This window comes from Desmodus rotundus, chromosome 1, assembly GCF_022682495.2.
Source record: "Desmodus rotundus isolate HL8 chromosome 1, HLdesRot8A.1, whole genome shotgun sequence".
Taxonomy (NCBI): Eukaryota; Metazoa; Chordata; class Mammalia; order Chiroptera; family Phyllostomidae; genus Desmodus; species Desmodus rotundus.
Window position 1 is genome coordinate 63,862,290 of NC_071387.1, and position 576,716 is coordinate 64,439,005.

General features: G+C 38.8%; 2 protein-coding genes across 3 annotated transcripts; both read left to right on the forward strand.

Moving 5' to 3' along the window:
* The first annotated feature begins 24,663 nt into the window (after positions 1-24,663).
* On the forward strand, positions 24,664-292,677 carry CNTLN (centlein). 2 transcript variants are annotated; one of them, XM_053924685.1, is made up of 26 exons: positions 24,664-25,062; positions 32,145-32,233; positions 70,775-70,859; positions 89,442-89,576; positions 90,168-90,347; positions 104,562-104,699; positions 112,772-112,930; positions 121,492-121,686; positions 158,630-158,806; positions 160,624-160,749; positions 167,477-167,598; positions 168,944-169,063; positions 182,081-182,181; positions 204,188-204,279; positions 210,642-211,180; positions 215,796-215,976; positions 218,441-218,534; positions 218,632-218,855; positions 249,451-249,642; positions 255,924-256,021; positions 257,537-257,663; positions 259,199-259,336; positions 259,859-260,044; positions 275,985-276,170; positions 278,577-278,654; positions 291,192-292,677. In XM_053924685.1, the coding sequence occupies exons 1-26, from the start codon at positions 24,703-24,705 to the stop codon at positions 291,291-291,293; spliced, it is 4,224 nt and encodes a 1,407-aa protein (XP_053780660.1). In that variant the 5' UTR covers positions 24,664-24,702; the 3' UTR covers positions 291,294-292,677. The 2 variants fall into 2 exon arrangements, with proteins under 2 accessions (XP_053780660.1, XP_053780665.1); XM_053924690.1 differs by having other exon boundaries at positions 215,799-215,976.
* Positions 292,678-340,686: 48,009 nt separating this feature from the next.
* Positions 340,687-525,421, forward strand: SH3GL2 (SH3 domain containing GRB2 like 2, endophilin A1). The gene is made up of 9 exons (XM_053924695.1): positions 340,687-340,926; positions 482,214-482,282; positions 490,566-490,638; positions 515,083-515,226; positions 516,089-516,222; positions 518,114-518,272; positions 519,795-519,898; positions 521,797-521,927; positions 523,854-525,421. Exons 1-9 carry the CDS (start codon positions 340,882-340,884, stop codon positions 524,051-524,053), a joined length of 1,059 nt encoding a protein of 352 aa, XP_053780670.1. The 5' UTR covers positions 340,687-340,881; the 3' UTR covers positions 524,054-525,421.
* The last annotated feature ends 51,295 nt before the right edge of the window (positions 525,422-576,716 follow it).

Sequence of the window (576,716 nt, forward strand, 5' to 3'; positions counted from 1 at the left end):
ACTTTTTCCTAAAGTGGCCAGGTGACAGAGTCTCGCCCCTGAGTTGTAAGTGAAACTCTACTAGGAAGTTTTGGAAAATGTTTTGCTTTCATGATGTAGGTTCATCTTCTTCCTCCTCCTTTCTTTTCCACCCAGGCATGGGGATATAATCCCAGAAGTTTTAACAACTATCTTGTTTTCATGAAGATGAAAGTCATTTGATAGTTCAAAAGAGTAGGAATTTAGAAGAAAGCTAGTATCAATGATGATGTTGAGCAGTGTGGATTCCCAAAGTCCAGGTTTCTCGTTAGATACCAAAGTAAATACATGTGTTTAAAAGCTACTGATAGGTATGAGCATGTATCATTGAGGAAGGGCAGAAATTCCAGGGATCAGAAGTAGTGGGTATGTTGGTGTAAGGTAAGGATGGAAAATAAGTGGTTTGTTTTGGTTGAAGCATAGAGAATATGAGAGGAAGTAGAGGGAAATATATTTTTTTCAAGAAACACTTTTATTTATTTATTTTTGTTTCATAAATTACTTTATTGTTGTTCAATTACAGTTGTCTGCATTTTCTCCCCACCACTCCCACCCACCCGCAACAAAACCCACCTCCCTCCCTTGCTTCCACCTTCCTACTCGGTTTTGTCCATGTGTCCTTTATAGCAGTTCCTGAAAACCCTTCTCCCCACTGTCCCCTCCTACCTCCCCTCTGGCTATTGTTAGATTGTTCTTAATTTCAATGTCTCTGGTTATGTTTTGTTTGCTTTTTTCTTTTGTTGACTAGGTTCCAGTTAAAGGTGAGGTCATATGGTATTTGTCCCTCATCACCTGGCTTATTTCACTTAGCATAATGCTCTCCAGTTTCATCCATGCTGTTGCAAAGGGTATAAGCTCCTTCTTTCTCTCTGCTGCTTAGAATTCCTTTGTATAAATGTACCATAGTTTTTTGATCCACTCATTTTGCTGATGGGCACTTAGGTTGCTTCCAGCACTTGGTTATTGTAAATTGTGCTGCTATTAACATTGGGGTGCACAGGTTCTTTGGATTGGTGTTTCAGGACTCTTAGGGTATAATCTCAGTAGAGGAATTGCTGGGTCAAAAGGCAGTTCCATTTTTAGTTTTCTGAGCAAATTCCATTCTGTTTTCTACAGTGGCTGCACCAGTCTGCATTCCCACCAACAGCGTACTGGGGTTCCCTTTTCTCTTCATCCTCTCCAACACTTGTTTGTTGATTTGTTTATATTGACCATTCTGACCTGTGTGAAGTGGTATCTCATTGTGGTTTTAATTTGCATCTCTCTGATGGCTAGTGATGTTGAGCATCCTTTCATGTGTCTCTGGGCCCTCTGTATGTCTTCCTTGGAGAAGTATCTGTTCAAGTCCTTTGCCCATTTTTTAATTGGGTTGTTTGACTTCCCAGAGTGGAGTCATGTGAGTTCTTTATATATTTTGGAGATCAAACTCTTGTCTGAAGTATCATTGGCAAATATGTTTTCCCATATAGTTGGTTCTCTTTTCATTTTAATGCTGTTTTCTTTAGCCATGCAGAAGCTTTTCAATTTGATGAGGTCCCATTTGTTTATTCTTTCATGTCCCTTACTTTAGGGGACATGTCTGTGAGGATGTTGCTGCGTGGAATGTCTAAGATTTTCCTGCCAATGTTTTCCTCTAGGACTTTTATGGTGTTACGACTTATATTTAAGTCTTTTATCCACCTTGAATTAATTTTTGTGTATGGTGTAAGTTGGTGATCGAGTTTCATTTTTTTGCATCTCCCAACACCATTTGTTGAACAGGGTATTTTTTACTCCATTTTAAGCTTTTTCCCCCTTTGTCAAATGTTAATTGACCATAGAGACTTGGGTTTACTTCTGGGCTCTCCGTTCTGTTTCATTGGTTTATGTGCCTGTTTTTTATGCCAGTACCAGGTTGTTCTGATTACAGTGACCTTGTAATACAGTTTGATATCAGGTATTGTGATTCCTCCTGCTTTGTTCTTCTTTCTCAGAATTGCTGCAGCTATTTGGGGTCATTTGTGGTTGGTTCCATGAGGGAGATTATCTTTAAAATGCAGTTTAAGCTAGATCATCAAAGACTTGATGTGCTAGGTTAAAAAATTGAGATTTTTGTTATGAAGGCAAAAAAGAAGCACTGAAAGTTTCTGAGTAATGGAGTGAGTGCCATGCTGAGAGCTATACTTCATCAAGCAAGGACTTGCTCTATCAGTGCAGTTGAGTGAGTCTTAGTATGAGACTTTTATTCATCTAGGCTAGAATAAATGAAGGCCTGAACCAGGGCAGGGTCATTACGAATAAATGGAATAGATGGTGAATAGTGGGAGATATTTTCAAGGCAAAATAGATGGGTGCTGATGTGTGGAGTAAATGCAGGTGGTTTGGGAGAGGGAGCTTGTCTACCTTGGACTTTCACATTTTTATGACGGAATGAATGGAAAGTGCATGGGCTGGCTAGGAACCAGGGTTTCTTTCCTTTGGAATCAAATGGAAAAGGTATATTGCAGAGTAAGATTCCTTTCTAAAGTTTAAAACACTGATGATGAACTGTATCTTTTTTTCCTCCTGACTTCAAAATTTCCTTGTTCAAGATTTTAATAAAGTGAATCCTTTTAAATGTAGGCTCCATGAGGTTCACTGCTGTTTTTCCAGCACCTAGCAAAATGATTGGCCAATAGTGGGCCTTCAAATAGCATTTTGTTGAATAAATGAATGAATGAAGTATTCATTACTTTTGGAAACTTTTAGAAACCCAGGTAAAAATAATATCAGATATTTTTAGGCTTGAAAAAGACCTGAAAAATTGTCTGGTCTAGTCACCTCATTTTAAAGAGAAGGAATTTGAAGTTATGGTGCACAGATATTGTGATTTTTTATATGTATATGTATTATATTTCTAGGAACCAAAAAGGAAAAAGAGAAAATAATCAATACTTATCTGCAAATTCTGTTTAGGATGATATTTTAAAAATATATATTTTATTTATTTATTTTTAGAGATAGAGGAAGAGAGGGAAAAGAGAGAGAGAGAAAGATTGATGTATGAGAAAAATAATCAGTTGCCTTTCACACATGCCTCAGCAGGGGACCTGACCCACAACCCAGGCATGTTGTGGTTTGGACCTGCCTGGAATTGAACCTATGACCCTTCCCTTTGTGGTATGATGCTCAACCAAGTGATCTATGCTGGTCATGGCACAGGATGATCTTTAAATAAAAATGTAAGCACTTATTGACTTTTACATTCTTAGTACTGTTCAAGATGTGGTAAAAATTTTAAGAAAAAGACTGACACCAGATTCTCTTTTTTTTATTGTTGTTCAAGTACAGTTGTCTCCATTTTCCTCCCACCAGACCCCCTGACTCCACCCCCCACCCTCAATACTACCCCGCTTTGGCTTTGTCCATTGGTCATTAATACGTGTTACTTGAAGACCCTTCCCCTTCTTTCCCCCCGTTACCCACCTCTCCCGTCCCCTCTGGTTATGGTCAGTTTGTTCCTTTTTTCAATGTCTCTGGTTGTGTTTTGCTTGCTTGTTTCATTTGGTGTTTAGGTTCCACTTATAGGTGAGATCATAATGTTATTTGTCTTTTACCTCTGGGCTTATTTCACTTAGCATAATGCTCTCCAGTAGGAGCTCCTTCTTTCTTTCCGCCCCATAGTATTCCACTATGTAACTGTACCATAGTTTTTTGATCCACTCATTTACTGATGGGCACCTAGGTTGCTTCCAGCACTTGGCTATTGTAAATTGTGTTCCTATGAACACTGGGGTGCATAGGTGTGTGTGGGGCTCTGCCCACAGGGCCCCCCTGGCTGCCATGGATAAGAATAAGTCTACCAAGACATGATCTGCTTGGGGAGGAGAGGTGGCCAATCTCTCAAAGGAGAAGGGCTAAGAGCCTTTTCCTCAGTGGGCTTTTATTGGGTTCAATTTGCACTGGAATACAGGTAAAGCTCATTAATCATTGTCAGGCAGTAAGGATCGAACAATAGATAACATACAAAGAACTCTGAGGGCTTGTTCTGAGTCAGGGTTTGTTAGCTAAAGGGCTATAAAATTTTGGGAAACAAACTCATTTCATGTTTGGACCCTTATCAGAAAATTGAGGACATTCTTAGCAAAGCAGGTTTCATAGGATTTTATGCATTCTTTCTTAGGCCTGATTGCCCCAGGGAACGAACCACCAGTTCCAGCCCAGCGCTGCACCACTCTCCAGCATTGTCTCAGGCTTAAGTCAGGCAAGGGAAGTAAGGCAGCCAAGAGATTAGGAGACTTCTTGGAGACAGAATGAGGACTCAGGCAATGTCAAGGCCGAGGGGCAAGGATCCATCACCCCCTTTTTCTGTAGCCCCCCAAGTCCTTTCTGGGGGGGCCTCTTTGTGAACATGCCTGTCTTAGGTTGTCCCTCCCTTGAGGAATCTTACCCGTCACTGGCTAACTGGTCAGGCTCAGGGCCAAGCAGAGTAAAGTAAAGTGGGCAGAGGTGGTACCCCTTCCAGGGAGATAAGCTTTGTCTCCTTAATGCTTATGGTCCCAAGGTCTCTCATTCAGCCTTAGCCATGGGGGCTTACAGCTTCTGAAACCAGGCAGGGTGGTTCCCAACACATAGGCTCTTTTGAATTGGTATTTCAGGATTCTTAGGGTATAATCCCAGCAGGGGGATTGCTAGGTCAAAAGGCACTTCCATTTTTAGTTTTCTGAGGAAATTCCATACTGTTTTCCACAGTAGCTGCACCAGTCTGCTTTCCCACCAACAGTGCACTAGGGTTCCCTTTTCTCCACAACCTCACCAACACTTGTTTGTTGATTTGGTTATGATGGCCATTATGACCAGTGTGAAGTGGTATCTCATTGTGGTTTTAATTTGCATCTCTCTGATGGCTAGTGATGCTGAGCATCCTTCATATCACTGAGCCCTCTGTATGTGCTCCCTGGAGAAGTGTCTGTTCAAGTTCTTTGCCCATTTTTAAATTGGATTGTTTGTCTTATTATAGTGGAGTCCTGTGAGTTCTTTATATATTTCGGAGATCAAACCCTTGTCTGAGGTATCATTTGCAAATATATTTTCCCACATGGTTGGTTCCCTTTTCATTTTGTTGATATTTTCTTTAGCCGTGCAGAAGTTTTTTATTTTGATGAAGTCCCATTTGTTTATTCTTTCCTTCATGTCTCCTGCTCTAGGGGACATATCGATGAAGATATTTCTACACTGAATATCTAAGGTTTTCCTGCCTATGCTCTCCTCTATGACTTTTAAAGTGTCATAATTTGTATTTAAATCTTTTATCCATCTTGAGTTTAATTTTGCATATGGTGAAAGTAGGTGGTAGAGGTTCAATTTTTTGCACATGGCTGTCCAGCTCTCCCAACACCATTTGTTGAAGAGGCTATTTTTGCTCCATTTTATGCTACATTCATGCATCTCTGGGATGAATCCCACTTGATCATGTTGTATGACCTTTTTCATGTATTGCTGGATGCGTTTTGCCAATATTTTGTTGAGGATTTTATTATCTATGTTCATCAGCGATACTGGCCTGTAGTTTTCTTTATTTGTTGTGTCTTTATCTAGTTTTGGGATTAGGATGATGCTGGCTTCATAAAAAAGAGTTTGGGAGTCTTCCCTATTCTTGGAATTTTTGGAATAGTCTGAGAAGGGTAGGAGTTTGCTCTTTCTTAAATGTTTTGTAAAATTCTCCTGTGAAACTGTCCAGTCCAGGGCTTTTGTGTGCCAGGAGTTTTTTGATTCAGTTTCACCAGCTGTCATCGGTCTGTTCAGGCTTTCTACATCTTCATTCAGTTTTAGAGGATTATATTTTTCTAGAAATTTGTCCATTTCACCTAGGTTTTCAAATTTCTTGGCATGTAGTTGTTTGTAGTAATTTCTTACAATCTTTTGTATTTCTGTGGTATCGATTGTAATTTCTCTTCTTTCATTTCTAACTTTTTTATTTGGGTCCTCTCTTTTTCTTTTCTTGATGAGTCTGCTTAAAGGTTTTTCAATTTTGTTTATCTTTCAAAGAACCAGCTCCTGGATTTATTGATCATCCGAATTGTTCTTTTAGTCTCTATGTCATTTAATTCTGCTCTGATCTTGATTATATCCTTCCTTCTACTTGCTCTGGGCTGTCTTTGTTGTTCCTGCAGTTCTTCTAGGTATAGGGTTAGGTTGTTTATTTGAAATATTTCTTTTTTAGCTAGGAGGGCATTACTATAAACTTCCGTCTTATGACTGCCTTCATTTTGTCCCATAGGTTTTCTATTCTTGTATGTTCATTTTCATTTGCTTCCAGCAACTTTTTGATTTCTTCCTTGACCTCATTCTTGACCCATTTGTTGTTTAAAAACATGCTATTCAAACCCCATGAATTTGAATGTTTTTGGGTTTTTTTCCTTGATGTTGGTTTCTAGATTTAGGTCTTTGTGGTCCAGGAAGATGCTGGATATAATTTCAATTTTCTTGAATTTGTTGAGGCTTGTTTTGTGTCCCATCGTATGATCTATCTTTGAAAATCTTCCATGTGCATTTGAAAAGAATGTGTATTTTGCTTCTTTAGGATGAACGTTTATATATATATATATAACTGATATATATATATATCAGTTAAGTCCAATTGATCTAGGGCATTGTTCAATGCAGCAATATCCTTGTTGAATTTTTTTGGAAGATCTATCGATTTTTGACAGTAGGGAGTTAAAATCCCCTAGTATAAGAGTGTTGCTGTCAATATCTTTCTTGAAGTCCTCCAAGATTGTCCTTATATATTTGGGTGCTCCTATGTTGGGTGCATATACGTTTATAATGTTTATGTCTTCTTGATGGATTCTTCCCTTGAGTATTATGAAGTGTCTTTCTGTGTCTCTTTTTATGACCTTTTTTGAAGTATATTTTGTCTGATATAAGTATTGCTACCCCAGCTTTTTTTTCCTGTCCATTTACTTTAAATTTTTTTTTCCAACCCTTCACTTTCAGTCTATGTAGGTCTTTTTTTTTTCTGAGGTGTGTCTCTTGTAAGCAGCATATGTGTGGGATATATTTTCTTATCCATTCATCTACCCCATTGGAGCATTTCAGTTGGAGCATTTAATCTATTAATATTTAAGGTTATTATTGATAGGTACTTACTCATTTTTCCCCTTTGTTCCTGTCTCTCTCTCTCTCTTTCTTCTTCTCCTTCTCCTTCTCTTCCTCCTCCTCCTCCTTCTCCTTCTTCTTCTTCTTCTTCTTCTTCTTCTTCTTCTTCTTCTTCTTCTTCTTCTTCTTCTTCTTCTTCTTCTTCTTCTTAAAGCAGTCCCTTTAGCATTTCTTGCAGTGCTGGCTTGGTGGAAATGTATACTTTCAGCTTTCTTTTGTTTGGGAACCTCCTTATTTTGCCTTCCATTTTAACTGAGAGCCTTGCTGGGTAGAGTAGTCTTGGTTGTAAGCCTTTGCTTTTCATTACTTGGAATATTTCTTGCCATTCCCTTCTGGCTTACAGTGTTCTGTTGAGAAATCATCTGCTAGCCTTATTGGGGCTCCTTTGTATGTTACTTCCTGTTTCTCCCTTGCTGCCTTTACGATTCTCTGTGTTTGTCTTTAAAATTTGGCATTTTAATTATGAAATGTCTTGGAGTAGGCCTCTTTGTGTTGCTCTTGATTGGGACCCTAATTTGGCATTTTAATTATGAAATGTCTTGGAGTAGGCCTCTTTGTGTTGCTCTTGATTGGGACCCTCTGTGCTTCCAGAATTTGCATGGCTTTTCCCCTCTCCAAGTTAGGGAAGTTTTCTGTCATTAGTTTTCAAACAGTGTTTCTATCCCTTGCTCCTTTTCTTCTCCTGGTATTCCTGTGATTCGAATGTTGTTGAATTTCATGTTGTCTTGCAGTTCCCTTATGCTACCTTCATATTTTTTTAGTCTTTTTTCATGCATCTGCTCTACCTGGGTTTTTCTTTCTACCTTGTGTTCCAGCTCACTAATTTGGTCCAATGCTTCATCCAGCTTGCTTGTATTCCTTCTAGTGTATTTTTAATCCCAGATATTGTGTTCTTCATTTCTTCCTGGTTCTTGTTTATAGTTTCTATTTCATTTTTTTGTACTGTTGTAGTTCCCACTCAGTTCCTTGTAGTTGTCTGTGAGTTCCTTGAGCATCCTTATAACCATTATTTTGAATTCTGTATCTGATAGTTTGCTTACCTCCATTTTATTTAGCTCTTTTACTGGGGAGTCTTCCATTCCTTTTGATTGCAAGTTCATTCTTTGTCTCCCCATTTTAGGTGACTTTGTTTGCTTGTTTCTGCGATTCCAGATGCTCTTCTTTGTCTGATGTCTTTGTAGGGGGAAATTCTGTGGTAGGGGTTCTGTGGGACTCAGTGGTCCAATAAGACCTGATTCTTACCTTAAAAAAAAGATGAAGATAAGTTAGGAAGATAAGGTTAAGGCATATGGAATATTTAGGGTGCAATTAAGAGGTATAATTGGTTATTAGGTATAAGTGGTATAAAAGGAAGAGATTAATATGACCTAGAGGCCCTGTTCTGTAACCATTTTTTAAAAATTTGTATGAGAACATAAATGATGCCATTAATCATATTATCAGCTGGCATGAAGCTGAGCAGAGTAGAATTCAAAATGAATTCAAAACAATGGGGTGATTCTAACAAGGTGAATTTAAATAGTAGCTTAATAATGCTTAATAAAAAGTTAATTATAACTAATATTGTACATTGACCAGGAAAATGGTGCTATTTAGTGCTTTACCTTCATTATGTCATTTGATCCTTGTATTATGCCATGAAACTTATTTTAATCCTCATTTTAAGGTAAGATAATGTTCCCAGGATCAAACAAATCATATGTGATAATTTCATGCTTCAAATTCAGATCTAAACTCTTACCTACTACTAAATCGTGTTGCCTCAATAGCTTTAATAAATAAACATAAACTTCTATACTTACATATTTGGTATGAAGTACTGCACTAGTTTGGTATAAAAATAAGATCATTTATTCTGATAATAAGCAAATCAAATATTTGAGAACCCACCAGCTCAAATAACAAGATGTCTAGTCTGTGCTTTGAGGTTTCCCCATTAAGTTGCCCAGAGTCTAACTCTTAACAAAAGAGGCTCATTCTGATTCTGAAAGCAAGAGAAGAGGATTACTGGAGAATCTCCTCAGGATTTTAAAGGTTCCAGTTTGCAGCTGTCATTGCTTTTCTTGCTGCCTTATCTGTGACTGAGAGCTGCCCCTGTGCAGTTTGATGCAGCTTTCTTATCTGAAGTAGAAATGGTGCCCTTACTTAGGTACAGAACACTGCACAGGCCACAGTCATCTTTTTCCTAGGAGGATAATCCTATATTCTCTAGCTGCATCCTGGACCAAGATTACACTCAAACTTCCAAGTTGACAGCTCTTCGTTTTACATTCAACTGCACAGCTATTGTCCCAAACCCACCTTCAATAGGAGTCAGGTTGTATATTTAGCCTCAGCCACATACTGTGTCCTAACTGGCCCTTACTCTACTTGCTTTTGCTCTGGTATGGAGCCTGGGGTCACCAGTCCAGATTGTCCTTTCCTCATGGGTCCTTTCTTACCACTGAATTTCAGTCAAGAACATTTTAATCCACAAAATATAAAACAATGTTAAATATCCAAGAAGTGGCCTGGATGCTTTTCCTTCAGATACCACGAGCCTCATGAATATTTACTTAACCCCTGTGTATCTGTGAGTCCTATGTATGATACCAGTCATATACTGATGACTACCAAATGTATATTTTGACCTCAGAACACCTTCCAAGAGCTTCAAGTTTGCATGTTCATTTGCCTACTCATCATCTTTAACTGGATACCTATTAGGCATTTCAAGTGTAGTAGATTCCAAAGAGAACTTTTGGTTCTCTGTTTGGAAACCTGCTCATACAACAGTCTTTGCTATTTCAAGAACTCTAAGGATTCAGGTACTTAAGCCAAAAATTTAAGAATCATTCTGGACCCCTCTCTTTCCCTCTTCTTCCACATATAGTGCATCAGCAAATCCTGTGGACTCAATCCTTGTAATATATCCTGAATACCACCATAGGCCTCTTTATCCCCAGCAAACACTCTGGGTCAAACTACCGTCATCTCTTGCTTGGACTTCCTGCTTCTGTTTTTGCTTTCCTTAACCATACAATCCATTCTTCTCAACATCAGAGTGGTCTTTCAATATGGTAGTGAAATCTTTTATCTCTCCTCTCTTTAAAATCTCTCTGTCTTTCTAAGATGGTGGTGAGGTAGGTGGGAGTGGAGCCCAGTTCTCCCTGTGCACAGCTGGAACATCTAGCCGATCTTCTGAGGAACAAAGTGAAGAGCCAACGGAATCCCAGCTTATATGAAGTTTGGAGGCCAAAAATTGTAGAGGACATTGAAAAACTGACCATGAGGAGATTGCACTGGGACAGTAAGGGCCCTGGGATCTGTGCAGGGACGTAGGCCACTGTGGCCCCTGGCCCGGCACCTGCTGCAGGACATGGGGAGGAAAGTTAGATCACCAGCTCCCTCCCGTATCAGAGCAGGGAGGGCAGCCTGGCATCAGGAGGGACCTGGAAGCTGGAAGTTGCTGGGGGGGGATAGAGATGAAGTGGGAGACACACAGAGGCGGTACAAATCTGCTGGGACTGTGGACACAGGCACCAAAGAAATTGGGGTGTCGGGCGACACCTGGTGAAGGGAGGAGTTGGGCCTTGTCAGACCCTGACTTGGATAGTCTCTGGACTGGTTGGAAAGTTGGACTGTGTGAAAAGCCGTTCGCTTGTTGAGAAGGGCGGGTAGCTGCTGTGTAAGAAACTCTCACCAGCAGCTGGAGCCCCCTGAGAGTGATTTCAGCTGTGTGCACCCAGAGAGTGAGTGGCCGAGCAGAACTGCATGCACCTGACTTGTCTTGGGCTCTGTGCCTGTGATCGACTCACGCTGCATGCCCAGAGACTGAGTGGCTGATTGGAACCACATGCCCCAGATTGACTTGTGATGTGCGCCCAGAGACTGATTGGCTGATTTGAGCCTGGTAGCTCATGGAGGACCTGGCCGGAGGCTAGGCAACTGTGAATATTGTGGCCCAGACCTGGTCCCCATTCTCTCAAAACCATAAGAAGCTCCTTTCTCCCTGTGGTAACCAGGAAGACCAGCAGAACTTGCTCAGCAGGAGGCTTATTTTTTCTCTTTCCTCTCTCTCTCTTTTTTCTCTTCTTTTCTTCCCCCAAGTGAGACAAGAAGATGGAGTTACAAAAGGTCCAGAGACAGAGCCAAAGGGGGAGCACAAGGCTAACCCCCAAAACTGAGAAACTGAGGCAAATGTCACTTTGCTATCCCATAGAACTGGCATTTTATTATTTATGTGTATTTTTATTGTTTTTTTCATTATTTTTACTACTTTTATTTTATTAGTATTTTTTAAATTTCTCTTCCTTATGTTTAGTTTTCTTCATTTTATTTCTAGTGTTTAATTGCACTGTTTGACTGGTTTTCCTGATTCTCTCTTTATTGTATTTTAATTTTCCTTCTTTCACTTCACCCATGTTCCAATAACACACTACTCTTGATCATGTACTTTCAATTCTGGTTATCCAAATCATAGATTTCTTCTCATATTATTGATGTTCCAGTACTATTGTAAATAATTGTTGTTCCATACAATTGTTCCATACAATCAGCAACCCTTCCTGATCTTAGCCCATTTCACTTTATTCCTGAGCATTATTATTGTTGTGGTTAACTCTATTCTCTCTCTCACAGTATGCCTACTTTCTATCCTTTACTCTCAGTATATCTCATCATCTAACCTGTACAAGTGCTGTTTTCTGGATTCAGCTCACAATCCTCCTCCCTTCTAACAAGAGTCTAATCTCTCACCTTTTATAAAAAGTGGCTAGTTGGGTAAAATATCACAGTTAACGCTATACTTACCCAAAGAATCTCCTATCTCTTCTCTACTTGTTGGTACTTTAAATCCCATAGAATACTCTCCCAATGTCTTAATCCATTTTGCCTACCCCCTGCCACTGATCACATACAAGAATAGGTGGGAGCTGTGAACATCAGTATACCTGCTGGAGGAGAGAACCCACCAACAAAGGAACCACCAAAAGGTAAAAACTCAAGGACAACAAGGAACCCACACAAAAAAAGAAGAAAGGGCAAACCTAGAGTGTCCAAACAAGGAGATGAAAGAGTCCACACCACTGAACCCCATAGAATTCCTACCACTGAAGTTCACCCTACAAAGATAGCTAGCAAAGCGAAACATCAGGAGATGCAGAAACAAACAAAAAGAGTCACCTAAAATGGGGAGACAAAAAAGAACTCACAATCAAAAGGAATGGAAGACTCCCCACTAAAAGAGGTAAGTGAAATGGAGGTAAGCAAACTATCAGATACAGAATTCAAAATAATGGTTATAAAGATGCTCAAGGAACTCACAAACAACTACAAGGAACTGAGTGAGAACTACAACACTATGAAAAAGGAAATAGAAACTATAAACAAAAACCAGGAAGAAATGAACAATAAAATCTTGGAAATAAAAAACACACAAGAAGGAATTATAAGCAGGCTGGATAAGCAAAGGCTCTAATCAGCAAGCTGGAGGACCAGGTAGAAAAAAACACCTAGAAAGAGCAAGAAAATGTAGAGACTCAGAAAGAACAAAGAGGTGTTAGGGGAACTGCAGGACAACATGAAGTGGAATAATATTCATATAATAGGGATAGCAGAAGGAGAAGAAGAAGAGCAATGGATAGAAAACCTGTTTGAAAAAGTAATGATGGAAAACTTCCCTAATTTGATGGGAGAAAAAGTCACAGAAATCCAGGAAACACAGAGAGTCCAAATCAAGAGGAACCCAAAGAGGCCCACTTCAAGACACATAATAATTAAAGTGGCAGATTTCCAAGACAAAGAGAGAATCTTAAAGGCAGCAAGGGAAAAACAGGAAGAAATATACAGGGGAGCCCCAATAAGAGTAGCAGCTGACTTCTCAATGGAAATGCTCCAAACTGGAAGAGAATGGCAAGGAATATTCCAAGTAATGAGAAGCAAAGGCCTACCACCAAGACTATTCTATTCAGCAAGGCTCTCAATTAAAATGGAAGGCGAGATCAGGAGTTTCCTAGACAAAAGAAGTCTAAAAGAATACACCTCCACCAAACTAGCTCTGTGAGAGACGCTGAAGGGCCTGCTTTAAGAAAAGTTAGAAAAAGAGTGAGTGAGAGAGAACAAAGGTATGAAAAGAATGGCAATGAATAAGTACTGAGCAATAATAACCTTAATATAAATGGATTAAATGCTCTAATCAAAAGACATAGAATAGCTGAATGGGTAAGAAGTCATGACCCACACATATGCTGTCAACAAGAGACCCACCTCAGAACAAAAGATCTACACAGACTGAAAGTGAAGGGCTGGAAACAACTTTTCCAAGCAAATGGACAGGGAAAAAAAAAAACCCAACCCAGGGCAGCAATACTCATATCAGACAAAATAGACTTCAAAAAAAGGGACATAAAAAGAGACCCAGAAGGTCACTTCATAATACTGAAGGGAAGAATCCATCAAGAAGACATAAACATTGTAAATATATATGAACCCAACAGAGGAGCACCCAAATACATAAAGAAAATCTTGGAGGACTTCAAGAAAGATATTGACAGCAATATTCTTATTCTAGGGGATTTCAGCCCCCTAGTATCAAAAATGGATAGATCTTCCAAGCAAAATTTCAGCAACAATATTGCAGCATTGAATAATGTCCTAAATCAAATGGACTTAAGTGATATATGTAGAGCCTTTCATCCCAAAGAAGCAAAATACACACTCTTTTCAAATGCACATGGAACATTTTCAAAGATACACCACATGATAGGACACAAAACAAGTATCAACAAATTCAAGAAAATTGAAATCATATAAAGTATTTTCTCTGACCACAAGGGACTGAAACTAGAAACCAACCCCAAAGGAAAAAACTCAAAAACACTCAAACTCATGGAGATTGAGTGGCATGCTATTAAACAGTGAATGCGTCAAGAATGAGATCAAGGAAGAAATCAGTAAGTTTCTGGAAACAAATGAAAATGAACTCACAACAACCCAAAACTTATGGGGCACAGACAAGGCAGTCCTGAGAGGGAAGTTTATAGTGATACAGGCCTACCTAAAAAAGATAGAAACATTTCAAATAAACAACCTAACCCTTCACCTACAAAAATTGGAGGAACAACAATAAAGACAGCCCAGAGCAGGTAGAAGGAAGGAAATAACCAAGATCGGAGCAGAATTAAACAACATAGAGACTAAAAGCACAATTCGGATAATCAATATATCCAGGAGCTGGTTCTTTGAAAAGATAAACAAAATTGACAAGGCTTTAAGCAGAATCATCAAGAAAAAAAGAGAGAGGACCCAAATAAAAAAGTCAGATAAAGAGGACAAATTACAACTGATATCACAGAAATACAAAAGATTGTAAGAAATTACTACGAAGAACTGTATGCCAAGAAATTTGAAAACCTAGGTGAAATGGACTAATTTCTAGAAAAATATGGTCTTCCAAGCCTGAATGAAGAAGAAGCAGAAAGCCTGAACAGATCATAAAGAGCTGATGAAATTGAAGCAGTAATCAAAAAAATCCCAAAACACAAAAGCCCTGGGCAGGACAGTTTCACAGGAGAATTCTACAAAGCAGTTACGGAAGAGCTAACTTCTATCCTTCACAGACTATTACAAAAAATCCAAGAAGATGGAAGACTCTCAAACTCTTTTTGTGATGCCAGCATCATCCTAATCCCATAACCATATAAAGACCAAACAAAGAAGGGAAACTTCAGGCCAATATCGCTGATGAACTTAGATGGTAAAATCCTCAACAAAATATTAGCAAACCATATCCAGCAATACATTAAAAAGATTGTACACTATAACCAAGTGGGGTTGAACACAGAGATGCAAGGATGGTACAACATCACAAATCAATACACGTAATACATCGCATAAACAAAAGGAAAGACAAAAATCACATGATCATTCAATAGATGTGGAAAAGCACTTGATAAGCTTCAGAACCCATTTATGATTAAAACACTCAGGAAAGTGGGAATAGAAGGAGCATTCCTCAACCTAATAAAGGCCATATACCAGAGACCTACAACCAACATCATACTCAATGGGCAAAAACTAAAAACTTTCCCACTAAGATCAGGAACAAGACAAGGCTGTCCACTTTCACCACTTCTATTCAACATAGTATTGGAAGTCCTACCCACAGCAATCGGACAAGGAAAGAAAATAAGAGGCATCCAAATTGGAAAGGAGGAAGTAAAACTGTCATTGTTTGCAGATGACATGATAGTGTACATAGTAACAAACCATAGAAATGATCCCTGAAAGTATAGTCTTCACCACAGTGTACGTAGAAAATCCTATAGACTCCACTAAAGAACCTGCTTGACCTAATAAATGAATTTGGCCAATCAGTGGGATACAAAGTCAATATTCAGAAATTGAAGGCATTTTTGTACAGCAACAGTGAAATATCAGAAATAGAAATCAAGAAAAAAAATCCCATTTGATATAGCAACAAGAAAAATAAAGTACCTAGGAATAAACCTAATCAAGGAGGTAAAAGACCTGTACTCAGAAAACTACACAACACTGAAGAAAGAAATTAAGGAAGACACAAAAAAATGGAAGCATGTACCATGCTCATGGATTGGAAGAATTAACATCATCAAATGGCCACACTACACAAAGCGATATATAGATTCAATGCAATCCCTATTAAAATACCCATGACATATTTCACAGATATAGAACGAACATTTCAGAAATTTACATGGAACCAGAAACGACCCCAAATAGCTGCAGCAATTTTGAGAAAGAAGAACAAAGTAGGAGAGATCACAATACCTGATATCAAACTGTATTACAAGGCCACTGTAATCAAAACAGCCTGGTACTGGCATAAAAACAGGCACATAGACCAATGGAACAGAACAGACAGCCCAGAAATAAACCCAAGTCTCCATGGTCAATTAATATTCAGTAAAGCGGGCAGTTGCATAAAATTGAGCAAAAATAGCCTCTTCAACAAATGGTGTTGGGAGATCTGGACAGCTACATGCAAAAAAATGAAACTGGACTACCAACTTACACCATACACAAAAATAAACTCAAGGTGGATAAAAGACTTAAATATAAGTCATACCACCATAAAAGTCCTAGAGGGAAACATTGGCAGGGAAATCTCAGACATTCCATGCAGCAAAATCCTCACAGACACATCCCCTAAAGCAGGGGAAATAAAGGAAAGAATAAACAAATGGGACCACATCAAAATAAAAAGCTTCTGCATGGCTAAAGAGAACAGCATTAAAATGAAAAGAGAACCAACAGTATGGGAAAACATATTTGCCAATGATACCTCAGACAAGGGCCTGATCTCCAAAATATATAAAGAACTCACACAACTCCACTCCAGGAAGACAAACAACCCAGTTTAAAAATAGGCAAAGGACTTGAACAGACACTTCTCCAAGGAGGACATACCGAGGGCCCAGAGACACATGAAAGGATGCTCAGCCTCACTAGCCATCAGAGAGATGCAAATTAAAACCACAATGAGATACCACTTCACACTGGCCAGAATGGTCATAATAAACAAAGCAATAAAAAAATGTTGGAGAAGATGCGGAGAAAAGGGAACACTACTACATTGTTGGTGGGAATGCAGACTGGTGCGGCCACTGTGGAAATCAGTATGGAATTTGCTCAGAAAACTAAAAATGGAACTGCCCTTTGACCCAGCAATTCCGATGTTGGGATTATACCCTAAGAACCCTGAAACACCAATCCAAAAGAACCTGTGCACCCCAATGTTCATAGCAGCACAATTTACAATAGCCAAGTGCTGGAAGCAATCTAAGTGCCCATCAGCAAAAGGAGTGGATCAAAAAACTATGGTACATTTATACAAAGGAATTCTAAGCAGCAGAGAGAAAGAAGGAGCTTATACCCTTTGCAACAGCATGGATGAAACTGGAGAGCATTATGCTAAGTGAAATAAGCCAGGTGGTGAGGCACAAATACCATATGATCTGACCTTTAAGTGGAACATAATCAACAACAAAAAAAGCAAACAAAATATAACCAGAGACATTGAAATTAAGAACAATGTAACAATAGCCAGAGGGGAGTGGGGAGGGGACAGTAGGGAGAGGGGTTAACTGGAGCTACTATAAAGGACACATGGACAAAATCAAGGGGGAGGGTAGAGGTCGAGGAAGGAGGTGGGATTTGCTGGGGTGGGGTGGAGGGATGAGGAGAAAATGCGGACAACTATAACTGAATAACAATAAAATTTTTTTAAAAAAGAAAAAAACTACACACCACTGAAGAAAGAAATTAAGGAAGACACAAACAAATGGAAACATATACAGTGTTCATGGATTGGAACAATTAACATCATCAAAATATCCATACTATCCAAAGAAATTTATAGATTCAATGCAATCCCTATTAAAGTACCAGCAACATATTTCACGGATATAGAACAGACATTTCAAAAATTTATATGGAACCATAGATGACCCTGAAGAGCTGCAGCAATTTTGAGAAAGAAGAACAAAGTAGGAAGGATCACAACACCTGATATCAAACAATATTGCAAGGCCACTGTAATCCAAACAGCCTGGTACCGGCATAAGCACAGACACATGGACCAATAGAACAGAATACAGAGCCCAGAAACAAACCCATGTCTCTATGGTCAATTAATATTTGATAAAGTGGGCAGCAGCATAAAATGAAGCAAAAATAGCTTTTTCAACAAATGGTGTTGGGAGAGCTAGACAGCTACATCCAAAAAGATGAAACTTGATCACCAACTTACACCATACACACAAAAAAATTCAAGGTAGATAAAAGACTTACATATAAGTTATGACAACTTAAAAGTCCTACAGGAGAACATAGGCAGGAAAATCTCAGATATCCCATGCAGCAATATTTTCACTGATGTGTCCTCTAGAGCAGGGGACATAGAAGGAAAGAATAAACAAATGGGATCTCATCAAAATAAAAAGCTTCTGCATGGCTAAAGAAAATAGCATTAAAATGAAAAGAGAACCAATTGTATGGGAAAACATATTTGCCAATGATACCTCAGACAAGGGTTTGATCTCCGAAATATATAAAGAACTCACATGACTACACTCTAAGAAGACAAACAGCCAGTTAAAAAATGGGCAAAGGACTTGAACAGACACTTCTCCAAGGAGGACATACAGAGGGTCCCAAGACATATGAAAGGATGCTCAGCATCACTAGCCATCAGAGAGATGCAAATTAAAATCACAATGAGATACCACTTGACACTGGTGAGAATGCCCATCATAAACAAAGCAACAAACAACAAGTGGTACACTTACACAATGGAATTCTATGCAGTAGAAAGAAAGAAGGAGCTCCTATCCTTTGTGACAGCATGGATGGAACTGGAGAGCATTATGCTAAGTGAATATGCCAAGAGGTGAAAGATAAATAACATTATGATCTCACTTATAAGTGGAACCTAATCAACGAAACAAACAACAAGCAAAATATAGCCAAAGACATAGCCAAACCGATCAATGTGTCTGTTTCACACTGATGTTTCTCTCCCTCTCTTTCTCCCCACTTCCACCCTCTCTAAAAATAAATAAGTGATACATTTAAAAATAAAAGTCAACTACTGACAGGAACTAAGGTAATCAGAAAAGCCTGGGATTGACTGCTGCTATTTAAGTCTCATTTATGTCATAAGTACGTATGTGACATGTCAGGAAGATCTCTTGGTTTGAGAAATAGTGCCATTCCCTGGTTACAGAGGTCTCTTCCTAGGGCAAAGGCATGGTGGTGACTGTGGACATGCCATTCTGGGCTTTCAAAAGGCAAAATGCCTATGTGTGTGTGTGTGTGTGTGTGTGTGCATAAGCACAGTAATGGTGGATGGCAACTATGATAGGGAATAGGTAAGCATTGTCAAGACAGAGATGTTAAACTAGGTTGCCGGCAGTGGAGGAGGAAGGCTTCATGTTTGGGATAAAACCAGAGGAGGAAAATAGATGGAAGAGTTGGAATACTTTGGCAATATTGCCTTGAGGGTAAAACATATTTGGATGCAATACCCAGGACTATAGGTCTACCATTCCATCTATCAGGAAGAGGAAACTAAAATATAGACAAGAAGGTTAAAAAAAGTAGTGTTTTCTCACTCTGGTCATATGTTAAAATGAAGAGCTTGAAACAATGCAACCCTGTGTATTCAATGAGCTGAACTCCTTAGGGAATTTGGGACTTGTATTTCAAACTGCAAACCCTGAGACAAAAAAAGACACCTACTAAGAAGGGCTCCTGGTGGCTAACTGGGCTCTAATTTTTTTTTTATCTTCACCTGAGGATTTTTTTTTCATGGTTTTAAAGAGAGAGAGAGAGAGAGAGAGAGAGAGAGAGAGAGAGAGAGAAACATTGATGTGAGAGAGAAACATCAATTGGTTGCTCCTGTTCGCACCCAGACTGGGGATTGAACCCTAAACCTAGGTATGTGCCCTGACTAGGAATCAAATTGCAATCTTTCAGTTACAGGATGATGCTCCAACCAACTGAGTCACACCAGCCCAGGCTGGGTTCTAATTTTTAAAAACAGAGCCTAGCAGTCATTTCTATACAGAAGCCTCTCACATAAACTGCACTGCACAGAGAAGCCTGTGCTGGACTGCCTGTCTCTTCTCTGAACTGCTTGCCTCTGCACGGAATTTCTTACTTTTGCACTGAACTGCCTGCTTGTCTGCACTGTGTTCCTGCCATCTGAGCCAGCCCTTATAAACAAACTCCTGTAATCCTATTCAATGGATAGGACTGAGGCTTTCCTCATCCAATTGGAGCTTCATAGCTTCAACCAATCAGAGCAGCTCTATTTTGACCAATCAGGAAAATTCCTTTTGGACCAATCAAACTGTGAGATTTGGAGTGCTCATTTGCATGAGGACAGACTAATCTGGGACAGGGTCAAAGACTCCTGTCTATATTACCCAGTTCCCCTTTGGCTCAGTGAGCTCACTTTTCCATTCCACTGAAAACCAAACACTGTCTCTCCTTGGCCGAACTGACACACCAAGGTAGTGGATTGCAGAGAAGAGCTTTCTAGCCAGAGAGGGCCCTGGCCCCAGGGTTGCCTCACAGCTGTACTGTTTTCACAGTCGAGCTGTTTTATACTGAATAAAGTTTCCTTCTTCTCTGCACCCCAAATTGGGGATTCCTGTTTGCATTGAATTGGTGCCAATGACCATCAGTTGACAAAACTTTGCTGAATTAAGTAAGCTGATAAAAGTTACTCAAACCTAAAGCACACAGGAGATAGATATATAAAATCTGCCCCCCCCCCCCCCCCGGAAAAAGACCTGCACTGGGAGTTAGATTCAATGGAGATAATTTTAGAAAAGCCTATAATTAGAAAAAAACAGTTATTTAAACAGTTTTGGACTTTAATATAATCATTGACAATGAAAATAGAAAATGAAATTCTGTTGTCATCTCACTGTATGGTCATCATTTTTGAACTGTGTGAAAACCACATGGGGCAGCTGAAATGGATGATGTCAACCTTGGATGCCTATGATCTTGACCTAGAGCACTCTCAGGACTGATCAGGGGAATCAATAGTTGCCAAGAATCACTCAAACGAAATTGTAGTATTTGTTAGAACAAAACAATTTTCTTGGTTTACTTTGACTATGTTGGGAAAGGTCATTAAGAAGACATGACCCCTGGTCTGACCCACGATATGGACCCGGGCAGTTGGAGGCTCCACACTCTCCTCTGTGCTTGGGAAGTGTGCTCAGCTTGCCTTTCCTGAGCTAGAAGCTGCCCAAGAACACATCCTTGAGATAGTGGTCATGAAACTATCTGGACAGGGGGCCTGACTGGACCCTGTTAAGACCTCTATACAAACTTTTAAGATTTGGCTGTTGGGTGCAGAAAATTACCGATCCTTCTGCTGCCCAAAACAAGCCTCTTAAGCAAATTCCCTTACCAATGTGGAGTAGTCTGCCTTTTTTCTTGGGACTCTCCCTGCCTTCATGCCATACAAGGGTGGTTCAAGATTAAATCTGAGAAACACCTTCTCAGATTTGTGAATCAACAGACTAACTCCTACAAATGCAATTTGTCCACACTAGACTGACATAGTAAGTCTGCTGCTGTTTCAAGAATCACATTGCCATATTCTAGCTTGTGGGATTCTTTTCAGTATTAAAGGAATGGGCAGCAGGCTATTCTTTATTTATATTCCTAGGATATGGCAAAACCCTAAAAATTGAGAGGTTTCAAATAATTTAAAATAAATCTATGATATTTAAAGACTTACCGATACTTATAGTGGTTTCAAATGTAATAATTAAATTCTGCTGATCGAATAAAGATTATACCAAATTGGTAAAGATATAAACATGCCTTAAAATTCGGCATTCTTTCTGAAAACAAAGAGATATAAGGGCTGAGAAACTTTTAATACATTTTTTCCTCTCTTAAACAGAAGTTAGGAATACATTTTTAAAATTAAAGTGATAGGTGTGATTTAAATACCTCATTAATTTGTACATTTCCCCCAGTATTTGAAATCTACAATGATGATATGGAGGGAATTATGTGTTTCTATATTCTAATATACTTCATCCTCAGCAGATTTTATTACATATATCTGCAGAACAGACATCATCACTTTTAAATGTTTAAAAAAGAATTGATTACTTTGTACATTTTTATTCAGGCAGTATTGCAGATTTTTAACTTATCTTCCTGAGTTACACATGTTAATATTCAATGTTTCATACATTCCCGTCATTTCAGAAAATAACTAATACACGAAACAACTCTAAGTACACTTGTGAAAAAGTGCAAGTTTTGTACTTAAAAATTGTCTTCCAGTAAAGAGCACTTATAACTCAACAACAAAAAGATAAAAACAACCCAAATAAAAAAATGAACGAAGAACTTAAATAAACATGCCTCCAAAGAAGATAAACAGATGTCCAACAAGTACATGAAAAGATGATCAATGTCGTTAGAGAAATGCAAACCAAAACTACGACGAGGTATCGTTTCACACCCACTAGTATGGCCATAAAGAAAACATATTTTTCTTTTTTTAAGAAAAGGAAAACAAGTGTTTGTGAGGATGCAGAGCAATTTGAATTTTATACATTGATGGTGGGAATGTAAAGTTGCGCGGCCACTATAGAAAGCAGTTTGGTGGTTTCTCAATACCTTAAACATAAAATTGCCATATGACCCAGCAGTTCCACTCCTAGGTATATGCACAAAATACCTGAAAATAAGTGTTCAAAAAATAACTTATAAGTGAATGTTCATAGCAGTTCTATTCACAATAGGGAAAAGTGGAATCAACCTAAATGCCCATCAATGGATGAATTGAAAAACAAATTGTGACATATCCGTACAACGGAATATTATTCACTATAAAAAGGAATGAAGTACTGATACGTGCTACAAAATGCATGAAGCTTGGAAATATTCTTCTAAGTGAAATAAGCCAGACATAAAAGACTATGTATGTATTGCATGGTTTTATCTATTTGAAATAGAATAGTCTAATCCATACAGATAGAAAGCAGATTGGTGATTATCTTGAGCCTGGCGGTTGAGGGGTTAGAATGGGGAGTGACTGTTTAATGGGTATGGGGTTTTAGTTGGAGGTAGTGAGAAAGTTCTGGAACTAGTTGTAATGGTTGCCTAACATTGTGAATGTACTTGATGATTCTGAATTGTTCTTTATTTTCACTCACTTTACAATAAATGGTAAATTTTATGTTATGTGTATTTTACCACAATAAAAAGAAAGTTAAAAAATTGTCTACCTAGTTATAGATCCAGGATACTAACGTTTTTTGAGTCAAATATGTTTATTTACCCAGTGTACACAACAGTTTTCATTGCTTTTCAAAAGAATCTTTCTATGATCAGATGAAATGATGCACTTTTGAGTGAATAACAAATAGTCATTTAAAAGGTGCATTCATATTGATTTGTATCAAACATGTGAATCTTAAGCCCAGTGAAATCTTATTACATGCTATCAGACCTGATGCTGTATTTCAAGTGACAGATATGAAGTAAGGGTAGGGATCAAACGTACAAGTTTTAGAGTTAAGTGGATTCATATCCTAGCGTTTCTAATACCAGTTTCTAATACTCAAGTGAGTATTAGAGGCAAGGAACAACTTCTTGAGTCTCACTAGTAAAATGGGAATAATATCTATTTTACTGTGATATCGTAAAAATTGATCAAGTATGTATATGAAGAATGGTTATCCATGTACTCAACATATAGTCAAAGTTCGATATGGCAGTGAACTTCTTTTAAAACAGGCTCATATGTGCTAATGTAACCCTTTTATAAATGTTGTGAGGTATTCATTCACCTTCAGTGGGATGAAAGCTCACTCTCTTCTCTTCACAGGCTTCTAATCGGAAGGTTTTTGAATGCTAACTGGATTCTGCTACAGAGCTGTAATTTTGATTAAAGGAAGGTCATCAGTTAAAGCAGTTAGCTCCCTACTTCCACAGTCGTCTTCTCCCCATCCCAGTTCTCCAATATTCTAGAACCGCCCCCCCTTTTTTTTTCAGAAGAGAGCAGATCTAGCATTTGGTGCAACTCTGTTGCTGGCTCAATGTGCATCTCCTTACTGAACTTATCACTAATGAATGTGTTACAATGACAGAGAAAGAGCACGTTATTGCCTATTTGAAGTTTATAAAGAAAGAGATAGCAGAAAGACAAATTTTAAAAAAGGATAAAGGATAAAGAAAGCTGGTCTTATTTCTTAAACCCTAGACCAATTTACTGATTTCAAATTATTTCAAGGACCCAAACTATCCGGCAACGTAGGTCACATTCTAATATTCAGCCAACGCAAAAAGAAGCTGACAAAAATTCAAAGGAAATCATGACTCTTGCAAAACAAAAGACAAAGGGTACGCAAATATCATTATTCAAATGGGAAACCTGCCTGATAGTCCCAGCTCAGCACAAGGCATTGTGCATCTCCTTGACATCAGCCCGCGGGTGTCAGTTGTGCGTAAAGCGGTTTTGCTAAGGGCTGTGAAGAAAGCACAAGTGTAAAACTTTCTCCTGATCCTCAAGGAGTTGACAACCCTGCTGCAGAGATTAGCGGTGTACCTAACACTCCAGGGCGGTCAGCGAAACAGGACAGACAAGTTGGCAGGGGCCTTGACGGCGAAGAGTTCACAGTTAGGGACCATTTGGGGGTAAGGGCTTGTCAAGCAAGACTTTAAGATGGGAGACGTTGGCTAGACTGAAGAGTTGGGTAGGGTTTTCGACAGGAGGGCTGGTACGGCGTGGAGGGCCGCAGGCTCCGGCACCACACGCCGCGGCGGAGCGCGCGGAGGGCCTTCCGAACCACTCGGGGCATGGCGCGCGCGCGGTCCAGAGCTCACGCCGGGCACGCGGCTCGCGGGAAGCCCGCCAGGACCCGCGCGCGCGCGCGCGCCACCCCGCGCGCCGGGCGGGAAAGGGCTCGCGCATGCGTAGTTCGGAGCTCTGGCTCGCCGGGATGGGGAAGGGGAGGTGGAGTTTCCAGGAGGCAACTTGACCCGTTAGCAGCCGTAGCCATGACGGCGCGCTCTAAGCCCTCAGCTCTCCCTCGGCCCTCTGCACGACTTTCTGGGCCCGGGTCCTCACGTGTTGGGCGGGGAGCTGTGGTGCACGCAGTGAGCAGCGTTGCCTCGGGTCCGGCCGGCGCAGCGGGGGAGGGCGTTGTGGACCAAAGCAACATATCCAGGCGGGGTGGAAAGGAGTTAGGGGGCCAGCGAGAGCTAGAGGGGGCAGCTCCGGCTCAGGCTCCCCTCCTCAGCGCGCCCAAGGGGTCCGAGCGGCTAGAGGGCATCTCGGTAGAGGAGGCAATGGTGACCCGGACGCAGCTGCTGGAGGAAGAGCTGAGCAGCCTAAAGGAGGAGCTGGCCCTGTGTCAGGTATCGAGGACTCCTGTCGCCGGCCTTTCCTCTCCACAGCGGGGCCGGGGCCTGTGGGGAGGCGCGACCCTCTCCCTCTGCCTGTGGTTGCGTAGCGGCGCGGGCTGGGGACTCGGCCACCCCGCCCGGCGGCGCTCCCTCCCCGCTCCCACACCCGGCGCTGCCGGTTTTCGGCGCTGGAGGAACGCTGTCGCCTGGCTGCCCTACCGCTGCCCCTCTCTGGACACCCGCCGGGCAGAGTTCGTCTGGGCTCCCCGGGCGTGGCTCTCAGTCGGATACCACCAGTAGGAGCAGTCGCCCCCCGCCCCCCCGGCCCAGGATCTCCGTCGTAACCGTAGTGGTCCTTGGTGCTGCAGGAGTGGAGTGCAGTGGACGAGTTGAAATGTTGACTAGGAAAGTTTAAACACTTTTATTAAAATAAAACCCACCGATAAAGGAGACATTTTAATTTTCAGACCCACTCTTGTCCTTGTTTGTAAGTCAACTTAAGTTGTAAACACAGACCAATGATTTTTAGGGAGACTTGGGCCTGAAACTTTAACGCAAAGTAGATGATACTTATTAACCAGCCATACTAATTCCATAGTCCTTGAGTGAGACATTTCATTTTCATGTCATTTACTAGATCAATTGCGTTAACATCACTTTCCTGTGATTTGCAGAGTTTGTGTATAACAGAGAGCTCGACTGTACTCATATTCAGAGAGATTTGATTTCCCTTGATTTCTTTCATCCTTGCCATTCTTCTGTGATTTAACCAGAAACTGTAGGCAGGATTGCGTAATTAAGTGTTGGGAATTCACTCAATAGTAGAAATTTGAGTTACAGTCTTCAGGATAGAACCAATTAGGAACTGCGTAACACCAAGGTATCTTTATGAGTAGTATCAGTTTAGATTAATAAAAATTCATGAAATTCATTCTTCGAATTTGTTCTGTTGGATTATTTTGCCCCTTTTGGAGGTCCTTGCTGACTGAGCCAAGGCTTTAAAAACAGGAAAATTTGTTGAAATTGAATATCTTTTCTTAAACAGGTGGGTAGATATTAGGTGGCTACCTCCTTTTTCTGTTTTCCCTGTTTCCTTTCCCATTTTCTGTTCTTCAGTGGTTAAGGACCAAAGAGGTAAATAGAAGATACTAATGAACTAATGTCATCTGCACACCTCAACCTTGGGTAGTTTAGAGATAGGAAACCATGATAAAGGCCTTTGTTATTTTGTCAGGTCCTAAGATTCTGTTTGCCCTTATATCTACTACACTCTTTTCTCTAGACCCCTCACTGTATATTCCCCATTGTTGTGTCCTTGGTGGGTAAGGAACTAAGATATTTGCTTTTTATGACTGACTTGATTAAGAAAGTCAGTTTGTTCGAAACAGCCCAATGACCACCTCCCCTCCCCCAAATTCATTCACTTCTATATTCTTTAAAAAACGTGACTTCAGACATGGTGCTGGCCTTTGTGACCTTGGACATATATGGACTAGGAAGATGAATGAAATATTCTAGGTGGTGTAAGAACAGAGATGGTCATAATTAGCTAACCCAGCACAATGGAAGATGAGATTTTTGTAATATTGACACTATTAGATAATGATAGGCATTCCAGTAATGTGAGACAAGATCGGCAGTATCCCATACCGTAAAACTTCGGTCAGACCATCCTCCTGCTCTTCTGGAAACATGGGAAACAGTAATGAACTTCAAATTGTTTTGTGAAGAGGTATTTAAGTAATTAAATGTCCACATTTTTTTTTACTTGCTCTTCCACTTATTTAGCTAGAAATCACACTACCTAAGAATATGTAGTATTAACCCTGTATTTTTAAAATCTTTCTAAAATGGCAACCCAAAATAGGAAATTCATTTTACATTTTAACCTAGTAAATATACAAAACGTACATGTGATTTCAGAAAGATGATTTACTCTGTGTTAACTCTGAGGTTTTCTTTTAAATTCTGTTCCTTTAGAAAATGCAGCTCAGATTGACTAAATTTCATAACCTAGTAATGGGTCAAATACACTGTGTGGGGAAAAGAACTTTGCTAATTAGTCTTTGGTTATAATTAAAGCTTCATTTAGGTTAGTTGGTTTTTTCCACATTCAACTTACAGGAATTTAATTATATGTACTTGGAGAAATAGAAAATTTGAGTGATTCCTTATACCAGTCCTCTCCATGGGAATGACTTAGAATAATAAGCATGTAAAAGAAAATAATCTCAGTTCCAAGTGTTTCTCTGATAATGAGAATCTTATCCTACTCTATATGGTTGTATATTTAATTAAGACTTTTTTTTCATATGGCCCCAGATTAGGAAGCAACGTACACATAATGCTTCGTTGAAGAAAGCATGATTAATTACAGTGAGGTAGAAAGGCTGTCTGTAGTGGACTTACTGAAGATAGGATGTTAGCCTCCAAATGTTGTTTTTTCCTAAGAAATGTTAAATGATGGCTCCAAAGGGTGGATTTGAGTCCATGACATTTATGTTATTCATTGATTTAGAACCTAACTTCACCATATTCTTAATTTCGATTATATATTTCAAGAATGTGTCCTATAGCCTTGGCCAGTGTGGCTCAGTCGGTTGGAGCTTTGTTCTGTAACTAAAGTTGGTGGGTTCAATTCCCAATCAGAGCGCATACCTAGGTTGTGGTTTTGATCCCTGGTCCAGGTGTGTCCTGGGAACAACCAATCGATGCTTCTCCCTTGGATTGATGTTTCTCTCCCTTCCTCTCTCCCTTCCTCTCTCTCTAAAAGCAATGCAAAAATAGTCCTTAAATGAGGATAACAAAAAAAATATTTTCTGATTGTGATAAAGGATGATGTGGGTATGTGCATGTACACATTTATCACACCTTATAGAATATCACATATAGTATATATATAAAAATGTATATCTCCACATATGTGTATATATAACTCAAAGCTTATTTCCTTTTTTTAGTAGCAATCAAAAATGTTTATTAAAGCTATAAACCAGTTTCAGGTAAAAAATTACTTAGGGCATTTAAGTGAAATATGTATTTATTAATCCAACTTTGATGATGAAAGTTAACTTTCATAGCAGCATGTGTTGTTGGAATTAAGAGCATCTGATGAAAGACCTCATGCAGTTATATTTTCTGTTAGATACTTATGTGTGTTGTAAACTTGTTTAGTCATTCACAAAGAAAAGAAATTGAAAATATGTTCTATAACTAGAATATTTTTCATTGTTAGTGTCTGTATTCTAGTAGATGTGTATTTTTGTACAAGTATTATTCATAGTAATTATTTGAGTGGCTACTTTATGCTATACTTTATAATTAAACTTATTGTCCTGAGTTCTGATAGGAAAATTATTTAAATATAGGAAATAGATTTCATATATTTGTTGAATTCATTCCTCTAGTAGAGTCAGTTGGGGGCCTATTATGTTGCCAGACACTAACCTAGGTGCTGGGAGAGTAGATACCCAGTGAAAAAGACAATTTTGGGTGTCTGTGAAGTGGGTATTTATTTCCAGCTGAAAAGTAAAAGTCAAAACTAACCCACTACTAAGATAATTTAGGCTCAAATCCCCTAGCATTTAGTCAACTCATTCATAGGCTGAGTTTAATAAACATTGTGAGAAAGAGTAGGGTTTTTTAATTTAAATTTTAAATTATTTGATTATGTGTAGAAATTTTGTAGTAACAATAAAGAAATTTTATGAGTAATTTTTAAAGGTTTTTATTTTTAATTTTTTAAAAAGAACAATGTTCAAAGGAAGGGAAAATAATAAAGACGATGTTATTGGCAATGGTTAGTTTCCTTGTTTTAATGTCTGGAATAGTTTCGAAACTACTTTTGTGTTTGTTGTGGTCTTTATTTCTCTTTGTGTATGAAAGGAGGTCTTTTTAGTACCTAGAGGTATAAAATCCACATTGAAGATGACATAGCATTTAAATACCTAAGAAACTCACAAATACTAATACATACACTAGTCCCACAGTCCATTCATAGCATTTTATTGTTCACAATAGAACTTTTTTTTTCCTAAATTGGGTATCACTTACACATTTGAATATTTTTAGGTGACAAAGAAAATCTGAATACTGTTGCTGACTATAAATGAAAGAAATAAGTTAATAATGAAACTTTAAAGAAATTTGGAAATTAGCAAGGTTTTCCTGAAATGACTTTTGGGTATAAATTGTAAACAATAAAGTGTATTGGAGGACTCTTATCTTCTGGAGGAGGCTTTTTTTCTCTGGCCTCTATAATAAAAACAGCTTAAGGAGAATTTATTATATCTTTTTGTTGGGGACTGAAAAGGAGATGTGAAATAACCATACGAACAGTAAAAAGAAAAAGAGAAAAAAGGATAAATTAAGGTGCAAGGGTTTTTTTTCATCAGATATTTATTGATTTATTGTAATTTTCACTGTTAGAGATAAATCCTTTATTAGTAAGTCATACTTATTGAAGCTGAAGTAACTCAATTATTTTACAAATGTTGAAAACTTTTTTTACATTTTTATTTATATTAATCTTTCTTGGTATTTTAGGTAGAAAAGTTGAGATAGAAATACATGTCAATCTTTACTATTTCATTTGGAAGCAAACTATAAGATAAATTTATAAATAATGCTGGTTTCAAGAGATTTTGTTTTTTGAAAATAGAGAGATTAGAGCCCACAAAGTTGTAGTAGCGTACTTTTTCCCTTTCAAACAGGTTATGAATGAATGTGTATATACAGGGTGGGCAAAAGTAGGTTTACAGTTCATATGGAAGATAATACAATAATTAATAAATAATACAAGAATAAACTGTTTCTCGCACTCACAATTTTAAACCTACTTTTGCCCACCCTTGTATTGACATTTCTTGTCTTTAACCCAAATGCTGAATTCTTACTTTTAAAAGGATAAAGTAAACATGATGTGTAAGAATTGTCAGATAGTACTCTCCAGTACTCATGCTATCAAAAGCATATGACAAACAAAATAGAGCAAAGATTTGAGCATTAAAATGAAAACATAAAATTTTAGAAGTAAGTATAGGTAAATATATATCTAATATTGGAGTAGAGAGGGCCTTTTAATTGGTACATAAAATTCACAAGCTAGAGTAGAAAAGATGGATAAATTTGAATATATGAAGTATATAACTTTTCTTCTCAAAGAATTCATCATAAAGCTAAATAAGCAACAACATACTGGGAAAACTATCACACAATTGGTAGATATAAATCTAATTTTAAGATTTCTAACAACACTTCTTATATTTTATTGGCAGAACATGGTTACATAGTCCATAGGCAAGAGAGGCCAGTCTTTTGATTGGGTAGCAAAGAGCCAAAATGTTTTCTGTTACTAATGATGCAGAGAGCTGCAAATAGAGATAAACATACGTAAATATGAACAAACAATCAAATACAGTATTTTTAAATGTGCTACAAAAAAAAAATTAAACAGGGCAAAGGGTTACCAGAGACTTATCTGTTTTGGTAGCTATAAATATAATGGGGAATAATGTACACGAAGATCTGGTGGATAGTACATGTACAAAGGCCTTGGTACAGGTAGAGCAAGAAAGTCATCGTGAACAAGGGGGAGAGTGTTAGATGAGGTCAGACAGGTATGTATGGGGCCAGATGATGTGGGGTCTTGTAGTATTGGTGAAGAGTTTGGATTCTTTTCCTAATTGACAGGAACCCATTGGAGGATTTTGAGTTGTAAGGAGGCTAGAGTACCATTGTGGGGAACTGGGCAAGAGATGGATTTGATCTGGATGAAGGTGATGGCGATGGAGGAGTTGAGAAGTGGTTAGAACTGGGATACATTTTGTAGGTAAGGCTGTAGGATTTACTGATGGTCTGGATGTGAAATGTGAGGAAATGAGAGCAACCGAGATTGACTCATAGGTTTTAGGCCTTTGAACAAATGAGTAGATGGTGTCCTATTCTGAGACACAGAGGTGTAGATTTTTGAAAGCATAGGAAATCAAACATTTTGGGTAAGTTAAATTTGAGATACCTCTTAGGTATTCAAGTGGAATTATTGAGGAGGCATTTGGAGATTCCAATCTGCATCTAGGGATAGAGGAGACAGCTTAGAGAAAGATGGGGGAGTCCTCAGTGTAGAGTTGATATGTAAAATATAAAATGGGATTAAATGAGGTCACCTAGGGCATTGGTTCTCAATGCTGTATGCATAGAATTACCTCAGGATCTTGGGTTTTTTTTTTAAATTTTATTTACCATATTTCGTTTTAGGGAGAGAGAAGGGAGGCAGAAAGAGAGGGAGAGAAACGTTGATGTGCAAAAGATAGATCAACAGATTGCCTCCTGCAGGCCCCCACCTGGGGACCTGGCTCGAAACTCAGGCAGGTTCCCTGACCAGGAATGAACCAGTGACCTTTGACCTTTGATCTTCAGCCTTGCAGGCCAGTGCTCAATCCACTGAGCCACACCAATCAGGGCATCTCAGAAGCTTTTAAAAAGTACTTGAACCTTACCTGAGACCAATTAAAACAGAATCTCTAGATAGTCACTGTTAAAAAAACAAAACAAACAAAAAACTCCCCCAAAGTGATTCCTAACCATCAACCAGTGTTGATAAGTGGCCTAGGCTTTATGGACTGAAACTGTTCATTGTCCATTTGGATTTGGCTATATAGAGGACCTTGAAAAATGATTTTAGTGTAATAGTGGGGAGGGAAATCTGATTGGAGGAGATTGGAGAGTGAATGAGAGGGAAAGAAGTGGAAACAGTGATTATAAGCAGTTCTTTCAAGGAATTTTGCTGAAAAGAGAACTGAAAATAGAGCAATAGCTAGGGGACAGTTTGCATTTAGAGCAAATTTATCTTGATATTCAGTATTTCAATGTTTATACCCTAAAATATGAAGGATAGAAATAGTAAAAATGAATGTGGGTTAGCAGTATAAGAACTTTTTAAAATAAAGCTTTCTTGGCTATATTTTTAAGAATCTATTTTATATTCATATTACTAATAATCATGTTTTTTTTCATTTTTAATTTAATGTCATATATTGTCTTCTCTGTTACAGCTACAAAGCAAATGCATTTAAAATGTCTTTTATTTCTTTAAGGCTGATAAAGAATTTGTATGGTCTTTGTGGAAACGTCTCCAGGTGACAAACCCAGATCTCACACAAACAATCAGTTTGGTTGTGGAAAGGTAAGCTCACACATTATTTTTTCATGAGTATTTGGTTTGTTGAATTTGTTTCTCTTCATTATTAAAATTAAAAGTTGGCACTAATCCCTTAATTCAGTGATTTTCAACCTTTTTCATCTCATGGCACACGTAAACTAATAACTAAAATCCTACGGCACACCAGAAATATTTTTTACCAATCTAATCGAAAAAATAGGTATAATTTTGATTCATTCATACTGGGTGGCTATTGTATTGACTGTTGTCATTAAAAAAATGTTTTTAAATCCCCACCCAAGGATATGTTTATTGATTTTAGAGAGAGAGAAATGGAGAGAGAGGGGAACATTAACGTCAATGTTAGAAATGAACATTGACTGGTTACCTCTTGTATGCACCTTGACTGGAGATTCAGCCTGCAACCTAGATATGTGCCCTGACCAGGGATCAAACCCACAGTCTTTAGGTGTATAGGACGACTCTCCAGCCAACTGAGCCATGTGGCCAGAGCAGTAGTCATTTTTTTATTTGACAGTTTAAGGGAAAAGAGGTCAGCGTCCCTGACTAAATAGTCAGGTATTGCATGTTTTAAAAATTCTTGTGGCACGCCAGTTTGCCTTTTGCGGCACATTGGTTGAAAATCACTACCCTAAAGAGATGTACCAAGTGAATTTCCAAATGAATATGGAACATGATAAAATTACTGGATTTATTTCAAGGAATGCCAGTTCACCCGATAATATAGATAAATAAGCCATATTTCCTGCTCATATTCTGACATATTTGGGAAGCTTGCAGGTAAAAGGTAGAAACTGTGACTTAGACACTGTTGTGTGTGTTTGTGTTGAGCTATTACAGCTCAACTTTAAAAATTGGATAAGTCCCTGTTGTTTGGCTTGTTACTCTGAGATTGCCCTTGTTGGCAACTTCCTAGACATGGCTCAGTTTTCCCTCAAGATAGTTCCAGTGTTTATTTGAAAGCCTGGGATGACTTTGCTAGAGTAGAGTAAGTGTTCTGGAATTGGTTGAAGGATTTTACTTTACACTCTCTATTATCCTGTGCGAGGTGCCCAGTCATTTAACCATAGATTATAGGACCTCTCCTTGGTCATTAGAAACAGTGGAGTGATGCTAGGTACTCCTTATCAAATATTTGGTATACAGTAGTCCCATAACACTCAAAACAGCAATTAAAACACTTGTTTACCTATTAAATAGACTTCAGTACCTTTCCTAAATGAGAAGCTATGCATATGGATGCATTTTCCTTTATCTTTATTGGAATCATGATTATGTAACCTGAATATAATTTTTTGTTAACTTGAACTGCATTCACCTTTGGAGTATCTTGCCCTGGGATCATTCCAATATTGTTGGAATTTGACTTTTAAAAATCATAGGTATATATATGATATATACCTATGTTTAAGTTTACTATCCTTGGTTATTGTAAACTCTTAAAATAGTACAATCAGCTTCTCCTCATGTTGCTTGTATTCTAATTCATTTTTTTACTTTTGATAATCAGAATTAAGTCTTTTGTTGAAGTACCCTTGTAACTTCCTCAATTATCCTTGAGATAAGATGTGATCATACTCTGTCTACTCTGGTTTTTAGCAGATGAGGTCTAGGAGTCGTTTTAAAATAAGCTTTCCAGGTAATTCTGTTGTAGTTCATAAATCACACTATGAGATATTGGAATTTCAATTGACTTTTGAAATTAGAAACTTATAAGTGGCATTTATAATTTTATGATTATGTAAATATTTCTTTTTTAAAGTTATTTTATTGTTGTTCAATTACAGTTGCCTGCATTTACGCCCCCCCTCCCCCCACCCCAGCCGTCCCCACCTCCCTGCTCTGCTTCCACCCCCATAATTGTAATTATGTAAATGTTTCTTAAACAACCATGTAGTATGTTTGGACCTGTTGATAAGGGACAATGTTGTGCCATTCAGTCTATATCTGTCAAAGAAGAATACTCTCCTTATCAAATAAACTATCTTTTTGTATACTCTATTAATTACCCAAATTTTGCTACACTTAAGTCTGTTTAATACAGGGTCCGGCAGAAGTAAGGCCTGCTTGAGTCTGGTGGGTAGGGTAATAATATGGGTGTAATAATTTATGGTTTTAATTTGAACATTTCACCTAAAATGTCATATGGTGTGCTTGAGTGTGATATTGTTATGTTACAGAATTACATTCTTATGATTTTGTAATAAAAGATTTTGTAATAAAAAAGATTTTGCATTATTTGTGCTGGACCCTGTATTTGTGTCTTGGTCTTCCTTGAAAATATTTTTTACCCCTGAAATTTCTAATCTCCCTTCTTTTCTCCTTTTTTTAAATCATAAAGAATGTCTGTGTTCAGACCTTGGTATAATGGTGGAAGGCATTCTTCCCTAGGCCCTTTGGCTTATGAATTTGGACCAACTGCTTTCTAAACCTACTGATAAACAGCCATTAGGCAAGTGGTTGTCTTGAAAGTCGTCTTCAGGCAAATGCTGCAGTTAGCTATTCTGAATGTGGACGAGTGGGAACCCCAGCTTTCTGGTAAATGGTTCCTTGTATTAGTCATCTTGATTCCTGGCTGCTTCTGCTCTCTGTGTTTACTAATTGGGTACTTTGAGTTTCTTTCAGAATTAACAGCTTCTTGCTCCACTATAGACATTATTTAGGTTTTGGATTATGATTTTTCTTCTTTGTGTCTGTCTCTGAGCCCACTCTTTTTTCTTTTAGATATTTGTTAAATTTAAGGTCCATTTGGACCCCTTTTCCTGTTATGCACACTCATAGGAATTTATTCAAGGCATTGTTATTGGGAATGTCATTGTTATGTTGTCAGTTCATCCTCTTCAAGAGTAAGTATAGTATTTTTAGAGGTTACAATGTATTCTTTTATTTTGATATTACATATTTATATTTAACCAGTATCTTCCTGTTATACATTTAGGTTATTTTATTTTTAAAAAGTGTACAGTGATGCTGTGATAAATGGCCTAGTGAATAAAGCTTTGCCTGCATCACTGGTGCCACTGACAGAGTGGACGAAGGCTGGGATTGCTAAACATCCTGAAATGATAGGATAATCCTGCTCAATTAAAGAATTATACTGCTCCAAATGTCATTAGTACCATTTGGAGAAATTCTGCCCTTGCTCATAGTTCTTTATTTTTTAGACCTTTTGTACTTTATTGTTGTCCTTATAAGTGTTTTGGTGAGATATCTTTATGTTTGTTTGTTTGTGTGTGTTTTACTTTTTATTGAGGCAAATTTTAATTAGTTGCAGAGAAAATGCATTAATGAACTCCCATGTTTGAAAAATTATCAACATGACCAATCTGGTTTCATGTATGTTCTTTTATTCCCTTCTGCTCCTCTGCTCCCTCTGCCACCAATGGATTATTTTGAAGCAAATCCCAGACATGTTATTTTACCCAGTTACATTAGTGTTTAGAGTCAATTAGTGATATTCACAGCAGTTATTTTCTATAAAGTCATTGTGAACACCAAATTAGCAAACACTTAACAATTGCTTATGTGGTAAATAAAACATTAGGTTCCTGTGAGACTCTGGTCACAACATTTTTGTTAACTGATTAATGTATTACTTTTTTGTGTGTTTCTATTTAAAGATATATTATCCAATTTAACATATTATTGATTCATTTCTATTGACCTTCTATTGACCATTTCTGTTGGTCAATAGCATTATAACCAATGCCTCAACAAAGCATTCTTGCACTGAGGAACGTGAGAAAGAGAAAGCACTTCAGTACTATGCTTGGCTTAGAAAGTTCCTTCTGTTCCTAGTTTAAGTGTTTTTATTATAAAAGGTTGTTTGATTTTGTTAATTGTATTTTCAGTGTCTGCTAAGATGATCTTGTGGTTTTTGTTTTGTAGTCTGTTGATATGTCACATTAATTGATGTTTTTAGATGTTAAACCAACCTTGCATTCCTGGGATAAATCCTACTTGGTCATGATGTATAATTCTCTTAATATGTTGCCGGATTTGTTTTATTAATATTTTGGTGAGAATTTTTAATTCTGTTTAAAAGAGGAATTAGTCTGTTGTTTTTTCTTTGTGATGCCGTTTTTTTTTTTTTTTTTAGTCAGGGTTTATATTGGCTTTATAAAATGGGTTAAATAGTATTCGCTTCTATATTTTGGAAGAGTTATAGTGTTTGAAGTATTGGTATTAATTCTTTTTTTAAGTATTTGGTAGAATTCAGTAGTGAACCCATGCAGTCCTGGGCTTTCTTCGTGGGTAATTTGTTTTATTACTAATGGAAATCACTTGTTGATTCACGTTTTCTATTTTTTTCTTGAGTCAGTTATGTCCTTCTAGAAAGTTGTCCATTTCTGTTAAGTTACCTAATTTGGTAGTGTACAATTTTTCATATATTTCTTTGTAATCCTTTTTGCTTTTATTAGGTTGTTAGTAGCATACACTTTTAAATTCCTAATTCTGGTAATATGAGGCTTCTCTATTTTCACCGTGGTTAATTTAGCTAAGGGTTTGTCAGTTTTTTTTGTTTTCAAGGAACCAGCTTTTGGTTTCATTTATTTTCTCTATTGCTTTTCTATTCTTTATTTCATCAATTTCTTCTCTTTTCTTTATAATTCCTTCCTTTTGCTTGCTTTAGGCTTAATTTGCTCATACGTTTTTTCTGTGTATTATGTTGGAACATTAGATTATTGACTTCAGACCTCTCTTCTGTAATATAGGTATTTATAGCTATAAATTTTCCTTAAAGCTGGTTTAGTTATATCCCATACATTTTAATATTTTGTGTCTTCATTTTCCCTCATTTCAGAATATTTTCTGATTTTATTTTGTTTTCCTCTTTGTTTATTTAGGAACGTGTTGTATTTGTGAGTCTCCCATTTTTTCCATTTGATTTCCAGTTTTATTCCATTGTGTTCAGAGAACATTCTTTGTGTTATTTCTATCTTTTTACATTTATTAAGATTTCCTTTTTTTATATTGTAACATATGGGCTATTCTGGGAATGTTCCATGTGCACTTGAAAAGTATATACATATATGATCTGTTCTTTTGGGGTGAAATATTCTTATGATATCTATTAGTTCTAATTTGTTTATAGTGCCATTCAGATCTCTTATTTCCTTGTTGATCTTCTTTCTAGTTGTTGTATCCATTATTGAAAGTGGGTGTATTAGTCAGGGTTTTGCGACAAACAGAACCAAAAGGATGTGTGTGATTATGTGTGTGTGTGTGTGTGTATGGACTTATTTTAAAGACTTTCCATACTTGATTATGGAGACTCATAAGTTCATATCTGCAGTTAGGCCGTCACATTCGAGACCCAGGGGAACTGATAGTGCAGATCAAGTGTGAAGGAAAATTTCTTATTCAGGGAGGCTAGTCTTTTTATTCTGTTAAGGCCTTCAACTCACTGGGTGAGGCACAGTTACGTTATGGATGGCATTCTGCTTACTCAGAATTTACCAGTTTAAATGTTAATCTTATCCAAAAATACCCTCCAAGTTTGCACATGAAATTAACCGTCACTGTGGGCTATTAAAGTCTCCAAGTATTATAATTAATTTTTTATTTCTCTTTTCATTTGTCATTTTTGCTCATGTATTTTGATCCTCTGTTTATTAGGTACATATATGTTTATAATTGTTAAATCTTCCTGATGGATTGACTCCATTTTCACTATTTGGCTTTTTCCATACTTTACTTTCAATGTATATTTGAGTCTTTGAACCTAACGTGTGTCTTATGTAGGCAGCATATTTTTGGATGATGTTTTCTTTTTTTAAAATCCAGTCTGACAATCTCTGCCTTTTGCTTGGATTGTTTGATCTATTTACCTTTAATATTATTATTGATATATTTGAATCCATCTCTGCCATTTCAGTTTTTGTCTTAAATATGTCTCATATCTTTTTTGTTCCTACATGCCTCCTTTACTACTACTTTTTTTGGTATTCAGTGAATATTTTCTGTTGTAGCACTTTAATTTCTTTAATAATATTTTACTGTATTTTTTTTAGGGTTTTTTTAGTGGCTGCTTTAGGGTATTTTAACAGAATTAGCTTCATATTTTTCTAAGCTTATATCCAGTGACATATAAAAACATTACTGAAGTACAGCCATGTTCTCTTTTATCCCTTTTTGTGGTATTGTCATTATACGTATTGAATCTATTAATGTTACAAACACAACAATGCATTTTTGTAATTATTGCTTTATGATATGTTATCATTCCTTAGCCCAATAAAACTTTGCTACCATCCACCTGATTTGTGCTGTTATTGGCAGTTATGTTATACATATGTTATATTTGTCATATGATTTAAGCCCATCAATATTTTATGTACATATTTTTTCAAAATGACCAACGTCCCAAACTTTTGCACACTTTGGTAGGGTCCACCTCCCAACCAATACATTCTTTCCCCAGGCCAGACTGACAGGCCTCTCTGGTTCAGCACCTTCCTCTGCACCGTTTTGACTTCTATTGCATATGTGCCTGCCTCCCTCTAGTCCCACCTGGTCATCTGGTACCAGAGGGGGTGAAGGGAGAAGTGTTAATTCTTTTGGCAGAGAAATGCTATAATCCCTGGGGCGTGAAGCTGTAGCTTTCTGTCTAGCAAGCAGGTTTATGCTTCCAAGTTTATTAAACTCAATGTCTAGTTCCCTTTGCTCCCCTTTTCTAGCTAAATACTGCTGGTAACATAATTACCTTTAGCAGTGCTTTTTGTTTTTTCCTGTGAAATCCAATTACTGTCTATGTCCACTTGGTGCTTCTGTCCCTTTTGGTCTCTGTTGCAACAATGTCATCATACCTTTCTTGATATCCAGGGATGTCCAATCTTTTGGTGTCTGAGCCATGCTGGAAGAGAAAGAGTTTTGGGTTGGGCCACACATTAAATACATTTCAACACGTAATCACAAAAAAATCTCATAATGTTTTAGGTAAATTTACGATTTCGTGTTGGTCAGCATTCATAGCCATCCTGGGCTGCATGTGGCCCTTGGGCTATGGGTTGGACACCCCTGTAACCATGGTTTCCTTTAGTTTTGTGAACATATTTATAATACTTATTTTGAAGGAGTTTTTTTTTTGATAAATCAAACGTGTCACTCTTCCAGGCAGTTTCCGTTGCCTACTTTTTTCCTGGTGTGTGGACTATGCTTTTCTGTTTCTTTGCATGACTTGTAATTTATTTTGTTAGGCATGGATGTTTGAGATATTATATTGTAGCACATCTGGTTCCTGGTCTCCCCCATCCCTCTCCTCCAGGCTTATTTGATTGGTGACTGGCTGGATTTTTCTAAACTCTATTTTCCCTCCAAAAATAATGGTAAGTTTCTGATGTTGCTCCTAAGGAGGGTACAGCTTTGGCTTTAGATTTTGGTAGGGCTCTCCTGTTTTTTTTCTTGATCACACCCAGGTGTTAAACTTCACTAATTGGTGGATTGATTGTTTAATTGTTTTCAGTAATGCAGGCCTGTGGGCCACTTGCAGCCCAGGATGGCTGTGAATGTGGACCAACAAAAAATTGTAAATTTACTTAAAACATCATGAGAGCTTTTTGTGATTGCATGTTGCAATGTATTTAATTGTGGTGCAACACAACTCTCCTTCTTCACTGTGGTACAGAGACACCAAAAGGTTGGCTGCCCCTCCAGAGCATAAGGTACTCTACCAACCAATTCGGTATGTTTCCTGTAAAGTTTCTGAGTCAGTGTTTGATATTTTTTCCAATCACTTAAGTGCTCCTGCCAGTTGTCTTATTTCTCATTTTTCTCCTGCAAACTAGCAGGCCTATAGTTGAGCATGTATCATGAATTTTCCACAAGCTGCCTTTCACCATAAGCTTGAGACTGTTCTTGAGAATGCCTCTAGGCTTGAACTTCTCCATAAGTGTTGCAAATGAAGTCAGTTCCCTTTGAGAAGGGATTAGGACCTATATATTTTACATTGCTTCTCCAACCCCTTCCCCACATGAGGCAAAATCTGAGCCAGGCCTCAGGAGCTGTGAGTGTGGAGAATATTATCCTTCCCTCTGAATGACACTCCCATTCTAGGAGCTGATTGCCGGAGGGAAGCAGCAGCCTCAGGTCCTCTTGGCTGGCCTCAGCTGGTGTGGAACCATTGCTGTCATAAGCTGGGGCAAGGGAGTTTGGGTCTTAAGTGTTCTCAGTGCTCTATGCCCAAGGCAGAACCTTTTATTCCACAAATGGTGGGTAGATAGAAGAATGGAGTCTTCACCTCTCAATTGTACTTGCTTAGGACATGGCAGCAATTAGCTGGGGCAGGATGAAAAATGCTGATATCTTGCTGCTGGGGAGAAGCTGTCCTGGGTACTGGGTACTTGGGGGAGATGGAGGAGCCCTGTGTGTTTGCTGCAGCATCCTGGGGTGTATGTACTCTTTACCTTGCTGAGCTGGGAGGTGAAAGAAAGGAATGGTCTTAGTTCTGATACCATAAACACTGCCTTTCTTACTGAATTTTTCTAATTTTGCTGAATAGGTATTTCTTCATTTGCTTTTAGCCCTTAGTACCATTTGCAGAGGCTTTCCGTGTTTCTTTTTATAGTGTTCCCCAGTTTTACTGGGGAGTGGGTCAGCAGAGCTCTTCACACGGTTCTGTTGTAAGTTCCTCTCTCACTATTTGTTGTTTTAAGCTTCTAGAGTTTGGGATAATTTGTTATTTAGTAAGAGGTGACTTCTTCAGTGGATAAAAAGTATATAGAGTTGTAATTGTGATATGTAGTGCCAAATTGTTGTGCCAGTTTATGCTTCTAGTAGGAATGTAAGAAGGTGCCTATTTTACCTATATTCTAGCCAGCCATCACATTGTTTTCAAACATTCTGATCTTTGCTATTTAAAAAGAAAAATATGATATTTTGAAATAGTTTTTATTTGCATTTTTATTATGTGTGAAAGAAATCTGAGAGATATTTTATATCCTTTTGTGTAAGTTTTTTCTTTTATATATCTTTCTGTATGCATTGCCTGTGGCATTTCTAGTCAATGCCCCATGATGCCCAGCACATTCAGTATATCATTTACAGAACTTATTGGCTTCTCCTTTGAGTTTTTTTACTACTTAACTTTTTCACTTCCACTATCTTGCCATTTTCTTACTTTTCTCCAAATTTCACATCTTGAGGGTAATCTTTGATACCTTTTGGACTGTTTCGAACAGAAAATCAATTCCCAAGTTCAGTCACTTTCTCTCAAGCAGTGTCACTCAAATCCCGTAATTCCTCTGTGTCCTTAACTTCCATACCCTCTATCAAAGCTCTTAGGATATCAACTCTGAACATCTAATTGATTTCTTTTTCAAACATCAGTTGCATTTTACAACTTCACTTTGAGGCAAGACATAAGGCACCAAAGAAAATAATTTATAAAATGTAGGTTAAAGGCAACCAATGGAAATTTTAGGACCTGTTTAATGGATTCTACAGAAAACATATCTTTAGGAGTGGATGCTTAGGGGATACCAAATGTTTTAAGAAAATCAGATTGTGAGATTCAGAAATGCATGGCCATTATTAAAGCAGCTATATCCTTGACATTTACTCATTTAAAAAAATATCAGTTGATGTCATCTGAGTGTGACACTCTGCTGAAAGTTAGAGAAAGATAGGTCTGTGCTTAGCTACTAAAGAGTGCTGTCTAGTCAAGAAGACATTTGGAGAAAGAGACAATTTATAAATAGAACTTAAGTATTATGAGTATATTCATAGTAATGTAATGATTTCTTTCCTTGATTTTTGGAAAAAGATATATTAACAGTTTTCAATAATTCTAAGTAGAAGGGTTTGCTATTGACTGTACTTGAACAACAATAAAAAATAAAAAATAAAAAAATTTTAAAAAGTATAAAAAAAATTAAGTAGTCAATTATTTTTAAATTTTATAAGGATCTGTAGCAAACCCAATCAAAATGTCACCAAGCTCTTTTGTAGATACCAACAAACCCACTAAAATTTTTTTTTGATATTTTCCCAATAGAATAATACCTTGCCAATAGAAAACATTTGTGTACATGTAGAAAATCACTTTCTATGACTTACAGATATTTGAATTTACCTGTCATTTTATGAGGTTATTATGAACTGCTGCTGCCAAAAGCACATTTTGCATCTGTGCGTATCTTTTGTTCTGAAGTGGGTCTTTTGTAGAATATATATTTCTTTTCTTATCCATTCAGCTACTCTGTGTCATTTGAGTGGCACATTTAAGCCATTTACATTTAAAATGATTATTGATAGGTACCTATTTACTGCCATTTTATTCTTTATAACTATGTTCCTCTTTTTTTTCTTTATTGTTCTTAAAGAAGTCCCTTTAACATTTCTTGTAAGACTGGTGTTTTTGTAGCTAACTCCTTTAGGTTTTTCTTGTCTGGGAAGCTCTTTGTTTCTTCTTTAATTTTACATGATAGCCTTGTTGGGTAGAGCAGTATTGGGTGTAGGTTCTTGCTTTTCATCACTTTGAATATTTCATGCCAGTCCCTTCTGGCCTGAAATATTTCTGTTAAGAAAACTGACAGTCTTATGGGAGCCCTCTTGTATGTATGTAAAACTAACTGTCTTTTCTCTTGCTGCTTTTAAGGTTGCTGCTTTTTGCTCCTGTTGAATAGAGGTATTTGCACAGGAATTGTGGCACGTGTTGGGTGGGTGAGAGTAAAATACCCCCCAGTCCTAGAGCCACAGAGCTTAGTCTCTCCCTGAATCAGCCTAGGCCTCTAAGAGTCTTCCAAGAGTCTGCACCATGGGCCCAGTCTGGCCTTAGCCAGCTGACAATATTGCAGAGTGTGGGCTTGGCAGAGAGGGGCCACCAGCAGTGAGGAGGGTGAGGCTAGTATATCTCCCATGGGAGGCTCTCACTGCTCTGCCATTTGGTTGGGGGAAGGGAAATGGTCCCTGCCCCAGAGCCACACAACCCATTCACTGACAACCCCTGAGTTTTCCCTCAAGAGCCCTCAAAGAATGTCTACACCACAGGTCCAGGCAGCTGACTCCTCTGCAGAGCATGAACTCAATAGGGCAGGATGACAGGAATCAGGAGGGTGGGGCTAATACATTCTTCCAGGCTGATGCAGTATGGAGGGAAGTGTTTGACCTAGGAAAGATGGTGTCAGTGGGCAGTGTGGGAGAAGAACGTAGTACCGGGGTGCCAGTGGCTGTCCCTTCAGTTCTTGCCTGGAGCCACCAACCCAGTCTGTCCTCCTATGACTCTACTCCACTCTGATCTTCCCTCTTTCTGCTGGAACCCAGGATGAATGGCCAAGAAGAAGATTTTGTGCATTGATTCTTTAAGAGGGTACCTGGGTATCTAGAAGACTCCTGTTTCTCCCTGGTGGACAAAATTCCCACTGATTTTTATAGCCAGATGTTATGTTGGCTCCTCACTTGGCTCTGTTGCTCCAACTTGGGAGCTTGACATGTACTTGAGACCCTGTACTCCTCTGGGAGGACCTTTGCAGCTACGATCCTTCTGGATCCCTCTGGATTCTGCAGCACCAGCCCTTTTCATGTCTCCGCCCTTCCTGCCAGTCTTGATGTGGATTCTTCTATAAATCGTTGGTTATAAGACTTCTGTTCACCTAGTTTTCAGTTGGTTATTCAGGTTGATTGTTCTATAATTTAGTTGTAAATACAGTTTGGAGCTGGGAGGAGATGAGTGTAACTTTCACCTACTTCAGCCGTTTTTGATCCCTCCAAAACACATTTTGGATATATCCCTTGTTTATTAGTCCTGCATATTGTTTTTCCTTGCTATTGTATATAAATTCTCAGTTCAGAATATTATTAATGTCATAAGAGTACAACCGCTGCATTTTATCTTTGAATGCATAGGGAACATTACAACTTCAGTACAAAGGAATGATAAACATTGAAGAAACAGTAATATGGAGTCTCATAGAATATAGATACATTAGGTACTTGAATTGTTCAGCCGTACTTTGGATTACTAAAGATGTGTTATAGCCACGGACATTTCTAATCATGTGGGGTGAAGTTCTCCTTTTCATTTTGGTTTCAATGGATTGAATGACTTCTCACAGTGATTATTGATTTTTTATTAGATCAGAGAATATTAGCTAGATTCTTATGCAGATTTCTGGTTTGTGTAATATCTTGAGATAATAATGCATTTGTTTTATTATCATGATAATTATACTCTTCCCCCCATTTTCTGTATTATTCTTTCAATAAGAGCATAGTAAAGCATATTTAAATTGATATTAATTATGTTTTTGTTATTCAATATCAACATGCAAATTGTATGGAGACCTCTTGTGCTCATGTGGGTCTATAGCTTCCTGAATACTGCTTTAACAATATGAATATTTAATTATAATGGTATGTGTCAAGAGTTTGCCTTTCCCATTGAACAATTATAAGGATAAAGAACATATTATACATGTTTTCCATACATAGTGCTTAACACTCTCCTTCATTTAGTGCACAAAGGTGCTGAGTAGATGAATGAATGCACAAGTGAGTGAATGATATCAAAATACAAGGCAGAAGGAAACAAAACTCCTATGATAAGTATCTTAAAGTAGGTAAGAGGTTTTGTGTGTATGAAACATGACCAGGAAGCAAAGAATTAGAAAAAGTACATGGAAATTAAATATGATTATTAAAATAAGAAAGTAACTAGAGAGGGGGAAAATAAAGTCTTCCAAAAATAGGGACAAAGTGGTAAATAGAAACAAAAAGAAAAAACTTTTGACAATTTAGGTGGTCTAATAGTGATTATTAGGAATTTCATAAGAATTTCAGAAGTAGAGAATAGAGAAATGGACATTATTAAAGATATAATTTAAAACATTTCTCAGAATTCAAGGGACATGCATTTTCAGATTGAGATGCTTTTACCATATAGGCTCACTGATATAGACTAGTAATATGAAAAGGTTTTTGCAGTTCTCTTTGGGAATGCTGAAGTTAGTGATTAGTAAATAAAAATCTGAGCAAATAAAGTGATACAATTTTTACTTTTCTTTAAAGAAGGAAGAAGAGTGTTATTAAGATTTCTCTTCATCTCATTAATTAACACAACCACTAAATCTTCACCTTCTTGTAGGATTTTAAGTGTGATGTTATATCGAGCATGAGGAGAACGTGAGTCTAACTCCTTTAAAATTTCCCATCCAGAGAGTCCTCTTTTTAAAAATCATTTTCAATGTCCTGTTTGTTTTTCATTTTTTCAGTTACTGCATGTTACCTTTTACATCATAGATTAGAGGAGGGTTTTATACTGATTTTCCTTGAGATCCCCATATAGTTCAAAGGCCCTAGAGTTCCACGTAAGTTTCTCTTTCTCTTGGTGGCCCTATATTTAATGGTAGAAGGAAGTAATGAGGATAAGGTGATTAAAGGCTTGATAGAATGTGAAAGGAAAAATGTACCAAATACATTTAGAGGGGCACTAGCAAGTGAGGAAGAATTTTTTTGCTTGTCTTTAACAGTTGGTAATAATTGAAAAATTCCCCAGTGAGATGGCATATACAAGGAGGAATCCTAGACCACCAAGATTTATCTTCTGGAGGGCAGTCCCCGTATAGTACAGACTCCCCACTCGGTCAGTGTTCTAGGAACCCACTGGTATCAGTGTGCCATCTGGCATTGTTGTAAGAAGCTGCTTTTGGCTTCAGTGAATTTTTTTGAAGATTCTTTCAACGCGTTTGCCCCATTTCATGATGGACGATTTACAAGTGCACCTGCCCACATCGCACTGGGTGTTCAGTAGTTTTTGACCCAAAACAGCATGACTCCCATGGCCCACTATATCTCTCTATTCACCTGATCTTAACCTGAGTAACTTTTCTTTGTTTCCCTGGATGAAAAAGTCCTCAAAGGGAAACGTTTTGCCAGTGTGGAAGAGGTGAAACAAAAAATGGTGGAAGCATTAAAAAGCATCATAATGCATGGGTTCAAAAACCGTTTGAGCAGTGGAAAAAAGGTCTTGATAGGTGTATTGCATCAAATGGAGAATGCTCTGAAAGTGACTGATGTTTAAACATGTAAGAATAAATACACAATTTTTTATAAATAAATTCTGTTGTTTTGGGCCCTTCCTTGTATATATTAACAGTGACATTAAAAAACCTATGTTTTTACTGTTTTGGTTTCTTTATTGGAAACCCAAGAGATTTAAGGTCTGATTGGCAAGAACTATGAACAGAGAGGTGTGGGATGTGGTGAGGTGGGGTGATCAATTCTGAGGTTTTGTGTTGTTTCTAGTGAGGGTAATAGATTTACTAGAAGACCAGGTTAGTTCCACCCACACACTGTGAGGCCAGGAATTTATTAAAAAATTTTGCACTCTCATAGTCTGGCATCCATTTTTTACATTTACTTTGAGAAGATTTAGAATTCTGAATAATCCTAAAACTGATAGAGTATAATGACAGTCTTGTAAATACTAGTATCCTTTTTGATTGCTTTAGAGAATTCTGGGTACATCCTTTTGAATTACTAACTTGGCTCTGACTCTGAGTATATGACTTGAAAGGAAAGATTAAAGTACTTAGAGATTCTAATTTCTGATTTTATCAGAAATAAAAGAGACTAGATTATTTTTACATTTCTGGGGAGAGCTTAAAATACCACTTCTGACTTAACTTTAAAGAGTAGAACTGTTAAAATTCTTTGCCACTCCCCAGAGTTAGTTATTACTGAAAGTCAAGTCTTCTGTTTCTTATATAGAAATGTAGTGCTTCTGTTTCACTGTTATGTAGGAAGTTGCTAATTAGTAGATACTGAATATTAGAATTTTAACATGGTTCCTTTCTACTGATTGGTTAATTTAGCATCAAATATTTGTTGACTGTTTGGCAGTTGTCCAGCACTGTATCTGGACTCACAAAGAAGGCAAATACAGTTTTTTGATGCTTCAATCATGCAGTCAAACCATACTTATGCCTGCAATATAAGCAATTCCAATTTGATTTGAACATATTTCAAGAATAACTATGCCATTTCTGCAGATTTCTAAGAAGGTGCTAATATTGTTTGGCAGAGACAGGTCACCAGCATTTCTACTGTCTTTCTTCTGGGCATACAGCTACATTGGCATTTCCCAGTTTCCCGGATGATGGTAGTTCTGGCAAATGGATTGTGGGTGGAAATACAGTTGCTTCTTGCATCACGATGGGGTTATGTTTCAATAACCCCATGAAAGTTGAAAATATTGCAAGTCAAAATTACATTTAATATGCCTAACCTGCTGAACATCATAGCTTAGCCTAGCCTACCTTATATGTGCTCAGAACACTTACATTAGCCCACAGTTGGGCAGTTACCCAGAATTTCATCTCAAGAGTAATTGCCTTTGTCTTCTCACCAGACGGAGAAGACATAGGTGGGCATTTTGTAGACCTGGTGAGATATGAAAGCACAAAACCTAATATCCAAGAAACATGGGTAACACAGTACACTGTAGAGCATCGGTTGTTTACCCTCATGATGGCATGGCTGGTTGGGAGCGGGGACTTACTGCCACAGCCCAGCATCGCTAGAGAGTATCGTACTATATATGTCAACTGCCTGGGAAAAGATAAAAATTCAAAATTTGAAGTACAGTCTCTAGGGAATGTGTATTACTCTTGCACCATCGCTAAGTCAAAATATAGTAAGCAGGGACTGTCAGTGATGTATACTACCTTTAGGCTGGCACACGATAGGCATTTTTTAGGCAGGCACTCTTCTACCAGCTCTCCTGTGCCATATGCTAGCTGAATGTCTGAAAATTCTAGGGACTCAGAGGACCACAAGAAGTAAGAAGCTTGGGTCTCTGAGTGACTTAACAGAGCAGAGCACTCTCCCTCTCCCACCCATTCTTAACTGTTATCAGACTGTGATATGAGTGAGAAATAGTATGTTTGGGTGTAAAGCTGCTGAGGTCTTGGGATTGCTTTATTTTTAAAATGTGATTCTTTTCCCCTGGCTGGTGTGGGTCAGGGGTTGGAGCATTGTTCTGTAACTGAAGGGTTGCGGGTTTGATTCCCAGTCAGGGCACATACCTAGGTTGCGGGTTCATCCACAGTCTGGGCTCAGGTGTGTGGCATCCCCTGTCCTGATGCATATGATCCCTGGACCCTGCACAGATCCCTAGTTTGGGTACTTACGAAGGCAACCAATTGATGCTTCTCTCATTGATGTTTCTCTCTGTCTCTCTTTCTCTCCCTTGCTCTCTCTTTCTAAGAGAGGAAATGAAAATATCCTTGGGTGAGGGTTAAAAAAATTTAAAAATGTGATTCTTTTGAAATATTAGAACAGTAGCTATTTAAACATTTCCTATAAGGCACATCAAAGTACCTTTTTCTTTATTTCTTGTCCTTTTTGGATTTCTGGTTGGAGATGATTAATAATAGTTTTCATTATGGTCATTGACAATGCCAGTAGGTGAAGAAATTGATGGGTATGTTAAAAATCTCATATTAATAAAATATATTATGAGTATTAGGTATAGTATTGGGACGTACTCAAAAATATAATTACAAATACTTGAGTTGTTTACTCTCTTTAAATCATATATTTTTCACAGTTATAAAAGGTTTGAATGTTTCAGTGGATGTTCTTATTATTTTCTTGGTATCATTCTAAAATTGACTAAATTTTTAAAACTTAAAAATGAAGAATTTTATTTAGAAAAGGCTGAATGTACTAAAACACATAGTAGTTCAAACATAAACCTTTCAGGAACGTCAGCACTTACTGTCAAGTAGTTATATTAGCGTATATACATTTGCTTCATAAAGTATTTAATGCAGCAAGCCTTTACATTACAGCCTCTGACATGGTTAATGTCTTATCTGTTTATGCTTATGCCTTCTGTGTTGTACAGTTGAGGGAAAAGTCTTTTAGAACCCGAGGAAAGAGCTTCTAGAATTTTGAAAAAATGAATGGTTATAGTTTGTTGGAAGATTTCTAGAAATTTTCATGGAGAAAAAGACAGTTAATGTTTCAGCAGAAGTGAGTCTTAATTTCTGTTGTTTCCTCTTCTTGTTCACTGATTTCTTCCCTCTATCCTGTATAGGAAGCTATCGAGTCCATCCACTGAGTTGTTTATTTTGTTTTTTGTAGTTTTCATTCCTTCATTTTCCATTTGATTCTTCTTTTATCTCTATCTCTTTGTTGACACATTCTGGTTCTTTGTTGAGGCTTCTAGTTTGTTTCTTGGGTCATTATATCTGTTTGTTAAGGCATTTTTATGATGGCTACTTTAAAATTGTCAATGAATTCTAACATTTCTGTAATCTTGGTGTTAGCCTTCTATTGATTTTTTAAAATTCAGTTTTGTATATTCTTCGTTCTTAGTATGATGACTGATTTTTTATTGCAGCCAGACATTTGGGTATTATGTAATGTTATGGATTTAAACCTTCTGTTTAAGCTAGTTTTCTTTGATATCACTCCATCAGGGAAGAGGTGATGCTTCCTTTTTACTGCCAGGAGAGGTTAGATGTTTAGGTTCCTTTCTTGGTCTCTGTTGGCACCTGAGGACTAGGTAAGTGTTTCTTATCATTCCAGGATGGGCATGGGAGTTACCACTCTCTACTAGGTCTCCACTGATGCACCCTGGCTGGTAGGAACAAGAATACCTCCTCATGTGACCTCCACTGACAATAGGGAGAGAGGGAAGCCTCTTTACTGCTGGGCAGTGGTGAAAGTTCTGACTCTTCATTCGCCACTTTCAACACTGCTCCAGTGGGGAAGGAGAGGTAGGGAACCTTATCATAGCCTTGCACAAATTGAAATCTAGGTTCCCCATTTCGCCTTTGCTGGTGTGGGTGGTAATGGGTTTCCCCTTTTTTTTTCCCTGTGGTGATAGGCTGTGGTAGAGTGGCTAATGTCTAAAAGGTGTTTTTGTTTGTTTGTTTGTTTCTTGTTAGGCTGTTCCTTGCCTGATCCTTTGGCTACAGAGTAGGTTTTTCCTGGTACTTCTTCTTACTGCAATTATTGGCATTTATAGGTTGCTGACTTTTCTGCTTTAAGTCTGGGATATATGAGACAAAAATAAAATCTAGGGAACTCATCATTGATTATTATTCCCTGGGTTCCATGATTCCTAGCCAGTCTGCCTTTTTTTCCACCTTCAGAGTTCCACCCTCCTTGGTGGAAGATGATCATGTTTTTAAAAACTTATTTTGACATGTATTTGAGAGTTAATTGAATTGAATAATTTAACATTTTTGGAACCCATTATTCAGAGTAGGGTTTAAACAGTTTGGTAGGTTAAGAGTTGACCCTAGGGAAGGGTGGCAAATACCGGGCTCTGCTGTCAACACTTTTTCCCTTCCATGCCATTGCAGTTTTTACTGATTATTCACAATTCTCTTTCCTGTTGAGTGCTAAATTAAAACAGCTCAAAAGTCAGCCCTCTGATAGGATTTTGTGCAGCTGAGAAATTCTATTTGCCATATCTGGCCTAGAGCTTTATATAGTTGAACATAATTATGTGAATTATAATGGGAGGGTCCAAATTAGGATAGGTCTAACATGTATAAAATTGATGTAGTTACTCATAAAGTCAAGTGACAATTTATTAGTTGTTACTGGAGGGTCTTTGTCCTTATAGTATCTTATCTTATTAATGTGTGGACAGTAATTCCCAGAATTCTTGCAATTAAGTGTAGACCTTCAAATTCTGCCATTGGGAATTATCATTTACTTTTTTTCGGGGGGATATAATGAATTTATAATCAATATACAAACCAAAATATTTTAAAGCTGCTTGTAAACCTATATTATACTCATGAATGGCAGGCGCATCTATTCTGTCATATGGAAGTATCACGGAGCAGCCTCATTTTTTTCAACAAATTTTTATTTTAAAGATCTTATTTATTTTTTAGAGAGAGGAGAAGGGAAGGAGAAGGAGAGGGGAAAAGCATCGCTGTGAGAGAGGAATCTCAGTCAGTTGCTTCCTGCACATACCCAGGCCGGGAACTCTACCTGCAACCCGGGTGTGTGCCATGATCAGGAATCGAACTGGTGACCTTTTGCTTTGTGAGGTGATGCCTGACCAACTATGCCACACTGGTCAGGGCTTACAAATTTTTATTTTATAAGGTTATTCAGGAGAATATAAACCATCAAGAAAAGGATGACCACAAAATCTCGTTGAGTAGGATTGTAATGTTTTACTATATATATTAGACTATCCTGTAGCATTAAAAACTGCTTTATGAACAAATATTTGTGGTTTTTTTTAATAAGGAAAGACATGTAAGTGTTTAAATAGAATCCCAAGCAATAGAAATATAAAGGTAATTCAAAAATGTTCTCATGCTGCAGTACCAGTAATCTTTGGCCATTCGGTAACATTGATAAAGCTTTACTTATCCTTTTCATTAATTCCTGTGGTAAATTTTCATGTTACCATCAAAAATAAATATTCCAAAGGAAAATGAACTAGGTATAATTATATATAACAATGCTGAGATCAATAGTATTTTAAGTAGTTGGAAAGTACACTGTACATGAAATACACTTCTGCATCTGCTTATTTGAAAATACCTAGAGGCCTTGTTTTATCCCAAAGGCATTTCTGATTTGCATAGCAAAGATAATATTATTTATATTTTCCTTTAATATTCAGATATGGCTTATATTCACTAGAAAACAAATGCACCTAACATGGGAAGGCTGCATCTAAATCTGTAATTAAGAACCAGTCAGGTATAAAGTGCTTCTGGTTGATGGAAAAATGGTGAACTTTTTGAGGTTTCACTTTGAGGTTATGAGATAGTCTTATTTATAACATATGAAAGACAGTCAATGGTCCCTATGATCATCTGACACTTTAGATTAAACTGAGTTTCCACAGACATTAATATTATAAATAACTTTGAAACAGAGATTTAAAAAATATCATTATAGTGTATTGATGAAATCACCAACAAAATGATTTCTTGGAATCTTAAATAAACTGTGTTTGAAAAAATTATCAAGAATCTACATGTATAAATAAAACTCTTGCTATTTTAGAATTTGAATCATAAAATTACATAATCATGAATATTATACACATATAAAACATTTTTGTAATGTCACTTCAATTAATTAAAAACACTATTTTAATAATTAAAGTACAGAAACAGTTACATGCAGTATTTATAATTGGTGATTTCTGAAATTTGACTTTATGCATAAAGACAAGTTGCTTTTGAAGAGTGAACATTAATGAAGGGAAGAAATACAAAAAGCTAAAACCAGACGGTTTTTTAGTTGTGGATATGGATAGGTGTGAGGTAAGAAGTGGCTTTTGGATTTGTGAATTGTTTTAGGGGAGAAGTTAAGTGTTATTTCTATGATCCTGGGCTCAGTTGCCATTGATGTTATGGACTGAATTCATTAGAATTCATCACAGTTGTTTCAGAATTCCTACCATTATAGTTTGTACTGTAAGATTAGCTCGTTAAAACAGTAGCAATATATATCAATAATTATCTTCATAATACAGTTGCCCTCCCCAAATAAGCATATCTTTATTTAGAATATGGTAGGATCTGAGAGGATCTCTTAGGCAAAAATTTGAAGTGGTAGAAGAAAGTGTCCACCATTGTTTTCAAAGGATCATAGATTTAAGAGAGATATAAGGCCTGTCTGGAAAAAGTCCAACCATTGTTAATATAATGAGAATGGTTTGTGTGACAGACATTGATGTAACCTGGCAGGCAAGGCGAGTGGACTAGAATGTGCCTGTGTGAACAATGATGACTTCACTGTACTACTCACGGGGGTTGGTAGACACTGTTGAGTGAGCATGCGTACTATGTAGCCATCACATTCAAAATGACTGAGTGAGTAGATCAATGAATCTGCATCAAATTTTGTGTTGAACATGAACATTCCTCTGTGGAAATTATTCGGATGATTCAGAAGGCCACAGCTACGGGCAGCTGGTGATTGGCAGCTTCACCATGACAGTGCACCTGCTCATGTATCATGTATTGTGCAGAGGTTTTTGACAAAACATCAAATCACCAAGATGACTCAGTCCCCTTACACCCCAGATTTGGTGTCCTGCTACTTCTGGCTTTTCCCAAAACTAAAATTCACCTTTTAAAGGGAAGAGATTTCAGACCATTGGTGACATTCAGGAAAATATAATGGGGTAGCTGATGGCAATTGGGAGAACTTGTGAGGTCCCAAGGTGCCTACTTTGAAGGGGACTGAGGCATCATTGTTCTGTATATAAAGTTTCTTGTGTCTTATATCTTCTTCAATAAATGTTGCTATATTTCATATTACATGGCTGGATACCTTCTGGACAGACCTTGAATAGCCACCTCCCTCTTGGGTACAGACCTATTTGTATGAAATATATTTTAAAATCTTTTCTGTTTTAACCTATCTGTGTTAAGATAGTTTGAGTCTCTTGGTCACAGCATATTTTCATTTTTGACAGGTAAAGACTTGCTATTGCTATTTTACTGTCTTCTGTCTGTATTTTGTTCCTTTCTTCCTCTTCTGTTGCTTTTCTTTGTGGTATAATGATTTTTCTGGTAGTGATGTGCTGTGATCTTTTCACTTGTTATCTTTTGTGTATCTTCTAGAGTTTTTTTTTTATCATGATCATGAGGCTTACATAAAACAGATTTTAGTTACAGCCGGCCCTTTTTGTCTGATAACAATTTAATTTTGGTCTCATAAAAACTCTACACTTTTCTTTACTTCCCCACCCACACAGTTTATTTTATTGGTGTCACACTTTACATTTTTTGTATTATTTACCTATTAACAGATTATTGTAGCTCTATTTATCTTAATACTTTATCTTTTAACTTCTTTTTTACTATAATCAAAAGTGACTTATTACCACCAATATTAGAATATTCTGAATTTACTATACCCTAATTTCATGTGTTTTCTTGTTAGTGTTTTTTAAGTTGAAGAACTACCTTTAGTATCTCTTGTAAGGCAAATCTAGTGGTGACAAATTCCTTCAGGGTTGTTTTTTTCTTTTTTTTGGAGGTCTTTATCTTCTTTATTGCTGAAGGACAGGACAGCTTTGCTGGGTATAGTATTCTTGATTGGTAGTGTTTCTCTTTTAGCACTTTGAATATGTCATTCCATTTCTTTCCTGGCTTGCAAGATTTCTTCTGAAAAATGCACTGATAATCTTATGATGTTTTTCTTTTACATCTGGAGCTGCTTTTCTTTTGGTGCTTTCAAAATTATTCTTGTCTTTGATTTTCTGAGAATTTGGTTATATGTGTCTGTGTGATCCTGTTTGGGTCTTACAAGCTTCATGAATCTGGATTTCTATGTCCTGCCTACGATTTGGGAAGTTTTCACCTATTACTTTTTTATTTTATTTTAGTTTTGCATTTCTTATTGTTGTTCAAGTACAGTTGTCTCCATTTTCCCACTACCAATTTCCCCCACCCAACCCACCCCCACGTCCCACCCCCCACCCTCAACCTTTCCCCCTTTGGCTTCATGGATGGGTCCTTTATACCTGTTCCTTAATAACCCTTCCCTTCTTTTCCCTGTTATCACCCTCTCCCCTTCCCTCTGGTTACAGTCAGTTTGTTCTTTATTTCAGTGTCTCTGGTTGTATTTTGCTTGCTTGTTTGTTTTGTTGATTAGGTTCCACTTATAGGTGCTATCATATGGTATTTGTCTTTCACCTCCTGGCTTATTTCACTTAGCATAATGCTCTTCAGTTCTATCCATGCTGTCACAAAGGGTAGTAGCTCCTTCTTTATTTTCTGCTCTTTAAATAAACATTCTGCACCCTTTCCTCCTCTGGAACTATGAGAAGACATAAATCACTCTTATTTATGATATTCCATATGCTTTCTTTCTTATTTTTTTATTCTTTTTTCCCTCCTCTTACTGGATAATTCAAATGATGTATCTTTAAGTTCATGGATTCTTTTTCCAGCTTGATGGAGTCTTCTCTTGACTATTGCAGTTTTAATTTCATTCATTTTGTTCTTCAGCCCCAGAATTCCTATTTGTTTCTTTTTGTGTTCTCTTTTGTTGAAGTTCTCATTTTTTCATGTATTATTTGCCCCCATCCCTTTCCTTACTCCTAGCTGCTCCCAAACTCTTCAGTTACGTTGATCCTCATAGTGTTTTGGATTGGGTAAGAAATAAATAGCTTTCTTAGGCAGTGTTCCACATTACTGGGGAAATCTGACACTCATTATGCTTTCACTTTCTCCTCTGGGAGGAATGAGGGACCTAGGAGGTCTCTTGGCATTGAGCTATGCCACGTTGAGGGAGGAGGGACACTGGTAACATGAAAATGCATTGTGTCTATTCTCATAATTTTTTTTACTTCCATAGGGTGTTGGGCCTCTCTGGACTCCTGCATTCCCACAAAGATACTGTTGTCTCTGGGTGTTTGTCAAAATTTGTTTTTCAGTTGGCAGATGAGAGCTGAAATCTCCTATTCCACTAACTTGCTGATGTCACCTAATGTCAATTTTAAAATATTTGCTCAATGTTTAAAATGAGTGCTAAACAATTGCTATGTTAAAATACAAAAGTCCCATAAGTGATTGTCGGAAAGAAAAATACATCAAGACAATTGTCACATGCTTAGGTTTTTTATTCATATTGTATGAAAGATTCTGAAGATTAATTTGGTTTTACCACAAGGCATATGTTATGGAGCATATTTTTCCTATTGAAGTGAAAGCAGTGATTAGTTTTTAAAAAAATTATGATGATATATATTTACTGTGAATGCATCTATACTCTCTAGAAAAGACCACTGTCTTTTTTTATTTGACATTCATTTTAAAAGACTTTTTTTCACTGGTGAGAATTGTTAATTATCCACATGAACACAATATTGTTTAAACAATATTGTTTGGAAAAGTAATTTGATACCCATAAATAAAACTAAAGGATCTTAGACAATGGTAGGAAAATACTTCAGTTTTGTATTGAATAATTATTATTCCCATAGTTCAAGTTTTATGATATTTTCCTTTGCACTGTGTAATTTTCTACTAGTGTAATACCTTCTAGTGTATTTTTTCATTTCAGATAATATATTTTTACATCTACAAATTCTTTTACTTTTCAAAAAAATCTTCCATTACTCTCCATTATGTTCATGTTTTCCTTTAAATTCCTAAGTACATTTTTAATATTTATAAAGGCCATTTTAAGGTCCTTGGATTTCCTAATTCCATTGTCTATATCACTGATATTTTTCCACATCATGGATCATATGTTTCTACTTCTTCGTATGCCTGGTAATTTTTTGTTGGACTCTGGACATTGTGAATTTTATGCTATTTAGTGTTTGATTATTGTATTCCTGTAAAGAATATTGGACTTCTATGCAGTTAAGTTACTTATGGATTGGTTTGATGTTTTTGGGACTTTGTTAGCACAGATTCAAGGTAGCCATTTTTTTTCTATAGTGAATTTAGTCACATTATTAGGGCATGACCCTTTTGGGGACTCCACCTAATGCTCTGTATATTACATGGTCTTTCTACTTTGACTGATGGGAACATGAACTGTTCTCATTCCTTTATGAATTCTAGAAATTGTCCAGTCTACTGCTTTGCAATGATTCTCTCCTTTGCCTGAAGTACTTTCCTCTCAAGCACAGACAGATCAATTCACAAATAAAGAGGACACCTCTGAAGCCTGCTGGCTCTTGCTCTTGGTATACTCCATCCTCTAGTAGTTTGCCTCACAAATTCTATGTACTGTGGCTTTCCTGAATGTCAGCCTGTGTCTTCTCAACTGAATGAGATCCTGCACTCTCTTTGTATTTCTTCTTCCTTCATTGTAGATTGAAGACTGACTTTAGATAGTAAGCTACAGAAATCATACATCTTACCTCATTGGTTTTCTTCCTTAAGGGACCACAGGCCTTTGCTACATGTGTCCAGTGTCTGAAATATTTTGTATGGTTTTCAAGTTGTGTAAGGCATAGGGCAAATCTATCCTAGTTCCTCTCTGTAGCTGGAAGTAAGAGTTAATTCAGCTTTATATGCTGAGAAGTGACCCAGATCTTTGAGACAATTTAATTCATATCATTCACTGTGAACAGGTAGTAACTTAATATTAAATTGAAATTATGCCAGGAAAGTATTTTTTCTAATCTGGTGAGTTTTATTTTATTTACATGGCAATTACATTTTTTCATTAAAGTACTAAATATAAAATTTCAACAAATTTTGCTGTAATATTCAGAGTTTCAAATAGCCCTCTCATAATAAAGTTAATTGGCTGATACAGGTAATGATATTTGTATCTGGAAATTCTTAGTGGTTACAAATTTTGCCAAAGCATCTATATAGAAACTTGAACATATGTGACTTATTTCTTATTACCTTAGTTATATTCTTACACTTCTTCAGTTTTAGACTTGAAGAGGAATATATGATGAAATGCTGATGCTGGTATAGGGTGCAGCAAGATTATAGTTGAATGAAACTGAGTAGAGATGTAATTATACCAATTAAGAACTACTACCAGGTTTTTGAGACTCTTCAGAAAATTTTCTGTTATTCTATGTTATAATTAATAAATATTCACACATTATAATCTTTAGTCATTTAAATAATTCATGTTTTCTTTAAAAATTAACTTACAGGTTCCCAAATGTTCTCACTTTGTAGTGCCCTTAATATTTCAGTAATTTTTTCATGTTACTTCTAATTAAAGAGAATTACATGTGTGTTCCATTGATTAAGTATTTGTTCTAACAATTTAATGGCCATTAAAATATACATATAAATTAAAAGGAAATATATTTTAATTTTATTATTTAATAACCATAATTTTGCTATAGACTATGTGAGGTTGTTAGGTGCTAGACAGGTTCTCAAAGTTGGAGTCACATTGGACAGTGCCACCCTCAATTTTTTTTTCTGACAGCGTTTATTTGCTTTCAACTTGACTTTTATCACAGCAGAGGTCAAAACCCAGCTTCTTAAATCTATGATGACATGAAGGGAATGTAGTGCAATCTAACACTGAAACTCTGGGTTTCCTCTAGCTAGTAGTCTGTGCAGTGTCCAACAGATACCGAGTATTGCTGTGTCTCCCCCAGACATTGAAAATGTCCCACAGTACCTCTGAATGTTCACTATAGCACCTCCGGGAGCCTTGGTACACATTCTGGGTACTTGAATTAATTCATTCTCTTCTGGTGTTCATTACAGTTATGTGGAATTCTGACATGGTTAGTATCCTAACTAATTTTTGTACTTCAAGGTAAGAGAGTCTTTTATGACTTTTCTTGATTATCAAAAAAACTGATTTTATAATGGTGAAAAAAGGAATATTTGACATTTTTTGATGATAAAGTATTGACAGCAGAGGCTTCATAGAAAGTTATTGAATAAATTGGCTTGTGTACCATGTTTACAAATAATCTAGAATATAAAGAGAAATAGTGAGGGAATAAAATACTAAGACATGGTATTAAAAGGGATAAAAATGAAATACATTATTACTGTACAGGGTAATATGAATAAACAGAAAAGAAAAAGATGATTTTTACTATGGGGATATAAAAGGGAAAATAATTAAGACTGTGCTGTTATTGGGTTTCATAGTGTCATTATTGTCTTGTAATGGACTAATGAGATTCCTGAGTGTTCCTTAAAGATATCTGCCCACTAAACAGTACTAAACTGTACTACGATTCAAAGTGATTTTTTTAAAAGGTATATTTTATAAGGAAATATATTTTGAACTATGTGGTAAATATTTCCAGGTAATAGTATGATAAGGACATACTTGCAATTCTGTGTGTTCCTGGTTTAATACATCATAGAACAACCATAATTATAATAGCTTATATTTATCAAGTTTTACTGTGGTTCACACACAGTTGTTAGTGCTCTGCATATATTGACTCATCATCATCTCATGTTATAGTTCAAATTTTTTCAGTTTGTTATTTTAAAGTCTTGACAAAGAAAAATCAATTAGTATCTTCTAAATATTAGACTTCCAAGAGTTACTCTCAGCCTTTTTGATATTATTTTTATTTGCCATTTACTGATCCTTAAAACAACGTGTATTATACTTGAATTTGAATACTTAAATTTAGAAATATACCTAATATCAAATTAAAGATAATCAGGCTTAACAAATGTTAATACCTTTTACTTTTTGATATGTACATTTTCAAATGAAACCTACACATAAATTACTTTGCTTTCTTATTTGCTTTTACTTCTAAACACCTTATATTTGCATAAATCTTGCAGACATGTTTTGCTTCCTTTTTTAACATTTATACTTACTATCTGATAGGCTTCTCAATACCTTTTTCTCATACCCACTCTCCTGTTTTTATTGGTGTCTCTCTTTCTCTCCCCCTCTCCCTTCCTTTTCCTCTAGCCTGGACATGACAACTCAATTTTGGAAAATGAGAATCATGAAAAGGAATAAAACAAACTGATTTTTAGTATTTGTTGCATGTTTAGGATATGCATGCTACACCCTTGGAACACAGGTGTTTAATGATTAAATCTCATAAAAGATGCAGGTTTATCTCATATTTATATTTACAGTTAAAGTTTAGATGCTTAATAAGCAGGCTGTTGTTATAAGGTTAGAGTATATATTCTCATCACTGGGAAAACCTCCCTCCTGCTTCATTCAACTCTTAAACACATGGGTTGCACAGCTGCTATATGGCTGTACACTGTCCCATGTGTATTAAACCAACACAGCCTGAAAAAGGGTTGCATTTTGGAGCATGATGCTAGCATGGCTGGTTGGAGACCCCAGAAGTGTAGCTGCCAGAATTCTTCCATCTGGCAGCAGTGCTGCTAGGCAGCTCTTGCAACCGTCATAAATGCCTAGGCAGAGATGTGGATGAATGGGAAGATGGTCAAAGGATCTAATAGGTGTTTAATTGGATCCCCTGTACTGTTTAGGGTGAGAGAACGTGCAATAAAGTATGAAAAAACACATTTGAACTCTTACTATACAGATGCAAGAGGCTTGACAAATAGTCTTTTAGCTTTTATGAACACCTTCAAAGAATTGTCAAATTGTAGTAGCATAGGTACTTAAAAAATTAACCTTTGTAAGCGTTGCAGAAGGTAACACAGTAATACAATTTTTGTTTTTAAGGTAAAATAATTGGAATTGCCTTCTTTTGTTGAAAGTTTATATCCGGTTTTGTTAAAAATTCCCTGAGCAGTGAACGTAAGTCAACATTCCATGGAGAAGGAAGTGTTACGCAGCTTGCATGTGTGCATATCTGCATATCAGAGCACAAAATATTGACATGATAATTGCAGTCAAGCCTGAGTGAACAGTGGCCTCTGGGAATTCAGCTGGTGTTGTACCAACTGGATGGCTGCTCAGGACACAGTTTGAAATGCAAGGTGCAAGTTAGCACTTTATTCAGCACAGGCAGGCATCATTTAAAAATCCTTGGGGGCAACCCTGGTGATGTGCAGATGTTAAAACAGTCTGTTCTGAAGTGCTGATATTTTTGAATGCTGTAGGAGACTTCTAGATTCTGGTTGAAAAATATTTGCACAATTATTAAAGACATATAATACACTATTTTCCAACTTTTTAATGGATGTTGAGATAATAAATGTTGAGTAAATGCGGATGTATCTGGCTATGTAGTTAAAAGAGAAGAAACAAGAAAATCAGCAACTAAAGTCATTTAATTTCTAACTATAAAACTGAAGAGATTTTGAGTTTCAACTTTGTATTTTTAGAAATGATGCTGAATGAATAAGGGTACCTGAAATAAATGTACATTATTCACTGATATATTAAATCTAAACTATGTTCTATTAAATGGTTACTTTGTTTGAAGAGTCAATCTCTGGCTATAATTTACAAATTCAGATTCAGATGTAACCTAATTCTGTTCTTTGTTCTGGTTTGGAACTACCTAATTGAACAGGAAACAAAACAAAACATATTTTCATGTGTCAGGCTGACTCTTCCAGCACAAGTTTTGCCTTTCACATAAAGTTTGAAAAAATATGTGTGTATGTATATATAGTTGAAAAATAAAATGTAATAGTTAGAAGTTCCTGATTATGTATTAAAATTATGTGCTGATATTAAATCAAAATATTTTAACTATACTTGGACCTTTATAATATTTAATGCTGAAGGTTATATACACATTAGGATCATTTGATTTAGTATTTTATTTTTATTCAGAATTTTTTTTAATAGCTGTTTTTACCGGGGAGTAAATGTGTTTTAAAAATATTGTTTTCAAGTTTTTCTCTTTTTCAGATTTTCTTATTCTATATTTATAAGTATTATTCTAGTAAGTTATTATGTATATTCAAGATAGGAAAATAATTATAAAACGGTTTGTGAATAAAAGGATAAATAATTTGATAATGGTATAATTTTAATTTGCCGAAACTTCCATATTTATCAGTCTTACTGTTTTGAAATTTTGATATTTATTAGGAAATTGAGAATGCATTTGAATGGAAAGCCATTAATAAGTATAAAGTCTACATCTTAATAGATTTTGTACTGAAATGAAAGAAAACAGTCTAACTAGGTTTATTTGGTGCATTATTGTCTATCAGTTAATTAAGAATAATCAATATTAGTAAGTTTGGTTTTCATTTTATTAATTTTACAATTCAGACCAATATTATTACATCATTTATAGTTAAATGTTTCTTTTAGGCTCAAATATTTCATTTTTGTCATCTCATTAAAAATAGGCTGAAACCCAGAAAATATAATTCCATCATATTGAATAATAAATGGCACATTCTATATAACACAATGAAGCTTTGATTCTTAATGATTTAGAATAATTTCTCAGATTTTTGAGTTTAGAAAAATGGTAAAAAGCATGTTAAATCATGTGGGTAATGCAGCAGTGTTAAATGTTTAAATGGGTAGTACTCTTGGGAAAAGTGATTGGTGCTTTAAACTTGTACATATTTGACAGCCTCTCTTCACTTAATTTTTCATCCTAAAGAAGTCTGCATATATTCTTAGCTCTCATCATTATTGCACATCAGTGGTTCTAATTAGCTAAACAGGAATTTGTCTCAGTCATTGATCATCATCAACTTCTTGACAGTATCTCTTTTTTTAGGAACCCTTTTTTTATGTCTTGTAAATACATTGAATGTATTATAATTGAATTGATCAAATAGTTTGGTGATATTTTAAACTTGAAACAACTTTTTTATCATATTATTCTGAGTAAACAATATTGTATTAATAGTGTAGCTCTGTTAACTCCTGGGAGTATTTTCCTATTGTGAAAATATTGGATTTCCTATACCACTAGGAGGAGCTACGGGACAAATGCCTATATAGATTTTTGAGTTGTACTTAAAAAAATAATTAAAATAGTTAATGTCATTTAGAACTTCTGGGCAAGATGGACGCATAGGTAAATACACTTTGCCTCTTTATACAACCAAAAGAAGGACAACAACAAATTTAAAAACAAAAAGTAACCAGAACTGCCAGAAAATTGAATTGTATGAAAATCCGACATCCAAACAGTGTTAAAGAAGAAACATTCATTTGGACCAGTAGGAGGGGCGAAGACAGGCACCCAGGGTGAAGACGAGTTGAAGCTAGGCTATGGCTGGAAGACTGGGGTGGGCAAGGCACGGCTGGCAGACCGGGTGGTCCCATATTTGCATGTGGATAAGCAACTGGGGAGCGAGACAGACCATGCAATCCAGGGTTTTAGCTCAGGGAAATCAAACCTCAAAACCTCTGACTAAAACAACCTGTGGGGATTTTGGCGGCAGGAGAAACTCACGGCCTCACAGGAGAGTTCATTGGAGAGACCCATAGGGTCCTAGAATATACACAAAATCACCTACCTGGGAATCCGCAGGAGAAGGGCTCAATTTGCTTGTGGCTAGTGGGGGAAGTGACTGAAAGCCAGCTGAGATTGAGCAAGTGGCATTGTTCCCTCTTGGACCCTTCCCCCACAGACAGTGGACATGGGTTACCCTGCTCTGGCGAATACCTGAGACTCCACCCCTTACAACATAACAGGTACCCCAAGACAAAAAAATATGGCCCAAATGAAAGAACAGATCAAAGCTGCAAAAATAGAACTAAGCAATGAAGAGATAGCCAACCTATCAGATGCAGAGTTCAAAACACAGGTAATCAGGATGCTCACAGAAATTGTTGAGTATGGACACAAAATAGAGGACAAAGTGAAGGCTATGCAAAGTGAAATAAAAGAAAATACACAGGGAACCAATAGTGAAGGGAAGGAAACTGGGACTCAAATCAACAATTTGGAGCAGAAGGAAGCAATAAACATTCTACTTGGAACAGAATGAAGAAACAAGAATTCAAAAAACAATGTGGAGAGGCTTAGGAACCTCTGGGACTACTTTAAGTGTTCCAACATTTGAATCATAGAGGTGCCAGCAGGAGAAGAGGAAGAGCAAGAAACTGAAAACTTACTTGAACAAATAATGAAGGAGAAGTTCCCCAATCTGGCAATAGAAATAGGCTTCCAGGAAGTCCAGGAAGCTCAAAGACTCCCAAAGAAGTTGGACCCAAGGAAGCACACACCAAGGCACATCATAATTACATTACCTCAAGATGAAAGATAAGTAGAGAATGTTAAAAGCAGCAAGAGGAAAGGAGACAGTTACCTACAAAGGAGGGCCCATAAGACTATCAGCTGATTTCTCAAAAGAAACCTTGCAGGCAAGAAGGGGCTGGAAAGAAGTGTTTGAAGTCATGAAAGGCAAGGACCTACATCCAAGTTTACTCTATCCAGCAAAGCTCTCATTTAGAATGGAAGGGCAGATAAAGTGCTTCCCAGATAAGGTAAAATTAAGGAGTTCATCATCACCACACCCTTATATGACATGTTAAAGGGACTTATCTACAAAAAAAAGATGATCAATAATATGTAGATATTCTTGAAAATATGTTGCCAGTAAAATGACAACAACCTCACAACTATCAATGACTGAACCAAAAAACCCCCACCAAAACCAAAAAACAAACTAAGCAAACAACTAGAACAGGAACAGAATCACAGAAATGGAGATCACATGGAGGGTTATCAGTGGGGAGTGGGTGGGGGGAGAATGGTGGAAAAGGTACAGGGAATAAGAAGTATAAATGGTAGGTACAAAATAGACAGGGGGAGGTTAAGAATAGTATAGGGAATGGAGAAGCCAAAGAACTTATATGTATGACCCATGGACATGAACTAAGAGAGGGAATGGGGGTGGGAGGGAGGGCAGAGGGGAATAGAGGGGCAAAACAAATGAGATAACTATAATAGTATAATCAAAACATTAAAAAATAATAAGTAGTTAAAACTATAACATAGCATTCAATTTTGGAGGGTTTTGGTTATAAAATATATATCACTGAGTTATATTTTTGAAGTTTATATTCTATTTGAAGTTTGACATTTCACTTATGTCTTACACTTTCAGTATTATGTCACTCAGTGTAATCTATTGAGAAGTGTGTCAGTTACTGTTATTTCAGTGACTTTCAGATTTTAATGTACATCAGAATCACTTTAGGCCTTGTGTCTTGGTCAGTTTAGGCTTCTATAACAGCATTCCATAACAGACTGGGTGTCATAACATAATAAACATTGATTTTTCTGGAGGCTAGGAAGTCTACTACCAAGATTGCCTGCCAATTTCATTCTTTGTGAGTGTTCTATTGCATAAAGCTGCCATCTTGTTGTATCCTCCCTTGAGAGAGAGAGAGAATGAGAATCTTTCTAATGTCTCTTCATGTAAGGGCACTAATCTCTTTCATTAGGCATCCACCCTCATGACCTCCCAAAGGCCCCACCTTCAAATACCATCACATTGGGTATTAGGGCTTCAGCATATGGATATGAAAAGACATTCAGTCCATAACATCTTGTTATTGTTAAACACATATCGCTGGGTCCTATACGCAGAATGTTTACCCTCAGGGTGCATGGAAGATGGTGCCTTAATAACAAATTTCTAGGTGATTCTGATGCTACTTCTTTGGTTACTCACACTATGAGAACCACTGGGTTAAACTGTGCGTGAGTTACGTACATGTATCATAGGAGATAATCAGCCTGGTAGCAAGCTCATTTGGAAGCTGTAATAATGCTTTTGTTTGGATATTGTGGCATACAATCTCATTTAAAAAGGACCACCAGAATTTATTTAGACATTAGTGGAGATTTTAGGTTTATTATAGGAAAGTGGTTAAGACTTTATCCCTGTAAATTAAATTAATTCCTGGCAGGTTAAAAATAGATTCATAGTATATCCAGAAAGGAATTTACAAAGGGAGTTTCTTAGTGGAATTAATGTCTTGGCCGCCTCAAACTGGGTCTTCATTCCAGGGAAAACCCCATTATGCCTGGTCCTTGTATTATGCCTTGTATAAACCCCATTATGCCTAGTATTTGAAATCACTTTCTCCAGAGGCATATGTAGTATTCTTTTTCAATACTCATGATTTTATAATGGTAAATAAAAAATTCAAGTTATAATTTGAGATTATATATAAATGACAAAAAATAAGCAAAGGGAATATATTTAATATATAAAGTAGTTTTATTAATCAATAAAAAACTAAAATATGAAATGGCAGACGTTAACAGGCAATGGTGAATTAGAAAAAAAGGCATTTCAATATTTTAAAGTATGTTTAATTTTACTACTAACAAAAGAAACAGAAATAAAAAGAAAACCCAGTTGAAGACAATGGCCTGTGATTAGGCATTAAATGTACTGTTAATGCTTGATAAATAGAAAATAAAATAATAAAGCAGGATAAAGTACAAACAGTAAAAACAGTAGTCATAATATGTTAGAAAAATGTCAAATGTAGTTTATTCCAACTTTCTACCTATTTGCGCCTCCATCCAGAGGACTGAACATGACTGGTCTTATGTAAATTTTTGACCACTAAGCTCAGTGGTCCTTAGCCTGCCTGGTAATGATCCTATTTTTTTTTTTCTGACTCATTTACTATCCCACTATCCTAGAACACTATTTTATGCTTACTTTCTTGTCCTCTTCTAACACTTTGTTTTTCATTCTCACTCTCAGCTGATAGCTGTTATGAACTTGTCAAATTGACATTTATTAAGTGGAGCACATGGTCGTGGATGATGAGCCATGGTTCAAGAGCAGATCACAAGAAAAACTGAAATAGAGAAGTTTATTACTCACAGTTCCTGAAGGAAGTACCTCAAGGGGCCATATGGGAAGGTTAAAGCAGAGTGCAGACAGAGAGAGACAGGACCTGTGGCATATGGCTTCATTACTGTTAGTAGGTGGAGTGGTCTGGGATTTTTGGGCTAAGGCAGTATTGGTCAATTCATACCATAAGAGCTGGGTTGGTAAACCCCACAGAAGTTTTTCACTAAGGGATGCAAAAGAGAAAGGTGTTGGGAAGCAGAGGAGACTATTGCTCACAAGGGACGTTGGGGAGGTTGTATCAGGAACTTAAATTTTCTGTGACCCTGTGGGCTGCTGAGTAGGGTGTACACTTGCATTGAAAGGCTAGTGTCAGTTTAAGGTCACTGCAGGCTGCTTGGACAAAGCAAATGAATACCTAGTCAGCAATACCATGGAGTAGCTTAGGTGAACAGTCAATAACTATTGAGAAAATAGGATTTAGAATTCTGAGAGATTATATTCTTCCCATAACCGTATCTACCAATATGTCTGAATCTGTACATATATATATATATATATTTTAAATTTCTTTGGTAGAACTGTTCATACTGTCATCTAAGGGCAAACTTTCTATGTGTATGCTACAGCTTCAAGGACCCTGAAATTCTCCCTTCTCTCTCATGTGTCATCAGTGTCTCTTACTGTCTTGAATTATTTCTGTCAACATATACATATGCTATTTGTCTTCCATCTTAAACCTTTTGATCTCACATTTCCCTTGATCTCCTGTTCTGTTTCTGTGTTTCTTTTTACTGCAAAATTTGTCTGAAGAGTAGTTTGTACTATCTCCATTTTTTTTTTTCTTTTCTCTCTTGAACTCACTCCTATTAGGCTTTCATACCCACCATTCTCCTAAAACAGCTCTTGTCAAAGTCACCAGTGACCTCAATATTGCTAATTCCAGCATTCACTTCTCAGTCTTTTTCTTCTTTAATATGTTTGTAGCACTTGGCACAACTGATTCCTCTCTTCTAGAAATACTTACACACTTAGTTTCTCTCTTGATTTTCCTCTTACATGATCACTTATCGTTCTTAGTATGACTTGCTGTTTTTTTTTCTCATCTTACTAACCTCTTAATGTTGGAGTGCCACAGGATTCAATTCTCAGGCTTCTCTATCCAAAATCACTATCTAGGTGATCCCATTTACTTATGGTCTTAAACGTATTTGGATGACTCTTAAAGTTTTATCTTTAGTCTTGACTTCTCCACTGATTCTAGACTTGTTTATCCAACTACATATTGGATGTTGATTAGGTATCTCAAATGTAACATGTCCAAATCCCAAATTTTAATTGTCCCTCATTCTCTATATCTCAGATAATGTCTACTCCATTTTTCCAGTTGCTCAAATAAAAGCCTTGGAAATATTCTTGATTTCCTTCTTTCTTTTACATTTCATATCTAATGTATCAAGAAATCCTGTTAATTCTACTTTAAAAGATGAAGAATTTTATCATTTCTCAATACTACTACACCTACCTATCTTGTGCAACTCATCTTTATTTCTCACCTGAGGTATTTCAGTTGCTTCCAAACTGGTTTCTCTTCTTCTACCCTTGACCATTAGAGGCTGTTCTCAACCCAAAAGCCAGTATGGTATTCATAAAATAATAATTTGTATTATGTTCTTTCTCTGCTCAAACCTATCTATCCTCTGTCTTCCCATTTTACCGAGAGTCAGATTCAATGTTCAAAAGGCTTGGAAGACAATATATTACTTTATTCCCAGTGATCTCTCTGTCCTCAGCTACCATTTTTCCCTTGTCCAGACAAGGGGAGATAAATTTACTTTTTTTTTACTATTCTTTAAATATGTCAATTATGTTTTTGCGTAGTTGTTACTGGTCTCATGGACTGAGAAACTTCCTTGAGAGCTCTATGACTCTCACTTCCTTCCTTTAAGTGTCTGCTCAAACCTTTGTTAATTATCCTATAAAACATAGCAACTTTCCTTTTACTCACCAGTTCTCTAAGACTAGATATCATTTTCTTCTTTATCCTAGTTTATTTTTTTAGTTATATTTATAGCCAGTTTACATACTGTGTGTTCAGGTATTCATCATTTGTTTTCAAGATGCATGAACTAGAGTGTTTATTCCATAAAGCCAGCCTCTTGCTTTATTTTGTTCGCTGCAGTGCCCTGTTTCCAGTCTGTAGGACAGTGCCTGTCGTATAAGAAGTGCTCAGTAAGTACTTGTTGAGTGGATGATAAATTAATGGGTAGATATGTTTTTTTTCATATTTGTTTTGGTAGATATCTTTCAATCTGAGAACTCTGTTTAATTCTAAACCATTCTCAGTGGTTACCTTCTAGAAATAATACATTATATTATTATCTACTTTTATCTACCTTACCATTATCTACTTCTGGAACTCTTTAGGCATATGTTGGAGTTTCCTAGTGAAAGCTGCATGTCTTAAAATTGATTTTATATTTTTAACCTCATCATTTTCTATGCAGTGTTCTGGATGAATCCCTCATTAATATTATCCATTTTACTGATTGCCTTTTTATATCTAGTTTTGAGCTTAGCCCATTTGTTTTTTTTTTGATTCAGTGATTACATTTTTATTTTCAAAATTTTAATAGATTTTTTAAGATCCACTTTATTGTTTTCAGTTTCATTTTAATCATTCTTCTATATCGTTAAAGATCTTATTTCAAAAATTTTCCAGTGTGTTATTTTCATTTTGTATGTTACTTTTTCAGGTTATTGAGTTGGTGTGTGCATGTGTTGTGTGTGTGGGGTGTAGTGTGTGTATTTTCTTCATGTATTTTGAATTTTTTCGTTTGTGGACACATCTTGAGTGGGAGAATTGCTTTTATTGTTTTCCTCACCACCCCTTCTTGTCTAATGTCTTTTCTCTCTAGAAAATTTATGATTGCCATTAAATTGTTACCCTAATCCCATTCCTCCATTCTGCAATAGGATTTGTATTGGTAGTTTGTGGCTTTTAGCCAACAGTGACACAGAGGATTTGCTATATTTAGTACCTGAGCCGTAGAGCATTTTGGCTCAGCTTCTGATTGGGATGCTATATCTATAAACTTTTACCATTCTAGACTTCCATATAAATAAGACTTAGTTCCAGGCAAGGATGGGTGGAAGCTTTTTTGGCCTCTAAGAATTTGGAAGCCCCACCCCAGGCTCTGGTTTCAAACAATGAGCCTCACTGTGCTTCTCCAAATTGAGCAGGAAGCTTATTTCCTACTATCCACCAGGAGCTAAGCTCTTTCCACCTTAGTCTGCATTATCCCTATCCATAGCAGTATATTTCTGTTTAGTTGGTGATCCTCAGAGATGTGGCCATGTTGCTTAAGTTTTTTCTTCTATGTTGTTCTATTAATACTATAAACTTAGAGAACACAGAAGAGCCTCAGAGTATGAACTTACTATGCTAACGTATTAGAAGTCTTTTTTAAATGTACTATCTGAATTTATCTCTTATAACCAGTGGTATGCTTTTCTGATTGCATTCTAATATTCCTCTGTGCCTTGTAAGGTCTTTACTTTATTCCACTCTTTCTCAAGTGAGGGTTCTTATTTATTTATTTATTTATTTTAACCGTGTATTTTAACTTTCAATATTACTATTTTTTATTAAGATTTTATTTATTTATATTTAGAGAGGTGGGAAAGGGAGGGAGAAAGAGGGAGTGAAACATCCGTGTATGGTTGCCTCTAGCACACCCCACACTCCCCAGTGGCCTGCAACCCAGGCATGTGCCCTGACTGGGAATCAAACCAGCGATGCTTTGGTTCGCAGGCCTGCTCTCAATCCACTGAGCTACACCCTGAGCCAGGGCCTCAAGTGAGGGTTCTTTTCTTCTTCCTTACCTCTACACTTTTTGAATCATGAGTGATTTGGGTACATATTTCTGTTTATTTTACCTATTTTTAAAATTAAAAATGTAAATAGTGTCTAATATATTTCTCCCTCATTTATTCAGTGTTGGTTGTTAGTAAGTCTCAAGCTCCTCTCTTCTTGAGGCTTTTACTTAAACGGTGGTAAACATTTTATTCTTAATATAATTTCCTATATAATGTATCTGTTAATAAGATGTGTTTTATTATTTTAAATTGATGATACAATGGTTATTTTAATGAAGATTAAACATGTTTTAAGTATTTTTATAATGCATCTAAATTTGGAAACTAACCTGTTTTTTAATATGAAGTTGTTTTAGTTGTGAGCAGTTCTAAGTTGTTGCCATCACTGGACATATGGTTTCTGATTAATTCAGAAAGGGCTGTCAACCCCACATAACTTAATTTTCTATATTTTAAAGTGACACTCATTTTAGGATGTGAAAATTTAAAGGATTAGCTGCCAATTATGACTAATGAACTCTCAATGTGTATAAATGTATATATTTTTTGTTTCTAGAGAGAAACAGAAATCTGAAGCTAAAGACCGAAAAGTTTTAGAGATCCTGCAAGTCAAGGACGCTCAAATACAAGAATTGGAGCAGGTTGGTGTTGTAGCAAATACTTAAAGTACTGTACTTGTTCCAGGAAGTAGAGTTTTATGATTATTTTAAATTATTTCTGCAATAATGTTCAATGAGAATATCAATAAGAATATCATTATACCAAACCATTACTATTTTGAAACTACTATAGTTGGATTATTTTTTATTATTGTAGTTTGCTTGTAACTTATTATTTGTTTTCTGAATTAATAGGCTGTATTATTTATACATTAAAACTGTTCAGATGGTGTTGAGTTTTATAGCAGTATCTAGCACTTATTCATTGTTTTATGGAATTTTGCCTTTTATTTTTAATAATTATTTACTTCTGAAACTTGTAAATTTTCATACGGTTTTGTTTGTAGAAAAGATCAACAGTAACGAGGATGATTCTATTTGATCTTTTGAAAGCTTGTATTTTTGAGTTAGCGTGACGTTATCTTTTATGTATAATGAGTAAATTATACTATTGCATATAACTGTATAATAAATATATATAATATACTGACTATATAAATATATCATTACATATAATTTATAAAGTCAGTATATTATCACTGCAAAAATCCATGTGGTCCGTACTTCTAGGAACTATTTTCATGGTATAAACATCTTCAAAATAAAGGTGCAAGAAATTTATTGTAAGAATGGCCTATGTCATGCATAATATATTTAAATTCATTTTGTACCTAATTGGTCCTATGGGCTACATGACCTATAATTTTTTCTGGGTTAAATGGAGGTTCTTGTTGGCAACTATTCTCTTCTGGCTTTTGACTCTTTTGCTTCCCAGCTCACTAAAGGGTCATGACTAAAGGGTCATGAGAACTTTGATCTTAGGTTGGTTATTGTTATAAAGTTGTTTGATTAGAAGACTAAAAGTGGAAGTTAACTTAGATAAAAGATGCAGTTATTTTTTCCATTCTCTACATCCATATAAACTTTTTAAAATGAAATATAGATTCCTATTTGACATAAAATTTGAAATTTATACCTTTTGTAACTTTGTGCTTTCTTTTTTAAAATTTTTTATTTATTGATTTTAGAGAGAGAGAAAGAAACATGAATTTGCTAGAGACAGACATAGAGATAGAGAGAGAATTAGAGAGAGAGAGAGAGAGAGAGAGGTCAACTTGCCGTTCCACTTATTTATGCTTTCATTGGTTGATTCTTGTATGTGCCCTGACTGGGAGTTGAACCTGCAGCCTTGACATAGCAGGACAACTTACCAACTGAACTACCAGCCTGGGCAACATTGTGTTTTCTTTATAGTAGAGGTCATAATTGACACTATATTGATGAAATTTTAGAAATAACATGTTCATCAGTTTGTTGTGGGGAAAAAAACAGTTCTATTGACCATCTGTATATCAAACAATGTCAAAATGCCTTCTAAGATATATATTTTCATGTGCCTAGTGTGTTAGGCTAGGCTAAGCTGTCTCATTGATATACCGTTATGACTTAGAAGTCACAAACATCATCTGTACTCACATTCCATTGGGAAAAGTGAGTCATATGGACACCCCAAGATTCATGGGGTTTGGGAACATATGGATCCAGGGTGAGCAATCACTTTCTCAGCTACAACTCTATTCTACAGGGGAGAATGGATTTTGGCACTATATCCTTGGGCATTAAGTTTGCAATGCTCAGTTCACTTGTTCTAGATAGCTATAGCATCCATTTTTAAAAAATGTTGACGTTCTTTAAAAATTTTTTTTATTGTTGTTCAGGTACAGTTGTCTCCATTTTCCTCCCACCACTCCTCCCCTGCCCCAGCTATCCCCACCTCCTGCCCTTGATCCTACCCCCTTCGGCTTTGTCCTTGTGTCCTTTAAACATGGTCCTTGATGACCCTTCCCCTATTTTCCCTCTCCTCCTTCCCCTCTGGTTACTATCAGTTTGTTCTTTATTTCAATGTTTCTGATTATATTTTGCATACTTGTTTGTTTTGTTGCTGAGGTTCCAATTACAGGCAAGATCATATGGTATTTGTCTTTCACTGCCTGGCTTATTTCACTTAGCATAATGCTCTCCAGTTCCATCCATGCTGTCCTGAAGGATAGGAGTTCCTTCTTTCTTTCTGCTGGTAGCATTCCATTGTGTAAATGTATCATTTTTAAATGACAATATATTTTCCACCTTCTTTGCTAAATTCTTTTCTACTCTGTCTACCCTTATTAAATATTATTTTATTATTTGCCTTTTTGAGCTGAATCACTTAGCTAATGTATAAAATATTAAATTTCCATCAGATAAATTATTTGATTTTTAGTTGCCTAATTTCTTAGCTTACATCATGTATATTTTGGTACAATGATGATTATAACTTTCTACAGGGTATATTTTCAGTTCAGTTCAACTGGACAATGAAATATGATATGAAATGTATGTACTGTCATGTGATGGTATTGTGAAAAATTCAGAATTATAACTCTTGGCATTAATGATTATTAAAAATTTTTTATTGTTATTCATTTACAGTTGTCTGCATTTTCTCCCCATCCCTCCACCCCACCCCAGCCGAACCCGCCTCCCTCCCCCACCTCGGCCCTCCCCCTTGATTTTGTCCATGTGTCCTTTATAGTAGTTCCTGTAAAACCCTCTCCCCACTGTCCCCTTCCCACTCCCCTCTGGCTAGTGTTAGATTGTTCTTAACTTCAATGTCTCTCGTTATATTTTGTTTGCTTTTTTCTTTTGTTGATTAGGTTCCAGTTAAAGGTGAGATCATATGGTATTTGTCCCTCACTGCCTGGCTTATTTCACTTAGCGTAATGCTCTCCAGTTCCATCCATGCTGTTGCAAAGGGTAGGAGCTCTTTCGTTCTCTCTGCTGCTTAGAATTCCTTTGTGTAAATGTACCATAGTTTTTTTATCCACTCATTTTGCTGATGGGCACTTAGGTTGCTTCCAGCACTTGGCTGTTGTAAATTGTGCTACTATGAGCATTGGGGTGCATAGGTGCTTTTGGATTGGTGTTTCAGGGTTCTTAGGGTATAATCCCAGAGTGGAATTGCTGGGTCAAAGGGCAGTTCCATTTTTAGTTTTCTCATCAAATTCCATACTGTTTTCCACAGTGGCCTCACCAGTCTGCATTCCCACCAACAGTGACTAGGGTTCCGTTTTCTCCACATCCTCTCTAACATTTGCTTGTTGATTTGTTTATGTTGGCCACTCTGACTGGTGTGAGATGGTACCTCATTGTGGTTTTAATTTGCATCTCTCTGATGGCTAGTGATGCTGAGCATCTTTTCGTATGTCTCTGGGCCCTCTGTATGTCTTCCTTGGAGAAGTGTCTGTTCAAGTCCTTTGCCCACTTTTTAATTGGGTTGTTTGTCTTGCTGGAGTGGAGTTGTGTGAGTTCGTTATATATTTTGGAGATCAGGCCCTTGTCTGAGGTATCATTGGCAAATATGTTTTCCCATACTGTTGATTCTCTTTTTATTCTTTTTTAGCGTTTCTCAAAATGTCCTTACCTTTCTTTTTTTTTATAATTTTAATTTTTTATTGTTATTCAATTACAGTTGTGTGCCTTTTCTCCCCATCCCTCCACCCCACCCCAGCCAAACCCCCCTCCCTCCCCCAGTTCTCTTTTTATTTTAATGCTGTTTTTCTTGAGCCATGCAGAAGCTTTTTATTTTGATGAGGTCCCATTTGTTTATTCTTTCCTTTATGTCCCTTGATTTAGGGGACATGTCTGTGAGGATGTTGCTGTGTGGAATGTCTAAGATTTTACTGCCAATGTTTTCCTCTAGGACTTTTATGGTGTTACAACTTATATTTAAGTCTTTTATCCACCTTGAATTTATTTTTGTGTATGGCTAAGTTGGTGATCGAGTTTCATGTTTTTGCACGTAGCTGTCCAGATCTCCCAACACCAATTGTTGAAGAGGCTATTTTTGCTCCATTTTATGCTCCTGCTTCCTTTGTCAAATATTAACTGACCGTAAAGACTTGGGTTTATTTCTGGGCTCTCTGTTCTGTTCCATTGGTCTATGTGCCTGTTTTTATGCTAGTACCAGGCTGTTTTGATTACAGTGGCCTTGTAATACAGTTTGATATCAGGTACTATGATCCCTCCTGTTTTGTTCTTTTTTCTCAAAATTGCTGCAGCTATTTGGGGTCGTTTCTGGTTCCATATGAATTTCTGAAATGTTTGTTCTATATCTGTGAAATATATCATAGGTACTTTAATAGTGATTGCATTGAACCTCTAAATTGCTTTGGGTAGTATGGCCATTTTGATGATGTTAATTCTTCCAATGTATGAGCATGGTACATGTTTCCATTTGTTTGTGTCTTCCTTAATTTCTTTCTTCAGTGTTGTATAGTTTTCTGAGTACAGGTCTTTTACCTCCTTGGTTAGGTTTATTCCCAGGTGCTTTATTTTTCTTGTTGCTATATCAAATGGGATTTTTTTTCCTGATTTCTGTTTCTGCAGTTATTATGTTGATGAATGCCCCCTCTGTTCCCACTTTGCTAAGTGTTTTTATCAGAAATCGGTGCTGTATCTTATCAAATGCTTTTTCCACATCTATTGATATGATCATGCGATTTTTGTTTTTGCTGTTGTTGATGTGGTGTATCATGTTTATTGATTTGTGAATATTGTACCGTCCTTGCATCCCTGGCATGAATCCCACTTAGTTATGGTGTACGATCTTTTTAATGTATTGCTGGATGGGGTTTGCCAATATTTTGTTGAGGATTTTACCATCTAATTTCATCAGCAATATTGACCTGAAGTTTTCTTTCTTTGTTCTGTCTTTATCTGGTTTTGGGATTAGGATGATACTGGCTTCATAAAAAGAGTTTGGGAGTCTTCCATCATTGTGGATTTTTTCGAATAGTCTGTGAAGGATAGGGGTTAGCTCTTCCTTAAATGCTTTGTAGAAATCTCCTGTGAAAGCATCTGGTCCAGGGCTTTTGTGTGTTGGGAGTTTTTTGATGACTGCTTCAATTTTGTCTGCTGTTATTGGTCTGTTTAGATTTTCTACTTCTTCTTCGTTCAGTTTTGGAAGATTATATTTTTCTAGAAATGTGTCCATTTCACCTAGGTTTTCAAATTTCTTGGCATACAGATCTTCGTAGTAATTTCTTACAATCCTTTGTATTTCTGTGGTATTAGTTGTAATCTCTCTTCTTTCGTTTCTAATTGTGTTTATTTGGATCCTCTCTCTTATTTTCTTGATGAGCCTACTTAATGGCTTGTTGATTTCGTTTATCTTTTCAAAGAACCAGCTCCTAGATTCACTTATCCATAGAATTGTGCTTTTAGTCTCTATGTCATTTAACTCTGCTCTGATTTTGGTTATTTCCTTCCTTCTACTTGCTCTGGGCTGTCTTTGTTGTTCCTTGAGTTCTTGTAGGCGTAGGGTTAGGTTGTTTGTTTGAAATGTTTCTATCTTTTTAAAGTAGACCTGTATTGCTATGAACTTCCCTCTCAGGACTGCCTTTGCTGTGTCCTGTAAGTTTTGGGTTGTTGTGAGTTCGTTTTCATTTGTTTCCAGAAACTTTTTGATTTCTTCCCTAATCTCATTCTTGACCCATTCATTGTTTAATAGCATGCTGTTAAATCTCCATGATTTCGAGTGTTTTGGGTTTTTTCCTTTGGGATTGGTTTCTAGTTTCAGTCCCTTGTGGTCAGAGAAAATGCTTGATATGACTTCAATTTTCTTGAATTTGTTGAGGCTTGGTTTGTGTCCTATCATGTGGTCTGTCTTTGAAAATGTTTCATGTACACTTGAAAAGAATGTGTAATTTGCTTCTTTGGGATGAAAACCTCTATATATATCAGTTAAGTCCATTTCATCTAGGGTATTGTTAAGTGACACAATGTCCTTGTTGATATTTTATTTGGAAGATCTGTCCATTTTTGACAGTGGGGTGTTAAAGTCCCCTACTATAATTGTGTTGCTGTCAATATCTTTCTTTCAGTCCTCCAAGTTTTTCTTTATGTATTTGGGTGCTCCTATGTTGGGTGCATATATATTTACAATGTTTATGTCTTCTTGGTGGATTCTTCCTTTGAGCATTATGAAGTGACCTTCTGGGTCTCTCTTTATGGCCCTTCTTTGGAAGTCTATTTTGTCTGATATGAGTATTGCTACCCCTGCTTTTTTTTCCTGTCCGTTTGCTTGGAAAATTTGTTTCCAGCCCTTCACTTTCAGTCTGTGTAAGTCTTCTTTCCTGAGATGGGTCTCTTGTAGGCAGCATATGTGTGGGTCATGTTTTCTTATACATTCAGCTATTCTATGTCTTTTGATTGGAGCATTTAATCCATTTACGTTTAAGGTTATTATTGATAGGTAGCTATTCATTGCCATTTTTTCATACCTGTGTTCCTCTGTCTTTCTCTTTTCCTTCCTTTCCTTAAAGCAGTCCCTTTAGCATCTCTTGAAGAGCTGGTTTGGTGGAGGTGTATTCTTTTAGAGTTCTTTTGTCTGGGAAACTCTTTATTTGGCCTTCTATCTTGATTGAGAGCCTTTCTAGGTAAAGTAGTGTTGGTTGGAGGTCTCTGGTTCTCATTACTTGGAATATTTTTTGCTATTCTCTTCTGGCTTGAAGCGTTTCCATTGAGAAGTCAGTTGCTAACCTTATTGGGGCTCCCTTGTATATTACTTCCTGTTTCTCCCTTGCTGCCTTTAAGATCTTGTCTTTGTCTTGAAATTTTGCCATTTTAATTATGTGTCTTGCAGCGGGCCTCTTTGGGTTCCTCTTGTTTGGGATTCTCTGTGTTTCCTGGATTTGTGTGACTTTTTCTCTCATCAGATTAGGGAAATTTTCTATCATTTTTTCAAACAGGTTTTCTATTCATTGCTCCTCTTCTTCTCCTTCTGGTATTCCTATTATATGGATATTATTACATTTCATGTCCTGCATTTCCCTAATCCCTCTTCATTCTTTCTGAGCCTCTTTTCCTTTTCTTGCTCTTTATGGGTGTTTTTTTCTACTTTGTCCTCCAGCTTGCTGATCCGATCCTCTGCTTCATCAAGTCTGCTTTTGATTCCTTGTACTTTGTTCTTCAGTTCAGAAATTGTATTCTTCATTTCCTCTTGGCCCTTGTTCATAGTTTCTGTTTCCTTTTTCATGTTAATATAGTTTGCAGTGAGTTCATTATAGTTTCCCTGTAGTTTCTGGTAATTCTCTGTGAGTTCAGTGAGCTTCCTGATAACCATTGCTTTGAAATCAGTAGCTGATACTTGACTTGCCTCTATTTCATTTAGCATTCTTTCTGAGGCTTCCTCCTTTCCTTTCATTTGGTGATTGTTTATTTGTCTTCCCATTGTTTGTGAGACTCTTCTTGTTAGCCTCTGCTTCTTAAATTGATCTGTTCTGACTCTCTGGGTTTATGGTATGAACTTCTATGGTAGAATGCCAGTGGGATTCAGTGGTGCCATCTCCTTAATCTCCTGTGCTCACTGGTCTTGGGCTGTCGTTTATACGTCTAACAGGGTCTAACTATGTTCTTTTCAGAGCTCCAGGTTTTATTGTCTCACCTGTGGGAAAAGGAGGTAAGAAAAAAAAAAAAGAAAAAGGGAAGGAAGGAAAAAGGAATAGAAAAGGAAAGGAGGCAAGGAAGAAGGAATAAAAAAAGATTGGAGGAAAGAAAAGAAGAAGGAATTTTAAGAAAAAGTAGAATAAAAAAATAAATTAAAAAAGGCAGGAAGAAGGAATAAAAAAGTAAAGGAAGGAAGGAAGAAGGAATAAAAAAAGAAAGAAGGACAGAAAGGAAGAATGAGAGAAAAGAAGAAGAAAAAAAAAGTCTTCTGCTGTCTTTAAACCCATCAGGTCAGTTCTGCTGGTCTTCCTGTCTGTGAAACCAGATGGGGTGGGTGGAAGGATTGGTTTCACTTTTCTCCCTTCCTGAGCCACACTCTTCACTGTTGTCCAGCCTCCAGTCCAGTTCTTCAGGGTCCTTCTGCTCCCCCCTAGGCCTTTAGTTCACCAGTTGTGCTGTCCTTGAGGTGCACCAATTAGGGGCAACTCACACTCCACCTTCTTGGTCTTTGCTGTTGTAGATGCTAGGGGCTCTCAGTGCTCCTTCAGGGTAGTTCAGCCCCCTACTGAGTCAAGTCTTTCTGGGGACTACAGTCTCCTCTAGCCCTGCAGCTCCCCTTTTCTGGGCATTCTGTCTTCCTCCTAGAGAGCAAGTAGGCCCTGCAGGGCTCTGTGCACAGGGGCTAGGTGCGAGGTGTTCAGTCCCCGGTGCTTCAGGCATGGTTGCCTGCGGGCAGTGAGGCCGTTGATCGGGTTGCACACTTGTCCCGGGCTTTGGGCCTGTGCACCCAGGGCAGCTGGTTCGCTGATCAGAGTGCACCCCCACCCGGGGTTTCAGGTGTGGGCGCCCAGGCCGGTGATCAGGTACGCACCAACCAGGCTTCAGGTGTATGCTGAGGCTGCTTATCCAGTGTTCACAGTCCAGGGGCTGAGGGGGTGGGAGAGCAAGAGGCCACCGCTGCTGTGGAGAATTCTCTAAATAGCCACTGAGTGCCTCTATTTTTTCTTTTTCTTTTCGAGAAATTCCTCCTATTCAGCCCCCCCCCCCCCCCCCCGTACAAACCCGCCTCTCACACAGCCCAGCCTGGCTCTCTCCCAAGAATCCTGCAGCAGACCCTGCACCCTGGCCTGGGGCTTCAGCTGCCCTGGTCCCCACGCTGGTCCCAGGGACCTTATTATCCTTAAGCACTCTTCTTAGCATCTGATCTTTCAATGTCCTCTATAATCTTTGGTCTCCGATCTTCATATATGCTGAAATACCGTTGGCTGTTTGCTCTATTCCTTAGATCACCTACGCGTTTCACTAGCGCGGAGGGGAAATTGACTCCGCTCCCTCCTATCTCGCCGCCATCTTCAGTATTAATGATTTTTAAATGCCCTTCTGGAGTAGAGTGGGGAGAAAAGCAAGGATAAGTAACCATATCCTCTTACACTAGATTACAGATTCTGTGAGGGTGGGGAATCTTGTATACCCATTGACCTTTGTTTACCTGGCACCTGATATTTACCGTATTGCCTGGCTCATCATAGATGCGTATTGAATATTGTTGAATGTATAATATAAATAGGAAAAAAAATGTATTATACGTGCCATGAGAGAATCATAAGCAGATTATTATAAAGATTCAAAGGAAGGACTGATTACGTTATGTGGAGAGGCCTTGAAGTGTTGAAATGGGTTTCAATAGGTAGAGATTGTAGGAGGATTTGCCTAGAGTAAACACTGAGAAAAATGCATGAAGGTAGGAGTATGTTTGGGTAATATTGAAATTTATAGTTTGTTTCATAGATAATATGTAGGTATGTAGGCCAGGATAAGATTAATGTTATGTTGCTCATACATTAAGGAAAGGTCTTGATTGCTTGAAAGAAAAATGTGGATCTTACTGTTAGGCCAAAGAAATCTATCTAGGTTTTTGATTGGGAACTTAAGTTAATTGAGCTGCAGTCTATGAAAATAAAGCAGATATTCAGTATAGACAGTTGAAAAATGAAAAAAATGGTGGAAAGACCTATTAGGAGGTGTTTTCATACTTTTAAGAGTAATGACATGAACCTTAACTATTAGGTATTCAGGAATGAAAGGTGTGTAAATTATAACCATAGGATTTCACAGTTATTTCAGAGTGACTATTATTAGGCTTTTAGCCTGGACAAACCAGAGAACAGTGGCATTATTATCAGAAATAGGGTTATTATCAGCAGTAGCAACTTACTGTGAGGACTAGGTTTTGATCTTTTAGATAATTTGTGTTTTAGTTATTGGTGGGATTTTCATTTAGAGATTTTTTTAGCAAACTTTTGAAAGCGTGAATCTGACCCTTGTAATGGAGTTTTCTTTTTAAGATGTAGATATTTCAAAACTAAAAATGGAACTGCCTTTTGACCCAGCAATTCCACTGCTGGGATTATACCCTAAGAACCCTGAAACACCAATCCCAAAGAACCCATGCACCCCAATGTTCACAGCAGCACAATAAGCGCCCATCAGAAAATGAGTGGATCAAAAAATTATGGTACATTTACACAAAGGAATTCTAAGCAGCAGAGAGAACGAAGGAGCTCCTACCCTTTGCAACAGCATGGATGGAACTGGAGAGCATTATGCTAAGTGAAATAAGCCAGACGGTGAGGGACAAATACCATATGATCTCACCTTTAACTGGAACCTAATCAACAAAAGAAAAAAGCAAGCAAAATATAACCAGAGTCATTGAAGTTAAGAACAGTCTAATAATAGCCAGAGGGGAGGGGGGAGAGGACAGTGGGGAGAAGTGTTTTCAGGAACTACTATAAAGGACACATGGACAAAATCAAGGGGGAGGGCAGAGGTGGGGGAGGGAGGTGGGTTTGGATGAGGTGGGGGGAGGGATGGGGAGAAAATACAGACAACTGTACTTGAACAACAATAAAAGAATTAAAAAAAAGATGTAGATATTTAGTGTTATAGCTAAGGGTAGAGCTTAAGCAGTAAGAATTCTGAGAATAAGATGTTGATAGTATTAATGGGTGAGAAGAAGAGTAAATTTCAGTAAAATATAAACTGCTTGGGGAAGAAGAGAGAGAAGTACAATGCAGTATCTCATGAACCGAAAACAAAGTTTTAAGCAAAAGGTGGTCAAACTGTAAGATGCTGCTGCAAGTAGAGTTTGTGAAAAAGATTAAATTCAGCAGTAATGAAGTATTTAGCGATTCTAGAAAGCAGCACAAGGAAAATTGGTATATGATGTTTTAAGAGATCACTTAATTTAAACAAAGTAATGGAAAAGAATGAGGAACTGTGACAGTGAAGAGAAAGAAGATTCTGCACTTAAAAATATTAGGCAAATATTTGGAAGTCATGGTGAAGGAAATTAAAAATACACAGTGCAAGAGGACTTGAGTTAGCAGAATTCTAGATGAAGGTGGAGACTATGGGCTTAATATAACAAGATTCAGCACATTCTGACTTTTTCATCTCTTTATTTATTTGGATTACCATATTTTGCTGTGTATAGCGCATGCTTTTTTGCTCAGATTTTTGTGGGGAAACTAAGGATGCACATTATGCATGGGTGTAATGATTACATACCACGGGTACAATAATCCTGTGTGTATGCACAGAGATGCACCGTATTTAGTGCATTACACATGGCAAAATACGGTGTATCTTTATTTTGTCTTAAACCATTATCTTTCTCCCAGCTTTCTTTTTTGTTAAAAAGAAAGATATATTATATCTTTGTTTATTCTTTTATATTGCATCTTTAGATGAATCTCTGTGTATAATATTTGATTGGACTTTGTGTTTTGACTCAATTTATACAATTTGCCTTTTTAGAGTTAAGTTCATCTCATTTGTTTTTCTTGAAACAACATATTTATTTGGTCTTTGTTCTCTGACCTTATACTTTTGTTTTTAATGTTTCTTTTGTTGTTGAAATTCACTACATGTCTTCTCTTCCTTTGTGTGTGCTTCTGTGTGTATGCACTCTCATGTGGATAATTTGGGAGGTGTGGAGTCTGTATTATTGTTCCTGTGATTAAGTTTATTATTTTATATATTAAACACTATATCTCTTGATTCTAACATACTCTGAAAAATCTAGAGAGTGTCTCTCAGTTGTACCCTGGAAAAAAATTAGAAAATTATCATACTTTTACTTAGCCATTCTTTCTCCTGCATTTCAAAATTAACTTACAGAGAGTAATTAGAGGACTTCATTTCCTGTTCTTTTCATTATTTGGTCGTGTTTCTTTTTTATATACTGTCAAGATTTATAATGCGTATGTTCCATTTCTCATTATTTTCTAGTGTAAATTCTGCAGAATAGGTTGACTTATATTCTTTACTTGCTCTATTACACATTATCATAGACAGCATACATGTTTATTAAGTTGCTGTGGGTCAGGAATGTGGGCATAGCTTTGTTGGGTCCTCTCCTGAGGATTGCATAAGGTTTTTTTAATCATGATTTTGATTGGGCTGAATTCTTATCTAGAGGCTTAGTTTTGAAAGAATCTGCTTCCAAGCTCATTCAGGTTGGTGGTAGAATTCATGTACTTGAAATCTTAAGAACAAAGTCCTAAATGGGACCAAAATCTGAGAGAGAGAGGGGTGGGGAGGGAGGGAGATTGAGGGAGATTGAGAGATAATTGATTTTAAGGCATAGGCCCATGCTGCTATGGGCTGGCACGTATGAACTCTGTGTGACAGGCCGGAGACTCAGGGAAGAGTTGCTGTTGCCACTTCGGAGGAAAAATTTCTTCTTCAGATGACCATATTCATCTTTCTTATGGCCTTCAACTGATTGGATGAGGGTGGTCACATTATGGAGGGGTTATCTACTTTACTCAGAGTCCACTGATTTAAGTGTTGATCACATTTAAAAAATACCTTCACAGCAATATGTAGAATGATGTTTGAAAAACATGGTCTAGCCAAGTTGACACACAAAACTAACCAAATGTGTAAAAAGTACTGAGGTAAAAAGGCCTCGAGGATGAGATTTTAACTTTATCAGGTTAGACTGTTTACTGTTTATTGTAGTTGTATGTGTCAGAGGCTAAACTTTGCTTTGGGTTCCTTTTTTGTTTGGGTTTCTCTAGAGACTTGTTAATTGTCATGTGAGACACACAATTTTTTCAGTTATTATATAGGAGCCCTGTTGATACTGTGGTGAGGTGTGAGGGGGTGGGGAAGTATTCTGTAGTCTTAAAGGTGCCCCTAGGCTGTGACTTTCAAAGAGCTTCTCTGTTTTTGCTCCCTTGGGAGAGATTGGAAAGCTAGAGGGTGTTGAAGTTGGGTATTTTTTTCTCCCTCCAGGTAGGTTAGTCTCTGGTAAAACCCCAGTAGACTTCAGTAAAGTAATTTCTCTTTTTTTAAAGTATATTTGATTGATATGCTATTACAGTTTTCCCATTTTTTCTCCCCTCTATCCCCCTTCTGTATCCCCCAACCCTCCAGCATACCCCACCTCAGCGCATGTCCATGGATCATACATGTAAGTTCTTTCAATTCTCTGTTTCCTATACTATTCTTAACCTCTCCCTGTATATTTTGTACCTACCATTTATACTTCTTATTCCTTGTACCTTTTCCACCATTATTCTCTTCCCTCTATCCACTGAAAACCCTCCATGTGATCTCCATTTCTCTGGTTCTGTTCTTGTTCTAGTTGTTTGCTGAGCTTTTGTTCTTTGTTTTTTTTTTAAGGTTGAGTTGTTGATAGTTGTGAGTTTGTTGTCATTTTACTATTCATAGTTTTTGATCTTCTATTTCTTAGGGAAGTCTCTTTAACATTTCATGTAATAAGGGCTTAGTAATGATGAACTCCTTAATTTTACCTTATCTGGGAAGCTCTTTGTCTGCCTTTCTATTCTAAATGAGAGCTTTGCTGGATAGAGTAATCTTGGATGTAGGTCCTTGCCTTTCACGACTTCAAACACTTCTTTCCAGCCCCTTCTTGCCTGCAAGGTTTCTTTTGAGAAATCAGCTGATAGTCTTATGGGCCCTCCTTTGTAGATAACTGTCTCCTTTCCTCTTGCTGCTTTTAAGATTCTCTACTTATCTTTAATATTGGGTGACTTAATTATGATGTGTCTTTGTGTGTTCCTCCTTGGGTCCAACTTCTTTGGGACTCTTTGAGCTTCCTGGACTGCCTAGAAGTCTATTTCCACTGCCAGTTTGGGGAAGTTCTCCTTCATTATTTGTTCAAGTAAATTTTCAATTTCTTGCTCTTCCTCTTCTTCTCCTGGCACTCCCATGATTCCGATGTTGGAACACTCAAAGTAATCCCAGAGGTTCCTAAGCCTCTTCTCATATTTTTGAATTCTTGTTTCTTCATTCTGTTCCACTTGAATGTTTATTTCTTCCTTTTGATCCAAATTGTTGATTTCAGTCCCAGTTTCCTTCCCTTCACTGTTGGTTCCCTGTATATTTTTATTTTACTTTGTATAGCCTTCATTTCTTCCTTTATTTTGCTACCCAACTCAGTCATTTCTGTGAGCATCCTGATTATCAGTGTTTTGAACTCTGCATTTGACAGGTTGTCTATCTCTTCATCACATAGTTATTTTTCTGGAGTTTTCATTTGTTCTTTCATTTGGGCCATATTTCTTTGTCTCGGTGTACCTGTTATGTTGTAAGTGGGCAGGGCCTTAGATATTCGCCAGGGTGCGCCAACCCTCTTTGCTGTGTTGTGGCTCTGTTTGTGGAGGAGGGATCAGACAGGGAACAATATGCTTGCTTGCTCCACTCTAGCCCCACTTTCCAATGAACTCTCCTGTGAGACTGGGAGTTTCCCCCTCCGTGGCAACCTCTGCAGTAGTTTATAGCTAGCTTTGAGTCTTTAGTTTCTTGTTCAGCCAGCCCTGACTTGCCTGGGTGGTCTGACACCTTGCTGTGCGTCCTCTCTTGCTCGGCTGCCTGTCTCCCTTCTCTGCCCCTCCTACCAGACTGGGTGAGTGTGCCTTGAACCCCCTGATTGTCAGAGTCCCATGTAGTTTGATTTTCTGGCACTTCTGGTTGTTTACTGTTTGAGGATTTGTCGTTACTCTTCTTTTGGTTGTGCGAGGAAGCAAAGCATTTCTACCTACACCTACATCTTGGCCCGAACTCCTGGTAAACTCATTTCTCTTGAGGCCAGGCCTTATTAAGAAGCAATGAATGCTTTGGACATATTTTTTTAAAAACCTACTCTTCCCCTTTCCCTGTAGATGGAGGAAGGTATTTTCCTCCAATTTTCATTGTCACAACAATACAGGGCTCAAGTACATAGAACTCATCAAAGTGTAGGAGCTCCTTAGGACTGGGCCCTGCTGGACCTTTTAACTCTTAAACATATCTACACTGATCCTCCAGCATCTATTCCCTAATTATAGATAAGGTTTTTCCTATCCCAGTAAAGGTTCCCATGAAGTTTTCTCCTGGATTTCTGCTTTGGTAAATTGTGATTCTCTCTATCTGCCTGTTTGACTCTCCAGTTTGGGGAATAGTAGTTTGCCCGGTGATCTCATTTCTCTGATGCAGCTAAGAAGAGTTGTTGATTTTCAGTTTCTTCAGCATTTTTAATGTTGTGTGAATGGGAGAGATGACTTACAATTTCCTTACATGCCAGATTTGAAACCAGGAGGTCCCTCCATTGTGTTTTGTTGTTCCACCAAGTAATATTATATATATAGCTCTAAATTTTCAAAACTTCTAGCCCATGGAATAGAGTAATAGTTAAGAATGACAACTCCTTAGCTTATGTAAGTCTTAAATTACTAGAAAGTTATACACTTATACTGTGTTTTTAGCTAGTTGCACAAGAACTTTCATAGAAGTGCAGTCTAATGTGATATTTTATTTATAATAGTGTAAAATTGTCATATAACTTGTTTTGGGAAGACTATGCTTTGTCACTGTTAGTTATAAAATAGGCCATATAATAAATCCCCCTTCTAATATTGCATTAGATAACATGACTCTGCTAATAACCTATATATTGTATTTAATTAGATGATGATTGCTCTTTAACATTATATTTCTCTGTTTCCTTACCTTCCTGGAAAATAAAAATAAGTTTTGCTTCTCAATTACCATTAGTTCTCTTACCCCTTTCTCTTTCTCCTCTTAGCATTGTTTTAGTTGTGGTTTTATTACTTATCTGTTTGTATTAAAACTTTCTGGTTCATTTGAAAGTAGGTCATGTAAATAATAAATTAACTATGCTCAAATATTGCCTGATAGAGATTTAGGCTTTATGCTGCTGCCTCCTCCCCTTTTTTCCCTGCTTCATACTCACTATCATTCTCTTCTTAGTCTATAGACTTCTTTGACCATGATGTGAATTATTCATTTCATGGCTTATTCATAATAAATTATTTGTTTCAGACATACTTTCTCTTGTCACCCTTTTTGCTTTATGGTTCCTCTGAGTTCTACTTGCTATTTTAATATTAACTCAAGCCAGACCATTAAGAATGTACTCTACCTAGAAAAGTTTATTGAAAAAGTTTCATAAAGTTAAATTCTAAAATGAACTGTAATTATAAATACCCATGTTTTTATAATTTAAAGTAGATCATTGAGGGTATATTTTATTAGAAAAATATGTTGAATTATACAAGATTTTACAAATCTTTAAGGGCTTAATTTATCAATCCTCCTCTACTGGGAGTATATCTTTATCTAATTTATTGCTTTAATGATTATGTAATATAATATAAAATTTATTAAATGAATTACCAGAATATGATAGTTTCGGTTAACTAATTTCCCACTGTAGTGTACTTTTTATGTAAAAATTGAGCTTATTGAATTTATAATTCATTGTCAATCTCATTTATAAACATTTACTAATCTGGTTAGAGAGACAATATGTGTACATACAGGAAAAATTAAAAGGCTAGGTAGTATCTTACGTGTCAAATGAATAATATATGCAATACAGAAATTTAGAAATGGCCCAAATTACTGTGATATTGGGAAAGGCTCGTGGAGAAGGTAGAAATTGTATTTGAAGGAGGATAAGACTTAGATGGGGATAGAAAAATGGGCTGTGAAATGTGGATGGGCCATATTTATGGACCTATTTTTATGCTGGTTGATTGATGTCAGACACATAAGAAATAGAAATGAAAACTGTGTTGAGGTGTCACTTATATCTACTGGATTTGTAAAAATTAACAAGCCCGAGAGTCAAGTGTTGCTGCAGATGTGGAGCTAGTGAGAACTCTGAAGTGTATCTTTCCTATGACTTAACAATTTCACCTCAAAATATATATAATTTAGAGCAATGTCTTCCAAAATTTTATTAATACCATCCCCATACAGAAAAAATACATTTTACTTCATGATCCAGTATATACACATGAAATGTGAAGTAGCTGAAATATGCAATGATAAGAGATTGATAAATATATAATAGAATATTTATGTAATGGAATAATATTACACTCCAAGGTAATTGAACCACAGGTACATCTATCAATATGGATGGATTTGGAATGTAATGTATATTGAGAAAAAATAGCATGCCACAGAATATGTGTAGTTTGTTTTAATTTATATTAAGTTCAAATATAAGCTAAACTGTACAATGCATTACATAGGGATATATATATATGTCTTCAAACTACAAGGAAAGGCAAGATACGGGCGAGAACCATAGTTTCAGGACAGTGCTTGCCCATGTGAGAGGTTCAGGGAATATACACAAGACTTCAAAGATAATGGTAGAGTTGTGTTTTTTAGTTGGATGGTTGTGGATATAGGGGTGCTCTTTTTATTTTTCTTAATACTTTCTGCACTTATCACGGATTATTTTTGTATGTATAGTCATGCATCACATAACTTCAGGTCAGTGGAGGACCGCATATACTAACTACAGAGGTCCTGTATGATTATAATGGAGTCCCATATGGTTCCATATGATTAAAAATTCCTGTTTCTAGGGATTTTGTCATAGCCATCATATTGGTAGCGCATTGCATTACTTGTTTCTGGTGATGCTTGTGTAAACACACCTACTGCACTGCAAATCATATACAGCACTTACAGTTCCAGTAGTAGCCTATATCGTCTGAGTTAATGTAAGTGCACTCTATGATATTCACACAAAAATGAAATCACCTAATTGTGCATTTTCCAGAACTTACCCCCATTCTTAAGTGGCCCATGACTATATTTATTGTTTAAAATACTTTTAAGTAGAAGTAAAATAAAATCAATTAACATTCTAGCTTTAAGAAATTAGGATATAGGAGATACACTTGTTTTATTCTTTAAACTCTCTATATTCTTTCACCCTATCTCTGAATCTTTAAGTTCATCCTCAAGTCCTTTGAAGAATATTTACTAGAAGTAAATATGAAAATACAAGTACAAATATAATTCAAGTTGAAGTTTGTATAGAAAGTTGGAAATGTGGGATCGGAGATTGGGAGAGAGTCGGCTGGATTATGGATGATATAGTCTTCCAGACACAGATGAGACCATAAACTAGGAGAGTGCGTGCATTTTCTGAGGGAAAAGCTGTAATGAGAGGAGTGGGAAACTAAGGATTGAGTCATGGGTACTCCTTCAATTAGGTATCATTTAGGTATTTAGGTTTTTTTGGCAGGTAAGAAGAATATTCAGTTAAAAATTTTGGTAGTTATAATATTCTGAATACTCTTTCAGTGGAGCAAGGTATTTTTGGTACCAAAATAAAGTTGCCATTTTTTATTCTTTAAAATTATTAATGCCTTGAAAAACTGTAGTTGTTTCCCTAAAAATAGTTCTTTCAAATGATACCTCAAATGTGTAATAGTTATTTTAGCTAATATTCATTTTCCTTAATTAGATAGAATGTTTCTTAAAATTTTGTTTTTCTCTTATTACACACCTAAATCCCAAATATTTGCTTTCTGAATGTGGCCTACTATTTGGTATCCAGTTTTTACTTGCACAGTTTACTTAAAAAGTTATGGACATATCAACAAGAAGGAAATGAGCATTGTTATTATGAAGGCTAGTGAATCCTTATATTTTAATCAAGATCTGAATCTTTCTAAATAAAATGAATATTTCTTAGAAATACTAGCTCACCAATAACTTATTTATTTATTTTTGTAGAGAGAATTGGGATTAAAACAGGACATAAATGACCTTGTAAAACGGAAGATTGCAGTAGATGAAGAAAATGCTTTCTTAAGGAAAGAATTCTGCGACTTACAGAAGAAATTTAAAGATAAAAGGCAAGAAGTTAAGGTGTGTTGACTTGAACATAGTTTTACAGTGCTATTGCTTTGAAGTCCTTCTTTAAGCTTTGTCAGCTTTTGTGGCACAGAAAGTGACAAGCTTGGAGGAAAAATTGCCTTAGGCCCTGCTGTACCACAGTTTTTTCACATGAGAAAACTCTGAGAAAGATGCTTTAAAGCTAATACTCCAAGCTTTAAAACTTTCAGATAAATAGTTAATGATGGAAATGGAGCTAAGAAAGTAGGAGTGTGAATATGTGGCTTCTTGTAATTAGATTCTGATGGGACTGGCATTATTAATTGATAAAACCTAGGTCTGGGAGGATATGTCTGTGTGGGTCTCAAAAATAGCTGGGGACAGCATCAAAGGCAGCTTGATCAATTAATGGGCTCTTTGCAAATGTGTACTCATCAAAGCTGTCATCCAGTGAAAAAATATGACCCATCCACCTGCATGAAAAGAGGCCAATAAAAATATACAGGTGACCTTGGCTATCAAATATAGAAGAAGCTGCTGTGAGGGTAAAACTGCACAGTTTATATTTGCTGATTAGTTCTCGCCATTTTTTTTTGTTATTGGCCCTGTGGTACTGTTCTGCAGGACACTAAAGAGAGTGTACAGAATAAGGAAGAACAAAACAGACTGCTTATAAAAAATCTGGAAGAGGAAAATGAGAAATTAAGTACCCGCTGCACTGACCTGGTAAATGACCTGGAGAAACTGAAGAAGCAGGAAGCACATTGGAGAAAAGAAAAATATAGCATTGATGCAAAAATAAAGGTATGCATTGAGAATGGAATTCACGCTGTTATTTTTAATCCAACTTCTTATAGGACCCTTATTACATGTTATTTTCTTTAAATAATAAGTTATATATTCAAATCCACCAGTGGGGACTAGCATTAATTTATATTCCTTCACTTAAGACCCACAGCTTTTAAAAAATTGATGTTTCAAAGCAGGAAACTGACTTCAAATAGTTATCTAAAATGTAATCATTAAAAAATAAAGGGTATTGCATTTTGAAATAAAATGTGTTAAAAACATTTGGAATCATGGCTTTTTACTTTTTTCAGTTAGGGCTTAAATTTATAAATACAGCTAGAATTCATTGTTATATAGTTTTAAGACTATTTTCAAGGCCTTAAAAATAAAAATGTTGAAAAACACAAGACAGTTAAAAAATACTAGTATGTGTTTTGAGGGTGGCGTTTTCTTTGGCTTAAGAGAACCTATTCACAGTAAAATTTTATTTCATAGAATATAAAAGTGCAATCAACTTCTATCATGTTTTTATACTATTTTGGTCAGTGTTTTTCAAAATAATACTTTTTAGTAACTTTCTCTGTCTTGGAAATGGTTTTGTTCAGTTTTTGTCCATCAAATTTCAGGTTTTTATTTTCCATAGATGTTGTTGAAAAGGCCAGGAATGGATTTTTGTGCTAGTAAAAATATGGTAGTCCTTTCATGTATGCACACATAAAAAGAACATATAACATAAGACCCAGCTGGGTGGCTTAGTTGGTTGGAGTGTTGTTGCACACTCCAAAAAGGTTGCGGATTCAATTTCTGGTACATGTAAGTTCTTTGGCTTCTCTGTTTCCTATTCTGTTCTTAACCTTCCCCTGTCTATTTTGTGCTTACCAATTCTTCTTCTTATTCTCTGTATTCTTTCCCCTACTCTCTCCATTCCCCCTCCCTGCTGGATAGAGTAATCTTGGATGTAGGTCCTTGCCTTGCATGACTTCAAATACTTCTTTCCAGACCCTTCTTGCCTGTAAGTTTTCTTCTGAGCTAGTGTTACCTACTACTTTTGTAGGTAACTGTCTCCTTTTCTCTTGCTGCTTTTAAGATTCTGTACTTATCTTTAATCTTGAGTAATTTAATTATGATGTGCCTTGGTGTATTCCTCCTTGGGTCCAACTTGTTTGGGACTCTCTGAGCTTCCTGGATTTGCATATGTATTTCCCTCATCAGGTCGGGGAAGTTTTCTTTCATTATTTTTTCAAATAAGTTTTCCATTTCTTGATCTTCCTCTTCGTCTAGCACTCCTATGATTCAGATGTTATAATGCTTAAAGTTGTCCCAGAGTTTCCTGAGCCTCTCCTCATTTTTTTGAATTCTTGTTTCTTCATTCTGTTCCACTTGAATGTGTATTTCTTCCTTCTGTTCCAAATTGCTGATTTGAGTCCCAGTTTCCTTCCCATCATTATTAGTACCTTGAATATTTTTTTTTTATTTCACTTTGTATAGCCTTCACTTCTTCCTTTATTTTGGTCCCATACTCAATGATTTCTGTGAGTTTCCTGATTACCAATGTTTTGAACTCTGCATCTGATAGGTTGGCTATTTCCTCGTTACTTAGGTTTTTTTTTTTGGAGTTTTGATTTGTTCTTTCATTTGGGCCATATTTCTTTGTCCCAGTGCACCTGTTACGTTGTAAGGGGCAGACAGAGCCCTAGGTATTCACCAGGGTGGGGCAACCCAGTTTGCTCTGTTGTGGTGCTGTATGTGGAGGAGTGGTCATAGAAGGCACAATGCCGCTTGCTCAACTGTGATCCTGCTTTCAGTCACTTCCCCACTACCCACAAGTGAACTGCACCCTTATGGTGCTGATTCCCATGTGGGTGGGTGGGTTTATGTATATTGGGCCCTTCCAGTGGACTCTTCTGTGAGACCGGGTGTTTCTCCCACCACCTCAACCCTCATAGGTTTTTATAGCCAGAGATTTTGAAGCTTTATTTCCCCGTGCTGGAACCCTGGGTTGCATAGTCTGTCTCGCTCCCCAGTTGTCCCTCTCATTTTATCTGAACGCATATGTGGGACTGCCTTTCCGTGAACTGCCACCTTGCCTGCCCTTTCTGCTAGCTGCCACCTTGCCACATGTCCTCTCTGCCCTGGCTTCCTGTCACCACCTTTCCTGCCAGTCTGGATGAATGTTTCTTCTTTAACTCCTTGGTTGTTGGACTTCCATACAGTTCGATTTTCTGGCAGTCCTGGTTGTTTTTTGTTTTTAAATTGGTTGTTATCCTTCTTTTGGTTGTACAGGGAAGCATAGCCTATCTGCTTACACCTATATCTTGGCTGGAAGTTTGAGTTTCTTTTCAACAGTTTTTGCCAAATGTCTCAGTTCTAAAAATGTGTACATCTGCATTTTCCTAAGTTATATAATTATGTTGTGTCAATAAGAAAACTTTGATTCTTTCCTCTCTAAAGTATTAATTAGCATATAATATACATATATTGTATTTAATCTATTAAAAGTGTACAGTTAAATAATTTTAGTTTATGCATAGTTGTTCAACTATTACCACAATTACTTTGAAGTCATTTTCGTCATCCCCAAAAGAAACCCTGTAACCTTAATCAATCATTCCTTATTTACCCTTAGCTCCATCAAGGTTTAATAGATAACCACTAATCTACTTTCTTTCACTATAGATTTGTCTATTCTAAATATTTAATATAATTGAAATTATAGTGTAGGGTCTTTTGTGGCTGACTTAGAATGTTTCCAGAACTTTCCATGTTGTGTCAGGTACTGTATTAGTGCTTCATTACTTTTTATTGTTGATTAATATTCTATTTCATAAATATCCTACATTTTATTTATCAATAATATGTGGACATTTGTGTTATGAATAATGCTGCTATGAACATTTGTCTATAAGATTTGTGTGTGTGTGTATATATATATTACATATTATATATTATATACATAATATATAATATGTAATATTACATATTATAGTATTACATATTATATATATATACTTGTATATCTTCATTTTCCTTAGGTATATAGTAAGAAGTGAGATTACTGGGTCTTAGTGTAACTCTGTCCTTAAGTGTTTGAGGAAATGTCAGATTGTTTTCAAAAGCAGCTGCACCAAAATAATGATAAGGACTTGTATATTGTTGATAATTTCAGGGTTCAGGAGATTTTTAAGCTTGAAATGTTTCTTGAAATTCTTGGACTAGAAAGGAAGCAGTGGCTTCCCAATCTCGTTACTTCAAACTGTATCTACCTGTTATTAACACTATATACATTGTTGGCAGTTGTTGTTAATTAGAATGTTTATTAATACTAATGTTAGAAAAGCAACTGCACCATTGTACATACTGAACAGAAGTGCATTAGGGTTGTGATTTCTCAGTCCTTGTCAACACTTGTTGACTTGTCTGCCTTTTTAATTATAGCTATTCCTATGGATGTAAAGTTGTTTCTCATTGGGTTTTGATTTATATTTCCCTGATGGCTGATGATGTTGACAGTCTTCTCTGGTGTTATTGGCTATTTGTATATCTTTGAAGAACTGTGTATTCCTTTCTTTTGCTTATATTCTGTATATGTCTCTTTTTAGCTATAAAATTTAAACTATTTCCTTCAGTCCTCTTAGATGTTTTTTTCTTCTGTAATAGCATTATTTGGGGAACAAATGTTTTGCATTTTGATGACTTTGAATTTGTCTACTTTTTGATGCCTGTGCTTTTTGTGACATATCAGAAAAACTATTGCCTAATTCAAGATGGTGAGGATGGACACTTATATTTTCTTCTAATAGTTTTATATCTTACATTTAGTTCTTTGATCCATTTCAATATAATTTTTGAATATGATGTTTGATAGGAATCCAACTTCATTCTTTTACATGTGTTATTCATACATGTGTTCCAGCACCATTTGGTGAAAGACTGTTGTTCCACCATTGAATTGTCTTGGAATTTTTATTGAATATCAATTGACTCTAAACATAAGGGTTTATTTCTGGAATTAAATTTTGTTCCTTTGAACTATACATTTACTCCAATATCTCTGCCACATTCTCTTAATTATTTTAGATTTGTAGCAAGTTTTGATATTGGGATGTGTTTGCCCTCCATATTTATTCTTATTTTTCAGGATTATCTATTCTGGGTCTCTTGCATTTCCATATGAATTTTAGAATCAGCTCTTTCATTTCTTACAAAAAAAAAACAAGCTGATATTATTTTGTTAAGGATTGCATTGAATTAGAGTATCAATTTTGGGAGTATTACTGTCTTAACAATATCATATATTCTGATCAATCAACATGGAATGTTTCATGAGTTTAGGTCTTTAATTGCTTTCAACAGTGTTTTGTATTTTTGGAATACAACTTGGCACTACGTTGGGGTATGTATTCCTAAATATTTAATAATTTTTATGCTATTCTAAGTGCAACTATTTCTTAATTTTTAAAAGATGGTGCACTTTTAATGTATGATACACAGTTAATTTTTGTTTATTTATCATGTAACCTGCAACCTTGTTGAACAGATTGATTCCTTAAGACGTTCTGTATGTAAGATCATGTTGTCTTCAAGAAGAGATGTTTAGTTTTCTTTTCTAATCTGGATGCTTATAAATCTCATTTTGTTCTGTGTTGTCCTTTCTAGAACTTCTAGTATAAAGTTAAATAGAAAAAGAGGTAGTGGACATATATGTTTTGTTCCTGATCTCAGGGGAAAAGGATTCACTTTTTGACCTTTGAGTATATTAGTTGAGTTTTTTGTTGATGTACTTTTATCAGATTGAGAAAGTTGTTTTGTATTCCTGCCTTGTTGATAGGATTTTAAAAAAATTTTTATTGTTATTCAATTACAGTTGTATGCCTTTTCTCCCCATCCCTCCACCCCACCCCAGGGGATTTTTTTTTTTTTAATCACGAAAGGATGTTGCACTTTGGCAAATGTTTTTCCTGCATCTATGGAAATGAGCATATGGTTTTTATCTTTTATTCTGTTGATATGGTGAATTACATTATTTGATTGATTTTGAATATTAAACTAACCTCTAATTGCTGGGATGTCATTGTCTGGTTTTGTTATCAGGATAATGCTGGCCCTATAGAATGAGTTAGAAAGCGTTGCCTCTTAAATTCTTTGGAAGAGTTTGACAAGGATTGGCATTAAAAAAAAAAACATTTGATAGAATTACATGACCATCTGGTCATGGAATATTCTATTTGGGAGGTTCTTTTTCCTTACCTGAGGACATGCTTATTGATCTTAGAGAGAGGGGAAGAGAGAGGGAGAGAAACAGTGATGTGAGAAAGAAACATTGATCAAATTGCTTCTGACATGTGCTCCGACCTGGGATTGAACCCATAACCCAGGTATGTGCCTTCACTGGGAATTGAACCCACAACCCTTCACTCTACAGGAAGACGCTCTAACCGACTGAGCCATACTGGCCAGGGCCTATGTTGGAAAGTTTTGATAACTAATTAAAGCTCTCACTTATTATATAGGTCTATTGAGATTTTCTTATTTCTTGAGTTGGTTTAGGGAAAATGTGTTTCTAGGAATTCGTTCATTTTATGAAAGTTATTTAATCTTCTAATATGCAATTGTTTATAGTATTTTTAATAATCCTTTTTCTCTATGGTTAGTAGTAGTATCATTTTTGGATTTTTATTTATTTAATCCTTTCTCTTCTTTTTCTCTGTCAATCTATGTGAAGGTTTGTTAATTTTGTTGCTTTTTTAAAGAATCAACTATTGCTTCTCTCTATTTTTTTGCTATTTTCTTTTAAAAAAATTTCCACACTACTCTTTATTATTTTGTCCCTCGGGATTTACTTTGTCACTCCTTTTGTGTTTCTTCAATATTTAAAATTAGATTATTGATTTGATATATATCTTCTTTTTTGATGTCAGCATTTATAGCTAAGCTATAAATTTCTATTTGAGCTCTGCCTTTGGTACATCCTGTAAGTTTTGATATGTTACGTTTTCGTTTTCATTCATCTCTGAATATTTTATAATTCTCTTGTGATTTGTTCTTAGACTTACTGGTTGTTTAAGAGTGTATGTTTTGATTACCACATATTTTAAATTTTTCAGTTTTTCTTCTGTTACTGAGCTTTGGCTCCATTCCATTGTGGTTGGAGAAGCTCCTTGGTATGATTTTAATATTTTTAAATTTATTGGGAGCTGTTTTATGGACTAATTTATAGTCTGATGTGGGAAATGTGCCATGTGTATTTGAGAAAAATGTGTATTCTTCTTTTTGGGAGTGCAGTGTTTTATATATACTCGTAGTTCAACTTCATTTATCTTGGTGATCAGGCCCTCTATATTCTTATTTGACATTGTGTTGAAATGTTTTAATGATTATTTAAAATGGAGTACCTACAACTATTATTGTGGAACTGTCTATTTTCTCCTTCAATTCTATAATTGCTTACTTTTTATAATTTAGGGCTCAGTTGTTTGGTGCATGTATGTTTATAGTAATTGTATGTTCCTGATGAATTGACTTTTTAAAATATAATGTTCTCTTTTGTCTCTTGTAACAGTCTATTTTGTCCAATATTATTATATCCATCCTCAGCTCTTTTTTGGGTTGTTACTTTCATGTAATACAGGGTGTGGCAAAAGTAGGTTTACATTTATATGCAAAATAGTTTATTCTTATACTATTATTTATTAATTATTATATTATTTTCTACACAAACAACTATAAGCCTACTTTTTCCCTTTCACATATATTTTTCCATCCTTTTAATTTTCAATCTATTTTTTATCTAAAATTAGTCTGTTTTAAATATCATAGAGTTGTATATTTTCTTTATCTATTTTTTATTAATCTATTCCTTTTTATTGAAGTGCTTAATCCATGTACATTTATTTAATTACTGGTAAGGGGGGACTAACGTCTGCCAGTTTTTAATGTTTTCTGTATGTCTGATATTTTTTCTCTCTGATTTTTAAAAAATTAATTAATTAATTTTTATTCAGTTACAATTGTCTGCATTTTCTCCCCTTCCCTCCACCCCACCCCAGCCAGTCCCACCTCCCTCCCCCACCTCTACCCTCCCCCTTGATTTTGTCCTTGTGTCCTTTATAGTAGCTCCTATAGACCCCTCTCCCCACTATCCCCTCCCCACGCCACTGTGGCTATTAGTACAATGTTCTTAATTTCAATGTCTCTGGTTATATTTTGTTTGCTTTTTTCTTTTGTTTATTAGGTTCCAGTTAAAGGTGAGATCATATGGTATTTGTCCCTCACCACCTGGCTTATTTCACGTAGCATAATGCTCTCCAGTTCCATCCATGCTGTTGCAAAGGGTATAAGCTCCTTCTTTCTCTCTGCTGCGTAGAATTCCATTGTGTAAATGTACCACAATTTTTTGATCCACTCATAAACGACCCCGAATAGCTGCAGCAATTTGAGGAAAAAGAACAAAGCAGGAGGGATCACAATACCTGATATCAAACTGTATTACAAGGCCACTGTAGTCAAAACAGCCTGGTACTGGCATAAAAACAGGCACATAGACCAATGGAACAGAACAGAGAGCCCAGAAATAAACCCAAGTCGTTATGGTCTGTTAATATTTTCTCTCTGATTTTCACTATTACTTTTTTCCTTTGTGTTCAGTTGAATTTTTATAGCAGCACCTTTTTATTTTCTTCTCATTTTTGTTTATATTGTATGAATATAATTTTTTGTGGTTAGCATGGGGTACATTTATCATGCTAAACTTACAACAATATAATTTAAATTGCTACCAACTTACCTTCTGTAGCATACTCAATTTTACTCCTATATTGCTTTTCCTTTATGTTATTTTTATCACAAGTTACAGTTTTACAGTTGTGTGTCCTATAGCATAGATTTGTAATTTTATGTGCTTGTTAGTGAAATAATGTAGGAAATGAAAAGTAGAGTTACAAACCAACATGCAATAATATTGGCTTTTATATTTGCTCATGCATTTACCTTTAATGGAGATTCTGTTTCTTCATAGGGCTTTCAGTTACTCTCTTGCATCCTTTTATTTCAGTCTGAATGATTAGCATTCTTGTAGCGCAGATCTAGTAATGAACTCCCTCAGTTTTTGCTTATCTGTGACTACCTTACACTCTAAATTTTAAAGGACAATTTTGCTGGGTATAAAATTCAATGTCAATAATTCTTTTATTTTAGTACTTTAAATATGCTATCTCATTGCCTTCTGGCTTTCATGATTTCTTATGATAAATCAGCTGAAAATCTCTTATTAATGATCTCTTGAATATAACACGGCATTTTCTGTTGTTGCATTCAACATTTCTTTCTTTGCTGTTAGTTGAATTTCAAAGTTTGATAATGGTGTCTTCATGTGGGTCTCTTTCTATTGATCTTACCTGGAACTCGTTGAGATCTTTACATTTTTAGATGCATATCTCTCATCAAAATTGGGAATTGTCTGGCCATCATTTTTTAAAATCTTATTTCTGTGCTCTTTTATGTCTCATTTCCTTTTGAAACTCCTGTAACGTGTATGTTGGTTTGCTCAATGGTGCCACTGTTCCCATAGTCTCTGTTCATTTTTCTTCATCTTTCTTCTACTCAGATTCAATAATTTAACTTGTTATATCTTGTAGTTTGCTGGTTCTTTCTTCTGTCTTCTTATATTTGTTGTTTAACCCTCTAGTGAATTGTTAATTTTTGTTATTTTGCTTTTTAACTCTGGCATTTGATTCTTTTTTATAATTTCTATTTTATTGATTTTTTTCAAGTTTATACATTGTTTTTCTTGATTTCCTTTAGTTCTTCTTTCATCATTTCGTTTAGCTCTTTGAGTATATTTAAGACAGTTGTTATAAAGTTGATACTGAGTTCCAGCCAAGATGGAGGCATAGGTAGAAATGCTTTGCTTCCTTGCACAACCAAAACAAGGATAACAACCAATTTAAAAACAGTAAACCACCAGAACTGCCAGAAAATCAAACTGAATGGAACTCTTACAACCAAGGAGTTAAGCATTCATGCAGATCAGTAGGAGGGGCAGAGGACTTGCAGCAAGGCGATGGACCATGTGGGAGAGGCAGGTGCTAGCCGACCAGGAAACTAAAGACTCAAATCCTCCAGATGTAAAATCCTGTGGGGGTTGCAGTGGTGGGAGAAACTCCCAGCCCCCCAAGAGAGTTTGTTGGAGAGACCCACAGGATCCTAGAGCTCACACAAATCCACCCACCTAGGAATCAGCCCTGAAAGGGCACATTCGCCATGGGGGAAGTGATGGAAAGTGGGGCTAGAGCAGAGTGAATGAGCGGCGTTGTTCCCTCTTCGGCCACTCCCCCAGAGACAACACCACAACATAGCAAAGAAGGTTGACCCACCCTGGCAAATACCTAAGGCCCACTTACAACATAATAGGTGCACCAAGACAAAGAAATAGGGCCCAAATGAAAGAACAAATCAAAACTCCAGAAAAATAACTATGTGATGAGGAGATAGACAACCTATCTCTGTGTGCATACTACTTGGAGTTTATTGAGCTTCTTGCATGTGTATAATAATCTTTTTCATCATTGTTGGGTAATTTTTAGCTATTATTTCTTCAAATAATTTTTGGTTTTTTATGCCCTTGCCTTTCTTTTTGTAGTCCCAGTGTACTTATGTTATTGCATTTGTAGCATTCCATACCTCTCTGAGGTTATTGATTTTTATTATTCTTTTTATTGTTTTACCTTCAAGTTTGTTCCTTTTCCTGTCAGTTTATATTAAATATTGAGCTCCTCCAATGAATATATTTTTTTATTTTTTAATACTGTTTTTTAGCATCAAAATTTCCGTTTGGATGTTTTAAAATAATTTATATCACTTTATTTGTGTTTCCTTTTGCATGAAACCTTGTCATTTTACTATTTTTATTTTTTAAGCTATGGTATTTTGTAAAGCATGATTTTTTAGCTATTTAAGTATATTTATAATGGCTGTTTTGATGTTTTTATGAAGTCTGATATCTGGATCCTCTCATGGGCAGTTTCTGTTGCCTGCTTCCTTTTTTCCCTATGGGTGACATTGTCCTCTTCCTTTGAATGTTGTAACTTTTTGTTGAAAGTGCACATTTAAAATTGTATACTGTAGCAGGTTTGGATACCGATTTCTCACTGTACTCAGAGTTTGAGGATGTTTGTTCATTTGGTTGTTAAGTAGTTTGGCTGGACCTTTTAGTAAAGGGGAAAGTAAAGTATATTTCCCCTGCAGTGTACAGCCTCTGATGTTGCTTTTCAGAGAACACGCACTTGGACGAGCCTATATTAATGCCATGTTCATAATGATTTTAACAGAGCTCTTCTTCACTGACTGTTCTCTTGATCTTTCTGTTAATAGGTCTGCCACTGTTGGTCTCCAAATATTGCTTACTGATTTTTCTGTTGCTTTTGACAATGTTCTGGGCTACAAGTTGTTTGACATCTGATCTAATCATATCTGGGTCTCTTTTTAGGGTTATTATTATATTAAAAAATATGGTAAAATAAACATAACCTCACATTTATCACCTTACCCATTTGAAATGTACAGTTCAGTAGTGTTAAGTATATTGCCATTGCTGTATAACCAATTTTCAGAAAATTTTCATCATCCAAAAGTGAAACTGTACTCATTAAACAACAACTCCCCATTTCCACTCTTCACAGCCCCTGACTCTATCAGTCTACTTTCTGTTCAATGAGTTTGACTACTCTAGATACCTCATATAAGGAGAATTGTTACCAGTAAACAGTCTCTCCAGGGAGACTCTGATTGTAGCAGTATTGGGAGCAGGCTGATGGTGGGGAACATGAGTAGCTGCTGAGGGGATAGAAGTAGGCCGTGGGAATGGGACCTGGGAGGCACTTGTGCACTGAGCCCAGCCCTTTGGGGACAGAGGTTGGAGGTTGGAGTACCAAGGGCGTGCAGTTGGTCAAAGAATGCCTTCACAAGCCACCCAGGGTCATGGAGAGGACTTTGGGTTTTGCAGCACAGGGCCATATTGCACTTCTGTGGGGCATGCGGCTGTGTTGCCCAGGTAACTGAGCATATACCTTGTGGATGCCTAGTCCCTGATATTGGACGCCTAGTCTGTAGTGCCCTACCGCTCCCACTGAGGGTGTCCTTGGCACATGCCTGAGAGGCTGTGTGAGGTTCCAGGGTTCCTTTGCTTAAACCTTTTGTTTGGTTTCTCTCTTTAGGTTGACTTTGAGTACAGGCAACTTGCTGCATGTGGGGACTGGGGTATGGGGGGTATGGAGTTGATGGAGTGCCAGGGAAATCTCCCCCATCAATCAAGATTGTGGCAGGGGGAGGATCTTCCACTGAGCTCATGAAAACCTAGCAAGATAATTGGAGAGAAGAAAAAGCCCTTCTTTCCCATTCTGGTACTATTTTTAGGGTAGAACCAGGGGAAGGCAGATAAATGTGCTGTAGAAGTTAAAATGGGAGTGGGAGATGCTAGACCAAAGAGGCCTATCAGTCTAGCCTGGGGAAAGAAGAGGATGGTTAGGAGGTAGACTCATCAGAAGCATAATAAAGTTAACTGATCTGCCTCACACCCAAGCTACTATAGTTCCAGGGGAACAAAGAAACCTCTCTCTTATTCATGGCTTGCTGGCTGGGGACCTACACTCCCATGATGCACTCACCTGTTTTCTCCATGGGTCATGTGACCTTAGCATCCACATGACCCATGACCTACAGGAGGAAGTTTCTCTCTCTCTCTCTCTCTCTTTCTCTCTCCCCACCCACCACCTGGTGATGCACTTGCTGGTGCCTTTGCTCAATCTCGCAGCCCTAGCATGGCCCGTGGCTGAGTAGGCTCCACATGCTGACTCCAGGAGGGAGCTTGAAGTGGAGAGGAGCTGGGAACAAGCTGAGCTACCTGGATGACCACTTAGCAGCCATCTGTGGGCTTCAAAGGGATATATTTTAAATTGGATCAAGATCTCAGGATCTTTTGTCTTGTCTTGCTGAGGAGATGGGCTAGTAGACAAGAGTTTGCCATTCTCCCAGATCATGCAGCACTGGATTAAACCTCCTTCCTTTTTACACCAGCATGTGCCTCACGGTTTGGGTTTTGTGATGACAAGCAGCTGAACCCCTGTTTTTCGTACAGAATCATAGTATTTTTGTTTTTTGTAACTGGCTTATTTGGCTTCACATAATGAATTCAAGGTATACCCATGCTGTTATGTAAGTTAAAATTTCCTTCCTTTTTTGTTGTGGTAAAAAACACATAACACAGTTTATCAATTTAACTATTTTTAAGTGTACAGTTCAATAGTATTATGTATATTTACATTGCTATGAAAGAGATCTCTAGAACTACTTTGGCTTGAAGAACTGTAATTCTATGACCATTAGTTACTATCTCTTTTTTGTTCTCTCACACTAGACCTTGGTAATTATTATTCTACTTTGTATACCTATTAATTTGACTACTTTAAATATCTGAGTGGAACCATGTGGTAATTATCTTTTTGTGACAAGTTTATTTTGTGTATCATAATGCACTCAAGGTTTATCCATGTTGTAGCATACAATAGGATCTTTTTTAAGGCTGCATTGTTTCATTGTATGTATATACCACATTTTGTTTATCTATTTACCTGACATTTGGATTGATATTCTACCTCTTGGCTACTATGAATATTGCTGCTCTGAAAATAGGTATGCAAATATCTCTTCAAAACCTTGCTTTGCATTCTTTTGAATGTATACCCAGTAGTGGGATTGGTGGAGTATATGGTATTTCTATTTTTAAAGTTTTGAGGGATCCCCCATACTCTTTTCTGTTTTCTGTAGAGTCTGTACCACTTTATAACCCCACCAACAATGCACAAGTGTTCCAGTTTTTCTGTATCTCAACCAACACTTGTTAGTTTGTGCCTGCCTGCCTGCCTTTCTTCCTTCCTTCCTTCTTTTCTTCCTTCTTTCCTTCCTTCCCTCCTTCCCTCCCTCCTTTTGTCCCTCTTTTCCTCCCCTTGCTCCTCTTATCTCTTGCTCTCTTTATCCCTTGCTTTCTTCCTCCTCTTATTCTTCTTGTTCTCCTTTTTCTCCCTCTCTCTCTTCCCCACCTCTCTCTGAAAGAAGTGTTCCTATGAAACCCTTCATAAGCTGGAATGATGTAAGTGAAGAGTAGTCCCCATTTTTAGAAAGTTTGCATTATGCCACTTCACTTTTCTGAAAGACCTTACATTAGTATGGTTACAGCATTTTTCATAGAAGTGAAAATTATCATTGGATTTTTGTTAGTTAGTGAAAACAGGTACAAATGTAGGTCTTTTGTAAAAGTGAATTGGCGTAATGTGAAATTCTAAAAAGCTGGGGATACCTGTATATTTATCTGTCATTCTTCTTTTTATAATAAATGCGAATTTAAGAAGTACTCACAGTGCTACCTTGGTTGAACACCAATAATTTTATTTTTAAAAGATTACTTTAGCTACTGCACTGTGAATATATGAGGTTTGAGAGCTTGGCTAGGGTAGATTTGTAGTGCTTGACATAAAGCCTGGTGCTCAGTTTTGGAAATAATGATCGCATAGTGTTTATGTGGTCATACTCAATTTTTAGATATAAAATTTACTTAATACTTTATGAAAATAAATTAATTTTAAAATATATTCTTGAGAAAATATTTCTGAAAAACTAACATCAGTTTTTAAATGGGAACATTTTTAGAGAATTATCAGGAGGAAAAGGCCAACTTTGAAGAACTACAGGTGAAATTTCACTAAAGTTGGGAGAACTCAGCATGATATGAATCTCAAACATTGTGAAATTCTTTTGATATCTTTTCTTCTCTGACTACATTTAAAATAGAGTAAAAAATCAAATATCTGCCATTTGTTCTGGTTAAGTAAATGAGCTCATGTTTTTTGTTCATGGAATTAACTTTTTTATTGAACTATAATTTCTTTATTTTAATTTTAATAAGTAAATTTCCACATAGAGTTTCAAATTTATTTGTTTTAAATCTTTAACTTTCACACAAGGAAGCCATGATACTTTTCCAGTTTCTGAAAAAAGTATCTGTGACTCCTATAAAGTTATTGCTTATAATGAAAATTTTTTAATAAAGTGAAAACAAAAATATAAATTTAAAACACTACTTATTTTTACTGTCATCTTTTAGACTAAGTAGTTAAATACAACAGATATTTTATTTATTTGATGTTTATTGTATTAGATTTTCATGTGTTCTAATTTCAGGCCTTTGAAGACAATTTAATTGAAGCAAGGAAAGAAATTGAAGTTTCACAGAGCAAATATAATGCTCTGTCATTACAGTTGACTAATAAACAGACTGAACTTATCCAGAAGGATATGGATATTACCCTGGTCAGGCAAGTATAGTCAGTTTTTAATTTAATATTATAGAAATGTCATTAGTTCATATGGCAGATTTATGTTTATTATTAATACCCCCAAATGACAAAAATATGTCTTCTGTGGGTACATATGATTGTGCATTGTAACTATCTGGAATTATATACATCAAACTGGGAATAGTTGACTGGGGAGCACCAGGGATTTCATAGGATTCACTAGCAAGGGTAGCCAATCTTTTGACATCTCTGGACCACACTGGAAGAAGAGTTGTCCTGGGCCACACATTAAATACATTGCAACAAGCAATCACAAATACACTCATAATGTTTTAAGTAAATTTACGATTTTGTGTTGGGCCGCATTCACAGCCATCCCTGGCTGCAAGCAGCCCACGGGCCACAGGTTGGGCACCACTGGTGAAAGCATGCTCCAAGAGTAGCCTTGTTCCAGTTTTTGACAAGAATAATGCACTCATTTATTATTTCCTTTTTAAAGTCCTAGCCATATATTATATAATATTTATTACTGTTATAATGAAAAACCCATTTCAACATTTCATTCCAAATAGTTTTAGTTTGTGAAGTAAAATCCTATATCAAAATAGTTAATTTTTTAGTACCCTTTATAAAGTAGGATTACTTGTAAAACTTGTGCTTTTAAGTATTTTGAAAGATTTTAAACTATAATTTATAATTACCTTTATCAGAAAATAGTGTTAGAAAAATTATAAATATTCAAATATGTATACATGCATAAACACACATGCCTTGTATATAAACATGTATACATGTATGTACGTGCAAAATTCATCATATACCTCTTGAAGTACAATTTTATCTTCTGAGCTACCACTAAATATAGTATGTATATAATGTATTTATATCTGATACATATAATTATAATTAATATTATATATAACATATAATTGTAGTATTATACATACATATTATGTATTTATACATGTACATATATGTAGCATATTCAAGATATATCAGGGCAGGAATTTTTCTTGAATAATAGTTAATGTATACATATGATTCTGTTACCCAAGCAAAAATTCACTTTGTCACATTTTAAATCTTCATTTCAGAGGGGTGAAGAAAAGTATAAACTTTATATATGATAGACTGGTCAGCTTATTCATTCATGTTACAATTATTTTTAAGCTATAGAATATGAAAAGTATATTTTAAATTAATAAGTGGGCTTAGCACACTTGGTAAACACAAGTCTGTGTATAAAATTCAAGTGCATTGTTTGCTACCAAAAGGTTAGGAAATGGGCTTAAAAATAATGTAACTACAACATGACTAAAAATATGAAAAGTATAATTAAAAATATGTTTTACTTTTATATAGAGAACTATAAAACATTATTGAGAGAAATAAAAGGTTTAATGTGTGCAGGGATATAAAGTTTATGGTTTGTAAGACTCAATATGATAAAAATGTCAGTTCACTTCAAATAGATATTGAGGTTCACATTATCATTAATTAACAGGAAACCATTACTAGCCCTAGACTAGAAGTGGTAAGGAGTCTTACAGGAGAATTGTCCTTAGAGGAACAGAGTTTCTGCCCTTTATGGTTCAGCTGAGTGGGAGCTAGGGAAAGAAATACTTTTACTTCTTTCTCCTTTACCCTCTTACCACGGGCTAGCACTTCAAACTAATCAAAGTCAGGCAAACCTAAAGGACAAGGAGCCACTATAATGTAGTCTGTAGAGGTTGACCTCTTAGGCTAAAGAGTAGGCTGGAGTACAAGAGAGTAGGTTAGAGATGATTGGATAAGAAAATATGTGGCACATTCTCCACTATTGCTTTTTTAGTGCTTTCCTGGACATTTAATGCTTATTAGTTTTTCTGTGTAAACTTTAGAGTAAACTTGCTTACTTTTTTTTGAGGATCTTATTGCAGGGGTGTCAAACTCATTTTCACCGGGGGCCACATTGGCCTCGAAGTTGCCTTGAAAGGGCCCAATGTAATATTAGGACTGTATAAATGTAACTACTCCTTAACAGTTAAGCAAGAGCTCAGTGCTGCTGCTGAGTAGAAACAAGGTGCCGGGCTGGATAAAACAAGGTGGGAGGCTGGATTTGGCCCGTGGGCCTTGTGTTTGCCACCTGTGTATTAGAGCATCAAATTTACAAGTAAACCTAAAGAGAATTGACATCTTTATGATATCAGTTTTCGTGTCTTAGAGTACGGCATGCCATTCCATTTGTTTCAGTACCTTCATGTCCTTACAGAATGTTTTATATTGTTTCTCATACCGGTTTTTGACATTTCTTGTTAAAATTTATTCCTAGCAAGTTCATGTATTTTGTTACTATTTTAAATTTAAGTGGTGTCTTTCTTTCTTACATAGTTTTCGACTGATTTTTCTCTTACTGTTTATAGTTTCTGCTCTACATTTTTGATGTGTTATGATTTGGTGGGTAAAGTGCTCATAGTTCTTTCATTTTTACTGTGGTTGTGCTTTTTATTTTTCTGTGTTAATCTTTGTCTTGAGTTCTAATTCCTCTGAAATTAATATTGCTATTCTTTATTTTTGTTTACATTTATATGATAACAAATAAAATGAATACATAATTTTAATATGATACATGTAAATTATAAAAAAATACATAGAGTACAGAAAAGTACAAAGAAGGTAGAAGAAAAAAATTACGCTAAAAATAATACTCTTAAAATTTTGTGAGAATCAATGTATATTTTTTAAATCTATATTTATAGATAGAAGTTTTCAGATTAAAGGGACTGGGTTGAACATGTTCTTTCCATAGTAGTAACTTCAGTTTTGTGATATAATGGAGGAGTGGAGGAGTGACACTGGTGTGAAATTGAGAGAATTATTAAATCTCAGCTGTTTCTTCCCTTTGAAAATCACTACCTTTTTATCTTTATAAAGAAAACTAAGGACGAAAGAAATGAGAAACTGGTGTTTGATGTCATTATGCTGTTTTTTAAAAACTACATTGTATCTTTAGTTGGTTTTGACACCTTGCTATATATACTTTGGAAATGAGGATATACATTCAAACATTTTAACTATTTCTTATTTTGTGTGTCAAGATTTATAAAATTTATCTCCTCTTGCATAACCACAGTGTTCAAAGATGTTTAAACCTGGTTTTATATATTGTTAAAGTGCTCATAACTACACTTCTTACTCCCTCTGTATTCATTCCTGTACTTTAATTCATCTCAAAGGCCCACTTTTACCAGGGTCTTCCCTATTGCAAGAGTACACTTTCTCCCAAATTGGCATAAGATTTAGCTATAAATCTTATTTTGGCCTACGGAACGACAGTGAAAGTGACATATGCCACATCTTAGCAAATGTTTTAAGAGTTAACACTTTGATTTGCCTTTGCTTTTTGCCCTCTAGAATGGCTTTTTCTTAATAATGCCAGTAGAGTGTCTTATTCTTAATACAGTTCATTGCTCTATTTTGGGTCTTAGAAGAGAGGAAATCCGCATGTAATGTGAGCAGGCAATAAATCTTTGTTTTTATAAGTGATGAAGATTTTTTAAACTTTAGAATAACTTAGAGAAGTTGTCTGAAACCCTTTGTCTTATTTATCAAATTTAACCTCTAAAGAGAGCTAAGTGCACATCAGTAAATGAGTGGATCAGAAAACTATGGTATATTTTCACAATGGAATACTACACAGCAGAAAGAAGGAAGGAACTCCTACACTTCACAACAGCATGGATGGATCTAGAGAGCATTATGCTCAGTGAAATAAGCCAGGTAGTGAAAAACAAATACCATATGATCTCACCTATAAGTGGAACCTAATCAACAAAACAAACAAGCAAGCAAAATATAACCAGAGTCATTGAAAGAAAGAACAAACTGACAGTAATTAGGGAGGAGTGGGGGAGAGGGATTATGGGGGTAAATAAGGGAAGGGTCATCAAGGAACATGTATAAAGGACATGTGGACAAAGTCAAAGGGGATAGGATTGAGGGTGGGAGGCAGGGGTGGGGTGAAGTGGCGGGGGTGAAATGGAGACAAATGTACTTGAACAACAATTTAAAAAAAAGATATATTCCTAATTTATCCCATCATCCACTCAATTCCTCAAATAACATTACTGTAACTGGGTCATTGGATTTATCTTTCAGCAATACAATATTTTTAACAATACTTAAGATTCTTCTTGAGGTGGGAAGAAACATTGTTCATTCTCAGCATCCTCTCAGCTCAACCCACACTTTCCAATATTCCTTTTCCATGTTGGTCTAGAGGAAATTCTCAAGTTTGAACCTACCAATTAAAATTATTTTCCGTAACGTTGATTTTACTTATAACTGCTTTTATTATGAATTTTAATGCTGTTATTACATCTTTCCTTTTAACAGTTCTTCATGTTATCCTTTTTTCATCTGTTTAACATCTGTCTTACCCCATATAATCTAGAAAACAGGGCCTGAGTGAAGGAATATGAACTGATTACTTACTTGGGGCATTCAATTTCAGGGCAAACCCAGTGAACAAAGAAGAATCTGAGGCAGGGAAGCATAAAAAATCAATGAGGTACAAAATAGACAGGGGGAGGTTAAGAACAGTATAGGAAATGGAGAAGCCAAAGAACTTATATGTACAACTTGTAGACATAAACTAAGGGGGGGAATGCTGGTGGGAGCCGGGGTGCAGGGCCGAGGGGAATAAAGAGGAGAAAACAATGGGACAACTGTAATAGCATAATCAATAAAATATACTTCAAAGAAAAACAAGTTTATAATAGAAATCACACTGAAAAATAAAGTAGTGAGTTCTTTTGTGAAGTCCAAAAAACTCCCCAAACAAACAACAATTCAAGGAAATGCTTCACTGTGAGCCATGAAGAGGCAACACATGCACTGAATTAGCTAGCCAGGTTGTTTTTGAACTATTGCAATCCATCAGATGGAAAAAGAAAAAAGAAATGTCTGGTTTGTCTTCCATTGGTCAAAATATACTGCTTACCACAACTATGTGTTAACATTTTATCCTAATCTGGAAGTGGTACAAGGAGACAGAGGTGCTAGGCATGCAGCTGGTTGACCTTGAGTAGTGGAGCCACATAAACTGTATGAATTTCATAGGCTGAAATGGTTAGTAGGCTGAGGTACAGCTAAAGACCGTGAACCTAAAAGGCAAGTGAGGCTGAATCTGAAAAGTCACTTGCGATGTGTCTAATACAAAGACAAATATGTAGTAAGGGAATGGAATTATTTTAGGTGCTCTGTTTATAGCAGTGAATAAAAATGTTTCTGACTTCACAGAGATTTTATTGAGATTATCTTCACGCATTGGCTCTTCTATGAGTAATTCAGAGACGTGCAGTGTGGTTTTTTTTCCATACTTTTTCTAGACCTAATTCCTTAAGTAACTCTTACTCATTTCCTTTGTGTATGCACAATAAAATTCATTTTTCTTAATTCTAAGTACTTCTCTTTTAAAAAGAGCCCTGCTAGTTTTTCTTTACTTGTTTCAAATGAGGCAAAATGTAGGCAAATTTAGCGTTTTCCCATGGTCCAGATGTGTGTTTTATAAGCCTTGTTACTTATTTTGATACTGATCATGTTCTGAGTTTTATATTTTCAACATTGGTGTACATCCTATCCCATCTACTTTTCACAGAATGGTGTGGGGAGACACAGATTAAAAAATATATCTATACAGTGTAAGATTATGCTTCCATTGCATAATGGGATTGCACGTAGACTATGCATGTCCAGAAGACAGCAAGAGATGTCAAGAATATGCTCTTTTTCTTAGCTGATTTTTAATGTTCTAGTGCCTTACATCATGTACATCTTGATACTATTGTGTTTCTTCTCATTAAAGATACGTATGTTTTGTTGTACCTGACCCTTAAATGCAAGCCAGCTACTGATTCTGATACTCTCTTTAAGAAATAACAAATGTTTCCTAGCATTGGAGGAGATATAAATTTGCTGTGTTTTACACTGTATTGAAAGATATGGGTTTTTTCCCTTTGGTGAGGTATTATACAAATGCTTTTTCTAAATTTTATTAAATTTGTTGGGGTGACACTGATAAATAAAATTACATAGGTTTCAATATCAGCTGTATGTTGCATTATTCACCCCCCAACATCAAGCCTTCTTTTGTCACCATATATTTGGCTCCCCTTTAACCTTTTCTATCATCTCTCATCCCCCCTTTCCTCTAGTAACCAGTATACTGTTGTCTCTGTGTATAAGTTTTTGTTTGTCTTACTAATTTGTTGATTTCAGTTTTATATTCCACACATGAATGAAATCATATAGTTCTGACTCTTTCCATCTGACGTATTTTGCTTAGTGTGATAGTCTCAAGACCCATCCATATTTCCACAAATACCAGCATGTATGTCGGAAAGATTATATGTTTTTATCTCCATTGTGCCCCCTTTCTAATATAATGTTTACTTAGCTCTCCTGGCTAACACGTGTCTTGACTATATATTCTGGTGGAATTTTGTCCTACATTCATTGCCTATCTCTTTGATAATTTTTGCCAATGTTATTCTTGAAGAATAGCACTACTTAGCAAGCATTATTGCTATGGGTCACCTCTCCCCTCCTTTTGTGAGTATTATTGTACATTCCCTAGAGGCATTGTGCCATTATTCCCTTCTCTCTTCTCTCCCCAATTTTCAAACTTATTTTCTGCAAGTTTCAGTTTTTTGAATAGTTACAGATGGTAATTTAGTCTGAAAGTCTGTGTCCCCCCGAAGTTCATATGTTGAAATCATAATGCTTAATGTGGTGGCATCAAGAGGTGGGGCCTTTGGGCAGTGTTTAGGTCATAAGGGTAGAGTCCGCATGAATGGGGTTAATGTTCTTAGGAGTCCTCCCTGGGCTGCCTGCCGAGTGCTTTCTACCATGTGAGGGTACAAGAAGTTTATGACACCAAAGAGGGACCACACTTGACCCTCTAACTTCCAGACTACAAATCTATGAGAAATAGATTTATGTTGTTTGTAAATTACACAGTCTCTGATATTTTGTTATAGCAGCCTGAAATGACTGGGACAGATGGTCTGTGTACATGTTTCTGTATGGGTATAGGGGTTGCTGTGTTAGGAGGACATTAATATACCAAATCTCTAAAAAGTAAAGCTCATTTCTCCCATGTAAATATATATCCATCTTTAACAACTGTATATCTCTCTTGTTCTTTCTTTCAAGATTCATCTTACATGAATGAATCACCGTTTTGAGGTTATATGTAAAGAAAAGTTTCCATTAAAAATAGTTTCCAAAATATATATCATGAAGTGTTTTCTTATAAAATATATATTTATGTTCTTCTCTTCAAATTGAATATGTAATTTTTAAAATTTTTATATGACCTGTATCACACAGGATTCACTACTATAGGAATCTAGAAATCTCATTCACAGAGGTGTGGTTTTCCTGGAACTTTAGTGTCATCACCTCTTTATTTGACCTTCTACTTCCCAATTTCACCCTTGGTGTGTTGGAAGGACTGGGTTTGCCCTATGTTGCTCTCCTTCCTTCTTACTTTTTTGCCTTGTCATTTCCTTAAACCTAGATTAGAGGAGTCACAGGGATTTCAGCCCAGGCCCTGGAGTTGCAAACTGATGGTGCTTTAAGGAACTTTGGTTTGAAAACGTCATTTATTTGCTTTTGGGATTCTTTTCAATAAATTTAAAGTTATATATAATATACAATGAAAGGTTGACTTATCCTGTATTCAGAACTCTCTGATAACTGTCATTGGCATCAGTACTTATCAATTCTTGAAACTGAAGTGTAAGTTCATTTCAATAAGAAGGTGGTACTATGTCCATATATTCAGGGTTCTTATTACTGTCAAGCTATAAAGGAAAATTGATAAGTATTTGGCTTTGAAAGTCATAGTAGTTCCATCAATACATCCTAGGTGTATGTGATAAATATTAAATACATTATATGTTATTTCTTTTATTAGTATTTTTGCCTGCAGTAAAAAGTAATAGATGAAAAAAAGGAAGCTAATCTATAACCTTAGGTGAACATGGTTATTTAACAGAGATTATCTTTATGCGTGCTTCTCTCTACTTATTGCTTGTTTTGCACAGAAAGGAGTTGCAGGAACTGCAGAACCTTTACAAACAGAATAGTGCACACACCGCACAGCAAGCAGAGCTTATCCAGCAGCTGCAGCTTCTGAACATGGACACGCAGAAAGTACTGAGAAATCAGGAAGATGTTCATACTGCAGAAAGTATATCGTATCAAAAAGTATGCTTTTATTCTGTCATAAAAATGTAAATTTACATGTCTGAACTTATAAAAATATGTAGAATTCAATTATATTTTCAGATTTCAACATTACTTTTTTATATGTTCCTTCAAAATTAAAAACGAGATATGATTTGATTTGGTAATATTTAATATTTTGTGAGTTTTCTTTATGGTTGTTAAAGCTGAACATTTAAAATATAGATGTGAGTTTATTCTGTAGGATATTATTTTATAAATTTGAGTTTTAATATCTACTATGAAACGTATTAGGACTGTAGCCCCCAAACCAGAATGGATTTGGAGAATGGAATTAGCCTTCTTTATGAGAAATTATTCATCAAGTGTGATTCTAGTTTATAACCTAACGTGGTCTTTCATTATGTAATTTGAGCATTATTTTCTTGGCAAATCTGCACAAACACAAATGGGTTTTTAGGATTGGTATTTAGGATCAATGATGAAGTCTTTAGAATCAATATTTCCCAAGGATTTTTCTCTCTCTATTTTGTGTTTTCTTTGAGTATTCATTTTACTTTACAGTTGTTTAAGGATTTCCTCATGAAGACTTACCCAGGTATTTAGGTATGCTGACTGACTCAGAAGCAGTAAGTATAGCTAATAATTAAAATAAACACCTTTATGGTTTTGTTTTAGTTCCTATATAGGTCAATCCTGTGAAATTGATGTTATTCCCTCATAATAATTGAGGCAACCAAAGGCTTAGAGAGGATAATAGAGCAATCTGTGTTATTTTGAAGTTTTTTTATCTAAAAAAATCATGAAAATTCAATATCTATAATTAATATGAAATAGCCATTAAGTAAACTTTAACACATACTTTATTTATTGATTGATTTGAGAGAGAGAGAAGAAGGGAGAGAGACATCAATTTGTTTATCCACTTATTTATGGATAAATTTTATTGGTTGATTCTTGTATGTTCCCTGACCGAGGATCAAACCCGCAACCTGCAACCTTGGCTACATGTCTGGAGCCTAAACACATACTTTTAAATGGTGCTTTGGAACTGTGCTTTTCCGTCTATATTATGTGTTCCCTTCAGATTTCCCTCAGGACATGAATGATAACAAGTAGAAGGGTAGGGCCCATCATCTCCACTTCAACAGAGCCAGCTCCACCTTATTTTTAAAGTGGGAATGTCCATTATGCTTTTGTTTCTTTTTTCGTTTTTTATTTTATGCTCCTTTTATTTTACACAGTTCTACATATGCTTCCATAGCCTCTCCAATGAAGTCAATTTCAAAGGAAAAGAAGGGTTCTGTCATTGTCTTCAGTCAACAAATCTTAGGAAGAGCATGAGTTTGATTAAATATAATGGTTTACACAGTCTTGAAAATTCTTTCTTTTAAACTTTCCTTTCTAATTTTTTTATTCTTGTTTATTCTATTACAGTTGTCCTAATTTTTCCCCCTTTGCCCTCCTCTGCCCAGCACCTCTGCACAATCAACCATATCCATGGGTCATTGATAACATGTTCTTTGACTAATTAATCCCTTCCCCTTTTTTCCACCATTCCTTCCTCCCCCATCCCCTCTGGGAGCTGTCTGGCTGTTCAGTGTTTCCATGTTTCTGGTTCTGTTTTGCTCTTTAGTTTATTTTGTTCATTAGATTCCTCTTATAAGTGAGATCATATGGTATTTGTCTTTCATTGACTGGTTTATTTCACTTAGCATAATAGTCTACAACTCCATCCATGCTATCGCAAAGGGTAGCTTAAGTGCCCATCAGTAGATAAATGGCTAAAAAAACTGTGGGACATTAACACAATAGAATACTATGTATCAGAAAGAAAGAAGCAATTCCTACCATTATGTTTTTGTTTTTAAACCAGTCTCTATTGCTAAAATGACTTGAAAAATTGGACCTTATTAGAAACTTTAATTTTTTCTCTTCACTTGTATATTTAACTCAAACATTTTTTCTTAGTTTTTGATTAATGTCCCCATACCCATGGCAATTTATATTCAAATATAGCCTCGTTACCATTCTCTGTGAAAACAGCCCCAGTCATTATTCTTCAGACACTAATTGTACAGATTTGCTTTTTTTTTTCTTGTAACATTGCAATTTTTAACTTTTTGACCTGCACATTTTTTGTTAGACTTGTTTTCGTTTTCCTAGAAAATGTTTTAGTTTTGGAGTTCAGGATTTGGGAATGATCACACTACTTTATTTCTCATAAATAAACAGTATGCTACTGTTCAGACTTCCAGTGTTCATTTATATTAAATTATTCATTCTATTTCTAGAGCATTTTACTTAATATTTGTCTTTATTCCTCTTACACATGTATTTTTCTAAAATTTTCCCAATAAAATTGAATAATCTAATAGTTCATTCAGTGAGATAAATTATTTACTTAAAAATTAAGATCTTCAAATATATTTTCACATAAATTAATTTTATTTTTTCTAAATAATAATTATGGCCTAGCTGTAAGACTCAGGTGAATAAAAAAATAACTAAAATATTATATGCATAGTTTACCTCCAGTTCTTGCAAAGCTGACTTCTTTAAGAGTTAGGTGTTCTTAATTTACTGTTTATAATGAATGTAGTTTCTGTTTCCTCTCTTTCTCTCAATTCTTCTCTTGTCTTCACTTTATTGTTTTTGCTTCTCTCCCATTTCTCCTTCTTTCTTCAGTTTATTAAGTTGATTTATATCATAGCATCTGTTTTATTATCTGAAGAGATTAAAAAAAAACATTTGCCCTCAAAGATAGGATGAGGGGTATGAGGAGGGGAGACAAAGGTAAAGAGAAAACTGAAAAGGATTTTGAGCACAGGATAGAAGTATGTCGTATTTTTCCAAAGATTTCCATAACAAATCATTAGTTTTATAAGTGAAAGTACCTAAAAAATAATGTTTAGGGCTTCTCTGGAAGAAAAACACCCAAGTGAAATCAAATTAAGCTAATGTGTCTTCTCTCTGAATATGTAGCCATTTATTTAAGTTCTAATCATTTTTCTACCTTTGCACATCATTTATATACATGGGTATGATTTAAATAAAAATGGGAATTGTATCAGTATAATTTCCAGACCACCTAACATGTTTATTCTATTTAATGATAATTACATAACATGAGCTAATATCAATTGAGAAAAATAAGGAGTTAGGTTATACATACTTTTAGTGTAAATTGCATGTTAAATCTGAATTTTTCCTTCTCATTTTTCTACTATGAACAGGTCTACTTTTCACTTGAAGAATTTATTGTGTCAATCAGAATAGCAAATAGTATACTTGTACACTATTTATGAAAAATATATTCTTTAAACAAATTAGTCATTAGGTCACAGAGCATATGTTTTTATTTTTAAGTTTAATAAAAGATCATCTTGTTCTACTACACTAATGAAAATATGGGTGAAAGAGTTCTGCAGTCTCAGGCCCTGAAAATGAAAGGACTTGGAGTTTGGGTCCTATTTCTGGAGATAACATGCTTTTTGTTTCTTGAAGATCGTTTTAACCTCTTTTCAACAAAATATAGCATGAAGAAAAGTAAGCATAATAAGTTACTCATGAATTATATGGATGATACTTTTAAAGTATATAGGGGAATGTATGATTAAATGTTTGCATAGGCCAGAATCTTGCAAAAGCCTATGATCCATTTCATTTTTTTCTGACTATTAAAGAAATTGTAGAGGAAATAGCCTTTCTGAAAACTGCTATAAACAATTGTGATTGCTAATAGGGAAGAAGTTAGTCAAGATGCCTAAACCAGAAGAGAACCAAGATGGCGGCGTAGGTAGACACACTGCGCCTCCTCACACAACCAGAACTGACAGAGAATCGAACGGCAAGGGGGTCCAACACCAAGGAAATAAAAAATAAACATTCATCCAGACCGGTAGGAGGGGCGGAGACGGGCACCAGGGTGGAGAGGACTCGCGTGTCTGTGGCGGACCAAGACTGGCAGAGTGTGGGACAAACGGCGCAGGCAGTCCAAGCACTAGCAGACCCTGCGGCCCCACATTGGTGCACAGATAAACCCAGAGGGCCGGACTCAGAGTGGCTGAGAGCGGGGTGGGCAGAGCGGTGGGTAGCACCCAGTGGCCCCACATTCACACATAGATAAACCGGACAAATGGCGGGGAGCGAAGCAGACCGCGCAACCCAGGGCTCCAGCTCGGGGAAATAAAGCCTCAAACCTCTGATTGAAAACGCCCCTGGGGGTTGGGGCGGCAGCAGGAGAGGCTCCCAGCCTCACAGGAGAGGTCATTGGAGAGACCCACAGGGGCCTAGAGTGTGCACAGGCCCACCCACTCGGGAACCAGCACCAGAGGGGCCCAGTTTGATTGTGGGTAGCGGAGTGAAAGATTGAAATCCGGAGGAGAGTGGAGCAAGCACCATTGCTCCCTCTCGGGCCCCTCCCCCACGTACATCCTCACAGCGCAGTGACCAGTGTTACCCTGCCCTGGTGAACACCTAAGGCTCCGCCCCTTAAAGTGTTACAGACGCGCCAAGACAAAAAGAAAAAAAAAATGGCCCAAACAAGAGAACATTTCAAAGCTCCAGAAAAAATACAACTAAGCGAGGAAGAGATAGCCAACCTATCAGATGCACAGTTCAAAACACTGGTTATCAAGATGCTCACAGAATTGGTTGACTCTGTTCGAAAAGCAGATGAAAGAATGAAACCTATGCTAAGAGAAACAAAGGAAAATGTACAGGGAACCAATAGTGATGCGAAGGAAACTGGGACTCAACTCAACAGTGTGGACCAGAAGGAAGAAAGAAACATCCAACCAGAAAAGAATGAAGAAACAACAATTCAAAGAAATGAGGAGAGGCTTAGGAACCTCCAGGACATCTTGAAACGTTCCAACATCCGAATTATAGGGGTGCCAGAAGGAGAAGAGGAAGAACAAAAAATTGAGAACTTATTTGAACAAATAATGAAGGAGAACGTCCCTAATCTGGCAAAGGAAATAGACTTCCGGGAAGTCCAGGAAGCTCAGAGAGTCCCAAAGAAGCTGGACCCAAGGAGGAACACACCAAGGCACATCATAATTACATTACCCAAGATTAAACGCAAGGACCTACATCCAAGATTACTGTATCCAGCAAAGCTATCATTTAGAATGGAAGGGAAGATAAAGTGCTTCTCAGATAAGGTCACGTTAAAGAACTTCATCATCACCAAGCCCTTATTATATGAAATGTTAAAGGGAGTTACCTAAGAAAAAGAAGATCAAAAATAGGAACAGTAAAAATGACAGCAAACTCACAGTTATTAACGACCACACCTAAAACAAAAACAAGAGCAAACTAGGCAAACAACTAGAACAGGAACAGAACCATAGAGATGGAGATCACATGGAGGGTTGTCAATAGGGGAGTGGGAAGGGGAGGGGAGGGGGAAGGTACAGAGAATAAGTAGCATAGAAGATAGGTGGAAAATAGACAGGGGGAGGGTAAAAATAGTGTAGGAAATGTAGAAGCCAAAGAACTTATAAGTATGACCCATGGGCATGAACTATAGGCGGGGAATGTGGGAGGGAGGAGGTGGACAGGATGGAGTGGAGTGGGGGGGGGGAAATGGGACAACTGTAACAGCATAATCAATAAATATATTTAAAAAAAAAGATGCCTAAACCAATACAGATGAATGAATTAGTTGTATTTAACTAATTTACTCAATTGAGAACTTTTTTTGACTTACTCTACTATTATTAATGAGATGAAAATAAGGTGGTATTTAACTAGGGGACTGGAACACACTAGACCTTTGCATCCTTGCAAGATCTCCTGGAGAAATATTCTGTTATCCTAAGGCTTTATCACCACAAAGTACTTAGAAATAAAAATAATCTTAACCTCCTTGAGGGCATTTTTAGCCAAATTTACTGGTAGACTGGGCCTAGAATTAAAAATGGCTAAAGAGTGTCTTTGCATCCTTTACTCTAAGTTCACAACTAAGTGGTCTTATTAAATAAGTGAAACCCAACCAGCTATCAAAAAAATACGCAAGTAGGATGTGTACATTGGAATATGAAAAAGGGATAGGATAGGCTTCATTCCAGTTCCTGGAGCAGGGCTAGTCTAGGTCATCTGTTCCAGGCTTTCTCAGTTCTTTTTCATCTGTTGCTTAGAAGAAGCATGGATATTTTTCAGAGAAAGACAGAGTTTGCCTCAGTGTCTAGAGTTGCCCACCCAGTCATATCACATCAAGTCAGAGCAACTTCTGAATAAGAAGGAGTACAATTGCATAAAGTGTGTGGCAGAGAGAGCAAAGTGGAGAACACAAGGAGATTGCTGTTAGTCTTCATTTTTATTGAAACGAAGCAGAAGGGAGAGGAGAGGAGACAAAAGAAGAGATATTAAGATAGAGCCTTCTTCCATAAATGATTAGACACAGAGCCTTATATCTGAAGGAAGATCCTAAGACATGACACCCAAGAGAAAAGTACATGACACCCTTGGCACTAGTGGCAGTAAATTGATCCTCAGTCCTGGCCACACACTGTCAGTGTGCTTGCACCTTGGGCAATGGGAGGGAACTTAGGAATTTGTTGACACTTATCAGTGTTCATGTGATTCTCAAATATTCAGAATTTGTGCATTATTTTTAAATATATTTTTACTGATGTATAATTTGAAATCTGTAAATTCTTTAGTAGTATTATTTTCTATCATTTTCCCCTAAAGAGATTAATTTGTGCTGATTGGGTAAACCTGGTTAGTCCTAATAAGCATACAAATAAGAGAAAGTGGGTAAATAACCTTTAAACTGAATGTTTGTATGCTGTTGGGCAGACCTTCACTCATCATAGCTTCTAATCTTTCTAGTCAGCTTTGCTCTGTCTTGGATTTTCTTTTTTCTTTTCTGCCCTGAACTCAATCATGAAAGCAGCAGCATAGCATAGGTAGGTCACCATAGGGCCCGCTCTGATCCCTTCATTGATCCTTAAAGCTGTCAGGTTCCGACTCTCTCTTCCCTCCTAGAGTATCTGACGGTATCAGCCATGGAAAGGACATTGGACATATTCCCTAGTATAAAGGTAATTGGAAAGGAAAGTACAAATTTATATCTTGAAGTTCTTTATAAGGCATATACACAACTTTATTTATATTGCTTAGACTTTGGCTGTAAAGAGAAATGGGTTATTTAAAGTGTCTACAATAACATAGAGGTACAATACCTTATAGAAAGTTAAAAAGTATACTGAGCTAATTATATGTCAGAGGAACGGTTTAGAGAGTCTTGTTTTTATGATAAAGTATATGTTGGAGAAAAAGCATTATGGAAAGAGGTTTCACAAGCCTTTTTTAAATTTTAAACTTTTAGAACTTAAAGCATAGCATACATACAGAAAAATACTCTGCCATCTTTTGTGTAGTTATGTTTCTTCCCATAAAGCAAGGCCCAGTAATAGAAGATTCTTTCCATCTAAGAACCTCCTAAATGAACTATGTAATTTTGAGATTCTCTCATTTTGGATTTTACTTTTGTTATAAAATCTTACTATTAGCCATGTGTATAGGGATGTCATATATATATCATCTCAACACAGATTTTAGTGACATGAATCTTAACTCTTGGATCACTTACATATGGATTCTTTATGTAAATCAGTTAACACAAAATGAATTATGCCTCATTAAATCACAATCAAAAGTTAAGATTTTCATCAGAAATACATTTATGAGTATTGGAGGCGTACCATTGTTAACCATATTTGATTCTCTGTATGATACCACTTATGTACCATATGCTGTCTCAGTTTTAATAAACTCTAGTTTTAAATTTGTTTAATGCATGTTGCTTTGGGCTAAAAAAATTAGTAATCTCTAATGCCTTTAGAACATTACTTCTATTTTATCACAGTCTGTTCAAGGTCGTAAATGATTCCCTGTTGTTTATAGCAACAAGTGCACCCTCCTTAACCTGGCACTCAGGTGTCTTTATGTTCCACTCACAGTCATATTGCCTGACTTTGTCTCTCTTATTATTCCTTCTGCCCTTCTGCCCTTATTATTCCTTCATATATATATATATATATATATATATATAATCAGTCAAGAACAAACCTAATAAACTCTTAGTGAAAGACTTGTTTTTTTTCCTCTTTCAAAGTACATGCATACTAAGTCCAATCAGGCTGATATATTTTATGCTCTGTCCTTTCCTAGCACTGTACAGTATTTTTTTCACATTTCTGCCACTTTTAGAATGACTTTTTATTTTTATTCAGTTTCTATAATACCACCATGGCTCAGTTCAAGTCCCTTTTCTTTAAAGGAGCCCTCCAAGGTTAATACAGCACATTTTCTTGTATTATGCTGGCAAATAATACATACTGCTGTTTAAAATATCAATTGTGGTTTTGTATTGATATTTGATGTTGTTTAGTTTTCCATGTGTTTATATCTTGTTTTCCCTGTTAGACTATTAAAATAACTTGAGTGCAAGGACTATGTCATATATAGTCCTGATATACATGTATATGTGTGTATATATTGTATATGTACACAGACATAACTTTTAATTGATTATTAATATATTTGAATGTATTTTTTTGAAACAGCTTTACAATGAGTTACATATTTGTTTTGAAACCACAAAATCAAGTGAAGCTATGCTCCGGCAAAGTGTTGTTAGTCTTCAGGATCAGCTAACTCAAAAAGAGCAAGAAAATGCTAAATTAAAAGAAAAGCTTCAGGAATCACAAAGAGCACCGTATCCTTTACCTCAAGAAAGTGATTCCGACCACTCGGAGCAGGTGAGAGACATTTTCTAGAAACATCGCCCATTGCAATATCATATTAAATACTCTCCTACCATTGACCAAAATATATAATTTTGCAAATATTAGAGTATAAATTGTGGCAGATAGTTTTATGTTGTGCTATTGTTATGCTCTTTGTATACATGAACATGGATACATGAATATACACAATATAGATTCATAGAGAAATGAAAGTAGAAATACAGGTTATGTCTGGTGTAGTTATTCTGATGAAACAGTTTGCTAATTTACACTAATGAGAGAAAATGAATAGCTCATGACCATTTTGAGACCTTTTAACTGAATGAGGTAATGGAATGGGAAGAATACTGAATAGGAAGTCTCATAAAGTGCTTTTTATAGTGCTTGGTACATGGGACCTAATACCTTTTAAGGCATGATTCTGCCACTACCTTGATGTGTGATTTTGACCATTCAGTTAAGCTTTCTGTCCATATATTGTGCTATTAAGTGAGGTACTACAAATGTATGTATAAATATGCAGGTTCAAGATTCAAATAAACTTGGGATTAAATTACAACTCTGAGCTTTGTGAACCTGAACAGATGTCTTTAACCCTTTTAGCCAAAGTTTTTCCACAAATAAAATGTTGATGTTAATGGTATCTGTGTTATAGTTTTTGAGGATTAATGATTTAATACTGCATGTCAAGTGCAGAGCTTGGCATATAGCAAACATTCATTGGTGCTTCTTTTTAGGTAATCTTTAAGGTAAGTGTCAGCTCTAAATATATATTGTAAAAAAAAATCCTGTTCCTATAAATTCATTTAAGTGTTTTTGGAATTCACTATTCCTTTAAATTTTAGTACTTATTAATTCAGTTCAGAAATGGAATTAACACAAGCTGGTAATTGTGTGATTAAATGTTCATTATGACTGAAGAACAGTAATTTTTCAGCCTAGCATATTTTGTCTTGCTAACTAACACTTCAACCTTACACAATTCTTAACTTTATATTTTATTATATTGCATTTTTTGGATATCAAGTTCATAGAATTTCATTATTCAAAAAAGTTGTATCATGATACATTATTATGCTACATGCATAGGCCCATTTTATTCATTTAATTAATTTGTTTGTTTATTATAGTAAACACCCTTGGTTCCACCAACTAACCCAAGGACTGTAACATTACTAATGTCTTACATTTACATGTATGTTCCTATATCTGGTACCCTGATTCTCTCACCAGACATCACTGTGAAAGTGCTTATTATTTTGATGATTTTTTAAAAACTTTTAGCACATATATATTTATGAGGATATAGTATATTGTTTAGTATTGTCATTTATTAAAGTGTTGCCTTGGGGTTTGGCAGTTTTGGCTGATTATGTTACTAAGACTCATCTATGTTGTTTGGCATAACTGATCATTTGTTTTTAGTGATTTAAAATATTGCATGTGCTTATATTATAACCATTGTACATTTATTTGTACGTGAATATTTTGATTATTTCCACATTTGGGCTATAGTGAATAATGCTGCAGTTGATATAAAATATCTAGGAATGAAAAACATAGGTTTAGAGTGTGAAAAGTTACTTTCATGAAATACTGATAACTTATTTTTCAAAGTGACTTTCATTAGTTTTACTCTCACCAACAGTATTTAAGAGATGAGATTGATTTTCATCCACTTCAACACTTGGTATTGTCAGACTTCTTTGGTGCTGAACAATGCCAACTTAGGGGATTGGATGATGCAGGCAAGATGCAAGTGTCTTCCTTGTTTTCTTGTGATATTATTCTTAGTTTTTTTTTTGTTGTTGTTCCATTGTGTTGCTAAAACTAAATAGACCCTACTGGTCTCCCAGAGCTGTCCAATTGTTAATCTTTGTGGGGAGATAGGGAAGCTAGGTGCTCCTATGCTACCTTATTTTTTCCCACCACTGTTATTTCTTTTTAATTAATGTATTTTTGTATATAGGTTACTCATACTAATAATCAGGTTACTCTGCTGGAGTGTTAGTTTCAAGGGGCATAACAATACTTAAGCCATGAAAGCATTTGTCTTTAAGCTTAGAATGTGTGTGTATGTATGTATGTGTGTGTGTGTGTGTGTGTGTAAAATTTAGCCATATTTTCCCTAAAGTTAGCTGAGTATTTTCCTCCTTTCTGCGGCATACTTTGAATGGACTAATTCCAGGCAATGAAGACATAACAGTCAGCAGTTATAGATGACATGTCTTTGAAATTATGAATTTTAATAGACAAAAATGGCAATAACTGTTGATAAGAGTAAATTTTTAAGTACAGGTTTATTTAATTATTTTTGCAATTAATATTATTCTTTACATATAAATTTAAGTAAATCTCATTTAAAAATGGAATGCAATGTATTTTATATTTAAAAGGAGAGTATATGCCCCATGAGTCTGTCACATTGATTGGCCCTTCTCAAAATCTACCTTGACTTTTCTATTCTGCATTGATTTAATTATAGAGTGCTATTTGTTGATCTCTGGAGTCTGATCATTAGATTCATTAGTGGGGTAGTTAAGACACAAATTGTTAATTATACTTATAATAAATATATGCATAATTATATGCACAGTATTTACATGTTTTTCATAAATATTGGGTGCAAGAATGGCATATGACATACTTGATGGAACTGTCAATAAATTTTTTCAGGCCTGGTCATTTTATTTTTTAGATTCAACTTTGAGCAAATTCAGGCTGAGACAATGAAGAAAAAAACTCAATAATTTTTCTATCCCAACCCTATATAACTGGACTTTGAAAATGAAGTGAATGAGGCTGGGAAAACCAAGATGGAGGCGTAGGTAGACACACTGCACCTCCTCGTACAGCAAAAAGAAGGACAACAACAATTTATAATCAAAAAACAACCAGAACTGACAGAAAATTGAACCGCATGGAAGTCTGACAACCAAGGAGATAAAGAAGAAACATTCATCCAGACCTATAGGAGATGTGGAGACTGGCAGCCTGGGTGGACTGGGGGATTGAGGAGTGAAGCAGACCACGCAACCCAGGGCTCCAGCTCAGGGAAATAAAGCCTCAAACCTCTGATTGAAAACACCCGTGGGGGTCGAGGCGGCAGTGGGAGAAACTCCCAGCCTCACAGGAGAGGTCATTGGAGAGACCCACAGGGGCCTAGAGCGTGCACAAGCCTACCCACTCAGCAATCAGCACTAGAGGGGCCCAATTTGATTGTGAGTAGTGGAAGGAGTGACTGAAGTACGGCAGAGAGTGGAGCAAGCACCATTGCTCCCTCTCGGCCCCTCCCCCATGTACAGCATCACAGCGCAGTGACCAGTGTTACCCCGCCCTGGTGAACACCTAAGGCTCCGTCCCTTTACAAAAAGGGTGCACCAAGACAAAAAAAAAAAAATGGCCTGAATGAAAGAACACATCAAAGCCCCAGAAATAATTCAACTAAACAGCGAGCAGATAGCCAACCTATTAGATGCACAGTTCAAAACACTGGTAATCAGGATGCTCACAGAATTGGTTGAATTTGGTCACAAATTAGATGAAAAAATGAAGGCTATGCTAAGAGAAACAAAGGAAAATGTACAGGCAACCAACAATGATGAGAAGGAAACTGGGACTCAAATCAACGGTGTGGACCAGAAGGAAGAAAGAAACATCCAACCAGAAAAGAATGAAGAAACAAGAATTCGGAAAAATGAGGAGAGGCTTAGGAACCTCCAGGACATCTTGAAACGTTCCAACATCCGAATTATAGGGGTGCCAGAAGGAGAAGAGGAAGAACAAAAAATTGAAAACCTATTTGAACAAATAAGGAAGGAGAACTTCCCTCATCTGGCAAAGGAAATAGACTTCCAGGAAGTCCAGGAAGCTCAGAGTCCCAAAGAAGCTGGACCCAAAGAGGAACACACCAAGGCACATCATAGTTACATTACCCAAGATTAAGCAGAAGGAGAGAATCTTAGAAGCAGCAAGGGATAAGGACACAGTTACCTACAAAGGAGTTCCCATAAGACTGTCAGCTGATTTCTCCAAAGAGACCTTACAGGCAAGAAGGGGCTGGCAAGAGGTATTCCAAGTCATGAAAGCCAAGGACCTACATCCAAGATTACTGTATCCAGCAAAGCTTTCATTTAGAATGGAAGGGCAGACAAAGTGCTTCTCAGATAAGGTCAAGTTAAAGGAGTTCATCATCACTGAGCCCTTATTATATGAAATGTTGAAGGGATTTATCTAAGAAAAAGAAGATAAGAAATATGAACAGTAAAAATGACAGCAAACTCACAGTTATTAACAACCACACCTAAAACAAAAACAAAAGCAAACTAAGCAAACAACTAGAACAGGAACAGAACCACAGAAATGGAAATCACATGGAGGGTTATCAACAGGGGAATGGGAAGGGGGGGGGGGAAGGTACGGAGAATAAGTAACACAAATGGTAGGTAGAAAATAGGGGGAGGGCAAGAATAGCATAGGAAATGTAGAAACCAAAGAACTTATATGTATGACCCATGGACATAAACTATAGGAGGGGAATGTGGGAGGGAGGGGGTGAGCAGGATGGAGTGGAGTGAAGGGGGGGGAATGGGACAACTGTAATAGCATAATCAATAAATATATTAAAAAAAGAAAATGAAGTGAATGAATATTAGTGAAATAATTGTTGATCATGTTTCTCTGAATAAGAATTTTTGAGTAGTTAGTGGGTGACCTTAAAATATATACATATTATGGACTGCTTATAATGGCTCTTGTTTTATGTAGGAATAATGATGTAGATGTTTAAAGATAGAAATTTTGCATTGAACATTGCTGTTTTTAATGTATTAAGGACATTTCCTTTAATATTTCATCCAAAATGGCATAATTATACTATTAACCAAAACTCTGTTGATTGACATATCCAAACTTACTTTTAAATACCGATATTCTGTCATGTGTTAGGCACTGTTCTTGGTGATGAAGAAATTTTAGGGAACATTATTTTTCTTGTTGCTATATCAAATGGGATTTTTTTCCTGATTTCTGTTTCTGCTGTTTCATTGTTGGTATACAGGAATGCCTTTGATTTCTGAGTATTGACTTTGTATCCTGCTGTTTTGCCAAATTCATTTATTAGGTCGAGTAGTTTTTTGGTGGAATCTATAGGATTTTCCATGTACACTATCATGTCATCTGCAAACAGTGACAGTTTCATTTCCTCCTTTCCAATTTGGATGCCTTTTATTTCTTTTTCTTGTCTGATTGCTGTGGCTAGGACTTCCAATACTATGTTGAATAGGAATGGTGAGAGAGGGTATCTTTGTCTTGTTCATAGCAGCACAATTTACAATAGCCAAGTACTGGAAGCAACCTAAGTGCCCATCAGCAAATGAGTGGATCCAAAAACTATGGTACATTTACACAAAGGAATTCTACAAAGCAGAGAAAAAGAAGGAGCTTATACCCTTTGCAACAGCATGGATGGAACTGGAGAGCATTATGCTAAGTGAAATATGCCAGGCAGTGAGGGATAAATACCATATGATCTCACCTTTAACTGGAACATAATCAACAAAAGAAAAAAGCAAACAAAATATAACCAGAGACATTGAAGTTAGGAACAATCTAACACTAGCCAGAGGGGAGTGGGGAGGGGACAGTGGGGAGAGGGGTTTTCAGGAATTACTAAAAAGGACTCATGGACAAAATCAAGGGGCAGGGTGGAGCTGGTGGGGGGAGGTGGGTTCAGCTGGGGTGGGGTGGAGGGATGGGGAGAAAATGCAGACAACTGTAATTGAATTACAATAAAAATTTTTTAAAAAAGGAAAAAAAGAAATTTTAGGGAACAAAACAATGTCTTTGCACTCGTGGAGCATACATTCCAGTCAGGGAGTCACTGTTAAACAAACACATCACATGGTCATGTGCTGTGAAGGAAAATAGTGCAGTATGAGATGGAGCGTGATAGAGAAATGGTGGTGCTATTTCATGTGTGGTGGTGAGAGAAGGCTATGCTGATCAAGTGACATTTAAGAAGAAAACTGGAGGAAGTGAACCATTCAGATATTTGAGGGAATGCCATTCCAAACAGAAGGATCAATAAGAGCAAAGCTCCTTGTCTAGCAAGGAGGCCATTGTGCCTAGATCCAAGAGATCTATGGGGAGAAGAGTGAGAGTGACCCTAAGGGAGGGAGATGTGTGGGGTTAGGTCTCCTAGAGCCTTGTTGCCACCGTAAGGATGCAGGCTTTACTCTGAATGAAATGGAAAACCATTGATGTGTTTTAATAAGAAGCATGATAAGATTTAACTTAATGTTTTAAAAGGATCATCCAGGCTGTGATGCAGAAATGAGAGTATAGAAAGGCAAAGATAGTAGTAGGGAGACGAATTTAAGAGACAGTTGTAATAGTCCATATGAAACTTATGGGTGCTTAGACTTGGCTGGAAGTCATAGTTTGATTTTGGAAACAATTCAAAGATAGAGCCCATAAAATTTGAAGATGACCTAGATATGAAATATGAGAAGAGAGGAATTAAAAACTTCACTCTTTCTAGGCCCAACTACCAGGATCAATGGATTTGCCATTTTCTGAGGCAAGAAAGAATACTCTAGCATTTCCCCCAGCAAGAAGGAAGAGCACACAGAAATTATATAGAGAGAAGTGGAAGCTTTTAATTAAGGAAATAGTAAGAGGAATGGAGAGAAATGGATGACTTAGTAACATGTTCTTTATTATATGGACACTATAAGTCTTCAGGATTTAGTCCAACTAGATTCACTTCTTCATCCATCTGTTCTTTTATCTACTCATCATTCATTCATTCTTTATTCATGTATTATTCAGTTATATAGCCAACATTTATTAAACTCCTACTGTATTTCTAGGTACTTGCTTTAGTGTGAAGGGATACAAAGATGAATAAGACAGTCTGCTCTTACGAGTCTTTTCGATGGGTAATGATTATTATGGAACATGCTATAATGGAAGTATTAGCAAAGTATGAGCTTCCTGAAGAGAAGCTTTGCAGGGAGCAGGTTTGTGGTGAGGAGGGGTAATGTCAAAGCTTCAGAGAAAAATTGGAATGTGTCAGTTTGAAAATTATTTAGGGGTTTCTTGTTGGAAGTGGATAACCATAGGCCCAGAGGTGAGAAAGATTATCGAGAATAGTCTCTCAGTGCTTTTCAGATTTTAATATGCACCCAAGTCAACCAGAATGGGAGGCTATAAAACAGATTCTGATTCAGTAGGTCTGGCTTGGGGTCTGAGATTCAGCATTTCTTTTGCATACTCAGATGATGCTGTTATAGCTGGTCCAGGGGTCAACCTTTGAATAATAAAAGACTTAAGTAGGCAAGTGGACTATTCAGTTGAGGGGAAATGGTAGGAAGATTGTGTTCTTTCATTTCTTGTATCCCTAGATTATTTTTTTCAAACACTGTTTTTGGTACTTTTCTCTGTGTGTTTCTTGGACGGTATATTTACAGAGTAATAGATAACATAAATTCTGGAATCTGAATCACTTATCTGTGTTATCTTGAACAAGTGACTTTAGAGAAGCTAAGTCTCACTTTTGTCATTTGCAAAATGGGTTTATTGTAGTAGCTACCTCATAGGAGTTTTATGGAGATTACATGAGGCAATGCGTGGTGGGCATTTAGAATAATACATGTTAGCTTTTAATATTGTATACAAAAAACACTGATTATATCATGTTAGTAAATTTGAGATTGTGTTTTCCTGTAATGGTGGTGATTTATCTTTTTTCCTCCCTGATCTTACTTATAATCATAATTATTGGTGAGCTAACTTACAGTCTTTGTCATAGAAAAGAGCAAAGCTAATTGGTTCATATGGGACTGAAACCTGTGACCTTTGATTTCTTAGCACCCTGCTCTTAACCAGCTGAATTCTCATTGACTGCTCAGAGTGATTGTTATTTTCTCTATGCATAAGGCAGTTTCTTGCCTTGGAGAAATATTTTGCAAGAGAGGACAAGAGAGACACTAAGCCTTAAAATTACTGTATTTATTTGTGAATGAGGTACACTCCATGTGGGTAACAGCAGACCACAGGATTGGAGTTGTGAATTTAACCATAGGCTTGTTTATTTTTATTTTTTCATACTTTATTTCTTCCTTTTTCAAGTGGTAGAAAACTGTCTTTCTGTATGTTGCCATCTTTACATTCTCACTTTATAAAAAAAAATTTATTACTAAAATATTTTAAATCTACAAAAGAATAAATGTAATATCTATGGACACACATGTAGCTATCACCAGTACTCCTGATACTGCCTGTATCCTCCTTGATACCATATTCTTTTTATTTCCTTTTTATTGAATTTATTGGGGTGACACTGTTTAACAAAGTAATACAGGTTTCAGATGCACAATTCTATGACACATCATCTGTTTATTGCCTTGTGTATCACCATTCCAAGTGTCTGTTCATCATCATCATCCCCCCAAATCCCCTTTCACTCTTCCTCCCTACACTGATCACCATGCTGTTGTTTGTGTCCATGAGTTTTTTTCTCTTTTTTCCTTTTTTGCTCAATCTTTTTCGTCCACCCCCAACAGCTATCAGCCTTCTCTCTATCTATGAGCCTGTCTCTATTTTGTTTTAGTTGATTTTGTTCATTAGATTCCACATACGAGTGAAATCATATGGTACTTGTCTTTCTGTGACTGGCTTATTTCACTTAGCATAATGCTGTCCAGGTCCATCCATGCTGTCACAAAGGGTAGGAATTCCTTCTCCTTTATTTCTGCTGCATAGTATTCCATCGTGTAAATGTACCACAGTTCTTTGATCCACTCATCTACTGATGGGCACTTAAGGCTATTTCTGGCACTTGGATATTCTAAATAGCACTGCTATAAACATTAGTGTGCACAAGTACTTTTGAATAGGTGTTTCAGGATTCTTAGGGTATATTCCTAGCAGTGGAATTACTGGGTCAAAATGCAGGTCCATTTTTAATTTTTTGAGGAAATTCTGACTGGTTTCCACAGTGGCTGCACCAGTCTACAGTCCCACCAACAGTGCAGTAAGGTTACCTTTTCTCCACATCATCACCAGCACTTGTTGTTTGTTGATTTATTAATGATAGCCACTCTGACAGTTATTAGGTGATATCTGATTGTGGTTTTAATTTGCATCTCTCTCATGGCTAGTGATGCTCAGCATCCTTTCATATGTCTCTGGGCCGTCTGTATGTCTTCCTTGGAGAAGTGTCTATTCAGGTCCTTTGCCCATTTTTTAATTAGATTGTTTATCTTCCTGGTTTTAAGTTGTGTGAGTTCTTCATATTTTGGAGATTAAACCCTTGTCTGATGTATCATTAACAAATATGCTCTCCAATATAGTTGGTTCCCTTTTAATTTTGATGACGGTTTCTTTTTTTTTCTTTCAATTTTTATTGTTATTCAATTACAGTTGTATGCCTTTTCTCCCCTTCCCTCCCCCCCACCGCAGCTGAACCCACCTCCCTCCCCCACCTCCACCATCCCCCCCTGATTTTGTCAATGTGTCCTTTTTAGTAATTCCTGAAAACCCCTCTCCCCACTGTCCCCTCCCCACTCTCCTCTGGCTAGTGTTAGATTGTTCTTAACTTCAATGTCTCTGGTTATATTTTGTTTGCTTTTTTCTTTTGTTGATTGTGTTCCAGTTAAAGTTGAGATCATATGGTATTTGTCCCTCACCGCCTGGCTTATTTCACTTAGCATAATGCTCTCCAGTATCATCCATGCTGTTGCAAAGGGTATAAGCTCCTTCTTTCTCTGTGCTGCGTAGAATTCCATTGTGTAAATATACCATAGTTTTTGGATCCACTCATTTGCTGATGGGCACTTAGGTTGTTTCCAGTACTTGGCTATTGTAAATTGTGCTGCTATGAACATTGGGGTGCACAGGTTCTTTAGGATTGGTGTTTCAGGGTTCTTAGGGTATAATCCCAGCAGCGGAATTGCTGGGTCAAAGGGCAGTTCCAGTTTTAGTTTTCTGAGGAAATTCCATACTGTTTTCCACAGTGGCCTCACCAGTCTGAATTCCCACCAACAGTGCACTAGGGTTCCCTTTTCTCCACATCCTCTCCAACATTTGTTTGTGGATTTGTTTATGCTGGCCACTCTGACTGGTGTGAGATGGTACCTCATTGTGGTTTTAATTTGCATCTCTCTGATGGCTAGTGAGGCTGAGCATCTTTTCATATGTCTCTGGGCCCTCTGTATGTCTTCCTTGGAGAAGTGTCTGTTCAAGTCCTTTGCCCATTTTTTAATTGGGTTGTTTGTCTTCCTGGAGTGGAGTCGTGTGAGTTCTTTATATATTTTGGAGATCAGGCCCTTGTCTGAGGTATCATTGGCAAATATGTTTTCCCATACTGTTGGTTCTCTTTGAAATTTGGTGCTATTTTCTTTAGCCTTGCAGAAGCTTTTTATTTTGATGAGGTCCCATTTGTTTATTCTTTCCTTTATGTCCCTTGCTTTAGGGGACATGTCTGTGAGGATGTTGCTGCATGGAATGTCTGAGATTTTCCTGCCAATGTTTTCCTCGAGGACTTTTATGGTGTTACAACTTATATTTAATCTTTTATCCATCTTGAGTTTATTTTCGTGTAAGGCATAAGTTGGTGATCGAGTTTCATTTTTTTGCATGTAGCTGTCCAGATCTCCCAACACCATCTGTTGAAGAGGCTGTTTTTGCTCCATTTTATGTTCCTGCCTCCTTTGTCAAATATTAATTGACCGTAAAGACTTGAGTTTATTTCTGGGCTCTCTGTTCTGTTCCATTGGTCTATGTGCCTGTTTTTATGCCAGTACCAGGCTGTTTTGATTACAGTGGCCTTGTAATACAGTTTGATATCAGGTATTGTGATCCCTCCTGCTTTGTTCTTCTTTCTCAAAATTGCTGCAGCTATTCGGGGTCGTGTATGGTTCCATATAAATTTCTGAAATGTTCGTTCTATATCTGTGAAATATGTCATGGGTACTCTAATAGGGATTGCATTGAATCTATAAATTGCTTTGGGTAGTATGGCCATTTTGATGATGTTAATTCTTCCAATCCATGAGCATGGTACATGCTTCCATTTGTTTGTGTCTTCCTTAATTTCTTTCTTCAGTGTTGTGTAGTTTTCCGAGTACAGGTCTTTTACCTCCTTGGTTAGGTTTATTCCTAGGTACTTTATTTTTCTTGTTGCTATATCAAATGGGATTTTTTTCCTGATTTCTGTTTCAACAGATTCGTTGTTGGTGTACAGGAATGCCTTTGATTTCTTAGTATTGACTTTGTATCCAGCTGTTTTGCCAAATTCATTTATTAGGTCGAGTAGTTTTTTGGTGGAGTCTATAGGATTTTCCATGTACACTATCATGTTGATGACGGTTTCTTTAGCCATGCAGAAGGTTTTTAGTTTGACGTTGTCCCGTTTGTTTATTTTTTCCTTTATTTCTCTTGCCCTAGGAGATATCTCGTCAAAAATATTGCTACACAGGATATCTGAAATTTTAATGCCTATATTTTTCTCCAGGACTTTTATGGTATCAAAATTGATATTTAAAACTTCTATCCATTTTGAGTTAATTCTGGTATATGGTGTAAGTTGGTGGTCTAGTTTCATTTTTTTGCATTTACCATTTCAGTTCTCCCAACACCATTTATTCAAGAAGCTGTTTTCACTCTATTGTATGCTTGTCCCCCCTTTGTCAAAAATACTAATTGACTATAGAAACATGGGTTTATTTTGAGGCTCTCTATTCTGTTCCATTGATCTATGTGTCTGTTTTTATGCCTCTATCAGGCTGTTTTGATTATGGTGGCCTTGTAGTATAGTTTGATATCAGGTATTGTAATCCCTCCAACTTTGTTCTTCTTTCTCAAGATTGCTGTGGGGTAGTTTTTGGTTCCATATAAATTTTTGAAATCTTTTTTCTTGATGTGTGAAATATGCCATTATTATTTTAGTAGGAATTATGTTGAATCTATACATTGTTTTGGGTAGTATGGACATTTTAATTATGTTGATTCTTCAATCCTTGAACAGGGTGTATGCTTCCCTTTATTTGTGTCTTCCTCAGTTTCTTTCTCCAGTGTTCTGTAGTTTTCCAACACAGGTCATTTTCTTCCTTGGTTAAGTTTATTACTAGGTATTTTTTTGTTGTTGTTGCTATAGTAAATGGGCTTTTCTTCTTAGTTTCTCTTTCTGATAGTTGATTTTTGGTGTACAAAAGCCATTGATTTCTGAATATTGACTTCATATCCTACTACTTTGCTGAATTCACTTACTAGGTGGAGAAATTTTTTGATAGAGCCTATGGGGTTTTTTATTCAGACTATCATGTCATCTGCAAATAATGACAGTTTAACTTCCTCTTCTCCAATTTGGATGCTTTTTATTTCTTCTTCTTGCCTGATCACTATAGCTAGAACTTCCAGTACTATGTTGATTAAGAGTGGTGAGAATGGAGAGCCTTGTCTTGTTCCTGATCTTAAAGGAAACACTTGTAGTTTTTGCCCATTGAGTATGATGTTAGCAGTAGGTTTTTCATATATGGCCTTTATTATGTTCAGGTATGCTCCCTCTGTTCCCACTTTGTCGAGTGTTTTTTTTTTATCATAAATGGGTGCTGGATTTTATCAAATGCTTTTTATTATCTATTGATAAGGTCATGTGATTTTTGTCTTTTAACTTGTTTATGTGATGTATCACATTTATTGATTTGCAAATATTGTACCATTCTTGCATTCCTGGAATATATCCCACTTGATCGTGATGTATCATCTTTTTAATGCATTGTTGGATCCAGTTTGGTAGTATTTTGTTGAAGATTTTTACATCTATGTTCATCAGAGATATTGTCCTGTAATTTTCTTTGTTGTGTCTTTACCTGGTTTGGAATTAAGGTAATAATGACCTCTTAAAAAGAGTTTGGGAGTCTTCCCTCTTCTTGAATTTTTTGGAATAGTTTGTGAAGGATCAGTGGTAGTTTTTCTTGGAATGTTTGGTAAAATTTGCCTGTAAAGCATCTGGTCTAGGGCTTTTGTGAGTTCATAGTTTTTTGATTACTGCTAATTTTGCTAGTTGTTATCTTTCTATTCAGGTTTTCTGCTTCTTCCTGATTCAGTTTTGGCAGATTGTATGTTTCTAGAAATGTACGCATTTTGCTCCGGTTGTCCACTTTCTTGGCATATAGTTGTTCATTGTAATTTCTTATAGTCCTTTCTATTTCTGTGGTAACAGTTGTTATTTCTCCTCTTTTACTTTTGATTTTATTTATTTGGGGCCTTTCTCTTTTTTTCTTGATGAGTCTGGTTAAAAGTTTGTCATTTTTTTTTTTTTATGTTTTCAAAGAACCAGCTCCTGGATTCATTGATACTTTAAATTGTCTTTTTTGGTCGCTAAGTCATTTAATTCTGTTTTGATCTTGATTATTTCCTTCTTTTTACTTGCTCTGGGCTTTGTGTTGTTCCTCTAGATCTTTTAGATGTAGGGTTAGGTTGTTTACATGAGATTTTTCTATGTTCTTAAGGTAGGCCTGTATTGTTATGAACTTCCCTCTCGGTACTGCCTTTACTGTGTCCCATAGGTTTTGGGTTGCTGTGTGTTCATTTTCATTTGTTTCCAGAAACTTTTTCATTTCTTCTTTGATCTCATTGTTAACCCTTTTATTACTTAATAACCCATTATTCAGCCTCCATGAATTTGAATGGTTTTGAGTTTTTTTCTTGAGTTTGGTTTTTAGTGTTAAGCTGTTGTGATCCAAGAAGGTGCTTGATATGATTTCAGTTTTATTGAATTTGTTGAGGCTTGTTTTGTGTCCTACCATGTGAGCTATATTTGAGAATGATCCATATATATTGGGAAGAAAATGTATCTTGCTTCTTTGGGGTAAAATGTTATATAAATATCAATTAAGTCTATTTGATCTGGAATGTTGTTCAATTCTACAATATTTTTATTGATTTTTTTGCTTGGAAAATCTACATTATTTCCGCGTTATTGACAGTGGGTGTTAAAATCTCCTACAGTGACTGTTGTGCTATCTATCTCTTTCTTAAAGTCCTCCAATATTTTATTCATATATTTAGGTACACCTTTATTGGGTGTATATATGTTCACAAGAGTTATATCTTCTTGTTGGACTACTTCCTTAAGTATTAGGAAGTGACCTTCTTTGTCTCTTGTTATTGCCTTTGTTTGAAGTTTTATTTTGTCTGATATAGGTATTGCTACCCCAGTTTTTTTTCATGTCCATTTGTGTGGAATATGTTTTCCATTCCTTCACTTTCAGCCTGTGTATATCTTTTGTTCTGAGGTGGGTCTCTTGTAGGCAGCATATATGGGGGTCATGTTTTCTTATCCATTCAGGTACCCTATGTCTTTTGATTGGAGCATTTAATCCATTTACATTTAAGGTTATTATTGATAGGTACTTATTCATCGCCTTTTTTTCCCTTTGTACTTGTATTCTTCTCTCTGTATTTCTTTTTATTTCTTCTTCTCAAAGCAGTCTCCTTAGCATCTCTTACAGAGCTGGCTTGGTGGAAATGTACTCTTTTAGCCTTCTTTTGTCAGGGAAGCTCTTTATTTTGCCCTCCATTTTAATGAGAGCCTTGCTGGATAGAGTAGTCTTGGTTGCAGGCCCTTGCTTTTCATTACTTAGAATATTTCTTGCCAATCTCTTCTGACTTGTAGTGTTTCTATTGAGAAATCAGCTGATAACCTTATCACAGCTGCCTTGTATGTTACTAGCTGGTTCTCCCTTGCTGCCTTTAATATTCTTTCTTTGTCTTTAAATTTTGCCATTTTGATTATAATGTATCTTGGAGTGGGCCGCTTTGGGTTGATATTGATTGAGACCCACTGTGCTTTTGGGACTTGTGTGACTTTTTCCCTTACCAAGTTAGGGAAGCTTTCCATCATTTTTTCAAACAGGTTTTCTATCCCTTGCTCCTTTTCTTCTAATTCTGGTATCCCTATGATATGAATATTAATACACTTTGTTGTCCCAAAGTTCCCTTATACCAGGGTTGTCCAACCTGTGGCCTAGGATGGCTGTGAATGCAGCCCAACACCAAATTGTATATTTACTTAAAAGCTTTTTTTTTTTTTTTGCTTATCAGTTTTTGTTAGTGTTTGTATAATTGGTGTGTGGCCCAAGACAGTTCTTCCAGTGTGACCTAGAGATGTCAAAAGGTTGGACACCCCTGACTTCGACTATCTTCATTCTTTTTAAGTCTTTTTTCATGTTTTTGCTCTGATTGTGTGTTTTTCCACCTTGTATTCCAACTTGCTGATTAGGTCCTCTGCTTTTTCTAGCTGGCTCTTAATTCCTTCTAGTGTGTTCTTAATTTCAAATATTGCATTGTTCATTTTTATCTGGGTCTTGTTCAAGGTTTATATGTCCTTTTGCGTGCTGATATAGGTCCCACTAAGTTCCTTGTAGTTCTCACTAAGTTCCTTGAGCATCCTTATAACCAATACTTTGAACTCTATGCCTGATAAGTTGCTCGCCTCAGTTTTGCTTAGCTTTTTTTCTGGATATTCCTACCTTTCTTTTGTTTGGGTTTTTTTCTATGTCTTCCCATCTTATTTGTCCCTTTGTGTTTGTTGCTATGTGTTATATTAATTTGCTTTGACTTTCTGTCTTGTAGGGTGGCCATGTAGGGTGTTAGGAGTCCTGTGGGACCCAGTGGTGCAGACTCCTCGATCTCCTGATCTGGATGGTCAGGGAATGAGCTCTGTGTAGATTATCTGGATTCTTCTGTTGTGTTTGTGTCCTGATTATTACTGGGCCATTCATTGGTGGGAGCTCCCCTCTGTCTGATGGGCTAAGAGGCTCAAACCTTACCAATTACCATGTGTTGTATACTGATGTATAGGTGCTGTCAGAACAAAGCAAAACAACACAAGAAAGCACCAAAACAAGCAAACGCCACTGTGCACCACAGCAATATCAACAAGAGAGCAAAGAATAATAAAAGCAAAGAGTGAAATGAAATAGCAGGGAAAGGGGAAAGGGAAAAAGAATATGAGAAGACCAGAGGAAAGAAAAATGATTATGAGAGGAGAAAGGGGATGAGAGCTACTACTCATAATGAATTGAAAGAGGAAAACTGGGAAAAGCAACATGGTAAAGGTAACAAAAACAATAGATAGAAAGAAGCACGGAACAGTGGAATACTCTAAGGTAAGAGCAGAATGGGAGATATGAAAGAAAAATTAGAGTACCAAAAATAAAAGAAAAATAAAAAATAGATAAAAAGTATAAATAAAATGGCCATGAAAATGAAAAAGTAGCTAAGATAATGAAAAAAGAGCCAAATGGATTTGTGTCAACACAGTATAAATCTTGCCTTCTGGTTTCTCTCTGGATACTACTGCTGTGATGGCTGAGTCTGATATAAGCCAGTGTCTGGTGCTGGCCCTCAGCTGCCTTTTTGAAGCTACAGGCGATCCACAGTTTGTGGCTGACTCCTCCAGGCTTGGCTATTCAGATTGGGGCAAGCTGCTCTGCAAACCTGGATTTTATCAGCACTGGGTCCAGGTGTGTGTCAGCAAATATCCTAAGTCCACAGAATCCACCTCTCCAGTCTCTGCCTGCTGGCCTGCTGTCAATCTTAGACTAGTCACAGACCAGACTGTTTGTGGCAGAAACAAGGGGCTGTGATTCCTAGATCCCTGTGTCAGGTACCTTTTGGACTTCAGGGAAGATGGTAGGTTAGTTCCCCTTCCCCAAGCCACTAGCCTGAGTCTGTCCAGGATTATCTCCCTGTACTTGGCAGGGTGGGGCCCCTATTAGGGTTCCTGAGTCCAGATTTTAGGTCTGCTGGATGCCGGAAGGGTGTTTTTGTGGCTCTCCGGTGAGGGGCCACACCACTCTGTTTCTCAGGATAGTGTATTGATTGGCTGCACCCTACTGCTAGTCTCTGGTGACCCCTCAGACTATTTATGTTGCTGTCTCCTCAGCAGGGGTTAAGATGCAGTATGGGAGAGAAGGCAGGGAGAAAAAAACAAAACACCACCAAGACAGAACAAAACATACACTTTTATGGTGCTCATGACAGGCCAGTTATAATAGGAAAAGCTCAGTAAGTAATGGCCTGAATGTGTTACTTGCATTCAAGTATTTTTTATGTTCTGAAATGCTGGCGTCTTTCAGTGGATTCAGAAGTTACGGCAAACATGGTACCATGAATACAGTTTGCAGGACTAGAAGTTACTCTGGGTGAGTAAGTGAGTGAATGATGAGTTCAGCTGGTCACCTGAGTCAGATGGTGCCAGGAGGAAAACCAAGCAGCCTCTGGGGACCCAGGGAGTGGCAGCATGTCTGCTGTGATTCCAGCATGCACGCTACTGCTACTGTGCCTCACTGAGTCCCAAAACTTGAGGAGTTCCCTTGACCCAGGCTGGGGTGAGGAGGCTTGTGAGGTGGCCCAGGGCCTGGACATGGCCAGAGCTCTGAAATGACCGTGGGAGTCTGTGTGGTCCCACAGAGTCAGGGCAAACAGGACACAGCCTTGGGGTCCCTAAAATCGGGCAGGTGTTTGGGGAGTGCAACTGGGCTGGGGGTTAGCCTGGGCTTGACTCAGTTGCCCTCTTTGTTGGTGGCCACTAGAGTCTCAGGGCCTGTGGGTGCTGGAGGCGTCCTGGGCGTGCAGTCCACAATTGGCTCTGCTCCAGGGCCTCATCTCCAGCTTCCTCTGTTCTACTTCCAGCTCTGGCTTCGTTCCTGCTCCGCAGAGCTCAGCTCCTATTAACTTGCATTTTCTGATGATTAGTGACATTGAGCATCTTTTTACCTGTCTATTGATCATCTGTGTGTTCTCTTTGGAGAAGTGTCTATTCATGTCATTTGGCATTTTTTATTGCATTGTTTGGGTTTTTTGGTGTTAGTTTTATAAGTAAGTTATTTATAAATTTTGGATAGGAACCCCTTATCAGATGAATTGGCAAATATGTTTTCCCATTTAGTGAGTTGTCTTTTCATTTTGCTGTGCAAAAAACTTCTTAGTTTGATGTAGTTCATTTGTTTATTTTTTCTTTTGTTTCTTTTGCCTGAGGAAATATATAAGAAAAGATATATTTCTGTGAGAAATGTATGAAATTTTACTGCCTATGTTTTCTTCTATGAGTTTTATGGTTTCAGTTCTAACATTTAAACCTTAATCCATTTGAGTTTATTCTTGTGTGTGGTATAAGAAGGTGGTCTATTTTCTTTCTTTTTTTTTTTTTTTTGCATGGATGAATCTGTCCGATATTCCCAACACCATTTATTGAATAGACTATCTTTACTCATTATATGTTCTGGCCTCATTTGTCAAATATTAATTGACTATAAAGATGTGTTTATTTCTGATCCCATCTTCTTTTCCCTAAAGATAATCACTCTCTTGGATATTGTGTTTATTAATTTCTGCCAATTAAAACTATGTTTTCTTAATATATTGTTTAGTGTTGCTTTTATTTAAACTTTGAAATACTGTCTTCTATATAGTCCATGCTTTGGGACTTAGTTTTTTTCTTGAATTTTATTTTTGTAAGATAGCACTTTGCTGCTGAGTGTAGCTATAATTCTTTCTGCCTTCTGTACAACAGTTTATTGTATAAATAAGCTATATTTTGTCTATCCGTTCTTTTTTGTCAAGGAACTTATTTGTTGTTTTGTTTTTAGCTATAGGAATATTTACATACTGCTGCTATAAACTTCCTAGTGCATGCCTCCTGACACACATGTGCACGACTTTCTCTAGGATATATCTCTAAGGGTGAAATCACCTGGCGTGAATATGCAAATAGTCAGGCTTACAAGAAAATGCCACATTTTATGACAAAGCGGTTGTTTCACATTGCACATTCCTTAATTACATTTTAAGTGATAAAATGATGTCTCATTTTGATTGCAGTTATATTTCTTTGATATCTAATGAGCTTGAGCATCTTATGTTTGTGTACTTGAAATATCTGTTTGTGTCTTTTGTTGAAATTCTATAATGTTTGTGTTTTTGTTGAAGTTCTAATGTTTATAATGTTTGTGTTTTTGTTGAAGTTCTGTATTTTGGATGCTGATATTTTGTTATGCTATTTAAAATAATGTCAGCTTCCTTATTACACAAACCCCAAATCCCGATACCTTGAAATAATTTGTTTTTTATTCATATAAGTCATATGTGGTTATTACTTGAATTTTCAGCTTCTAAGCAGTGATTTAGAGATCTGGGCTCCTTTCCTTTTTTGGATCCACTAACTTTAAATATGGCTCCCAAAGTTGTCTTACAAATCTTTACTGCAGCTAGCAAAAGGGGAAAAGGTCCTAGAGAATCACATTTAAAAAGTTTTTATGGCCTTTTGTGGTTTTATATAAATTTTTGAACTATTTGTTTTAGTTCTGTGAAATACATCATTGGAATCTTGATGGGAATTGCTTCGAATCTATAGGTTGCTTTGGGTAGTATGGGCAGTTTAATGATGTTAATTCTTCCTATCTATGAGCATGGCATGTGCTTCCACTATTTTTGTATCTTCAATTTTTTCCTTCAGTGTCTTATAATTTTTTGAGTACAGGTCTTCTGCATCCTTGGTTAGGTTTATTCCTAGGTATTTTATTCTTTTTGTAGCAATTGTAAATGGAATTATTTTCTTAATTTCCCTTTCTGTTACTTTTGTTATTAGCATATAAAAATGTAACTGATTTCTGGATATTAATTTTGTATCCTACTACTTTGCTGAATTAATTTATCAGTTCTAGTACTTTCTGGGTGAATCTTTGGGGATCTCTATGTACAGTATCATGTCATCTGTAAATAATGACAGTTTTACTTCTTCCTTTCCAATTTGGATGCCTTTTATTTCTTCTCCTTGTCTAATTGCTGTGGATAGGACTTCCAGTACTATGTTGAATAAAAGAGGTGAAAGCAGACATCCCTGTCTTGTTCCTGATCTTAAGGAACAAGTAGTAGTTTTTTGCCCGTGGAGTATGATGCTGACAGTGGGTTTGTCATATATGGCCTTTATTACAACAGCAATGATGAGAAAGAAGAAAAAAGTTGGAGGAATCACACTATCTAATATCAAACTATGCTATAAGGCTATAGTAATCAAAACAGCAGGTGGTTTCACAGGAGAATTCTACAAAGCATTTAAGGAAGAGCTAACCCCTGTCCTTCACAGACTATTAGAAAAAATCCAAAATGATAGAAGACTCCCAAACTCTTTTTATGAAGCCAGCATCATCCTAATCCCCAAACCAGATAAAGACACAACAAGGAAAGAAAACTTCAGGCCAATATCGCTTATGACCATAGACGATAAAATTCTCAACAAAATATTGGCAAATCACATCCAGCAATACATTGAAAAGATCATACATCATGACCAAGTGGGATTCATCCCAGGGATGCAAGGATGGTACAATATTCGCAAATCAAAAACCAAAATACATCACATGAACAATAGGAAAGACAAAAATCACATGATCATATCAATAGATGTGGAAAAAGCATTTGATAAGGTACAGCACCCATTTCTGATAAAAACACCCAGCAAAGTGGGAATAGAGGGGGCATTCCTTAACATAATAAAGGCCATCTATGAGAGACCTACAGAGAACATCATACTCAATGGACAAAAAATAAAAACTTTCCCACTAAGATCAGGAACAAGACAAGGCTGTCCACTTTCACCACTTCTATTCAACATAGTATTGGAAGTTTTAGCCATAGCAATCAGACAAGAAAAGGAAATAAAAGGCATCCAAATTGGAAAGGAGGAAGTAAAACTGTCATTGTTTGCAGATGACATCATAGTATACATAGAAAATCCTATACATTCCTCCAAAAAACTACTCGACCTAATAAATGAATTTGGTATAACAGTGGGATACAAAGTCAATATCCAGAAATCAAAGGCATTTTTATATACAAACAATGAAACATCAGAAGCAGAAATCAGGAAAAAAGTCCCATTAGATATAGCAACAAGAAAAATAAAGTACCTAGGAATAAGCGTAACCAAGGAGGTAAAAGACCTGAACTCAGAAAACTACACAACACTGAAGAAAGAAATCAAGGAGGACAGAAACAAATGGAAACATATACAGTGTTCATGGATCGGAAGAATGAACATCATCAAAATGTCCATACTACCCAAAGCAATTTATAGATTCAATGCAATACCTATTAAAGTACCAGTGACATATTTCACAGATATAAAAAAAAAACACTTCAAAAATTTATATGGAACCATAAACGGCCCCGAATAGCTGCAGCAATTTTGAGAAAGAAGAGCAAAGTAGGAGGGATTGCAATACCTCATATCAAACTGTATTACAAGGCCACTGTAATCAAAACAGCCTGGTACTGGCATAAAAACAGGCACATAGATCAATGGAACAGAATACAGAGCCCAGAAATAAACCCAAGTCTCTACGGTTAATTAATTTTCGACAAAGGAGGCAGGAACATAAAATGGAGTAAAAATAGCCTCTTCCACAAATGGTGTTGGAAGATCTGGACAGCTACATGCAAAAAAATGAAACTCGAGCACCAAGTTACACCATATACAAAAATAAATTCAAGGTGGATAAGACTTAAATATAAGTTGTGACACCATTAAAGTCATAGGAGGAGAACATAGGCAGGAATATCTCAGATATTTCATGCAGCAGTATTTTCACTGATATGTCCCTTAGAGCAAGGGACATAAAGGAAAGAATAAACAAATGGGATCTCATCAAAATAAAAAGCTTCTGCATGGCTAAAGAAAACAGTATTAAAATAAAAAGCAAGCCAACCATATGAGAAAACATATTTGCCAATGATACCTCAGACAAGGGTTTAGTCTCCAAAATATATAAAGAACTCACATGACTCCATTCTAAGAAGACAAACAGCCCAATTAAAAAAATGGGCAAAGGACTTGAACAGACACTTCTCTGAGGAGGACATACAGAGGGTCCAGAGACATATGAAAAGATGCTCAGTATCTCTAACTACCAGAGAGATGAAAATTAAAACCACGATGAGATACTACCTCACACCCGTCAGAATAGCCATCATACCCAAAGCAACAAACAACAAGTGTTGGAGAGGTTGTGGAGAAAAGGGAACCCTAGTGCACTGTTGGTGGGAATGCAGACTGGTGCAACCACTATGGAAAACAGAGTGGAATTTCCTCAGAAAACTAAAAGTGGAACTGCCTTTTGACCCAGCATTCCCACTACTGGGATTATACTGTAAGAGCCCTGAAACAGCAATCCAATAGAACCTATGCACTCCAATGTTCATAGCAGCACAATTTACAATAGCCAAGTGCTGGAAGTAACCTAGGTGCCCATCAGTAAATGAATGGATCAAAAAGCTTGATACATTTACACAGTGGAATACTATGTGGCAGACAGAAAGGAGCTCCTACCCTTTGTGACAGCATGGGTGGAACTAGAAAGCATTATACTCAGCAACATAAGTCAGGTGGTGAAAGATAAACACTATATGATCTCACCTTTAACAGGAACCTAATCAATAAAACAAACAAGCAAGCAAAGTATAACCAAAGACACTGAAATTGAGAAAAGGCTGACAGTGACCAGAGGGGAGAGGGGAGGGAATTTCAGGGTAAAAGGGTGAAGGGTTTGTAGGAACAATTATAAAGGACACATGGACAATCAGGGGGGTGGGGTGGGGTGGTGGAAATGGGAGGGAGGTGGGGAGGGCTGGGGGTTAGGCTGGGGTGGGGGGAAAAGGTAGAGAACTGTACTTGAATAACAAAATTAGAGAAGGGAAAAAAAACAGCATGGTACTCTCATAAAAACAGACACATATATTAATGGAAAATAATAGAGCACTCAAAAATAAACCCATACCTTTACAACAAATTAAATTCAATAGAGGATGCAAGCACATACAGTGGGCTAAAGATAGTTTATTCAATAAGTGGTGTTGGGAAAATTGGACAGATATATGCAGAAGAATGACACTAGACCGCTTTCTTATACCACACACAAGAATAAATTCAAAACTGATCAAAGACATAAATGTTACACTGAAAACCATAAAAATTATAGAAGAAAACATAGGCAGCACAATCTTGGACATTGCTTGTAGCAATATTTTATCTGATACACCCCTTGCCTGGAAATAAAAGAAAAAACAAATGGGACTACATCAAACTAAAATTTTTTTGCACATTGAAGAAAATCATCAACAAAATAAAAAGAAAGACAACCTACAGAATGGGAGAACATATTTCACCGATATATCTAATAAGGAATTAATATCCAAAATTTATAAAGAACTTACAAAACTCAACACCAAAAAAACCCCAAACAGCCCAATTGAAAAATGGTCAAAGCACCTGAATAGACACTTATTCAAAAAGGACATACAGATGGCCAATAGACATATGAAAAGATGCTCAATGTCACTAATCACTAGAGAAATTCAGATTAAAACCACAATGAGATATCACCTCACACCTGTCAAAGTGTGTATCAACAACTCAACAAACAACAAGTACTGGCAAAGACGTGAAGAAAGGGGAACTCTTTTGCACTGTTGGTGGGAATGCAGACGGGTGCAGCCAATGCAGAAAGCAGTATGGAGATACCTCAGAAATTAAAAATGGATCTTCCTTTTGACCCAGCTCTCCCACCTCTGAGAATATATATGAAGGAACCCAAAATACTAATCTGAAAGGACATAAGCACCCCTTTGTTCATTGCAGTGTTATTTACAATCACCAAGATACGGAAGCAGCCCAAGTGTCCATCAGTAGAAGAGTTGGGTAAAACAACTATGGGACATTTATGCAATGGAATAGTACTCATCTATAAAAAAGAAGAAAATTTTACTCTTTGCAACAGTATGGATGGACCTGGACATTATGCTAAGTGAAATAAGCCAGCAAGAGAAAGACCAATGTCACAGGATTTACTCATATGTGGAATCTAATGAACAAACTGAACTAACAAGGAAAATGGGGACAGACTCAGATGGAGAGCAGAATGACAGCTGGTTGTGGGGGGAGGTTAGAGGGTGGAGGGGTTGAGCAAAAAGGAAAAAGGACTCATGGATATAGACAACAGTGTGGTGATTGCAGGGGAGAGGGGCATATAAGAGGACCAAATGGTAATGGGAAAATATATAATAAAGATTAAATGGAAGAAAGTTTTTATGAATTAGGCTTGGAAGTGGTACCTAACATTTGCACTGTCATATTGCTGGCCATAACTCAATTATTTCACCACATGTCCCATTGCAAAAATGATAGGAAAACATGTAGTCTCAAATATTGGGTAGTAAGTGTTCATTTCCAAAGAAAGGAAATGAGTTTAGAGATCAACCAACAGTTCTCAGCTATTGGATGTAATTTTTGCCAATACGTTCTTGCTTGTGGCTTTTCTTTTCATTTTTTCTATGGTGTATTTTGTAGAATGAAGTATTAATTTCAGTATAGTTGTATTTCTATATATTTTTAAACTTGGTGCTTATTTTCTTGTTTAAGAAATCCTACTTTATCTTAAACTTATATTTTCCTATACTTTCATCTAACATGTTATTGTTTTGACTTCTACATATAAGTCTTTAACCTATGTGGAATTTTCTTTTTTTAATACATTTATCGATTATGCTATTACAGTTGTCCCATTTCCTCCCCTTAAATCCACTCCATCCTGCACACCCCCTCCCTTCCATATTCCCCCCCCCCATAGTTCATGTCTATGGGTCATTCATATAAGTTCTTTGGCTTCTACATTTCCTATGCTATTCTTACTCTCCCCCTGTCTATTTTCTACCTACCATTTATGCTACTTCTTCTCTGTACCTTTTCCCCCTCTCTCCTCCTCCCATTCCCCTGATGATAACCCTTCATGTGATCTCCATTTCTGTGGTTCTGTTCCTGTTCTAGTTGTTTGCTTAGTTTGCTTTTGTTTTTGTTTTAGGTGTGGTTGTTAATAACTGTGAGTTTGCTGTCATTTTTACTGTTCATATTTCTTATCTTCTTTTTCTTAGATAAATCCCTTCAACATTTCATATAATAAGGGCTCAGTGATGATGAACTCCTTTAACTTGACCTTATCTGAGAAGCACTTTGTCTGCCCTTCCATTCTAAATGAAAGCTTTGCTGGATACAGTAATCTTGGATGTAGGTCCTTGGCTTTCATGACTTGGAATACCTCTTGCCAGCCCCTTCTTGCCTGTAAGGTCTCTTTGGAGAAATCAGCTGACAGTCTTATGGGAACTCCTTTGTAGGTAACTGTGTCCTTATCCCTTGCTGCTTCTAAGATTCTCTCCTTCTGTTTGATCTTGGGTAATGTAACTATGATGTGCCTTGGTGTGTTCCTCTTTGGGTCCAGCTTTTTTGGGACTCTCTGAGCTTCCTGGACTTCCTGGAAGTCTATTTCCTTTGCCAGATGAGGGAAGTTCTCCTTCATTATTTGTTCAAATAAGTTTTCAATTTTTTGTTCTTCCTCTTCTCCTTCTGGCACCCCTATATTCGGATGTTGGAACGTTTCAAGATGTCCTGGAGGTTCCTAAGCCTCTCCTCATTTTTCCGAATTCTTGTTTCTTCATTCTTTTCTGGTTGGGTGTTTCTTTCTTCCTTCTGGTCCACACCATTGATTTGAGTCCCAGTTTCCTTCTCATCATTGTTGGTTGCCTGTACATTTTCCTTTGTTTCTCTTAGCATAGCCTTCATTTTTTCATCTAATTTGTGACCAAATTCAACCAATTCTGTGAGCATCCTGATTACCAGTGTTTTGAACTGTGCATCTGATAGGTTGGCTATCTCTTTGTTGCTTAGTTGTATTTTTTCTGGAGCTTTGATGTGTTCTTTCATTTGGGCCATTTTTTTTGTCTTGGCACACCTGTTAAATAAAGGGGTGGAGCCTTGGGTGTTCACTGGGAGGGGGTAATGACCTTTGCTGCGCTGTGATGCTGTACATGGGGGAGGGGCCGAGAGGGAGCAATGGTGCTTGCTCCACTCTCTGCCGTATTTCAGTCACTCTCTCTGCTACCTACAATCAAACTGGGCCCCTTGGGTGCTGATTCCTGAGTGGGTGGATGGGCTTGTGCACGCTCTAGGCCCCTGTGGGTCTCTCCAATGATCTCTCCTGTGAGGCTGGTAGTCTCTCTTGCTGCCCCGCCTCGACCCCCACGGGTGTTTTCATTCAGAGATTTGAGGCTTTATTTCCCCGTGCTGGAGTCCTGTGTTGCACGATCTGTTTCGCTGGCTCCCCTGCTGTTCCTCCTGGCTTATCTATGCATGAATGTGGGGCCTCAGGGTATGTTATCTGTCCAACTGCCCTCCCTGTTTGTTCCACAATCTGCCACCTTGCTGGGTCCGCCAGCCGCTGTGTTGCCGGGAGTCCTCTCCACCCCGGCTGCCCGTCTCTGCCCCTCCTACTGGTCAGGATGAATGTTTCTTCTTTATCTCCTTCGTTGTCGGACTTCCATGCAGTTTGATTTTCTGTCAGTTCTGGTTGTTTTTTGTTTTTAAATTGTGGTTGTCCTTCTTTTGGTTGTACGAGGAGGCGCAGTGTGTCTACCTATTCTTCCATCTTGGCTGGAATCTGGAATTTTCATTTGTTGTGAAGAATTGAATTCCATTTAATTTTTTAAAAAAATCTTTAGCTCTATTATAGTTCTTTTTCCAGTCTCATCAGTTTGACTTTAACTCTTTAAGCTTCTTAGTGGTGCATTTTTTAGTTTTCTATCTCACATAAATCAGGACCAAAGGCATAATGAGGTTAGTTCTAGTGAATTCAAGGTACATAATGGTGGCAGGCAGTTTGGGGATAAACAAGGTTGTGCCTAGGATTATTTCTGGACACGCAGATTGAGGTAAGGAGACCTGTGGAGAGTAGGTCTTAGCCCCAGTGCTTGGCCTCTCCTCCATCTGAGAGAGGTATGATCATAGGCGCTGAGTGTGTTTTTACTCTTGAACTCTGAATGTGGCTCTGTGTGTATAAAATGGATATACAAAGTAAATAGAGAATACATAATCTATATAACTGGAATCATACAATCCATAAATTTGTATCCTGCTTGTACAATTACCATTTCATTACAATATAATTAAACATTTGAAAACTTTTTTTTGACCGCCTAATAGTTTAACATAGAAATTTATCATTTTACCTAAACATTTTTCTACCCTGGGACATTTACCATATTTCAAATATGTTTTTTTTCTGTTTCCTCTCATTTTGATGCTATAATGAACGTTTTCATTTGTATCTCTTTATTCTCATCTCTCGTAGTTCCTGTATGATAAACTCTTGAAAGTAACATCCTTATGTCAAACATTATGAACCAAAGGCTGTTGAGTATACCATGCCAAACTACACTACAGAAAGATTATACCAAATTATCTTCCCAGAGTCTATCAAAGTACCCATTTTTCATAACCTTGCAGACTTTATTACCATTTAAAAACAGCCTTGCTAATTCATTCTTTTTGTTTTTTATCTCTTGAAACTAGTGAGATTTTTCACTTTACTTTCCCCTTAGTTTTCTTTTGTATTAATACATGTTTTGTCAGTTTGTATTTTTGTTTTCCTTTGTTTTGTTTATTGATATACATGACCTCTTAAATTTATATTAAGGAAATGAGCCCTATATAATATTTATCATAGGTATTTTCAGTTTATTGTTTGTCAACCTTGTTAATGCTGTCTAAACTTTCTAGACTTGGTTGTTGAGAACTTTCTCCTGCAGCTTTTCTTTTGAGATTGAGGTGTGTGCCTCTTTTGTGCATTAGCAGGTATTAAACTTTATTGTTTTTCTTGTCTGTCTCTTTTATGGACTCTCAATTCCTTGAAGGCAAAGATACTTGGTTTCTTTTCCTTTTATCCCCACTGCTTTTCCCAGTGATTCATATTTTAATTTCAATAAATACTCATTGAATGAACATATAAAAAGATGTGTACCATGGCTTTATACCCATTTAGCCTGTCCCACAGTGATCAAGTTCGTGCACATAGCAATTCCAGTAAGGTGGGAGCTTTAACAAGTCAACTTTTACAAGGGATTATCTAGTTTAATGTGGTCTAGTTACATGTGGACTAAAAAATTATGTTGTCTTTTCTTTAGCAGTGCTAAATGGTTTTGTACAGTTTTCTAACGCAACAAAGGAGGGAAAAAAATGTCTGTATTAGCTTTGTTTTCTTGCCAGAGAGTCTAGTATTGATAGTGGCTATTTGGCATCAATTAAAGATCTTAATTTGTCAGTTGGTAAGGAGATCAGATTGTAGTACCTTAACTTAGGCTCAGAATGCTGTTAAACCTTGTCATACTGTAGTTCGGAAATAATTATGCCAGAGTTAATAATTGGTTTGATTTTTTATGAATTTTACTTTATCATTTCAATATACTTTATTTGCATTTCCAACATGGACGATATCAATCTTATACTTTTGCTAGGTACCTTACTGTTACAACATCAAAAATGATTTTTGTGAATGTTAGGACAAGATGTCATATATAAAGTACTTTTAAATAATATATATCATCATTTTATTTCATACTTAACTAAATTTTAATTTATATATAAAATCTCATTTTGAAAAGTTGATTTATTTGACAGCATTATTTTAAGTGAAAACTGCTTTGTAATTTATTGCTTGATTTAATTAAACTCAACTATTACATAATTTATATTTTTAATTCATTTGTATACGTAGACATGGTCACAGAAGTATATAGGAAGTTATCTCTTGACAGTTTCATATTTAATCAACTATCATAAGAAAACAACTTACCAATAAAATAATGTTATGACTTTTAAACTTGATGAATGAAGAACATTTTTATTTAAAAGAAAAATTTGAATTCTTTATAAGTGTTAACTATAAAATTTTTCTAAAGCATTAGTACATTATATTTACAAAATTTGAACTTGTTATAATCATAGAACTTCCCTAACATGCAGGAAAATAAACCTTTTTAAAAAAAGGCCTGTTATAGATATTCTGATATTTTAGGCCTGCTTTAAGTTCCAAGCAGAATGAGGCAGCCCAAGATATTAAAATCTTGAAAGTAAGCACATATAATGGAAACCGCAACTCAACTTTAACTACTCTATAGTGGCACTTCTCTTGCTGCTATAATAAAACTTAAGAATGTTTTAGTGATTTTTTTCCCTACTATTATTCAAAATTACATTACCCTTACTGAAATCTGAATGGCTTTTAGTGGATTAATTAAACTGTAGCTGTTTTTGCCATCTGGGTACAGCTTGTTTAGTTGCCTTTCTACAGAAAGATTTCTCTTGGAATAAAAACTATTTTTTTTGTTAGAATACAGCTGCTAGGCTTCACTTTCTAAAAAACAAATAGTTTATGCTTTCTTACATGAGGTTTGTGATGAAATTCAGTCTGTAAAATACAAAATTCTGTCATTGCATTTCTTTTTAAAGGTTATAACAGTACAACACAAGCTTTTTATATTCTTTTTAAATTTGTAAAAAATTTATTTTGTGTCTTGATAACTTGTAAAAGTAAGTATATCCTAGTTTTAGGCTAGATGTGAAAAAAATGAGAAAGAGGGAATTAACTAAATCTGATTTTTATGGCTCAAGTGGTTTCATTAAATTAGAGTGCTCTGTGTTGTTCATTAATGAACTTGTGCCATATGCTTTAACTGTTCTGGTCAATAGCTGATAAAGAAAAGCTTGTGGGTTTGCTTTTTCTTTCTTTTTTTTAAATAAAGCTGGATAAAAATATCCATGTGATGGGCTTTTATCAAAGGAGTTACTTTGAATTCAGTAACTACTACTGAGGCAATATGGCTCGCAATTTGCGACCCAAAGGTAGTCATACATTATTGGAATACAGCCTACTGCGCTTCACATTACACAGATGTGAAGGCCTGATTATAGCTGCTTCATAATTAACAGTGATCCGATTTGTTTTGTGGCATAAATGGTGCATGTGTAGAACATTAGCCATGGCACTCTCATTCAAATTCAACTCAAGGGCTCAGCGGCAGGCGGGTCACGAGCTTCAGGGAGTAGAAGCACAAGCTCCTCCATATGTTCTTGCTGCATCTTACTATGACTATGAGTGCAAGATAAGTTCCCCAAAGAACCTAATCGTGTTCTGTAATTACAGCGCGGCTTTCTGCTGGCTAGAAATAAGGGAGAAGCTAAAACACTCCCTCATCAGATAATTTGTAAATTACTTTACATGGCGGATGCCTAACTCAGTTGGTTTTCAACTGCTGAAATTATAAATAATTGTAACAGATGTGGCAATATGGCTGGCCTCCAATAAATGAGGCCCTTGATAATTTGGCCAACCCTTTGACAGGCCAATTTAATAAAATGTGAACAAAATCTTCTTGCTAATAATTTATCATCCTTTTTCCCAATAGAATAAATTTAATTACCCTAGCAGTTAACAAGGTCACACCCAGATGCCAAACTCGGCTACAGTTTTGATAATGCAATCAGGAATTGAGAGGTGATGACAGCGTTGTTGTTTTTTTCATTACCTGGCTTCACATAAACACAGGTGGCGTAGCTTTCTTGTCAGTTTTTAATAATTACAGGCTATTATGGAATGCATAGTTAGCAGATTGAAAACCACACTTTAGTGAATTTGTTTGAGTATGATTGAGGTTTTAATGTATAGAGATGATAATGCATAACAAGCACAGTCCCTTGCTTATACCATTAGTGCACACATTTTGATTTTTTTTACTGGTGACATAAGTGTCAAATATTTATAAAACTTAGAGTATGCATTGTATTAAGCAATGGATCAAACCTAGAAGTCACATATTTAGAGATATACTGAAGAGGAAATTGAATTTCTTGAATCTAGGAATTCGTTTTAGGACACTGTTAACGGATATATTTTAAATATTAAGAATTCTGGCAGAGTAAGAGGCATCTAACATCTTTGGGGAAAACCCAGTTGTGTTTAATCTTGCTACTTAATGCAAAAAACAAATCTATAGAAAAATCACTTAGTCTTCTTGTCGTAATTTTTAAATAAGTCCAGGATCAGTTTACTCTTGGGATTAGAATCAATAGTCAGTGTGTATATTACAGAATTAATACTATAATACTGTGACGTGTAAATATCACTAATTTTTGTCAATGCAGTGTGATATTTCTGCCATAGAAGAAATAACCAGCTTGTGGTTGTAACAAAGATACTGTTGTCATCTACTGGATGTCATTGTAAGCAGATAGAACATCCATTTATAACTCATTTAGTGTTCAGCTTTATATGGTGTATGGGAGTTGTTAAATTTATGAAATTAAAGTTTTACCTTTCATTTTGCTGTTCACTAATCTGACTGTACCACACAAGCCTTTATAATAAAGGAAAGTTTAATTTGATTGACTGTAGTGCTGAATTTTGCTATAATGTGACATTAGGATGGTGTTTATGAAAAGATGTGATGATGTATTAAATTTTATACATGTAGTAAATAATTTTGTTATATTTTGTGATCTCTAAATGCAATCTAAGGATATTTTGATTAAAAGTGAGTGTATGGAAGAAATGCAAGTGTTTCTATTTTTTAAAAGAATGCAAGCTGACCTGGTTGATGTTAGATATTTATTACTCAATTTAGTAGTTTTTCTAAAAGTGAGGTGTGAGTTTAAGCTAGTACATGTAAGTAATTCCCTTTGTGAACTTCTGTGGTAAGACTATTTTGATTTAAAATATCATGTTGATTCTATATTATTTTTTCCTTTTTAATAAGAATATACAATTATTTTAAAGCCATCCATTTTCAGGTTATGAATAATTCAGCTAATAATGTTTGTTTTATAAATTGGCAATATGCTTCTGTATTTCTAAAGTCAATTTCAAATAAAATGTCAAGTTTTTGCAGAGATACAGGGATTTTATGAGAAGAAAATTATGTATATATATATACACATATACACATACACACACACACACACATATATAAAGTCTTTAGTAAAGTACATGTATATTTTAACATTTGTAACACTGTCTTCTTCCAAGAGAATTTCAGTTGATTTTTCAGAGAACATTGAAGATGTCAGTTTCTCTGATATATATGTATATGTTACATATTTTATATATACACATGTCATAGATTTTAAACACACATATGTTTAACCTCTATTAATTTTTCAGTGATATTATTTTAAGAGAAACTATTATTATTTGTTGAAGTATCATATTCTTTTTAAATATTTTTTTTGAAATAGACTGTATTTATGCATTGACAGGTTTGGAATTTATAAATTTCTTAAATAAGTGAGATAATGTATGCTAAATGCTTACCTACACCTAGGAACTCAATACCTCTTCACTAAATGCTAGTTATTATTTTAATAGAGTAGGAAACAAACTGATATATTTAATTAAAATTTACTAATAAGACAAAACAATTGATCTTGTGATTCTTTGCAATTATTATAGCTTTGAAAATTTTTTCAATTTATTAGACAATATTTCCTCAGCCTCCATTGTATTATCATACATGTTCCTTGAATTTAATGCAACATGACTACATATTTTTTATATATATATATATACATATATATATGTGTATATATATATAGATAGATAGATAGATAGATAGATAGATAGTAATTGGCACAACACTTAAAGTCTTCTTTTATTCCCTCTCCTACTCTGTATCTTCTGCAGGACTTTTTGATCAAAATTACCTCTGTGGATCAATGTGAAAAAGAAGTTATGTTTTAATAATGGTCAATTTAAAGAGATTAGTTCCAATTGGAGGCATTTGGACACATACTCCACTGATCATTTCTCATCAGATTAACTATGGTCTAGCATCATACCATTAACTTCCAAGACTGTAAACTGAAAAGGTGCACAGGACTTTTGATATTAGAGAAGTTTATTTATAAAATACTAATAATTCTTAGCAAGAAGAGCTAACTTTCCAAAGATTCTTGGATTTTAAGGGCAATAGATAGAATAAGCTTCCACAGACAGGAGGATTGGTTGTCTTAATTTTCCTAAGCCTGTAAAAAGAACATTTTAAAAAGATAAGTAAGGATATATGAGGATGTATGTATGAGGATGTACATACATCCTCATATATGTTATTATACATATAATTATTAAGTTTAAAAAGCAGGTTAATTGAGTATCATATGGGTGGGGACAAATGAGTCACTTTACAAAGGAGTAACCTGACAGAACCTAGTTTAGCCAGGTGATTAGTATCAACAGTCAAATCGTGTTGATAGTATGTACCCTTTGATATGATATGATTTAAATGGCACCTCTGTGATTTTCCTGCCCCGAACTTGTAAGCCCAGTCCAATCATGAGAAAAACATAGACAAATTCCAACAGCTGGGGAATCCTGTAATATGCCTGAATAGTACTCCTCAAAACTGTCACTGTTATCAAAAATAAGTGTTATCACAACCAAGAGTTTCTGACTTTACACTAAGTTTATAATGGTACCATAGATTGCATCCTGGAACATAAAAGGACATTCAGTAAAAACTATGGAAATTTGAATAAACTATTGACTTCACTGAAGGTCAGAGGAGGGAGTGCGGGGGCTGGGTAGAAGTGGGGAAATCTGTAATAGTGTCAACAATTAAAAAAATGTCTGAATATTGGATCATGAGTGTTTTTTTAGAGGTGCATAACAGAGGAAACTGGGTGTGTGAGAGTGGAAGGTAAGGTATAAGAGAACTCAGTTTTTTTCTAAGCATAAAATCTTCTAAAAATAAATTCTATTAAAAAAGCAGGTTATAGGGCAGATACAGTGTGTGGGGGGGGTTCCTTTTGTTTTTTTTAAAGTCTGGGTAATATATCCATTATTACCCAGACTTTCATCTCTCAGAGAATATCATTAGTATACTATATCATTAGTTAACTCTGATAGATGAGATTATGGAGTGACTTTCATATATTGCCCCTATCTATACTTATTTTTTATATTGAACTCTAATTCCTTTTATTTGCAGAAAAAGTTACATTAAAAAAAAAAAAAAACATTTAGTGCCCTGGTTGGTTGAAGCGTCATCCTGTAACCGAAAGGTTGCAGGTTTGATTCCTGCTCCAGATGTGTACAGGAGACAACTGATCGATGCTTCTTTCTCACATCAGTGTTTCTCTCTCTCCCTTCCGCTCCCTCTAAAAGCAATGAAAAAAATGTCCTCCAGTGAAGATTAAAAAAAACATTTAATTACTTATTCATTGTAAAAAATTTAAGGAAATTTTTTTAGATAAGTATGAAAAAAATACTCCACATATAATTTCTCCTCTCAGAAATAACACTATAACTTTTTTCCTGTGCATATTTAGTGAAATCTATTTCTACATCCTATGCTATATTCTTTTGTAACCTGCTTATCTCACTTAACTGTTTATCATTTATCACTTTCTTTATCAACTCTCAGCATTATTAGAATGCCGAGTCAAAGACTTGATACGTTTTCATGTGCTTTGATGAATATTTAAAAATTGCCCTTGGAAATTTGTAGCAGTTTATACTCTCACCATCATGTTCTCAAGATACAGGAGTCATAAACTGAGTCGGGACAGTATTTTAAAATTAGGATTTTTTTTTTAAATCCAAATTCTGCACTTCTTTTGAAAAATCAATAGATCTGGCAGTAGTGGGCCACATTTCTCTTTGCAAACAATTGGTGGAGCAGAATACTACTCATTCACACTAAGGCTGACTGTCATTTGACATTTCACCTGCACTTTTAAAAATGGTCGTATTAAGAGAAATGTGAAATACTTCTTGTGTATGTATCTAGCAAAAGGGATAAAAGGCATGCATGCAAAAGAGAGAGGCAGAGAGAGCAAGCACATTTTTTAAAAACTGGGAGCATGTGTAAGTTTTCTTGTGGGAGTGACGAATATATATTTAATATTTAATATTTATACAAAGTGCCCATTGAATTAATTCTAAGGCTGTGACTTTAAAACCAACTAAACACAACCCATTATATTCATTTATTTATATTATTTTCCTGGCTCCTGTATCAATTTGTATTAATTACTAATTATGTATTATTTTTTTAATTTTAAAGTTCTGTTGTTAGTTATTCAGCTCTTTTGAAGGAATGGTGCCTAAGTATGAAACCTTTTTCTATTTCAGTGACAATATCCACTGTTGGAGCATTTTTAACGTCTCCATGAATATTTGAATTATTTATCATTGCAGCTACTTAACTGAATATTCATGCTTTTTACATTTTTATCTGTTGCTTTTTAATCCAATGAGACTTAGAAAACTCACTTATTAAAGAACATAGGACTGCTTATTAGATACATCAGTACATTGAAGTATGTTTTCCTGTTTTATTCTAATTTTTGTTTGATCTTGAACAATTTATTTAGAAATTTTTGGAAATGATGAGATTTTGGATATATTCCTCATAATTTTATTTAATGAAATCTGAACAAGAGCAGATAGTCTTTGAAAATTGTTTAGGTTGGTAGCCCAATCAAAGAATATGATTGCTGGGTGGGATGCAGTGGAGGGAGGTAGAGGAAGATAAAGGGGGATAAATGGTGATACATGGGACCTGACTTGGGATACTGAACGCACACACAGTGTACAGATAATGTGTTGTAGAACTGTGCATCTGAAACCTGTATAATTTTGTTAACCAGTGTCACCCCAATAAATTCAGTAAAAAGGAAAGAATTTAAAAAGGATATATTTATAAATATCATATATTACCTTACAAAATTTTAAGAAAAAACAGATCAAATTCAAACAGTTACTAAAAGGGGGAGGAAAGAATAAGGCAAAGTCCTCTAGAGTGTGGAAGAAAAGTGCTTAAACTTTTAATTTGATATTCAAAGCAAAGTAATGGAGTTTTTACTATATTGTAGTGTGGTAACAGTACAATATGTAAACAACAATGAGGAAAATATATAGCAGTAAGATAGAACAAAGGTTGGAACATATATCACGTGATTTACATATGAGGGAAGTATAATAGTATAAATCACAGGTGCTCCCACTAAGTTGTAAAAATTACTGCTTAGAATTAGGAAAATTCTGTCGATCTCCTAAGAACAATGTAGGCAAAACCAGAAAAGGATAGTATTTCCTAATGTTGGTTCAGAAAGGTTAGACATTTTTATTTTTCTCACAGTCTTTATGAATATCATTTAGGAAGTATGGGGCTCTCTACATTTTAAGTGAAACTATTTCCAGAGCTATTGATCCATATTAATAATATTAGCATCATAAAATTTGACTTTGCTGGAAATCAACAAAAAACTTTTCACTGAGTTAGTGTTTTTGATTTTTGTAAATGAAGTTGTTAATTTGAAATAGCATATATGCATGGATTTTAATGGTTTCAAATATATTATCAAAATGGCAACAGAATTTTGCAGAATGCTGGTTTTCATGAACGTGTTTCCTCCAAGTTTAATTTTCCTGTGATTTCTGTTGTTAAAATGTGGTGTTTGCCATCAACAGTTTATCTGGCATAGGGATAAATTTCAGAGAATACTGTGAACTGTATTAACTTTTGAAGGTATCAGAGTTTTTTGTTTGTTATTATTAAAATATGATACATTAAAATAAAATTAGACCTGTAGTGCTGCTGGTTTCCTTTTCTCAGTTTTATATTCTATAGTACTGCCTAACACTTGATGATCAGATGGTGGGTTGAGTGTTTCATGAGGAAATACATGTGTGTATAATTTAAATTTGAAATAATATATAGGTCAGTGGTGTGTATCATGCAGCCATGCTTTAAATTTTTTCTCTTGCAAATCTGTATGACAATATTATTTATGAAAATGTGCATACAGACTCTTGGTTATTTTATAGAAAAATGCCATTCTAGTAGGATGATAGAAGTTTAGCTAATGCTGGTTTACAGTTTAGTATTGAAATGATGTTTTCTTTTTCTGAATATTGTACTTATGACATAATATATTATGTTCAAATATTTGCATGTATGTAAGTAATATAAGACATAATTGTATTTGCACATATACTTTTTGAAATAGGTGTTTCAACGGCCATCTTTATCGAGTTTAGAAACCTTAATGGTCTCACAGAAGTCTGAAATTGAGTATTTACAGGAGAAACTGAAAATAGCAAATGAAAAACTCTCAGAGAACAGATCTACTAATAAGAGTTCCTCAGAAAAGAGCATCTTGACAAATACCGAAAGGAAACAAAAGGTAAGGACATTTTGTCATTTTGGGCGTTTGTCAGGATGAAGCTGGCAAGGCAAGCAGTGAAGTGAAAAACAAACAGCTGCTTTTACTTCTTTCTCTGCTTCTATTTCTGAAAACTTAAAAAAAATACCATGGGCCAAACACTCGATGAAATAATTGTTCGGAGTAGGTTGTTTTTTCTTTTTAAAGATAGAATATATAGTCCTAGTTTAATGAATGAAATATATTAGTATTATTACACCTGTTTTGTAGTAAATTAATATTCTTATATTGAAAAGTTTGGGCAAATATCATTCCTTTATGTAATCTACAGATAAATTAAACTAGTTTAGAATTTTAAAGATGTATTAGTCAGTAACTCAATATTTTAATTAGAAGAAAAATATATCTTAATGTTTTTGTTTTATTCAGAGATATTTACATACTGCCCATGTGCATTGTAAACTATTAAATGAAATTTAACATTAATATGCATAGTTATAAATTTTCACATTTAAAAGCATAGCAATACTGAAAAGTAAACAATTTTGTAATGTGTTCGTTGTCTATTAGCATCTCAGCTTTTTCTTTTTGTAGTATTCATTAATATTTCTGTTATGGTGCAAAAAATTCTATGAACATTGACTAATATTATAATTTCATAATATCACATTATAAGTATGTTATTTCTGGACAAATTGAAATAACACTTTCCTAAAAATAAGTAGTTTTAGACATACATTCTCACACTTGTCACTTCAGCAATAGAAAATAATGTTTTTAAAATTAGTAAGCCATGTTTTCAAGATAATTGTTTTTGGTTCTTTTCAATCTTTCCTGAGTAGAACAAACTATCTTAATAAAGAAAGCACTTAAAATTAGACTCATATTTCTGTGCTACTTTTATTTACTCCCTCTATTATTAGTAATTTACAGAAAAACAAGCTTTATGTATGTATGTATATTGTATATATTTAAAAAATTTAAACATAACTGCATTTTACATTTTTTGTAATTTTGCAATACTTTAATGGCATTGAGCTTCATTTAAATGAAATAAACCATTCTTAAAATTGAGAGAAAACATTACAGGACCTAATTTGGTTGCTTGCTGTGTTGCTGAAGTTTAAAAATGTACTGATTTGATGTTTTTTGCTCTTAACAAATGTCAAGAAAACAAGAGGAATATTTTGAACAAAATTTTTTCTTTCAAAAGGACATTCAGTAAGTTTGAACAATATGTTGCCCAGCTTAATAGTTGCTTTTACATATTCCTTCTCCAGATTGGTGTATGAAGCTGTACATAATATAAACACACATTCATGTCTCTAGTTAGCCACATTATAGTTAATGACCATATGGTCATTATGGTATAAGATCTACTGTCTGTTGTATTTATATTCCTCAAGCATATTGTTCCTTCAACTTCACAGTGTGTTAAACTATTTCAAAGGGAAAAAAATTCTTTCCCTCTTGTTTCTGGTTGTCCTATCAAGTGTAACCTTGGACCCTTATAGAGCAATTAGACCAGCCTCTATCCCCTCCTTTGTAATGAGGTTTCTTGCATTTCTGAGTCTATAACCCTTTAGTCTTCCCTAATGGGACATCATTATTCTGAAAGAAACAATGTAAATGTAAATGAATATTCTCATTAACGAGTCACAGAGAAACCTTTAGCAGTAGCACTGTGGTAATTCTGCTTGTTATTTCTCTGGTATTCCATGCAGGATTTTTTTTATAATTCATTATTAGTATTCAAAATTACTTGTTCTTTAATTTTGCATGTCTTTCATAATCCAGTGTTCCAACTAGTTCAACCATGTCCTTGTTCTATTCTCAAGGAACCACCTGTGAAACGTTCAAGGTCTTTGTCCCCAAAGAGCTCTTTCACAGACTCAGAGGAACTAAAGAAGCTGAGAAAAGCTGAAAGAAAGATTGAAAACTTAGAGAAGGCACTACAACTAAAGGTGAACATGAAATCATTTCTTTAGTAATAACCTTGCAAAGGTAAAGATAGACCAAAGTAAACATTTATTTCACAAATTACTGCTTATCATTCGTCTTCCCTTAATGTTATTACATGTATAGAAATGTGTGATTGGTTGGTGTTGTTTTAAGATTTCTGAGGATTATAAAGTAATAAATAATGCTATTTGAATACTGTTCACCACTTTAAAATTATTTGTAGATATTTTGGCTTGATATCTGGATTAAATTTCTTATAGGTTCTCATAGACAAAGAATAGAACTATGGCAAGTAAAAAGCCATTTCTTGTGTTTTTGTATATAATAAACATAAACAGACTAGTGAGTTAAAAACTACAAATCTAGCTCAGGCCACTAAAAAATAGTCCTTTACAGAAAAATTACATAGTCAAAATGGCAAATAAATATACATTATTTTTTCATTTCAGTTGAATTTGTCTTAGAAAACATGACATTTGACTTAGCATTCTACCAGTGTTTAAGAAACTTATACAGGCTATCCGTGTAGTTCCAAGCTATCTTTGAGAGTTTATACTTTCCAAGTTATATACTCTGTGAATTCTCTTTCAAAGAAGAAGTTGGTTGTGCATATCGAACCAATTTTTTGTGACCCTATTGAGGGCAATTACTTTTTTTGTAAATTTAGTATGGCTAATCTTTTCTTTCTTCAGTCACAGCTACACTGAAGGCTTGCATTATTTGAGATTTTTGCCATTTAACTGAATCTCAAACAGTTTTATGACATTCTATGAAAAGCTCAATTTACACATGATTAGAATCTTAATACATACAAAGATTAGATTCTTTGTCATATAGATTACTCTTAGGGAAAAAAAGTTTGACTTACATTATATGTGCTTTTTTTTTTGCCTTTTCACTAAACATTATGTTATATTTATTTAGAGTTAAACTGTTAGTTCTAAAACAAAGGAAAATTATCATCTACTGTTTCTACCAGAAGCAATATGATTAGATGTCGACTTCAGCTTACTAGCAGTTAGCCTACTTGAAATTTATACACCTGGAGCTATTTGCTCATTTATTTGTTTACTGCATAACTCATTGAGCAATGCCATTAGCCAAGCAATGTGCTAGCCACTTTTTGTTCAACAGGAAAAAGATGACTTTCTGTCTTTAAGACCCTTTCTCTAGATAAGAAGATGCTGAACCGGTAGATAGAATCTAGTGTATTAGTGTAAACGCTGGGGTATCACAGGATATTATGGCCATATTTTGGAAATCAGTTTATCATTTTCCTCCCTTTTGCATAGTTCTTGAAATGTACATACAGCTTCTATCCTGTATGCATCTGGGCTCTCCAGAGAAGCAAAACCAATAGGCTATCTATAACCCTTCAGTCTTCCTTAATGAGACATCATTATTCTGAAAGATAGATATATGTAAAGAGAGAGATTGATTTACTATTAGGAGTTGGCTCACATTATTATGGAGTCTGAGAAGTCCAAGATCTATAGTCATTAAGCTGGAGATCCAGGAGAGGCAATGGAATAGGTCCACTCTGAGTCCAAAGGCCTGAGGACCAGGAGAGCTGATGGTATAAGTTCCTGTTCCAATCCAAGCGTGAATCTCAAGGCAGGAGATCTGTGTTGCAGCTCAAAGACTGTCAAGCAGAAAGAAAGAATTCTTTCTTACTCAACCTTTTATTCTATTCAGGCCTTCAGTGGATTGGATGAAGCCTATCATATTAGGGAGGGCAACCTGCTTTTTCAGTCTGCTAGTTAAATGTTAAATTCACACAGAAGCACCCTCACCAATACACCCAGAAAAAATGATCAATGGAATATCTGGGCAGTGAAGTTGACACAGAAAATTAACCATTGCACATCGCATTCAGTAGTAGAGGACCTGTATGCATTTGCCCCAGAACTCTGTGGGTCTTTGGTAGATCCTTGTTTTTGGCAGGAAGGAGTAGAGCAATTTGGACATTTTTACATCTATTCTCCTCCATCTATTGAATTTCTTATCTCAGAAAGTCTTGGAAGCACTATACTAATTTATTTACTCATTTTTTTTTTACCTAAAAACACCTCTCTTGCATGAGGCCTCAAGTTCATTTTCCAGAGTAAAATTATTTTTCATACAATTTCTTTTTCATTTATACTTTTTCTGTATTCCTTTTCCGAGTCCATTTATAACAATCATGAATTTCAAATGTATATTTTCTGTCACAGATTTGCAAGATAAGGGAAAAAATAGGAGCATTTTTTTTCTTGCATTTTATTATTTAGTAGGAAAGGGCTTCTTTCTATTTTTTTAAAGACTTTATTTATTCCTAGAGAGAGGGGAAGGGAGGGAGAAAAAGAGGGAGAGAAACATCAATGTGAGAGAGAAGCATTGATCCGCAGCCCCTCGCATGCCTGCAACTAGGGGTCCAGCCTGCACCCCAGGCATGTTCCCTGACCGGGAAATGAACTAATTGCCATTTGACTTGCAGGACCACACCCAACCAACCCACTGAGCCACACAAGCCAGGGTGGAAAGGATTTTTTACTTATTTACACCTGAAGACATTTTTTTCATTCCTTTTACAAAGAGGGAGAGAGGGGGAGGGAGAGAGAGAGAGGGAGAGAGAGGGGAGGAGAGGGGAGGGGAGAAAGGGAAACATTGATGTGAGATAGAAATATTGATTAGTTGCCTCCTGTGCGTGCCCTGACCGGGAATCAAACATTTTGGTGTGCAGGATAATGCTCCAACCAACTGAGCCAGGATTTGGTTGGATTTCTTATTTTAAAGGGGCAAAAGAATTTAATTAAAAAGGGGCACTATAATCAATTGCATTTAACAAAAGAAGTGCATAAATAAACCGTGTATTGTAAAGCAATTCTAAGAAGAGTGATTGTAGGGTACTTTTAATTTACATATATATATATTTTGATACATTGAAATGAGGCTCTTCATTATGTCAATACTAAGTCATGCATATTATTCTAATATTAGTTACGAGTTTTGTATAAATATTAACACATTATCTTGCTCAGCTTACTTCTGTGGCCAGTTGTACATGTTTTCAAATGGGTGACCAGTGTTGTAATGAAAGAGCCAATAGTAATAGAAGTGATGAAAGCTGTTATAAAAATCCCACCAATTTTCAAATCCTGACTTTATGAATCTAGTGAACTAACAACTTACAAAGTCTAATTTGGAAAGTAATGCATCAGAGCTTTATGAAATTCATAGTATCCTTGAGGTCACTAATGCCACAAATCTCTGCTTTACTGACTTTAATGCATTTGGCAACTTGATCCTAAAGCATTTTTCTATGCCATTTAATAACTTCAGTGTATCTTTTGAGTACAGTTCATATGTCTTATTTTTTAATGTTACCATATTTATGAACTTTGTACATTCTTCTGAAATTAAACATCCATGGAATCCTTGCATTTTCTAAAAGGTTTTACTAAAAACCTTACTGCTGTTTTCTGAAGATTGAGTCACTGTTTCATTAACAGTGTTTATACCCTCAGTGTTTGTCTTATACCTGTCACGGTGCCTTTGACCAAACTACAAGAATAGATTAAGAATCATTTCTGTTCTTATGATCTCAAAGTAGAATTGCATACATCATTGAGGCACAAATTCATGGATGAAACTTCATTTAAGAATAATTGTAAAATTCCCTGCCTGGTGTAGCTCAGTGGATTGAGTGCGGGCTGCGAATCATAGGGTCATGGGTTCAATTCCCACTCAGGGCACATGCCTGGGTTGCAGGCCACATACCCAGTAGGGGGCTCATGAGAGACAACCACACACTGACATTTCTCTCCATCTCTTTCTCCTTCCCCTCTCTCTAAAAATAAATAAAATCTTAAAAAAAATTATAAGTTATGTCCATCAAATTGATTTTTCAAATAATATCTAGTTTGCTTTATTTTAATAGTTTAGATTTTAATAATTTTATAAGAACTACGTAAACTCTCTAGTTTTAGGTATAGTAAATTATGTTTATAGTAACATGTAAAATTAAAGCTTAAAGCTTATCTGTAGAACTATTTTCACATAATTACTACTTAATGGAAGGAGCCACTTATTTCAATTACTATAGAAAAGTCAAAACTATTTCCTAATATTGAGTATATTACTCTAACGTGTTAGCAATTACAGGTGGCCAAACTGAGTACTTTAAATACTATGCATTGCATGGAACCTGACATACTGTCAGTGACATATTGGACTCGGAAAATTTTTATTGCATCTTAATCTTTGGATTAATAACAAACAGTTAATTATTTGAGAATTAGAGAAAATATTGGGTACAAATTCAGTGATTAATGGTAGCTCAGGTAGTAGGGAAAAATGCTGAAATAATGACAGTACTAATAACAGCAACCTCAATTTGTTCCATTAATTCAATGGAGGATTATTGTAAAAGGTAACAGAAAAACTTTGGATATCTTATTTTATTAATTTTTACTTTTGGGTTAGTCTTTTAGGTTCTGTTGATTCAGAGTTTCTAGGAACTCTAACATAGACTTTTGATGATTCCAAAACACTGAGACTATAATAATTTTTAAGACATTCATTGTAAATAAGAGTTTATCGAGAAGGACTTTGATTCAATGAAGAATACTTACACTTAGCTGTTTTAGAGGCATTTAATAAAGTAATCAGTTTAAATATGTTTATTTTAAATTATGTTTTGATATGAATCTTTTATAATATCTCTAAATTTCTTGTAATTATTTAATTCATACTTTTATAATATATCTTATTTAAATTTCCAATAAACATTATTAGTTCTTAAGGAATCCTAATAAGTAAACTTATAATAAATGAACTTATGTTCATTTATGAGAAGATATCACCCTTACTAATTACCATTCTTCTATTTGGCTAGTTTAAATTATGCATTTATTTCACATATTTAAGATTAGAAAGCTTACTATTCAAAGAAGTGAAATGATATTTGGATTGTTTATCAACAGTGTGGAAAACTCAAGGTCAAGGTTAAATCATTCTTTATGTTCTAGAAGAAGATACATAAATAGCTTCTATTTTGGAGATGAGGCAACTGAGACATACTGACTTTAAGTAGCTATGTCAAAGTAATATTTAGTAACTTTAAGCAACAGGAATTGAACTCTTATCAGCACTTAACATCCTGCATGTAATAAGTGCTTAATATATGGTTCTTCAGTTGACATTGAATTCAGTATCCTGAATTTTTAACCATGGTATTAAAACCATGTTACTTTTTAGCAAGTTTGCTGTCACTGGAATTTGTCAGGATAACATTTGGTCTGATTGTCCCTTTCAAGTGATGCCATTCTCATGATTTTTTATCAAGCACTTCAATTGCCATATGGCATACAGTCCACTTGGTATACACAGGACTCAAATGCTTCCTAATAACTAAAGAGAATTACTGAAGTTATTCTACCATACATATATTCAAAGCAGAATGACAAAATACCCATACTGTTGAGACAGGTAGAATTACAATAAAATAATGTAAACTCTATAAAGTATTATCTTACTCTTGATAAGCTAGATAGATAGTCAAGGAAACAGTGAATTTGACTTCTAAATGATAAGGGCATTAAGGAAGCTGGGTTTCGCCTTGTGCCTCTATAGGGCAATTACAGTGCCAGGGACTCTACCTGTATATTACCTCATGTAATTTAGTTGTCACAATTTAAACCTCTATGTCCTTTTCAATATTTTACAGAAAAAGGAATTGAATTAATTTAAATAGTGTTCTTAAGATTGTGCATGCAGCTAACAGGAGAGAGCTTCAAGAATGGAGTTCATATCTTTCTCATTGCCTTGTGCCTCCTCATCTCACCTCACTAAACTATTAGACAGGACCTGTTGACCCCCCGAATAAGTATACAAGTTCCTTCATAGAGAAATATGAAAAAAAGGGTTTCAAAAACAAATTTGAAATTCTCAAGGGTAAAAAAACTCGAGGATTTTTCTGTTTTATTTTGAGAAACACAGTGCATAAATCATGTAAATACATTCTCTGAACTGAAAATTTGGCCTTATAAGTTCATTTTGTGGTTATATCTAAAAGTGAAGATTTATCTCATGTGCTCTATTTAAGACATTTGGAAGTCATTGACTATAATTGTTTAACCCAGTAATGTTTGGCCTGCCTATTCCAAGACCTTTTCAAAAGTATTAAGTCCAGCTTTCCCATTTTATTGTAATTCTTAGTGGTATTAAAACAAAAGGCTAAACTATGCTACTCCTAACATGCAAACTGATTTTCTTCCTCTTATGTTATTCTTGTGCCCTTATAACAGACTAATCATGAATGCCTGAGTTGAAGAATTGATCTTACTAGTCACTTACACAAAATATATGTGCACTTATAACTAACAAACTAATCATGCTTATTAGATGGAAAAACTTGTTTAGTGAAAACAAAAAAAGTTAAAACATCTGCAAGAGTGGCTCATAAATATTTGTATGTATTAATGACAGGGAAAGAAAGCTAATTTGCTAGCACAAATTTGAAATTACTTAACCAGCTTTTAAAAAAGCAGTGAGAGTTGAATTTATCAAGCAAATCTATACAGTGACTTTAGGAATTCTCCTTAAATTAGATAAGTAGTATAAATTCATTTATTTATGTTTATATTCTTTTTTTGTTTAAATTTCATTTTTAGATAGGTAACCTTTTATTTGTAACACTTTACTAATACTTTCTTCAAACTTATGTACTTGCGTTTTTGTGTTCTACAGAGCCAAGAAAATGATGAGCTAAGAGATGCCCATGAAAAACGCAAGGAAAGGCTACAGATGTTACAGACCAACTACAGGGCAGTAAAAGAGCAATTAAAACAGTGGGAAGAAGGCAGTGGCATGTGAGTTACATAGCTCATAAAGGCATTTCCCTAAATATTAAATGGAATGGAGTAGCATCATATACGTGTTTTAATGGCTTTTGTTTGATTTTAAAAAATTATTTGGTAGTCAAATCTTTATTGTGAAATTTTAAATAACGAATATAATAAATGAAAACAGAATATGCTAGCAATAAATATAGGTTTTCATATCATTTATAGAAATCATAAGTGTAGGTAATTATGAATTCTTATATATATTTTTATATCAATAGTGCAGCTTAATAAATGTATGTAATTTAAAGCAAGAATAGTTAATAGTCATCTGATTGAAAAGTATTTTAAATAAATAAAATACTGGTGCTACAATACTTATAACTCAAAAAGTATTTGTTTTAATTGAAAGACGAGGAATATGAAATTCATGTACATAGTTAACTGTCTTAAACCTACTTCAGCCTAGTATGTAATTAGAAAATCTTTTCTATCCATCACTTTGTTCTGCAGCTTATCTGAATGAATTGGTGGTCTCAGTTCAGTTGCTCTTGAAGTGTTCAGATCTTGGTTAGTTGCAAGTGGCTCTCCTGCTAACAGCAGCAACAGAGAGCAAAGGACTGAATGCGTACAGAAAATACACCTTTTCATCTTTTGAGGGGGATCCTTTAGGGCAATGTTGATGATACTCATTCATGTTTTCTATAGAGAAACACTATTTCTAAATTAGACAGTAGAGCAGTTTTACAAAAAAAACCAAAGAGTTTGTTTTATGTACAGAAAATTAAAATATAAAGGGCATTTGGCATATTTTGTAGACAATTGTCACATCTAATTTTTTCCTTTGAAGATTAAAAATGTTTCATATTGTTTGTTAGTAAAACATTGATAACACAATTTGTTCTGGATTTAGAGTGTGCTCACCTAACATTTTAGCAGTCACTAGAAGTATGAAAACTAATTTCTGACATATTCATTGATAATAAATAGCTTGTTTTAATATAGAGCAAATATACCACATTCAGGTTGGTTCATAGCAAATTCTAGATGAGTGGATTGCTTATATCCTGTTTTAGAAACTGTGACATTCCTACAAGGTATGTTTTATTATAGTAGAATGAATGAGAGAAAAAGAATATCATGTATCTGCTTGAAAGTTTGCTTTCTATAATAACAGTTTAGCTTTTTAGGAAATTATGATGTAGGGTACTAATATCTATGTACTCAGGTTTTAGGGGATTCATTTTGTAAACAGTGAGCTTGAATTAGAAATTCGGTCAATAGATAATTTAAAATTTGAGGGATTATTTAAATAAATTTTTAATGCACTCTGAACATGTTAAGGAAGAAAACAACTTTACTTTAAAAATAGGATGGAAATCAGAAAAATAAAGAGAGCAGATCCTCGACAACTTCAACAAGAAGATTCTGATGCTGTGTGGAATGAACTGGCCTATTTCAAAAGGGAAAATCAGGAACTAATGATTCAAAAGTGAGTTTCTTTTTTTAATAATATGGACTTAGATAAATATTTGGGACAAGGTTTTTATGGCTTAAAGGCCATGAGAGAAAAACTTTAGAAAATTTGGAAATGAAATAATTGGGTTTTTTGCCAATAAAATTAAAGGGGAAAAAGTACTAATTTTTAAAATATATATATATGTATAATGCAATAAGAAGTTGCACATTTGCTAGCTCTAGCTGAAACTGTATAATATGATCTAGGGATTGTGTTAATTAATGTGGCTCTCATCTGTCGGAGGTGTCGCTCTTCATTAGCCTGTATTTTAGACACTGCCGTGCTTCATTTTTGGAATGAGGTGGAGAGGGGATAACCTAGCCAGCCATCCTTGTTTGATCTCCTAGATATATACGCAATGCAGAATGCCTGAGCTCTCTTGGTTCCCTGCCCTGTCCTGCTAATCCCAGCTGAGCTCATTATGGTGTAGCCTTGCTGCTACTCTTGGAGCCAGAGCTGTCCAAGCTAATTACTGGTAGCAGCAGAACTGCCTGTTAAGGGTCTGGTATGGATCTGCTAACATGGTCCTTGGTAGTGACCTGCAGAAGACACGAGGGAATTGCTTTCTTTCTTGCCATACACTGCCTGTCCTTTGGGCTTAATGCTGATCCCTCACATAGGTCTTTTAGCTACCCTAAATATAAAACTTGATGAAGGATACTCATATTTTAGAAAACATACAGTTTGCTTCCTTGATCTTATAATCCACAGGCTATTATATTCAGCTTGGAAAAGAAAGAACACTCCCCTCTGCTTTAAAAAAAAAAAAAATCAACATAATTAGCCTCTTTTGTTATTTAACTATTTCTTCATTTAGAGTTAATTTTTGACGTTCAGACCATGCAAATTTTTGAAAGCCTGGATGTCTTTTAGATTATTAGAATTTAGCATAATGTAATTAAATATCATTGACTTTCTTAGCTGAAAATAAAAATCTTATTTTATATATTATATGATAACACATGTAACTTTAGATCACCACTTTTTTGTGTAATTGTAAAATTTGAGGAACTTATCATATATTTAAATGTGTACTTTCAATTACCTCTTAGAGTGTACTACACTCTAGTAGCACTAATGTTTGATGCTAATAATAGTCTCTTATCTGGAAAATTATTTTTATAAATTTGTCTCAGAAACATTTTCTGATAATTTTAATAGCTTTATTGAGATATAATTTACAAACCATATAATGCACTATATAAAGTGAACAATTCAATAGCTTTTAGTATATTTAAAGAGTTGTGCATCATTTTAGAAGGTTTTCATTTTAGAAGATTTTCATTAAAACCCCCTAAAACTCTAACACCCCTTAGCTGTCACCTCCCTAATTCTTCCACCCACCCTTCCCAGCCCTCGGTAACCACTGATTTACCTTATGTGTCTGTAGATTTGCCTGTGCTGGGCATTTCAGAGAAATGGAATCGTACAGCATGTGTTCCTCTTGACTAGCTTCTTTCACTTGGCATAATGTTTTCATAAACTTTACTTATACTGTAGTACATATCAGTACTTTCTCTGATAATCTTTAATGTTCGTTTTGTTTACATGAATGAAAGTTAATTTTGGACAAAGTGTATTAGGTGAGAAGACCTAACTAGTTTCAAGATCTAATGTCAAGAAAATTTCAAGCAGAGATTAGCTATAAGGGGTTGTTTGGGGTTTATTTTATTCATTAATGAAGTATAAATAAAGAAGAAGTAATAAGGCCTTTTTAAGAAAATGAGGGAACTGTTACAGTCCTTGTCTGTTCACTCAGCAGTATATAGATGTTACAAGGAGCTCTTTGAATTAAATACTAACAGTCATTACTAAAAGTGTGGAACTTTTTCCTTCTGAACTCTTTAAATTCATTGATGCGATAGCCACTTGCATAAGTTTTAACTTGGTTAAACATACTGAAGTTTGTGTTGATAAACTTTTAAAAATGCTAAATAATGATATAAACTTTAAGTCATATACTAACATTTGGTGGGAGGAGGCTTGAGTTATTTTGTGAAAAATGTATTCACTTAGTCTGTGTGTTTGAGCTACTGCTCAGTGACAGGTACTCTGCCAGGTGAATGAAATGAGAACATAAGTCACATTTTCTACCCTCAGGGAGCTTCCTTGGAAACATGCTTAATATTAAATGTTCTAATGAAATATGATGTTAAAATGAAACTCAAAGTATCACAGTGAAATTCACAGTGAAATAAGGCTTATGAAACATAAGTCTTGTTTCATTAAAATAAAACTTTATTGAAATTTGTTTTTATTCATTTTACTGAGGACGGATTTACTTTTTAAGAATTTTTATAGTACATTGATTTTCTAGCATATAGTTTTATAAGTTATAACATATACTGTGCGTCTAAAAACATGTAAATAGAATCATACAAAATATGACCTTTCATTTTTGGCTTCTTTTACTTTGCATAGTTTCCAAGGTTCATCCATATTGTAGTATGTATTAGTATTTCATTCATTTTTGCACCTGAATAATATTGTATGTATATACCACAAGGTATTTATTCATTTATCCATTGATGGGTATTTGGGTTTCTTCTACTTTGAGGGTATTATCAGTAGTGCAACTATGCACGTTTGTGTATAAGTACTTGTTTTCAATTTTTTGTACAGAATTTCTGGATTATATGGTAAGTCTATGTTTAACTTTTTGAGGAACTGCCAGATGTCTTGTAGAGGCTGTATCATGTTACATTCCCACCAGAAGTCTGAAGGGAAGGCTCCACTTCCTCCGGATTGTTGTTAATACCTGTTATTTTCTTCTTCTTTCTTTCAGTTAAAGTATGACCATCTTAATGAGTATGAAGTGATGTCTCATCGTGGTATTATTTGCATATTCTTTTTCTCAGACATTTGTGAATATATTTTTCCATTCTGTAGGTTGCCCCTTTCTTTTCTTGATAGTGTTCTTTGATGCACAAACGTTTTTAATTTTGCTGAAGTCCAGTTTATGTATTTTTTTCTTTTATTCCTTATGCTTTTGGTGTCCTATGGTTATCGCCAAGTACAAGATTATGAAGATTTATACCCATGTTTTCTCCTGTTTTATAGATTTAACTCATATTTAGATTTTTAACTAAATTTTTATATGGTGTAGGTGACCAACTTTATTCTTTTGCTTGTGAATATCCTGTTGTCTCAGATATTATTTTTACAACTTTGACAAACAGTCTATATGATTACATGTAAAAGTTTATGAGATGAACTAAGAAGTTGAGAATTTAAATATATCTGTCCTTGAGAAATCAGTCCAACATGTAACAGCACAGGTCATCATAAGCCAAGGGCAAAGCAGACTATAAGGTCTGGGATATTAATGTAATTAAGAGCTGTACAAGTTATTGGGGTCCATTGAAAGGCAATAGATTCCAAGGCTATGTGGCAACTGGCTTTACATCTTAGTTACTTGATGATTGAGAATCAGGGACAACATTTATCCAATGAGAGTGGAGCCTTCAGAAGTAAACTCGTCTCTTAAGTATTCCTAGGTAAGAGTGGGAAGTTTCAGAACAAGATTAGCACAAAACTTAATTCATTGCTGAGCTCCAGCCCCAAAGGCCAGAGTCCCTTACATTCTTTTTTCTATCTCTAGAATGCTTCAGAATGTGGTGCAACTTAAGACCTATAGATAGTCTTTAAGAATTCACTCAAGATACTGTTAAAGTACTGGAGCCTGAAGTGAGGAAACCATTTTAGCTAAGCAAATAATATGTTACAAAAGCCTCTAAGCAGCTCTCTTTATGGAGCACTTCTGTGCTTCCCCACCCTCTTCTTTCCCCAGGGTGTTCCTGTTCATTCTCTCTCTCTCTCTTTCTTCCTCCTTGTCCCCCCCGCCCCCACAAGCTTGAAGGGTCCTTCATTTGGTGTAACTTATTTCCCGAACGCATTTCTTCTATGGCTCACTTGTTCTACCTCTGTGACTTTCTAAATACATACATACATGCATACATATATACATACATACAGAAGTCTTTAAACTATGGAGGTTTATAATATTAAATCTGCATGGTTTACATGGAGATTTAGTTACATATAACTAAATTTAGTTACATGGGTATTAGTTACATATAACAGAATCTGTGTGACCCTTTGTATTGTTTGTGCTTTCATTCATTCTAAAAATGCTGGGCACTTGAGGTAGAATATTGAGCAAAACATATGTCTCCAGGCCTCACACAGCTTTAGTTTATTGGGGACCACAAATAATAATCAATAAGCACAAAAATATAGAATTACAAACTTTGATTAATTTGAAGATAAAGCTCTTTTATGCCTGTCTGTGTTTGTGCTTTCCCTGATTCTTTCCATTTTTTTCACCATTTTTCTTTTTCCTGCCACCCCATGTGGCTAAGGTATACAAATGGTTCATAATTTTGTTTGCTGTATAATCAGTCAAAATTGTGGGTTATATATGGTTTTCATTGTGGTAAAACATATATAACATAAAACTTACCATTGTAACCATTTTCAGATGTACAGTTCAGTGCTATTAAATATACTCACATTGTTGTACTACCACCACCAGAATATTTCATCTTCTCAATTGAAACTCTGTACCCACTAAATAATACCTCCCTGCTCCTTTTTCCCTCAGTCTTTGTCTCTTTCTCCCTTCTGTCTCTATGAATTTGCCTTTTCTAGATACCTCATATAAGTGGAATCTTACAATATTTTTCTTTTCACATCTGGCTTATCTCATTTGTCATAATGTTTTCAAGGTTTTTCCATGTTTTAGTGTGTCAGATTTTTTTCCTGTTTAAGATGGAACAATTTTATATTGTATGTATAAACCACAATTTGTTTATTTATTCAATAGGTGTTTGGGTTGTTCCCACCTATGTGCTATTACATTTTGTTGCATTTTCATTGTATTTGGCCATACAGTTAACAAGATTGTGGGCTAAGAAAAAATAGCGTTTTGCGTCTGTTGGCAGCTATTTCACTGGAGTAAATGGAAAACAATATTTCAGAGTTTTAATTTCTGACTCTTTATATTAACTTTCGATGTTTATACCTTAAATTGTTTTAATATATTTAAGACCACATACATGTGGTATTTATTTTTTGAGGTTATCATAAGTCTTAGTGTGTTTGGGCTGCTATAACAAAATACCACAGATTGGATAGTTTATAAACAATAGAAACTTATTTCTCACAGTTCTGGAGGCTGAAAGTCTGAGATTGGGGTGCCCTCAGCCTATTTCCAGGTCGCAGATTTTGTGTCATGTCCTTACATGATGGAAGGGGCAAGGGAGCCCTCTGGGTCCCCTTATGAGAGCTCCACTCTCATGAGCTAAGTCCCTCCCAAAGGCTCCCCCTCCTAATACTACTGTCTTTGTTTGGGTTTAGAATTTCAACATGAATTTTAGGGGATGCAAACATTGGGATCATAGCACCATAAAAATAGTATTAATTTAATTGCAGCCATAATTTGTTTTCATCCATTTGAGGCAATATTTATATATTAAAATATAAATATACATAAAATATGTATGTTTTAAATTACTTAAAGAATAACATAGTATTTACTTAAAGAATTACACAGTAAATTTTAAGTATTTAGTGAATAATCCTTTGATTTTTCTGAAAGTGTTATCAAAGTTACTTTCTATAAGTGTGTTTGTCATACTAACTCAGTCTGTCGTAAACATTTTTTCCCTATGGCAGATATCAATAACCTTGAGTTTGAACATCTGACTTGAGTTCTAAAGATCATATATAAATATCAGATTTTATTTTGAATGGTAGGTAACTAATACAAAGTGTTTACTTATTCTAAAAACTACTTCAGGTTTTAGGATAGTTTGTTTTCAATGTAGGTCAGTTGCTTTTTAGGATTCATAAGAAATAAATGGCATCATACATATATCATCAGTGTAGGAATGTTATAGGCAAAATTATCTTCAGATGTCAAAGGACATTTAATTTGGTAATTTTTTTTCAATATTAGTAATTCCATTTAGGTAATATAAAACCTCTGAGAGAAAAATTTCACTCTGAGATAGATTATTAGGACCTTTTTAAATGGTGTAAACTAAGATTATGAATAAGGATGTTCTTTGTGGTGTTTTTGTAATAGTTAAGAATTAAGAACAACCTAAATGTCCATTAGTAGCTAATATGAGCGCACTCTGGTTTATGGATAGAATGTGATGCTAGATGGCATTTAACATGAATAAATTGGATCTATTTTTATCCAAATGGAAATGCTTCAAAAGCAAAAGTTGAGTTAAAAGAAGAAAGTTGAATAATAGTATGTAAGCTATGATATATTCTAAAAATATATAGTATTTTTAATCATAGAACAGTACTATACTTTTGTGGATATATATCTATGTGTACATACATATGTAAACATATATATCTATAAAAATATAATTCTATATAATGATATACACATACACATATAGTATTAAAACATGAAGCAAAAATATACACACCAAATAAAGATACTGACAATTTCTGGGGAGGGAAGAAAAGGTGTAATATTTTGGGGGGTAGTACTATTTGCAGATCATTTTATTTTTTCACAGAAATAAAAGCTGTGAATTAAACATGGCATTATGTTAGTGTATTTAAATCCAGATGGTTAGTACATTAATGTTGGTTATATTATTCTCCATACTTTTTTAATGTTTGAAATATATATTTTTAAGTTTATAATCAAAGACCTAGTAATTATACTTTTAGTTAAAATCACTGAAGCAATCTTGCATATAGGAACATGTGTAAGGATGTTCACTATAACATTGTTTATAATTATGAAAACTTGGACACAACCAAAATATCAATGATATAACTATATAGCTAAAAGTCCCAGGAACTTCAGTCTTTAAAAGCTATTATAATTAGTAGAATATTTTACCTTATACCACACACAAAAATCAATTCTATATATACTGCAGACCTAAATGTGAAAGATTAAGTAGTTTGGCTTTTGGAGGGAGACGTAGAAGAACATCTTTTTGACTTTGTAGTAGACAAAGGTTTCTTCAACCAGATTTAAAAAGGATTAAATATAAACTAAAAATGAATAAACTGGATTATATTAAAATAAAGAACTTACTATGTTCTTTGAAAGATATTAATTAATGAATTAAAAGTCAACTTTCAGAGTGGAAAGAGATATTTGTAGTATGTACGAGGTCTGTCTCGAAAAAGTCCAGCCATTGTTAACATAATGAGAACAGTTCACATGACATCAGTATAACCTGGCAGCCAAGGATAATGGGTTGGAATGTGCATGTGTGAACAATGGCAACTTCACTGTACTAGTCAGTGGGTTAGATTCAGTTGAGTGAGCACGTGTACTGTGTGGTCATTGCATTCAAAATTATGGAGTGAGTAGAGCAAGGGATCTGCATCAAATTTTGCATTAAGCTTGAACATCCCTCCACAGAAACTGTTTGGATTCAGAAGGCCGCAGGTATGGGCAACTAGTGATTGGCAGCTTCATCACGACAATGCATCCACTTATGTATCATGCCTTACGCAGAGTTTTTTGGTGAACCATCAAATCACCCAGGTGACTCAGCCCCTCTACAGCCCAGATCTAGTGCCTTGTGACTTCTGTCTTTTCCCCAAACTAAAATCAGCTTTGAAAGGGAAGAGATTTCAGACTGTTGATAAGATTCAGGAAAATACCATGGGGCTGCTGATGACGATTGGGAGAACTGTGTGAGGACCCAAGGTGCCTACTCCGAAGGGGACTGAAGTATCATTGTCCTATATACAATGTTTCTTGTATCTTCTTCAGTAAATGCCTCTGCTTTTCATATTACATGGCTGCATACTTTCTGGACAGACCTCGTATGTCCATCAAAGGACTAGCATCGAGAATATCTGAAGAATTCCTATGAATAAATGAAAAGGGACAATCTACTCAATACAAATATGAGCAAAACAGTGCATCCAAATGGCCAAAGTACATATGAAAATGTGCTCAGCTTGATTTGTCTTGTTTCTCTCTCTCTTTTTTTAATTTGAAGCTTATACATTGTAGATCTTTCCTCTTTTCTGATACAAGCATATGCTATAGATGTCCATATAAGCACTGTTTTAGCACCTCACAAATTTTGAAAGGTTGTGTTTCAATATTTTGCAAGTTCAAAATATTTTCTAATTCCTCGTGGAGCCTTCATTGAAAGAAAAAGTATTTAAAAGTAGATTCTGTAATTAAACACATTTGGGAATTTTTCCAGATATCCTTCTGGTGTTGATTTCTAACTTAATTATATTGTGGTCACAGAAGATACTTTGCATGATTTAGAACTCAAATTTTATTGAGAATTGTTTTATGGTCCAGCATCTAGTTTTACCTTGGTAAAAATGCCATGGCACTTGAAAAGAATATGTATCTTGCTGTTATTGGTGAAAAGTTTTATAAATGCCTATTAGGTCAAGAGTTTTCATAGTACTTTTCAAATATTCCATATCCTTACTGATTTCCACCCACTTTTTTATTGACTACTGAGAGACGTGTGTTAAAAAACTCAGTTTAAACATTTTCAGGTTTTTTTTAAACACCTCATTAACCAAGGTTTAGGTTTTCCTTTACCTGATGCTTGCTTATCCGTATACCTTAGAATGACCCTGTGGGGTTCTTTGTTGAATGTCCTTTGTATTCAACAGAGATTCTCCTCTTCAATTGGTCAGAATTCAGATGTCTCCCAGTGCTGTGTGAGCTCCGGTTTCCTTCATAGTGCTGGTTGTTCTCTGCCTGCTTTATTTAGTTTCATATTATGCATATGCATTAAAATACTAGCCACAGACTCAGAAAGAATTCTTAGGCAGATTTCTGCAAGTTTTTCTTTTTGTAGCTTCCTCTGCTCTGGGTACTGTGCTTCACAAATTCCAGCCATTTCAGCCTTCCCGAACTCTGATCTCCTCTCTTTCAACTCAGTGAGGTCCCTTTCTCCCTGCATCATGGTATGGCAACTGTCTCATGGCAGAAGTCCGGCTGTCATTTTAGGGTTCTCTTGTTACTGGAACCCCCGTTTCCTTTTTGGGTCTTCTTGCTTGAGTGCACTGGCCCAAAGAAATGCACAGATGAGTTTGCAGTAGAGAAAGAAAAAATAGTTTAATATTGAATTGGCCAATACTGAGATGGAGAGTGAGTGTTCTAACCAAACACACTCCCCAGATGGCACGTAGATTACACATTATATAGGGCAAAATCACAAGACACTGTGGGTTAGGTGTGTGTAATAAATAATTTCTTCAGGTCTTTTCCAGCATCACTCTATCCAGTTGTGCCAGGGGAAATAGGATTATTTCACAGTATTAAAGGAAATGCATTCCAAGGGTATAAGCATAGGAGGATGAGGTGTAGTGGCAAGATGTATTAGAGTGAAAACAAAGGACTGCCCCCAGGTGCCCAATGTCTCATTCACAACCGGGTGGTTCAGCTGTGGAAGAAGTGTAGCCTCTGGGGCTGCACCAAGCCCAGGAGGAGGGCCACAACCCAGAGCTGCCATGTCATTAGCTTGCCATCTGAGGCTGTAGTAGTCCAGCACAGTCTCTGTTCCTGTCCAGCCTGCTTTTGATGCAGAGCTCAGCCCCTGTGGCTGCTACTAAGAGAGAATGCAGGAATGCCCCTTGGGCCTTTGTTAAGCTTTGATTACATTATTTGGGGCTTGGGAAAGAGTCAGCTTTCTTTTAAACTATCCAATCTCTTTTCTAATTCTTAAGGGGCTTGTGCAGGTCTCACCCCCATCCAGTCCCTTTCCGGGATCTTCTGGAGTTCCGTGCCCTTACCCTAGCTGATCTTTTCTTGGGCTAGACTCCTCCCCTTTTTGGTGGCCATTTTGGCTCCTAGTGTGCATTCCTCAAAGTTCTACTTTGTCATCTGGCTTCTATGGCACATGCACTTATTGGAAGGAGCTCCCCCTGCACCATCTTGGCTTCTACTACTCATGTGCCCAGCAAAGGAGTTTCCCCCTTGCTGGTTCTTATACCCCATATTCCTAGTCTGTGGGAATGGATGGGTTGTTCCCCAAGGAGATTGGAAAGCTTGTCTTCTGCAGGCTCCTGCCTACTCAGAGATTAAGTCCCTTTGGCAGAGGATGCAGCTGTCCCCTGGGGTGAAGCTGTAGCTTCCTAGTTAATCCAGCTTAATTAGATGTCTGGCTGCATTCTCTTTTGTTAATACCTAACTAGCTACCCATGCTAACACAGTCTCATGGGGAAGTAGCCAGGGGGTCATGCCACCTTAGGGCTCAGGAAATTAAACATAACTTAGGTCAAGATGCTAATTTTAGCCTTCCAGAGGTCTGGACCATGTGGCCATTAGTCTGGTCTGGGCTTACTCTCTTCTACTGCCTCAGGGGTTGCTTATTATCTGGGCAAAAGACTAAGTGTGGGTAGAGGGGGATAATTTCTAGAGCTAGGATTTAAAATCAAATATAATCACTCATAAGGATCCTGGGTTTCACTATTTGTTGATTTCATACCTCTCAGACATCATAGTTTTCTGCTGCGTTTTGTCCAGTGTCTAAATAGTCATTTTATATAATTTGTCCAGTAAGAAGTAGATTCTGAATTGTGGTTCTTGTACCAAATTTGGTATAAATTGAAACACCAGATTAAGTGGGTAGCCAGTGGAGAGACAATACTCCTGTAGCTCAAGTACCTGGGCACTGACTCTGGGAGCCCCTCATTCAAACACACGGTTAGATGTGGTTTGTTGGAGGTTTGTTCGACTCGAGAACAAGGTGGCCCCTAACGTTTATAAATACTTTCTATCTGAAGTAGGGATTGTGTAAGTTCTTCCTAAAAAAGCACAAGCTGTAAGTATAAAGTACCTCTAAAGAAGCAAGAAATAACATTTCCAACAACGGTAGTCTGTGTTCTGCTGGGTTAGTGATCGGAGAGCCAAGGAAAACTAAATCGAGATGAGCTACATCTGCTTTTTCCTTACGAGGCTATCTTGCTTCAGTTTGTTCCATGTTCTTAAATCTGAACTTGGTTTGGTTACAGTTTATTTATTTCTGGTTTTGACCTCTTCTGATTTGAAAATTTTATATGTTTTTCACTCTTTAAATGCTTTTTCTTGAAATTATAACATCATTTATTTGACAAAGTCTAAAGTTCATCAGTACCTCTATCCTAGTACCTCCATGTAAAGATTTTAAAATGCTTTAAGTCTGATCTGTTCCTTGTTTGTCTATCATTTTGTTGTTCAGAACTTCACTTGTACCTTATTTTATGTTTACCTTCAGTTCAATATTATTATGATTGCTTTGAATAATAATGTTTTTAGTTCCATGTGTGCATTTACAAATGTCTTGCATCATTATTGCCTATTTTGTATGATTTGTCGCATTTATTTTCTTTCTTTTTAATATATATTTTAATAGTCTTATTTTATCTATGATACATGAATAGTAAACCTTGGAATGTAGAAAATATTACTTATTTTCTTTCTGGCTTTTCTTATGAGAAGTCTACTGTCATTCCAAAATTGTTCAATTGTTAATTGATGTTTCTTTGTGATCTAGTGGATTTTAAAATTGTCTTTTTCTTTGGTGTCCCACAGTTTCACTATGTTTGTAAGTGTAGGTAGTTTTATTCATTCTGTTTGCAATTTTTGATACTTTCTCAATCTGTTAATTCATACTTTTCCTCAGTTCTCAATCTTCACTTGTTGTATTTTGAATATTGTCTCCCTATCCCCACATTATCCCAGTTCTGTCCTTAGATAATTTCTATTAGGTGCTTTCTGGACTTCTCATTCCCACACACTTTATATATCATTACTCTTTTCCTTTTCATTGTTTCTTTGTGTGGTCTCTGATTTTACCAATTCTCATTAGCTTTGTCTGTGTGCTCTTTAATCTATCCATTGAGCTTTAAATTTCAATTATTATGTTATTATTATTATTAATTTTAGTTTTATTTAGCATTTCTATATATATTATTAGGTTCTTTTTTATTTGTCTTCTTTTGTTTTATTAATCCCTGTTCATTTTAATATATGTCACCTCTTTTTATTGACATTTTAAAAAAGTTAATTTTAATAAAAATCATTTTTAATTGTTCTGTTATCTCTATTATCTTATTGTTCATTCTCCTCTTTTAGGAGTGGTAATATGTAGGCTGTCGTTCATGGCTTTGAACTTATATATATGCTTATTCGTATCTTCAAACTTGACTTCTTTGAGGAGCATTTTCTCTGGTGGTTTCTCCTATCCTTTCTTTCAGTGTGGAAGCCTCTCTGAATTAGATGATTGTGTCTGCCTGAACTTTCCAATGCACACTGACCATAAACCAGTTTGTTCATTGTTATTGATTCGTCAGCTCTCTGCAAATATATATGGTTTAATTTTGAAACCAGTAATATAGGGTTAGGATTCTGATCTCAGATGGTTGACTTTATCCTGTCCTCAGACTGGGGCAGGAAGCCTCCTTTAGTAGAACTCAAACCAGATAAGCTCTGATATCCAGGTTTTCATGCAACGATATTTTGTCTCTAAGCTTTCTGAAGTTAGCCCAGTTTTCTCTCTCAGTCATTAAGTGCCTTGGGCATAAACTTCCATTCCAACTTGGGTCACTAGGTCCTCAGGGGCAGAACTTGATCCAGGTCTCTCACTACGGTATCTCAATTCTATTTTACTAGTAAGGAGTCTTTGTGTTGGCATCTGAGATTTGCTATCTTTGCTTTCAGAGGTATATATTAACATTTTTATTAATGTTTTACATAGCATATCTGCGTGTTAGGAGGTGGTCAGGTAACTCAATACATGATTTTTAAAAATCATATAGTCTGTGTATTAAGTATTTAATGTATTTATTTAGATAAAGTTAAAAATCATTTAAAAATTTTAATGTGCAAGTCCTCATTAAAGTCAATTTTAATTGCTAGGATTTGTTAATATTAATGTATTTTTGTTTTTATTTTACTGTTGTATAATTCATATATTTTTAAATAATCTGCTGTCTTTGTGACATTTCTTTAATCATTTATTGTGTTAATTTTCATAGGATGAATCTTCAGGAAGAGTTGGATAAACTTAAAGTGCATATATCTATTGACAAAGCAACAATACAAGAATTGAATACATGGATAGCAGAGAAAAAAGAAGGTAAATTTTTTTGTGAGAATAAATATCGAATGTAGGCATTTTTGAGTTATCTATTTCTTGATGTTTTATTTTCAATTTCTTCTAAGAATCTTACATTCCCTCCTCTTTCTACTTCTTTACTCATTGATATCTCATTAACATTTTCACCGGTCATGCGAATATTAAATGGGAGACCTGAAAGTCAGTCATCTTTTAATTTGTTAAGAATTCAAATGACATGTTTTATAAGGAGAAAACATATTTTATTATTCATTGATAAAGTTTTACTAATTATGTATTGTTTAAAGTTTTATAGATAATATGGAGTTACTGTACTCAATATCAATAACGCATTTATGTGTTTAACATACATTTTCCTGGAAATTGTTTACTTCTCGTCAGTTGTTCTGAAATCAAAATTTTAGAGTTAGAATGAAACTTAGGGTCTGCAGTTCTGCAACCAGCCTGTCTAATAGACTTAAAGTGTTCAGTAAGAAGGAATATATCCATTCCAATTGCAAATTTATTCCTTTAATAAAAATCAAGATAACTGTATTTATTGTCAGACTTCAATCCATACTTTAGCAATGGATTTATACTTATTAGAAAAACTTCAGTAATGTTGGAGACAGGATTTAGCTTTGTTACAGCTTAATTGTTACCACTATATGTTTTAAGTGTTGTCAATTTATACTTAAGAATTAACTTAGTGAAATAAGCCAGGCGGTGAGGGACAAATACCATATGATCTCACCTTTAACTGGAACATAATCAACAGAAGAAAAAAAGGAAACAAAATATAACCAGAGACACTGAAGTTAAGAACAATCTAACAATAGCCAGAGGGGGGTGGGGAGGGGACAGTGAGGAGAGGGGATTACAGGAACTACTATAAAGGACACATGGACAAAATCAAGGGGGAGGGTGGAGGTGGGAGAGGGAGGTGTGTTCAGCTGGGGTGGGGTGGAGGGATGGGGAGAAAAGGCATACAACTAATTGAATAACAATAAAAATTTAAAAAAAGAACTAACTTAGTAATTTATACTCAATAATTAAATTTTCATGTACCACTCATCTGGCTATTATCCCAGTTAAAATTGTTGTTCCAATTGTTCTTACATGAGTCATTGGTGATTTGTCAAGGCCAATCTTTGAACCCCTTTATTTTACACCATTGATTTATATTATATTTCAAGCTTACTCTTTCATTGGTTTCTGAAACATTGGTTTTTCTGTTTTACCTTCTACTTTCCTGTATCTTCCCAGTCTTCCACTGGAACTTCTTTTCATTTTTTTCTTAACTGTTGGGGTTCTTTAATACCTTAACCTTGGTTTACTTCCTAAAAATAGTATGTTGTTTTTGGAAAAAATATTTTAAAACATTTTAGCAATAAGAAAGAATAAAAGGAAGAAAACAAAGACAAAACTTATTCACAAACACTTAAATATCAGAATTTCAGTATTAAATAATTATAAAAGATCTCTTCATACTTATATAGAAAGAAGCCTAGATAGAGAAATTGTGAAGAACATGAATCATAATATGTGCTCTTTTTTTAAAAAGATATTTACATATTTTTAATTTGGAACCAACCAAATAAAAAGAAACAGATGTACAATAAAAGGAGCTGTTGTTGAACTTTAGTTAAATGTTTTGTTACTTCAAGATATACTAATTTTTGCCATGTATAATGTGTACTTTTTTGCCCAAACTTTTGAGGGAAAAATAAAGATACTCATTATACATGGGTAATACTAATTCTGTATCTATGTAAGTGCTTTTAATCCTTTTCTGTATGCTTATGCATTAAAAGTGTAACTCTAGAAAGCAATAATGTATGAAAGCAATATCTGTATGCAAAAAAATACCCTTGAATATGATAATCGGTTTTGTTTCTAAATATAAATAAATAGAAAATTGAATTAAAAAATTAAAATGAAAGATTTTTTTCCTGAAAGTTTGGGCCATAAACGTGGGTGTACCTTATACACGGCAAAATATAGTATCTCTTTTCTGAGCTCATATTTTATTAAAGTAAGGGTTTTGTTAATTTCTTTGTTTATTTTACCTGTTTTCTTCCAGACTGGATTTTAAATCTGTGCTTTGTTAAATGTGCACATCAGTCCATCTGATAGAGATTGTTCTCCTGGTCTGGAAAGGGCGATCCCAGGGATTGAAATTGTTTAGTCTGCAGTCTTTTAGAGCATTTCATGTGTTTTCCCTCTCTTGGGGATAACTACCTTGTGTTGTCTTATGCCCAATGTCTGAAAACCATTTTTATGTAATATATTTTGTCTAGTTTTGGGTTATAACATATAGAATGGTAAACCTGGTGCCTCTAGTTTACTTTTACTATGATTGAACATGTTTTACCTGGATTAAAATTCCAAATCTATATGACTAGAAACCTCTCTCCATGTACCAGATATATATTTCTTATTTCCTACTACTTGTTTTTCCCTGGCTACAGGATCTCAAAAGTTAAGCACATAAAAAAAACAAACAAACACTCATTGCCTTACCTCTCAAATCATTTCTACCTTCACTAGACCTTCCATATGAACACCTTAAGCACTAACCACACTAAATTTCTCTTTACTGAAAATTGCAATTCATATTGTAATGAATCTTTAACATAATCCCACATAATCTCTACTAGGAGCTCAACTGAGCTGGAGAGAGCTGAGCTGCCAGGTGTCCAAGTAGCTGATTTAAGGTAATAGACAAAAGAGAAGGTAATAGACAAAAGAGAAAGTAAATCAAGCATTTAATCACTTATTCTATATACAAGAGGCTAAAGTGGAGAAAACACCAACTCCCCCTGGGAACTGCACTCCAGTGGAGGATCAGTTGGATTAGCGCAGACATAGGGGTTATCCCTCTGCCAAAGGAGCCCTGAACAAAAGTCTCCTGCATTTTCGTTGACCTGGGTTTTGGATGAGGGAGGAGAGGGAGGACCCAGAGAGGAAAAGTGCTGAGTACTGAGTCTGAATGAAAAAAAGTGTCCTCAAAGTTAACCTCACCCCAGAACAAACAAACAAGAAGATCATTGGAGGGGAAGTGCAGAGATTGGAAACCTATTGTGGTCATGCTTGAGTAACAAGGAAGGATAAAAGGAAAACTCTCAGGCTCTCTTCATCTAAAGTTCGTATGTTATCATGATCACAGGCATTGGAGATCATCTGAAGCACCGGGTCAACATCAAAGGTTTAGCAGGCAGCTTTCAGTATTCCTGGTTAGGACATCTTGGGAAAACTGTCCCATCAGAATTCATCTACTTCAAAATCAGGGAAATCTTTATCATCTGTTCGTCAGATGGTGTGCGGGTCTGGTCAAGATTAGGTGCTTTCTTCAGATGTGTTACGTGAATTCAGGCATCTATTCCCTGGAGTCTGGTTACAAGGGTTGGTTAGCAGTAACTGATGGGGGCTTTTCCAGCAAGGCTGAAGAGAATCTTTCTGGAGGAGTCTTTTCCAGTAGATGATGAAATCTCCAGGTTGGAAAGTGCACTGCTTAAGATCTTAATCTTCCTGGATTGCTCTGTGAAAAGATGGCCCCACCAACCAGAAAACATGGTTAAGTTTGAGAGAAGATATTAGGCTTTTGCTGTATTGAATTGTATCTCTTTTTATCAGCTGTAGATCAAAAGAGGCAAGTCCAGATGTATAGGGTGCCCTGTGATTATCTTAAAAGGAAAGAGTTTTGAGTTGGAAAGGGGGTGGATCTGAGATTTTCAAGGACCAACAGCAATGCTTTTAGTGAAGGTATTTGGAGAGCTTCTACAGAATTTGGCAACTGAGTCTTAATAATACTGCTAGTGCTTTTAACTAAACCTATGATTGAGGGTGGTGAGCAAGTATAAGTGTCGTAAAACTGGCCAAATAGTACAGACTTGTCAAAGCACCTGAGAGAGAAAATCACTGTAGAGTTCAAGAGGGGATCTGCAGGTAGAGATGAACTTTTCCAAAAGGATTTTAGCCACAGAAGAGGCAGTAACCTGTGTACAAGGGAAAGCTTCAGTCCTCTGAGGAAACATACAGACCATGACTAAAACACATTTATATTCATGAGACAGAGGAAGCTGTATGAAATCCATTTACCAGCCCTCAAATGGTCCATTAGGCAATCTCAAATGTCTGGGAGCAATGTGAACAGGCTTCAGTGGGTTGTACTTTGGACAAGCGGGACAAGTGAGGTAAGTGCATTTTGCAGCCTTATTAATATTTCCCCACCAATATTGATTCATGAATGCTATCATTTTGTCAGTGGACCAATGGTTTACATCATATATAGTAGTTAGGAGTGGGGATTTTAATCTTTGCTGGAATTGGGTTGTTATTTGGCCTGAACTAGAGCTTTCTCTCTTTATCCGACCAACAATTGTTGGATTTCCAATCCTTTTTTTCCTTTTCTGAGGCCAATTTTTGGGCTTCTGTAGCTGGTTTTCCTAGTTTATCATTTGGGAAAATGTCCCTTTGGACAACGACACAGGCTTAAATGCTGTCGGTTCCTTTAAAGGCAGCATTTCTTGTGAAAGTGTCAACAAGGTGATTTCCCTTTGCTTCCAGAGAGTCAAGTTGAGAATGCCTTGGGATCTTAATAAGAGCTGAACCATCAAGTAAACATACAGCATCCAGTAATTCCTGAACATATGGGCAAGTTTTACATTTTATTTCTGCTGGAAGTAAGGAAGCTACATTGTTTCCACAACATTCCAAAATCATGAGCTATTCCAAAAGCGTATCTTCTATTAGTATTAAGTGTGAGCTTTTAATAAGGCTTTTTAGAACTGGGCCATAGTAGCCAAAGGCAACCTGCCTTTGTAAACTTAGGTTACATCAAATTGTGTTGATATTGCATATCCAGCACAATATTTGCATTTTCACTTTTTAATAAGAACTATAAGTGACTTATTAACTAAGAACTAAGGGGTGGGGAATGCTAGAGGGTTGGGGGTTGAAGGGCAGAGGAGGGGTAAAGGGGGAAAAATTGGGCAAACTGTAATAGCATAATCAATAAAGTATACTTAAAAAAAGAACTATCAGTGAACTGTGAGAAGTCGATGTTACTCAAAGTAGTTTCACAGGTGGCAAACACAAGGCCCACAGGCCGAGTCCAGCCCTCCACCTTGTTTCTACCTGGTGGCAGTGCCAAGCTCTCTCTTAACTATTAAGGAGTAGTTACATTTATACAGTCCTAAAATTACATTCGGCCCTTTGAAGGCAACCACGAGGCCGATGTGGCCCCCGGTGAAAATGAGTTTGACAGCCCTGCCATAGATCATCACCAGTGGTCAGGAGGGGACACATCAGGGTTAAGCAGTTGTGCAGGGCATTGGTAATAGAGGGGAGAGGAGGAGCAGAGTTAAGGTTATAAAAACATGAAAGAGTTATGGGAAGAGCAGTTAACAAAAACTTCATAGGAGGTGAGGTAGGTGACTGAAAACTTGTTGAGTATGATGAGAATTCAGGGGACCTTTCACTGCATGGAGTAGAAATATGGTTAGGGGACCCCATAATTATTTCTAAGGCTAGGCGGTTTATTTCCATGGTGCCACAGGGTCCAGTTGGTGGCTATAATTTGGTTCATGGTAGTCCCCATGTTTTGGGATGTGTACCCCAAGGGCATTCCTTTCCTTTTCATATGTGAAAAGGAAAATGGGAACCTGGTATTTGGGATGCCCAAGGGCAGGTTCATTTGCTTTAAAGGATGTGTTGTCCTGTTCTTCCTGTAAAATTTGGGTTGGGGTTGTTGTTCTTTAGTAAAACATGCAGAGGTTTGGCCATAAGAGAGATTTGGGATTCAATTTCAGCAATAACTAACTAAGCCCCAAAAACCTTGTAGTTGATGCTTAGTTTTGGGTTTGGGGAACCTTAAGACACCATGAGGCCTATCTGTATCTAGGTGCAGCCCTGGTTCTGATATCAGATGCTGTAAATATCAAACTTGGGTTTGGACAAACTACATTTTCTCCAGGGGCACCTGATGTCCCTTAAAGGCTAAAAGCTTTAGCAGGTGGTGCTGTCCTTCTGTGAGGAGACTTGGAAGGAAGAGCAAAGAGGAAGTCATTCACATATTGAAACAAAGTAAACCCCTAGGGAACTTCGTGTCATCCACATCAGCCTTTGGGATTTGGGAGAAATAAAAAGGGCTCTCAGTAGAACCCTGAGGCATTACTGTCCAGATGAATTGTTTTCCTTCCCAAGTGAAGCCCAATAGACGTTGGCTAGCTGTATCAACTGGGATACTAAACAATGCACTGCATGCGTCAGTCACAGTGAAGAATTTACTTTCAGTTGGGATGGATGTTAGCAGTGTATGAGAGTTAGGAGCAATAGGATGCCAAAGGATATCAATGTTGTTTATTGCTTGGAGGTCCTGGATAAGCCTACATTCTTGGGCCTTGGGTTTTCTCACAGGTAAAAGAAAAGTGCAACAGGAACTAGTGCAAGGAATAATGAAGCCTCAGTTTTGTAATTTTCTATGATAAGCTTTATACTTTGAAGGGCTACTTTTCTTGTGGGGTATTGATTGATTCTAGGAAAAGGTTTTAAGGGTTGTATCTAAATCTTGACAGGAGGTACACTGTGGATGCTACTACTATCAGTTGAAGATTTTGCCCATAAAGAGGGATGGCAGCCAAGCTAATAGGGACAAATGACCAGTGCTCTCAGATTCAGCTATAGTACGGTCAGAAACAGAGAATATAAAAGTTGTCCAAGGGTCATTTAATTCACCTGATTGTATAATTTGATGCTATTATCAAATTCTAGAATTATTTCCCTCTTTTGGAAGAAAAAATTCCAGCATGATACTTTTATAACAAGTCGTGGCCTAATAAATGAGTAGGGGTGGAGGAACTAAGGAGAAAGTGGTGAGGATCTCTCAAGGGGTAGATAGGTTCAAACTGTTTTAATACTTTGAGGCAGGAGCTGCTTCATAGCAGTGGGGTTGACCACCGAGAGAGTGGCTTCCATGTCAATAGAGACAGATTAATTCACACTCTGGAGAGAGGGTTCTCAGCGTTGAATAAGAGGAGGATTGGCAGGAGCCCCTGTAGTTCCTTGGCGTCCTGTCATTGGAAGTTAGGACACTTAGAGGGCTGAAGGTGTCTGAAGTGCTTAAATTTGTGACAATCTCTTTTCCAGTGTCCTGGCTCATTGCAATACTAGCAGAAACTAAGCAGCTTTTGGGTTTGTATAGCTATCTTCATTTGCTAGAGTAGCAAATTAAGAATTTCAGTGGTCTTTCTTTTATGTGCCTTATCTGGAGCGTGAGCAAGCTGATTTGCCAAATATAAATTTAGAGTGGACATAGTTTTCCATTTCATCCTGGTTCTTTTAACTATTGGGTTGGCCAAAGAGTCCCCTTAGGTTTTTTCCATAACATACATTTTTCATTTTAACTAGTAACTTTGTTGATTTGGATATTTTGAGTACGTCAGCTATCCCCCATGTGATAGAACGTTGATTGTTCTCAGTGTCTCAGTTTGATTCCTACCTTCTTCAACTGAGCTACCCAAATGTGGAGCATTGTCCACCAAGAAATCTCCAGCACAAAACTTTACAAACCACTTTTGACACATTCAGTCAGTCACAGCACCTTCTCCACACACAGTAAAAATCTTTTTTTTTTCTGCATTTCAGTTCCATTTTTACCTTTCTTGAAATGGTAAAGCATAATATGCCAAAAATGTTGTATTTTTTTCATCTTCAATATTAAAATGGCTACACAAAAATTCACCAATTTTGATACTTTTTTAAAAAATACATGCTGTTATGACAGCTGTCACAATACAATCTAACAAACTTGTTTTGAATGAAGTTAAAGACAACTAAGCCCTACCAGAATCATCTTACAGATAAAAAACAAAAACAAATGAACTTTTTGGCCAACCCAATAAAAACAAAAGTCTTGGTTCAGCCCGGTAATAAACATAGAGTTAAAAGCTACCTGAGTGGAATCAACATCTGAAAGAAGACCAGAATTTTCTTGGAAAACAATCTGAAGTCAATTTAATAGTCACGATCAGGTTCATCAGACTTTTGTGAATAAGTCTGAATTGCACTCCAATCAACAGGCTTTGGGAAAGCCTTAGGAATTGCCTGATGATGGCAGTTAGCGATTTCTTTTGCCTGATCATATAACAAGTCAGTGAGATAGTCTCCCGGTAGCAATTCTAGAGACCTTCCAGGATTTTATGAATTACCGGTTTTCATCCAATGCTGAGCCTGGATTTCATCGACAAGCCTGTGAAATAGCTAGTATAAGTCAGAGAAACTAGGTTAATAAGTTTGAATGACTATATTAAATTTCTCAGCAGAACTGTGGGGATCCTCATTTACTTTGAAGAAATCTTTGCATATTGATCACAGTTCAGGCTTATTTCAGGCTAATTTCAGAAAAGGGCTTTAACCTTTTTATCCTTAGAAGGGCTTCATTTTAAAGGAACTGAAGGTAGAGCTTGATAGAAAGAAGCTGAGGCAGAGGAACAGTGGTGCAGGAGGAGAGGAACATGAGACTTCAAAACCTTTTTGTTTTTCTTTAATCATTAGTTTGCCTCAGTTAGTCTTAAAATTTTATTTTTCAAAGAAGCAATATTAGACTCCTGGTAACATTTAATATTATACTCCAGGTAACACTAGGAATCCTGGAAATACCAGTCAAAATAGGCATTCCATTGAGTTTTGCAAATTGCAGAACTATGATTGTCCAATCTGATTTTAAGAAAAGTATGTTTGGTGATTTCAAAAGTTCCCCACAATGTTTATTGTTATTCTAAATTACTTTTGGTCACATTAGTCCATTTAGATATAAATTCACATGAGGATGGACCACCTTTTTTAAACGTAAAATTGGTTGAGGGCCCTGTGTGTGGGGTGGAGTGGTACACCCTCAAAGTATTTAGATCATTGGAATCCTGGTTTTCAGAGGCCTTTTCTCTAGAGCAAAGGCCCAAACAGACTGCAGGCCAAATACAAGCATTGTTCCAGTGGGAACAGCCTGGTTCCAAAGGAATCAGCCAGAAGCTGAATAGCACAGTTCCAATGAAATACCGTAGTTCAGGTCCAAAAGGAGTCAGACCTAAGCTGAACAGCAATGTTCTAGGCCTAAGTACTAACCCAGTACTTATAAACAAGGCCTTAAACCAGAAAAGGAGGAAGTCTTAAATTAGATATCAAATGGAGCCAGGAGAGCTCTGAAACTCAAAGAGAGTGAAGATTCGACCCAGGAGAAAGAGGGCTGGTAAGGTAGCAGGAACGGTTTCTTGCTTGTTGGTTCTGGAGATCAGTTGAGGCAGACGTGCTTCAGGCTGCAGTTCTGTTGCTTGACTTGGGCATCTCAGCTTCAGACTTCATACTGACTTGACACTGCTTTACATATCTCAATCTCAGGCAAGGCTGAAGAGGGCGGTGACTACCAGGGCATCTTCTTTACAAAGTGTTGCAAACTTGCAAGGGGAGAGCAGAAACTGACTTAATTTATAGGCTTATCCTGGGCACATTCTCATTTATACCCATATTCCTTTGGTCAAAGCAACTCATTTGGTCAACTTCAACATCAATGAAACAGGGTCTATACTCGTCCCATGAAGGCAGAGGAAGAGGGCGTAAACATTTGCTGAGTAACAATCTAGCATAATGCGTTATAAAATATGAAGCAATGAAAAAAAAGTATACTGTGGCAGTTAGTATATGTTATAATATGTGGTTTCTACATGGTCTGGCTTAATCCAGAAATAAAGTATCTAAGATAGAAAAAAATGGATTATAAATTTCAGATTACCCTTAATAAATATTACATGAAAAGAAAACACTGGGACTTTCGTAGTAGCTGCGTAGCGTAAAAATTGAGCTTAGAATTTCTGGCAAACAGAAACAACCCAATTAAAAAATGGGCAAAGTACTTGAACAGACACTTCTCCAATGAAGACATACAGAGGGCCCAGAGACATATGAAAAGATGCTCAGTATCACTAGCCATCAGAGAGATGCAAATTAAAACCACAGTGAGATACCATCTCACACCAGTCAGAGTGGCCAACATAAGCAAATCCACAAACAAATGTTGGAGAGGATGCGGAGAAAAGAGAACCCTAGTGCACTGTTTGGTGGGAATGCAGACTTGTGAGGCTACTGTGGAAACAGTATGGAATTTCCTCAGAAAACTAAAAATGGAACTGCCCTTTGACCCAGCAATTCCACTGCTGGGATTATACCCTAAGAACCCTGAAACACCAATCCAAAAGAACCTATGCACTCCAATGTTCATAGCAGCACAATTTACAATAGCCAAGTACTGGAAGCAACCTAAGTGCCCGTCAGCAAATGAGTGGATCCAAAAACAATGGTATATTTACACAATGGAATTCTATGCAGCAGAGAGAAAGAAGGAGCTTTTACCTTTGCAACAACATGGATGGAACTGGAGAGCATTATGCTAAGTGAAATAAGCCAGACGGTGAGGGACAAATGCCATATGATCTCACCTTTAACTGGAACATAATCAACAGAAGAAAAAAGGAAACAAAATATAACCAGAGACACTGAAGTTAAGAACAATCTAACAATAGCCAGAGGGGAGTGGGGAGGGGACAGTGAGGAGAGGGGCTTACAGGAACTATTATAAAGGACACATGGACAAAATCAAGGGGGAGGGTTGAGGTGGGGGAGGGAGGTGGGTTCAGCTGGGGTGGGGTGGAGGGATGGGGAGAAAAGGCATACAACTGTAATTGAATAACAAAAATTTTTAAAAATTAAATTAAATTAAAAAAAATTTCTGGAAAACAGCTCAAGTTTATTTACTATTAAGGAGAGATTGTAGGTGGATGCATACCAAAAAAGACATGATCAAAAAAATCAGGCCTGGAAATATGGCATCTGAATTTCACTCTTAGATGAATCAGGGGGATGTTCAGGTTTTATCAAATGCAGCCAAATTTTTAAAAAACAAATAAAAGTGTCAAACTATTATTTAATTCTTAGAATAATTAATCTTAAGTAATTCTTTATGTCCATCATAATAGTCATTAATATGTTGAGGGTATACTTAAGTACCTACAAATTTAAAGAGAATAAATAAGAAGTTTCTAGACCTATGCAACACATTTTATAAAGAAGGGAAGGTCAGAATGCGGTTTTGCTTCGCACCACTTATACTTGCTATCTGATCCAGCACAAGAGCATTCCTTCTGGTCCTCTTCTTGGATGTCAGTGAGCAGACGTTCGAATCTCATATTCTCTTATTTAGTGACTTCCTACAGATACAGGATAAAGCATTGTCATACAGCTCTTGCCTACCTCTTTAGCCTTATCTTTCATGTTTTTAGCCTTGTTTTTCTATCTTGGGATGAAATAATCAACAAGGTAACACCCCATGTGTGCTTTATCATTGAACACTTCTGAACTGTTATGCATAGTTCCCTTTCCTTGTCAGTTCTTCTGGAAAAGACTTACTCATCTTTAATGACTAGATTAGAATATGATCTCTGATTTGAAGGCTTTGTAGAGGAGGAAAAATAATTTTCCCTCTATTCTTCTAAATTTGTAACTGGCTCCCCTGTAGCAAAAGAAAAATTCACAAGAGAAAAAAAACCAAACAAGTATATTAGCATATTTTATGGCATATAGATACACGAGTTCCATCTGGAAAAAGTCCAGCCATTGTTAATATAATGAGAATGGTTTGTGTGACATTGATGTAACCTAGCCACCAAGGAGAGTAGACTGGAATGCACATGTGTGAACAATGACGACTTCACTGTAGTTGTCAGTGAGTGTGGTAGACACTGTTGAGTGAGCATGTGTACTGTGTGGCCACTGCATTCAAAATGACTGAGCGAGTAGAGCAACAAATCTGCATGAAATTTTGTGTTAAGCTTGAATATTCCTCCATGAAAATGATTTGGATGATTCAGAAGGCCACAGCTATGGGCAGCTGGTGACTGACAGCTTCACCATAACCATGCACTCACTCATGTATCATGTTTTGTGCAGAGTTTTTGGCAAAACATCAAATCACCAAGATGACTCAGCCCCACTACAGCCCAGATTTGGCGCCCTGTGACTTCTGACTTTTCCCAAAACTAAAATCACCTTTGAAAAGGAAGAGATTTCAGACCATCCATAAGATTTAGGAAAATATGACGGAGCTGCTGATGGCAATTGGGAGAATTGTGTGAGGTCCCAAGTTGCCTACTTTGAAGAGGTGTCATTCATTGTCCTATATACAGTATTGCCTGTATCTTCTATCTTCTTCAGTAAATGCCTCTGTTTTTCATATTACATGGCTGGATACCTTCTGGATAGACCTCGTATATGGGAGATGCTCACCTGGGGAAATAAATAACCCAAGGCAGTGGCTTAAAATTGGGGATTAAATTCCATCTTCAGATGAAACAAAAAATGAAGGGATGAGAGGAATAGAGGAAGCTAGTGGGAATTTGACTAGGAAAAAATAGGCTAATAAAGATTAAGGTTTATTATGTGATGTTGAATCAGTACCTTCTTCACTGATGAGTTTCTGGTGTTTTAGGTGTCCTTCCTGGTACAGAGCTACAGAGCTGGAGATACCCTTACAAATGGAGATTTACTTTATAAATGTAAATTACCCTTACAGAAGGTGAATTTCTGTGTTTTCCAAGCTTCCCCTTTGTTTGCTGTTTCTAAAAATCATCTGCTCAAATTAATCCTTATGCCAGAGAGGCATAATTTGGGATGGCATATTCTGTTGTCCTACATCTTTATTCACTTTTTCTTTTGTGCTCTCAAAGTATTCTATATATGTCGCACATATGAAATGTATTCTTTATGTGTGTATGTGTGTAATCTTTCGGTTGCTACTATTATGCTTAAGGTCATGCTTTGTTTGAGTTACTATAAATATATATATACACACACATATATATATCTATATAAATGTTAACTAATGAAATAGAAGATTCAACACAGGACTTTTAAGATTAAGAAATAGTATTTAAAGAAACAAAAGGATTAGTATTAGGAATGTAGGTTGATATTGAAATCAATTGAAACAAAAATAAATAAATTTTTTGTGACATGAAATATACATGAAACCAGAAACACAAATAAAAATGTTAAACCTGACTTTCAGCCAAGATGGAGGCATAGGTAGATGGAGGCACCCTTTGCCTCCTCACACAACCAAAAGAAGGACAACAAATTTAAAAACAAAAAATAACCAGAACTGCTAGAAAATTGAACTGTATGGAAGTCTGACAACCAAGGAGATAAAGAATAAACATCATCCAGACTGGTAGGAAGGGCAGAAATGGGCAGCTGGGTGGAGAGGACTTGTGGCAAGACGGTGGCTGGCAGAGTGGGTGGTCCCGCATTTGCATGTAAATAAACTGAGAGGAACAACTGGAGAGTGAGACAGACCACACAACCCAGGGTTCCAGTGTGGGAAAATAAAGCCTCAAAACCTCTGACCGAAAAATCTGTGGGGGTGGATGTGGCAGGAGAAACTCCCAGCCTCACAGGAGAGTTTGTTGGAGAGACCCACAGGGTCCTCAAATATACACAAACCCATCCATCCAGGAATCAGCACCAGAAGGGCCCTATTTGCTTTTGGATAACAGAGGAAGTGATTGAAAGCCAGTGGAGAGCTAAGTGGCACTGTACCTTCTCAGACTCCACCCCCACATACAGCACCACAACACAGTGACATGGGTTGACCTGCCCTGGCAAATACCTAAGGCTCCTCCCCTTAGTACTTAACAGGCATGCTGAGACAAATAATTATGGCCCAAATGAAAGAACAGATCAAAGCTGCAAAAATAGAACTAAGCAATGAAGAGATAGCCAACCTATCAGATGCAGAGTTCAAAACACTAGTAATCAGGATGCTCATGGAAATGGTTGAGTATGGTTGCAAAATGAAGGAAAAGGTAAAGGCTATGAAAAGTGAAATAAAGGAAAATGTACAGGGAACCAAAAGTGAAGGGAAGGAAACTGAGACTCAAATCAATGGCTTGGAGCAGAGGGAAGAAATAAATATTCATCTGGAACAGAATGAAGAAACCAGAACTCAAAAAAATCAGGAGAGGCTTAGGTACCTCTGGGACAACTTTAAATGTTCCAAATCCGAATCATAGGGGTGTCAAAAGGAGAAGAGGAACAGCAAGAAATTCAAAACTTATTTGAACAAATAATGAAGAACTTCCCCAATCTGGCAAAGGAAATAGATTTCTAGGAAGTCCAGGAAGCTCAAAGAGTCCCCAAAAAGTTAGACCCAAGAAAGCACATACTATGGCACATCATAATTACATTACCCAAGGTAAGAGAAGGAGAGAATGTTAAAAGCAGCAAGAGAAAAGGAGACAGTTACCTACAAAGGAGTTCCCATAAGACTATCAGCTGATTTCTCAAAAGAAACCTTACAGGCAAGAAGGGGCTGGAAAGAAGTATTTGAAGTCATGAAAGGCAAGGATCTACATCCAAGATTACTCTGTCTGGCAAAGCTATTATTTAGAATTGGAAGGGTAGATAACGTGCTTCCCAGATAAGGTCAAGTTGAAGGATTCACCATCACCAAGTCCTTATTATATGAAATGTTAAAGGGACTTATCTAAGAAAAAGGAGATGATCAAAAATATGAACAGTAAAATGACAAACTCACAATTATCACCAACCAAACCTAAAACAACAAAAACAAAAACCAACTAAACAAACAACTAGAATAGGAACAGAATCACAGAAATAGAGATCACATGGAGGGTTATCAGCGGGGTTGGGGAGGGGGGAGAATGAGGGAAAACATACAGAGAATTAGAAGCATAAATAATAGGTACAAAATAGACAGAGGGAGATTAAGAATAGCATAGGAAATGTAGAAGCCAAAGAACTTACATGTACTACCCATGGTTATGAACTAAGGTAGGGGAATGCTGGTGGGAGTTGGGGTTCAGGGCAGAGGGGAATAAAGGGAAAAAAGTGGCACAACTGTAATAGCATAATCAATAAAATATACTTAAAAATGTTAAACTTTACAGAACTAATTTAAATGTAAAAATAATAATGAAGATGTAGTAAAACACTTGAATATGGAAAATAAATTATTTAAATTATGAAAAATGATGAGTTGTAGGAATACCATAAAAGTAACAAGAGGGTACTACTCTTGCCCCCTACCTAGAAGAATTAGAGATAACATATTCAAATTTCCCTAACCTACCCTCATGAATGAACAGAATTGAGGACCCTTGATTAAATATATTTTATTTTTAAAGCAAAGAAGCTTATTTATTGAGTATAGTTTACAATGAAGCAAAAACCAAAAATAAAAATCCTAAAAACCTATCTATTCTCCTATTCTCTTACCTCTTTTCCTAGAAAAAGACAGAGATGCTCCTCATAAGTTAAAAATAGAAAGTCAAAAACTCATTTAATACACCTAACAAACATTATGGCTTAGCCTAACCTACCATAAACATGCTTAGAACACAATATCCAAAAGACACTGGCAACGCAGTATACTGCAGAGTATCAGTTGTTTACCCTTGTGATCGTGTGCCTGCCTGGGGGCTGCTGCCCAGCATCACAAGAGAATATCATACTACGTATCGCTCATCCGGCAAAGATCAAAATCAAAGTTCAGTTTCTGCTGAATGCATATTTCTTTAACACATTATTAAGTTGAAAAGTCAAGTCAAACCATCATTGTAATTCATGAACAATATGTAATTTCATTGTCCCTTTAGAATAATTGTGGCTTGTAACAATAATGGCCTACTTCTTTTTCAAAGGTAACTGATTACATTGATTAATGGGTTGGGTTTCAACAATGATGTGCTAAACACCATAGTCATCTAAAGACTGAGATTCTCTCCCGTCCATCAGTAGCAGGAGTTATTTCTTGTTCTTCCAACTCATCCATTAGAAATGGGACTTTATTTTTCATTAGCTGAGGGTTACTTCTCAGAGAAAATGGGTTCTAAGTATAGTGGGCTGATCTGCTTTTATGTTGCCTAGGAAACAATGTTTAATTACAATTTTTTTCATGGCAGATCTTATTGAATATTATGTATATAACACAATTTATTTATCTAGAGCAGTACTATGAGTTTTTATTCACAACTCTTCTGATACCGAATGCGTGAATATTTTCTTCCAGTGTTTCTCTGATTTTCTGAATGTCAACTCAATATCCCACAGTTTAATTCAATTCACTTCTGACACAAACTTCAGAGTTAGCGCAGAACCACAGGTTCAGAGCTCAGCCCCACAAAACTGTCCCACTTCAGATGGCAGTCATACATCCCTGGTCACCACCTATGTATCTGACCAACCAGCTAAAAATTGGTATTTCTGCAACTCCCTCCTTCTCAGGTTCCAATGATTTGCTTGAAAGGGTAATGGAATTTAAGGAAGCAGTTTACTTACTATTACTGGTTTATTATAAAGGAGGCAACTTAAGAACAGCCAAATGGGAGAGATGCATTGGGCAAGGTATGGATGGGAGAAGCATGGAGCATCCATGCTCTCTCCCAGCACCTTGTATTCAGCAACACAGAAGCCCTCCAAAGTCAGTCATTTAGGAGTATTTATGGAGGCTTCATTATATGATGGATTAAATTGTTGGCCATTGGTGATCGAACTTAATTTTTAGCCCCCCTCCCTTTCCCTGGAGGTCCTAAGTATGGGGCTGAAAATTCCAAAACTCCAATCACATGGTTGGTGTCTAGGATAACGAGCCCTGATCCTAAAGAAACCAAGGCTGTTGGCATGTCCGTGGGAGGGATTTGCCCCCAGTCTGTTGGGCTGTGAGGAGGGGCTCAACTGCAGTGGAGGAGGAGCTGCTGTGCTGGGGCAAACCTGACAGAGCAGGACTTACTCTTTGGGGCTCTGGTACCCAATGATTTTGCCCCTTGAGTGTGTCACTCATGGAGGTGTTTGGGTACTGCTGTGGTGTGGTCTGAAGCTGATCACTGCGTGCACTGGCTCTGAGGCCTTGTAGGAGGTGCAGATAAAGGTCAGCTGCCTCTTGTGCCCTGCCTGGGGCCAGCCAGCATGAGCTACAGAACTACCTGCAGATGGTTGCTACTTGTGCTAGGCTTGGAGGTGCCCAGGAAAGGCCAAGCTGTGAACTGAGGCTGGCTGCCACTACTGCCAGGCCTGGGGCCACTTAGCAAGAGGTATGGGATATGCTAAGGCCAAATGCTACTTGTTTGGGGTTTATGAACTTTTCAGAAATTTTGGGAAAGTCCACAGCATGAGCGAAGGTAGGCTATTTGTATATAAAAGCCACTGGAAACAGCCTTGGTGGGCCCAAAAGTTGTGTGTGGGTGGGGGGGATGTGGAAATCTCAGGTAATCACTAGGGTGGAGCAAACAGTGTGAGCCCGGTTGATGGCGACTCAGATATAGTGCCCCTTGTCCAACTCTGTGTGGGGAGGGCTCAGCAAAGGAACAGTGGCCTCTGCCAGCACTTCTGTCTAGGAGGAAGCTGCCCCTCCAATTGGTGCCCCAAAGCCAGAAAACTTAGTTCCTCCCCATGTGTCCCTGGCTCCTTTCAAGCTTCTGTCTCACACTGAAGCTCAGAGCCAGTCCCAGTAATTCTGTGTGGGGTCCTTTAAGAGGAATGCATGGACTTCAGCAATTCTTCCTCTCACTCAACTACAATCCCTTGTGATTTTCACAGCCAGAAGTTACAGGAACTTCTTTTCCTGGCACTGGAACCCTGGACTGGGGCGCTTTGTATGGGGCTGTGACCCTTAGTTCCTCAGGGGAACCTCTGCAGCTGAGATATCCCTGCTGATTTTTAACCACCACATGTGGGTGAGGGACCAGCCCATTCTGAGTCTTTTCCCCTCCTACTAGTCTTGATATAGTTTCTTCTTTATATCCTTAATTATAGGACTTCTGTTCAGTCAGACTTCAGGCAATTCTGAATGATAGTTGTTCTGTAGTTTAGTGGTAATTTTGACGTGAGAGGATGCAAGTACCCCATTTACCACTATCTTGACCAGATCAATTTAGATTAATTTTTAATGTAATCCAAAAGAATTAAGAGAAAAAGAAAACCATAGAAGCTAGAATAAAATAAATTTAAACTATGAATAAGCAAAGTTAAAAGTTAAAAAGAAAAAAAAAAAGCAGAGAGAAGGGAGAACCAAGATGGCGGCGTAGGTAGACACACTGCGCCTCCTCGCACAACCAGAACTGACAGAGAATCGAACAGCAAGGGGGACCAACACCAAGGAAATAGAAAATAACCATTCATCCAGACTGGTAGGAGGGGCGGAGACGGGCAGCTGGGGCGGAGAGGACTCGCGTGGCTGTGGCGGGACTGAGACTGGCGGAGTGTGGGACAAATGGCGCAGGCAGTCTGAGCACTAGCAGACCCTGCGGCTCCACATTTGCACAGATAAACCCAGAGGGCCGGACTCAGAGTGGCGGAGAACGGGGCAGGCAGAGCAGCGGGTAGCACCCCGCGGCACCACATTCGCCCACAGATAAACCGGACGAACGGCAGGGAGCGAAGCAGACCGCCTAACCCAGGGCTCCAGCTCAGGGAAATAAAGCCTGAAACCTCTGATTGAAAACGTCCGTGGGGGTTGGGGCGGCAGCAGGAGAGACTCCCAGCCTCACAGGAGAGGTCATTGGAGAGACCCACAGGGGCCTAGAGTGTGCACAGGCCCACTTACTCGGGAACCAGCACCAGAGGGGCCCAGTTTGATTGTGGGTATCGGAGTGAAAGATTGAAAGCCGGAGGAGAGTGAGGCGGGCACCATTGCTCCCACTCGGCCCCTCCCCCACGTACAGCGCAGCCACCAGCATTACCCCGCCCGGGTGAACACCTAAGGCTCCGCCCCTTAAAGTAACAGACGCGCCAAGACAAACAAACAACAAAAAAAATGGCCCAAATGACAGAACACTTCAAAGCTCCAGAAAAAATACAACTAAGCGACGAAGAAATAGCCAACCTATCGGATGCACAGTTCAAAGCACTGGTTATCAATATGCTCACAGACTTGGTTGAATCTATTCGAAAAACAGATGAAAAAATGAAGCCTATGCTAAGAGAAACAAAGGAAAATGTACAGGGAACCAATAGTGATGAGAAGGAAACTGGGACTCAGATCAATGGTGTGGACCAGAAGGAAGAAACAAACATCCAACCAGAAAAGAATGAAGAAACAAGAACTTGGAAAAATGAGGAGAGGCTCAGGAACCTCCCGGACGCCTTGAAACGTTCCAACATCCGAATTATAGGGGTGCCAGAAGGAGAAGAGGAAGAACAAAAAACTGAAAACTTATTTGAACAAATAATGAAGGAGAACTTCCCTAATCTGGCAAAGGAAATAGACTTCCGGGAAGTCCAGGAAGCTCAGAGAGTCCCAAAGAAGCTGGACCCAAGGAGGAACACAACAAGGCACATCATAATTACATTACCCAAGATTAAACGCAAGGACCTACATCCAAGATTACTGTATCCAGCAAAGCTATCACTTAGAATGGAAGGGAAGATAAAGTGCTTCTCAGATAAGGTCAAGTTAAAGAAATTCATCATCACCAAGCCCTTATTATATGAAATGTTAAAGGGAGTTACCTAAGAAAAAGAAGATCAAAAAAAGGAACAGTAAAAATGACAGCAAACTCACAGTTATTAATGGCCACACATAAAACAAAAACGAGAGCAAACTAGGCAAACAACTAGAACATGAGGGTTGTCAATAGGGGATTGGGAGGGGGAGGGGGGGAAACGTACAGAGAATAAGTAGCATAAATGATAGGTGGAAAATAGATAGGGGGAGGGTAAAAATAGTGTAGGAAATGTAGAAGCCAAAGAACTTATAAGTATGACCCATGGACATGAACTATGGGGGGGGAATGTGGGAGGGAGGGGGGTGGGCAGGATGGAGTGGAGTGCGGGGGGAAATGGGACAACTGTAATAGTATAATCAATAAATATATTTAAAAAAAAAAGCAGAGAGAGATGAAACTCTGAGAAAGAATATAAGTCAGAATGAATTTTTATAGTAATAAAAATGAAAGGAAAGCAAATACAATAAAATTTTAAAAATAAATCTCCAGCCATGGCCAGTGCAGCTCGGCTGGGTGTCGTCCTGCAAACCTGAAGATCACACGGTTTTGATTCCCAGTCAGAGCACACGCCAGGGCTGTGGATTCGTCCCCAGTTGGGGCACTTGCAGAAGGCAACCAAGTCAATGTTTCTCTCTCACATCGATGTTTCTCTCCCTCTCTTTCTCCCTCCTTTTCCCTCTCTGTAAAATGAAAATAAAATAATTGAACAACAATAAAGTAGTTTATAAAAAAATTAAATAAATAAAAATAAATAAATCTCCAGTAAGGTGATTTCCACCATAGAAAAAAATAGAAGCATGTATTTCTATATACTCTTCTTTGTTTATGTTCCAAATCCTGAAATGTTGATGGGGAAAAGAATCAAGGACAGAGAGTTGATTTCTTTCTTTTCTTCATGCCTGGGCCTATCTACTTGAATATTCTTTATAAAATCCACAAATGTGAGAAATAAACTTTTTAGCAAACCACCACAAGTAAACACTGTCAACCAGACCACCAGTGAGCCTTGTACATACCCCAGGAGCACAAAGCAGCAACCAAATTTATTTTTAAATCAGTCTTCAGCCTGTATTTTAATGGAGGTATTTAGTTATTGTTAGCTCTCTTCATTCTTATTTTCTTCATAGTTTTGAGTGTAAATATCACACTTAGAACCATAGCAGATATTTAAATGATTAGAACAGATGAATTGTATTTGCATATTATTTTTATATTGCTGAAAGAGTATTGTAAATGAATTCAGCACCATGGTGTTAGGGGACTAGAAATGAAACTTGGGAATCAATATATTATTATCAAGGTAAAGGTACATATTCCCTAGGTGGCAAACTCTACCTATTCTAGCTTTTATTATCCTTAGGATGGTGTTCTATTTATTTCAAGAGTACAGAAGTTTTAATTGGATATGTCATGTTTCAAAGACAAAAGAAATGCCTAATTCACTCTAACAAACTTGTTAGTCACTGTTTACACCAAGAGGATTTCTACTCTACAGAGAATAATATTGTTTTTTTTCCTTTGTTGATGAATCAAAGTTTTACACTGACCTACAGCAGCCAAGCATACTTTGAAGCAAAAACATTTCACTCTAACACAGATATGTATACATTTAGATTTATATATTTTTTGCTCCCTTTTATTCTTTGAGAAATATTATATCCCAAAAATAATTCAGTAAAACATTAGATATATTGTTTTATTGTTTTATTGTTATATTGTCACAGTAATTTATCTGATAACAAAAATATTTATAGGTTTTAATGTATTTCAACTGAAGTTTTATGATTTATTAAAATTTAATATGTTGCTTTTATATTTTTGCTTGGTTGAAAAGTTTTCAAAGTCAAATTCCTGGTGAGTATAGGATTGATTTCTAGAAATAACTTTATTCATTACCAGAGTCTTTATTTATTATAAAGTCACAGTTTTTCTGGAAATGTGATTTTTATGGTTTACTCTGCCCAACTCATGATCTTTTACGTGAAAAAGAGCGGGGGCGTGCTAGGGGATGTTACAGTTTCAGTCTCCCCTAATTCTGTTCCTGTTTGCTTTGTTCAGCATGACTCTGATCCTCCTGGCAGGGAGGAAGATCCAGAGAACAAAACTAGTAGTGACCTGTGTAGATAAAGAAGAAGAGCAATGAATTCTGCTTTAAAGGCAAAGGGGGCATAGTCTACAAAAGAATGAAAATAGGAATAAAAGTACAGCATTGTTAACCTGCAGATCTGTTGTACCTTTGAAAATCTTACACTGAAAAAAAATGTGACTCTATGAAGATACATAATTATGTGACTGAAAATCTTAAAAAAGTCAACATTTATTTATTGGCCAAATACTTGACAATACAATAGACTAGATTATTCATCATTGGGAAACCATAGAACCCATTTCCTTAAAATGAAAGGACAGCATTTTAGCAGTATATGAGGTACCAAAATATATTATTTATTCTCCACCAGAACAACTCCTCAGATGTGGTGAAGATGATGGGGTCAGGAAGAGTACTCCAGAGAAGAATGGGAAAGAAATGTCGGAGCAGACATTACAGAAGGTAGTCTAATCTTTAAGATATTGAGCTGAGCAAGTTAAATCTGAATTTTAACATAAAGGATTATATTTTAAAATGAGAGTGCATGAACTTAAACCTTGTGTGAATCCTTAATTTAAATTCATAATTCAAAATTATTGGCTTGCCAAAGTGGGGTAAAAAAAATCAATGTTAGTGAAATAAATGGGGAAGTACTTGTGTTTCTGTTGACATAGATTAAAAATATTTTCAAAGATGAAGTGAGAATGACAGCAATAGAAATTATAAAAATTTGTAGTCTGTGTTAATTAGTTATAACTTAGCAGTTTCACTTTAAAATTGGACATATGAGACTCGGTTACACTTTAGCAAGCATACGAATTTATAGTATTTGAACTAAAAAATATGAGACAGCTTTAGCTTCATCTAAATATGTTTATAATTTTAAACTTGAAAATATAATGACTCATCTCATTTTGGATGAAAACTTTTACCCATATGATTTAGTATAGTTATCCCTGTTTTAATAGAACCATCCATGTAAATAAAACCCTGTAGTTACTTTTGGTCATGCATATCATTAATAGTAAAATGTTTTTAAAAATCTTAATGTTTAGATTTACAATTTTATACTTAATTTATATTGATATGTATAAATACCTTGTTACCAAGTTAAATTAAATAGAGTTGGTTGCATTTTAGCAGTTTTTTAAATTTTACAAAGAAAATGTTCTTTAAATAGATTTATTCTTATAACTTGATTGTTATTTGGCTACACAATACTTAGATAAAGCTGAAATTGTACAAACATATAACCAAAATATAAATCTGGCTACTTACATTTCCTGCATCTGTGAATTGACTTGCAGGAAATGTAGTGATTTACAGCAGACGATAGGGTTTCTAACACTTCTAACACTTGCCATATGGTCCTGTAACAAAGGCTGTCATTTCACCATTACTGAATGACCATTATCAGGTTAACATAATAATAGAGAACAAATGCTCACATTCACTTATCTTAAGGTAACATGGGTGATTGAAATAATGTATACACTACCAGCTAGAATGTCATACACTTTATTCTACCTTACCTTCTTTGTTTCAAAGTGATATTTTTGTTTGCCAGCTTTATATAATTTTTATGTGTATGGATATGTAATACTAGCCTACTACCTACTGCTTTGGGGTAGAAACTCAAAAGAAATCCACGATTTCATTCCAACTGCCATAAATGACTAATGGATTCAGAAATCCATTTAAGTCCTAAAAAGCTAACAGGAATTATTTTCATTGGACCATATGTCAAATTAACATACTAATTTGCCACTTTTTATATTAACTGAATGTAATTCTATGACTCGTGATTTAACCCCTTTTAGCTGAGCTACCTGTTTGAAGCGGATGTACATTGTGGGGATCTCCCCAGAATGTGCCGCCCTGGAGTGCAAATTATTTCAAGCTGAAACCATTTGAAGCCCAACAAACTCAGGAATAGGGTTGTTTTGTTTGTTTGTTTGCTTGTCTTTGTTTTTCTTTTATCTCTACTTTCTCTTCTTAAAGACCTTCAGATAGAAAATGCTGCTTCACGAAGGGAACCTTAGCATAATCACCTTGTAGCACATTCACTGGAGCACGTGTGAATTAAGTGGGGTAGACAGGAGGGATCTATGCAAATACCTGCTCACTAACTTCCCCTCTGTCCCATTGTTTCTGAGTTGCCCAGCAAGAACTTCTTTGCTGCTATCTCTGCTACCTGTGAATTACCTATTTCCGCTTTGAAATCCCAGGCTTCTTCCCTCCTTTGTCCTTTGTCCAAAATGACATATATACCTCATTTTGCCTCACTGTCTTTGCAGTTTTCATGCTTATATGAAGTCCCCATGCACACATATTAAATTTTGATTTTCTCCTGTTAACCTGTGTCTGTTAATTTGATTATTAGCCCAGCTAGAAGCACTTAGAAGGTAGGAGGAAAATTACTTTTATGCCCCCACAATCTATTTGAAACTTATTCAAAATGGGTTTAAAAGATTGTAACAACATGAAAACAATATTTGTACATAGTAGAAATGAAACCTGTAAGTAGATTATTTTTAAATAATAGATTAACATTAAACACTGTTACGGAATGAATCGTGTGCCCCCACATTCTTATGTCAAAGTCCTGATTCCTAATGTCTCAGAATATGACTGAATTAGGAGATGGGGGTCTTTATGAGATAAGTCAAAAGGAGGTTATTAGGGTTTAAACTGTCCAGTCTAGGTACCCCTAGAAAAGCGCATACTACACACACTTCACAAAATCACATGTTTTGTTTGATTTGAAAGGAGCTCTCTTTTTGTTAAATTTAAGGCATTTTCAGTACTGGAGGAAAAGTATGGACTTAAATTGATTTACAGTATGCAAAACAATGCCTTTAACAAATCCCTGGACTCCTATTCCCAAAATATATATTCAAAATTTCCTTTCTATTTTTGGAGATTTAAATCAGTTGAACAACAGTTTTTGAGAGTGTACCTTGAATAACATTTGAATGTGTTCTATGGACTTTCCCCTTCAAAGTCTTTGGAAGTAGCTTCTCTGTTTTGTTATTTGTTCTCCATTTTAAACATAAATGCAAATAAATCTGGCCACTCTTATGATTAAACATTGATTTACATCAGGGAGTTAACATACTTGAAACACAACATACTTTAACACACATTTTTCCATTGGTATATAAAATTTTCATGAGTTGTGCCCAAACTTAAATGGATTTTAATGAAAAGAAAAAAAAATGTTGCCAATATCCAAAATTGCAATCCTAAATTTAAGATGTTTGTTTGTTACATTTTTTGGTAACATATTATATTTTAATCAAAAGTACAAAGTTGATTTAATAGCTAGTTCAACAATATTTAACACAAGTAGTTGTATTTCAGTTCAAGTAATTTCATTAAATAACTGTTAGGATGAATAATAATAGAGATGATAATGGAGATGATGATGATGATGATGATGATAAATTGTAGAATTTATTGTTTGCTAGGAATTGTGGTATATGATTATATGTAATACTTATAACCTGCATGATGAATGTTACTATTTCCATTTCACAGATGAAGAAACTAAAGGTAAAATAGTTTAAATATTTTACCAGGTAAAGCAACCACAGTTGGAAGTGATACCCAAACTGGACTCAAAATTAAATTTCCAATAGACCACACTGCGTTTTATTATTTTTATATTACTGTAACCGAGCAGATAGGGGCCCATTCACATGGCGCCTTGGTGTATGACCCAACAATTAATGCTGGAAGAAACAGGTGTTTATTTACAATATTCCAACCTTGGGGGTGCTGAGAGCACTTATGCTCAGAGCCCTGTTCTTCCACAAGACCTAGCACTTCCCTTGTTCCCCAAAAGGCTATAAGCCAAAACCCACCAAATTTCCCCATATCCTCATCTGTGCTTATGCTGGCTGTGTAAACAGTCTTGCAGCAACTCTCTCCTTCAGGATCTGGGGTACATTCTTGTCATCCTCCATGTAATAGTCCAGGAAAGCATGTGCATGTTACACTGGATCATGGTGAAGTCTAGGAAAGGCACAAGTTCCGAGAGAGTATGTTCCAAGTCCCAAGAGTCTAGATAGAGTCTGGTTCTGTGAGGCAACAGGTCAGAGTCTTGCAAGGCAGGGTCCTTGACGGCTTCTGAGTCAGCTCGAGTGGGCAGGATCAGAGCAGCAGTATGTTTCCTTCCTTCCTTCACCAGGCTCCATCACGGGATCCTGACTACAAACTACCCAGGGGCTTGCTTACTTCTCCCTTCTCACTGCGGACCAGCTTCACTACAAATCGCCTAACTGCTACATCATGGCTCTCCTCCTTCACTCCCGGCAACATGGCTCTCTCCAAAACTCTTGGCAGTTCCCTCATGACTGCCGGCCCTTCGTTTTAAGTGTTGACCCAGGGCTTCCTACATGACGTCCCTTGTAGCTCTTCCCGCAGTTTGCCAGTTTCCCCATCATGTTCCACCTTGTCTTGGCTGCCATCCTTCCACAGGGCAAGCAGGACTCAGTGATGCAGAGTCCCCCTGGCTACCTCAGGAGTCAGGATACAGTCTGAAAGTCACATACACACCTTTTGCCCTGAGGCACTAACACAGCTATTAGCTAGCTACCAGTTTGCCATAGACGTGCTAAGTATCTTAATCCTATCATCGACTTCTCCCATCCCCAAACCCATGGTTTGTGGGGAATATTCTGTGACATCCTTCCTCCTCCTGCCCTCCACCCCACTGTACACCTCATTTCACTACCACTGTCAAAGTCAGGATTTTTAAAAAGGCATGATTATTTGCACAAAATACATTTAAAAATATATACTCTACCTTACACCATCCTGGAATCTAACATGATAAAATATTTTTTAAGTGTATTTATTATAAGTATACTCTTTTGGGCAGTGACTGAAGACCATTGGAACCGAAAGGTTGTAAAAAGTGATATTCCTTGTTTGTAGTATTTTTTACTAAATGGAGAATAAAATTTGGAGATCAAGTGATTGGAAAGAGTTTAAAAAGTTTCAGCCAGAGTTCATGTATTTTAGAACACTGTATTTTTTGTCACATTGTCCAGCTCTTCAAACATGTATTTGCATTGAGAAGGAACAATAGATTTTTTTTTTGTCTTGAAATATACAAAGGTCGGCTATAGTAGCCTGGTAAAAACTTTTTCATATAGTTCTACTTAAGGTTAAGTCCTGTAAACATTGGTCCAATAGTAGGTGGGTATAACATACTAGGGAAAAAGTGATTAAAATTCACTGAGATTCCTTATTATTAGGAAATATTCATGTTCCAGGACAGGATAACCAATCTGTAAACGACTGTTGAATTACATGAAGGGTGTTGAATAGGGGGCACAGAAGGATAGGTAAATCGGAGATGACTTAAACTCATGTTTAGGAAACTTCACCATCATAAGTAAAGCCCAGTAAACTGGAAAGTTTAAGAATATGCATAAATTTTATCTTGTGTACTTCTGAAATACTATTTTAAATCATTAGTTGTTAATACATCAAAAATATTTTCTCCTTTGAAGAATTTTGTTTTGAAAGTAAATATCAGTTTATATTATTTTTCAACATTTCACATTTCTTGCTTAACTTAGTGTTTTCTTGACTCTAGTTCTATGTTTATTTTCCATAAACAGGGTTGGGCAAAAGTAGGTTTACCGTTGTTTGTATGGAAAAATAATACAATAATTAAGAAATAATAATACAAGAATAAACTGCGTTTCACGCATTCACAACTGTAAACCTACTTTTGCCCCCACCCTGTATACCTGGGTAACTCTTCCTCCCCTATATGGCTTGCATAATAGTAGGAGGGGCACAAAATCCCGCTTTGAATCCGGGTTTAAACCAGTAAATACTTACCTCTTTGTGTTACTTAACTTTTCAGAGTCTCATTTCCTCTTCTGGGAAGACAACGGTTGGCTCTACTTATTTCACATGTTTTTGAGATGATCAGAAAGAGATCATGGTTATAAAATTATTTTATAAGTGGTAAAATTTACTTTCCAAACAATAGTGATTATTTTTCAAGGTTTAAACTGAAATCTCTTCAATGAAACTTATTGCTTAGAATTAATTGCTCTTTCTTTTTTCCCCAGTCTTACAGCACTTACATTTTATCCTTTATCAGACTGATGTATGCAAGTGTCTTTCCAAATAGTTTTTGAAATTTTTAAGATCAGGCTGTTATTATTTTTGTGTCCTTCAATAAATGTTGTTTATTGAAATAAATGAAAAATTTCACATGCAACCTTGAAATAATTATAATTTAAATGTGTTAGACTTTTTTTTGGGTAAGATGTTCCTTTATTGTGTAAGCTAAGGATCTCATGACTACTACTAAAATTATATTTTTTAAATTTAGAAATAAGAATTCTTCAGCAATTATTTCTTATTTAGGCCATCAGTTTTTCATATGACTGTTAAGTATTGAAAAAAAATATTTTATTAATAAAGTTCCTCTAGTACCTATTTTGTATAAATTGGTTTTCTCTGAAAAAAAATTTTATTCACAATGAGTAGACTGTATAGCCAAAGCATTTAGGATCTCAGAAAAATCCACTAACTTTATTAGCATAATTATTTCTGTGCCACTTTGTATAGAATTTTAACTTCTTTTACCATCTCTTTTATTCCACAGATATATTATTACACTTTAGAATATATTTATCTATTCTACCTGAGAATTATTTAGAAATGAAGTACTTTAGGTTTATATTGTCCCTGTGCTTAATGTAATTTTATTTACTTAAGTAAGAAATGATAATAAAATACAATGGGTTATGGTTTGGGACTTCTAAAAGAATAAACGAAACTCTTCTGTCTAGGTCATTGAATTGGAAAATCGTCTAAAATCTTTTGAGAAAAGGTCAAGAAAATTACAAGAAGGGAATAAAAAATTAACAAAGGAAAATGATTTCCTGAAATCCCTCTTAAAACAGCAGCAAGAAAGTGCAGAGGCCAGAGAAGAAGACCTAGAACAGCTACAAAAGGGGAATAAAGATGTAGAGAAACACAAAGCTGATCTTCAAGAAAAAATCAGTGAGCTGGAGAGAGAAGTCACTTCCCTAAGGAGACAAGTGGCAGAAGCTAATAGGTTGAAAAATGAACATGAAGAGGTGATGAATTCAATGGAGAAGTTGCAGCATTCAGCAGACAAAGCTAAATCTGAGATGGCCACCACACAAGTGAGATCTGGACAGTATGATTGTAAAACAACCACTACCAAGGTTAAATTTAAAACTGCCAAGAAAAAGCGTTCTGTGGGTCGTTACCACACTGTTCTCAATCACTCCATCAAGGTTATGAGCAATTTGTTTGAGAACCTCAGCAAGGACAAGGACTGGGAGGATGTGAGTGAAAGCAGGTAAGGCTCTCATTAACTTGGCTCTGTGGTGGGGACACTGTGCATATGTAAAGCACAAGCAAATGGAGGTTGAATTTCAACTACTGTCGATTTGGTATTCAGAAAAAATACTGTCAGATCCTTTGAAATATCTTGGGAGGTCTTGTTCTGAGCTTATTGACTGAAATTTGCATGCAAAATTAGCCACAACTGCATGAGTATTTGAATAGGTGCCAGGAAACCCAAAAGAAGGCAATGCTTGATTTCTTCCAGTGATGCTATTTTCATGCAGTCATGAGGCTTGAAATTGACAGTTTGGCAGGTTGATTTAATTTGCTGGCCCTTTGCATATTCACCACTGACAGCTAAGGATTCCCAGGCAAGCCTACTAAGTCGGTTTAGTTATCTTGTGACATGCCAACCTGGGAGGAGAAACATTTTTCCCCCTTAATTTAGTTAGATAAATTTTGAATGACCCATTTCAGCTTGTTACCAGATGTCTACAAGCTGTTTAACATCCTTTAAATTAAGAACCATCTTCACTAATTATTTCATGTATATATTATGCAAAGTCATTGTACTAACTTTAATTGAATGGTGGTTAAAATTTAGTTCTTTAAAGTTATAGCTTTGCAGATTTCTAGTCTTAAGTTAAATAACCCCTAGTGAGTAGCAACAGGAGAATAATAAAAATCTATAATACTTCTTGCCCTTATCCCTGGCTATACATTCATATACGCACTTGAAGCGCCTCAGTAACCACAAAGGCAAGTGGATAATAGAACACCTCCTTTAGACTTAAATAGAAGGGAGGTTTAATGTGGCCAGAATTGCTAAAACAAATTGAACAATCTTCCATAATTCTGTCTTGTTTTATAATGGCTTATATTTCCTTTATTTTCCTAAATATTTTTTAAAGTCCCAAATAGTGGTCTGTTTTAGGTTTAGGAATCTGGAAGGGCACAAAAAATTTAACTTTTCTCCTACTTAGAAAGTTCTTTCATCTGGGCTAATCATCCAGTTAGTAGAGACAGACTAACAGGAGAAAATGTCCAAGACTTATTACTCTGATGTACATGCTGGGCGTATCATAAGATATGAGACCTAAACTGCATTGAGCAGTTGAGGCTTGCATGCTATTCTGGACAAAGGAGAAGTGGGGCAGGGGTCTGGGATTCCAAAGGAAGTAGGTAACTACCAGGTAGGAGAAAGAGCAAACATATGATCAACAAGTTCTTGCTGGACCATCTAGAATAGTGGGACACAGAAGGAAACAGACTTTGTTGGATTTCTTTCTGTCCATCACATATGTGCTAATTCATGTGTGCTAAGGTGAATATGCTCAGGTTCCCTTCCTGAAGCATGTTTTTCTCTCTGAATTCCTTTAGGCATGAAAGGTGAGGGTCATAGGTTCTTTCTGAGTCTTGTTTTTTAATAACCAGCTTAAAATCAATGTCACAAGAGTCACACTTAGGGGCGACAAAACTTTGGTCCCCTCAGGATGTCTCTCGTAAGCATAGTTTTCGTAAGCATAGACATAGAACTGAAACTTATCTTAAAATGTGGTTCTCAGACTTGTGTGCATATTATAATCACCTGGGGATCTTATAAAAATTCCAAAGCTCAAGCCACACCCCAGTGCAATTCTATCTTAACTTCTGGAGTGAGGTACAAGCTTCAGTAATTTTTTGAAGTTCTCTAGCTGATTCCAATAGGCAGGCAAGTTTGGGAACCACTGTTGTAAATGATCATTTGGTCAAGCCCCTTATCATTAGGCAGGTAAAAAATTCACAAATTTATGAAGGTGAGGAAGAAGGACCAAGTCTGCATTTTCATTCTTTGTTAACTTGTGTAAGGTTTCTTTCCCCTGTTCTTAAAAGCAATTAGAGATAAAATACTAGTTAGCTTAAAACCCACTAAGCCCTTATTTATGTCTTCGAGGAAATTCAAGTTTCAGCTACTAATTATATCTCAGCCAGTTGGAACTACCTCATTCTTCATAATATAGTGGTCTATTTTACTCATGTGTGAGCATGTATGTATGAATAAATATATGAAAGTTGAGTAATATAATTCTAATTTCATCATATTAGTACATGTGCAGAAGGTCACATATTTGGGGAGACATATCACACACTATCTCTTAAAACATAGGGTTGTCATTTACATTATTTAGCAGTGAAACTCAGTTTTACACTGTGAGGAGTGAATGTTGCATTTCTTGCCTTACAGAACAGTCTTAGGAATCCCTCAGCTGCAGAGACTTCAACAATTAGAAATCCCACAGTGGAGCCTAAGGAGTTCAGAACATTCTATTTCCCTTAGTTTTTCATAATCTGAAATATAAGAAACTTACTTAGATATTGAGAAAACTAGAGCTTTGTTCTTCATCTATAAATATATAATTGTTACCTTATCAATACTAATTTCCTATAGTTGCATAGTATTACAAAACATGCTGTCAAATGACAAAAATAATACCATTTAGTAATGAGTTTGAAGCCCTTTATTCAAGGGGCAACATCCATGGATTAGGGCTTTACAGAGACTAATGAGGAGTGGAGCACTCTTCCCGAGGCAATTGTGATAAAAGTTTCATAGAGCATTAGAAGGGCAATGAAGAAACAGGGCATGGTTGGCTGGGAGGTTGAGTATTTCCTAATAAGGCCAGCACATCCTGTTTCCTAGGGTAAGGTGAGCTAGGTAAAGCTGAGTTGGAAAACTGTGATTGGGGTAGGTTAGGTTTCCTTGTTAGTGAGGTGTAGGATGGAAAAATTCGTTTTTCTTCTACCCTTCTAAGTTCTTCTGGCTGGACTAACAATTAAATTAACATGAGACAGATTAACAGGAGGAAATGACTAAATCTATTATACAAGTGAAACCGGAAAAGACTGGCATTCGTGTTGCCTGTCACATACTGAACCCAATAAGCAGAGACAGGGATTGAATTTTTATGGGTGCTTTATTCAGATGGCCGACAATCTGGGAAGATGGTGGGTTCATACCCTAAGGGACCATCTTACATTTTCTTTCAAGCCAGCCTTTTTATAACAGGGAATATACAAGGTGCAGTAAGGGGTTTTGAAATTCAAGGACAATTGAGGTTATCTATGTAAATTCTTTCAGGTCATAAGAGGGAATTTCAAAGTTTTTTCTGAGTCTTTTGTTTCTTGAAAATAACAAGCTTAAAATAATTATTCCAAAAGATATAATTGGGGGTGTCAAACTCTGCCTCCCCTCAGAGGCATTCCCATAAATGTGACTGACTTAGATTTAAATTTCTGACATGGGCTGGGCCATTGGGGCAGCCTGCATTTTGTGGGTCCCAATATGCAAACTACCTTTATCAATGTCTGTTCAGTAATGGGTGATAATCAGGAGTTGTTAATACCTCACATAAGAAAAACAATTTCAGGAAAGCATGTTTATCTAATTTGCGGGTAAGTAACTGTTCAAAGAGATGGAAACTATTTCATAAAATAGAATCAGAACCCCCAAAGATCTCAAAAACCTGGGAAGATACAGTTATACATCAGACTACAGGGTTCTTCACTTGGCTATAAAATGTCATTTGCTCAACTCTACAATGGGAAAAATATCGGACTTTGCAATGGTGTACATAAAAATATTTTATGAAGCTTTGTTAAATCCTCTATGAGTCTCTAGTACAGTAATCATGCCAGAGAACTTTCAAAATTTTAGTCTGTACCTACCCGGAGTTCTACTAAGCACTTCTCATAGTACACTTGGAATATGAAACTGTGTTTTGAACATAATGCTGCATCAAAATTAGCTGGAGCATATTCAAGTGTGACCAGGGTGAGAAAGCATATCAAAAGCATACATACATATTAGAAATATTTGAAAAAGCTAGGGAGGTTTTTCTTAGAGATGAATCAGGCATCATATAACTGTGTTTTGGTAGTTAAAAGATCATCCATGTGGAAAAGTGATTGAGCTCACTTGCATGTTCTGCTCAACCTCAGCATTTGTAATCTTCCTTGCTTTATGTTTTCTTTTTAACATATACTATTAACATATATTTTACTTTCTATTTGTTACCTGTGCCCCCTCATCCCACTAGGATGAAAGCTATATGACAGCAGGAATTTTTATCTACTTTATTTACTTACTACTTTATTTCTAATGTCTAGCAAAGTGCCTGGCACATGGTTGATGCTTAACAAGTACTTCATTGAATGATGAATGGCCCTAAGCGATGAAGCTGTAGTAAATGGGCGAAAGCTGCAGAGATTCAAATTTTGTCCCAGAGTAAGGGAGAACTTTGTTAGAAATGTTAAAGCTTTCTGCCCTGGTTCAGAAAGTAGTGTGTACTCCAACCCTACAACTGTTAAAACTTGTGCTTGTGGAGTTAACATTTAGTAAAAATACTACAGAAGTGATGCTAGTATGCATTTGATACTAGATCATCTAATTTCTTGATGAGATTTTATAATTTTGTAAAATATGGATTAATTTTCTTTCTTACTTCTGAAAACTAGTAACTGCTCGAATTAAACTTACAGCTTTGTACGCAGTATGTGCTATATTATTATTTGATCTTGAACTTAAAAGAGGTATATATTTAACAACTCTCCCTCTTGGTTTTTGTGTCCCCCACTTTTTTCCTCAAAAGCAGTGATTCTGAAACTCAGATCTCTCAAAATTTGGGAACAGTTATTGTAGAAACATCCCAGAAAATAAGTCCTATAGAAGATAAGAGAGACCAGAAAGAAGGTGATAAAACAGAAGACAGCCAAGTGCAAGGAAAAAGAGTAGTACAGATATATTCAAATACAGATGGCAAACCCACAAAGGTATGACACATTTTGCTTAACTCTAAGCTATGTTTTTAATTTTATCTTATCTTTATAATAAATCAAATTTTGTCGCCAGTGATTTAATTTGAATCCTTAAAAAGCGAACATTTCTTTGATATTTGCAGTGCAAATACACACTTCTTAATATTTTTCAACTCCTATTTGTCACTATTTTTGTATAGATAACATGGAAATAAAAAATATTCGCCTAAATATAAATATTAAGGTATTTATATTTCAGCCAAAAACTTTAAAGATGGTAATAAGCTCATTTTTTTCAGGTATGTGAAATATACCAAGTGTGGAAAGTATTGTTTTTTTATTAGTCTTGGTGATGATAAAATTATTTAGATTAACTAATCTGTAAATTTCTATATATGCTATATATGAGCCTTTGGCTGCTTATATACATTGTAGATATCTTGCCATACTCCATACTGTACCTATTCAAGGCTCTTAATGTAATCTTTGAGGAACAGAACATCTTAATTCTAATGCTGTCAACAGTAGAAAATAAAACAATCCAATTAGAAAATGGGCAAACAATACGAACAGACATTTCAACAAGAAGGATAAATGGATAACAAATAAGCACACACATATATAAAGATGTTCAACATCATTAATAAGTAGGGAAATGCAGATTAAGACACTGATGAGATACACATCTATCAGAACAGCTGAAATAAAAAGTAGTGACACTCCAAATGCTGGCGAGGATGTAGTAACACTGGGTCTCTCACACATTCCTGCTGTGGCTATAAGGTGGTAAGCACTCTGGGAAACAGTTGGCAGTTTCTTTTGAAAACATAATAAAAACGTAATAATCATACGCTTACTGCACAAGCCAGCTATCTCACCCTTGGACACATCCCACAAAAATGAAAATTTATATTTACCCAAAAAACCTGTAATGAATGATCATAATAGCTTTATTTGTGATAGCCCAAAATACAACAACCAAAATTTCCTTTATTAGCTGAATGATTAAACAAACTGTGATACATTCACACCATAGAATACTACTCAGCAATATAGAAACTGTTGATACACACAGTGTCCTAGCTTTGTGACCTCAAATTTCTCAGCTTGCTATGGGACCTAGGCTTTCTTTCCTGTTATCTGGTATTCTGTGTTGCTATTTAAATAGAATTGCAAGGTCACCAGGTTATCAATTGTTCTGTATTTTACTGGGCACTTTGTTGGTCACTTGTCTCTTGATTCCTGCTTTCACCTCATTTTTGGCCCCAGAATCTCCCCATGTTACCAAGACACTGTAACAGTGCTTGTTTAAAAGTATGAGAATTTTTCTGAATTTCTAGTCAGTTAACACTGGAAAAGGAAGTCTAGTGTTTTTTTATTTTAGGTGTAGTTTATTTGAAACCAAGTCTGGTGACTAATACTTAACTTAGGCAATTATGTTTTGGATCTTTTTACAGCACTCGGTAATACCACTTAAGTATTAATTGAATCTTACTAAAGCAATGAAACTTTTAAAAATATATCTTATATGCTGGTTTGGAAGATATGTTCTAATGAGACATTTCAAAAAATATTTTAAGAAATGAAAGTTAGTTTAGAGGAAGGTAATTATTTCAAAGGAAAATGTTATTTTAGATAGGAGTTTCTGGTATTTGTGTTAACAAATCAGTTTTATTACTTCAGAGTCAGGCCTTATATATAATTTATGTATCCCTCAACATAAAATATAGGGCTCATTGTCAAAGTACCATTGGGTCAAATTTATTTTTTCTTTCTATTTTTACTATAATTATTTATTTGTTCCTGAGTTAGGATTTTTGAAAAAAAATTAAGGGTTTTCTAGATTGATATTGGTCTGTTTCCCAGACAATAAAGTCATAAACAAGACCATATTTTTTTATTAAGATTTATAATATTTTGAAACATATTCCTATTTAAAATTTTGCCTTGGGAAAGCTTTTTGAAATTGGTGAAATGTTTTAGAACAAAAGTCAACATAGATTTAGTTTACTTAACCTTAGTATATTAGAATATCATTAGGAAATCATGCAGATTCAAGAAAACTTACTTTATTATCATCAATATCATTTTAGCTTTATTTGTCAGAAGGGATTCATCAGTCTCCATGCAATAGAAAACAGTATTTGAGAAAAGGACTTAGATTCCCAGATAATAGGTTATTAAATATTTTATTTTTGTTGCTTTTATTGTATTTACCCCTAAGGTTCTAAGTAATCCCTAGGCTAAATTACTACTTTTGGGGTTAATTTTGTATTTATATCTTTTGCCTTGTAGGTCAACTTTAGTGTACATATTATGTTCATTTATGAGTTCTTGGTATCAATTATAGAATTTTATTGTCTAAACATTTTAACTGTAAATAAATATATTTTAAGTGAAGAAATATTATTTATCATGTTGGTTCACTTGATGTTGTTAATGAGTAACAATCGAATTTTTATGAAATCTTTAAATTTAGGGTTATTTTCATTACAAGAATGTCAAGAAGCCAACTTTTCAGAAAAAGAATGGTAATATTCAGAAGAGTTCACATACAGCAGTTCCCACCAGAGGTAAGAATGCATATGTAATTAACATTGTCTTTGTAATTTAATGTGATTTCAAAAATATTATGAACATTATTTTTCTATAACAGTTACATTCTCTCAGTTAACAGAGAAAAATGGAAAAATGTAACTGTGCAGAAAGCAAGTAGCAATACTGTTTTATTACGAGAAAGAATTATATCCTTGCAACAACAAATCAGTGTACTTCAGAATGCCAAAAAAGCAGCAGAATTATCTGTTAAAGAATATAAAGAAGTCAATGAAAAGCTTCTTCATCAGCAGCAAGTATCTGATCAACGATTTCAGACAAGCAGACAGACAATAAAGGTAAAGGGAACTTTAAAATAGACTATATTATAAAAGTACATGTTTTTGTTTTACATGTGTTTTTTTGGTTCATATTTGTGTTAGACATGTGTATGAGTACAAAAATAATTTCCAATAATTTCCACTGCTAACTAATACTTTAATACCTAGATTTTAAAAAATATGCTCATATTAACAAACAAATTTATGAGGGAGAGAACTCCATATCAAAAAGACAAAAACACTTTATTAGCGTATCTGTTTTACTTAGTTTTTCTAATCTTAACAATTTTATATATTTATTGCATTATACCTATTTTAAATATAGGCTCCATAAATGCATATAGTATGCCATTTGCCATGTCTAAAACTTTGAATTTATCATTATACTCGTAAATCACATTATTGATTGGTAATTGCCTCAGTTTCTATTTGCAATTACTAATTTAAAATGTGAAGATTTTAATATAAATATCTATATTAATGTGTTCCTGTAACTTATTTGTGCTCCTTTAACTCAGGTAAATTGAGTTTTTTGTAACAATTTTTGGACATATTATACCTTACTGCTGGTTATCATAATTTTTACCTAGAGCAAATGAAAAAGAAAAGTTTTTTTAAGAAGTCTCCATTCCTAAAGGTTTTTGTTTGTATAAAGAATGAATTTTGTATATTTGTTGTTTTATACAGAATTCTTTCAAACATTTTTAGAAAAAAAATTTTAAATCACAATCACAAAAATTTTTTAATGATATTGGGTTGGCCAAAAAGTCTGTATGTTTTTTTCCGTGAAATACAAGACATATTTTTCATTTTCACCAATAACTTTATTGATTTGGATATTTTGAGTACGTTGGCTATCTCCCATGTGGTATAATGTGATTGTTCTCAATTAATGTCTCAATTTGATCGCTGTCAGCTTCAACTGAGCTACCCGACCGTGGAGCGTCGTCCACTGAGATATCTCCAGCTTGAAACTTCACAACCATTTTCAATACAGTCAGTCATAGCACCTTCTCCACACACTGCACAAATTTGTGTGTGTGTGTTTCAGTTGTGTTTTTACCTTCTTTGAAATAATAAAGCATAACATGCTGAAAATGTTGTGTATTTTCTTCCATCTTCAATATTAAAATGTCTAAACAAAAATTCACCAATTTTGATGTTTTATTTTAATGCATGCTAATATGACAGCCATCCCAATATAATCTAACAAAATTGTTTAGAATGAAGATAAAGACCGCTGAGTGCTACTAGAGCCATCTTATGGGGGAAAAAAAGAAGCAAACTTTTTGGCCAACCCATTACTTAAATTCTTTACTTCCAGTATTCTAGTGATTCAAGTCATACTCTGAATAGTTTTAATTATAATGAACTTAATGTTATACTTGTTATACTAATAAGTGTTTTGGCTTTATTCCAAAGTAGCCTTATAACCAAACCTGATCCCTGTTCCATATATAGAAGGTCTGTCCAGAAGGTATCCAGCCATATAATATGAAAAATAGAGACATTTACTGAAGAAGAGATAAGATACAAGAAACATTGTACATAGGACAATGACACCTCAGTTCCCATCAAACCAGGCACCTTGGAACCCCACACAGTTCTCCCAGTTGCCATCAGCTGTCCTATTATATTATCCTGAATCTTATGGATGGTCTGAAATCTCTTTCCTTCCAAAGGTGATTTAAGTTTTGGGAAAAGCCAGAAGTCACAGGGTGCCAAATCTGGGCTGTAGGGGGACTGAGTCACCTGGGTGATTTGATGTTTTGCCAAAAAACCACACGAGACATGATGCATGGGTGGGCGCATTGCGTATGAGGCTGCCAGTCACCAGTTGCCCACAGCTGCACCCTTCTGGATCTACCGAATAGTTTCTGTGGAGGAGTGTTCAAGCTTAAGGCAAATTTGGTGCAGATTGATTGCTCTACTCATTCAATCATTTTGTTTTTTTCTTAATTTATTTTTTCTTTTTCTTTATTTTTTGTTTTTCTATTACAAAACTCCCAATTTTCCCACGTTACTCTCCCCTGCCTCACCCACCCCGCCACTCCCACAGTCAATTTCCACCCTGTTGTCCATGTCCATATCCATGAGTCATTCATACATGTACTTTAACTAGGCCCTTTCCCTTTTTTCCTTTCTTATCTCTCCCCAACCCCTCTGGTGCCTTGTCAGTCTGTTCCTTGTTTCCATGCCTCTGGTTCTATTTTGCTCATTTGTTTGTTTTGTTGATTAGGTTCCACTTATCAGTGAGATCATAGGGTATTTGTCTTTTGCCTCCTGGCTTATTTCACTTAGCATAATACTCTCCAGGTCATCCATGCTGTTGTGAAGGGCAGGAGGTCCTTCTTTTTTTCTGCTGCATAGTATTCCGTTGTATAAATGTACTAGTTTTTTGATCCACTCGTTTATTGATGGGCACTTAGGCTGTTTCCAACACTTGGCTATTATAAATAATGCTGCTATAAACATAGGGGTACATAGGTTCTTTTGAATTGGTTTTTCGGGATTCTTGGGGTATAATCCCAGCAGTAGAATCACTGGATCAAAAGGCAGTTCCAATTTTAGTGTTTTGAGGTAATTCCACACTTTTCCACAGCAGCTGCACCAGTTTGCATTCCAACCAATAGTGCACTAGGGTTCCCTTTTCTCCACAACCTTGCCAGCACTTGGTGTTTGTTGATTTATTAATGATGGCCATTCTGAGTGGTGTGAAGTGGTATTTCATTGCAGTTTTAATTCATATCTCTCTGATGGCTAGTGATACTAAGCATCCTTTCATATGTCTGTGGGCCCTCTGTATATTCTCTTTGGAGAAGTGCCTGTTCAGGTCCTTTGCCCATTTTGTAATTGGATTGTCTTCCTGGCATTGAGTAATATAAGTTCTTTATATATTTTGGAGATCAAACCCTTGTTGAGATATCATTGGCAAACATGTTTTTCCAGACGGTTGGTTCCCTTCTCATTTTTTAAAAAAGATTTTATTTATTTTATTTTTAGACAGAGGGGAAGATGGAAAGAAAGAGAGGGAGAGAAACATTGATGTGTGGTTGCCTCTCTCATGCCCCCTAATGGGAACCTGGCCTGCAACCCAGTCATGTGCCCTGCCTGGGAATCAAACCAGTGACCCTTTGGTTTGCAGGCTGTCGCTCAATCCACTGACCCACACCAGCCAGGGCTCCCCTTTTCATTTCGATGATGTTTTCTTTAGCTGTACAGAAGCTTTTTAACTTGATGTAGTCCCATTTGTTTATTCTTTCCTTTATTTCCCTTATCTTAGACGATGCATCAGCAAAAATATTGCTGCATGGTATATCTGAAATTTTGCTGCCTCTGTATTCCTCTAGGACTTTTATGGTGTCACGGCTTGTGTTTAAGTCTTTTATCCATTTTGAGTTTATTCTGGTGTATGGTGTAAGTTGGTGGTCAAATTTCATTTTTTGCATGTACTATTCCAGTTTTCTCAGCACCATTTATTGAAGAGGCTATTTTTCCTCCATTTTATGATTCTGCCCCTTTTGTGGAATATTAATTATTCATAGAGACATAGGTTTATTTCTGGGCTCTCTCTTCTGTTCCATTAATCTATGTGTCTGTTCTTGTGCCAGTATCAGACTGCTTTGATTACAGTGGCCTTGTAGTATAGTTTGATATCAGGTATTGAGATCCCTCCTACTTTGTTCTTCTTTCTCAAGATTGCTGTGGCTGTTTGGGGTCATTTTTGGCTCCATATAAATTTTTGAAATATTTGTTCTAAGTAGGTGAAATATGTCATTGGTATTTTAATAGGGATTGCATTAAATCTATAGATTGCTTTGGATAGAATGGACATTGTAATGATGTTGATTCTTCCTATCCATGCACAGGGTATATACTTCCATTTCTTTGTATCTTCCTCAGTTGCTTTCTTCAGTGTTCTGTAGTTTTTTGAGTACAGGTCTTTTGCCTCTTTGGTTAAGTTTATTCCTAGGTTCTTTATTTAGTAAATGGGATTTTTTTCATAGTTTCTGTTTCTCATATTTCATTGTTAATGTACAAAAATGCCTTCAATTTCTGAATATTGACTTGGTATCCTGTTACTTTGCTGAATTCACTTTTTAGGTTGAAAAGGTTTTTTGTGGGGAAACCTATAGGGTTTTTCTATTTAGACTATCATATTATCTGCAAAGAGTGACAGTTTTACTTCCTCCTTTTCAATTTGGATGCCTTTTATATCCATTTTTTGTCTGATTATGGTGGCTAGGACTTCTAATACTATGTTGAATAAAAGTGGTGAAAGTGGATATTCTTGTCCTGTTCCTGATCTTAGTGAGAAAGCTTTTAGAGTTTGCCCATTGAGTATGATGCTGGCTGTAGGTGTCTCATAGATGGCCTTTATGATGTTGAGGTGTACTCTGTATATTCCCACTTGGTTGAGCATTTGTATCAGAAATGGGTGCTGTACTTTATCAAATGCTTTTTCAGCATCTATTGGTAACATGTGATTTTTATCTTTTTTTTGTTTATGTGGTGTATTATATTTATTGATTTTCAAATATTGTACCATCCTTGCATCCCTGGGATGAATCTCACTTTATCATGGTGTATGATCTTTTTAATATATTGCTGGATCTGGTTTGCCAATATTTTGTTGAGGATTTTAACATCTACATTCATCAGCAATATTGGCCTGTAGTTTTCTCTCTTTGCTGTATCTTTACCTGGTTTCGGAATTAGGATAATACTGGCCTCACAAAAAGAATTTGGGAAACTTCCGTGTCTTGAATTTTTTGGAATAGTTTGTGAAGGATCAGTGGTAGTTCTTGGAATGTTTGGTAAAATTCACCCGTGACGCCGTCTGGTTCACAGCTTTTGTGTGCCAGGAGTTGTTTGATTACTGCTTCCATTTAACTAATTGCTATTGGTCTTTTCAGGCTTTCTGCTGCTGCTTGTTTCAGTTTGGGGAGATTATATGTTTCTAGATATATCTTCATTTTGCCTGGGTTATCAAATTTCTTGACATATAGTTGTTCGTAGTAATTTCTTACAGTCCTTTGTAATTCTGTGGTATCAGTTGTAATTTCCTCTTTCATTTCTGATTTTATTTATTTGGGTCCTCCCTTTTTTTCTTGATGAGGCTGCTTAAGGGCTTGTCAATTTTCTTTAGCTTTTCAAAGAAACAGCTCCTGGATTTATTGATCCTTTTAATCGTCCTTTTAGTCCCTGTGTCACTTAATTCTGCTCTGATCTTGATTATTCCTTTCTTCTACTAACTGTAATATTCTGCTTGTCTTTAAATTTTGGCATTTTTATTATGACATGTCTTGGAGTGGGCCTCTTTGATTCATCTTGACTGGGACCCTCTATATTTCCTGGTCTTGTATGATTTTTTTCTCTCATCAAGTTAGGGAAGTTTTCTGTCATTACTTTTTCAAACAGGTTTTCTTTGCCTTGCTTGTCTTCTCCTTCTGGTATTCCTATGGCACAGATACTATTACATTTTATATTGTGTTATAGCTCTCTTAACCCCTCGTCATTCTTTTTGAGGCTTTTTTCATTTTGTTGCCCTGTCTGGGAATTTTTTTCTACCTTGTCCTCCAGCCTGTTGATTCAATCCTTTGCTTTATCTAGCCTGCTTTTAATTCTTTCTGCTGTTCTTTAATTCAGAAATTGTATTCTTCATTTCCTCCTTGCTCTTATTGATAGTTTCTGTAGCCTTTTTCATACTGATGTAGTTCACAGTAAGTTCCTTGTAGCTTCCCTGTAGTTTTTTGTAGTTTTCACTGAGCTCATTGAGTTTCCATATAACCATTATTTTGAACTCAGCGTGTGATAGCTTTCTTGCCTCCATTTCATTTAGCACTCCTTTTGGGCATTCCTCCTTTCCTTTCAATTGGGGGTTGTTTCTTTGTCTCCCCATTTTAGGGGAGACTCTCTGGTTTGTTTCTGCTTCTTAGATTGATCTGCTTTGACTCCCTTTCTTTGTGGCATGAACTTCTGTGGTAGGAGATCTGTGGGACTCAGTGGTGCAGTCTCCTTAATCTACTGAACTTGATGCTCTTGGGATGCCCTTTATGCTGTTTATGTTGGCTCTGTGGTTGTAATTGGGTTTTGATTGTTGTTCTTTGGTCATTCTTTGGTGGGTCCTTCCCTCCGGCTGACTGACTGAGAGTTACTCTGCCCCCACGTCTTGTGTGCTGTTGTGCAGGTACTGCCAGAACAAAACCAAACAGCTCAGGAAACAAACCCACAACCACAAAAATAACCCCCACCCACAATTACACTATCAATAGAAAATGAGCCAGTATTTATAATGTGTAAAGAGATTAAAACTATTATAGAAAGGAGAAACAAATATGTGATGGCTAACTGAAAGAAATACGATTTTGAGAGGGTAGATGGAGGAGGAAAAGTAAGAGTAGGGAATCAGAGCAAGGTGAAGAGTGAAAGAAAGTAAAATTTACATTGTAAATTAAAAAAGGAGTGAAGAAGATGGAATGGAGCAAAAGAAGGGAACCCTATGGTATTATGTTAAACAGTCATATTAAAAGAAAATCAAGTGAGAAAGAAAGGAAAAGAAAAAAAAGTAAATAAATTTTTAAAAATAGGAACCAGATTGGGGCAAAAGACCCACCACAACACTATCAACAACAAATGAGCTAAGACTAATATAGGTGAGTTGGGAATAAGAGGGGAAGAAAGAAAGAAAAGCTTAAGAGATGTTGAAAGGGAAGGGAAGTGATTTTTGAGATGATAGAGGGAGAAGGAATACTAAGAGTGAGGAACAAAAGCCAGGCTAAGACAGGGAAAAATTAAAATTTGAGACAGACAAAAAAAAGAAAGAGCAAAAGGAAGGTAGAATGGAGTAGAAGAGGGGAATGGTAAAATCTGAGATTTGAAATACCAAAATAGTGAAGATCTAGAGATAAAATTGAAGAAATGCAAAACAACCACCCTATTTGCAATAAATGAGCAAAGATTGATAAAGGTGGAAAGAGAACACAGGTATTTTAAGAGTGGTAAAAAGAATGTGAGATGACCAATGACAAGAAAAATGATTTTGAGAGGCTGGAGGGGGGAGATATAGTAAGAGTATGGAATGGAAGCAAGTTGTAACGAGAGAAAGCAAATTTAGAGTGAAAATAAGAAGAGGAAAGAAGTGAAATGAGGTAAAAGAAGGGAGGAGCACAATATGAGATTTAAAATAAACCATAATATGAAATCTAATAGTTTAATATCCATAAATTTGAAGGATAAGAAATGAATGTTAAAAAGCTGCAGGAGAGAAAATATCACAAATCATTAAGAAGACCATGATGGATTTCATCTTGGTAGCATCTAGTATTTACCACCGTTTTTGATTTCTGAATCCACCTCTGGTGATGTCAGATGGTACCCCAATCTGGCCTTAGGCAGCATGTTCAAGACTACGAGGGATCCAACATCTGTGGCTGACTCCTTCAGCTGTTAATATAGTCACTCTGTAATCAGCAGCCAGGCTTAAACACCACAGAGTGGAGCATAGTAATTTTTGTGGGCAGGACTATTGCTACCCCCAAGGCTGATTCCACTTGGAGGGGGGTGGTCTGCCTGAGCAAGATGGCTCCTGCAGTATGGGGAATGACTCAGCACCAGGATCCTGGCAGCTGCTCTCTCAGTTCTCTCCCCAAAGCCACCAGCCCCAGTTTTACCTCAAAAGTCTCTAGTCCTCTCTGCCATCCCTTTGCCAGAGCCCAGGGCAAGGGGCTGCAAATGAAATTTTGTGTATTGGCCATTTTAAAGGATCTCTGAGGCTCCAGCTGTCTGTCCCTGGCAGAGAGAAACCCTGCCACTTTTTGCAGCAGGATATTATCTAGGTACTTTTCAGGCCCTGGTGCTGTAGGCTGGGGAGCCCAGCTTGGGGTTTAGACCCTACACTTCTCAGGGCCTATCTCAGTAGGCCCTGGCTGCTGAGATGTTCCTCCAGCACTTCACCTGCCACTCCTGGGAGTCCAGCCAGCCCTCTCGCATCTCCTCTGCACTCCCTACCAGTCATGTTGTGGTGAAGCTGTTTCTTCTGTCCTTGGTTATAAAGTGTCTCTCCCTCTATGTTCAATTCTTTATTTTGGATGATTTCTCCACAATTTAGTTGTAATTCCAAATTGGTCCAGGGAGGAAGTTAGTGTAGCTTCCACTTACTCATCCACCATCTTGGATCTTCTCAGTCATTTTGAATGTGATGGCCACACAGTACACATGCTCACTCAATGACATCTACCACTCCCACGGACCAGAACAGTGAAGTTGTCATTGTTTATGCATGAGCATTCCAGTCCCCTCTTCCTGGCTGCCAGGTTACATTTATGTCACATAAACAGTTCTCGTTGTATTAAGAATTGCTGGACTTTTTTCTGGATAGACCTTGAATGTGGTCCAGTTGGCTAATAATGATGTTGAACTCATCCATATCCAATTATTGATAGTGAAGTATTGAAATCATCTACTCTTCTTATTTTTGTAATTGGTAAGAAATAATTCACATGACATACAATTCTCTCATTTAATCCAATCGTTATTATAATATTGAAAAAGTTATACAACTACTACCAAAATCAACTTTAGAACATTTTATAACCTCAAAAATAAACCCTGTACCTTTTAGCTATCATCCTTCCATTCCCCCATCTCTCCAAGCCCTAAGAAACCATTTGTCTATGTGGTTTTGTCTATTCTAGACATTTCATATAGATGGAATCATACAATTTGTGGGCTTTGTGTCTGGCTTCTTTCACTTAGCATAATGTTTTCAAAATTTTCCATGTTGTAGAATGTATCACTATTAATGTAAGGACTTTGAAACTTTACTCCCCCATAAGAATAATAAAACAGGTAGAAATAGTCATTTTCATAACAAGGGGTAGATAATCTAATTTTCTAAGGGTTAATGTGATATTCTTAAGGGAATTAACTGATAACTCAAAGTTACAAGTTTATAATCCCTTATTGAATAAAATAAGGGGACTAAATAGTAATTGAAAAATGTATAATAAAGATTAAATAAATAAAATGATTGAAGGTTGCATTTCTTATTAAAATGATTGAAAATCAAATAAAAGTATTTTACATGAAAACTATAAAGCATTTTATTGAGACTTTGTGCATGTTGAGGAACACTTACATTCCGCCCTGAAACTCTGGAACTTAACCAAACCCTTGCAACAATCTAGGGAGTGTTTATTAAAAACAAAACAAAACAAAACAGCTGAATCTAAATTAGAACAGGAATTTGCCACATTTTAATTTGTTTTAGTTCCATCCCCCATTCTGCCAGCTCAGCAGTAGCCTAGGAAATATGATGGTCTATATACACATATAGCTTGGAAGCTTCCAGAAAAAGCAGAATGGAGCCGGAACAACACCTTTAAGCCTTATTCCCAAATAATTGTCATCATTTGACCTGTCTGGTGGTTCCCTGGAAGACCCCATTTAAAAAGAGGATTCTGATCTCTTTCAGTGGGAACTGCCTTCTTCCTGGGGGAGAGGAGGAAGTGGTGGTGAGGAGATGGTATTATCAAAAACAATTACAGGAAAATGTTTTAACTTCAGTCTGCCTGAGGTAATGGATTCTAGTTTAGGTCAATAGATATATTAACTAAATAGCTTAAAAGGAAGAACTGGGGAATGAGACGTTCATAAAAGTTTAGAAAGGCTCTGACACATTCCTGGGAATCTGGAGTACACATGCATTCATAGAGCTGTGCGCATGCTCAGGAAAGAAATGAGGAAACCTAGGCTCCTACCTCTGTCTTACCATAAAACTCTGTACAAGGAGATAGTAAGTGTTAAGGCAGTAGTATGTGTTCATAGCTGCATTATTAATAATAGCCAAAAGGTATAAACAACCTACATGCCCATTAGTCAAGGAATGGATAAATAAATTATGATATGTACATATAAGAGAATATTATTAAACCACAAAAGAATAATGAAGTATGGCTACATCTTACAATATGGATGAACCTTAAAAACATTAAACTTAGTGAAAAAAGCAAGTCACATATTGTATGATTCTATTTATATGAAATATACAGAATAAGCAAATCTATAGAGACAGAAAGTAGATTAGTAAATGCTTCAGACTGGGAGGGACAGAAGAATATAGGAGTGATTACTAAAGTATACAGGTTTCTTTGTAAAGTGACAGAAAATGTTCCAAAATTGACTTAGGTCATAGTTGAATGTGTCTGTGAATATACTGAAAACATTGATTTGTACACTTTAAGTGGGGGAATAATGTGTTATGTGAATTTATATCTCAGTAACCCTTTTTAAAAAAATGTTGGTTTTAAATGGGAAAATAAAAGGCTAGTAGTAGTAGCAGCAGCAGCAGAATGAATTTTGGTGATAATACATTCATTGGTATCAGGATAATACAATAAAAATTATTATTCAAATTAATAAGGTCTACTGCCAACATAATTTAGTAGGTAATACATGTTATGGTAAAATGTAAGAGTGATGTAACATTTTTAGATATGTAAAGAACCTACTATTACATGAAGCACTTAACTTCAATTATTATTAACCTTGACAAAGTCAAATATATTTAAGGTTAATTTCTTAAAATTAGTCTCTAATTAAAACAATATATTTTCTTTCCCCAATATGTTTAGTTTTCTATTGCAAAAATGAACAGGGAATACAAATATGTTAACTTAATAATATTGACCAGCTTTTCCAGTTTGGAATGCTCAGTTCTTTGACTTAAGAGACTTAACTCTTAATTCATCTGAAATGTGGAAAATGAGTCCCAAATCTTAAGAATAACAAGATGTAAATGTCAGCCATTTTTGTTCCAGTAATACTAGTTAAGTGTGTTATGATCGTGGAAGCTTCTTTATAGTCAAATACGTGGCTATGTGTCATCATACAGACATAAATAGCGTCGACTCACAGAAGCAAACTACCAGAATCCATAATAAAAAAGGAAATGAAGCTTTGCCCATTAATGCACCTTTTAGAAAACCTTTTGAATGTTTTATGTTAGATAGTAAATAATACATATATCAACTGATATCAAATGTAATGTTTATGAGATTTTGCAGTGTAAAATTTATTTTTTAAAAAGCTCTCTCTTAAAATAATGTGTTTAGTCTAAGCAGAATAATCCATATTGTTTATTCATATGAGTTATTTCATTAATTTTTGTTTTTAAATAACAAAATGGATTTTAAGAGGTAGATACGCTACATATCTCTAGATTTCTACAAAATCTCTCTCGCTACGATGTTTCTCTCCCTCTCTTTCTCCCTCTCCCTCTCTCTAAAAATAAATAGGTAAAATATTTTTTTTAAAAAAGGATACAGAATTATTGGAGGGAAGGAAACTTATTTTAGTGTTCTAGAATCAAAATATTGTGTAGATAAAATAAATTAAAAACTGTAACTATTATGTTCTTTGTTATTTACTTTTAAATATATATATATATATTTATTATTTTACTCTTCCCCTTTTTTGTAAGATTTGAGGCAGTGAATGTTTACTATCATAGATTATTTGAAAATAGAGAAATGCTCTATAAATATCTTCAGATCTAAATGCTTGGTTCTTCAGTCTAACAATAGTCAGGGGGGAGTGGGGAGGGGACAGTGAGGAGAGGGGATTACAGGAACTACTATAAAGGACACATGGACAAAATCAAGGGGGAGGGTGGAGGTGGGGGAGGGAGGTGGGTCCAGCTGGGGTGGGGGTGGAGGGATGGGGAGAAAAGGCATACAACTGTAATTGAATAACAATAAAAATTTTAAAAAAAATGCTTGGCTTGGTTCTGGGTTTTTATATTATAAAAATACTTAATAAAAATTTTTAGCTTTACTTGGTAGTAATGATTAAAATTAATGTGCTTAAAACTTAACATATGAACCAAACGTGGAATTATGCAATAAAAATATACAAAGGAGAATTCATAGTGGCAACACCTTATTTATCTTCTTTTAAGTCTTTTTCAACAATCCTAATATATAAAGGTTTTTTTCTTAAAACAGAAGTTCCCCATGATAGACTGAAGAGTTGTTAATAGGTTACTATAGAAGGTTTTATTTCTTCAGTTCTCTATCACCACGAACTCATCATGTTCCAAACAAAACAAAAGAAAATAAATTTCCCTGAACCATATCCTCTTCCAAAATGTTTCTTCAGAACCATCCTTGACTCTTCTTTATACATATTTTTACCCTTAAATCAAATCTGCAGCCAAATCCTATTGGTTTTGTTTTCCTCTTTAATTTTTATTCCTATTACCAACCGGCATTTATCTCCTTTTCTTTGCGTACTGTAATACTCTTCTAGCTGGCTTCTCTAGTCTCTTCTTTATTGCTTCCCGTGCCCTATTGCCAGAGTAATTTTGCTAGAATGTGGATTTCATTATGTACTTAGAGAACATATAATTCATTACCATGTATGACCATTTCAAGGCCAAACTACTTAGCAAATTTTTGAAGATTTTACATGATCTGCCCAACTAACCTATTGTTATAGTCCTCTGTTCCCCCACATAGAATCTCAGTGCCATGAGAAAATATCCTTTTCTAAAAAATTGTCATTAATCCTGTCCATGCTGATGCATTCATTCTTTCAAATCTTAGCTAATGCTTTTTTGTGGATTTATGTGTTAGGTACTCCTCTAAATGCTTAACGTGTATTAATTCATTAACTGAAACAATGATTCAATGAGATATGATTCAGTAATTCATTAACCGAAACAATAATTCAGTGAGATGTGAAACAATGATTCAATGAGTCTGATCCTTTTACACATGTAGAGAAACTGAGGCAGAGAGAATAACACGTCCAAAGTCATAGAACTCATAAGTGTCAGCACTGGGGATTAATCCAGGCAGTGTGATTCCAGAACTTATGCTCTGAAGCCCCACATTCTACTGCCTTTCACAAAACAATATCAGCTAGCATTTGTTCAATGACTGTTAGGCCTGCTTTTTACCTTATAGGGAGGATATGATCCTCATGTATATATGATGCAATTAAGTATTAAGTAATTGAAATAAATTGCCCAAGGTCAGGCTAATTTGGTAGCTCTGGAGTTATAATCTACATCTATCTCTCTTTTTTAAAAAGATTTTATTTATTTATTTTTAGAGAGAGGGAAAGGGAGAGAGAAAGAGGGAGAGGAACATCAATGTGTGGTTGCCTCTCACACCACCCCCTCACTGGGGACTGGCCCGCAATACAGGCATGTGCCCTGACTGGGAATTGAACTGGTAACCCTTTGGTTCGCAGGTCGGCACTCAATCCACTGAGCCACACCAGCCAGAGCTACATCTGTCTGTTGATCCTAATTCCATAATCTTTCTACTTTTGTAAGCTAATTTTTTATTCGATTTTGTATTTAATAGTTTTAAAGTTTAACATTTGTTAGTTTTGTTGCATCTAGTAGTTAATTAGCTCTTTAAGGGCAAAAAAGCACATGCTACACTTCTTTGATAAGTATAATTACAGAATCTTTTATAATCAAGGGCATAGTAAATTCTCAATAAAAGGATGGAGCTTGACTTACTGAGTAGTTTTTACCAAGTCACTTATATGATAATGCATATTTTTCATCAAGATTAAAAAATTATTTTCTATGTCAAGAACCTTCCTCTTTACAGTTTTCTAAATCCAGCATATCACTCCAAGCCTGGTTCATGTATCACTTCCTGCATGCAACATTTCCCACAGCCTTTATCTTTTTTTAAGATTCACGTAAAATAAAGAAAGAATTGTTGTAATTTATTAAGTTTGAGGTAGCAATTTGACATGTAAGTGAAAGTATCCCATAGGCTTTTGTGAGAAGGAACTAGAGAATCAATTTGAGAGTTAGAAATGGAAGAGCAGATTCCATCCACACTGCATATGGAAGAGCAATCCATACATACAGGGCAAGAGTGAATATTCATTCACATTAAAGTAGTAAAGGCATTGATGACACTGAAGGAGCTGACTAAAAAGTTGACACACCAGCTGACCGATCAGCAGTGTCATGAAAGTGTTGGAAAGCAGGCACTGGATATGAAAGTTGGTAAGATAGTGGTGTGGTGCTTTTGAGGGGAGCGCGGTGCACCATCTCCTGATTGTCACAAACCCTACTAAGCCCCCATCACTAATTTATGCCACCTTTCTGGTTCCTACAGGCATTTAATTTTCTGAACTCTGATTTGCACAGTGGCCCTATAAGTTTTCTAAAAGAAGAGAGTACTCCTTTTATCACCCCAAAGCTGTTCCTCCCTTTATATGTATTCCCCAAAGTTTGGTGTCACAAAAGGAGGCAGTATTTTCAAAAGTAAGAGAAGGGATGCTTTACAAAATATGGCCTGGAGAACTCTCTGCAGAATTTTCTTTTATTTTAACCCCAAAGCTTGTGTAGTATATATGCATTTCTTAGAGGGTATTCAGTTTATATATGTCAGATTCTCTAGGGCCATGGCTTTTGCCAGATGAAGCACTTTTGATTTTGAGGCTGATGAAACACAGTGCCATTATTGATCTGTGCATGACATAGCCTGTCTCTCTCCTAGCAGAGTGTAGCAACATTTATCCAGGAATTTGTGAAATGTCACTCGGATCATGTTCACAAGGTAAACTGTGCAAAAACCAGGATCTGAGCTGAGAATCCATGTGGAATTGGACGTGACTGTCTTATTCCTACGTCCTATCTTCTAGATGAACCGAGTGCTATTTGTTAACAGAATGTCTGTGTCTTACATTAGACTTTGTAAGAAACAGTTATTATCACTTAGAAGTCTCTGTACTGTAAAATCATACTAACACTCTCTTTCCAGATGCACTTGTGACCTTACCACAGAAAATATTAAGAAAGTATGACCTAAATAAGATGAGTCAGAAATTTATTTCCTGCTTATAATGAACAGTGTTATAATATATTGCACAGTGTTTATTTTCTATTTATAATGGACAGTGTTATAATATATTGCACCATTGTATTTTCCTATATTCTTATATAATATATTCCTAGTAGTGGTTTCATTCTTTGCATCAATATACATCCAGGTAAGTATGTCTCATTAGAAAGCAACATACCTAGAAGTGACAAATCTATAACATTTTTCTCACTGGGATTATTAGATTTAAATAGGCATACATTTTAGAGTTTGGTTTGCACATGGACAGATATATGTGTTATGTTTGTTACAATTCAATGTAGTTTAATGCATATAACATGTAAAGCACTCCAATAATAGGATATCCCACAACAAATGAAACATGGTCTTTGTCCTACATAAGATACTGATAGGGGAATAGGACATGAGAGTCACAATACAAAGCAACTGAGATATATGTGGCATGGTTGGTGTGTGTGCGTTTGTGTAAGATCTACTATGGACATTAGTAGATGGAATGGACAGTCATTTATTGTTGTCATTATTTAGTAAGGCTTTTGAAGAAGATGGCATTTGGCCTTAGACTTAAAATTTGGTTGATTTTGAAAGTTGCTTGTGTGGAGCAAAGCTATTAGAAAATGGAAAGTTTTAAAAGGCATCAATTTTAAATGTGGTTTGTTGAAAACAGTGAGTACTCTGGTATAGTTGTGGTTCTCAACCATGCTGTCTCACTTGGGTAGCTTCTAAAAATATCTATGCCCAAGACCCTACCCTAGACCAATTAAATCAGTATCTGGGGGTGGTCCCTGCACTTGGATAGTTTTTAAAACCTAGTTTTTAAAAGGTGGTTCTGATGTAAAGTGAGGACTGAGACTCAAGTTTGAGAGAATAGAGATATTAAATGTAAGCAACTAGATAAGAGTTTGGTTAAATATTAAGGCAAAAGATGATTAAGTAGCTAGACAATACTAATAGGAGTAGAAAGAGCTAGGGGAAAACCAAGATTATTTTACAGTGGCATAACCGCGTTTGATGGCTAGTCATACATGGGAAGGTTTTAAAAATGTGAAATATTTAAGACATCTTCCAGGATTGTAATTAAAGTGACTAGAAAGTAGATTATGGAGTGCATTTATGAAAATATAAAATGCTAAATATTTTGGGGTAGGAAGCTCATATGAAAGCATAACAAGAATATAGGATAAAATATAACAAAAACCTTATAAAGGAACACCAGAACTTGCAAAAAAAGAGAAAAGGAAACTGTAAATACCTAGGGGCTAAAATAAATGACAGCTTATCATTGTAACCAAGTGGTAATTTGTCACTGAAGTGAAGCTATCAAGCGAGCAGTAGGATATTTGAATGTAAAACTTAAAGGTGTTAAAATAGGAAGAAAGGCTGTCTTAAAATTGTTACATGTTTTTTGGAAATACATAAATATATTAAAAGTGTAAGGAAATGTAAGGGAATTATAAACATCAAAGGTTTTCAGGATAGTGATTATTTCTGATGAGTCAGATGAGGGATTTGTGGCCTTCAAGTGTATTGGTGATCCATTGTCTTTGCTGAATGGTTGATATCTGGGCTTTTGTTATATTTTCCTTTATATATCTTTTGCATATTTAAAATATTTCATAAAAATGAAGGAAGAAACCTATTGATGCTATTATTCTAGAGAAAAAATGCTAGAGGTGGGGCAAGTCATACATTTGGTGGGGAGTATCCGGTGTAGGAACAGAAGGGGAGTCAGCGAAGGACGAGGTAGGAGAGTGCTGTGATACAAGAACGGAGAGGAGACGGTTTCTGACAAGAGAAAGGATGGCTGGTCAACAGTGTCAAATGCCACAGGGGAACTGAAAATGGGACGACTGAGAAGAGATGGTACAACGTTTCTTAAATTGCTTTTTTAGCAGAACCCAGATAGCAAGTAATAGAAACTGAACTCAAACCAATATATTTTTAAAAGCTCACAAAATCAAAAGATGAACTAAAGAGAATAGACTTGGGAAGCATAGTGATAACTGGAACCAGATGTTCTAGTATCTTTAATATTTTTATCTCACGTCTCCTGCTCAGACTAGCTTTATCCATGGTTATAGATACTAGCTATGTGGTAACATCCTTTCCGTATACTAGACCCCTTAATTTACATGATTTATAAATTCCTGGGGCCACAGGAAAAAATACTTTGTTTATACGTAATTTTTAGTTAGGTTCATTATATGCATATTTTTCATGAATGAATAACTGACAGGAAATTTAAAAGTCATGCAGGATACAGGCAGTTCCTGTTGGGTGGAGCTGAACTAAACATTGCAGCATGTCTAGTGTTCCTGGCTGCCCCTCGCATCAGGGTCAATCATTACGGTACTCAAAAGTGCCCCCACTAATTTCCAAAATACATGCGTAGGCGGTATGTACTCTCTGAGAATCACTGATACAGGAGAAAAGCAGAGAACCCAACTGCACTAATAAAAATAAAAAGAACTCCAGACTACTTTCTTCCTAAAGATCGATATGAATCATATAGCACAGCTGAATGAGATTCAGATAATTTACTGGGTGACCACTCCATTAAGTCATGCGTTACTACTTGAAAAATGGTAAACCAAAGATAATTCTAAATTGAAAATGAAATGAAGGATAATGGAAGAAGTTTCTCTGTAAGAATTTTGTGTTAAAAAAAAAGAGGGGGATTTGATTCCACTTCTGGGAATTTATCCAAAGAAACCCAAAACACTAATTTAAAAGCACATATGCATCCCTATGTTCACTGCAGCATTATTTACAACAGCCAAGATTTGAAACCAGCCCAGGGGCCCCTCAGTAGATTAGTTGATAAAAAGGCTGTGTGTGGTGCATTTATACAATGGAACACTACTCAGCTATAAAAAAGAAGGAAATCTTATCCTTTGCAACAGCCTGGATGGGCCTGGAGAACGTTGTGCTAAGTGAAATCAGCCAGTCAGAGAAAGATAAATACCATATGATTCACTCATATGTGGAATTTAATGAACAAAATAAACTAATAAGGAAAACAGAGACAGACTCATAGAGAGCAGGCTGACAGCAGTGGTGGTCAGGCAGGATGGGAGGCTGAGGGAATTGAGCAAAAAGGAAAAAGAGAACTCAGGGACATGGACCATAGTGTGATAATAGTAATAGCCAGGGTGGGGGTGAGGGTAGGCAGAGGAGGGTATAGGGGGATCAGTGGTGATGGACAAAGACATGACTTCAGGTGGTGAACACACAATACAGTGTACAGCCGATGTGTTGTAGAACTGTGCATCTGAAACCTGTATAATTTTGTTAACCAGTGTCACCCCAATAAATTCAATACAAAGGGGACTTTTTAAAACAATATGAGAAATATCTTGAATAATATACTCTAAGTCCAGGCTTTGTGGATCTCATTTCTTTAAAGGAAATTTCTGCTCTATGCCATGAAAGGTAATTTTTTTAAGTAATTTTCGTATGTAATAGTTTTGAATGACAAGAATTCCATTTTAAGTGATATCAGTAACTTTTTATCAGATTCAAACACTGCAAAAACTACTCCTTTAAAGAAATGTTAATTTTTTTTACTCTCTGAAACTTACACAGGGAATAGAGACAAACATTACTGTTTCCCTTGAGAGTTTTAGTAGGGGATATTTATAAAATTAATCAAAATCATACGAAGACTTAGTAATGCTGCTGTTAAATTTGTAATGAGTTGTAGGATTTCTTTTTTCATTTACCAGCTGGCTTTCATCCAAGTAATTTTTTTTCAGAGCTTAGATGTATTACATCTGAAGAAAGACATACAGTTAACTACTGACCCTATCAGTAAAATATTTCAATTTCTAAATATTAACATGCTATTTATATTTAGTACCTACTTATAAAGTATATCATTTTACTAGTTTGAATATACAAAGTTGGAGCTAGAAATGACAATTTTTGGCCTTTGGGTTTATTACCCAAAGGTTGGTAATATTTTATATTAGCATGGTAATGCATTATTCTTATGAATTGAGTCCAGTATAAGTTAAAAAATTTAATATTCATACACGTGCTTTTTAGAGGCTGATTAGTTGAAAATGCTTTATCTTATAAAAATATGAATTACAGGAGTGTATCATGGTCTAACATAAATTTTTAGAAGTCAAAAGTTATTCTAAAGAATATTAATGTCTTTCTTTTGAAGCCTATGTAAGAATTAAGTATTATGAGCAATTTTTAATTGTCTAGAGTTTCACTTCCATTTGGCAACAATACTTTATATGAGCATTAGTATCATCAGGCCAGTCAGCAAAGACCTTTTCGTGTAATAAAATACAGTACAGGAAGTGATATCACCTCAGTAGGATGGAAAAACAATCAAATAATCTGTTGCCTAGGAAAACCAAGTTTAATTGGAGGAGGATGAGACAGTCTTCTCAAAGCTTCTGCAGATATTCTATAGTTCCTGATAACTCAGTCACTGTAACTTCACTTGAAATTTTATGGCTGTTTTTCACTTAAATACAGTACTGATAGAGTATTAATATCATCCTGAAACAACAACTTATATATTTTTCCAAAGTAAATGTTGTATTTAACCAATCACAATTTTCAAAATGACAAACATTTATAACTTGTTTTTTTGCATATAAAATTGCATTTTTTATTGTTGTTCAAGTACAGTTGTCTCCATTTTCACCCCACCACAGCCCCCTGCCCCACCTATCCCCACCTCCCACCCTTGAACCTACCCCTTTTGGCTTTGTCCATGTGTCCTTTATAAATGTTCCTTGATGGACCTTCCCCTTTTTTCCCCGATTATCCCTCTCTCTTCTCCCCTCTGGTTACTGTCAGTTTGTTCTTTATTTCAATGTCTCTGGTTGTATTTTGCTTGCTTGTTTGTTTGGTTGATTAGGTTCCATTTATAGGTGAGATCATAGGGTATTTGTCTTTTGCCTCCTGGCTTATTTCACTTAGCATAATACTCTCCAGATCCATCCATGCTATTGCGAAGGGTAGGAGCTCCTTTCTTTCTGCTGCATAGTATTCCATTATGTAAATGTACCATAGTTTTTTGATCCACTCACTTACTGATGGGCACTTAAGTTACTTCCAGCACTTGGCTATTGTAAATTGTGCTGCTGTGAACATTGGGGTGCACAGGTTCTTTTGAATTGTTGTTTCAGACACCAACTTATATTTTTGATGATTTGGCATGTTTATTTTTTCTTCTTCATTATTCAAGTAGTTTAATTGGGGTGGAATCTGTTTCCATGAAACTTAAGTTACCAAAAACAATATTGACAAGGGGGTTAGGGAGAATATAGTTAAAGAGGACATGGTAGACAGTACATATGAGGAATAGATATTTCTATTTGATTAGCTGAGTGTATATAAAGCAGGGGAAGGAGAGTGAAAAAGAGAGCCTTAGAGAGACATTGCTCAGTTTATCCTTTGGGACATCACATGGGACTACCATCCTCTCTCATTCCTGTTGAGGAAGGGACTCAGAGTTGGGAATGCATTGCAACTTGATGGTCTTTAGTAGGAACGCCGTGTGTAGATGACATGTCTAAGGGGGCGGAAACTGAACTGATGCTATTACTGTGTGAACACTGAGAAATTCTCATGGTAGTGAGAATGATGATGAATTATTCTGGGAATACTTTCATTTTCGAATGTCTGTTTCATATTTAGTATTTGGTATGTCATTTTCAAGGGGGGTTTTATTTTCATAACTAGAATAGAGGATTTGAAATAACAACAAACCTACTATTGAGCTCTTCTTGCTATGAATACATCAAATGTTTTTCCACAAATACTTGAAAATCCATTCACATATATTTTTACTGATTCATTTTCAATAGTTGTGGGGATAGAAGTTTAAGTGATACAGTTTAATTTCAGCTCAGTTAATATTCATTAGTTTAGTTATTCAGATTATTTTGAAACACACTATACTGCTAGTATCACAGATTAATATTTATTACAAATGTGTGTAGTGTCAACACTATTAAATTAAAAGATGCATGTTAAATGTTCCCAGTATCTGGGGATATTTTGAGAACTTAAAGTATTAGTAAACTTTTGAAAACAATTTGACACTTGAAAAAATAGTGATTTTCATTTTGAGAAATCATATTCAAATGTATTACAAAATAATCATTTGATTGGGCATTACCTAGAACTTATATTACGAAGTGTAAGGGCACTGAATTAATTTTGCTTCTTGTGAATGTTACTGAAGGTAGCATCTCTTATCCATATGCATATATCCATGTTTCTCTAATAGAATATAATTTGAACGCATCAGGACAGATTGGCATTTTCGGTATCATAAAAAACTGCTTTGTTAATTGCAAACCATATTTAGTATGACCTTATAACAAGTAGCACCTTAAGTGTCATGCTTTGTCTTTAATGTGCACACTGGAGCTGGCTTCATCTGTACCAGACAACTACACTTCATGAATAGAGTTTTTTCCTGATAAGCAATTAGCAGTAATTAGGAAGATTCACCTCAATAAGATGTCAACATGAGATTATTTTAAAAAGTTGAATGTCAGTGACTTAAAAAGAAAGTTCTTCTGACGCATGGGTATGGCATGTGAAACATGAAATGTTAATTTAACTTTTCTGCTCATTATTCACGTACAATATTATTTTGTCATTCAGACACTACACTGACAGAGTATAAAGGGTGTTAAAATAGTGCTGCTAGAATGAAAAGAGGATTAATCTACCATTGGCCAATTAGCCAAAGGGTACTTAATGGTCTCCAAAGGCTACTGAAGTCTAACTACTAGCAAAAGCATTGGTAAAAAGTCCTCTATATTACCTTCATTTGCTTGACATTTTGTGAAACATACCGTAGGCTTTTAATAACTGCATCTGTCAGAAAATGGTTTATAAATGAGTGATGTAGTAACTCAGTGTATTTTTTATAAGAAATTTTGTTACATTAATAATTTCATCCCCGCCTAAGATCTTTGTTCTTTTTCTTTTTTGGTTGGCAGTTTTAAATTTTTAATTCTTTTTCTTAAAGATATCAAGTATCATAACAAAGGAAAACTCGTGTTTTAAATTTAAAACACTTGTTACTAATTTGAAAGAGTTATTAATATAAACCATTTATTTTGTAGATAAGTACTTGTATGGAAAATATTCTCCTGGTGACCTCGAAACCCATGTAATTTTCTTTGTAACTCATATAATGTTTTAATTAAGCGACTATGCTTTTAGTCTTATACATGTACAACATACAGAATTTTATTTCTTTTAGTTTTATTCCTTGTAAGAGAATAACATTCCCAGTGAAAGAATGTTGATTATATTCACAGAGGGAAAAAGATCAGTAAGATTATGGTGACTTTCTAGGAGGTTCTTGCCCGTAGGATTTATATAGATATTTTTCAACTGGAATTTTTTCTTCAGTCTCTTCTGCTTTAATTCTGGTAACAAAATTATGATGTTATAAGTTTTAAAAATCACAATAATAAGATTTTCAAAATCATTGCCTGTACTCAAGTATGAACCAGAATAATCTGATTGTGAGATATAAATGAATTTATTTATGTATTCACTCAGTTCTATGCAGAATTCAAGATTAAAGATTTTGGTGAGGTAATTGGAAACAGACTATATTCCTGCTTAATGATTGCTTTTCCCTGCTTTGACTCTCAAGGCCTTTGGGTTTGTTTCAAAAGAAGAAAGAAAAACAACAGATTCCCCCATTCTTATAGATGGGAACAGACCCTCACTTTTTACTCTGGTTACTGATTGACCTTTTCCAACATTTGACATCCAACCTTTGCCCCATCTTGGACTGCAAAGAATCCTTCTGCCACCAACTATTTCCTCCATTGACTTTCCAGAAGCCCTGCTCCTGTGACCCTGACATTCACCCTCACATTTAGGTGGATTTTTTAGAATTTCTATGTATCTACTTTTCACATTCCACTATCCCAACTAAAAATGTTTTCCAAAATTTTTAAATGGTTCATTACTTTAAGTTTCTAATCCAGTGGTGGAAAACTTATGGGGAGAACTGAACAGTGTCTTCCAATGTTACAGTGTGGTTACTGTTCAGAAAATATCTCAGGCCAGAATCTGCCTCCTACTTATGGGTAGCGAGAGCTCTAGGACAGCCATGCCTTTCCCTTGAGCACTGCCCCGAACCAGTGGAGTACTCAAAAGCATTTCCATTGCATCTGCCTCAGTTAGCAAGCCTGTCTGTTGAACAGGCAGGTGCTGAGTATTTTCTTCTTTGGAGATAATCAAGATCTGAGAGTATCTAAAAATATGTGTGAGGTGATTAGGGAAATTATTCTTTAGATTTTTTTCTAAGTTCTTCTTTTCACAAAAGCCTTTTCTGTTACTTCTTTTTACTTGGACCGTAGAATAGAATATTTTCCATAGGCCTCTGATTTTTTTCTGATAACTCATTCTTGAACAGAAAAAATATTAACTGAGGCTCCCTGCTGTAGACGAGATCCTTGATCTCCTCAGGACTTCCCTCAGCTCCCTGGTGATACTTTCTCTAGAGTAAAAAGTGGAAACCAGGGTGGTGGTTGGGGTAGCCATGGCCTTTAATGTTCTTCCTAGCATGCAGGAAACACTGGACATCAGAAATCAGGAGGGTTACTTGAAAGGAGACTGGCTATACCCAGCATTTACCAGACAGGGTTTAAGGCACAGCAGCTCCTTTAGCCTCCTGTTTTGTTTCTTCAGAGCATTTAATGTGTTTTATTGTTATGTATTTCTAGGTCATAGACTGGTAGCTACCTAAAGGCAAGAATTATAACTTTTTTGTTTATTATTGAAAACATAAGAGTACAGTTCCTACTACATAGTATCTATAAAAAGGACGAATGACAGATATTGAGTTAGTTTCTGAATCTAGATATTCTGTATCAAAATCTTCCAGAAAATGTTAAGTTGTGGCTCAGATAAAAAAATTGTGAATGAATTCCCACGTAAGAGAACAAGGGAGAGATGTCATGGGAGGCTTATTTACTCTGTTCACGGGATTCCACAGTTGCTGTTGAAAGCAGCAAAAGGAAGCAAGCTTCTGGCTAGAGGATTTTTGCTTGGCAATTGAACTACAAAGTGCTGGCCCTTGCTGGGCAGCTCAGTTGGTTGGAGCATTGTCGTGATACACCAAGGTTCCAGATTCAATCCCCGGTCAGGGCACATACAAGAATCAATCAATGAATGCATAAATAAGTGGACTAGCAGGTTAATCTCTCTCTCTCTCTCTCATCAAATAAACTACAAAGTGTAGATCTGGTTAGAGGCAATTTATATTTCTAGCATAGAACATGGAACAATTTTTAAAAATCCTAAGTGGCCATCAGTAGATGAGTTGATAAAACAACTATGGGATATTTACACATGGAATACTACTCAGCTATAAAAAAAGAAGGAAATCTTACTCTTTACAACAGCATGGATGGACCTGAAGAACATTGTGCTAAGTGAAATAAGCCAGTCAGAGAAAGACAAACACCCTATGATTTCACTCACATGTGGAATCTAATGAACAAAATAAACTGAGAAGCAAAATAGAGACAGACTCATGGATGGAGAGCAGGATGGCAGCTGAGGTGGGGAGAGGGTAGGGGGTGGAGGGACTGAGCAAAGAGGAAGAAGGACTCCTGGCCACAGATAACAGTGTGGTGATTGCAGGTGGGGAGGGGGCTATCAGGGGATTAAATGGTAATGGAAAAAATACAATAAATTTTTTTAAAAAGCAATTGAAAAAATTAACATAAAATTATGGGTGAGGAAAGAAAATTAAACCAGGGTGAGGGCATTATATAAGCTATACACTATGAGGTTCAGGATACTTGCTAAACGTAGAGCAGGATAAAAAACAGGAACAGGGAATAGGTTCAATAAAGGGGTTGATTTTTTAAAAAATTAGAATTCATTAGTGTTCCATGCTACATACAAATTACCACACATTTATCAACTTAGAAACAACAAACACACTAATCACCTCACGCTTCTGGGGGCCAGGTGCCTGGCACACCTTAGTGGGATCCCCTGCTCGAGTATCACAAGGACACAATCAGTGTGTCAGCGGGGCTGCCTTCCTTTCTGGAGCTCAGGCTTTTCTCCCAAGCTCTTTTGTCTGTTGGGAAAATTCAGGTCCTGTAGTCATAGGACTGAGGTACCTGTTTTCTTGATTGCTGCTGGGTAAGAACCGGTCTTAACTCCTAAGGCCTTCCTTAGGTCCTTGACTTACAGCCCCTTACACACTCCTTTCAAAACGTGGCAGGTGCCTTCTTCAAGACCAACAGGGGAATCCGACCTCAGGAAGGTTGCCTGGCCTTCCTTTACAGGGTTCACCTGATTAGGTCAGGATCAGCCAGGATAATCTTGCTTTTGATTAACTCAAAGTTATGAGATTAGGGGCCATAATTTACATCTACAGAATCCTTTTAGCATATAACAATTCAAATAATGCAGTCATTGGAGTGATAGCCTATCATAGTCATGGGTCCCACTCATGTACAAGGGTAGGGTATTGTACAAGGACATAGGTCACTGGGGATCGCCTGGGGATTCTGCCTGTCACTGTGCCCATTTTTGAAGAATGGATTCTCCAATATATTCTTATAGTTGCTTAGAGGGGTCTTTCCTTTTTGGAGACGTATGCTTCTCCAATGTTGTATTTAAATAAATAATAAAAACTAGTATCTAGTTTTATTTTTATATTTTTATTTTTTATTGTTGTTCAAGTACAGTTATCTCCATTTTCACCCCACCAGGGCCCCCCACCCCCCAACCCCCACCTCCCACCTCCCACCCTAGAACCTACCCCCTTTGGCTTTGTCCATGTGTCCTTTATTCATGTTCCTTGATGGCCCTTCCCCTTCTTTCCCCCGTTATCTCTCTCCCCCCTCCCCTCTGGTTACTGTAGTCTAGTTTTAAACTTTTATAGTGTCAAGTTCTATTTTACAACCTTTGGCTAGAATACTTGACTACACATAACTCAACACAAATTTCACTGCTTATTCTCATTAAAGTCAACTTTTAAATTGAAATAGACTTTTAAAAGGCTGTGGAGCCATTGCACTGCTGGGATATAGAGTCAGAGTAAAGCACCTGCCTTCAACATGCTTGCAGCCTAGTAGGGACCCTAAATATAAAGATCAAATACATCATTCTTACAACAAAAATAAGATTTCTGTCATGGGAGAAATTATAGGTTATCATACATACATAACTAAGCTTTTTAAAAAATCCTCACCTGAGTATTTTAAAAATTGATTTGAGGGAGAGTGGGGGTGGGGAGAGAAACACTGATGGGGGAGAGAAACATTGCCTCCCATATGCACCCCGACCATGGATTCAACCTGCAGCTTTTTGGTGTATGGATGATGCTCCAACCAGCTGAGCCACCTGGCCAAGGCATAACCAAGGTTTTTATTCATCCAGGTCTTCAGCCTGTAAGACACTTCTCAGATTACATGGTTGCATCTACCACAAGATAATAATGCTAACAATAATGCTGTACATTTAAAATTTACCAAGTTCTAGCATAGATTTTTTAGAAAATTCTGCACTCACAATTACCTTTGCTAGGTAAGCAGCATCATCCCTTTTTTAAATGAGGAAAGTGAAATGCTCACGCAGCTGGTAAGCAGTAGACCCAAAACTAGAATCCAGAAATGATGACTCTTTCATATGTTTTCTTATCATTTACGGTTTCGGTATAATATGACTTCTTAAATCCTTGATTGTAGATGGAAATGTAATATAGAAATGGGAATCATGCTTCTTATTAAAAAATGACAATTTTATATGTAATCTCAATTTATTGGTAGATTTTACAGCAGATCTCTTTCTAAGATCACCGTAGTGGTAGTCTCACATGCCAAACCAAATGCAGACAAAGAAAGCTGTTTATGCTCCCTGTCTCATCCATGGCATTTCTCAAATAAGAAATAGAATGCTTAAACTGAGAGAGGTCATTAATAGAGCCATAATTATTTGTCCAAAATTCCAAAGGATTCCAAATTGATGGCCTATTTCCTCTGTTGCAACAAGTGCTCTTATAGCATTCTGAGGCATAAATAACTAGTATTAGAAATATATTTTAAATATTGTATATTTTAAATATCATTTAACCTAAACATGATTTATATTTTAATATATTACAAGTCATTTGGTTTATTGTCTCCATAAAATCAGTATTTAATTCAATAAATTTTTATATTGTTAAATGAAGTTAAAAATCTACATAGACATGTCTTTTAGAGATATATGTTTATTGGCTTGGTCTTTCCTCCATGAAGGGTATATTTATAAAGTCTGGATCTGCCACTGTGGGAGGAATAGACAGAAATCTAATGGTATGCAAATTTAACAAATGAGAGAAGCCACCAAGGGCTGTTCATAGGAAGACAAGAGCCTCATCAATGTTTAGTTTTCTGAGTTGCCTGAGACTGAGCTCAAATTATAGTCATGAGTTATGTCTTACCAAATGAAAATCTCAAAAGCTTAAGTTAGATGCAGGACTGGTAAATGCTCCAGTGCATACTTCTTAAGTAAAAGCTAATAATATTACATTGCTAATAAAAGTGTATTTTAATTTAGGTAGTGATAAACTAATAAATTATAAATATCAGCTGAAATTATTATGTCTTCTTAGCACCATCTGTACTGCAAATAGGAAGACCTGAATTTTTGAAACCTTTCTTTTGGTTCTTACTATATAGAAGGCGTTGTTTGTAGATACTATAGGGCTTACATAGGTGAACAAAGGCACAGCCCTCTCGCAAGGACTTTCTAGGGTTCAAGGTTGAGGACAGGTACAGTGCTATGGGAGCTAAGAAAATGGGGAAGCTACTAATACTTTGTTGAAGAAAAAGAGTAAAAATAGAGGATTTTTCATAAAGGAGAAAATAACAACCTGCTCATTAAACAGGAGAGGGAATTCAGCAGAAGGTAACACCACGTGTAGAGTCCTTGCTGGAGAAATGGCAGGCCAGTTTGGGGAATGACAGGCAAGTTTGACTTCCGATGATGTGTGACTGAAACACAGCTGGAAGGTAAATCTTAGAGAGCCCTGGCATGACCACAAACATCCTAGCTTTATGCTACATGGGTGAGGAAGCTTGGAGGGGTTTTGAATAAGGGAATAACGGGTCAGTGTTGTTTTAGGAAATTGTATAAAAGGTGGTTTGAATTAGGGAAAGCGGCAGGGAGGGTTTTAATTATCGTTCTCAGTAGCCCAAAATACTAATTCAAAAGAATATATGCATCCCTATGTTCATTGCAGCGTTACTTACCATAGCCAAGATTTCGAAGCAGCCCAAGGGTCCATCAGTAAATGAGTGGATAAAAAATGCTGTGGTACATTTACACAATGGAATACTACTTGGTCGTAAAAAAAAAAAAAAAAAGAAGGAAATTTTACCTTCTGCAACAGCATGGGTGGATCTGGAGAGTATTACGCTAAGAGAAAGAAGCCTGTCAGAGAAAGACAAGTACCATATGATTTCACTTACTTGTGGAATGTAATGAACAAAATAAGCCAGCAAAGTAGAGACAGACTCATGGATACAGAGAACACACAGCTGTCGGAGGTGGGGGGTGGGGTTGAGGGTTGGCAGAGAAGGTTAAAGGGATTGAACAAAGTAAAAAAAAAAAAAAAAGACTCATGGGCACAAACAATAGTGTGGTGATTACCAGAGGGAAGAGGTAGAAGTATAGGAGACCGTTCTGCGTGGCATGGGCCTAGCTCCCACTCAGAAAGGCCAGTGGGGAGTGAGTCAGCACATAGGACCCATGCCCACAGATGGGTTCCCCATCGGGAATCAGGCCTGCATTGTACCTAGGCTGCTATGAGGCTTGCTTTTGCTAAAACTCCCCCACCCTGAATTGAGGCAGCAAACGTTTACTGCATATCTTTGAAGTAACTTCCTAAAATCTGTGCTAAACATTCCAAGGACCAGTGTAACCGGTTCAACCACTTTTCTCTTTACATTTGCAAATATCCTTCCTTTTTGATGTAATTAGCAACATCCTCTCCTTTGTTTCCTGTAACCACCTAAAGTGAACCTGTGCATAGTAAATGAGGACCATCCTCAATGTAATGTGCCCAGAAAAGCAATAAAAGCCTGAGGAGCTCTCCTCTTGAGAGAGTGGCCGAGGTATTCCAAGGCGCTTGAGAGAGTGGCTGGGCCACCCCTTTGCCTCCTCAGGACTCGGTAGTCCATGTGAATTTGTCCATTGCAGCCACAGGGATCCCGGAGGGATAAATGGTGATGGAAGGAGACTTGGGGTGGTAAACACACAATACAATATGCAGACAAGGTAGAATTGTACATTTGAAACCTGTATGAGTTCAATAAGTTCAATTTAAAAAATAGAGAGTGGCAGAAGGGAATGAATATGAGAAAGATTACATAATTTGTAGAAGCTGATAATTGATTGGTCGTAGAAAATCAATAAACAGGGAGGGAGATGAATTCAAGCCCTGATGGTAACCAGGAAGATTTTCAGCTTTATGGCAATTATAAGTTTGCTTTTAGATGTTAATTAATAGGTACCATTGGGAAAATTTATGAATGGTTATTTCCTGAGATTCTATAGAATCACACTTTATAAGTTAAAATATAGCCAAAGAAATAGTTTTTTATTAAACATTTTTATTTCATCAAAACATAGTGTAATATCAAATATGTCAAGCCCTAGTTTTGAATCCATGATCTGAAATATTCATATTTAACAGTATACGCGTGCATACACAAATACATATGCAATTCTAGATTTATTTGTGTAGTTTCTAGAAGTGGTGTTGAAGTATAGTGTTAATACCTAAGTTATTATGTCCCATACTTGTATTACTATACATGTTAGCTGTATCTTTTGCTCTTTCTAATTAGGATTCTTAACAAAGACAGACTTTCCCCCCTCTGAGAGATTTTAGTACCATTTTGTCTAATTGTTCCTTATGTTAAACCACCATATTATAAGCTTCTTTGGAATAATAAAATAGCAGTGCAGTTACCTTCTACAGGAGCACAGAGCTGTTCGCCATTACAGCTTGGTGGCATTCTGCTGACTACAGATTGCTGTGAAAAGGGCTAATGTGAAGACAGTTTCTTCTACACTGTTTCATAAAAACATTACCACTATGTCATTTAGTAAAATGTATATGTTATTAAAAATTCAAATGTAAGGAGTTTAGTGCAGTCCACCTCAGCATTACAAATTGGACTTGTCAACTATCAGTCAAGTTCATAAGAGTGAGTGACTTTGTTTATATGCTATTTATTTGAACTAAATCTCTAATAAGCCTCTTTTTCTAATTGGACTTAACATTTATGTTGCTAAATGAGAAGCATTTTGGCTGCTATGTAGAATGGTAAGACCTACCCAGTGGAATAAACAACTAACATCTGTTATCTCATCCTGCTCCAGCTTGGCTTTCACTAGTTAAGTACATCAGCCCCGAAGTCAAGGTTATTGAATATGTGCATCTCTGGCTCACCCATGTATATGTGAAGGCAAAGACACAGCGCATCGTGAATAAAGACCAGCCAACCAAGAGCTATAGATACAGCTGGTCCTTTAACCTTTGCTAGTCCTATGACCTTAATAAAAAACTCATAGAGCTTGTAATTTTTGTAATAACTTTTTATAATTTATTTCTCTTCCTTAGCATTTTCTGCGATAGGCTGATAATTGTTAAATCGAATATAATTACTATTAAAATACATTTACATTTATTTATTTTTTTTTTTAAAAAGAAGCTAAGTTTGGATTTGGCGGAACTTCAAAAAGAAAAAGAAGGCTTATTAAAGAAATTGGAGTCCTCATCTGAAATCACAAGTTTGGCAGAAGAAGTTTCCCAGGTAACAGTTCCACGGATACAAGTTACATCACTTGGTCCTTCAAGGAGCATGGATTTGGAAATGAAGCAATTACAGTGTAAACTAAAGGTGAATATAATTTTTATTAATGGTGAAAACATATATTAAGTTGCTGAATCCTTAAAGACACGTTTATTCTAATTTAATTTTAATAATAAAGGTAAATTATGGTATAAATTATCCAAAAATTATTAAAACTATATTCAACCTCATGTTCCTATTGTAGCATGGTAGATTCTTTTTTTAAATTTCATTTTACTCTTAAATTATTGAGGTTACATTGCTTAATAAAATTATATATGTTCAAGGTGAACAATCTATAATATATCACCTTAGTCATGTTCACTACCCAAGTCATGTCTCTTTCCATCACCATTTATCCCTTTTCCTCTCCCTGCCTCCCCCACCTGGTAATGACTGTAAATTTGTTTGTCTGTGAGTTTTTTTCTTAATCCTTCCACGTTCTTTAAAATTCTTGTTTAGTTACAGGTACCCTGTCTTTTTCCCATAGCTCTCCCCTGCCCCATCCCCCCACTCCCACAGTCAGTCCCCCCCATTGTTCATGCCCATGAGTCTTCTATCTAGTAACTCACAATACTACTTCCTGAAAAAATTGACAACAGACCATGATATCCTAATTTAGGGGATGATGGAAACTGGACATTGTCATTGTATTCCATTACTCAACTCCTCTCTGTCCCCCACTCCTCCCTCCACCCAACAGAATTCCTTTCAAATATGTAATGTATCAAGTTAAGTAGAATGCTTCCCTTCACCTACTTGCTACTATTTTAATTTGATTGTTGTTGGTTGCAGATGGGGGAGGTAAAGGGAAGTGAGGGAAGAGAGAGAAGTACAGAGCAAAGGTGGGTTGCTTTAATAGATTTCAGTAAGTTAAACCTGAGAGTAAGAATGAAAAGCAGTGTTCCCTTTGTTTATAAATAATTGTATCTAAGTCTAGGAGAAATTGTCAACAATTTAAAAGTAAGGCTGACCTTGGTTTAAATAGAATTAACTTGTATGAAACAGCATTTCTAAGTTTTAATTGGAAAGTTCCTTTTCATGCTGCTTTAAAAAACTCATTTATTCCTCACATATTTAATGATTTTCTTCAGTGGGGATTGCTAACTGGAAGCTAAAGGGACAGTGTATATGGGACTATCACTATAACGAGAAGCACCAGAAAGAAAACTGTGGTCGGAAATGCCTAGAGTGCGTCAGGAATGGAATAACCATGACTGCTAAGGGGGTGTTAGAATATTGAATTGTCAAGTAGCTCAATTGTTTTCAATTCAAAATGTGATATGTGCACTCTCCAATAATATCTTTAAATGAACAATTACTAATAAAGTAGGATTAAGGTTAAAGTAAATGAACATATCATTGCTTAAAAATATTTTCTTTATTAATAATAATCAGATTTACATGCTGATATTAATTTAGATGCTTGTTGAATATTCTCTTCTTCAGACAGTGTTTATGTACAGAACTTGCCTCAACCACTACATTTTATAAGTTTAATACCTTACATAATAGAAATGTGAGAAAAATACTTTTAGGCTTTGGTTCATGTATCTTCTCTTAAAATGTGTTTCTGTGTCTGAAAAATTAGAATAAAATGTATAAATAGAACATTTCATATTTATACTTTCGAGTAGAACGTTTCTATATAGAGGGTAAAATCATTGAGATATTCTTTTATCTATTACAGATCTTTAATTCATAGTTCTGTGAATTCTTCTCATGTTTAGGTCCTCATGACCCTAACATAACTGTAGTTTTTGCCAAAAATAGAATGTTAGATCCAGTCATGTCTAATCCAACATCTAAAGTTTTTAAATTGTTAAGTTTTCAGTTGATTTATGTATTACTTATTTAATTTATGTCCTACTAATGGTCTAACCTACTTTGGTAATAATAGGCTCATATGAATATCTGTATTACTGGCGTTAGGATTTCCCTTGGTGTACGTTTTCATTCACCTGTGAATCTCCCTGTCATTTGGAGGGAGGACTCTGTGAGTCACAAGGGTGAGACTAATGAGAATGCCTAAAGCAGTAGACCGTGCTTGACGTAAGTTTGAAGTGACACTGTCCATATCTAGCCTGGAGTGCCAGAACTCTGAACAGGCTGCACAGGGACAAAAGAGGGTAAATCTTTACCTTTGTTTTGTTTCATGTTTCAATATGGAAATATTCTACGAGAGCAGTCTCCTCTAAGTATATAATACTCTCTGCTACTACAAATTGCTCTGTCCATATTGTATTAGTTTGCTAGGGGTGCCATAACAAAATACCACGGGTGGCTTAAATAATAGAATTTTATTTTCTTGTAATCTTGGAGTTTAGAAGTTCAAGATCAAGGTGTAAACAGGCTTGGCTTCTACTGAGGCCTTTCTCCTCGGCGTGTGGATGGCCACTTTCTTGCTGTGTCCTCACGTGGTGAGATGTTAGTCTGTGTGGTCTGTGTCCTAATCTCTTCCTATAAAGACACCTGTCATATTGGATTAAGGCCCACCATAGGACCTCATTTTACCTTAATTACCTCTTTAAGGACCCCATCCAAATACAGTCACAGTTTGAGGTCCTGGGGGTTAGGGTTTCAACATACCAATTTTGAAGGGACGCAATTCAGCCCACACCAGGTATCAAATTGCTAACAAAATTTTCCAAAAAAATTACTTAATTTCCAGCTGATGTTTTTATGCTTAAGAAAAACTGGTTAGATTTGAACTATTAAATGTCTACATACCTCTTTTTTAATTTTATCCAATTGATTTTAGACTTCTCTATGTAAATTCTTAGGTGTGCTTCTCAGATGTACGTGGTTCACTCAGTAATGAGAGTGTTCATGTGCGTTTTGGTTTACCCACATTAGACATGTTCCTTCAAGGTACCCAGCTTCGTACAGATAGATAATAAAGTATTTAGAGACCTATAAATTCTTTCTAGTAATTTATATTTAGTTTAATTTGTACTTTTTATGCTATCTGAATTGGATAGTGCTCCAATTTATATTTGTGGGGTTTTGCCTTCCTAATCGTTGAAAGCGTTCCCTTTGGTCATACCATGTTCTCTTCCAGTTTCCCTGTAAGTTAGTAATGAAGAATAGTAGTTTTTCAACTACTGTTCCTTTATGTATAATCTATTCCCAAGCAGTTCTAAGCCTTCTAAAAGTATTAATTCATTTAATACTCATTTCAACCCTATGAGATAAGTCTTGTTACTCCCTTTATTATATAGTTGAAAGAACCTGACACACATAGAGAATGAGTTACTTGTCCAAGGCAACATAGCTCCTAAGTGGCAGAGCTGAGGTTAGAACTCAAGCATCTGTCTCCAGAGTCTATGCTCTTACTCGTTACACGATGAAAATGTAAAAATATATATTTAATAAACTTAGATAGGGAAGCTTTCACCAGGATGGAGTCTCCCCATTGTGACATTTTTGAAATATGTATTCTACTCCACATTTTAAGTCATGCTTCAGATAAGTATTTTGAAGTAGAAAGTGGAAAGAGGGTCAGAGGACCTGGGTTTTGATCGCTCTTTATCCATTAACTTCAGGTAGGATCCAATGGAGGAAATTACTTAACTTCTCCAGAGGTTTAAAGCAGGGATCCCTTTCTGGGCACTTAATAAGGACTTTTAGGATCAAATGAAGTAGCTGTAAGGTTTAGAGATCCACGCAAAAGTATATATACCAAGCTGGCATTGTTTCATTTATTATAATTCAGTAACCCCTCAATTACTCAGAAATCAATGTTACAGCATTTGAGCCACCTAAAATAACAGCCTTTCAGTCTAAATGGAAAAGAATCAAACAGCTATCTTAAAATCCACTTAATTTATTCCACTGTCAGGCTGCATTTATTGCCTATTGTCTTTTATAAGTTTAATTGTTCAGCTTCTCAGCAAAAAACAGCTCAAAAGCAGCAAATTAGAGGTGCGCATATTAAAGGGCAGGATGATTGTTTGGGGGCAGGAATATTGACAAAAGCAAGAAATTATGACAGAGAAAAAGGAAATACAAAAATATTAAGATAAAAATACAAAATCAGCAAAGCAGGAGTCTGGGACCATTTAGAGTAGGGGTGAGTAGCCATTTATATCTTGATAGTTGTTAAAGGCATCACTATATGATGACTTACTGATACTATAGTAGATACAGTAATATGACACATAATTAATATAGTGAAATTTATAATGTACTATCACTATGTTCAAGTAATAAAGAATGTACATTCAATCCAGAAAGAATGTAAGATTAATGATTAAAGCAAAAGCTTCAATTATCTGGTAAATTTGCTAGTGTGGAACATCTTATTTTGCAATGCTAGAAATAGGACACTATTCATCACTGTAAACATGTAAAATATGGTGGACATTTAGCTTGCATTACACAAATATTTTGTTAAAACTTTTTCTTTAAAGATTTTATTTATTTTTAGAGAGGGAAAGAGAGAGAGAAAGAGAGGGAGAGAAACATCAATATGTGGTTGCCTCTTGCACACCCCCTACTGGGCACCTGGCCCGCAACCCAGGCATGTGCCCTGACTGGGAATAGAACCAGTGACTGTTTGGTTCACAGGCTGCCACTCAATCCGCTGAGCCACACCAGCCAGGGCATATTTAGTCAAAACTTTTAATACTCAGTACAGTTGCCATGTTGAGGTAGCCTTGGTTTTTTAAGAAAATTAATATCATATTTAATATAAAAATTAAAACAACAGCAGTTTATTATTTGTTATGATCCAGGAGGTTGACTATAAAGTTATTTCAGTTTTTTAATTGACACATGCTATACCAATGAGATAGTTAAGGTCTAATGAATTTGACTCATATTTACATTATGTAATTAATGGTTTCGTCTTGTCAGCTTTACATTTTTTAGCATGAGTCAGTAAAACCTGGTAATAGTTCTAATAGAAAAAATTGATTGTAGTTACTAGAAAGATTAATGAAATAACTGTTTCAAATATTTCTAAGGCCATCATATTTTATAACACATTAATGTAATACTTAAAAAATTTAGGAAATGAATTAATCTATGTCAACAGTGTCTTGTTAAGTGGAAAACCAAAATACCAAGTGAGGTCTCAGACTACATGTTTACTTGGAACTTGTGTCAAAATTGAAAGTTAGGGGTCTAGTATGGTGATTACCAGGAGGGGATGGGGGGTGGGGAGAGATAAGAGTGGATAAAAGGGGGGTAAATGGTGATGGAAGGAGGCTTGACTTGGGGTGATTAACATATGATACAATATACATATGATGTATTATAGAATTGTACACCTGAAACCTATATCATTTTATTAAACAGTGTCACCCCAATAAATAAATAAATAAATAAGTAAGAAGAAAGACAGTCTTAACCCTCTAGTTGCTACATCTGGCTACATCTAGGCCGTGCAGACAATAAATACTACAAAGGTGTTCTACTTTGAAAAACTAATAATTATGTATAAATACATTAATAATAAGTAGTTTTATTAATAAGATCAAGCAAGGAAGTATTTAGTATTCGTAAGATTCTCTATCAGTTAATCAATAACTGTCTGGTAAATTATCCTAACATGTCCTGGCTTAGAACAATAGTAGTTTATTACTTCTTATAGTCTTCTGGGTTCTCTAATATGCCTGCATTCTTTGAAACCAAGAATTTACCTGGCCTGGAAGTTTCAAGATAACCTCACTCATGGACCTGGCAATTGGTCGGCTGGTTGTAAGCTGGGATAACTCAGTACTCCTCCAAATGGCCTTTCTTCTGTATTCTTTGGAAGATGATCCCAGGGTAGCATTCCAAGAGGGCACAGGTGCATGCTGCAAGGGTTTAGGCCCAGGATCTGATATTTGCACTGTTTTATTTCTGCCACATTCTTTTGTTCAAAACAAATAACAGGCCAGTCCAGGTTCCAAGGGTTGGGCAATGGGTTCCACGTCTTGATGGGAAGAGCAGCAAAGCATTTGTGGCCGTGGTCATACTGAGTCTGTTACAGGGCACTAGTAAAAGCCAGTGTTAGTTTTAAGTTAGCTTATTAAACCATTAAAGTTCTCAATCACATGTACATTTACATTTTACAAAGATAATCCATATCTCCCATAAATGTACTTCGGGTGTGTACTCTGCAGTTGTTTTATGATTGTGTACCTCGATGGCTTGGGCATGTAATATACAAACTCTAGTATACTATAGCATTTCAATTATGACATATAAAATAAAGCATTTAAAATACTTAAATGTTTTTATTTGTAATTGAAAATTTATTACTCTTCACGAGAATGGCATTTAGTTTTTATGCTTCTTTTGAACAAGGTTGAAAAGTGTATTTATATGTATTTTTAATCTAGAATGCAACTAATGAACTCACTAAGCAGTCATCAAGCCTGAAGTCTCTGAAATTTGAACTCCTAGCAAAAGAAGAACATATAAAGGAAATGCATGACAAGTAGGTTTTTCATATTTTTATCCATTGTATTTGGTGCCACCTAGTGGCAGTTGTTCTATTAAACGCACCCCAAGAAACAATACCGACATGTCAAAAATTGTTTTCCTTTCTTCACGTTTAAGCCTACATAAAATGAAAATTTAAGGAATATTATATATAGTGTGGCTGATGTCAATATGGTTACTGTTTTTTAATTAGAATAAGAATATGTAAAGTTAGATTATCTTTCTTAGAGTAAACATTTAATTTTGAGTAAATATCAATTAATGGCCCAAAGACTATGAACCAAACATTTTGGAAGGTGGTAATTATTCGACCAAAGATATGTGTGTAGATTAATCTTCCATTGGATTTAATGCCTAAGCTTATAAAGGTAAGTTAAAAAAGGGAAAATTTTGTTTTTATTTAAAAATACCTGGAAGATTATGGAAGTTTATATCTTGTGTTTATTAACAAAAAGAGGTTTAAAATGTTCTACCTCACACACTCAAAATGATTTTCTTTCTATATCTTTTATAGATATACTAGAGCTTAGAAGTGTTAACCTGTTTAGATAGAATTCCAGTCTGCCCTTAATAATTATATGTATATATATATATTCTACATACATGTATACTGTACATTATATATGAAGATCGCTTAAACACAAAAGATTGGTTAATTTTTTGAACAGACTACCTTGAAGTTTATTTACCTATTAAAAAGCATTCTGGCTTATTATTTAACATTGAGAGCTCTAAAGAAATTTGCTTTGAATCCTGGTTCCTCGACCTGCTAGCTCTGTGCTTTAATTTTATAGTATTAACTTATAAAGTTCTTATGAGGATTAGAGTGAGTAGATGTAAAGCAGACACTGACATGTAATGTTAGCTATTGCTCTTATTATAATAGTAATAGTAATAGTAGTTGTCACCGCACCTACCATTCATTATATGCTTAACATGTTATGAACTTAAGCCAAACTAATATGTCAATTCAATTTCATATATTAAATTAGAAGATATCATGTCTAATTTTAGTATCTTTATAATGATACTATAAAATTTTACATTTGTTTATAGAATTGTTTCTTATCAGTGTTATACTTTTTGATGATCTCTAAATATTGCTTTCATTTTTTTAGCAGTGCAAGAATATAATTTAAATATAATAATTTTGACTTTTCATAGGTTTCATTAATTTTTCTCAGTTATTTTTGTTTTAATGCTTATATAACACTATGATTAGCAAGTGAAAACTGGATTATATATTTTATAAGTACTTAAAATATAATAGAGCAATATTTGTCCCATGCAATTATTTTATTAATTTGCAGTTTCGTTAATATCAGATGGCATTTGAAAATTAATGGTAGGTATAACTTTGGGTAAAATATTATCACTATTAGAATGGGGTAGGGGTGAGCAATGGGGAGAAAGGCGGGACAACTATAACTGATCAACAATAAAAAAGATATTATCACTATTAAAGTATTTTCTATCTCTTTTTATGAAATTTCCATTTTTTCCTCTTAAGGATGTCTCGAATGGAAAGGGACATAACCATGAAAAGACATTTGATAGAGGACTTAAAATTTCGACAGAAAGTAAATTTGGAAAGTAATGAGTGTACTAATGAAATGTTAGAAAATCTTGAAAAAAAGGTATGAACCTCTACATTCCCTGACACTAAAAAATCACTTCCCCTTGTATTTACCTTTTTAACTCAAATACTCTCTCTCAATAAAACTTATAGAAAACATTTATGGAATATATGGGTCTTGTTACATAATTACATTATTTGCTCTGAAAGTACATTATTTGCATTAAAATTGAAGGCGCTAAAATCTCATAAACAATATAGCACACATTCTTTTTATTTGTGAACATACTATGAGAAGATAATCAAGTTTAATTTTTAAAATTCTTGAATATTTCTGAGCTACATAATTCCATTTTATTCAGCATTTTGTTTTATTTAAACTATAAAATTAATGATAGAATCAAGCATATGGTTTTAAGTGAAAAAAGTAGAAACCAGTAACTATCAAAAGTGTTTAAAAAGTATATTATCACAATTCTTATAAAGTATACTTTTTTATATATACTTAATTCAGTGTACTTGGGAGGAGAGTTGTATTTAAAATAGTTGTATAATATCTGACCCCAAAGTAGAAATCAGCACTTTGCTGACAAGGATATATACAGGATCCAGCACAAATAACACCACTTTTTTATTACAAAATCCTAAGCATGTAATTCTGTAACATAACAATGTCACACTCAAGCACACCATATGACATTTTAGGTGAAATATTCAAATTGCTGTTCATTTCGTGAGAGACACTCACGTACCCTACCAGCCACACTCAAACAAGCCTTCCTTCTGCTGGACCCTGCATATTGAAAGGGACTATTTAACAACTCATGAAGCAGCTGTGCTTTGGCCCTCACTACATGTCGCCACTCAAGAGAGAGCGTCTCCCTTCCTTTACTTGTTGGAAATAAAAACATAACTATCTATCAGCTCAAATAGATTTGAGAAAATTTGATACCAGCAAGACAAATGTATATAGATTTTCTTTCTCGTTCTCCATCACATACCCACATAAAATATAATTACTTTCTTATGGTTTTTTTCCCCAAAGTTATCTTTTAAAATGTGTTAATTTTTAACTTTAATAATCATTTCAGATATAGTAATTATATACCTTTAGTGACATTAAATGGAATAAGAAAAAGTATTTCTTCTATTTTGAATATATAATAAATATATTGTATCATTTTTTATTATTCTTAAAAGTATATGTATTTTTGGAAAACACAGCTGAAAATTATCTATAACTTGGACCTTAGCTTGTTTAAGAATCAAAAACAACCATTCCTGCTTAAGGAATTTCAGGTTAATAATTAAAGGAAATGTGGTTGAAATTAATATTATGTCTTTAGGTGGAAGACTATACATTACTTATTGCTTATACTTCTTTTGTGCAATTTTTGGTTTTGCTGTTGATTTAAAGACCGTTAGTCTCATTCATAGTATTAATTCTATGTATCTTAGGCTTGAATTTGATACCATTTATGGGAAAATAAATGAAATTAGACATATTCACATATTCATCTGGTTTCTGTTGAAATAAATATAATATACTACTAGAACGCCCTTGCCAATAATAAGCCTTTTTACTTTCATGACCAGGTGAAGACATTAACTGAAGAGTGTTCCAACAAGAAGGTATCAATTGATTCACTAAAGCAAAGACTCAGTGTTGCCGTTAAAGAGAAGTCACAGTACGAACAGATGTATCAGAAAACTAAAGAGGAATTAGAAAAAAAGGTATGCTTTTAGGTTATTTTAGCTTCAAGATGGAATATAACAATGTCTTTTTCATTTTTAAAGGTGCCATTTTTTTTCTCCCCCAAACTGTTATGAGCTACTTAAATGTTTAAGGTAAATCCAAAGAATACTTGTATCTGTACATGAAACATTAAGTATCTGAAACAGATTTTGTGTCTTCATAATTTCTTAAAAATAACTGTTTTTAATAATTAGCACAAGTAGATATAAACTGTTTAGGTCCACCTAAACTTATAAACTCATTTAATATATCCATTCGATGTATGAGATTTATGATTTTTAAAAAGCATACACTAATTTCAGTGATTAACATACATATATAAGAATATATGCTCAGGATAAGTTATTGAAAATAAGCAAAATAAACATCAGTTTTTCCCAAATAAAAATAAAAACATATATAGAGAGAATCATGAAACCTTTTACTTGACATAAATAACTAACTCTTCCAAAGCTGTTTTTGAAATATTTTTATTCTATATAACTACTGGTCTCTTGCAGGACCTCAAGCTTTCTCTCCTCGTATCAAAAATAAATGAGACTGAATCTGCAATGGCAGAAATTGAAACAGCAGCATCTAAGCATCTTCAAGGATTAGCATTGCAAAGTGAGCAGGCCCTAGACGTTGCACAGAAGAAACTGCTGATAGCCAGTGACAAAGTGGAAGAGTTCACCCTGTTTGTGAAGGTTTGAATTTTTTGTACCTTACTAACTTGTACTTTTCTTCTGGAAGAGTAGGCAGAGCCTACTTTGGATGATTGGGAGAATACTTTGAAGTTTCTTTCTGCTTCCCTAAACCACAAAGCATCTTCTAACCTACTTGCCACGTTGTTCAAAAATTTCTCTATAAAAGTTTTTTTATAGCTTGAGTTTAGAAGTTTTCATTCAAATTACTATTTTTCTTAATGTCAACTTAGTTGTGAAATTACAGTAATCATATAATCAAGGCAGGTATTAAGATGAAAGAATTGTGTAATTTCCATTGTACTGTCCTTTTGAAAATCATCCAAGCAAGAACAAACAGAAACTTGTTCATTTAAGCTAGGAAACATCTGAATCTCAATCAATCACCTGTCAAGACATGGAATAGATAGAGGAATGGCAAATGACTTAGTAAACAAAAGGAGATAAGCCCAAGTGCATGCACAGAGCACCCATCTAGAAGTTATTTGAAAGCTGCAGAACCCCAGAAATGCTCAGGAGTTGGCTCCACAAGGAACCCCCGAAGTGGAGGGTGATGGAGGAAGGACAGATACAAGGCTAAACTGGTGGTTTGTTTGAAAAGTCTTTAAAAGGAGCTTTTGGACATATGGTCCCATTCAGACAGGCATTATTTCTCCCTCAACTCTTCTGGAAAACTAAGGAGCAGCAGTTCTGCTTTCAGAGAAACAAGGTACTGAGATCTAGGTACCTGGCGATTGTTCCTCCCCTTTTAATCCCACTGTGAGTTGTTTACACCTCTGTTTAGTACCATTTATTCTGATATTCTGATTTGTATTATATTTAGAGAACGGATCTGTTGCCACTAGATAGATTCAGAGTTCCTTAAAGTCCAGGACATGTTTTATTAACCTCTGCTCCCACAAAGTGTACCATAGCACCTTTCAAAGAGTCACATGCAGTAATGATCACTATTGAATCAAATTAAATTTCCATTGGGAATGTGAAATTTTAATAATAGTCCTTTTGGCTTTTAAAAATAAGAACTGAAGCCCTGGCTGGATGACCTCAGTTAGTTGGAGCATTGTCCTGTACATAAAAAAGTTATGGGTTTGAACCCAGTCAGGGCGCATACGGGAAGCAACTGATCGATGCTCCTCTTCTCTCACATATATGTCTCTCTCTCTCTCTCTCTCTCTTCCCCCGCCAAAAAATTAGTAGACATACTTGGGTGAGGATTAAAAATAAAATGAAAATAATAAAAATAATAATAAAAATAAGTGGGAGAATGACTCTTCTGAAATTACAATGTTCTTTTCTTTTCTTTTAAAATTCTCACCCAGTGACATTCTTACTGTTTTTAGACAGAGAGGAAGGGAGAAACAGAGAGAAACATCAGCATGAGAGAGAAATATCATTTGGTTGCCTCTCATACCTGCCCCAACTGGGAATCAAACCCAGAACCCTTCTGGGAGATCCTCCAACCAACTGAGTCACCCAGTCAGTGCTCTTGCCCTTTTTTAAAGCAATCTTGGATGAGATTAAGCTTCTCATACTACTTTTTTTTTCAGATGGCTTGCATTATTAAAAACTGCATATAGCAGTAGAAATTTACTTAAATATATAAAATGTTTTCAATTTATGTAATCTTTATAAAATGAAGTTAAACTGTGTCCTCCAATGGAATGAAACATCACCAATGTCTCCTTTCCCATATAACCTCACTATTATTTAATGCACACAATTGTACTTGCTGTGTGTGTGTATGTGTATATATATACATACATATATACATATGTGTATGTGTGATATATATATAGATAGGTAGATAGATAGATAGATACATAGATATATATATCAATCACATACAGGTCAGTCCAGAAGGTATCCAGCCATGTAATAGGAAAACTAGGGACATTTATTAAAGATACAAGATACAAGAAATATTGTACATAGGACAATGATACCTCAGTCCCCTTCAAAGTAGGGACCTTGGGACCTCACACAGTTCTCCCAATTGCCATCAGCAGCCCTGTCGTATTTTCCTGGATGTCACTGATGGTCTGAAATCTCTTCCGTTTCAAAGGTGATTTTAGTTTTAGGAAAAGCCAGAAGTCACAGGTTGCCAAATCTGGGCTGTAGGGGGGCTGAGTCACCTGGGTGATTTGATATTTTGCCAAAAAACTTTGCACTTGAGATGTGATGCATGAACGGGCACATTGTTGTGATGAAGCTGCCAATCACCAGTTGCCCATAACTGTGGCCTTCTGAATCATCTGCATAGTTTCAACAGAGAAACTTTGAAGCTTAACACAAAATTTGTTGCAGATTCGTTGCCCTACTTGCTCAGTCATTTTGAATTTGAGGGCTGCACAGTACACATGCTCACTCAGTGGCATCTACCACCCCCCAATGACTAGTACAGTGACGTCATCATTGTTCACAAATGCGCATTCCAGTCCACTCACTTTGGCTGCCAGGTTACATCAATATAGTGTAAACTGTTCTCATTATATTAACAATGGCTGAACTTTTTCTAGACAGACCTCATGTATTAAAGTATATTATTTTATATATTAATATATTAGTTTTTCAAACAAATCTTTTTTGGGGTTATCTCTCTAGATAAGTGAGTAGGTTGGGATCTCTTATGCCCTAGTTGAGACAATCCACTGGTAGAATATTTTCAACCTGTAGTAGAATATTTTCAAGTTCACTTATCCCCTTAGGCATTGACCTTATTTTTAAGATACAACATTCTTGGGCTTAGATATTGGATATAAGATAGCAAATAACTGGATCTTATATATAATGCTGCATCCTTCATTCCTTTAAACTAGGAGCTTATGCCAGTGTTAATAGTGCCCCATTTAGAACAATTCCATTACTTTGTTTCTTTGGAAATCATACACACTTTGGGAGTTTTTTAATTTTAAAAATATCTACAAAATAAATGAATTAATCTCTTTTATCTCTGAACAAAGGTTTTAACTGGTCTAAAACCAAACCAATAATGCTTGACTGAGAAGACCCTAAATGATTGCAGAGTATTAATTTAATTAAATGTAATTTACCTTTTCCAGATTTAAATGTCACTTCTTCCAAATGCTTATCAAATAGTCTCACTCTTTATCTTATGATAAGTACTTGTTGAATATTTTCGGTATTTTATTCATGATGTAAAACTATCTTTATTATTACTTTTAGCTTCATAAACTTTTGCTTTCTTATTTCATTTTCAACTTAGGGTTTTATTTGTTGTATTTTTAGCCAAGATATAAAATATGAAATATATAATTATGATTTTAAATGCTAATGATTTTTTTTCCTAAAATATTCTGTTAATGTGTCCTTACTTAAAAGAATGACTAACCAGCAGTTTTTTAAATAGAAAAAAGTTTATAACTTTTACAACTAAAAGTTTTATGACCTTTATGATCATGTAATTAATATGTGTACCTCTTCTCATGAAGTAGTTTAGCAAGTAGTTTAATCAAATCATTTATTTATATCCATGGATATGAATGATGTTTAATGCTAAAGTATGTGTCTAATCTCTAGTTGTTCAAGAGTAGCATATTGGTCCTTTATATTTTTCAGCAACAATAATATAGTGTATAGATGTCTTAATAGATAATTTCAAGATTGCGGTAGTTTCATGGCTTTTTAATTTGAGAAATGTGTTAAAGATAACAGCTATGGATAAACTAGTTTTATAATTCATTAGGAACTTTTCCACTTCATTTCAGCTTGGTATTTAGATTACCTACATTACAGCCATCTGATTTTATTGCCTCTAAATAGAATGCGTAATATTGGGCCCCAAATTTATTGACTCAAAATCTGAACTGGTGGGGCCCAATAATCTGCATTTAACAAATTAACTAAGAGATTATTATGCAGAATACAGTTTTTCAAACACTGCCTTAAAGTTTTTTATGAATTTAATCTTTATAACAAAGTATCAGTCAGGTGTCTAACAATACCCCGTACCACCGAGGACCTCTAGTGGTAGTTTGACATTCGTTTTTCCTAACTGTGTTTTAGGGCCAATGTGCATTTGATACCGGCACCACTTCCACTGCTTAATCAATTTTTCTAATAAAGAGCCATCAGCAAAGTAATGCCAAAACTGAAACTTTGACAATGGCTGGGTATTTGGTTCTCAGGATGAGATGATATCATTCTTCTCTTCCTTGCACCTGTGGCCCTAGGACTAGTAGACATGCTCAGGAGCCGCCATCCTGGGCAACATACTGTCAGTGACTTTCTACACCTCACTGCGTTACATCTAAGCTCAACACTTTTTTAAATTTAAGACCTTTCATAATTTGACCCTATTCTGCTTAAAACTAATCTTTTACACAGCTCTCTGACTTTCACCCATATGCTCATTGCTGCCTTTGCACAAGTTCTGCTTCTCTATTGACACACCTTTCCCTCTTTGCTCTAAGTCCTTCATATTCAGTTTAGTGCCTTCCGCGTTCATGAATCCCTTCTTTAACTTTGTGGTTAAGAGGTAAAAGCCCTACTCTGCCAGTTTCTGGCTATATTATTGCAGGCAAGTGACTTAATCCTCTGTACCTCAGTCTCCCCGTTTATAGAATGAGTGTAATAATGGAACATACTTGGGATGAGCATTTAAAGAAGTTAACACAGATAAACAAAGCATTGCCTCATATATCACAAGAGCTATCTAAGTGTCAGCTAGTGGTAGTAGTAGTAGTAGTGGTATGGCTCTCGTTTGTCTCCTGAATATTTATTGTATGTACCACATAAATTAACATGTAACTGTGAGTTCAATTTTTCATTTCAAGTACAATAGATTATAGTCAGCGTGAGAGCAGAGACATTGTCATTCATTATTCTCAAAGCACCGACACATAGTAAGTCTCACTAAATTCCTGAAGACTTGACTTTATATCTGCTTCAAGAATAGTACTGGACACTTATTTAATCACTGCTCAGGCTGGAAACTCTTTAGTAAGCATGAAGAATGTACATAGTTCCTACATGGAACATTAGATCACCAGGCCTCATTCTGTGCAGAGCTATTAGGGTACCATGTACTCAAAAGTACTTAATAAATGTTGTTAGTAGTATTAATAGTAATAATGTTTATTCTGGCCCTGTTGTGGAATCTGTGTTCCCTTTAGTCTTTTCATTTATTCATAGGGCACAACAAGATTATAGAAGAGGTGGAGTGGCCATCTGTTCTAGATCTAGTCTTGAATATGGAATTATGCCCTGGAGTAAAATCAAGTACTTTGAGCATCTGGGCTAGATAGATGTGGCAGAATTGAGGCTTTGAATTCTCTTAATAACTGAATAAAACACACAAGGGGAATTTCTAGAAGTATTTGCTCAGTTTGATTGAGCCCTGATATAGGCTTGTTAATGGTCTCGTATGTGAGAGTAATATGCCAAATTTCATCTTCTCAATGGTTTTTGTTAGCTGTGAAATAAATATCAGCCAAAGAACAACATTTAGCCTAAAGCTCAAACCATTCAATTATCAGTATGTACTTGCTTTGGTGAGATTTAGTAAGATGTTTTGGGCGTATAAATTTCCTGCTTCTTCAGTGAAAACATTTGTGGAGCATTATAATTTTATTTTTATATGTACAATTGTTAATACTTTGGCTCACTGATCTGGTCTCTTAAGATTATTTAGTGTCCTTTTCTTCCAAGTTTATTGAGATATAATCACATGAAACATTGCTTTTTAAAGATATATAACATGATGATTTGGTACATGCATACGGGTGTATGTTGAAGTGCTTACCACAATAAGGTTAGCTAACACATCCTTCACCTCACGTGCTTGCCATTTTATTGTTGTAATTATGGTGAGGACGTTTAAACATACTGTCGTTGCAATTTTCAAGTATATAATACAGGGTTTTTAACAACAGTCACTGTGCTTTTTTTTAAGCCCCTGGAAGTATTCTCTTTATGACTGGGAGTTTTTACCCTTTGACCACCATCTCCTCCCCTCCCCCCATCCCCCGCCCCTGGCAAATAAGTTCAGCTTTTTGAGATTCCACATATAAGTGAGATTACATGGTATTGGTCTTTGTCTGATTTACATTAATTAGCATAACTCCCTCAAAGGCCATCTATGTTGTCACAAATGGCTGGATTACTTTCTTTTTTATGACTGAATACTACTTCATTGTATACATGTTCCACATTTTTTAATCTCTCTGTTGGTGGACAGTGAGGTGGTTTCCATATCTTGGCTGTTGTGAATAGTTCTGCAGTGAACATGGGAGTGCAGACATCTCTTTGGAGTCTTGATTTTATTGCCTTTGGACATATACCCAGAGATTAGATTGCTGGATCGTATGGTGGTTCTATTTTTAATTGTTTTGAAGATCCTCCATACTGCTCTTCCTAGAGGCTGCACCTATTTACATTCCAACAGCAGTGCCCAAGGGTTCCCTATTCTCCACATCCTCCTCACCCTCTGTTATCTCTTGTCCATTTGGTACATGGATAGTTCTCCTAACAGGTGTGAGACATTATCTCATTGTGGCTTTGACTTGCATTTCCCCGATGATTAACAAAGTTGAGCATCTTTATGTACTTGTTGGCCATCAGTATGTGTTCATTGAAAAAAATGTCTCTTCAGACCCTTTGCCCATTTGTAAATTGGATTACTTGGGTTTTCGCTATTGGGTAGTGTAAGTTGTACTTAGTTTGAAATCAGGAAGTGCAATGTCTCCAGCTTCATTCTTTTTTAAGACTACTTTGGCTATTTAGGGTTTTTTGTGGTTCCATATAAGTTTTAGAATTGTTTGCTCTATTTCTGTGAAAAATGACATTGGATTTTTTTATAGGGGTTACATTGAATCTATAGATGGCTTTGAGTAGTATGGACATTTCAATAATATTAATTCTTCCGCTCCACTAGCATGGGATATCTTTCCATGTATTTGTGTCTTCTTCGATTTCTTTCATCAATTTCTTACATATCTTTTACTTCTTTGATTAAATTTAGTCCTAAGAGTTCATTGTTTTGGGTACTTTTATAAATGGAATTGTTTTCTTTTTCAGATGTTTTGTTGTTAGCATATAGAAACACAGCTATTTTTTTATATGTTGATTTTGTATTCTGCAATTTTTTTTGAAATTGTTGATCGGTTTTGATAGGTTTTAGGTGAAGTCTTTAGGATTTTCTATATATAAGATCATGTCATGAGCAAAGAAAGACAATTTTACTTCTTTCTTTCTGATTTTGATGCCTTTTATTGTTTTCTTGCCTAATTGATCTGCCTAGGACTTCCAATACTATGTCGAATAAGGGTGGTGAGAGTGGGCATCCTTCTTTTATTCCTGATCTGAAAGGGAAAGCTTTCATCTTTTCACCATCGAGTATAACGTTAGCTTTGGGCTTGTGATATATGGACTTTGTTATGTTGAGGTATGTTCCTTCCACACCCATTATATTGAGAATTTTTATCATGAAATGATCTTGGATTTTGTCCATTGTTTTTTCTGCAGCTATTGAGATGATCATAGAATTTGTATCCTGTATTTTGTTAATATGGTGTATCATGTTTATTGACTTGCGTTTGTTGATCTGTCCATCCTTACATCTCAGGGATAAATCCCACTTGAGCATGGTGTATGATTTTTTTAATGTGTTGTTAAACTTAGTTTGCTAAATATTTTGTTGAGTATGTTCGTATTTATATTCATCAGGGATATGGATCTGTAGTTTCCTTTTCTTGTAGTGCCCTTATCTGGGTTTGGTGTCTGGAGAACGCTGGCCTTATAAGACGAATTTGGGAGTCTTCTCTGTGCTTCAGTTTTTTTGGAAGCATTTGAGGAAGATTGATACTAATTCTTCTTCAAATGTTTGGTAGAATTCATCAGTGAAGTCATCATGTCCTGGGCTTTTCTTTCTTGGGAGGTTTTTGATTGCTGATTCACTCTCTTTACTCATGAATGGTCTGTTTGTATGTTATATTTCTTCATGATTTAGTCTGGATTGGTTGTATGTTCTAAGGATTTATCCATTTCTTCTAGGTTGTCCAGTTTGTTGGTGTATAATTGGCCATAGTAGCCTCTTAATGATTTTTTGTATTTCTTCAGTATCAGTTGTAATCATTTCTTTAATTTCTAAGTTTCTTTGAGTTCTTTATTTATTTCTTATTAAATCTAGCCAAAGCTTATCTATTTTGTTTATCCCTTCAAAAAACTCTCTTAGTTTCATTGATCTTTTCTATTGTCGCTTTTCATCTCTATTTCATTGATTTTCTGTCTGATCTCTGTTATTTTCTTTCTTTTACTAACTTTGGGCTTGGGTTTTTAATTTTTTCTTGTTCCTTAAGGTGAAAAGTTATATTGTTTATTTGAGATCTTTTTGCTTAATGCAGAGTCTCACATGGCAGTGGAGGCCCACGATGGCAGTGGGGCTTAGAGTGTGCAGGAGCCCAGCTGGAGGGGCCAGCTGCAGGTGAGTCCAGGGGTACAGGTCAGTGACAGGAGACAGGGCCAGATCTGGTCCCACAACAGCTCCGGGGGCCTTGGCTGTTGGCGTACAGTCCTGTGGCTACCGGCTCGTACCACAGGCACTCACGTGTCATTGGAAGCCAGTGACAGGAGTCAGGACAGTGGGAAGCAGGTGCTGGAAGGGTTAGCCTCATGCTCACGTGCAGCAATGAGGGTCAACTGTGAGCTCTAGGTTGGCATTTTGCCCCTGTGCAGCGGCAGAGGCCAGGGTGGCTTTCAGTGCAGGTCCTGGGGCCCAGTGGGGTTCAGGGAACAGAGAAAAACTCAGGTATGCAAAATCTCAAGAGAGTCCGTGGTGGCTATCCAGGCCATGAGTTTCTTCTGTGGCAAAAGTTGTTGGGGTCCTCCACAGAGCAGGCCACTGCGAACTCTGGTTGCTCTCGCTGTATGGCAGATATTGGTAGCCCTAGCCCTTCTTCCTTGTTCCAAGCCATCTCTGCACATCTCAGCTCTGCCAGTTTCTGGGTGGAGTGAAACAGAAGTAGGTCCTTTATGCAGTGCCCTGAAAGGCTGGGGGAACTGGTTGCTCACCCCATTCTCCATTTCTTGGCAAAAGGAAATCCCGTCTTGATAATGAACAATGGTGGCCTCGAGGATGGGATGAGGCGGACAAATGAAGCTCCTTCCTTTCCTCTGTGCACAGTTATTCTCAGGTTTTTCCATTGCATTGTTGAAGTTTCTTAAGTGGGTTTCTGAGATGTACTTTTCTACAGGACTTTTTGTATGTGGATAGCTAATTGTTGGTCTTTGTGGCAAGAAGGAGGCTGGATCTTGTACTCCACTATTTTAGTGACATCACTTCTTAATTATAATTTATAAGCATTTCTTGTATATGTGTATGTTTATTTTTTCTTTATTATATTTTTCCATTACCACTTACCAGTATTCCCCTTATATCCCCTTCCCCCAGCAATTACCACACTGTTGTCCATATCCATGAGTCCTTTTTCCTTTTTGCTCAATCCCTCCACCCCCAACCCTCCCCCCTCACCAGCAGTTTTATAATACAATCAAATTTTAATTAACTCCATCCTGTTATATAAAAAAGGTAAATGACAGCTATTTTAAAAGTTCTTAATAAAAATACATTACTTTAAGTGGGTAAACTTTAAGGTATGCAGTATAAAAATATTATGTCTCAATAAATCTAGTTAAAAAGCTGTTTTTAAAAATGACAGACCAAAAACATAGAAGGAAAACTGGGCTCCCAAACTTATGAAGCTGTTATGTAACCTCGGAATGCTTATGCTTGGACTTTTACGGAAAAATGAAATAAAATTCCACCCTATTTGGTTACTTTATTTGTGACCATTGTAACAGCAATCAAACTTGCGTCTTACCTGATGTAGGAGCTAGGAGATAGCCACCAGAAATCTGCATTAAGCATCGCTTTTTATGTGCAACACTAGAAGAGTTTCCATTATAGTCAGGAATGAGGCACAGATGCTCCTTCATTGCTACTGTCGATACTTGCTCTGCAGGGTTAGAAAATGCAAAGAAACAAGAAAAATACATAATTACGGGAATGTATACAATCAAACTGATTATCAATGACATGTTTACATACCTTGAAAATCCAAGAGAATAAAATTGTACACTAGTAAAACTACCAGATAATTCAACACATTCAAAACAAGGTCAACATGCAAAATAAAGTCGTCTTTACAAATGATGTTTTAAAATGTTATTTTTAAATTTCTATTTGTAATAATAATAACTATTAAATACTGAGGAGTAAATATTTCAAGAAATGAAGAAACTTATAAAGCAGATGATAAAACACTGAAAGACATTTAAAAAATCCTAAATAACTGGGGAGATACACTGTTTTTCTGGGTGGGAAGAATCAATATTGCAAATGTGAGAATTAATTCCAAAATTAATCTAAATGTCAGTGCAGTCCAGATATAGATAAACTGATTCCAAAACATAAGTAAGAGAAAAGGGATGAATGTGGCTGGAGAAGGAGAAGAATGGGCAGGGAGAGAAGGATTTCCCTTAATGAACATCAAAACATACTACAAAGCTGTAGTAAGTAAAACTGTGACTATTGCAGACACAGGCACATAGAGTTTCGGGACAGAATACAGTTCCACCGTTTTACAATCCCAATAAGACTGCACAAGTGTTCCCGTATCTCCGTGTTCTTGCCAACACTTGCTGTTTTCTGTTTTTTAAATAGTAGCCATCCTAATGCGTGTGAGGTGATATCTTGGGGGTTTTTTTAAATTAATTAATTTTTTATTCAGTTACAATTGTCTGCATTTTCTCTCCATCCCTCCACCTCACCCCAGCCAGTCCCACCTCCCTCCCCACCTCTTGTTTTGATTTACGTTTCTCTGATAAGACATGATTCTTTACATAGGAAATCCTAAAGATTTATAAAACTAGTCTTGACAAGAGAGTTTAGCCATTTCATGGGATACAATGTCACAGTACAAAAAATCAAATGTACTTTTATATTTTAGCAGTAAACAATTGGAAAATGAAATAAAAAATTTCCAATTTATAAGAGCATCAAAAAATAAAATTCTTAAAAATAAATTCAAGAAACACATGTAAGCCACGAGTATTGGAAAGAATTTGGAGACTGGAGATTTTCATCCATTGTTAGTGATGCCAGATTTTGGGGAAAACTGCAGAAGTTTGTGATAAATAAGACATTCACATACTGTATGACTCAGCAATTCTAGGTATTTACTCAGAAATGAAAACGTGTGTACACACATACACACGATATGTGTTATCAGGAATATTTATTGCCATCTTATTCATAAATGTCAAGAACTGGAAACAGACCAGGTATCCGTCTACAACTCAGCATTGCAATTATATAATAAAATACAACTCAGCAATAAAAAGAAATGAACTACTTACACATATAACAATGTAGATGAATCTCAAAAACATTATAAGTGAAAGAATCCAAACACAAAATACAGTAACACATACTCTGTGATTATATTTACATGAATTTATAGAACAGGCAAAACTAATCTATAGAGAAAAAGAATACCAGAGAGTGGTTGCCTCTTGAGGCTAGGGGTTGGCTACTGATTAGGAAGAGACACAGCGAACTTTCTAGAGTGATGGAAATGTATTTACTTTGATCTGGGTGTGGGTACCCCATGTTTTTATTGTCAAGGCTCATAAAACTATGCAATTAAGACTGATGAATCTCACTGCGTATAATTTTTATCTCAAGAAGTAGTAAAGAGGACTGTAAATATTGATCTTTAGCTAATGGTGTGAGTGCTGAATGGTTTAGGGGAGAACTAAACAGGTATCTGCAAATTCCTTTGAAATGCATGAACACAGCTATTGGCTCAATGGGTGGATAGACAGATACGTGATAAAGTAAGTATAGCAAGAGCTAACTGTACTATATAAGTAGTGGGTACATGGTTGTGCACTATACATTCCTTTAAAGTTTTCTGCAGGTTTGAAATTTTTCATAATAAAAGATTAGAGAAAATGCACTTTGAAGAATTTTGACTTGATTTGGACAGGTAAAATCATTTCTCCCCTTCTCTCCCTTGGAACCATACAATAGATATGGAGAATGAGAAACAAAAATTCAACTCCTTTCTCCAGCAAACCTAGGTCACAACTAAAACTCTGTACTCTGAAATACATGGAAGAGCAGCCCAAACCAGGCAAGACTGAAGACATGCAAAGGCAGCAGGAATAAGGCACCAAAGGGAGAATACTTAGGTGCCGCAGACCTCTGGAAGATCAAGCAAAAATATACTCTTGGAAGAGGAAGGTCCCATGAGGAGCAAACTCTGAGTCCTCTGTTGGCAACAGTGGAACGGATCTGCTATGATTCGTGATAGGAGTTTCCTAGAACTGGTTTGTTTTCAACGAGAAGAGAAGGCAGGGCTTAAGGAAGAATCATACAAATGAGGCTTATCTGTAGGAGGCAGCTTTCTCATAGCATCCAAACACAGAGATTCCTTACTTTCTAAAAAAAAACACACACACAAAAAAACCCTCATTAATAGAATTCATCAGAAAAAATTAAATTCATCTGAAAAAATTTTACCAGTCTGGAACATAGCATAGGCCCCTATGCTGTGTAACTTTCCTCCGATAGGTGGTCCAGGAAAAACTTTTCTTCTTCAAAAAAGCATCCTGAAAATGAAGCAATACAGTATCTCTACAAATATAGTAGAATAAAAATGGTGGAAATAAATAGAAAAAGTAAATGGCAGGAAAAGGAGTTTCACCATTGATAAGTTGCCACAAACCATATTCATACTTTGGTGTGAATTATAGATATTAATGAAATAATTTCCTCTTAAAAGCACTTGTTTCAGGGGGAAGTAAATGTAATAATTTAGGTAAAAGATGGTGAGACATAGGAGTAGACGAAAGCAAGTTAGCAGACAAAAGCAAAGAAGAGAAAATGAAATTATCTCAGGAAAATATATATTGCTGGTTATATATGTGTGTGAATTAATATGTTGAAATTATTTAATTAAAAGAGAAAGCACATTCAGATTCACAAAACAATATGAATGACTTTAAAACACCAGAATCAAAAGGAGTCAGGTAAAAGAGTATATGGTGTATGAGGATTCATTTATAGGACATCTAGAACAAGCAAATTCAATATAAGATGATATAAATCACAACAGTTGCTGTCTGTATGGGGGAGGAATTGCCTAGGAAAAGGTTAATTGCAGGGAAACTTCTGGAGCATGAAGATGTTCTGGATCCTGAGGAAGGTGGTGGCTACAGAGTTGCAGGTCGCCGTCAGATCTTGCTAATAAACTAAATCCTTACAATGTGCGATAGATGCTAAGCCCAGTTCAGACAACTGCTACCACACCAGTGAAGAGCAGATGAATTCAATCTCATTAAAACTACTACAGCACATGGAAAGAGAAAGATCCTTTTAAATTTTCGGAAGATTACACAAAATTAAAACCACTCAATGTCACATTAATATAGAACTCCTAGATAGAATATTAGCAAATAGAATTTTTCAGCACAACAAAAAATAATCACAGCAAGTGGAGTTTATTCCAGAAATGCAAATATAATTTGATACTATGAGAATTATTAATAATTCTATTAATAGATTTATGATTAAAAATCATGTTAGCTTATATAGATGTTAAAATGGATTTAAGACAATTTGATATTCATTGTATAAGAAATAAAAGTAAAATGAGTAAGTAGTTAACTGCATTAAGCTATATATTATGTATTAATATATTAAAATATATGTCTCAATGTATTAAAATATGTCTCGCAATTCAAAAGTTGGCATAGTATTTTCTAGGAAGTAGACAGACTGCCATTAAAATGAGGAACAAGTGAAGTATGTCCATTAATATTACTATGTAATATTATTCAGGAGAAACTTAATAACCAATACAACAAGAAAAAAAAGAAATAAGAAGTATAAAATTTGGAAATTAGGAGACAACATTATCAATGTTTTCAGATATGACTCAATTTCTAGAAATGAGCTGAAAATCTCCTGCAACAAATAAGAAACTTCAGTAAGCTAAATATACTTAAGGATCTTTATATATGCAAACAATAATCATTATTAGAAGCAGCCTCCCCAAAGTAAAATGCCTAAGAATAAACTAGATCTATAGAGAGAAAACCTGAAAATGATCCTCAGAAACAAATAAAGACATAAACAACTGGAAGGGAATACCATGGTGTTTGATTAGGAAGACCAAACATCCTAAAATATTAACATGATCCAAATAAAATTTAACATGATTCAAATAAAATTGCCAGTGAGATTTTTTTTAAGACAATGAAATCTAGACAATCTGAATTTCATATGGAAAACCAAACAAGCAAAAATTACCGAGAAAAAAATCTTAAAAAGAAGGGTAGTAAGAAGGTGAAGGCCCTACCAGATGTTAACATTCATTATAAAGTCTCACTAGTTATAATGTATTATAAAGCATTACTAATAAAAAGAGAGGTGGAATAGAATAGAAAGTCCAGAAACTGACCTAAACACATACGAATTCAGTTAGGAAAAGATGGACCTTTTAATGAGTGGTAGTGGGACAAGTAAGTATGATTTTATATAATAATTTTCCAAATGATTACTAACAGATAAAAATATTAAAACTGAAAAACAAAATCTTAAGGGTAGCAGAAAAGACATGGTTAGAAATTATGTTTGTATCTTATTATGGATAATGCTTATTAAAGTATCACAGTGATTTCAAAGGTAAGAAAGGAAAAGACTCACTGAGTACTTAAAAAATTAAAAATATTTTTCCCTTGGCATAAAACACTGTAATTACTGTCAAAAGGAAATACAAAGTATTAAAAACTTTAGATGTACACAATATATAATTTCCCTAAAATATAAAGAATTCCTATAAATCACTAAAAAAAATAGAAAATGTGACAAAGAAAGATAATTCCCTCTTAAGGCTGATGCTCAACTTTGTTTTTAATGAGAGACATGAAACTTAAAAACACAGTGAAACAACACACTGCACTGAGGTTCCAGACTGGTGTCCTGCTAATGGGATGGAGAAAGAGGCACTTTCATACAGCCTCTGTGGAGGTATTAACATGGAGAATCAAGAAACAGCTTTCAAAATTGTTGTTATACACATCCTTTGGTCCAACGGTTTCACTTCTATTGATACATCCTAGAGTTGCAAACTATATATATGAGCACCATTATTTATTGCAACATTGCTTGAACTGTCAAAAAACCCAAAATCATTCCAAACATCTAGCTGTTCTGCTCTCAGCTCACAAAGCTAGGCAGGGCTCTGCCCCTCAGATTAAAGGCCTTTTTTTTCTTATGCACACAGAGGCATGGTATGGGCCAGCATTTATAAACTTCTCAAGGAGAGGACTTAAAGGCTTTTGTGAAGCAATCCTAGATATTTATTGTTTTTTAAATCCTGTGTTGTCCTTCCCACACGTAATTTAATTGCACCATTACCCAACTTGTCTTCAAGTTCTTCTAAAGCATTTCTAATCCAGTTTAATAAAATACAAACAACTCTCTTTCTGCAGGCGTAATTCAGCAGTTTGTTTAATAATTAAATGAATTATGTAGCTGAACTGTTACAACTAATATATCCACATTTAGAAATAAATAGAACTGACTCCTGGCATCAGCTCAGCTGGTGGGAGTAGCTCTGCTCTGGTACGATGGAAAGCCCGCCTGCTGCAGCATTCGCCAACCAGGAGAGCCGTGGGTGTGTCTGAAAGAGGGGTTGGAGACCTTTGGTTATTCCAGCCAGTTAGTTAAATGGTCATTTAAGAAAGCTTTTACTGAATACTGACAATAAATAAAGAACAATCCACTATGTTCCCAATAAATAAAATCACAGTATTCCTAATAAAAGATTTGCTAGTATCTTCACATTATGATGTTATAAGTGCTTTATCTTCATGTTTTACTTTCACATGAGCCCACATTCTTTCTAATATGTTACAGGCTTTGGTCAAAGAGTTACAGGTTGATGTCCATACAATGAGGCGACAAATCAGAGAGCTTAAAAAAATGCAAAGAAATAAGGATGCTCATAAAACCTCAACTCATAAAGCCCAGACCTTGGCAGCTTCTATCCTGAACATTTCACAATCAGATCTAGAGGAAATATTGGACACAGAAGATGAGGTGGTAAGGTCCTTTAAATATTTATTAATGAAGGGCTTTTTGCACACTGAATTTAAATGCATATCTTTATCGTTTTAGAACTCTTATAATTTTATCATTGAGATAATATTGATGAAAGTAAGAATATTAATACACCAACAAAAGATACATCAAGAGTATTAACCAACTCAAAAACCTTCAGAGAAATTTAAATGTGCAACATGGAAAAAAAGCCAGTATTTATAACCTTTAGAACTACTTGGTTATTATTCATGTTTGTTATCATTCCCTGTCTGCCCCATTTTCCTTATTAATCATATATCTTGTAAGCTAGTATTTTTGATTAAGCCAGTTTGAATGGATTTAGTTAAGCTGGGTCACCACTGATTTGAGGATTCCTTCCTCATGCGTGAGATTTGAAAAAGGAGTAAATCTAGTGGCTTTCCTAACTAAATTCAAAATTTTGTTGATCAAGTTATGTAAAAATATATTTATTCTTTTAAACTGGGTAAAACACTCCTATCTGACTGAATTTATGTGCATATAAGTCTTCAGTAGCATCACTGTAGCTCCTGGGAAGGACACTGCATTTTGACATAGTTATTACTTCATGAACAGCAGAATCTCATCCTGTACACAGTCTCCTGTGAAATTTGTGGGCGATACTCAATCCTATTCCACTGTTAAATCTCTGAAATGTAATACATTAATGTTCAAATTTTCATTGGTTGGAAAATTAAAGAGTTGATGGCACCAGCAGATTTCCAATAAATACTTGCTCAGCAAATAAAGAAAACAATAGCCTTAAATGTTTGATTGAGACACACTTCAGTCCTCCATCAGCTTCTCAAAGAACTTCAGTAGAGTGGAGCTACAACTTGCAAAGATTTTTAAGCTGCCAAGAATTCTTGGAACAGAGATCAGAGGAATCCTGCAGAGATTATTTTGGTCCTGCGGGTGAATAGGATGGTGAGTTATCAGTTTCCTTTCCTCAGCACCTATCCACAATGTCGGTGGCTTTCTACTAAATTCTGAACTTTGACGTACAGAACATTATCAGAGATAGTATCGAATATAAGACACAGAGGAAACAGTATCTCTGGCAAAGGTGTTATCTATACCTTATGATAGACATTAATTACCTAACAAAAGTTAAGGTTAAGGACTTTGCTGTTACCTAGGAACTTTAAAACAAGAAGATTTAGCAAAACCCCTTGTGCATGTGTGCACGCACATGTGAACACACACAGACACATCTTCTGAGAGACAGGACCCTCGCCTTTGTGTGATGTCAAAAGATGCCCTCTTTTACAAGGTAGGAAAAACCACCCCCTCTGATTGGACAAATTTAAAAAGGATCTCTTTATAGTGCCAAAGAGTAGACGACACACCCCTGTGAAGAAATGGCACCCCCACCTCTGGGAGATGCAGTCTGGAGCCGAGCACACAGCCCTGCAGCACGCACAGCACACAAGCTGGCATGGAAGTCCTGCAGGAAGAAAAAGGGCTCTAGGAGAAACACATCACTCTGAGAAGGATCGGCACACCTCGTTATATTTACTAGATAGAATTACAGGTCAGAGCCTGTTTAGACTGATCCCGGCATCTGTCAGAGGTCGAAAGAGTTGAGTGTCTTACAAGCAGAGTCCAGACTGCCTGACTTATGTTCTTTAAGCTATACATCAAACTCTAGTGAATTCATGTAAAAAATTGTGATAACCTACATGAAGTGCCTGGTCTGATACCTGGCACACTGTAAATTTCAACAAATGTTAGTTTCCCAAACCCTTCCTTTTTGAAAAGTCCATTTTTGGTAAGCTAATCATGAGTTTAGTAAAGAATCAACTGGACATGTGAATAAATTATACTTTCAGAAATATTTTACCTTGATAATTAGTTGTTGAGAACATTTAGTGTCTCCCGACACGAAAGTTGGAGTGTCTGTCCACTGGAGAGCTGAAGCAAACGGCCATCTTCATGCACAGAGCCGTGCCCCACTCTATTGTGTTGGTGATTGTAACAGTTACTCTCTAGTTCTCTGTTGACGAGTCCCATTCTGATTAAAGATTTCCTTGTCTTACCAGGGTCACTTATGAATGATTCTTTCATACAGTTCCATCCTATTTTTCACTTTAAGTACTTTGACTTTCACCTCAGTCCCTACCTTAAAGTCCACCGTGAAGGCAGAAATAAAATATCCTAGGATTACACTGTGGTTGTAGAAGTATAGCTTTATCTTCCACATGTATGTAAATATTTGTAAATTAAATGTTAAAGAACATGGATTTAAATATTCTCTACTAAAAGACCGGGCTGCTCTTTGTTGAGTCCATTTTCACCAATATCTCCCTAGATTTGCTCAATAACTAATAGTATGATTAACTTCATTTAAATGCATGTAACACCAGTGTTTGTATTTTCCTCCTTCAGGAACTTGAAAGGACAAAGCTAGATGCTGAAAATGATAAGGAATGGCTGTTGTACGTTCAGAAACTTCTTGAAGGACAGGTATTTCATTTTCTACTGCATATATGAAAACTTCTAGATAAGAATTCCAAGCCTTACATTTTCACTAGGCGTCTTAACTTTCTGTAAACGCACATTTACTTCGGTTCGGTATAGAAGTATTCCAGTAGGTAGACCGGAAAGTTAACCCTCTATTTGTACTTCTAGACTTAACAAATGAAGCGAATACCTTGGGAAGGAGCCAACATGGATCTTAGCAAATGCATTAATTAAATTATTGAGTCAACCTCTACGCTTGCTAGACTGGAAAAGAATCCATTCTCTCAGCTCTCTTAGGAAAAGAGATTCTTTATTATGTGTCTTTAAAGTTAGTTGTTGATACGGACACCTGAGGAGTTCATGGGTTTCAGTGACCTTTTACTATGGACCTGTTTCCAGTCAATTCATGTTTTCCTCACAGCCAGACAGCTGTTTATTACTGTGTCTTCCCGCATTCTCTACAATATTTTCTACTGAGACCTCGAGCAGCTTGTTAGTGGGAAGTAAATATTGATTTGGCATCCTGTCAATGCAGAAAGAATGAAAAAATTTCCACCAGAGGCCCCTCAAACATTTTCCTATCGACATTTTCTGGGCCGAGTGGAGAGCTGCATAGAGGATGACAAGGCCAAGACGAGTGGAACTCCCTGAGGGGTCTATTGAGACTGCTGCTGTGACCTGTGTGATACTTTTTCTTCCCTTTCAAGTATTTTTTTAATACCCATATAGTCTGCTGGGATGTGCCCCTCTTGTAAGTGATCAAGGGCAGTTTATTGGCAGGTGCGAGCCCTGCTTTTCTGGTCTGCCAGCTTTTGTTTTGACATCACTGACAGCATGCGGGGTATTCTAAAACTTTTTCATAATCGTTTTTTCATTCAACCTAATTGTTTATTTTAAAAATGAACTGGAATAAAAATGGCTAAACCATGTTTCTCAAAATAGCAAAAAAATCATTATTGTACTGTGAGTTACGGAAAGTCGTAAATGTTTCTGTATGAAGATTAAAAAAATAAAAGCTGATACTAAATGAAAATTATTTCACATTTATATTAACAAATAGAGGTATCTATGCTTTTGAAAGAGCCAAGAGTAAGTAAATAATATATGAACTATCCATATTTTTAGTATCAGTTTTATATATAAATTTTGAACAGCATCGGGAATCACTTCATTAGTAATAGAAGGTGATGGGCAATCTTTTTCTTAAAGTTGTTCCATTGCAGACGTGCAGGTACTAAACACAGCTTTCTGCAGTGACGCCTTGCTTTTGAGAAGAAATGCCACTTCTTAATCATACTGCATGCCCAGCACCGGCGCCAGCACCCAGGCCAGTGCCTGGCAGATCAAAGGAGTTCAGTAATGATTCTTTAAGGGTTTTTTTCAGCTGAAATAATAACAACAAACTTTTTAATGACTTTTTTAAATGTTTAACTTATGCAAATGATCTTTCAATAAGGGAATTTTATCATCAGTTATGAGCATTAAAATAACAAATTCATATGTAGAGATCTTTATAACATTTTGCAAAAGCTATATTGACACCAGCCCTGGTTTTTGTTGACTGACACGTGTGGTCGCACACACACGCACACACACACAGTCTACATGATCGGGATGTATGCTCGTTCTGGCCAGTGAGCGTAAAAAAATATCCTGTTGAAAATGGCATTAGACTGCTTAATACTGTAGTTTGATATAGTGCCTTTTTGTGCCACTGAGCCTGGACTCGAATATAATTGCCTGGCAGTATTGATTTAATTGCCCAGGTTTATTTGTGGACTCCTAATTATTGACGGGAGGTAAATTTAATCGAGCAGCCTTTATGAACGCTGGGAAGCCGCTGCTGTGGCTGCTACTCGTAATGAACCGCGGCATGTGCCTTCAGACCATTCTTCAAGCTAATTTTATTCCGCTGTGACAGTCTGATAACATTTAAAAAGTTAAAGACTTTTTATTTTTATTACTGACATAGGTGGTTTTGCTGATGTCTTTGAATTTTGTGGGAAAAAAAATAGAAACTTCATTGGTTGCACTTGAATGTCACTTTATATTAATTATGCCCAAGGGGAAGAAATCTATAAAATGGAAAACATCCCTTTTTTCTAGCCTACTTTTCTTCTCTCTCAATTCCAGTGTTTATATTTGCCCTGACTTTAGAAAAGGGTTCCTTTGTCCCCAGTTTTTGTAGAGTCTCAGTTAGGCTCACAGGACTGTGTGGGCAAAGTGTAAGTATGTGCGCGCACACACGTTACTTCACTTACGGCAGACAGCTTTGCGTCGCTGACTTTACAGTGTCTTCAAGCTGTGAGGTCACTGTGTACACTCCCTAAAATAAATGCTAAATAATTCAGTGTTGTTATGTGATTATTAAAATATTTTGAAGGTAAAATTTTAGAAAAACTTTCCTTTTCTGTCCTCCCTCTGGGTTGAGTGCTTTCTGTCAGCAATGTTTAACCAGTGTGCCACGAGAATTCTTAGAACCCGCAATACCTATTTAGTCAGGGGCACTGACTTCCTTTCTCTTAGATTGTCAAGTTAAAAAAGGACAGTGATAGCTCTCTGGTGTGAATGCCCTGTCCTGAACCTTAAGTATATAGATCACATAATAGAGTCGCATCTTACTGGTCACAGTGCATTATACGGTTGATTGGTTAATTCCTAGTACCAGAAATCCTTATAAACAACTATAGGCACCTGATTTTTTTTTAAAGTCACTTTGGAGTAATAAGGGTAAGTAATTACTGTTCTCTTATTTTTTTGTAATTTAATCAAAAGTATACCTATATTTTTTGCCAGATGGGCAAAAATATATTTTTGGGTGTGCTGCAGGATTTTAGTGATTAGTTTACGTGTGCCTTGAGATGAAAAAGGTTGAGAGTCACTTCTTTATGTAATAGAATTCTGAGATCATAGGATTTTATCTGGTATTGTGGTTTTATCTTTTGTGTAAGAGTTGGGCCACAGAACTTTTTTCTGTTAAACAAACTTTTCTCTGCATTCATTTGTTGAAATTTTATATTGATAAAATATTAAGTGTAAAATTAAAAATACTGTTCTGCTATGTGGCAATGTGGGACTGCACAATAATATAATACCTACTGCTACTGTTAGCCAGAAGTGCCTGAGAACTAAAAGGTCTAAAACATTAAATTACCTATATTTAATATAGAATACAAATATATGTCCTCATTATTTCAAGTACTTCTAATGCAGTTGGTACTTTTATCTACTTGATCTTTATCTGACCTTACCCTTTATCCCCACAGATTTCTAGTAATAAGAATCACACTGAAAAATATTCCTAATATCTACTTTTATTTTATATGGCATAGCTGCCTTATAATTTCTTTGAACATGTTTTCTTGTATTAATTTCTCTTTTTACGTTAATATGTTTTTTAAAACTTACAATTTATGACAGAGGAGAAAAAGCAAATTAATGACTATGATAGGATGGGAGGACCCCCCAAATTAGTTGTTCTGTTTTGTTTTTTAGTTTAGTGAATTGGAGAAAAACCAGACACAGGAAATATGGACCTACACAAAAGTATAAAAGCTTTTGAGTAAGAAAAGGATGTACTCAGGGTTGTGCTTTGGGAAAATACATGAGATCAGTGTGTAAGATGGTTTGGAGGGAGAAGAGACTGCAAGCAAGAAAGCAGTCAAGGCAAAGGGCAATGAGGTCCGGGATATGCCCTAGCCATAGAAATAGGATGGATGGATAGATGTGATCCTCATTATAGTGACTGAATCAATAGCAGTACTGAGATTAGATGAAGGGATTAGAAAGCAGAAACCAGAGATGGTTAAGCTTAATACCCTACATGTTGAGGAAGAAGATGATAACTTTAAGAGTGTTAGCAATTAAAAGAGGTAGATCAGATTTGGTAGGAAGGAGATGTTAATAATTGAAGGCATAGAAAATTTGTAGGTATGTTTCGTTAACAATAATCAAGGACTTGCAATTTGCCATTAATTCAGCCCAGCCTTCTTTATGTCTTATCTCAGTGAAATTTAACTATTTAAGAACACATTTCAAACTTTTACAACTCAACAACAAAGAGAAAATGATTTGAATAGACATATCTACAAGAAGATATACAAATAGCCAATAAGCATATGAGAGGATTTTCAACATTATTAGGCATTAGGAAGATGCAAAACAAAAACCAAAATGAGATATATACTTAATACCTAGTAAGATGGCTATAATAAAGAAGACAGACAATAACCTGTGTTGACAAGGATGTGGAGAAATTAGAACCCCCATATGTTGCTGATGGGGATGTGAAAGGGTGCCACTTCTGTGGAAGACAGTCTGGCAGTTTCTCAAAAAGTTCAAGATAGAGATTACATGACCTAGCAGTTCAACCCCTAGGTAATTACCCAAGAGAAGTGAAAACATATATACGTACAAAAACTTCTACATGAATGATCACAGCAGCATTAATTGTAATAGCTTAATAGTGGAAGACAACCAAAGGTCAATCAACCGGTGAATGGGTGAACAAAATGTGGTATGTGCATACATGGAATACCATTCAGCCATAAAATGGAATGAAGAACTGATGCATGCATTTTATAACATGCAAAACTTTGCAAATGTTATGCTAAGTGACAGAAACCATACTCAAAAGGCTACAAATATTATGACTTCCTTCATATGAAATATCCAGAATAGTCAAATATATCAAGACGGAAAGTAAAATATGGTTGCCAGGGAGGCAGGAGATGGAGAATGGCAGCTCCTGGATACAGGGTTCTGAAATTAGATAGTGATGATGGTCCCACAACCTTACAGATATACTAAAGCCAATGAATTATATATTTAAAAATAGTGAATTATGTGTTATGTGAATTATATCTCCATTCAAAAACTGAATTCCTTAATATGAGATATATTGAAAGAGAAATAAATGGAATACATTTAAAAGTAAATTTCACCCTACAAACAAAATTCCTGGACTGGATGGCTTCAGAGTTGAAGTTGACCAAACATTCAAAGAAAAATTAATACCTTGCCTCCACAAACTGTTCCAATAAATTCAAGAGGAGGAAGACTCCCAAGCTCATTTTACAAGGCCAACATTATCCTGATTCCAAAACCAGATAAAGACACTACAAAGAAAGAAAACTATAGGCCAAATCCCTGATGAGCATAGATGCAAAAACCCTCAACAAAATATTAGCAAATTGAATTCAACAAAACATTAAAAAGATCATATACTGTGATCAAGTGAGATTTATTCTCAAGATGCAAGGATGGTTCAATATTGGCGAATCAATTAATGCAATACACCATATAAATAATATGAGGGAATAAAATCATATCATCATATCAATAATGCAGAAAAGACATTTTGCAAAGTCTAGAACCTAGCCCTGGCTGGTGTGGCTCAGTGGATTGAGCACCAGCCTTCGAATCAAAGGGTCGCCAGTTCATTTCCCAGTCAGGGCACATGCCTGGGTTGCAGGCCAGGTTCTCAGTAGGGGGTGTGTGAGAGGCAAAGACACATTGATGTTGCTCTCCCTTTTTGTCCCTCCCTTCCCCTCTCTAAAAATAAATAAATAAAATCAATTAAAAAATCCAGAACCCACTTATTAAGATTCTCAGCAAAGTGGGAATAGAAGGAATATACCTCAACATAATAAAGGCCATATATAGCAAATCCATAGCTAATTTCATACTCAACAGGGAAAAACTAAAGTTCTTTAAGATCAGGAACAAGACAGGGATGCCCACTTTCACCATTCTTATTCAACATAATACTGGAAATCATAGCCACAGCAAGCAGACAAGAGGAAGAAATAAAAAGGTTTTCAAATTGGAAAGAAAGAGATAAGACTGTCATTATTTGCAGATGACATGGTAGTACATATAGAGAAGCCTAAAGATTCCACAAACAACTACAAGAACTGGTAAATGAATTCAGTAAAGTAGCAGGATACAAAATAAATCATCAGAAATCAGTTGCATTTTTAGACACCAATAATGAACTATCAGAAAGGGAACTAAGAAAAATGCCATTAAAAATTGCCTCCAAAAATAAAATAAAATACCTAGGAATAAATTTAAAGAAGGAGGTAAAGAACTTTTACTCAGAAAATCGTAAGACATTGAAGAAGATACAAATAAATGGAAGCATATACCATGCTCATGGATAGGAAGAATTAACATTGTTAAAATATCCGTACTACCCAAAGCAACCTATAGATTGACATAATTTCTATCAATATACCAATGGTGTTTCTTACAGAACTAGAACAAATAATCCAAAAATTTTAATGGGAACACAAAAGACCCTGAATAGTGACAGCAATCTTGAGAGAGAAGAAAGTTGGAGGTATCACATTACTTGATATAAAAAAAATACTACAAGGATATAGTAATTAAAACATCATGATGCTGGCATAAAATAGACACATAAATCAATGGAACAGAGTATAGAGTACAGAAATAAACCCATGCCTTTATGGCCAATTAATATTTGACAAAGGAGGCAAGAACATACAATGGCATAAAGACAATGTATTCAGTAAATGGTAATGAAAAATTGGACACATAATTGAAAAAAAAAAGAAACTAGATCAATTTCTTACACCACGCACAAGAATACAAAGTGGATTAAAGACTTGAAACCATAAAACTCCTATCAGAAAACATAGGCAGTCAAATCTCTGACATTTCTCTTAGCAATATTTTTCTGATGAATTTCCCCAGGCAAGGGAAACAAGCAACAAAACGACGTGGGACTACGTCAAACTAAAAAGGCTTTGCACAGCAAAGGAAACCATCAACAAAACAAAAGGACAGCCTACTGAATGGGAGAAAATATTTGCCAATGACACATCCAGTAAGGAGTTAATTTCCAAAATTTATAAAGAACTCAGACAACACCAAAACAAACAAGCCAGTTAAAAAGTGGGCAGAGGACCTACCGTATTTTTTGGACCATAAGATGCACCTAGGTTTTAGAGGAGGAAAATAGGAAAAAAATTTTGAAGCAAAAAATGTGATAAAATATTTAATAACATAAATAACATCAGCGAGCCAAGGAGGCTATATTCGGACTATAAGACACACCCCCATTTTCCTCCCAAATTTTTGGGGAAAGTGCATCTTATAGTCCGAAAAATACGGTAAATACATACTTTTCCAAAGAGGACATACAGATGGCCGATAGACATATGTAAAGATGCTCAACATCACTAATCATCAGAGAAATGCAAATTAAAACTACATGGAGTTATCACTTCACACCTGTCAGAATGGCTATAATCAGTAAAACAACAAAAAAAAACAAGTGTTGGTGAGGATGTAGAGAAATGGAAACCCCTGTGCGCTGTTGGTGGGAATGCAGACTGATTCAGCCACTGTGGAAAACATTGTGGAGGTTCCTCAAAAAATTAAAAATGGAACTGCCTTACGATCCAGAGATTGCACTTCTGGGAATGTATCTGAAGAAGCCCAAAACACTAATTCAAAAGAATATATGTATCCCTGTGTTTATTGCAGTGTTACTTACAATAGCCATGCTATGGAAGCAGCCCAGGTGCCCCTCGGTACATGACTGGATAATAAAAACCTGTGGTACATTTACACAGTGGGATACTGCTCGGCCTTTAAAAAAGAATGAAATCTTATCATTTCAGACAGTATGGATGGACCTACAGGGTATTACTCTAGGTGAAATAAGTCAGAGAAGGACAAATACCATGTGATCTCACTTAAAAGTGAAACTACTAAACAAAATAGAAACAGACTTAGAGAAGAGACTGCAGGATGCCAGGAGAGAAGTGTTGTGGGGCTGGGTGAACAATGTGAAGGGATTAGAAGTACTAATTGGTGACTATATAGTCGTGGGGATATGAAGTGCGGCACAGGGAATGTGGTCAGAAATACTGTAATAACTGTGCACGGTGCCAGGTTGGTACCTGAAATATCAGGGGCCACTCTGTAAAGTATATAATTATTGACCACTATGCTTACACCTGAGACCAATACAAAATGATGTTGAATACAAACTGTAACTGAAAAAAAATTTTTAAGTCATTTCAATAAAGATCTTGTATTACATATAATATGTCCCCAGCATTAGAAAAGATTGCCTTAAGTGCATTTTCACTTGAATTTATTTTTACTGGCCATAACTAAAACTAAATGAGATACTTTATTTCAGTTGACATATGAACAGATGTTTCTGTATTTTACTATAATAGATACTATCTCCTAATGTATCCAGATAAGGAGTCAGTTATTTATGAATAATACTGCGTACTTTGTACTTGGGAATTTATAAAGGCGATGGGCAGAATTAGTGGAGATAAAGCGGAACTGAGTGTGTGGAACCACTAAAAACTGGATTGAGTGCGTACTGCGCGGCACGCGTTGTCAGGCTGGGGTGCACAGCCGTGAGCAAGGCAGACAATTCACTGCCCTCAAAGAGCTTCCTTGTCTGAGGGGGAAGATAATGAACAAATAGTTAAAATATATAAATTATGAAAATTATTAAATAACAGAATTATGAGTGTAAGGTATGTATACCTGTTTAAAACAAATAATATACATTTATAACCACAATATGGTTCTTTACTTGGATTTGTGTAAAAACCCTCAGCCAGGAATGGCTAGAAAATACCTTGGTTTTGGTTTTATTGTTGCCTTATTCTCTGTTATTTGCTAATCCTTTTCTGAATTTAATTCAGTCCCTTGTAGTCCACTTTGTCCCAATAAATTTTCCTGTACAGGGACAATATCAAAAATTCTGTCTTTCTACCTTACGTTGAGAATGTAGAATATAGACTTCTGGTATTTTAGCTTTAAATATCCCTGTTGCTTTTAGTTGCTTCAGATCTTGCAAATGCTGAAATTTAAAATGGCTCTTTCCCCAGTGCCCTCTGCAAAATATGCTTACCTTCTATGGAATGTATTGCAATATGGCAGGGAAAAGGGTTTTATAAATCTCCCTGGCTTTTGTAAAAAAATGAAAAATAAAGTAACTTCCAGCCTGAAGGTTGACTGAAAGTTTCTCATTTCAACTCTGAACATATTTACTCTGTGGCTTTCTGTGCTGCATTATAACACACACCCTCTCTCTCACAGTTTCCCTGGCTTACGTATATAACCTACCAGTTCGGTCACCCACACAGGCTTCTCACATCTGGCTGAAATAACAAAAGTTTAAAATTCTCCATTCAGAGTCTTGCTGGGATTTTTTAAAATTTAATGATTTCAAGCCTATTTTCATGTTTCCAGGGGAGGAAAAAGACATATGTGATTAAATGTTAAAAGGTAAATTTTATATTATGTGTATTTTACCACTGTAAAAGATCGGGGCCAAAGTAAAAGTGAAAAATTATAGCCTTTACCAAAGTTCAGGAATAGCAAATACTGCCTTTTCTGTGAGTCAGTTTTCAGCGGAACTCTGGTATGTACATGTATATCATATGTGCCAATTATCAGCAGAACTGATATATGTCATATGTGCCAAAAATACAAGCAACATTTAGGAAACAACTCAATATTCAGTGCCAAATTAAATTATAGATAAATTGTTCTTTCTGATATCATTCTTAGTTATTTTAACAAGTTTAATCTTTCAATTATAAGATAATAGACTGTATCCTATCTATTTAAATATGTGTATAATATATATGTAAATACATAATGTGAACTGATATGTGTTTATATATACATTGTATATGTATAAATATCCACACTAAATTTTGTACCATTCATTTTACAATAATCAAAATAAATTGGCCTCTTTTAAGTCTGTCTCACTAAATCACATTTTTTGTAAAAGTAGGTATAATACATAAAATTTAATATCTTCACTTTCAGCCTGATTCAAACTAGGTTGAAGTCATTTGTATTTTAAAGTGATATCTATTTTTTTGATAATAGTTTTCAAACCAAAAATAAGAATGAAAATGATTAAAATGTTAATCTTGTCCTGTAGTTTTAAAAAAATGACCCTTATTTCAGTGGTTTTTTTAACACAAAAATTTTTATAAGTTTGTATCATTAGGAGTACATTCCAGCAGTGCTGAGGCTCTGAGTTATATAACTGTATGCTTTATATTCATGATCTCTAGGCTTTGTTCTGTTGCCCAGGTGGCTCTCAAACACCTGCAACCATCATCTCATCGTACCTTTATACAGAAACACCTCTACGTGAAGCCACAATTCGTAAGCTTAAGTGATGAATTTGCGATTGTCAGTGGCTTGCTAGTTGCTAAAGACAAACATCTGTAGCTGTTTCCATGTAAGAGAAACTGATAATCTGTGAAAATCAGGGGAAAGCCCTCCATTAATGAAAACACCTTTTACGACAGGATAGCAAGAATGACTAGAAGACCCACTTTAATGCTGCAGTGTAGAGAAGCAGAACTCTCAATTATTATTCTGATGTCCCATTTGAATTTTCATACTAAGAAATCTCACACAGTATCAACTCTTCACCTTTTTATTTTTCTTCTTATACTAAAGAACTCAACCTTGTGTCACGCTACACTGTCATAATTAGAAGTATCGTTTCCCTTTTTGATGCAACACGAAGAGTCAGGCAGGCTTTCTGGACGTCGTATTTCCTGGCACATGCCACCCAACATGAAACCTGAGGCAGCATAATTGTTGGGTTTGTTGTTTAAAATATATTTGATAGGGCAAGTGAGAAGGGATCTTTGCTGCCGGCCCATCAGGTTGCCACTTCAACTCCAAAACCCTCCCAGTGGTTGTGAGAGGGGTGGAAGAGTGGTTGTGCCCTCTGTATCTGAGGGAGTGCTAAGGAGGCTGAGCCTCTCCAGGTCACAGGGAGGTGATTTAATTGACTATTAACTTAATCTGGACTCCAAAGTACTAGAAAGTTCAGGTCTTATTATTGTTTTAAAATATTTTATTAAAAAAATATGGCAAATAGACCATGTGAATTTTTAAAGCACTTTCTCACAGGTCATATTTTCCGGTGTAGTTCCAATTGTAAATCTATCAAATCTGCGTTCTCTTTCATTGACTCGGAGATGCACTGTCCCTGAATTTTCACATTGCTGAAACTGGGATGTGTATGAAGTGTGGGTGTAGTCAACTGGTAGAGTTTTTATCCCAGAAAAAGCTGTTTAAAAAAAAAACAATGTGTGTCTCTTATATTCAACTGTATCTTAGAACTGAACATATGTGATGTTTTGGTGTCTTGTGCTTTCTGTTGTGGTAGGTTTCCTGTAAGACAAATATGTAAAGCTCCTGATACAGACTGAAGATACAGTCTGTCCAGACATAGACTCCGACTTCCTTAAGGAGAAGGCGATTCACTATAAAGATAAGAAGGCAGTTAAACTAGAAAGTTATTTAGGATCTGATACAATTCTATGGACCAGCTTTGGTCTCTGTTTCTCCTTCATGGGCTGTGTAATCTGTTTTGTGTGTGTGTGTGTGCATGCCTTTCTGGGCTGTTTTCACTGCTGCTGGCCTCTGCTTTCTTTTTCACTCCAGTTCAAAGTTGGAAAAGAACCGTTCCGGTTGGTTTAGCTAATTGCAATCACCTTAGCTGAGCCTAGTGGAGCTGAACACAGCTAAACAACTCATACAGAGGTGTCTTCTGTCAGGCGCTGACCAGTGATACAGTCGGCCGTCTTCCCGGCCCTAAAAAGGACCCGCTGCTACTTCTCCCTAGGGAAGCGGTCTGGGCATGAGAAGCATTCTCATTAATAACAAAAGTTTCCTTTCCCTGGCTAATCAAAAGGACAACTCCAAGAAATGACTTAATGAACTTATTAATTATAAGCCTATTGTGTGAGACTAGATAACTGGGAAGAAGGACAACAGGAAGTAGATAGGGCTGTGGGAGGTACTTGGGGAACATTTCGGATTGGATGAATTGGAGTTCTATAGGCCACCCAGTGAAGCAGAGGGCACAATAAAACTTTACTAGGAAAGTTATATAAATTATGAAATTTAAAAATATACTCTACATTTCATAAACTCAGCAGTTTGCAACATGTGTATTACACTTTGATATGCCAAACAAACTTTTTTATAACAACTTAATCAATGAATATACTTTTGCCATTTTTTTCCTCTGAAATTTTCCCCTACAACCTGAGATATTCGGCTCAAACACAGACAAGGGTATTGATAGATCTCTCTCATTCTCCTGTGAGTGATGAACATACAGTCCTACTCCTGTGGCCTGTGGGCCCTGGAGATGGCCGTAACCTGCTATTGATCAGCTGATTGGAGATAAATGGCTTAGCTGCTTGTATTGCAGATTACATCATTAACATGGTCAGTAAACCATGAATGGTTCAATAAGGCGTTTATCTTTTTTCATTTTACTTCAGCTCTTTTATCATTTTTATTATAAAAGACAAAATTACCCACACTAACCAGCAGGATCAGTTGAAAAGAGACTCAGTAGGATACCATTATGGTTGCAAAGTTGCAGACAGCTGAGTTCTAATGGTTTAATGATATTTAGGATATTTTTTGCACTGAAGAAAATATAGAGTTTTGATCATCTTTTTTTCTGTGTTTCTCTTACAGCTTCCTTTTGCCTCATATTTACTACAAGCAGTACTGGAGAAAATAAATGAAAAAAAGAAACTGGTTGAAGTGTATTTCACAATTATGAAAGATATTAGATGATATTACAATGAAGAAGTTTTCTTCAAATGTGAAAACTTTCTGTGTGGTGTGATTGGAATACCTGCATTGCAATCCCGATACAGTATCTGCTCCAACTATCAATATTCAGGTTCGATAGCAAAATAAGAAGTCTCTGAGACTAATTAATTGCTGAACAAGGGAAACTAATTAAGTGATAGCCATTTGAAAGGAAATAGTGTAGCGTGTGATTGTGGAATGCAAATATTGCCACAAACCAATGCAAACTTAAAAATGATTTTTCTTCCAGTGCATTAGAAGAAATTAGAACAAGCCTGGCACACGCAGATCGGTCTGAATATAAGAAGAAAAAATGTAAACTGAGGATTTAATCTTTTAAGTTTTATAAAGAAATGACTTTTTACATGAAACTGCTATGAATGGCCTTAAATCATCCAGTGAGCAAAATGTTTGCATTGTAAGCAAATAGAAAATGATGCAGCATAACTTAAGGGTGACCATTTAAGGAAATAACTTGTGTGGTCCAACTATATTTGTTCTGAATATTCTGGATCATATAGGAGATACTGTATTTTCCTAGAACTATTTTTAAAAAATAAATACATTTTTTCCTTCTCTCTCTCTTTTTTAAAATTCATCATTCTTTGTGTGGTCATATAAATTAGCAAGGGACCACAAAACCAGTGTATAAAACTAGTCTAAATTCTACTGTAGTCAACTAATTAGAGTTCAGTTCTTAACAATGATGTCATCCCTGTTTGGTTGCTTTAATTCACCAAGCTTGTGACTGCCTCCAGCCTATCCTTGCTAGTCTTTCTTTCTAGAATACTCTGTACTCAATTTTTCTCATGACTAGCTCCTCACCATTTAGGTTCATCTTACGTGTTCCTTCAGATAGGCAATCCCTGGCCATTTTACTATTTGATTTTCTTTTACCAGAGTTATTTTATCTGTTCACTTACTTTCTTGGTATTCTCCTCCACCCTCAGAATAGGCCCCATGAGGTTAAGGTGGAGGTTGGCAAATCTGGCCTGCTCCCTGTTTTTGTGTGGCCTACAAGCTAAGAGTGGTTTTTATATTGTGAATTTTTTTAAAGGAGAATAATGTTCTGTAGCATGTGAAAGTTATATAAAATTCAAGTTTTAGTGTCCATCAATAAAGTTTTATTGGAACACAGCAGCCTCATTCATTTACGTGTTGTCTGTGTTCGCTTGCACACTGCAGTAGTGGAGACGCGTGGTTATAGCAGAGACTGTGTATGGTGCACTCATCACTTTGCACTACTGCTTGGCACCCTGCAAATTACTGTGACACAGTTGTGACTTGACAGCATTTCAAGTGCCACAAATACCACCATACTGCAATTTTTTAAATGCCAGTGTATACCCATCATGTCAAAACAAGAAAAGAGATTAAAAAATGGTTGTCAAATGTCAGAGTCGTAGTAGAGTGTGGATTATTTTGCTGTTGAGTTAGACGGCAAAGCATTGTGCTGTTTCCACAGTGACACTACGCCTGATATAAAAGGATTCGGCGCGTGTCAACATTACACAGCCATAGTGCATTGTCGAAGTCGGGAGACCGACACTCGTGCAGTACTGTTAGCTGAATGACAGACCACATATGAATGTCACAAGATTTTACGTTCACTTTTTGGGGGGTATAGTTTTAGGAAATGTTTTCACATGTGTAGATTGTATAATCGTCACAGAGTTTTTCCATCAACACAAAGAATACACACACACACACACTGTCTACTGGTTGTTCCTCTGAAGAACCCTGGCTGATACGCCAGGTTTGGGCTATTGCATGTAAAATTACTCTGACCATTCATGTATAGGTTGTTGTATGAACAGAAGTTTTCCTTTCTCCTGAATAAATGCTCATGAGTGTGATTGCTGGGTCATGGGCTGTGTTTTTAACTTGGTAAGAAACTGCAAAACCGTTCTCTAGAATGGCTACCCCCTTGCACAGTCCCACCTGCAGAGTCTGAGAGATCAAGTTGGTCTTCGCCCTCTTTGGGAAGCGGTACTCGTATTTTTTATTTTAGCCATTCTAACAGGCATGTAATGGTAATATTTCTCTAAGTTTTGTCCTCCCTTGATCACATTGATCATGTTTTGGGTTTTTTTTTAATCTCCAAAACCTGCATGTGTGGCCTTTCAGAAAGTATGAGCTGATAGGAACAGGTGATTAGGGTTGTGTGAAGTACATAACTCTTTTCTCCAAGCCAATTACCTGAAAAAAGAACTCCCAGTAATTACAGGTTTTACAAGGAATTTGTACAACACTGGTGTACTTGTTACCTATTGCTCTGTTACACATTGCCCTAAAACTTAGCGGCTTAAAACAACATTAGTAGTACCAGTCTTTGGGTAAGGGATATGAGCACAGCTTACATGGGTTCTCCGACACTAGGTCTCGGGAGGCTACAGTTGTATCAAGGCTTAACTGGAACGGCTCTGTGTCCTAGCTCACTCAGGTAATTGGCAGGATGAAGTTCTTTGCAGGCTGTTAGATTTTGGGCTTCGGCTCCTTGCTAGCTATTGGTAGAGGTTGACCTCAGTTCTTTGTGCCATGGGTTCTTCCTATGGCAGTCTGCTTCATCTCACACACACGGAGGAGATTTCAAAGGAATGAGAGTAACAGGACGTGGAGATCATTAGGAACCGCTCCAGGAGCTGCAAGCGTTTAGGCAATCTAGATGAAGGGGAGCCTGTTGGAGAATTTGCCTTGAAGCCATCTTTGCAAGGAAAGCGTAGATTTTACTTAGAATAATTTTTGTCTGTGGTTGTTCGGGGAAGGAAGACAGAGTTCATGGGCTGCAAAACTGCAAATACCTCTTGGCACCACCATCATAGGACTTGAAGAGAAGGAACCCCTTTCACCGAGAGTGGAGTCCATTTCGTAAAGGTGCTTAACGGATGAATTTAAGGAGCTAGTTAATTCTCACCTCTAGATTTCCACAGCAAACAAAATAAAACCAGTGCCAGAAACCCACAAATTTAGAAAACCATAGGAGTCCATTCTATGACTCTTTCTTACGTTTGAACCATAGAGGGCTTGAGATTCAGGACCAGAGTAGAACAAGCCTTTGGCCTCTCAAATACCATACCAATGACCTGGGAAGCCTTCTAACAAAATAAACAGTTAAGGAATACATTTCACAACATATATTTGTACAATATGCTCATATTACTGGAAAAACACCAGAATCTAATTAAGATGACTTTTCTCGTTATAGTATGTCCTTGTATACTGTTTCAGTATTTTCCAACGGACATGTATTTCTCTTTCAATTTAAAGACAGTTTTTATAAACTCTTTTTAAACCATCCCTGAAGAAAAATAAAGTGGAAATGGCAAATTATCTAGAAAGTAATGGAAATGAAAACTTTTTTTTTATCAAAAACCCTGTGGGACACAGCTGAAGCTGTATTTAAGTGAAAATGAGTAACTCAAAGCATTTATCTTTTAAAAATGAACTGAAAATAAACTAAATGTGCAACTTAACAAATAGAAAAGAAAAATAAACCTAAAAAAACTAGGAGGGCCCTGACTGGTGTGGCTCTGTTGGTTGAGTGTCGTCCCGAAGGGTGCAAGGTCACTGGTTCTGTCCCTGGTTAGGGCACAGGCCTAGGTTGGGTACGTATGAGAGGTAACCACCAATGTCTCTCTCCCACATTGCTGTTTCTCTCCCTCTCTTTCTCCCTTACTCCCCCAGTCTCTAAAGTAAATAAATAGCCCTGGCTGGTGTGGCTCAGTGAATTGAGTGTGGGCCTGTGCTAAGTAAAGGGTTGCTGGTTTGATTCCCAGGCAGGGCACATGCCTGGGTTGCAGGCCAGGTCCCCAGTAGGGGGCGTGTGAGAGGCAACCACACATTGATGTTTCTCTTTCTCCCTCCCTTCCCTTCTCTCTAAAAATAAATAAAATCTTTACAAAAATAAATAAAATGTTTTTTACAAAAGGAAAGTAGGAGGAAAGAATTCACGAAAGTGAAATTAACTCCAAAAGAAAAACAACTTAAAAAGACATAAAAACAAACCTGTTACTTATAATTTAGTTAACCCTGGCAAACCTAATTAAGGATAAAAGAGGAAGATGAAAACACGCAACATTAAGAACTGTAAAAGTTATAAAAGACATTTTAAAAATTATAAAAGAATATGCACAACTATATGTCAGATCTTAAGGAACTGTATGACTTTCTGGCAAAATATAAATAAACCAGGTTCACTTAAGAAGTGATAGAAAGTCAAATAAACCATTCCATATAACAAATTAGAAAAACAGCCAAAGATCTGCCGTTTAGAAAAGCTGCAGGCCCTAATGATTTTATTGTGAAATCTACCCAGCCTCACAAAACAGATGATTCCTGTTATTTTAACTATTCACAGAAAAAGATGAGAAGATCCCAGATGTCTTATTTATGAAGCAAAGATAGGCTAAATGGCAAAGCCAGATAAATATAACTGAGAAAGAGAACTATAAATCAACATTATTTACTAGAAGAAATATAGATATTCTAAGTAAAAAATAGAATTCTAGTTATTCAAATAACAGCCTATCTGGCCAAATTATTTTCAATCCAAATATAATGATTTGGAATATAATTCATTATACCAACAGAATAAAGGAGAAAAATACTTGATTTGACATATGATAAAATTCAACAACCTTTATAAAGTAAATTTTACAGACAAATGATAAGAAAAGTAGAAACTGAAAAGGCCAGTAGACATATATAAAGATACTGAACCTCAAATGGAAATAAAAAAATAATTTTCACCTCTCAGAGTGAAAAAAATTCAGTGCTGGTGAGTGTGTAAGTGAGCTCTCTCACATATGGCTGAGAGAAAATGTGAGTTGTTAAATTTTTGCTAGATAACTTAAGGTATCTGCTAAAAAATTGGCCAGAAATGGCCCTTTTGGGAATCTGCTGTATAGAATAAAAGCATAAACAAATAGGAATAAATATATACAAATACTTTGTAGAGACAAAAAGCAATAAAGGATTTCAGTGCCTTTCAGTAAATGGTTGACTACGTGGTGAACATCTTATCTATGGCTCACTATTAAATAGAATGATTTAAGTCTACACACATTTTATCTAGTGGAGTGACCATTTGCATATATGAAATTTCATTCACCTACAAGAAAACTGACCTTTTTAAAGTATAAAATTTAGTGCCTTTTAGTATACTCACGAGTTCATGCAACCATTCACTTGAAGAATATTTTCATCACCCTCAAACAAACCTCGTAACCATTAGCAGTCAAAACGCTGGAAAACTAACACCAGGAGCGACCCTCAACTACCCCTGGCAGAGGTGGTCTGTACATACGCCTCCCCCAGCCCCTCTGAGACAACTCTAAGGCACACATTTACATGATTTCCCCTTTGGGATTAAACTCGAGTTTTTCACAATGTTACCTTCTGTGGTAAGGCATACTTTATTGGTTATCTTTGACTTTTTAAAGAAATTTTTATCGATTGATTTCAGGGAGAGGGAAACGGCAGCAGGAGGGAGAGAGAGACATCGAAACATCAACCTTTTGGCTTATTTGTGCATTCATTGGCTGTTTCTTGTATGTGCCTTGACCGGGAATCAAACCCGGATCCTTGGCATATCGGGAGAATGATCTAATCAACTGAGCTACCCAGCTAGGACCTTGTCTTTGACTTTTCTTATATTTTCCTTACTGCAGTTTCCTGGAATCATCTCCCCAGTAAACTTGCATTCAAATCTTTGTTTTGAGGTCTGCTTCTGCAAGAACCCAGCTAAGAAGGCATGTCAGAAATGGTAATAGGAAGCAGATTTTCAGGATGGAGTTCTGGGATTGTACCGTTCACTGTCCAGGCGACGGCAAAGACCCCAGTATGGGCAGTAATTGGGGATGACGACCCCACATGCTGTAGTATCAGTCGCTGAGACTGTGGTGAGCTGGGAGGGGATACAAGCAGGAAAGGGTGCACTGCCATAAAATGTCTAGTATTTGAAAGAGATGGAGATATAATAAGGACACTAAAAGTGGGTGGCTACTATTAAGTGCTACTGCGGCATTGAAGGAAGAAAATGCCAGTCTCTACAACAAGCCAGAAAATGTATTTGGCACCATTTAAAGAGATTTCATCTCCTACAAAAACAGGACATGACAAGACTAGAAATGAGGTCCTGGATCTGTTTGTAACAATTGACCAAAAAATAAAATAAAATAAAATTTAAAAAGTGTGTGTGTGAATACGTAGTCCAGACAGCTCTCATGCATTTAAAAATCTGATGCCCCAGTAAGCCTCCTACACACGGTCCCCTGCACATAGTGACAGGGAAGGGGTGGGATGCTGAGAACGAGGCAGGAGATGTCAGAGTAAATGCAGTTGAGGATTCTGAACTCTCAGATTCCTCCGAACCCTCTGGCCTCACAAAAGATGCCCCCTCTTCCTTTGCTGAAGGAGGTCAGCCCTCCTTTGCCTAGAGACCAGGCAAAGATGTCACCTGAGCCAAATGTCTTTCAAACTGATGCTTGCCTTCCTCAGGGTCTTTCCCTTTGCTGCCACTGCTCGGAGGTCAGTAATGACTGTCAAGCAGAGGATGGCTCAGCTGTGGAAGCGCTGCCCAGGCTTCAGAATTAAAGAGACATTTGACGGAAGAGCTACAGAATCTAGCTAAAATGATACCAGCAAAACTGGGAGAGCATACCTGAAATGGGTCTTGAGGGTACTAAACAGACTATAAATCCAGATATGGAAGAGTGTGTTGACATGTGACAGTCTCCTATAACTCATAATGTAACAACTTGTCAAGGACACCTGGGACTGGTCTTAATGTGCTATGAAACTGACTCTTTGAAACTTGGGAAAAAGTGATAGCCTATGGCAAACTAAGTAGAGGTGCCATCGTTATAACTGCAAAGCCTAATGGACCAGAACACAGCCGTCCATCCTGAGCTGGCTGGCCGAGCTGGCTGTTGGAGGGCCCACTGAGTCGAATGTTAGGGTAGTGTCATTTTTTACAGTAGAATCACTTGTCTATGAAGGCAAATCCATTAGTTTACCTGGGCAAGTCAATTATTTTCTGGGTGTTGCAAAATAGCAAATTAACTGCCAGTGAAGTTTTACAAACTGTGGCCCTATCACATTTAATGAACAAAAGTGTTTTGATATATTAATTGTATGCAAATAATTCTTAATAGTTTGTCCCTTTTTTTTTTTTTGGCCTTTCTCCAAAACCTCATTCCTACTTTAAAGTTATATATTTTTTCCAAATCCTCCTGTATTCCATCTAGGACCAGCTATATAGCTTTGCTCTATACATTAATTTGAATCTATCTTGAATTATTTTATGTGTTATATGACATAAAGATCTATTTTTTCCAAATTAATAATATCTTTTCCATCACTTAACCTTTCTTTCCCCAATGTTATGAAGTACAGCCTTCATAATATACTGTCTCAAATGCACGTGGTTCTGCTCACCGATTCTCTGTTATGTGTGACTGACTCCTTGTACTAATAGCACTCTGTTTAATTCTTGTTACTTCCTGACATCTAGTACGATATATCTCCTCCAGTAGTGTTTTGTTTGTGTTTTATTTTTGGAAGCCTCTTACTGTGCAGTTTCTTTCCCAGATAAAATTTTAATTAAAAATTTTATTGTAGTAATTGTGGATTCATGTGCAGTTCTCAGAAACAACACAGAACTCATGTACACTTTACCCAGTTTCTCCCAAATAACAATGTAACGGTATAAGATGTGTACTGTTAGAACTGGGATACTGAGAGTGATTCAGCCCACCACTCTGACTCGGTTTCCCCGGTTTTACTTGTATGCACGGTGCGTGTGTCTGCGTGTAGCTCTACACAATTTTATCACGTGCTTAGACTCAGGCATTCACAGCCGCACTCAGGACAATGGGTGGCTCCATCATTACAATGATCCCTCGTGCTGCCCTTTTATAACCACGCTCCCTTGCCTTCAACTCCCCTGCCTAAATCCTTGCAACTATTAACTTTCCTCTGTTCTAAAACTGGGCATTTCAAAAGTGTTTGATCAGAGGAATTTCGGTATGTAACCTTTGGAAGTAGAATTTATAACTTTTTTCATTCAGCATAATTCCCTGTAAATGCATCCAACTTGTATGCATCAATCATTTGTTGTTTGTATTGCAAAGTAATATCCCATAATACCGATCCACCACAGTTTGTTAAACGGTTCACCTGTTTTTGTTTTTTTTACCCTATACCTGTAACTCTAGTGCCTAGAGCAATACCTGGCACACAGTAGGGACTAAATAAATACACTTTCAGTAAAGGAATCTTTCTGCCTCCAACACAGATCCTGGACTCCAGCGGGCACTGTGAGAAAAATGTCACATACATTTGAGGATCTAATTGTGTCCCCCCAAGAGATATGTTGAAGCCCTACACCCCCGGTACCTGTGAATGTGACCTCATTTGGAAATGGGGTCTTTGCAGACGTAATCAGGTTCTGATGAGATTACGCAGGATCAGGGTGGGCAGAATCCATGCGCAGTGCTCTTATCGGGAGAGAGAGCGTTGGGAACACACACACGCACACACTGAGAGAAGAGGAGCCAGTGATGACAGAGGCAGAGATTGCACTTACGTCACCACAATGCAGGAAACGACCAGGACTGCCGGCCGCCAGCAGAAGCTAGGACAGACACATGGGAGGTTTCCCCTCAGGGCCTTCAGAACAGGGCGCTGCTGACCTCTGGATTTGGGGCTTCTAGCTGCTGGAGCTGTGGGAGAATGAATTTCTGTTGTTTTATGTTGCCCAGTTTGTGGTAGTTTGTTACCGAAGCCCCAGGAAACTAATACAAGGATGAGAAGAACTAAGTTTTCAAGTTGAGTGATCAATTATTTAATCTACTTAAATGCCAGGATTAGAACACGTCACTTCCTGATTCTTCCATTCGGTGTGCTTTCTCCTACGCCAGTACTTCCCAACTTTATTTTCATTAACCCTGTAAGGAGCCTTTTTAGACTTTTTTCCCAATCACTCCCTTCACCAATAAAAATTTAACATAGAGTGTACCTGTTTGTATCATGTGGCCCTTTGGTTTGGCCACAGGCCATTGTAATATCTGAGTTTTGTTGTCGTCCCCTCGAAAGAACCAGTCCTCAGCCCGCAGGGAACGCCGCCCCATCGATAAGGTGTATGCGCACACTGGATTGTAATGGAAGCTATAATGGCAATAAATAATATATGTATGTTTCTGGAATCTGAAAAAGAACTTAAGTTATGGCTCCTGAATACATATCCCAGTTCTCCCTCTAGCCTACGATAAAATTCTAATTCTCCACCCACTTTGAAGTTAATCGAGGCCATGTGACTTGCTTCAGGCACTGACATGTGAACAGAAGTTCCATGTGTCACCTCCAAGCAGAAGCTCTGAGAGCAGGTATGTGAGTCCCCACCTCGCCGCCCCCTGCTCCTGTAATTCTGGAAACACGGGGTTCAGTGGGGTGTCCAGGGACCAGGAGGCCTGAGAGAGAGGGAGAGGCAGTGTACCGTGTTGTGGGTGAGAAACCAGCTTCTGCAGTGAAAAGCCACTGAGGTCTGGGAGTTGTTTGTTACTACAGAGAAGCCTGTCCCATCCTGACTAACACAGGATTGCATGGGGGGGAAAGTCAGATGCATAAAATTAACTCTTCCCATTTAAATTTTAATTAAACCTAGTCCTCTAAAGGATAAACTTCAATTCAGATTTAAAACATAACTATAAAATAACTTTTCTGAGTTTGGTGTTTAATAGTTAACTTCTTCCCAGGGTTATCACATATTAAAATTTAAAACATACATGAAACAAGGTTCACTATGCCAGAACTCTGAGATAGAAATTTAATTCAAACATAGACTGACATGTGAGTGAGTGTATGGGACTTAGGGAGACCTGCCAGCCCTCCCTGAAAGCTAAGTGATTCTCTCCACTTTCTTTCCAAGGCATATGATACTGGATCATGGACTGCAGCGCCAGTGAAAAATAAAATGATGTGTTTATTGGATTTGTGTGACCTTTTCCTCCAACAATCATAGGGCACCGAACTTCGAGCACATCCATTCCTTAAGTAATTTTAACATGCAGAGAGGATGAGAAGGTCAGACAATTACAAGAAGTCTGCTAGCCAATGTCAGTGGAATGCATTAAATGTCAGTCGAGTTTCTATTTCAGGTATTAATAAACAGGAAATCAAGCTAAGGTATAGTTGAGGCGAGGCAAGAGGCATGCTGGGGAATATGCTAAACAACCCCTGGGAATGCCGCAGTGCAGTCAGCCTTCTCGGAGAGGGCAGGAGAGCAAGCAGTGAAAAGCAATGTTTTCAAAAGTAAAAATCTAGGATTTTTATCAGAAAAGACACCTAACACAGGACCCTCACTTGCACTCAAATATTATTTTTGCTTGTGTGAATTCAGTCATCTGTAAAAACAGAGAACTCATCTTTCCCGTTTGCTCCATTAATTAGTTTGCCCTTGTCACTAGATAAATTTTTGCCGGACTTTGTGAGCTTTTTTCTTCACCTGATCTTCTGTAATAACCATTTGTACAAGTTTTAATCGTGGAAACGGGTCCAGTTGAGTAAACAGAGCCACTGCAAGCATTACAGGAGTTAGGGCTTAGCATGGGGCTTGGCTTACCCCCGTGTGGCAGAGCTGGTGGAGGGAGGCTCTGAACACAGGGGAACGGTCAGAGAAATAGTTCGCCGAAGATTTCAGCCTGAAGAACTGGAGCCCGGAGGAAAGCTGGAGTTAGCAAAAGTTCAAGAAGCCATCACCAATGGCCACCTTGACTTCCTGAGAAGGATGGCTTAGCCATGGCATTTCCTCTAGTGACCAAAACCAAACCATAAACCATGCAGAAGGGCATTCTGGGAAACATGGTGTTTTACCTTGGAGTGAGAGGTGGTCTTTTTGAGATGACCAGATAAGCCTGTTTGAGATGACACAGTGGAAAGAACTCTATATATTGAAAACAGGGTTTGTTCATTTAGCTCATAATTGGGGTGCTGAGTAGTGGTAAGATAAAATCAGGAATTGAATCTAGTACATTGTGCTTTTGTTAAGAGCAAAATGTCAGCTGATGCATTTTAAATTTTTCCTATAATCATTGCCACTAGATTTTAGACACGTGTCTGTAACAAAGAAAACCTGTATTTTAATGGTCGGGGAGCCCCTGGGCCTTAAAGTCTTTGTGCTCGAGGTTAGACAATGGCAATCTTTTGAGTGGTTGATTGTGTGATAAAGGAATTAATTAAAGCCACCCTCTTCTTCTGGTTCTAAACCATATTCGGATTTGAACCATGAAACTTTCCATGGACTATTATTTGCACTAGAAATGAATACTGCTTGCAATTAAAATTTGTAAAATAAATACATGACCTTTCAAACTATTTATCTGCAAATAATCTATCTAAAGAGAGCATGAGATAATTGTCAAAGTGTTTTTTAAACAAAGAATAAAAACTGCAAGCTTTGATTATAAAGATTCTATAGTATTTGGGGTTTGAGAGTTCCCAGGAGGCAGAAAAGAGGTCCCTGCGGTTTAGAAAAGCCATAGAAAAGGGGGTGCGGGTGATGGGGAAGGAGAGGGAAATGGGATGTGAAGAATAGCAGGGGAAGCAGCGGTGGTGGAGGGAGGCTGTAAGTGAGCCAGGAGAACAGCCCTCTGACCAGGTTCTATAATTAAGCAGAACAGAAAAATGATTTAGCTGGTTCCTGCAAAAAGAACTAACAAGAGACTTGCTCAATTGTAAGATTTTTCCCCAAATTCACTCTTGAGTATGTCTGGGTAGATAATACTTGTTTAATTAATAACCTAGGTTTAGCCATTTTTTAAAAATAGAGAAACCTATTCCTTGAACAAAAGCCAACCAGCATTTTTTTGTGGCTCCCTTCATATTTAGGAGCACCCTGTCTTCCTGGATGGCGTGGAACTCTGCTATCACCAGGTGGCAACTCACAACTCTGCAGGTAAGCGGGAGAGTGGAAGAAACTCTATCCCTGCCAAGCACTGGATAGCACTGCAGTTAGGACTCTCTCTGACACTATCAGCCACCGCTTCCAGGACAAAATGTATTTCAGATTTTGGACTGCTAAGACAAGTTCTGAAATAATAATTGCTGACAGTTTCTCCCAAGTATTACTCTTAAAAAACCTTGCAAATGCTGATTCATTGTAACTGCAGCTTCTCAAAGGTATTTTTTCCCTTCAATAATTCTTGCCCAAATTCAGAAACCTGACTATAACTCCATCCATATTAATTGTATCATATCGGGTCATAGAATCAGGACCTGTTAGCTGAAAGAGCAATTAGCAACTTTCTAATAAGACACCCTCCCCCATTCAGTGCATTTGCTACTCTACTTTGCTGTGATACTATCTCAGTTCCAGTCTCCGGTGACACAAAAGAAGAATATCTATCCCCCCCGGGACTTTGTAAGGATTAGAGGAACTCATGCATGAAAATAACCAGTGCACTTCCTGCCCCATAGGAGATGCCATTTAAAGGTCAAGTGATATCCCTGCATACATTCAACATAGGCACTGTTAATAGGGATGGAGGCTGTTTGTTGCGCTATGGACTAGACACTGTGCTAACTGGTTTCATCCCTAAGACAATCCTGTAAAGATAGTGAGGCTCAGATAACTAACTCGCCCAACATGTGGGTGAGCTGGACATTTAACCTCTGGACTTTCAAAAATTTTACCAGTATGTCATCCTGATTTTGATTCTTCAAAGCAAATAAGAAATCCCACCGTAACTCATGCAGACTTTGAATCACTTGAGGGACTGGACGCCTAGGGGAGCAGAACTCCTGTGGCTTCACCACTCGTAGTTTTTGAAACTACTGTACAACACTGCCAAGCCCTAGAGATGAAGACTGACCCAGAAAGGCAGCCTCGGCCGGCGCACAGTCGAGGTGAGCCCGCCTTTCTCCTAAGGCGCAGAGATATTGAAGTGGTCCAGCCCTTTGTACAACACTCATGAGAATAAACAAATATAAAGAAAAACACTGATATTTTTAAATACCCTTATTCTAAGAGATAATGTACCCCTCACATCTGACTTGCTCTTGTCTGCTTTGTCTTTCTTTCATCTGTGTGGCCCGCTGACAAAACCCTGCGGACCCATTTCTCCAAGTCCTATTAAATTCTGGCCCTCTCTTCTGGGGTCTTACCTCTTTCAACAGGCACTTCCTTCTAAATTGCCGCCTATATTTTGGTAGCCCAGTTTCCAAAATCATTGAGTAAAAGTACTAGCACACCCCTGGATATGTAGATGAGTTGGAAATCTGTGGAATGCAGGTGCCTAGAATCTCTTAAAGATGCTACAACTATATCACTCCGAGAACACCCTTATGGCCAATCTAGAAACTCCAGTACATAGAGACTGCTTTGTCTAATAAACTTTACAGCTGCAAAATGGTTTCTAAAGCTTGAAGAGTGGTTTTAGGTGACTTCTGATGGGCTTACACAGATGAATTTCTTTAAAGAATTTTCATACATAAAAATCAATTTGAATGTAATTCTGCCTTGACTTTTAACAATGGAAAATTAATTTGAAGATTATCTTATGGATTATTTGCTTTTTAAAAATCCTCCCAAGGACATAGTTATTGATTTGAGAGAGAGAGAGAGAGACAGACAGACAGACAGACATCATTCAATTGCCTTCCTACGCACCCTGATCGGGAATCAAACCCACAACCTTTTGGTTTATAGGATGATGCTCCAATCAGCTGAGCCACCAGGCCAGGGTTGTTTTGTTTTCTTTATTTAGCAATAGAGTGTGCTGTCTGAATTCTGAATTTTTGGCCTCCATACAATTTTTTTTCTTTTTTTATTTGCTTAATATCTATGAGACTTCCAGTACTTTTACACATATATCTCAGGTACTGGAATATCTGGTGTCAGTTTTATCTCTTAAGAGACACCCATAGAGAAGCTTGGGTCTGTGACGGTTGGAAGAATCAGCTAAAGCTTGAATTAAGGCGTGCTCACCGATCGAACGTGCTCCTCCATTACAGTGTGGACCCCTGTGGATCTGTAGAAAGTTTTCTGTAAAGAACATTATGAACAGTTTTCACTAAGTCCTTAGCTTTTCCCCTTTACTCCCATTTCAAGTACGTGAAATGTTTCTTAAAATGGGAAAGGTTCAAGAAGTGGTCATTTGTAAATAAACTTTCTGTGTATAACTCATGCCAGTTAATATCCACTTGATATTTATATTAGTCAGCATTCCCCAGAGAAACAGAACCAGTAGGCTACATGTGTATATGCCTATATATACATGCATATTATATACACACGTGCTTTATACATAATCATATATAAATATTTATATGATTCATTACACGAAATAAGGAGACTGACTATAACTGGTTCACATGATCATGGGAGCTGCGAAGCCCCAAGACCTGCAGGCAGCAGCTGGAGACCCAGGCAAGCTGATGAGTCCGAAAGCAGAAGGAGGCTCCTGTTCGTGCCCTGGGCACAGGCAGGGGGAGTTTCCTCCTACTCAGCCCTTTTGTCCTATTCAGGTCTTCCATGGATTGGATGAGGCCCACCACTTTGGGGAGGACAATCTGCTTTACTCAGTTGACTGGTCAAATGCTAATTTCATGCAGTAACACCCTCGCAGACACACTGAGAATAATGTGGGGCCAGTTGTCTAGGCGCCCTGAGGCCCCGTCAAGTTGACAAAATTACCCACTATAATATTCCATTACTTACCCCTTTAATCAGATTAAACATCCATCCTCAGTTTCTATTAAGGTTCTTAAGTATAGAGCTATTGTTATAAATTTTAAAACCTTGTTCTTTGTTGATTGTGATTCAGTACCTCCATCAAAACACCCTTGGTTGTATGATTTTAAGAATAAAACCTTGAAACTTTTGGTCAAAATGACAAGGTAAGCAGATAGGGCTTATCTCTTTGCACAAGCACAGTAAAGTTACAACTAAAATATAGAACAACTATCATTCAGAACCGACAGAAATCGAGTTGAATGGAAGTCCGACAACTATGGAATTACAGAAACCACATCCATCCAGACTGGTAGGAGGGGCGCAGACACAGAACCAGCTGGTCCCACACCCATGTGTGGTGGATAAAAATTTGGGAGGGCTATCTCAGGAGCGAGGAGTCCCAGCCCCATACCAGGCCCCCCAGCCCAGGGTTCCAGTGCCAGGAAGATAATTCCCCACAAATTCTGGATGCAAAAACCAGTGGGGATTGAGTCAGTGGAAAAAACTGCTGGAGCCCCAAGCACTTCCTCTCAAAGAACCAACACACCTACTCAGACTCATTTGGTTTGGGCTCCAGTGCCAGGGTGGCAGCTTGAGTGGCACCAGTGGCATTCAGGGGGAGGCTGAAGTTTCTGGCATCAAGATGAGCATAGGCCATGGTCCCTTTTCTGGACCCTCCCCCACCCCACACAGAGTTGGCAGGCTGGTGTTGTATCTAACATTCCATCAACCTGGCTAACATTCTTTGACCCGCCTTGGAGATCCCCAGAGACTCTGCCCCACAAACTTACTGGCCCACCCAAGCTTCATTTCCATATGAATGGCTGGTCTTGGCTCATGCTTCATGAATGCCTAAATCATCTCAAACAAGTAATGGTGGCTTCAGTGAGCCCCAGGCCTGGAACTAGCAGCCTAGATTCATAGGTTGGCTTTGCTTGGGAATCTCCAAGCCCAGCACAAGTAGCAGCCATCTCAGATTGCTTTATAGCTCAGGGAGGGCGGCCCCAGGCAGAACACAGGTGGGTGCTGACCTTGGCCTACAGCACCTATGAAACCCCAAGGTCAGTGCACCCAGTGGACAGCTACAGGCCACGCTGGAGAACCACCACCCTGACCCTGCACAACTGATCCTCCATGGAGGGCGGAGGTTGGTGGTCAGTGGTCACAGCCAGTCCTTGCCGCTGACTGGCCTGGGTAAATCCCTCCTATTGGTCTGCCAACAGCAACCAAGCCTCAACTACAAGAGCAGGATGTACTCAGCCCACACAAAAAGCACACCTTGAGTACCCAGCTTGGGTGATAGGGGAGGCTGTGCCATTGGACACTTCAGGACACCTACTACGTTACACCATGCCACTAAGACAGGGAGTCAAACCAGCTGTACCTAATACATAGAAACAAACACAGGGAGGCTGCCAAAATGAGGAGACAAAGAAACATGGCCCAAAGGAAAGAACAGTTCAAAATGCCAGAAAAAGAGCTAAATGAAATGGAGATAAACAATCTACCAGATGCAGAGTTCAAAACCCTGGTTATAAGGATGCTCAAGGAACTTAGTGAGGACCTCAGCAGCATAAAAAAGATCCAGTCAGAAAAAAAGGATCCACTAATTGAAAAAAAGAACAATTTTTTGTGGAAACAACAGTAGAGTGGATGAAGCCAAGAATCAAATCAATGATTTGGAACATAAGGAAGCAAACAAGAACCAATCAGAACAACAATAAGAAAAGAGAATCCAAAAAAGCAAAGATAGTGTAAGCAGCCTCTGGGAAAACTTTTCAAGTGTTCCAACATTCTTTTTTTTGGTTTAATATATTTATTGATTATGTTATTACAGTTGTCCCATTTCTCCCCCTTCACTCCACTCCATCCTGCCCACCCCATCCCTCCCACATTCCCCCCCCCCCTATAATTCATGTCTATGGGTCATACATATAACTTCTTTGGCTTCTACATTTCCTATACTATTCTTACCCTCCCCTTGTCTATTTTCTATCTACCATTTATGCTACTTATTCTCTGTACCTTTCCCCCCTCTCACCTCCTCCCACTCCCCTGTTGATAACCCTCCATGTGATCTCCATTTCTGTGGTTCTGTTCCTGTTCTAGTTGTTGGCTTAGTTTGCTTTTGTTTTTGTTTTAGGTGTGGTTGTTAATAACTGTGAGTTTGCTGTCATTTTTTACTGTTCATATCTTTTATCTTCTTTTTCTTAGATAAATCCCTTTAACATTTCATATAATAAGGGCTTGGTGATGATAAACTCCTTTAACTTGGCCTTATCTGAGAAGCACTTTATCTGCCCTTCCATTCTAAATGGTAGCTTTGCTGGATAGAGCAGTCTTGGATGTAGGTTATTGTCTTTCATGACTTCAAATACTTCTTCTCAGCCCCTTCTTGCCTGTAAGGTCTCTTTGGAGAAATCAGCTGACAGTCTTATGGGAATTCCTTTGTAGGTCACTGTCTCCTTTTCTCTTGCTGCTTCTAAGATTTTCTCCTTCTGTTTAATCTTGGGTAATGTAATTATTGTGTGCCTTGGTGTGTTCCTCCTTGGGTCCAGCTCCTTTGGGACTCTCTGAGCTTCCTGAACTTCCTGGAAGTCTATTTCCTTTGCCAGATGAGGGAAGTTCTCCTTCATTATTTGTTGAAGTAAGTTTTCAATTTTTTGTTCTTCCTCTTCTCCTTCTGGCACCCCTATAATTCGGATGTTGGAATGTTTAAAGATATCCTAGAGGTTCCTAAGCCTCTCCTCATTTTTCTGAATTCTTGTTTCTTCATTCTTTCCTGGTTGGGTGTTTCTTTCTTCCCTCTGGTCCACACCATTGATTTGAGTCCCAGTTTCCTTCCTATCACTGTTGGTTCCCTGTACATTTTCCTTTGTCTCTCTTAGCATAGCCTTCAATTTTTCATCTAATTTGTGACCAAATTCAACCAATTCTGTGAGCTTCCTGATTACCAGTGTTTTGAACTGTGCATCTGATAGGTTGGCTATCTCTTTGTTGCTTAGTTTTATTTTTTCTGGAGCTTTGATATGTTCTTTCATTTGGGCCATTTTTTTTTTTTGTCTTGGCGCACCTGTTAGGTAAAGGGGCAGAGCCTTAGGTGTTCCATGGGGTGGGGTGACACTGTACGTGGGGGAGGGGCCAAGAGGGAGCAATGGCGTTTGCTCCACTCTCTGCTGGGTTTCAATCACTCCCTCCACTACCCACAGTCAAACTGGGCTCCTCTGGTGCTGGTTACCGAGTGGGTGGGCTTGTGCACGCTCTAGGCCCCTGTGGGTCTCTCCAATGACCTCTCCTGTGAGGCTGGGAGTTTCTCCTGCTGCCGCCCCACCCCCCACAGGTGTTTTCACTCAGAGGTTTGAGGCTTTAGTTCCCTGCACTGGAGCCCTGGGTTGAGCTGGTCTGCTTCGCTCCCCCATGGTTCCTCCTGGTTTATCTATGCGAGAATATAGGGCCGAGAGGTCTGCTAGCTGCAGCCTGGCCTGCTTCCCTCCACAATCCGCCACCTCGCTGGTTCCGCCAGCTGCTGCCTTGCTGCGAGTCCTCTCCGCCTGGCTGCCGGTCTCCACCCCTCCTACTGGTCTGGATGAATGTTTCTTCCCTATCTCCTTGGTTGTTGGACTTCCATACAGTTTGATTTTCTGTCAGTTCTGGTTGTTTTTTGTTTTTAAATTGTTGTTGTCCTTCTTTTGGTTGTGTGAGGAGGTGCAGTGTGTCTACCTATGCCTCCATCTTGGCTGCCCAACATTCTCATCATAGTGGTGCCAGAAGAGAAAGAGCAAGAAATTGGAAATCTATTTGAAAAAAATAATGAAACAAAACTTCCCTAATTTGGTGAAGGAAATAGGCATCCAAGTCCAGGAAGCACAGAGTGTCCCAAACAAGATGGATGCAAAGAGGCCCACCCAAGACACATCATAATTAAAATGCCAAAGGTAAAGATAAAGAGATGGGAGGGGAGTGGGGGAATGGGTGAAGAGGTGAGGGGATTAAGAAGTACAAATAGGTAGTTACAGAACAGCCATGGGGATGTAAAGTACAGTATAGGAAATGGAGTAGCCAAAGAACTTACACGCATGACCTGTGGACATGAACAAGGGTGGGGGGATGGCCTGAGGAAGTGGGAGGTACAGGGTAGAGGGGGGACTAGGGGGCTAATCAGGGCAACTATAATAGCATAATCAATGAAGTATAATTAAAAAATAATAAAACCTTGAGCTCTGGCTGGGTAGCCTGGTTGGTTGAAATGTTGCCCCCATATGCCATCTCTCTCTCTCAGTAAAATCAATTTAAAAAAAAAAGAATGAAACCTTGGCGTGCATGCAGACATGCATGTGTGCGTGCATGTTTGTGTGTTTCCAAGGCTTTGGCCCTAGACATTTAAAAGAGAGAGAAAACCACCCCTGACATCTGGGAGCTAGCTTGACACTGTCAGCCAGGGCTTGGTGCTAGGGTCGGAGCTGGCCCTATTTTCCTATTGAACATAAACAATTTCACAGAATATCAGAATCAAACAAGACTACTCTATAACCATCATGGATCAAGAACACAAGTCCACCCTTTAGTTATGTTTGAATATAGACAAAAACCAGAATGTAGCCTAAACCATAAAAATGACCAAAATATCCTCCATCCTGGCTAATATGAGGGACTGCTGTTTTCTTTACCAAGTATAGATGAAGTCTCACTGTAGTCTCCCCACTTTCTATGACTTACTAAGATCAGCTGCAGAAACCCTCCCATGTCCTGACAGCATTCAATCCAGAAAAAAGCCCCACTGCCTCAAACTTCCCCCGGACACTGTAGTGAGTTCTTTCTGACACTTCTAAGTTGCCCCGCGTTTCCCATCACTGCTCCTGCTGGGCCTTGATGAAAGGCTCTAACAGACGAGGCACTTGGCTGAGGCTCAGCGGAAGGGGTCCCTGCGTTGCACCAGGACCCTCACAGCAGTAACAGTGCGCACACTGGAGACCGCTCTTCTCTGCCTGTTCTCTGCCTGTCCTTTCCTGACAGAGAAATTCACACTGAATAAGTTCTGGTACTTCATAATGCCTCTCAGCATTGGGCTTATTTTGTATTCCTAGGAATAAAGCTCCTTGGTTGTCTGATGGATTTTTATTGTTTCTTGATGCAATTATTTTCCAACTATGACCTGTCTGCTGGTCTTGACTGTGGACTTGTTTTGGGTGTCTTGAGTGTTATCTACAAGGGAAAGTCTATTACACACTTGGTCTCTGATATCTCAGCTCTCTCCTTGAGCCAACCCTGGGGGCCAAGGAGTTCAGAGGGGACTCCTAGGACCTGTATTTAATGAACAAACTGCCTCCCATCACCAAATCAAACCTAATAAGGTTTTTTTTTTTTTGTGGGGGGGGGTAGGGGGGTGGGTTGTGTTCTTGAGAAAGGCCTCATTTAGTTTCATCTGCCTGTTATCGGGAGGCTTTGTTAAGTCCTGAGTAGTGAATGCTGGCCTTTGGCTGGGTTCCCGAGATGCAATTACACCAGCAGAATTTTTACAGAACAAACCCCTAGTTCTCATGGAACCTTCTCAGTCTAAAGTGGCACTTCTTCCAGACCCTCCCCATCCCCTTAAAAAACCTGGGCTTAATTATGTTTGTTAACAGTTCATACTTAACAGAAAAGCTAAAAATGTTCAAGCAGGCAATGCTCTGAAAGACTTAAATTTATCCTTAAAATATAAGCCCTTATTGTACTCTAACTGATAAAGTTGTTTCCCATAGGGATACATGCTAACAATTCTGATATTGCTATCTATGTACACGAGAACTGAAGAATTAAGAGAATGGACAGCGGGTAGTGAAAGCAGGTTTCTTCCTGTTGGAGAGGGAATTTACAGGTAGCCAATGGGAGGAGGTTAGAATGATCCATGTGGTAATGGATACGGTTGGATACATCAGTATGAACTATGCTCAGCTTAATATAGTTACAGATGGTTACACAGAGAAATCTCTATAGAGAGCGTAGGTATGTGGTTATGCGTATACTAACATATATATTTTCTTGCTCTGTTAGCTGAGAAAGCCCAGAAACAATGCCATCCTAGAAGCCATAAGCACACCTAGCACCCAGATCTAGGTTTCTAGTTTATGAAAAGACCTGGGCTCCGTGGAGAAATGGCTGATTTAGGACTGCGGCAGGGATTTGTAGTGCCAGTACGTAAGAAAGAAAAACAAAGCACAAACCCCTGTGTGGATGGAGTTCGTCAGAGAGATCAGGAGCCGCATGGAAGAACTTCCAAAGGCCAAACGCGGAACAATTTGATCAAAAAATGAACAGAGTGTTATATCGGGTTATAACCCAAAGTATAAACTAAGTATCTGTGAGTCTGAACCAACGCAAACAATTAATTGAAAAAATAAATGGGGAGAACTGACTAATCTCCTGTGCAGAGAATTCTAAACACTTTACATAGATAACCTGCATAGGGGAGGGGAATGTAAGTCCTGGACCGTGAGTGGGCCGTGCAGACAGCCATCTGTGCAAAGAGCGCTGCGCGGAGGTGGGGGAAGCAGCGACTGCGCAGTGCAGAAGCCTGGTGATTCCGCACGCGCACCCAGGTCGGTGTCGGCAGTGAGACCGTGCGGATCGTAGGCACCGTTGGTGCACTGTTATAAAAATAGCACTTTCTCTGTGGCTTTCCTCCCCCAAACTCGTCATCCCAGTTCAATCGTGAGTTAAACATTAGACAAATGCCAATGGCTGCCTATAAAATGCTTAGACAGCGCTCCGCACGGTGGCCAAGGCCATCAAAAACCAAGGAAGTCCGAGAAGCTGTCACACCCAAGAGCAGCTGATGTGACAAGACAACTAAGCGTGATGTGGTGCCTGGATGGGATCCTGGAAACAGATAAAAACAAAGGACATAGGAATAAACTGTGGGTGTCAGTTAATAAAAATTCACTATTACCGGTTGATGTACAAATGCACTCCACAAATGTAAGCATCCAATCCAGAGCCAAGCCCGTTTTCTTAAGCCTGAAATTCTACCATAAATCTTGCCTGACACCCCGAGTCCCGTCACGTGCGCTGTCCCTGCCACCGCAGGTAAGGACACTGCTGCTCCACCCGGGGCCTCCTGCTGGAGGACGGTGGCACAACCGGGATTCAAGCAAACAGTAGTGACTGTTCATGTGCCGGCAGCGGCAAGTTTTGGATTCATGTTTTCTGAGAGTAATTCATGTTTTTTACTTATTCTTGCAGTTAAAAAAAATCTCATTCCCAACAATTCTGCCCTTTTGATATGGAACGAATTCCTCTCCAAAGGCAAAGTATTTCTCTAATTGACCTCAAGGTGGCAGGCTTGGATAAAAGATGTTTCCATTTTTAAACTGAGCTGCTCAGTTCTCTTGGAGGGTGAAATTACAAGAGGTCTTTGTCACTCTGTACGGTTTTTTAAAAAAAAATTTGCCTGTTTCTTTGATCTTTATTTTCTTCATGTTTCTTCCAGGGCTGTGAGATTTTTCTTAGGTTATGAAAGTCTGTCGTGAGATTCTAGAAACCTCTTAAAATGGAGATAAAGGGGAAAGGTAGATGCAGACCATCATTGTACTAGGATGGGATCTAAGATACGAATCCCACGCTGCCCTATAAAACTGCTAAATTATTATTGGTAATATGTTCATTGCAAGAACCCATCACATACTAGTCCTAAGTTACTATCACACGTCTGCAGTAATCTCACACTTGAACTGTGGAGGTGAAGGCCCCCGCTGTGCTGGTGTGCCACTGAAAAGGCAGAGTAACACAGGAACTCCAGCCAGTGGTTTTGTGACACAATATCTAAAATTCTCCCAAGAGAAAAAAAACTAATGTTTTGACTCAATTTAGTCTTTAAGAAATACACGATTTCATCCCTTCTCCCAATCTTACTAGAAAAGGCAACATAGCATGGTAGTTCCGGACATAGGTTTTAGAGCCAGACAAACTGGATCAAAGATCAGTAGACATTTCCTGAATGTTCTATTCTGCATAAGACTGCTCGGGACCTCCGACATTTCTGGGGCTAGGATGGGGGTGCATTATAGGAAACCCAGGGAATAAGCTTTACTAAAACCCCCAACAGCCTAACAGAATCGGGGCTCATAAAAAAATTAAATGTAATTTAGAACAAATATGATTGCTATACGTGTAACGATTACAAATCCCCACTCATCCACGCCCACTGGTAGAGTTATTTCATCTTCATTTGACAGCCCTGTGGCTCCTTTTGAAGGAGTTAAGAAGGACGTGGGCTCGTCTGGTATATTTGGTGAGTCAGCATAGCTGATGAGGACGTGTGCGCCTTCCAACCCTAACGTCGACCTTGAGCAGCACCTGGTAACTAAAATAAGATTCACAGGGATCTAAGAAAATACCCAGATTTCATTTAGATCTATCTGTTATTTTTTTAATATGAAAAATCCATTTATTTTATTTTATTTTAAAAAATGTTTTGTTGTATTTTTTCCCATCCTATTACCATGTAATCCCCTTATATCCCCCTCCTCACTCCAGCAATCATCACACTGTTGTCCATGTCCACGAGTCCTTTTTCCTTTTTGCTCAATCCCCTACTCCCTCCCCCCACCACCTTAGCTGTCATCCTGCTCTCTATCTCTGAGTCTGTCTCTATTTTGCTTGTTAGTTCAGTTTGTTCATTAGATTCCACATGAATGAAACCATATGGTATTTGTCTTCCTCTGACTGGCTTATTTCACTTAGCTTCATGTTCTGCAGGTCCATCCATGCTGTTGCAAAGGGTACAATTTTCTTCTTTTTTTACAGCCGAGTAGTATTCCATTGTGTAAATGTCTCATAGTTGTTCTATCCACTCATCTACTTATGGACACTTGGGCTGCTTCCATATCTTGGTGATTGTAAATAATACTGTGATGAACATAGGGGTGCGTATGTTCTTTTGAATTAGTGCTTTGTCTTCCTTTGGATATATATGAGTAATCCCAGCAGTGGGATTGCTGGGCCAAAAGGCAGGTCCATTTTTAGTTTTCTGAGGAAATTCCATCCTGCTTTCCACAGTGGCTGCAGCAGTCTGCATTCCCACCAACAGTGCAAGAGGGTCCCTTTTCTCCACACACTTTCCAGCACTTGTTTGTTGATTTATTGATGATAGCCAGACAGGTGTGAGGTGATACAGTATTTCATTGTGGTTTTAATTTGCATCTCGCTGATGATTAGTGACACTGAGCATCTTTTCATATATCTATTGGCCATCTCTATGTCCTCTGTTATTTTTATGTGAAGTAGGTGCAGCTGGTGAATGCTGCCTGCCATCTGCTAAGCGGTGACTAACTGATGAGCTGGCGATTACCTGTCTCTGTCAACCCTCAGAGCAGAAAATGCTAAGAAATCGCTGAGAGCCATGGAGCCAGGGTGAGGACAACTAGGCCTTTGTTACAGAAAGTTGCCTGAGTAATTTTCACTGGGAATTAGGGGCCCTTTCTCTTTTTCAAATACTATTCAAAGCAGCCCCTTGAGTTACCCCATCCTCACTTCCAGGTTTGCTTTGTTCTGTTTCTGTTCTCTCGATTTGTAGGCTCACTATTCTAATCTCTAAATTCAACCTAAGGAGACAGGGAGACTTCATTAAACATTAACAAACCAAAGCATCTTTATCAAAATTAATAGAAAAGTCAGCAAGTCCCCTCCAGAACGCTGTTCTTTCCGTCAAATACACACATCAATAATGTCTGTGGCCACCGGGGGGCAGTATCTCATAGCATTTGCAACTTTTTTCCTCAGGTTGATATTAAATTAATTAAATGTTGGTTTTCTGTGTCTCCACTTTGAAAATGGATTTTCCTAGTAGTTTCTGTTGTTCAAGAGATACTGTACAGTTGTTCATTTGGACCTTGAGTCAATCAGATGATCTGATTCAGTTTGTGAATTCAGGTATCTTGACAATTGATAAGGCTTTACAAATGAACTTACTTGCCTTTTTACTTCTTAGACTCAAAATTAGTACAAACTATTTTTAAAAATTGGTTTTCACCATTTTGTCCCACTTCATGGTAGACTCACCAAACCTGTCTCTGCTCAAATCCGTCTGTGTTCATGGGTTCCCAGTGTGAGAGAAATCAGACCGGCTGGGCCTGAGGGGTGTGTTCAAACTGCTTCTCCTGGACAGTCGTGGCAGCAGGCGAGACTAAACAGGACTTGGAGGGGCTTCTGTTGGGCAACTGCTTTCCAGCTGTGGTCACCTTGAGACAGATATGACAAAGGCACAACAGGGAGGAGAGGTGAAGCGGCCCACAGCCACCTGTGGTACCTGAATAGGTGAAGAGCCGAACTGTCTGGAGCCCACCCTCCTCGGGGCTGGGGTGGTGGCTGTCTGACTGACTGGCTGTGGTGGGACAGACAGCGGCACCCGTGCTTTGGCTTTCCTGTCATTGCAAAGCCTCAGGTGCCCTGGCCGCCTTCACCACTCAGCCAACAGCTCCTGGCTTAGTTCTTCTGATTCTAGTGGCCAGGTGCAGGGAAGATCTCTAAAAATCAACCGCAAATGGGAGGATGTGGAGCCTCAAACCTTTGGAAAGCTGCTGGCCAAACTTTGCAGAGTGCAGAAGAGAAAGAACTCTTCAAGCAGCTAAAACACTGTGTTTGAAATAAAACACTGTGAAATAAATACCAACTACAGTTTTATCCTGGAAAATAGTGAGTGTTTAGTTGGCTGTGGTTGCAGGGGGTCAGGCCCTGTTCAAAACTTGTTTAATCCTTAGAATGACCCTAGGGGGTGAAGTGCCACAGTTATCTCCATTTTCTAGGTGGGGAATGGGGTGCAGAAATATTAAATAACTCAGCCAAGTACATATTAGCTGTTAAGCATTGGAGCTGGAATTTGAACCCAGGCAGTCTGGTACTAGAGGCTATACTCTTCGCCATTATTCTCTAATGCTCTTAAAATGAAAAACGCAGTTTCCTCTGTGACTGAAAGAAAACTCTTATTTTCAATTTCTATAATAAATTATTTGGATGCATACATTATTATCGGAACAAAAATGCTGTTTTACAATGAACTACTTAAGTCTCGTTTGAAATTTATAATGGGATTTTTGCCTTTAACTGTTTTAATTTCATTTCCTGCTTACAAAAACTTAAAAAAACTTTTATATACCTCTACTAGAAATCAATCATTTCCTGAGAAGAATCACATCTTTTAAATTATCTTTTTAGCATTTAGAATATTTAGCAAGGGATCTGAACCAGGAAAAGGTGTCTAAGAAATGCTTATTAGCTGCTTTAATATTATTCAGCATTATCTTGCTTCAGTAAATATTCATTATGGGTGAAAGGTAAGTCTCTCAGAAATACTTTCTCAGAAATACTTGTGCTATATGTCATAATAGGAAAACAAATTTTATGAACTTCCTAAAATATAGAAAAATTTAAAAGCTAAGTATATCAGTTATTAATGTATTTTTAAAAATCACTGACAGTTTCTTGACAGATTAGGTTAATGTACTTAAAAGAAAAGGAAGCAGTAATGCAATTATCAAAATAAATTTAGGATTCTTAGGGGAAGGGAGCTCATGCTATGTGCCAGCAAATAGTCTAGGTACCTTTGTGATTGCCTTATTTTAGCCTTCTGAAAACTCTAAGAGGCGATTTTATTATTCCCATTTTACAGATGAGAAAACTTAGGGTTAAGGAAGTCAGGTAACTTACCTTCCAACTCGTCAGGACTCGACTGTGTCTGGTTTCGAACACCACGCATTACATTAATGAGGAATGCACCCTCACGGTGACGGACTTTGCCTGTGGCGGTGTGCCACAGCGGGGTTACATGCTCACATGCAAAGGTGGTGTGAAGCCACGTGGCTGCGGGCTCGGTTCAGTGGCTCCGTGATGTCGGGACAGCAATGCTGGGACCGTCCTGGCCTTGTCCTCGTGGTTGTAAGATTCAAGGAGGGAAGAAGGATGGCCCTCCCAAATCCCACAGCTGTTCTAGAGACCCCACAGCCGACTTTCATTGACATTCCATTGCCCACAACAGAACCAGGAGGAGGACGGTACGGGGTTGGACAAGCCTGTGAATGGCGTCCACACAATCGTGTTGTGTCACTGGATAGTGGGTTCCTGTCCAGCTGGCTCGGTAGAGTCACGGGAGTTAAATGACCAAGGAGGTGCCCCAAGCTCATCTCCAGGGGAATGTGCTGAGTCAGAAAAACTGATCTGTCTAGTGCATCGGGCTACCTGCTTGCCCTTGCGGCTGCCAAGACAGCCCTGTCCAGGTGCCACAAAGAGGACATGGGGACAGTGCCGCGGCCACATTCCTGTGCTTCCTCACGAGTTCCCTATCTGTGTGTGGTGTTGCAGGACTGCGGGCACTGGGCTTTTCCTTTTTCTGATTATCGATTTTCAAGTGGCCGTAGAAAGAACATCCGACAGAAGAAGTCAGAAGACTTGGATTCTACTCCAGCTTTACCCCCACTGAGAGACCTGGAATAGATCCCGTAAAAACCCCTGTATTTTTTCATCTGTCTGGAGTGGTGATGATTTTCTTGCCTATTTGTTAAGATTGCAGAATGTACCAGTGAGCATTTCTGAAATCTCTCAGGTCTAACATAAAACAAGAAGCTATCACCCATACTAGGTGCAAAGGGGCCCTCTGGGTATGAGGCCCACTCTTGGACCATGAGGCCGTAAGAGGCCAGAGGGCAGGGCTGTGGTGTCTCCATTTCTCTTTCCCCAGAATGCAAACAGTATTGCACTTAGTAGGAACTCGGTAAGTGCTCATTCAGTGAGTGGCTGAGCGGGTGAATAACTGGATGAGTGGAAAAGTGGATGAAGGATGATCCTATAACAACTGAATTCTGGCCTTTAGCTCTGCCTTCCCTTCCGCATGTCTGATTGCTGGAAGTCACTGTGTGGGTATCTCAAAGCACCCGAGAGCGACCTCCCCCCAGGTGTGGTAGCCCTTGTCTTCCTCACAGAACAATGGGCACTTCCCATTCCTGCTAACAGTATCTCTCTCCTCCAGCCCTTGGCATGCAACTCCAGGTTTATATTTGTATTTCCTTTATTCTCAACATGCTATCATTTGAAAGTCTTGTATTCTACTTCTGTGATAATCAGACAGGATGTAAACTTCAGTCCCCTCCCCACCCCCGCCACACACACACACACACACACACACAGTTTTTCAATGAGCTGCTTTTGATTCTGAGACGTGATCTTCTTTCACGAAGTACTGGCGATGGGCTCAGGCAGAGGGTTCAGTCAGGATCTTGCTCTGAGGCAGAGATGGGGCTGGATGTTCTAAAATAATTCCGTTCTGTCTCAGCTGTCCCTGCGGCTTTGATGTTTCGCAACCAAGCACGGTCAGCAGCCGACTTGAGAGTTGGTATTTTCTGAACTGAAGAGCTAGTGGACATTTGCGGGCCTTAGCTAGTCTTAGGGTGTGTTCAGATAAAGCACCAGAAACATATGCACTCAGGTTGGACTGGAGATTCCGTTTTCTTCCCACCAGCGGTTTACAGCCGTACAGTTACTTTCAAAATAACATTTTAAGATGAAATTCACATATCATTCAACTCACCCATTTAAAATGTACAATTCAGTGGCTGCTAGTATATCTATGGAATCATGCAACCATCACAACAATCGATTTTACAATGTTTCAATTACCCCCCTAAAATACTCCTGTTAGCAGCCATTCCCTTTCTCCCCTCACCTCTCTCCACGCCCAGCCCTAGGGAACCACTAACCCACTTTCTGCCTTGGTAGATTTGTTTATCATGGGCATTAAATATAAATGGAATCAGATAACATGGTCTTTTCTGACCGGCTTGTTTTTACTTGGCATGTTTTCAAGGTTCATCTATGTTGCAGCGTGTATTAGTAACTTATGCCTTTTTATTGCTGAATAATATTCCATTGTATGGACACAGGACATTTTTATTTATCCATTCATAATTTGGGAGATATTTGAGACTTTTTTTCTATTTTTGGCTATTATGAATAATGCTACTATGACCATTCATGTTTAGGTTTTATGTTTTCATTTCTCGTGGGCAGATAACTAAGCACAGAATTACTGCGTCATATGATAATTCTACGTTTAACCTTTGATGGACATCCAGACTGTTTTCCGAAGCAGATGCGCCATTGTAGAGTCATTTTTAACTTGGTGGCATTACGGACATCATAATAGAGGTGAACATTTGAAGTGAGAATTCTGAGAGGCTTAATTAAGACTTAGACATGTCCAAAGATACACAATTTCGTTTTATTTTTAACTGCTGTGTTTCTGTGTGTTTTCAACGTGTGTCTCAGTCACCGTCGGAACATCTTCCAGGAGACGGGATCGTATTGTGCTCCCTGGCGTGTCCATGAGGAGAGGCAGGTGCCCGGGTAATTATGTTTGTATTCAAAGTCACCTTCTCCAGAACGTGGTTTAGAGCCAGCATCTTTCTCCGCACCCCTCCCCCACCATGCGCTCCTGGTTAGGACAGCCAGGGACAAGCAGCCTCAGTCCTCGCATATGATTCTGGCCCTGCGGCCGAGGCTCAGCACAGTCTTGTGTTCACGGGTTTTTTCCAGAGTGGTGGCTTTGGAAGAAAGTTATGTCACAGAGGCCACACTGAGACCTCTCCACAGAATGAGAGAGAGAGAGAGAGAGAGAAAGCACTGTACTACATTGGAAATAGGGCATCACTTCCAAAATGGTTAAGGTGGGAGGAGAAGAAAACTCCAATTTTATAACGTTAAGATTTTAAATTCTATGTTCCATAACTAACTCTATACATAAACTATAGACTACATAACATAATAAATAAACAATGAATGCCATACTCTGGGTTTAATTATGTTGGCTTGCTTCCGCAATTTAAAGAGAAACGGAAAGAGAAGAAGGCAAAGGCATTGCTGTCACTGGGGGTGCGAGTGTGGCCTCGCTTCAGCCTGTCCTGTCTCACCTCTGGGGACGCTGAGGTTGGGCGGATTCCTAGTTTGGCAGAGGAGAAGTGTTTCCCTAACAGACTGGAATGCCTCCTTAAAGTGATATTGCCAGTCACTCCCTGTTCCTTCCTATAAAGAGTTGGGATTTAACGGACAGCGTTTGGGGAAGCCAGTAATAATAATAAGTTAAAACGCTCAGAATGTTAGGATGGGATCAGCCAGGGCCATGGAAGCCCAGAGAAATTAGCCACAGTGCTCACAGCCTCCCAGACAGTAATGGCCCTGGGACACACCTGAAGACTTTGACCCTGAGACCAGTATTCCCCCACGTGTCTCATCACCTGGGGCTGCTCCAGCCCTGGGGACCCAGGCTGCAGATGGGGGCCGCAAGGAAGAGCCTGCAGGCCAGAGTGCCACAAGCCCCGGGCCTCAGGACTGAGCAGCATGCCGGCACCTGGTGGGCCCGTGGCTGACAGTACAGTACAGGGTGGTGCACAGGGCTTTCAGATTTCTGCCCAGCCCCTCAACTTCGGGGGCCTGCTACTGGCACAGACCATGCCTTTGTGTGAACTTTAAAAACTCACCGTTCCTCAGGGTGGGCAATGCCCTGGGCCAGGGCTGGAAAGCAATGCCTAGGCTCGACCTCAGCCCCACTGTGCTTTGCCTGGGAGCTCTTGTATAGGGCCCAACCCACACAACTGTGCAGGCTGGCCCCGTGAACATTCCACGAAGCTTACTTTCCTCATCTGTAAAATGGGGACAACATCAATAATAAGACTTCTCTAGTAAGTATCCATGATGATTGGGTGAAACCCTGTTGGCGAAAGTGCTTTATAAATCAGAAAGGACCACCACAGGATAACAATTATGAACACAGGCATACCTTGTGGTTGGTTTTTCCCTTCTTCATTTCGTTGTGTTTCACAGATGTTGCATGTTTTCCAAAAAGGCAAGACCTGCATCAGCCAAAGAAATTACGACTCACTTTATTGTATTACTTGCATTATTGTGGTGGGCTGGAACTGAACCGTGATATCTGCAAGCTGTGCCTGTATTTGTGCATGAGTGTGTGAGCGTGTGGCCACTCACACACTTGGCTTTTGCCATTTTTAAATGTCTAGAATGCTGTTTTTCAAGTTTCGTAGCCTAGTAGTAAATGGGCCTTTGTATCCAGCACAATGCCCCTGGTTCTCCGTATCAGACAGATTCTCCACAAAAGACAATGAATGAAATGAAATGTATCCCCTGACCTGGTGCTTCTTAGACCTGCCTGCACATTATAGTAATCTGGAGAACCCAAAACTGCAGATACCCAGGCCTCACCCTCAGAGATTCTGAGTCAATTCATTTGGTGGGTGTGGGAGGTGATGAGAGGCATCATGGCTAGTTTTCAAAGCTGTCCAGTTAATTCTAATGTGCAACTAGGCTTGAGAAAAACCACACCAAATGTACCAACTATTCACTAGTCATCTTTATTCCTGACTCCCTCCCAGGCGCTGGGAGGCCGGCAGTGCTGTAGGCAATGGCAATCTCAGGCCACCCTGTGACTGACGTACTGTTAGATCGCAAACTGAGACCCACAATCAAGCAAGGGGCCAGCAGCCATTTGGGATTGTAGCCCTCCACATTTGAAGAGCTCATTAATGTGACTGTATTACTTTGCTAACACAAATTAGTTTGCTAATTAGTTTGAGATACTTTGGAGACGGGGGTTTCCTTGGAGTGGGGCCCATGGGGACCCACACTCTTCCTGCAGCACAGAAACACCTGAAATTTATTTTTTGCAAAAGGCTTGGAAACAAAGTTGCTATAATCCAGAGTGTGTTAATAAGAAGGCTCTGGTATTGACATTGTCCTTGGTAAGCATTTTGTAGCTCATATAAAGCACCTCCTGGGTTTTCAGGACACTTCAGCTGCTAAGTGTCACTAAAATATAGCTGAGCTTGCGTTGTGTCAGCAAGGATGTCAAGGAGGAAGTCAGAGGGTCAAATCTTCAGGGACTTGGCTATTTCACTTGCACGGAATTCTTAAAGTATCAGTGGCTCGTTCTGTTGGCAGCTTGGGGAGCCATGAATAAGGCAGTAAATGGTTGAAGACCAACTGACTAACCCCTTACAGAAGTAGCAGTTCTGATACCTGGAAGTCTGGGAGCTTCCACATGTATCATTCCCATTGACAGCTGTTGGCTAGATTTAAAAAAAAAAAAAAAAAAAAGATTCTCTCCAGCGTTTCTCAAATGCCATTTTGTCTAAGAATCACCTGGTGCTTATTAAAGTGAATTGCTGGGTCCCCTTCACAGAGACTTACACGGGACTTCGAGAGCTGTGGACCACATTTTCCATGCACCCCAGCTGTCAAATCACTGCACGGGGCCGTAATTTAATCTATTTCCAAAGAAAGGGATCTGGAAGTAGTTTTTCTTTCTCCTCCCACACTCAGTCTGTCATCTCCTTCTGCCACCCTGTTCTGACATTTTCCTTATGTTTGTACCCTCTCCTCAAGCTCCTCACTCCAGATCATTGTCTAAACTCAAGGCATTTCCCACCTGGGTCAGTGCTTCCACTGAGTCAGCCCCCCACCAGGGTGTGGAGCTGGGAGGGGCGTTGAGTGATGTGGACAACAGTCTTCCTTCGACCTCAATTCCTGAATAACTTCATTTGTCAGAGGTGCCGAAATGATGAACGAAGGCTGGGTCTTACAAAGTATTTCTTTTTTTTTTTTAATTTGAATTTTTGTCAACATTTAAAAGTGGGGGAAATTCCCCATAAAAATCCAGATATCTGGCTATTTTTAAAATATCGGAAGATCGGGCTGTTCTGGTCAGATTCCCTAGGGGTAACAGCTGGAGTTGAGGAGAGGCTGCATCCTTAAGACGCTGAGCACATGTTGGAAAGACAGGAGCTCAAGCCTCCTGGCTCTGCTGCTCCAAGGCCCTTGACCTAATGTTGTATCTGTAATTCTGTGCTTCTTTCATAAAGAGGCCTCCACAATTGTATAATTTTTAGACTCCGTGAGACCTGGATCTGCCTGTGCCCCTGTGCCCTATGTACTCCCTACACTGGGGATGAGGGTTGCCTACCATTTATCATTAGACTTGCCAATATATTTTCTTAACATAGAGAAATATTTCTCTGACCTTCTAGGTCTATAGACACAAAAATTCCGAGAGGGCCTCGTGCATCAGGCAGAAAGAGAGGGTGCCTGCCTTTCCATGCGCGCTCTGGCCTGCGTCCCTGGAGCTTGATTTCATAACCTGTGCCTGCATCTACTCTCATTCTACACTTCGTAATTCCCTAAATTCCCTACAATTGAAACAACGTTTTTGTACGTAGTCATCAAGCTTGCTTTCTTCTCCATTTCTTCAAAGGCACATTTAAATCCTCTCAATTTAATCTTTATTTGGAAGATAAGAGAATCCCATGTTGGAGAAAGAAAATGAAAGTGATACAGAATGAGCTGAACATCTTGCTCATCTTGAATGAAATGTCCGAGGGGAGAAGGACTGGGTGTTCTTTGTGTTTTTTACTGCACGTGTTTGCAGGCGTGGCTGAGCGCTCTCTGAGAACTCAGTTAATACTCGCTGACAGTGATGATGAGACAGTAGAGTTTAGATTAAAGCATACGTCCTTCGGTTTCCTTCTAAGAAACAATTTTTCTATATTGGCCACTATTGGAACAGACCCTTTTATCCTACGGCATTAGAGCTCTGTGGAAGCTCAAATATCTTTGTTGTAACGACATGCTGCTATACTGGGGTTTGGTCATTGCATTTTCCACTTCCAAGATCCTATTTGTTTTACTTCACTATTTCTTGTGTTGATCATAAGTTTGTTTTAAAGCCTCATTATTCACTCTTGAGACTGTGAAGGATTTGACGATGTTATCTGTGAATATGTTTCTTACTCGGCAAGAGCCTGTCCCTGCTCCAGGCGGGATGGAGGAGAAGCTGTGGGCATTATGGATCATCGGGTGGGAGGTCTCCCCAGGCTGTTCCTCCGAAGCTTATTTTAATACTCTCCATTTGCACAGAGTGTCGGGCCTCTTCTTTTTTTTCCAAGATAGCATCTTCTTAAAAGGAAGCACCTGTTTAAGATGTAAAAATAAGACGATATAAAAAAGGGCATGTGTTGAACACCATCATTTGCCATAACTACTTTCTACTGTTTCCTGGCTGAGGTGAGGTGGGGGATGGGACGTATGACTCTCAATCTCAGCCATTAACTACTTTTCCTACAACATAATGGATTGAGAGCCATTACCCACCAGGTCAGTGTGGATATTTGTGGGTCATGGCTGTGCAATTAGTCAAGGAGTTGATTATTTTCACGGTATTATTAATAGTACTAGCATAGTTTTTCAATAGTTTCATTTCTTATTTATGTTTCACCTACATAAATGTCAATCGAATACTTTTCCTATTTAAAAAAAGTCTACATCTTCAACACTGTAGCGAAGCACTACAAACACACTCGCTGATTCTTCTTCAGCAATGAAGAAACTGATTTCTCTCTTAGAAGAATTTATTCTAAATAAAATTATTCAATAGATGACTTAAATTCTTATTCATCCATATCCCCAGTAGCATATTATATTGTTTCAAACTCTTCTTTGACTCTACTGCCCCTGGCACCACGCTAGAGAGAGGCAGCTCTTGTGAACTGAATGTTTTGGTGGCCAGCAGCGACTCTCAGGGCCTTATTTTGTGCAATCACCGAATTAGTTAAAAGCATCTGATTCCAGTGATGGTGTACAAAAAAATTGGGTCATTCTTTTGCTAAGGCCAACTGGTAGTGCTGAGCAAAATAGTTTTGTAAATCTGCTTCAAAACGTTGAAGACATAAGGCAATGAAAAGTTACCAGACCATAATCCTGGGAAAAGATGGAAATCTAGAAGTGACCATGGTTTTCGGAGCTGCTTTTCCTTGGGGAGATTTGCAAATTCCAGAAAAGACACTGACAAGCTGAGAACTAAGTAACACTTTTTAAAGTTTCCAGAGTTGATGAAGACAAAAATTCAGTGGTGCTGGGTAATGTTTGGGTTTGACATCCAGAAGGTCTCTCCAAGGGAGAAGGCAGGCACGGAGTAGTCCAGCGCCCTCAGGAACCGTAGCCAGCTGAGAATCATCTCTACGCCTGAAAATGATTAAGATGATTCCAGAATGTTTGTGCCTTCAGATGTCTGAAGGAATCAAACAAAAATCCTGAAAAGGGTGTTATAAGAAAGGAAAGTAAAGGGCCAATTACTCTTAACGTAGATGCAAATAACCATAAATAAAATACTAGCAAATTTAATCCATCAATATACAAATGTACACTTACAACATGGACAAGTGGTTTGTTTTCCAGGAATTCAAGGTTATTCACGTATTTGAAAATCAGTCAATGTAATTCAACACAGAATAAAGAAAAAATTATTTCATAGATGCAGCCAAAACATTTGATGGAATTTAACCATGTTTATAACAAACTCTTAGCAAACTACATTTTCTTAAATTTCTTAAATAGAATAAGAGGTGTCTACAAAAACAGAGTAAACAAATACAGTAATGAAGGAAGAAATATTAAAAACTTTCACTTGAGAGCGGACAAGAGAAAGGATGCTGGCTAGTACCACTGCTATCCAACAGTTCACCGGAGGTTCTAGTCAGTACAGTTAGGTCAAGGAGAAAATTAAACATTGGGAAAGGAGAAGTAACACCATTCACACAACACATGTTTGCATTCTTAGAAAAATCCAAAAGAATGTCTAATAACTATTATAATTAATAAATGGATTCCACAAGGTCATTAAATAAAAGCTCATTATAGAATCAATTATACATTTATATACTAAATCAAACAACTAAAGAGTGAAAATTTGAACATAGGAATGTAGCTGACAAAAAATAAGTAAGAATGAAGCATGGAGCAGGGCAAAAACACAAAGAAGAAGGTAATTGCATAAATAATGGCTAAGAAATGTACAAAACGGATGAAAATCATCAATGCATAAATTAAGAAGTCCTGCAAACTCTAAATAAGATAAATAATAAGAAATCCACACTATGAACATCACGGTTAAACTGCTAAAAACAAATGACAAATAGAAAATCGTGAAAGTAGGGGGAGGGGGAGGCATAAAGACACTTTGCGCCCACATTACAAAAATTAGGCTGAATTTGTATGAGAAATAATGGAAACAGAAGAAAATGGAAAAAAATGAAAGAAAACACCCGCTGACCTAAAATTTTATTTTCATCCTTAAAGCATGCAACCGAAATGAAAACATTTTCAGATGAACGTAAACTTAAAGGATTCACCACCAGCACACCTATTCTTAAAAAAATGCCATGGGCTATTTTTCAAGCAGAATAAAAGTGTTCACAGATGGAAGGTGGGAGGAGCAGGAAGACAGGAAGAGCAAGAGAAAGGGGTATTCATGAATAAACTGGAATGAATATTGCCTGTGTAAGAGGGTAGTGAAAATGTCTTGCAGATCTAAGTCAGAGGCAGGTAAACGGAGTTCAGGTATTCTGGAGCCCTTGTGTTGCCCAACAGAGGGGGAACAGTCCCCATCAACACTGCGTTATAGTAAGTCACGAGTGTAGGTGACGGTCTCCTGTGTAGTCATTATAAAGGGCTTATATCAATAACTTTGAATCTAATAGCGGCAAAAAATGGAATGACAAACACAGTGCCAATCCAAACAAGTTAAGAAGATCAGAAATGAGGGAGAATTAATATTAATATCAATATCAATATTAATATTAGATACAATAGTTTCATTATTAACATTAATACCAAATAAATAGCAATATTAATATTGATATTTTACCAATACTAACATCAGATAAAATGATCAATATTAACAACAGATAAAATGTTTGACCTGATATTAATATTTATATAAAATATATTAATGTTTAATATTTAAATATTAATATCAGATAAAAATAATTTTCATTAAAAAAGCATTTGAAGTAAAGAACATGTCTAATGGAATGAAGGATTTTACTCACCAGAAATATATAATGAACCTAAGTTGTATTCAGCTAATAGTATAGCTTTAAATTAAATAAAGTGACATTTAACAGAAATAGAGTCATTCACATCCATAGTGGGTCATTTTAACACAATATTTTCAGTTATTGGTAAAACATATGGACAACAATCAATAATAACGTAGAAGATTTCACAACATAATTATCAAACAATTGGCACACAGAGAGTTCATTGACTGTACTCGTCAAGGGCAGAATGGACACTGTTTTTAAAAACACACAGCACGTTCACGAACACTGTCTACCTGCTGGGACCTGAGGCAAATCTCAACAAATTTCAAAATAGTCAAATCAGACTATGTCTTACATATATCATAGAATTAAGTTAAAGATCAATTATAAAGAGATACTTTTTCAATTTCCATATATTTGAAAATTAAGTAATATACTTCTAAATAACTCATGGGTCAAGGCCAGAATTATAATAGAAATTAGGAAATATGTTGAACAGAATAATTAAATCGTTGCACAAGAAATTCTGTGGGCTACAACTAAAACTGTGCTTCACAGGGAACTGGTACCTTCGTACGTGGTGAGGGACACCTGAAAACCAGTGAGCTCACTCTTTGCGTCAAGAAACTAGAAAAAAGTAACAAATTAAAGTAAAAGGGAAAATCAATGATAACAGAAATTAATAAAATAGAAAACAAACATAAAATATAGAAAATAAATAAACCCAAAATTTCTTCCTTGGAGGAACTAATAAAACTGATAAACCTCTCTGAGACAGATTAAGAAAAAGAAAGAGAAGGCAAAAATAACAATGTCAGGAGTGAAGAAAGCAACATTATTATAGAACTTGTAGACATTAAATATATGAGAGTATAAAGAACAACTTAATGCTAATATATTTAAATTTTTTATATGAAATCTATAAATTCCTTTAAAAAGAGAATAAATCTGACACAAAAAGAAATAGTTTAGCAAACAGAAAATTCATAATTGAAAACCTCCCAAAAGAAAAACTTCGGGTTTGATGACCTTTGTAGTGAACTTTACCAATTACTTAAGGAAGAAATAAAATATTAATATAAGCTCTTTCAGAGAATAAGAGAAAAGGAAACACACCCAACAGGATTTAATAAACCAGTGTAATCTTAATACCTCAACCTGACAAGGACAGTATGAAAAAGGAAAACTGCAGGCCGGCCTCAGTCTGGAACAGGGACAGGGACTAATGCGACAGAGGAAAGTGGCCTGTGCCCGAGAACAGGGAGGGCTTGACCCGAGGATATACTGAGATGGTCCACAAGTCGGTAAGGAAGACACAACATATCTGAATGGGCATTTCACAAAAGAGAATATTCAATGGCTAATGAAAATATGAATGGATGCTCTCTACTTCAGTAATAATTAGGGAAATGCAAATTACAATCCTTAGATACTGTTACAGAACAGCTAATCGAACAGACCGACAATACCCAGTTCCAGTGAAGATGTGGAACGAAGAGCTGTCAAACATTGCTGGTGACACTGTATACCAGTGCGACCATTTGTCATCCCGTCTGGCATTATATAATAACATTGAACATACACTCTCCTGTGACTGACAGTTCTCTTCCTGGGTAAAGACTCAACAGGTATGCTTGCGTGTGTGTGCCAGGAGTGATGCATTCGAGAATGGTCTCGGCAGCCTTATTCATAACAGTCCCCAAATGAAAGCAGCCCAAGTGGTCTGCAATAGGAGAAAAGAAAAATAAATTCCTACAGGACAGCCCTCTATAATAACAGGGGCAATGGAACTTGGGTGGGTAAAAGAACAAGTCTGAACGTGGTTCATCCCTGGGTGGGGAGAAATCGCATCAATATGGAGAGGATGAATTACTCTCATCAGCAACTCTCCGCAACTCACACACACAAAAACCTCTATCTTTAAGAATTGTCATCTAGTGAAAATCCCCTCAGGGACAAAGGATTGTTCCCAACTTGATCTGCCTCAAATTATAATCATCATGCAGGCCCACCACAAAGTGTCATTCTTGTAATTCATCCCTTACGCTCCTGAAAGAATTTCCTTTCCATGTTGCACTGACTGCTCTTCTCTGTCCAGGAAGACAAGCCTATGTCCCGGCACGCGGTTCTGGGGCAGAGCCGGTGGGAGAAGAGTCTTTAGAGACACAGCTGGGTTTGAGCTCCTGTGCCACTTCTTACTAAATTGTAACTATGGGCAAAATTACTTGGGTTATACAAACTGCAGTGTCCTCATCCGTCCTATGGGCATGAGAAAACACACATCGTGAGAAAATTAAATGGGGTCGCGTCTACAGAATGGCCTGCACAGGAAGATGCTCAGATGGTAGCTATTAGTATTTCACACTGATGGATTCTTAAGTAGCTTCTGTTTTAGAATGACGTTTTGACCTTGACTCAGACATTGTCTTCTCTCCCCACTGACTACATTAAAAACCCCCAAAGTGACTGGAGTGTTTCAGATCAAGCCTTGCTGGACCAGGGAAGCTGGGCTCATCCCCACCTGAGCCGATCAGGGAAAGCATCTGTATCACTCACATGCAGGCTGATTTCACTCAAATGCAGGCTGAAGAGGAAGGGGGCAAAGAAGAGGGCAGGGAGGAGATCCAGGCAGGAGAGCAAGACAAGTGTCTGGACTCTTTTGAAAACTGGGCTCTGACAGTGGGGATGGAAATGAATATTACCTGCGTGTTTGTAGCCTTTCCGTGCCGGCCTAGCCAGAGGGGATTTTCATTGCGGCTCTTCTTCCGTCCTCTTGAAGGGGATGTGTGCCTGGGCTGGACGTGTGCCTAGGTGTCTACTGTGTAGAATCAGACGATGTGTAAGGCAACAGGGGCAGACGGACGAGAACAGTGGAGGGAGACAGCAGGCTGGATGTTGAGGGAAGTTTCACTTGCAGTTGAGAATGGGAGAAAGAAAGGAGCTTGGGGAACTGATGATTTCAGAGAACATTTTTCCAAGTGGCAGAGATAATCATACAACCACAAAAGGGCAAATTTGGGGATTTTGTGCATCCCTCGCCACAGTCCCTTTACAGCTTTGTCATTCTCCCCAGTGAAACTCCACTCTCTTCAGCCATCAGCCCCGACCCCGCCACCCCACCCTCCCCCCCAGCCCACGGCAACCACTAATCTACGTTTCGTCTCTATAGATTTGCCTAGTTTAGGCATTTTATCTAAATGAAGTTATACAATAGGTAGTCCTTTGTGACAGGCTTATTTTATTTAGCATGCTCTTTTTGAGGTTTCTCCGTATCGCAGCAGGTATCAGTACTTCATTTCCCTTAGTGCCAAATAATCTTACACTATCGGGCTGTGCCACACTTTGTCCATTTATCAGTTGATGGACATTGGATTGTTTCTGCCTTTGGGAGTCTTGAATAACACCGGTATGAACATTCATGTACAAGTTAGTGTGAACACGTGTTTTCATTTCTCTCGGGTATCCAAGCAGGGGTGGGACTGTGAGTCACCTGCGCACTACGTTTCACCATCTCAGGAACTGCCAGACTGTTTTCCACAGTGGCCGCGCCATTTATATTCCCCCCAGCGAGGAGGGGTGTTCAAGTTCTCCACATCCTCACCAGCCCTTACTGTCTATTTTTTATTATAGCCATCCCAGTGGGTAGGAATTCTTATCTCATTATAATTTTGATTTGCATTTCCCTAATGGCTAATTGCCTGAATTTCTATTTAATTGTGGTATTTTTAGGTATAAAATTACTGAATTAATGGTAGATTTTAAAAGTCCATGTGTAGTGCCAAACTGCTTCATTATTTATACTAATTTTACTCTGCCTGGAAGTATATAGAACACTCATTTCATAACACTTTCATCAAAATAAATATATTAAAAATCTTTGCCGGTTTAGTGAAATTGGAATTATTTATTTAACCCCATTTCTAGTGATACTAAAGTTTTTCAATACATAATTATTTATATAATTCAGTGAGGTCATATTCTTTGTATATTTTCCTATTGAGTCTTAGTTTTTGTTTTGGAAATTGTTGTTAAAATAGCTAAAATTTGTCTTGAATACTTTATGATAGAAAAGGAAAGTTTTGGGGTAAATTATCACTACCAAAAATTTTGAGAAAAAATTAGTATTTCAGAGTCTTCACAACAAATAAACAGAATAATCAGTTCAAAAGTACTAAAAGAGATTTAGAAAATTTAAAAGTTTGTATTTGGTTGTTTGTATAATGCTAAATATTATACAAATGGAAACAAAATAAGAGAATGCTTTGATTAAGTGAGACATCAATGCTTCGATGAATCTAATTGAAAACTTGATGATACTTTATGTTTCATGAAATGGAGAAAATTAGAAGTGGTAATTATTTGGGGTGTTGATCCTTTCATTTAGTTTCTTAGGCACTTTAATTGCATTCATAGAAATAACTGGAGCTTTTTCTTTCTTTTTTTAATGCTACACAGGGTAGATCTCTCAGTGTTGAATTGTATTTAAAGAAATATCATGATCAAATCTAGGTCTGAATGCTCAATCGCTATTTGTCTAGCAGAATTCTTAAACAGAAGTCACCGAAGGGTGAAGTGCACCCCGGGCTAACAGTGCTTCCAGAAGGCGGAGTGTGAGAAGTGAGCTGGTGGATACTCAGTCACCAGCTCCAAATATCCCCCTGGCTGTTTAATGCTTATAGATCAGAATTACTCATAATGTAAGCGGATTACAAACATCGCCAGTTTTTCTTCAGGAAGACCTGTGGGCTTAGCCAACACTATAGAGTAGTTCTGCATGTATTGTCTTCTGAACTTAAGTTCTCTTTTTCTAGGCCTAATGAGTCTCCCCTACTGCCCAGAGTTGGTTGTTTTATGTGGGTAAAGCCAGAGGGAGCACAGAGCCATGTGGGGTGGATGATGTATAGTATGTTCTTTTCCTTAAATTGCCTTTAAATAGCTAAGTATAGATCCAAGAAACAGGAGAAAACTATTCATGTTTAAATATACCAATACAGAATGGGGAAGAAGGGCCCCAGAAACGATCCTCAGTTCACAGGCATAAACATCACTGGTTTGGGGACACATGCTGTGTGAAGGGAGTAAGTAATGGATCCCTCTTTGTGACTCTCTCTGCCACCTCTTCTCTGCCAGTGCCATTCAGTGAGGGAATCTGCCAAGTGTTCTTGTGTTCCTGATGTCAGGGAAGAGCCTCAAGAATGCTGAGGAATAAGAAGTGTTTTCAACAGGACTTCTGAGTCAGGGTCCTGTCATGGGCTGAATTTTGTTCCCCAAAAAGATTTTGGAAGTCCTAACCTCCAGGTACCTCAGAATGTGACTTTATATGGAAATAGGTTCTTTGCTGATATAATTAGCCAAATTTAGATGAGGTCATACCAGAATAGCGTGGGCCCTTAGTCCAATATGACTGGTGCCTTTATAAAAGCAAAATTTAGACACAGATACACATGGGCTGTAGAACACCATGGGATGACAGAGGCAGAAAGTGGACTGCAGCACCTAGAAGCCAAGGAACCCCACGGATTGCTGGCTGTCACCAGAAGTGGGTGATGGGCACAGAACAGACTCTCCCTCGCAGCCCGCAGAAGGAACCAACCCTGCAGACACCTGGAATTTGGACTTCTCACCTCCAGAACTGTGAGAGAATGAATTCCTGTTGTTTCAGGCCACCCGGGTGGTGGTAATTTGTTACAGGGCCTTAGCAAACTGAAATAGGTCCAAAATCGCTAGCCAAACTGCTTAATAATTTTGTCTCGATTTCTTTTCTTGTAGAATAAAAAAACTAAATAATAGCTGTCCATTGTAATGGTCCAATAGGCTTCTATAAGGGAAAGGCTTTATGTTTAGTTGCTTGAGCCTTCTGGCCTGGGGGGAATTTCCAGGACATCTATCCCCTCTTGCCCCAGCACTACCACTGCCACTTGGAGACCAGTGGTCTTGGACTTGAACATGCATCACAACCACCTGGAGGGCTTGTTAAATCACAGATGGCATGGCCCCACCCCAGAGTCGCTCCTGTAGTACGTCAGGGGCGGGGCTTCTATAATTTACTAACTCAAGGAGGTCCCAGGGGATGCCGATGCTACCGGTCTGCAGACCACAGTTTGAGCTCCTCCAGGTAGTAGGCCCTTGGGGCAGGTTTAGGGGGACAGTAACAAAGTCAGCCTTAGAGGGAGTCCTGAAAGGGTGGAATTCCCTACGTGGCAAACTTTCTGTGACTTGATCTGGAGAGAAAATGTGTATTCCTGAGAGCGCGGTGTTTTAATGTTAATTTAAATGTTTGAAATGCTGTTTGAAAATAGTGCTTTATACGTGACCTGTGGCTGAGGTCAGCTTTACACATGTGGGCAAGAGAAAGTACAAGTCGTGCACATTTAATGAAACCACCAGTAACTTCTTAAAAGGTAAAGAAAAAAAGGCCCCAAATAATCAAAGATAAGTCATCTATTTAAAGATATATAAAGTATTTATTCTTTTATTCCTTTTAAAGTGTATTTTGTCTTACTAAAAACCAGTAAAGTACAGTACAAATTTTCCTACATAAGGCTGATGCTGACAGAATAGTGGAAGGTTGTATTCTGCAGTCTTAGTGTTGTCGATAGCTTTTTTTCTTTTTTTTTTTTGGCTAAAGGGAATTATTTCTCTCTCACTTAGGCTTTCCTGTAATTAAGAGAATGCACCCTTGATGTGACAGAGTAGAATGCATCCTTGACTAAGGAGTAGCTTGTCTCTGCATGGCTAACTAGATACTGAAATAGAACTTGGCCTTTTAAACACACGCTTTAACAGGCTGACTAGCCAGATCCTATGTTCGGGGTTAACAACATGCCTTCAGAATCCCTAATGGCAGTATCCACCCAGGAATAGAATAAGTAAGCCAGTGGTGAAGATGCCCTAATGATTACACTTAAGTTTGTTCTCATTCCAGCGGTGGATGCTGCTTTCTCAGAGCCTTGTTGCTTGACATTTATTTATTTGTTCAGCTGTCAATTCTGAGGGGCCTGGGAGGTTCCAGTGCTGGCAGCTTGACACATACTAATCAAATAAACGAAAGGTTTGATTTCTAAATGAGAATGTCAATGTCTTACAGGCAGAATTGACACTTGCTAAAGGACTACATTCCTTGTCACTCAATCTGTCCACCCTTGTCTGAGAAGGGAGCCCAATGCAGTGCTTAGCAGGAATGGTAGTTGCCTAAATTGCTGTTTATGAGCTGCTAGATCTGAATAAGAAATGGAACTGAGACTAGAATATTATTGCAGGGGTTGGGATGGAGGAGATAATATCATTTAGAGTGTGTTGATTGCAAGTAATAGAAAGCAATTCTAGCTGAATGAACAAAGGGAAATTAATGGGAAGGTATTGGGAACTCTCAGAATTGACAGGAACATGGAGGTGTAGGCTGGGGCGCAGCTTACGACGACCATTGAAATTCTGCTCTGCTCAGCTACTTCCAGGCTTTCTGGCCCCCTACTGGATATAGCTTTTAAAAATATTGTCTGCCAGGCTTTTAAACTTCAGTTAGTCTGTATCTAGTGGGTGTTTATAAGATCTGCTAAGAGTGGTAAAAGTAAACACAAGACCCGACACTCAAAGAGCTAAGAATCTGATACTGTATCTCAATGTCTACAATACGCGTTAGACCAGGGTCACGGCAGAGGCGCGCAATGAGGGCTTCAGGATTCCATAGATGAAGAGAGGACATGGGGTTAGAAGGTTGGAGAAAGACTTCAGAGGAAAGGAATGGAGGATGGGCACTGGCGGTGGCAGGAGTTTGCTGGGGAAGTAGGATGCATTTCACAGCTGAATGTAAATAACAAAAGAGGCCCAGAGGTAAGAGTCTAAAGTGAGTCACCCACTTGAGTAAGGCCCCTCATCCTCTGCCTCTTCCTCCTCCTCCTGTGACTGGGTCAATAGGGTTTATCTAAATGAAGAGGAAGTTGTATCAGGAAGAGGCCTCTGCCCTTTGGAGGCTGGGGGGCTGTGTGGGAGAGAAGGAAAGGTGGGGGAGGCAGAAAGAAAGACCTACACATTCTACCTCTAAGACACAAAAAAAGTGTGTTTCTCTCTGCGTGTCTGTTGTAGGGTGGTGTGGTAGGTGATAAACCTGGGAGCAAGAAAAGAAGATGGCCTTTCCCTTGATTTCCCATCTCTAGGAGAGGGCTTGTGAGCTCTGTCCATGCTGGGTAGGGGTCCAAGGCTGCCAGTAGCATTCAAAAGCACAAAGTCTCATGTTAAGCGCTAGTCACACCAAAACAACTGAGTCCTTGTACTATCGAGCCCTGGCTCTCAAGTGAAGGCTGTTGAGCATCAGACCTAATATGGCAAGAATACAGTATCAGTGACAGTGATAAATTGTTCAGTCTTCCTTTCATTCATTCCCATCTGTATTTATTAACACTGACTGGAGGTCCTTCCCTGATTTGAGGCTAGAGGCAGGAGTAGAAAAAGTAACAATGAGTAAGTCACTTCCTTTCATTGCTTCAGTTTTCTTATCTGTGAAACAAGAAGTTGGGGTTGAATGCCTTAGCTTTGCAGTGCTTCTTGTGTTCAATGAGCTTACACACAAAGTCGGGAGCAGGTTGCCCTTTCCTGGGCCCGAGGGAGGTATCAGGGGCTGAAGGGCGAAAAGGTGAGAGCTGCCGCTTATCCTCTGCATCTCTGGGACAGGGGCCCTCTGAAAGCTGCCGGGGATGCAGGGGCACTGTGCAAACCACAGGTCTGGTGCTTGCCAGAAGCTTTGTCACAATGCAAGGAGAAATAGTGCATGAATGATGTGATGGAATTATTGCTGACCATGAATTTCCTGCCCAATTAGTGAGGTGGTGCTGTGTAGGGGTTTCATTTAATTGGAACTTTTTAAAGCAGATCTAGGTTCATGTACCATTTTATACTGACATGATCTCAGGACAGGAGAGGGCAGCATGTTGAGTTACAACCACCTCTTATTAAACAAGATGCTTCCTTGTTGACCTCAGATTTCCCTTTTCCTACGTTATGCTTCTGCAAGTCTCCACAGAGCCTCTGTCATGGCTTCTGTGCAACCCGAGAGGGCACTCATGTTGGAAAATAACTTTTTAGTGCCTGGTGCATTCGTCCCTCATCCCACTGTAATGAAGTCACAGTAACTGTCCATAAGAAATGTTTTCTGAATTGTGGGCCTAGAAAATCCTTGGGGTTCAAGGTCCTGGTATCTCATCTTCCCATTCCCCAAAACCTCCTACCAGGGTGCCTGCTAATAAAAGGGATGCAGGAAAGTTAGAACAGGGAACAAAGGCCTCCAACCTTACCCTTACCCTTCTCTGTTTTAGCTGGAATATTGCAGACCCCTCCACCACTGACCACCTGTTCCCCCACTTTCTCCTCCTCAATTTCCTGTAGTTGAGACAAAAAAAAAAAAAAAAAACCACACCAAAACCAAAACCAAAACCGCCACCACCACCACCAACAGCAGCAACCTGGTCTTCACCAGACTCAATATCCATACTGACCTAAAAATAACCAAGGCCATTATAACATTTTATAATAAATTTGCCCTATGGTTTCGGGATCACCCCCACCCCCAACTCAGAACACCGTGACAGTGCTGGGAGGGCCCAAAAGTCACTATCTGGAGAGGAGGGACAAGGACAAGCCTGCCGGCAGTCACCCACCAGTGTCAGAAGCCTAGGATAGGGTCAGAACCCTATCCCCCCCTTGCCCATATTTAATAAGAACCTTCCACATAGACCACATCAGGGTGTCTTGTTCTCCAAGGTCGCCTGCTTTCACTTCTTGAGTGTGTCCTATCACTTTAATAAATTTCTGTGCTTTGCTTGTTCCCTGACAAGAACCTGGATCCCAGTACTGAGTGGAGGCCTCCCTTGCTGCCCGACCAAAAGGAGCTCAACAACTCTTTCATAGGTAACATCTCAAAGGTCTTTATAGGTGTAAATTGTGGTTTCAGTAGAAATACTGGATTCGCATGAGATCCCGAGGATACCTGGGAGAACTAGCCATGGTTTCCAAAGCACTTGAAGTCCCCAGGTAGTTTTTTCTCTGAAGGCAGTTCCTCTGCAGGATGGCGGGGTACGCCTTCTAAGTTAGTGGATGAACAACCAGGGGAAGGCAGAGACTTGTTTTTGCTTCATTTAGGGTTCAGCTAAGTATTCAAAGATCTAAGGGGATTCTTCGGGTCCCCAGTTTCACACCTTTCAGTTAAAGGCCAGAGCTCATGAATCTCTGACTAGTTGCTCTCTTAGCAGCTTTGACCAAAGCCCATTCTTCTGTGAAAATGTTCCACTGTTCAAATCAGGGGTCAGGTAGAAAATATTAATTATAAAATACTTTTTTTATTATGTAGGAAATGGAAACACAGAAAAACATTTAAAAATTTTGGAGAAACAGGAAAAACGTTCACTCCTAATAGCTCTGCAGTAGCCCATTGGTTTCACAGGGTGGCCCCAGAGCAGAGTGTGGGCATCGCCCAGGGCCTTGTTTGAACGCACATTCTCGGTCCTCACCCAGACCTGGTGAGTCAGGAACTGGGGGTGTGGCCAGGCAATGGGTGCTTTAACAAGTCCCCTGGGGATTCGGATACACTGAAGTTTGAAAACTGCTCCAGCAGCACGACCATTATTAGCATTTCCAGTAGTCTTGTGTGTGTGTGTGTGTTGTATGTGTGTGAGTGTGTGTGTGTAGACACACAGGCTTCGTCAAACTGTCAGAGCACAAGAGCAGTCATTGTAACACTAACTAACCCCCAAACCTCTCTAGCCGAGAGCCCCACCTATTCATGCAATGAGTCCAAACTGTTGCAGAGATTCCTAGCATCGGGAAGCTGGGAATCACCTCGGTGGGCCTTATGGGTGAGTGAGTGTGCTCTGGGTGTACCACCTCACGGGGCCTCGGTCAGGAGACTTCACTGGTCCATTCTAAATTTGGATAGATCAGTAGAACCACCTATCCATGGGCAGGACATCCATCCTCCCCTGTTGACATTTCTCTGAGACACAGATTGCCCCTTGCCCCGGCATTCCTTTAGGATGGATCACCTGAGCTGACTCTTCACCCTCTCCGGCTGGAAAGGAAATTGCAGGGTAAAAGTTCAGGGTGTGGTCAGTGCATGGGGCCTCCTTCCTCTGACCCTCAGGCCCAGGGGCTAAGTCTGCCCTCTGCCTCAGGGAGGCGGCGAAAAAGAGAAAAACCTCCCGCAACTCCAGTGAGGCTTTTTGTAAGCATAAAGCAGGCAACTTCATCTAATGACAAACAACAACAAAAGCAACGACAACAAACACGTGGGCCTGGCAGGAACTGGAAAATGTCCCTTTGTCTTCAGGGGAACGGGCAAGCACGTGCTCTCTGTGCAGCAGTCAGGACAGACTAACTAGTTCTGCCACAGTAACAACTGCAGACTCAGTGAATTAAAATTACTCAGGTTTATTTCTCACTCAAGCTAAATGTCTGTTGAACATCAGCAGGTGACCTTGCCCTGCTTGGTCCTTGCTCTGGATTCTGGTTGACGGAGTACAACTATTTAGAATACTGTCACAGAGGAAAAAGAGAGCTCTGTAGCATCTCATACCAACAGCTAAATTCTCTGCCAAGAAGTGACAATCACTTTTCTTCCTAACCCATTGGTGAAACATTGCCCTGTGCCCCCGGGTGTTTGGAAAGTGCTGTTCTGCTATGTCTGTACGAAGAAGGTATAGAGGAGGTTTACTCCTTTTCTCTGATTGTCTGTAGACTGGGCCGCTAGTCCATGTGCTCTTGCTGCTTCGTTATCCGCCATTATTTGCCTGACTGCTTTTCTGTGTTCCGTTCACACTACCCAGGGTATGACTGGTAGCCCAGCTTACAGACAGGATCCCCTTGTATCAAATGTTCGCTCTGTGCCCAAGCAGCCTGGCTAGAAGGGTGGAGGTGAGGTCTGTGGTTCCCACCGAGCAGCAGGGTTTGGCTTTAGCCTAGTCAGATATACACGGTTACATATGAAGAATTTGTATAACTTAGTATTGCATTTTCTTAGTATATGCATTTTCACATTATATAATGCTTATTTTAGATTGAAAATCTGAAATCCACTATCACAAGTGAAAGCCAAGTTCCCATTTCAGGCTTTTTCATACATGCAAACAGAGGATTAACTACTATTACTCTAGTAATAACCCACTTCAATTTTATTGTATTTACCCTTCTGACTATGGCCTAATTTTTTTTTTTGGTTCTTTTTAAGTCATTAAGTTGCATCAGACCAAAAGAAATAAAAAATAATAAAGGGCTGGTGGTTTTTCCTAACGTTATATAGGTTGAAGGGATATTGAAACCAGGGCAGAGAAACGCTTTCTGTGCCCAGCCAGGCAGGGGCAAGGCAGAGAAGGAGCAATAACTTATTTATTGCCCCAGATAGAACGCCACTCCTTCCTCCGCTGCAGAGAGGCCAGACTCAAAGGGCAGGCAGCGTGCTGCGGCTACCTGGAAGCCAAGCGAGTCACCTGAGTCGTGCCCGGTGCCTGCGCTATCCAGTTGCAGGGAGCGATCCGCAGTCCGCGGGGTCCCAACGACGCCCGCGGGGTGGGAGAGCGCCCTGCGCCCTCTGTCCGGGCAACCGGCCTGCTGGTGCTGCGGCGCCAGGTCCGCGTGTGGCGTGCGGGCGCCCAGGTAGCTCTTGCCGCAGCACCTGTGCGCGAGCCCCGCGCCGGGGCGGGGAGGGGCGGGGCTGGGCGGGGCTTCCCGCGTCCCCTTTAAGAGGCCGCATCACCCAGCCTTGACGTCAGGGAGTCTATCCGTCCGTGAGAGCCCGCGTCCCGCGCCGCCCGCGCCCCAGCGCACACAGCCCCGGCGGCTGCACGACTGGCGGCGGCCCGGCCAGCGCGCCGCCCGGCTCTGCCTTCCTGCTTCGCGCCCCCGCCTCCTCCTCCACGAGCCCGCAGCCGCCCGCGCGTCCCCCAGCACCATGTCGGTCGCCGGGCTAAAGAAGCAATTCCACAAAGCCACTCAGGTAAGGCGCGTGACAGGTGCTCCGCGGGGCGGTCCGGGGCGGAGCTGCGAGGGGCGCGCTCGGAGCCTGCAGTCGGCCGGGAGCTGGGCTACCCGGGCCCGCGCTGCCCGCCGTGGCTTCTCGGGACTGGGAGCCCGCCCTCCGGTCTCCACCCCGGGCTCCGAGCGGCGCTCTGGGCGCCAGTGGGTGCCCCGTGTCCCGCCTCTCCGCCCCGCGCCCGCCCCCGCGCCGCCTGGTGCGGGAGCGCCAGGGTGGGGACAGCGGCTGCACGGTCGCCGAGGCTCGCAGGTGCCCGCACGGCGCGGCGGGAGATTATGTAAAGTCGCCTCTTTCCCCCGTGACCTTGCGGTGTCTGTGCACCCGGCTGTCCCGGGATGTGCTGGCACGAACGGTGGCCGCACTGAGGGTGGCTGCGGGGCTGTCCGCGGTCTGTGCTTCCCCGCGTCGTCTCTGAATCACTCCTTCCTCGGTCAGACTCAGATGAATTGGAGGATGGGGCGTCTTTGTGGAAAGCTCATGCGTTAACTTTTCCTTGGGGAACTTGGTCGTCGAACTCCTTTGAGGCCAGGGCTTGACCAGAAGTCAGCATGTCTTTAAAAATTTCCCAATGGCGTTGCAGCCTTAACATAACCAAATCATCGTATATTTAACATTTTGTTTTTACTGAGCCTTTTAGATCTTGGATGTGGCTATCTGTCTCTATGAGGTTAATAAACTGTGATAATAAAACTTATTTAGATTTTAATAGATTAATCTCAGTGGACTTGGTTGAAGGATTTTATGTAGGAAAAAATAAGTGAATACTTAAAATGTGACCTACATCTTATATAATGAGTATGAGTACTATTTTTTTAATCCTTCTGAAACAGTTCTAGTTTAAGGGATCTTTAGCTAAGGGCTGTGCTGATTTCTTTAAATAGTTCTCATAATCTAGTCTTAAATATTTTTTTCATAGATTAGCCTTAATTAATAATGCACTTCCTGATAATTCCTCAGAAGGAATGAGGCTTTTTCCCCAGGCTCTACAGTAACACCCCTGTTAAAAACCACATCCAGGAAAGATGAGGGTGTGTTTTTCAGAACCTCAGTTAAGTCAGGTTGACAAATGCAGGGTGAAATCCGCCTTGTGTGTGCCCACGTGCCAGCTGTCACAACACGTTTGCCTTTATATACCCCGTTATTTTGGTCAGTTTGGGAGATTAAAGAAACTAAGGCCATTTTAGTAAAAATGCCCTTCAGTGTAATCAGTTTTACTCTTCGAATTGGATCTCTCTGGACCTCTCTGCCAGAAGTGTTTGTAAATGTAAGTGTATTGTTGGTGTAATTTGGAAGGCCTGTCATAACCGTACTTCACATTCCTTCAGATTTACAGAACTAGCATTTGTGCTGCTGGCAGGTTCTCAGGCAGGTCTTCTTTGATGTCACTAGCCCGTTTACTTCAGGTACTTACCACTTCTCTAAAGCAGACCTCAGCACCAAATTTGCCACCATCACATCCTTTTCCTGCTGTTATTTCTGAGGACTTCCTTTGCCAGTCGTGGTGCCCTAAAAGGCCACTAGGAACCGTGGCTTCAGAGTGGGAAAGGCTAAGGCGTGACCCCCCTCCTCTGTTGTCTGTGACCTTGAGCGTTATTTAACTTCTGAATCTGTGCTTGCTAAAGTGCAGATAACATGCATTTCTTAGAATTGGTGTGAACGTAGATGAACTTGTAGAACACACGCACAAAGTGTTCAATAGCTGCCATTAACATTAATAATTTTATTAGGATAAAATACCATCCCTTACATTGGTCATGATGAGCATGAGGAAATTATAGAAGCTAGAAATTTTAGCTTTTTTACCTTAACAAAAACAACCAGAAGTCTCAATTTCAGCTATCCTGAGGTTAGTTACATGTGGCTCTGAATGTTCCGAATACAAAATTGAAATCATAATATGAAAGAACTTCTGAGATCCTTGGAGGAGGTCTGCTTGTGGTAAGATCAGTATTTACCACACTGAATCCAGATGCAGAATCACTGCACCACTTGCTTCTTTTTACTGAAAAGCCTTTTATTTTGTGAAGCAATACACAATCTCTTATCCATTGCTTAAGGTAGCACAGCCTTAGAAAGCCGAAGGTCAATGTTATTCTTCCTGGGCATGCATATGTATTTTGAAGGGTGTGTAAAGCCAGTACTAATATTTGCACATGTCAGAGATATTAGGGGAAATAGCCATATTCTCCATTTACCCCCCACAGCTCAGGAACCTGATCTTACCTACAGAGGAAGCCTTAGGCGCAGAGTTATTGCCCTTTTAAAACGGGTGCTAGATTAGGTAGCCTATGTTTCTAAGCGGCAGATCCCTCTTCAGGCAAATGTTTCTCCTGTTCTTGTGAAATTGAGTTTTTGCTTATGTGAGGAAGGGATGATATTTGTATGAATAAAGCAATATACCTTTAGTGTTTGCCCATTGATTTGATATCTCCAATTATCAAATCAGATGATAATCTGTCACAACTATTGTTGTGATAGATGTGTCACAACTATTCTCTTGGTTTAGAACTGACTGTTTCTACCTTGCTGCTGACACTTATTTTCAATATCTCAGCTATTTGGCCGTGAAAAAATTTTGCCAAATACATTTTACCAGACTGGAAGAGCATATTAAAATAGCAAAAATTGATCACCTTTTTCCATTAATAAACTTTATTACTTTATTGCTCATAAAGATGTAATTTACCCAGAATGGTGCAAGAAAACAAAGTTTATTATACTCACAGATGCTAGAGAGACAGAGTCACTTAACACTGAGAGGGGCCGCATGGGCAGAGGGCCAAGGGAGCAAGCTTGATGAAGCGGGTGGGGAGCCAAGAGCGAGTACGAAGACCCTCGCAAGTGCCGTTGTTGGAGGTCAGGGTGGAGTACCCAAGAGAAGGTGAGGGGGGATTTCCTTGGTGCATTTGAATGTTATTTGGTCAGGGGCAGGGAGAGAGGGGGCGTGCCAACCTTATCACACTGGTGTATTTGGCCGCCTGGGTGGGTGCTCACAGCATGTGTGGGGCATTTTAAGGCAGCAGAAGACAAATGATGAAGTTTTACAATTTTAAAGTACAACTTTTCTCAGTTTGGGAGCTTAGATTTTCTTTATTTCCCTAATCATTTTGAAGCCCAAATGTCCGAGTGATTTATGTGGTCTATAATGGATAATAAGACGAAAATAAGTGCCACGGCTACACCTACTGAAATGTCGTGACTGTGAGCCCCTGCCCTGTGTTTTGCAGACTACCAACGAAGTATGTTTGAGTGGTACTAACGTCAGCTAGGTCTGATGCTTCTGGAATAACTACTGTTTCTGAAGATTTTACATTTAGTGCCACTTCTAAATTCAGAATATGATATTCCAGGATATGGATGATTTGGGCAATCAGATTCCTTTAAAAACTTAGAACACTTCTGAACTGTTTGGTCTTCTGATCTTTTGATCTCTTCTTGTCAGATCCATTTTTCAGTGACCACAATGGAAGTTCTTTTTTAGATCTACTTTTCCACCAGTTCGTTTGGTTGTGTTAACATGAACTTTGAAAGAAGGCCTAATGCTGTGGTTTAACCAGAATGTCTTAATGGATCTGTGTTGCTCAAAGACTGTCTCATTCTCATTTCCTTGCTGCTTCAGGGATCCAGGATGACTAGAGTTCCATACGTGATTTGAGGGTGTATTGGAACAAGAACAGGGGATTTTCATGGGCCAGGCCTGGAAGAGGATTGTTGGGGGCGGAATGCAACGACCCTCAATGACCCTCCCTCATGTGTATCCCCCTCTGGTTGAGTGTCTGTCAGCCTGTCACTATCAAGATGTCACTCCCAAGATGGTTTTACTTTCTATAGCAAAAGGGAGAATTGTATGGTTGGGCTTACTCAAAGTATGTGAATGCCTTAAAAGCAGAGCGTGTCCTTTGGCTGTACCGGGAGGGCACGTCAAAGAGACTGGAGGGACTGGACACACTGTGGCTGTGTAAGATGGCATATGGGAAGGAGCGCACTCTAGGGGCAGAGAATGGCTCTTGGATGACAGCCAGCTAGGAAACAGAGATCCTAGACCCACAGCCTTAAGAACTGGATTCTGCCAACAAGCTGAATGCAGCCAGGAGCCCACTGTAGCTCACACCTTGATTTTTGCCTTGTGAGATTCTGAACAGAGAACCCAGTCAAACTGTCTCTGACTTCTGACTTATGGAACTGTGAGCTAATAAATGGCTATTGTTTTAAACTACTAAATTAGTGACAATCTGTAATGTAACAACAGAAAACTAATAAAGGGAACAATCACTTCTGTTTGTGTTCAGTTGACTGGAACTCGTAACATAGAGTACAACAAAGAAGGGAGGAGGCTGGCAACTGTAGTCTAGTATTGTACCCAGAATGTAGAAGTAGGTGTTGGTAAGAAGCCGGAAGCCTTTGCCATCCCTGTGCCTATAACACATTAATTTATGTGTATGCTTCTGAGTGTGTATGTGTATATGTCCACATCAATCCAACGTAAGTACCTGTGTATGAATTTTAAGTCCACTTTATTGAGTAAATCTTATTACATAAGGGTCAATGTTCCATATGTATTTTTGTAAAAGTACATTTTATATTTTTCAGTTTTTTCCCCACAATGTTTAGATTTTTTGATATTTAGATATTTTTCTCTGGTAAAACACTTTGTTTTGTTGTTGTTGTTCCTGATCAATTTTAAGCAGTGAGGTTGTTTAACTACTTTCTGAACAGCCTCTTAACTTTTAACTTGGTGGGCTGGTAGTACAGTGAGAGCTTCATTAACCTTGGAATGTAGAGACAGTAGAACTATGAAGAGGTTCTTGAGTTATTAGTCTCTAACAAGGCATCGGGGGTTTCTACCAGTGAGAGCGGAGTGGCTGACTCTTCGTGCTGCGTCTGTGTCTGAGCTTGCGGAAGGCCAGCGCCAGCACAGACGCAATGACATGCCTTACCTAGTCTGGGCACATTGGACAGCTACCCGGTAATGTGACGTTGTGTGTTGAGTTGTTTTTGAGAATTGTAGATGAATGTAGCACACACAGTGGTGTGTGTTTGTGATGTTAACGCTGTGATCTTTGACATGATTCATGGATCCAAAGTGCTGAGTGGTTTTCTGGGTGCACCTGGGGAACAGTGCCAGGCATTTGGGAAAGGATGAACTTTGGCACCGAGATGTCCGCTAAGGACTTGTCAGTTGGGCAGTGTGGCTGGGGAGGTAACAGTCAGATGTGGTTCTGTGTCTGAGTAATGAAATAACCCAAACGGAGTCCGGCAGGCAGTGAGTGTGGCGTGGATGCAACTTTCCCCCTTCTCACTCCTGGCGTTTACTGCTCACCAAGGTGACTCTGATGTGCTGCTTCATGCTGAATAAATGCTGTGAACAGTAGCTTGCTGGACATATTTATATTGTTCATGAAAGTGTGCAAGTGGCTACTTCTGGCCATGAGGGACCTGCACACCTAAACTTTTTGCTGCAACTCTGCTCCATAATGTTTGCAGACTGACTGAAGGAAGTGCTTTCTGGAGATGTTCCTCGTCACTGCTGTTACCAAGATTGTACTCATGAGAGCTAATGTTCTGATATCCAGAGATTCTATTCTGCTTCTGTGTTCAAGCCTGCACTTGAGCTTTGTCTCCTGTTACAATTTTTAATGAAATTTAACGAACATAATATTGTTTTCCATTTTCCATTATGCTTTTTTGTGTTCATCTCATCCACTACTCTCTGCATCTTTGGTTCCTTTGAAGCTCACAGATCCAGAATCTTTAGATTTTTCCACACTTTTGGTCATTAGTTCACCTTGAACCCAGTTCCAGTTTTTTAATTTTATTTTTTATTCTTTTATGGAGATACATGTAGTGCTCATCATTGATCTCATCTCTAAATTTCTTGATACAGACATGGGAAGTTTCCTTTTCCTATCCCCAAGAGAAGATGGGACAGATCTTTGTTTCAAAATTTAAATTGTCCATCAAGTACTTTTAATCATTAAAATACATTTATTTCATGTTAAACAAGCTCTTTCTACTGCTTTTTAATGTCTCAGGATCTACACATTTAAAGCATTTTGATCCATTTTTTGCTTGTAACCCATTCATGTGAAAGCATGAGTCCTAACCAGAAAGATTATGATAAAATCTCTTTATCAGTGCATTTCTCTAAATTCGATGACTCACTCTACTTTTATGAGGCAATGAATTATTATGCTGATGCCATGTGATATGTATTAGCTTGCCTTTTATAAGATCTGAATTCTTGGTGTCTGGTGTCGCTGTCTGCTGGTTGCTGCCATGAATGATTCAAGTGAATTTAGACAGTTGACTTTAGATTCTTCCCGTACGGTTGTGGTGGAATAATTTGACTGTTCGCCACATTTGTCAGTTATCTTCATGGCTTTTGGCATCTGCATTCGTGTGTAGACTACTGACTTGACTTTAATTGAAAAATGGATTGTGTCACTTTCATAAATGGAAAACCACTATCACGTATCACAGCGGTACAGGGAATTACCACGCGTAAAGGGGTTGAGCCCTAGATACCCTCGCTGGAGTAATGCTGTAAGCTTGGAGTGTATTCGGCTGCTGTTAAAACAGGATTCACAAATGTTAGACAAGCAGTAGACATCCTAACGATACAGTGAGACATTTTCCTTCATTAGATCAGAATGACTGAAAGAAGAATAAAGCAATTGTTATCCTCATTGAGAATACAATTCTGCACCAACTGATTGTTCAAAACTTGCCTGTCTCACAATGTAACTATATAAATGGTTAACCATTTTCTGACCATCTTGGGATTTTCTGCTCAGGACAAGGGGATTAGATTATGTGTAATAGAAGGGGTCATACACTGAGTCATCTGTTCTGTGCCTAATGTCTGGAGAAGAAGTGGAGTTGTACTTCAAGAGAAGCTTTCATCATTTCAAAAATGGTGAAAGACTACCCACTATCAGTTTATGTAGAGCATGAACAAGAGGGTCCTGGGAGAAGAAGCTCAGGGATTTCAGATGTCCTGCTAGTTTCTCATTCTGAGGACTCGTGAGACCCCAGACAAGTCACAGCTCACTTGATATGAACACCCCCTTTCCCTGCAAAATCCTCAGTTTCAAAGCTGAGGTAATGTGGTCTTGCATGTGAGTTTAAGTTCTGACATTTTATGCATCTGGTCTTGTCCCACTCTGATTCATATCTAAGTGTATCTATAGTTATCTTTCTAAATAACAAACCTAACGTTGCTTCTCTGCTTAAAGCTCTTCAGTGGCTCCTTATGGCTCCCAGCATAAAGCCCTTAAAATCCCATAAAGGAGTTGGGAGCATGACCTGACCCCTGTTTACAGATCTAGTCTCACCCCTCACAGCTCTTTATGTGTGTGATTATCTTCTACATCCATACTGATTGTCTTTTACATCTTCCCTTTGTATCACACAGCTGTTCCTGCTTTCGAGCCTTTGCACCATGCTGTCCTCTTTGTGGAAATTCCCCCTTCTTTTTCTTGTGCTTGATACTTGAGCAATCATTACATCTCTTTAAGGTCTCATCTTGATGATTTCTTAAGGAAGTTTATCCATCCTTCCCTAGGTGAGGGTCAAATGCCCTTCCATGTGCAATGAAAACTGCCCTTAGTATTTCTATTGAATGTGGTGCTTGGCCCACGGCACTGCCAGCATCAGTTTCCTTGTTGGCATCCCCCAGGTGGGTGTAAAGGAAGGGGTTCTGTTCTTCATTGTGTCCTTAATGCCTGTCCGATGGTGGGCATCCGGTAGGTGTTCATTGGATGAATACATCCTCTGTGTTTCTTTCTCTATCTATCTATCTGCCTGTCTGTCTATCTATCTTTCTATCTATAGAGTTATCTTGTATATATTTTTTTAATTTGCTTATTTCTGCTTAAAAATACATTGGATATTTTTTAAAGTTAATTTAGAAGTTAAATTAAAAACTGTAAATCTGTAAATTTAAAATAGACTTCTTTAATTGTAAAAATGGCTACATGGCTAGGCATCATTTTAACCCATTAACTACCCATAATGACTGTGTAAGGGCATTCTTCCCTCTGTTTTACAGAGGAGGACACTGAAGCACAGAGGGGTTAAGTAAGTAGCCGAAGGTTACACAGCTTCAGGGGCAGAGCCAGGATTTTAATTTAGACCATCTGTTTCAGAGCTGGTAACTGCCAGTAATTTTCAACTGTGAGTTCTATTCCAGCCTTAAATGTCAAACCAAGAAATATCTTCAAGCATGTAGTAGTCAGTAAGATAAAGGTGAACACCTTAATAGAAGAATTAGAAAAGAATATGGAAAGGCAATGTATGAAAGAACTGCAAGTGGCCAGGGTACAAACAACACACATCGTGGACCTCAGACAGCAGCGTACGGCATTTTTCACCGTTTACACGGGCACAGATAAAAGGATGAGAACTTTCCGAGTTAGCAAGGGTGCGGGGGTGTGGTTCTCCTTCGATGGTGGGCGTGTGAGACACTTCTGGAGATCGGCGGTGCTCTTCCTTGTCATTATGTTTTCAGGAATCCATCCAAAGAAAATAAATATATACGCATGCAAAACTTGTGCACACAGTTGTTTACTTCAGTAGGTATTGTAGTGAAAAACCGGAAACAACCTGAAGGCCAGAACGATAGGGGATAAGGAAGGAAATTACGGTGTGTCTAGCAGGGGGTCCCACCCACAGCCCGTGGGCCACAGCTATCCAGGATGGCTATGAGTGCGGCCCAACACAAAATCGTAAATTTACTTTAACCCTTGTTTTGCTCATCAGTTTTTATTAGTGTTGTGTATTTAATGTGTGGTCGAAGACAACTCTTCTTCTTCCAGTGTGGCCCAGTGATGCCAAATGGTGGGACATCCGTGCATAAGCCATTTTACCCATGGGGCAGTATTTGTGTAGGGAATATTCATTGATTATTGCTGCGTGAAAAAAAGCAGGCCATAAAACAGATGTGCCATAGGCCTAATATTGGGAAAAAAGGATCTATCATAGTAACTAAAATACACTGAGAATTTATGTGCCAGGCACTGTGCTGTATTGCTGTACAATTTTTTTTTTAAATTAACATTTAAACAGCGATTTTTTTTCCTGATCAGTAACCTTATGGATGAGGAATTTGTTTCTACGTTTTCTTTCTTGTGTTTTGTGATATTATATATACGTGTGTGTATACACATACACACACACACACACATGAATGAATTTTCTTTCCACTCCATCATCTATACTTATTCCCATCTCCACATTCCTCAGGTTATACTGAAAACAAGGAATAGAAGAGCATTTCAAGCCATCCCTGGGGTTGGGAATAAGCTTAGCTTGCAATATTAGGCATTTAGCTTCAGACTATTTAGAACACCTGCCTCACCCTCCATGGAACCCCAGATTGAACTGTTGCTTGGGTTTCTTCTGAATAAAACATTGCTGCTTTTCTTGGTTCTCTTCTTAGATGCATCGTAGATAAGTGTAGATGCATCACAAATAAGAATGTTACTAATGACTTTTGGTGGCATTTCTTTTAAATGAAGATTCCCCCCCCCCCAGATCTCTAATCTTATTCTTAGGATTATTTATTTTGTATAAAGAGAAAGAGGTGGCTAGCACACGTATAGCATGGAAGAGCACTTCTGCAAGATATTCTCGGTAATTTGGTGCTAAGTGTTCAGCTTTGTTCTTAATCCTTATACCGGAAGTCTCTGGGTGCCTGTCACCTCTTCACTTTTCCACAAAAGGCTTGCAGGCACTGCCACCCCAGCAAAGGAGAATGAGTGAGGTGGAGGTACCCTGAGAAGCCAGGAGACATTCCTGGTGGTCCCCTTTAACCATGAATGCAGAGGTCTGTCAAAGGCCTTGGGTGAGCTTCTATTTTGAGGACAGAAATGTAAAATTTAGGAAGCCATGGGTGGAAAAATAATACCCCCTGCTGTCTATCCCAAACAAAAAAGAACAAAGCAGAGGAAGTGCTGCCGTGAGACAAGGCCTCAGTAATGAGGTGGGCAGGCCGCTGTCAGCTTCCTTACAGAGAGGACGCGTCTGGCGGGGTCCGCTGGAGCACTGAGGCCACTGCTGCTGCCCGGGCACAAGTGTGCCTTTATGGATGGCCTGGCTGTCTCTGGGGCCTGGCACTCTTTAATGGCTTCAGTGACAAGTGCTTCGAGCTCTGAGACAAATAAATAGGCTGTGGAGTCATTTTCTGGAGTAAAGCTTGTTTTCTCAGCCTCTGCAGAATCTCTCCAAATTTCTGGAGCCAACATTAACTTATGAGTTGAGAAAGAGCATGGAGATTCTGGTTCAAGAAATTCAGAGTAATAAACGATGTTGCTGTTGAGTTACAAGTATGGCCATGCAAAGGCCTTTAACCATTATGTTTTGTGCTCTTGATTTAATATCACTTATATATTCAGTATATTTAATACACAGGAGATGCCTCTTCATGTAATAATTAATGTCTCTCGGATGAGCAACATTGTTCAGAACTGGGGCTCCTGAAACTGGAAAAGCCGTTGTTCATGCTGTCTGTCACCTACCAGACCCAATGAGCAGAGACGGGTTGAATCTTTAGGGGTGTTTTATTCAGATGGCCGGCGATCTGAGAAGATGGTAGGTTGGTACCCTAACTGCCTTCAATTCCATTTTAAACTGACCCTTTCTATAAGAAAGAGAAAAGTGTAAGTAAGGGGTTCAGAATTCAGGGGGAAAGCTAATTAGATAGAAAACCGCAGCATTCTTTCATCTGTGTCCTGGCCGGTGGTCTTCATCTGTGCCCTGAGTGACGGACATCTCACCCTGGAGGACAATGGCTCAGATACCATCCTGATTGCATGCAGGTTTATTAGCTATTACCTAAACTAAATTTTTTCCAACTTTGAGCCCCCTATCACTCCTATGTGGGGAATAGACTTTATTTCAGTTTACTCTCCCATTTTGACTTTTTAGGTTTTCTGATTACAATGACTTCTTTTTACATTGTGCAATCTCACATTTTGTATCAAAGTTACTAGTCAGGTAGAATTCTCTTTTCGGATGCCAAACCTGTCCCTGTGAAATATTGACACTTGTCACCATGTCAGTTTTTGAAATGCCGTGGGAGTTCCTGAGACAGCCCACTGCTCAGCAGCTCCCCTACCCCATCTGGTCCAACCTATGACCCCATCAGAGGCACATTACCTCCGTGATCCTGACTGCTCTCCCAGTGTTCCCCGCTCTCTCTGGCCAGGTCACGTCTTGGCCAGGGTGATGTTTTCAAAACCTGAATATGTCCTTGCTACTTCTGGTTGCAAAGACCAAAATTCTAAATAGTGAGCTGCAAGGGCCTGACCCTTGCCTTTCCACCCTGATTTAGTACTAGTTGCCCCTCACACCAGGCTCTGGTCATCCATCTCTCTTACAAACAATGGGATCCTTGCTAAGTTCTGGGTATAGAGAAGTGAATGAAATACTCATTCCCTGCCCTCAAGGAACTGGCAGTGTAGTGTAGAAGACAGACCACTAATCATGCAAATATATAATTAGACATGGTTGCAAGTACAGCAGAGGAGCACTAGGGCACTGTGACGTGGAGGTCAGACCTGACATTGGGTTGTGGGGAGAGATTACATGCATGTGGAAAGGTCGTATCAGGGGCCAGGGAAATTCTTACCAGCAGAGATAATTCCAGATTTGAGATGGGTACTGTTACTTGCATATAAAAAACAACAGATGATGGTTTCACAGATACCTGCCTACTTTAATTCAGAGAGGATAGCCTTGAGGATAAAGAACTACTTGTGTTTTACTGAAGCTAAGATCTTGGAATATCTCCTGCTGGAAAAGTTGCCGTTGAATGAATAAGGTTGTACGATATGGTTTACATCATTATCTTTCTTATCAAAGACCACATCTCTGGCTTTTCAGAAGTGGGTGGTCTTGGAGTCTCACTCTGAGAATGTGAATTTAAACTGAGAAGTCGAAGGTGAGAGAAACCAGTCCTTCGTGACATCGCACAGGAGCGCCCCCAGAACAGGCAGAGGTGGGGCTCTGCAGTCAGGCCCTGTGCCTGGATTGACTGCCCACCCTCCCGTCATCCTGAGGACACCTCACCCCTACTCGCACGTCAGCCCTGAATTTGTGTTATGTCTTAGAAGCACCTGCTCTAATCTGCTGGATTAGATGAGTTTCCCCTTAATTCATTTACTGTGGTTTGTCATTGTGCATTAATTATGTGGCTGTTTGATGAAATATCTCTGTCTCCTTCATTGTTCTCTGAATTCCTAAAGCCCAGAATCAAGTCTCTTTGCTTCCTTTTGGTGTTGATGATGAGCATAAGTAACATGTATATACTGCTTACCGCTTAGTTTAATCCCTTGAAAACCCTTTGAGGCAGGTACCATTATATTCATTTTATTGACGAGGAAACCAAGGCACAGGGAGGTTCAGGGCTTTATCCAAAGTAAGTAGCCATTTGCTAATTTGTAGAGGGAGAATGTGACTCTGGCAATCCATCCTTTGGATTCTGGAATAGACTTTAAATTGATCACTTAATTCATTTATTCATAATTTTTTGATCCACTCATTTGCTGATGGGCACTAAGGTTGCTTCCAGTACTTGGCTATTGTAAATTGTGCTATGAACATTGGGGTGCATAGGTTCTTTTGGATTGGTGTTTCAGGGCCCTTAGGGTATAATCCCAGCAGTGGAATTGCTGGGTCAAAGGGCAGTTCCAGTTTTAGTTTTCTGAGGAAATTCCATACTGTTTTCCATAGTGGTTGCACCAGTCTGCATTCCCACCAACAATGTACTAGGGCTTCCTTTTCTCCACATCCTCTCCAACATTTGTTTGTTGATTTGTTTATGTTGGCCACTCTGACTGGTGTGAGATGGTACCTCATTGTGGTTTTAATTTGCATCTCTCTGATGGCTAGTGATGCTGAGCATCTTTTCATATGTCTCTGGGCCCTCTGTATGTCTTCCTTGGAGAAGTGTCTGTTCAAGTCCTTTGCCCATTTTTTAATTGGGTTGTTTGTCTTCCTGGAGTGGAGTCGTGTGAGTTCTTTATATATTTTGGAGATCAGGCCCTTGTCTGAGGTATCATTGGCAAATATGTTTTCCCATACTGTTGGTTCTCTTTGTATAAAAATTATGGTCCATTTACACAATGGAATTCTATGCAGCAGAGAGAAAGAAGGAGCTTATACCCTTTGCAACAGCATGGATGGAACTGGAGAGCATTATGCTAAGTGAAATAAGCCAGGCAGTGAGGGACAAATACCATATGATCTCACCTTTAACTGGAACATAATCAACAAAAGAAAAAAGCAAACAAAATATAACCAGAGACATTGAAATTAAGAACATTGTAACAATAGCGAGAGGGGAGTGGGGAGGGGGTAGTGGGGAGAGGGGTGTATAGGAGCTACTATAAAGGACACAAGGACAAAATCAAGGGGGAGGGTAGAGGTAGGGGAGGGAGGTGGGTTTAGCTGGGGTGGGGTGGAGGGAAGGGGAGAAAATGCAGACAATTGTAACTGAATAAAAAGAAATAAATTAATTAAAAAAATAAAAATAATAATTCATTTATTCAGTCAATGGAGCAGAATAGAAAGTCCGGAAATAATTAGTACAAGTATATTGTGCTAATTTGGTATATGATAAAAGCAGAATTTCATACCAGTGAAGAAAAGAATGGAATATTTAGTAAATCATGTTTGGATAGTTATCTGTTAATTTGGAAAAGAAAATAAAACTGGATCCTTTTATCACGTGTTATACTAAAGTAAATTCTAGGTGGCTGGAAAATATGAAGGTTAAATAGTGCAGAAGAGTAAAGAAAAATATGGTTTCTCTTGAGCTGCAGAAATATTGTACTTTCCAAACATGATCAATAAGTTTTAGAGACCACAGAAGAAAGGGTTTTTGCTACATAAAAATGAAGAATTTCTGAGTAGCCAAAGCATCCCAAATATCTAAAGTACTAATGGGATCAGGCTATTCAGCGTACAGTTAAAAACCAAAATGCACGAAACCCAGTTTTGGGAAGAGTGTGGAACTGAGGGTCACTCTCCTGTTCCTCCTCTCCGGGAGACATTAGGCAGCGCATCAGTGTGTAGCCTCTGTCTGATCAAGTACTTCCTACACGTTGTCACAAGTAGGGGAGGAAAACTGGAGATGTAAGCAAAGACCTATGTTCAAAATTCATCACTGTATTAATGGAAGTGAAATATGGTACAATCATGCAATGGAGTTCTGTGCAGCCATTAAAAAGGAGGTAATCTCGGTCTATTCACATGGACACCTTTCCTGGATACACTTGGGGCAGAGAGCAGATCTTAGCCAGGTCTAAGTATAGCATGAAACTTCATGTAAAATTGTGGGCGCGGCCTGTACCTAAATGTGTGGCTGCATGGCAGCTTGAAACAAGATACACAATGTTAATATTATCTGTAAACATGGGAAACTTTTGAAAGTTTTCTTTTTCTGATTTATATTTTTATTGTTATTCTATTAAGGTTGTCCCAACTTTTCCCCCTTTCCCTTGCTCTGCCCAGTCCATTTCCCTCTTCCATAGTCAGTCTGCACACCGTTGTCCGTGGGTCATTCATTCACGCTCTTTGACTTGTGCCTTCCTCTTCTTTCCAGTATTATCCCCCTCTCCCCTCCCCTCTGGCCACTGTCAGTCTGTTCCATGTTTCCATGCCTGTGGTTCTATTTTGCTTGTTTGTTTGTTTTGTTCATTAGATCCCTCTTATACATGAGATCATATGGTATTTATCTTTTGCTAACTGGCCCACTTTACTTTGTATAATATTCTCCAGTTCCATTCATGCTGTTGTAAAAGGTAGAGTTCCTTTTTTCTTTCTGCTGCGTAGTATTACATTGTGTAAATGTACCACAGTTTTATGATCCATTCATCTTCTGATGGGCACTTAAGTTGTTTCCAGCACTTGTCTTTTGTAAATAGAGCTGCTGTGAACATAGGGGTGCATAAGTTTTTGAATTGGTGTTTCAGGATTATTAGGGTATATACTCAGCAGTGGAATCACTAAGTCAAAAGGCAGTTCCATTTTTAATTTTTTGAAGAATTCCATACTGTTTTCCACAGTGGCTGCACCAGTCTGTGTTCCCACCAACAGTGCACTATGGTTCCCTTTTCTCCACAACCTTATCAGCAATATTATTTGTTGCTTTAGTAGTGATGGCCATTCTGACAGGTATGATGTGATATCTCATTGTGGTTTTAATTTGCATCTCTCTGATGGCTAGTGATGTTGAGTACCTTTTTATATGTCTACGGGGCACCTGTATGTCCTTCTTGGAGAAGTGTCCATTCAGGTCCTTTGCCGATTTTTTAATTGGATTGTTTGCCTTCCTGGTTTTCAGTCATATGAGTTCTTTGTATATTTTGGAGGTTAAACCCTTGTCTGATGTATCAATGGCAAATATATTTTCCTATATGGTTGGTTCCCTTTTCATTTTGATGATGGTTTCTTTAGCTGTGCAGAAGCTTTTTAGTCTGATGTAGTCCCATTTATTTTTTCTTTTATTTCCCTTGCCCTAGGAGATATATTGGCAAAAATATTGCTGCTACATGGTATCTGAAATTTTACTGCCTATGTTTTCCGCTAGGACTTTTATGGTATCACAACTGACATTTAAGTCTTTTATCCATTTTAAGTTTATTCTGGTATATGATGTAAGTTGGTGCTCTAGTTTCTTTTTTTTTCTTTTTTCTTTTCTTTTATCTTTTTCGCATGTACCATTCCATCTCTCCCAACAGCATTCATTGAAGAAGCTAGTTTTACTCCATGGCATGCTCATGACCCTTTGTCAGATGTTAACTGACCATAGAGACATGGGTTTATTTCTGGGCCCTTATTCTGTTCTATTGATCTATGTATTTGTTCTTATGCCAGTACCAGGCTGTTTTGATTAGTGTCCTTGTAGTATTGTTTTACATCAGGCGTTGTGATCCCTCCAACTTTATTCTTTCTCTAGATTGCTGAGGGCATTAGGGGTCTTTTTTGGTTCCATGTAAATTTTTGGAGTGTCTGTTGTAGATCAGTGAAATATGCTATTGGTCTTTTAATACAGATTGAAGTAAATCTATAGATTGCTTTGGGTAGTGTGGATATTTTAATGATATTAATTCTTCCAATCCATGAACAGGGCATGTACTTCCACTTATTTGTATCTTCCTTAATTACCTTCTTCATTGTTCTCTAGTTTTCTGACTATAGGTCTTTTATCTCCTTAGTTAAGTTTATTCCTAGGTTCTTTATTTTTCTTGTTGCTATAGTAAATGGGATTTTCCCCTAGTTTCTGTTTCTGATATTTCATTGTTGGTGGACAAAAATGCCATTGATTTCCAAATATTAACTTTGTATCCTGCTACTTTGCCAAATTCACTTATTAGGTAGAGTAGGTTTGTTGTAGAGCCTATAGGGTTTTCTATGCACACTATCATGTCATATGCAAATAATGTCAGTTTTACTTCCTCCTTTCCAATTTGGATGCCTTTTGTTTCTGTTTCTCATTTGATTGCTGTGGCTAGGACTTACAGTACTACGTTGAGTAAGAGAGGTGAAAGCGGACATCCTTGTCTTGTTCCTGATCTTAGTGGGAAAGCTCTAAGTGTCCATTGAGTATGATGTTGGCTGTAGGTTTCTTGTATATGGCCTTTATTATGTTGAGGTATGTTTCCTCTACTCCCACTGTGCTGAATATTTTTATCATAAGTGGGTGCTGGATTTTATCAAATGCTTTTTTAGCATCTATTGATATGATTATGTGGTTTTTGTTCTTCATTTGTATTATGTGCTGTATTAGGTTTATTGATTTGTGTATATTGTACCATCCTTGCATCCCTGGGATAAATCACACTTGATCATGGTGTGTGATCTTTTTAATGTATCATTGGATCTGGATTGCTAACATTTTGTTGCAGATTTTAGCATCTATGTTCATCAGAGATACTGGCCTGTAATTTTCTTTCTTTGTTGTGTCTTTACCTGGTTTTGGAATTAGGATAATACTGGCCTCTTAAAAAGAGTTTGAGAATCTTCCTTCTTCTTGAATTTTTTGTAATAGTTTGAGAAGATAAGAGTTCTTTAAATATTCGATAAAACTTGCCTGTGAAGCCATCTGGTCCAGAGCTTTTGTGGGCTGGGAGTTTTTTGATTACTGCTTCAATTTCACTAATTGTTAATGGTCTGTGCAGGCTTTCTGCTTCTTCTTGACTCTGTGTTGGAAGATTGTATATTTCTAGAAATTTATCCATTTTGCCCAGGTTATCTAACTTCTTGGCGTATAGTTGTTCATAGTAATTTCTTACAATCCTTTGTATGTCTGTGGTATGGGTTGTAACTTCTCTTTTGTTTTTTATTGTATTTATTTGGGTCCTCTCTTTTTCTTTCTTGATGAGTCTGCTTAACGGTTTGTCAATTTTGTTTATCTTTTCAAGGAAAAGGAATCAGCCTCTGGATTCATTGATCCTTTGAATTGTTTTTTAGTCCTTATGTCATTTAATTCTGCTCTGATCTCGATTCTGTCTGTTACATTTTTAAAGATCTTGTTTCTTTAAAAAATACAATGAGCATATATCTTTCCAATAAAGAAAACTGTCCAGGAAATGACAGTAAATAGGTAAAATTGTATATCTTTATTTTTTCAAACCTGAACAGTTTTCTAGTTCACGAATAAAAAAAAATAAGGTATTTGTTATCCTTTTGTAAGTACTACTTAAAATCTTATAATGCTTATTTCTGGCTCCTATAAATGCTACTCCCACTTTCGGCCTTCCCAGCCACAGAATTAGGAGCATTTGAAACATTCTGGGGACTGAACAGAAGGTCAGACACAAAGAAGAAAGTGGGGTTCAGAAGCATTTTCATTAAAATTGCATGAATCCTGGAGTTTATTCCACAGCACAAAGCCTTCCTGCAGGAACCAGAGCCGTTTCTCATTGAAACACAGCTTTTTAAGCATCACTGTTCTTAAATTCTTATGTTTTTAATTAAACAACCTATATTCTTTGCCTTAAAAGACAGGATAAGACAAAAGAGGAAAACACCACCACCCCCAAGGTGTCAAAGACGGGAGCATAATGTTGAAGGGAGAATTTCAAATGAACCACCTACACACACACCTCCCTTAGAAACAGCGCAGCTGGTTCAGAATCTGATCTTTTCTCAGATCTTCAGAGCAGAGTTTAATAAAACATTAATTATGTAGCAGCCCTCCACACACTGTAAACAGGGATGATCTAGCTGCATAATTTTGCTAATGATATATCCAGAGAATGCTACTTCTATCTTACTGTGAGATATCTTTGTTCTTTACTTACTAGGGTTATGCTGATTTCAGAACTTAAAAACAACAATTGATAATCAACCCTCCATGTGACTCGATAAATCTGTAACACTATTTTGGATTTTGTAGGGAATGGACTTTAAAGATTGGTTTTACGATAATGCACAATGTGGAATAGATGAGGAATCTCTGGAAGACAGAGCGGAGGGAAGAAAGGGATACATTGTCTGTGTAGGTGAAAAAGGCCATGTGAATCGAGAGTCCAGTTTGTAGAGGGTGGAGATTGTAATATGTTGCTGGAGCTGCCGGAGGTAATGGACCGCTATTCATTTTTTCTGTAATTTTTTCATTATCTCTGTGATGTCCATCGTGACCTCTTTTTCTTAATCATTGTGTCCCTCAGTATTTTGAACCATTGCACACAGGCACCACCCAAGCTTTTCCTCGGCGCCTCGTGTTCGGTGGTGTTTCTCGTCTTACTGCACCTCTCGACCTCTTCACTGAATAGTCAGGTCCTGTTGCTGGTGGGTGTGCCTGTCATGCAGAGGTTTGTTTCTTTTTGGTTGTTGAAACCCACGTTGTCTTTTTTTTTTCATTATTTTTTTAAATTTTTATTGTTATTCAATTACAATAGCCAAGTACTGGAAGCAACCTAAGTGCCCATCAGCAAACGAGTGGATCCAAAAACTATGGTATATTTACACAATGGAATTCTACGTAGCAAAGAGAAAGAAGGAGCTTATACCCTTTGCAACAGCATGGATGAAACTGGAGAGCATTATGCTAAGTGAAATAAGCCAGGTGGTGAGGGACAAATACCATATGATCTCACCTTTAACTGGAACATAACCACGTTGTCTTAAGTGATACTGTATTCTTTAATCTGAACCAATCTGTTACCAAAGGATATTTAAGAAAGTAGGTGAAAGGTGGAAAAAAAAATAAACACAGGGCTTAATATTTAGAGGATATTTTTATATTCAAAAGCAGCTCACCGTTTTCCATGAAATAGTTGGGTGTAATTATTGGTTCATGTTGCCGCTTTTGGTGGTTTTTCCTTAAAGAACGAAATGCTGGTTTTAACTGTGTGTGCATGTTTGGTTCTCCAGGTTTATGGGAGTGGTTATTTTGTCTAATGGCTATAGGGATAGTATTTCCTTTTATCTCTTGTAAAGTAACATTTTTAGCCATTACAGAAGTCCTTTTTCTACATAACCTTTAGAAAAGATGAACTTACATTTAAAAATAAACCATGACAGTAATTAAATTTAAAATTATTTTAGAATTATAGGAGGAAGCCATTGAATGGAAAATGACGGTGCTATTTTTTAGGTCCTCTGAAATGCTTAAGGAGAGCTAGAAGTAAATTTTTGAGATTGTTTGGAGTGGTGCAGTTTATTTGGTGACTTGTTGAATCCTCTTCCTGTCCCCCGCCCTGAACTTGGGATATGGTTGTTGGGGAAGAGAGTCTCATTGTGGGAAAGTCTTCATGTGTCTGTAGTGGTTTTGATTCTGTCAAATAGTTGTAAGTAGTTCTATGTCTAGTATTTATACAAGAGAAATAGTCAAGCTTGGGAGTCATGAGTTGTATTTTTGGGCTGGAAATCTTACAGATAATTTCACATAAGGGAAGCTGAGACATCACCATTTTAAGGTCATTGCAGAAAGAACTTCTTGTTTAACTTAATGAAACCTCACTCTTCCTTCCCAGGCTATGTCTCTCACCTTTTGAAAACCACATTGGCATTATTTACAAAGAGTGCTAAAAATGAAGAGCTCTGTTTATCGGATGGTATGACTTAAAAGAGGAAAAGACAGCAGAATGGCAATCATATATCCTTGACATCCTCTGGACTCAAGGCAGGATGCTCTTGGCACCCTGGTGCCCTTCTGTGGGATCAGGGTAGCTAGAGACAGAAATGATCTTAATTCGTGGGACCTAGACTTGAAATGGGGTGCTGGGCTCCAATTTTTTTAAGTTGCTTGCGATAACCTTTGATGTTCCCAGTGCAAGCAAAGTGGGTCTGCCCTGCCTCTCTCCTGCTCTGAGGCTTGGCTTTTTCCGTACTACTTCAGCCCACTCGGCTCTTCTGCAGCCTTCCTACACCTGGCTGTCCTGCCTCCCACAAGATGCTGCATCACATGCAGGGGCATTTCTTGTCCTTCAGTTTATTTATCTGAAGAACCTAGTCAGTGGAGTGTCAGTTTGATTGCTGTTATCTGAATTTTTTATTTACTTAGGGAGTCTGTGACATGTCACAGTTGAAATCAATTTTATGACTAGGTTATAAGGAAGCATAAAAACTACTTTCTCTGATTTGGTACATTTTGGCCAAAACATTTCTTTTGTGTGTGACTTTAGCTTCTCTCTTTTCAAGTGTTCTGTAGTGTATTCTGCTATAGAGGCCATCGGCCACCTTATCCCTTTCTCCCTTGCCTGCAGCTGATGGACAGGTCTGACAACTCAAAAATGGTGCATCTTGCCTTCCGCGTGAGACTCGAACCCTCATAGAGGGAGTGGTCCCATGTAGACCAGGCAGGGAAAAAAATAAACATTGATTTGCAAGGAAGGATTATAAGCAATGGTAACAAGACAGTTGACTGTCATAATTTCTCCTTTCTTCCACTTTTTTTGGTGGGGTGGGATGGGGTGGCAATGGAGTAGGGACATGTAGGAAACACCTGAACCAGAATGAAAAATTTCTTGTAGGAATAACAAAGGACTTCTATAACTGACTTTTTTGGTTCAAACTGACTACAGGGTCACTAAAAGAAGTCCTACAGCTATTCTAGAAATTGATGGGCTATCAAGAAAACTCCACCTTAAATTCCACATAAAGTGCACTCAGCTTTGCCTCATGGTGGCGCATTTTGGAAGAGTGTTTTCCTCAGGTAGCATGTGTGCATTTTCTTCAGTGATGGCAAAGAGTCGTATTAGCGATGCGAGTCTGGACTCTGTGACTGAGCAGGGCTGTGAGTGACTCTGATTCCCACGACTGGTACAGAGTGTCCGGGCCTGTGATTACACAGCTCGGCCCAATTCAGGAAGGGCAAAGAGTTCTGATTTGTTTGGGAGAAGTCTCCTGATATGATAAGAAAAATTTTGAATATAAATTGAATCCATTTTGCCTCGCCAAAAGCCCAGATTTACCTGTATACCCATGTTCATAGCGCCATTAACCACAATAGCCAAAGGGTGGAAGCAAAATAAGTGTCCATGACAAATGATTGCATAAACAAAATGTAGTGTGTCCACACAGTGGAATATTACTCAGCCTTAAAAAGGAAGGGATTTCTGTCACATGCTATAATGATGAACTTGAGGAAATTAGACTAAGTGAAATAGGCAGTCACAAAAAGGCGAACACTGTGCTCCCACTTAAGTGAGGCACCTAGAGGAGCTACATTCATTGAGACAAAGTGAAATGGTGGTTGCCAGCGACTGGGGGTGGGGAGGGGGAGTTAGCAAATAATGGTTGGGGAGTTCCGTTGGGACATGAAAAGCGCTCTAGAGGTGGATGGTAATCATGACTGTACAGCAGTGTAAATATGCGTGATGCCGCTGAACTGTACACTTAAACATGTGTAGTGCGGTAAATTTTATGTTATACATACTTTACCACAATCAAAAAAAAGCCTCAGTGAATCATTCTGACTTTTCTCTGGTCACAGTGCAGTGTGGCTCTCCTGGGTCTATGATTGGTGCTGGGGAGGAAACAGTGAGCAAAGCTATTGGCTGGGAGGACCTTAGTCATTATCTGCTCTCTCATTTTATAGTGAGAAAGCTGGGTCTCAAGTGCGGTGATGTACCCTCTGCATGGGCGGGCGTGGTCCCCCAGGCTTCTCACTCACCCAGTTTTCCCTGGAGGCAGCGCGCTGAGAGATTATTAAGAGGTGGGCGGCAGTGTCATAGTACCCGGGCTGCACTCTGACTCTGCTGCTTTACCCAGGGTCACACAGATGGTTAAATCTCTAAACCTGTTTCCACATCTATGAAATGGGAATCCTGTGGGTATCCCATGAGGTTGTTGTGAGGATTAATTGAGCTGCTCCATATTGGGCACTTAGCATGGTATTTTGGCATGCAGGAACAAATGAATGTTCGCTGTTGATTATCATCATTGTCGCTGTTCCTAGCTTCTGCTGCAAGGAGGCTTTGGAGCAGGTTTGGGGCTTGGGACTTAGCGGTAACCACGTGGTAGCTCTCTGTCCTCGTAAATCAGTGTGTGACGTAGGGTGGATGGATTGCTTGTCTCACTGTGGTGGTTGCAAAGGAAGGAGTACCTGACGGAGCACTTGGTTCGTGGTGACAAGCTCAGTCAGTTTTAGTGGTTAGGGGGCTGTCACCACAGGCAGGAGGCCCCACATCTACAAAGTCCTGGTTCAAGAGTAGTGCTGAGAGCAGTCTTGCTCAACTCTGATTTTGGGCTGAGGGTGGAGGCATGTTCTCACGAGCCTACTTCCCACGGTCTCCGGAGGAAGGGGCCACTGACTCTTCCACGTCCTCAGAAGTTGGTCAGCCTGCAGGTGCAGCTTGGCTTAGTGCGAGGCAGGGGCAGTGATGTTAGTGTTATCTCACAAGAACTTTCTGTTTCTGACCCCAGATGATGAAACATCCTCCCATTACTGACTCATTGTGTGCCCTAAAATTTCCACACTTGACTACAATTGACTAATGCTTTTCTTTTTTCCATGTAGTGTAATCCAGTACTTCTCAACCCCCATTGCCGAGTTAGCAGTACTTGGGTGAGCTTTAAAAAAAAGTGCTCAGATCCCACTCCTCCTCAGGCCATTTAAACCAGAAGTTTCCCAGGTGATACCACACGCAGCCCGGGCTGAGAACCAAGAGCCCTTCTTTTGCTTGAATGCCATCTACTTTTCCTTTTAATTGAGGTGAACTCTGCTGGCCTGCTGGCTTTAATGGCCTGTGGGTGTGCTCGTTGGGTTTCTTCTTCTTAGCCACTCTGAGAGATTTGGTTTGGGGTGGAGCGGGGAGCTGAAATAAGTTTTAAAGGGTTATATCAGATTTAATCGATGCTCTCTGGTGAAGGGAAAGCTTGACATTCTCCCAAAGTCTGAGCTGCGTAGCATTTTCTGTTTGCCATTTTCTTTTGTCTCCATTAGGTGAGTAAAAAAGGAATTGAGTGTTTGGAGTTCGCTGTCCCATGATGCTGAAACTACCACAACAGATAGGTAATATTATGAAGTCGAAGCTGTCTTGACGAGCCTCAGTTCCTGTCTAGGCAGCTCTTTTCTGCAGTGAAATGGCAATTCAGAAAAGTAGTTGAAAATGAGGCTGCACTGAATTCATGAGAAAGATGGGAGCACCCCGCAAACACGGGGTTTCAGAAGAACACATTCACCAGCCAGTGCCCTGTCTTTCCCACCTTATCACAGGGGCTGACAGAGAGGGGGAGAGTTGTCGAAAACGATGACACCGCTCAACGATGAAGTCAAATACTTTATGTTAAGGCCTTGTTCAAAGTATTTTTTACAGGCTCACTGTTCATAGCCTGTATGTATTTACATCATATTATAGGGTATACAATTGTATTCTTGACTTGTTTCTTCAGAATTTGAATGGCTAACACTTCTGGCAATCTCCAAGAGCTTGCCTGGTGTGATGACGTTTGCTTCAGTCCATAGCAGAACAGCCCCTGTTGAGATTACGTAGGAACAGTGGCGGGAGACTTGGAGCTGCCACGAACGGATCGTTCAGAATCATGGCTTCAGTGCAGTTCAGGTCCTGATTTACGGGGTACTTTCTGTCCCCAGTACCTGTGCTCGGTGCTGGACGATGATAGCATGGAATGTTTCTTACCCTGGAGAAATTCATGATTTTTCTTTCCCTTTAGCCCACCTGTTGAAATGTAGATGGAAGCCTGTGTTTGGGAGGATGACTTGCACTTGTATATAAACAACTGAGGAAGGTAGATATTTGGAAAGAAGTTTTGTTTGAACTTGGAATTTGTAAGCAGCTCTCTTAATGGCCAAAACTTATTGTTGAAACCTGTTAAAGGGAATTTTGATGAATATGTTTGGTTCTCTCTTACTCAGATAGGTTGGAAGCAACAAGTATTTTCATTTTGACTCATACTTTCTCAAGTGAAGTGACAGTTTGTTGATGGATGAAGCACAGCGATATTTTAAGCTGTTCTGACATTTCCTAGGCAAAGCATTGTCAGAAACAGGGCTCTGAAGTTTGAAAGAGCTGCACACGCTGTCGTTATTCGCCTCTGTCTCTCTCTACGTAGACATTTCAAGAAGGCGAATAAAATTATTCAAGGCTCCAAGCAGAGGAATTGTCAGCTGGATTTGAAGTTGTAATTGGGTTTGGGGAAAAACATGAATTATTTTCAATAACATTCAAGTGCAAATACAATTTAACCAAACCTTTTTAGTTCCAGTGAATGTAAGACATTTGAAATTCCATGTAGGGGGCCACATTGCTCTTAATTCATAATCATTAAAAAATAACTTTTCGTAAAGCAGCTCTGTTTTCGTGGATGGAGATGTAAGAGTCCAACCGACACAAGGTTGATGTTCTTTCACTACCCTAGTCCATAATGGTAAATGGACCCCCGTGTCTGTTACCTTTAACAGAGTGTGGGGGGTGGTGGGGGGTGCAGGGCCAAAGAAGGCGTGGTCCTTCCCTCGGGGGCTTCAGTCCAGTGGTGACAACGTTGGAAACAAACATTGTTGAGCACTTACTGGGCAATAATTCTCAGGGCCCAGTGAAGGACTTACTAATGGCATCCCCGTTTATAGATGTGGCAGCGGGAGTGCAGCGAGGTGGCAGCTTGCTCACGATCCCAGTTTCTAAAAAGGAGAATTAGAGTTTGAACTCAGATAGTCAGGGCTATATGACCCAAGCACCAAGTAGGTGGTTTAGGTAAAATTTTTGTCTGGGATTTAGTGAAGGAGGGTTGGGAATGAAGAGAAGGAGCAAAGATAGTCAACCTTGTGTTTAAGCAGATGCACTGAGCACTTTTGGGGTCACAGTCTCTACCTATAAAACTGACAAGTGCAGGGTAGCAAAGCAGATGCCTCCAGAAGCCAGGCAGGAGTAGAGGAGTGAAGCCTGCATTGGCGGAGGGAGCAGTGGTGAGCTCAAAAGCCTCTCTGCAGCTGTAACTGTAGGAAGGTGAGCCCAGTATGGCTCATCTTTAGAAGGGTAACAATTAAAGGTTTAAAAAACATCTACAGGTCATAAAAATAGATCTTTGGACCATATCAAGTGTGAGTCTCTAATGTACTCTCCTGGACAGGTACTTGGAAGAAGTTCGGGGAGAAGGATTGAGAATGTGGGGGAAACACTTCATTCTCTAAGAGAAAGTTACAGATCACATTACAGAGCTACAGCTGAGCTCTGTAAGGCTGCCTCTTGAGAAGGGCATGGCCCCCAGCTCGTTCCTGCCTGGGCCGTCTGCCCGGTGGGTGCAAGAGGCTTGGAAGCCACCGCAGACGCCACCATACCTGTGCTGCTCACAGAGTTTGGCCGCCCAAGGTGCTGCCCAAGGCGCTGCTCAAGATTTATTTGGTAAGTTAGGTTGGAGCCCTTGCTCCCACTAAATTAATTTTTTCCTAAGTTGGTGTTATTGTATCACCTGTATGCAATTTGAGCTCTATGGATCCGGATTTGATTTGAGGCCCCGCCTTCTTCTAGCTGTGCAACTGTGGGCAAGTTCCACCTTCTCAAAGTTCAGCTTCTGTGGGGTATTGAAAGGAATAAATACCAAAGTGCACATAAGGGTCTGGCATGAAGCAAATGATAGTTTCCTTCCTTTTTATCCTTTTGACTGATCACTTGATGTGTGGAAGTGATGGTGAAGGAGCTTTCTGAAGATCAAGGCCGTGTGTGAGCACAGGGCTTTGATTCTATTTAGGCTGCGTTCTGGCTGACAGGCTCCTGCAAGGGCATTCGGGGAACCGGAGAAGGCAGCTGAAGGCCTGTTTCCATTCTCAGGGAGCTTATCATCTAGGATGAGAGACACAGGAAAGGTGGCGTTTGACTGGTGGGTCGGCACAAGGGGGCGGTACATTTGGAATGACTCCGATGGCTATTCTGGGGGTGGGGTGTGTGGGTGCACACTCCTGTGGGGACTGAGAAGTTTGGGGAACCCCTTGAGCTGTTGAAACCTATTTTCAGAAAACTGGAGTGTAAGCATTGTGGTGGTTCAATAATGTCTGGATATTTTTTTCTTTTTTCTTTTTGGTGGGACCAGGGGTGGGGGGACTGTGAGGAGCTTAAGTGTCACACAGGATTTTGTAAGCAAAGTATTCTCAAATTTTCTAAAGTTTTTTCTTATTGTCCTTTATAAACTAGTTTGCTGACTCACAGGTAGAATTGTAATAAAAATAGGGCAGTGCTTTTCAAGAGGAGGCCTTCTCTTGTGTAGAGGGGCATGCGTTAAGTGGATACATTATAATTAGTTCTCCCTTTCTTTAGGTTGTAGGCTCATTACCCTAAAGTTAATACACTTAGAAAATCACTGTCTGGATGAAGAGAAGATACTAATAGAGCCAGGGTATTAAATAAGGCTCTCATTTCTTTTCAGGAAAGATTTTTTTTAATTGGCAATTACCTCTTTTTCCCTGTTTCTCTAAGACTGTACTTAGTTATTATGACATTTTATTTCATGAAAGATGTAAGTAATATCTTTATTTATTTCCTGGTATTCATAGTGTAGACATTATATTTTAAACACAGCTTTGCAAATAAGAATACACCTTTTTATCAATCTCTTATTTGATAAACTTTAACAATTATTTTGCTGAAAGGAAATATACAGGTAGAGTAACTTCCTCTGATTTTTTTAAATCTTCACCCAAGGATATGTTTTTATTGATTTTTTGTTTTCTTAGAGAGGAAGGGAAGGAGAGAGCAACACCAATATGTTGCCATGTACCTCAACCGAGGATCGAACCTGCAACTTAGTTATGTGCCCTGACCAGGAGTCTAACCTGAAACCTCTTTGATGAATGGGATGATGCTCCAACTAACTGAGCCACCTGGCCAGGGTAAATTCTTCAGATTTTAGAAGTGTCTTATGAAAAGTAGCTGGATGAATAGCTTTGTACAAGTGTTCTAAATTTTTTAAAGCAGTTTTTAGAGAAATATCTCATAAGGTCTATATTTCTCTCATATTTTCATAATTGTGAAAGTAATGTCCGATGTCAATATTTTTAATTTTTAAACTTTTATTGAATTCATTAGGGTGGTTAATACAATTATATAGGTTTCCAGTGTGTGATTCTGTAAGACATCATCTGTGTATTGTATTGGGTGCTCATCACCCAAAGGCACGTCTCCTTCCATCACCATTTATTCCCCTGTACCTTCTTCTGCCTCCTCTCTCCCCGCTTCCCCCTGGTAATCACCATACTGTTGTCTGTGTCTATGATTTTTTTTCTTAACCCCTTCACCTTATGCACCTAGCCCCGCAACACTCCTCCTCCTGACAACTGTGAGTCTGTTCTCTGCATCTGGGAGGCTGTTTCTCTTTTGTTTGTTAGTTCAGTTTGTTCATTAGATTCCACATGTAAGTGGAATCTTCACCCAAGAAATCATATGGTATTTGTCTTTTTCTGACCATCTTATTTCACTTAGCATAATGCTGTCCAGGTCCATCCATGCAAAGGGTAAGACCTCCTACTTTCTTCCCAGCTGTGTACCATCCATTGTGTAAATGCACCATTGATGTTTTATCCACGCATCTGCTGATGGGCACCTGGGCTGCTTCCAAATCTTGGCTATTGTAAATGACACTGCAGTGAACATAGGGGTGCATATATTCTTTCAAATTAGTGTTTTGGGGCTTCTTTGGATATATTTCCAGAAGTAGAAACACTGGGTCATAAGGCAGTTCCATTTTTAACATTTTGAGGAAACTCCATGCTGTTTTCCACAGTGGCTGCACCAGTCTGCATTCCCACCAACAGTGCACAAGGGTTCCCTGTTCTCCATGTTCTCTCCAGCACTTGGTGTTTAATGATTTACTGATGAATGCTGTTCTAACAAGTGTGAGGTGATGTGTCATTGTGGTTTTAATATGCATTTGTCTAATGATTAGTGACACCATAGCAGGGCACGAGCTCCATAGTGGGGTTCAACAGGGCGTCCACAGGGTGGGGCTCTCGCATTCCCCCAGGCTGATGCTGTGTGGAGGGCTCCTCCTGAGGAAGATGGCCACAGTGCTGTGGGAGAGGGACTCAGCACAGGGACCCCGGTGGCTGTCCCTTCTGCTCTCTTCCCAGAACCACAAACCCCAGTCTCTCCTCACATGACTCTAGTCCACTCCACCCTCCCTCCACCAGAGCCGAGAGTGAGTGGCTGCAAGCAAGATTTTGTGTGTTGACCCTTTAAGAGGGTGCCTGTGTCTAGCAGTCTCTGTTCTCTCCCTGGTGGACAGAATCCCGCTGACTTTCACAGCCGGATGTTATGTGGCTGCCTCTTCCTGGCTCTGGTGCTCTGGGCTGGGAAGCCCCGCAAGGGATTGATCCCTCACTCCTTGGGGGGCACCTTTGCAGCTGAGATATTCTTCTGGAATTTTAGTCACCTCCAGTGGGAGTGGGACCAGCCCTTTTCACATCTCTGCCCTTCCTGTCAGTCTTTATGTGGCTTCTTCTGTAAGTCCTCGGTTATTAGACTTCTGTTCAGCTAGTGTTCAGTTGTTTACACAGGTTGGTGGTTCTATATTTTAGTTGTAATTCCAGTTTGGTCCTGGGATTAGGTGAGTGTACCTTCTACCCACTCCACCCCTGTCTTACACCCTCCCTGATGTTAGTTTTTGTGGGATAAGTATGGGTTCACAATAAACATATAGTACATTTTGGGTTTTTTTCCCCAGTTTTTGCTTTTGCTTAAAATTGGTCATGAAAACTGAAATAGATTCTGCAGAAAAATAAGTTTTGTCTTTCCCTCAGGGTGCGACAATTTAATAGAAAGGAAAGCTTCGGTTCCTTTTGGCCACAGCACAAGCAGAGACTCTGAATTTCAGGTTATTGCAGCAGTGTTCTGGAGGTGTGTGTGAACTGAGTACAGGGCCTCATGGCTGAGACTCCATGACCGATAACTGGGCTCCTTAGTATTAAGTTCATGATTTCACACTGATTTTCTCACGAGAGGCTGATGATTCCCTAAAGTACAGGTGAAAAGCTTTCGCCACCTCTTAGAACATGTCTGGTTAACTTTGCTGAGTGTATTTTTCTAATTTACTTTTTTTGTAAATAACAGATTGAATAAGATGTAATTCACACACCATATATTTCACTCATTTAAAGTGACAATTAAATGGTTTTTAATGTATTCACAGACCTGTGCAACCATTAACACAATCCATTTAAGAAATTTTTATCATTCCAGAAACTTCATACTCCTTAGCACACACTGGCAATTTCCCACCTCCTTCTTGGGAGCCCCTGACAATCACTAGTGTGTGATTGTGTGATTGTGACAATCACTTCCGCCGTTGTGACTGGATTTGCCCCTTCTGTACATTTCACATGTGAGAGAAGTACAGTGTGTGGCCCTTTGTGTCTGGATTTTCTCATTTAATGTTTTCAGGCTTCATCTATGTTGTTACATGCATTGATACTTAATTCCTTTTTGTTTAAACTATCATTTTACTTAAGTTTCTTTTGAGCAGGGGTAAGGAGATGTCGCCTTTTTTTAGCCTTCTGAGGCTGAGACAGTCTTTTCCTTGTACATTGAAAGTCAACAAGAGTAATTTCTTAGTGCAACTGTGGCTTTTCTGATGCCACAAAGCTCTAAGAGCTGAGAACTGTGAGACAGTGAAATACTAGGAGCATTGTTACATGCTTTAATTGAAGAAAAAAATGTTAGTATTTTTCACTTACTTTTCAAATGAAGTTTTCATTCCTTAATTTTTAACTTTTTTTTTCATAAAAGCAGTGGTATGCTCTCCCTGCTCTGCTGAAAACTGTGCCTGTCTTCACAAAATATCCAGCTGATGTTGGTGAAAATTAACATGACAAAATATTGTGTTCAGATAAATAACAACAATGGCTATATTTTTGGCAAGAACCCACAACCACTGTCCCTCCCCCAAGCAGTCTGTTCCCTGCAGTTTGGAACGTTCGGTCATTTGAAGCTTCCAGAGACAACATTCTTTCCTTTGTTGTCCGTGTTAAGCTCTGAGATTTTTATGTGTCAAAAAAAGGACACATTTGTTTTCCTCTAGATATTTAAAGACCTTTTAAGAAATCCGTTATGCAGAATACCTTACTGACTGGGGAAAATCTTTGCTTGGTTCTTGGGCTTTTCATAACACAAGCAGTGTGTCGAGCCCAGGACAAGAATGGCAGGAAGATGTTTTTATGCCTGTACAGAAGTCATTTCAGCATTTCATTGTTCTTAGGATGTTACACAGTCATTTGAAAATTCCTATTTTGGTTTCAGCTATGTGAAAAGCTTTCCCCTTTCCTCTTCTCTCCTCCCCAAGCTCATCTCAATGCCACTAAATTACCAGTGCCTTACTTGGCTGGCTGCCTGGTTTATCAAATGACTGACGACAATACTTGTGTGGTCACTTTCTAAAGGATTTTGTACTTCCTTTATACTCTTGTCTCCTCCCTCTCTTTGGTGGGTAGACTCAATTATTTGGCTCCATTTGAGAAGGCTCTGGGCAAAATGCCATTTATCTATCTTTTCAACATTTGGGGACATGGTTTCTTAACAGATCTCATCGGGATACAAGGTTCTTTCTTTAACCTGATGACTGTATTTCTAAGTGCCGTCAAGTGCTGACCATTATCAGGAAATGTCTCAGCGTCCTGACAAAGTTGCCGCTGTAGGTAGGTGCACTTGCGTTTGTAATGCCGAAAGTGCATCGTTTCTGAAAAGAGAACAAAACATACAGATCCTTGCCCCTTTCCAACTTGGAAATTAACATGACTGACTTAGCCAGATCCCTCTGTTGGAGGAAATAGGAAAGACTGATTAAACCCTCATGTCAAGGAAATTGACTTGGCTGGATTTCAGGGAGCAGCCTGGGCTGGCCTGTTAAGATCCGTGTCAGTATCTTTGGTGGCCGTGGAATTGGGACAGGATAGCTATTTTTTATAATAGGTCAAACTCTGAGGAAAGAGAGCAGGCAACAAACGTTCATTGAGAACCCTTATGTGTCAGGGAGTGTTACATAAACACTGTACGTCTAACAACTTTGTGAGCTACGTATTATATACTATTGTTAGTACCACAGCTACTTGATAAGTGGAGAAACTGAGGCCCAGAAAGGTTAAGATTCAAATTGCCTTGTATCCAGTTGGCTATATAGTATCATTTCCAGGTTCAGGGATGAGCTTCCCTGGCCTCCAGGAACCCTCAGAGGAGCCCAGATGCCAATGAAACCACTCCATTGGGGTGAATACCCTATCTGGTCCATCTGACAATGCCCTGCCCTCCCTGATCTGAGGGTCCTCTGTCTTTGCAGCCCCTCCCAACTACTCTGGACCTCTCGGCTGTGTGCTGCCTACTCACAGGTGCTAAGTGGCTGGTAGCAAGCACCCTGTTGGGAACCGCCCTGCCTAGTTTAAGAAGCTGTAAACCCCCATGGCTAAGGCTGAGTGACAGACCTTGGGACCATAAGCCACTAAGGAGACAAAGCTTATCTCCCTGGCAGGGGCACCACCTCTGCCCACTTTACTTTACTCTGTTTGGCCCCAAGTCTGACCAGTTAGCCGATAATGGGTAAGTAAGATTCCTCAAGGGAGGGACGACCGACCTAAGATAAGCATGGTCATGAAGAGGCCCTCAGGGAAGGACTTGGGGGGCTGTAGAAAAGGGGGTGATGGACCCTCACCCCTGGGCTTGGACATAGCCTAAATCCTCATACTGTCTGCAAGAAGTCTCCTAATATCTTGGCTGCCTTACTTCCCCTGCCTGATTTAAGCCTGAAACAATGACAGAGGGTGGTGCAGTCCTGTGCTGGAAAGGGTGGATTCCCCGGGGTGATCAGGCCTAAGAAAGAATACGTAAAATCCTGTGAAACCTGCTTTGCTAAGAATGCCCTCAGTTTTCTGATAAGCATCCAAGTATGAAATGAATTTGTTTCCCAAAGTTTTATAGCCCTTTAGCTAACTGACCCTGACTCAGAATAAGCCCTTAGAGTTCTTTGTATGTTATCTATTATTTGATCATTTCTGCCCGACAATGATTGATGAGCTTTAGCTGTATTCCTGTACAAATTAAACCCAATAAAAGCCCATTGAGGAAAAGGCTCTTAGCCCTTCTCCTTTGAGAGATTGGCCACCTCTCCTTCCCAAGCAGATCACGCCTTAGTAGACTTACTCTCATCCGTGGCGGATGGGGTTGGGGGAGGCCCTGCGGGCGGAGCGCCCCCCCAGCACCCCATTATGTTTCTTGCACAATTTGGTGAGTCAAACGTTGACTTTCTGGTGAGCACCGACAGGTTGAGGCTATGGACCTGCCCAAAGTGTATTTTACTAGAATCGTTTTCTGGGACCTTTTAGCAATTCTCAAATAAAATTATACAGTTGACCATCTCTGTTTTCTATGAATGAATGTAGCCTTAAAATGCATAATCTTTCTGTCTTTGAATTTTCTTTTTATAACACCATATTTTTATTTCTCTCTATTAATATATGTTCATTGTGAAATAGGAAACAATTGTTTATTTTTTTATAGAAAATTTTGAACACTATCCTTGTAGAGCCCATTCAAATTATATAATCACTGTAATCAGTGGAGACGTTGCCCTGGCAGCTTTGCACCGTTTTCCTCTCTCCTGCAGGGCTGTGCTCTCTGAGGGAGAACGAGGAAACCACTCAGCGGTGGGACCCCGAGAGGTGTTCATGGGAATGGAGATTCTGAGGCAGTCAGCACTCTGCTTTCTCCAGGTCCTTCTTATTAATGAGGTCTTTGTTCTGCAGCAGAGTGTTACTTACCCACCGTTTTATTTATCCTACATCAGCCTTAATTTATTGAGAAGAATTTATTGACTAAGCTTTTTTGTGTAAACCTGTATCACACAGTGGATGAAGCACTTCGGTTCCTGGGAAAGAGATAAACCAGGAAACTGCAGTGTTTTAAAAAAAGAAAGACAGTGCCAGCCAAGAGGCCTGCTGACTTTCTATGACATACGCAGTGAATCAGTGACCCATTTTTCAGGAAGGTGGCAGCTGCATTTTTGTTCCATTGGGGGAAAACACAATGTATGGGTACAACTTCCACTGTAGCTAATTGGTTGTAGTAATACTTTTTAAACATTGGAGTCAACGAGGAGAAATCTGCCAAAACGAATTCCATGTGCACTAAACTAATAAAAGAAGCTGTTGTAATTTTTGTGAAGGTGATATTTTTATCTTTTTTTTTTGAAGTGGTGGAGGAGGGAGGAAGGAGGGTGAGGGCCTGGGAGTTGGAGGAGGCTACAAATGAGAGAGCAAAGTGAATTGCTAGATTATGAATCTTTGTGAAATGATGAAGAGGAATAGAATATTGTTGTTGCTTTATCAAAAAGTATTTTCTCCTTTATCTATCATTTAAGAAACAAGAAGGTATCAGCCTTCTGCACATATCATTATTTAGTAAGTTCCTTGCTTTACCTCTTCACGGATGGAGCCTGCAATTTTAGTAGATTATTGCATCTGAACTCTAATTTCTATTCTAAAGAGACTGGTAAAGTTAATTTATATAATTATGTTTAACTTTTCTTTGCAATAGATAATACTGTCACATAGTACAAAAGGTCGGACACCCATGTCTGTATTCTGCTCCTTCCCCGGCTAGTCCCCTCGCCCCGAGGCAGCCAGTGCTACTGTTACCCTGTGTTTCTCCACAATGTGCATATGTTGGCAAGTTTGTATGTTTGTTTTCATTTTCCTCCCTTCCTTTCTTGCACAAATAGAGGCATACAAAATATACTATTCTGTCTGTGTCTGGTTTTTTTCGCTTTCTGTACTTTGTAAATTATTCTGTGTCTGTACCCTGAGTATTCTCATTGTTTCATGTCGGGCAGTATTGTGTTGTAGCTTACTCAACCAGTTTGCTATTGGTAGACATTTAAGATGTTTTCAATTTGCTCCTTTGAACAATGCTGCAAATCTGAGGGCGATCTGGCTGCGACATCTGTCACCCCATTGATCGCCAGGGTTGAACAATGCTACAATTTATAAAGTTGCACACATAGTTAATTTGTTTAGAAAGGAGTGGAAACCGGTAGCTGAGAGCTGGTTTTAGGATGTCTGTGGAAGGTAGGGCTCTGTCATTGACTCCAAGACTGGGCTTCTTGGAGCCCTTGTCAGGGAAGCAGGCGTTACTGGAGAAGGAGATGGGATTCAATGGCCAAATAAGCTTGGAAAATGCAGTATTCTCTATTTTCTCCTGGAGCTCCATGAAAGAGTTAGCATATTAAAGACTTAAAGAACTCATGTGGTTTTAACAATTAACAGCAACAAACTGCCAAAAATTAGTTTTCAGACTTATTTGAGGATCTTATATTTCAAGATGCCTATTAACATCTGTCAGGCTAGTTTCTGTAAATCCCCCCCCCAAAAAAAAAACCAAAACAAAGCAAAAACAGGGAAACGATGACCTGTGTGATCTCCCGTCTCATCAGTTCCATAGATACCGAAAACTAGCTAAACACTTGGTTTTTAAGCAGACAGACCGCTTGCCTTCAGAGTCACGTTTCTGGACACCTGTAGCTTGATCGGTTTTCTGGTCCCTGTACTTACTGTGAGACACACCTTATTTGGAAAGCTGTGTGTTAGAACCATCTGTTGCTGGTGGACGTGAAGGCAGGTGAGATCAGATATTCTGGGTGGAGCCCGGTGTGAACTGAAGCCTGGAGTGGTGGGATCATATTGTACTTGGGAACAAAAGCAGGGAGTACATTTTGCTAGGGTGTGGGGTATAGTAGTGGGTAAAGGAGAGTGGTAAGACTTTATAAAACAAGCAGCATTCCAAGAGAAGTTTCAGTTTGGAGTTCCGTTGTGGAATATGGAGAGGAAAGTGGTATTTTTTTTCTCTAGTGCACTGATTTCACCTGGGGATTATTCCCCCCGCCCCGTTCCCCTGGGGGTATTTGGCATGTCTGGAGACATTGTGGTTATGCACAGCTGGGAAGGTGCTGTTGGCATTTGGTAGAGACCAGGGGTGCTGCTCAACATCCTACAAGGCACTGGACAAAACCCAGCAAAGAATTGCCCAGTCCAAAATGTCAGTAGTACCCCACTGATAAACCTGCTCCAGTGGGACACTGCCAGGGCTGGGGACCGAGCGAAGTGTCATCATTCCCTTGTCTAAGCATCTGAAGTGATGTAAACCAGCTACGTGCCGTTGCGGGCTGCTGTGCTTTCACGACACTAGCATTCGATAGTACGGATTCGGGACCATTATTCACATCTCTGCCATTTAAAAGCTCTGCAAATAGAAAGGTTCTTCTTAATTTATTTAATGGTAATACCTCATCTGCACTGACTTATGGTCAGTGTGTTTGATTGTAGACTTGTCTTCTGGTTTTCTATACAATGCCCACTGCACTGTATCATCTTTCTAAAAATCTAAAAAATGTTGTATTTGAAATACTTTAAGCCCCAAAGGCTTCTGATAAGGGATTGTGAATTTATATATTGATCTAAGTTTTCACCGAATTTGGTTTCTTTTAAGAAATGAGCAACTGTTAGTAATGTTTATTGATTTTTTAAATTACCCAAATGACTTAAGGTCCCTGAGAAGAATTTCATCTGTGCAGTGCTGTTTGCCAGGGACTGTTCTCAACACATTACCTGTGTTAACTAATCTTCACAGTGCTGTTGCTGTTCCCCAGTGAGGACACTGGCACAGTAACCTACCCAACGCTGCATGCCTAGTGCATGGCAGGGCCGCCCGTAGAACTCCGGCACGGAGACGGAAACCGTCCACAGTCTCGGCCGCTAGATATAGGTGGGGCTGCTGTGTTTGCTTCCTCACGGTCTACCTCTCCTGACCCCTAGGCCCCACTCTCCGTGGCTTAACATAAATATTTGCCTTATGTGTTTTTCAAAAGTCTGATTGTTATGTGTCAATTATTCTTCAACAGTTAGAAGAACAGTTGAGTGAACTGTAACTGATTTAAGCAGTTTTCTTTTGGCATTTAGGCTGTTTTCAGTTTTACGCAATAGAACATTGGCATGAATAAGTTTACATCGAAATATTTGTCCACATCTCTGGTTATTTCTTTAGGGAACGTTTAAAAGGGAATCGTTAGTGTGTGTAACTTTTTACAGATTCTTCATCTATTCTGCAAAACATACCAGTTTATGCTCCCACCAGCAAGTACTTCACCCTCATCAGCATTGGTTGTTAAAATAGTTTTTCTCTAGTTCTGATTCAGAGATGTAGTAGCTGGTGTTTTCTGAGAAGATGGACAGATAATTGGACATTTAGTATGATTTTTCATTTTTCAGGGAACTAGAAATAAAAAATAAAAACAAATTTTATAGGAAAAAAGCGCCAAAATTAAGCAGTTAGAACAACTGATTTTTAAAACTTTAAATTTCAAAAAATTGAATTTATAGCCAGTTTCTTTTCAGTTTGATTCATGATGTTACATTGTGGCTCCATTTCACATTTTATGGAGTGTCGGAGGGAATGAGCCTATGCTGCATTGGGGGTACTCCGGTCAGGGTAGCGTTGGGGTAAGATCAGGGTGTGCCTAAAACAGCCGTTCAGTAAATGTTTGCGGGGCACCTTCTATGGCCCGCACTGCACTTTGTGTTGGGGACGCAGAGAGGAGCACGTGTGTAGTAACAATGACAGCAAACCCCGCTAGAGCTGCTTCCGTGTCTGGCACTCTTCTCACTGCTTGTATATTGACTCACCCCTCACAACACCCCTGTAAGGTAGGTACTACTGTTATTTTTTTATTTTATTATAATTTTTTTATTGTTGTTCGAGTACAATTGTCTCCGTTTTCCTCCCACCATGCCCCCCCACCCAACCCATCCCTGCCTTCCACCCTCAAACCTACCCCTTTGGCTTTGTCCATGTGTCCTTTGTACATGTTCCTTGATGGCCCTTCCCCTTAATGGGGGAAAATTAATGGGGGATAATTTTCCCCCATTATCCCTCTCCCCTCTCCTCTCCTCTGCTTCCAGCACTTGGCTATTGTAAATTGTGCTGCTATGAACATTGGGGTGCATAGGTTCTTTTGAATTGTTGTTTCAGGGCTCTTAGGGTATAATCCCAGCATCAGAATTGCTGGGTCAAAAGGCAGTTCCATTTTTAGTTTTCTGAGGAAATTCCATACTGTTTTCCACAGTGGCCGCACCAGTCTGCATTCCCACCAACAGTGCACGAGGGTTCCCTTTTCTCCCCATGCTCTCCAACACTTGTTTGTTGATTTGTTATGATGGCCATTCTGACTGGTCTGAGGTGGTATCTCATTGTGGTTTTAATTTGCATCTCTCTGATGGCTAGTGAAGCTGAGCATCTTTTCATATGTCTCTGGGCCCTCTGTATGTCTTCCTTGGAGAAGTGTCTGTTCAAGTCCTTTGTCCATTTTTTTAATTGGGTTGTTTATCTTCTTAGAATGGAGTCATGTGAGTTCTTTATATATTTTGGAGACTAAACCCTTGTCTGAGGTATCATTGGCAAATATGTTTTCTCATACGGTTGGCTCACTTTTTATTTTAATATTGTTGTTTTTAGCCATGCAGAAGCTTTTTATTTTGATGAGGTCCCATGTGTTTATTCTTTCCTTTATGTCCCTTGCTCTAGGGGACATATCAGTGAAAATACTGCTGTGTGGAATGTCTGAGCTTTTCCTTCCTGTGTTCTCCTCTAGGACTTTATGGTATCATGACTTAGAGTTAAATCTTTTATCCATCTCGAGTTTATTTTTGTGTGTGGTGTAAGTTTGTGGTCGAGCTGCATTTTTTTTGCATGTAGCTGTTACTATTTACAGTTAACTAATGAGAAGCACAGAGAAAGTAAGTAACGTGATTATAGACTTACAGCTACTGAGCGGCTGAATCAGGATCTGAACCCCAGCAAAGCCTGACTTGTGCCAGTTTGAGGGGCAGCCCTAGGGGGTTAGTGCAGTACTTTGGGCATGAGAAAGTGGTGGCTTTAGATGACAGTCCAACAGTGGGGTTGGAAAGGAATGGAAATATCATAAAGATTTCTCAAGAGGAAATTCATCAGGCTTGGTGACTGAATGTGACGGAAGAGGGGCAAGCCTAGGTTTTCCGGAGTGAGCGACTTGCTAGATGGTGGCAACATAAATTGGCTGTGGAAGACCAGGAGAAAGAGGGGAGGTGGAGTTAATTTTAGTTTCGGATGAGTTAGATTGGAGAGATCTGAGAAATGGAGATGCTCAGAAGGCCCTTATCTCCGAATTATTGAGGAAAAATTTGGTGAGCTTTGAAGCTCACCAAATTTGCCATGGTAGTTTATCAAAAAATAATTTCAATACTTACATTGTCTACTTTATGAGAAAACCTTGTAGCTTTTAAAGATGTTGACAAAATTAAAACTCATTTTCATGCCTATAGACAATTTTGTAATATGATCGTACCTTTATTTGCATTATCAGTTATCTGTGAATGGATGGGTTATTGACATTTTTTCTTTCTTACAGATAATTTTATAGTTAATGACTTCATGCATAAAATGCTTTAAGCATTCAGCAATGATTATTTCCTTGAAGGTAGATCAGAACTAAAATTACTAGATCTGAGTACGTATTGTGAAATTACTTCTTTTGTGCTAACTTAATGTCCAGCACGTATATGCAGGGTTTATCTCTCGGTCCGTCTGTGTGTTGCGCGTTGTCCTGATGATCTCTGTGACCCCATCACCCACATCCTACTTTGTGTACCAAATTCTGTAAGCACCAAAATATGATGCCTTTGTGTACCGTGTCTTTATTCCATTATGACCAATACCTGATTCACACGGAATATTGCCAAGAATTCACACAGAATATTGCCAAGAATTTTTACAAATCTCATCAGATACTAGTGTGGAGATGATGACCATTGTTCTTTAACTCTGTGAAAGTATTGCTGCTGGGATGACATTTAAAGTTATTTGAGATTAAGTTTGCCAAGGTCTGGCTGTCGGTGTGAGAGAGCTGGAATTGACTGTAAGATGGCCATTTTTCAACGTACATTTTGCCTGTCTCTCTGTGATAAATGGAGAATTAAAGCTATTATGTGGATAATTCAGGACCAAAACAAATCTTACTTTAAATTATCTGGGTTTTTGGAGCAACGTGACAATGACTTTTGACCGAAATTACTTTCATAACTATCTTAGTTTTTCTACTTTGTTTTCCACTTTGCCCAGTAAAAAACTTCACTGTCCAACATTTAATTTCTATAATTTTTTCACCTTGATTTTCCATAGCCACCGTCCCTGTTTTGTGTAATTTTATCGAAGTTACTAATTCCTGCCCCCAGAGCCATGGGATCTGGCTTTTTTGGATTATTCCCAAATGTAAATTTTGGGAAAACTAGAATCAGGCTATTTCTCTGTCTGTCATTCTGCATTCGTAAACTGATCTTTTGTGACCTTTTAATGAATTTGCATTAGGAGTTGTTATGAAACTTTATTATTTATGGATTACTTATTAGCCTGGTTACTTACCAGAGTGACACATTAAAAAAAAGTTCGTCCACCCATCTGCTTCTTCCCATACCCACCCCTCCAAATAGTCATCAGCTAGGAGAATGGTAATATGCAAATAAGCCATCTGCAATGTCCAAATGAGAGGATGGCTTCCAGTTCTTAGTCAGAGATCTGCCAGGGGCTGGGTAGTAATTTCAGTAGCTTTCTTAAGAGGGAGCGGATTTCTAAAGAAGTAGCTTGATTAAAAGTGTTTCCATAGTGATAGAGACATTTGGAACTGGGTACTCAGGCCACTTGTGAGTGACAAAGCTCCTGTTTCCAGTTTCGGCCTCTACCTGTAGGATGGCCTCTTTTCCATCATACATGCCCTCAACTTATCTTTTGTACCCATCTTCAAAGATTTGAAAAAAAAGTGATACCAACTGAAGGTGTAAAAGAGTATTAACTGAGATTGAGTAATACCTGCAGTTTTCTGATGCAACCCCGGGCCTATTTTCTTTCCTAAGAAAGTGGGTGCCCTTGATTTCTGATTTTCAAAAGGAGGAAGGTTGGAGGCAGCCATAGTGGATAAAGAATGATGGGTCTCAAGCCTCGCCTGCTGCCCTTTATTTTGCAGGGTATGCACTTGGCACGTGAGAACAAAGACTTGGAATTGGGATATCTCCTGCTGTGGTTTTTGAGAGTGAAGACTCTACTGACTCTCGTATTGCAGACTGAAATTATACCTGCTCTTTTCTCAGTCTTCAATTTCTCTTGAGGTTTTTGGCAATCATTCTCCTTTAGCTTGTGGCTGTTTGGAAGAGTGAAATAACACACTGGTTCTGTTCTTTCTCCTTTCCCTTCCGCCTTCAGGGGCCCCTGGTGATAAGTAAGAGTGAGGACTAGGGGATTGGTGTGTTGTGGTATTACTTTTATCAGGTCCCAAGCTATGGCTGAATGTTCCCCGGGTCTAGAAGCCGTGTCCTGGCTGTGCTGAGTTGTGTTGGAGGAGCTTGCAGGAGTCTGGGTGGAGAGGTCCAGTACATAGAGTGGCTGGGAATAAGGACTGCAGCGGTGTCGTGCTCCTGTGTGGTTCAAACCTCAGATGTGAACGAGGCACTCATAGGCCCGTATGTGGACTGAGAACTACTCAGAAGAGACCTACCCGGATGTAGAAGAGACCTACTGATTTGGGGGAATGATTTGAAGAACCCCCATGAAGAAGTCAGAGAAGAAGTAGGAAATTCAGAGTAGAATGATATTTTGGATGATAAGACGTTACAATGTTTGAAGAACAATGTACCGTAATCAGAGGATGAGAGCACGTGTGTATCTTGTTTGTTTTTTCTTTTTCTTTGGGAATAATTTTAAACTTACAGAAAGTACAAAGAATACCTGCATACCTTTTATCCAGCATCACCGGCTATTAAAATTCAACCCCATTTACTGCTTTATCATTTCATCTACAAACCCACTTGTACACACAATGTTTTTTCTGACCCATTTGGGGATGTTACATACATCATACCTTCACCTCCAAATATCTAAGTATTTTTTTCTAAGAATTGGGATAGTCTCTCATATAACCTCAGTACAATGATCAACTTTAGTACATTTAGCTTTAATATTTGTTTCTTTTTTAAAAAAATAAATCTAACATTTACATTCTAACTTGGCTAGTTAACTCAATGAGGACTTTTATAATATTTTGCCCTCCAATACAGGATCTAGTCTAGAGTGAGGTATTTCTTTTCATTTCATTCATGAGCTTTCTTAAGCTGAAACTCTTCAACAGTCTCGTTTTATCTTTTAGGACATTGACCGTTTTTAAGGCATATATCTTTTAGTCCTAAAAAAAGGCAGAATGGTCCTCAGATTTGTTTTATTTTTTTGATGTTTTCCCATGGTTAGTTTTTGGCTATACAATCTCGGTTGGGATATTTAATGGGCGATATTGTGTCCTTCTCAGGACATCACATCTGGAGGTAAATGACGCCCACCAGTGGGGATGACTTCCATCACTCTGTCAAGGTGTTGCCCGTTTTCTTGGCTGTATAATTACTGTCTTCTTTTCCCTCCCAATATTTAAGGAAACACTTTACGATCACGCAGATTTCCTCCTCATCAAAATCAATGACAATATTCCGTGTCCACTGGTGATTTTTACTGGGTCCAGTCTTTCCTATATTAAGTGCAAAACCATAATCTTTCAACTCAGTACTCCCTCCATGTTTGCCAGTCAGCTTTCAGCCTTCCACAGTAATCAGGGACTCTCCCTTAATGCCTGTCTGCCTATCTGTACACCTGTCTCTCTCTCATGTATTATTGGTACGGACTCGTGAATTCCTGATTTCCAGTGGTTTATAAGTCACTGCTGAACTCAGTGTTTTTCAAAGATTTATTTATTTATTTATTTTCAGAGAGAGGGGAAAGAAGGAGAAGGAGAGAAACATTGATGTGTGAGAAACACCAGTTGGTTGCCTCTCGCGTGCCCCCGAAGGGGAACCTGGCCCCTTGTGCCAGGCATGTGCTATGACAGGGAATTGAACCAGTAACCTCTTGGTTCACAGGCTGGTGTTCATTCCACTGAGCCACACCAGCCAGGGCTGAACTCAGTTTCTTTGATGTGCAGATTGTGCCAGAGTTGGCCAGTGTAAGCCCCTTCAAACTGACTCTTGTGTCCATGTATTGTTTCCCCAATGTTTTTTGAGAACGTTTTTTTGCTTTCTGGCACAACGAGGTGTTTCAGGCTTCCATTGTACCTACTCTACCCCAACCCTGAAATCACGCATTTTTTTGAGGAGCCCAGGTTCCTTCTGGTAGGAAACGTTCAGCACTTTCAGGTGCGTGGTTTCAGTGATCCTCTGGGCTGTGTGACGCATTGGGCCAAGGTTTTGGGAACTGCCAACTGCTTGGCCGATGAATTTTGGATCAAGTAGAAATGTTGGGGTAATGAAGAAGGGAAGTTTTGATTCACAATTGTTAAATGAATAATATGTGAGTATATTCAGTGTGTGTCTGAGATGAAGATTGTTCTTGTAGTTAATTTATTCTTAAGCCTTGGCTACAGTTAGCTCGACAGATGGTGTTCCTTTCCCTCTGGCCATCTTTTGGGAGGTGTCTGGCCTGCGTTCTAATGAAAATGCATGTCCTGGTCCTCTCGCATGCCTGTACCTTTAGTTGCCATGCTTTCTCGCCAGGCTGTTCAGGCCCTCCTTTAACATTGGATCATCGTGTGTGGGTACACGGGGGGAGAGGGCATGGGGAGGATGTCCTGGCTCCCAGGGTGGGGGCAGCCTGTGGGTGACGTTTAATTCATGTCTGTTGTTGCCTGGATCCCGGTCTGGGAGCCCCACCTTGTGCTGCTGTATGCATGAGCAGAATTGTAATTGCAGGGCTTCGAACAATCCGTCTTCTCTTGTCGTCCCCCACCCGCACCCCCACCAATTTACCTGAGGGTTTCTGGCATTTTCTTACTGTTTGGAGCTTTTTAGAAAGTATTGCAATGTGTCTCATCATGGGGTCCTCTCAACAGTAGCCTTGTATGGTAATCGGAGCGATTAATTCCATTTTACAGGTGAGGAGATTAGGCCAAGAGAGTAATTTACCAAAGGGGAAACAGCTAGTAAGTGGCAGGACTTCAACCCAGTTTTCTGTCCCTCAATTCCATACTCATTCACCTTGGTCTTGTAAATTCAAAGACTGAACGTGGCAAGTAAGCCCTTTAGAAGTGGTGTAGGAATGGAACTTGCAGGAGGTAGGAGTTGGGGTAGATTTCATCCTTCTTAATTAGCATCCTATGTGGGAGTCACATAAGGGGGTGTACTTTTTCAAAGTGAATGAGAGGCTGAAGTCACTCTGTGTCCTCATGGACAACCAAACCCAGGAGGTATGTCCCAACCCCAGGGTTACCCCCAAGGCAATTAGGGAAAACTATTCAAATCAGTCTCACTGTGGTTGGTGAAGCAGAGCAGAAAACATGTTCTGTTCTCCTTGTCTTTATTTTGGACTTCCTCACGATCTCCCTTATCTGAGTTGATAGGCTCTCTTGCAGAGGGAGGTGGAGGGGGGAGAGTTGTTTCTTTGGTTTGGGTTCACAGAGGGAGGCTCTGGCCCTAGGACGCAGCAGATGGAGCCTGTGGGAGCCCGTGTTTATTTGCCTCGGCAGGTGCAGGTCTGGGATGGGTTCTGACCTCTATCCGGCATCTACCTGTTCCTTTTATTGCCTCCATATGTCGGGATCTCACCTTGTATGAATATTTCCAGCCTCCCTCTGGCCCAAGGCCAGATTTGGAAACACCAGCAGTACTATTGAGGGGAACCTTTGTGACAGGCAGTTGAGGAGATGTCCTGAGGTTAGAGAACCACACGGGGCCCCTTCTACAAGGTTCACTGGTCCTGAAGTGTGGCTTCAGAAAGGTGTAGTTGAGCTGTGTTCTCTTCTCTAATATTTCCTGCTCCACATTTGTTTTTGTTACTTTGTTAAAGGCTTCATGTGCTTGGATTTTTTGAAACAGTGGTATTTTTGTTATTGTTCTTGTTTTTTAAAGTAAAACAATGGCAATCTAGTGCAGTTGCATCCAGGCTCATACCAGCTAACCAGCACCAGTAAACTGAAGGCCATTAAATCAGGAGTTCTTAGGGAATCTGTGGACCCCCTGAAACTAAAGGCAAAATGTTATCCATGTATATAAATATATTTTTCTGAGAAGGAGCTTCCATAGCATTCTTCAGATTCGCTCAGTGTTTGACAGCCCTGCTCCAAAGCACGACCCCCGATACGTCTTTTCCACCTTCTGTGGGAGGACTGGCTTTGCCTGTCATAGGTTCCTGAATCCTTTAATTTACGGAAGAGTCCAAGGAGAGCAGGCCTTGAAAACGGCCTCTCCTTACTGCACCATTTCGGTCTCGTCTTCCCTTCTCACCTGCTCCCTGCCTGGTTTCCTGGCAGAGCTCTGAGCCAGGGCACCCTTCTTCCTCCTGGAGTCTGTGTGAAGCTCAGGGCTGTGTGCTGTGCACCCCTCCCCTCATCTGAGTCTCATGAACACCCTGTCAGGTAGGCCATGAACATTAAACGTGCTGCAGCCATTAAATGCAGGAACTGGATGACAAGTAAAACCTGCCAGATTCCAAAGCCAGTGTTCTTTCAGTACACTCGAGGAACAAAAACACCAACTGTGGTTTGCTTATTAGCACCCACCAACCAGACATCCTCCAGTTCTGCTCTTTCTCGTTCGTCTTGCAGTGACAGAAGTCACTGAAAGCTTAGCTCGTGCCCAGGAGCCACCTTCAGATCATCTTCTGAGAGGCAGAGGACTAGCTTGCCGTTTGGGGCATAATGGCAGAGCTCTCAGAACATGCTTGATCTCCAACCACTCTGCTGGTTTCTCCATTTGTAGCCCAGCCGAGAGCTGTTCTAAAATGAAGGCCAGAAGCTGACCTTCTTGCCTACAGTGACTCAGCTGGAGAAAGAAAAGTGGCAGAGTGAAGGGAGAGCAAGCAGACCCCATCTGTTATCTGATTTTTTAAATTAGCAATAATAATTAAGTAATCATAATTACAAGGTACTTGTCTTGGCTGGTGTAGCTCAGTGGATTGAACAAGGGCCTGTCAACCAAAGGGTTGTCAGTTCGACTCCCAGTGAGGGCACACGCCTGTATTGCTGGGCCAGGTCCCCAGTAGGGGTCGCTTGAGAGGAAACCACACAGTGATGGTTCTCTCCTTCTCTTTCTCCTTCCCTTCCTCCCTCTCTAAAAATAAATAAATAAAATCTTGAAAAAATAATTACAAGGTATTTTTAATGTGGCCACATTAGTATGGAAAATATAAACTTAAAGGTTAGGGATTTTTAATTCTGGGAGTGTAATCTGTATGTGATGCTATGAATATTTTCAATTAAAAAAATAAATTGCTGTGGCTGTGTTCTGATAGCATTCTGAGATAGTAAAGGTATTTATTACCCTACCACACCCCTTCATCCTTCTGTGCTAACCATGCAAACAAAGGATAAAAACCGGGGAAACGGAACCAAGATGGCGGCGTAGGTAGACACACTGCGCCTCCTCGCACAACCAGAACTGACAGAGAATCGAACAGCAAGGGGGACCAACGCCAAGAAAATAGAAAATAATCATTCATCCAGACTGGTAGGAGGGGCGGAGACGGGCACCGGGGTGGAGAGGACTCACGTGGCTGTGGCGGGACTGAGACTGGCGGAGTGTGGGACAAATGGCGCAGGCAGTCCGAGCACTAGCAGACCCTGCGGCCCTACATCTGCGCAGATAAACCCAGAGGGCCGGACTCAGAGTGGCGGAGAGTGGGGCAGGCAGAGCGGCGGGTAGCACCCCGCGGCACCAAATTCATCCACAGATAAACCTGACGAACGGCGGGCAACGAAGCAGACGGTGCAACCCAGGGCTCCAGCTCCGGGAAATAAAGCCTCAAACCTCTGATTGAAAATTGAAAGCGCCCCTGGGGGTTGGGGCGGCAGCAGGAGAGACTCCCAGCCTCACAGGAGAGGTTGTTGGAGAGACCCACAGGGGCCTAGAGAGTGCACAGGCCCACTTACTCGGGAACCAGCACCAGAGTGGCCCAGTTTGATTGTGGGTAGTGGAGTGAAGGATTGAAATCCGGAGGAGAGTGAGGCGGGCACCATTGCTCCCACTCGGCCCCTCCCCCTCATACAGCGTCACAGCTCAGCGACCAGCGTTACCCCGCCCTGGTGAACACCTAAGGCTCCGCCCCTTAAAGTAACAGAAGCACCAAGACAAAAAAAAAAAAAAAAAAGGCCCAAATGACAGAACACTTCAAAGCTCCAGAAAAAATACAACTAAGCGAGGAAGAGATAGCCAACCTATCGGATGCACAGTTCAAAGCACTGGTTATCAATATGCTCACAGACTTGGTTGAATCTATTCGAAAAACAGATGAAAAAATGAAGCCTATGCTAAGAGAAACAAAGGAAAATGTACAGGGAACCAATAGTGATGAGAAGGAAACTGGGACTCAAATCAATGGTGTGGACCAGAAGGAAGAAACAAACATCCAACCAGAAAAGAATGAAGAAACAAGAATTCGGAAAAATGAGGAGAGGCTTAGGAACCTCCCGGACGCCTTGAAACGTTCCCACATCCGAATTATAGGGGTGCCAGAAGGAGAAGAGGAAGAACAAAAAATTGAAAACTTATTTGAACAAATAATGAAGGAGAACTTCCCTAATCTGGCAAAGGAAATAGACTTCCGGGAAGTCCAGGAAGCTCAGAGAGTCCCAAAGAAGCTGGACCCAAGGAGGAACACACCAAGGCACATCATAATTACATTACCCAAGATTAAACGCAAGGATCTACATCCAAGATTACTGTATCCAGCAAAGCTATCACTTAGAATGGAAGGGAAGATAAAGTGCTTCTCAGATAAGGTCAAGTTAAAGAAGCTCATCATCACCAAGCCCTTATTATATGAAATGTTAAAGGGAGTTACCTAAGAAAAAGAAGATCAAAAATAGGAACAGTAAAAATGACAGCAAACTCACAGTTATTAACGGCCACACATAAAACAAAACCGAGAGCAAACTAGGCAAACAACTAGAACATGAGGGTTGTCATTAAGGGAGTGGGAGGGGGAGAGAGGGGGAAAGGTACAGAGAATAAGTAGCATAGATGATAGGTGGAAAATAGACAGGGGGAGGGTAAAAATAGTGTAGGAAATGTAGAAGCCAAAGAACTTATAAGTATGACCTATGGACATGAACTATGGGGGGGGAATGTGGGAGGGAGGGGGGTGGGCAGGATGGAGTGGAGTGGGGGGGAAATGGGACAACTGTAATAGCATAATCAATAAATATATTTAAAAAAAAACAAGTAAATAAAAACATTTTTTTAATAATTTAAAAAAAAAAAAAACCGGGGAAACCTCCTGAGATAGAGGTTCCAGATGGCCTTAGCCGAAAAGCCACCTGGCATCCAGAGTGGCTGTGTGGCTATTTGTACATGAACTGTTTCTTTTTGCTGCTCTAGTGGCTCAGTGATACCACAGTGCTCTGGGAAGGTTTGGCTTTAGCTTCTCCTCTGCTGTATTTTCACCTCTTTGTACCTCACATTTCTTAATTTTCTCCAGCCATCGCATGGGCTGCTGTGAAGACGAGTGTGTGCCAGAGGTACGGGAGCTCTGAGTTCTCTTGGGTGGGAGGAGTGCTGTCCCTCTGAGGACGTGTTTGTGACAAAGCACAAGTCATTGAATATCGGAGATGTGACTTTGTGACCAGGGAACCTTAGTGTCTCCTGTGTCTCAGTTTCCTCTTTTGGATGTGACTACATCACTCAGAGTTATGGGTTGTGGTTTAAGGGAGCCAAACTAGATCAAGCAGTTAGCACTGTCCCTGGCACATGGGCATTCAAGATGTATGTGACTCCTCTGTCTGCCCCTCACCTCCCTAAATATCCCCAACCCAAGTAGAACCTTCTGACTGGCTGCAAGTGGAGTAGAATCATCAGTCTGTTTCTCAAACACAATCCCATACATAGAAATACATCTCTAGTTCTGGAGATGGACAGGTAACTTAATTTGTGTGTGTGTGTGTCTTATGTGTGTAAGTATGCAGAAGTCTGGGTCTCACCTAATGAGATACAGCTTCACTGGGTGACTTCAAACCTTTTGACTCTGATTTGATGATGATCTTAAGGGAGAGAAGATGGAGTAACAACATATATTTGAAGGCAGAAACTCAGCGGCTTGTTTGGAAGATTTTAATTTTTTTTAGAACGGGTAGCTTTAATTTCCAGCAAAAAGTTCTGGCTGGGTTTTGTACAGCTAAAGGGAGAATTGCATATTGGGCGCTAAGTATTAATGGATGAAATCTTGCCAGCTATGCTTCTGTAGAACTTCCGTATGAAACAAGGCTTTGTAGAGTTTGCCAGCTGAGAATCAATCTTGGACCCAGTTCTATCAAAGAAGCTTTAATATTTTTAGAAGTAATGGTCACTCTAACACAGCATATGGTGATATATATAATACCAGCTGTTTATAGAAATACATGTTTTAATTAATTTCTAGAAAATTGCTTCCCCCCAGTGCCTTTGGTCCAGACTGTGTGAGCCAGCATCAGAGTTCAGGATGTGGCTTTTGCAGAGGACCTAGAGACCAGTTCAGATGTTGACGTTTAGATTTTGAGGATTGCGCATCATTGGATGACTGGGAGCCAGGACACCTGGGTTCTAGCCCTAGTTCTGTCTTTCTTGAAGTGTGTGATCTGGCCCTAGTCACAAGGCCATTCTGGTCCCCAGATTGGGCAGTTATTACATAAGGGGGTTGTATGAATTCTAAAATTGAATCATGTTTTAATTTCAATAAATTATTATTAGAGAAATCAGTGTTTGTGAGTCTTTCTTCTGAAATTGTGATATTATATTCTTTAGAACCGTGGAGTCTGGGTGGTTCTAAAGAATTCTTTGGGGAGATTGAGATTTAGAGAACCAAGGTCCTGATTTCTGGCAGTCTGGCACAACACGCTTGCTATGTTGAGTGGATTCCCTGGTTATATGTACAAAGGAGCATTTGTGGCTTGCCCTAAACCTGTTTTTCCCCATTTTTCCTGTTTTCACTTTTCACGATCACTCTCAGGCCCGCCTTCTGCATACACCTGTGGCCGGGTGTTCAGTTCAGTGAAGCGCTATAGTCCTGTTCATTGGCACTGATTTGGACTTTCAGGTGTGTCCTTGCATATTTCTTTCTGTGGATATTCTGCGTTCTCTTAGACCACTGTTCAAAGGCTACTTGCAATAGAATCACCTGGAGGTGCTTGATAAAAGTGTGGGTTCCTGGTTCACTTCCATTCTTGGCAGAGCCAATTCTCTTAGGGTAAGATGTAAAAATCCTGACTTCCAGCCAGCGTCACAAGTGACTCTCAAATTTTAATCAGCCTCGGAATCACTGTCTCTGGAGATTGGGGCTATACGTTTGTTCATGTGCTCAGGGTCTAATGCATACCTGGAGTTCAACGAATGCTTTTTGAGAAATGAATCGGTACGTGATTGGGTGAATATGTAGCAGTTAATTGGAAAGCTATAAAATACCTTTACCCATTGCTTTATAACTGAAGGCTCTGAAATACTTATTGAATGAATGGATGGTGCCAATAACAAGGTGATGGAATTCGTTTTTTTCATTCATAAATATATGACATACTACCTTTCATTTCATAATGATCTTCCAGGAACAACATATCTGTGTGAGAATGTTATCGAGTGTATATTGAATATTACTGGATGCTGCACAGATGTTTTTAACCTTGTGTCAGAAACACACGCTCCCTTGGTGAGGAGCTTGTAGGAAGGCATGTGCACTGGGTTTCGCTGTTAGAGGGGCCACCAGTTGGACTGACTGGGAAGGGCTGAATGTGGTGGGTGGGTGAGAAGCAAAAGGCACACGTGCCCTGGCTCCTTGCTTATTCTTGTTGTCTTAAGAACTGGGTGGTGGTTGTGTAACACCTGTAGAACCTAGAGACTGGGTGAGACCAAAGATGCTTCGATCAAAGAAATTACTGCTAATTAGCAGTTAATCTAGAAATCAGATGTTCTTTTAGTTTATTGTACAATGATGACATAGCTTCATGGCGCTTCCAAATCCCATTAGGGGGATGAGGTGGGTTCTCAGGCCCAGTCTCTGCCTGTTGTTTGTAGTCAAGGCAGAGCTGGCTGGTGATCATCTTCAGTCATGGCCCATTTCTCCTCTAGTGACTGTATACCACTAGGATGCTCTAATTGTCTAGGAACTTGGGAAGTCAGCATATAGATCAGGGGTGTCAAGCTCATTTTCACTGGGGGCCACATCAGCCTCGAGGTTGCCTTCAAAGGGCTGAATTAATTTTAAGACTGTAGAAATGTAGCTACCGTATTTATCAGACTATAAGACACACCAGACCATAAGATGTACCTAGGTTTTAGAGGAGGAAAATAGGAAAAAAAAATCCTGCTCTACCACCACACCCCCCCCCACGAGCCACGTAAGCTACATTCAGACTATAAGATGCACCCCCATTTCTCTCCAAATTTGGGGCGTGCGTCTTATAGTCTGAAAAATACGGTACTCCTTAACAGTTAAGTGAGAGCTTGGTGCTGCAGCTGGGTAGAAACAAGGTGCAGGGCCAGATAAAACAAGGCGGATTGGCCCGTGGGCTTTGTGTTTGCCACCTGCGATATAGAGCCAATGAAAATGATGGGAAGGGAGGGGAAGTAGCAATTGATTAAACGTGATCTTTGATAGCATTAGCAAGGGTCCGGAGCTGTGCGAGCTGTGAGTGTTTGGTGGTGTAATGTTGCGTGCAGTGGTGGTGACTCTACAGAGGGTGGATGGGGGGAGATCGAACTGATCTCCAGCCTTATGAATTCTTGGAAACGGTTCTGTTAATGAAACAAGCCTAAAAAGGTGAAATGTACAAATTCAATAGCCAATAATGTACACATGACAGATTCATCGCTGTTGTCTCATACCTTCTAAGTAATTCTGTTTTGGTAGTATATTTTGATTTTAAAAAATAAAACTAAAAATTCAGTAGTTTGTTTTTCAGAGTGCAAGATAGATACTCTCCAGCTTTGTCCCCCTGGAATTCACAGTAACTCCCTTCAAACAATCAGTGCTTTGGTGTTCCTAGTGTGAATTATTTTTCTAGTCTTCCGGGTGTCAGTTTTTTTCATGTTTAAAAATCAAAGTTTTGTACCCAAAATGGTACAATTCTGGGCTGATTAGCACTCAGTAGGGATTTAACTTTCAAGTTGTGATTCTGGTGCTAACTGTTGTGAGTTGGGTGGATTACCTAAATGTTTCTAGGTGATTTTCTTGAAGGCTACATACTAAGGTTAGGCCAGTTTTGTCATTCTCCTCTTAACCTGTGACTTGGTTGGTCTGTGGTTTGTTCAGTGGCCTGTTACATCCTGTGCAAGGTACAGACAAGATGCCTTTGGACACCTCAGTCAGCCAGCAGATGTTGAGCCCAGGCACACTACTGGCACCGGGAATTACAGAAAGAAGCAGTGCAGACATGCGTTCTTCTTGCGGAGCTTGCAGCAAGGTCCTGGAGAAGGGAGGATAAGCACGCTCGTACAGCATGGTGTGGTAGAAGCTTCTGGGGGGAAGAACGGGGTCCAAGGCATGTACCTGTGTGAGCACCTCTATTATGATGAGGGGGAAAAAGAAACGGGTGGAGAGATGAGCACCTGACTGTGATTCATGAGACGTGATTAAACTGCTTCATCTTTAAGAGCTAATTTACTTCAGAACCATGTGGGTGCCTAAAACGTGACTAGCACCTGCCTTCTGAGGGCTGGGGATGCACAGGTGCTGCCTTCACCAAGCACCCGGTCAGGCTGAGAAGGCAAGTGGTGGCTGGGCAGGGCACTGGGGCCCTGAGTGTACCCAACAGGGGGATTGGTGGGTTTTTGTTATCTCCATGAATGCCGCTGGGACTCAGATGTAATACCTGTGAGGGTAAAGGAACAAGGAAGAAAAATGAGGGGTCCACTTAAGGCTTTGAAAGGGTTTCTTGGTTGTTCTGGACTCCAATGCATGAGTATTACTGGAAGCTTTACTGGAAACTACATTTTTGTTACTGTATTTCTAGATTCAAGCACAGAAGTTGCCACTGTAGGCAGCATGGAAATATCAAAAAATGGATGAATGATCTGTCTCATGAATAACCTAACCTATGGAATTCCCAACATTTTATCCAACACCAAAACTCCTTCTATCTTTCCAAAGTTGTATTTGCCTTCCACCTAAACTATTTGTCTAAGGAAACCTGTGATGCACAGGAGCCCGGTGTAGCCCGGATCCATCAGTCCTGGCCAACGCTTGCTGTTTGTTGACTTCTTGAGAATAGCCATTCGGACAGGTGTGAGATGATACCTCACTGTGGTTTTGATTTGCATTTCTCTGATGATTAGTGCCACTGAGAATCTTTTCAGATGTCTCTTGGTCATCTGTATGTACCCTCTGGAGAAGTGTCCGTGTCCTCTGCCCATATTTTGACTGGAGTGTTTATTTTTTTGTTATAGAGTTGTATGACTTCCTTACATATTTTGAACATCAACTCCTTATCGAATATATCATTTACAAATATCTTCTCCCTTTCAGTAGATTGTCTTTTTGTTTTGTTGGTGGTTTTCCTTTGCTGTGCAGAAATGTTGTAGTTTGATGTCATCTCATTTGTTTATTTTTGCTTTTGTTTCCCTTGCTCCAGGGGACATATCCAAAATGATATTCCTAAGAATGATGTCAAAAGTTTACTACCTATGTTTTCTTCTAGAAGTTTGATGGTTTCAGGTTGTACATTTAAGTAAAAGTCCATTTTTAGTTTATTATTTATGTAGTATAAGAGAGTGGTCCAGTTTTTCTTTTTTGCATGTATCTGTCCAGTTTTCCCACACCACTTGGTGAAGAGACTGTCGTTTCTCTATTGTATATTCTTGTCTCCTTGTTGTAGATTGATTCACCATATAAGCAAGAGTTTATTTCTGGGCTCTCTGCCAGGGGGGATGTGTGGCGGGTAGAGGCACGGTGACAAGGGTGAGGGGGAATATAGTGAATAATAGTTTGGTAACTTTGCATGGTAACATGGCGATTACGTCCTAAGATATGTAAATATCCAAAAAGAGGAGCAACTCTAAATGTATCAATATCAACAAAGTGTTCTTCAAATTTTTCTTGTAGTTTTTGCAGTAAATTTAAAATGAAAACCTTTTGTATATTGATTCATGTTAAAAGATAGGAATGTTTACCTTAAAAAATCGCCTAAATTTATGTATAAATTTTAAGTTAAATGCTGGAATTGAATTTAGAATTATATGGTCCTTTTAATTATAATAAAGTTGAAAATTTATGTTTGGTTTGTCCCTGCATATTTTCATTTTTAAAAATTATTACGCTTTTTAAAGGAGACTTTTGGGGGGTAGGTGCTGATTATGTTACCAATTTTCTAATATTACAGATCTGTGCTTGAGTAGAATATTATGCCTCTGACACCCAGGAGTGTTTCCAAGCAAATAGCTTTCCCAGCCCCTCTGCTGTTCAGCTCGCGCACCGTCTGCACACTGCTCGTGCTGCTTTTAGCAACAGATGAGAGGAAGGATGCGTCGGTGAGCTCAGTCCATGCGCATTTAGAATGTACGTCTTGCTTTCTAACCATCTGAAATGTACGGGGCACAAACTGCTTTGCTAAATTGACTTGTAAAAGAAATTCATTTTAAGAAAAGGTGGAGCATTCTCTAATTACTAATACATTTTTTGTTTCTCCAGTATGGGAAGTACTATGCTAGTTGTAAGGAGAGCTAAAATGAACAGCAGCTAATGCCCAGCAAGTTTATGTTGTGTGCTAGATGTTATGCGGAACGCTTTATGTGGGTGATTTCATTGAGTGCTTACAGCAGTTCTTTGAAAGAGCTCTTGTTAGACACACACACACGTTTAACATTTGAGGAAACTGCTCCTTAGGAAGATGCAAGTGGTGGAGCTGGGATACAGATTTAGACCGTAGAGCTGGAGTTCCTAATTCCTACCGTTAACATGCAAAGCCTCACCCTTCCTCATCTGTAGCATGGGGAATGAAAACTAGCTTGTCGTGAGAATTAAATATAATCATGCTAAAAAACACTTGGTACCGTATAGTAAGTACTTAATGGTAGTAGCTATTATGGCTACCATTGCAAAGTGATTGTAAAGATTAAAATAAAAAATATTTATCAAGCACTTAGCACAAAGTGTGGCATAGTAAGTACTCACAGACTCAGAAGCATCCTTTAAATTGGACCTTGAACTTCGACAGGGTTAATATAGTGCGTGGAGATCAGTGCTTGAGGGAAAGAACGTGATCAAGATGAGGGGATGTTTGTTCAGTGGTATTGAGATGAGATTCAGGACTATTAAATAGTTCAGCTGCATTGAGGTACCCACGAAGGGTAAGAAGCTGATAGCAAAGGTAATTTGGGGCCAAATCATTAAAGATGAATGCCAGGCAAAGAAGTTAGGCTTTATCTATCGTTTGGAAAGCCGCACACCAATTTAATTTGCTAAAAATTATGCAGTATTTCTTATGTTGGTAAATTAATTATTTAGACACTTGAGAAAGAGAGTTCTCTTGGAATATTTTCTCACTGCCATTATTAAATGCATTCATTTTCCAAAATGTACTGAGATAGTATCTTGATTGAATCAAAGCTGCTCAGAAAATGAGCCACTGGCTCCATTTAAGTGGCTTCATAGGTTCTAAGTCACTGTGTGGACTGACGTCAGCTGTTGTCTCACTTCTGTGTTTTGGTTTATGTGAAACGTTCAAAAACGTCTCCTGCTGTGGTTTGGTTGACTCCATTGAAATGATGAAAACAACGGCTGGAAAGAGCTGACAGTGTCAGCTACAGATGCAAACCCGGAGGCAAAGTGCTGTGCACTGTGTATCACGTCATCAATCAATTTTTTTCAAATTGTTACAAAGAAATCTAGATACAAAAAGCACTCTTTAATCAATGATTTTATTTTACTCTGAGTGTAATTGTGTTTCCCGTGTGAGTGTGTGTGTATTCAAATAAATCTGTCAGTATGGACTCTTGTGCCTTTTTCCCTTAAGTTCCCTAATTTGGTGAAGGAAATAGACATGCAAGTCCAGGAAGCCCAGAGAATCCCAAACAAGATGGATACAAAGATGCCCACTCCAAGACACATCAAAATTAAAATGCCAAAGGTTAAAGATAAAGAATCTTAAAAACAGCAAGAGATACCATATGATCTCACCTTTAACTGGAACATAATCAACAAAAGAAAAAAGCAAACAAAATATAACCAGAGACATTGAAGTTAAGAACAATCTAACAATAGCCAGAGGGGAGTAGGGAGGGGGTAGTGGGGAGAGGGGTTTTCAGGAGCTATTATAAAGGACACATGGACAAAACCAAGGGGGAGGGTGGAGGCAGGGGAGGGAGGTGGGTTTGGCTGGGGTGGGGTGGAGGGGTAGGGAGAATATGCAGATAACTGTAATTGAACAACAATTAAAAAAAAAAAACAGCAAGAGAAAAGAAGTGTTACCTACCAGGGAGTTCCCATAAGACTGTCAGCTCATTTCTCAAAAGAAACTTTGCAGGCTAGAAGGGATTGTCAAGAAAAATTCAAAGTCATGAAAAGCAGGGACCTACAGCCAAGATGGCTGTGCCCAGCAAAGGTATTTAGAATCAAAGTGCAGATAAAGAGCTTCCCAGACAAGAAAAACCTAAAGGAGTTCATTATCACCAAACCATTATTAGATGAAATGTTAAAGGGACTTATTTAAGAAAACGAAGATCAAAACTATAAACAATAAAATGGCAATACATATCAACAATTGAATCTAAAAAACAAACTAAGTTAACAAGAAGAACAGAAACAGAATCGTGGATACAGAGAACATTTTGATGGTTGCCAGGTGGGAGGGGGTGTGAGGGAATGGGTGAAGAGCTGAGGAGATTAAGAAGTACAAACAGGTAGTTACAGAGTAGCCATGGGGGTGTAAAGTGCAGTGTACAGTATTGGAGATGGAGTAGCCAAAGCACCTATGTGCATGACCCATGGACATGAACAATGGCGTGGGGATTAACTGATTGAGTGGGGGGTGCTAGGTGGAGGGGGGTAGAAGGGGTAAATTGGGACAACTGTAATAGCATAATCAATAAAATATAATTAAAAATAAACTAATTAATTTTAGAGAAACCTGACATCTTTAAAATGTTAACACATCCTAAAAGGTAATGCATCCTTATTTATATCCCAAAATAAGCCAGGCAGTGAAAGAAAAATACCATATGATCTCACCTGTAAGTGGGATCTTATCAACAAAACAAGCAAGCAAAGTTGAACCAGAGACATTGAAATAAAGAACAAACTGACAGTAACCAGAGGGGAGGGGGCAGAGTGATAACAGGGGAAAGAAGGGGAAGGGTCATCAAGGAACAGGTATAAAGGACCCATGGGCAAAGCCAAAGCGGGTTAGGATTGAGGGTGGGAGGTGGGGGTGGGTAGGGTGGGGGAAAGTGGTGGCGGGAAAGTGGAGCTGTACTTGAACAATAATTTTTAAAAAGTAAAAAAATATATATATATACACTAAAAAAATTAAAATTTTTTTTTGTCACACTAGTGTTTCTCTCTCTCCCTTCCTCTCTCTCTAAAAGCAAGGAAAGAAAATGTCCTATGGTGAGGATAAAAAAATAAACTGTTTCATGTACTTATAATTGTAAACCTGCTTTGCCCCAGCCAGTATTGTTTTTATAATCAGTGCATTGTTCTCCTATTCAGATTACAGTACAGGGGAATATTACTCATTTTATGTATATTGGTTTTGTACCTGACAGTTTTGCAGAACTCTTCCATTAGTTCTTCATTACCTTATTATACCTCCTTGTTTTATTTTTAGTGATCTGTGGGTGATAAATTCTTTTGACTTTCTCTCTCTTAAAAGGAAGTACAAATTGGTAGTTACAAAATAGTCCCGGGGATGTGAAGTGCAGGGCGGGTACATGGGCTGATGATATTGTGATAACTGTGTGTGGTGTCAGGTGGAGGCTAGAAATGTCAGGGGAAACGCTTTGTAAAGTATATGGCTGTCTAACCACTATGCTTACACTCAAACTACTACAAAATAGTATGGAAAGTAAACTGTAATTGAATAAAAAGTATTTACAAGATGTTTTTTTTGCTGGGTAGAAGTGGTGGCATTTTCTTTCAGTATTTTCAAGGTGCCATTTTCCTATTTCCAGTATTTCTTTATCTTTAATATTGGCGTTACTTGTTTTAAATCTGTATTCCCTCTGTGGCTTCACTCACTATTTCAGTAATTTTTCCTCTTTTTATCCTGTTTCTAAACCCCATGGATTTTGCTTTTTCTTATGGTGTGAGGGAGGGAACTTTGCCATTTCTTTGCTTCTTTCTCATCAGTCTTGCCTGAGGCTGTCCTAAAGTATTAGCCTTCAAAAACACCACTTGGTGGTTTATTAATCCAGCCAGGTGTTTTTGTCTTCTCCCGGTTCATTAATTTCTGCCCATATATTATACTCTGCCTTCTAATATGGCTTTTCCTCTTGGCTTTGTCCTCCTTAATGAATTAAGTTATTGGCTTCTTTTTAAATCTGTATTATGTTTTATTGAAGATATTTAAAGTTCGTTTAATTTTCCACTATTGCTATTATAGGCGTATCACATTAACTTTGGCCTGAGTTCTTTCCTTGTCATTAGGCTTTGAGGATTTTTAGTTCTCATTATTTCTTCTTGAAATCACACATTATTTTTAGTATTATTTATATATATATATCAAATATGCCTTATATTTCCTAGTTATCCTTTTATTATTTGATTCTACCTCTATTATACTGAGGTAAGATATAATTGGATGAACTTCTGGTATTTTTTGAGGGTTCCATTATGGCTGGGAAATAATGAAGATCTCTGAACACTCCTGAGTGCGCCAGAGGAGCAGGCAGTCGTGTTTCTAAAGTTCCGCATGTTACTGTTAACTAGCATGTTTGCACTTTCTCTGTTATTTCTGACGAGGGTGTCTTGATGTATGTAATATAATATTAATCATTTATTTAAATTTTCTGTCAGTGCCTGTGGGGAGCATATTAAATTAGCCAATGAATAAAGTTGATTTATGTATCTGAATAGATTTGTCACTTGTTTACTTACATGTTTTGTGAACACATATTTAGGTCCATAATACTTCTGTGATTGTTGTGTTTTTTTCTGCGTTTCTTTTACAAGTATGCAAATTCTCTCTTTGTCCTTAATGATGTGTTGGCTTCTAACTCTGTTCTATCTGGTAGTAAAATAGCTACACTGCCTTTCTTACATTTTATGCCTCTCTGACGTGTCTTTTCCTTACTTTAATGTTAACTCTTTGAGTCATGATTTTAAAAACATCCAATCTGAGAGTCTGTCTTCTGGTTGAAGTTTCATTCCTTCACTTTGTTATAATTACTGTCCTCTCAGGCTTATTTTTGCCATCTTATTTTGTGTTTTCTCTGTGCCATGCTTTTTTTCTTTGTTGCTTGTTTTCTTGCATTTCTTTTTTTTCTTTTTCTTTTTTATCTTCCAGAGGCAAGTCTTTCAGCTAAATGTCTAATAGTCTCCCCCAATCTCCAGTTCTTGGAAATTCTTGACTGGTATTTTTTCAGCTATTTTCTCCCATGTGTTTATTTGCTCTTTTCCTTCTGAGACTCCTAATGCTTCTACCTGTAGCCTCCAAATCTCTTTTTTTGTGTCTCATTCTGGAAAGTTTGTTGATTTGGTTTTCTCAGGTACAATATGGATTTGGGGGGTGAGGCTGTTGTCTTTCATAGTGCTTGTGTTTCTCAGCTGTCTTAAAATTTTGTCTGGACTTTTTTTTTATTCTCCTGGATTTATCACCTGTGTTGATAATGGTGTCTACCTGAGACTAGAAAACTTTGATGGAAAAAGGGGTGGGGGAGGAAAAGAGAAGAAAAGGTAATTAGAAGCCAATGAACAGAGATGTAGAAAATCTACACAAGATATTAGCTAACAGGATCCCACTGTGTTACATATAGTGAAAATAGGAGCATATCCTGACAATGTAGAGTGTCAGGGTGTGCTGCTACATGGTGTTTTCTTACTAAATGTTTTCACTGATGACATATCGAGAACCACTTACTTTTCTCTAAGTGAGAAATCAGGACCCTTTCTGAAGCAGGAGTTGTGTGGCTGTATGGGACACCTTGTTGGGGGTAAGGTTTGTCCAGGAGGGAGGGAGGGAGGGGCGGAGAGGGGGAGGGGGAGAGGGAGAGAGAGAGAATATGAATGAGTGAAGATGAGAGTGAATTCCCACTAATTGAGTTCTTTTCTATGTATTAGCCTCTATGCTAGGCTCCGTGCCACACATTCAGTTTGAAACACAAATCCTCTGTGGATGCATAAGTAGCTACCATTCCCATTTTCACCAGCATTAGAATCCCTGGGATGACACAGTCGTGAAAAGAAGAGCACAAAGAAGCCATGGTGCTTGACACGATGCCTACTCTGTGTGTGACGTGAGGGAGGGGCTGAGGAAAGACCTGTGCCTCGTGGAAATGTTGTTGCTCAGAGGCACCGAACTTTCCATGGAAGCCCAAAGGGTGGAAGCAGTTGGATTTGAGAGGAGAGCCGAAGAATTGGGCTGGTCCTGTAAGAGAAGAAGACAGATACCCCTTGGTAAATGTTTATGGGGACCTTCACAAGAGGCTGACGGGGAGGGCGTGTGATAACCTAGCTTCAAGTATGTAGAAAACAACAAATTTACCACAGAAGAAATGACCAGACAGACTTTGTTAACCCTGAGAAAAGTAGGTATGCAATGTATTTACATAGCCAGGCTTCTGTCATTACTTACTGTACATTTTAAACTTTGACTTTCCCTCGACTCTGATTAGCAGCTACTGGCTGCTAGAAGATGTCAAGCAAGAGGAGAGCTGGCAGGCTGTGGGAGGGCAGCACATGGAGAGTCAAAGCTTAACCGTCTTCCCGGTCAGAGAAGAAAGCCAGGCTGGAGAATCAGGACTTCTTCAGCTGCTTCCTTCCTTCCTCCTGCTGACCTGCTGAAGGATCAATCAGTTGTCCTTTCTCTGTGTCTTTGCTCATGTATCATTCATAATTGCTCTTTATTTCTCCTATGGGCTTCTGTGCTGTTTTCTTGAATAACTGCCCTGCAAGAGAGAAGGGGACTGCTGTGCTTTTCCCTCTGTGCTCAGCGAGGCTTGTTGGGTAGGCAGTCACCGATAATGTAGCAGTGGATGTGAACCTTGGCTTTTGCTGGGCGATGGGGGGTTTTGGTTTACCCACGGGAGAGCCGTGTCCCTGAGCCAGTATTCCTGTCTAGTCCGAACAGGGAGATGAGGGCTCAGAATGAATAAAATTTAATGGTAAAAATGAGGTATATCGTGTCTACCAATTTCATAAGAGAAAATAAGAAAACATTTAGAAGGAAAAAATTTTGAAGATAAACTTGTAGGTGAAATGAGTTTCATTGCTGTGGACTGTATTCACGAGAAGCTAGTGTGAACAAAAAATAGTGTGCTGATATGCTGCAGAGAACAACGAGAACTCACTGTTTGTGACAAAAGTGTGCTACCCTATTGTATCAGCACTCTAAGAGTATAATGAGTATAGAAAATGATAGGAGTAAAAAAGAGAGAAATAACTGGGTGCGGTAACGTGGACATTTTCTATCTAAGTTGTTACTTTTAATGTCAAGGCCAGGCTGCTCCGGGAGGTAGTGAAAGGCGCTCTCCAGGGAGGTGAAATAGGCCCTGGAAGAAACCACGGTTCAGTGTCCTGAGATGTTCCTAGATCAAACAGTTTGTTGCCATTCTGTGAAAAATCCGGAGGTGATAGAGAGAGGACCTGGATCAGCATGCATTTTCCTGTTTCCCTGGAAAGGCTTCGGTTTCTTAACAGGTGGTAGGCCAGGCCCATGGGTGGAAAGCAGCAAAGGGAAAAAGAAAAATCACAATCCCACAGGTTAGGGGACTGTAGTTTATTATAAAGTTAGTAGCTAGATGGTTTGCCTAGGACTTCCTTTCTCAGAGCACTGTGGCGGGATGAGCCCGGGAGCACGCATGCAGACTCCCCCCTGACCCCGCAGCCAGTTCCCTAGGAGGAAATCGGGTGTTTTACTCCATTTTCTGTCTCTGACTTCTTGATCACACAGCTTCGGAAGCGGCGATATGAACCAAATCCCTTCTAATAAAACACATGGCCGAGTGACTTGATACCTCACAGCATGTTTCATACAGTGGGTTGATTTATGTGCCGTTGTAAGTTGAGTCTGAATAGTTAATCTTCAAAAGTGATTTAAGGAGAAACTTATTTGACATTGTACCTTAGTTACCTAAAGCCATTTAAAAAACCCAACATAGTACTTATTTAAACATATCCCTTAAAATTAAATGTTTTGAAATGGTGAAGTACTTCTCCTTCGTTTTTCCCATCAGCTGACTTAGTTCCGGTCTCTGTCCTGGACCTGCCCTCTCTGGCCTCCTGGCCCCACGCACAGGTTTCGAGCCCATTGAACATATCCGATCCCAGGGTCAGAACCCAGTGATCTGTGAGGGTCACCATGCCATCCCTGAGCACTAACTTTTGACCAGAGCACCTCCCCCTCATGTCATTCCCAGCCTGCTGTGTCCGGAGAAGAGTGTGTGTGTGGTGTGTGTGGTGTGTGTATGGTGTATTCCAGGTTGCCCTTGCATACACGCCTGCTTTTCTTGACTGAAGAAAAGTGCTGTTAAAGCTTAATCTGAAACATTTTAAGTCAGGTGTGGTCTGAGATAGGCGCATCTGTTAAGTTGTCTGTCTCAGTGCCCTGAAATCTTCTGTGCAATGAAGCATGGGCGCGTGTAAGTGATCTCTTACCGTCTCTCTGTGCTGTTTCTAGTAATATGTCTTTATTCTGATACAGTTTTGGTTTAGATGCCACATAAGAACTAAATGCACACATTGCCCAAGGCTAAAAGTGTCCATATTCAACATATAAAACTTTAAATTGGTTTGGAGAATGTGCAAATATGCTTATAGTTAGTTCTAAGCTCAGCTTAATTTCCGAAGCAGTAAGAATATTAAAGCTATACTTTAAACTTCAGTAGTGGCTTTGAAGGAACATTAGCCTTAACTTCATAAGCAAATGAACTGCTCACTACAAAGGAAACTAATTCCAATGCTAATTGTACAGAGGTTGTTCCCTACAGGAAGCATGCTTATTTCATATCTTAGTGGGAGAAATGAAGTAGAGAAAATTTGTGACCAAACTGTAGCTTCAAGTAAAAAAGTTGAAAATATCTCAAAGGTAAATTTTAAATTCATGTTCTTTACATGAACTGTGCTTGTGATTCACCCAAAATCTTCTGTCACATGACTTTTATGGTCATTAACCTAGTTTGCTTTTAAGAAATGTTGGTGCCTGCTGGTAATACAGTGGCAACTGATCTTACATTTGCTGCGTTTTTTCTTTGTTCAGAAATAGAATACTTGATAAAACCTCACACTGATGATATTTGAAAGAGAAAATGTGAGGAGTTCAAATGAAAAAGTGGGACACAGGGCTGGTGAGGGCGTGTGAGGAGGAGCCCCAAACCAGCCGTTTCCTCTCCCACGGCCCTTTAACCCAGCGATCGGGGGCTGCTTTACCGGGGAGCAGGGCATCACTTTTTTTGAGTGAAAGGGCTGGACTAATTTAGAATCCGGTCCTTAGATTGCTGTTCTAATAATTATTTATCTATTTGTTACTTAGGCAATACCAAATTTTTTTATTTTCTACATAAACTGTGTTTGTGGATCTGTCTGTAGTATTATCTCATTAATCATTTATATTGGAGTGCCTTGATTTCAGTTATTTTTATGGATTTTCACTAAGGAAGTTGCCCATGGATAGGTATATAGAGGAAATTTAAATATTCTTTAATGGGTAGTATTTTTTCAGAGGATTAGCTAACTGATCAATATTTCATAAAATTGGTAGTGACTGGCCTTACAAAATAGACAGTTTGTCTAAAGTTGAATATTTTTACTGAATCCAGATATCAAGAATTCCATAATTTAGAAAAATAAGGTCCACGCCATTGCTTTGTAGAGTGCAAGTGACGTGGGTGGCCTGGCCTGTAGTACGTTGGTGAAAATTATCTCTTGGGTTTGTGGCATCACAAGTACTCAGTAATAAGCAGTTAGAGTGTATGCCCATGATGAATATTCTTAAAGTCACTTCTGTTCATACTCTTCAGTATGCAAAGAAGAAGTAACTTCTCGTGCAGCTGTTTCAGTTACACGAAGATCTCTGGAGCGACATGCTTGAACATCTTTTATGCTTAGGGAAAAATGCTTTTCAATGGATATTCTCTTGTTTGCTTAAAATATATATGTGATCACCTAACAAGTTAACTCGTATACAGTTTAGGTTAGGAAAATTGGATTTTTTAAAATAAAGATTTTATTTATTTATTTTTAAGCAGACAGGAAGGGAGGGAGAAAAAGAGGGAGAGACACATCACCCTGTGGTTTCCTCTCAAGCACGCCCTACTGGGAACTGGCCCACAACCCAGGCATGTGCCCTGATTGGGCATAGAACTGGCAACCCTTTGGTTCGCAGGCCGGCACTCAGTCCACTGAGCCACACCAGCCAGGGTGGAAAATTGGATTAAAAAAAAAAAAGAAGAAATAGCTTTTTTGTTTACTTTTGATGAGGATCGAAAAGCTGATTTTATTTAATGACTTTCAGAAAACAATTATTAGGTGGTATATAATTAAAGCATGGATTCACAGAAGCACTCTCTGGTACTGTAGACTCATAAAGCTTTTAAAATTTTAAATAAAATGTGACTGTTCCTAGGGAATGGTTATAAAATACTCCTCAGAAGGGATTGTGATTTAATAAACATACGCACACTGAATTAGTATTTCAGTTCCACTTCTTTTGCTGCCTACTCGTTGGCAGGTACTTTATATTGAGAACTAGTACCTTGGTGAAGGACAACTTAATCTTGCCTCCCAGGAGCTTCTTGTCTAGTGAGAGAAAGAGGTACATGACCAGGCCATTTGAACATATCATATTAAACATTGTGATAAAGGTGCGTACACACGACCAGTTGTGAAATTTGGGGTAAGACAGGAGAGAGATCTTAGGGGTCAGATGGCCCTCTAGGTTCCCCTATGTCACACCATGTGAGGTGAGGTCTGTGGTCTTGGCAGTAGGGGTCATACAACCCACATGGGTGGGCTGGCCTGGCTGACTTGGAATCTCGGGTAAGCCCTGATAATAAGTTATGACTTTCGGCAAGTTACTTACCTGTTTCTTTGCCTGTGGATTAGGGACAGAAGTAAAAGTGCTTGCCTTGCAAAGCAGTTATGAGTATGAGAAGGGATAGTGTACCTGAGTGAGCTCTGTAAATGCAGAAGCCACTGGGTGTTAACATTCTTGGCACTTACCTTGTGACCTTGGGCTAGTTACTTAACCCCTTTATGCTCTGGATTTATAGTGTGTAAAAGGGGGAATAATAATAGTTGCTCTGACATAGAGTAATTTTAAGGATTAAATGAGATAAAATATGTAAAGCTCTTAAAACAGTGAGTAGCACACAGTAAATTGGGCCATTATTTTAATAATTATATTTACAGCATAGGAGGTTGACGCTACTTTGGTGTGATTCTGGTGGAAGATTTTTAATATAGTCATTTTATGGTGCTCTCAATATTAGAATTCCATGTAATTTTAATGGCTTAATAAAAACTATGTGCTGTTGGACGGCTGTTACAGATGGACATCCAGAACGGGATTAACTACCCAGATGTAGGAGCATAAGGGGTGAGCGTGCACTCCGTATTAGCTCACCCTTGAGGCTGAGTTGTTCGGAAATGCCACTTTTCTGCTATTCAGATCATATACTCTGCTCTGGCTGCAGAAAGTTGGTGATTAAGGTGCTTCCCTTTTGCTAGTCATTAATAAATTGTTGATTAAAAACCCCAGGCTAGAGTGTCACCTGCCATCCCTTCAGATGAGTGGTCTCTTCTAAGGGAAAACACATTCTTTTTCTTCCGAGGTCGATGCAATATTGGTGTGTTTCCTCCAGGGAGCTTTTTCTCAGGGAGGAAGCAAAATCACGTCTATTTTGTTTAGATGGCTACAGCCAGCTGGGTTGCCATTTCCGATACCTTATTAATTTTAGTAGTGAGTTATGCTGCTTCTCGTGACGTATTTTAATTCTTTTCCATTGGCATGCCTAACACAAAACTTTATTTCATCTGAAATTCACTGGATCATCTAATAGATATGTGAAAGAAAATGGACTTATAATAACAATTAATAGAAACAGTAACAAAAATACTGTTTATTAAATGTTTACTATATATTACTACCCACAGTGCTAAGCACTTTAATACATAATCTCATTTACATGGTTCAAGAACACTGTGTGATAGCCCCATAGCAATTTTCTACTTAAATTTCCTATTTATTTGAAGGTGACCTGAAGCTGCGTTTGCACAGTGAGAACTTTGTAGTGTATTTATTGGGATGGAGCCATTGGAAATTATGGGGAGAAAACTAGTTGAAGTTTTCCTCCAAGTTTTCTTTCAAGATCACCACACCTTCCTCATGATTTCCAAGGTACCAAAAACCTACTATGAGAAATTAGTCTTTTGAATGAAGTCTTCTCATACTTGGGAGCCCCTGCTTAAAATGCTAATGTCCCTGCAGTGGTCATTGATTAAGTAGGAACTCAGTTATGAAATTATCCCCCTCTGAGCAAAAAGAGCATTGAATGAAGGCTCAAGTGACTTTAATGGGAAAAGGAAGAAAGGTGATGGAAGTTTTCTGGCTAGTGGTAATTCCCAGGGAGTTAACTGGAGGTAGAACTGGGGACCCAGGGAGAGAATATCGAGTGGATAGGAAGAATGGGAAAGGGGACATGGAGGTGAGCTGATATTTTCATTGAAATCCTAAATTATGAAGAAAAGTCCTTGTTTGGCTCTGACCCCTCCCTCAGACAACACTTCTCGTTGGTCCTCTGCTGGGTGTTCCTGGGAGAATGCCTCTGCCCCATGCACAAGCTGAGCCGGAGACACTGCTGCTCTAGGACAGGGGCCAGCTAAGCCATTTCTGAGCGGCCCTGTAGGTAGGCGTTGGGGGCAGGGACGTAGACGTTGTCCCTGGAATGCCAGCCTGGGATGTGTGTGGGGAGTGTGTGTATGTTTCCACACCTATGTATTCCCTTATATTCCTGGGCTGGAGAGACGTTCATGAATGAGTGGACACTGAGAAAATACAATGGTTGATCTCTGGATTCTAGCATTAAGATTCAGGGAGAGAACTTTTAGTCCTCGTAACAGAGAATATTGTATTTACATTTCCTCTGGAGTCCAAATTAGAAACTGTTGGTAAAACACAGACATGAGTTAATTCTCAGAATTTACTGATTATTTCATCAGCTATAGTTCAAAACTAGTGTTATTTGTTTGATGAAAATTGAAACTGGCTCACTTTGGAGGCACGAGAATCTTGCTGATGACCTCCAAGCAATTGAGAAGTCAAGAAATACATGCTGTTCTTTTTTAAGACAGTTTAAGAGTGCGGCATCCCTACTAAGACTGTAAGAGAAAAATATCCTGATTTTCCTAAACCTTGATATGACTTCAGGTCAGAGGCTGCTAGTCTCTGTGACTTACTCCCCAATCTGTAAAGTGTGGACGATGACACCTGCCTCTGAGGGTGGTTGTGAGGGTTAAGAGAGGCAGCACAGTGTAGGTATTAAGTAAATAGGCTTGAACTCTACCACTTGTTAGCTATGTGGGCCACTCTACTTAATTTCTTTGAGTTATAAGTGCCTCATTCATTAAAACCCTGGTTGTGGTAAGAAGTTAATGAAAGGATATATGCAAAATGCCTGGCATACATTGAGTGGGCCTGCCATTTGAATGTGATACTTTGGTCAGGACACTGCTAAATTGGACATATTGAATATGGTTGCCAACATTTAAGTGTTAGAAGAAATCTGGGTTTCAGAAATGAGACGATCTGGCAGCCTTGCACCTGCATCCCTGGCTGTTTGAGCTCCTCAGGCAGTGTGCCTGTGGGCACCCCTGGTGGGAAGGTCACCCTGCTGTCCTTGACCTTGTCTGCTCATTCTCTCATACTGTGTAGCTAATCCTGTAGGCATTTATTGCTTTGCTGATAAATGGAAGTTTTGGTTAGAAAGTGTGTAGCACTCGGTATAATACTTGACACTGACCAGACAGTAAGTGTTCCCTTTTTTCTCTAGTAGGCCACTGACAGTGAAGAGAACGCAGGTTTAATCCAGGTCATTGCAGCCCTGAACTTGGTTCTGTCTCAGTTGACTGGGCGACCAGAGAGCACCGCTATTCTGAGTCTGTGTTTTCCCAGGGAGACTGGAAGGTTCGTACTAGCTGATTCTCCGGATTTCCTCCAGTAGTGAGCCAGTCTGAAAAGGGGTATGTACCACACTTAAACTACCGCAGGGTGTTTTTAAAAATCTTGTATATTATGAAATGGTGAAGTGTGGATTTTAGAAACAATAAGGTGATTATAAAGTGGCTAAAAATAGTATTGCAAGTTGTTGGTAACACCAGCCCGGTACACTGAATAATTGAGCCTTTTAGTCCTGTGCGGTTGACATCTTCATTGTTTATTTGGAGAAAGCTGTCCAGGGCAGGCGCATCAGTGCGACAGCTTATGGAGAGCTTGCAGTGACAGTTGGATGATGGATGACAGGCTCAGGTGGAAAAGACATCTTCCCAGAATACCGCAGTGGCCCATATTTGAACAAGGATAAATGTACAGGGCAGTAATTTGGGTTTGAAAGATGAACTGCACAAGCAGAGATGGGGAAAGAAATACTTCGAGAGCAGATAAAAAAGAGCTAGAGTTTTAGAACACCCAGCCCCAGTGATAATCCATGGCCATCACTATGTTACATAAAGAAAACATTAGGACGTCTATTCATATTTATTTAGACAAGTATCTTTTCTGAATTTCTATTTTGGTATGTTGATTTACATAGATGGATGATAACCCATGAATAAAAATGAAATATATGAATTTGGGGTACAGTGAGTCCTCAGTTATGGCTTAATGGTGTCAATAGGTTGTGTGACTTTAAGGGAACCCACCTATAAAGAAGCCAATTTTACCCCTGGTTGGTTGGTATAACAAAAGTTAAGTTCCTATGGTATCAGCGTTATAGTATAAGTAAAATGACATTGAATGAAACAATGATATTGAGGAACTACTGTATAGGCTTCTTTTTTAAACTAATGAAGGGCCCTGGCTGGTGTGGTTCAGTGGACTGAACACTGGCCTGTGAACTGACGAGTCACTGGTTCAATTCCCAGTTAGGGCACATGCCTGGGTTACAGGCCAGGTCCCTGGTTGGGGCCATGTGAGAGGCAACCACACATTGATGCTTCTCTCTCTCTCTTTCTCCCTCCCTTCCCCTCTCTAAAAATAAATAAACTAATGAAGGAAGTTGTGATCAAAAGTTTAGAAACTAAATTGGAAGCTCTATTTGTTGAAAGGCAGCAGAGTATAGTGGAGACTGTAGACTTTGAAGTCAGATAATCCTGAATAAAATGTTTGACTTTAACACTTACTGCTTATGTCCTCATTGCATAGGTACCATGGCTTCTTTGAGTCTCATTTTTTTAAGTTAAAATGTGTTATATAATACTTCTCTCAAAAGTGTGCTGGGGTGGTTGCAACATGATTTTTCTGTTGTCTATCAACTATCTAGTTGGACACCATTATGGGCAGAGTGTATACTCTGTATAATTGCAGTTCCTCTAAATTTGTTGAGGTTTGTTTGATGACCCTAGATGTGATGTATCTTGATGAATATTTAATTGGCATTTGATAAGGGTGCACATTGTGCTGTAATTGGGTGGTGTGTTCTATAAATGTCAATTAGAGCCTGTTGGTTCAGTTCTTCTGTATCTTTGCTAATTTTTGCTTTTTTAAAAAGATTTTATTTATTCATTTCTAGATAGAGGGGAGGAGAGGGAGATAGGGAGAGAAACATGGATGTGTGAGAGAAACATCGATTGGTTGCCTCTTGCACACCCCACCTGGGGACCTGGCCCACAACCCAGGCATGTGCCCTGACTGGGAATCGAGCCAGCAACCTTTTGGTTTGCAGGCCAGTGCTCAGCCCACTGACCCACACCAGCCAGGGCTCTGCTAATTTTCTATCTAGTAAACCTGTCACTGGCTGCTGAGAGGGGGATGTTGTAGTTTCCATGATGAGATGATTTTTTACCATGTGCCTAGCCTGATGTGCCCAGAGTAGTGAGCAGGGATAGCATCGAAGAGGAGAGGAAAGGAGAGGAGGTGAGAGGAGAGGAGAGGAGAGGAGAGGAGAATTAATGTATATGTGACATTAGGTTTTCAGATATTTGCAGGCTGCTTAATGGAAAAGAGTTGGTTGCTCCTCTTCATATCAGAACATCAAACAGAATGCAAAGATGCTGTATTGGGGAGAATACTTGGCTCCGCACAAGGGAAGTGCTCTTACCCTGTGGCTTCCCATGAACTCAGTATGCGAGTCTGTCACCATTAGCTCTCTGGGGTTTACAGAAACACTATCATGCCTTTTACCCCCTTGTGGTTATTGAGAGATTCTAAATACCAAAACCTTCAATTCCTTTTTTATAAAATAAGTTGGATTGGTTAGGCTTCTAGTTTTAAATGACTTTCATTCAGACACAGACTCAAATACTCAAATATTATGCTTTCTCTTTTTGCATGTTAGCACATAGAATTAACATGTTTTCACATTGCACAGTAGCGCATGCAAAATTATGCTTTTTGTTCTTTGTCCAAATCCTTTCTTAATAAACCTGTCAGGGAGGATGTATTCTAATGCAAAAGAAAGAAGTTACATGTTAAGTGACAAAAAATAGCGTCAGGCTTTGTGCCTTAACAAAGCAGTCATTCTTGAAAGTTACATTTTATTTTCCTATGCCTCATTTTCTGAAGAAAATTGTCAATTTATTGGGGCTCTTTTTTCCCTGGGAATAAGAGAAACTAAATCAGCTAAGCAGCTTTGGTGTCAAAAAAAGATACATAAATGTGATGTTCTTTGAACTGTCAGTATATATTAATAGCAGGGCAGCACCACTGTATTTTAGATGTGTCTCTTTTAAGTAGCATATGGCTGGAATTAAAAAAAATCCAACCGAGAAATGATCTTTTAGCTGGTGATTTTGGTATAGAACAGGAATGTCGCCTGTCATGACAGTTACACAGAGATTTGTTTCCTCCACAGATTTTTTTTCTATTTTCCATTTACTTTTGCTTTTTTTACTATGTGCTAATACTTTTTTTTTCTGTTTTTCCCCTAATAATTATATGGATTACATTTTCTTTTCCATTATTAACCTTCCACTGGTTAGAACATTGTGCATTATATTTCTTTTAGACTTAAATTTTAGCATGTATTCTTTGATTCATTTTACAAAAGATGAATGTGGCATGTAGCAAAGTTTGTTAATCAAAGAAGTAGGGATTTACTCTGGTATCAAAAACATGGTCCCTTAGGGTTCTGAAATAATGGATTTGTTATTGTTGTTCGGTGATTGTAGTCTGACATTTCTTAGCGCCTTGTAAATTATATTCTTATTAGCTGTTCTGGGGAATGATTCATCGGAGAGATGTGAACACTGGCGTAAATCTACTGTGGGATAATTGAGTCCATGCCTCAGCCCCGCAGACTGTTAATGGATCTGTAATTAAAGTAAGATTGCTACCAGCGGTTGAGCTTGAGTTAAAAAATGAAATAACAGTAAAAAAAAAAAAAAAGTCAAAACTAAAAAATATCTACTGGGATAATGTGAATTAAAGATTCCTTAGTGAAATGAATTGTCCTTTCCAGGTGTGGCGAGAGGTTCTCCTCCAGTCTCCCCGTCTTGGTTGTTGTCGCCGCCAGCGGCCGTTTCGAATGAAAGAATGCTACGGGAGAAAATAATCAAACACGGAAATGTCGTTGGCATTAAACAAACAAACACACGACTATTCGTCCTTTGGAAATGGTCTTTAGTTTTAGCTTTACTGTATTCATCCTCAAAAGCTTCCACTGAGTTCGACTGAATGAAATTGGGAGCAGCTCAGGGAGCAGCTGCTGGGAGTGCCATCAGGCTTCAATTTATGATGAAAGCATTGAAATCGTTTTTCTAATCTCATTTGGGTAAAAATGAATTCCCATGAATGTGTTAGCAAAGTGGGCTTCCTAGTCCTATTTCTCTTACCACGTGCAGTATCCAGAAGTGTGTTGAGGCAAAACAAAATCAAATCGAGTCAATTGCGACGTGGAAATTGGATCAGGAGTCTGGAATTTTCAGTTCTTGGCTTGCTTTGTGTTACCTCTGAGACGTGTGCACAACTCTATGTCTAGCTTTAGTTGGTTGCTCTTTAAAAATGAAAATTATAATGAGCTTGAACATCACATGATTGTAAGACAGTCAAGAGGTTTGAAAAAAGGCAAAGTTTTACATACATCGTATGTGACAATACATTAATATCAATGTATAAGAAACAAACGTATTTGCCAAAGAAAGGGAAAGTGACTCTGACTCTATGATTGCAAGAAAACTTAGAGATGCTTTTGGAAAGAGTCAGGAAACATTTTCCAATGACCTCCATGCACAGTATTTCTCTCCTAGCCCTTCTTCTCCCTTCATCTCTCTCAGCTGTCCTACAGAACAGGGGCATTTCAGGGGGAAATCCATTCAAAACACAGGAGAAGACAACATTTTCTTTCCCTGGAAAAAAGTTCACATTTCTTTGTTTTTCTTGTGTTTTAAAGAAACTGATACTTTTTGAGTAGCTTTTTATTTTGAAATTATGTCAAACTTATAGAAAATTCCACGGTCAGCCTGAAAAACTTCCATACACTTGACCCAGATTCAGCGAGGATAACTGTTTGCCCCATCGGCTTTATCATTAGCTCTTTCCTTCTTTTATCTACACACTTTTTGCTGAATTATTTCAGTTAGTTGTAGACTAAGCCTTAAGTATTTCAATGCCTATCTCCGAAAACAACAGCATTTTCTTAACCTTAGTACAGGGATAAAAATCAATATATTTTACATGTAGTCCACAGTCTGATTTTAATTTAGTCAGTTGTCCAATAATGACATCATAGCATTCCCGTGGTCAATATGGATTGTACCGTTTCTCATCCTCCCTTGTTCTTTCGTGACCTTGGTGTTTTTAAAGACTACAGGCAAATCATTTTGGAGCCTGTACCTTAGCCTGGATTTGTCTGATGTTTCATCATATTGTATTCAGGTATTTGTTTCCTTGTTCATTCTTTTACTTACTGTCCATTTACATTTGTAATGGGCTCATGGGTTCTTGTTCAGTGGATTATAAACTGTTACTATAGCTATATTTATTTTGATCCTCAAATTGTCTCAAATTTGGCCAGCGGGAGCTCCTCCAACTGACTCCTTAGCCTTACACATCTCCCCATCATAATTCGAGTATTTCCTTACTTCCAGGCACAACATGATCTTCCAAACTCATTTTTAATTTTCTTTGCTGCAGCCCTGGAATCCACCAATTCACTAAGAAACCCTTCCTTGTTCCTTTCCGTGGAGAGTGGTACTGAGATCCTGGTGCTAGTTGTGCTCATTATTATTAGGATGCCATAACATTTAGGCCTTCAAAGCTAGGAAGAAGAAAAATGCATTTAACATGTGTGTTTGCATATGTACACAATGTATGTGTGTACATCTATGTCTGTCTATTCATCCATTACAAACAATGAATTCATATGGATACCTGAAATTCAGTCCAGTATTAAGAGCTCATTCCAGCATTCTTCCTTTCCATATTTGTAACTCACGTCACCATCTGTGAAAGACTAGGCTTTCATTATTCTCAATATATCTACTTACTTGCTCAATCGTAAAAACATAGATAATATATTTTTAGAATTTCTAACCTGTGCTACAGTGAAATAGAAACCTAATCACTAGACTTCAATACTTGTTCATGGTTCCTTTTGTCTTTTTGTTACCAGGGAGACCCAAGTCAAGGGGCTCCTCACCCTCAGTTCTTGCTTTGCTTGCAAGAGAAGAATTCAGGTGAGAGACAGCACGTGTAGTGGACATGAGATAGCAAGTTTACTTATGAAATACACTTGAGCACGAAGTTACAGGCGGGCACCCAGCTAGTCTGTATGCCCCACGTATAGAGCAAATAAAGTTGTTAGTAAGTTTGTTCTGTACACTTGAGCACCTGGCTACAAGTGGGCACTCAGCTAATCTGAGTGCTCCGACTATTGGGGTTCAGGGGTTATATACTTTTGTCAGCTTCTAGGTTCCCTGTCCTCCTTCCCTTCTAGACCTTGGGATCAATATACAGTTTTAAAAGTTCTTCTTTCCCAGCTAGTGGACATGATACAGAGTTTCAAGGGCTCCCCTCCTCCTGCATTATCATGGTTTTGGCCATCATAGTTCTGCTTGTAATGCTCAGAACGCCTGGCGATCTTATCACACCAGGCTCAGGACTGCTGAGCTAATTGGTGATGGCTCCCGTTAGTTTCTAGACTCCTGTCTTAAGGTCTTTGTTAGATTGTGATGGCAGGGCCCTGCGCTATTTCCCCTGCAGAGGCTCACTCCTAGCTGCCCTCTAACATTTAGACTGAGGGTATGTAGTCAAAGTACTACATTCAAGAGTAACTAGGGATAGTTCCTTCTTTCCTTTCTTCAGTGTGATTGTTATTTATTTGAAATACAGTTGGTTTATGTTTGTTTTTTTTCCCATTTTTGGGTCCCTCTACCCATGGTAGTTCATTTTATTTATTTGAATATGTGAACTATTAATGTGGTTTCCAAAATGGAGGATGTACCCAGAAATGGCATGACCCCAGTTCTGTCCACCCTGTTCCCGTTCTGGTTCTTAGTACCTATCGGTAACCAGTGCTGTTAGTTTCTGGTTCATCCCTGCACATTTCCTTTTTCCATTCTTTCAGAAGCAAAAGGTGAACTATTGCATATTTTTGAACTTTTCTTTTTTCATTTAACAGTACAGTATATTCCGGATGTCATTACACATCAGCTCATAGATTGTTCTCATTATTATTTACAGCTGCATAGTATCCTTTGCATGAATATCTCGTAGTTTATTCAGCCAGTTTTCTAAATGTCAGCATTTAGGTTGTTTCCAGTATTTTGCAACCAGAAACAATGTTTCAGTGGATAACCACATGTATATATATTTTCATATCATTGGAGGTGAATATTTAGGGCAGATTGCTGGAAGTAAGATTGATGGGTCAAAAGGTAAAGTAATTTTGTTAGGTATTGTCCAATTCCCCTTCATAAGGACTATCCCGGTTTTTATTCCTACCAGTAAGATATGAAAGAGCCTGTTTCACAGCCTTGGCTAATAATACCCTTTGCTAACTTTTCTTCCTCAGTGTTTATCTTGCTTGGATGGGGAGAAACAATTATGTCAGTGACATGGTTTTGTCTAATTTATCTTGCTTATTGAGTAGCATTTCCTCTGTTTTCCCTACTTTAACTCTATCTTCAGTCTAATTTAGCTTAGAAAACAAAGTTATGGAATTAGGTTTTATTTCATTCTTATCTATTAAAAACAATGACTTTCTATGCACATCAGGGGTTCTCAAACTTTAGTGGGCACCAGAATCACCTGAAGGTCGTGCTAAAACACAGATGGTGGGTGCCACCCCTGGAGATTCAGATTCAGGAGGTCTGGGGAGGGCTAGATTATTTGCATTTCTACAATCCCAGGAGATGCTGATGCTGCTGGTTTGGCGACCACACTTCCAGAACCACTAGTTATATTTATGGGATGGCTTATGGAGTATCTCAGGGAAGTTGTTAGATCTTATGATTAGCATTGTTTGAGTGATTGTGTAGGACAGATGCCGTGATGTCTGTACTAATGAAGAGACAAGATAGCTAACAGACCTTTAATTCTTAGTACTGAAAGGAGATAGAAGAGCCCATTCTTGCCATTCATTTTTGAATCATTCATTTATTCATCACATTTCTTGGCTTCCAACTATATTCTCCAGGCCACGCAAGGGCTTTTATTTTACGTACTGAGGAATTTTACTTATGGAAAGTTAAATATATTTTCTAAGGTCTGACATTTATAAAACAAAAGCCCTTGACTTCAGGATCCTTTGAATGACCTTGGCACTTTTGTGCCTCTTTTTTGCACATGATTGACTTACTGTGCTCAAGCTGAATTAAAGCTGAAATTTAATTTCACAAATAATGGCCATTACAACTGATAATGACAATCTTCGTTGTCTTGAGATAAGGCCTTTGGTTGAAACAGCAGTTCTTTAGGGATTTATCCTGCCTCATAACAACTGTGTTACCTCAGCAAAGATTGTACTCATGCCTCGACTGAAATGAAACTACACCAGTCAATTAATCCCATTTAAGTCAGTGTAGACTTGACCAGGGGTACCTGCTAACTGATGTCAAGAGATCCTGGTGTTTCACAAAAGACCTAACAGGGAACTAACCTCTGCAACTTGATGTTTTACTTTGACCTAAATCTATGGTGGCATGTGAAATAAATAGTCATTTTAAAATGTTTAAAATGTAGATATTTAATTGCTTATTTTGTTAAGGTTATACATACAAATTTCTGTTCGGCAGTTGTTAAAATTGGGAGCAGAAAAAGAAAATTTGAGAAATCTTGGTTTCCAAGCAACTGAATGCACAATATCAGATTCATGTCCCACTTGCTTAATGTTAAGATGCCGGCATTGTAAATAATTGATTGAACAGAAACTAAAATAGGCATTATAATCAGCTGAATTCTGAGCTCCTTGACCTGAGCTCATCACGGACAGCTTAGTGAGTAGGATGGCTAATTCTCCAAGAAAAGGAGCCCAGATACAGCCCCTGGCATGTACCTGGATCGTGAAAATTAGTTGGATTTAAATAAACATTTAGTTGTAGAATTTTGATTTAGTAAATGCGGGAATCCTGATCTATAGCCCATCCAGGGTGAATGAGCTACAACAGAGCCTTGGGCTCCTTCCCTTCCCTTCACCTCCCCCAAGACAGAGGACCTATGGAGGGATTGTTTTTTCTAAAAGATGCAAAGAGTGATAAGCTTTACATTCATCAAACCCTATAACGACCTTTCCTTCTGATTTTCTCTGCCATAGCTCTCTTTTCATTCGAGAAGCTTTCCCTGGTTGATTTCATCGGTGGTCATAGTTTTAATTCTTGCACTTACATAGAAGACTTCTAAATGTATGCCTCTAGCTTTATTGTCTTGCCTGAGAACTCAGACCTGTCTATTTTAATACATACTTGGCATTGTAACTGCTCCATTTGTAAGTGAAACTCAAAATGTCCTACAAGGAATTTACCTCTGACTGCCCTTCTCCTCCAGAGGACACCATCTGCCTGCTCCGCTCTGTCCTGTCTGGGGGTGATACCTGGGAGTATTATTTGGCTTTTGCTTTCTCTCTATTACTCTTACATGCAGCTGTTTGCCATGGCCTTCCAGTCCTGTCTTAAGAGCCCTCTCTGATAAGTCCACCCTTTCTTGTCTCATGGTCTCTGACTTGGACATTTACTGGTTTGCCTGTCCCTGGGTCCACGCCCTCTCAAGTCCATCTTCTATGCTGCAAGCATAACCTTTTGTGAACACAGTTATGGCCACATCTCCCTGTTAAACGCTTGCAGGATGCGTGTTTACCAACAGGATAAAATCAAACTCCTCGACTTAACCTAGAAGTCCACCATGATCTCTTGTCTCCTCCAGCTTGATGCCTTGCCATCCTCCACACATGCTTTAGAATGCAACAGTTCAGAACTGCTTTTAGTTCCCTGAAAACACCATGATATTTCACATCTGTGAAACATCTTTGATTATTTCTCATTGACCTTTGTGCCTGTTTTAATCCTTCTGCTTTCAAGACTCTGCTCTGGCTCCTGTAGGATGCCGTAATTTCTCTTGATCATCCACCCTCTACCATCCCAGGTTGTCTGTTGACTTTTCTCTAAGGTCTCCATAGGGCACCCTGTATATATTTCCATTACAGAATCTTGCCCTCTTTATTGAATTCACTTTTAAGTTCCGTGAGTGGAGTGTCTCTGTCTTATTTTTCTTTGTATCCATCTTGCATAGTGTGGTTCCTGAAATTATTTGAATTGATCTATGCATTTGCCTATGAAGATATGAAAAACTAACTGCATAGTGGTACCAAGGAGTATCTTTGCCTTTTCTTTTTAGTGCCAATGAGAGGTGGTAACATATTCTTTGTACTTTTATTGGGTAGCTATTGTTTCATACCAAAAAACACCCCACAATTTAGTGGCTTAAAACAACACTTTTTTTTGTTGTTGTTAGAAAATCGTGGACTCATAATTGGACTGGAGCCAACTGGGTATTTCTTCTTTTGGTCTTGTCTAGTGTCCCTCATCTGTCTTCATTCATCTGGTGCCTTACCTGGGGCTAGGCGGTACCGAGTGTCCTCACTCACGTGTCTGGGAGTTTGTTGCTGACTGTCAACTCTGCTTCTCTTTCATCCTCAAGGGAACCGACTCAGACTTCTTTACGTGGCCATCTCAGGGATGCAAGGAAATGAGGGCAGAAGATGCAGGCCCAGAAGCCACATGGTGGCAATTCTGTTACTTTTTTAGGTCAAAGCAAATCAGTAGGCCAGCCCAGATTCAAGGTATGGGGAAAGTTTCTGCCCTTGATGGGAGCAGCAGTCATATTCGGGTGATCACTTTGGAAGTTATGTAAATATATAACCACTATGCTTACACCTAAAACTATAATATACAATATATAATATAAGGAATAATATATAATATTGAATGTCAACTGAAATATAATATTGAATATCAAATGAAATAGAAAATACATACATAATATATACACACATACATATTTTTAAAAAGAAAGGAATGTACATACAGCAATGGGAGGAATTTGTGACTTTTCTTAACCATCAGCATAATATTTCTCAGTAAAACTGATTGACTCCTACTTTTTGAGTTCTTTTTGCTCATTGTCTGTATTACAATGAGTCATCTTGCATGCTTTATTTAGTATGTCTGACTTCCTCCTTTAGTGGGTCATTTTTTCCCTTGCACTTAGTAAGAGCATAATAAACAATTATATTCCCCTTAGTGCATAGCAGATTTTTTATTTTGGCAGGTTTTCAGTAAACACTGAGTGAATTATCTTTTTTAATTAAGAAATATTTCACATACTCATAAAAGTAAGATAATAACAAAATAAATAGGTATCTCCCTACCACTCTGTATAGCTTTTCTGAGATAGAAATAGTGCTGTGAACTGGTAGCTAAAATAGCATTGCCTGTTCAGTTACACTGTGAGTTATAATAAACTGGTGTTGGCTGACTTGAGCTTTTAATAACCATGTATGACCCTTTTTAAAAGGGAGAGTAAATTCTAAATTTCAAGCACTCTGCCTTAAAATTTAGTTGAGTTGCAGTTTTGTTTTTATTTTGTTTGGGACTGTGAATATTATAAGCAACTGGGTAATGTCAGTATCTGGTTGAAAATAACGAGCTGATTACAGAGTTCTTTAAGTTGTATAGAGGGTTTTTTTTTGCCCGCCCTAGAACTTCAAAAATCTTTGCTACATGAGAGGGAACTGTAAATAAAGGTACTTTCAGGGTGTAGACATTCTCTGTCCGCTACTGTTATTTGTTGTCAACAATACCCTGTTAAAAATCCTAAGGCTTTTACTTGCCTATTGGATTTGCTTCACGGTTGGCTTCTCCAGAGTGCTTGGAAGCAACCTAAGTGCCCATCAGCAAATGAGTGGATCAAAACACTATGGGACATTGACACAATGGAATTCTACGCAGCAGAGAGAAAGAAGGAGCTTATACCCTTTGCAACAGCATGGATGGAACTGGAGAGCATTATGCTAAGTGAAATAAGCCAGGTGGTGAGGGACAAATACCATATATCACCTTTAACTGGAACATAATCAACAAAAGAAAAAAGCAACAAAATATTACCAGAGACATTAAAGTTGAAGTTAAGAATAATCTAACAATAGCCAGGGGGGAGTGGGGAGGGAACAGTGGAGAGAGGAGTTTACAGGAACTACTATAAAGGACACATGGACAAAATCAAGGGGGAGGAGGGCGGAGGGGGGGGTTGGGTTCAGCTGGGGTGGGGGGGAGGAGTGGGGAGAAATGCAGACAACTGAAATTGAATAACAATAAAAATTTAAAAAAAAGAAGCTGCGTGTATAACAAAGGCAGCTGGAGGGTGTGAGAGGGGAAAGGTTTGGTTAGAAGAAGGGAGAGAAATAAACCTGGTTTGGAGCCTGTGCACACTGTCCGGTTCATTTTGCTTTGTGCTATCTATTGTAAAAACATAAATCTCTGCTGTTAATCTTAACTCCCGATTTTAATCTCTGGTATCTTGCTCTTTTTTATTTCCTCCACAACTTTATTATAAAAACACTTATGCATCTAGAAGGAGGGAATTATTTTTATCAAAAAACTTGAAAAGTATATCACAGACCTTATTACATTTTCTCCCTTAAGAACACATCTCTAAAAGTGGTGTTTACTTACACAGTTTCAATATAGTTTTCACAACTTAATTGGTCCTCTTAAAATGTAACCAATGATGCCGCCTTCCTCGAGTACCTGAGGCTGTGGCTACGAAGGTCTGACACATAACAGGTGCTTCCCAACTTGCTTCCCTGCTTCTCTAGTTTCCTTTTGTCCTTTTTTCCCCCAGGTCTTTTTGTCTTTTCAATATTTCTGCCTCCCCATTTCTCCCCTGGGTTCTCTTACTGACATTTTTTACCCAGTTGTAAACTATCTTAACTCCTCTTCTGGCTTACTTCCCCAGAGCCTAATGAAGCCTGTTCGGCACCAGGGCTGCTCAGAGGGATCACAGGCTGGTCCCCAAGTGGAAGCGCTCAGGGAGGCCCTCCCCCCGCTCCTTCCTCATTTACCACCTTCAGTCATTCCTGTGGACTTGGCGATTTCTGCTGGCGTGAGCATGATCGATTGTCCTTAAAGAACCTGTGTCTACATTCTGACTTGTTCTCTGTGAAAATTTTAAACTTTTTTTTCCCTGAAAATATACAGTGGTATCCATTTGTGCAAACACTGGGATCTGTTCATTGTTTTCTCCTTTTTGTCCATCCCCATTGAGATTATTCACTGAATAATCTTGTTTTTGGCTTGTTTGGCCTTCATACATAAAGGACTGGTTAACTTTCCAGTGATGCAGAGCTCTGAAATTGCGAAGGTGATATTTCAATATTGATCTTCTTTTTCTGGTGAATGCTTTGAAATAGTATCAATTGGAAGCTTTTAGCAGTTTATAATATTCCACTAAGCGCTTCTTTTGGAGTCTACAATGGTTCCCTTAATGTTTTAAATGTGTTGTGATTTCACAAAACTCACACCAAATCTTTTAGCCACCCGTGCTTCTGTAAGCTCCTGAGGAATTTAAAAGTGACTGTATCAAATGAGGGGAAAATACGAGGAAGCCTATGATGGAAGGTACCACAAATGGCTTTTAGGAAATGTTGTATTATTCTTACGCACACAACTGAAGAGGAAGAGATAACTAGGAAGAATGTCTCAGCGTGATCAGTAGAGGATTAGAAACCTCTAATACGGGAGGAGTGAGTAATAGACACCCTTGTAATATTACCAATTAATGCTTGTCTTTTTCTGTTTTCTTGTTCTTTGTTCCCATTGTGTTGTCTTCTACCAACTTACCTGAAAAAATAAAAGCACCTTTCTAAACTTGCTCGCATGTGTCACCAGAAAGTCAGCTAACTCGGAATTAAGGAAACATGGTATCAAAAGGGAAATTTGTTCCTTCTTTGCAAAATCCATTTGGTTTGGATAAATTTTAAGAGATAGCATTTTGAGTCCCCAGCACTTTTTGACATACTGCTAGTTAGCAAGTTCATATGATATCTGTGTATTTTTGTAGTTGAAGCTTCAGAAACTCTTATGTTAATAAAAAGAAACAAACTCATAAGAACAGGCTTCTGCTAGGATATCAAAGTTGGAGAGAGTATTGCTCTTATGCTTACAACAGTAAAAAGCCAGATAACCTACCTGATTCCTTTAGAGAATCGAAGTTGCAGAACAACCAACTAGCCTAAAATCTAAGGAAGGTCCTGCTTCTCTGAGGTACAGGTATAAATGGAATACTTGAAGCTGAGGGTCGAGCAGACATTGAGATGAACTCTCTGGCAAACCAGCTCCCCTTAAGTACAAGGTCACAGTAAAGCCATATTAAGCCTGTAATATGCAGAGGATAACCATAGCAACAATAAAATCTCAACCCAGTCTCAATGCCCGAGAACACTGAATCAAATCCTACATGTAAGGATGGCAAAGGAAGAGACATGTTCATTTCCAGGCTTAAGTTTACCTCCGTCTCTAGTATTCTATGCAAGATGTCTAGCTTTCAGCCAGAAATTACCAAGACACACAAAGAAGCCAGGAACAACAACACGCACAAGAAACATCAGTCAGTAGAGCCAGAGGCAGATGTGACCTCGGCGTTTGAACTGTTAGAGAGGATTTTAAATACCTATCATCAACATGTTAAAAGTCCTAGTGGAAAAAGTGGGCAATATGTATAAGTATATTAGAAATTTCAGCAAAGAGGTAGAAATTATAAAGAATAAAATGAAAACACTAAAAGTGAAAAACAGTAACAGAGATAAAAAGTGCCTTGGATGGCTCACTGATAGAACTGATGTAGCCAAAGAAATAACCAGTGCGCTTGGAGATAAATCAGAAGAAATTTTCCAAACGGAATCATGAAGAGAAAAGGTCAGGTAAAACAAAAAAACTTAGAGCCTCTGAGAGCTTTGGGGCAACTTCAAAGTTTCCAACATATATGTAATTAGAGTCCCAGAAATGGGAAGAAAATGAAAAAGAAAAAAAATTGAAAACATAATAGCAAAGAATTTCCTAAAATCAATTGATAGATACTGAATAACAGCCCCAAGAAGCTCAAAAAATAGCAAACAGGATGAATACAACACACACCAGAAATATCACATTTAAACTGCCAAAACCAAAAAGAAAACCTCAAAGGCAGGTAGAGAGGAGAAGACACATTATATATAGAAGAACAAAGGTGAAAATGAAAGCAGACAGTGATCAAAATTATGTGAGATGGAGTGCTAAAAGAATGAACTGTCACCCCACAATTTTATATCCAGCAAAGATATCTTTCAAATTAAAAGAGAAGGAAAAAAAACCTATCAATCTCATTACCCCTTTGACTGCCAAGATTTAGCTGACTGTGGAAATGAAGATGAAGACCCGGTATCAGCCACACTGAAGTGAACCGACAACTATGGTAAATCAGCTGTGTGTCTCTATGCCTGAGTTTGCCTATGACTTTTGAGTTTTGCTTGATCCTGGCACATAGTTGAAATTTTGATGGCTTATAAGAGTAATGTATTTGGTATTTGTATCAGGGTTCTCTACAAAAAACCAGAAATATATTACAGTGTATATATGACCCAGAACCAATAATGTGCTGAGTATTTCTTTTAATTATATTTATTAAACTAGAGAGAAATAATGATGTGAATCCTAACAATTTCTGAGGGAAAGGTCTTAAAGATTATTTGTTATCTAGGCTCTATAATTTAGAAAGCAATTTTCATATTGGAGACTTTGGCAATTACATGGGGATGAAGGAAGATTCCTGCCTAAAGCCAGGTCTGTTATGTAAGAAAATTCGTTTAAGAGATGGCTGATAATATGTTTCTATACTCCATGGTATTTAAAAGGTAGGAACAGAGATTGCATTGCCAAGTTCATAGTGTGAGTAACAGCTTTTTTAATGTATGAAAGTTAGCCTTCTGGTACCTCTATTCACCTAAATTCACCAGTTCCTGTGTCAATTTACTTGGAAAGTGCAAATACCTCTGAACCTTTGGAATTTGTTATGGTAATAAGATGTCCATCTGCCTAATAAAAAGTGGTACTAAGATTATCCCATTCTGTCCAGTGAGCTCAGTTTTATGAGGAGACTTAGCAGCGCAACACGGCAGCATTTCTACCTAATTTTACAACGTGTGGAATTGTGTTTGGAAGGTGTTTTCCTGTTGTACAATATATAGTGTTTGATATAGCTTACTTTGGTTGGCAGTTGAAAAGTACAGTTTGGGATAGTGGGTGAAAGGAGAATATTGAACATAAGAGAAGAAGCATATTCCTCAACAAGTGAAAGATAATTATCTGTAAGAGAAGAAGAAGGAAAATAAGATCCAGAATTAAAATACTACAGAGATTTTGAGTGCCTCTAGTGCCCAGGTCTGATTTCTAATGCCATTGTTCAGTAAGAGGAGCCAGGACACCTTGGAGAAATAGCTGGTTCTAGGACTGGGGCAGGAAGCATACCAGATGAGCCTGGAGAATTTTGTGGTGCTAGAAAGTTAAGGCCATATTCTGATCCCTCTTCCCCAATAAACAAACACACATATTGTTGATAGGAATGGCAGAGGGGCTCAGGAGCCAATTCAAAAGCTCCCAGTTGCCAAAGATAGAATAATTTGAGCAAAAAAAAATAGTATTGAATCATCACCTGAATTAAATAAATATTCATGAGTCCATACTGATACAAATAGACGATTGAATGAATTCATAAATTGAGGAGAAGAGACAAATATCTCATGCAGAAGAATTTCAAATGACTTATGGACTCGGCTCTAAAGAAGGGGGCGCATGACTCCTTACTCCTCAAGTGCAGCCACTCAGAGCCTTTCCTCCGAAGACTACAGTATGGAAAGGGGGTATGGGCAAGAGGGTGACTTCCCAGCGGAGAACCTGACAAACAGCATTTGAGCAGGTGGTCAAGGTTTGCATCAACAGTCGTAAGTCACAGTGGTAGTGTGTATCCTGGTGTGACATGAAGGAAATGGCACTTCTGTGGTAAACCCTGACACTCAGTCAGAGCACAAGGTGCCAGACCAATTTCAGTCGAGGGCCCTCCTACAGCGTAGTAATCCTCAGCACTGCCAAGATCATCAAAACCGAAGAAAAGTCTAGAAACTGCCACAGCCAAGAGGATCCTGAGGGCTCATGAAAACTAAGTGGTAATGTGGTATCCTGGTGGCATTGCGGAGGAGAACAAAAGTTTGAGAAGTTTGAGAAGTAAGTAAGTTTGAGAAGGGAAGGACATCTGCATAAACTCTGTACTTTGTTAACAATAATGTACCAGTATTGATTCACGAGTTGTAACGAATGCACCGTGGTAGTGTGAGGGGATAGTAACAAGAGACGCAATGTTGTGAAGCCCAGTGCACATGGCTGCCCTTTAGAGGAGCCTCAGCGTGGCCTACGAACCCCCGCAGGACCTGGTCCCTTCTCTCGCCAGATCTGCGTCTAATGATCATTTCCCTCCTTGTGCCGCTTCGGCTATGATGAGCTTGTTGCTTTTCCTTAATGTGTCAAAGTTGTTGTAATAGACTCTTACACTGGCCATTTTCTCTGCCTGGAATTTTTTTCTCTCTGGATCTTCACACGTGCTGGGCATTTTATTCTGGTCTTTGGATGGACAAACATCCCCATCTTAGAAAGACCTTTCCTGACCATCCTACACAAAACTGTCCCTCCTGCAGTCTGTAACCACAAAGCCTGCGTTCCTCTTCTCCATGGCACTCAGGCTGCTCTGAAATTATTTACTTATTAAACTTTATATCCGTTCCAGTAGAACTTAGGTCACATGATGTCAGGAACTTCGTAGGTCATGTTTACTTTCCACCTATAGCAACTAGACCAGTCCTTGGTACCTAGTAGGTCGGCACTGAGTATGTACCAGGTGAATGAAAGAAGATTTCTGCCTCCTTCTTTTTCACTTAATGCGTGCACCACATTCTCTGTGACCCTCATAAAAACTGTTCTCTGCTGTGCACTATTGTTTGGTGTATCTGAGATGTTTCCCTTCCAGATGGCTACGCTACGTCAGTTATGTATCTGTGATTTATCTCTCTACCCCCACAGTATCAAGCTTCTGTGCGTGACAGGAAATTACTGCTCACCAGTCATTTATGGGGTAAATATTTGTGGCTGCTCTGCATCTGTTATATAACTGCTGTCAACATAGCCTGATGGGATGCCCCGGGCACTGCATAAAATTGGGGTACATCTGCTTTGCCTAAGGGCTCCTCCAGGCCTTACTCCCTGCCACCGTTCTGAACTTCTCCAATGCTTTGCTACCTTGAACTGGACCCATTTGACTTTGGTCTTGGTTTCCCTTGCATCATATGTCCTCTTTAGAATTGGAGGTCTCCCTTCCTTCCTTCCTTTTCTTCCTTTCCTTCCCTAGAACAGAAATTCTGTAGGTGCTACCTCACCTTGCTCAATTAATTGTGGTTATGAGACACCCAGCTGAAGTCCAGTGCAGATGTTAGGACACCTGTCTGGGGAGGAGTTTCACCACTGAATGTATAATGTGGCTTGAATGAGGTAACCCACCTAATGCAAGGTAGACTGCCTCCCCTCTCCTTTCTAGCACTTCACATTATTAAGAATGACAGGCAAAGTGCCAGGTAGACGAATACAATACAAAGACTTTGGGGAACTTATCATGTAAGCAAAGGGTCCCCATACAATGTGAATCATTACACCTCCGGCACACCAGGGCACTAGGTCATGAAGCTTAACCCAGAGTCCTGTCTGTGTGGTAGAGCTTTGCCTGGATGAATTGCAGGCATAGTAATAAGCTAGAAGTAAACAGGCTTCTGCTTTGTAGCCTCCCAAAACTTGCTCCAAAGTGGTGCAAGTGTTATACTTTTAAATGAGCTCCTCCTAGGGGGGAAGGGGCACGTTTTGCAGAGCAGAGGCTGTTGCAGTAGTTCATGCCAAAGCCTTAGCGTATGAGTTACAGTTAATGACACATGTGTCTCTGCGGGTGCCACATGCTAGAGTTTCTGCCTTTTATACATGTGACATTTGTATTTTTGTTTTCACTGTACTTTGCCAAGACGTGACTTGTTCATTTTTAGGTTTTCTGAGTAAATATGACCAAATGACTAAGATTTCAATGCATTTATCTTCTCCACTTTGGGAAGATTTTCCCTAAGGACCCTCATTCCAGAGTTAACAGTAACCTTAAACACTGTGGGTGTTTTTTGTAGTCTCAGAACCCAGTAGTTTTAGAGAACGGTTCCTTGTGAGATCCTTTGAACTAGTAGAGTCTCCTGATATATAGTCATGCCTGTCTTTTTTTTTTTTTTTTGGCTGTTCAGTGTTAAGGTTGGTTCAAAATAGTTCTGCGGTTATGAAAAGCTAGTTCCCATTCCACTGCGTAGTGCTGTGGGAAGGCCCTGGATTCTGTTCAGCCAATTCCTTTCCTAGATGACTTTTTTGTTGGAATAGTTACTTATTACCCATTGAGGGTCTCGGTTCTTAATTTCTCATGATCTCAGATTCTTTATATAATGTATGGAGATGGCATATTTGCCTTTTAAAAGGCAGAAAAATTTTCCTCTTGTGTCTTTAGTAAAAGAAACACAACTCCATTTCATTCTGTCACATTTCTTATTTTTTCTATTCTCATTTTTTAAAAGATTTTACTTATTTTAGACAGAGGGGAAGGGAGGTAGGAAGAAAGGGAATCATCCATGTGAGAGAGAAATATTGGTTGCTTGTTTCTTGCATACGCCCTGACTGGGGACTGAACCTGCCACCCGGGCATGTGCCCTGACCAGGAATCAAACCAGTGACCGCTTTGTAGGACAGCACCCAACCAACAGAGCCGCATGGGTCAGGGCTCTGCTATTCTCATTTAATTAATAACAAAACACTTTTCTCCTAGCAACTTATGCTGAAATAGATCTAGAGATTAAAGAGTTTATTTGTAGTCTACCTTCTTTAAGACAAAATTGAAAGCTATTTGGGCAGGTGAGTCAAAAATAGGCATTTTTTATTCCCACACCCCCACAGTTTTCTCTCAGGTACCTGAAATATCAGCTGTTAGATTTTATTTTCTAGGATTTATGAATCCTTATTTGAGTACATAGGGGCAAGACTTTAAAGTGCTAGTAGTCATTCGCATGTTAGTGTGAATTGCTCAGATTTATTGTGTGCATTGACTGGGCACTAACATGGTGAAGTTCTGATGATTAGGAATACAAAAGAATAGCTTGTGGCTGTGGAATAATGCTGAAGGACAAAGGTGTGTGAGGGTGCGTTAGTGGGCATCCTGAATGTCTTAAGAAGATTGTTATTCATTCAGCAATTATGTCTTGAGCACCTACTGTGTGCCATGTAGTGTTCTGGATGCTGAGCACATGCAGTGAAGCAAACAAAATCCCTAGGGCCTCACAGAACTTGTACACTAGAGGAGGTGATTTTGAGAAGAAGCTAGTTCCAGAAAAATGCCTTAAAATTCTTGATGAGGTAGCCTAAGATCCATGCCATGCCCCTTTCTTCCCCAGTAGGTTTGCACCGTGCTGTGAGTTGTTCTGTATCCATGGAATCACATCTGGGCATTTCTTCAGTTGTTCTTTATTCCCTGTTCTAGTTGTTGTTTTATACTTTTTTTTTGCTGCAGTTTTGACCCTTCCCTTTGAGACCTAAATTGCCCTTTTTCACCTCTTCCTTACCATAGGTCTGCTTGAATTATTTTATCTTGCCAATCAGAAACAGTACCACTGTTATCAGTGAAAACATTAGAAAGATGTTTTATTTACCTCCTTTAAACATTTTTGGACAGATCATATAAAATTGGTTATTAATATTCTGATTAGGAAAATATGAGGAATTAGTACATATCTTGATAACTTTTGGGGGGGTTAACCTACAAATGAGTCCCTATGTAATTGTTTTTTGTTGGGGTTTACAACACTTGAAGCCTGTTCTTCAATTTGCTTGCATATGATTCCTACATGTAAAACCAAAAGCACTTACCGTATTTTACTATGTATAATGTGCACCCACTTTTTTGGACCAAACTTTTAGGAAAAAAATCTTCTGTTTTAGTATTTTAATTCAATTTTTATTTATATATATAAAACTGATTATGGTTTTCCAGGGTATTATTTTGCATATGGATATTGTTATTCCTTTCTAGAGTTACATTTTTAATGCATAAGCACAAATAAAAGAATTAAAAACATTTATATAGGTATGAAATTAGTACTACCCATGTATAACGTGCACCCTTATTTTTCCCTCAAAAATTTGGGCAAAAAGTGCCCATTATATACGTCAAAATACAGTAGTTTATATACTATATGAAACATGTTTGGATTTTTAAAAATTTATAAGTAAACTGAGTTTCTTCTTAATTTGCTCTTCTTGATTTTAGACGAAAATTGATGAATTCACAATGCAGAAGGTTTTCCACTGACATAGTTGGTGTTTTATTAAAAATAAATCTGTGTTAGTCTAGTAATGATAAAAGTCAAGATTTCCTCATTCTTTAGACTGTTAGACTTTTTTAAAATTCTGGAACATTGTTCTTTATCTTGTCAGTATTTGATTTGACTTTAAAAATTGATGATTGTAAGTGTCTTTGACAGTTATTATAAAGTACTAAATATTCCATGTAAGCTGCTTGATATTCTTTGAGGGTATTTCCTAAAGAGTTGTTTATTTCAGCCATCAGAAGAAATAGCCCTTTGAAACAGCTACTAAAATTACAAATACTGTTAATTTCTGAGAATTATTTCTGGGGTATACTTATATGTGAAATAGGTTGTTCAAAGTTACATTTTTGAAATGGCAAACTACTTGAAATAGGCCATGCAAGTGTATATTAGTAAGGGATGGATTAGGGATGGTATATCCATAAGGAATCCTGGGCAGGTGGTTAAGAAAAAAACAGGGAAATTTCTGTGTCTCAATACAGAGGGAAGCCAGGTGCAGAGCACTCATAGTATGATAGCTCTTAGGTAAGAAGCGGGGTAGTGTATACTGAAGTCCTTACTTGCTTATTTTGCCCAAGGAAGCCTTGGGAGTATATCCAAGAAACTAATAAATGTGACTGCTTGGAAATATTAAGTGGGGGAAAGCTGACAGTTGGAGACAGAGATAGATAGGAAACACTTTTCACTGTTATTTTGTACATTTTTTCCTTTTATATGGACATTTTAAGGGCAGTTTTAAGTTCACAAAAAAAATGGAACAGAAAGTACAGATAGTTCCCATACACCCCACGTCCCTACCTGCTCTCAGCCTCTCCTCCGTCAACATCTCCCGCCAAAGTACATTTGTTACAGTTGGTGAACCTGTGTTGAAACACCACAGTCACTCAAAGTCCAGAGTGTATGGTACGGTACATTCTATGGGTTTAGATACATGTATAATGACATACTGTATATCCATAATTATGGTATCATACAGAGAATTTCTACTGCCCTAAAAATCATCTGTGCTCTGTGTATACATTCCTCCTCCCCCAGCCCAACCCCTCACAACCACTGATCTTTTCCTTGTCTCCATAGTTTTGCCTTTTCTGGAACGTCATATAGTTGAAATCACACATATGTAGCCTTTCCCAGTGGGCTTCTGTCACTTAGTAATATGCATTTAAGTTTCTGCCATGTCTTTTTATGGACTCACAGCTGTATTCCTTTTTGGCTGTGAATAATACTCTATAGTCTGGATATACCTATTGAAGGACATCTTGGTTGCTTCCAAGTTTGAGAAATTACGAATAAAGCTGCTGTAGACATTCGAGGGCCTGTCTGTGTGTGCACATTATCCACTCCTTTGGGTAAATACCAAGATGTGTGATTGCTGGATTGTGTGGTAGGAATACGATTATTAGTAGTGTAAGGAATGGCCAAGCGGTCATCTAAGGGGGCTGTGCCATTTTGCATTCTCCGATGAATGGCACTCCTGTTGCTCTGCACCCTTTCCAGCATTTGGTGGTGTCAGTGTTTCCGGTTTGGGCTGTCCTGATAGCTGTGTAGTGGTGGCCTGTTGTTTTAACTTGCATTTCCCCGATGACATGCAATGTGGAACTCCTTTTCACATGCTTATGTGGCATCAATATATCTTCTTTGGTGAGGTCTTTGGCCAGTTTTTAATTGGGTTGTTTTCTTATTGATGAGTCTTAAGAGTTTCTTCTATATTTTGGATAACAGACATGTATTAATGTGTCTTTTGCAAATGTTCTCACCCAGTTTGTGGCTTGTCTTCTCATTTTCTTGAGAGTGCCTCTCACAGAGAAGGAAGTTTTAATTTTAATGAACTTCAGCATATCAATTATTTCTCTCCTCAGTCTTGCCTTTGGTGTTATATCTAAAAAGTCACCACCATACTCAGGGTCATCTAGATTTTCTCCTGGGTTCCCTTCAGGAGTTTTATGGATTCGCATTTTACATTCAGCCTCTCATTCTTTTTGAGTTAATTTTTGTAAAGGGTCTCTATCTAGATTCTTTCTTTTTTTTCTGCACATGGATGTACAATTCTCTTTTCATCATTGTTGAAAGGACTGTTTTTTTCTTCATTTTACTGTCTTTGCTCCTTGGCCAAAGATAGTTACTATATTTATGTGGCTCTATTTCTACTTTCTGGGAGTTGCCATTGCTTCTGTTTGAAATGGGGACAGAGGTAATATTTTTGTTTTTATTTTGTTTGGCACAGTGTGAAGGGTATAAAGACTCTTCAAAGAAACAAACAGGGATAATAAGAAAGATAGCTTTTCGTTGTACAATTTCATACAGGAGTCTTTCCACACACATATAAAAGGGACAGCAGCATTGCCAACTGAAACCTATAATTTAATCACTGGATAGTATTATTTGCCAGAATTGAATTGAAGTTGCTAAGAATTTAATGCAACAACGAAGCACTGAATGGAATGAATGGAAGAATCACCGGTGGGAGAGGGGTCTTATTTTGCTCTAAGGAGAGGCACTGCGCATCAGAATATTTGGAAAAATATCAACCACCTGTATATTGGTAGGAATTTTTATGGCAATCATTTAATTTCTGTCGATAGAAAAATTTATTATTCAATATATAGTGGAAATGTAGGAAGCTTATTAATGATCGGAATCTATATGAAGTATATGCTAGATTTTATTTTACTGCTTTCTTTTACACCTACTATTTCTTAAGATTTTTCATGATCACGTGTCTGTTTGCTAGTTGGAAACTTTCATGTTCACAAAGGAAAAATCCTCGTAAGAAAATTAGAGACAACAATAAGAAATAAATAAATAAAATTAAAAAAAAGAAAATTGGAGACAAAAGCAGATTTTGGAATGTACTAAGATTTTGTTGTTGACTGCCCATTTTTTCATGCTAATAAGAAAACATTAATTCTTTTTCTCTGAGGGATTCCTCTGTTTAATTCTAAAAGCAACTATTGTTTTTTAATACAATAATTCTGTATTTGTTATATACCAGGCATGATATGTCTGTACCAGCTTAACAGTATTGACTATCATTTAGTCTTCAGAATTCAATTTATATTATAAAGTATCACTTTTTTTTCTTTCTGTCAACTGAAATAGTAGAATGGAAGCCAGGAGAGGATAAAGCAAATATTTGAGGGGGTAAATATCATATGTGTGATCAGTAGAAATGAAAATATCGACCTCTAGATAAAGTGGTAGTATTCTTTCTAGATTTCTGAGTGCCAGTGAAGTGGGGGCGATGGTTTCCCTCAGGTGTTGCTCTGAAGTGATAAAATAAGTGAGTTAAACATCAAGCTTCATACTTACTGAGCCTATGAAAATTTTTGCAACTAGGGGGTTATAGACTGGACTATTTTTTTAAATCAGGGGACAGAGTAGAGGAGGCAGCACTTTTTTGATATCTTTCACGATAGTCATGATGCTGAATTTCAAGAAAATACAATGAAGTCTATAAAATGATATAAAATGAATAATTAATTAGTAAAAAATAGAAAAATAGCCAGAGATTGCTACAGGGGAAAGAGACACTGTAAAGACTGCTAGAGGGAATACAGGGGAAAAAAAATTAGAAAACAGAGAATTAACAAGAAATGTCATTATATTGTCTCCCCTGGCTGTGTTTTATGGCTTTATTCAGTGGGTGAAAATTCTGGCATGTTCCATAGTATATCTTAGCTCAGCGTCTTACCAAGCCCTTTTTATTTCCTCAAGATGAAAGGCAAGCCCTGCCTTCTTAGGGTGACAGCTGGTGATAAAGGATGGGAGAGGAATTCAGGGACCTCACGAACTTGTTTCTGCTCAGTACACAGCAGATTAGATGCCTGAAGTGCTAGCAAATATTGGAGATTTTTATTTTTAAAATGTTAGAAACTTTACCCAGCTCCTTCCGCACACATGAGGAGGAATTGGATTATTTTCACCGAGTCAGGAAGGTTTTTGGTGTCACATAACCTCACTGAAACAGATGCGATTGCGTGGGTCTAATACACTCCTGCAGATGGAAACTTTCTGTGACCAGGAGGTATCTGAACTCCCCGGGTGCTCACCAGGGCCCTCTGACCTTCCCTGTGAAAAGCCCTTTCTGTATTGATACTCCAGCGGAGGTGGTGGGTCGGATGGCCGTTACATAATCACAGTCTCTTTTTCAATCTGGTTGGCCTTTATGCAGAGAGCTGGGAGCGGATTTCTTCTTGGCAGAAATAAGCAAAGAAAAAGCTATTCAGATTTTGTTTAAATGGAAACGTGAAAAAGAAAACCTTGATGGATCTGAAATTGGAGAATGGTATTTTATCTGAAGGAACTGGTAGAGAGTATCAGGGTCATTGCTTAGATCTGACTTTAGTTAGTAATGGAGGCTTTTCTGTGTTGATACTGCATTTTTAAAAGACATCTTGACATTGGGAAGAAAAACAGCAGAGCAGAGAAGTAGGCAGACCCACTGGTTCTGGTCCTGGCTCTGTAGGCTCATTGCTCTGCAGGCTGATACAAGTCACGTGACTTCTTCCTGCCTTTCTGGTCTCACCTCTGCACTGAGTCCCTCTGCAGTCCTCAGGTCCCTTTCATTTCTGAAGCTTGTTCTAATTAGGGCCAGCATGAGGATTTGGGGAAGCCTACATTACTGAAATTACAAAAACACTTTTTTTAAAAAAAGAAGATATCTTTTAAGCTGGCTTTATAACTCAAAGAAGGACATTTTAACTACAGATTACTGTCATGTTGTGAAATGATCATTTCACATTTATGTTTGTGCCCTGAAACAAACTAAGAAGAAAACAGTTTTTTAAACAAAACCAAAGAGAAAGTATGCTTACATGTATTGTGGCAGAAAAGTGGTCACTTTAAGGGATGTGGGTTCTCCCATTTTTTTTTTTCTTTTGGTTCTTACTCGGTTCACACATGCACACACCTTTCATGCAGATGTTAAAATAGAACTGACCTCCACGTGTCTTTGTACAGTATCTTTGTGACTGTCTTACCTTCCTTCACTTTCTTAACTTGTGCTCATTTAAGGGTAATTTTGAGACACTGAACACATAGAAGCCTCAGTGTCTCTTACAGATGTAAGAGTTGATTTAAAAATATATACGAGGTCTATTCAGAAAAAGTCCAACTATTGTTAATATAACAAGAACGGTTTGTGTGACATTAATGTAACCTGGCAGCCAAGGAGACTGGACTGGAATGTGCATGTGTGAACAATGACGACTTCACTGCACTAGTCAGTGGGGGCAGTGGATGCCATTGAGTGAGCATGTGTACTGTGTGGCTGTCGCATTCAAAATGACTGAGTGATCAGAGCAAGGAATCTGCATCAAATTTTGCATGAAGCTTGAACATTTCTCCATGAAAACTATTTGGATGATTCAGAAGGCCACAGCTATGGGCAGCTGGTGACTGGCAGCTTCATCGTGACAACGCACCCACTCATGCATGATGTCTCGTGCAGAGTTTTTTGGTGAAACATCAAATCACCCAGGTGACTCAGCCTCCCACAGCCCAGATTTGGCGTGCTGTGACTTCTTGCTTTTCCCAAAATTAAAATTACCTTTGAAAGGGAAGAGATTTCAAACCATTGATGAGATTCAGGAAAATACGATGGGGCAGCTGATGGTGATTGGGAGGACTGTGTGAGATTCCAAGGTGCCCACTTTGAAGGGGACTGAGGTGTCATTGTCCTGAGTACAATGTTTCTTGTATATTCTTTAATAAATGTCTCAATTTTTCATATTACATAGTTAGATACCTTCTGGACAGGCTATATATATATGGGAGGATGCACTGTTTGGGGAATGGATTAAGTTCAGTGTTGGAACTTTGATGCCATCATAGACTGATAGGTCTTCTGCTTTAGGGGTCAGCTACCCCAAACAGGTACTAGAGAGGTCACATGGGATATGGGAACTGGGATGTGGACACTCAGGGGTGGACAGATTCACTGCTAACAACTACAATTTGCTCTCTTCTGTTTGCGTAGCTGACCTGACACTTTCAGCTTGGGCTCACCCTCAAATAAATTTCCATATAAGCTGCAATCACAGTGATAGCCAGCCACTGCTCTTGTATTTGTAATGTAACTGTAAGAATTTAAAGCAACATTTTTAGTCATCTTGTATGAACAATTCCCCTATTAGCAACTTCATAAAAAAATAAGTGTATTATTTCTGTCAGCGACTTCATCAAGGAAACCCATCATTGCCTCCAAATAGCCTGTTAGATTGCTGAGCATGGAATGGACCAAGGGGATTTTAAATGCCCCACAATGTTGTAGATACAGAAGCTGCTGGGAGTGTAACTCAGGTCTCCTGACTGTGTGACCTGGATTCCTTCTCTGACATTCTTCTTGACTTCTCATTTGCTCTATTGCCATGATGTTGCTTGAAAGGAAGAAGGGGTTCCAGGCTGGCCTTGTTTGGAAATGGGCTGTTAGGAGTTGAAAGGCATATCCACTCTCTGTGTCCTGTGCGTTTACATTTTCTAACCCCTGATCTTGTCTAATAGTTGGTCTTATAGGATTGTATTGTTGGCTTTAAATAAAATTGACCAGGTACTCCTCAGAGGTCCTGGAAGAACTTAAAGATGAGTATGTGTGCGTAAATACACTCCCAAATAGGAAGACTCGGAGAACTGGACTTAACTCCAGAGACAGCTACTCACCTCGGGCTTTGGTCAGCGCCTTAACCTCTCTGGGTTTCTGTTGTCGTGTCTAAAACATGCTGCCTCTGCCCTGGCTGGTGTGGCTCCGTGGGTTGGGGCATCGTCCTGTAACCAAAAGGCTGTGGGTTTTGCTTCGCGGTCAGGGCACCTACCTAGGTTGCATGATCAATCGGGGTCTGGGCAGGTACAGTCCTCGGTTTGGGCACAAACAGGAGGCAACCAGTTGATGGTTCTGTCTCACATGGATGGTTCTCTCTGTCCCTTCCTCTGTCTCTAAAAGCAATGAAAAAAAAGTCCTCATTTGAGGATAAAAAATAATAACCATGCCACCTTCTGACTATAAATTTCTGACTCATAAAATGATCTAAGCCATATTGTCAGTGATAACTGCCCTTAAAATCAGCTTTAGAGGTAGAGAGCTTCTCAGACCTGCTCTAAGTTCTGGAATATATAAATACATGGGCTCCTCTGGATTCAGTGGCCCAGGAGAGTAAAATGTAGCTGGTGGCATTTTAAAACCTTGTTTGAACCAGCCTCTGTTTTGGTCTATATGGAGATGGAATTGGATGGAAAGGCAGCCTCATCCCTGTGTCCTATACCCCCTTTTACCTTTTATGCTGGACAGAGAAGCAAAGATCTTGTGGTCGTTAACCCTTAATTTAGAACAGTGACAATATTTACAAGGTATCATGGAGAAATTTACGTGGGCAAAACAGTGTAGTTGTTGAAGAGCATTTATGGTTTATATATAATTCTAGGAGTATAATAAAAGAGAAGGCTCGCATGCTCACAGGTGTGTGTGTGTGTGTATGTGTGTGTGTGTGTGAGAGAGAGAAAGAGAGAGAGAGAGAGAGAGAGAGAGAGAGAGAGAGAGAGAATAGAAAAGAAAGATAAATATCTGGAAAGTCCCATTGAATGGGAAAAAATCAACAGAAAGTCCTTGGAAGGTTTTATTTTTTAAATCTGTGCAAACATGTTTATATTGGAATGATTCTGAATCCCAGACTTTAGATAAAATAGGACACAGTATGAACAGATAAAGTTTCATTTTAAAGTTGATAAGTAATAAATGAAAGAAGAGGAAAGGAAATAAAATACGAAACTAGATGGATAAAATGATACCAGGTAGCTCATTTAGCAAACTCTCTGGAATTGGACTAAATTCTACTTTAAGCTCCTGTTCTGTGTAGGTCACAAGTACGGTGAAAGATGTTTTGACCTTGAAGGGAAGTTAGATGTTGTGGCATTTTTTTGCTTTTTAGTTCTTATTCTTTTCCTAAAGGTATGGTATATGCAAGTTGTAAAAAATATACATCACTACAGAATGGATGGGTGGAAAAAGTCAAAATTACCTGAAATATTTCCATATATATAACCATGATTGATTCACTGTCAGTCATTTGGTGAAGATTTTAACTTCTGTGCAGCCAGCTTGAACTGTTTGATAACATCCAAGATGAAGGAAGCAAGCAGTCACATCTTATATTTCCCAAACTAAATTAAAACCAAATGAAACACATACTTGCCAGATTGACAGGAATTCAGTAGCACCCTCCAGGGACATCCTCTCCTGCCTCCTTCCCCCTGCCCCGCCGTCCTGCCCGTTTACACAGTCCACAGTGGAGAGTGCCTCCGAGATCAGCTTTCAAGCGGGAAGAGCCTCAGTATTTATCGTCCCCTGCTGCTGCCCCTGCCCCTTAGCCTTCCCGCCGTGCTGCACTCTGGCGCCGTGTGGCTGTCCAGCAGTGCTTGCCCATGTAACTGTGTTGCCTCCTCAGCTTAAGCTCCCAGCAAAGATCATGTGGCTCTTTGAACAAGGGCAGCTCTGCTGGTGCAGTGCCTCACCCAGTTTTTTGTGTTACATCGAATTTCATTGATGACATGTGCCAATGTATATTTAGCCAGTGATCTAATGTTGAACATTTAGGGTTTTTTCAGTATTTGTTATCATTATGTCATGCTGAACGTCCTTTCCAATTGTTTCTTTAGACTCAATACCCAGGAGTCATGTTGCTGGATCAAAAGATGCACCCATTAGATTTGACCCACAGAGCAACTTTGTGTTCTAGAATGATGCCCCAATCTAAATTCCCAACAGGTCTGCATGAGAGTGCCCTGCACTGTCACTCTTGCTGGTGATCTCTGTGAAAGGAGGAAATAACTGGGCTCCTACAGCCTTTGAAGGGGGACATATGGCCACACACATAGGAAAGGTTATCTTTGGAGAACTCCAGTTCCTCTGTGCGTCCAGGATCCATCTGCCAGGGGTTTATTGTGTATGTGTGTGTGTGTGTGTGTGTGTGTGTGTGTGTGTGTGTGTAAGTTTGACGTGGTTGTGTCAACCCACTTAGATTTAGAGGATGGGCTATTTATGTCATAGTGTCTCACCGTGTCTGAAGAAGTGACCAGATTTCTCTCAGCCTGCTCAGTATTTATGACCTTTTATTGTTTATTTTCCATACACCTATGATTTACCTAGTAGAATAAATTTAAACTGAGAAACTCCAAGTTAAAATTTCTTAAAGCAATATTCCAAAACCCCACCTGGGTATAGAAGGCTTAAAAGAACTCTGGAGTTGTTGGAGCCCTCTCCCTGGGCTCCCTTTTTCTGCAGTTTCCTTACAGGTTAGGTTAGGTTGGGTTGGGTTAGGTTGGGTTAGGGTGGGTTAGGTTGGCCAGTACTAATTCTGAGTCTTTGTTGTTTTTCTAAAAATAACCAATTATTGTCTATCTTTTGTTCTGTAGCCAAATTCACTTGCAGTTCCAAATTTTTTATGTTTCCCCTTTATTTTACCCTTCCTTTCTGGAAAATTTTCTATATTCTATGCTTTTGATTAATTTGGAGTGACTCCTATGTGTAACAATGGCCCATGTTAAAGTCTTCTCATTGGTAAGACCATATGGTTTCCAACATGTTCTGCAGGCTAAAGAAAATACTTACTCTGATATTTAAATCAAACTCTGAGGGCTTAAATATATGGTGTAATGATACTAGGCAAATAGTTTTCAATATCACAACCATATCAAGCAGAGTGGCAGATGAGCTCCTCCGAAAGGCCGTCCGTCCGAGCTGGGCGGAGCTTTCCGCTGTGTCTCATCATCCTCACATCAGGTATACATGGGGTATGCCTGTCCTCAGCTAGTCATTACTATTGGGCCTTGGTCCCTCATGGGTACAGTGAGCTGGAACCTTCCATCATTCCATAACCCTCCCCTTGAAGTGGATCCATAGGAGCAGAGAGGGAGGCAGTGAAAACGGAGTCACCAATCTAGCCAGGAGTAATCGTCTGGGTTCTGAATGAACACAGTCTATACACAAGAGAACCTTACACAGAATCTTCCCAGAGGAATTAACCTAGAAAACCTGAAAAAAATTCTTGATACACAACACCTAGAAATGCTGGAGAAAATATGGCAATTACATGCTTCAGTGAATAGCAGAGAGAATCAAGATGTAAAGGAAATATCAGGGACCAGTAATGAGGAGAGACTGAAGACCTGGAAGGAGTGGTGGGAGGGGAGGGGAGTTGATAAGCCTGCCAGAGAAAGACGAATACCATATGATTTCACTCATATGAGGAGTCTAATGAGCAAACTGAACTAACAAGCAAAACAGAGACAGACTCGTAGATAGAGAGTAAGATGACAGCTAGTTCGGGGTGGCAGGGAGGTGAGGGGATGGAGGGATTGAGCAAAAGGAAATAAAACTCATGGGCAACAGTGTGGTGATTGCTGGGGGGGGCAGTATAAAGGGACTAAATGGTAATGAAAAAATACAGTAAAGATTAAATTTTAAAAAAGAAAGCAAAAAAAGAGTAGGGTTTGTGTTTTATCTCCTCTTTGAGGAGAAAAGCTGAAAGTGAGTCACCTTTTTATAAACTCAGCATGTTCCAACAGCCACCTTGTAAACTGCACTTGCACAGTCCTGACAATGCAAAGTGAAATAGCCAAATGGTGAAACAAAATTTAAAGTTTAAAAATAAAATAGTACCTAAAGTATGACAGAATTAAGACCAAACTCATGTATGTCCTGGAGCTGCTATAACAAATAACCACAAAGTAGGTGGCTTTCAACAACACAATTGTATTCTCTCACAGTTCTGGAGCTCGAAGGCCAGCACCAGGGGCCCTGTGAGCAGGGCGGTGCTCTGCCCGAGGGCCCTGCGGGAGAATCTGCTCCAGGCCTCTCCTGGCTGCTGGTGTGGCTGGCCATCCTCGGTCTTCCTTGCCTTCTAGGCACATCACCCCAGTCCATGTCAGCGCAAGGCGTTTGCCCTATGTGTCTGTTCCCTTGTCTCTTCTTTATAAGAACATCAGCCATATTGGATTAGAGGCCCACTCTGATCAGTATGATTTTATCTTAAGTTGATCACATCTGCAATGGTAATACCAAGTAAGGGCTGACCAGAAAAAAAAAAGCAGGATTATGGACCTCTTGTTAGACAATATTAAACTAAGGATAGAAAGCACTAAATGAAGCAAAGAATGGCTTGTTTTATATAGAAAAATGACTCCTAAATGGATAAGTAATGAGAAAGTTCAAAAATCATAGTTCTGTAGCCCACAAGGGAAAAAACGATCCTGGTAAAGGCCACTAGACAGTACTAGAGCCATTAATATATTTGTATGGCATGAGGTTGTCACCCCACCACATGCTTTCTAATTGAAATGATGGAAACTTATCTTTATAATAGAGAAATATGGGGGTCCCCACTTTAACCAAATATTCAACCCGAGCAGCAGAAATAGTGGGACAGCCTGCGTGGTGCGCCTGCGGATGCGACGTAATATGGAGCATGTGGCATCCCCTGCGAAGTCTTCAGAAAAATAGCTCACCCGAATCTAAGCAAGCCTTTGCATCTAATTTTGAGTATTCAGAAAACAGAGACAGAGAAACACATTAAATGACAGCAACAGAAAACAACAAGATTATTCTGTAGTGTAGAACATTCTCCAAAACAATGGACCTGATCTGTTTAAAAAAAAATCGGTGCTGTGGAGGAAAAAAGAGGACTGAAGGAAACATTTCAGAATTAAAAGACTGCAAAGATCTAACAACCAAATCTTATGCATAAACCACGATTAGATCCTAAAAAAATTAAAAGATGTTTTGAGAACAATTAAATAAATCATATATGGATGAGATATTGGATGATATTAGGAAATTATTGTTTTTAAAGTGTAGTGTTGGCATGTGGTTATTCGAGACAATGTACTTGTTAGGAGGTGCTTAGTGAAATATTTGGAGATGAAGTGTCATGAAGTCAGTTGCTTTCACATGTTTGTGTGCACCCCCACACACGTGTATAGACACACACACACACGCACAACATGCACACGAAAGCAAACGTGCATACTCGCATGTATAGTTACACACATTCATATATGCACACATGTGCACCACATGCAGACATACAAAGGCAAATGTGTATACACACAAATCTACACATACCTACACACATGTACATGAGTGTGATGTGTAGACACATATAAAGCAAATGTGCAGGATTATTTATTTTTAAAATTTAAGCATGGAAGATATAAAAGTATATATGATTGTATAAGATATATAAATATGTAAGTAACAAAATATTGGAGGAGAAATCAATCTGGGCTTATTTTAATAGGTTTGTAATGATGGCTTAAGTTTGGGAGACTGCTGATACATTTTACTATATTAGGTCACAGGAGACATGTATAGATCTCTCCATAAGTGATAAAGGCATTTGGCACAATTCAGTACTCATTCATTGCAGTAATTTTTAAATAGATAGGAACAGATTAGTGTCTCTTTAATCTGCCTCCGGCCCACAGACCAGCATCATCCCCAAACATTAAAATATTCCCATCAGAGTCAGGAACAAGACTGCCACTTAACTTAGTTCTGGACGTACTTTGTCACCAATGCAGTTCAATAGTTGGAAGAAAGTAAAATCATCACTGTTATCATATAATATGATGTATATGTAGAAAGCTTTATGGGGTCAAATGAAAAAAAACATGATAAATAATAACTACTTTCATTTTAACATACAGAAATATTAACATACAGAAACAGCTTACACAGATGCAAACAACCATGATATAGAAGATATAGTGGAAGACTTTGTAGTAGCATCAATAAAAGATAAAATGATTAGGAATAAAATTTCTTATTTTAAAAGCTAAAAAAAGTAAAATTCTTCATAGAAGACATAAGAAATGGAAAGACATGCGGTATTTTGTTGTGTTTTTTGTATGAGAAAACTCAATACCATAAAGGCATCAATTTTACCTAGTTTGCCAAATTAAACTAGAAATGTAAGGTAATACTTGTAAAAAATACCATTTTAAACAAAAGAAGCTTAACATAAATTATATGGAGAAATAACTAAGTATAGCCAGGGAAAATATAAAGAAGGATCCTAAGGAAGAACTAGCCCTGACAGATATGAAAACAAATTTAAAACAGTGGTTCGTGAAGAAACAGATGGGTAGACTGGAACAATTAGTCCATAGACTCAGTACGTATGGGGATTTAATGTGATACAGGTGACATTTCAAATTAGTGAAGACTGGATAGGTCATTCAGAAATGTTATTGGGACAGATGGGAATTCCTCTTGGACAAAGGTTGGACCCATTCCTCATATTTTATACCAGGACAAATTCAAAATGGAATAAAGGCTTAAATATGTACAGATGAAATCATAAAAGCACTAGAGGAAGCAATGGAAGAATTAAAAAAAATAATCTTGGCTTGGTAAAAGCCTTTCGAATTATGACTTCAAACCCAGAAGCTATAGAAAAAGAACCAACATACACAGCTGTATAAAAAGGAATCATGCTGCATGGCAAAAAACAGCATAAGCAGAGTCATGGAAAAATTTAAACAAATGGAAAAGTAAGGACAAAGCTAGAGAACACTCATTGCCCACCCCCTTCACTCATGGCTAATTTATTTATTTTAAAGCTTATTTTTGCTACCATAACATATCATCCAAAAATAGCTTTTTGTTTGTGTGTATGTAGAACACCTTTCTTGAAACACATTAAAATACTGTTATCATAACTGAAATATTAATGATTCCTTAATATTCATGATCATTTTAAGGCATCGGAAAATGAACCTTCTGGTAAATATCCACAATAATATATTCTTAAAAGCACATGATATGACTCTGAAAGTGTTAGAAAAAAATAATTATAAAGAGAGTGACTACGCTGTGGAAATTGCTATTAAATTAAATGTAGATACTTCCCTCTTATAGTGTTTGTTCCAAATGCTCTGAATCAGTTAAGGCCTTGCAGTCTGCCGGTTGAGTCACTTGATTATCTTTCGTTAATCCTGGCTCTGGCTCTGACCTGAATGAAGCCGTTGGCTTATCCTGCCCTTAGAAATCGCTTAAGACTGTGACAGATGACAACCCAGCGTCTCCAATAAAATTTCCCAGGCGTATACATCAGATACAGGCAGGAACCTCAAGCTCTGGAAAGAAGACTCCACGCAGATGAAATATGTAGGCACCGCCAGAACTGCAGCCCTTCACCCAATGAAAATCAGCTACGATCTGTGAGAAGGGAAATATTTTAAGCATTTTGTGGTTCAGGACAACAACAACAAAAAATATTTTTTTTAACAAGTAGACTTCGTGAACCTCTTTTCATGAAGATATTTAAAATGCTTGTGAGACCAACTAATTGTGAGATTGATTAAGGTTGAATTTTGATGTCATAATCATAAAAAATTTGACTTTAAAAATGAGTGTGACTGTTTAAAATAACATGTGCCAGCTTCCTCTAATTTTTAAATTAAGAATAATTCAATAAAAAGTTTTTCTGAGACCTAGAGCTAAAGTCTGATCAAAGGAATAGATTGCAGATTTTAAGTGAAACTTAGAACTATATTATTTAAGAGTTTATCTCTTTTAATTCTGGGGTAGCTGAGGGACTCGCTCAGAGCCATTTAGTAGGGCCCGGATCCCGGGTCTCCTCGTCCCAGGCCGGTGCCCTTTCCGTGGGAGCACATGTCTCTTTGTACCTTTAAATCTGTTACCTTCATTCTCTTAGAATGGTGTAAAGTAATGATAGACATGCATGTATTTTTGTGCTCTCAGTTTAACCTTTTTCTCCTCATTGCTTGTGGCTCTAGCACCTTTTCGTGAACTTCTGCACCCTCTAAGTTGCGGCAGCAGTTTGGTTCTGACTGGTGCAGTGGGAGCAGAGATCTCGTCACTTCATTGTCCCGTTGTCTTGTCTTACCCTGGCAAACTTCTGTCATCACTTACCTCTGGCATAAAGACGAATGAAGGCAGTGTGGTTAGTCTTTCCTGGGTTGGATTATGTGGTGCACACTGTTTATGTCTTCATTCTAGTTCCTTTTGTGTGAAGGGAAGGTCTCGTTTATGAAGGAAGATTTGCATCTTATTTTTTCCCTCCCAGCTTCAGATGTCTCACAGGTAGGCAGCTTCGTTTCCTTGAGTCTTTCTTGTTTGTTCCTCCCTCCCTGATGTCTAGGGCTCATTTCAGCCATTCGAGTGAATAATGCCATAAATAGAATCCTGTTTTTCACATAGGAGAGCCTTAATGAAGAGCTGGGGAAGGCTAGAGAAAGCTGCTGTAGGGTTTTGCTTCAACAAAATAGAAGGTGTTGAAAGGAAATGCGAACAGTGTGCTTTGGTAAGAGCACAGATGTGCTTTTAGGCACCATCTGTGTATGACCGCTTGATATACAAGGCCCCTACACTGTTCACCAGTGGTCAGCCCACCCCTGCTTGACCCACCCTGAAGACCAGGGATTTATGACAACTGCTGGAGTGGCAGAAAGCACCCCTGCTTTTGAATCTGGCGAATCTCTGCATCCCAACTGCAACACACGTGACCTGTTACCTGGAGCTAGACTAACTCCTCTGATCCTCAATTTCCTTATCATAATCTATTAGGCTGTTCTGAGAATTAAATGAGATAGCAGTAACTATTATTCTCAGCCGGTTCATCACATTACACAACTCTAAAGGTAAACTGAATATACCAGTGGGGACCCAAAACAAACCAGAATTATCTTCTGGAGAGCAGGCCCCTTGTAACACAGGCTTCCCCAGCTAGGTGAGTGTTCTAGGGACCAATCTGTGTCAGTGTCCCAGCTGGTGTTGTGAGAGGCTGCTTTTGGCTTCAGTGAATTTTTTTTTGAAGACTCTTTCAACACGTTTGCCCGTTCATGATGGGGGATTTACCAGCGCACCTGCCCACATTGTACTGAGTGTTCAGCAGTTTTTGACCAAAAATGGCACTACCCCCATGCCCCACACTCCTTATTCATCTGATCTTGCCCTGAGCGACCTTTTTCTGTTTTTCTGGGTGAAAAAAGTCCTCAAAGGGAAACGTTTTGCATGAAAAAAGTGAAACACAAAATAGTAGAAGCACCAAAAGGCACCAAAATCGAAGTGTTCAAACCTGTTTTGATCTGTGGATAAAAATGTCTCAATAGGCTTATTGCATCAGATGGAGAGTACTTTGAAGGTGACTGAAGTCTAACATGTGAGAATAAATGCACAACTTTTTAATAAATAAATTCCAGGGGTTTGGGTCTCCCCTTGTATTTTCTGGTTCTCATCTTTTGGTTCTGAGTGTACCTCCTGGGGCTACATGGAGTGTGTTCGTGATCTCAGTCGCTGTCCTCCAGGGACATTTAATTCCAGATCTCAACTCTTTCTCTATGGCTGTTTGTTGTCCTCTGTGCATTTGAAAGTTGTGTAATCAAAGGAAAAATGCAGATAAAACAGTGGTAAGTAAGCTGGAGGTACCTTATGGCGTTCTCTGTGATCTACCTATATTTTTTCTGTGTTATACTGAGCTTATGTTACACAGTCTCATTTGTTAATTTGGTGTGCTTATGAACAGACTCAAATTAAATTAAAATGTTTTATTAATCATCCATGAATGTGAAAAATTCTTTACTTTCTGGATAAATATATACATATGCTGCACCAGAAGAGAGTGAGAGTTCCCATTAACACCAAATATTTACTTTACAGTTGTTAGAGCTTACTCCTAAATCCCTACCACTAAGATACAAAGCACAGACTGTACCTAAGTCTGATCATTTAAATCCTACCCTAACACAGACAAGCAGTAAAGCAACCCCATAGGCATGTACTCTCTCTCCCACACTCACCACATGTATTTACCCTTCACATCCTCCCCGCTCCAATACAAGGTGAGACCTGGAGAGAAATATTTTCACACTTGTCCTTGCGGAAGCCTATGGGTTTTATGCATGATGTCCGCATTACAGTTGACTCTTGAACAACGGTTTGAACTGCTCAGGTCCCCTAGCACGTGGACCTTTTTCAATAAATACTTGTACTTTTTTGATCCACGGTTGGGAGTCCACAGACACCGGGGGGCCAGCTGTATGTGTTGGTCTGTGCCATTTACATTGGGGACTTGAGCATCCATGGATACTGGTACCAGTGGGGATCAGGAACCAATGCCCTGCAGGTACCAAGGGGCAACTTCAGTTTTGGAGGAGTCAAAAGTTATACTTGCATTTTCAGCTGCTGACGTGCAAACGTTGACTGTATGTTAAATAGAGTGTACAAAATAATTCAGCAAATCTTCATCTTTGGGCCCTTCCGGTATGAATGTTCTGTGGCTGGGTGCCGCCCTCAGGGCCTCCGAGGGTAGGGAGTGCTCTGCACCTGGAGTCGGGACTGTCCTTGTGGTGCGGTTTTCTTTCTCCTCCTCAGAGTCCTCTTTGCTCTCCCCAGTTGCTGAGCCTGCCCCTTGACGTTCTTATCACCGCCTCTACCTCTTTCTTCTTTTTTCCCGGTGTTTCTACAGTTACACCTGTACTTGAGTTTGGTTTTCAGAGTCAGCGATGCTGAATTTGCTTCAGCTTCACTGATTGTCACATTTCATACATTTCATTTTTTAGTGTGACTCTTCTTGGCCCTGTTTTATGTCACATGTTTTCTTTCGGGAGAAACTCTGCCTTACTAATTTAGCAGCTCTAGAGAGAACAATTCCAGTTTGAAGATATTCTAACATGGGCTTTTAAACATGTGAAATTAGATGGAACCGTTTGATCTTGGTGTTAGAATTTTTTCAACAAGTATATAGCTAGCAAATATATGTGATTTTATTACATTCTACTTATGAATTAAATGTTCGTTAATGATAAGCCCATGGCCCGGTCTCTCTAGTGGCTCTAACACACCTCTTACCCTTGTGTAGCTCAGATTATGAATGCTCCTTATTGTGCTTCACATTTGCTCTGTGAAGGAGGTCCAATTCTCAGGACAGTTTTAAAAGTGCTATTTTGCCCTGGCTGGTGTGGCTCAGTTTGTTGGAGCATCGTTCTATAGACCGAAAGGTCACGGGTTCAATTCCCAGTCAGGGCATTTGCCAAGGTTGCAGGTCCAGTCCCCAGGTGGGATGTGTATGGGAGGCAACCAATCGATGTTTCTCTCTGCCCTCCCACGTCCCTTCTCTCTAAAATCAATAAACATATCCTTGGGTGGGGATTTTTTTTGAAGTGCTATTTAAAGGCTGTCTTCATGGCCCATTTAAGAAATTAGGCTATGCAAATCCAACCTGATTACAAGATTCAGGTTTAAGGAATTTTGAAGTGTATTTGAGGTTTATGGTTACCATGGATCTCAGATTTTTCTGGAACTAAAAAACTGAAATTTATCTTTTTAACGGTTTATGTAAGAAGAATTCCACTTCTGGCATCAATCTATTTTCTTTAATTCTGAGTCCTTAGTGACCAGGCTATAATTTTCTCCATGTTTAGAAATTGATTCCATGGCCTTGATACACTTTTTGTTTACCAGTTTCTTTCCTGCTGCCATGATTCTGACCCCTATCAAAAGGTTTTATTTGTTTGTAATGTAGGCAGTGTTTAGCCCAGAGGTCCTGCTGATCACTGATGTTCCCGATTGTGCAGATTGAAACGTTTCCCAGAACTTGCTCATTCAGGGCCTGTGAAGAAGGTATTTGGCCTGGAAGAAGCTTGTGTTGTTTACTTGCATCTCACTTACAAGAGAGGTCACTCCCTACAGTTTCCTGGCCGGCACCAAGGGCACCACTCCCTTTTAGTACCAGCTCATGAGCAGAAAGCCCAGTAATGCGCTCTGTAACGGTATTTTTTCCCCTGCAGCATTGCAGTCAAGGAAGTCAGAATCTTTATGGAAAAGATGACGTTTTCCGTTACCAGGAAAGATCGAGGGAGTTAAAAAAAAAAAAACCCAGCAGTCATCTAGTGGGAACAGATAGAAACTCGTTTATTTTAGTTTCAGTTGTTGCTTCAGGAAAGCCATTACCCATAATCCTTCATCAGGCTTAGTTGCATGCTCAAGTACTCCGCTAATATCTCACTATTAGGCACTGGCGGTTATTAGTATTTGAGTATTTCATCTGTATATGAATATAGAACCGAAGCTATTGCACCTTTGATCGAGAAGTCATAGATTCCTAGTCCCACATGCAAGAACATGATTTCTTGTGTGGCGTGTTCATAAACTAAAAGGCCCAGTCCATGCACAGATGCGTGTTGCTCCTCAGCAGAGAGAGGCGCCCCAGATACTGGCCTCTTCTGGGACTGTGTCTGATGTGCAAGTAGGCTGTGTGTACTCGGCCTCTTTCCCTCCACAGGCTGAGCAGGGTCTCCAGACCACGTGGTAGGAACTTACGCTGAAAGTGGAAACTAATGTCTGAATGACTACGTGTTACATGTCAGGGACAGAGGTGTTCTGTAAATTTTAATCAGGCCAAGTTGGTTGATAGGACAAACTACACTATATGTCTGGGGATGTTCTGCCCACTTGATTAACTAATTATTTAAAAAGGGGTACTGAGATCTCTCACTTTAATTTTGGGTTTGTCTCTTTCTACATCTTTTTTCTGTTTTTGCTTCATGCATCTGAAGAGCTATAATTGGGGCATAAGTATTATACCTAGGATTTTTATATCATCTTCATTTATTGTTATGAAATAACCTTCTTTATCCCTGGTAATATTCTGTGCTCTGAAGTCTGTGTTCTCTGGTAGTAATATAATTTTGTGTTACCATCGTGTATCTTCTTGACTTATGTTACCATGTGTATCTTTTTTCATCCTTTTACCATTATATTCCATGGGTTGTTTTTGTCATTTTGATTTATCTACTTTGTTTTATTGGCCACTGTCTTTTTTGCTTTGTAATTTTAGTGGTTGCTTTAGATGGACTACAGTATTCATCTGCAACTCATCCCAATCTACATTCAGCTGATACTCACTATTTTGCGTATTTCATAAGACCTTTATACCAGTACACTTTCATTTCTCCACCTCTTGGCCTTTATGTCATTATTGTTCTATATTTTACCTTTATCTATGTTCTCAGCACCACGGTATGTAGTTATTTTTTATTTAAACAGTCGATTATCTTTTAAACACATTTTAATAATAAGAAAAAATCTCATGTGTTCATCCATGTAGTATTGTCTGTGCTCTTCATTTTTGTGTAGATCCAGATTTCCCTCTGGTGTCACTTTTAGTTTCCCTGAAGAACTTCCGTTAACATTTCCTCTAGTGTGATTCTTGTGGTGAGTCATATCGGTCTTTGTATGTCTGAAAGTATCTTTATATTGCCTTTGTTTTTGAAAGGTCACGTACTGGATAGATATATTGGGTTGGTCAAAAAGTTCACTTGCATTTTTCTGTAAGATGGCTATAGTAGGGTTTTGTTGTCTTTAACTTTATTCAAAACAATTTTGTTAGATTGTATTGTTACAGCTGTTATATCAGCATGCATTTAAAAAAACTTATCAAAATTGGTAAATTTTTGTGCAGCATTTTAATATTAAAGATGGAAGAAAATATGCAACATTTTCAGCATATTATGCTTTATTATTTCAAGAAAGATAAAAATGCAACTGAAATGCAAAGAAAAAAAGATTCATGCAGTGTATGGAAAAGGGGCTATGACTGATTGAATGTATCAAAAGTGTTTTGCAAAGCTTCATGCTGGAGAGTTCTCGCTGGAGGATGCTCCACGGTCAAGTGGACCACTTGACGATGACGGTGATCAAACTGAGACACTAACCAAGAACAACCGGCGTTATACCACACAGAAGGTTACCGACATTTTCAAAATATCCCAATCAATAAAGTTATTGGCAGGCGAGAATTCTACCACTGAACCACCAATGCATTCAATAAAGTTATTGGTAAAAATGGAAAATGACTTTTTGGCCAACCAAATAGAATTTTGGGTTGGCAGTGCTTTTTAGTATTTTAAAGTGTTGATCCACAGTCTTTTTGTTTTGTGTTGTTTATGCTGACAACCAAAATTTTTATTTCTTAATCTGTGTGTAGAGGAATGTTTCCCTTTGAGGACTTTTTTTTAATCTGGGGAAACCAAAAAAAGGCTCTCAGGACAAGATTGGGTGAATAGGGAGGGTGGGGCACAGGGGTTAGGCCATTTTGGGTCAAAAACTGCTGAACACTCAGCATGGTATGTGCAGGTGTGCTTGTAAGTCACCCATCATGAAATGGGCGAATGCATTATCTTCAAAAAACATTTACTGAAGCCGAATGCAGCCTCTCACAATAACACCAGCTGGTGCACTGATACAGATGGGTTCCCAGAACACTCTCTTAATGGGGAAAGCCTGTACTACAAGTGGCCTGCCCTCCAGAAGATAATTCTGGGTTTTTTTGGAGCCTTCCTTGTATGATGATTCGACTTTGGATTTTGTGATGGTGTGAAAATGATAAATATTCAGAAGAAATTGTTCTTTGAATTTTGTATTTTGACTTTTTCCTGGGCTAGTGATCACAGTACCATACTCTCACAATGCTGGGCTGTGGCAGTGAGCGGCAGCGCCCAGTCAGCCACGTGATCATGAAGGTAAACAGTCGATACTCTACAGTGTACTGTGTTACCAGCGTTCTTATGGATATTGTTTTATGGGCATGCGTAAGGTAGGCTATGCTAGGTTCAGTAGTTAGAGGTATTGAATGCATTTTCAGTTTATGGATTTATTGGGATATATACTCACTGTAAGTCAAGAAACATTTTGTATAATTCTTTCAATGTCCTTGTTAACTAATTCTACTGCCTGTGTCAGTTTTGTGTTAGACTTAATTGGTTAGTTTTCCTCCTTATGAAGTATTTTTTGTTTACTTACATGTTTGATAATCTTTTGTTGCATGATATGAATTTTACTTTACTGAATATTTTTATAATTCTATAAAAATTCTTGAACTTAGTTCTGGGATACATCTAAATTATTGGAAATGGTTTTAGTCTTTTGGGACTTGCTTTTAAGATTTTCTGGGGAGGACCGGAGCAATGTTTACTCTGTAGCTAGAGCACCTGACTTTGCAAGACTGAGAGACAAAGTCTCTGAGTTCTCTACTCAGTGCTTGGTCAGTTACGGTTTTCTGATATGTCCGGTGGGAATAGGCACTATTAGTTCCTTGTCCCATGTAAGTGTTGGGCTCTGTTCCCTCTAATCTTGGGTGGTTCTTTCTGTAGTCTCGGTTAGTTTCTCCATAGGTTGTGCTAATCAGCACTGCACTGAGTAGTCACGGGGACTCCCTCCAGACCTCCACGGGTCTATGTGCTTGTGTAGCTCTCTCCACTCTGGCTCTCCGGCTCACAAACTCCAGCTGCCTTGCTGTCCTCAGACTCTGATCTCTGAGGCTTTACCTGTGTTTTTCCTGCTTGCATTGTGGGTGGAGAGCCTCTCAAAGCTGGGCTGTTATAGGTCTCATTTGCTTCCTGCCAGTGAGGGGTCACCATCTTTCATTTCCTTATGAAATTGTTGAAAACTGGTGTTCCTTACACACACACACACGCACAGGTGTACGTATATATCATATGGTTGGTTGATTGGTTTCAGGCAGGAGGACAAATCAGTCCTTCTTACTCCACTTTGCCCTGGGACTGAATGAAGCCTGTTGGAATGCTTTTTGAATTGTCAGAACCTGTTAGCTAACTGCTTTTCAAAGGCATCCATTGTGGTTGTGGGAACGGTGATATAAGGCTGAGAGCCTCACCCTCTTTCTCCCGATTACCAGCTGTAAGCAGTCAAAGGGCAGACTTGTGGAATCTTCTAGTGGGATGAAACTTTATAGGTTATGTGGTCGATTCTCCAACTGGTGACTACAACCCTCTCTGCATAGTTTTTCCTCTACTTTCACACATTGGGAAAATTTCCTTTTCAAGAGAACACATTTCCTATTTTAGATGTTTCCCTTGGTTAGAAACTTTTTTCTTATATGAGCTAACATCTCTCTTCCACTAGCTTCCATCTAAATTTGTCTAGTGAAGTCTTGAGAAATTAGTCTAATCCCTTTTCCACCCAGTAGCCCCACTCATCTTTCAGGGTTGCCTGCCTGCTTCCTTCCCAAGTCATCTCCCCAGGAAAAATACCTCCTGATCTCTCTGAGCCTCAGTTGTCTCATTCCTAGTATGGGGTATTGTTTTAAGGATTCCTGTGTCTCTTAGTGTCTTTTTTAATGCCAGATGAAGAAGAGGAAATGCTGCCTTTGCTGCCCAGAAACTCACTGGGGAAGAGATGTCAGGCGATGCAGCAGAGAGATAAAAACGCCTGTTAATAGAAGTGTGCAAAGTGTGCTAGGCCCCGCACAGGATTTTAGAGAAGATCAAATTAACCAACGTGTCTGAAGTGTAGTTTACACACGAAAAAGGAATACTAATAAGTGTGTTTGGTATTATTATTAGCAGTAGTCAAAGGTGTGTCAACACCCGGCCTGTCCCCAGTGTTTATCCTGAACTCTGGTATGCCTCTGACCTCTTCAGTTTGAGGTTCTGTTTGAAACCTCTGGGTTCCACACAATTGCGTTTTAGTGTGTGATGGTGCCCAGGGGGAGGGGGTAGAAGCATACCAGTAAGTTAATGTTTTTCTCCTGCAGGTTATTTAGACTCAGCTCGTGTAAAAGACAACTGGAACTGTGTGAATTCTTACGTGAGTTTCTAAGCTAGGGGCACTGTAAACCTCTACTAATGCCTTTTTGTTTAACACTTTAAAACTCTAGATTGCAGTGATATTAATACTTCAGCACTTACTGTTTGGGGAACTAGAAAACCAGTTGCAGAAGAAAGCAGTGCGAAATGCAGGCGCCATGGCTCTGTGGCACTGGGCCACGCTTATCCGCATCACAGGTGTTAGGGCTTCTCATTGTGATTTTCATTAGATCTCATCACATTGCCAGCATTATAATAAATTAAGAAGAGGAAGAATATATATAGACATCAGGTGCTGCTGAGGTCAGTGTTTGGGAGAGGTACAATGTGTCAGATCTTCTTCCACTTGAGGAGTGTCTTACAAATGCAGATCATTAGACCCACCTCCAGATATTCTGATTTAGTCATTTTGTGGGTATTAGGAGGCGGGGAGCTGCAGTGTGCTTGAAATTTATTTATGGATCACCCTAGCACAGGTGGGTTCATCCCGCTTTGAGGAACATTGGTGGGGGAGTGCGACTGTGATGTGAGAGCAGAAAATCGTGCCCTGCCTCTGACCCTGTATTTGTTCTTGCCTCCATTAACTTCTGAGTCTGCTTTTTTTTTTTAATCAGGAATTATATCATGAGGAATCAAAAAGGTGAGTTAGTTTCTGTTATCAAAGACTCTTCAGTCTAGCTTTAAGATACCTGTATACCGTGGGTTAGTCAGGGTAGCTATGTGACTTTAGGTGGGGTACTTCTTTTTTTAATTGTTCAAGTATAGTTGTCTCCATTTTTACCCCACCATGGCCCCCTGTTCCACCCATCCCCGCCTCCCACCCTCAAACCTACCCCCTTTGCCTTTGTCCACATGTCCTTTATACATGGACCTTTCCCTATTTTCCCCCATTATCCCTCTCCCCCTCTCCTCTGATTACTGTCAGTTTGTTCTTTATTTCAATGTCTTTGGTTATATTTTGCTTGGTTGTTTGTTTTGTTGGTCAGATTCCACTCATAGGTGCTGGAAGAAACTAAGTGCCCATCAGGAAATGAGTGGATCAAAAAACTGTGGTACATTTACACAATGGAATTCTACCCAGCAGAGAGAAAGAAGGAGCTCCTGCCCTTTGTGACAGCGTGGATGGAGCTGCAGAGCATTATGCTAAGTGAAATAAGTGGGTTACCTCTAGCTTGCCTAGTGTAATCTGGATAATACAATCTACCTGTTCTTCAGGGGTGTTGGGAAAACTAAATGAAAGTCAAGTGCCTCCCCAGTGTCAGAGCAACTGTTACTTCACTCTGTCTTAGCATTGAACGTGCTGAAAGTTATTTCCTTTCCAAAGTGGCTAAGATTCTAAACTCTAAAATGTAAAGCATTGTATATGTGAGTTAACTATTTCTAGACTATAGGAACTGTTTCCAGACCTATTTCCAATCACTGCTTTTGTGATCTGCCAGATTTAGGGCAAATCATAAATATGAAAAAAAGAACAAGATCTTACCTAGAATATTAAGTTAAGCTTTTGGAGTCACACACATCTTTCTGAGTACACTTGAAAGTTTTAATGCTCTGTGCTTATCAATATTTAAAGTATAGTACTATGTAAAGAATCTTTTCTACACTTTTGTTCCACCTGCATATAATAAACTATAAATCTTATATTTATTGATAAGTAGAATTTCTTTTTTATTTCTGTTATTTACTAAAACTTCTGCATATTTTTAATATATTGAGTATCCTATTTGTAAAGTTGTAGTTATCCAAAACAAACCAAGTTATTATTGACAAGTAGATAGGAATTCGTAGTTTATCAAACTATAATTTTAGCAGCACCTATTCTTACAAAGAAATTAACTTGGGCGCAAGACAGGATGTAGCAAAGAGATTGACCTGAAAATGAATTAACTGTATGATCTTCTGCCTCCTTGTAGCAGGGAAAGGACAAGAGACACAAGAAATGGACTTTCTGGCACTCTGTTGGTACTTTAGGTGAAGTGACATTTGAGGAAATGTGAGAAATAAAAGTAAAGGATTTAATACTCAGTTTTCTAAATGTAACTTTACAAAAGCCTGATAGTCTTGGGGATTCAAGACATACAGGTATCTAAACTGGTAGTTCTTAATTTAGGGGCCATGGTGTCCATTGGTACTGTGACCCCTTTATAGGTGAGCCACCAAAATGTGATCCGTGTTTGCTAAAATGATGCTTCTAGAGGGAACATTTCTGGGAGATTGAATGGCAGTGTGCTGATAAGGGGGCACAGCTGTGGCGAATGAGAGGTGGGAAGCTCTGTTGGGAGATGAGACTGTAACAGCATGAGGTCTGTAGAGGTCCGCGTCTCAGGCTGTGGACCTTGACTCCTCCTTTCTGAACTCACTGCTCTTTGCTCTCTCAGTAACTGGCTCGGGTTCTGCCTCTCTGTCCAGGAGCCTGGGATTGGTGGTTTGGTTAGACTGCCCATGTGACTTTTGGTTTGGCCTAGACACAGACCCACCCCACCCATTATCTGACTCAGGAAATTAGCATTCAAATGGCCAAATGCAGTGGTTTCCCTAAACTTGACTATTTCAGGGTTTCTTTTAGGATTACAAAAATAATATATATTCCATATGAAAACTATATACAAATGAAGAAAAATTTGAACAAGCTATAATTCTTTCACCAGAAATAGTTTGATATTTTGAGAACTTAATCTTCTCCTCCAGTCCTTTTCTTTAAGTTTATTTTTAAGAGTTAGGATCATGCTATTTTATGCCTGCCTCATTTTCACTTTAAAAACATAATGAATATCTTTTCCATCATTTTAAATGGTTGCTGTGTATTCCATGAAATGAAGTCCTAACATATGTTACTTAACTAGTCTGTCATTTGTGTCTTAGTTTCTTAGGAAAGACTCTTTTACATTTCCCAGTACTACTCTAGCTGAAGTAAAGAAATAATATTTTCATGTGTGATCACACGTGTGCACTTCTGTACGTGTTTCTCAGTTTGCGCTTGTGGCCTTGACTATTCATTGGAAAGCTAGCACAGAGAAATAGGTAGGGGAAGCGCTACAGAGGACCCCGGGGCGAAGTCGGTAGTAATGCTCAGGCCTCCCGCCTGTGTGGTCCCAGGTATCTCTTACCGGCAAGATAACCAACCCTGGAGGCTGAACTAGAGCCAGAGGCTCCTCACTCTGCCTGTCTGCTTTACTAATAAAATAATGATGTGATTATAATGATAATACAAAATATGTAATAATCAAACAAAATATGTAATTTCAGTGGTTGCCAACATTTAGAGCACTCGCCGGGTGCCAGGTACTGTTCAAAGCACCTTCGCATACATTAGCTTAATCGTTTTTAGTCAATCTTTCTGTGCTTGAGGGTGCCACCGTATGGAGGGCAGGTACCCTCAAGCACAGAGATAGAAAGGGTATTCCAAATTTCTAAACGTTATTCCAACTTATCTGGAGAATAGGCAAAACAAATTTTTATCTACTTTAAAAGTCTACAGTGTGGAAATGGAGGGTCTCTTGAACAGGGGTGGTGGGCGGTGCTGCGACAGTTAACAGACCTTCCTGCGCTGATGTGTCTTGGGCGCACCAATTGTTGCTGCGAGGAACCCATCAAAGGAGAAAAGCAGTAGAGGCTGAAAGCGCACTAGAAAATATACAGACTTTGTTAATGGTAATTTTTAAATGCTCTGCTTTAGATGGGCCAGATTTTCTGACCCTTTCAAAAGGGAGAAAACAAAATTCATACGAATGGCTGGCCTGCGTGGTGTCCTCAGTCAGTGACCTTCTTGCCCCTGGTCAAATAACATGTAGCCCAAGGTGCATGTAGAATATTCATAACAGTAGCTAAGGACTCACTCTTCCCCTGCTCCCATATCTCCCTGGAGGCACAGTGTGCAGACTACTTTTAGATGAGGGCTCGCAGGGCACTGAGGAAGCGAAGCACCCGCCCAACACGACACAACTGGGAAGTGGGAGAATTGGGCCCCATTCAGTGTGGCTTTTCGGGCTTTCTTTTTTTATATATATTTATTGATTATGCTATTACAGTTGTCCCATTTCCCCCCTTTAACTCCACTCCATCCCACCTACCCCCTCCCTTCCACATTCCCCCCTATAGTTCATGTCCATGGGTCATACTTATAAGTTCTTTGGCTTCTACATTTCGTATACTATTCTTACCCTCCCCCTGTCTATTTTCCACCTATCATCTATGCTACTTATTCTCTGTACCTTTCTCCCCTCTCTCCCCCTCCCATTCCCTTGTTGATAACCCTCCATGTGATCTCCATTTCTGTGGTTCTGTTCCTGTTCCAGTTGTTGGCTTAGTTTGCTTTTGTTTTGGTTTTAGGTGTGGTTGTTAATAACTGTGAGTTTGCTGTCATTTTTACTATTCATAGTTTTTATCTTCTTTTTCTTAGATAACTCCCTTTAACATTTCATATAATAAGGGCTTTCTTTCTTTAAGTGAACCTGATCCGTAACTGCCAAGAGAAGGCAATGTTTACGTGAAAGCCTTTTATGTAGTGAGCTTTCTTAGTCTCAGCTTTAGAACAAACGACTTTCTAGATTCTCACAGGCCCGTGTCTGTTATCTCTCTATACTGGACGAAGCTTACTGAGTACAGTTAACATCCATTATTCAAGAGAAAATATTTTCTCTGAGCCACCATGAACCCATGAACATTCATTGCCTTTTGGAAATGTTCTTTTTGTTTTGTTTTGTTTGATATTTGTAATTTAACAGTTTTGCTTTTGAATCTGTAGTGAAACGTTGGTTTACAAAATTTCCTTCTGTTACCAAATGGGTCATCAGGATTTATACACCTCTGGGTCATATACAACCCCTTCCCTGTCTGGTAGGGTTGCTTATAACCACTTACTTTCCTCCTAAATTAGCCATTTTCTCCTGTCAGTAATTTATGTCCGTAGCTGATTATAGGCTTCCAGTGGGAACTGGTAGATGTGGGTGAGAGTGGCAGCCAGGGCCCTCTCAGTGCAATAGGCGGGTTCTTGGAGTTAGCGCTTCTCCCTGCTGCACCAGGGCCCTTTCTGTCACACAGGTCTTTTATCTGAGTCACTGCTCCCTGATTAGGAAATTTGTTTCAATTGTAAAAGATAAACAGTACTCTACAGTAGAAGCATATTTACAATACACAGGAAACCTAACCTTTTCTGAGAGTCAAAGCAAGCTCATGCAGTGGTATAAATAAATGGTCTTTGTAGATTTCATTTGCATTATTTCTGTACCAAAGTTTTCATAATGTACCTGTAAATTCTCACTTATTTATTTTTTATCTTCTTTTGTAGTACTAATAATCAGTGTTCAAGGAGCCTTCTATCATCTCTCCTGAATGTGCCCACTGTTTTTACAAATTGTGAAATCTTACATTTTCAATTAAACAAAATGAATGAGTAAGTTCTCTGGTTGCCTTATGTAATTAATCTCATATTACTTTGCCTTCAAAGTCACTCATGTGGTACACACCTACAAGCAATGAATAATAATTTAGTAAGTCCTTTTTGAAAACTAGCAAATGATTCTATAGATCCTTCATACATCAGCTTAAACACAGATTGGTTCACTGGCAGGTCTGGTGGACAAATATGTCTCCATGGCCTGTTGACATGAAAAATCTGTTACTGTCTCATAAACTTTCAGGTCACATACAGGAGAGGTTTTTCTCTGTTTAACTTTAATGAAAAAGCAGGTTTTAGGTGGAAGCTTTTAAGAACCAAGATATGTATTTTCCTTCACATTTTCTCACAGCATTACCTTCCTAAGGTAATTCTTCTCCATTCTTCCTCTGTTTGCCTAAGGATTCTTACTGCCTATTGAGACCCTTCTCAATTTTTTTTTCTGGATTTTCTCTCTCCCCCAGTCAAAACTTACTTGTCTTTTTTTCATTTTTCTTCCAACTCTCTGGTTTCCATTGTTTTTGATGAGAAGTCAGCCGTACCACAATGAAACAAGTTTTTCTTCTCTTGCTGATTTCAGCAATTTCTCTTTATCTTTGGCGTTCACCATTTCAGTGAGTCTGTGTGTGAATTTATCCTACTTGGAATCATTGAGCTTCTTAGAAGTATGGATGAGTGCTCTCCATCAGATTTGAGAAGTTTTTGGCCCTTACTTCTTTGAGTATGTTCCTGATCCCTTCTCCCTCCTCTCCTTCTGGTACTTTCTTTATGTGTGTATTGGACATTTAATGCTGTCCCACCTTTCTGAGGCTTTGTTATTTTTTTCTTCTTTTCTCTCTGTTCTTTGCATTGCATAGTCTCTGTTCATCTGTTACTAAGGTTGCTGGCTCTTCCTTCTGCCGTTCCCATCTACTGTTGGCCACTCTAGTGGCTTCTTCATTTTAGTTACTGCAGTTTTTAACTCCAGAATTTCCATGTGGTTCTAGTTTGCAATTTCTGTCTTTTTAATGATATTCTCTAATTGATGGGACATTGTCATCATACCTTCCTTTATGTCTGTAAGCATTGTTTCCTTTAGTTCTTTAAGTATATTTATAATGGCTACTTTCAAGTCTTTGTTAAATCTAACTTCTGGGCACCTGTAAGTTTCTATTGCCTTTTTTTTTCTTGTGCATGGTTTATACTTTCCTGGTTTTGGGTTTGTATTTTGTTTTCTGCATGTCTCAAAAATTTTTTAAAAAAATGCACATTTGGGGTAAAAAATTGTAGCAGTTCTGAATGCTGACTCCTCCGCACTCTTTTTGGAGGATGTTTCTTGAAGTTACTTGGTTACTTGTTTACCTGTGTAGTAACTTGGCTGGACTAATTCTGTGAAGTCTGTTTTACTTATAGTATGTTCTCAGTGACTTTCTTGCTCAGATTTTAATTGTCGTTTTTATCTTTTAGACTGGCTTCCTAGGGTTTTTCCCTGGGTCTACAGAAACCATTTATTGATGGAACCATTTATTGACGCCACCTTTCCCAGGTGGATTAGCTGAACCGTGTGCGGCTTGGACACTGCGCTCACATTCAGAGAATTCACCATCCGCCACCCCTCTGTTAGCCAGGATCTGGTGGTTCGGTGGCCTTCTCTCCAGTCTCTCCCAACAGGGGCAGCCCTGGCCATGCACACACACAGCCTTCTAGACCATGAGGGATGAATATGATTTTATTTTTAAGCTTGGCTTTTGGACTTCATCCTATGTTAGAATGGCTGATTGTTTACCAAGTGTTTGGTCAAAGTGTGTGTGTAAACCCTTTGAGGCAGTAAGGCTTCTGCAGTTTGCTGATTATCTGTGTATGACTGGGGAATTTTCTCATGTCTGCCCCATGTCTGGTCCCTCCTGCATGGGTGCAGCCTAGGGTGTGTTCTCAGCCTTCTGGACCCTCAGACTGAGTGTGATCCCAGGAACACTCTTCTTGGATATCTCTCATACTTGCATGTTTCTCTGTTAATTGTGTGGCTGGCCCATCATTTCACTTTTTGCTTACTAGTATCATGAAGCTACCAGCCCCCACGTAATTAATTGCTTGCCACCAAAACCTCCATTGTTTTTGACAATGTCCTGAGGTGTGAACTTCTCCCTGCACTCTCTCAGACAAAGACCGTCTCCTCAGGTGGCATGGTGGAGCTGTCTGTCATTGAGACTTGCCTCTTCTTTTGGGCAGAGTTTCTCTGCTGTCACACTGAAACCTTGGTCAGGGACAGTAGCCCATTTCTCCCAGAGTGACAACCCTTCTGGTACTGAGCGGCCCCTCATCTTCTTAGCCGGCTCCTCTCAGGTGGAATCTTTGCCTATGAGTGCATTAGGATTGGGGCGGTAGGAGCCCCAGTATTGTCAGCCTTTAGCTTCTGGGGCAGAGCCCTGCCAAGCAAGTTGAAACCTGCCCAGGTTTGTGCTTCTGCAATGCAGGGTGAGGGGTAGAGCAATGAGAGGCATGGGCAGCCAGCCTCTCTCAGGTGAAACCGTAGCCCTGGATTAGGGGCTGGGGTGAGTGGGAGTCCCATGTTCTCGGCCATATCTACCCATGTAGAGCTTCCATCATGCTCTCTTTTCCTACGTTTTAAGGCTTTGCTCCAATTTCAGTGACATTTACCTCATTTGGAGCCAGATAATCTTTCCTTGTTGTTGAATGTGCTCATTAGGTTGTGACTTTTTATATTTTTATGTTCATTGCTGTGCTATGAATGCCACTTCATAGTAAGTGTGCCATACATGTGTGTGAACGAATGAGAGGATGAAGGAATGGACGTATGCCATCTTTCCTGAGTGATGTACTTATTTTCACCCAAAGGGGTTGATACATACTGGGGGGATTTCTGTTACATGGGAGCTATGCTGGGTATGGAAATAGGTCTAGTGTCTGCTGGCCCAGCCCAACCATAGCCAGCCAGAACTTTAAAAATAAAGGGGTGTGAAAAATTACCACACTACACAGGTGTAAGAAGAGACACCCCAATAGCAGAGTGAACATCAGTAACAACACAAATGGGCACGTGATGTGCATAGGCAGCCAAAGAATAGGAAACACAGAACATCAATTAGTGAGAAAAGATGTTTAGCCTCTCTAGTAATAAGGAATATGGGAATTAAAACAATGGTATAATATATATTCATAACCATCAGATTTATGAAAACTAAATATTGAGGAAGGTGTGGAGAAATGGGACTTTTGGTACCACACAGGTGGGGCTGTGCTTTGGTAGAACTACATCGGAGAGTAGTGTGGCGATAACTAGACTGATGTACTCGCACACCTTGTGCACAGTAATTCCACTTGAAGGCCTGCGTCCTAGAGAAGATGCTTACTCATTCATGCGGCAGGAGACACAGGGCAATGCTGATTGCTGCACTGCTTGTAATAGTGAAAAATGTAAAAAAGAAAACCCACAACAAATTACATCACTAAGAAAATGGATTAACAATTTTTGAAATATTGCTACAGTGAAACTCTATATGGCAATTAAAATGAATAGTCTGTCTTTACATATAGCAACATAGAATTTGATGTGTAACAAGTTACATGGATAGTATGATACCATTTATATGTGTTAAAAACGGAAAATAAATCTTTATGTTTTTATGCATACGACAACACAGATGTCAGCCCACTGTGGCCTGTGGGACCCATGGCCTGTGAACAGTTCGTAGCTAAAAATGTTTACATTTCAAAGCATTGTAAAAACAAAAAAAGCAAGTGAGCAAGCTATGGCTTTTCTTTACAGCAGGTCACACAGACACTTCAAGGGAAGCTTTGAACTCTGAAGGAAAATTTACTGTATAAGAAGGAGAGTGCTTTAACTTTTTTAAAAAGAAAGGAAAAAAAATATGCGACATAAAATGTGTCTCATTGTCTTAGTCCATTTGGGATGCTGTAACAAAACACCATAGAATGGGTGGTTTGTAAATAGGAGAAATTTATTTTGCACTGTTTTGGAGGCTGGAGGCCCAAGATTTGGTGTCTGAAATGAGAGCTCTTCCTGTTCCATCTTCTCACTGTGTGCTCATGTGGCGGAAAGGACAAAGGGTCTCTCTGGGGTCTTATTTAATAAGGGCACTAACCCCACTGACGAGGGCTCCACCCTCATGGTATAATCATTTCCTGAAAGCCCGCTCTCTAATACCATCCTGTTGTGAGTTTGGATTCAACTTGTGTGAATTTTGAGGGAACACAACTTTTAGTCTATAACATTGACTCTCAATAGCTAACCTGTTTCTCCTTGCTGCTTCAATATAAAAGTTTGCTGGCTCTGCTATACAGATGCTTTGTGTGCCCAGTCACATCCCCTCAGCACCTGTGTGGACAGCTCCAGCATCTCACCTCCCACCATTCTGACCCCGGAATTTCTCCTACATGTTGCAGTTTTAGCTTTTCCTGGGTGTTACCTGACATATCAGAATTTAAAGCTCCTGGAGGCAACCTTCAGCCAATGGAAACGTGCATCAGACTATTAGCCAAGCTTTATTTTTCATCCAAGGAGCAATGAATGCTGGGATGCATTCTGTGTGGTTCTTCACAGGGACCCCTGCAGGATGGGGCCACGTTGCCTAATGCAACAACCAGCTCCTGAACACATCCTTCCTGGTCTTGCCTTCCTCTGCCCCATTCTTCCCAATCCCTCACTCTGCCTGCTGGGCCCACTACCAGTCAAGCTGCTGCCCCTTCGTCCATGCCATAGGTTCTGTTTTGGGGAACTCCAAACTAAGACAGATACACGGACAGTAAAATAACAAAACTGCCATCAGAATAGAGAGCAGTACATTGTAGGAGTGGGGGGATGGTTCAGGAAGCAGAAAAGGGACCTGAATTATTTTTTACATTTTATTTTTTAAAAGTGTCCATAACAAGTAGTGCAAAACGTTAGCTTTTTAAAAGCTGAGTGGTGCCCAGATGGGTGTTCGTGTTTCGGAGTTTGGATTAACGTGCCAGATATCCGTGTGGGACTAGTCTTCCTCTTCGACTTTTCATTTTTCTTCAGGAGCCTGTTTCTTGTGGTGCTTAAATCCAGTTTCTTCCTTGGCATGTTCTTCATCCCAGGGGGATAAATGAATTCATCAAAAGCAAAAAGAAAGTGCCTGTGTTTAGCTAGGCGAGGGGAAGATGCACCAGTCGTTGAGTTACAGGAGACTTACCCTCCGTTTTCTCTGTACTTCACAGTATAACTTTCTCTTCCAACTAGTGTGGTATCTAAAACCATCTGTTTTACTGAGGATATTCTCCTGAGTTTTCAATACAGGTTCAGCATACTCTTAAATTTGGAAATATTATGTAAGAATGAATGGTAATTCACTCAAGAGAAACACACTTAGCGGGAAACCATAAAATAATTCATTGGGTCCCACTGTGGGTTTTCGTGTGCTGCGTAGAGAAGGGAATCAAAACCAAAGCAAAAAGACAACATCAATAAAGAAAATGTATTGTGTTCTCTAAGCCTATTTAGGGAGCAGGATGTTTTTATTAGTGAGCTTGGGACTTGGTGCATGCAGGCCGTCTTCCAGAGAGTGGCCATATGTTCTCTTGCGTGTGCCAGATTTGTGACAATCACGAATCTCTGGTCCTGCAAATAAAAGCAAAGTGTTGTGCAGCCCTTACCACAGGAGTGAAACCTCTTCCTAAGGCATCGTCCTTTTGTGATGCCAAGCTCTCATTTGGCTGAGTAGCTTTGTACCAAGTATATCTAGCTTGATATTTTAAAATGATAAATCCTCTCATGTTTCACCTGCATTGAAGACTTACTCCAAAAGGGCCTGTGGGGTCTGGCTCTGGCCGGCATGTCCAGCTTCATCTTGGGTGCTTTCTCCATCCCTCTTTAATCTTTTTCAAGCTGGCCACTTGCAGGAGCCATGCTTACCCCACATACGCCAGGGCCTTTGCTCGTCTTCCTCGGGGTTTTCGGTGCCTGCCATATTCCATAAACACTTTCCAAATGAATGAATGATGGAGATTAGACGGTGGCTAGGTTCTAACAGTGGTGGTGATGGTGAGAGAGATGCCGTGGTGGGAAACACGCAGGCACAAAATGCACTATCTCTGACTGCCTTGTCTCGTGATTAGTGTTTTAATGGGTGTTGAATAGGCCAACTCTCACTTTTACCCTACTTTTTCTAGCTTCTTTTTATCATATTCTTACCAACAGTCATGCCAGCCTATTACCTTAATTAAAAAACTGGTTTAAGATACTACTGTCGCAGCCCTGGCTGGGTGTCTCAGTTGGTTGAAGCATTGTCCGATGCACCAAAAAGCTGCGGGTTTGATCCCTGGTTGGAGTGTGCATGGGAAGCAACCAATCGACGTTTCTCTCTTTCCCTTCCTATCTCTCTAGAATCAATAAAAGCCATATCATTGTGTAAGGATTAAAAATAAATAAGTAAGATAGCTACTGTTGCAGAAAGTGCCCAGAGTTGGTGCTAATTTTCCTGTTTTCTATATCCATCTTTTGTCTTCAAGCTTTGCCACTGACAGAGGAATATTTTGTGAGAAAGAAGAAAAAGCAAATGCAATGATGTTTCAGGGGAAGGAAATCAAATAGAATTGAACAGATGAAAGAAGTTGAAGGAAAAGATAAGCAGAAAACATTGGCACAGAGGTTGGGGTGCTGTTCCTGTGCCTTATACTTTGAGCTGCGCACCAGGGAATAGAGATGAACAAGATCAAAATCACTGCCCTTCAGGAACTTGAAGAAGTTGGAAGACCTTCAGATGGATAACGGTAGTACAAAACACAGTCTGACAGGTGCTGACTAGAGTTAGACCCAGGACCTGTGGGGACACAGGGGGGATTGGACATCTTCACAGAGGCTGGTGCAGTTGACCTGGAGGAAATACGGTTCAGTAGACATATAGGCAAAGAAGGAAGTAACGGATTTATTATTGAAGGACAGTAAAGCCTAAGTGATTTCAATCAGTTCTTATTGTTTACCAAGAACATGTTTAGCAACAATTCTTAGAAATATAAACAGTTACAAAAAACAAGTTAAAAATTCTAAAGAGTTTTTACACATCAAAGCCTCCTCCAAAGCTGCTGATTGATCTCTGTGGATCACAGCCAGCCCAAGTAGACCCTTTCCTGGGAAAAAGGAGATGTATTGAGCATGAGAATTAGGGGTCCTGGGTTTCAGTCCTGTCTCTCGTATAACCTGGCTGTCTAACCATAATGCGCGTGTTCATCGTGCAGCTTCCCCAGCCGTTCCCGGTACTGATCCTCTCCCACTCTCTGGCATTCACAGGCACCCATGGGGTGGTGTATCCTCATCAGAAATACAGGTTTACCCTCGTAGTGATTCTCTTCTGACCGGTGGCCAGATTTCCTCTCTCTTATAATCCACACCCAAAATCTGAATTGGAATCTCTAATTTTGCAAAAACAAACAAAACTACATTGCATGGGCTTATGTATATATTCTCTTTCTTGCTTACTGTTGCTAACTCAGTGAACTAATACACCACAAAATTCTGATAACATGAGTTGGTTTGATAAGAATATTTGAGATCACTTCTGAAAAAATGCATTCTCAGTGTAGCATTGCTCTTGAAATGTAAATTTTGAATTCATCTTTGACTAGTACCAAGTACAGACAGATACATTATTTTGGTCTTAAAGATCCTCATCTGAATGATGTCTTACACATTAATGGATGTCAATCTTTAATTAGCCTGGATTTTAGAAAATGTTTGTGTTTCTTCCTTTTACTACAAGTTAGTCCTGGGTAGAAGCATTTTGGAAGCCTCTACCTTACAGTCACCAAGTTCATAAACTTCCATGTCGCCTTGTTACTCTTAAGTAACAGGGTCATGTGGTGGTGCTTGTAGAGTAAGGACCCTAGCTTTGTGTTGAAGTACTTCACAGTTGACAAAGCACTTAGTTATCTTATATACTCTTCATAACTCCCCTGGAGGTAGCTTTTATCAACCTCTTAAGTCAGAAAACTTAAGACAGGTAAAATGATGTGCCCGAGATTACCCAACCTAGAAAATAGCACAACACATCCATCAACTTATGAATGGATAAGCCAAATATGCTCTATTCATACAATAGAATGTCATTCAATTGTAAGAAGGAATGAAGTAGTGATATGTGCTACAATACAGATGAATCTTGAAAATATTATGCTAAGTGAAAGAAGCCAGATACAAAAGAACACGTAATTATAGGATTTCATTTATAGGAAACATCCAAAATAGATAAATCTAGAGAGGCAGAAAGGAGATTAGTGGTTGTCAGGGGGTAGAGCACTGAACGGAGTTGGAGGAGGGGCTGGTTATATGTACAGTTTCTTTTTGACGTGTTGAAACTGTCCAAAAATTACCTTACGGTTGGGACTTCTGGCCAAGATGAAGGTGTAGGTAGACACACTGTGCCTCCTCCTTGCACAACCAAAAGAAGGACAACAAATTTAAAACCGAAAAACAATCAGAACTGACAGAAAATTGAACTGTATGGAAGTCCGACAACCAAGGAGATAAAGAAGAAACATTCATCCAGACTTGTAGGAGGGGCGGAGACATGCAGCTGGGCAGAAAGGACTCTTGGCAAGGTGGCAGCTGGCAGACCCAGTGAGGCAGCAGATTGTGGAGTGGGCTGTCCCACATTTGAGTGCAGATAAGCTGGGAGGAACAACTGGGGAGTGAGACAGACCGTGCAACCCAGGGCTTCAGCACGGGGAAATAAAGCCTCAAACCTCTGGCTGAAAACACCTGTGGGGATTGAGGAGGCAGTGGGAGAAACTCCCAGCCTCACAGGAGAGCTCATTGGAGAGACCCACAGGGTCCTAGAACATACACAAGCCCACCCACCTGGGAATCAACACCAGAAGGGCCCCATTTGATTGAGGGTAGCCGGGGAAGTGACTGAAAACCGGCAGAGAGTGGAGTAAGCACCATTGCTCCCTCTCAGACCCCTCCCCCACATACTGCATCACAACAGAGTGATGTGGGTTGCCCCGCCCTGGTGAACACCTAAGGCTCTGCCCCTTACTACCTAACAGGTGCTCTGAGACAAAAAAAAATTGGCCCAAATGAAAGAACAGATCAAACCTCCAGAAAAAATACAAGTAAGTGACAAAGAGATAGCCGACCTATCAGATGCACAGTTCAAAACACTGGTAATCAGGATGCTCACAGAATTGGTTGAATATGGTTGCAAATTAGATGAAAAAATGAAGGCTATGCTAAGTGAAATAAAGGGAAATGTACAGGGAACCAACAGTGACGGGAAGGAAACCGGGACTCAAATCAACGGGGTGGACCAGAAGGAAGAAAGACACATTCAACCAGAACAGAATGAATAAACCAGAATTCAAAAAAATGAGGAGAGGCTTAGGAACCTCCAGGACATCTTTAAATGTTAGGGGTGCCAGAAGGAGAAGAGGAAGAACAAGAAATTGAACACTTATTTGAACAAATAATGAAGGAGAACTTCCCCAGTTCTCCTTCAGTGGGACAGTCTGGCAAAGGAAATAGACTTCCAGGAAGTCCAGGAAGCTCAAAGAGTCCTAAAGAAGTTGGACCCAAGGAGGAACACACCAAGGCACATCATAATTAAGTTACCCAAGATTACAGAGAAGGAGAGAATCTTAAAAGCAGCAAGAGAAAAGGACACAGTTACCTACAAAGGAGTTCCCATAAGACACAAGTGATTTCTGAAAAGAAACCTTACAGGCAAGAAGGGACTGGAAAGAAGTATTCCAAGTCATGAAAGGCAAGGGCCCACATCCAAGATTACTGTATCCAGCAAAGCTATCATTTAGAATGGAAGGGTAGATAAAGTGCTTCTCAGATAAGGTCAAATTAAAGGAGTTCATCATCACCAAACCCTTATTATATGAAATGTTGAAGGGATTTATCTAAGAAAAAGAAGATAAAAACTATGAACAGTAAAATGACAACAAACTGACAACTATCAACAACTGAATTAAAAACAAAAACAAAATCAAACTAAGCAAACAAATAGAATAGAAACAAAATCACAGAAATGAAGATCACATGCAAGGTTACCAGTGAGGAGGGGGAATGGAAGGGGGGAGAATGGGGGAAAAGGTATAGAAGAAGCATAACTGGTAGGTAGAAGACAGACAGGGGGAGTGTAAGAATAGTATAGGAAATGTAGAAGCCTAAGAACTTATATGTATGGCCCATGGACATGAACTAAAGGCGGGAAATGCGGGTGGGAGGGGGTGCACAGGGCAGAGTGGAATAAGGGGGGGAAATGGGACAACTGTAATAACATAATCAATAAAACATTTAAAAAATTACATTCTGGTTATGATCACACAGCTCTGTGAATATACTTAAAATTGTTGAAATGAGTGAACTTTGTGGCATGTTAATTATATCTCAATTAAATTGTTAAAATTGTTAATTCATTCTTCTCTTCCCTCCATCCCAGAGCTTGAGGATATGTGACTTCAAAATAATTGTCACTTGGTACATATTTGGCTTCACTTTTTCCCCACCATAAGCAAAGGTACTCCTTTCTTAAAAGTCTCTCTCTTCTAAGTAGTCCTCCATCCTTTCCTCTCTTGTCCAACTTGAACAAACAAGAAGATGCCTCTAAGAATTCCTGTATTCACCATCTGCAACTCACGAGCAGGTGCTGATGTTAGCACATTAGTAAGCCTGTGCAGAATTAAAAAGAGACTATTACTTCCCGTATCCTTTCCATATTTTTTTTGGCATTAGAGTTTTGCACAGTCAACTTATTCAAGAGCAAGATTCCCACGTGATAGAAAAGTGCTGGGCAGAAATTTAAAAGCAGAGGCAGCCATTAGTGGCAGGTTGGAATGCTGGAATCGAATCATGTTTAGAGTCTGTCCCCAATTTGATGCGTAACTTCGAGCAACTTTAAGCCTGCAGAAAAGCCAAAACTCTACCTGTTGTTTGTCAAATGCTATGTATAGCAGTATAGAAGTGGGAAATATAATTATCATCACATGGTTGACTGAGGCAGTAGAAAATGGAATGATAAAGACAGAAGCGTCTTTCTGCACCCTGAAAGCATCCTGGGAAAGAAAGAATCAAGTTAGCTCTTGGATGGTGTAGCTCTTAGATACAGTGACATTCTCGAATATACGCTCCAGCTATTGCAGCAGACTTTCCTGTTACATATATCCTGCAGGGGTGAGGGGTCCTAACACTTTAATACCAGAGATTGTGAGTAAAAAAGCAAACAAGGAATTTGTACGTTGAGTGGGGGCACGGGGGGCGTCCTTCACGTTCTCTCCTTCTCTGACGTCAGCATGAGCTTGCAAGGTGTGAGTCTCCAGGGAGAATTGCTGCAGCGCAGACAGCAGACTTCGCAGCTTGTGGTGGAAGAGCAGCACGGCTGCACCTGTCAGTGCGCAGCTGCCTTTGCAGAGATGAGCTGCCTAGCATTCAGGAAGTTCTGCCTAGGATTATCAATGAAATCTATAAGAGCACTAAGGTGCTTTTGAAATGTGTGGTTCGGATCATGGAATTTCTGCAGATACGAGCTGTCAAACTTGATATCTCAGACAGGGATCCATCTTTCTGAGTTATTTTAAGGTTATATTTATTTATTTTTAGAACGAGGGGAAGGCAAGGAGGGAGCAGGGGAGGGAAGCATCAGTGTGTGAGAGAAACATCAATCAGTTGCCTCTCACATGGCCCCAGCTGGGCACTTGGCCCACAGCCCAGGCATGTGCCCTGACCAGGAGTCAAACCCAAGACCTCTTGGTTTTGCGGTATGACGCCCATCCCACTGAGCCACACCAGTCAGGGCTTTCTGAGTTTTGTTAGGTTATTCTTTGTTCTTAATTTAGTTCCTTTGTCAATGGGTCAATGATTTTTTTTTTGTATTAGATGGTCATCTGGGATTTCTTCACTGAATGCCAACTAGTTGTCCATCTACTTCCATCACTGTCTCTGGTATCTTCATATCTCGTACTGTTTTTAAGGTAAAATTTGTGACTTATGTTATAGCTATAAGCACGGTGCTAGTTTCCTTTGGTTTGGGAAGAGAAGAGCATATACACCTGAGGACAGAGCTTGGCTGCCACATCTGGTGACATAAAAGGCCTTGTGGAGAGCTGAGTGTAGTGGTGTGTGAAACACTTCTCAGAAGTCTCTCACACGTCTTCAGACCCATTGGCCTGCAGTTTGTCCTAGATGTTTGCTTTCTGAAAGCTGGAGTGTCTTCCTTGAATGGATGGAGGGAGGGTGTTCAAGCATGAGTGATGGAAACGGAGCCTGCCCTGAGACACCTGCCTGGCAGCTTGGACCCCACAACTGTCCGTCACTTTACTTCTTAGGGGCATTTCATACAGTTCTGAATCGTGTTTCTATTGCAGAAAGCAAACTGAAAAAAAATACTATGTACAAAAAAAGTATGCTGATGTAGCTCCTGTTGTCAGATTCTTAGTGCCCTTCAGAGCACAGGTACTTTGCCTTCGAGCCCATCGAACTAACCAGCATCACACACACAGCAGTTTGCGTGTCACGGGCTGTCAGACTCTTGGAGTGGTGGTTCTAATCGCCACCCACCACCAGCTCCTCGTTTTGTTTCTCCTCCACGCCTGTTTCCACTCACTTGAGAAACTATTTCCTTGCTTCTTCGATCCTTTTCTTTCTCAATTCTCCCTCTGCTTTCTGACTGTTTTTTTTTTTTGTTATTGACTTTTTCCCTCTGCCTAGGCCTTATTTATTGGTGATGCTTAGGGTTCCCTCTTTGACCCATAACTGTTCTCCAGATACTTGTTCTTTTATATATATATATATATATATATATATATATATATATATATATATATATACTTAAAGTATATTATATTGATTATACTATTACAGTTGTCCCACTTTTTTTCTCCCCTGTATTCCCCTCTGCCCTGTACCCTCCCCCACCACTAGCACTCCCCCCGCCTTAGTTCATTCATGTCCAGGGGTTGTATACGTAGGTTCTTAGGCTTCTCCATTTCCCATACTATTTTTAACCTCCCCCTATTTTGTGCCTACCATTTATGCTTCTTATTCCCTGTACTTTTCCTTATTCTCCCCCTGTCCATTCCCCCTCCTCACTGGTAACCTTGTATGTGATCTCCATTTCTGTGATTCTGTTCCTGTTCTAGTTGTTTGCTTAGTTTGTTTTTGTTTTTGTTTTTAATTCAGTTGTTGATAGTTGTCAGTTTGTTGTCATTTTACTGTTCATAGTTTTGATTTTCTTTTTTTTCAGATAAGTCCCTTTAACATTTCCTATAATAAGGGTTTGGTGATGATGAACTCCTTTAACTTTACCTTATCTGGGAAGCGCTTTATCTGCCCTTCCATTCTAAATGAAAGCTTTGCTGGATAGAGTAATCTGACCAGATACTTGTTATCCCCAAGCAATCTCATCTGCTTTTCCAGTTTTACAAATCAAATGCATAGTGCTGGCTCCATATATCTGTCTCCTGCCTTGATCTCTCCCTAGAGCTGTAGACTCATATATGTATTCAGTTGCCTGTTAGACACATTTACTTGGACTCAAACCCAGTAGTGGATCTATACTTGAGTTCTGTTATTAGTATCCATCCATCTGCTAAAGCCTGAAACCTAGGGGTCATCTTAGAATTCTCTGCTTCACTCCTATATATCACATCAGTTACAAATTCCTGTTTATTTTATGTCCCAAATATTTACCGAGTCCATTCTTCCTCTCAGAGTTCTTGATTCAAGCCTTTAACTTCTACCTGGATGGTTGCAGTAATATTCCAACTGGTATATTTATCTCTCATCTTGTTTTTACAAGTCCGTCTGCATCGTGTAATGAGATGATTTAGGAATTAATTTAAATATGATATTCCCCATTTTAAACCAGTTAATGGCTCCCCATTAATCACAAGATACAGTCTATGATTTTATGGTAAGCCACTTGGGAAATATTTTGGATATTTCTTAAAAGTTAAATATATACTTACCATAAGACCCAGCGATTCCACTTCTAGGTTTCTACCCAAAAGAAATAAAAACCTATGTACACACAGACTTGTATGCAAATATTCATAGAAGCATTATTTAAATACCCCAAACTGGAAGCGATCCAAATGTCCATCAACTGATGAAAAGATAGATAAAATGTGGCATAACCGTGCAAAGAAATACTATGCAGCTGTAGGAGGGGGTGGACTACTGATGCATACAGCAGCGTGGAGGAGTCTCAGATGCTTCATGCTGAGTGAAAGAACCCAGACATTAAAACGACCATCGTATGATTCTCCAGATGACATATCTGGAGAAGGTAAAACTGTAGAGACAGAAGGCGAATCAGTGGTTGCCGAAGGGTGAAGGCCAGCACTGACTAAGAACGGGCTCGGGGAAACTTGTTAGGGTGACGGGAGGTTTAAAACTGCATGTTAGTAATGATTACACAATTATGTGAATTAATTAAAACTCAAAACAAACCATGAAAAGTGTGCCATAGGAGACTCATTACCATTTGATCTCCCCTGCAGCCCAGTTCTCATCCTTCCCTACCTTATGTTTTGGGCTCTGGCAGCACTGCCATATATTACTTCACTGCAGGCGCTGTTTTCAGTTGCATTTGCTTTATGTCATACAGTAGCTTCTATCAGAGAAAGTTTCCCTGCTCCCCATGTCTGTCCTTCTGGCTTACTTAAACTCATCTGAGAATCAGCCAGACTCCAAGAAGCTTTCCCCAACCTTGTCTCCTGATCCAAATAGGGTAAAATCGTCCATCCTGGGATCTGATGGTGTCCACATATTTTTTAGGTACTTACTCTTTTACAGTAAGTCCTTACTTAATGTAGTCAGTAGGTTTTGCGACTTTAAACAAAATGATGTTTAACAAAACAAGCTTTGCCGTAGGCTTTTTTATGTAAATGAGAGTTAAATTCCTACAGCATCCCATCAATATGGTAACAAAATGACATTAAATAAAGTGACTTTGTTATTCGAGGACCTGCTGTATATTGAAATGGTTTGTTTACCCACGTATTCCACCAGACTCTAAGTTCCCAGGGAGCGTGTGCCATGTCCTGTGTGTGGATGAGGCCTCCAGAGCTGGCAGAGTCCCCGCTGCATAGGAAGCACACAAGTTGAGTTCTGTTGTATTCGTTCTACTTGGTGAATTTAATCTGAAGATGATTTCTTGTCTTTTTTTTTTTTTTAAGAATGAGATTTGCGGGAATATAACCCTAATCTGGGGGAAACAGTACCACAGCATTTTTCATGGTATTTTCTCTTTTTCCTTCCTTTCCTAACTTACTATCCACCTTTAATGTACTATAAATAGCACTCCATCAGGTAGAAATTGTATCAGCGTTGTCCAGGGAAACAGAACCAGTAGGATATGAAGACAGAATTTCTTCCTCAAGGCAACCTCAGTGTGGTTCATAATTGAATTTAGTTGATTAGATGAGGCCCACCCACGTTACCAAAGATAAGCTCCTTGGCTTATAGTCCACTGATTGTGGATGTTGCCCACCTTTGCAGAATATCTTCACAATACAACCTAGATGAGTGTTTGATGGAACAACTGGATATTCTAGCCTAGCCTAATTGATACATAAAATTAACCATCACCAAAATAGACTCCAAGTTTTTAATTGCAAGAGATCTCAGAACTCCCCTGGTGATCTCTCCATATTTTACCTCTCGCCCCTTTTGTGGATTAGGAAACAGAGGCCCAAGGAAGTTTGTGGTTTCAGTCCACGGAACAGAAAGGGACTTCCAGCAGCTTATCACAACAAATGAATGCCTAGGGCTACTCCCTCTTTGCCTTATCCACTGCGTCATTAGGCATTTCTAGGTCATTCATTAACCAGGACTGAAATCTCAAATGAATTACTGGTACCATTTTTTCTTTTTGTGAGGTTTTTTTTTTTTTTTCTTCTCAAGGGAATTTAAACTGAGCCTTAAATAGAATTTAAGAAATACTGCATAACATAATTCTAGCCCCAAGTCTTAAGGGTCTATTTTTAGAAGACACTGTCTTTTTATATTTTGTTCAATTGCAAAATGGCTTATTGCAGTGGACTATGAAAATGTATAAAATTTTTCTTATTGCCATGGATGGGAAACTTTATGAAAATATCCTTCCCTTCGGTTGGACACTTGCTGCTAAATTAGTCCTTATGTGATGAGAAACTAGATTATTTGGGGAGCAGAGACATTGAAGTTAAGAACAATCTAACAATGGACAGGGGGGAGTGGGGAGGGGACAGTGAGGAGAGGGGATTACAGGAAACTACTATGAAGGACACATGGACAAAACCAAGGGGGAGGGTAGAGGTGGGGGACAGAGGGGGGTTTGGCTGGGGTGGGGTGGAGAGATGGGGAGAAAAGGCACACAACTGTAATTGAATAACAATAAAAAATTAAAAATTAAAAAAAAGCCTTAAAAAATTAGAGAAATGTTAAATTCTTTTATTCTGCACATTTTTATACTTAATTTTTTTCCTAGAAGACAAAGAGAGGATACCTTGGAAATGAAACTATTGGTGATAGTACAAACTGTCTTTCCAGGGAGGGACTGAAACTCTGCATGATAGGTCCATAATAAATCCTACCACTCCCTCTGAGGGGGTGATGTAAGTAGCTACAAAGTCTTTGGGAAGTTCTCACTTTGGGGAGATGCAGTTTAGAAAGTTTTTACTTCCAACCCCTGGGAACCATACCAGAAAGAACGAGAACATCATGTAAGTCAATTTCTGTATTTTCCATACAGTAGTTGACCAGAGAAAGAAAGGCTGGAAGCTGGGAAAAGGGCCAGGTACTTAGCTCACCCAAACTCAGTTTAAGGCTTTTAAGTCCAAGTATTCAAAGAAAATCAGTCTTAATCCTATCGAATTCATGTTTTTTGTATTACGTAAGAGGAACCTTTCCACTTTTCTTAAATATACAAATTTTACTTGATAGTAAGTAATGGTCAGAATTAGCTCAATTTAGATAGACAAAAATACCTGTACTCAGTTTCTAAGAAAACCTGAAGTTTCTGGGTGGGGGATATAAATAAATGAAAAAAAAATGTGTGTGTGCACATATACATATGAAATTCACTTTCAAAACATCATGGCATTTAAGCATTCCAACTTAATGACAGCTGAGAAAAACGAGTGTGAAACTTATATCCCATGAAGTGAATTCACCGCGCCTTTTATACATGGGAATATCACCATCTGGGAAAACAAGATATACTTGTGTTTAGCCAGATACCGAGAAAATACTGCTATAATTTTGACTCTCCTGTTATGTTCTGAATATTTGATATGTCATCAAGTATTTTCACTATACATTTTATTTTTAGTACCTTACAGATGAATAATAATTAAAGAACCTTCCTGACGAGCCAGAGCATGAGCTGCTTTTATTTATTATCACAGATGGTGTCTGTCTTCAAATAGTAAGAAAACAGTCCAACGTCCCAAAGGGGAAGTTGTTAGAACTTATTTCTGAAGCGCTTGTGCATTAAATCATGTTGTTCTTTAATTAGTTAAATTACACGTAGGTCTTTTTTGCCAAATGTAAGAAACCAACTTAAAATTCTACCTTTCATGTGAGTAAGACCACTTGTTAAGATATAATAAATCCCTTATTTTAATAATGTTTTTTGATAGTTTACAAAGTGCTCTTACAGGTACATCCTGATTTAATTCTCAAAAATCTGGTGTTAGGATGATGTTGGTTTTCATTTCTTGGGTGAAGAAACTGAGCTGCTAACAGGTTATGCTTTTTCTCTCTGATACAGCTATTCGGTGTCACTGTCAAAGCTAGAATTCAGGTCTCTTGACTTTAAGTCCAATTAAGACAGACAGACAGACAGACAGACAAACAAACAAAAAACCTTACCCTGGATGTTTCTCATTCACTTGTCAGTGAGGTTTCACTATAAATATGTGTAATTTTGTGGATTGTTCTATGGTGCAGATGGGCAGGGTAATATATGAGTTCTACTTTCTGCTCTAAACAGTCTAGTTATGTTTAACTTATGGAATGTTAATTAAAGTAATTCTATTTTAATATGAATAAATATATAGTCCAGCCCTTAATATCATCATTTTTTAGTATTTTTAAAAAGCACTTTGGGAAAATATATTTTCTATCATATGTGTGTGTATACAAACACCCACAAACATGTTTGCCCACATGTGTGTGATACGCACAAATGTGCATATACATACAAGCTAAAATACATATTTAGAACCATGATTAATGGGAAGAATGTATGTCATTACTCTTAATTGTAATTGTGCTGAAAGTAGTTGGGTGAATGAATATAGATTGATTTCAGTTAAGAGAATTTTCTTTAACTTTGGCTGTAAATAAAATGTCACATATCATAGTTTATTGAATTTTTTAATTTTTTGCCTGTTGCTGATGAAGAAAAAGATATTATGCTTTAGAGGGGGATTAAACTCTCAGGAGACATAGAACCAGTGCTAACAAAGTTAAGGGTCTTCTTTTAATTTATGTGCAATTTTTGGTCTTAGCATAATTCACTGAGGTAATTCTTTTTCAACGGAATTAAGTATCTGCTCTGCAAGCATTATGTTCAGTAATGCAGTCTCAGAAGTTTTCAAATAAAGAAGCATGTGAGTTGATTGCCTCTGTTAACCTATTATAATTCAAATGAACTAAAGTCCTCAGCAATTTTCGTCAGGTGGCAAGTTCCAGGTAGTCCAAAAGATGATAACAAAAGTGCTTCATTAAGAGTGTAAAGGAAGTCTGATAACTTCCAACGAGGTGGGTGTTCAAGTGATGGAAAAGGTGAAATCTGGATGAGCATTTTAGATAATTGGTAGAATTTGAAAAATAAAAAAGGCGGGGGCGGGAGCGGTGGATAGGTCCAGGTCCAAGGCAGAGGGAATAAACACATGTGTGGTGGTGAGGAAACCTGACTGTTGATAGAGATAACACTGAACAAAAACAGGGAAGCTAGGAGGTCAATAACTTTGCAGGTATGTGGGGTCTGAATGAACTTGGCCTCATCTGTTGAATTTTACTGGTGATGTGATTTTCAAGGACACGTTTATGAAAGGCAGGTGAAGAAATGGTACTTTGCCCTTTAGTGTTTAATAACTGAAATGCAACGCAGAGAAGAATCAGAGCTGTAGCTAGAGGATGGATGGTGTTTTGCCTATAGGTGACAGCAATGAGGGGGAGGCTGGGTCATTGTGGGAAAGCAGTGCAGTATCCTTTGGGCAAGAACAGTGGTCATTTATTTAAGCTGTGTCTCTTCCTGCTGGTTCCCCTCCTCATTTGGTACAGAGAGAAAAATAGTCAGCATGACACAACACTACTGCAGACTCAGAATGAAGACTTTTAATTTCAAAGATGAGTTGATTATATTATTTATTTATTTATTTTGAAAAGTTGTGCCTTTTTGAAAGACCATCCCAGAGTGAGAGTGAGGTGATCAGCCTCACTTTATGCCTCCTCTCAGTCATCTTAGCATTACCGTTTACAGAAGTACATTGTGGTTCATTCAGTTCCACAAATCTTTACTGAGTAGCTGCTGTGGGGAACAATGAAGATTAAGATAGAGGAAGATGAGATGTGGGGTTCGGTTGGAATACAGATTACATGTAGAATGTAAGAGAGGATAAGATCAGAAGTGTAAGCTCTCAGTGTTGTGCCAAAGTGGGTAAAATTAAAGAATTTGAATACAGGAATTTTTTAGAGGGTATAGGGAGTATATTAGTTCATTTATGCTTTTTTAAAAAGATTTTATTTATTTATTTTTAGAGTGAGGGAAAGGGAGGAGAAACAGAGGGAGAGAAACATCAATGCGTGGTTGCCTCTCATGTGCCCCCTACTGGGGACCTGGCCCGAAGCCCAGGCATGTGCCCTGACTGGGAATCAAACCAGTAACGCTTTGGTTCACAGGCCAGCACTCAATCCACTGAGCCACAGCAGCCAGGGCCATTTGTGCTTTTTAAAACTCAAATAACTTGCTTATTTTTGTTTAAATAGGGGCTCAGTTTCTCAAACAATAAGCATATTAACCAAAGTATACTGAACAGCATCAGGAAATTCTCAAATGGCAAACATATTAGCCAAAATATACTGAACAGCAACAGAAAATATTCAATACTATGAAATCTTGGCTTCAGGGATCACTTCACCAGAAAATAGGGCAAAACTATTCTTAAATAAATGGTACCGGGTAGGGAAAATAAAACTCATTTTTGGCCAGATGGGCTCAGGGAGCCTGTATGCCTTGCCTTACCTTGCTTTTATAGAGAGAAGCTTTAGAATGTTATTTAAAGAACAGGAGGGAAAACATATGTGGCATACTCCTAAGGAATGAGTCAGTTGTTTTTTACCCCGTTGTTTAATTCAATACTTGATAGAGTTAGATCCTCTGCGACTTGAAAAAACCAGTAGCCCGGAGGGCAGCGTAGATGTCATGTTGAATACTCTCATTTTCTCAAGATTCTAATTAGATAAGAAATTTTTATATCAACCAACCAATTAAGTGAGTCCCTGCATCTCTTAGCCTCATTCACTATGTTTGCTGAACTGTTTCTCTCAGAGCAGCTCAAATGTCATCTTTTGCTAGGAAGAGAGATTTATATTCTCATTCTCTCTCACTCACTCCCTCTGACACACACACACACACACACACACACACACACTACTTAAACCAAATAGTTAAAGCCAATAGACTGATGAATTGGCCTCAGTGTGAATTACTAAGACTAGTTCTAAATTATTAATGGACAAAGTAATCCTGTTTTGTATCCTGTTTGGTTCAATGAGCCAGCAACCGTGGTTGTAATCTGTTGACGAGTGAAAAAAGTGGGAAAATGAAACTCACTCTCAGGTGAGCAGTGTGGCATTGCAATTGTGATACATAGCCCTTGTGGTTTTGCTGAGGGCCATACTTTATTCCCTAGAGGTGGTCAAAACATGATTAACTCAGGGTTAACAGGATTGATTCTCTAGTGTTATTACAAATGGAGACATTTTTCAGCTATGTGTTTTTGTGACCATTTAGCAAATAAAAGTTAAATCCCATTCATAAGTCATGGGAGGACTCTATCTGTAACGGCCCTCTGTAACCACAATGGGACCGCGGGGTATAGTTCCCTGACATTGCAGCCAGTGTCTGAGAGAGAGTTCATTTGGGGATGTGTAATATACATTTCTTTATCGTGTAGGAGTTGGACTAGATTAGTATCTCAGCCCAAATTTAACTACAAAAACTCATACTCCAAGAATAAAACACAAGAGGGGTGGCAGTATCAGACAAAACAGTCATCACTGAGCAAAGTGAAAGGTAGGGAATCAGTGTAAAAAGTCATAGTAAAAATTTGGTGATAGAGAAAAATTGATAATTTTTAAGGCCCCTTTCATTCCTGATTTTCTATAACTAAAACCTGTGTATACAGGTCAAGACACTGGTACATGGACTCCCAGTACAAGGTTTTAAACTGAATTCTGTGGCCTCCCCAACCCTAATTCCATTTGGGTAAACATCTTTAAGAAAGCTGGCAAAGATGCTGACTGCTGGGCCAGATCACAGTAGGTGCAGGCCTTAGACTAGGTGGTAGTAATGTCAGATGAAGCTTGGATCTGTGTGTCCTGTTGACATAGTTAGTAGCATCACCCAGGACACAGGTCAAGTGAGAGAGCCAATGTGAAGGACCCCGTGTTAACAAGGTAAATTTATGTCTGACCATCTGGAACTTCAAGCAGAGATGGCCAGTACCTTGGACAGCTCTCCAAAGGGGCAATGTGATGCCCAGGGTTTGGCTTGGGAAAAGCGCACTCAAGTGCTGGTTCCACCTCTTCCCAGCTAAAGGCCTGTGCCATGGATAGGCAATCTAATTTATGCAACTCTCAGTTTAATCATCTGAAACATGGTAACAGTACGTGTTGTTCATCGTTCTTGTAGTACACAGATGATAGATTGAAGTGAAAGTATGTTGTCAGCTATACAAATTAAAAATGTTAATATTATTTGTATTAACATTTTACTTTTAATCGTTGACCTTAATCTACTTACGAATGTCTTATGTTAGTGAAAATTGCTAGATTTTTGTCAAGGAATGAAATAATAGTTAAAAAAATGGCTGAGAAAGACCAGAGTACTGGTAAGCACATATACGCTGATTGATGAGAGATGGGAAGTAGGATATACCTCATGTCTTGTAGGTTCAGACACAGGTTCTTACATTACTATGCCATTTAATTTCATAACGACTCTGTGTACTTACAAAGAGCAGAGAAGCCAGCCCATGCCGTGGCCTTTCATCACAGCATGTTCTCTCTGTTATTGCTGCTGGGGTGAAATGGATGGTATCTTGTATACAGGGCCAGAGTGGTGATGGAATTCAGACTCTTGGTTCCGAAGGCAGAAAGTAGGAGTTAAAGACAGAAAAAGAGACAGTAAATAATTCACCCCAGCCCCCAGCAAGGGCGTATCAGAATTCCCAGGGCCAGGAGACAGAGCCATGCATCCAGGGCCCCTATAGGAGGCGAACCAAACTTCCTGGAGTACACAGGTTTTTACTGGGGTCGCTACAGGTCTGGTTATGGTGGGAATCTTTGCCAAAACCCTCAACCCAGTGGCTGTTAAAGGAATGAAAAAATCATACTTTGATATCTGTGGATGGTAACTCTAGTACAGTAATCTCTTACTGAAAAGCATCTAAATACCTTTACAATGCGAGTAAGAGGAATGGGATTCCTTGTCATTGGCGCTTAATATCCCTGTCTCTGAGGAAACCAAGTATTTTTCTTTTAATTCCTTCATACATTTTTATTGGACTTAATTTGAATCTTTATTTCAGAACATAATAGGGTATCAAATTTCATATGAACATGAATTCTACATGTGGAAAGTGGGCATTTGCACATGTAAATTGATGAATATAAAATGTATGATAATGGCAGTTCACACGGAGGAGTACAGAAGCATTGTCAACATCTTTCCACATAGTTTATCTTACATATGCAAGAATGTAGACAGCTCCAGGGAGCTTTATAAGACTACTGTTCGTCTTTTTATCAGAAGATCGACTGAGCTGATTTTTTTTCTTACCACTTTGATAGATGTTTATAATGATGTTTTCAATAGCCCTTGGGGAATAGATTGAAGAAGTGGCAATTTTCTACCTAGGTAGCATTTTAGATCCATTGTCAGAGGAAGATGATTGTTGTGTGATGCTGTTGGCCCTCGGAACTTTCCAAAGGAAAATGTTAGTGATTAGATAGTTATATAATGATGTGTATAATTGAAAGAGCAGTGGGGCTGAAATCGGAAAATATGAGTATTGCAATTCTTTTTTCAAAACCTACCAGGTAAGTTATTGAAACCCTCTGAGCCACGGTGCAAATGGGCCTGCCCACCTGTGTCAGAGAAGGGTTGTGAGATTAGACTAGACGATGTTTGTGAAAGTGCTTCAAACTTGTGACAGATGTTTAAAAGAAACTTTATAATAATTCTTCTTTTTGGGTATTTTTCACAGAAAGTGAGTGAGAAGGTTGGAGGAGCTGAAGGAACCAAGCTGGACGATGACTTCAAGGAGATGGAGAGGGTACGTGTTCACCACATCGAGTTCCCTTTGCCATAAAGTTGCCCGTATACTAAGAGGGGAAGGAAGGAAGGAAGGGGAAAATCCTCTCCACTGCTACCTTGAAAACACATTTTGTGATTCTTAGAAATGGTTTTTATTTTAAGTGTCTGTTCTAAAACACAGGATGTGAAGTGTCCTGTCTTCTCATCGTACTGTCCCAAGAACACAGTGCCAGGGAAGGTGAAATGCCACCCTGTGATCTTCCCTGTGGATTGGTCATCACTGTTCCAAATAGGGACAACGAAGACTACTAATCCCTTCTTGGGGGACTTTCCTTAAGGATTAAAATAGTGTAAATCCTTTAGCATTCTGCCTAAAAGTGGGTTCTTGATAAGTGAACCTGGAGATGGGGAACAAAATATCCCATTTCCTTTTTCTTGTGACATATGCCACTTTTTTTTCCTTTTCTTTCACTTTAATACTGTTTTTAGCAAGTTATATGTAGGCTTGTGGTGCTGGGTGTGTATTGCATTGTGCAAAGAATTATTTTAGGTGATAAATTGCAGATGGGTAAAGGATCTGGAAATACAAACCCCATACTTGAACAGAGAGGATGTCAAAACCTTACGATACCTAGAAATCATATATTTAGTCCATTTTAGTTCCAGCAGGCTGCCTGAGTTTTGCTATTTTTACTCTTTGTGGAAAGAGTCAAACAAAGAAAATTTCTGGATATACTCTGCCCTATATTTTTTCAGTTTTTCTTCTGATGAGTTCATTGATGCATTCAACAAATTCTTGTTTTGTGTCTCCTGTGAGCCAGGCATGGAGGATTTGGAAGTGAACAGGATAGACAAGGGTCCTGACTGCGTGAAGTTCTTAGTCTAGTGGGGAAGGAAGACTTTAGACAAACACTGACCGGAGTGGTGAGGGGAATGAACATAGCACTGGGGAAGATTAGAAGAGAGGAAATGCCCAGAAAGGGTGGTCAGGGAAGTCCTTCCTGATAGTTAAGTGATGGTGTTGAGGGTGAGTAGGAGTTAGCAGAGCCTAGTATATTTCTGGTACAGGAAACAGCAAACAAGAGAGAACAGGACACATTAGAATTCCTAAAAATAGAAACAAAAAATGAGTTGCCTGGATAGTAGTTTCATAAAATGAGACTGTGTAGTCGTTACCTAGCTGGTCATTCTAAGTTCTTGAGATGGACATCACTGATAGGCTAGGTACCCAAGGAAGAGGAGCTAATATGAGAGTCTTCAGTCCCAACCAGAGGTCTGGGAAACTGGGCTCTTACATTGAAAGCCTGGCCACCACTTGCCCCCACTGGGCTGAAATCTCTGCATTGGTCCCCATTTCTCATCCCTGGACAGTTCTAATTACCACCTGATCATCAACCAAAGTGGGTAGCCATGGTTCTTCATAGTTCAGGAAGCAGTATTCTAGCCATTCTTCTTCTACAGCACGTGAGTCTCCAGACACTGGCACCCCAGGGCAGGATGGCTTGCGTTGGACTTCTCCACTCCCTGCAGCACTGGCGTTCCGCACTCACTGTGAGCAGCCCTGTAGGTCTGCTAATGTGCGCCAACCTCTATTTCCAGCCTTCCTTAGTCCTCCCTTATCCTTTGATGTCTCCCTCCACCTCCACCTGGAAGGAATTTTAAGTAAGCCATGTGGCCCGAGCCATGTCATTAATGACAGATTAGGCAGGTATTTAGGAACTTAGAACTAAGGAGTCAGAATCTGAGTTCTGCTTTCTTCATCTGCCAGGATGAGGTAATAAGCTAGGTAGTTCACTGCCTAAGCTAAAACAAACTAACTTTATTTCTTAAATGACACTAAAAAGAGTAAGAAATTTGGAGAACAGAGTAAAGCTTATAACTGAACAAGTGACTAAGGCTTTGAATCCATTCCAGTCTTGCAAACTAATTGAAATAAAAGAGGATCTTGCAAGTATTTTACTTCAGGTAAGGACCCCCAGACATCCCTCTGAGTCTGAAGGTAAGGTTTATTTCTCCTACTTCTCAGAAAATAAGTTTCTGGAGGTTTTATTTCAACAATTAGATATTCCTACAGTAAGGTAAATTCTTGGTAATTGTTTAAAGAACACACCTGTGGTTTTGCATTTGGGTTTATACCTAGGTAAATTGAAAGACTTAGATTTTAGTGTGGTGTGGAAATTTGTTTTATTCCATCTTATTTCACATATCTTGTATCTGTGGCTGCATTGGAAATTTTGTACTTTTTACCCATGCTAACTTTGCAGTAAAGGTATAGATTTCTATGGTAATTAGAAAGCACATACTATGGATTTAGAATATCAAATATTTTCTCTCCTGTTAATATGTTTATTACTCACAAAAGTATTTTAGCTCAATATTCCCAAGCCAGAGAAGAATCACCCTTCCACAGTCAGTTTTCTGATCATCAGAGATTTGCAGTAGAAAGGCCTTTATTCAGCTGTATTCTCCGAGGTGCAATTAGACAACAAAATGAAATAGATGAGAGGTTTGCATCAAGCAGCACTACCCTACCCGGGAGAGAGAACTGGGTATTGCTAGAGGCTGTGTCACTCATCAGCCACCCCAGCCGCTCCCCTGCTAAGATGCAGCAAATTCACATGTGTGTCTGCTAGTCCTTGCTGCCTGCCCCTCCCAGCGCTGATTGGGTGGAGTTCCCACTGCTGTGCTGTCTCTGCAGGAGCCCTGCCCATAACCATTCTTCTCCTCCGCTTAAGTGCCTTGTATGAAATTGTTTCTGTATTCATTTTCAATAGTGTCTGTTGCTTACAAGCTTCATTAAACACAAACTAAATTTCTTATCATGGTACAGACATTGTGTAGATTTGTTCTTTGAAAAGCTGCAGATTTTTTGTTAAGAGGAAGTTCTGTAGTTTAAGGGACCTCTTGTTCTCAGATTTCCTTCAGTTGCCAGAGTGATTCCCCATTTTTGTGTGTGTAGTTATGTCCACTAATTCACGTGAACTATCTGTAAGTGCCTCCAAATGACAGGTCTTGTGCTGGACATCAAGAACACAAAGAAGGTTAAGGCACAGTTCCTACCTTCAAAGAGCTTCCAGTTCTGGTGGAAGAAGTCAGCGTGTAAGTCAGTGGCTTGTAGGACATAGTGCTTGGTGTCCTGGGGATGATTCCCATGGACGAAGTAGTTCAGGCCAGGTAGATCAGTGGAAGATTCTTAGAGGGGAGAGCACCTGAGGTAAATCCTGAAGTTTTATCTTGGCTCTGCACATGTGGGTCATGCAGACATCCAAGCCAAGGGGTATAGTATCTCTCTTTACAATCTGAAAAGTATCCTGAGAAATCCCATCTGTTGAAACCAGAGGGGTTTTAGGGTTGGAAATGTGATTGTAGACCATTTTAATAAGAAAGGAATTCTCTTTAAGGGGCAGCTTCAAGTTTTAAGAAAAGCAGGATGTTGAGAGGAAATAGAAAGAATGCCATTCCATATGAGACTGAGAAAGGGTGGGTTGTTTGCAGAGTGGGGTGTGGGGAAAGGCTGATAGAATGTCCACGGTCCTTATCACCATTCATTTAATTTGTCATTGGGTGGGGACAGGTTAGATCCTTCTATCCAAACTAGTACCTCATGGCTACCAAGGGCCAAATCAAGTCTTAGGAAGTCAAAAGTTATGCGTGATTTTTGACTGTGTAGGGGGTCAGCATCCCTAGCCCCTGTGTTTTTCAAGAGCCAACTGTATTGACAGTTGCTAAAATGTTGATATTGAGAAAATTGAAAAGAGGCCAGGAGAATATATGCCTATGCTTTCACCTTCAGGGAACAAATTATTCACTGTAGAGTTTTTCTTTCCTGAAAACATGCACTTATTTGTGTATACTTAAAGTTTTACCTCCTCTAAACAGCCTTCTCTCATGGCTTCCCACCCCAATCCAGAGAAGATTAGTTAGAGCAATGGAGGCTCAGGAGCTCATAAGAAAGGAAACTGTAATTTAGGACACATCAAAACTTACTTTCAAGCAGTAGGAAACTTCGGGCATTGAGGAAAATATTAGCGATGTGTTCTAAGTTCAAAGTTAAACTGTGCTACTCTCAAATGGGAAAATCTCTTGCCAGGTATAAAAATTACTTAAGTGGAAATCTTAGTTCATGTGAACTATACCAAGCCTGTTAATAAGAGAATATGTTCTGGATATTGCCATATTAGGGTTATAAATAGCTTTCCTAGCAAATGCCTAACAAGGCACATTGAAGGCTCTCACAGGGTAATGGCTCTCAGCTTGTCCCTGAATGACACAGTGTAGGTTAGTTTAGCAAAAAGGTCCCAGACCTTATTGGTGAGGACAGAGACACAAAGAAGTTAGATGTTGGCGAGGATCCTACCTGCAGATGGGCAGTGGACAGTCCAGTTCCTCAAACACCGTTTCTTAGAAACCCCCCAACCTCGAGGACTCCTTTTCTTTCCATCATAGCCACACGAGTCCTGACCTCAGGGAGTTCTCTCGCCTTCTCCAGGTTCAGACTTGCATGTTTAACAAATTAAGGCTTTGGAGCAGATTTCCTACTGGTCTCTTCCTGCTCTGTGTGTGTGTGTGTGTGTAGCTTACTTTTTTTTAAATCATCTTCTGTCACTATATATTTAGCTCCCTTTGCTTAGTTTACTTTTTGATGTCAAACTTTCAGTTTGTTATCCTGCTTTGAACTTTGTAGCTATGTTTGCTGCTGCACCCTTTCTCTGCTTCCTTTTTTATAAAAAATTAATCTTTATTGTATATTTTTCCATTACCATTCAGTCCCTTTCTACCCCCATCCCCCCAGCAATCACCACACTGTTGCCCATGTCCATGAGTCCTTTTTCCTGCTGTGTTTATGTTGATTAACTCTGTCAAGTGATTATCTGTCCGAGAAAAATCAAAAGCAAGATCCTAGTGGATGAATTTTCCGAGAGCTGTTCCCTGTCTAGGGTATGTCCTGGTCATGCTGTATACAAATAATTACACTGGACAAAGTTGTTTTCAGAAGTGGATTTCAAGTGAATGTGATCAAAGAGGTTGGCTAGAGCTTGTACTGTGGTGATGTCTAGGTTAGGTGACTAAGAGTCTGCCTCACCGGGCACAGAGTCTGTAACGATGTAGGTTGGTGTGCGCTCCTTCCTGGGAGATCCCCTTCAGATCACAGGGGATGCTGAAGGGAATTCCTACTTCTGTCTGCTAAATCCTACTCTGGGGACGAACCTAATGCTCATTATTGGTGTCTCCAGTGTGTGCCTCCCCTGAGGCCACGGGCGTTAGCCGAGGCAGTAGCTTTTCTTTTCAGAGCCTCAGTGATTTGCCTATCTGTTTACAGAGCCCAGAGGGGAGAGGGGGCTCCACACCCAAAATGAGAACCACTTTTCATGCCTTGCTTGGCAACCTCTTCGTGGACCATTCAGGAGTCACACACTGCCGGCATCTGGTGTCTGTGGAGAAGCCTGTGTGAATGTGGGTGGGAGAGCCTCCCTTGAACAGAGGCCTGGGGTAGAAGAGTTCTTGTGGATGACGTTTCTACAGACTTTGAGGATTTTCAAAACAAAAACAGAAGATGGGGTGACAGAGGCTTTCCTCCCGGTCCTATGTGCTGGGTCCCCAGGCCTCACCTGGAGGACAATACCAAGAGCCTTCCAGCTCCGACCAGCTCTCTTCAGGTTGGGAGATGTTCCTGTTGCCTGTCTTTTTATGAGGAACATATGTTTTCAAGAAGTAGTAGTTAAGAACATAGACTCGAGAGCCAGAACTGGGCAAGTTTCTTACCCTCTCTGAATCTATTTCATAGCGTTTTTGAGGATTAAATGTATGAAGATATTTAAAGCCTTTGGAACAATTTCTGCCAAATAGAAAACATTTTATGATGGTGGTGATTATAATTAGTTTTGAGTAGGATGATAAGGGAAAGTTAGAAATTGGTTAGCCTCCTAATATTTAATAACTTCAAGATATCAAAATGGCCATTGGACAGTTCTGGCACTCTCTCTTAGAAACCTCAGCCTTGGAATTGCTTTCTTCCCATCACGGCCACCCAGGACCTTTGGATACATCTGACATCGAATTCCTTAACCCCGGTCCTATAGTCAGCAGGACTGTGCATTTGCCTCATGCCACACATGCAACCTGCACTTCAGCATGTTTGTTTTGCATACAACCTCTGGATTCATTTTTGTGACATTGAGTATATTGAGTTTGGTTGGCTTTTTGCTAGCATTTCTAGAACCTCCATGCACGATCATGGAAGTCCTGCTTCGCACAACTCCAGGGGGCCCCTATTCACTTTCAGAACTAAATACTCTTTAGTAGATACTCAAATCTAAGACATCTTACAAGCTCAGTTATACCAAGATGACATGGTAAAGGGTTCATATGTAGGCAGGCACCTTTTAAGTTGGAATTTTGTTTTTTTTTTAAGTATGAATGTTTTTAATGTAATTTCATACCATGATGACCTCACAGGAAAAAGTGTTTTCCTCTGTCAATCACAGTAATAGCAAACTTCTTACACACACAGTAAAATGACTACCATAGAATGGAAAATTATTAAGTATTGAAAAACCAAACTAAAAGATAAAATCTTATGATGTGTTATGGCTTGGTTCCTGATTATGAAAGAGAAGGAGGCTTACCACATCCAGGAAAGGATGATTTTATAAGTAAGTGCAGTAGGTTATTGAAAAACATTCTCCAATTGAGGGAAGAGCCCTTGAGCTCCAGTGAAAACAAAACAGAAATTCCCTGTGGACTTAATTAATATATGAAATTCAAAATGAATTCCTTTCACTCATGCCTATGTCATATGTCTTGGAGAGAAGGATGCATTTATTTTTACTAGTCACTTACCCTCTAGACTGCAGGGGTGTCCAACCTTTTGGTATCTCTGGGCCACACTGGAAGACGAGTGGTCTTGGGTCACACATTAAATACACAAACACTAATGAAAACAAAAAATTCTCATAGTGTTTTAAGTAAACTTATGATTTTTGTGCTGCACTCACAGCCATCCTGGGCCGCATGTGGCCCACTGGCGGCAGGTTGGACACCCCGGCTAGAGTGAATGAGTGGACCAGACATGTCGGTGAAAAATGATTTCATATGGGAGTGTGGGGAGGACATAACTTCCCTGAGCAGCCTCTTCAACACCGAGAGGACAGGGCGACCTACTGAACGCAAATACTGACCATTCAAAATCGTGCAAGGAGGGACTCAAGCACCAAGACTTTCGTTTAGAATTAACCAAAAGTTCAAAGATGGATTAGAAGTGTTTGAGCAAAATTTTTATATACTTAGGATGTTCTCAAAAGTTAAATAAAAACTCTCTGTCTCTCACTTGATAAGCAGAGTTGATGCTGCATTTTTCCTTCTTTAGTGCAGTGAAACTTGTCACCATACCTGGCCCACTGTAGACATTCACTTAATGCCTCCAGGGCAAAATACGGTTCATTATCTCCACTTTTTAAACTGTTATTTACACTTACTTTATGCTGAACTTATTCCTGGGCCATGCATTTTTGTTTCTTCTAGGGTACCTTTTCTTCTGTTCAGCCTCTTCTGTTTCAGGAACAACTTGCTCTTTTTCAGTGGGATCATCTCTGTGTGGCCGGGCAAGTTCATGTTAGTCTCACTATGAGCTCTGTAAACCCAGGGTCCACCTGCGGTTTTGTTTGCCTGGATGTGCTCAATAACTAGACAATCTATGTCACAAACTTTTAAGTTCAGCATTTCTCTGCATTTTTAAGCATGTACAGTGAAAATCCAGCACTCTTATTGGGTCAAAGAACTTACATCCAGCCCCCCTGTTTGGCCTGGGCGCCCCTGCTGTCTCCACTTTTGTAATGACAGAGCGTGGTAATATGTAAGGTAATTTCTTCTGTAAAGTGACATCTTTCGGAGACTTAGTGGGTTTTTGGATATGTCTACTTTCACAGGTGTTCTTCAGGTGAACATGAAGATTTGAAATTCTTGATTTGTGTTATTCTGTGGGTTTTTCTGGGTCAGCTGAATATTGAACCATTTTCAGAGATCATCGCAGGTGTCTTATGGGAAGGGAATGCCATCTCCACCTTGTTTTGCCAGAAGACAATGAAGTATATTTTGAAACAAATTTTAGGAAACGGCCAGTTTCCTCTTCAGATAAGTAGGCTTTCCAGCCATTACTCCTGCCAACCCCTCAGCTCCGCGCCTGCCACCTAGGACTTGTTCTTCATCGGTTGCATAGCCAGTAGTTGTATAGCTACGCACGCAAAAACTAAGTTTCTAAGACTAATGACTTTTGTCATTGAGAATATTAATTTTCTCATTTCAGAAAGTGGATGTCACCAGCAGGGCTGTGATGGAAATAATGACTAAAACAATTGAATACCTTCAACCCAATCCAGGTAAGAGGTCACTCATGTTCAGGGTATCCCTCCAGGTAACTTTTAGCTTTCTTTTTGAGAGATATTTTAGGTTCGGTGCACTTCGGCTTCCTCAGCCTACTTTTCTGGGGGTTCAGCAACTTCAGGTATAACACTTTCAGTCGGGATGAGGGGTACTTTTTGAGGTTCACATTAAAGTGACTAGAGGAGTCTGTAGTGTTTTATCTGACTGTGGGGTATCTAACAAACAACATTGTGTGGACCGCTTGGGTGGCACATAATGTCAGGATAGCTGCTAGGTGTTATTAATGGTACTCCAATTTTCAAAGGATGGTAAAAAATTGGAATAATATTAAGATAAGAAACAGTAATTCCTAGAAGGTATGACAAGATAGGAGATTGAATAATTTCTCTGAAACACAGAGGGTTTTTGTGATACAGCATCACCAAAGTCTTTGGAGGGATGTTTTTAATTGAGTCCTCTCCGTGCCACAGATCAGCGTTTGTTTCTGCTTATGTGTGAGGCCAGAATGGAGATAATGCAGCTCTACTTTGAAAGGAAAACCAGGCAGAACTGGAGCAAGCTCTGTAGGCATGAAGAGTGACAGAGCAAAGCAGCCAGCATGTCAGCCTCCTCCTCCCTATCTTCCTGTATAGCAGTTCGTAACTCAGAGTATAGAAACCTGAAGTAAGGCCGAATGTCTTTAAGTGAAATACATTAATATTTGGAAAACTGCTTACTCTTGAGATTCATTTCTTTGGGAGTTGCAAGTTGGGATCTCAGTGTCTTTGGTGGTCCTTGGGATGATGGTCCAGGCACTGTGCCAACCTCAGTGTTCTTGGATAAGGAGCATTAGTGGGCAGGAGATGAGAAAAGGGCAGGTGCTGGGTAAGCGGAAGCAGTTAATTAATAGGCTGTGCTGACTAGCTCTCTACTGCCTCCTGCTGTTGGCTGCAGTTTCATCCGACCTTTGTTTACCTAGGCCAGCACAGCTGCTGTTTGGAAGATGAACACACCATGAGGGAAAATGTTTCTATTTTTGTTTTTCTTCTTAAACTACTCAGAGATGGAATTATGTGAAGGAAAATCTAGAAATAAATGTGGTGATAAGCTATAGGAACCAGGCATTTAACTTACAGTGGAGCAAATGTTTAGGAAATTAGGCAAAGAATGGCAAAAGTCAAGTTTCTAATTTTTACCCAGATCCTTATTCATGACCTTTCTATTCCGCAGAAATACGAGGATCTCTTAATTGTGTATGTATTCCTTCATATTTAAACAGCTGCAATAAGTCAGGTTCTGAAAAGGGAACTGCTCACCTGCCTCACCGTAAGAAATCATTATATAAGGGCAAGGAATGTTTGTCTTTATCCTTATGAAGAACTTTGAAGTGCGCTTTGTTTTCTTGGGATTTACACAGGAGTTGTGCAAGTAACTCACTGCAGGGCTGTGATAAACATAGGGAGGGCAAGAAAAACATAGTATTGATTGAGCACTAATGGATTTTCAGTACAGTGCTAGTTATTTACATGATGTCATCTCTGAAAGTAACCATTATTTTATGATTGCAAAAATAAAACACAGCTGAACAATTCACAGGATAGAAAAGGGATTCAATGTCTACTGTGGTACAGAATCTCAGTGGAAACCTGTCCGTGTTCCCGAGAATGAAATGATGCTGTGTGGTAGGTAGGTATAGCGTGCTGACTAGGATGTACCCCCAAATTCAGGGCTACCCAGAACCTCAGAATGTGACTTAATTTGGAAGTAGATTTTGTTTTCATATATAATTAGTGGTCTTGAGTTCAACACATCTGGAGTTAAGGTAATTCCTAAATCCAAGGCCTGGTGTCTATCTGAGACGAGCAGACACAGAGGGACACAGGGAAGAAAGCTGTGTGAAGATGGAGGCAGAGATTGGAGTTATGCTGCCCCAGGCCACGTAATGCCAGGAGCTACCAGGGCTAGAAGAGGCAAAGAAGGATTCTCTGAGAGAGCCTCTGGAAAGAGCCAGCCCTGCTGACACCTTGGTTTCAGGGTTATGGCCTCTTGAACTGTGAAAGAGGAAATTTCTCTTGCTTTGATTTGTTTGTGGTAATTTATTATAGAAACACTAGAAAATGAATACAGGAGGCTAGCCTTGTTTTATGCAGGAAAACAGAAGGGCCAGAGATTTTAAGAAACTTTCCTAAAGTTATACACCCAGGAGGCGATGGAGCCAGGATCCGAAGCCCAGGCCAACTGCTTCCTGAGCCCGTGTGTCTCACCCCCCAATAAGGACAGATTCAACTTCATTTAGGTACAGAGCGGGGGGTCATGTGCTTTCAGAGTGGTGCACCAGAAATTCAGAAAGGAATCATATTCTGGGGTCGAGACTTGGTGTTATTTTAATACAAAGGATTTCAGAGAGAGGTAATTGGGGAAGATTTGAATTTTTAGTAGAATGCTGAATGTGCTACGTAGCTGCCAACGTGTTCGTTTTACAGCTATTCAAAACTGAGTGGATATCTGCCATCAAGGAGACCAGTAAAAGCCATCACTAAGCAATCCCAGGTTGTTTTCAGAAAAGCAGTTATATTGCATATGAGTAGCCCACATACATATGCAAATAAATCACCCAGAATAGTCCAGAAGAAAACAAAAGTTCATTTATTCATGCTACCGAATTTGTATAATCTGCACTTAATTGGTTTAGGATAGATATGACTTAGCTCCTCCATGAATTTCTTGCCTTGAGAGCAGACACTGGCTTTGGTGCTCTTGAAAGACACTGGCTGGTCAAGTCACTGGTTTAGAACCCAGGTGGCCTTGGGAAGGGGACACAGGAATCTAGCAAACAGCTAGAGTCACCCAGTTTGGAATCACAAAAGAGCTCAAAGAATATTCCCAAACTCATACAGTTTGCTAAATACCTGGACAGCTCAGCCTCTCAGTGACCAGGAGCTGGTCAATCAATATTGATCGCTGGGTGCTTGTCCTGAATAAACCTGTCTCGGGTCAGGACATCGGATGACTTCCAGTATCAGTGTGCATGACCAGCCAGTACCATCAGTGGGAAGTGATGCTCTGAGGGTACTATGAGAGTATCCTCTATGAGATGAATACTCCAGAATGCTTTCTGCTTTTCCATCTTGTGGTTGTGGATCTTTTTTATCCTTGACACATCTTTTTTATTCTTGAAACTTAGTGTCTATTGGAATGATGACCAAAGAGAGTTTGATTAATTTTCATGAATCCATTGATAATGCTCTGTGTAGGTCCCTTTGTGAAGGTGCAATATTGCACCTCCAGAGCAATGTTTTTATTTTTTTAATTATTATATATTTATTTATTTTTTACAGAGCAATACTTTTAAAAGGCAAATCTGATCATATCGTTACCTTGCATAAAGCCCTTTAATGGCTTTTCATTGCTTTTAGGATTAAGTTGAAAATTTTTAACATGGCTTAACAGGCCCTCCCTTCATGATCAGCCTGCCCTTTCTCCTCCACCTTGCCAGGCAAACAGTTCCCTCAGGTCCAGTGTAAAGGTTACTTGGAAGTCTTCCTTGACCCCTGGCAATAGTAGGTTCCCCTGTCAACATCCCTCTCCTGATTTCCTGGTGGTGCATGCCAGTAATTGTAAGTGCGTGATGTGTGTGCCTTGGTTTGTCCTCCCCAGTAAGGACAGGACCGTGCCTGTTCTATCCACCACTGCATGCCCCCCCCCTCAGGTGTGTCAGCCAGTGGCACTTGCGTATTTGAATAAATGGATTATGAAGCACAGTTGACAGTCAGTGCCTAATGTACTAAAATTGCTCTAATACAAAGGATAGGAAGGGAAGTTCTTCCTTCTCTCTAAACCATGAGCTTTTCCCATGTAACCAGCACTTACCACATGCATTCACTTTTATGTGAAGACCAATTCTAGATGCAGTGCAGGTGGAAACAGGACCAAGACCGAGCCCCTGCACCTCACAGTCCAGCAACATAAGGTACATACACTGAGGAGAGTGGCCCAGAATGCTTCACAGCCAGTCCCTCCTGGAAACTCCAGCTGACTGCTGAGGTGAGGAGGGAGAATCCGGCCACAGGTCTACAGGTGTGCGCTGTGAAGCAGGGCTTTGGAGAACACAGAACAGAGAGCTGTAAAGTCTTTCCCTTTGGACTGTGAAATTATTCTAACAGGAACAGCGTAAACCAGTACAAATTTCCAACCTGCTTAGATAAATAATTTGAATTTGAAAAGCACTGTGCCCAAACTCCATCCTGTTGATTGTGAGCCCCAGCTCTCATGGCGTCTAAGAGTAGAGATCATCACAGAAGATACAAATCCGTTTTCTTAGTTGAGTGTCTACATTCCCCAATAGAAATATGATGCAATCCATGTGTGTGATTTTGAATTTCCTAGTAGCCACATTAGAAAAGGAAAAAGAAAGTTAAAATTTATTTTAATAATATATTTTATTTAACCTAATATATCCAAAATATTAACCAACATTAGAAATTATTGAGGAAGTTTTCATCTTGTTCTAAGTTTTGAAATTTCGTGTAATTTTACACTGACAGCCCGTCTTGGTTTGCACTGGCCACGTTGTAAATGCTCGATAGCCCCGTGAGACCAGTGGTTCCCATAAAAAACAGCAGAGGGTTAGTTTTCTCTTCAACCTATTTATTATATATGATATGTGCTTGATGCTTAGCTGCTTGGTTTTTGTATATTAGTGATGGTTTTTCCAATAGAGCAATGGACTCTTGATTTTGGAGCAGGATATCTTTAAATCTGTTTGACTTTTTTATCTGTCAAAACCTGTTCCCTGGCACTGCAGTGGAGATCTTCCCCGTAAATAGGATAATAGACATGACCGGACCGGGCTGTGTTTCCTTCCCAGCCATAGATAGCATACCGGTCATGACCGAGGCTTTCTCAGCTCGCACTGAAGGTGTTCTGACGTTTAATCCAACACAGATTTCCAAGATGTGAAGACAAAAAGCAGTTTGACCATGAAAAACACTGCATAGTGGGGGTTTGGCTCCCCACAGAAATGCTTTCCCCTCGAACGCCTACACGGTCCAGCTTCTCCAGCACGACTGTGATTAGGATAGTGAACAGGATCTTTAGATGCCTGTTCGGGATTTTTCAATAATAAATTCAAATCTCACTTGTGGAATGTTGCCTGTGAGAGTAGAAGTTTGCTGTATTAATTACATCTTTTATTTTTTATTTTTTGAAACGACAGCTCTACAGTCTGATCCATTTTCTTCTTTTTTAAAAAAAGATTTTATTATTCATTTTTAGAGAGGGGGGAAAGGAGGGAGAGAAACATCAATGTGTGGTTGTCTCTTGTGTGCCCCCTACTGGGAACCTAGCCCACAGCCCATGCATGTGCCCCGACTGGGGATCAAACCAGTGACCCTTTGGCTCACAGACCACACTGAGAACCAAATCCACTGAGCCACACCAGCCAGGGCTGCTGTATTAATTTTAAAATAACATATTAATCCTTGAAAAGATGTTATATCAAAATTATTAGACTTCTTTGCTGCAGGCTTCCCTCTTTACAAAGATGAGTAAATATAGTGATTACAAGATATTTGGTGGTGTTAGAATTGGAAATCAATACATATATTACTTGGCATTGATGTATTCAAATCCTTGGCTGCACAACACACTGAATGTGCTGTGTTTTCTTGCGGGCAGAACCTGAGTTGTATTTATTCTCTTGTCTTTCGGGCTCTTAGCCTTGAGCTTGTACATTGTTTCCCTCGCTGTGTCTACAGACTAGGTGCATAAATGAATGTGTCCGTCCTTCACTTAAGAAATAGGGTTGTGTACTGAGTCTAGTAACCAGAGCTTTTCCAAACCCTGAGACTGAAAAATAATCAAAGTGCATAAAGGACAGACTTACAAAAGTAATTTTGAGGAAAATGTTTCTATCTTAGAGGCTTGGTGTCTTTCAGGGAAGAGAATATGAAAGGTGGAATTGTAAGTCAGGTGATACGTGGTATAATTCATATACCATGTCAGCCATTCTCAACCTTTTTAATCTCATGCACACATAGATTAATTACTAAAATTCTGTGGCACATCAAAAATATATTTTTTGCTGACCTAACAAAAAATAGGCATAATTTTGATTCATTTACACCATACAGATTATTGTTGTTAGCTGTTGTCATTTTTTAAAAATTTGACAATCTAAGGGAAAAGAGGTCAGTGCCCCTGACTAAATAGTCAAGTATTGCATATTTTAAAAATTCTTGCAGCATGAAAATCACTGCTGTAAGTAGTGAAAATGCCGGAGGGTTTTTCTATTTTTACTACATCTTTGGGGAAAATACTTAAAGTTCATAAGTTCCCAATGTATTTGAGATGCCCTAAGTAATCCCAGTTTTTAGTTGGCTGGAATTGGTGGATTAATAAAATTCATTCGCTCTGTCTCTAATGACAGCTTAAGCCAGACCGTACTTAAGATGTAATTAATCACAACAGAGACACTGTGGATGTAAAGATATGCATGGATATGGAAACTTAAGGTAACGGTGCCTCACTTTAGTGGTCCTAAACTACTTACACACTGCCTGCAGGTGGCGGTCCCTGCACTCTCCCTCCCCCCAGGTCCTTCTTCCTCCATTCCTGCTGCAGCCTGAAGGCTTTCAGTTTTCCGGGGCTTCCCGCCCTTCCCTGCATCAGGATTTTGCACTGGCTGAGCACTCTTCCTGGAATGCCCCATCTGCCCCTTGGGTGACACCTGTCTTCTTACTCATCCTGCCTGTCTCAGCTTAGATATCACCCCTCTGAGGCATTCCACGAGCCCCCGACTGAATCAGGCCTAGTCCGGAGTTGCATTCTCCTCCACAGAGCTCCCCAGTCGTTCCCCCTGTGCCATACAATGGAGGAGAGTTCTCGTCACGTGATACAAGGTCAGATGATCTGACTTCAAACACAAACGTACCCTCCTGCATCCGGACCACCCAGTCCTTCCGCCTGACTCGCTTCATCTCCAGGTATTTGCCAAGTCCTCATGGAGGTGTCTGCTCCAGGGCCACTGTGTTTGTGCAGCTTTCCTGATCATCTCATTGAAAACATCACCCCTCACCTCTCTCCTAGCCCTTCCCCCATTTTATTTTTCTTCGTGGCACTTATCACTACTGAAATTTTTATTGTATTGTACTTGTTAAAGTGTGGCTTGTCTCTGCCACCTTAAGGCAAGTGGCCTGAGTGTAGGGCTATTGTTTGCACACTACAGCCAGAGAACCCCGTTCTTGTAATTTATTGTACTTACCTCAGTATTTACTTTCATGTGTCCTTTTCATTTGTTCAGTATACTGTCTTCCTCCATTTTTACTCCCTGTTTATGTTCTTCACATAGCAGCCAGTACATTCCCTGAGAGATGGAAATTGCATCTCACACTCCTCTGCTTGTTACTCGCCAGTGTCTCCCACTGGGGTCAGCACAGGCTTCCTGGCCACAGGGCTCTGCGTGGTTTGGCTCTTGATCTGCCCTTGAGACTGTGCTGTCCTTTGTCCACTCTCAGTGGCTTCTGTAATCCGTAGTCAAGCTCAGCTTGCTCCTGCTTCAAGGTCTTTGCACAGGAAGTTCCTCTGCCTGGAATGTTCTCCCTGATCCCGTTGTGACTTCTCCTCCTCCCTCCATTCCACCTCCCTATCTAGTCCTTCCCTGTCCACCCTACCTTAAATAACCTCTCTCCACCACTCCATACCCCCTTCTATTATTCTGTCACCACTTGAAATTATCCCATATTTTAGCTTGTTTTAATTTATCATTTGCTTATCACCCTTATTTCCCATATAGAATGTAATCTCCACAACGGTAGGGCCTTTGTCCCATTAACTATCCCTAATATACAAATAGTGTCCTCAGTAAATATTTACTGAGTGAATGCTGTTTATCTCCCTCCCTGTATCATAAACTCATTGAATGAAGGACTGTGTCTGTTTTGCTCAGTTATATATACCCGATACCTAGCAGTGTTTGGTACTTAGTAGGTGCTTAATTCACTGAATGAATGGATCAAATCATGTTAAGCATATTTAAGCTCCACCTTATAGGAGTAACTAACCTTTCAGGTGGCGTCATGGTCTGCAGACCTGCACAGGCCAGCATCAGAGCTGCCATTTCTCTGTCTGCAGTATATACCTACTTGGTGTCACGCACAATTAGTACATCTCACAGTTGCTTTGGGAGAAGTGTGGAAGTGCATACTCTCATGTTTAAGATCATTGGGCTGAAACTATTAAAAGAACATTCATATTTACAGATGTAGTAATAGTTGTTCCTGTTTCAGATGAAAAACTGAAGCTTCAAGGGAGATTTAATAATTTGCTCAAAATCATGCAACAAAAGAACCAGAATTCATACTCAGATATACTGTCTCCAGTCTATTTTGTTTTCACTGTCTTGTGCTACAAAATACAGACACCTTCGGTCATTGCATATGGATGAATACACCCTAGAGTGACCTCTATTGTTCACACCTTTGTATAATCCCTTCCCTTCGAGTGTAGGTGGGGTTTGTGACTTGCTTCTCACCAAAAGAACTAGCAAAGGTGATGGGATTGAACACTCACCATTCCCTTTATTAGGCTTCTTGTGTGGCAGCGTTGGTGGGATGTCACTCCCACAGTCATTACATTATGTACAACTCTCTCAGTAGGTGGAGTGAGAGAGAGACTCCCGCTGGCCTAGGACAAGCCGCCTGCCATGTTGCGACTGACTGAGGAGAGGGCCACGTGTCAGGGCACTCAGGGTGGCCTTTGGACCTAATGGTGACACCTAGCTGATAGCTAGTGAGGAGCCAGGGCCCTCAGTCATACCACCACAAGGAAGTGAAATGTTGTAAAAAAACCTAAGTAAGCTTAAAAGCCGAGTCGTCTTTACTCAGGTTTCCTGAAAACAGGGCATCCCGGCTGGCACCTTGATTGTAGTCTTACGAGACTGAATAGAGGGCGCTGGTGGTGCCTGGATTTCTAAAGAAACTCTGAGATACATATGTGTTATTTGAGCCACTAAGTTTGCAGGTCTTGGTAAAGCAGCATAGCAAACTAATACATTATGGCTGTTAGTTCCTCAACCAGAGCTTCTATTTCAAGCAGATCACTGCTGGGCCATCAGGCCATTAGTCCTTATCATCTTTGGTCCCTGGATACCTGACGGAGAAGCAGGGTAAATTGGGAAAACCTGTCACACCTTTTCAGCTTAGAGTGAAGTCTTCTGAACTCCCCAAGGAGCGGTTGGACAGGTCCAGTCTATGCTAAGACTAAAGATATGTTTGAAACATGGACAGTGAAAAGCACTTGGCACAGTGCCTGACACTTTGTAGGGGCTCAAGAAATGTCACTCAACTTCTCTTCCCAGTAGCTTACAGCCCCACCTGAGGGCATCTCAGGTGCTCACCCAGCAGTTCCTCCCCAGGTAAGGTCTCCGGGGAAAGTCACTGCAGGACTCTTCTCCAAACAGCGCCATTGTGCCAAACTCCCACCCTCTCTCTGCTCCGAAAACCTGACGAGCAAAGGCTCATTGTGTTAGTACATAGAGGGTGTGTCTCTTTCAAGTTGTAGGAACCATTTGAATGCTCCCGTGGTATAATTGCCCTCTTTCCCAGAGTGCACTGTGAGGCCTGTTTTGGCACCTTGCCAGCACCCCCGTGTGGCGGTGGGAGATGTTCACCGTCCCATCTCACAGGTACCCTGGCTCAGTGTCTTAAAATAGCTCCTGCTGCTTCCTACTCAACAGGCATAAGAGCTGTGTCACCTTGGAGGGAGGTGTTACATAAATGCCATTATTTGGGTTGAGGGTAGCATGATTTAGTGCTAAAGTTACGTATTTATATGTCAGTGGGAAAATCTTTCTTTTCCTTTTTCCTCAATCCCTTCTAATATTTTTCAAAAGAAACTGCAGTAATTTCAGGAAATTTACTTAGGTCCTCATTATCACGTAAATCTTCTGTATCCTTTAATAACTGTTAGTGTTCAAGGCCAGTGGGACGTTGCCCATAGTGCAGGGAGCAGCAAAGCATTCCTTTTAGACTGTAGATGCTCTGATTTCACCAGAGAAAGTCAGGCCCTTTTACACAGTCGTCATAGGTGCCTGTGTGAAATACATACCAAAATGTTATTTATTGCTTGCATTTTGTTTGATGTATTAAGCCCAAATCTAATTTAGTGTGATTTGGGGATCTATACCAACATGCTAAATGTATTCTCTGTACTAACTTGCACATTTAGTTTAAATAATGCAGAATTAAATTTTTCCTCTAACTAAAGACATCATTGAGCTTTGATAGATAATATATACATAAAGAAGTAAGTAGAATTTAGCTGTTGGGGGCCATTTCAATGAAAAGGCTATCAGTAAGTTTTCTCCTGCCAAAAGGGATCAAGAGGAGGAAAGAAATACTATTCGTTTAGTGCCTGCTTTGGTTACATTCAGCAGCTCATTTCACCATCCCAGCAATTCTACCAGTCAGTATTACCATCTCCCCCTTACTAGCAGGCGCACTGAGGCTGAGAGGGGGTTAGCACAGCGTCTTCCCTGCAGAGCCGGTAAGCAGCAGAGCAAGGATTTGAATCCTGCCCCCTGTTATGCCTTTGTTTGCAGGTGCCCTTTCTTTAATTAGTAGGAAGTGATAATAGAGCCTGTCACAGGAGAATGAAGTTCTAATTTTTTTATCTTCAAAAAGAAGCTGCATTTACACATTTAAATGCAGCTTTAGTCTTCTAAATTTTAACCATGCTTGTTCACAGTGTTTGTTGCATTTAGTTATTAGTTATCCCTAATGAAATACGATAATTTTCCATAGAAGTGAGAATAAACTTCCTTTTATTTCCCTTGAAATATCTGCTGGGTCTTTTTTTTTAAATTTTCTTTTTGTAAAGACTCATCAACAGAAACCAGATCTGTAGTAAATGATATGGCTATAGTATTCATTCCTGTAGAAATAAAAGCAAAGAAAAGGAGGGTTTAAAAATGAATAAAGTTAAAATTTTTACATTAGAATTTCAAAGTAAGACTGGTTTTGATCTCAGCAGTGACTTTACGAAGAATGAGTTCCATTGGTTTTGAAATTTTACATTAAGGTTCGGATGGATACCATTTACTCATGTGCAGATGACCCAGTCCACTTATCCTACTAGATTCTAATGCATGTATGAGAGGTGTTTAGGTTTGAAAGGCGTTGCAGAAATCAGGTAAGCCCGTCTTCTGTGTTCCAGGCGAGGAAGCCAAGATTAAGAGAGGTTAGGCAGCTCCCCAAGGTCAAGCCAGTGGAATGACCGCCGATCTCCTTGCTCGGGGTGCAGCTCTCACCCTGCTTCCCAAGTCCCAGCACCTATCACGCTCCTCCTCCTCTGCCTTTCCAAACGCCCGAGCGTGACGATAACTAAAGCTCTGTACTTTTTTGCTGACAATCCTAATCTGACTCTTTTAATAAAGAAGTAGTGAAGCAATGAGAGCTGGAGTGGCTTTCTGAGACAAGAACAGGTTTTTGAGACACAGCTAGGATTTGAATTCTGCTCAGCTTCTTGTTTTGATGTGTCCCTGGACAAGTTACATCATTTCTCTGTGTTTCATTTTCCTTCTCTGTGAAGTGGAGAAGCCAAACCTGTCCGTGTGTCATGGGAGGATTAAGAGATGATGTATGTGAATTACACATTGTAGATACTTATTAATGATAGCTATGGGATGAAACATGGTCCTGATCTTCAGTTTTTCAAAGATATCTCAGGGTTCTTTCTCAGTTTTCAAACCAAATGATAACATTTATGGAAGCTAGTACAGATCATTAAGCAGTTGTTTGCTAGAGGTCTCTGCTCTTTTGGTCAACTAGGTTTGGTTTCTATAAGGTAGGTAGAGATGACAAATGAAATAAGTTCCTAAAAGCAGTGAAAGACTTCCAGAAAAATTTTTCTATATCCGTGGTCTTCAATGATAGATGCTCAGTTCATTAGGTTTCTCCTAACAGAGCACAAAGATGTGGCTTTGCTGTGGTTACGTCTTCTGCCTGGTTGCGTAAGGTCTCTCCCCAAACACCCCTGTTGTGATCATTTAGGGTGCGGAATAGGGCTCAATGCAGAAGGGAGACTCACTGCTCGTCCCTGCCCCCCTCCAGCACTGAACACCCAATTTTACCACCTCTGTCCCGTCCAGCCCCCACTCTGTGCTTAGATTTTGTTCTGGGCCTCATTCCTCTGATCCCTTAGGAGGTTGGGAAGGTTTTAGGGCCTCTCTGCTAAAAGGAGGGAAGGCACAAGATGTGATGGAAGGAAATGCTAGTACCGCAGTGCCTGTTGGAGATTTGCGGGAACCAATGGCTTGCTCATCATAGTTAAGGATGATGATGTATCTGAGTGGGGGGGGTTTGAGTGTGCTCTGCTATTCTCTGTACTTCTGCATATATTTGAAATATTTTTTAGTTGAAGAGGTATAATATTACTTAGCCACCGCAGATGAGAAATTGAGTGCAATAAAATGCCCCACAAACTGGGGTTTAACCAGTGGCATGCTGCTCAAAGTTTAACAATTGTCTGGAGGAGAGCAGGGCAGGCTGCACCCCGAGGTCTTTCCAGAAAGTATCCAGCCGCATACTATGAAAAGTAGAGACATTTATTGAAGAACATACAAGATACAAGAGACATTGTATATAGGACAATGATGCCTCAATCCCCTTCAAAATAGGCACCTAGGCACCTCACACAGTTCTCCCAATCACCATTAGCTGCCCTCGTCGTATTTGCCTGGATCTCATTGATGGTCTGAAATCTCTTCCCTTTCAAAGATGATTTTAGTTTTGGGAAAAGCCAGAAGTCATAGGACACCACATCTGGGCTGTAGGGGGGCTGAGTTACATTGGTTATTTGATGTTTCAGAAGACACCTCTGCATGAGATATGATGCATGAGCAGGAGTGTTGTGATGAAGATGCCAATCACCAGTTGCCTGTAGCTGTGGCCTTCTGAGTCATCTGAATAGTTTCTGCAGAGGAATGTGTTTCAGCTTCATGCAAAATTTGATGCAGGTTCATTGCTCTACTTGCTCAGTCATTTTGAATGTGATGGCCACAAAGTACACATGTCACTCAATGACATCTACCGCCCCCACTGGCTAGTACAGTGAAGTCACCATTGTTCACACCTGTGCAGTTCACTCTCCTTGGCAGGTTACATCCATGCTGTACAAACCATTCTCCTTGTATTTACAATGGTTGGACTTTTTCTGGACAGACCTCATATATTGAGGATATGGAGGCTCAAGGAAACTGGAAAATCTGTCCAAGTTCTTACAAGTTAACGCAACGGCAGGAATCAGACCCAGATCCAATGCCTGTTCTCTTTCCCAACATTTTAAATCCTGTGAGAATAAAACTTGCAGGTAGAAAGCCCCAAGTCTCCATGAGGCCCAAAGAAAAAAATTTAAAATCTTTGTCTGAAGGCCTTTACCAGTGGCAGGAAAATATACCTGGTATATATCAGAATTCCTTAGAAAACTATTTTAAAACATATATTTGAGGCCCCCACTTACATCTTGCTAATTTAGGATACTCTGGAGATGAGGATAAGCAAGTGGAGGCATTGGAGTCTTACCTTTTATTGGTTCGGAACAATCAATCTCCTTGAGTCAGTCAGCTAAATGATCTTTAAACTTTTCTCTGCAGCCCAGACCCTTGCACTGTGTTACAGACTCATGTATTCTAGTACCTGCCTGACTCCAGTAGGAGGTGTAGGCACCTAAAACTTAGCATGTTGAAGCTAAACTTTACATTTTCACTGTCTACTCATAACTGGTCTTCCTATGGTATTCCCCTTTTTAGTGAATGCAACTCCATTAATTCTTCTACTTTCTCGGGCCTGAAACCATTTGGTCTCTTTGATGCCTCTCTTTGTCCCGTACCCCACATCCAGTCTGTCAGTAAATTCTGTCGGCTCTGCATTCACAACATGTCCACAATCAGACCACTCTGTTCTGAGCCACCATCATCTCTAGCCTGGGTTATTAAAAGAGGCTCCTGCTGGCCTTCCTGCTTTCATTCCTACTGTCTATAATCTACTCTGTATGTGAGTCCTTTTCAGTAAAAGTCTGATCATGTCACTTTTCTCCTCAAAACCTTTTAATGTGTCCCTATGTCATTAAAAGTAGGACCCAAAGTCTTTAAGATGGTGAAAACAACCTTAACTTATAAGAGCTCAGACAGGTTTTCCAGTCTCCCTCAACCTCCACGTCCTCAATTCGTGCGTGCAGCCCATCTCTCTCTCTACAAAAGGGAACAACATAACCAGAACCACAGGGTGGTGGCTGTTGTGAAGATTAAGTCTAAATTGTTTATTTAAAGCTCCTGGCTTATGCTTAACACTAATTAAAGGCTAATTCCCACCACCAGTATAAAATGACCAGAAAAGGAAAGCTTTTGTGGAATGTTATTTCATCTTGATTTGGGAGGGGGGATTTTCATCCTCTACTTCCTGTTATCTAATGGCCTGGCCTTCAAGATTACAGATGTTTCCTTCTTTATTATGGCTGAATAATATTCTACTATATACGAGGGAACCCCCCCAAAACTGGAATTCTCTTCTGGAGGGAAGGCCCCTTGTAGTACAGGCTTCCCCCACTAGGTGAGTGTTCTAGGAACCCATCTGTGTCAGTGTGCCAGCTGGCATTGTGTAATTTTTTTTTGAAGACACTTTTAATGTGTTTGCCCACTTCATGATGGGTGATTTATGACCACACCTGCCCTCACCACGCTGAGTGTTGAGCAGTTTTTGACCAAAAATGGCCTGACCCTCACGCCCCACTCTCCCCATTCACCCAGTCTCATCCCGGGCACTTTTTTTTTGTTTCTCTGGATGAGAAAAGTCCTCAAAAGGAAACGTTTTGCTGATGTAGAAGAGGTGAAACAAAAAATGGCAGAAGCACTAAAAGGCATCAAAATTGACAAGTTCAAAAACTGTTTGGAACAGTGGGAAAAATTTTGATAGGTGTATTGTATCAAAAGGAGAGTACTTTGAAGGTGACTGAAGTTTAAATGTGTAAGAATAACTACACAATTTTTTATAAATACATTCCATTTGGGGGGACCTCCTTGTGTATTTTTTTTTTTTAGGGATAGTGCTTTTTTGGACTTATTTTAAGGAATCTTTGCATACTGTACAGGCCATAAATACGTTATCCTATATATATCATTTTCTATTAGCTGTACTGTATTTCCTTCCATAGTTAGAGCTGCAGTCCACCTGGAATTGATTTGGGGTATGAGTGTGAGACACAGTGGCAAGTCAAGAGTCGGTGTTTTTTCTTACGGAATCTAGATGACGCAGTAGTAATTTTGAAGGAATCAATATTTTAAAAGCTCCTCAGGTGATTCTACTGAGCAGCCCACCATTTTCCTAAAATCCTCCCAGATGTCTCCTTTCTCCTCGGTCATCTGGCCCTGTTAATTCTGTCGTCCAAAGGACCCCACAATCCCTCTTTTTTTTCTTCCTCTCTTTCCTTAGAACTCATCTGTTACAGTGTTCTCGTAACTGGTCTGCCTGCCTCCAGTGTCTTCATACTTTGGAAAGCCCCTTCCCACTTTCCCTATATTGATAATAGGAATATTTTCCCCAAACCTAAATGTGATTTAATTTGAATTAAAACTCTTTCAGAGGTCTCGATCTTAAATAATTCTGTCTAAAACCTTTGTTGGGAATCGTCTACAAAACAGAACCTAAGCTCCTACAGAGGCCCATGACACTGAAGGCCCTCCACACCCTGGCTCCAACTTTGTGCCCTCCTCACCTAAGCCACAGACACTTTGACATCTCCTAATACACCAGGCACTTCCACGTGCCTTTCTCTTCATCTCAGGTGCCTAGAATGTCCTCTCCCATCACCCTGCCTTTATAGCTCACTCTTGAGCACAGCTCCCATGTCACCTGCTTCATGAGCCTCGCCAGCCCTACTCTTCTAGGCAGAATGCATTGCTCCTTCCTGTGACGCAGATGCATTATAACCTTGTCCACAATAGGGCCTGCGTGTGCCTCCCATCACCATGAGTGGAGTGCTTTCCGACTCTTCAGCTGGACGGGAAGCTCACTGAGAACAGAGGCTGGCCCTTGCATCTCTCAGATTCTCCCTAGAATAGTCCCTTTCACATAGTAGGTACTTAATAAATACTTGTTATGTTCATCTCATCACATAAAAAAAAACTTTAAAAAGCAGATATTTGGTAGAAATCAATTCAATCAGGCAGTGCAAATTCAGAATTTTTCTGTTTGTGGGGGCATACCTTACTGTTCCCATCGTAACCTATTTATTGATTCTTATTAATTTGATTTTTTTATCCCTCTATCTAGGGCTCATAAATTAGCCTAAGAACCCATTTTTTGTGGGGGAAATGAGAGCCTATTTCCTGGTTATGGGAGATTGTGTGATAAGTTTCTTCCGTTTTCACATAAAGCAGTTTCTCATGGCGTCATTTGGAGATGAATTGCTGCTAAAGAGTCAAGTCTGTGTGAGGGCTGTGAGCAGGCCAGATTGCCATCAGCTGGCCCGATCATCCTGTCAGATCACAGAGTTAGTGTGTAATTGGATTTTATCAGCAGCCTAGGGCTCCATTTCAGAGCACAAGAGGAGGTCATTATGCTTTTAAACAGGGAACTCCTTTTCCAAGAATTTGAAAAGATGATGAATGCAGAAGAATTTTATAAAAAATTTAAACTTTTAAATGAAATTGTTCAGCCCACAATTAATAATTAAGTACCTGCTCTATGCTCGGCCCTGAGCTAGAATTCAATAGGATGCAGTTTTTGCAACTTGTAGCAGGAAACAGACATGCAGAAAAGAGAGAAGTAAATTATTACGTGAGATATGATCAATGTATGTACAGGGCAGAGTGGAGACATAAAATGAGAGAAGAGGTCACTTACACTTCAGTGCGGTAGAGGTAAAGGGTGGCTGGGAAGACTTTGTAGAAGAGGCGTGCCTGGTGGTGTGGGGGGCAGGCAGACAGAGGGAAGGCCGTTCCGAGAAGTTCTGGCAACTTCAGGAAGCTGCCAAAAATTTCCTGTGGCTGAAGGCCAGGGCATGCTTTCTTTGTGAAGTCTTGTATCTTAGAAGAATGACCCTAAACAAGAGAACATGGAAGAGTTTTAAGAATTTTCCAACTGTCTCTTTTTTCTCAACTTTTCATGTATGGAGAACCTGACTCAGAGTTACTTAACTCAGAAAATTACACAGCGAACTTGCTGGCATGTCTGGCACTCATAGAAATAACTAAGATTTATTGAATATTTATCACATTATGTCATTTAATCTTTTTGTCAACCTAGTCCTGTGAGGGGGAGGTACCATTTTACAGATGAGGTAACGGAGCTCCAAAATCACCCAGCAAGGAGTAGAGCGGGATTTGGACTCACACAGTCGGACTCCAGAGTCGGTTTCTTAGTCCCATTTCGTTAAACTGGTTCTCCTTTCTGCAATGAGCAGCTAACTCCTGCCTACAGTTATTCTCTTTTATGTATATCCTGAAAGCATAGATGTGCAGAATTGAAAATATTTACACTTTATTTACTCACTTCTGGACTCTATCAAGGATAGATCATAATTTTTTTGTCAGTTAAAATATTAGACCATCAGACTATCAGGGTTTAATCAGGGCAGCAAAGCCATTTGGGGATATTATGAAATGAGATTTATGGTAGGAATTAGAATTTGTACAGTTGTAGGAATATCTGGGTAAACAGAGGCAACCACCACCCCCCAACAAACTGGAGCTGAAGAACCAGAGACAGGCTGCTGACAAGTCCTGACCCAGGTAAATGCACTTAGGAATCTGGAAAGTAGGCAGTTTCCACAGCTAGAACAGGACTGCAAAGGGCACTGGTGGGAATGGTATGAAAGGTTGTTGGCTCTTCAAGGTTATTGTCATAGAACCGGCCACTGGTGTTCTGGAACAGCTGTGGGGTTCGGTTGTCTGCCACCAAGAAATGTGACTCCCAAGGCAAGAGGTTGGTGAAAAAGGAATTTAATTAAAGGTTATACAGATTCCGAATAATGGCAGGTTTCTGCCGTTATGTCCCGCTCCCTTTAAAAAAACACCCCAAAACAAATAGCCCTGCCTCCCTCTCCTTGCCAGACCAGTTTCAGAATATGCCACTTAGAAATACCATCTTTCAGAAAAACAGAAGTCTCAGCATTCCCAATCACAGTCCAGCTCCAAGCACCTGTCACGTGTCTGTGAGAGATGCTTGGCCAGGCAGGTGCCCTTCTTCTCCTGACCTCCAGGCAGACCTCCAGACCTCGTTGCAGCCCCTACAGACACCATGTTACTTGTCCCGCTCTAATTTAAATGTTCGGCTCAGAACTTCCTGCATGGCCAAACACCCAACTCTTCTATGGTGCGTTAAGTCTGCCATTTTTGTCAGCTTCCCAGTGTCTTTGACCCTCTTTTGGCTTCCATCTTCAGTCAGGGCAAGAGTTCCCAGACACGCAAAGGCATCTGGGATGGGCATTCGCTCCCCGCAGCTCGCAGCTTGGCAGGCACACTATGAGCTCCCCCCCTCCCCCGCCCACCCCCGCCCCCCCCCATATGTCATGAGTCACTCTGCTGCTGCACACAGTCAAGTTCTCACAGTCAAGTACACTTGACTTTGCGGCTTCTGCAGCCTTTTGTGGGCTGTTGATCTGCCTTTGTTATGCAGTGTGCCTTAAATGCTACTTTCCACTTTTGGGGCATTCTCCCCCCACCTCTCTGTGCCTTTTTTCAGGATTTGGGGGTTTCCCCTATTTTCAGGGGACCCATGCTCTGTACCCTGTTATATTACTACCTTTGACAGTTTGCAGCTGAAGGTCTGTGGCAGGCCTGGGATCACCGTTGGTCAGCAGCATCAGCATTTGAGAAGAACTGGACACGGAGTGCACATAAGCCAGGGCAGATGAAACCCAGATGCAGATGGAACCTCTGCATCTGTCTCTCACCTCTTCTAACCAGTGTTAAGGCTGCTGCTTCACCTTTACCGCCCACATCTTGCACAGCCTCCCTTTGGACCGACTCTAACTAGGGACATACCGGGAAGGGATTCTGGGAAATGTAGTTGACAGTGGCGGACTCCAGCACAGATCGCTGCTCACAGAAAAGAGAACATGGAAGGGGAGAAAGGAGTGCCATCTCCTGTCTCCAGTGCCTATTGTGTGTGTATGTGGTAGGAACTCTTTCTGCTCCTTGTCATTGAATACCAGTAACAAACTTGTGAATGAGGCGTTTTTTTAGAGACACACGGCTAAAAAGATTGAGAGCCTGGATTTTTACCTGTTTGTAATACGCCCAAAGCTAACATTTATTTTAACACACTATGCTCCTTTCCATGAAAGACAAGACCAGTTTTCCTGTTTATTCATTTAGATTCAGAAATACAAATTTTAAAAACTAAGATTTAGCAGAAGTGCCGAATTTTCAGCTTTCCCAGCTTGTTAGCTCGTTAGATAAGCAGCCTGAAGAGAGAAAGCAGTGACTCACACAGACTCGGCTTCCAGGCGGAGGGAAAGAGGTGTGTGGGCAGGGCCCACAGAACTTCTGTTTTACTCTCAGCGAGCTTTGACTCCCTTGGGCTGTGCCCAGCATTAGAAAGCTCATCAGGAAGTACCTTCTAGAGTTGGAAGATGATTCCACTTTGAGCCTTGGCTGCCCCTCTTTGTCTCCCTTAAAAGATAGCATTGACTTTGAGGCCAAAAAAGAAACTACTGCTTTTAGCAGAAGAAAAAACACTGGGAGCCTGTCTTTAGAATAGATTAGCCTTTTACCATCATACCAATTTTACTTTCTGCTCCTTAAATTACCTGATACATTTCCTTCCAGAAATTAACTAGATGTGGACTCATCAAACCCTTTCCTTTGATGGTGTTTTCTGATGGCACTTCACCTGTTAATCCTTATTAACTTCTCTCTTCCCGGCCACTTCTCTTTATACCAGTGAACATATTTTAGGGAGAGCTTCTTGGTTGAAAGACCCTCGAGGTTAGAGCGATGCCCTGCTTGAAGAGTATCGTTTTCCAGTTTAGCCACTAAATTAGGTATACTGCGGGAGAAGAAAGTGGGAAATATTTTAAATTTAGTTTTTATAATAGAAAGAATACATGCACATTATTATTAAACATCATATAGTTTTATAAAGCTTTTTACAATAATAATGATTTTGGTTTTCATTTTTTAACTTCATGTGTGTATTTCGCTAACTCTTTTCCAAATCCCCTGCCACACATAAGCATTTTCTCTGGACACACTGAAGATCATCAGGTGTTCATCATCTTTGAGGCACCTAGTGCTGCACTCTGGATTGACTGCTGTTTTAATTTGGGTTCCTCCACAATCAGACCATAACGCAAGGATTTGAGTGCAAGTGGTTGATTTGGGAGGTGATTCCAGGAAACCCTGTTGGAGAAGAAGAGACGGACAGGGGGCAGTAAATGAGATATTATAAAGCAAGGCCCAGTGGTGGGCAACTGAAGCTTGATCCCTCTGGGGACACGGGGAGTTGTAGCTCCCTGTAGCTCACGGCCCCCGAGCTGCACACACCCGGTTGTGTGTGGTGTCTGTCAGCTGCAGTTGCCCTCAGTGCCTGACGCACAAGGACAGTCTTGAGATGTCCCTTTCCATCATGTTCACCTCTTTCCTTGCACTGGGTCCCTTTTTCTAGATTCCGTACCTGTCTCTGTCCTTGACTTACACCTTCATTTTGGTAGAATGTCTCTTCCATTAGCTTGAGAAGAAAAATAAATTAAGACATTTCTGTGCATTTGAAAATGTCGCTATTCTACTTTTATACTTCATTGATAGTCTGAATGTAGAATTATAGGTGATTTTCTCTAAGAAACATTATTGCTCCATTGTTTTCTGAGAAAATTTCTTGTGTTCATAGTTTTCTTATATTCAGTGACCTTCTAGTTCTTGATGTTTTATATGTAACCTATTTTTTTCCACTCTGAAAGTTTTCAGGAATTTCTCTTTGTCTTCAGTTTTATGAAATTTGATATTAATGGTTCTTAGTACAGACCCTTTATCTGTAGTGCTGGACATTCCATAGATCCTTAATCTGGCAACACACATTCATTAGTTCTGGGAAATTTTCTTGAACTTTTAAAAAGAACTTCTCCTTCTATTTCTGCTTTCTTCCTTCCTTTTTCAGAACTTCTATTATTCAGCCTCTAGACCTGGACTGATGCTGATGTTAAGCTTGCTCTCTGCTTTTTTTTATCTTTCTTTTTTTTTTAAATCTTCTTTTGGGATTTGCTTCAACTTTATCACCTGTAAAAGAGAAAAGAGAAAAGGAAAGAAGCCAGGTCCCTTTAGAAGGGAAGAGGAGGATCCTGGGAGGCACAACCAGCTTGGTGAAGCAGTCCAGGCTGAGACCATATTATAGGAAGTCTAGTATGTTAAATTTGTATTTTTAGGCTTACTCTCTGCATGTTTAAAGTACTGCTTTTAAAATCACTTAAAAATGATCATGCTGATTTGTTTATTATGATCTCACCTATAAGTGGAACCTAATCAACAAAACAAACAAGCAAGCAAAATACAACCAGAGACATTGAAATAAAGAACAAACTGACAGTAACCAGAGGGGAGCGGGGAGGGGCATTATGGGGGGGCCATTAAAGAACATGTATGAAGGACACATGGACAAAGCCAAAGGGGGTGTGTTTGAGGATAGGGGGGTTGTGGTGGGGTGAAAATGGAGACAATTGTGCTTGAGCAACAATAAAAAAAAGATTATGCTAACACTTCAAAATTGTTAATACTGAGTGAGGTCTGATGATTTTTTTTTCAGGAACACAAATTTTACTAATCCAGGATTCTTTATTAATGAGTTTCTGAATGAATTCAAAAGCAGTCTCTTTAAATGTGTGGATTGTTAGGTATTTTAGATGATTTGCAGATATAAGCTACTAGAATATGGTTTTCCTCCCCCTTCTTATTAAACTGTAGAATATTTTCAAGGTGTTCTTTAAGTAATTAGTAGAAGAATAAGGCTCTCCATATTGATCAACGTACAAAATGATGAATTTGAAAATCAGCTGCAGCTTGTTAAAACCAGTATAATTACTCCTGGTAACCACTTACCAGAAGACAGCTCTGAACAGAACCGAGATCCAAGCGCAGGCCCACAGCCAGCTTTCGTAAAAGGAATCAGTCTGTAGGGCCGAGTGTAAAAGGGTCAACACAAGGTTTGAAGGGATTAACCATCATGTGCGGTTCGTTACTCTTTCTCTCATCTCCACTTAGCTCCTTTCCTTCTATTTATTTGGCACTTTTATTGTCCACTGTTTGTTTCACTTCTATCTGTGCTGTCGTCGCTCCTCCTGTGTCCCCCGGTGCCGTGTGCAAGTTCGCCAGCACCGGGCTCACACGGCTGTGGCCACTGCTCGCTGTCCTGTGGGCACCGTAAGGGCAGGGACCGTGTCTTTCCTGGGTCCCAGATGTGGCTTATTGAAGAAAAAGCTTTGAATATAGACTCTGATGATATCGTCCTCTTAAAAATGTGTGATCATTTTCAACTTCATGTGGCATTTTCAATTTTTGAAGTTTAAAACATATGATGCATTTTCTGTGAGAAACAGTAAAGACAATGTGAATTTTATATTTTTTCCAGAAACACCATGCTTTGCTTAATGCTTTTAACCTGACTAACTGCTGCTCACTATGTGAGTCTAAGCTTAAAGATACTCCCCCCCAGAATTTTTCTTCGCAATGCGCACCTCCGTAGACGAGGGTGATGCTCTACGTCTGTGACCCGCTGTAATCCCCCTGAGTGACACTCAGTACACACAGTTCCCTCGGATTGCTTTTGAAATAGATGCCACCCTCAGTTCACTGTAAGTTTGCAGAGGCCAGGACGACAGCTGTTTTGTTCACTGCGATAGGCCTGGTGCAAGGTTGGGAGAGGGTCTTCTCACGATAACTCTCCTCGTCACCAGTCTCAACATTTGAAGCCTAAAGTTGAAATGAAATCCTATTTGAAACAGACATTCAAGATTCAAAGTCAGCCACTGGATGCTGGAATTGCTTTGAGCTGTGATTTGTCTCAGGGGTTTCTGTGCTGATGGGATCCTGGGCACAGTCCTAGGCTGCTGTACCATCTCATCGCTAGTAATTAACTTGAGGAACCTGGTAACCTAGCATCAAGTTAAGTCCTTGGCTTTACCAGTGTGTTAATAAACCAGTTTCCTCCACTAAAACTGTAATTGCTTTCTAGGCATCTTCTTTTTATAAAAGTAAAATCAGAAATGAAATTGAAATGCTGTCTTTATGGCACAGAACTAATTTTCCGATGCAGTTATGTGCTAGAGAAGCGATTATTTTTAATGAATTCAGTACTTCTGTTCTTTGTGGGTCTGTTTACTGTCAGAATTTTAGTTGAGAAGTGATTTTGAAAATAGTTCTGTTTTATACATGTTGCAAGCGAAACAGTGTGGCATAAGGCCCACACTGTCAGAATTAATTAATTTTCTACTTTAGTCCATGGACTCCTAGGCTTGACATACAAAATTAGAATTCTAATACTTAAAACTCACATAATCCAGTAGTTTTCAGAACACTTTCCATGAGGGCCCCCCAGCTCTGCAGAGGTGCTGCCAGGACCACCACAACGAAGAAAGGATGGGAAGGGGCCCGGGAAGATGGGAAGAGCCTGTGAGGAGGGGATGCTTACCCAGGAGAGCCTCACCTTTTCTCAGTTCCTCTTAAGATTTTAAGAGAAAGGGAGAGATTAGTGATTAACAAATGTATGTCTGTGTCTATGTCTGTGTCTGTGTGTCTGAGTCTGTGTCTGTCTATGTCTGTGTGTCTGTGTCTGTGTGTCTGTTTCTGTGTGTCTGTGTGTCTGTGCCTGTGTGTCTGTATCTGTGAGTCTGTGTGTCTGTGTCTGTGTCTGTGAGTCTGTGTGTCTGTGTCTGTGTGTCTGTGTGTCTGTGTCTGTGTCTATGTCTATGTGTCTGTGTGTCTGTGTCTGTTTCTGTGTGTCTGTTTCTGTGTGTCTGTGTGTCTGTGTCTGTGTCTATGTGTCTGTGTCTATGTGTCTGAGTCTGTGTCTGTGTGTCTGTGTCTGTGTCTATGTGTCTGAGTCTGTGTCTGTGTCTGTTTCTGTGTGTCTGTGTCTGTTTGAGTTTGTGTGTCTGTGTCTGTGTCTGTGTGTCTGTTTCTGTGTGTGTGTCTGTGTGTCTGTGTCTGTGTCTGTGTGTCTGTGTCTATGTGTATGTGTCTATGTCTGTGTCTGTGTGTCTATGTCTGTGTCTGTGTGTCTGTGTCTGTCTATGTCTATATCTACCTGTGGACCAATCTCCTCACATTATAGATGAAGACTCTGAAGCCAGGAAGGTGAAGGTGAAGTTTGCAGCAGCTGAGCTGGTTATTGACTGGTTGAATCCTGCTTCTTCATCCAGCCCTGTTTCTGCTTTATTACATTGCCTGCTTTGAAAGCCTGTCATTTTTTTGCCTTCAGCTTCCAGAGCTAAACTCAGCATGATCAACACCATGTCGAAAATCCGCGGCCAGGAGAAAGGGCCCGGCTACCCTCAGGCGGAAGCGCTGCTCGCAGAGGCCATGCTCAAGTTTGGAAGAGAGCTCGGGGATGATTGCAACTTCGGTAACGAGTGCTTGCTCACCTGTTCATTCTTTCGCTTGACCATGGGGACTTCAGTGCCAGGAAGAAACTCTGTAGGAAATTATTCAAACCACTTTATATTTTGAATCTCAGTTTCAGATCTGTACACATAGGACAAAAATTTGTTTTACAGTTGTTTCAGCAATGTTAGTGTGATTTACTGTAGGAGTTTTACTTATTTCCTATTTCCCTGATGAGATCCCAGTATGTACAGTAGCCATTTGACAAATCCAGGTACCTGGACACTCGCTACTGTGTGTGTCTGGTGCTGGATACAGAGGCGGAGCAAACAGTCACACGAGCAGGAGTTAACCCAGCGCCCCGTGAGCTTTCCCTTAGACCTCTGCTCTTTTGTGTGTGGTACCAAATTCTACCACCTCAGGTGAGACATGGTTGATTCCTTCACCCCTTTATCCTCTGGCCCTCCGCTAAATACCTTCCGTTTTCATTCCCTTGTGGGGTGAGGTCTTAGCAAATGAAGGTCCTTCTTGGATGGACCCCGATCTCTGTTCCTGATCATTGCTCCTGACAAATGTGCCGGCCCTAAGTAGGACAGCTGGTGATTACAAGCGAGGGCAGAGAGCTTCCCAAATTGCTTATTAAAGGGCCAGCAGAATTTTATGAGAGATACCACCCCCTTGGGGGCCTTGAGTCTGCTGCTGGTGTGAAGTGTCTGAGGCGGAGAGCGTGCTGGTGTCTGGAGGGCGTTAACAAACCCCGTCATCTCGGTTGTCTTCAGGAGACAGGCAATAACCCGTGGGTTTTCCTCTGTGACGGCCCGATCAGTGCAAATGCATTTTACCCCTGCTCTTAACCACCCAAGGGCTTCCCTCTCCCCTTGCAGGCCCAGCGCTTGGCGAGGTGGGCGAGGCCATGCGGGAGCTCTCGGAGGTGAAAGACTCTTTGGACATGGAAGTGAAGCAGAACTTCATTGACCCCCTTCAGAACCTTCACGACAAAGACCTGCGGGAAATTCAGGTACCTGCAGCGAGTCCTTGGGGCGGCGGGCAGTTCTGAGTGTACAGGTGCAGGCACCCTTTTCCTTTAGAAAATATTTTTTAAGCTCACTGTGCATGTTGTCATCATTGGCCACATGAGCTGCAAAAGCGTCCAGCAAAATACATGGAAGGAAGCCAGAAATGCAGTACTTTTGCTCCACTATTATGATTGTGTCACTCACGAATATTACACTCGACTTCTCCACATTCAGTTTTCAAGATTTCTTAAGGTTTTTATTTTCAAAAGGGTATTTTTTCCCTGATAATACACAATTTTGTTATTCTATGGTTTTGTGGGCTGAATTCACCCTCTAAAATGCTAGTCACACTAGTTGTGAGCTTAAATACGTAGTTATTCTATCACTCTATAAAGACATGTTTTTCTATTTTCATAACAGTTGTTAGGATTGAGAAAGAATATGCAACTCTTCTCTTCCTAAAACACGTAGAACAGTTGAGCTATTTCAGACTGAGTTCAACTTGCTGTACCTCTGACTAGGTGTGTAATGTTTGCTCGTTCATCCCTTGAACAAATATTTGTTGAGTCTGTCTGAAATTTAATTTTCTTTATTGTGAAGTGGCCTGCCATTACTTGAAGTCTCCTAGGTTTTTCTTATTCTAGCTTAAATCTGCTTCAGCCCTACCAGTTATTCAAGGTTGCACAGTTAGTAAGGGGCAGACTCACTCTAAGCCTGAAATGTAAATTCTGACTCCAGTGCGCTGCCCTGTGGCTGACTACAGGTTCAAATGGCTTAAACTACGTTTCCTTCCACAGGAACAAATGTTAGCACGTATCAGCGCGTGCTGATCCAAAGATCGGAGTGTGGACTGCAGGCAGGGCGTGCAGTGCGAGGGGAGATCTAGGATGTTGGTCTCTTTCCTCCTCCTTTCTTCACCGTTCCCAACTCTGTTTTAATCTGCTTCTGTCTTTCTAGACACACCCAAGATCAAGGGAATTCCAGCACTTATTCTTACCTGTTAGTAATGGGACAGCACGGCTCTTAGGCAAAATGTACTTAGTAGCTTTGGGAAACTGCTTTTTCACGTGGTCGCTAAAGGTGCTGGGCAGACGCTGGACAGACAGGTGGTGGGGGCGGTGCAAGGAGGGGTTGAAGTGCACTGTGGGGCATTAGGTCTCACGTGAGGTCCCTTCCGAGCCAGGTTTTGTGACCTAGTGTCAAATGGGAGACTTAAACTAATCAATGGTTCCCTGAAAGCTGCTCCAGTCAACTAGGATACGGGTTATCATTTAGATTTCTAGGTCCCAGCCCTGGATATTCTAATGCAGATGATCAGGAATCCAAGTGTTAAATAAACAATTAATAATCAATAAGGCGATTCTAACAGATTCGATTGCCTCATGGAGAAGTCCTTTCTACTGCCAATGCTCTGTGATTGGAAAATCAGGAATTCTATTCTTTCTTACTTCATGTCAAGGCAAGTGGGTTTTTCCTGCCTTCTCAATGAGATACCATTTCTGCTGAAGATGGGGATGTGTGGACCCTGTGCTTCCCCCATGCGGAGCCGGTCCTCACATCCCACCTCCTCGCATGGAAGGAAAAGGCACGGTCCAGCTTGGCTTTGCCCCAGCAAGGGCAAAATAAATCAGTTGATAGATAGATGGATAGCAAACAAGCAAGCACTGGTATTTCTCACAATTTCTTTCCTGCTCTTAATTATTTTTAAAGGTGTTTCTCCACATTTAGCCTTTGAAACTGTTTGTCCCACTGATGTGTGGAACTGGTGATGTGATGTTTTAGAAATTAGCCTGTCTCCCTTTGGAAGCCAACAGGCATGGTGGGGAAGTGAGCTCTACACTGGCCTTTCCCATGAGTCCTTTCAAAACGTATTCCTGCCTTTGACTTTTTTAGCATCATCTAAAGAAGTTAGAGGGCCGACGCCTGGACTTTGATTATAAGAAGAAACGACAAGGCAAGATTCCCGATGAAGAGCTCCGTCAAGCTCTGGAGAAATTTGACGAGTCTAAAGAAATTGCGGAGTCGAGCATGTTCAATCTGTTGGAGATGGACGTGAGTGGCTCTCCTGTGGTTTCCAGCATAATCCTGCCGTCGAGGCACCAGACGAATGTGCTGAAGGGTTATGTCCTTAAAAACATGAGTATCTGATCACACTGTGTGGGGAGAACTTCAGTAGATGGTTATTTCTTTAAATACTTTGAAATTATAAAGTAGATTACCAGAGGTAGAGTTTTTTCCTTGTATTCCTATAGTTTGATTTAACTGTGTTTTTGTCTACTAAAGATCTTACCAATAGCGAGGAGATAAAGAATGTTTCCGATGACCCATGTATCAGTCCAATAACTCAAAAAATGTGCTCGAAATATGGGGCAGATTGATCTCAGATTGTATAAGAGTGTCAGCTAAAATACGTTCAGAAGAGAGTGTTGAACGTAGGTTAAGATGTTCCGTGTTTTGAAGTAAAGCTGACATTTTCTTTCAAAAGGTAATTTCAAGTGGGATTGATGACGGCAGCATAGATGCCCCATCTGGGGCACAGAAGAGACAGTTTACACGCTGCTGTCGCATTTCCAGCCATGAATAACTACATTGTTATTCATGGCTTGAGAAGTTACATTCCAACCACTCATGTCGTGAAACCTGTGAACCAGCTTTCCCGTCCTTGCTCGCCCCTACCTCTGGCCTGATCACTTGCTGACTAACTTTTGCCAAGATGTTTACAGGGCCTTTATGTACTCACCACTTAACTGCTTTGCCCTGACTGGTGACAGGGGAGACGTGTCGATGATGCCCAGGCTTTCCTGTCACCCGGAGACAGCCTAGGTTTGTGTTTATGTGAAACAACTTGTGTCCACCTGCCGACTGCAGGGGAGTGTTGTAGGCATGGGGAAGGGGGTGACCTGAATCACGGTGCTCTTTCCCTGAGCCCAGGGCTGTACCCCACCCCCAAACTCATGGGGCAGCATTGCCGCTGTTCAGCTGGATCCCAACACGAGACATAAAATGAAGAGTAACCAAGTAGGCTTAGAATGTTAGAGCTGGAGTGAAACCAGATGTCCCTTGATCCAACCCCCTTACGTTACCGATGAGGCTCGGAGAGGACAAAAGATTTTCCATGATACCATCCTGCCTCCCATGGTGCCCCACGTGAGATGTCAATATTCACATTTTTATTAGCAGCACTAATGTTGACTTAACATGAAAAGTATAAAGAGCAGTGAATCCTTTGGTCAATACATGGTTTTTTTTTATAGGATATCAATAAAATAAGCCAAACCCTACTCATAAGGTTGTAGCTAAGCATCTGACTGTTCGATGAGAGTTGTGTGATCTTCAGGAGGACTGTGAATAATGTTGCTTCTCCTTATAGTACTAGAGTTCCCAAGTGTAAGGAGGCTTTCTTATCCTTAATCATTTTGGAACCTGTAGAACTATGTGTCATAGCCTGGCTCACCACGTGGTCACGGGCATCACTGAGCACGGGCCGCGAGTCAGGGGCCCCTCTGTCGTCCATGCAGTGCAGTAGTAGCGGCTTCCGGGCGGAAACTAAGGCGTGACTCCCCTCCCTCTGCAGATCGAACAGGTGAGCCAGCTCTCTGCGCTTGTCCAAGCCCAGCTGGAGTACCATAAGCAGGCCGTCCAGATCCTGCAGCAAGTCACCGTCAGACTGGAAGAAAGGTATTTTACAGTTCCCTGCATTGTTCACTTCCCTTTCCTTGCTATGAAACGATGTGTAAAGAAATGGAAGGGATAGCAAGAATACATTTGAAGAAAAACTTCTGCCAAAATTCCTGCTGATCCTATACAGATGCCATGTGGATGCTTTGTTTTTATTTTATTTTATTTTATCTTATACTTTGTTTTACCTTGCTGCATTGAATCTAATCTCATGCTTATGAAAGGTCAATATATTTTACATTGAACTATATATGTAACATCATAGATGAGATAGTTTAAAATGTAATTATATTTTGGCTGCCACGGATGGGACACAAGTATCCACCAATGGTAACGGATACAATTTACTGAGCAGCTCTTCTGTTTGGGTGCTGAAGGCACATTGTCATGAATCACATCACAGCCCTGTAGGCTAAGGACTGTTAGCCTTGTCTAACAGATGAGCAAATGGACGCTCAGGGAGCTGAAGTAACTAGCTGTGGGTCACACGGTGGTCCAAATGGGGTTCATGGTCAAGTATAACCTATTCGAGAGCTTGTATCTTTTCACACCTTGTGTTTCTCTGAATGATGACCAAGTCCATCAGAGAGGACTGTTTCTTATGCCTGCCCCACCTCCCGCAATCTGCACACAGCAGGGCTCTGGTGGTTTTCTTTGTGAATGGGGCTCCCTGGAGCTGGAGGGCAGCCTGCACCCCTCCATGCAGTGGCCCTGCACTAGAATATGTGTTACTTTATTTAGCCAGATTAAGCAGGGTGACTTTGCTAAATGTATGTATATCAAAGGGTCACCTTAGCAGCCTTGATTCTCAGCTTGTGGCCAGATTAGACACTCATAGCTGCTGAGACAACTAAATACGCAATGACGTCTCCAGCCATTGTGCTGCGCTACGGGAAACCCCCTCACCTGTTCCCGTTGTTTCCATCTGGCTGCCTCTTCCTGTCTTCAGTATCTTCCCCGACCAGGGCTTCCACTGGGCATCTTCCCACAGTGCACCCTGGTGGAAATGTGCAGAGCAGTCTGAAGCCTCTAGAGAAGTTTAAAACCATGCACGTCAACACACTAAGGAAATATGTATCTTTGTGACATCTGCTGAAAATGCTGTTCTTTCTCTTTTCCCTCCGAAATATGTGCACAGTCCTATCCTCCTGCTCTCGCCATACCCTAAACTCTCCTACCTTTGCAGGTCTGTCCCACACTTTTTTTAGTGAATAACTGCGACTGGGGAAAAGACGTTAGGGTGTGCAGAATGCGTTCATTGGCTGCACCTTTTTCCCTTCCTCCGGTTTTCCTTCGTTTCTTTCCCCCTTCCTGTACTGCTCGAAAGCACACAGTTCCCCCCTTGCTCCCTTCTAACCATCTCAAGCTCTGCATGGAATAACTTTCTTCCGCAATCAGCTGTTCATCTGGAAATGACTCCTATTTTGCTTTCTCCCTTAAACCTTCTCCAGCTTCCCCATGGACAGGTAGACTCCCACCCCACCCTCGTGTTCCCGGGGCACTTTGCACGTGTCTCTATCGCAGCACTTGCTGCCACGTGTGGTAATCAGTTGTGTTCTGTCTCCCCACAGACGGTAAGTTACTTGAGGGCAGAAAGTGTGCCTTATCCATCTTTGTGATTTTGGCACGTATCACAGTGCAGAGTGAGCTCCGCATGAGTGAGGAGGGAGGGAGGGAGGGACTGGGAGAGAGGATGACAACGAGGGCGGCATGAGCACAGAGGGACGTCACCAAAAGCAGAGACAAACACACATGTAAGAAAGCTGTGGCCCCTTTCCGGTTTCCCCTGCTCCACAATGGCAAATCCATGGGTGAGCATTTCCTAGATTTGGTTGCTTTCCTTTTTGCTTCTAAATTGGCTACACACTCTCTTGTCCCCCTTTTCTTTTTCAACACAGAATAAGACAAGCTTCATCTCAGCCTAGAAGGGAATATCAGCCTAAACCGCGGATGAGCCTGGAGTTTGCAACTGGAGACAGTACTCAGCCCAATGGAGGCCTCTCCCACACGAGCACTCCCAAACCCGCAGGTGAGGGGCTGAGCCCTGCAGACCACATTGTAGGGGCCTCGGGCGCATCCTCTTGGCACTTTTCCAGAAATTCTAGGCGTAGTCTAACCTGGCTGGGTAAGAAATACACCGTCACATATTATTATTGCTTACAGGATGGTTTTGTCAGGTAGAAACTCTTCTACAAGGACTCCTCCTTCTCTCATTGGTCATTTCTTTTCCTCTTTTCCCTCTTCTCTCCTCTATAAAACTTTTACACCCCTCTTTTTTTTTTCTTACTCTCCATCATTAGTTCTTAATCATCACATTTGATTTTGACTTCCCTTTGTGGTTGTAAAATCATCTTACCATGTGAGTTTGGTGCTAGGGTGGCATCTTTTTTCTGTTTTTCCCCTTCTGCGGCCCAGTGTGCATGAGAATGAATGCCCGGGGCGGTGCGTGCCCCCGTACACTCGTGTGTAACCCACAGGCAGCAGCTCCAGAAACACCCCGAGCTGGAGTTCTTGAGTCACAGGAGCATGTGGCGAATCTAGTGCTTGACATATTTTCAACCTTAACATGTGCTTGGTTGAGGAAATGGAAACTACCTTACACTGGATGTGGATTTTAAAGATACGCAGCTTCCTCCTGTTTTCCCGGGATCTCCATTGCTTGCTGTGTCACAGAGGACACTTGTTATGAGATGCTTCCAGGAGACTGAAGGGAAAAGTGAGGTCTGTGAGGACAGCTGGCGCTCTGTGCCTTTGCGTCCCCTCCACCGCGCAGAGTCCTGGTGGGGTAGAGACAAACAACTGTGGCCCTTAGGAGGTGGCTGGCGATGAGGACGAGTCCTCTGTGTGATGTGTAACTTGCTTCTTCCTGCTCAGAAGCCAACTGCACATTTTACTTTTTGTTCTGAAACTTGTTGGTTTCCTGCTTTCTTTAAGTGAGAAAATGTATTACATCGTTTCCCTTCAGAGCCGTGTAGGTGGCATGGGAGCTGCACGCACTTGTCTGAGTTCACATGCAGCGGTGTGTGCGTGCTGTGGTAACCTCTTGGTGACTTTTCTCATTAACCCATTATTACAAGTCACACGCTTACAGAAGTATGTGTGGGTTGAGGTGAAAAAATATCATATTTCGACATTTAGCCTAGGTCCTTTGTAAGATCTGACTGCATCCTTAATTATTTCACTCAAAATACAGTACATTTTTATATACCATAGCCCTGATGCACTCCCCATATTTATATATACAACAGTTTACAAAGTATAAATTATATAATTTTACATAATCTCATTTAACAGATATAATAGTACTGTGAAGTGAGTTTTTATATTAAGAAAAAGAAAAAGAAGCTGAGAGTGAAATGTCCCGTGCAAGGTCACAGACTTAGAACTTGAACCCCGTGTTTTATATTGTTGCGTTTTCACCACATTATAGTAATTTTCCAGAGGTTGGAGTCTTTATTTTTAAAAAGTGAGCATTGCACTGTTATTCGGAGGTTGCGAAACATCATCCATGTAGCTAACTGTACTGTTTCACACATGCAGAGATGTTAAAGTGCCAGTGTGGGAAGAATTCTGGCCATGCGGTATTATGAACCTAAATATCACGCAAAGTCCTTCAATCACTGGGTCTCCCATCACTGGGCGTTGTCAGGAAGGGAAGCCTTGATAAATTCTGTTGCATGATCTCCAGAAGAGATGTGCCACGTTTCATACTGGGAACAGAAACAGGAATGCTGCCACTACCTCCATAAATCTGAGAAAGCGTCCGAAGGCTGTCCCGGGAGGTGCCATGCAGTGCGGCGGGCACTGGGCACTGGTGGCAGGCGGAAGCCTCAGTGGGAAGAGGAGTGAGGGAGGGGCCGAGGGGGCAGCAGGTGGGCGCAGCGGGCAGTAGCGTTGTGAGTTAAACTCCCCTTGTCTTTCTTTCTGTGTTCTTCTCTCTGGCCCTGACTCCCAGGTGCCCCAATGGACCAGCCCTGCTGCCGAGCTCTGTACGACTTTGAACCTGAAAATGAAGGGGAATTGGGTTTTAAAGAGGGTGATGTCATCACCCTCACTAACCAGATTGACGAGAACTGGTATGAGGGGATGCTGCACGGTCAGTCAGGCTTCTTTCCCATCAACTACGTGGAGATCCTGGTTGCCCTGCCCCATTAGTCTGTTATGCTGGCTGGAGCCCCTCCTCTCAACCCAGATAGTTACGTTTAACCACTGCTTTGGTAATGCTGCTTACAACACATCCCAGATGCAGGCCGCAGTGGTCCAGGTCATCCAGCCCCGCACGGTAACTTTGGTTGACTTGTGTGATCCCGCGAGAGTCATGGTGATGGATGGTATCTTCTCAGCCTGGTGCGCATGGCATGTGCTTTTTAAATACCATCTGAGGCCAGCCAGCAGTCAGAGAACTGTTGTTCATCCAGTTCTCGGGAGGCGGTGGCTTCGTAGAGCGAAGACCATGAGCCACATCCCAGAAAAACCATCCTACTGAAGACATTATCTGTCACCCAGGGGCCACCTCCAGGTCTCAGGTTCTCCATTTAAACAGGAGAAAGTTTTTGCTTTCACATTGCCCCTCCCAAATATGTGAGTCACAAAATTGGTGAAGCAAGCCTCCCTCACCAGCAAATTGTCTTCTGGTCTGAAAGAGTCCTTTGATGCTATCAGTAGAAAGTGTTGAGTGTGGATTCAAAGCCTTTTTTGAAAACATTCACCGTTGTTCCCCCTACGTATGCCTATTTCTGAGGTTCAGCCAGCTTTCCTCCCTCTCTGCCATTAAAGCCGGAGGGGGACTCTGGTGGTATTTCTAAGTAAGACAGTGGGCAATCAGAATTTTGTGGGAGGGGCTAATAAGAGGAGATTCTCCATTACTCGGGATTGGGAAAGAGAGATGCTTCCCAAGCTTAAATCTCCTGCTCTAAAAAAAAACCAATGTGTATATTTAGGGCATTTCTGAAGGTACAGGGAAGGGGGAACAAATACTTTTCTTTCAGTTTTATTTATGAATTATGTGTTTCACAAATCCACTTGGCACAGAGACACAAGGAGAACAACACTAGAAACCATTTTTCCGTTAGTTCATAGACCAAGAAACAGTGCATAGCCTTTCTTTCCGTTTCACCTTGTGTTCTTTGAGCATCATTTGTGCATATTCTGCCCTCAGTGAGGACCAAATAAAGATGATTTTTGTGCTTAGCAGTTTAAGAGTGTGTGGCTGCATATGCAAAACTCTTTGCCAATTCACTCATTACTTTTATCTGTCCTTGTGTCTCATCTTCATTTGTGTGTACGGTGCTGTGTGTGAACTTATGAGTGTTTTCTTTTGTATCACTCGTTAAAGTCCTGTTAAGTTCTATACAGAGTTCTATTTATCTAGCTGTACAGATTCTTTCAGAAGTTTAATGTGCTGCTTCGGATGTGCCACCTGCAGTAGTGGATCATGTGGAGTGAAAGGCAAATCTTACTGCTTAATGTATAAACTCTTACCACGGGAAGCATCGCTGTTTCCAATAAATATTGCTGAAGACAAAACCAAAGGCTCGGCCCTTTATTTTGTGTCAGTTCCTTGGGTCCGACAGTGGGTGGACTGAGGCTCATTTCACTCTGCGGTGCTTTCTGATACAAGCAGACCAGACCTGGCTCCAACCTCAGATCTACCCCTCCGTAAGCAGGGGAAGTTCCATCATCAATCAGCGAGCTGGCCCGGACACTTGTAACTCTTTGGTAAGCCCAGGAAGGAGATTTTGCAGAAAGGATTTGAAAGTGGGAACAGGTCTTTTAGCACTTAAGTGAGTTATCATCAGTGGTGATAACAGAAAAATATAATGTTCAGAGGGGCAGACAAAATATATCATTTCAGCCAGTCTTTTTTATTTGTCATGCTTAAAGAGAAAGAAATACACAAGGAAACGCAAATTGGCATTTTTTTCCTCATGGTGTATGTGAGGGGTGAGGGTGGTAGTGGATGTGGGTGGGTGGGGACAGAAAGCAGTGCACAGAGAATACGTATTTCCAAAGCTCCTGAGAAAATAAAGATGTTCTTTATATATTGAGCACCCTTGTATTCTTCCATGCTGAGGCCAACAGTCCAGATGTGTAGTTTTAACCCCAAATATTAAATTGTATATGTGAACCACTCTAACATGAAAATGTTAGCCTTCTAGCTGCATCAGTTAGAGTATCACAGATCAATTTTAAAAAGAAATTACCAATGGCATTATTATGAATGGAGAAAATCCAGAAGAATCACAGATGAACTATTAGAATTTATAAGTGAGTTTATTGGGATTATCAGATTTAAGATCAATATCCAAAAATATTCTATACTCCAATAACAATCAGAAAAAAGGAATGTAAAACAATGTATCATTTACAGAGGCATCAAAAATCAAACTCATACATCTCAATTTAATAATTATATGAGGGGATCCCCCCAAACAGGAATTAATTTGTGAAAAATTGTGTATTGATTCTTACATGTTTAAATTTCAGTCATCTTCAAAGTACTCTCCATCTGATGCCATACACCTTCTGGGATGTTTTTTCTACTGCTCAAAATAATTTTTGAACTTGTTAATTTTGAAGCCTTTTAGTGCTTCTGCTGTTTTTTGTTTCACCTCTTCCACATTGGGAAAATGTTTCCCTTTGGGGACTTTGTTCATCCAGGGAAACAAAAAGAAAGTCACTTCGGATGAGATCGAGTGAATAGGGAAGGTGGGACATGGGGACCAGGCTGTTTTTGGTCAAAAACTGCTGAATACTCCACATGGTGTGGGCAGCTGTGGTCACAAATCACCCATCATGAAATGGGCAAATGCAGTGAAAGAGTCTTGAAAAAAATTCACTGAAGCTGAGCGCATCCTCTCACAACAACACCAGCTGGTGCACTGATACAGATTGGTCCCTAGAACACTCATCTAGTGGGGGAAGCCTATACTACAAAGGGGCCTGCCCCCAGAAGATAATTTTGGGTTTTTTTAGGGGAGGTCTCCCCTCACATATGATTTCTACATAGAAAATTATGAAATATGTTTGAGAAAAATGAAGACTTTAATAAGGGAAGAGATATTCTGTGTTTATGGACTGGAAAACTCGGCATTTTAAAGATGTTATTTCTCCACAAATTGACTTACAGATTTAGTGCAGTTTCAACCAAAATCTCAGAAAGTTTTTCGGTGTGTGAAAATTAACAAGTATATTGTAAAACGTATATCAAAATGCAAAGGGTTATTTCTTCTTGAAGAACAACAAAGTTGGAGGACTTGCTATTTCTAGATGTAAAACAAAGTTACAGTAATTAAGATAGTGTGTTGCAACGATAGGGAAAAAGATCTGCACAGAAGTGCAAGCCCGGAAAGAGGCATTTGAACTGACGCAGCGTCCCACTGTCTTCAGTGCACACCTTCAAATGTGACTGCATCCGTGTAACAGCAGTTCTGAAACTCCAAAGGGAAATACCAGCAAGAGCCTGCACACATGGAGGAATCCCGTTATGAGTCAACATCAAGTGAAATGAAAGTGCCATAACCGCAGTTTCCAGAAAGACCTTAGTATTAAATATTTATTTAAAGGAGTCTTGGACACAATTAGTAGTACACTTACCATTTTCAGAACTGTCTGAATTCCTTATTTTTATTGAAGTATAATAAATTTCTTTTTACAGAACTTTATGGAAAAGAGCAGGGAACAGTAGACCACCACTGGGAAAATTGAACCTACCGCAAACAGCTGTTCTTCTAAGACTGATCACAGAATGGCCTGTCTGAAGGGGAAGCAGAAACAGAACTAAACTAAACTGAACTAAAGTGGAAAACAAGTTCATTGAAATGAGTTGCCTCATTTTAATTTTCTAATAGGTCTGACAGGTCTTAAGGAGAAGACTTTCTGGGAAAATAGTTATTTTCCCTTAGTTTCTCTTTGCTGTGAATAAGTAAGACAATGGCATGACTAAGAATTGAAATTTTTCTAAGACTGTAGAGCAGGGGTGTCAAACTCGTTTTCACCGGGGCCACATCAGCCTCACAGTTGCCTTCAAAGGACCGAATGTAATTTTAGGACTGTGTAAATATAACTACTCCTTAATTGTTAAGGAGTTGAAAGTACATTCGGCCCTTTGAAGGCAACCACGAGGCTGATGTGGTCCCCCCATGAAAATGCGTTTGACTCCCCTGCCGTATAGGATATAGCATATAGCCTGGACTATGTCAAGTCCTATTCTCCATAGACTTAGCAATGTCTTAGGAAATCAGATTTACCCCAAGGCTCTATTTTCAAGACAGCCTCTGGTGTTCTGGATGGAACCATGTGGGTACTTTTAGAGCTCCTTCCAGAATAAGAACTGCTGTTCTTCCCTTAGGGTTGGGGGTGGCGACGTAGGAAGGGGTTAATGCTAAGGAACGAGGCAACCCAAAGCCTCCATTCGGAATTCTGGGTGATGGTAGAGAAAGACGTTACGAGCTGCATGGTGGGGCAGCCACATCAGCAATTTCTAGGTGCATCGACTGAGGACCTATTATGCACCCTCATTTTAAAGGAGCTGTCAAGGATTTTTTAAAAAGCTCCTTTCTAAAGGATCCAGTGAATGCTAACCAGGCCAGTGGATGTCACCCAGCCATCACCACGTGTAAGTGACGGCGGCCTTCCACTTGGTGCAGGAAGGGCTGCGATTCTTAAAGGGCGTGAAGCAGGTCGCCAACTTTGGAGGCAAAAGAATGGAGAGCAGCATCTCAATACCATTTTCTCAAAAAGGAACCCTGGATTTTTTAGAGCCACTCTATGTGATCAGGTGCTGATACCCACATGTGCCAAGGTTAAGATTTTGTGAAGTCCCTTTTGACAGGAAATAACAAAGTTGTCCACAAGGGGTTGGAGAATGAAAGTTGAATATCGGGAAAACTCACAGGCATTTGGATTCCTCTCGGTAACCTGGTTTCTTTATTCCGCGCCCCCCCCCCCCCCCGCCTCAGCAAATGTGGTCTCAGAAACAAAAGATTCACATGTTCTTGTTTGTCCCATCTAAAAAATGTTTCCAGCATTCACTAAATCAAGAGTTTTCTCTATATTCCATGCAGGCAAAATGTGGATTTCTCCACCTGGCGGGGTCCATCCTGATTATAGGCTGTAAGTGGCCTTTAAGCAATAAAAATAGATGTGTGTTACAGCTGTATTTGCATTTCCTGTATCATGTTCTTTTCACACCTGGGAGTCAACCACATCCAGCAGTTTTATAAGATGATACTTGTAATTGAAGGGAGAAAAAATGAGAACCAGCAATATTTCCTAGCCTGTATCAAGCACTTTGTTAAGCTCCTGTGTGATTTTGATTGAAGACTAAAGTGTTAAATCTTAAACACAGCTCTTTGGGGTTGATGTTACTGGAAGAAAAGAAAGCTCTATAAAAGGGTCGATTACCCAGTGTCTTCTGATACTGATTTAGAGGGAATTGACCAACATCGTGGAATACCTTAGTAGCAAGACAAAGAAATGGTGACCTTGATGGTGAAATAAAGAGACTATAAGGTTTTATACAAGGCTGACTTTGTAGAATATCAGATGTAAGAGATGAGGAAGAAGGTAAAGTAGGAGAAGTTTTAAAAGCATTTTTCACACTTTATTTCCCTCCTAGTGTTTTGGTTTCCGTAAAATCTTTCCGTGTGTGGCTGGTAAAAGAAATGTCACATTTCTTTATTTTTCTAAACCAAATTAAGTATGGCTGCTGTCCCACTCCCATCGGAGGTGGCTGGCAGTTCCCTCTTGGTTCTGTCTGTGGGGTAGGGTCTCTGGTTCTGGCCACCTCTGCCACCAGGTGTTGTCACCCCAGCGCTGCTGCTGGGGCACCAGAAAGCACTGTTCCAGCCCTCTGTGCGGAGCCTGGTGCTGGCTCTCTGCTGAGGACCTTGGCTGCAGCAGCAGCAGCAGCAGCAGCACCCAGCATCCTTAGGTGCAGAGCCTTCCCCGTCGAAAACTTGCCCCTTCTTCATGTGAGTCACTTACTGCAGGAGGACAAGAGTGGTACTCACTGCTCTACCGCTGATCATAGTGATTGACTAGAGTGCGGGAAAATGCCAGCGGATCTGTATTTTTAAAAAGGCCCACCAGTGATTCTTTCTTGCATCTCTCATCAAAACACTTCCTCCGTCAGACACATGGAGAGACCTGGCAGGTGTCTAAAGTCCCCTGAACTTGCTCGATGTTAAGAGTCTCCAGTGTGCACTTGCAGAAGTTGGATTTCCAGGTTCCCATTTCAGCTTCTCAGAACAGAATTACCCACTGAGGGGCCTAGGAAGGTATATTTCCCATTAGAATGGTTTAGGAAACAGTTTACTAAATGCTTCTAATATTCTAAGATCCATCAAAGTCACTCAGAGCCCCACTCCCAGAGATCCTGATTCAGTAGGTGTGAGGTGGGCCCCGAGAGACTGCATTTGCAGTAAGTCCCACAGTGATGTGTTTGCTGATCCCTAGGTCGCAGTGCTGGGAGTATCGCTCCATTGGATAAACTTAGGGAAGAGCCAGCTGCTTCCTGATACTTAGGCACTGCCTTTGGTGTTGAGAACAATCACAGCACATAGATGCATTAGTCTATTATTTTTCCAATTGTTCTTTGTGCTCATACACTGAATAGGAATCCAAGCTTTTGTGTGGGTTTTTTTGTTTGTTTGTTTTGTTTTGCCCAGCCGAGAAGTCCCCCTTCAGTGTGCAGGGGAGGCTGACTGAACAGGCTCTGGAGCCTGTGTCAGTGTCTTTCAGCAAGCTGCCCGAGGGTCCTCAGATTCAAGTAAGTTCAGAAAGCTCCCGTCTACATACAAATATTTTAGATAAGCAGCTGGCTGTTGGCTGACTTGCTCTGATTTTGCTTTGTTTTTTACAAAAGACATTCACATTTATTAAGTAACATTCGATGCGTGCATTTCTACCCTCACTCAGAGTGATCTCGCGAATCCACAGCATCCAGGCGTTTTTTCGTATTTATTGGTGCCTAGATCTGATATTGATGATGCTGGTCTGAGCATGTGCTAACTGAGAATTCCCCCCTTCTTCCTGGCCGTTCTTCATGCTTTGCTGTCCACTCCCATTCTGTGAGGGAATCAGAGTTGTATGTCTAAAGTTAGACTCAGGTGCCTCAGATGGGGCTAGATCAGGTCTCTTGCTTTTCTTACGTAGATCAGTGGATCACACACTTGTGTTCCTATCAGAGTCACAGGGGACACATGCTAAGATGTAGATTCCTGGGTCCTGACACCAGAGATTCTGATTCAGTTGTATGGAAAGAGGCCCAGTATCCCCAGGGTTAACAGGCATCCTCCCCCACCCTCTAGTTCTAGGTTTGCAGTCTTCAAAACACACTCTGAGAAACCCTGCTTCAGAGTAGGGAATGCTCAGATTTGTGCGTCCATGGGAGCGGGTTAGTTAATGGACATGGGCCAGCGGGAGGTGGCGGGGCGGGGGGGGCAACTGCAAAGGGGAAAGGAGGAACCAGCCTCCTCTCCCCTTGTAATGCAGTGCTTCTCATGAAGAGACAGTTACCAGTATTGCACAACGCACGAGTCAGTCCCTGACATTAGCAGTAACACAGCCTTTCTCTTGCCTTGACTTTTATTTGAGAAACATCAAAGGATGGGAACATGTTATGTAGGAGATGAGGATGGGAGGAGGCGGGCGGCAAATGGGAAGGAGGAAAATGGTTTCTGACTGACTTAACACACCCATTCACGGAGATGATGGTGCTATCTAATTATTATGGGTATATAATAAGGTATTACTAGAATACATTATTATAGTATAGTACAAGTAAATAATACAAGAATAAATAATACAACAATAAACTCTGTTTCTCAAACTCACAACTGTAAACCTACTTTTGCCCGCCCCTGTATTGTCTTTAAATTTTTTTTTCTTTTCCTTCCCCGCCCCCACAAAGTAGTTTAATGAGACTTAGGTTGCCCTCTGCTGGTCATAAAAAGAAACCTAAAATTAACAGAAAAGATTGTAATCAGTTAAATATCTGACACATTTCCCTGGCTGTTTTATTATCTTTGGACTGTAGAAGCAGATCTGAAGTTTCCCCTAATCCACGAGGAGTGTTTTAAAGTGAGATATTTCAGTTAAATGAGACATTTTAGTGAAGTGGAAAGAATAGTGGTTTACATCAGCGTTTTCAACCTTTTTCATCTCGTGGCACACATAAACTAATTACTAAAATTCTGCAGCACACCAAAAGAAAATTTTATATTTTTTGCCAATCTCACAAAAAAAAAATAGGTATGAGTTGGATTCATTCACACCGGCAGCTGCTGCTGTGCTGACTGTTGTCACTCAGGTAGTGCATGTTTTAATACTCTTGCAGCACACCGCTTGAAAATCGCTGGTTTAGGTGATAATGGCTGCTGTCATAATTGGCCACCTATCTGGAAAAATATCCCATCTAACATGCTCACTTCCATGAATCCGTGCACCTCTTTCTCAGCAATGTGCAAACAAAGTGACTCTAGCAGCCCCACCTCATTTGCTGTAGGCCACCACCTTATCCAAGCTTCAGCGACACTGGAGAGGAGGGGTCTTCCAGATGTTGAATGCTGAGTCGTAGGACGGTCCCCCCATACTTTCGACTGCTCCCTCATTTGGCCTTATGTTCCACACACCCATCCCCAGTTCGGCACTCTGGAGACCCGCCCCCTTGTGTCCTCCCCTAGTTCCTGCCAGTAGGCTTTAGCCCTCTCCTGTCACATGGAGGCTGCTTCTCACAGAGCTGGAACTGCATTTCCCTGCTCTGGGTGACGCTGTCAGCCAAGAGTCAGTGAACGACCGCAGAGCAGAACCTGCAAAGCAGCAGCCTCTGATGCAGTCTTTGCAGGCTCTTCAAGAAAGGGAGGCTGCTCTCCTCTGGAGAAACGCAGGGAAGATGGGCCTCTCTCAGAGGAGATGATTAAGGGGGCCCGGGAGCTCAGGATTCTGAGCCTTGTCCAGCCCGACGGCTTCATCCCAGCCCTCTGGGTCCCACTCTTCCTGACTATGACATAAGGGCACTGTTGAGACTGTGTTCAATTTTCTTTGCAGCTTTGAGTTTAATTTTGAGGCTGCCCTACAGCTGCAGATAAGGGTCTTCTAAATGCTTTTCTAGAGGCCCCTAGTTTTAATAGTTTAGGGTTGGCTGACCTGTAGCTGTCGTTTTTTCAAGATGCTCTAAACAGTTATTACAGACAGTGACTACCACAGTCCTCACAATTACCATTTTCTTGTACCGTTCAGGTGCTGCTCCTCACCCCCACAGGTCAAAGTTCATTGTGATGCCTTGTTTCTCGATGGCCACCATGAACTGGGTCCTTGCCCTCTGAGTGGGGGGTAATCATCTCCAAAATTCCATTTTGAGAGCTTGCTTCCTACGACAATTTCTGATACTAATGTTCTTAGCTTGATACCCAATGGGCAGAGCCCGAGACATAGGCTTGCGTGTGAGTACATTTGGGGGTGACTGGGATATCAGGAAGCAGGAAATTGAGACAGAGAAGCAGAAAAGGCCCATATAAAGGTGCATTACTGAGGTGTCCTACTGGTGGCAACTAGTGCTTGACCCCACTGGAATTCACAAAGGAGAAATACTCACTTGGGGAATGAATGGAGGAAGCATTTATTTATTGGCTTCTATCCCCCACACTTCTGGGTTTTGCATGGCTGAATACGAGGTTCCCAGGAAGTGTGAGGTAGGCAGCCTTGGGCCAAGGCAAGCTCTGTCCAACTGCATCTGTGCAAAGCCAGTGAAAGCTTCTCTGGAGGTGGATGCTGAAGTTTTGGCTGTAGTTAAGTAGAGCCAAGAGGATTTTGAAGTGGTGCTCACTAGACCTACCCCCTCCCCAGGTAGCTTCTGCTCAGTCCATTTCTGCCCCTCTCTGCCCAGATCTTGCAACTCCTCTTATACTCAGGGGATATTTATCCATCACATCTGTGTAAGCGCAGTACCTGGAGGAAGTGGATTCTTGCTGACATCATTTGACTTCTTCCTAAGTAGCTTCTGCACCTGACTTGGCTACTTTGCATATTTGTTAGATTTTTTTTTTGAGGCTGAGGATTATGTATTTCTGCTACCTTTGCTCAGAGTGGCATTATGCATGCTGCTCTTGTTTCCACTGTTTTTTTTTGGGGGGGGGGGTTGTATACCATCCTGGAGTAGAACTGGGAAATTTCTGTCTCTCACTGCCATGTTTATACTAAATTCCTACTCTGATTCTTGTGTTCACACGGCGGTGGAACTGTCAGGTTCCTGGGTGAGAAACAAGTCAGAGGGCCTCACCCTCTCCTGTGTTCCTTTCCATGCAGGGCCAGGCACTGTCCATATACTAACTTCCTTGATTTCCGCCCCTGCTGAAGGCAGGATGTTTCCATTGTCTTCACAGTCCTGACCCAGAACCGGCCAGGCTCTGTTGGTGAGGACTGGGGATGGGGAGGGGCTTTGGATGCACACACGGCCAAGCCTCTGTGGGGGCCACCTGCTGAGTATTCCCTGGGGGAGTAAGTACATGTTCCAGCACATATCATCATTTTTCCTCAGGGCAGAAATTGTAGGCCCACAGTGATATCTAATTGCAACTCTCTTACCTCATTTGTGGCAGATAACTCCCTGTGCTTTTATAGAAACATAAAAATCAAGCAAGTATGATTTCTAACCAAAGGGGGACTTTTTAACATTTTGTTCTTTTATTGCTTCACATAAAGTCCTGTTGCCTAGGAAAGGACTCAAATGTTGCGTGTGTCTTGTTTAAAAATCTATAGGTAATAAACTGTTCAAGTCTGTTTCACAGGAAGATTTCTCAAGGGTTTCCCATAGCTGCTGACATATATTCTCTCATTTAATCCACACAACAAGCCCGAGAGAAAGGTGTTAGTTTCATATAAGAAGTACCTATGGTTCAGAATTCGAACTCAAATCTGTCTGACTACAAAGCCCACTCTCTCCTTGCATCAAAGCACACAGCACTTATGTGAATGAGGAACGCAAGTCCCCAAATTCAAAGCACATGCCCCCTCCCACCATTTCACTAACTTTGTTATATTGGGTAGACTACTTAAACTCTCTATGCCTCAGTTTCTTTATAAAATAGAGATGTAATGCCACCTACTTCATTTTTCTGATAAGTTGTAGAGGATTAAATGAGTTAATATGTGAAGTGTTTAAAATAGCGTTGGGCAGAGTGGGCATGTCATATGGTTTAATCAAACCAAACCAAAGTTCACAGATTCTGGGGCTAGAAACAGTTCTTCTGACTCCTGCTCCAAAGGCTTCCTCTATGAAACATTTCTGAAATGGTAAAGTCAATGGGAAGACGAGCTGTATTCTCCAGATGCACTAGGCACTTCTTTTCAGCAACTGCTATAGCATTAAACAGCGACAGATTATGAGTTTGGTTATTTGGAGACTGCATCCAGTACAGAATACTTCAAACACATTCACTGACAGACCGTTTGTTGTTTATGTCAAGAGAGAGCAGGAGCTTAAAAGGTTGGAGCCAGTGGGTATCTCAAGAATGAAGGTGGCAAACTGGGGAAACCAAGTTAATGGAGGCTGAGCAGTCAGGACAAGCCATGCCCTTGAGGCTCGGAGTGGGTGTAGCTCATACTTGTTCTATACATTATAGTAGTGAAACTATAAGTGACAGTAAACGAAAGTGCACTAAAACAGCCCTGGCAGGTGTGCTCAGTGGGTTGGTGTATGTAATTACTTATATGTAATCAGTAATTTTAAGGATGGCACTCACTTCAGGCGAGACTCCATCTAGGAGCTCAAGCATTGTCATTGAGACTTACAGCCCTCTTTTTTAAAAAAAATAGCTCTGCTTGTTTCTACTATTAATGTGTTGGCAGCACATCATGGGAAGGTGATTGCTGACAGATCCACATCTTCATCCTCACAGGCAGAGGGGCCCTTTCTCTCCAATATCCAAATAGAAAAAGCTCATGGGAGAAATCTGATTGGCCCTGCTCAGGTCTGTGTCCACCCTTGGACCAGTCACTAGGGTTCAATCGCTGTGTTTAGGCGCATAGGGACCCACGAGAGTCCCAGCTTCGGTCATTGCCCTCCCTGTTGGAGTAGGAGATACAAGGTTTTAGGTTGGGTAAGAAACAGTTCTCCAATTGGAAGGGAAGTGCTGGACAAACAAAAATCATCCAACGTCCACCCTGCCTCTGATATCCAGTCTCAGGTGCTCAATTGTTCTCTCCCTCTTTCCTTTCCAGTCTACTTTCCCAACTGGTTTCTGGCTCTGGGTTTTATTCATCTTTTATAATCTCACCCACCCTTAGGTTTAATGTTTACATCTGATCCCTCTGCCTCCTGACTCTCGTTTGCACCTCAAGGACTGTGGCTCAGACGTGCTCTGCCACTCTTTCTGCTTTGGACAAGTAACTTAAGATTTTCTCCTTTGGAAAGTCCTGCGGAGCCCAGCTACTAGCACCCATTTCATCTTTTCAATCCCAATAAGCTTCCCAGAACCAGAGACCTTGTGTGACGTCAGGGTATATTTAGGGTTTATGTATCTATGAATTTTTGTTTGAGTCCTTTTGACACAACCCTAAATGTTTCACACTGATGCCTTGTTTTCTGGTATAGAGGCTCATCTGGTAGGTTTCTTGCTTCAGAACTGAAATTGGCCATTTCTTCAAGGAGCTCTGGTTCCTGTAGCAGGAAATAGAATCTCAAGACCACAGCCTGAGTGCTGGGGAGTTATTTTATCTTCTGAATTAACAAGAATGCTAAGTTATTCAATTATAATTTATATAAGTAATACACAGACTCTGGGAGTTACTAATTCCATGAAAAGATGCTGTAGATTTTCAGAAATTTTGAAGGGTATATTAATCAAAGTTCTCCAGAGAAATAGAAACAATAGTCTGTCCGTGTCTTTCTTCTTTCTTTCTTTCTTTTTACTTTCTTTCTTTCTTTCTTTCTTTTTTTCTTTCTTTCTTTCTTTCTTTCTTTCTTTCTTTCTTTCTTTCTTTCTTTCTTTCTTTTTACTTTCTTTCTTTCTTTCTTTCTTTCTTTCTTTTTTCTTTCTTTCTTTCTTTCTTTCTTTCTTTCTTTCTTTCTTTCTTTCTTTCTTTCTTTCTTTCTTTCTTTCTTATCATCTATTTATCCATCATCTATTATCTATCTATCTTTCCATCTATCTATCCTTATATATAAAGGAGATTTTTTATGAGGAATTGCAGTTATGGAGGCTGAGAAGTTCCACAGTCTGAATCCACACACTGGAAACCCAGAAAAACCAGTGATGTAATTCCAGTCCACGTCTGAAGTCCTGAGAACTAGCGGGGCTGATGGCGGACATCAAGGTCTAAGGGCAAGAGAAGACTGATGCCGCAGTTTAAGCAGATGAGTGGGAAGGAAATGAATCCTCCTTCCTGTGCTTTTTGTTCAGGCCCATATTGGTTTGGAGGATGCCCACCCACATTGGGGAGGGCTATCTACTGTGCCAATCCACAGATTCAAATGCTAATCTCATCTGGAACCACCCTTGCAGACACACCCAGAAGTGATGTTTCAACTGGCCCTGTGGCCCAGTCAAGTTGCATAAAATTAGCATCACGAGGTTATAGTGACAATATGGGTATGTCTATATGGTTTTACGGAATGCCCCCTAACTATTTCAGAAAGGTCCCTACAATCTTCTTAAAGAAATAGGCTGACATCCTCCAGAGGGCCTGAAGCTGAGGGGTGATGAGAGGCCAGTGGGACTGTTGATCAGGTGAGACATGCTATAAATGAACAGAGAAAGCAAACTGGTTACAAATATAAGCCTAAAATTAAAGTCACTGGGCCAGATGCTTCAAATTTCAGGCACTGATTTATGTGAGCAAACTGTTTCTCACATGAGCAGCCCTGTGTATTGGGTCTCAGGAGATCTGGCAGCTAGGATTTATTTATCTAACAATGGTTAAACATTTACCCAAGCAATGTGGGATGCCAGCTGGTGGAAAAACTATCACGTAGGCTGAAAAACACATGTTTTGTTTTTTCCACAGGTGAGCTGTGTACAAAGCTAAAATTTAATCTGAGTTCAGTTAGTTCTCGATCGTGTTTGGCTTTACCATGCTCTGAGAGCCTGATGCAATTATTTCTTCCATGGGGCCGTTCCTACTAGGAGGTCTGGAATGCACCTTTTTACTGGTCAAGTTCCCCTTCCCTGGATGTTGCTGGAGACTGCTCAAGTTGTGTAAAGAGCAAGACTCCCTTTTATAAGTGAATTAATATCACCTTTTCTCCTAAAACTGTGGCATTGAATGTGTTTTCTGATGCAAGTCAGCTAAAGGATTCTGGAATCATTAGCTGGCAGAATTCTGGGCCTTGTCCTCAGCATTTGTTGAAGTGCATGAATACTTTGATTGGCCCTTGTCCACACATCTAAAGAGGATCATTGACTTTTCTTTCCAAACGTGATTCACTTCATTCTTCCAACCTGAAGATGAACAGTGGAATCTTCAAAGGGAACATCTGATTCACAGAGCTGGTTGTCTTCTGGGTGAGAAAGTTATATCCCATTTGCCTGTTTGGGGCTATTACCAAGGCAGAGTAAGGAATGGAGTGACTAAATCCAACTGATGCTCAGACCCTAAGACCATGTGGCACCATATGTTCCAGCTAACCGTAAAGCAATGCAATTCTTAAGTGGTGCTGTGCCATGTTTTGAAGTCTCTCTAGCTGGTGCTACCATGAGGAAGAAGATCCCTATAGCATTTTTATTGAGAAGGTTCGCTACATGCTTTTGCCTCTGGGGACACACAGAACTTCCTCTCACCTTCACCTTGCATCAGTCAGTGAAGGAGAGGTAGTGTGTTTGGGGGAAAAAATGACACAATTAAATGGTAGAAAAATGAATTATAAACAGCATTAATTAAGTGCATATTATGTGCCAAGAATAGCACTAAACATCCTACATGGATGGTTTCTCAGAGTTGCTCATAAAAATCCAATTCGTTAAGAACTGTTAGTGATTTGTCTTAGTCTGTGCAGGCTGCTACAACAAAGGTAACATAGACTGGGCGGCTCACACAACAAACTTTTATTTATTACAGTTCTAGAGGTTGGGAAATCAAAGATCAAGTTGCCATCAGATTTGGTGTCTGGTGAAGCCTGCTTCCTGGTTAATAGTCATCTTCTCGTGGTGTCCTCACGTGGGAGAAAGGACAAGAGAGCTCTCTGGAGTCTCTTTTGTAAAGGCACTAATCTACTCAGGAGCTTTCCACCCTTATGACTTAATCACTCCCAAAGGCCCCATCTCCACATATGATGACATTTCAACATATGAATTTTGGGAACATAAAAATTCAGTCAGAGACCCAAGATGGCAGAAGAGTAAGTGGAAGCTACACTAACCTCCTCCCAGGACCAATCTGTAATTACAACTAAATTGTACAGAAATCACCCTGAATAACCAACTGAACATGGAGAGAAGCCTTCCAACCACAGACAGAAAAAACCACTTCACCACAAGACTGCTAGGGAGTGCAGAGGAGGAGTGAGAGGGCTGGCTGGGCTCCCACAGGTAGCAGCTGAAGTTCTAGAGGGAAATTTCTGCAGCACGGGGGTTCTCCCTGAGAAGTGTTGGGGTCTAAACCCCAAGCTGGGCTCCCCAGCCTACAATACCAGAGCTGGGAAAGGAACCTAGATAACATTCAGCTGTGAAAAGCAGTGGACTTTCTGTCTGCCAGGAAGAGATGGATGGAGATGCAGACAGCCTCTTAAAGAGCAAACACACGAAATTCTATTTGCAGCCACTTAACCCAGGGCTCTGGCAGAGAGAGGGCAGAGTGGACTAGCAATGCATCAGGAGAGTCTGGGACTAATGGCTCAGGGGACAGAACTAAAGGAACAGATGCCAGGATCCCTGTGCTGAGTCATTCCCCATTCTGTAGAAGCCATCTTTCTCAGGCAAAGCACTCTTCTCCAAAAGACATCGGCCTGAGGGGAAGCAATAGCCCCACCCACAGAAATTATTCTGCCCCACCCTGTGGAGCTTATGCCAGGATGCTGAGTACAGCTTGAGGTTACATAATTGATTAACAACTATAATCAGTTGGATCTCTCCTAAACTCATTTTACTAGGCCAGCATTCTCCTAATTCCAAAACCAGATAAAGACACTACAAAAAAAGAAATCTATAGGCCAATATCCCTAATGAACATAGATGTAAACTCCTCAACAAAATATTAGCAAACCAAAAAAGCAATGCATCAATAAGATTCTATACCACAATCAACTGGGATTTATTATGGGAATGCAAAATTGGTATAACATTTGTAAATTAATAAATGTGATTCACCACATAAACAAAATGAAGTATAAGAACCACATGATCATATCAATAGATGCAGAAAAGACATTTGATAAACAGTACCCATTTATGATTAAAACTCTCAGCAAAGTGGGAATAGAGGGAACATACTGAACATAATAAAGGCCACATATGACAAACCCACTGCCAGCATCATACTCAAAGGGCAAAAACTACAAGCGTGTCCATTAAGATTGGGAATAAGACAGGGATGTCCACTTTCACCTCTCTTATTCAACAGAGTACTGGAAGTCCTAGGCATAGCCATCAGACAAGAAGGAGAAATAAAAGGCATCCAAACTGGAAAGAAATAAGTAAAACTGTCATTATTTGCAGATGACATGATACTCTACATAGAGAACCCTGAAGATTCCACCAAGAAACTGCTAGAACTGATAAATAAATTCAGCAAAGTAACAGGATACAAAATTAATATCCAGAAATCAGTTGCATTTTTACATGCCAATTATAAACTAACAGAAAGGGAAATTAAGAAAACAATATCATTCACAATTGCTTCAAAAAGAATAAAATACATAGGAATAAAACTAGCCAAGGATGTAAAAGATCTGTACTCAGAAAATTATAAGACATTGAAGAAAGAAATTGAGGAAAATACAAATAAGTGGACACTAATCATGTTTATGCATTAGAAGAATTAGCATCATTAACATGTCTATACTACCCAAAGCGATCTATAGATTCAGTGCAATTTCTATCAAGATTCCAATGACATATTTCACAGAACTAGAACAAATATTTCAAAAATTTGTATGGAACTACAAAAGGCTTCACATAGCAACAGCAATCCTGAGAAAGAAGAACAAAGTTGGAGGAATCATGCTACTTAATATCAAACTATATTATAAGGCCGTAGTAACCAAAACAGCATGGTACTAGCATAAAAACAGACATGTAGATCTATGGGACAGAATAGAGAGCCCAGAAATAAACCCACCCCTTTATAGTCAATTAATATTTGACGAAGCAAGCATATACAATGGGATAAGACAGTTTATTTAATAAATGGTGTTGGAAAAATTGGACAGATATGTACAGAAAAATGAAATTAGACCACCTTCTTACACAACTCACAGGAACAAATTAAAAATGGATTGAAGACTTAAATTTTAGACCCCAAACCATAAAAATCCTGGAAGAAAACACAGGCAGCAAAATCTTGGTAGCAATATTTTGTCAGATATATCTCCCCAGGCAAGGGAACCAAAAGAAGAAACAAACAAATGGGACTACATCAAACTAAAAACTTTTTGCACAGCAAAGGAAAACATCAATGAAATAAAAAGGCAACCCACAGAATGGGAGTATATATTTGCTAATACATCTGGTAAGTGGTTAATATATAAAATTAAAAAGAACTTGCAAAACTCAACACCAAAAAGACAACTCAGTTAAAAAATGGGCAAAAGACCTGAATACACACTTCTCTAAGCAGGACATACAGATGGCCAACAGGCATATGAAAAGATGCTCCACGTCACTAATCATCAGAGAAATGCAAATTAAAACTGCAATGAGATACCATCTCACACTTACCAGAATGACCATCATCAATAAATAAAAAAACAAGTGCTGGAGAGGCTGCGGAGAAAGGGGAACTCTTTTGCACTGTTGGTGGGAATGCAGACTGGTGCAGCCACTGTGGAAAGCAGTATGGAGATACCTCAAAATTAAAAGTGGAACTTCCTTATGACCCAGAGATTCCACCTCTGGGAATATATCTGAAGTAACCCAAAACACTAATTCGAAAGAACATAAGCACCCCTATGTTCATTGTACCGTCATTTACAATCACCAAGATATGGAAGCAGCCCAGGCGTCCATCAGTAGATGAGTAGATAAAACAACTATGGGGCATTTACACAATGGAATACTACTCAGCTGTAAAAAAGAAGGAAATTTTACCCTTTGTGACAGCATGGATGGACCTGGAGAACATTGTGCTAAGTGAAATAAGCTCTTCGGAGAAAGAGAAATACCATACGATCTCACGCATATGTGGAATCTAATGAATAAATTGAACTAACAAGCAAAATAGAGATAGACTCGTAGATATAGAGCAGGCTGACGGCTGAGGTGGGGAAAGTTAAGGGGTGGAGGGATTGAGCAAAAAGGAAAAAAGACTCCTGGACAACAGTGTGGTGATTGTTGGCAGTGGGGGGAGAGAGGTATAATGGGACTAAATGGAAAAATACAATAAAAAATTCCATCAAACAGTCCCCACTTTACAGATGAGGAAATTGAGGCCCAGGGAGATTAATTTACGTTGGGAAGATTTTGTGTGCCAGAAATTGTGCTGAGCATTTTCCTTGGATTATTTCACATAATCCCTTATAATGACCCATTGCGATAAGACCTATTAGAAATCCCCATTTGAAGTATGAGGAAGCGGACGCACAGAGGCTTAATAATTTCCCTACAATCACACAACAGTGAGTAACAGCTAAAATTTGTACCTTAGTGCAGCTCTGTCAAAAAGCCCTTTTGTTCTTGGCAAAGTTTCAGCCTCTGAGAATTTATCTCCAGCATAACAGTACTTAAACTGTGTTTGAGAAGAGGGGAAATCATCTTTAAAAGGCCATATAGAACACAAATGGGCTTCAGGGCAAAACCAAAACTCAGCACCTCTCATGCCATTGCCTCCTGTCTGGACAGAGTCCTCAGGTCCCCAGGGGCTGAGAGCTCACCTTAGAGAGGTGGGGGGAGGGGGGCAGGGCACGTGGGGCACCCAGCTGCGGTTCAGGCTCCACTGACAATTTCCCCTCGACAAGCCCTTTCGGAAACCACGACACCCGAAAGCCTGCATGGCTCTGGCTTCTGACAGGCTACTATTATTGGCAACAACATTTTACACCAAGTAACTTTTTCAGAGGAATGGTGTGTTCTTTTTTTGCTTACATTAATGCAACTCTGAAACAAGAGAGCCCAAACTGAGCACCAGGGAAGGGTAGTGGAAAGACTACTGGACAGCGGTCTGGGGAGATGAGACCTCCATAAGGCACTTTCTTCTTCTCGGATCTCGGTTTTCTCATCTAAATTTATGGGTTAGGTTGGACCAGATTCCCATTCAGAATCTCTGGGGTGTGGTCCTAGAGTCTCTGGGCGACACCCCATGGGTGAGAGGCTTTCTTCTCACCCACCCTGGGGTCGCCAGGCATGCTGGGGAACATCACACACTGATGCAGATGCTCGCCGTACGATGTGTGTTTTTTTAACTCCAGCCAAGGACTCAACAATGCCTATTGGTATTTCCACATTCCCTCTCCCCTTTCTTGGCTATTTCGGAAACGCACCACACCCCTTAGGGTACCCGCCCCTCCATTATGCCATCTCTGTCAATTTCAGCAGACAACCTTCCCCTCAAGTTGGAAAATTCTTAAATTTCTGCCCTCCCCCTACTGACAACTGACAACTTAGCAACATCCAGGAAAAGAGATTTTCTCCTCTTGTGAAGGATTCATTTCTCCACCTGAATTTTGGATATTACCCCTGTGACAGAATAATTCATTGAAACATTAGTTTTTGCTTGCCTTGTGTTCCTCATCCACCCTCATCCCCACCACGCCTTGCCCCAGAGATGGTTTGTGGAAGGGTGAAAAACAGGTTCCTGGAAGCCCCGTTCTTTGTAAATACCTCAGCTTATTGAAGAGGGGGCAGGCAATGAAGGGATGGCCTATAAAGGAAAGAAGATTGAAGAATGATTTCCTACACATCAGAAGGAGCCTGGAGGAGGAGAGGAGAGGGGAACCAGTAATGGGGACTCTGTGGCCATGACTTGGGGGATGTGGGTTGTTTTTGTGATAAATGTAAGGATGCTGAGGCCTGTGGTCTCAGTCTCACTCAAAGCAGACTGGGCCCTGCACGTTCAAAATGTGAGCCTCTCTGTGCTCACCGCTGTGGTTAACAACCAGTGGCCATTCAGATGTTCTGATATTGTGCTGGGATTCTTGCATGATTCTGGGGATGTGGGAGAGCCCCAGTATTGACTGGGACTGAATTTTCCACCAAAGAGTTCATTTGTTTTAGAAGGAACTCTGTTCTGAGTTTGTTTGCAAGGTTCATGCCTCCCTCTACCCCAAACCTCAGGAACCTCATTCTTGGGATTGTCACCTCCCTCCTCTTTCTCACACCTCTGGTCCACGTCCTCTGCTGCTTCTCCTGTCAATATGTAAACACATCCAAACCTCCACATCTTGAATATTTATCTCTTCCTGGGTCCCTGCCTTCCTTACTATCCTTCCATCCCTCCCCTCTTTCCATAGGCATCTTCTTGAAAGAAAAGTCTGCTTGGGTCATACCCATTTCATCTCTTCAGCTTCACTAACTCTTGCTTCTTCCCACAACACTCCACAGGTCCACTCTGTTTAAGGTCATAGAGGATGTCCTTTCTTTCCTTATTTCATTCATTTCTTATGAAGTTGGAAATTTCCTCCTGGAGCCTTTCTCTTTCTTTACCATAGGGGTCACTTCATGCTCTTTGCTTTCTTTCTTTGTTGTTTCTTAGACTCAATATGGCTTCTCTTCCTGCCTCTCTGTGAATGTTGGCCATCACATGGGCCCTTCCCTGAGCCTCTTCTCTGCTTTCTTCACTCTGTGTATGCTCCCCCCCACCCAAAATGATGGAATCTACTTCCATGGCTTCACTTTCCATGACCCTGTGGCTATATCAAACATCTTCATCTTAAGTCCAAATTTTCTGAGCTCATGATGTAAAGTTCAGCTGCTCACTGGGCTCCATTTGGCTCCTCAAACCAGAATTCATGGTTGGCATCCATCCTTACAGGCTCCTTCTGCTAAAGTCCTCATATCAAACAGTGACCTGTTCACCTACTTATTATCCAGACTCCAAACTTGGGATTCACTCCTTTCATCTCACCTTCTGGCTCCCTCAGTGAATGACCCAGTCCTATTTATTTTACTTTTTAAATATATTTTTTTATATCCGCCTCCTGTTCCATTCCTAGCAGTTCAGAAGTCAGACACTAATTTCCACCTAACTCCATTTATCCACATTTAAATTTTATAAGTATTTTAATTGGCCTTCTGACCTCTCCTGTTGACCTCTTCCATTCATGTTATTAGTCCGAATTTTCTGAAATGCAAATTTCATTGCGTTACAGCCCTTCTTAAAACCTTCCACTACTCCTCATGTCACAGAATAAGAGCATTACCAGTGAGTGTGTGTTGACTGTAAATACCGGAATATTTAACCAAGAGTGGCTTAAGCCATAAGGATTATTTTTTCCCTCATAATGAAACTGGAGAGCATTATGCTAAGTGAAATAAGCCAGGCGGTGAGGGACAAATACCATATGATCTCACCTTTAACTGGAACATAATCAATAGAAGAAAAAAGCAAACAAAATATAACCAGAGACATTGAAGTTAAGAACAATCTAACAATAGCCAGAGGTGAGTGGGAAGGGGACAGTGGGAAGAGGGGATTACAGGAACTACTATAAAGGACACATGGACAAAACCAAGGGGGAGGGTGGAAGTGGGGGAGGGAGGTGGGTTCAGCTGGGGTGGGGTGGAGGGATGGGGAGAAAAGGCAGACAACAATAACAATAAAAATTAAAAAAAAAAGAAAGAAAGAAAGTCCAGAGCTGGGTCCCAGGGGCGGTTCAGCAGCTTTGTAATGTCATCCAAGACCACCAAACACACTGTGTTGGTGACACCACCCGATCTCTGCAGCAGTTCCAAGGATCACATCTTCAAACTTCAGCAAGCAGATTGAGAACGCTGGGCCCTCTTCATGGGTGTCTCCGCCTTTCCTCAGCACGTGGTCCCTTATAGCTCATGGGCCCGTATTGGGTCACATGGCCATCTCTTAAGATGAGTTAGATCAGTTAGAAATCAGTAGCTTTTTGCTACCAAGATGAAAGCAGACAAGCAAGAAAAAGCAGTTTGGGGAATGGCTGGTGAGTAGGCAACCAAGGATAATCATCACGGCTTTCAGCTCCTGGCACCCTTGAACACGTTCTCTCTCACCTCCATGCTCCCTCGCCTCCATGTCCATGGAGCCATCACTTGGACCATAACCTCCACATACACAGTGCTCCCTTCCCCTGGATGACCCCTACTCCCTCTACAAACCTCAGCGCAGGCATCCCTCCGCGGTGTGTTCTAGATGGCATCATTTATCCACTCTGCTGTGATTCTGAGTTTCTGTTCCTCATAGCAATCGTCAACCCCTTGCAAACAGGGACTGAGTCTTTCCCCTTATAATAGCCATAGTCCATTTTATTTGATTATTTTAATAATCTCATGTATGGATTTGACTGTAAAGCTGCTTCCTTTGTGATTCCCCGCCATAGTGTTATTAGCTACTAATGGCCAGTAGAGGGCGTTCTGGCCTTTGACTAGTGCGCCCTTTTGAGGTAGTTTGGTTCCTTTAGCATTAGGCTAGCTTTTATTTTTATTTTCTCCCAAACAGGTACTGATTGAGTTTTTTAATCAAAATACTGAAATCATGCATTAGTTATTTAAGGTTAGATTTTGCTTGTAGAATGCATTTATGGAGTAGGTTGAGGTCATTCAGAGTCATGGCATACCTTTGTTTAATTGTTCAAAGTTTATTGTTAAAATGATGCACACTTTAAATTCCCATCCCGAGGCAGAGTGGGTGCAGCTGTTGGGTTTTTGACAGAAACTGAACTGTTCTGAGAGCATAAGCTGGTGTCTTGAAAATGTACAACCTTTCATAGCTCCAAAGCCTGCTCCATCCCCTCACTTAGTGGGAAATCACTTGGGCCAGGTTGGCCTAGGGTGGTTTTGATAAGTTGTAAGAGTAAATTAAGTGAGTAGTTATTTCAGGACTGGAGGGGGAATAAGTCTGGGTTAGGAAGTGAGGCTAGTGTGTCATTCATTCATTCATTCATTCAGTCGGTCAGTCAGTCTTTCATGTATTTAACAAGTATTTCAGAACATATTCTGTGCCTGACATTATTCTAGTCACTGAAATACAGCAGTTAATGAAACATTAAATCCTGGATCTCATGGAGATTACGTTCCAGTTCAAGAGATAAATAGTTGTATAATAAAATATCAGGAAAAATCATATGGGAAAAAAATAAAGCATGAAAAGGGGTGAGACAGAGGGAGAAGTGCTGTTCTGGGTACATGCCATAGACAGAATAACAGAGGGCTCAGCAAATGCAGAGACGGACAGCAGGAGAGTGTCTGATGTGTACAAGGGACCGGAAGGAAACCAGAGGAGCTGGGGCGGGGGAGTGAGGGGAAGGTGCTGAGAGATGAGGTTGGAGAAGTAGCAGGGTTGAGGCCAGGAAGGGCTGGAGGGCCTGGTAAGGACTGGGATTTTATTCTCAGTGTGATGAGCAGCCATTTAGGGTTCTTGGGCTGGGGAGTGACTTGATCCAATTTACTCTTTAAAAGGAAAATGCTGGCTGCCTGTGGTAGGGGACGGTCAACAGTGAAAGCAGAGAGGTTACTGTAGGACCCAGGCAAGGGGGCAAAGGGCTGGGCCGTGGTGGCAGTGGCAGAGTGACATGGAGTGGTCACGTTCGGCTGCATTTGAAAGAGTTTATAGATAGTTCCTGGTGTTCAGATGGATTGATTATAGGAAGGCTGTGGAAGGGAGAGAGTTGCCAAATTCAGGGTCTCTTTTTTCCCTTTATTTTCCAGAGACGTGATTTAAACTGAAGCCAAACTAGTCATCCATGAGACATCAAACCTAGCACCAAACAGTTGTTTATGCTGCTGTTACCAGTGAGGACCAGTGATTTCAGGTAATGGGGCCACAGCGTGGGTGTGCTCTTCCCCGTTCTGTGACTGACAACAGACAGTTCATTAGGTTTGGATGATCTGCAAGATGTCAGAGGAGCACCAGGGGTCTTGTCCTCACTGGCTTCAGTTTCTCCCTATCCTCTTCCTGCTCTTTTATCTAGAATGTAGCATTTCATTTTTGTTAGCTGAAATGAGCCACCTTTTAAATGTTCATTCCTATAACCCAAGAAAGAAAGTGCCCTAATGTCTCTGAAAAAGTGCGATGAAACTTTGGCGTGGTACTTGTCATCACTTCAAGACAGTTCGGCAAAACCCCTTGGTTCCTGGGGCTAGTAACTCAGAGAGCTGACACCAGTCTAACAGGCTGGTCTTCTCCAAGCAAGGTACAGAGCTTGCAAAATCTAGTCTTGTCTTTTTTTTTTTTCCCCAGAGAATTTGCAGTTTATAGATACGAACATTATTGAAAACTAAACCCACTAACTTGGAAAGAACGATAGCACAGTAATTTGTAATGAAAAAGACTCTCTTTTAGATGTTCGCTATCTCCCACCTTCCCTGCAGGGCACTGCCGGTTGGTTGAAGGTCTCCCCTTCCCACAACACAGCCTCCTAAAACAAGCTTGCACTTCCTGCCTCTGAGCAATCCCACCGAGTCCTTACTTTTTCCCCAACAGTGATCTTTCTAAATCACAAGTTTGATTACATCACTCTCCTCCTTAAAAATTCTGCCCCCCATCGTCTATAGAATAAATCCTGAACTTTAAGGTTCTCCATCACCTGGGGCCAGTTTGCTTTTACATCTGCATCTTATTCCATCTCATCTTCTCACCAGCCCCATTTTGGGTTCCTTTAGAAAAGGTAAATTCTACTCTTTGCTTTTCTCTGTGCTGTTCCTTCCACCTGGAGCTCTTTCATTTTCCCGTGGAAACCCCGTACCAATGCTGGGATCAAGGCACCCCCTCTGTAAGATCCTACACATCTTCCCCTCTTGGCGCTGTGCTGCCGTGGCCATTTTTAAAGCCTCGTGTGCCTCCATTATAGCTCAAAGCTAATAACCAAAGGTGCCATTTGTTAGAGGCTTTCCATGTGCCTGGGACTCCTTCAGGCTCTTTCTCTTTACAGTAGAAGGAGTATCTGTTTCCCATACCAGACTACTTGAGGATCAAGCTTTGTTTGCATTCTGCAACCTTTCAGGGTTTACTAATGTGCCAGAGGCATAGTAGATGCTAATGAATTTGCCCATAGATTAAAGACCCAGAGATTTTGGTTTTGGCCTTGTTGGTTCTCAAGCATATCCTGGTGATTGAAAGAATTCCTGTATGATTCTGTAAGGGTTCATGCAAAAATTCTGAAAAGACTGAAATGTGCCCCTTTGACTGGGAAGAGGTTGGGGAGTACCTCACTTTATAAATCGTGGGCTGTGCGGGCAGTTTACCGCAGAGGGCGAACCACTCACTCTTCTCTCCTATTTAGAACATTTCCTACTGCCTGGTATTCATGGTAGATGTAACCTGTTTTGGATAATAAGATCAAATGCAATCAAGTTGCCCAGTGTGTCGTGTGCTTCTGTTCTCGTGTGTGCTAAATAAGTAACTCATTTATTATCCTCCCTTCCCCTCTACCTTGTGCAATTTTAAATGTGTGAGGAGTTCTGGTATAAATATAGAGAGCGAGTAAAAATTTTTCTCTTCACTCCAAAAAGTTGCAAGGGTTCCTAGGAGTCTCTATAGTTTGTTGGAATTAACAATGCCACCAATATAGGGAACTATGTGGATTCAGCTTTCTGCTCCTGCTGCTTTGGGCCCAGAAGGGTGGGACATCTGCAGACACCTGCTTGCTCTTGTACCTGCACGGGGAAGAGGCATATCTACCGCTGATCATGGGAACTCTGGGATGTGAAGGAATAGTCTCTCCGCGAGAGAAGGAGAAAGCACAAAAGGTATGGAGGTAGTTAGACGATAGACTGATGGAGAGATGTGTAATCAGACCCTTCAATGCCTGGATTAAGACAATGTAGGGAGACCAAAGTTAATGCCTGCCTCTGCGCTGAGTGCCCTGAATATGCAGAGATGCCCTGCCGAGAACCACCAAGGATGATCTGCTTCGGGCTCAGAGGGGAAAAGTAATTTTTAGTGTAAATCTAGGATGGACCATTCAAATGTCTTCAAAACAAACCCCAGGAATCTTGGACCTAAATTATTCTAGACGGGAGATTAAGATACCATCAAGGATTGTTCCTGTCCTGGAGCTGAATGAGAAGCCCCAAGCCCTGGTGTGAAGTGAGGACTTCCCCGTCAACTCCAGAAAAGGAAAATAGTGGTGGAAGGGAATCGGCAGCAGCTACCAAAGGAAGCCCCCAGGCGGCAGGCAGAGTGCCACCAGTTCTGGTGGGAGAAACTCAATGGCCGCTTTAGGGGAGGAGAGACATGTGCGTAAACTGGGATGAGAGAAACTTCGGAGGACTTGGATTACTACTCTTTCTTGGCATCCCAGGGAAGCTGGAGTTAGGTTTGTTATTTAAGGATTAAGGGAACATAAGAAATGTAGAGAAGCACAAAATGCTGAAAAAGTTATCTATCAATTGTGCTGCCCAGCCATGTTGTCCAGACTTGGTTCATATTGACTAACGTGTGTACCTGTATTGCAGGTAAGTGCAGTTTAGAAGCATTTCCTTACAGCTCTTGCTATGTTGTACTATGGTTAGTTGTTAGGGAGAAAGAAGCAAGCATTATTCATTCTTGTATCTCTAGAACCTAACTCAAAGCCTGGACTGCTGGTCGACCAACAAATCCTGATGGATGGATGGATGGATGGATGGATAGATGGATGGATGGATGGATGAATGAATGAATTTATGAATGAATCAGTGGGTGAATGGATGAGTATAGGGTTTGGCCCTTTCTCTGCCCCTTAAGACTGACTCTGCATGCTGCTTTCCAAAAGGCGTTAATTTTCAGTGGTTGCTGAGAAAGTTTACCGCTAGCACACACCTTTGCATTTTATTATTATTTTTCATTTTTTTAAACCTTTGCATTTTAAAGGTGCACAACTGAGAAGAGCTGCTTATCTATGCAGATGGGCTGGAAATACTGACTCACGGTGGAGAGTCCCTTTCAGTGGGCACAACACAAAGACTTTTTGACTTGTGGTTCCAACTGCTCTCTGCAGACTTAGCCCAGCATCCCACAGCTCCGATATTGGACCGAAGCACCACCCACTTTTAATTCAACTCTTCCATTCAACAGCTCATATGATTTTCAGGCTATGGGACCAGGTGGGCTGAAGAGAGCAGTGGAGGAATGTATGGACAGGGATGGTACAGCAACTTCCTATGTGAAACCATGGACTCCTGTGTGAAAGCACAAAGTAAGTAAGTTGTCAGTGTATTTTTTGTTTGTTTCCTTTGCTTTATTATAACCTTGTCATCATCGTCATCCTCGCTATCATCCTCATCATCAAAACACCTGTGAGGCCCTGTCCGGGTGGCTCAGTTGGTTGGAGCATCATCCCATACACTGAAAGGTCATGGGTTTGATTCCTGGTCAGGGCACCTGCCTAGGTTATGGGTTTGGTCTCTAGTCTGGACACATCTGAGAGGCAACCAATCAATGTTTCTCTCTTGCATTGATGTTTTCCTCCTTCTCTCTCTCCCTCCCTCCCTTCCTCTCTTTCTAAAATCAGTAAGAATGACCTCAGGTGAGGGGAAAAAAAATGTGAGGGGAATTTAGATTTCAAATAAACAAACCACAAATACTAGCGAGCACATAAGAGTATTCAAGAACAGAAATTTGGTGGAGGTAGTTTGCCCACTTAGATGTAGTCTCCTTGTGGATGGGCACAAAAGGAGGGCTTGGGAGATTTATCTTTTTATGATGAACATCTTTGTTTTTCATGAGGAGCTTGGAGATAGCATACCCTTAAGAATGGGTGATGGAGAATCCCTGAACAAGGCCTCTGTTAGTAAAAACAAAATGAAACAAAAGCCATTCTTGTTTCTATGATAATTATGAATTAGTTGACAAGTTTTTGTGAATCCAAAATTATAAGAATATTTTATCATGCTATAGTTATTTTAGTATGTGCTAGAGTGGAATTGTTTTGGTCCACAGTTGCTTTTTAGCACTTTAAAATTACCCCACTATACTGAATTGCTTTAAAAGTAACTGGATTTGAATGATTTGATTATAGTGATCAAGATTTCTGTGAGGTTGGCAAGTCTCTAACATTTAAGCTTCTTTCTGTAAGATACTGTGGCACTCATATCGTGTGGTTAGGTGACCCAGGAAATTCAGAACCTATTGCCCCATCCTGCAAGTCCCCTGAAACCTGAAGCAGAACAGGATGACAAAGGGCCTGCTGGGGCCTGACCTGGTGTCTGGCCTGGCCAGCTCATAAATTCAGTATGTCTCTCTCTCGGGGGCTGGTGACTTGAGGTCCAGCTCCAGAGCAGAAAAGGGAACGTCCTGGGCTCTGTTTTTCCTAGTCCACACTGAAAGCCCAGGTCCCTGAAGCTTACTCTAAGGTGAAAGAAGGGCAAGCCCACGGAAAAGTGTTCCAGGAAAGAGCAAGGGCTGAAGGCTGCGGGAAGCTTTCAAAGCAAGAGATCCTCATTCACCTGCAGAAGCCTGCCGAGTCACTAGTCAGTCTACAGTCTAGGGTGGCCATGGGCCGCCAGGGCCATGGGAACTAATGACAACCAAAGGGGAGTAAAAGCTGCCACCAGAAGTCAAACAAAAAAAAAAAGTGAAAATGTGTTTTCAGGTAAGACCTTTTCATACACATGGTATTATTGCTGGGCTTCCTTTCCTATAAGTGGAGAGATGTTCCTATCATCTCAGCAATTCTTCCAAAATGAATGTGATATTCAAGATGGACTTTGTAATGGCTAGACTAAAACTGCTCAATAGGAAACGAATAATTACATAGAGACGGCCAAAAGTTGTCACAGTTATGGAGGTAGTGGACATATGTTAAACCTGTTTTCTACTGTGGCTTCCCCAAGCCTGGCTAGTGACTGGAAACCCTGGGGAATGCTCTGGTTGGCCCTTAGACTCTGTGGTTTTCAAAGTCCTCAGGCCTTCCCCATGGCGTCCAGGTCTGAGAACGGTGCTGTGCCATGCTGCTCGCCCAGGTGGGCGTTTTGTTTAAACTCAGCATTCAGTTGCCTTCCTCTATGTTCTTCTAAATCCCAACTGTTGTTTAGGCCCAGTCCATGTCTCTTACCTTTGATGAGAACTTCTCTGAATCCCTGATCAAGCAAAGTGCTCTCTGTTGTCTGAATACTTACAGAATCTATTTCTCACCTTGTGTACTCAGTCATCTTTTGATACATTTACCGTACATTCAATTCCTCTGTACCTGGGGGCAATCAAGTGTGGAACTCTTTTAAGATCCAAGAGATCAACGGTCACACAAACAGGTGCTCAATGTACACTGGCTAATTTAAAAAAAAATTCCAAGCCTAAATTGATCAATATGAAATACTTCAACTTTGAGTCTACTTAGAAATGTGTCTGCTGCTAAAAGGGACATGAAAATACAGTGACATTGATGGTCCAAGTGGCAGTGATGGGGATTCAGACTTTTATAAAGGAGGCCTTCCCGAGCGCAAGGCCTGTTAACCCTGAGAGGGGTTGTAGGCTGGCTCCCTGCAGAGATCTCAAAGGTAAGTCAGTCTCTGGGATGGCTAAGTGGATTAAGGGGCTGAATGAAAAGATCTAAATTAAGATTCTTACCTTTTACATAAAATAGTACAATACAGGCAGTCATCCCTGTGCATGGTTTCAACAGGCATGAATTCCAGTTACTAAAATTTAGTTAAATAACACAAGTCCCACAAAAATATAGTTTAAATGTCATTACCATTTGAACTGTAAGTACATAATGTGTAATTTGCTGCTACCTCTTCAGGCTGCAAATCACTATATAAATAACATATGCATGCCATGATCAGGCGCCAATCACATCGCTTGTTTCTAAGTCCACCGGTGATTGGTCAATACACATCTGCCTTTTAGTTCGCACAGTCGGCAAAGCATGCAGTCGTTGCCTTCCTGTCTCCCAGTGATACACCCACGGGACATTTTTACAAACATGGATTATCGGAAGAGGAAATTGGCCAAAAAGATGAAAGGGCAACAAAGATACAAAAAATGATAAACCTAGACGTAAAATTGAAGTGAAAAAATAGAGTCATAGAATTGTTTACTGTGGAAATGTTGACATTCCTGAGTGATTCTAGCTATGCAGCTGGAGGAACTTAGGACAGGTGAAGTTGTGGCTGTAAGTTAAGGAAAGCTATCGTGACGAAGAGGATGCAGATACCGCAGAGTGCAGAAATCAGACAAAGAATTTTATGTTAGAGGAACTCTCGGACATATTTCATGGCATTGGAAGTGCAAAGGGTGAAGTATTGAAAGTGGGCCCTGAAACAGAAAGGAGCATGACAACTCACTGCCACACAAGCGGCGCTCACTCGGTGTCATAGATCACGTGATGAGGAGAAGGCGGACACTGTTCCACCTACTCTTGGCAGGTTTTTTATGAACAAATAAAACATTTTAATTTTCAGTGTTCCTAATATTTGCAGTTATAATACACTAAATAAATATTAGCTTTACTATTTCTTTCCATTTCCCTATTTATTTATAAACAACAGAGTTTTTTAAATGTCTTGACCCAAAATTTTAAGGCATAGAAAGAACAGCTATAATTTTTCTCATTGATTATTAAGGTTGCTTTGCACAGTTTCAGCTTACAGGGTCATTTTCATAGTTCTGCACTGCCGTGCACAGCGAGGGCTGCCTGCATTAATTCAAAGTAGGCGGTTACAAATTAAGAATACATACTGTAATATTTAGAGTATATATTTAAAAGTAAGTAAATATAAGGTACATTAAAAAGATATACCTAAAAAGAGAAATTCAAAGAGATTACTTAAAAGTATTCGATTAACTCTAAAGAAGGTAGGAAATGAAAACTGGTGAAACAGAAACATCTTTTTGGACGGCAGAAAGATGCTAAACTTAAACCAGCTCTACTAGTGGCTACACTAAGTGCACACGTCCTAAACACTGTAATTAAAAGTCAGAGATCGTCAGAATGGATAAGAAATCAGGTCTCGACTATATGTTGAGTACAAAAGACACAATTTAACATAAAAACACTGACATAAAAGAGGGAGCCCAGGAGAAAAACATCCCGTACAAACAAATGTGAGGAAAGTGATAAAGCTTTTTAATGTCGAATGAGGTAGACATCAAGCAAAAAGCCGATCAGAGATAATGATATAAAAGCTCCATTTTTGTGTGTCATTTTTACTGATTGTCTCTAGGGTTTTTGAGTGTATCATTTTATACAGGTTTCCCCCACTATCCAAATGTAGGGCATTCCTATGAAGCCTTTCATAAGCTGAAATGGCATAAAGCAAAGAGTATTTACTACTTTCTGAAAGTTTGTGTTATGCCACTTGGCCTACAAAAGTCCTACATTAGTACATTTTCATGAACTGAAAGAAATCCAGAATATTTTTGCTTTTATGAAAAAAAGCCATTACTATTTATTAATGTACTTATACATTAATGTATGTATATGGGATACCTGTATTTATAGCTTTTTAACTGACTACTTCAGGTATTATATTATGCAGATGTATATATGAGGTGTGTCCAGAATAAATCTAGCCATTGTTAATGTAACGAGAATAGTTTATACAACATCGATGTAACCTGGCAGCCAAGGAGAGTGGACTGGAATGTGCATGTGTGAACAATGACAACTTCACTGTACTAGTCAGTGTGGGTGGTAGATGCCATTGAGTGAGCATGTGTCCTGTGTGGCCCTTGCATTTAAAATGACTGAGTAGAGCAATGAATCTGCATCAAATTTTGTGTTAAGCTTGAACATTCCTCAATGGGAACTATTTGGATGATTCAGAAGGCCACAGCTGTGGGCAACTGGTGATTGGCAGCTTCATTGCAACAATGTACCTGCTCATGCATCACGTCTCATACAGGGTTTTTTGGCGAATCATCAAATCACCCAGGTGACTCAGTCTCCCTACAGCCAAGATATGGTACCCTATGACTTCTGTCTTTTCCCCAAATTAAAAGCACCTTTGAAAGGAAAGAGATTTCAGATTTTCGATGAGATTCAGGAAAATATCAGCTGATGGGGCAGCTGATGGCAATTGGGAGAACTGTGTGAGGTCCCAAGGTGCCTACTTTGAAGGGGACTGAGGTGTCATTGTCCCATGTATAATGTTTCCTGTAACTTGTGTCTTCTTCAGTAAATGTTTCTATCTTTCATACTACATGGCGGGATGCCCTCGGGACACACCTCATATTTGTGTGTATATGCGTAATATACATAGTCTGTTGGTGTCAACAGTTACTAGTAAGAATGAAGTATGGGAACCTTATCTTTTTTTCCCCTTTGTTTCAAAGATTTTTTATTTATTTTTAGAGAGAGGGGAAGGAAGGGAGAAAGAGATGGAGAGAAACATCAATGTGTGGTTGCCTCTCACACCCCCTACTGGGTACCTGGCCTGCAACCCAGGCATGTGCCTTGACTGGGAATCAAACTGGTGATCCTTCGGTTCACAGGCCAGTGCTCAATCCACTGAGCCACACCAGCCAGGGCTGGAAACCTTATCTTACTTTGTATTTTTTTTGCCCTCTTCCACTTATAATATAATTATATTAAATTAATATTAAATTTTGAAATTCTTCTCCATACATTGAGAATCAAATTAGAACTTTACATTTTTTGCTTTAACAGTCAAACATGTATTTGTTCTTTGTCTTGTTATTTCTTCCATCTTTATGTTCTAAGATTTCATTTTTATTTTAATAATTTCTTTCAATTTAGAGAAAGGAGTCATGGCTTGTTGCCAATAGATAGGGATAAAGTCCAGGCTCCCCAGTTTGCCTCCAGTGACATTCAGTGGGTGGGGGGGGGTGACTTCTCTTTACTGCTGGGCGGGCTCACAATCCCCACTAAGCCTTGGGTATCAGCCCGGCACCCGGCACCTTGTCATTACTCTAGTGTCGGAGTCCCTAGCCTGTCTGTTATTTGTTCTCTACCTTTCAGAGTCTTCTTATGTTTTTTAGATAATGTCCAAGATTTTTAGTTATGCTTAATAGAATGAATAGGAAAAAGTATGTCTACTCTATCTTTACAGATGTGGAAATCTTAGAAAATATTTCTGTAATGATAATGAAAACATATGAGAATTTGTGAGATGAAGCTAAGATAGTATATATTGAGAAATATATAACCAAACAACTTACATTATAAAATAAAAATGATCTACGATTGATGATCTAAACCTCCACCTTAAAAAGCTAGAAAAGGATGAGAAAATTAAACTCAAAGTAACTAGAAAAAGGAAATAATGAAGATAAGGGCACAATAAATGGAGGAGAGAAAAGAAGAATAAAAATGTACTGAAACCAACAGCTCTTTCTTTGATGAGATCTATAGAACTGAACCTCTAGCAAAACTAATTAAGAAAAAGAGAGAGAAGTAAATTACCAGTGCAGTCAGTTCTAAATACTTGTTTTGAATTGTGATTTCTTTCCAACACGATGGATATACTAAGGAACATTTTGAGTGTAATGCATTTTCATCTTTTCTTGTGTGTCATTCTGTCCACAAAAACACCAGGTCAACACAGAAGACTGACCCCAGCCGAGCCGAGCCACCTAGGAAGACACAACGTGCACACATGTGCGCATCTCAAACATCTGCCAGCTACTTGATTTCACCACATGTGTGACGAGCCACACTCTCACATCTGGTGTTGGAACTCCGTCCAATTTTAGGTACTCTTCTCCCATCCCTTCATAATCACTTACAAGCTGCAACCCTTCTGATGGCCTCTTCTACAAGCAAGCGTCAGGTGTTTTGTTTTATTTTTTCAGGGTAAAGTGGCTTATTGGTTGTAGTATTTATGTATTTTTTTTTTTACCATTTCACATGTGTTAAACTGCTATTGTTTTTAATAGATTCCTTTTTTAAATCAACATTTTTGAATATTGTCGTACATTACCTCCATTTCCCTCTAAGCCTTGTGATATTTTCTCAATTTTGCAGCCAGTGATTTTAAGGCTATATATGTAGCCTAATAGCAAAACTGACTGTACTTTACTGGGTAAAGTACATTTAATGTCCCTAATAGTACAGCCAAATATTATGTACCTGCTGATATGTTGAAATATCAGCTACACAGCTGTTCACCTGTGAAGACTTCCTACCAAACATCTTGTACCTGAAAAATACACCTTTTGATCTAACCTTGGGGGTAAAGAAAAACAGGAGAGAGAAAGAATTTAAATGACATTACAAGGAAATTGTTAGATAAATGCAAAATGTTAAAAAGTCAGCTAGATAATTGGCTTGATCTGATTAAATTCTCTTTTGAAGAAAACAAGTATAAAATACATTTTGGTAGCACTGGGGCAATTTACAAGAGATGGGGCAATTTACATGATACTATGGAGCTATTGTTAATTTTAAGAGTAATAACATTGTTGCTATTAAATCACAAAATGCCCTTATTTTGGGGGATATAAAAACTTATATTTAGAAGTGAAATGACCTGATGTCTGTAATTCCTTTAAAATGTTCCACCAATTTATATGTGCATGTGTATGTATATAATGTACATTTACACACATATATAAATACATGTATATGGAAATACATATGAAAACATAAGAAAGCAAATATGGCAAAATGTTATGAATGTTCATTATACTATTTTTTAACTTTCTGTATGTTTGACATTTTTCATATATTCTTTTTATAATTTTACACAATTGACAGGTAAGTAGAATTAAAATAGTTTTCAGCTGATCTTGTTTATAGAAAACCCATGACTTCAGGGGTCCCTCTAGATCCCAGGGTCAATTTATGTCACCTATACCAAGTGGACGGAGCCCACCTCGCATTGCCTTGCGTCTTCTATTATAAAAAGCACTCAGCTCCGGCGGCCTGTGCCCATCTTCGGGATTCCTTGCATTCCTCCAGGACATAAGACTCCCATTGTATTCCGTTGTCTGGCCCCACAAGGGAAATTTAGCATAACTTTTTCTCTCTTACTTGCTATTTTTTTTTTCTTTGAGAAAAGAAACAATCAGAAAAAAATCTGGAAAAATCTGGGGCATTGCAAAAAGACAGTGTTCTAGAAGTTCAGGACTTAGTGGAAAGTGCTTTATGCTTTTAGTAAAGACTTTAGCACAGAGGAGCAGCCCAAGGGGGAAAGGCAGAGCCTGCAGAGTACTTGTAAAAGTGTGTTCCTGAGGCCTGCTTTCATGTAAAACTGGCACAGCTAGCCTCTCTCTCCGGCTCCTTGTCAGCTCCGAGCTGCTGAATCTGAGCCAAGCCTGAAGGAAACAGATACCTGAGCATACCAGTCACAGGGCACAGCTCCTGTGCGTGCTGTTGCAGGGAATACAGAGAAATCTCAGAGATAAAGGGCATAGGGAAGGGGATCCAGGAGAAGAGTTAGGTGTATTTAGGAGTGATTATAGGACTTTCTTGGTGTGTGTTTTTTCTTCTTTAATTTTTCACTGGCAGAGGTGATTAACTGTTGTGCATCCAAAAATAGTTTAAGCTAAACATAGCATAGCTGACAGAGGTTGTTATAAAATAGAACTTGGGTGTGGGAATGCTGCCTCTTAGCTGTAATCCTTCCCCTGGGTAAAACGATGTCAATGCTATGGACTCAAACCAAGGTCAACCTTGAGAATCAAGTGCAATAACTTAGCTCTTTAATTCAGGGGGTAAAGTTCACTCTCATGGGTATGCAAACTTTAATAACCATCATCTTTTTAAAGAGAGGAAGAGACCACTATTATGATTTAGTTCAGATGCTTAATTTTATGGCTGAGGGCTATCGAAGTAATTTACCCAAACTCGCATATATAGTTGGTGGTAGAGGTAAGACTCACAGTTGAGTGCTTTTCCCACTATAGCATGTGGTTTAGGATTCTTTTACCCTCTGGATTATGATTAAATGTGAACACAAATAAAATATGATTGGAACTCAGAAATTGTGCGTTGGTCTAATGGAAACCCTGTAAAACTTAGATGAGGTTCTTCAAGATGGAGAGAAAACTATAGTTGGCAGATTGTCTGGACAGTCAGCACAATAATCAGAGCCTCTAGTTAGAGGCAGGTGTTGCCCTTTTAAGTGGTCTAGTCCCAGGGGATGCTCAGAGAGGATTCCAGGTGTGCCATCTAAAGAACTGCCTGGGTGTCAGACGTGTGGGTGCCTGTGTGGGGGTGGAGGACCAGGATTTCCTGGCTGTATTCATTATGGAATCGGACCAGCAACCAGTGTGAAATAGGAAATGTGACTCTGGACTCACACTGGGCACAAGCAGAAGAAATGTTACTGCCTTACTCCAGACCATCCTGAATATTCCGTCCCCCTACAAATTACTTGGAAAATTATATTTATTTGTTTATTTTTAATGTTAAAAACTTCTATTTTGAAATAATTTCAGACATACAGAAAGGTTGCAAAAACATTGGGAAGTATTCTCCTATATCCTTTGTCCAGATTCCCAACATGTTAACATTTTACCAATTTGGTTTATCATTCTCTCTTTCAGAGTCACGTGAAAGTACATTGACAACAATGTAATGCCTCTTTATGCCTAGGTTCTTCAAGGTGTATTTCACAAAACAGACAGACATTCTTTTACATAACCACAGTACGGTTATCAAAACCAGGAAATTAACATTCGTCAGCTGTTACCGAATCCATGGACGTTCCCATTTCATCAATTGTCACACTAGTGTGCTCTGTAGGGAAGGAAAAATCTGTTTCCCTGGTGTGGAATTCAATCCAAGTTCACAGTGTGCATCTTGCTGTCATGTCGCTGTAGTTCCTTTTAAATTCCTCAGTCTTTTTCATGACCTAGACCTTACTGGACAGTTAATGTTGAATTTCTTTCAGTTTTGGCTTATTTGATATTTCCTCATAATTAGAGTAAGGTTATTCCTTTTTGGAAGTAAAAGCAGAGAAACAATGATGTGTTTTTCTCAGTGTATCATCCCAAAAGGCAAGTGATAGCTGTTGCCCATTAGAGGTTATATAACCTTGAACGATTCGGGAAGGTGGTGTCTGGGAGGTCCTGTGCTGTGAGGTAACTATTCTCTCCCAGCTGTAACTAATAAGTCTTTTGGGAGACACTTCCAGGTGGTATAAAATTACTGCTTCTTACCAAACTTTCACCCATTGATGTTAGCATCCTGCTGATTCTTTCCTAAAACAATTATTACTGTGATTGTTGCCAAATTATTTTCTAAGTCCATCATTCCTTCCACATTTATTTCCAACATTTCTTCTGTGTCTATTAGTTGCCATCGTACTGCAAGAAAGAGATTTCCCTTCTTTCTTCTCTTTCTCCCTCCCTCCCTCCCTCCCTCCCTTTCTGTATGTATGTATTGACTAAGTATGGACCCATGGATTTTTAAGTGTGTTCTATGGGCTATAATCTGTATGGTCAATATTTATATACTTATTTATTTTTAGAGAAAAAGGAAGGGGGAGGGGGACAGAGAAACATTGATGTGAGAGAGGAACATCGACGGGTTGCCTCCATTACGCACCCTGACCAGGGGATGAACCCGCAGCCTTTTGGTGTGTGGCGTGATGCTCCAGCCAGCTGAGCCACCCAGCCAGGGTTGTCAGTATTTGTTCTGAGACTCAAGTTGTCCCAGATTGAGTCTCTTCAAGCTGGTTACTTACCTGTTTTTCATATCCCGTATTCTTTTAGTGTATCTCCACTTTCTCACCCAGCACGATGTTCCAGGTTCATTCTGTACTTTCCCAAGTCTACTCCCGAAATCAGCCCTTTTTCCAAAGAACCCTGATTCCTCTCAGTGGAGCATGGCATTTAGACCCCACAATCTGGGCACTAAGTTTGTTTATTTGTACTGGAATGCCCCAAGGAACACTTTTACAAGCACACTTTCATCATTTCACTTCTGTGTACTTTTCTGGGCCTTTCTGCTAGATTAGATTAGGGTCTGCTTTTCCAAACCCAGGCCAGTCCTGGTGCTGCCTCCTGTCTTCCAGGAAGGAACTCGTGCCTGCTTGCTCTCATTTTCAGAGTAGCATCTCTTCTCCTGGTGGCTACAAATTTGGACACAAGCTCCCCCGAGTCCTTCTGTCAACCAACTCCTATAGCAACCATTTATTCTGAATCAAAAACTAAACAATTTCAACACATGACCTCCTAGGCATAAATTTACTCATGGGTAGAATGGAACAAGGTATTTGAAATCAGGGAATTCTGGAAATTTCACCACCAACAAGTAGAAAGACCTCATTTTTCTTTTAATGGGGAAAGATGTGAAGAAACAAAATGGTAACTGAGGATGGAACTCAACTTTTCCACCCAATGCTCTTGGATCTGTAGCCTGGTCCCTGGTCTCTGTTTCCCAACCATTTTTCTGCGAAGGTTCAGGGAGGGTCTTTGCCTCTTATGCCTGTTTAATTCCTGGTAGTAAAGCTCATAAGTCCTTCTTTCCTGTTATCCTGGGTATATCAGGACTAAATTAGGCCCCTGTCAAAGCATTTACTCTCCATACCAATTTCCAAATGCTCTAAATATCAACCCTCCAAAGGGAGACCACAAGCAGTGAGTGATGGTAGACAGGAAAAGTAACTAACGTAACACATATGTTTCATTTTTCCAGTCCTGAAAGTTTTCCGTGGTCAAGTCTGGCATTTTTATTGTCTTAAAGTTGTGCTTTGTTATCATTTTATTGGAAAACACGTCTTTGTTTAAAAATGTGTGTTCACCAATGCCAGTTGTGCATCCTGAAACGTCTTCCTGGGGTGATAGCAGTTTTCGCTAATCTCTGAAGCCGTGGCCTTTTCTAATGCAGGGGAAACAGAAGCACGAAGGAGACCTGTCCGAGCCGACTTCCAGCACAGGGCTTGATTTCAGTTTAATCTTGGCAAGTGGTGCATCTTGTGTGCCACGTCCACTGCTGCTTCCAGCCCATCTGGTGACTTTGCAAGGGTTAGAAGAATGTGCCTAGAAGGTCTCACACTGCAAATAATTAGTTGGTCACTCCCATGCACAACTCATTAGCCAGAATTCTCCCATGACTTCACCCACCACAAAGGAGACAGGAAGTATAGTCCTACCATGCACCCAGAATGAGGGGCGAACGGGAAGTATGTGGCAACAAGGCTAATGGTAACTAAATGCCTCACAATTGGTTGTATCTTATAAATAACCAACAATATTCTACCTTATTAGTGGTAGATAAAGTAGTCGTGCTTCTTACAATAAGTGGCCTCTTGGCTTTTATGGACAATATGAGACCATTAACAAGATTTCTTTCTAGCCCCACTTACACAAATGGGTAACAATCAAAACCCATGGTCATAAAAACATTTACAGCCAATAAACTAGTCCCAAAGCTCACAGATGTGGTTGTGGCAGCTGCTGTGCCCAGGCTGTGCTATCTGCGTGTACGGAGGAGAGGCCGTGTCCTTGTCCATCACGGTGGTTGCACCCTCTGTGTTTGTCCTGTGTCCTTCCCCCGTCTGCCCTGCTGCTGCAGTGCCTGGGCTCAAGTTCTGTCTTGCCTGACTGGGTCCTGGTGGTCTTGTGGCTCTTGCTATGACTGCTGATTTTTCTGGGACCCTTGTTGCCTTGTCAGGCCCACTAAAGTTAATGAGTATTATTTTAGGCAGGAGCTATATTTGGGCCAAGGCTTGGTCTGGGTTCAATTGACCCTCATTTCAGCCTGAACCCTGGCACTATTCTGAGGCAGGTCCTCTGGCAGGTGCTGGAATCTGGGCCCAATTCCGGTTGCCACCTGGCTGGAGTCTCCCAGGAATGTACAACCTTGACTGCACAACCTATTCGGCTCTAGCTGCAAATACCCTCACTAGACAGCAAAGCATCCATTTCCACACCCACACTGATGCTGAGGAGGCCTTGCTTCACAGAGCTCCTGCTAAGGGAGAGAGTCCAAATGAGAGAAAAACTGTCCCTATTGCCCTGTGAAGCTTTCAGTACCATGCAATGCTTTGCGTCTCCACTACAAAAAACAAAACAAAAGAAAACAGAACAGCAACAACTAAAAACACTCTCGGCACAGACCCGCAAACATTCCTGCCCTTGAACATCACACTCCAGCCATACTAAGCTCCTGCGACCATCTGCTCTTCCATGTACTAGGCTCTCTGATGCCTCAGGTCTTTATACAGGCCTTTTATTTAGAATATCTGCTGCCTCTTGCCAAATCCAGCCAATTCTTCAATGTCAAGCCAAAGGCTGCCATCGTCCCCCACCCTTGACACCTTCCCTGATTTCTGCAGCCGGACCCAGCGTCCCTTCCTCTAAAATCCTGCTGCATCTCAACCACGCCAGTGTAATCACTGTGTCACATTACAAACACATACGTTGTGCATGTCTGTCTCTTCACAGTGAGCTCCTGGAAGCTAGGGCCTTGCAATTCTGTATACCTTGTCTCCTGCACAAAGCCTGGCACGTTATAAAGCTCCAGAGACGTTAAATGGATGCAGGACTGTGTTCCTGGTGAAGAGCACGGTCAATCAGTCATCAGGCTGCACACTTGAAGGCTCCAGTAGGGCCCTCTCGCTGGAAGTGAGGGTGACAACAAATCTCAAGACAGAAGAAAAGAAAGGCAGGAGAGGAAGATGCCATCCATGTCAGCTTTCCTCAAGTGTCGTGGGTCGTGGGGAGGGCCCAGCAGTGAAGCCAGGCGGGAAAGATGGGGCTTGTCTCAGGCACCAGTGTGTGCTAAGGAAGAGCTGCAGCACCGAGGCTGCTAACACAAAAGCCTCAGCCTCGAGAAGACACCTGAGTGGCCACTCTGCAGCCGTGATTTCACTGTTGAGTCCCACAGCTATGTTCCCAGCTGCCCACTGGATGTCCTCTGGACACCTCAGGTTTGGGATACCCAAAGCTAGAGTCATTGTTATCCTTTCCACCTCCTGGACTTTCTCTTTGGTGAGGGTCCTACCACACACCCAGCTGCCTGAGCCAGGAATCTGGGTATCATTACGATGCCTCTCATGTCCTCCCCACATCTGACCCACTCCGAAGGCCTGTCAGTGTTTGGGCCTGAACATCTATAGATTCTGCTTGCTAAGTGCCTCTCACTTCCATCTCCTTATCTCCCTCCGTTGTCACTGTCTTCATTCAGGCCACAGTCCTCTCCTAGACTTTAAACTGATCTCTCTGCCTTTCCTCCCTGCATTATGCTGTTAAATATGTCCCTCCTTTTAAAAAAATACCTTGGAGGCTTCTTATTGTCAACAGAATAAAATCTTATCTCTTTCAGCTATAAGTGACAGGAACTCCTGATGCAGAGGACATAAACCAATAATCTTCATAGTGACAGACAGACATCGAGAGTGTGTGCAAGATGACCAGCTGGAATACAATAAGAAAACGTTGGAACTTCCTATTCTTTTCTAACAGTAAGAAATCCAAGTTTACTAATTTTAATATGAAAATTAACACTGGTGAATTTACTCAGTACTTACGCCACATAGTAACAATCACATCTCCTGTAGATATAAGAGCTCAAGGGAGGAGGTAAATATAAATTGGGGAAGAGGTGACCATGTGCAGAAACTTCCTGTGGGCCTGGGTAAGTGAATTTAAACATCATACTATTGGGGTTTGTATTTTTTTGTTGTTTTTTTGGAGGGCTGGGCAGGATGGTGAAGATGATTTTTCCTATACATTTTCTTTTTAAGTATAATTTCTAAAACTGAATTTATTTAGTTTTACCTTCTATAGAATTTCTATAACTAATTGAATCAAACAGAATATAATTTTTTACATTTGGCTTTTTTTCTTTTGCTTACCATAGCATTTTTCAGATTCATGTATAGTGTTTTGAATTGGTATATGCTTGACTTTCTAAGAAGCTGACAATTTTTTTCCCAAAGTGTACTGTTTTATACTCCCCCCAGTGGTTTATGAGAGTTCAGGTTGCTCCATGTTCTGGCCAACATTTTATATAGTTAGAATTTTTTATTTTAGTCATTCTATTGAGCTGGTATTCCATTGGGGTTTATATTTGCATTTCAATGATGACTAATTATACTGATCACCTTTTCATATGTTTAATATCCATTTGTACATCTGCTTTCATGAAGTGTTAAGTCTGATGTCCTTTGAAAAAATTATTGACTTGTGTTATTCATTTGTAGGAGCTATTTTTATGTATTCTACAGTAATATATATATATGTGTATGTATATATATGATACATTTATTACAGATTTTTTCTTCCAGTTTGCGACTTGACTTTTCATTCTGTTAGTAATGTCATTGGATAAGAATTTTTTATTTGTGGTAAATGTATAGATTTTAGAATTTATATTTCTTTCTCATGGGGTTAAGACTTTCCAAATCCCATGTAAGAAAGTTTTACCTGATTGCGAAGATACCCTCTTATGCTCTATTTCAGTATAGAATAGGAGTGACAAAAGGAGACAACCCCTAGTAGTATTGTGGAATTAGCTCTGAGTTTACAGACTCCCTAGAAGGGTCTCAGGATGCCCAGTGGGAACCACAACACACTTTGAAAGCCTATACTCTGTATTTTACTGATTATTTTGTCTGTTTTATCAGTAGTATGAAAATCTCCAACTCTAATTGTGATGTTTTTCCCATTAGGTCTGTCAGATTTTTCTTTATACATATCGAAGCTCTATTGCTTTGTGCATTCGCGTTTAAGATTTTTACATTTCCTAATGAACTGACTCTTTTTTTATATCCTACTTTATCCCCGGCAATATACTTTGTCTTGACGTCCAGTTGCTACACAAATAGCCAGTCTAGCTTTCTCAAATACATAAATAATCTTTCCATCTTTTTTCTTTTAGTCCATCTGTGGCTTTATATGCAAAGTGCATTCCTTATAGACAGCATACAAACTGCTCTCGCTTTTCTTGAACGTCAGTATGATAATCACTTGGAAATTGGAGTGTTTAGTCCATTTATAGTTAATGTAATTATTGACGTGATTTGGCTAAGGTCCACTGTCTTGCTGATTGTTTTATTCGTCCTGTTTTTATTTACTTTTCTTTCTTTCCTGATTTCTTTTGGATTAATAGAATATTATTTAGTGTCCCACTTTATATGCTCAGTGGAATTTTAGTTATGCCTCTGTTTTACTTTTTAGTGGTTGCTTTAGGGATTAAAATATTCATCCCTAACTAATCATAGTCTACAATAAACTAATATATATACCACTTCATATACAATTCAAGGTTCTCAACAGCATGCTTCCATTTATCTCCTCTTTCCTTTCTGCTATTGTTGCCTTACATTTTAATTTTATGCATATTATAAATCACAGTCTGCATTGCTTTAATTTGTACTTTACACATGCAATTATGTAAGTCTTTTTACTAGCAGACAGAGAGCCAACTTCAACTCAGGAATATTTTCTTGTACAATTTATTTTATTGTGTTTAATGATGGCCTAATCTCCACCTCTTCTTTGTTTCTCTTTTTGGAACTCATTTGTTTCTCTGGGCGCCTCAATATATTCTCCCAACCTTTACAGAGATTCGAGGACAACACAGAGATGGCTTTCAGTCCTGAAAAACATGACTAAGAATTAATAAAGTCAAGAAATGAATGGGCGAAACAATCACCACTGAGATTGAGTCACAAGCCAGACAAATGGAAGAAATATTTTAAGGAACTGAGGAACAACACAAAAGGATGAAAGCCACGAGGTAAAAGATGAATGGTTTTTCCCCGTCCAGTATGTTGTTAGTCTCCTCCAGCATTTCTGTTTCACTAGGGTCTGTTGAAAATGTCCTGTTTGTCCTACCCCCTCTGACTGGTAGACAGCCTCATGTATAATTGCTGCTTGATCTGATTGTCTGCCCACTTGGGCTCAGGTTCAGCTGTTGATGCACTTCAAGTGGGGCCATCCTGTGAACGACAGAAAGCTTGGTGGTCTCTGCTCTTTGGAGCCAGTAGTGGAACAATAGGCACTTTATCATCCTCCACTGAGATGTCAGCAGCAGGAAGAAGCCTTTCTGTTTCTCAGCCAACTTGGGTCCTCCTACCTTAGGAGTAAAGAGGAAAGATTCACTTTTCAGCTCCTCCTAAGCATCTCAGAAGCAGGGCATCCAGAAACACTTTCCTTGGAAATGTTATTGAGATGATAAGTGGGGATCCATGGATCTCAGTGGAATAAATTCTTCTCCTGGATCCATATATTCTAATCCTTGACCTGAAGGTCTCCAACTCTGTTTCCAGGTTCTTCCCTGGCTCAGCTAGAAAAAGTCCTGCACACGTAGGGACCTCCACTTTTGCCATTGTCAACTGCAGCCATGACAATACTGGACTCAGGAGAAGTAGCTGGATGGGAATGAAGAGTCAGGACATATCAAGCCACCATCTTTCCAGAATTTTCTACTCTAGGGACTGTTGTTAAGCAAAATAAAACCACAAATCACCAGCATGACTGTCATGTTCTCCGTTGGATGGTGTGTGAAGCAGTGTGGTGTAGGGAGGAAGCTTTGGGGTCATCCAACCCTGCATTTGAATCCCAGCTATGCCACATACTTGTAATGGGCAAGTTACTTATTATGGCCTATGAGTCTCACTTTCCCCTTCTGCAAAATAAGGGAGGTGAGAGCTCTTTTAAAGAATTGCAAAATTTAAATCAAATAATACATTGAAAGCTCTTATTGCATGCAGATGGCACATTATAGGTTCCCTTTTCCCTTGTCTTCAGACCTTTCTTTCTGTTAATGTCCTCCCCCTTCCATGCCTCATTTACCAGCTCAGAGGCATGTCTCACAGCCCAGAACAAGGGTGCCTGCAGGATCTCAGTTTCAGCCTGTTTTCCTATTTTAGCCTGTCCCCAGCTCTGTCGGCGTGTGATGCTGCAGTATGTTCTGGTACTGTAAACTGCAGTGCCCCGCACCCAGGATGGCCTGAAACAGGATGAATTGATGTGTTATTCAAGAAGCAGCATTTAATGTGGAGAAATAATATTACCTACAGCCCCAGACTTAGCCTGAGTGATGTCATATGTGAGAGAGAAGCTGTGCCTGGGCAGAGGGAGAGGGAGTAAAAGAGGGAAGGAAAATATGGAAGATTGATAGGGACTGGTAAAAGGACAGGAACAAGGATAGGCAAGGAGGCATGGAGGCAGGTAGAGGGACTGGAATCAAGAAAGAAATGTGGAGCTGAGTTGCCTTCCCCTTGACACTCCCTTTGGAGCCTGCATGTGCCTCACACAGAGACAGGGCACAGCACCTGCCCCCTGTACATAGTGAAGGGCAGAGCAGGCTTCCAGTTGACGGCAGCTTCCCTGTAACCTATAAGCCCACCAGACCATGGTAGTACCCTACATGCATGGAGAACTCAGAACAGTAATGTGCAAACTAACTGGGTCCTTTTTACTTCATCCCAAATACTCATATTTTGTCCTGCTCCTCATTTCAGCCAGTCTCCTGTTATTAGCCCTGCTCCTGACCTTGATGTTCATTAACTGAATCTGGTTTCCATGGCGTGGCTATAATGCTTGGTAAGAAGGCTTAAATTCATGCCACCCTTTAGCTTCTGGTAGTAACCGCATCCCAGCTTTAGGGCCTGCTCTGAGAATAAAGTTTGATCATCATTCTGGCTACTAAACTAAGGCTTTCTTTCCAGTGTGCCTAATTGTGTCTCCTCTGTCCTTCCATGATTTGGAAATATCCTTGTTGCTTTTATTTGTACTAAAAATATTTTATTCTTCAATTACTGTTGATATACAGTATTATATTAGTTTTTCAGGTGTATAACCCAGTGATTAGACATTATATAACTTATTAAGTGACAACCTGATAAATCTTGTACCCATCTGATGCCACACATAGTTATTATATTATTGACTATACTCCCTATGCTGTACTTTACATCCTCATTACTATTCTGTAACTAGCAATTTGTACTTCTTAATCCCTTCAACTTTTCTTCCGTCCCTCCAACCTCTCTATCTGGAAACAATCAAAATGTTCTCTGTATCTATGAGTCTATTTCTGTTCTGCTTGTTTGTTTATTTTGTTTTTGTAGATTCAGTTGCTGATGAGTATTTATTGACATTTTATTATTCATATTTTTGAATGTTATTTATTTTTAGAAAGACGGGAAGGAAGAGAGAAAGAAAGGGAGAAAAACATCAATATGAGAAAGAAACATCGATCAGTTGCCTCTCATACATGCCCTGACCGCAACCCAGGGATGTTCTTTGGTGGATAATCAAACTGGTGACCTTTTGCTTTGTGGGATGATGCCCAACCAACTGAGTCAAACCAGTCAGGGCTTATTATTCATATTTTTAATCTTCTCTTCTTCTTCTTAAAGAAGAATCTTTAACATTTCATGTAGTACTGATTTTGTGATGATGAACTCCTTTAGCTTTTTCTTGTCCTAGAACAGACAAAGCTATCATTTAGAATCCTTCAATTTGAAATGATAGCTTTGCTGGGTAATGTTGCTTGTAGGTACATACTTTTCATCACTTTGAATATTCCTTGCCAGTCCCTCCCTCCTGGCCTGCAAAGTTTTTGTTGAGAAATGAGCTGATAAATCTTATGGGAGCTCCGTTGTAGCTAACTAACTGCTTTTCACTTGCTGCTTTTGAGTCTCTCTTTGTTTTGTAACCCTTTGCATTTTAATTATGATGTGTCTTGGTGTGGATCTCTGTGGGTTCATTGTGTTTGGGACTTCCTGTGTTTCCTGGATTTGTATGTCTATTTCCTTCACCAGGTTGGGGAAGTTTTCCTTCATTATTTTTTCACATATGTTTTCAATTCCTTGTTCTCTCTCTTCTCCTTCTGGCATCCTGTGATGTAAATGTTGGTATGCTTGAAGTTGTCTCAGAGGCTCCTTAAACTATGCTCATTTTTAAAAATTCCTTTTTCTTTTTGCTATTCTGATTGGGTGTTTTCTGCTTCCTTTTCCTCCAAATCTCTGATTTGATCCTCTGCTTCTTCTACTCCACTGTTGATCCTCTGTAATATAGTCTTCATTTCAGTTAATGTATTCTTCTTCATTTCTGATTGTTTCTTTTTATGTTTTCTAGTTACATTTTTATGTTTTGTATCTCTATGTTGAAGTCTTCACTAAATTCATCTACTCTTACCTTATGTTCATTGAGCATCCTTATAACCAGTGTTCTGAACTCTGCACCTGGGAGATTGCTTGTCTCCATTTTATTTAGTTCTTTTTCTGAAGTTTTGCTCTGTTTTTTCATTTGGGACCTGTATCTTTGTCTCCTCATTTTAGTAGCCTTCCTGTGTTTGTTTTTATATATTAGGTCAAACTGCTATGTCTTCCAGGCTTGGTGGAGTGGGTGCTTGGTACAGTAGGTGTCCTGTAGGGTCCAGTGGCACAGCCTCCCCATTCACCTGAGCTGGGCACTCCAGGTGAACCTCCTGCATGGGCAGTGTGCATTCATCTGTTATTGTTGTAGTTGAGCCTTGATTTGTCAGTGAAAGGGATTTACCCCCAGGCTGATCAGCTACAGGGACTGGCTGTAACCACTGTGGAGGATCAGTTGTGTGGGGGCATCTACTGTGTATTGATCGCTTATATATACCGTATTTTTTCAGACTATTAGACACACTTTTCCCCCCAAATTTGGGAGGAAAATGGGGGTGCATCTTATAGTCTGAATGTAGCTTACATTTACATTGGTAAATATTATGTCATTTATGTTATTAAATATTTTACCACATTTTTTGCTTCAAAAATTTTTTTCCTCCTCTAAAACCTAGGTGCATCTTATGGTCCAAAAAATACGGTACTCTTCATTATTTATAAAACTTAGAAAAATAATATTCTCTTACATAACCAGCAGCAATTGTTCAATCAGATTAGCTAATCTATCAGTGTAAGTGAATGAAAGGTGATCAGATGTAGATGAGACATGAAAAGAAGTTTCAAGGAAAGGCTGACAATTCATGTCATTTAGGAACCCAGGGTTACTAGGTAAGAGAATTGGCTAGAAGTTAACCACGGCTATTTTGCGCAATATTTTCCTTAGGGAAGTTATGGCTGAGGGCTGGCAAAAAGCTTTTCTTTTACTATTGTCTATTTATTAATAATTATTTAACAGTTTTTATTAACTGATTATTAAACAGTTCTGCTGGCTAGGAGACTAGTTCTACTAAAATTCAAGTTGTCCAAAATACAGTTTGTCTTAAAATCAATTTGTATACCCAAATGAATAACCTGATCTTCCACCTTCAGAAACTAGGGAACAAAGAGTTAATCAAACCCAAAGCAAGTAGAAGGTAGGAAATTTAGAATTATATCAGACATAAATTAACTGAAAAACAAAAAATAGATAAAATCATTGAAAACAAAAGTTGATCTACAAAATTCAACTTGATCTAGACCAGTTGTTCTCAACAAGACTGACTTTTTCCCCCAGGGAAACTTTTCAATGTCTGGAGAAATGTTTAACTGCCATACTTCGTTGTGTGTGTGCGTCTGCAGGTGTGCATGCCAGGTGTGCATGCACGCCCTATTGGCATCCAGTGGGTAGAGGCCACAGGCTAGTAAACATCCTACGGTGCATGGCAGCCTGGCCCATAATAAAAATTATTGGACCCAAACATCAACAGTGCCAGGATGCACAATCTGATTTAGTCTAACCAACAAAGAAAGAGAGGATACGACTTACCAAAATCAGGAATAAAAGAGGACACATCACTTCCAACCTTAAAGTAATTAAAAGGATTATAAGAGCATACTATGGACAACTTTATATTGATAATTTAGACAATTTAGATTAAAAAGAGAGAATTATATGATGATACAAATGAATGAAATTGACTGAAGAAGAAATAAAAACTCAAAATAGACCCATAATAAAGAATTTGATTAGTGATTAAACATTTTCCCTCAGTGAAAAGCCTGGGCCCTGATGTCTTCACTGGTGAATTGTATAAAACATTCAAAGGAAAAATGATACCAATTCTTCAAAAACTTTTCCACAAAATATAAGACAGAACCCTTTCCAGCTAACATCATGAGATTAGCATTACCCCAGTACCAAACCAGATAAAGACATCACAAGAACCTACAAATCACTATTCCTCATGACTCTAGATGCAAAAATCCTCAACAAAATACTAGCAAAGTAAATCAATCTACATATAAAAAGGATTATATACCATAACCATGTAAGATTTCTTACATAGAATACGAGTGTTGTTTAATGTCTCAAACTCAATGTAATATCATATTAATATTACAGAATAGTATGAATGAAGGACTAAGACCACAGGATTATCTCAATAGATGCACAAAAAGCATTTGATAAAAATCGAACACGATTCATGATAAATTTTTTTAATAGGATAGCAATAGAAAGAACTTTTCTCAACTTGATAAAGTTAGCAGACTGCTTTTCTCTCTAAATTTGGGAAGAAGACCACATATTATATGATCCCATTTATGTTAAATGCCCAGAGTAGTTAATCTATAGGGAGACAAAGTGGACTAATATTTGCTGGTGGTGGGAATGGGGAATGACTGCAAACAGGCACAGGAAGTCTTCATGGGGTAACAAAAAATGTTCCAAAATGGGCTCGTGGTGATGGTTTCACAGCTCTGTAAATTTAATAAAAATTATTGAGTCATATAATTAATATGGGTTGATCTTACGGTATCTAAGTTATATTTAACAAAACTGTTACATTACCACCAAGTAGGGTGTGGTGGACATGTGTACATTTGCATGGGAATGACCATCAGAATTCTCGAGGGCTTGAGCCTTAGTTCTGGCCTGATGTGTAATTAACTGTCTATCCTTGATAAAATTACTTTATCATTCCATGCCTGTCTCTTCATCTTAAAACTGGGGGGACAAGACAACTTGATTCTAAGTTTTCTTCCAGCTCTGCTAACATCATATGCATCTTGGTGCTTTCAAGTGAATTGTGACTAATGAGCCAGGTAAATAAGGATTGGAAACTAGGCTTCAGAGAAAGGTGTTAGTGTCTTCTTTGGAAAGTAAGAGACTATTGGTATGGGAGAAACTCTTGGAGATCAGCTAGGGCTAGGTTACACCCCCACCCCAACCCTGTGAGTGAGAACACTGACAGATTGGCTTGTTCACACCAAACCAGGCATTGCAGTAGCCCTGGGGGGACTAGAACCCACTCACCTGTCCACTTTCCCCAAGTCAATGGCCTTGTACAAGGGAAATCCAATGCCCTTTCCCATGAAAAGTTGTTCTTTTATGTTTCTTTGACTAGGATTTGAGAGACGGGAGCTTGGAGTGCAGTGGGGAAGAAAGGACTCTTAGGTGCTTGCATGTATGGGCTATATCTTCAGGCAGGTAGATGTGAGGCTGGGTTTGAGCCCCGCTCTGAGGATGAGGGGGAAGGGCATTGCTGTATATATGTTCAGTATCTTTTTATTGTGCAACTGTAAACACATACGTTCCTTTTCTAACCATCTTTTCCCACTTGTCTCCCTATCACTGAGTAGAATCACCATAAGCATCAGCTTTCAGGAAATCCCTTGTTGATTATTCAATAGACATTTTATTTCTACAAAAGCCAAATGAAAAAGTAATCATATAAAAGTCAGAGTATAATAAACTCCCTGTAAAGCCGTGGCCTGACTCCATGGGCACGCCCCTGCCCTGCTTCTGGCTAGGAGAGTTTGAGCCCCCGTTCATTTCTCTTCTCACTTTCATAGCTTACTGTTTTCTTACTGCTTCTGACCTCCGAGGTAGATGGATCCCTGAGCATGAAATAGGGAGCCAATCTGTCTGCCACCTTGTGGTTAGAAACAAGTGCTGTAAGTTTCCTGAATCTAGGGAATTGGGAAAATTTACATTTGACTATAAGGACAATAAAAATCCTAATACTCATGACTAATGGGAAAATAACTGCTATTTATTAAGCATCTTCAAGTAAAATGTGAAACTTTTTTTAAGATTTTATTTATTTACTTTTAGAGGAGAAGGGAAGGAGAAAAAGAGGGAGAGAAACATCAATGTGTGAGAGATAGTGATTGATTGCCTCTCACACGCCCCCAAGTGGGGACCTGGCCTGAAAACCAGGCATGTGCCCTGACTGGGCATCAAACCATTGACATTTCCGTTTTCAGGCCAGTTCTCAATCCACTGAGCCACACCTGCCAGGGCAGAATGTGAAACTATTTATACCCATTAATGCATTTACTCCTCAGAACAACCTTATGGTACAAGGACTGTTATCTCCATTTTCTGATGGAACAACTGAAGCTCAGAGAAGTTAATTAGAATGTTCAGGGTCATATGAAATACGTGAGCAGAGCTCCCATATCTGTCTGTTTCTAGTGTAGAGCTCTTAATGTAACTATGGCCCCTAAATCTATTTCATCCTAATCCAGCTTCATCCAGTGCTCAAATCCTACCACACCATGGTCAAGCATCGTCGATCCATCCTACTATATCAGGGAATTCACTGCCACGAGGCACCTCATTGCCTAATTGAGTGGCATTTTTCAGCTTACACCCAATATTTGTCCTGGAACTTCTATACAAACAAGGTAAAACCACAAGACTGCCTTTCAAATTTAAAAAAAAAAAAAAAGGAAAAATGAACAAATAAAAGCATCACGTCTCTCTGTCCCTTGAGTCCCCCTCGCTTTGCCCCCAAGTCCTGGTTCTTGAATAGTCTCTACATGACAGAGTTTTGCATGCCCCTACCACCCTGGTTTCTCTGCTTTGAACATGCCCAGGTTTTCACTAACTGCCTCTTAAAATGTGGTATTTGAAACCTGTAACACAGAACAGAATGATAACATCACCTCCCTCTTTTTACTTTCTATACTTCTTTTAATGCTGCCTAACCCTTCCTTAGTTTTTGGTAGTTACATTATGTTTAATTATCTTGGAAAATCCATTTTCAACTCTATATGGTTCATATATTTCTCTATACTTGGAAATCACAGTGAAGTACACAGTTCTGGCTTCAATAAATACTTATTAAATGATCTAAAATATTCACTTCATTTAATTTTAGATTGATTGCCTCTATGTCTATTTGCTGATGATTTTATTTCTTTCTCTTTTTTTTAAATCTTATTCTCACAAGAGGACATTTTTTTTTTCATTTCTTTTCAAGAGAGAGAAACATCGATGTGAGAGAGAAGCAATGATTGGTTGTCTCCTACATGTGCAAGGACCAGGGACTGGAAGTGCCTGGATGGGGAATCGAAACTGCAACCTAGGTATGTGCCCTGACAGGGAAATGAACACCAGCCAGAGCTGATGATTTATTTCTTGACCTCATAATTCAAACTTGGCCAAGGATTTTTGCTGGTTCTTTTAAGAAAATGCCCTTTCCCTCAGAGGAAGAAGAACCAAACAGACCCTCTTATTGTAAAGAGCCTGGCTAAGCTGGAGAGGGTGCATCCTCTCTGCTCAGTCCTGTTCTGACTGATTGCCATGCTGCAGTATTTGAGCACAGAAGATGCTAAGGAACTCTGCCTACTCCAAGTTGAGGCTTGATCTTGTTAAGCAGCAAAAATGTCTCTGTGTCAATGGCTGAATTTAGCTACTCAGACGCTCTCCACCCCTGGCCTGCATTTTTTATCATCTGTTTATTAGTAGTGTGAAGAGACCATCTTCCAGAGTGGGCCAAAAGCAGATAGATGCAACTCTACCCCCTGTGGAGGCACTATAATTTTCTAAACCTTCC

Coding starts and splice junctions, on each gene's coding strand:
- SH3GL2 (XM_053924695.1), top strand. CDS start 340,882: ATGTCGGTCGCCGGGCTAAAGAAGCAATTCCACAAAGCCACTCAG. Junction 518,273..519,794: donor TCAATCTGTTGGAGATGGAC/GTGAGTGGCTCT, acceptor CTCCCTCTGCAG/ATCGAACAGGTGAGCCAGCT. Junction 521,928..523,853: donor GAGCACTCCCAAACCCGCAG/GTGAGGGGCTGA, acceptor CCTGACTCCCAG/GTGCCCCAATGGACCAGCCC.
- CNTLN (XM_053924685.1), top strand. CDS start 24,703: ATGACGGCGCGCTCTAAGCCCTCAGCTCTCCCTCGGCCCTCTGCACGA. Junction 215,977..218,440: donor CAGATGGCAAACCCACAAAG/GTATGACACATT, acceptor CTTTAAATTTAG/GGTTATTTTCATTACAAGAA. Junction 256,022..257,536: donor ATAAAGGAAATGCATGACAA/GTAGGTTTTTCA, acceptor TTTCCTCTTAAG/GATGTCTCGAATGGAAAGGG.